Source organism: Sceloporus occidentalis, unplaced genomic scaffold, assembly GCF_023333645.1.
Source record: "Sceloporus occidentalis isolate IW3139 unplaced genomic scaffold, rSceOcc1.0.p SCAF_3, whole genome shotgun sequence".
Lineage (NCBI taxonomy): Eukaryota > Metazoa > Chordata > Lepidosauria > Squamata > Phrynosomatidae > Sceloporus > Sceloporus occidentalis.
Genome location: NW_028316983.1, coordinates 221,873,383 through 222,442,190, shown reverse-complemented (window position 1 = coordinate 222,442,190; position 568,808 = coordinate 221,873,383). Strand labels below are relative to the sequence as shown.

Here is a 568,808-nt window from a genome sequence, read left to right as displayed (position 1 = left end):
ATCTTCAGAGCCATTGCCAGGTACAAATATCCTATATACCCAGCAGTGGTGCTGGAGCTCTATAAGCATGCAGAGCGATATTTATCTGGACCTCAGTCAACACTCTTCTATCTAAGTTGAGTCTACTTTTATTTGACCTTATGGGTTCTGATAATTTTCATACATTGACAACTCTGCTCCCAGCCTCCATGCTCATATCAAGAAAATAACACATGTTGATGATTATACAAGTTCTTAACAATAGTAGGAAAGGGCAGAGTAGTTCCCTTTCCCACTAATCCCATGTGAATAAAGGTTTATGGATACCTGCCCCATAAGTGACATTATATAATGAGAAGAATATAATACTAAATTAACATATTTAGCTGCAAGAGCAAAACAACCAAAATTCAGTTCTGCATGCTCACATAGGCATTTTTATAGTTCAATTCTATGGACATTTATTTAGAAGAAAGTTTCACTAAGTTAAATGGAGGTTATGCTGAAGTAAAGCAGGTACAAGATTGCTTTAGAATAATAAAGTTGGAAGAGACCATAAAGACAATCTAGTCCACCTCCTGCCATGCAGGTATACACAATCAAAGGACTCTTGACAGATGGCCATCAAGCCTCTGTTTAAAAAACTCCAAGGAAAGAGACTCTACCACTCTTTGAGGAAGTATGTTTTATTGTCAAACAGTCTGGGAGCCTGTTCCCACTTGTGATTTACAACGCTTTAAAATACACCGGTATCAGTTAAATTGATTCAAAATAACCCTGGTCTTATCCCGCGTTCCGAATCGCTTTTTTTTCTTCGTTCTCATTTACCAATTGATTCGCTTTAAGTGATCCGCTTTCGTTCCTATTAAAATAAAACGGTGTATATATAAATCGGTTTTAGCCTTATTTCGTTCCCACTCACCATTTTGATGCTGTCAATCAAAGCAACGTCTTCATAACGTCACTTTTAAATTTCGCGGTTTGTTATAGAAGAACCAATGAGGAGGCACTTAAAGTGCCTATGAGTCCTGCAATTATTCGTGGGGAAGGATGGTTGAGGGAGAGAAAACTGCCCAAAGCACTTTTGCTGCCTTGGAAGAAAGACCCCAGGCTGGGGGAGGCTTCTGGCAAAGCGAATTTGGGGAGCCCAAGCTGTTTCCAGAGAAACTATGGGGATGGGTTTTGCAGGACAGCATCCTCTCTTGATGTCTCCCAAGACAGCCAGGGAGAAATCCCTTCAGAGAGCCCAGAGATCAATGAAGGAGGCTGCTGGCAAAGCGAATTTGGGGAGCCCAAGCTGTTTCCAGAGAAACTATGGGCATGGGTTTTGCAGGACAGCATCCCCTCTTCATGTCTCCCAAGACAGCCAGGGAGAATCCCTTCAGAGAGCCCAGAGATCAACGTGAGAGGCTTCTGGCAAAGCAAATTTGGGGAGCCCAAGCTGTTTCTAGAGAAACTATGGGGATGGGTTTTGCAGGACAGCATCCCCTCTTCATGTCTCCCAAGACAGCCAGGGAGAATCCCTTCAGAGAGCCCAGAGATCAATGAAGGAGGCTGCTGGAAAAGCAGGGAGGGAGCACTCTTCCCAAAGATTCTCTTTCCAGGGTTGGAGGAGAAGGCAGATTCCGTTTGAGAAAGAGAGGGAGAAAGGCTCTATTTCCCCCCCCCCCCCATTGATCAGAGCCCTTCCATGCCTGGGCGAGATCAGATGCCTCCTCGTGGGGAGGCTTCCCTTCCCTGCCTGGGCGAGATCAGATGCCTCCTCGCGAGGAGGCTTCCCTTCCCTGCCTGGGCGAGATCAGTGCCCAAGCGGGCAGGGAATGCCTCTTCAAGAGGAGGCTTCCCTTCCTGCCTCTCCTCCATTAGAAATGGGCTCTCCCCACACAGAGGGGAGGTTGCAATCCACTGGGGGAAGCCTTGTAGTCCTTTGGCAGATGCGGGCACTTGAGCAGCCGGGACTTCAGGCGCTTAAAGTGCTGAAGAGATTAAGCGCCTGTAAACCATTAAAATAAAATAAAAAAAAATCCTTATCTCTTATTGAAAGACCACAGCGGACAAAGGGGTGAGGGTAGCAAAAATGGCGACAGCCACGACGGATGGGGTCAGAAAGGGCAACTCCCCCAAGGCCAGCCCCATCGCACTCCGCTCCTCCCATCCAGCTAACCCGATTTCAAAGGCTGTTGTTCCTATTTAAATGCTCCGGTTCCTATCCCGATTCAAGGGAAAAATGTAGGTTAGACCCTTCTATTTTTTTAACCCGCGTTAAATGACGAAAACACGAATCAAATTTATAAACCGCTGTACGATTCGATTTCTAGTGGGGACGATTGCGGGTTGCTCTAGAACTGTTTTAGATTTAATTCGGTTTCTAATAGGAACGATGTACCTTGGATTCGATTTGTAACACGGAGTATAAGCAAGTGAGAACACCCCCTTACTGTCAGAAAGCTCTTCCAGATGTTGAGGAGGACTCTCTTTTCCTGGAGACTGGAGCTTGAATCCATTGCTCTGGGTCCTAGTCTTTGGAGCAGCAGCAAACAAGCTCGCTCCATCCTCAGTATGGCATCTCTTCAAATATTTAAACATCACCATCATGTCATAGAAGAGCTATATAAGAGAGATGAAAAAATGAATGACACATGGAATGAAGAGCCATACAAAGATGAACCCCAAATTCTAGAAAAAGAGGTGGAATGGATTAAGAGAAATTGGGAAAAATAAATCAGTACAGACAACATTCCAGCTGAACTGCTACAATCCACACAAACAGAATCAACTCTAGTGTTAACTAAAATATGCCAGCAAATATGGAAAACAAAAAAGTGGCCAACAGATTGGAAATTATCAACTCACAAAAAAGGAGGCGCAAAAGACTGCAGCAACTCTAACACCAAAGCATTCATTTCCTACAGAAGCAAAAGTATGCTCAAAATTCTGCAGTGCAGACTCCAATGATATATATATAGAGAAATCACAGACATACAAGCGGGGGTCAGGAAACAAAGAAGTCATCTTCTGGCCTGGGAGGGAGCGAAAGGACAGGCCCAATGCCATCAGGCCTGAAGAGGAAGAGCCATCCCCTCCCTCCTTCCAACTATCATCTTCTGGCCTGGGAGGGAATGAAAAGACAGGCCCAACGTCATCAGGCCCAGACTCAATAAAGAAAAAGAGCCCTCCCTCTGCTCCATCTGCCTTGGTCCAGGCCTCAGAGGGAGAGAAGAATGCTGAACCTGATCCCCTCCCCCCCACCATTCCCTTCTCCTTTTGTGTCATGTCTTTTTAGATTGTAAGCCTGAGGGCAGGGAATCGTCTATTATCCCCTCTGTTGTAAGCCGCCCGGATTCCCAGTGATTGGGCGGCATATAAATAAATCCTATTATTATTATTATTATTATTATTATTATTATTATTAAAGAGGCATTAGGGATGATGTTACAAACATATGATGGATAATGGAATGCACCAAGGAATTCCAGAAGAAAATCAGTATGTGGTTTATAGATAATAGCAAAGCTTTTGACTGCATAGATCATGAATGCTACAGAATGCTTTTAAGAAAATGGGAGTGCCACTACATTTGATAATCCTGATGGGAAGTCTGTACTTAGGACAAGAAGATACAGAATACAGAGAAATAGAATGGTTCCCAACTGGCAAAGGGATCAGGCATTCTATCACCTTACATATGTAGGGTTCATCTTTGTATGGCTCTTCATTCCATGTGTCATTCATGCAGAAAATATCATATGAAAAGCAGGCTTAGATACAGAAGAAGGACTGAAGATAGGAGGAAGGAATATCAACAGTCTTAAGGGATGCAGACAACACGATACCACTAGTGGAAAACATCATAGACTTGAAACAACGAAGAAAGATAAAGAAAATGTGCATAGGCAGGCTTACTGCGGAACATAAAACAAAAATGATGACCACAGAAGATTTACATAAATTCAACATAAATAATGAGGAAACTAAAATAGTTAAAGATTTTCCATATCTTTGATCAAACATTGATCAGAAATGAGACTGCAGAAATCAGAAGACTAGGAATGGAAAGAGCAGCTATGAAAGAACTAGACAAGATCCTCAAATGTAAAGATATATAACTGAGCACTAAAGTCAGAATTGTCCAAGCCATTGTATTTCTCATCACCATGTATGGATGTGAGAGCTTCTTTCTGTCCACTAGAAAGAAGTGGACAGAAAGAAGATCAACTCATTTAAGATGTGGTGCTGGAAAAGAGTGCTGAGGATACTCTGGAAAACCAAAAAGACATACAAATTGGTCCTAGAACAGATCAAGCCTGAAATTTCTCTGGATGATGAAGCTGAGGCTATCAAACTTTGGCCACATCATGAGAAGTCATGATGCATTAGAAAAGACAATATTTCTAGGAAAGGTGGAAGGTAGTAGAAACTGAGGAAGACCGCATGCCAGATGGCTAGTCTCTATCAAGGAGGTCATGGGCCTGAACCTGCAGACCTGATCAGAGCAGCTGAGGATAGAGGGTCTTGGAGATGTCTCATTCACAGGGCCACCATGAGTCAAGGTTGACTTCAAGGCAGTCAACTACAACAAAATCATGTCACCTCTTTACCTTCTCTTCCTCAGACTAAACATACCTAGCTTCCTAAGATGCTCCTCAGGGTATGTTTTCCATACCATTTTAGTCATCCTTAGTTTTTCATGGTATTTCACAGCTGCTGCATTGAAGGCTGACTTTCAAGATGAAGCCTCTATGACATGCAACCAACAGACTGATGTAAGTATAAGCAAAACTAAAGGGATTATTTATGCTGAATGTGACAGGTTGCAGCATATGGCTAGAATACTGCATATGTTTATTGATTCATTTGCATGTTGTGCAAACTAACTTAATAGTTACTGGAAACTATGCAGAAATTGGTTCAGTCTGGTGATCAAAGCAGACAAATTAACAAATATGAATAATTAGTAATCCTTACTAAGATGATGTGTATTACAGTTGGTCTCTTGTTTGGGAAAGGGACATAGGATGAAGATGTAAAGAATCCAAGCAGTATTAAGTAAAACATTTCCCATACTATTGATCTGTAAGATAACCAAGAATTACATTAAACATTTTAGCCCTAAAGTTAAATGAATCTCTTTTGAATGCATGTAATGACATGCAAGCTAGTGTTAACATACAAAAACAAAAAAGCGGCTTGTGGTATTACCCTGTGGACTTCATTATTCTCGGTCATTTTGGCACACATCTTGTCACTGCACTAATAAATCAAGAGCGAAACACTGCCAGAGGAAACAGTAGTCTCATAAACAAGAATATCTAAATGAACATTATGATGCTGGTTGGTATAGAAATATTTATAATGGAAACATTTTATGAGACCTGCAACCTGGCACTACTGAAGAACACAAAATACAGTATTTTGTAAGAAATATTTAATCTGTGGAGATCCCATCTGAATCCTGGTTTTGAGAGGAAAGGCAAGATATAAATATGATGATGATGACAATGACAGTGATGATGACAATTATGACAATAATGACAGTCATGCCAATGAACTGGTAAAGTGGTAGACTGGTAAGGTGCAGCTCATTTATAGAATCAAAAAGTGACCAAGCAATATGAATGGACAGGATCTGTTCTGAACACACCCTTGTTTTTGAGCATTTGGCTGGCCATTGGCAGGCATTGAAGCAAAATATGTTTTCCACGTCATTGTCATGAAACCTATTGTCAGGTCATTGGCAATTATTGCTTTCAGATACACTTACCATGTCTAATATTATCTGGATGTGCAAAAAAAGCAGCTGGAAAGAAACTTTCTCACTATTCATAAATTATTCTGGAGATGAGATAAACAGATAAGTAACACTTAAAGTTCAGTAGTGGCAGGTTCATGGCAGCTTTGGAGCACTGAAGAATAGAATGGCCTTAAACTGTTGGACAGATAGAAAGGTCAGTAACTGTATTGTTTTTCTTAGGATTGGTCCTGTTAGAATCTGTTTTTATGATCCAAAAGAATATTTATCTGAGAAAAACAAGAATGAAGAATATATGGACCTTTGGATGTTGCTGGACTGTAACTTCCATCAGCCCAAGCCAGGATAACCAGCGGTCAAGGATGATGGGAGCTGCAGTTCCAAAACATATGCTCCCCATCCCTTACAACTTTTCTTTTAATTATTTAATCAATTAATATACCACTGTCTGTATCTGAAATGATCTCAAAGCAATGTAAAATAGAAATATAAAAGGAGAACTATAAACAAGGCTTCTATTATTATTATTATTATTATTATTGAAAACTTTTGAGTCTGGAAGCTCAAACACACAGTTAGCAAAAGCCTGGGTGAAATGCTGGGTCTTCAATAGGCATTTAAAACATGCCACATTTGGCATTTCCTGAAAAGCTTCAAACTGTTCTAAACCATTAATATTATTAGAAAGTATCTATAGATTGTTTTTAAAAATCACATCAAAGTATAAAACTGGATTTAAAAAAAAAACATATCCAGGGTAGGCATGTTGGCCATAAGCAAAATACAATAACATCCACAACCCACAATGCAGTGATCTTTTTATCGTGCCAGCCAAAATGCACAAAATACATGATGCAAGCTTTTGAAGCCGCACTGGTTTCTTCATCAGGTAAAGGTGTTAAAAATCATACAGGAGAAAGAAAGAAAAGTGATTCTGTTGGAGCCACAGGCGTACATTTTGTCAAGATGTCATATATCCTGCCCATCATATTAAGAGGCATTTTGCTAGTTTCATAATAGTGACTTGTTATACTTAGTGATTCATTGAGATAAATAACCTGCTGAGCTTTAAAACAGACTCTAGTGATGCTGTGGGAGCACAATTCATCATTTTTGAAAAGGGAGGCTTTGTAGCCCAAACCAAATAAAGCCCTAAATATAGTGGTAGAATGAGCTAAATTCTGTTTTGCTATTTATTCCTTCAAATAACGAAATCAAAGCAATAACAAATGGAAAGAATGAAGGTGAAAGTAGTGGCGTAGAAATATACCACAAATTATTTGTGTATGTGTGTGTAGGGGGGCACAACAGCTGTTCTCTCTGATGTTAAAGCTGCTGCTATCTAAAAGTGGTCAGGATGCTATGAGACAGCTTCATTTCCCATGTGCGTAAGCATTGTATAAACCACCGGCAGCCACATCACCATTTTTGGATGCACATAAAACATGTTGTGAAGTCTATTGAGATTGGTCTTTCATAACACTCTGCTATAACTGCTCCATTTGTTTGAGTAACCCTGTTATTCAAATTTGAGTTTTTGTCTCCCTTGTTCCTGGAATTGTTTCCTACATCTTCATTTACATGTATGCATAAACTTGTGTCTAGATGTGTGTAAGTGAAAGACACTCAACCAACAATAAGTATATTTTGTGAAGGTTGGTGCACCCCTGTTAGTTCTTTACTGCTTCCCATCACAGTGGGGAATGTCACTTGAAAACACTGCTAAAATTAAGAATGAACAATGGAATTTATATTTTATCATAAATGCCTAATAGTAGCAATAATAATGTTTATGTCCTGCCTTTTCCCCATCCCTGGGTCTAAAGGAGGCTTACATTTACATTTTAAAAGATACAACTAAAATGTGTTATCAGTTGAATAATGAAGAGTTATGAAAAAAAGTTAAGAAAAGGATGACCCTGGGTAAATCACACTCTCTCAGCCTCAGAGGATGGCAATAGGAAACCCCATCTGAAAAACTTGCCAAAAAAAATCCCATTATAGGTTTTTCTTAAGTTCGCCATAAGTCAGAAATAACTTGAAGGCACACAATAACAACAACAATATTAGTATACAGGGACGTAGCCAGGATTTTAGGAAGGGGGGTCCAGACTAAGTGCCACCATTATAATGGGGCTTGGGCACGGCGGCGCAGCAACACACACCATTCATTTTTCTAATGGAAGGGGGGGTCCGAACCCCAAGAACCCCCCCTTGGCTACGTCCCTGTAGTATATGTTTTATAGTACTAAAAGTTACATGTTAACATTTAAAAAATTAAATGTCTTCTCTCATAAAAATCCTCCTACTTAAGATCTTAACTAAAATTAACTACAATCAAAGACAAATATCAAATAAAGTAGAATGCAGTAGGAAGAGATCGTATTCCAGATGGATAGACTCAACTAAGGAAGCCTGAGTCTGTAAGACTTGAGTAGGGCTCTTGATGATAGGGTGACTTGGAGGTCGCGCATTCATGGAGTTGCCACAAGTCAAAGTTCACTTGAAAGCACTCAACAACAACAACAGCTTGCCAAGTAAAAGAATGTGGAAAGCACTGGACAAATGGCAAGGCAGATTTTGGAGGCCTAAGTGTAATATGGTAATAATTTAATTCCTTTTTAATGTACTTTTTTTAAAAAATGTTTTTAATTCTATTGTTTTTAATGCTGTGAAGCTGCTTTGAGTCCCAGGCCTGGGAAAAGAGTGGGATACAAATAAATATAATAAATAATAAATACGTAATAATGGGGAAAACTTGGTTTTCAACAGTAAAGGAAGGGCCAGCTGTGTACCTGATGGACCAAGAAGGAATGTTGTGATCAAATGGCTGTCCTTTCCTGAAACCCAGTGGGTGCCTTTCAGATGAAAATGAAATCTGCTTGCTTGTTGTCACACAGTGGTTCTAACTCAAAACATGAGGACCCCCAGCTAATTATGTGCTGCGCATTATATCAGTTATCAGCCTGTACAGGTCTGTCTAATGAAAGAGGAGCGAGTGCTGCTGCTGACTTTGTTTTGCCATTTCTAGGGACACTACAGAAAATGATATTAATTGTAATGAATTCATCCTGGCATACATAATTCAAAGCACTGGGTTTCAGTTAAGGGTTTTGTTTTGCAAGCCATATAGTTCTTAAAAAAACAACAACTCACACACACCCCAGATATAGCCTAAGACACACCATCTTTTGTTACATATAATTTCTAATCACAGTCAAAGTGGTAGATTTTACATGTCAAGTTTTTTTATTAGTGATGGGAAATTGGCAGAGAGGGATACCTTTATAAAATGAGGACAGTTCCCTGTGTTCTTTGATCCTGATCCAACAACATCCAGATCCAACACCTGGACCTGCATGTGCATTACCCCTGGCGGTCAGTCAGCCAGTGTACCAATAAACTATTTAGCAGAGAGGCATTAAATCCATCTGCTCAGTTTCTCTTCTGAATGCCTGATTGGTGCTATTGCCAGTTATCTAATGAAAAGAATCCATAAGTCAGCTCCAGTAGCTAGATCAGAGAATGAAGACTTAATCATGAAATGATAAGATATGCAAACTGAAGCCAGTTGCACTCCACATAAATTCCAGTGCTTGGGGATGGGCAAATGCACCAGGGGCTAATTTCTACTCATGTTTGCAGGCTATACCAGTGTCACATTCAGGTTGCCAGGAATTGATATAACAACTAGGGTTGCCAGATTGAAAGCTGGAGAGGATTACTATACCTCTAATGGTTGTGTAGAAGAGGGAATGTTACTGAGTATTGCTTCTGATACCACCAGGTAACAAGCAACACCTACAGAAATTCTTTCTTTTTCACTAACATTAAACATATAGGAGACCATCCCAATTTTCACTCTTACCTCTTCTGCCTTTCTTTTGGCTGAAAATTAGGTGTTTGGTAGGTGGGTTGCCTTTTGTGGGGGGATCTAAATCAAATCGCAGAAATTCTAAGCCCATTCCCATACATTTGGGCTATTTTCAGGTGATTTTCACCTGTGTGTGTGTGTGTGTGTGTGTGTGTGTGTATAAAATTCAGAGAGCAGGGGTTTGGGAGTCTTTTGGATGGCTTTTGTCACAAGAGTGAGATTCGTTGCCCAGCAGAAGGTCAGAATTAACAGAAGCAATGTGAACAAAGTGTAGAAGGAAAAAATTATTTCTGCAGAAATAGGTCAATCTGGAAAGGCCCAAAGTGAGATACCTGAATGGTTCCCAGAGTCCAGCTTTTATATCCCTTTACAACTAGGAAACATTAACATTATAGATCATAGCACACCCTCTCTGTCTATGGTTCTGTCCACAGATGATGATGTTTGTTCTAATCTGTTCATCAAAACAAGGTAAAAGGTAAAGATGCCCAACTGTAGGGGGCAGTGCTCATCTCTGTTACTACGCTGAAGATAACTTTGGTGGTCATGTGGCCAGCATGACCAAAGTGGTACCTATTTATCTACTTGCACTTTGACATGCTTTCGAACTGCTAGGTTGGCAGAAGCCGGGACTAGAGATGGGAGCTCACTCTGTCATGCAGCACTTGGCCTCAAACTGCCAACCAGCTGATCTTGCAATCATCAGAGTAAGCATCTTAACTACTGAGCCACTGTGTCTTGCATAAAAAAAAACAGTATATGAAATTCAGCCAAGAGAAACAGATGTTTACAACAAGAAGTCTGTCAATTAAGCAAGGGATCTTGATTAGTACTTGTAAATCAGGAATTAACACTTGTAAATCAAGCAGGAAGTTCCCCTTCTTATTTATGTGTTAAACTCCAGTCAAAGACAGCCAAGAATCACCAGTTTCCTATGTGACTCTTCCACTTCCAAATAATGGAGAATTTAGGTCTCATGAGCCCAGCTCAGGAATAGGGAATTTATAAACTTAAAGGTTTCAATTTTTGTTATTTTTTTTAAAATCACAATCTGGGGGCTATAGGAAGAGTTGGGGGCCACATGCAGCCCATGGATTGTACTTTCCCCACTTCACCATAGTTAGACTGAGGCATTTACCTGGTCTATGTGTGTGCTGTGTGCCTTTAAGTCATTTTCAACTTATGGCGACCCTAAAGCAACCCGATCCTGGTTGCTCAAGATTTGTTCAGAGGGGGTGTGCCATTCCCATTCTCTGAGGCTGAGAGCATGTGACTTGCCCAAGGTCACCCAGGCGTTTCATGGCTGAGAAGGAATTGAATCCTGGTCTCTAGAGTACAACACTCAAACTAATATGCCAGAATGGCTCCACATTTACCTTGTAGCCAGATGTAAAAGAGGAGAAGACTCCTGCTCCTACAGTAGTTATGTAGAAGGGAGAATTTCAGCAGGTTTCGCTTGCAACACTTTCTCAAGCTTCTTTTGCACATCTGTTAAAGGTGTTGGAGTGCTACTCCTAAGCATTTGTTTTTTCCTATTAGAATTCCTTCTTCTCACATTAGTGGCAACGCAAGGCATACATCATATGACAAAATCCCAGTCAGTACTTAGTATATCTTCCATCAGGACCTGACAGATTTAGCAGGCCTATGGGGAATGTCAACAGTAATTAGTAACAGGTAATTTGCTAGACAGAGTATGCCTGGCTTTTCAGAACAGCGTTTGACAAAAACCTTGCAATTGGAAAGTTTTATTAAAGGTTCATAAGAAGCTAAAATATGGAGTAGGATTAAATTGGCCATTTTTACAAAGTAGAAATTTTTGAGTAGGCATTGTAAGAATCTCTACTAGCAGATTGCTCCTGTTCGTCAGTGATTTAGAGACTGAGGTTAAATATACTTAATGCTTGTTCACTAAACATATAATCTTATACATGTTTGCTTAGAAGTCTCATTGTATTCAAAAGGACTTGCCCTCTCATGCCCCTTTAATTAATGATATACCCATGTGTGCACACACAACAATTCTATGATATCTAACATAGTTGGGAGAAAAAACATCACAACATGTAAAAGGTCACATAAAATTGTCACAAATGTGATATGTTGTGTGGGGATTGCAAAACAAAACAAAACAAAACAAAAAAAACTGGAATGTTGTACTGAGACATCATAGCCACAGGCTTTGAATAAGATTTAATGTGAATGCTTAATTTTGATCATGCATGAAGTGAGTTTTAGAAAATGTAGTATTTATGCTAGCATACCACAACAGTCCAAGTTAGAAGCTTATAGTTATAAATAGGAATAATTTACACTAGATGCTCATGGTATAGTAAAAGATGAAACTTGGACTTATTATTCCAAGTAATCCATTCAGGATATGGCAGGATATCACAAAACCAACTCACACATTACAGAAGCCCCTAGATCAGTTTTCCACGTGTGCAGGTTTGTGGGTAGCTTATCATGACCATCATGTTCATCATCAAATAATTGTTATAGCCACAGAGTTACATGGCCAACCATGCATCATAAAGGAGAAGAAAAACCATTTGACTTCCTTGAAGAAGGGGAAACTATCTAAGGTAAGCAATCAATGAGTGGTTAGCTACAAAAGTCAAGTGTGGAAAACATACCTAAACCCATCTTTTAATCTACTGCTGCCCCACAGTGTTGCTTTTTTTTTTGCAGTAGTGAAAAAAGGTGATTTACGGTTCAAAGGAGAAAAGGCTTCTAAAGTTTTGAGACTCAAAACAAATAAATAGTCATTGTGTATAGCTAAATAATCATCTGGCCTAAGAAGAGTGACAAATGCTGTGTTTCTAACCAGTTTCTAATACTATCTTAACAATTTGCTAGACTAAAGGGCAGGAGGGAAACTAGATTTGTCAGGTGTTCTGCTTGGCTAAGCTCCAAATACCTTGTCTAAATTCTAAGTAAGAAAGAGTTGCTGTGGAGAAAATACTGTGAATTGCTGGAAAATGAAAGATGTACTCTGGTGTTGTTGTGGACAAAATGTTGTTAAGCCATGTTCTTAACATTAATATTAGAAACTCTGGCCACAGAAAGAGAAAGATAGAAGAATCAGCTCTTGAAGAAAGGTCTTCCAGAAACATGTCAGCAGGATAAATAAACGCCTTTTTAAGAACAGCACGGCTTAACAACATTTTGTCCACATCAACACTGGAGTACATCTCTCATTTCCCATTAATTCTCAGTAACACTGCAGCGATTTCACTTTTACAGTAGTCTGGTTGAAACAGCTTATTTTTACTTAGTATCTCTTGGTAGCTGAATGTTTTCTTCGTGGTCTATTGCTAAAGAAAATTAACTGTGGGAGTCACTTTTCCTTGATCCATAGATCATGTTGGTACCTAAACAGAAACAGCTATTATTAAAACAGGCTGAAGACATTAAGGGGGGAAATGGCATTTTCAAGCTCTCTTCATTAACACACTCCAGGAAATTACAGGCCATTTCACTAGCAATCTTAGCAATGCACCAAGCATTTTTGTTTTGTTAATGCTCACACAGATTTGCAGTCTCACAGCTGTGTTAGTTGTTCAGTCAAAATCAATATAGTACTTTTATAGCACTTCATCCTACACACTGTTCAGAGTTACTCTTTTGACACTGTAGAAGTGATTATATGTAACTCAGTGCTAACAGCCCACCAGCATGGCAAGCATGCTTACATAACTTTAGGCGAGAAGCAGAACTTTTGATTGCTAGGCAAAAACTTTTAAAAACTGTTGGCTGATAGACAAGCCAAAAACCCTGAAAACAAAACATCAAACCATTCAAAGATTCACATGAGTCCTTCTTCTCTTTCCTGGTCAAAATTAATTTATTTTTTAATTTAATTAAAAGTTTAAAAATATTATTGCATTCATGTATGTTAGTGTTTAGTACCTGAAGAGGAAGCATGATGTAGTGGCTTGAGTATTGGAGTAGGATTTCAGGAGATGAGGGTCTGGGGAAGAGACCACAAGGGCCATCGAGGTCTATTTCTACTGATGGAGATGCTGCTTTTGGCAGAACCAGGACCATACCTCTTCTTTCCTGCAGCCCCGCTGTGGGTTTTGAAATGGTGGAAGGAACTGTAGGAAAGGAAAGAAGGTCACTTCACACCAGCAACAGGGAAAGCAAGGTGTAGTTCTTCAGATTGTTCTTTACCATTAGCTATGCTGGATATGGCTGATGGGAATTGTAGTCCAGCAACATCTGGGAAGGTGTACTTTGCTCACTGCTGCAATAGTGGATATCTGTGGTAATAGGCCATTGGATTGGAGTCAGAGTGCTTAATAGATAATAATTAATAAAATACAAACCACACTTACAATTATAGTTACACATCATTCTTACTTTCTACTGAAAGATTGTAATCTAAAGAACTTCACTGTGGCTTCTCTTCATACACCAGGATTTTGGGAACTCCTCCTTTTCACAGTAGCTTTTGGCTCCCTTAAAAGCCCCCCATGGAGGTCAGTGCACTTCCAGTACTACCCCCATGTATAAAACACATCTCCCACCACTGAGCTATGCAATTCGGTGTACATCCCAACACACTGCAAGGCAGTTGCTTATAGCCAAAGAGAAAATAACCCAGGTCCTCTGAAACATTTTAATTACCCCTGAAGTGCTTTGAATCCCAGCCTGTGGAACTGTCTGCTCTCCTGAATTCATTACTCTTCGTACTTCTTGAGTTTTGGAAAAAGGTGACTAAGGATAGATATGACAGAGGTTATATAATTATGCATGGGATGAAGCAAATGGATAGAGACGTCTCTGGCCCTCCTCATGTCATAATAGAAGAATTGAGGCTAATCCAATAAAACCCATTAATTAGACATTTGGGACAGACAAAAGGAACTCTTTTACAGTGCATAGTCCATGTGAACAAACCTCTTGCTTGTAAATTTGATTGTTTTAGCAGGGGATTAAATCAACTTGCAGAGGATATGAGTACTAGTGGGGATGCTAGTCATAATGTCTGCATATTATGTCCAAGCTTAGTGGTCTCTAGATGCTCGGCAAAAGAAGGAGATGGCTGTTGTCCTCATACCCTATAACTGGGGTGGGCAACCCCCATGCCAACTTGGGAGGTCATAATCCCCTGGTGTGTCCTATGGGGGATTTTTTTTACTTTTAAAACTTTTTTTTAAAACCCAAAGCCCCCCATGCTCCCTAGAGGCCATGGGTCCATTTCATCGTGGTTTTAAACCCACCTCAAGCTATTTTATGCCCAGGAAAGGCCTTTTTTGAAACAAGCAAACCATATGACATATACAGCTCCTATTGTGGAACTCGCTTGCAAAAGAAGTTCAGTTGTCTCCTTGTTTTCATAGTCTCTCTGGCAGCAGGAAAAATACATTTTATTTGAATGAGCTTTTGGGAACTGACTGGTTGCTAAAGAAGAGCTTTTTAAATAATCTCCCCTACATTTTTCCCTGACTCAAGGTATTGTAAGAAAAAAAAAATCACCATCCAGATAACTGGGGTAGGAAACAGGATGCTGGATTAGATGGATCACTGCAGGGGTCTTTGTATGCTCTAGGGTAGTTTTGTATTGGAGATTAATAATCACCAATAGAGGACTCACTAAACTCTTAACAAACTACAATTCCTATTAAAGTAATGTAAAACTGATGTAATGTTGTAGTATAGATATGGGCTAAGATCAGAAGGACCAATCCTGTCATACAGTTTGTGGGAAGGTAATTTGGAGCAGCAATGTAGCAGCATAATAAATGTTTTCTTGTGATGGTTATAAGACTATAACTGAGGGACTAATGACAGTAGAGTTGGAAGAAGGTTAAAACTCAGTGGTAGAGTTAATGAAGAAATATTTCTCTCCCTTTTCTTTATGACAGCTTCAATTTTTACTATACCCCATGCCTGTTCCCAGAGTTTAAAGTAGTTTTGGGATCATATTTTAGAAAAACACTTTCCTTAGCCTGGTGCCTGCCAGATATGTAGTACAGCTCCCATCATCCTCAGCCAATATGTCCATTTGAGCTAAGAATGATGAGAATTATAGTCTAATGCATCTGGAAAGTCTCAGATAGAGGAGACTGGGCTAGAAAGTGCTGTAGAACACAAACCAATAAATAAGTTACAGATCTGTTGCACTATGGTAAATCTGTGTGCTTAGAGGTATACCTTAAAAGCAGTGAAATAGGGATGGAAAGAATAATAGAATCATAGAATTGGCAGAGACCACAAGGGCCATCTAGTCCAACCTCCTGCCATGCAGGAACTCTCAATCAAAGCATCCCTGACAGATGGCATCCAGCCTCTGTTTGAAGACCTCCAAGGAAGGAGACTCCACTACACTCCGAGGGAGTGTGTTCCTGTTGGAATGTGAGTGCGCAGTCTTGCATCGGAAGCACTCGGGAGGATAATCACCAAGCAACTGCCTTGGAGCTGTCTGTTCTGTTCAGGAATCTCCTCCTTCTCTCTGATGCTGATAAAACATGCTGAAGCAAGCGTCTCTCCAAAGAGGCTCTTTAATCTTTCAGTTGCAATATATACAGAATCAAAATCTCCAAAGCTACACATCCACCACCGACCAACCAACTAAAAACCCACACTGTATAATGATGCTTGGGCTTTTTATACACTTTTGCTATGCGGCCACTAAGTCCAGCCTCTTCCTGCTGTGTCACCTTAATTCTTGTCCCCAAGCAAGATGACCATATATATTTACAAGAGTTTTTCAACACGTCCCAGTGCTTTCCGACACATGATGACCTTGCAGATACATCACATGTCCTGATCCAGCTGTAACCAATTCCTTGGTTAGCAGACTGCAAGTGACCCATAGTTACCTTTGTCACTTTCTCCACATCTGGACATTTTATATCAGGCTTTGTCCTTTAACAGTTCCACTGTCAAACAGCCCTTACTGTCAGGAAGTTCCTCCTAAGGTTGAGGTGGAATCTCTTTTCCTGCAGTTTGCATCCATTGTTCCAGGTCCTAGTCTCTGAAGCATCAGAAAACAAGCTTGCTTCTTCCTCAATATGATATCCTTTCAAATATTTAAACAGGGCTATCATATCACCTCTTAACCTTTTCTTCTCCAGGCTAAACATCCCCAGATCCCCAAGTCGTTCCTCATAGGACATTGTTTCCAGACCCTTCACCATTTTAGTCACCCTCCGTTGGACATATTCCAGTTTTTCAACATCCTTTTTGAATTTTGGTGCCCAGAACTGGACACAAAATTCCAGGTGGGGCCTGACCATAGCAGAATAGAGTGGCACTATTATTTCCCTTGATCTAGGCATTATATTGATGCAGCCTAAAATTGCATTGTCCTTTTTATCTGCTGCATCACACTGTTGACTCATGTTCAACTTGTGGTCTACTTGGACTCCTAGATCCCTTTCACATGTATTCTCCTTAAGCCAGGTGTCCCCCATCCTATTCAAAACTATGCAGAAAATGATTGAAAAATGGGTTTCTCTGGGAAGTCACAATTGGGACTTATGTACATGGGAAAAACACTTTTGTGGTGTGTGTATGTGTGCAGACAATGTCATTTTCCAAGCAAGAAACAAGTTTCCTGCACAGAAAACAGAATTTCTGCACTGAAACAAGTTTCTTGCTTTAAACCCCTTGTAGTATGGGGAAAATGTAAAGTTATTTGTTTTTGCCTGTGAGAATGAAATTTGTAAAGATTTACATTCCTTAAGTGAAAGCAATGAATGATCTTGGCTCACTTTGACACTTTTGAGACAGAGAATTCAGTTTTACATTTGTGGCAAATATATTAGAAACACAACAGGATGGTAAAAACTTTCAGTAGGAAAAGCAAAAAAGAGCATGCCATTCACTTTAAGTGAGAGACGTGAGCCTCGAATAGGTAGAGCTGAGACAGGAAAGCAATGAAGCTTTTCTTAATTGGAATTCAGTTCATCAAGAGCCCCTTCCCCCCACATTCTGGCTTCTTACAGTTTCTCAAAGACAGATGAAGCCAATTAACTCTAGGCAAGTCAGTAGTTCAAAGTTTTTCAGAGAGAATTATAGCATTGCCACTTTTCCATCCTCTGCACTCCAATTGATCTTGGCATTTACAGTAGGTGTCTTTGAGTATTTTCACATTTCTGCCTATTTCCTGAAGGAATGCTCCATGTTTGAAATCAGCTGCTGCTTCTCTGATGAGAGTTTTGCATCAGCATCTTTGTTGTGAGGGCCAATCTCAGATACTTGTTTTATATCTCTCGGCTGATGAAAGTTATTCTTAGGTACATTTCTGCTCTACTCCCCCCCCATCCAATCTTTGCTTCCCTCAACCTTTGATTGTATCCTTACAACAATGTCGTACAGGCAGAGATGAGAAAATCCAGACCTTCCAAGGTCCCACCCATGCCGTCCAACATCCCACAGATGAAACTTGGGACATGTGTGGCTAAGCAACATCAGACTGTGGTCAGGATAGCAAAAGTTAATAATGAGGATGAACACCCAAGTCTGGAGAGGCTGCAGCAGAGTGCTTTTGCCTGAGCCTGTTGGGAAGGGAAAATTCCTTCCTCTCCTGTCCTGTCTGCTCCCAGATGCTGACTTAACTGAGTATAAACTACTTTTGCACTTTGAACACTTCTTGCAGCAATAGGAAAAAGGGAAAAATTGGGAGGAGGAGAGAGAAAACTAGGACATTTTAAAAGCAGCTGAAAAATGGGATGGCAGAGAATTAATCGGGACTGTTCCTGCTAAATCAAGGCAGATGAAGGCTATGCCAGCATGCTTCCCTGGATTCTCCAGATGACTGCCTCCACTTCGTATAACACCATAGCTTGACGGTTTCTTGTCTTCTAAATATTTTTTCCTCTCCAAGAGGCTAAAGTTAGGCTTAGTTACTGGTAGTAAGAGCCCCAAGTTATACTATGCTGGAGGTCCTACCTTTTTGGATTAGCCTGGTCTGCCACAGGAATGCCACCTAAGAAATAAATTTGGACTTCACTCAGCCATGAAAACCTATTAAGTGATCTTGGGCAAGTCACAGGCTCTCAGTCTCAAAGGAAGCAAATGCTTTGAACAAATCTTGCCAAGAAAACCCAGTGATAAATTTGTCTGTAGGTTGTTATAAATCAGAGTTAACGTGAAGGCATACAGCAACAATGGTATGGAATCATCTGCACATCTTAGAGATCCCAAATGTTGGAAATGACTTGGAGACACACAATAAGAGTGGCTGATTTATAACCTGGTAGCCAACCTTCTATTAATAAACAGGACTTTTTCAAAAGCTCATATCACCATATATTTTATTTTATTTATTTAATCAGTTTCAAGTGGAATATTAGTTGATGAAAAATAAATAAATTAAAATATGTGATCTCAAGCCTTTGGAAACAGTGCCAGGTTTTGCTTCAGCATTTCAAAAGCTGCCCTACTAGGCTGGTAAAGCATTTTATTTACTCTTATAAACATTGTTATCACATTATTCTCCTCCTTTTGTACCAATCAGGGATTTTAAGATCAGTTAACACTAACATCATAAAATATTGTTATCATTTCAAAATGACAATATAATAAAAGAGAAAGATGCAGCAGATAAAACAAGGACATTGGTTAAAGGTTATGCATCTCATAAAACAAATGCCTGCCTAAACAGGAAGCTCTCCATCATACAGTAAAATGTTGTCAAGGAAGGACAGGCATCTTCCTTGGGCACCTTCCTTCTGTTGTGGCACCAGGTTGGCACTGAGGTTGACTTCACTTTGGTGCTAAGTTAAAACATGGCTTTCCATTAAAAGTCCTTGGGGTCTAATAATTTTACCCAGTTTGTGTTTGCACACACTTTTAACTGTTTTCACTTGTTTTGATTTGTTAGCTTAATATGTTTTTAGGCTATAAATTCTATTCTGTCTATTTAAATTGATTTTATCAATTTAAGATTTTATCAATATCAAGAATGGAAACATCCCGTTCATTAAAAGTTGTAAGCGAAGCCCAGGTTGAATATGGGCTGCCTACTGCCCGGGCACTGGGAAGTGAGATAAGATCTGTTCCAGATGCTTACAACCTGTGTCTATCCTGGCATGGATTTCAATCCAGAATGATGTCAAAACAGATTATTTGTATAGTGTGGATGCTACCTATTAAGGAAGAAAGGAGACAACCTAGATTTGTGAGGTTCAGTGCAAGGCTTCAGAGTCAACAAGACTGGTTCTTTATGTATCTACCCAGTGAATTAGTGGAAGGGGCTAGGTGGCAGAAGGAATCATTTGAGAAAAGTGTTTTGTTTTATTTTTAGACAGCCACTAAGGAGAATGTGCCACACTTGTGCCAGTCAAAGAGATTCAGTAGCTCAACAATGTCTGCAGGAAATTATCAGGTCTCTTTTGCAGCTGCAGCCACAAGATGCTCAGTATATGCTTTCTGTCAAGAAAGATTTTTCAGCTGCAAGCATTTACTCTTCTACTAATATGCAATACTTTTTCAGACATGGGACCTATAAGCATTTCCAGAACTTGAACAGTTGATTTTTTTCTTCAGTTCTCTGCATCTTTCAGCCAGCTATGTTGCCTAGGGGATTCTGGGAATTCTGTTAACTTTTCCAGGCTTTGAGCCTCCCTGACTTGCTGTCCTTGGGCCCATTCAGACTGACCTTTTTGCGCTGGAAGGAACTGGGAAGCTTCGGTTTCCCCCTCCCCGAATCCCCCCCCGGAAGCAAGTGCTGACTACCAATCAGGGTATTTTAACCCTGAATGTCCTCTCGGAGAAATTGGGTTAAAGTTGCTGTCAATCAAATTTAGTCCCGCGCTCGTCATAGGTGATGTTTCCTGCACTCATTGGCCCATCAGAAGTGTGCTCCCCCTCCTTTTAAAAAAAAGAACCAGGCGCCACTATGTGCAGATGCTGTCAAATGAAAAACCTTGTGTGTGTGTGTGTGTGTGTGTGTTTGTGTGTGTGTTGTGTGTGTGTTGTGTGTGTGTTGTGTGTGGTTGTGTGTGTGTTGTGTGTGTGTTGTGTGTGTGTTGTGTGTGTGTTGTGTGTGTGTTGTGTGTGTGTTGTGTGTGTGTTGTGTGTGTGTTGTGTGTGTGTTGTGTGTGTGTTGTGTGTGTGTTGTGTGTGTGTTGTGTGTGTGTTGTGTGTGTGTTGTGTGTGTGTTGTGTGTGTGTTGTGTGTGTGTTGTGTGTGTGTTGTGGTTATTTGGGTCAGTGCAGGTTATGATCTTCCTTTGGCCCCATTTTCAACCCCCAAATGCAAGCTAATGCCATCTCTGCATCCTGTATCCCCCCTCCTTGCCACCCCAAAATGCCTCATGCACATGTAATAATAATAATAATAATAATAATAATAATAATAAATTCCTCACCTCAGAATGTCAGAAAAGGATGCAATGCCATGCATTCTTTGCTTTCCCTAGGCTACCCCTGAATTCCTTAGAGACAGTAGCAAAAGCATTCTGTATCAATTTGCCAAATTTGAAAGAGAAACATTGTAACATTCGCATTGTAGCATTTGCAAAGGAAAAAAAAGCCTCTCTGCAGTATTTCCTTTGCTGGAAGCGAGGAAATGAAAGGGAAAGTGAATAAGCAGCTAGCCACATTCTATCTAAATATATATCTACCTGAAGCAAAAACCATGCGCATAGACTGCCAAAAATATTTTTTTTAAAAAAGGAAAAGCTCCCTGGTGCAAGAGGGAGGCTTGCTCCATCCTGTGGCAATTGACCCTTCGTCTTGCTTACGTTCTGTCTACATATCTATCGACCTATTGCAAAAAACATGCACATTTTTTGTCAAAAATAATTTTTAAAAAATTAAAAAAGGGAAAGCTGCCTGGTGCAAAAGGGAGGCTTGCTCTGTCCTGTGGCCTCCCTCTGACCTGCCCTGAATTAACCCTTCCTCCTGCCCCTTCCTTCTCCTCCTCCTGCTCTGTTATAGAATGCCCTCCATGGCCCCCTTCTTCCCCCTGGCTCCTTCCTCCTCCTCCAGATCCCCTCTCTGCCCTCCCTTTGACTGCCCTTTGCATCCCCCGTCAATCACCTCGATTCCCCTTTTTTGCCTCCTGTCACCCTTTGCCTCCTGTCACCCCGATTCCCCTTTGCCTCCTGTCACCCTGATTCCCCTTTTTTCTATCCTTCCTCCGGCTCCTTCCTCCTCCTCCTCCGATGAAGGGGAGGGAATGCTCGCCCTCTGCCCTCCCTCTGACCTAAATCCCTCCCATGAACCTGCTCCGATCATGATTGGGGGCAAGTTCATATTTGTAGAACCTGGGTTTTTTCAAAAGAGATGGCTTTCCCCCCCGATTCCAAATGACGCGTGTCAAGGGGCATTTGCCATGAAACGGTTGTGCATGCCTCGAAAACAATTGTGAGAGATTCGGGGCCAATATGAACTTCATGTGCAAGAACTGATTCCTGATCCAGGGTAAAGTGTAGTCTGAATGGCCCCGGTGTTTTGGAGACAGAGAGCTGCAGTTAAACCCATTGGAAGAGCACCAAGCTGGGGAAACTTGAATCAAACTGAAAAAAGAAAAAAGATTCTGGACTCAAGGCGAGTTTAGTTCAGTCATACTGGTTGAGGGTGGCATGTAAAAGTTCCCATCATTATAGAAAAGGATTAGAGAAACCAATGCTGCTTTTACTGTTCTCTTTTATTGGAATACTGATTTCTCCTGCTCCTTTTAAAAGTGCCTATCTTTCAGCATTGGGAACAATTTTTTTCCCCAGTTCTTCTTGTGAAAGTTATAAGGAAGCACTGTGATCTCAAGAGAAGCAATGGAAAATAATCTTAGTTTTTTCTTAAAAAAAGAAAGATTTGAAAATATGGATCTTTGCCGACATGAAAATGTTCCTGTGATTCATCAGCCTTGCAATTTAAACCCTAATGGTGTCAATAGGGTACCACCAACTTGAATTATCAAAGCAAACATAATTTCAGCAGGTGACAAAACACACCAATTGGTACAGTATTTCAATCTATTTGAAAGAGAAAGAAGAAGAAAGAGTTGGATAAGAGATTTTCCTCTTCAAAAACTCAAGAAGAATGGCTGGATGGTTGTTGTCACTGCTGCTCCCTCAACAATTGCTTCCTGAAGTCATTGCTTCTTTCTGCTCTGTGGCTGGGACAACCATGTTATTAATAGTAAGCATTAGGCAGCCCCCTGTATCTGGGTGTGGATTTGTATTTAATCTATTTAGTATTAATTTTTTACTAGTTTACTTGCAAGATAACACAAAAATACTACCATAAAGAGATAAGCACAAGCCAAAAAAGAAACACAAATACAGTGGACCCTTGTAATATGCTGGGGTTTGGTTCCAAGATCCCCTGTATATAACAGAATCTGTGTATGCTCAAGTCCCATTCAATATAATGACAGCAAAATGGTGTCCCTTATAAAAAATGGAAAATCAAGGTTTGATATTTGAAATTTATACTTTTTTAAACATTTTCAAAATGTGTATGCTTGAATCCGTGTATAAGAAGGGCCAACTGTACACCTGCATATGACAAAACAGATTATATTCAAAAGAAACTCTCAAAAGTAAAATCTTTTTTTCAGCAGAGTGCAAACATTTTTCTTTTCTTCCTCTGAATAAGTCTGAATTTTCATTTCCTAAATAACATATTTTTCCAATATTTATGCTGAAATTCAGTTGGTCTTGTTGGTATTGGCTACGTTATTTAAAAAGCAAAGACAGGCTACCATATCTTGACAACATGGATTTGGACATAGGGACATTACTGTCCTGGACTGCAGCCAGCACACACAAACACTTCTGATAAGGATGGTAATTAGCAAGGCAAGCAGTTGAAACAGTCCACAAACCTTGCAGGGATTGAGAGAAAGAGCAAACCGAAAGCCAAAGCCAAAGTCAGAAGCACAGATATCACGATAGTCAGTCCAGTCCAGGGTCAGAGCAGCCAGAAAGTAATGAGAGTCCAGTCCGTTCCAAAGTCAAGGCAACAAGGTGTCAGGATACATGAAGTCAGTGCCAGCAGCAATCACACCAAAGGATCATGCAATAAACTCTAGCATTGAGTTGGCGTCTCCCTGCTTCCTAAATAGGGGACACCCTCCCCTGTACCAGGTGAGGCTGGTTAGCTAATTGCCTCGCAGCAATTCTCTGGGATCTGCGTCTGCCAGCACTTTCAGCCCTGCGCTGCCTGAAGGAGGGAACCTCCAAGCCTGGTTCCTCCCCAGAGTCACCACTAGGCTGCTGTACCACCAGAGGAATCCCACCAGCACTAGGACCTGGCTGAGTCTCCTCCTCTGGGGCTGGGAGATCAGGGCTGGCTTCTGGCAGAGCAGGATTAACACCTGGTGTAGCCTCAATTACCTCTTGCACTGGAGGAACCCCATCCTCCTCCTCATCCTCCAGACCTGCTCTTGGCTGGCCATGACAATTACAAGGTTAGTCCCCTCTTAATAATTTTGAGCTTGGTTCTTGCCTTTTCTCAGACCACTTTGTGCTATTTTATTTTGTTCTATTTATAACTGTTTTGCTGTGATTTTATATCTCACATTTTAAAATTAATGTTCTAGTGTACTGTTGAGAATATTTTTTTTTATTATGTCAGGGGAGAAGTATCTAAAAGTATGCGTTGATAAATAAAATTTTCCCATAATTGTACTTGTGTGTGTCATAGCACACAATGTGGAAAGCATTAGCCCCCTGCCAGGATGTGCATTTAGACATTTCCATTTGGGACTGTAGCCATAAATGTCCACTCTTACAGTGTCATTAGAGTTGTGAAGCGTGTCAAAAGGATCCTATTTTTGGCTGATCTTCCTATGAAAGTGTAAAAAGCTTTCCCCAGCATGTGTTCTTATGAGGCCTGGATCTCGCTGAGCTTTGAACAAAATGGACTGGAACGTTCATTCTACAGGAGTTAACAGCAAAACTCTTTCCACTTTGACTTCTTCTGAGTGATTGTAGAATATTGTGTCTGTTTCAAACCATGATCACTATTATTATTATTATTATTATTTTTATTATTATTATTAACCTTTATTTATAAAGCGCTGTAAATTTACACAGCGCTGTACATACAATCTTTTTAATTGGACGGTTCCCTGCCCTCAGGCTTACAATCTAGAAAGACACGACACAGAGGGAGTGGTGGTGGGGAAGGTGCATCTCTAGTAGGATAATACATATAAAATACATAGCAATACAGGAAATGATTCAATAAAACAGACAACAAAAGAAGATCAAATAGCAAGTGACAATTATGCAATGCCTGGGAACGCTGCCCTGAACAGGATGGTCTTCAACTCCGTTTTGAAGCTGGTTAAAGAAGTGATGGCTCTTGCTCGCGGGGGAAGAAGGTTCCAGGAGTGAGGGGCAGCGAGTGAAAAGGGGCGAATCCGGGATGGGGCAGAGGAAATCCTGGGCTGTGACAGCAGGCCTTGACTACCAGAACGGAGGGCCCTAGTGGGAAGGTGAGGAGAAATAAGGGCCCTATACAGACAGGCCAGAATAAAGCTGCTTCGAGTCACTTTGGAGGTATGGTGTTTCAATGATGCATTCGTCCTAAGAGTCTGGAAGCTGCACCAAAGCTGCACTACAGCCCTTAGGAGTGGAAAATGGCTTTGGTGCAGCTTCTGGACTCTTAGGATGCATGTATCATTTAAACAACATACCTCCAAAGTGACTCGAAGCAGCTTTATTTTGGCTGTCTGTAACAGGCCCAGGTCTGATAAGTAAGGGGGGGCCAGCCCATGGAGGGCTTTAAATGTCGACAGCAGGAGTTTGTACTGAATGCGGAAAGGGAGGGGGAGCCAGTGAAGGGATGCCAACACTATATGGAAATGGCCTAAGAGGTCCTGCACAAATATACACTATCAACCATTAAAGAAATCTGAACAAACTACTGTAACTTTCATAGAGGAATACATCTGTAAACTCAAAAAGAGGGAAAGAATCACAGTAAGAAAAGATCTATACAAGGATCAAACAATACTTTCTATTTCAGTGTTCCTTTCTTGGGACATCTGTGGTGGTGCTTAAGATTTCAATTTGGATCGTGGTTGTTATTGTTGTGTGCCTTCAAGTCATTTCCAACTTATGGCAATTCTAAGGCAACCCTATAATGGGTTTTCTTGGCAAAATTGAGGTTTGCCATTGCCTTCTTCTGAAGCTGACCACATGTGACTTGCCCAGTGGGTTTTATGGCCAAGCTGGAAATCGAACCCTGGTCTGCAGAGTCATAGTCTAACATACAAACCACTATGCCACACTGGTTCTAAGAATCTTGGTACCTTGTAAAATACCTTCTGAAGCTTCTGTCTTCAATTTAAGTTAGACTAAAGCCTCCATGATCTCTGTTATTATATTGACATATCCTTATTGGGAGTTTTACACTGTGCTGATTTTCAATTATTTATTTCAATTTCTATTTGTTTGTGACTCTGTTTTTAAGTATAGCCTAGAGAGATATTTTTATTATGTGATTACCAAAAAAAATATATATTTCCCAGGGGAAAACTCTCATGGCTGAAGCAGCATTTACAGATGGTTCCTATGTGTCTTATCTCCTGCCAAATTTTGCTGTGGGTAATTTGCAGCAACTTGGGTACTTTTTCATGGTGTGCACCTGTTGCCAGTTGATACACAAGCAGACACTGTCTGTACAGCTGAGGCCTGTCCCAGGATTAGAGCCAAGAAATCTATTAAAGGCAGGAGTCAGGCATTATCATATGCCAGGAATGGAGAGGTCTCTTCTGAGAGCAAATGTTCAGAATAAGACCAGGTTGGGTGTGAGCCACAGGCCTAGTTGCAGCAGAATGGCCTTGGCAGAGCTAATTTATAATCAGCTGTAAATTAGCTCAGCTAGCCTCATTAACTCAGCATAATTTATATAAGATGGGGAACAACATCACTGGAGTTTCTGTCCCCTAGCTTTAACTGCCAGTGCCTGAGAGTGTGGAAAGCTTCCATCTCCTCTTCCAAATCTCAGCCTTAAAGGAATGCAATGGCAAACACCATCTGAAGAAATCTTATTTATTATTTATCTTGCTAAGAAAACCCTGTGATAGGGTCACCTTAAGTCATATTCTAATATAGTCCATCCACTGTCTAACATCAGGAAATGTGTGTGTGTGTGTGCGCGCATCCAGATGCACATATACACATATAACACACACCATTGATATGGGTGAATGTAGTTGCCTCCATCTTTTGACTGCACCTTGGGACGTGGCTATTGGGAAATATTACAATGAGAGTCTGTGCTTTAAAGCTGACTCATAAACCCCTGAGAAGTTTATCACATGGGGGGAAACTGGAGGTTCAAACTACCATTATCCCGGGAAAGTCATGCAATCATGTGAAGATTTTCACACATATCGCAGTTATAGAGGACTTATCCTGGCGATAATTGTGAATGATTTGTTGCTGGTTATTACCTGGTTATTGCCAGGATAAGTCCTGTTTAATTGTGATGTTGTGAGAAAATTTTCAGCGTGATTGTGCAACTTTCATGGGATAATGATAGTTTAAACCCCTGCTTTCCCCCAATTTTTCCCTTGTGATAAAGTCCTAAGTTTATTAGTTTATTAGACTAGGACAGTGGAAGACCAGGGTTCGAATCCCAGCTCAGCTATGGAAATCTACAAGATGACTTTGGGCAAGTCACACTCAGAGGATGGCAATGACAAACCCTCTTTGAAAAAAAATGCAATGATAGCTTTGCCTTAGGGTCGCCATAAGTTGGAAACAACTTGAAGGCAGACAGCAACAACAAATAAACCCCTGGGTTCCTAAATAACCCAATGTCTCTTTCACCTGAAGGGTGGGACTGTGTTATGTAGAGCTTGCACTAATTTCTACACCATGTCACATTTCTAGACAAAAAAGTAACTGATGTTTAAACCAATGTCACAGCTCAGAATAGTGTTTTTCTTTTTCTTTTTGGACTACAATATTGAGAATCCTCCAGCCGCTACACTAGGCAATGCCCATGCTGGCTGTGGAATTCTGTTCTTGTAGGACCAAAAGTAACCTTTCAAAGTTCTGATGAACATAAATTGCTAATTGGCAATTTATGCCAACCTTGCTTCGTAATGCCATTTCCTAGGAGAATTGTGCCAGTCCTGTGCATTAGGTTAATAAGCCATTCATGACCTCTTCTAAGCAAACTCTCTCAGTAGCTCAGTTATGGTTGAAAAAAATCCTTTCTTTGGAAAGACAGATAAGAATTTGCTTTGTGATGCCACAAAGGAAAAGGCCTTCATTAGGTGCTACTAAAAATATTAATAAAAGAGCATACTCAAATGGCTTTTTCAGCTGCCCTTAACGTAGCTAGTTAATACTGTACTGTCACCTCGATTTTGACTCAATTCTGAGTCCACATCAGACATTAAATTTCAGTCAGGTTTGGAACTGTGTATGCAGGGAATTTATCTTGTAACATTTCCATTTTGTCAGCCCTTTGGTTATAAGCCTTTGGTCATTCAGTGAAGATTGATGGATGTCATTTATTTATGGCGGGTTACATACCGCCATTAAAGTACGCGTGGAGCGCGTATTAGGGTTAGAGAGGTGCAGTGCTTCCGCACCTCCCTAACCCTAATACGCGCTCTGCGTGTAAAAAATGACGGCGGCCGTTCCAGACAGCCGCCGCCATGAGGACGTCACGGCGGCGCCGCCTCTATACAGGGCGGGACGGATGTGACGTCCTCGCTCCACGCCAGGGCGCTTAGTGCGCCCTTTGCATGGACCAGGAAGGAGCTCCTATAGCTGTCTGTACCTTCACATGAATTATGAACAATGAAAAATAAAGAGGATAGTTGGAGGATAGCAGGATAGGAAAGATCTGACATTAAATTAATATTTTGTTTATTAGTTGACTTTGTTGTTATGTGCCTTCAAGTCGTTTCCAATTTATGGCAATCCTAGGGAAAACCGATCACATTTCTTGGCAAGATTTGTTCAGTGGAGGGTTTTCTTTTGCCTTCCTCAGAGGCTGAGAGAATGTGACTTGCTCAAGGTAATCTGGAGATTTTACTGGCTGAGTAGGGATTTAATAATAATAATAATAATATGTTTTATTTATAGACCGCTATTCCGCAATGATCATAGCGGTGTACAGTAAAAATCATAATGCAGTACAAAATACAAGGTGACAAAGGAGGGAGAAGTCTCGTCCTTCAGGCAGTCCCTGATGTTGCTGGGTCTGCCTGATCGCTCCCTCTGAGGCCAAGATGACAGTTTAGGAGGGAGGGGCCTCTTCCTTCAGGCAGTCCCTGGTGTTGTTAGGTCTGCCTGATCGCTCCCTCTGAGGCCAAGATGACAGTTTTGGAGGGAGGGGCCTCTTCCTTCAGACAGTCCCCGATGTTGCTGGGTCTGCCTGATCGCTCCCTCTGAGGCCAAGATGACAGTTGAGGAGGGAGGGGCCTCTTCCTTCAGGCAGTCCCTGATGTTGCTGGGTCTGCCTGATCGCTCCCTCTGAGGCCAAGATGACAGTTGAGGAGGGAGGGGCCTCTTCCTTCAGGCAGTCCCTGATGTTGCTGGGTCTGCCTGATCGCTCCCTCTGAGGCCAAGATGACAGTTGAGGAGGGAGGGGCCTCTTCCTTCAGGCAGTCCCTGATGTTGCTGGGTCTGCCTGATCTCTCCCTCTGAGGCCAAGATGACAGTTGAGGAGGGAGGGGCCTCTTCCTTCAGGCAGTCCCTGATGTTGCTGGGTCTGCCTGATCGCTCCCTCTGAGGCCAAGATGACAGTTGAGGAGGGAGGGGCCTCTTCCTTCAGGCAGTCCCTGATGTTGCTGGGTCTGCCTGATCTCTCCCTCTGAGGCCAAGATGACAGTTGAGGAGGGAGGGGCCTCTTCCTTCAGGCAGTCCCTGATGTTGCTGGGTCTGCCTGATCTCTCCCTCTGAGGCCAAGAACCCTGGTCTCCAGAAGAATAGTCCATCACTCAAACCACTACACTATGATGGATAAGTCTTTTGTGTATTAGTTGACTGGTTTAGAAATATTGATGCTTTTGTTTTAATACTGTTTACTTGAAAAAGCCTTTTGGCTTTTTGGCTAAGATCCAATATCTGTGAGCTGCTTGTTTGAAAAACAGATGTTCCAAGAGACAACTCTGACTGGTACAATATTGTTCCTTTTATTCACTTCAAAGTTGCCATCATTTTTTGGTAGAAGGGCATTCATATAGCCTCAGATGGTATTGTCCTTGGATAATACCTGAGAATAGTGAAAGAAGGAACAAAGAATATACTGTTTTGTATTGAGATGGGGGGTTGAGTCAGATGAACTTAAGGTGTTTTCTAACTCTGATTCTATGGTATACGTTTGGGAATGGACAATAGAAAGACTGCTTAAGTGTTTTACTTAGCTTTTACTCAGCTTTCATCTGGTAAAATAGTAGTAGTAAGGTACCTTTCATTTTGTTACATAGACTGATTTTTTTTTATACAAGGAAAGAACATTCTGTGAAGAAGGATTTCTTTCCTTCCTCCATACAAGATATTATGGTCTCGTCTGCACTGCAGCATTCATGCAGTTTGACATCATTTTAACTGCCATGGCTCAATGCTATAGAATTCTGGGATTTGTAGTTTTGTAAGATATTTAGCCTTCTCTCTCAGAGAACTATGGTGCTACAAAAAACTTGCAGACCTCAGAATTCCATAGCATTGAGCCATGGCAGTTAAAAAAGTGTTGTCAACCTGCATTATTTCTGAGGTGCAGATCAGACCTATGTCATCAGGTATTTTATGTATAAACTGCAGGCTTACTTTTTGAGGCAGATGCGGTGTCAGTTAGGAAAAACTGAGACTAGATTGTGCTGGAGCTGAGAGAGTTTAGTAGAATAAGGACTTTATCACACAGTTAAAAATTTTTAATTACCGCTGCCGAATTCAATTTGAATTCGGGATACTTCTGGATTTTATTGCACAAATTTTTGCTGCTGACACTGCCAGGCAGGGTGCCTTCTGGTAACATTTGGCTAGAATCCAAGTTCATCCGGCTAATTTGCAAAGCCAGGAAGCTCCCAGCTTTGAAAGGAGGCAGGCTGAACTCACATTCTAGCCGGATGTTACCCAGGATGCACCCGCCTGGAGGTGTTGGCGGCAAAAACACGTGTGATAAAATCCGGATGTATCATGAATTCAGAGACATAGCCATATTAGTCTGGAATAACAATATGCAAAGTAAATTTGTAGCACCTTTGAGACTGTGTGAAAGAAGTTGTAACATAAGCTTTCCTAGTCTTGGTCTACTCAGTTCATGCCATGCATCTGAGGAAATAGACCAAGGGGCTCGGCAGACTGCCCCAAAATAGTGGTGGGATGCTGCCCCTTTCTTAGCCAGATCAGGGCTGTGGCAACTTCATGTCGTGGCCCCAATCCAGCCTTTTGAGGGTGCAAAAAGGAGTTGTGAAAAGCGACTCCTTTTTGTGCCCTTGCAAGGGATGCCATAGCCACAGCAGCGTGCTATATGGCACTCCTTCAGAGCTGGAGCTGCATCATGACGCTGTATGCCATGTGGAGTGGTGTGCGGCACCATGGTGCCCTGGGGGCGGAGTCAGCACGTGCATCATCTGGACTTTCAGGCTGGTCTGTACAGGGGGTAAGTTTACAAATGCATATGCTACAATTTCTTTAATGCAGTTAGTCTCAAAGGTGTCACAAGATCCTTTTGCATCCAAAAGGTAATGTTACCAAGCTCTGAGCAGACAAGGCAGCAGTTCCAGTAGGGGAAGGATGGTTCTGAGCAAGGGTGCATTGATGTCCTCATGCTGAGTAGAATTGCCAGGTTAGTATTATTCTGCTGGCCAAATGGCTGTAATAAAGTTATTATTATTATTATAGTATTATTCTAAGCTCTCAGATTTCAAAACCAAACCTCAAAACCAAGGAACAGTCCCCACTGATGGCAATACCCTGGCGATGTCAATAAACACGATACAGATAGTGTCCTGTTGTTGTTGTTGTTGTTGTTGTTGTTGTTGTTGTTATTGTGTGCCTTCAAGTAATTTCCGACTTATGGTGACCCTAAAGTGAACCTATCATGGGCTTTTCTTGGCAAGGTTTTTTTCAGAAGAGGTTTGCATTGCCTTCCCATGAAGCTGAGAGCATGTGACTTGCCCAAGTGGGGCCGAGCTGAGAATTGAACCCTGGTCTCCAGAGTCATATAGTCCACTATGCAATGCTCAGATATATGTCATTCAAATTAAACATACAAACACCAGGCGTAACAAAGAACACACACAATTTTCAAGGCAGGAGTCTCCTCTCTTATCTTGAAGACCAGTGAAGAAAGCCGAAGCCCTGAGATGCAGGGCCCATGATATCGTGGACCCATAACTTGAGAGACTACTAATATTTGGTGCTGCTCCCCCCCCCCCCCCCCAAACCTAGCTGTTTGACAGTCTCTTGCTCACAGGGGCACAGCACAATCTGTTTTTCATGCACTTTCACACCACTAGAGGGGGAATCAGGCCAGATGGGCACAATGTGGAAGTGTAGAAAAGGAACTTGCAGCACAATCCTTTACTTCTGATTTAAGACTGAGGCACTGAATTCAATGGGACTGGCTCCCAGTATATAGAATTTCAGCCTTAGCCATTTCAGTTTTTGTCAGGAAAAGGGGAAAGGTGTTTGTTTATTTATTTATTTCAAGGATTTCTATTCTGCCTTTCTCCCATAAAGGGATTCAAGGCAGGTTACAATAATTTAAAAAGAGAGAAGTAAAAACATTGATTGCAAAAGTTAAAAATAATTAAATATCATTAATACTAAAATATAAGTTCCTTTCCATATATATTTCACTATATCTTTATTCCACGATGTAAATGAAGATTTATTTATTAGTATGGGCAGAGTTTGAAAGAGGAACAACATTTTAGGTAGCACGTACATTTGAATTGTCGCTATTCTTCCGAGAAGTGATAAGAATTTACTGTTCCAGTTATTTAAGTCTTCTTTAATTTTTTTCCAAACGACCTCATAATTATTTTTATACAACTCTGCATTTTGGTTAGTAATTGTAATCCCTAGATATCTGATTTTATCAATTATTTTAAATTCGGTTTCCTTTTTTAGTTTTTCGATTTCTTTTTGTGTTAGATTTTTAGTTATAATTCCACTTTTATTTTTATTTATCTTAACTCCAGCTATTTCACCAAATTCTTCTAGTATTACTTCTAGTTTTTGGATACTTGTTATTGGGTCATCGAGAAATATTACCACATTATCTGCATACGCTCGCAGATGATATTGGAAATTTTGTGTTTTTGGAACTTTAATCTGTTTAACGTAAGTTAAAAAAATAGTTAAAAGTAGAAAAAAACACCATAATATATTGACAGCACACAGCACAATAGAAGTACAATTAATCCACCAAATGCCTGCCTAAATAAAAATGTCTACAGCTGCCATGGAAAAGAAAGCAGGGAGGAAGGGTGTGTTCATTGTGTCTACATATTCACTTGTAGCTTTAGAACATTAAACAAGAAGGACATATACTCTCTGGGTTGCTTTTGTTGTTGTGTGCCTTCAAGTCATTTCCAACTTATGGCAACCCTAGGGTGACACTATCATGGGCTTTTCGTGGCAAAATTTGTGCAGAGGAGGTTTGCCATGCCATCCCCTGAGGCTGAGAGAGTATGATGTGCCCTAGGTCACCAAAGGGGTTTGCATGGCCAAGCCAGGATTTGAACCATGGTTTCCAGAGTCCAGTGATCAAAACCACTACACCATGCTGGATCTCAGTGACCTTTTCTTTCCTGCACTTTCATTTTGTAACTCTTATTGGCCGGTTACAGACCGGCACTTTAGTGCGTGACGAGCACGCACTAGGGTTATAAAAAGGCGGTGCTTCTGCACCGCCCTAACCCTAGTGCGTGCTCATCACGCACTAAACGGCGGCGGTCCTTCCATACGGCAGCCGCCGTGAGGATGTCACGGCCGCGCCGCCTCTAGACGGGGCAGTGTGGACGTGACGTCCTTGCTCCGCGCCAGGGCGCTTAGTGCACCCTGAACACAGAGCAGGAAGGAGCTCCGTTTCAGAGCTCCTTCCTGGTTTAGTCCGCTGGGCGCAGCCTTCAGACGGCTGCGCCCAGCGGACTAAAAGAGAAAGGGGCCAAGCGGCCGCTTTCTCCTTCTCCCTGCCGCCGCGGGGTGTCCTTGGGGCTTGAAGCCCCAGGGACACCCCTTTTCAGGCTGCGGGGAAGCGGCGTTTTGCTGCTTCCCCGCAGCCTGAAAAGCGGCAGATCGGGGCCTCAGCGGCTGCCGTTCTCACCACTGAGGCCCCGATACTCCGGGGAAAGGGGCGGGTCCAGACCGCCCCAAATGGGAGGTCTATAACCCGCCACAGTCTATTATCTGATATTAATTTTAATTTTAATTCTTTTTTCTGTGTTCTCTCTCCCCAGTGGTGGAGTCTTTTAAAAAGGGTGGCAAATGGTAGCCTTCAAATCTTCCCCTTGATCCATAAGAAGCAAGCAAGCTTTTGCCTAACTGGAGGTAGATAGAGTTAATGGAAGAATATGTGTTGCATGTGTAGGGCACACGTTCTGGTTGTGCAGAAAGACCCATTAGGATGTTAAGGAAAAAGCAACATGGGATATACAGTGAATGAAATAAAACATGTATGTGAGAGTCAGGGTGACTCAGCAGAAGCAATTAGGATCCACACAGGTGTAAAAGGTAATGGAATTAGCAAGTCCTAAATGCCAAGGACAGAAATGCAAAGTGGATAATTGAAAGCACCTGAGAATTGTTAAGTGGACAAGGCTGAGATGATGAAATCATTAATTGTGGGTTGAACCAAGAGAACCAATGAGAATGGTGTACACGCCCACTGGGTGGAAACAGACAACAGTGGGTGGTATTTTGCAATGACTATAATAATGGCTATGAATCCCAATGTATTTTGTGGGTAGTAGTAGTGGATAGTTGAGGAGTTGTACTGGAGTTGTATATAGTAGAATAAAGTAGATCTTTTATATAAGACTACTGAGTTGTCTGGTGTCTTGAGTCAAGCTACAAGAGCCAGCAGGATCCTGAAGAAGTGGGAAGACTTCTGTGGAAGCAAGAGTGAGAAGGCTTGGAGAGTTTGTCAGGGTCTTCAGCCTATTCTCTGTAACTCTGCTGCTTTAGAGCAAAGCTGGTCAGCGCCAGTGCGTAACAAGGTGGTGAGTTCGAGCCAGAGGTGAAGAGCTACAACTCCCATCATCCCTGACATAGGATTCCAATAGTAGGGGAGTCTTGGAGGATCAGGGAAATATGCAAGTTGTACAGAATGAGTCTTTGATAGTGCTGCCAGCTTAAGCTGGGATGAATTCATTAACAACTCTTGTGTTAATTTAATTAGGAAATTAATGCTGAAAGCTGTGCCACCCAACTCATTAGGCGTTGTGTTTTTAGATTTTTTTTTGTCAGTCACAGCTGTTAACGTCTTCCTTAACATCCTTAACATACAACAAAATTGATTCAGATTTTCTGGCTGCTGTAAAATGTTACTTTCTAAACCTCACGGCAGGAAAAGGGAAACAATGGCTTTCCGCATGGTGTTGGACTCCAGCTCCAGCTCCTTGATCATTGGGCATAGCATCAATGGCTGATGGGACCTGGAGTCATGAAGAAACATCTAAAGGGACACACACCTGGCCAGACCCTGTCCTAAAACATATCCTTTTAAATATTCTTTTCACATGAGGTCTTTAAGCCACATTAGTGCAGCAACTTTGCACAGCAGAACTGTCATGACAAAAAACATCCCCTGGAAAGAAAATGCTTCAGGCTATTTTGAAAGCCTTAGTTATTTTTTTTTTTTAAAAAAAGAACACATTTCTTTTAGCTTTAAAATAATTATTTGAGCGCTGCTAAGAGGCTTTTCAGATGAGACCCAGCATAGCACGGCAATTTGAGCATTGGAATATGACTCTGGACATCAGTCTTTGGATCCCTGCTCAACTGACCTTAGTCTCTCAGTCTCAGAGGAAGGCAAAAGCAAACATCCTCTGAACAAATCATGCCCCCCCCCCCCCCAATTCTGTAATAGGTTCACCTTATGGTCACCATAAGCTGGAAATGCCTTGAAGGCACACAGCAGCAACAAAGGGACTTTTCCAGAATGCAAACCCTTTACTGGAGGTATCTAAGTAGGGATAGCCAGCATGGTTTAGTGTTTTGAACTCAGATTAAGACTCTGGAGACCTGGGTTCAAATCCCTGCTCCGTCATGGAAACCCACTGTATGACCTTGGGCAAGTCACACTCTCTTAGCCTCAGAAGAAGTAAAAGGCAAACCCCTTCTGAACAAATCTGACCAAGAAAACCCCATGATAGGTTTGTCTTAGAGTCACCATAAGTAGAAAATGACTTGTGCTCTGGTGCTACAACAAACTACCATTTCCAGAATTCCATAGCATTAAGCCATGGCAGTAAAAGTGGTGTCAACCTGGATTGTTTCTGCAGTGTGGGTACAGCCGGTGATTGTGTGTTCTTCCTTATCAATAACATTTGCCTTCTTGACCACACTCTGATGTTCCTTGGCTATGCATATCTCGGTTTTCATATGCTGGAGAAAGATAAATAGAGAAAGGCAGCATCTGTTTTCCCTGTTTTTTTTTTTAACATTCTTAACAAACCATTAAAATGGAATGTTTGGGTATTTTGTATTTAGGGTATAGTTTGAGGTCCTGACATGCATTTTACTTGGCTTGGGCATAAGCCTATCACCAATCCAGAATTAAACTTGAGTTTAGTGGCTCTTACTTCTAGAAGCAAATCTGTAACAATTTTGCTCAACCTGCTGCTGTCCAGATGTGTTCGACTACAACAGGTTATGAGAATACAGTCCGCCTTCTGTATGCACAGATATCCATAGATTCCAGCATCCACAGCTGGCAAATATTCAAAAACATACTGTATATACTCAACTATAAATCAACCTCTTTAATAAGTCGAGGGCAAGTTTTGGAACCAAAATTATGGATTTTGATATGACTCATGGATAAGTGGAGGGTAAAATTTAGGGGCATAGAATAAAAGATCTAAAGGATGAAGCAAAGCAAAATAATGTCAAAGAAGTTACAAAATTTCAGCAGACATAGCTCTTTGTGCTCAGTCTTAGAGCTGGCTGGATGAGAGAGTTGAGCGTGTGTGTCAATGCTTCTAGGACAGATTATATCCCTTTCACACGATGATCGTTCCTTCTCTTAAATAAGAGTTAAGATACAGTACTTAAATTGGCCCATGGATAAGTCGACTCAGGTTTTTTGGGTCAGTTCTTCTCTAAATGTCTAGACTTATACCTGAGTATATACAGTGTAGAAATTCCAAAAAGCAAAGCTTGATTTTGCTATTTTATATAAGAGGCACCATTTTACTATGTCACTGTGTATAATGGGACTTGCGCATCTACAGATTTTGGTATCCACAGGGGATCCTGGAACCAAACCCCAGAGGATACCGAGAGGCCACTGTATTTGAATTATAGCTGAACAAATCAGGATAGCACTGATTTGGGAAAACTTGTGTTCAGCAATCTACTATGAGGAGGAAATATGTGGTGTAACAATGGGTGTATCTACACCTCAGAATTAAACAGTTTGACACCATTTTAACAGACATGACTCCATCCTACAGAATTGTAGGATTTGTAGTTTGGTGAGGCATCAGAGCTCTTTGACAGACCTGACTGAATATCTCATAAAACTATAAATCCCAGAATTTTGAGGACAGAGTCACGACAAGTGGTGCCAAACTGCTTTAATTCTGCTGTGTGGATACATCCCCCATCAGCAAACACAGAGTCTGCTTGATCAGACCTCCCCCCCAATGATTCCATACAGTCCTTCATGTCTCTTTCTGAATAACAAAAATTTCTCAGTGAGCATTTGCAACCACCGAAATGGTAGCTGTAGTCTGTTCGGCAGAGAGCAATAGCTGTGGGTTGCCTACATCCCCTAAAGCAAGCAAGAGTAAATTGATCTTCTGTTTTGCAGCTTGGATTTATTGCATTTATTTCCACAGTAACTTGGTTTGCAAAAGAGCACAATCATTGCTTCAGCCGCCGGGTGTATTTACATTAATAAAATACAATTAAGCAGCTATTATTATTATTATTATTATTATTATTATTATTATTGCTGCCAGCAACTGGTTCAGAGAGGGGGAAAACACTGTAAAATACTAGAGATTCTAGAATTGTTTGCATGCTGGGTAGGCATGGAGGTTTTGCCATTTGTCACCAGGGTTCCAAGATTTCAGAGCCTGCCCAATAACTTCCAACTTTTCCAATTCAGTAAGGACATTGCCAATTCATTCCCTGCCATTCCAGGTTTTTAGCAGCTTTTATAATGGTGTTTACCACACAGAGGTTTTTGCAGCTCTGATCTGACGTGACTGCAGGTCCAACAATGCGAATTCACGTGATAACGTGATGTGTTATCACATGCAATTCTTTTCTATGGGGGCTCTTTCCGTGGCGCTTCTGCAGTGATTCCAAAGCGACGCCTCATTTTGGTGAATTCGGTAACAAGCAAGTTGACAGAAATTGCTTCCAAGCTCACTTCGATTTCACTCGAAATTGGTCTGGTGTGGAATACAACTTTGCTTCTGTCTTGGTACACCCCCAAAAAACCTCCAAAGAGGCAAATTTCCCATGATGCTACGCTGCAGTTTTGCCCCAATTGCTTCCATTGCTTGGAAGGATAGATGACAGGGATGGAGGGAATGAAACAGGAGGCTGGGGGGAGAGATGGGAGCAACAGAAGGGGCCATCGGAGGCTGGGGGGAGCAACAAACTCCTATTCCCAGAATTCCATAGCCTCGAGCCAAGGACCCCACAACAAACTCCAACTCCCAGAATTCCATAGCACTGAGCCAGGACAGTGAAAGTGGAGTCAAACCGGATTATTTCCCAAGTGCAGATGCAACCTAAAAGAAGGCAACTGTTACAAAGGGAAGGAGAGTGGATTGGATTCAGGGAGGTGGTATTTTAGGGAGCATGGAGAATAAGGGAAACCAGATCATTTCTGTAATCCTCCAAAATGGGTCTCCTTCAGATCCAAAGGATTTACTTCCAAGTAAATCTGCAGCTTCTACACTGATTATTTTGCAGTGAAAGAATTTTATTATTATTAATAATAATAATTATTACTGTATAATTCAATAATAATAATAATAATAATAATAATAATAATAATAATAATAATAAATGGATCGGGGCTCTGACACAGAGGATAAATATAGATGTAGCTGAAATAGATGAGGAGAATGACAGAAGAATAGATGTAGATGTGACTGAAATGGATGGGGGCTCTGACATAGAGGACCCCATTTGAATTTGGCTGCTAGGGATGGGAAAATAGAAGGGAGGAAGAAATGTGAAGCAGCCATTCACGTGAGGCTAGCATTCATGTGAAATTGGAACCAGGCTCCCTTCTTCACTCCACAAGAGCAAAAGTTCAGGATGCGTTCAGACCCCCACTGAGCATGCGCAAGGGTCCCAATTCGAATAGTTGAATCCGCATGGTATGCACTGTTGTGGTAATACAATTTGCACTCATTCTGTTTTGCGTGAATCTGCATCACGTGACTTGCCTTGGATTCAATTCCCCCTCGATTCGGAAGGGCAACAGAAGGGCAACCAGGTGTGATGAAACATGTGCGTTATAATGTGAATTCGCATAGCTGAACCAAGAGTAACCCCGGATCTGAGCTGCAAAAACCTCTGTGTGATAAACGCCAATGTCTTTCTCTTCCTCCCATTTTCTTCTGGTATCCCCAGCTTAATTCAGTTAGTTCATACTGAGTTCAAAGTACAAAACTGGCTTGCACTCAGCTCACCGGGTGGAAGGGTAGGGTAGGAGGTGGCAGAAAACTGCCTTTCCCAGTAGACTCAGTCAAAGGCAAGGAGCTGTAACGTCTCCTAGCTTGTCTATTCTTCCTCATTAATCATTTTCTGCCATCATGATCACACTCTAATTTTGGTGTGTATGTATGTGTCTCATTTCTTTCTCCAGTTCTCAGGGTTGGTGGAAGGAATCTCAAGAGGGGAGCATTGTTTTGGAAGACACACAAACACGTACAAACTCACACATGTACACCTCCTCCCACCACCTACTACAGACTGCTTTCTGTTCAAAACAGAGCTTGGAAAACTTTATTTGGTTGAACTACAACTCCTCTTGTTGCTGTTGAAGTCGTCTAACGTTGCTCACAAAGGGTCCTTCAAATAGCCTGGACCCAGGGATTGTAACACCTTAATTTTATGTTGCAAAAGCATTTTTGATTTTGTTGTTGTTGTTATATGCTTTTAAGTTGTTTCCGACTTATAGAGACCCTATCATGGAGTTTTCTTGGCATGATTTGTTCAGAGGCGGTTTGCCATTGCCTTCCCTGAAGCTGAGAGCATGTGACTTGTCCAAAGTCACCCAGTGAATTTCATGGCCGAGCTGGGAATCAAACCCTAGTCTCCAGAGTCATAGTCCAGCACTCAAACCACCATGCTAAGCTGGCTCTACTGTTGTCAAAAAGTCCAAGTGGAGTGAGGGAGAGAAACTCTTGAAAGAGATAAACTTTGCTTCTTCCAGTGATCTTCATGATCTACTTTCTATCAGACTGTTTGAGTAGTTAACAAACACTGAGCATCAGAACAGATCCCTATGGCTGAGTCTTTTGCTTAGTAACTCATCAAACTTGATCAAAGCTGTTTGCAGAACAGAGGCAATACAGGGATAGATCCTTAGGTCACGATTGTCTTAATTATCTCAAAGGTATTCCAGATAAATACAAGAATGATCTACAGTCAGGTCATAGATTGTTGAAATGAGAGCTGCATTGCAAACGAACACTAGAAGTAATTATTTACAGTACTTCTGATCCTGTCTGTGACTGCTATTTTTGGATCTGCTGTGCTTTCAATAAGCCTGGAATTGTTTGTTAATTGAAACCACCTCCACTTCCCTGACAAGAGATTACCATATTTGACAGACTCTTTATAATCAGTCCTACTTTAACACTGGATGCTCTTTGTTGTTGCTAGGCAGCTACACACATTCAGGCACTGAGATGTTGCTCCCTGGGCCATGGATAATTTCATAGTAGGTGAATTCCTGGTGCATGCTACATTTTGTATGGCTTTAGTTTTAAATCTCCTGCTTGCCTGCTTTGAATAAAGATTTACTTGTTGGGATGGAGCCAATGAGACTAGCATAATGAAATGGTTTAAATATAATTGATGAGTGCCTTTGCAGAAAAATCATTCAGTGGCTGGGATAGCATTAGTGATTAATTATGCTTTGCTCTCTATATGAAAGTAACACTAAAGGGGAAAAGGGGAGAAAAATTAGGTCCAGGTATGGTTAGAATATTTTGTGCAGTAAAAATCAGGAATGTGTATAATCACTTAATTCTGTAAGTGTAGGAACCCTAAGGGAGAAAAGAGTTCATGAGATGGGGACAGAGGGCCCCATCCATACTGAAACTTTTGCAATGCATTGATGTGACTCTTCTCAATCATGCATCCCTGATTAGCTGCTCTCATCACTTTTGTTCGAATTCATGATAATACATCTTGCATCTTTGCAAGTACTGTTGCCCACACATTTCAAATAATGATGGAATATGTCTTGCAAATGTCTTCAAAATATTTGTGCCCACATATATCCTGCCAATGCGAATCCTTTTTGAGGGGGGAGGCTATCTATCAAATGATGTACATCCACATACTTCCATGTCTCTCAGCACCGATTTCTGCTTGTGTCATCATTGCTACTATATTCTTTCTGGCATGAAGGGTATTTTGTAGTGTTTTATGGCTGTGTTGGCATTGCTGCAAACCACTATCATGGCTCATGATGCATTTGATCTTGCATAGCGCTGAAGACAAACACTTTTCCAGTGTATTCTTGCAGGAGATATGGGGGTCCTGAGGTATAGAAAGAAAGGGGGAGGAAGAGGGAGAGAGTTTGAGGATGCCACAAGTTGAAACTGCTCTCTTATGATGTTTCTTGAAGCACTTTCTTTAACAATGTTACCCCAGTTAACTCAATGATTGGGGTGGTGGGTTTACCTTGCCAGTGAAGATTGGTAGGAATGTTTCATGATGCTGACATGGTCTGATGAGAAGTGACACAGAAACTTTAGAATGCCCAGGTCCTTTTTCACCAATCAGGTGTCCTTCATCGGGAGATGTCAAAGCAGGACACATGTATGTGTAGAGCCATTCAAGCAGAGAAGAGAGTTGCCATTGCCCTGTGCTTGCTAGCATATCGATGCTCCTATGGTTCTTCTTCAAATCAGTTTGGTGTTGATCGTTCCACTGTAGTTGGCATATTTGTGAAAGTTGTGCTTGCCATACTGTTACCTCAAGCAGTTTTGCTAGGAGATCTTCGGAAGGTAGGTCTTTCAAAACAGATTGGTTTTTTTTAATGCTATCTTGTGCTTTGGTACTGCACCTGGCCTAAATAACAAAGGACAGTCTGCAAAAGTTTTTCAAGAATTGTTTTTTTTAAAAAATGTATCTCTTCGTACTCGTAATGATGATTACTTACTGTATGACATGTATTGTTTCTAAATGTCTTTTTTCTTTTTGGTATATGAATGGCTTTGAGGAGCTGGGTTTTCTATAGGTAGTCAGAACTGTTGATGGATGCCACTGTGAAATTATGTTGGTGGTTCATCAAAGATGAGAGTTCATTAATCAGAAGAATTGCTACTCCATTCTGCTTCAAGGAACTTGTGACCCAAAGGGTCACTTCGTGGACATGGAAACTGGATGCAGTGGTACAAATCTATCTTTGATAGAGAGGCGGGATACAAATAAAATTTATTATTATATTATTTAAATCACAATGCCAGGGTCATAAGGAACCCAGAGATCTATGAGACAATGGACGTGGGGGTGTTTGTGCCAGGGAAACCAACTATCACTTGGTGTAGGCAGCAGATTGGTCCACTTATGATTGCTGATAGTGCTCATAAAGCCATACCAGGGAACAGTTATTCCAAGGCAGGTTTTGTTTAGCAAGTGCCTCAGTTGGACTAAAACGTGGTGGAGAGGGCCTTTGGAAGGCTGAAGGCTTGTTGGAGGTGCCTTACAGCCTCCTTAGATGTTGCAGAGGAAAATGTTCCCTCTGTAATTGCTTCCTGTGTTATTCTTCACAACATTGTTGAAACTAAGGATGAGGTGTTGCGGACCTGCAACCAGCATACTCACTCATACACTCTGGGTGCCCCACTTTAACAACGAAGAATTTATTTATGGACAAAGAGGACTTTTTTTTAAAAAAAGGAAGGTAAAATGGTGAGGGATGCCCTTGCTGATTTTTTTTTTTTTTTTTTTTGCAGCAAAGCAGGGAGAAACTACAACATGGCATTGTTCTTTTTCTTCCACCTTTTCTTTTGATGCATAAGTACTGTTTAGAAAAAGCTACTTTGTAATTCCTTGATGATGACAAGGTAGTGTTTCATTACAGATAATCTGTACTTTCTTAGATGCATATCTAGTGCTTATGAAAAGTGGTGTTTAACAGCTAAAATATTATTATTTCATATTTGTCCATCAATTGCAAAATAAAAAAAAATATTTTACACAACCGTTGTCTGAATACCTTAGTAACCCATACTATTTTTACAAGGGGAAAGTTGAAAATCATTTCTTGGTATCAGAAGAAAGACAAAAATTTTCCAACACTACTCATGCCTCATGTTTCAAGAAATATATCAATTTAAAGAACATCAAGGCACTTGCAGGTGACAGCAAATGTAAACCACATCCAATCAACTGCTTTGGGTTAGGTACTGTCTCATTTTTCACATTCAGCAATTGTGGGGAGTGGCCATTTTGTGGCAATCACAGTGGGCTGCAACATCAGTGCACACCTTTCCTTTATTTTCTAAAATATATCCCCTTGTTTCTGTAGTAAAAAAATACATGTTTGTATACCTTTCTTGCCATTGTCAGTCACAGTCAGTGCACAAAACAGCAAAGGACTTTTTCACACAGGGACCTATGTGCTTCCATCCTGAAAATGGTTACAGTGTTGGCATCCTGGAAAAGCAAGCAAATTCACTAATGCTTATCACACACAGAGCACAACAAGGAGTTAAATGCACATTACTTAGGCAAGAAAATGGGTGGAAAGTGAATCTGGGTTCCAGACAGATGAAGACAAATCCTGTTGCTAGCTTGGAAATAACTTTTTTGCATCTGCTCCAAACTGTCTTTTCTTTTTTCTTTTTTTTTACTTTTTTTTTTTACACACACACACACACACACACACACACACACACACACACACAAAATAAGCATATAAAAATACAAAATAACCATGCAAAGCTTCTATCCAGCTATTAGCTCCAGGTAATATCCAGCTGTTCCCTTAAACTTTAGGCTTAGAGGCTTCAGGAAGAGGAGACTAGCCATGCGAGGGAAAGAGGTGTGTGAGTGTATATCTCTTTAAGAACAAGACTGCCTTCCTCTCCTTGGCACAGCAATGAGAAATCTGGGAATAGGGAGAATCAGGGACATGGTTTTCAGACTGCTGCAATTATGAGAAGAAAGTGAATTTGTGAATGAACTGGAAATGAAAACACGGTACTTTTGCAAAAATGCTTATTCCCCGATTCTCCTCACTTTCTGTCTGGAGTCTGACTGGTTTGTGCACAGTGGCATCTGAAAAGCAATTGCAAAATTGTCCCTAATGCCCTGGATGACCCTGCTTTGTCATCAGTTTAACCTTCCAATTTTCCCCATGTGAAAAAGTCCAAAGCAATGTCTGCTAGCTCTGCCTGCCCTGTTCTGCCAATAAAGTTCATGGTGCTAGTGTCCCAACTTTCTAAATGGGCTGAAACATTTTTAAAGTTATGAAATGATCACTAGATTGGTCAGGGTGTTCCTTGTCCTATACATGGAAAACTATTAATATATGAGCATGTATATGCACTTTTTTTTTGGACATAGCAGGTTGATGGCTGCTGAAAGGGTGGCCAGAAGGATCACATACTGATGCACGGCGGGGTGTGGGGTGGTGCAACCTGTTGCTTGACAGCCTCGCACAACAGGCTGGTGCTCCTGAGTGCATCATGTGGTCATCTAATAGGAGAAACGGGTTTTGTGTGTGCCTTTAGAGCATTACGCCAAAGCAATTGTGGAGTGCCTGTCTGAAATCGAGGCTTCCAACTAGAGGTCAATTATATAGTTTAATTTTTTGGTTTTTTTTTTTTTTTTTTTGCAAAGAAGTATTATTTCTTACACTTTTATGTGTTCTTTGTAAATATACTACCCAACATTCCCATTGTGTAGTTCCCCAATCCCCTCTCGAACATATAATATTTATTTTATTTGGTTACTAAAAACTTTTATTTATAAAACAATCTTGATAGTCATTATCACAGAGACCAATCTGCAACAATGCAAATGATGGAGGTAGTATAAATTTGAAGGAGATAATGTAAAGGATGTAGTATAAAAGGGACATGGTGGCACAGTGGTTAAGATGCTGACTCTGGCAACTGAAAGGTTACCAGGTTGGCAATTCACAGACCCAAGCACTGTATGATGGAATGAGCTCCTGTCACTAGTCCCAGTTTCTGCCAACTTGGCAGTTTGAAAGCATGGAAAAGTGCAAGTAGGTAAATAGTTTCCACTTTGGTGGGAAGGCAACAGTGTTTGGTGCAGTCATGCTGGTCACATAGCCATGGGGTTGTTTTTGACAGTGCTGGCTCCCTCAGCTTAAATAATGGAGCTGAGCACTGCTCCCTGCAGTTGGACATGACTAGACAACCTTGTCAAGGGAAAACCTTCACCTTTAGTATAAAAGGGAGAGCCAAAAGTTCTATTACAGGGATAATGATGATTGTTTATTTTTCTGGGGGGGGGGGGGGGCTTGTTTTTGAAGTTCTAATTATGGGAGTTTATCAGACAAGGGAAATTGGAAGTATAATCTAATGGCGATCCAAGTGCAATCTTGGGGTTTCATGTTATTGCATGATAAACTACCACACGCAATTTCAGGCAATGGCAAGCTATTTTCGGGCAATGGGAAGTCAGTTTGAACGCAATTTGAATTCACGTAAATTTGCTGAACTAGCAAATTCACGTGAATGCGTTCTGGCCCCACTTTCTTTTCATTTGAAATTAAGAGAAATTCCTCCTGTGTGATAAACTCCATGGAATCATGGGGATTGGTGGTATGATAAGTGCTAGCCATTTCCTCTCTTTCACCCTCTTTTTGGTTTTGGCTGTTTTGAAGCTGATCTGTATACTGAATCTTGTTGTTGCTCCTGGTTATGGGCCTAGACTGGGTGGATACAAGCTACATGAGTTTATTCAAGATGTTAGTCTGCTGCTGGATGGAACTGGATAAAAATTTCATGATTTTTCCTGGCAATCTCTATTTCTCTATCTAATCTCTCCATCAACATCCTTCTTGTCTCCTCATCTCTCAGTAGTGCACTTTCCTCTCTTTTGATTGCTTTTGATCCCTTATTTTCTTTTATTTGCCTCCTCATCCTTTGCAATATGTTCTAGGAAATGGTTGATCTGCAAGGTGGAATGCTGCAGAATTATATCAGTGTTGTCACTAATGCTCTTTCTTTCTCTCCTTGTCCTGTGCTGTGTGAGAGGTTCCTCAGTAGCCAGAGCCACCTTTGAGTTTGTCAAAGCTGCAGCTTAAAGAAATAATGACATATGTTCTTCTAGAATGCAAACACCCTTATTTTCTACACTAATATGCCTGCTTTATTTCAACCCAATTGATGGACTTTGACATCTTCAGCGTCTCAGCAAGCAAGCCAGGACTGCGGAGGGACTAACAACACCTGGGGGAAGGTGGGGAAAGGGGCGTGCTGGTGGCAGCAGCATGCATATAGCCGGCTGCCTGGCTTCCTCCCCCGTCCTGCCCCCGTGTCTGCCTCCAAAGAACTGTGTTTGCTGCTGCTGTTGTTGTTGCTGTTGCTGCCGGGCGGCCCCCTGGGTTCGAGAGGACACCTGCGCAACTGTACAGTCCGGGTGGGAAGGCATTGAAGCGAACCTGTGTTAGCGTTATAGCAGCAGAAATGACTGATTGTGTCATTCCTCTGCTGCTGTTTTTGTACTGTGAGGGAGGGGGGAGGTCATGGGTATGGAGCATGTCTCGGTCAAGGAGGAGGCGGGTGTCACTCTTGGTACGAGCGGGGCTCCTATTGGAGTAATGTGGGGCAGGGGGAGGTATGGCGGTAGGAAAGTGGGAATGCGTTACAGGGGAAGGCGAGATCGATGTGTAATATCTATCTCACCTTCCATCCACTTTCCTAATCAAAGAGACCTGAGGGTCAGACCAACCGTACCACAAACCCTGTCTCTGCTCCTGTGCAGTGCCAGGTCCGTCAAAAATAAGACCCACATAATTTACGACCTACTTGAAGATAAGAACCGCGACCTGGCTTGCATCACTGAGACCTGGCTTGGGCCTGAAGGTGAAGCTGTGTGGGCACAGGCCCTTCCTGCCGGGTTCTCAGTCAAGGACCAGACCAGGTTAGGTGGGCGGGGGGGGGGGGAGTTGCCTTGATTCATAAGAACACCCTTTCCTTAACTAGGAACCATGTTCATCAAACCTCTCATATTGAGTGTATTTACCTGACCCTAAAAGCCAGAGACAGTCTGGGGATTCTGTTGGTCTATCGGCCACCCCGTGCGCTAACCGACTCCCTGATCGAGCTGACACAGCTGGTCTCAGAGCTGCTGTTGGAGTCCCCCAGGCTTCTTGTCCTGAGGGACCTCAACATCCCCTTCGCGGCCAGCTATAGTCCACCTGGTGCGGCTCGAGAGTTCATGGATACCATGACCGCCATGGGCCTGTCTCAATTGGTTATGGGGCGAACGCATTCTGCTGGTAATACTCTCAATATGGTCTTTTGTACGGACATGGAAACTCCGTGGGCGGAAGTAACTAACATTTCTGCCTTGTCATGGACGGACCATTTCCTGGTGGAGGCTAAAATCAAGGCTTCTACCCAGATCCCCCCCAGGGGTGGCGGACCTATTAGAATGGTCCACCCTCAAAGGTTGATGGAACCCAAAAGATTCCAAGAAGCCCTAGAGGGGTATATGGTTGGATCTGACGGCGATTCTGTTGATGCCCTGACTACCACCTGGGACACTATCTCTCCAGGGCTATACACAGCATCGCTCCCAAGCGTCCTCTCAGGCCTGCTTCCAAAAAGCAGCCCTGGTATACAGAACATCTCCGGGCAAGGAAGCGGGTCCTGCAACAACTAGAGCGCAAATGGCGGGCACATCAGGACTTAGCCGACAAGGCACTTCTGGACTCCCTTTTGGAGGACAATGGAGTGGCGATAGACGCAGCAAAGAATTCGTTCTATGCTGTGCGTATCTCGTCCACGGAGTCGCATCTGGCAAAGCTGTTCAGGGTAGTGAGGGAGCATACTCAGCTACCCTCCTCCCTGAACCCTATTTTGGAACCATACAACGTCTGCTGCGACGAATTTAACAACTTCTTCGTGGATAAAACCTCTCGGATAAGGGCTGACCTAGATGCCATTATTTGTTCAAAAACCAGAGTAGAGGTCTCCAGAGCTTCCGTGGACTCAATTGTACTGGATCATTTTGAGTCTGTAAGTACCGAGGATGTGGACAAGCTCCTTAGAAGTGTTAGGAAGACAACTTGTTCTCTCGATCCCTGTCCCTCGTGGCTAGCGGCTCAGGGGTGTGTGGCTGTAACAACTTTGTTGCACCGCATAATTAATACATCTCTTAGGGAAGGGCAATTTCCAGCCAGCTTAAAATTGGCTGTCGTAAAACTGCTGTTAAAAAAGCCCTCCCTAGACCCCCGATGCATAATAATTATCGGCCTGTTTCGCTATTGCTTTTCTTGGGGAAGGTGATCGAGAGGGCAGTTGCAATCCAGCTTCAATCGATCTTGGACGATACGGATTATCTGGACCCATTTCAAACTGAGTTCCAGGCGGGCTACGAAGTTGAGACTGCCATGGTCGCCCTGGTCGATGATCTCTGTCTGGGCATGGACAGGGGTAGCATGTCCCTGTTAGTGCTCTTGGACATCTCAGCAGCTTTCGATACCATTGACCACGGTATCCTTCTGGAACGCCTGAGGGAGTTGGGAATCGGGGGCACTGCGCTCCAGTGGTTCCATTCCTACCTCTCGGGCAGATTCCAGATGGTGCAGCTGGGGGACGTGTGCTCCGACAAGAGGGCACTTACATCTGGTGTCCCTCAGGGAGCCATTCTGTCTCCCATGCTATTTAACATTTGCATGAAACCGCTGGGAGAGATTATCCGGAGACACGGGGCACGGTGTTATCAGTACGCTGATGACACCCAAATATATTTCTCTGTGTCTCCGACTGACACAGTGACCAGGGATGGCATCTCTCCTCTCGATGCCTGCCTAGACTCAGTAATGGGCTGGATGGGGGAAAACAGACTCAGTTTGAATCCAGAGAAAACGGAAGTGCTCGTGATAGGTTCCCCCGGTCCGGGATTGGAGGTTTGTCCACCTGTCCTGAACGGGGTCACGCTCCCCTTGAAGGACTCTGTTCGCAGCTTGGGGGCGCTCCTGGACTCGTCGCTCCACCTTACATCTCAGATGGACGCGACGGTCCGGAGCACCTGTTATCAGCTTCGGTTGATACGCCAGCTGTGACCCTTCCTGGGCCGGAGGGACCTTGAAACGGTGGTACATGCTCTGGTAACCTCTCGTTTGCATTTCTGTAATGCGCTCTACATGGGGCAACCCTTGTACCATACTCGGAAGCTACAGTTGGTTCAAAATATGGCAGCTAGATTGGTCACTGGATCTTCCAGGGCCACCCACATAACACCAGTATTAAAAGATCTACATTGGCTTCCTATTCGCTTCCGAGCGCAATACAAGGTGTTGGTTATTACCTATAAAGCCCTAAATGGCTTGGGCCCAGGGTACTTGGAGAACCGCCTCTCCCCATATGATCCGCCCCGCACACTCAGATCGGCCGGGAAGCATTTGCTGAGAGTTCCAGACTCGAAATATGCCACAACAACGCGTAGGGCCTTTACCATCTCGGCCCCTCAGCTCTGGAACTCGCTTCCCGGTGAGCTCCGCTCGGCCACCTCCCTTGATCGGTTCAGGAAGGAGTTAAAAACCTTCCTGTTCCAACAAGCCTTCCCCTAATTGTTCCCTTGTTAGCCTCCCCTCTTCCCCCTCACTGTTACTGTTGTGTACATTCTAAGCTAGCTGGATATTGTTATATTGTTGATTGCATTTGATGTATTTGGTGTTTGCTATTTTAATGTATATTTGTTGTGTTTTTATTTTGTAATGACACTTTCTGTAACCCGCCTTGATCTGAGGAAAGGCGGGCTATAAATAAATATTTTATTTATTATTTATTATTTCATCTTTCTAGTGCAGTGATGATTGTAGATAACGGGAACTGTAGACCAGTGATTCTCAAAGTGGGTGGTATGCCCCACCTGGGAGCAGTGGAAGGATCCAGGGGATGGGTGGGTTTTGAGGTAAAAAGTGGGTATTAGGAGGGTAGTCAGGGGAAAAGGGGGTGGCAGGGGGCCCTTCATTTAAGGTATTGGCGTGCAGGAAAGGCAAGGAGAACCAGCGGTCTTTAGGAACATGGTGGGATGAGCATTTACATTAAACTTCTTTTCAGGGCCCCCAGAAAACCACCACACAACCTTGCTGATAATTTTGTGTGGTGGTGTGTCTTGTTCTTTCCCTGCCCATGTGAGTTCACTTCCCTGCTGGCATCTAACTCTAGTAGTGGCAGTTGGGGAAATTATGCAAGGTTTGGGCACAGGGCATCACTTCTATGGCTCAGAGCGGCACCATTTTGGGGCAGACGGGAGCAAAGAATTAGAACAGGAGAAGTCGCAGCAAAAAGGAGCTTTCAGATCTGCAACCCTGCTTAAGCTTTGTGAGCTTTGCTGGGACTTGGCTATCAGATTGGAGTTGCATTGCTGCTCCTGCTTTTTTTCATCAGACAGCTAGCAGAAGAAACATTATTTGTGGGCGAATGGACACTTTAAGCTGTGTGGGGAAGACATGTCTCTGGGGAAGGAGTATCTATGCTTGATTCTTAGAAAGAGTCCTTTATCTTGGAACGTCTCCTGTAGTTAAAATCTCTTCCTTTCTGGCCCACACCAGTCTCCAATCCAGAGCAGGTGGCCTCTATAAATGCCCTACACACACCAACTGTGCCTTTCTCTGAAGGAATGAGAGTTTCTCCTCTCTGGATAGAAGCTTCTCTTTTACACCTGGTCACCCTGGGAGCAGCAACTGAGCAGCTGCCTGAGCAGCAGCCAAGAGGCCTCTTGTCCACACTGGCCTTTGCTACAAGGCTGGCACAGGTTCAGTTGCTGCTCAGCCAGCTCCTCAGTTGCTGCTCCCAGGATGACAGGATGCAAAAGGAGCATCAACTGAGCAGCCACTCAACCAGCAACCAAGAAGTCTCTCACCTGTGCAGGCGTTAGCTGCAAGGCTGGCACAAGCAAGAAGATTCTTGGTTGCTGCTCAGCCAGCTGCTTGGTTGCTCCTCCCAAGGTGACTGGATGCAAAGGGAGCATGAAATTGCAGTAGAAAAGGTAAAGGTAAAGGATTTCCCTTGACAAAATTGTCTAACTGTGTCTGATTGTAGGGGGTGGTGCTCATCTCCGTTACTAAGCTGGGGGAGTCAGTATTGCCAGAGACAATTCCATGATCATGTGGCCAGCATGACTAGACGGAGAACAGTAGACCATATATATAATAAATGCCTGGGGGACACTAGGGTTTCAAAAGCAACCCTTTCCCAAAAAGCCTGAAAAAGTTTGGGGACCACTGCTGTAGACCAACAATTCTGCAGGGCATCAAGTTGGGGAAGTATGATTATTCATTCATTTCTTCCTAAGAATTCAGATTATATTTCTCCCAAACTGCTGAATTTCCATGTCATTCTCATTCACTTGTCCTGTTTCTCATGTTTCCTTTGTTTCAATTTCAAATATAATTGTAGCAGTGATCCTTTCAGCCACAAACATACATACATAAATTGGCTTATCTGGTTTGGTAAATTTCTTCATGATATACTGGTATGAAATGGTATGAAAATCTGCCCCTCTTTCCTGTTTTAAAATGCTGTAACAGGAATGTGAAATTAGATGTGTAATCAAGTTTGATATATGCATTTAGCACTTAGTAGGCTTACCACATGAGACAAGAGACATGGTTCCTGTCCCTTTAATGGTTGTGTAAATAAACAAATTTCAAAAGGTGTTGCTGGTCAAACAAGGAAAAGGGGATGAAATTTTCCCTTCTACACAACTATTAAAGGACTGGAGCCCTGTCCCATATTTCTCCTAGCACTGAGGTAATCCCTAACATCCAAATGCAATGAAAAATGCCATTTGTTAGATTCAAAATCATCATATAAAAATAGGTGGCCTAGGAATTTGTTAATTGCTGCTGAAAAAAGTATTAAACTGATTCGTAAACTACAGTAGCAATCTTTTATTTTCTTGACTTGATGGCTTTTTAGGGGGGACATGTCTGTTTCCATATGTGTCCATTTGCATTGTACAAGTATACATATGGTCCTGATTATTGCTTCTTCAAGCCAAAGTTATTTCCTTTCTGATGTTCTGTTATAAAATTAATAAGAATGCCAGTGGACTCCTTTTCTAATTCTTTGCCACCTCCCTCATAGGACTTCATTATACTATGCCCTTCACAATTATTAATGGACCTAGAAAGATGCAATTTATTGCAAGCTTTGCTTAGCCTAAAAAAAGAATCTCCTTTGCCTCCAGGAAGGTTTGCCAAGTGGCTTCAGAGCTGGAGTCCTGTCTTTCTAGAGAAGTTGTCTTGTCAACACCTTCCCCCTCTTTTTCACAACGCTATAGACAAGTTGCTTTGTCATTTAGCAAGCATTCAGCATCTCTATGGCAACTACTGTACAGCAACTGCTTATGTACCAAAGGAATGTGTTGGGAAAGAGATTAATGTAATTTTAGCTCTTTCTGGTGATGAACTGCATTTATTGGAAACTTAATTATTTTTTTTATCATTTTTTTTGCATGACATGTTGCTGCCTTCTTTCTTTTTTCTTAAAAAAATCCTAAGATGGAATGCATAATATTTAAAACACATTGAACAATTATAGGAAATATTCAGCATTTTCTTTTATGTGCAAGAGAGATAGGCTTCGCTTGGGGCTGCTGTTATTTGTCATGAAGTTGGCTTTGACTTGTAGTGACCATATGGATGGGAGCCCTCCAAGAGACCCTGCTGTTAACAACTCTGCTCTATTGCCAATTCAGGGCCATGGCTCCTTATATTGAGCCAATCTATCTATATTGTGATCTTCCTTTTTTTCCTACTGCCTTCAATTTTACAGTGTATTATCTTCTTTTCCAGTGAGTCATCTCATGACCACCAATGAAATCGCAAAGGCTACTCAAGAGCTGAGCACTATGTTTAGAAGCCTATATTACTTGAATTTTGTTCTAATCTCTGTGTGAATGATCAGAATAACCAGAATAGCTTTTTGCTAATAGAACATATTAGGTGCTCTATAAAACCAAATGATTATGTTCCTGGAGGAAAGTTCACAGTTTAAAATCCAAGAAGCAAAAGAAAGCAGGACTTGAAGGAAAGAGGGGAAAAATAGAGAAGAAATAATTTGAAAGGATGAAGGCTTTATTCCAGCCACTTGAGAAAGAATCTTCAACTGGAAATTCTCCTAATGGTGGTTAATGGAAAATCCATTTTATTTTATTTTATTTTATTTTTATCCCATTTTTTTTTCTAGCACAGGGTCCCAGATTGCATACTATCAATTAAAACAAAATAGAGATAAAAACTATTAGTACAAAATATTTTTAAAAAGTTGAGGTTGTATTAAAACACAAAGATAAAACAGTTAAATATATTTAAAAAGATAATTAAAATTATAGCCGCCCCTTTCCTGGCTGGATCAGGGCCACAGCAACCTCACACTGTAGCCCCGATCCAACCTCTGGAGAGCACAAAAAGGAGCCACAAAAGCTCCTTTTTGCACCCTCCAAAGGGCGCCATAGCCGCAGTGTTGCGGCTCTATGGTGTTCCTTCAGCACTGCATCATTGGACACAGTGCCGGAGGTGTGTCATGATAGTGTGCAGCGTCTGGACTAGTGTGCGCCAAAATGGCACCATGGGGTGGGGTTAGGGCAAGCATCATCAGGACACTGCACCTGACTCCACCCACAGGCCGGCGCTTTCTGTCTGTCTGTATAGGGCCTAAAAGTCAATTATTAGTCACTCTCAGCCTCTGAGGCTGGCAATGGCCAATGTCCTGTGAACAAATCTTGCCAAGAAAACCCCATGATAGGTTCATCTTAGGTTGCCATAAGTTGGAAATGTCTTGAAGGCACAACAACAAACAACATTTTGGAATAATGCAGATAGTACAGCAACAGCAAGACATACATGTCTTGCTATTGCTTACAATGGAACACATTCAAGAGCTGATCCTGTAAAGATGCATTGGGCTAAAAGTCTCACCAGTACAACACAGTCATTGGGTATGTTGGCTGGGAATGATGGGACCTCTAGCCAGGTGGGCAAGGATGCAGTCCAAAACTGATGGAATTCACCATCTTAGAGGGCAAGATTTTAGGCTGCTCTAGGAAAGGTTTACTGGCACAAGAAGAGATTGAAAGGAAGCAAAAAAGGGAGGGCAAAGCTGTGCACACTCCTAAGGGGTTTTTGTTTTTGTTTTGGCAATTGCTATGTCGAAAAGAACTGCAGACAAAATATTATCAGCCTAGGCCTGGGCATTTAAAATAAATTACATTAATCTCAGACTTTCATGAAGGTGAATCCGCTCAGCAATGGGCTAAGGAAATGGGTGTATATCCAGTATGCAGCACATTTGAGATAATATGCATTTATTTACAATATCTCTATGCTGTCCCTATCATAAAATTTCTGGGTGGTTTTCTTCCTCCACCTCTTTAGCAATGGGAAAGGATGGGGAGGACCTGGCATTATACACTGAAGAAAGAATATTGGGGACCATACAAAGAGGTCAGTCTGTTTTAGAGGGAGCGAGAATGTTAAAAGTTCTTTTCCTTCAAGTAACTCATGGAATCTTACATGTTGAATTTCTATCTCCTCTACACTTTCTGAAAGCATAGAGCACTCTGCAAGGAAATCAATGCTGGCAATTTCAGGACTTTGTTGTTGTTGTTATTGTTGTTGTTGTGTGTCTTCAAGTTATTTCTGCCTTATAGTAACCCTAAGGCCTATCATGGTTGGGTTTTTTTTTGGGGGGGGGGCAAGATTTGTTCAGAGGAGGTTTGTATTGCCTTCTCTTGAGGCCGAGAGCAAATGACTTGCCCAAGGTGACCCAGTGGATTTAATGGCTGGTGTGGAAATCTAACCCTGGTCTTCAGAGTCGTAGTCCAGCACTCAGCCATTATGCTACCTTGGCTCTCAGTTTCAGGACTAGGATTGCCTAAATACTTTAAAGGTGTCAGATCCACATTTTATCTTGGAAGGTAAGCAGGGTCAGTTCTGGTTAGTACTTGGATAGCAGACTGCCAAAAAATACCAGGTTCTGTTAGGCTATATTTCAGAAGAAGGAACTGGCAAAACCGTCCCTGAGGATTTCGTGCCTAAAAAACCCCTATGAAATTCATGAAGTTGCTATTAAGTCGAGAGGCAACTTGAAGGCAAGTAGACATACACATACACACTTAATAATTGTTCCACCTTGAAACTTCTTGCCCCTTTGAGAGCAGGCTCACAAAGAACTGAGAAAAGTGCATTTTTATGCATTAGTTTATGAGTGCCAGATGAAGCTTTATTTTAAAAAATGTTTTTGTATGTCAGACTGCATTTAAAATGCAGTTAAAGATACAGGAAGTCACCCATTAAAGTAGCCAAAAGAAATTAGTTTCATTGTTAGTTTCTGGACATAGCTTAAATATAAACCAAGGAATTGTATAATATATACCCCAAAACAGTATTTTGTCCAACTTTTAAGAAATTGATGATAGTAAAATGAAACTGTTCAATTTTTATTGAGGAATTTGGCACCTTAAAAGTCTCTTGTGGATTTGTTTTCTTTATTCCCTTTCACACTGGTGTATTAATTCTTTAATGTGTGAAGATGAGCAAGGATATTGGTGCAACTGCCAGGAGTTTTTAGGACAGCTGTCTCCACAACAATAATAATTGTTTTCACAGATGGCTACTATAGAGATGAACTGGCTGCCAATTTATACTATTTTTTGACTATTCTTTTTACTTTCTCAGATTCTCAGCTGTTAGTGACTGCAGAAGATCAAACATCTGTAACTCTTTACTTCTGGCTTATTTGGAGCTCAATAGAGAAGCATATGCTTCATATGCAGAAAGCCCCACATTCAGTCTCTTGCATTTCCAGATTGGGCTGAGGGAAACGCTGTGATAGCCATTGCCATTCCATGATGACAATTTAGGAACATTGGGATGGGATCAGTTATCATCTCCCATTAGGATGAATAAATGTTTGTGGGGGGGGGGGGATCCCTTCATTACAGTAATAGAGGGTAATTATAAAATAAACCCCTTTAGAAAAAACATAGAATGTCAATATATATCATTGAATGCTTAATGCAGGATTATCCATGCCATCATATTTCCCATTTCTATGTATGGTTGTGAATGTTGGAGAGTGTAGAAAGCTGATAGGAAGAAAATTAACTCATTTGAGTTGTAGTGCTGGAGAAAAGTTCTGTGAATACTGTGGACTAAAAAAAAGACCAATAAATGAGTCCTACAGCAAATTAGGACTGAACTCGCCCTAGAAACAAGGATGACTAAACTGAGGTTTTCATATTTTGATCATATCATGAGAAGAAAGCACTCACTAGAAAAGACAATAATGCTTGGAAAAGTTGAAAGCAACAGGAAAAGAGGCAGACTGTATGCAAGATGGATGGATTCAATCAGAGAAGCCACGGACACATCTGCAAGAGCTCAGTAGGGCAGCTGAGGTTAGGGGGACTTGGAAGTTTCTCATTCATAGGTTCTTTATGGGTTAAAGTCAACCTGACAGCAGTTAACAACACAACAACAAGAATAAACATATCAGAGTATTGAAAACAGATACAGAGCATAACATAAAATTAGGTGGTAAAACATTTTCTCAATATAACAGTATAAAATAAATAGGTAAAACATTTTCTTAATATAACAGAATATGTTGTATCAGAGATACATTTTGTAGTATTCCTCACCATTGGTGATGTGGCTGTATCTGAAATGCATATGGGCCACTTACGTTGGTTTCAGTCACCTTTTTGACTGGGGCATACTGGCAGCAAGAGAACAGTAGAGAAAGCTGTACTGGTCACGAGAGAAAGCTGTTTTACCTATTTGGCCTAATTCCCACTGTGGTTTAAACTGGCTTGTGATTTGAAATGATCCGGTTTAAACCACCATTGTTCCTATTCAATCTGAATCGCTGAAGCGATTTGGAAAGGGGGGAGGGGACATGGTTTTTGCCCATTTAACCTGCATCAAAAAGACGCTGGTAAAATGGGGTATTTTTTGGACTGAATCAATTTATTTAGAAATAAATCGATTAAACCCAAGTAAGAACCAGCTGATTCGAATCTGCCCTCCCCCAACGCAAGTGGGAACCAGGGAGGTGGATTCGATTCTGCTCCCTGTGATGGGAGGGGGGCAGCTGCAATGGCCTTATCCTACTGGCCTCTAAAAGTAGAATGTTGAACTGTAATTTTGACCAGGGTTATTCTAAATCAGTCTCTGCCTCCGCCTTCCCTCCCCCCTTTTTGTTATCATATCACAGAAGATTTGATGGTTTTTTTTTTTTTTTTGCATTTTTCTTTTCTCTGTGTATTTTGTTTTAATCTTGTCCATCCCTTTTCAGTGTTTGGGTGGGTGACAAATGGGGTCTTCAAACATTCTTTCAGCTGTTTCTGTCTGTGTCAAGCAAAAATATTGGTAAAGAGGCAGGAAGAGTAAAATCATAGATGCCATTTTCCACTTTCATTCTAGCAAAGTTTTTGCTACAGTACTATAACAGAAATTTAAACACAAACTTAGGTTTAGCATAAACCCTTCTTTCAAAATACATATAATTAATATATCTTTGGTTTTTTTTTTGGGGGGGGGGGGTTCGGGCTATGTGGCCATGTTCTAGAAGAGTTTATTCCTGACATTTTGCCAGCATCTGTGGCTGGCACTTTCCTGCTGGCTTCAAGGCAAGTGTCATCTAAACACCACACCCTCAAGTCAGCCTGAATGCACCTCTTTTTGCCAGTCTGTTTAGCCACATAGTTCACTTTAAGGTTTTTTTCTTTCCGGTTGAAATTATTCAGATGTTTATGGATTTCAAAGGCTTCCCTGTGCATTCTGACCTGATAGTTGTTGGCATGGTCCAGCATCCCAGTGATATCAAACAGTATTTTATGCCCAGGATGGTTTATAACATATTGTGCTACTGCTGATTTTTCCGGCTGACTCAGTCTGCAGTGTCTCTTGTGTTCCTTGATCCATGTTTGTACACTGCGTTTGGTGGTCCCTATGTAGACTTGTTCACAGCTGTATGGTATGCAGTAAACTCCTGCAGCTGTGAGAGGGTCTTTCTTGTCCTTTGCTGAGCGCAGCATTTGCTGGATTTTCTTGGTTGGTTTGTAAACCATTTGGATGTTGTGTTTCATCGCCAGTTTCCCTATTCTGTCTGTGACTCCTATGACGTATGGTAAAAATACCTTCCCCTTGTGTGGTTGCTTGTCTTCACTCCTCTGGGTTTTTCTGGGTCTAGCAGCCCTTCTGATGTCTGAGCTGGAATAACCATTAGCCTGTCGAGCCCAGTCTAGGTGCAGAAAGAAAATCGAGCAAATGCTGCACTCAGTGAAGGACAAGAGAGACCTTGTCACAGTGGATTTTTGCCACCAACACCACCGGGCGGGTGCAGCCTGGGTAACTTTTGGCTAGAATCTAAGTTTAGCTAGCCAATTTGCAAAGCTGGGAAGCTCCCAGTTCCGAAAAGAGGTCTGCTAAACTCAGATTTTAGCTGGAAGTTACCCGGGCTGCACCCGCCTGGTGGTGTTGGTGGCAAAAATCCATGTGATGATATCAGGATACATTGCAAATTAGAATTCATTTTGGAAGCAGTCAGTCACTTTTCAAAGCTGTGTGAAAAGCTCCCAGGGGTCATGGTTACAGCAAATCTTAGTTTCTATGGTTTACTAGTTGAAAGCTAGTCATGGCTAAGATGCCTTAACCATTCAGTTGGTATTAAATCTGATCCAAGAATAATTTTTGGAACTTGGAAACAATTTATCTTTCCTCCCGTCTGTTGTTTATTTGTGATAAGGATAAGTGATTTAGTCCAGAGGGATGTTATGGGAGAGAGGAAATCCTTGCCTTATTCTTACATAAAAACTCCTCTTCCTTTCTTTGTACTAAGGATATGTAAAGAGTTTGTATATAAATATATTAAAGTAATGTGAGAGTGAAACCAGCTTCTCCTCTTGTCTTGCCACCAACTGAATGGAAAATAGGAGGTATCATCACCTTAGGGTTAGCTTCTATACCAAAGGAGTGTGCAATAATGCAAATAAATTATTAAGCAGTTGTTAAGTACAAATACACCTAGTTACACTGACCTCAATGTGATTATTGGAAATATGCAATGACTCCCAGACAAAAATAGCAGAGTTCCCTTCTCCTCTTTTTTAGCACTCCAATTGTTTGCTTTCATTTTCTTGGTCTAATCTTTCTCTGGAACAAATGCAACCTTGGCATATACAGCACAGAGATAGGAACCAATACAGTGATATCACTTAAAATTGCAGTAATCTTTTGGGGAGAACCCACCAAAACCTAAGCCTAAATGTAAATTACCATTCTCCCCAAGATCATTGCAAAAGGCTTTATGGGAATTTCTTAGGAAGCCATCAAATGAGTTTTGACCTATTATGACCAGGGGCCATTCAGACTACCTTTTGTACCGAATTGTAATCCAGATTAAAAATTGGAAGTTTCCACTGGCGCTGGTTTAAACACATCAGAATTAGGGTCTTGCACACCCGATCCAGGGCAAATCCCCCTTAGAGCGTTTTTTCTGAAAGTGGATTATTTCCCGTGTCTTTGAGAAAAAAACTGTTTCTTCTCTGCTGCTGGCAAATGTGAACTTGGCCCCAGTCATGATCAGATCAAATTCAGGGGAGGGATTTAGGTCAGAGGGAAGGCAGAGGGCCGAACATGCCTCCCCTCTAACAGGCAGCTTTCTCTTTCTCTCTTTTTTTGTAATTTTGTTTTTGACAGATTGTGCGAATGCTTGTTCTACAGTTGATACATATTGATAGAATATGTCTGCTTGTGCTACATTTCCCTTTCGTTTGCTTGCTGCCGGCACGGCAGGTCACTTTGCAAGTGGCTTTTTTAAAATTATTTTTTGTGTGTAATACGCGAATGCTACAATGCGAATGTTACAAATGTTTCCCTTTCAGTTTGGCAAATTGATACAATGTGTGAATGCTTTTGCTACATATGTGTATGTAATGGCATTCTGGGGTGACAATTGGAGGGAAAGCAAAGAAAGAGGATGCACAGATGGCATTCTGAGGTGAGGATTATTATTATTATTATTATTATTATTATTATTATTATTATTATTATTGTGACGGGAAGAGGGGGGAGGCTGTGGAAACCCATGACTTTGGGGGAGTCACACTCTCTCAGCCTCAGGGGAAAGGCAATGGCAAATCTCCTCAGAACCAATCTTGCAAAGAAAACCCTATGATGGGGTCGTTTAAGGTTGCCATAATCTGTAATGACCTAAATACACATAACACACACACACATACACCTGGAGCTTTTTTAATTTGACAAGTTGACAGAATATGTGCACACTGCCGCCAGTTTTTTTAAAAAAGGAGGGGGGAAGCACCCATTTGGTTGGCCAATGGCTGTAAGATATGTCACCTTTGATGAAAGCGGAAGTGAATTTGATTGACAACAAAGGAGGCTCCATTTTAAAGTGCTACTGCAAATGTGAACTTCAGAGGGGCAAATTGTCCCCGATCAAGGTAAAGGGTAGTACAGACTTCTTTCCGAACAGGTTTGGTATGGGGGCAACCGGATCTGCCCAGTTCTATGCAGAGCAAATGAGTGAGTGGGAATGGGGCCCTGGAAGTGTGATCCGTCACAAAGGCTCCTAGAGTTTGTAATTGAAAGCATGACTGTACATCTGTTCTATCTCCCGTTCCACCACCAGCAGATTTTCTCATGTGAGGGGGGAAAAACATGGAAGAAATAATGGGGAAACCTAGGAGGGCTGCAAATGTAAGACATTATCATCTGAACCTCTTGTAAATGTCCACGAAGGAAGCAGTGAGACTGAACAATGAAAGCCTCAACAGAAGCACCTCTATAGCAGAGTTCAGATGTTTCAAGCACCTAGCATGCTTCTACTTCCATAGATCCATCTATAAGGCAATTAGTTCCTTAGGTGTTTGATGCCAACTTTTCATCCTGTCATGGAGTAGGTCATGGAGCAACAGTTATTGAAAAAGACATACTTATCTAAGTTAAAGATTGTAAAAAGATTTTTGGCTATATCAGCTTAGCAAAGCAATGCTGTAAACTGCCTTAACTACACATGACATTAAATATGCTACTTGCAACATTAATTTTTTTTAAAAATGCAAGCCAAGTGAATTGGAATCTAATCAAAACTGGCACCAATGTGTGGCTGGGGAAGAGAGATTTCATCTTTTCCATCCTGCTCTGATCCTGAAAAAGAGTCCCTATTGGAAATTATGATAGGTATGGAATAGGTAGCAATGGTACCTTTAAAAATGTATAACATGGAGGGTTGCATGGAGAGAAGTGTCATTTAAAATTCTCCTTCCTGCATGGTGTGATTTTAGGCCAGGTCATCCCCTCCCATCTGTTTTTAATAATCATCATCATAATAAACCCTAAAGTTACTGCGAGACATCAAATGTAGTAAGGTTCATTATACAATGGTGGATTGCTTTAAGCGTAAACTATTCTGTATTGAATCAGGGTTGGACAATGTGTTACACTGAATACCCTGCAATATTATTACTCCAGTCATAGCAAGGTCCCTTCCCCTGTGAAAGAGATCTTAACACCAAAAGTATTTTAAAATAATTTTATATACAAGAAAAACGAATTCATAAAAAGACAGTCATGTCACCATGGATGTCAAAGGTTCCCAGAAGCTATTAGGTTTTTACAAACACAGGTGTATATTTAACATATTTTTAACATACACCTATCAGTGTAAAGCATGCATGTGACAACCACAGGTTGGTCAGTATATGTATCATACAGGCCAAATTGCGGCTATTAATGTTGATTAATTCATAGTGTTCAGTAGGCCAAAAGAAAGTATCCTATTTTTTTATCTCATGTTATTTTTGTTTCTCAAAAGTTGGTGTACCTTAAAAATATTTAGATGAATAATATTTTTGAAAGAGAAATGTAGGTAAATCCTAGTCTTCCCATGGTAAGATTATTGTTATTTATGTAAATTTTAGCAAAATGTTCTACATGAGTATCTTTCCATATAAATCAGGATATGTTAATTTTAAGCAAATCTATGCTCTCTTTTGTCCTTTTGCTTTTGGTAATGCTTTCTATAGTTCATTTGTGATCTGTTTACTTTTCTTCAAATGGTGCACACATATTTCCAAGTATTCCTTGTTTATATTTGGAGGCCGGATCATTGACTTCCTCTTTGGATGGTTGTCCCCTGGAAACGAACTTGTGTTGCCAAAATAGTCCACCTTTTTCCTGCCAGATTTAATATTAATAGCTCCAGCAGAATGTTTTTGCCTCTCTGTACTGCAGTGCAGTACTGGATAATAGTCTTCAGATGAAACATATTTGCTAAACTTTCTAGTGTTTGGTTGAATTAAAATCAACATTTAAAATATTTCCACATCTACTCCCCTGCCCAAGGTTGATAATGTATGAAAATGATGTTTTTTTAAAACACTTCAGCTTAACATCAAAATGTTACATTCACTTTAAAATGTTAAATCAAGGTGGTTAGTAATAATTCTAATTAATAATATTTAATGTACAGAAAAATTGGGTTTCATTTCTGCAAACATTATTGTTATAATCTCTATTTGGTCTTTTTGCTTCTAACCTTAAACCACTTTATTCTATTTGTACCATTTCCTGTATTGCTATATACTGTATATGCATTATCCTACTTGAGAGTATGTATTTTCCCTAGAAAATGATTAACCATCCATTTTGAAGCCAAGCCCTCCCTCCAGTCCATCTGCCTTGGTCCAGGCCTTGGAGGTAGAGAGGAACTGCTGGACCTCTTACCCATTCCCTCCTCCCTCCCTTCTCCTTCTGTGTCATGTCTTTTTAGATTGTAAGCCCGAGGGCAGGGAACCGTCTAACTAAAAAGATTGCATGTACAGCGCTGTGTAAATTTACAGCGCTTCATAAATAAAGGTTAATAATAATAATAATAATAATAATAATAATGGGCATATTATAAATTTTCCTTATTGTTCAGATTTTGTTGGTTTTTTCCTTTAATGAGAGTACATCCCGAGAAAAGGAAGAAAACCACAGAAATCAATGAAAGGAGAAGGGGACAGAGAAGAGCAGCTGTACAGCAGAGTGATGTCTCCCCAGAGAAGGAGCAGAAAGATACTGACCAGGGTCAGTATGATTGCTGAACTGTCTGTTTTTCTTAAATGTTTCTGACAGAATACTTTCTCTTGGTTGTTGTTTCTGAAAAATAGTATTTATCAATCATGCATCTAAGAATTATTTTTTGTTGGGTATTATTGATGAGGAATAGGTTGGATCTGGCTTTTACTTCATATTTGTAGATAAAAGTTTTTGTTTCTTGTATCCTTCCTCTCTCTTTCTCTTTCCTTATAACAACCTTCATGCTGTTTTGGAGAAGTGGCATAGGAAATGGAGTTTTCCAGAATTCATGCATCTGTTTCCTTTGCTCCCAGGCTCAAAAAAGGAGTCGGTGGAGAGAGGAGGAACTACACCATGGACTGGATTAATACAAACACCAGATTAAAAGTAATAAAATTTAAACAAACCACCCAATTTTAACACAAATGTTATCAACATGGGCTGGGATGCTATATGACCTTTCACTCAATGTAAATTTCGCTAAACTTAACTAAGTAGAAGAAGCTCTAAGAAACCTGGTTACTGAATTGTGAGGATGTGTAATGGATATCAGTAAGAATGCTCAATCTTCATTGGAGGTGCCTGATGAGCATTGTGGGCCTGATGCTCATGAGGGACCACAGAGCATCAGTCCCTTTGCTGACTCGGCTACATAGGTATTTAACAGCAGCCCGCTTCTGGAAATTGACGCTGTGCATCTTTGCAATTCTGTTTCCCACAGACACATGCCCATGTATGAGCAAGCAATGTGCCAATATGATTCTAGCCATGCTTTCTAGTCGCAATTTCCTTCCCAACTTTCACATTCCCAACTTTGGTACTCAGATCCTAACAACATTAAGATGTTGGCCCTTAAGTTGACCGTGACTCATGGTAACCCAGTGGATGAGCCCATGGATCAACCTCCACACTTCTCCCTCAGTTCCTACGTCTTGCTTTGCAATGACTTCCATTTACCTCTAGCCCTGTTGGCTCTCAACTATCTAAGTTCACTATTAGGGGGAAAGATGATGATTGGATTAAATGTTCACTCAGAAACTAACTGCATATTACTGTTTCAGGAAGTAACAAAGGCCATTTTTAAACTATTAATCAAGATTGCAAGCTGTCATACTGTCCCAGTTTGGTGGGGACAGTCCCTGATAACCCTCTTGTGAGATATAGTTTCCTAAGTACCAAATTAATCAGGATAAAACAAGTGAAGCAGCAACATCCAATTTGTTAATTACAATATTACAACATTGCCTAGGTGTCCTAGGCAAATAGGCACACCCCAAACGTGACATAGCAAGTTTTCAACCCCTTTTCCCAGCAGCACTTTTCCTCTCCTTTGACTTTATTGGCTGAAGTCATCAAAATGTATAACTAATCCCGAATGCCTAAAATGAATACATGATCTCCACCTCTGTTTACATGTTTTCCCCACACCCCACTTTTCTTATTTATAAACCTCCTTTTAGGGTAAGCCTGAGGGCAGGGAACTGTCTATTATCCCCTCTGTTGTAAGCTGCCCAGATTCCCAGTGATTGGGCAGCATATAAATAAATCCTATTATTATTATTATTATTATTATTATTATTATTATACCTTTGGCATGATTTTTAGCAAAAGTGAAACCTATGCAATTAACTGGACTTTGAACTGCAATTCCAGCCAAGGTTCTCATTAGCTATACCTTCTTCCTTTCAGGTTTGCTTTATCTATCTTTTAGCTTGTTAGCTACATTTGCCCAAAAAGCTTCTTCTGCCAGCTGCAGAGCTTCTTTCTGCCAAAAGATGACTGTGTCGATCTAATTAGTGTTCTACTTTCTCTACAAAGTTTATGTGGGATTCAAAAGATAACTATCTTTTCATCCAGCGGGGCCCTGGAGTCCAAAAACTCTTTTATAGGGTACGTGTGTAATGTGTGTATTTTAAAAACCATTTCTATCTTATTATTCTAGAGGCCCATCTAAAGTCTAAGCTCTTTATTCTTATTTCTACTAACTTATTTATTTGTGTGTTGAACCCAACTATTAACTCTACAACAAATGAGATTGGTAGTAGGTGAGTTTCCTCTGTATATCACTTGCTGGACAATATGAGAAAGAAGGTATCGCATAAGTGTCTTGTTTGTAGGCTTCCCATTGGCAACAATTTCACCATGGTGTGAACCAAATGCAGGACTAGGCAGGCCTTCAGTCTGATTCAGCAGGGATCTTCTTACATTTTTATCACATACTTGTGTTGGGCAGCACCAGTGGTGTCATTAGGGATGGCATCACCCAGTGCAGTAACTCATGGTGTCATCCCTCCCCATTGACATCTACCCATACCACACCATACAGAATACAGTGAGTCCGCGTCATACACGGGTGCCTTTTACGCGGCTTTCAGCGTACGCAAGGGAAACAAAATGGTGCCGCGCCACATCACATACACGAGCCCAATTATTGTCAATGGGGCATGAGCATACGTGCTATTTGCTTTACACAGGGGGGTCCGGAATGGATCCCCGTGTAAAGCAAGGGCGTGCTGTACTTAGTCATGCTTTTGTACTAATGTTATTCATAAACTGGATCACTTTGAGTTTGTTAGTACCAAGGAAGTGGACAAGATCCTTCGAAGTGTTAGGAAGACGATGTGCTCTCTCGATCCCTGTCCCTCATGGCTGGCAGCTCAGGCGGGGGGGGATGTGGTGCTAACTATGTTGCACCGCATAATTAACACATCTCTAAGAGAGGGACAATTTCCATCTAAATTGAAATTAGCAGTTGTGAAACCCCTGCTAAAGAAACCCTCCTTAGACCCCCTGATTTATAACAACTATCGGCCTGTATTGCTACTGCCTTTCTTTCCAGCTTCAATCGATCTTGGATGAAACGTATTTTCTAGACCCATTTCAAATCGGCTTCCAGGTGGGCTATGGAGTTGAGACTGCCATGGTCGCCTTAGTCGATGATCTCTGTCTGGGCATGGACAGGGGAAGCGTGTCCCTGTTAGTGCTTTTGGATATCTCAGCGGCTTTCGATACCATTGACCATGGTATCCTTCTGGAACGCCTGAGGGAGTTAGGTATCGGGGGCACTGTGCTCCAGTGGTTCCGCTCCTACCTCTCGGGTAGATTCCAGATGGTGCAGCTGGGGAACTGACATCTGGTGTCCCTCAAGGAGCTATTCTGTCCCCCATGCTATTTAACATTTACATGAAACCGCTGGGAGAGCTCATCCAGAGATATGGGGCGCGGTGTTATCAGTTCGCTGATGATACCCAAATTTGTTTCTCTGTGACTCCGACTGATGCAGTGACTAGGGATGGCATCTCGCCTCTAAATGCCTGTTTGGAGTCAGTAATGGGCTGGATGAGGGAAAACAAACTCAGTTTGAATCCAGAGAAAACGGAAGTAGTGGTGATAGGTTCCCCGGGTCCGGGTGGTGAGATTTGCCATCCTGTCCTGAATGGGGTCACGCTCCCCTTGAAGGACTCGGTTCGCAGCTTGGGAGTGCTCCTGGACTCGTCGCTCCACCTGTCATCTCAGGTGGATGCGGCGGTCAGGAGCGCTTGTTATCAGCTTCGGCTGACGCCATCTGTGCCCCTACCTGGACTGGAGGGACCTTGAAACTGTAGTACATGCTCTGGTAACCTCTCGATTGGATTTCTGCAATGCGCTCTACATGGGGCAGCCCTTGTACCAAACCCAGAAGCTACAGTTAGTGCAAAATATGGCAGCGAGACTGGTCGCTGGGTGTTCCAGGTCAGACCACATAACACCTATCTTGAAAGATCTCCATTGGCTGCCATTTTGCTTCCGGGCACAATACAAGGTGCTGGTAATGACCTATAAAGCCCTAAATGGCTTGGGCCCAGGGTACTTGGAGGACCGCCTATCCCCATATAATCTGCCCCGCACACTCAGGTCGACAGGGAAGAACTTGCTGGAGGTCCCAATGGCACGTTATGCGAGGAGCTCGCAACGGGCCTTTTCTATCTCGGCCCCTAGAATATGGAATAATCTCCCAGACGAGCTCTGCTCCACTACATCTTTAGATCTCTTTAAGAAGAATCTTAAGTCCTTTTTCTTCTCCCAAGCCTTCCCCCCATGAGATGTCATTTTATGTTTTACCCCCTCTGTCATGACCTTGCAATGTTATGGATTCCCCCCACTCAGCTGACCCTATTGTTGTTATTGTGATTGTTTTTAAATGCTGTTTTAATTGTTTTATCTTGATGTATTTTTTATCTAAATCTGTACGCCGCTTTGATCAAAAGTTGGGAAAGCGGGATAAAAATAAACTATTATTATTATTATTATTATTATTATTATTAATCATAATTCTCATATACCACTGAATGTAATAGTAACAGTTGTAACATAAACAACTAGCTAAATTAAAATTATACCTTTAAATTACAATATCATATGCACACCCTAAATGTTTTTACATCTATATAGTTCCATGTTATTAAAAGGGAACTTTTGTAAGATGTTATGTTTTTAAAGGAATTTTTAAAAGAATAGGTTTTTTTAGAAATTAAAAAAAATAATTTTAATTTTTATTAAAAAAAAAGCTGGGGCCTCTCCTTCCTCTTCCTACTGAGCCTTGCTCAACTCACACCATCTCTTCAGCATTTTAAAGGGACACAGGCAAATGCCACAGTCCATTTCTGCCCAAAGGCAGATGTTTAGGTGTTTAGCAGTGGTGTCACTCCCTGCCTTAGGATGTCACCTGGTATGGCCTAAACCCCCTCACTTCCCTAGTGACACCCATGGCCAGCACTAGTTGTGTTGAGTCAGGCCTCTGCCTGGTGAGACTTTCTGGGCATTTTGACAGCGGTCTTTCTCCAGGATGACCAGATGTCATAAGCACAAAGGAGGATAAGGCACTGCTAAATGTAGGAATTCAAGAAATAATTAGGATGTGACCAAATAAAAACTAAAAACACTAATATAAACATAAATTCTTGCTTCTTTAGTATTGCTCAAAATGGAGGACATTTTGAAATTCCTCCTGGACAGATGGTTGAAGTGCAGGACATGCCCTGGAAAAGGAGCATGTTTGATCACCCTGTCTTTCTCACTTTTAACTTTTGATGTGAACGTAGACTCTCTTGAATGCAGGAACTACCACTGATAACTACCACTTCAGTTATATTGAACTTCTAGTTAGATGGTGATTGGCAGTCAGAAGAGGAACTGAGGCTTTTGCTACCTCAGGTAATTCCAAAATGCTCCATTTGCCCTTAGGTAACTTTCCAATTATGTGACTGAATCACACACACAAAAGCTCTCATTTTCTGGATTAAGCATTTCACAACAGGCGAGTTAAAATATTTATCTTTCTTTCTCTCTTGTTACAGATTAGCATGAACTACAGTGTTCCTCCTTTTCTTTTTGTCTAATTCCCCCCTTCTTCTGCATGCTGCTTCTGAGCGATGCAATATTATTTTACCCAAGAGCTTGTTGAACACAGCTTGGTACCATTTTAATGGTCAGAGAGCATTTTCTCACTGATTTGAATGAGAGAATGTATGTTTTGCTAGCTTTTGAAAGGTAAAGTGGTACAGATTTATACTGAAGATCAGAATCTTGGAGGATAGAATCATTGGATCCTGGATTTATTCATCCACCCTTGAGAGTAATCTCATTCTATATGCATTTGAGATGTAGATTTGATCACCAAAGAATCATGTATTCTTTCTGTTTACAGTTTTCAGCTTTTGATTTAGAATGGCCATGTGTCTTGTTTTACAAAGGACATTCCTCTGTGTGAAGGGCTGTCATTCAGAGTTTTTAAAAGCAAGACAATGTGAATAATTTCACTCACACATTTCGGATTTGTTGTTCACACTATGGAACCGCATCAACATGCATCTCTGCGAATTCTGTCATTCACACGTGCAAGCATTCGAATAAAGATGGAGCAGACAATGTGAATGCATTCGGAACATGTTTAAGGCATGCAGCATTTTATCCTGGGTCTGTTCAGGTCTATTTGTATTGGTTATTCACACTACCAGCGATGCAGATTTTTTTTTTAAAAAAATAGTGTAAACCTGATATTGATTATCCCAAATTAAGTGGCTTTTTGGCAGCCCCCCCCCCCCCAACTTAATCAGGCGTATTTGGGATGCATGTAAACAGCAGAGATTAAACCCAGATTCATCCTGGATTATTTGCACAGTGTGAATAACCCCAAAATTATCAGAATAGGCCACACAAAGTCTTTTGTGTGGCTTCTTTCCATCTGGCTTGGAAGGAAGGGCCTTGATCTGACACCATTTAGATGGTACGACTGTTGTTGGTGCTTGGAGACCTTGAGGGTGGATGATGATGACAATAATGATGATGATAATGTTTATTTCCATACTGCCTTTCCCCAGAGTGGGAATCAAAGTGTAATGTTATTGCTGTGAGATGTTTAGCCTATTCTATGATTATCTGAGTCAGTGGCGTCACCAGGGTGTGGTGGTGCGGACTGCACTGGGTGACGTCCCAGAGTAGGGGATGTCACCTTGTGGGGTAGTACACCCTTTAGGGGAGGCAGGCGGCTGCCTTCCAGGTCCCACTGCAGAAATAATGCAGTTCAACATCGCTTTAACTGCTATGGCTCAGTGGTATGAAATCTTGGGATTTGTAATTTGTCGTGGCATCAGAGCTCTCTGACAGAGAAGCCTAAATATCTCTCCAAACTACAAATTCCATAGCAGGTAAAGCGGTGTCAAACTGCACTATTTCTGCAGTACAAATTAGATCTAAATTGAAGGCAGGTGGATAAGAAACCTTACCATTGTTTCTAAAGTTAAACCACTGGGAGTCAGCAAACAGGGCTATCCCAAAACATTTTGCTGTTTGAGGCAGACTAACAAATGGCAAGTCAACACACATGGTCCCTGGAGTCAGACAAGTTATGCAGTTACAGGAGGCAGAAAATCCCCTAAGTATGTCTTTCTATCCCTGTCTGTAAAAATATAACAGTTAAAAAATTAAATAATTTAATTATTTAACCCAGAACTAGCCGCCTGATCTGCCACCTCACTTTGCCTGCAGTAGGGAGCTTATCCCATTAACAAATAAGCTGGTTTACCTCTTCCGGCTTGAATTCAGGATCTGAGATGCTCCTGGATGTTATCATACCTAAATTGCCGCCTATCTAGCCGGGATGCTGCCGCACAGATGCATCCTGGGTCGAAGCCTTGCTCAGCTGGCCAATTTTTGAAGTCGGAAGCTCCACGGCTTCAAAAAAGCACTGGCTGAGCTAGGCTTTGACCCAGGATGCATACAGGCAGCAGTATCCCAGCTAGATAGACAGTGATTTAGGTATGATAACATATAGGGCATTCTGGATACTGAATTCAAGTCAGAAGCGGTAAACCATCTTATTTGTTAATAGAATAAGCTCCTAGGATCTTCCCTGTCAGAATCCCTGGTTGAGTCAGTGCAAATCACCCAGACATTGACCTGAGCATCTTTATCTGTTTTCTGCTTGGCCAGTCCCCATCTCCTCCTGATAACTGTCAGCTTGGTAAATCCGGTCAACCAGCCCTTGCAATTGCTAAGTAAACAGCTCTTGTATGCAACTGTTTTCCAGCTCATTTGAGAAGTGTGATAACAGTTGTCTATAACTCTCTGCAGGCAACACCAAAAAGGATTATTCATCTGACAGTTAATTGTTGGCACGGATTGCTGTTCTGGCAGCGATGTCCCTGTGTTCTCTGTTTCCTTGAAAGCAGGTGAATTAGAAGAAGTTACAAAAGGCAACAGCTTTTCTAAATCCCTGTCATAGGATATTAATGCACAGCAGAGAATGCATAGGGCTGTGGTTCCTTCCTGTCATGCTTGCTCAGGTCTATCTTTTTTTGTCATATTGAACAACAACAACCAATTTTCTGAAATATACCAGGACCCACAATAAGACACGCCAATGCCAATTTAAAAGGGCAGTCTCAGGTCCAGTAGAAATTGTTATTTTTCATTTACTTGAGTATCCTCTACATTGCAGAAAGAAGACAGTTTGACACCATTTTAAGTGCCATGGCTCCATTCTGTGCAGTCCTAGGATTTTTAGTTTGGTGAGCTATTCAGCCTGGTTTGTCAGAGAGGTCTGGTACCTCACCAAACTACAAATCCCTGAATTAGAAGAAGTTACAAAAGGCAGCAGTTAGAACCATGACAGTTAAAGTGGTGTCAAACTGCTTTATCTCTGCACCCTTTGACTTTGTAGAGAGGACAGTTGCTTGTTCTGTAGAGGTGGTTTGAAATGATATGAGGTAAATGTTGAAACAGAGGCCCTTATCACAAGTGAAACTGGAACTCCAGTCCAGAGCCAATTCGAATTGAAGGGGAAGCAGAGTCAATTTGAATCCAAGGCAAGTCACCTGATGAATTATCACGTGTGAAGAACGAAATTGTGGTCATTCCTGAGTCAAAGCGGAGCGAGTGCACATTAAATTATCATACTGGTACATACCATGCCAATTCAACAATACGAATTGGCATCCTTGCGCATGCTCAGTGGGGCTCTGAACGCATCGAGACCTTTTATGCTTCTGGGGTGAAGAAGGGAGTCACTTCCTGGTTCCTGTTTCTCGTGAATGCAACCCTCACGTGAATTGTTGCTTTCACCTCTCCTTCCAGCCCCAGATCGCACCCTCCATTGCTCCCATCTCAATGCTATGGAATTCTGGGAGTTGGAGTTTCTGCCACCTCTCACTCCATCCCCAGATCACCCCCTCCATTGCTCCCATCTCTCCCCCAGCCTCCGATCGCCCCCTCCATTGTCAGCTACATCCAAATGTGCCCTCCATTCTTGAAGGAGCACCAGAAGAAAATGGAACAAAATTGCAACACCGCATCATGGGAAATTTACCACCTTGGAGGTATGGTGTGTGTGTGTACCAGGATGGAAGCAAAGTTGCATTCCACACCAGACCAATTCGGATTGAAATCGAAGTGAGCTTGGAAACAATTTTTGTGAATTTGCTTGTTACCAAATTCACAAAAATGAGGAGTCACTTCGGACTGACTGTGGATTTGCCTCGGAATGACCCCCCATAGAAAGCAATCATGTGTGATATTACATCACATTTTAATGTGTATTTGCATGGTGGGAGCCACAAAATCCCTCATGTGATAAGGGCCAGACCCTCACCATGACAGTTTTCACAGACAGATCTCTCAGGAGAGTCCAAAAATGTGGGCAGTTCTATCAGTATGTATCAGAAAGCTTGTCCTAGCAGACACAGGACTTTTGCAAAGCCAATGGGTCTTAATCAGCGAAATCAAAGCCAAGTAACAGCAAAATACTGATCACAACAAATACAGCCCACCATGATACATTGTTTCTGGGAAAAATCCATGCCCAAAGCTATTTTAAGGATTAATCAAAACAACAACATCAACAGTAAATCCCGTGAATTCCACCTTGCCCACTCTTTGACAGCCATCTGAAAAGCCAAAACTGGGAGTGAATGGAACCACAGAAAAGCTAAAATCTTTTCCTGTATCTTCGGACTGCTATTGTCAGGCATAAGTTGAAAACAGAATTGTCTGAGATTAGTTTAATATTCACTTCTTTGGTGTCGTGCAGATGTAATTCTTTGGATCCAGACTTCTTCCTGAAAATAATAATTTTCCCTGCTGATTAGTCTCTTGCTTCAACATGTCTAATTTCTTGCTCTAATGAAGAAGAAAATTGGTGGAACCATTTATTGCCTAGTCTGTCTGGTGTAAGTAAAACAATTAACACTGAAGTGATTGACTTTATCTTCTCATTAATACATAAAAGTCACAGTATACCTTGTTTGTAGTGTCTGCTGCTCCTTTTGCCCTTCCTCAGTCTGTTTTAAATCACATTTGTGGAGATGAAAGAGAAATATGATGGAAGTATTATTGGATCACAGTGGGTCTGCTTTGGGATGAATTAGCAAGTAAGGCCATATGCAGTATTGTATTAGGGACTCAAGACAATTAATGAGCTACAGCTAATGTTGAGAGAGAAGATAGTAGTGTTTTGACTTTTCTAGCTTGCTGGCCTTTCATGCCTGAAAGCTAATTACCTTTTTTGCTGGTAAGTGCTCTTCAAACTTTATGATGGTCTTGTTGTGAGATTAGGTAATAAGAAGAACTTTTATTGAGAAATACCTTCTTTCTAGGTCATTGCTGTATATGGTTTAGTGGCCAATTATATGCCACAAGCTGGAGGGTGTCCAGATGAGGGCAATCAAAATGAGGAATGGTCTGGAAACCATGCCCTATGAGGCATTACTTAGGGAGCTGGGTTTGCTTATCCTGGAGAAGAGAAGGTTAGGGGGTGAGATGACAGCCATGTTTAAATATTTAAAGGGATGTCATATTTAAGATGGAGCAAGCTTGTTTTCTGTTGCTCCCCCCCCCATACCCCTCTCATTAAGAGGACAGCAGCATCCACAAGGTGCAGAAGCATATGTTGGATGTGAGTATTATATATGTCTAAAGTAAGCACAAAAAATATTATTCTCTAAATTTGCACAACAGTCTTACACACACACACACACACACACACACACACACACACCCCTCTTCATACTACGCAGTTCCTGGCATCTGGGTTGAATAAAACCATGCCTTAAAAAGCATTTCACTAATTCCAAAATAGTAAATAGAGCCCCCCCCCCCCCCATGTTTGCCAAAGTTCCTAATTTTTCACTAGAAAAAGATGGTCCTAAAACAGTGGGAAAATGGTTCCCCCACCCATTTTCTTGTCTCCCTGCCCAGGTCTTCACATATCCAGGCTAAACTTCAAAGCAGATCAGTATAATTTGCATTCACACCATCTTACGTACTCTCCAACTGTTCTGATTTAATCTTCTGTTGTCCCACTTTTCCAGCTGCCTTTTATTTAATTTTTTCATTTGCAAGGGGCTTAATACCCTAAAGACACCAGTTCCCATCTGATCTTGGAAGCTAAGCAGAGTCAGCTCTGGTTAGTACTGGATTGGGACACTGCCAACAAATACCAAGTGCTGCAGGCTGTATCTCAGAGGAGGCAACTGGTAAAACCATCCCTGAGCATTCCTTACCTAAGAAAACCCTATGAAATTCATGGGGTCACCATAAGTCGACAGGCAACTTGAAGGCACACACACACACATTCTGTTATTGCATTTAGATGCCATCTTCCTCTCAGGGTTGCACCCAAGGCATCTCACAAAAAAGGTAAACCCTGACAATTAAATTTAAAACACAATTAAAAATTATAACATTAATATCATAGTTTATAAACAGTTTTCTGATCCTCTCTCCTTTTCTCAGTTCTTCTTCATCTGGCTTTACTTCAAATGAGATGAAATCTTGTCCTTCCCAAGAGGCTCTGGCAAAGCAAACTGCTGTAGCCTCTCCTAGCTTCATCTGTTCTTACTCATTTATAACTTTTGCTTTCTTGACTACACATCGTTTTCATTTGTGAAATGATGGTGGGCATGCCTTACTACCATACATTTTGTTTGTCATTGCCCTCCCCTTCTGTTTTCCCTGATTCCTGATGGGCCACTACCAATATACCTGATTGATGAGCTGTGCTTGGCTTGATAGTCCACAGGTTGCACAGGCCTGCTTTATGGTGAGGCTTGGTCTGGTTTATTAGTAGGTGCACACAATTATTTTTATTGCTCTAATGCAGGCTCCTTGGGCACTCTCACACACAGCTTTTGATGATTAATCTAATTCCCATCAATCTTTTCTTTAAAGTTCATTGCAGCAGACGTCATTTGATTGAAGGATGATAAACAAAACAAGTCACTTTTGATCTTTATAACAAAGCCCTGAGCCAAGCAGCTCATTGGTAATTAAAACTGTACTGAAAAATGTTTTTTCCCTCACAACCTCTTCCTTCCATCCTGTAGCACTACTGTATAACAACCAGAGCTTGGAAAAGTTGTTTTTTATGGACTAAAATCCCCAGCCGTGGAAGATGATGATTATGGATTGTTGTTGTGTGACTTCCAAGTTGCTTCCAACTTATGGCGACCCTAAGAGGAATCTATAATCGGGTTTTCTTGGCAAGTTTCTTCAGAGGGGGTTTGCCATTGCCATCCTCTGAGACCGAGAGTGGGTGATTTGTCCAAGGTTCCCCAGTGGGTTTACTTTACATGGCCGAGCCAGGATTTGAACCCTGATCTGCAAAGTCATAGTCCAACACTCAAACCACTGGTTCCTATATTCCAAAAAGTAATGTTTTCAGGCTCTGATAATAATTCTATGCACTTGGTCCTCATGGAAGTAAACAAGTAATGCCCCTATGTGTTATGGTAAAGTCATCGTAAATAAAACAACACACTCCCTTGCAATGATGATGTGGTCCATGCAGCTACCAAGGCAGTGGTATTATGGCACTGGCATACTATGTACCTTTCTTGAGCAGGATAATCAGTTCAAACAAAAAAGAGATTCTTATTGTATTATAGCTATATATAGCTATATATACTGTATATACCATCGACCACGGTATCCTTCTGGAACGCCTGAAGGAGTTGGGTATCGGGGGCACTGCGCTCCAGTGGTTCCGTTCCTACCTTTCGGGTAGATTCCAGATGGTGCAGTTGGGGGACACTTGCTCCTCTAAGAGGGAACTGACATCTGGTGTCCCTCAGGGAGTGATTCTGTCCCCCACTTTGTTCAACATTTACATGAAACTGCTGGGAGAGATCATCCGGAGACACGGGGCGCGGTGTTATCAGTACGCTGATGACACCCAAATATGTTTCTCTGTGTCTCCGACTGATGCAGTGACTAAGGATGGTGTCTCTCCTCTGAATGCCTGCCTGGAGTCGGTAATGGGCTGGATGAGGGAAAACAGACTCAGTCTGAATCCAGAGAAAACGGAAGTACTGGTGATAGGTTCCCCAGGCCCAGGGAAGAAAATTTATCCACCTGTCCTGAATGGGGTCACACTTCCCCTGAAGGATGAAGTTCGCAGTTTAGGAGTACTTCTGGACTCGTCCCTGCAGTTGACATCTCAAGTGGATGTGATGGTCAGAAGTGCTTGCTATCAACTTCGGTTGATACGCCAACTGCGACCCTACCTCGGCCAAAGGGACCTTGAAACGGTGGTACATGCTCTGGTAACCTCTTGCTTAGATTTCTGTAATGAGCTCTACATGGGGCTACCCTTGTACCAAGCCCGGAAGCTTCAATTGGTACAAAATATGGCAGGCAGATTGGTCACCGGTGCGTCTAGGTTTGACCATATAACACCTATTTTGAAAGATCTTCATTGGCTGCCTATTTGCTTCCGAGCACAGTACAAGGTGTTGGTTATTACCTATAAAGCCCTATATGGCTTGGGCCCAAGTTAATTGAGGGACCGCATCTCCCCATATAATCTGCCCCACACACTTAGAACATCCGGGAAGAATCTGTTGGAAATACCAGCTTCCAAGTATGTTGTTACATCCCAGATGGCCTTTTCATTTGTTGCCCCAAGGATCTGGAATAGTCTTCCCGATGAGCTCCGTCTTATAACCCCCCCTGGAATCATTTAAAAAGAGTCTTAAAACCTTCCTCTTTTGTCAAGCCTTCCCCCCTGAAGAATGAAGTGTGTAATTTTTGATACCATCGATTCTTTGCCTACCCTGGATATGTATGTTGCATGATTGTTTTTAGAGCTTTTGTATTATTGGATTTTATTATGATGTTGTTGTTTGTAATGGTTTTTTAGTTAGTCTGTAACCCCGCTTTGATCCTATGGGAGAGGCAGGGAAACACAAATAAAATTTATTATTATTATTATTTATTATATATGTATATTTACTCAGTTTCAGATGGCATTGTACTCCTCTAACTCTACCACTGCAGCTCTGCTGGTACCAAGGTGGATGGACTCAGTAGAGGAGATGATTGACAGGTAGATTTGACAGAACTGATGATGCCCCCAGGCCCTCATGAGGTACCTGACCATGCCTACCTTTAGAACTAGTCATGATTCTCCGATATCTCAAGCTACCAGTTCCACAACCATTTGATATCTTTGTAGATCAGTGCTTGTTTCTCCTGTACAAATTGGGTCTGAGAAAGAGTTATTTACATCAGAGGAGGAAGAAAACAACAACTGTCAAAGTAAATGAGTACAGCCTCTGGGATTCCTTTGTGCCTCAAGGGGAGTCAAATAATATGTCATCTGAATAAGGTTTTGAGTTGCTAATCCAAAGAGGCTACAGTTGAATTTCTCCTGGAATTTTTTTTAAAACTGGGCTTCCTGATACCTTATTTTTGTTTCTTCTTACTTTCTTTTCTTATCTTAAATGCACATTAATAGAGCATTATGGATTTCCAGGTATTGGCTTGGTGAACACCTGACAGATTAATGAATATTCTACATCGTTTTGACCTGAAGCATTCTGACCTGCAGCAGAGTGGCAGCTCCAAAATAAGTGAATTCTTTCATTTACAGAAATAACTGGCTCAAAATGTTTAAATGGCTTTGCTTGAAGGAGTTCTGCCAGTTATTCCTATATAATGTGCTCATAATATTAGTATTTAAAAATAAATTGGACTTCAAGCATTCCAAAGCCAGAGAAGGATCCAATGTGTGGGCAGATGTACTGGAACTGATTAAATGCCTTCCCAATACTTTTTATGCAAATAGTGCTAATGGATTAATAGGCTGTAATGTACAATGAGCTACGTGCAAAGTACGTGTTTCATCTGGGTCATTTTTTGAGAGTTTGTTAAGGAATAGCAGTGTAGTATCATGGTGAAAGCAGGGGTGGGGAATCAGGTCACGGTGGAGTGCTGGATTCCACTATCTTCTGGCAGTCCTAGGTGGGTTAGACAATGTCAGGTGGCATGGCCAGATAGCAGATGCTATTAAGGCCATCACTGGCCAAAGGTCCAAGTATAGCATTTCCATTTGGAGTTTCAGCTGGAAATTTGGCTTCACTCCTTTCCAAGTGGGCAAGTGGTAGGAAGAGCAAGGATCATTCAAAGAGTGCTTGGTAAGTTGGAAGCATCAAGAGAAAAGAAGCAACCTTGGGCCCTTCCTATTCTCCGTACAGGCAAGAGAGGAGGTATAAAGAGCTCACACCTGCCGTTTGCACATCAATCTCTCTTCTGATTGGGTAGCAAGGCAGCGCATACAGTCCACTCTCCCCCCGATTTGTGGCTTTGACTTTTGTGGATTTGGTAATTTGTGGATTTTGTGGATTTCATTAATATATTCTCTCTAGGAATCTCTAGATCTTCCACTGTAATTCTGTGACCAACATCTTCCAGAGGTTGTCTTGGATTCATAAGAGAACATTTCTCTAGGCATTTGTAGGTTCTCCAGCACAATTCTATGGTCAACCTCTGGTGGATGTTGACCACAGAGTTGCTCTGGAGGACATAGAGATTCCTAGAGAGGTTTCTCTCAGGTAAAAAAAAATAGTGATGTTTTTATCTGCCGTTTTTTCAGTTTCATGGGGGTCCTGTGTCCCTACCTCCAGTGAATCTGGAGGGGTCATTGTATTCCTGTTATCACTGATCAGAGATAACAGTGGAGATTCTTCAGGGTTGTCAGATTGGATAGGGGATGGGGCTCCTCTAACTTTAATCCTGAACAAATCTTGGAGGACAAGAACATTTTTAATGCTCTGTCAAGCAGGATGAAAGTACTGGTCCTCTGTCACTTTCCAACTCCCAACTTTCAGTTGCAGCTCTCAACATGGCTGTTGTCTTGCCAGTGGAGGTAGGGGGCATGAGTAGCCCTCAGAAATAGAGCTGAGGGATTTGGAACATGAGGGATGGCAAGTACATTCACCCTGCTTCATGGAGTTTTATGGTAATGGTACCTCCTTCTGCTCCAGGATCTGTAAAGGATTAAAGTTACAGGAGCCCCATCCAGTATTCTGTCTGGCAGCCCCAGCAGTCTTGTACTTCATCTCCACCTCCTCCACCCATAGTGAAAAGTAGGTGTATCTTGGGGTAGAGTGGGTTTCAGTCCTCTCCTGAGGTAAAGGGATGTATAAACTGCCTCTTTGTGAGCAAATAGCAGGTTTGGAGGTGTGGGTTTTAAATGGGGAAACAAAATAAAACAATAAGCTAAAGTAAACTAAATGCTTCTCTCAATGCTATGGAACTAAATCTAATGTTGCAACAAGTTCCATTCATGCCAGCTGCTCTGTTCCAGTTGAGAGTAATGTTTGATTTATCCAATGGTCTTCATCTAATATAACAAATATAAAGCAGATCCTGACTGCAGTTCTCTCATGTTCTATCTGGTTGTGTCTTCCAAATCAAGAAGGAATGCTGGCAATGAATATGCATACACATGCACATTCCAGCAGTGGATGCATGTTGGTGAAAATATCTATATAATTGTGCAACAGGTTTTTTTATATGTCTTATAACCTATAATCTATTTTTTTGTTTTCTGCACTTTTGATGTTTTATTGGCATGAATTTTGGAATCACGTTTTGATATTGTTGATTATATTCATGCCTATAGTGGGAATATAGAGGTTGGCACAGATTTGTTCTCTGCTGCTTCAGAGGGCAGGACCAGCTCTAATGGTTTTTAAATTACAGAAGGGTAAATTCTGATTGAACATTAGAAGGAACTTCTTTACAATAAGAACTGTTGGACAATGGAACAAATTGTCTAGAGAGGTGGGGTCTCTTTCTTTGGACATCTTCAAAAATAGGCTAGACAGTTACCTACTGGGGATGCTCTAGCTAGATTTTCTGCACTGAGGGACTGGGGTGAGTGGGTTTCTTCCAACTCTATGAATCTGATGACCTGTGTATGTTGACTTATATCTATTTAAAGCATTCTTATTTGTGGTCCTTTTTCTTGAAGTTATAGATGTAAAACCAGTTAAGGTTCCTTTAATGAGAATGCAAAAGAGAGAATTTCAACAGTTGTAACTTTTATAACAATCGCTGTCTTTTTAAATCTGTTCCTCTAGTCTGCCCTTATTTGCACCTGGCTATCCTATTCCCCCTTTCCACATTCTTTTCCAGCAACCATTCTACTATCGGGTAGGTGTGCTAGAAAGATTTCTAGTTGTTATTGTTAGAGAAATAAAAGATGGAGAAACTCTCAGTCATTTACTACTAATCCTTCAGGGATCAACAAATAGATTTCAATCTTCCTTCTGTCCACCCATGCTATGTAGTATGTCTAATCTGGACCTATAAATTATACCTTGGTTATTCAAAATGTATGAAAAGGAACATTTCATGCCTTGTCCTTGAAAGAAAGATGAAGAGATTAAGGAGAATCCCACCTCCCCTGCTGTCATTAACATTTTTGAATAGTAGAATAACATTTTCAAAAGGATTTGGACTTTTATGCCCATAGGCAGAAGAATGCAGAAATGTTTAAGGCAGCAAAACTCTACTCTTTATGTAATTGGATTATTGCCCTGAAGTTCAACAGTACATTCCCTTTTATTTCTTCTGGCAATCAAAGATCTCAAGTCTGTTGGTGTAAGTTTATTATACCAAAAGTCATTGTGCTAGAATAATGTAATTTTGCATCGATGGAGGATATGTTCATTTTTTGTTGCCATAGAGATGCAAAATCCCCTTCCTCCATTCACTGATGTGAAAAGTGTGGGGAATTTCAGGCATCATGCAGAAAGTAAAAGCACCAAGTGTGTGTGTGTGTGTGTATGATGAATACCAATGATGAGAGATTCTCCCCTCCTGTAGAAATTGTACCTTTAGAAAGATTTTCAGCTGGAGTGGAGCCCACCCTCTTCCATCCCTTCTCCAGTTCCTAATGGAGATATTGTGTGTGTGTGTGTGTTTTAAAGTTTGGATAATTTTTTTTGAGAGGCAGAGTAAAGTACCATTATTTAAGGCAAAGCTAAAATCATACACATTTCAGAACAAAATAATCCATTATATGCAAACCTTTAAAAACGACAACAGTATAAACTAAAGAAAAATGTAAAGATCAGCAAAAGTACAAGAGCAAAAAAGCTTTAATATGGGCCTGTATCAATATACACCCCAATACACAAGAAAGGAGATACAAAAGGGGTGTGTGTGTGCTTTATTTTTTAACTTTTGTATGATTTAAAATGAAAGCCAGTGTGGTTTAGTGATTTGAGTACTGGGCTATGACTCTGGAGACCAGGGTTTGAATCCCAGTTGGGCCATGTAAACCTAATGGGCGACTTTGGGCAAGCCACACACTCTCAACCTCAGAGAATAGCAATAGCAAATCCCATCTGAAGAAACTTGCCAAGAAAACCCCATGATAGGGTCACCATATGTCATAAAAGACATATGAAAGCACACAACAAAAACAATTGTTTTAAAATGTTTGGTTTCTTTTTTAAATGGGATTATTTTAATTATATTATATATTTTATTGTTTTTAACTTATTCCTTTTGTGAACTGCTTTGGTACCCTCTCAGGGAGAAAAACAACATATAAATGAAGTAAATAATACACCACTGTTAAAGGGACAAAGAAACAAGTAATTCATTATTCTTTTAAAAGATCCTTTCAAAAAAGTGGCGTTTAGGCAAAAATAGGTAAATCTGATTGCTCTTTTCAGAAGACTGACATTGGAATGTAACTATCATGCTTGGGAGCATTTGCAGTTCAACTTAAGGGTCAGCCATTTATTTTTTAATTTGTAATTTTTTTCAAATTGTGTACAGTAATGTTGTTCCAGATATGGTTGTATTGCAGAGCGGGACATCAGGTGTAATTTAAAATCCACTAATAATATTTATTGGTGTCAGTAATGTTGGCATCCTCTTAGATCTGGACACAGAAGGCACACGATTTCTGTGGGAATTGCAAGATTCACAGGAAAATCTTTTCTTGGAGATGTTCAAAATATTGTTGAAAAACAGAAAATGCTTCTGTTGTTAACTTTTAAAGCTCTGCTCTGCATGGGCTGGCCCCTTCTTACTTATCTGAACTTTTTCTCCCCACACTCCCACTCGTACCCTCTGTTCTGGTAGTCAAGGTCTGCAGTCCCAGCCTAGGATTTCCACTGCCCGGTCCCTTCTCACTTGCTGCCCTTCAATCCTGGAACCTCCTTTCCCCCCCAAGGAAGGGTCATCACTTCTTTAACCAGTTTCAAAACTGATTTGAAGACTATATTGTTCAGGGAAGCATTCCCAGGTATTGTGTGACAGTTTATCTGATTGTTATCTGATATTTTATTTTATTTGATACTTGATGTTCTTTATCTGTTGCCTCCTTATTTTATCAAATTCTATCTTGTATTATTATCTATTGTTTTATATGTGTTTTGTAGAATGTATGCTATTGGCTGTGTAAATCTACAGCACTAAATAAATAAATAAATAAATAAATAATATGTGTGACTTTCAAGGATGTTTACCGCAATTGCATAAGAAATCTACACAAACAGCCTAAAATGAGGATGAGCAATTGATGCCCTCAAGATTTTTTGGACTGCAATTCTGAAAACTGGGCTAAGGCTGATGGACATTGAAGCAAAGAACACCTGGAGGGCTACAATTACCCACTACTGTCCTAAACTGTTTAGTAAAAGAGAAGATTGACCCTCCAAAGTGGTAGTTCTGTTAAACGGAAGATTTCAAAGGTCTTGTCTTTTGTATGTGAAAACGACTTTTTTCACATTTGAATCCTAAAGGACTGCTGAAATCATCTTTTTCCTCAATCAGATGGAAACAGTGTAAAAGCAAAAGTTTCATCTAGAACTTAATATGACACCATACCCAGCAGTGTCTTTCCCTACAGCCAAGATGCTTGTTCCACTTGTAATCATCAAAGGTCCCTTCTAACATTAATTGTATGTTTTTTGCTGTGTACCTTCTCCCTCATTGCTTCCTGTTCAGTGTGAAGGGAACACTGCTATAAAAAGCCATAAATTCTTCTTGAACAGTGTCTTTCAATTGCCCCTTTTCAAACCTGGCAAACTCCAGGTGTTCCTGAATACATTTACTATCATCCCCAATTCTTGGCCATGCTGCCTGGGGCATAGATAATATGGATGGAGGTTTAAATCTTTCCCACCTGTGTGTCAGTCTGGATCTAAGGACCTTATCGGACACATTTTCCCCCTGTTATGGGCACAAGAAGTGTCCTCAAAATGGCTCCATTCCGGCACCCAGCACCAAGCCGTTCCCATCCAGGACTGAGGTGTGTCCTTTGTCTTGGTCAGAAGACTTCCATTCAAGCCAAAGGACGCGTCTCAGCACTGAATGGGAACAGCTTGGCGCCGGGCACCTGAATGGGGCCATTTTGAGGATACTTTGGTGTGTAGTAAAATGTGTTTTTTCTCAGCCTTGCGCAGCCCTGAATGTCCCCTTCCTGTGCCCATAACGGAGAAAAATGTGTCCGATAAGGTCCTAGGTCAGGATTTTGCAGGCTTCTTCTAGAACAGAGGTGGGCAAATTCACCCACATGGTTGTATATGAACCTCACCCCTGTTTTTGTAGGCTTCACCCCCCTCCAGACTCCATGAACCATCTTTTTTCTAGACCTTCAAAAGGCAAATTTCTTCTCCTGGAAACCCTGAAGAGCATCCAATCATTCTGCAAATTTGTTACAATGCCTCCACTTCCCCATTTAATAGAATAATATCAGTAATTCAAAACCAGAATTAGACTTCAAGTAACTTCTGGGCTTTTTTTTTTGGGGGGGGGGCATTTTTGGCAGTCTATACAGCCCCTATAGGGTCCACAGAGCATAAAACTAACTTAGTCTAGATTTTTGGAAAAAAAAGGATGCATAGTTGTATGCTAAATATGTACTGTATCATGCACTTCGTGTGCTCCGAATTTCACAGATGAAAACAGGGACACATATCAAAAGGTTGTGCCCAGGCAGCACAAGGAGGAATGTTATTAATGAGGAAGCACACACAAAATTACTATTTTAAGCACTGAATTCCTGGACTTTATGTACTATGTTAAGAAAAGTCTGAAGAAAGATAAAAACCCAAATGAGCCTATTTGGAAGGGCAAGCATCCTCCCCTCCTTTCCTCTCCCTCCTGCTGAGTTGAATGCAAATACCTTTTGTACTTTGAACTCAGTTTGTCCAACTTGAAGTAAGCTGATGATGAAGGTGGAAATGGGAGGAGTAAAGAGAAGCTAGGGGATTTTAAAAGCAGCTGAGAAAGTGGCAGATTCACTGGGATTCTCCTGGTCAAACCAGGACACTTTGAGAGTATGGTACAGTGGACCCTTGTTATACTCTGGGGTTTGGTTCCAAGATCCCCCATGGATAACAAAATCTGTGGATGCTCAAGTCCCATTAAATATAATGACACAGCAAAATGGTGTCCCTTATAAAAAATGGAAAATCAAGGTTTGATATTTGAAATATATACTTTATTTGAACATTTTCAAACCGTGGATGCTTGAATCTCTGTATAAAAAAATCTGTGTATAAGAAGGGCCGACTGTAGTTTGATTCATAGAACTCAGTGTTAGGGGATTTATTTGGTGAACCAAGTATGTAATTTGGCTAGTTTCTGCATGTGTGTGTACACACACATACCTCAGACTTTTATTCAGACTGACCCTCTTCATCATTGCAAGTAGCCAAAGTGTGAGAGAAACCTGCCTGTTTTCTGGCATTTTATGAAAAAATTGCACTTATGGAGGACAAGACAGGCTGAGCAAACTGTAAGCTTTTCATGCTTAAGAGGACCCATAGAATCATCAGTTTATTGCATTTCTGTGCATGTTGTTATGATTTTTATGTGGTTGTTTAGGGACCCCTCATAATCTAAAACTCTAAATTATAATTTATTTAGCTTGCGTGTAAATTGGGCACTGGACCTTTGTCTGGAGGGAAGGGAATAATCTCTTTTGCTCTCTGAATGCATCTAAGACATTACTTCAGCTTGCTCACTCTTTGGAAATAGGAAATGCTAGCAGTTCCTTAGCAATTCCTGTTTGTTTCCATAATAGAGTTCACAGATAATGTTCTGAGGCTGTTTTTCAAGTAGGCGTTATCACCTGAAGAGTGAGCAAATAAGTGTAATTATATTCATTTTGTTTCACAGCAGCAAATATGAAAAGATAGCAACTTTTTCTCAACATAAAGCACTTCAGTTCTGTTTCTTCTTATTTATGCATTGCCTGGGCCTTACAACCATTTACGTGGTCATCCAAAAAAGTAATGGGAGGCCCTTCTTGTTTAATACTTCTGTTGTTATTGGTGAGTCACGTTTAAAATAAATAAATTAAGCTGTAAGCAGAGGCTTTTGTAATAGCTATTTGTAAACAGCATGATTGTGCCAGGAAAATATAATGCATACTCTCACATTATTTGGGCTAATACCTAACTCTGAGAGCATCTTGTTCAGAATGTTGATGATGGGAAATCTTGGAGAAATGGTATTTTGAGAAATCATGGAGAACGGGACAGTTGCCAGAGGACTGGAGAAGGGCAAATGTTGTCCTTCTCTTTAAAAAAGGCAAAAGAGGAGATCAAGGAAACTACAGGCCAGTCAGCTGACCATAAAACCAGGAAAAATATTATAATGTCTCATACAAGAGTTTGTCTGCAAGAATCTTGATGACATTGCAGTGATTAGTAGGTGCCAGCATGGGTTTTTGAAGAAGAAATCCTGCCATACTATCTATAGTTTTTGTGGGTTTTTCAGGCTATGTGGCCATGTTCTAGAAGAGTTTATTCCTGACGTAACCTCATATCTTTTTTTTTTATTGAGTCACTAGTTTAGTAGATGGAGGGAATGCAGTGGATGACAGTTATCTAGATTTTAGCAAAGCATTTGATAAGGTCCCCCATGATATTTTGATTATAGAAATATGGAATAGATAGAAAAAGCATCAGATGGCTCAATAATTGGTTGGAAAACAGTGCTGAAAGAGTTGCATCAGTGGCTGTTCTTCAGACTGGAAGGAAGTCTCAAGTGGAGTGCCACAGAGTTCTCTGTGTGCCTCTCCACTAATTGAACCTAAAGATGTTGGCTTGATATCAATCTTATGACTCATCTGGACATACTGGGGAAACTACAAAGGTTTTGTTCCTGTCTTTTCCTATTATTATTATTGTTGTTGTTGTTGCTGTTGTTGTTGGATATCTACATGATGTTTTCTCCATTCTGAGGTATCCCCAGGGAATTCCCAGCACTTACAAATACTTTTTATTCCCATTCTTGAGGTCAGTTTAAATTAAACCAGTATTTCCTGAAATGAGTCTGCCTTATGGGGAAAGAATGCCAGAGAAGCATGTCTCCTTCCAAGTACAGATTGCCCTTGTACTACTCTTTCAAGACCTACATATGGTCTGATGGCAGTGGGATGGCAAAACCACTCTAGTTCAAGGTATAGCTTTTCATGGTGCTGAATTATTATCCACATAGATGCAGCATCTTGTATACAAAGGTATCTTGTAGCACGAGCTTTTGTAGACTTGAGTCTAATTCCTCAGTCTGTTCCTGGACCCTTCACTGCACTCTTGCATCTGAGGAAGTAGACTCAAGTTTACAACAGCACATGCTACCAGCTTCTTTTTTCAGTTAGTCTCAAAGGTACCACAAGATCCCTTTGCATACTGATTTTCCAGACCAACACGGCTATGTCTTTGCACATCTTGTATAGTTCCTTTAAAAATCAGGCTAATCCCCAAAGTGGATTCATTGCCCCACTGATATTAGAGTCAACAGCTTCGAATGTTAACATGTGCAGTGACCTATTATATGGATATCACCACTTTGTGGAAATACAGGCTGAGATAATATAGGTTGTATAGTGTCAATCTCTGCATGGGGAGTAATGCACTGTTTCTATTATGTAACCCTGGTGTTTAATAGCAATGCCATGCAACTGAATGCACAACCAAATGGCCAAAGAAATGTGCATCTCATGTTCATGTGTCTCTTGTGTGGATCGTATTCACACTGCACAATTCTGTTTTTGCAACCTTGAACTAAGTGTGGACATTGTACTTCAGACAAAATGTCCAATTGCTTTTGATAGCTAACTTATGCATTTGTAAGATGCTGGATTCTGGCCAGTTTTTTTTAAAAAAAAAGAAATACCTGTTTTAAAGAATTAAATATAATCATATTACCAGATGAAAAAGTTAATTACATCCTAGATAACACAATTACACCTTTGCATATTTGCATCTGATTTATCATATATGATCATTACATTTTACATACATTTGAAAACACTAGGAAGGACATAAACTTTCTGCCTGATTTCTGTACTTCTTTGTTGTGTTCAATAGACAGTGTTCACTTCTGCCTTTGTGGAGAGCTATAAAAAAAGGCAAACAAAGAGGTCATGATGTCCCCTTTCTAGACAGTGGAGCACGGTTCTACCCAGCTATTTCTTCTCTATATTATTCACACAGGGCAATGAGCAGGCCCGTTAAGTCACCCTCTTATTGTTGTTCTCTGCCTACAAGGCATTTCTGACTGAGGGCAACTATATGCTGACATTATAATGGGATTTTCCTGTCAAGATATGTTTAGAAGAGGATTGCCATTGCCTTTTTCTGAGGCTGAGATAGAGTGACTTGCCCAAAATCACACTGGGATCCAAATCCTGGTCTCTTGGAGTCCTGGCCCATCACTCAAACCATTATACCATGCTGGCTCTGAAGTGAGAATATGTCTAGGACCCTGAAGTATATCTTGACAGGAAAATTTTCCTTATACAAAATTCCAAAGTCTGAAAATAAATCCCAAATCCAAAATTGTCCACATGGGTGGCTGAGATAGTGACACTTTTGCTTTCTGATGCTTCAGTTTACAAAAGCTTTGTTTCATGCAGACATTTATTAGAAATATTGTGTGTAATATTACCCTCAGGCTATGTGCATAAGATATACTGGTATATGAAACATAAATGAATTTAGTGTTTAGTGAATTTATCTCCAAGATATTCCAAAATCTGAAAAACTCCAAAATCCACAATGTTTCTGGTCTCAAGTGTTCTGGATAAGGGAGACTTAACCTGTACTGCCTCTCTTTCTCTCACCCACTATGCCTTATGTCTCCACACTGTGTTGTTGTTATTATCTCATATCCAATCTTTCTTCTTCAAATTGAGACTCAAGGCAGCCTAGAAATTAAAGTTGTTGCAGTATATTTTAAAACATACAAAAAGTCAACAGTAAAGTAGAACTAAACCATTTATGTTAAAACATAAACTTAAGATAATAAAAAACACTACAGTTGAAAACAATACAATACCCTCTTAAAATCCTTTTATTAAAAATGTGCAGTTCTAAAGGCCTGTCTGCAATAAAAAAAAAGTCTTCACCTGCCGATGGAAGGACAGCAAGGAAGAAACTATAAGATTTCATTTCACTGGATGTTTTTGTACCCTTACTTATCTTCTCATGGAGAAAACCTTAGAAATCTTCAAAAAATGTGGGTTTCTCTGGAGGACAGCATGAAAGCCTCCAGTATATGGTAATGTACAGTCTCTTTACTTGGCACCAATATGATTTTCTTCTGTAGAGCCTGCTGTGATAGATGGGTGCAGGGTTCATGCAAACTGCATTTTTAATGTTTGCATTTTGAACTCTGCAGCAATGGCTGTAAGATGAGGGCAAAGTGTTACCAAGTTTGGTTTTATATAAATTTTGGGTGTCAAGCGATCAAAAATCATGACCCCTGACTGACCCCATCGCAAGCCACCATTACCCTAAGAGCGAGCCGACCACGTAGCCAGCAAGCTTGCTAGGCTTGGTCAAAGGAAAAAAGGTACATTTTAAAACCTTAAGCAAGCAGTTTTGGGAGTTGCCCTACAAGTTTCGCAGGCTGCCCAAAGATGAGAGGACAATAGAAGCAGCCTCTCTCCTAATGAGCTAGTGATTAACTTAACAGCTCTGCCATCTAGATATTTGTCTTCCCCTGAAAAGTGCCAGACCTCTTCTTTGTGTATCCATTGTGTAAGTTTCAGCTTAGACAAAAGATAGCCATGAAGACCTTTGTTCGCCCGGCAGCCATAGCCTGAGGATACGTTCAGGGGTATATAAGGACCCTGATTTCATCCCTCATTGGGCTTGTATAGCAGAAGCTCCAAGCCTGATTCCAAGCAGGGCTTGTGAGCTTTGAGTTCCAAAGCTGATACCTTGCTTGTTGAGCAGCCTGCTCCAAGCTTGCGATCCTTGAGCCTTAAGCTCTGCTGAAATCACTTGAGCTAAGCCAAAAGCTCACTGTCTCTCAGGCCTCATGTTAGCTTTGCCCGCTGGAACTCAGCTCATAGCCACTGCGGTCACAGTTTGCTTTCCCTGTTCTCGTGGCCGTGTCTTACCTTCTCCCATCACTCGCATCCATCGCTTTGGAGAAGACTCCTAAGGTAAATATCTCAACGGTGCCTCTATCCTTTCTCCTTTACTCCCAAACTCTTCCCCTCCCTTGCTTTAGCATTGAATGTGTGTGCGTGTGTGTGATCCCCTTGGTTGTGTGGCTTTAATAAATGTGTATATTTTAATTGCAACTCATTGGCATTGGAGTCTCTGTTTCTTGAGGTTGGACTAGATGACCTCTAGTATACACATAGGGACACGATCTGCTGCGTGCATTGTTAGGACATGCTTCTCGTAAATTTGAGCTAATTAATTTCCCCTAGTTCAATCATTCCTAACAAAAGGAGGAAACTGGGAGGAAGAGAAAGAAACTGGGACATTTTAAAAGCAGCTGAAAAAGTGGGATGACAGGTGATTAATGAGTGCTCATTCTGCCAACCTGGGGCAATCAGAAGGTATGTATTAGGTAAAGTTACGTGCCAAAGATGTAGAAATTTGCTGAATATATGTAGAACTGACACAAACTTGAGTGTATAGGATGATTAGTTTATCAACTGCTGGCATAAAAAGCTCTTCCTGCCATAGAAGGATTAAGTATAATATGAGATCATGTTTCAGATAAACAGGCTGCTGATAATCCATGCTGCAAGCCAACCCACAAAATAAATTTGCTTATATCAATATGAAAATTTAAGAGCAAGCACCTGTAGTCTGGATAAAAGGTTGTAATCCTTACGTTCTAGTATAATACTTTGTCGTCTCACCAAGCTGGTAGCTCTCTGCATGTTTGGAGCATCTCTGTAAAAAGATATCCTTTGATCTGAGTGTTGTTAATCCTTTTGACTAATGCTGAAGTACTCTGAAAGAAGATGCTGCAATTTGCTCAGTGTGAAATCTAATCAGAGACAGTGGATTGTAAGCTTATAGCAACCAAAAAGGAAGTGCAATATGGGATCAGTTGTTGAATTCAACCGCAGAACCAAAACAGATGATATTGGCTGGGAAGAAAACAAAAGGGCTGAAGGAAAAGCTATTCCACCACCCCCCGCCAGCTCCAGTGCCCCCAACTTTATCCCCATAATGGAGAATTTCAGCAGCATATCTCTAGCTGAGATATCTGACTAGAAGCCATTTCTCTTCCAGGTGACATTTTGCTATAATTACATGGTTCTTCAGTTATAGTGGAGATAATAATCAGTGTGACCTTCAGGAAGCTTACATAGAAAGCGCCTTATAAGAAAAAAAAGTCATAGCAATTCTAGCTTTAAGCATTTCTGAGTACAGAAGCCAAATTGAAATATATATATATATATATATACACACACACACACACACACTGCACACTGCACACTTGGAAAATGTAGAAGGCAAGGATGTAGTGAGGGGGTTAGGAATTACCCTAGGGGTTAGAAATAAGAAACAACAGGCCTCTGCCTGCCAAGTTGAAGAGCCCTCCCCCGACCTCCATCTTGAGGGGAGAGAAGCAGAGTTTTTTTTTGTTACTTGCTTTGTTTTGTATATGCATATGTATGCTGTAAACCGCTTTGATCGTAGGAAAAGCGGTATACAAATAAATCATATTATTATTATTATTATTACTCTTCCCATAAAAATTATCCCCCAAAATGAATTTTTCCTTCAGTCCTATATTCTACAGTTGCCCACATTTGGCAGGGAATGTCACAAATAATCCTCTGTTGTCCCACTTTTTCAGCTGCCTTAAAATGCATGTTTCTTTTCCCCCCTCCCACTTTCACTCTTTGTCCTCAGCTTGTTTCAGTTGCTGGAAACTCAGGGCCCGAACAGACAGGTGAAAATAAAGCTGCTTTGGGTCACTTTGGAGGTATGCTGTTTAAATGACACACATCTTAAGAGGCCAGAAGCTGCACCAAAGCTTTGGCACAGCTTCTGGCCTCTTAAGACACATGCAGCATTTAAACAGCACACTTCCAAAGTGGCCCAAAGCAGCTTTATTTTGGCCTGTCTGTTCAGGCCCTGAGTTCAATGGGCAAAATTAGTTTGCAATGAATTAACTCATCATGAGAGAGAGGAGAGAAAGAGGTGGAATCTTGCACTTCCCAATAGGCAAAAGCAAACTGCTGCAGCCTCTCCTAGCTTGTCTCTTTTTATTCATTATAATGTTGCCATCTTGATCACATTCAGAAGTTGCTTGGCCACATGCTTCCTGGTTTTCATTTGTGAATTGTTGGAGGATATGTCATCTTATTTCATTTGTTGAACGATAACAAAAAATGCAGGATAGGCAGTCAGCATAATTCTAGCATTGAAGAGAGCGAGACAGTGAAAATAATTCACACAATACAGGTGTTCCTCAGTTAACAAATCCTCTGACAATGACTTTCCTTTTTACAAAGTCTTTTTATGCTTCCCAGCCTCTCTTTTCTTCTTTATTCTTTGTCTAGCTAGAGACTTTTAGCAAAATCTGCATTGAGAGGATGGTGAAGGAGGGCTGGCGCAACATAGGTGTTTATTACATGGAGGTTTTTGCAGCTCAGATCTGGTGTGACTCCTGGTTCAGCTACGTGAATTCACATTATAACATGAATGTTTTATCACACCTAGTTGCCCTTCTGTTGCCCTTCCGAATCGAGGGGGAATCGAATCCAAGGCAAGTCACCTGATGTGGATTCACGCAAAGGAGAGTGAGTGTAAATTGTATTACCACACTGGTGCATACCAGGTGGATACAATTTGAATCGGCAACCTTGTGCGCACTCAGTGGGGGTTTGAATGCATCGTGACCTTGTACATTTCTGGGGTGAAAAGGGGCGCAAGTTCTTGTTCCCTGTTTCGCGTGATTGTGTGAATATTTGCCTCATGAATATTTCTGTGTCTTCTTCATCCCCCTTTTTTATTTTCCCTTCCATTTCAGCAATTTTAACACATAGATAGATAGATAGACAGACAGACAGATAGATAGATAGACAGACATATCTGTATATTCACATTCACACACATACACATATGTATATATTCCAAAAAAATGAGTTGCCCTGAAAGTGAAAGGATCACCAAAAGGAAATGGGGGGAAATTGCAACGCCGCATCATGGAAAATTTGCAACCTGAGGGCTTGTGATGGTGTACCAGAGCAGAAGCAAAGTTGCATTCCACACCAGACCAATTCTGAGTGAAATCGAAGTGAGCTTGGAAGCGATTTTTGTGAATTCCCTTGTTTAATGATGTCGCCAAAATGAGGGGTCACTTTGGAATCACTGCGGAAGCGCCACAGAAAGGAATCGTGTGTGATAACATATCATGGTATCATGTGAATTTGGATCATTGGACCCACAGTCACATCAGATCTGAGCTGCAAAAAGCTGCAAAGACCTCAGTGTGATAAACACCAGAGACTTTCAGTGTCAGGTTGCAGCAGAGTGTCTGTATTAAACAACACAGCTGGGAAACATTGGTGTTCTGCTCTAGCTGTGTGTCTCTGCCTAAAACAGGTAAGATAAACAGTAGCTGTCTCTACAATCCCTCACCAAGCATGTGTTAATAGTGAAACAGAGAGAAAAAGGGAGAGCAGACAGATCTGGCTCATCAGATAGCCTAGCATGTTAAAAAAAAAAGCATAGATTTATAAGTTTGGCCACAAAAATGGAAATCATAAGCGAGATGGAAGCTGGTGAAAGAAGAAAGCAGTCCCTTGTATGTGCCTATTGTTAGTTTTGGATGTAAAAATTTGCTGAAGTATGTTAAATTGGTCTTCTTTTTTGCAGCGTAGGAACCTACCCATATTCTCTGCATGTTATTCTGCCTCTGCTACCAAATTTTCGGTTAAGAAGTAACACCCATACAATTGATAATGGAGCAAACCCAGGGTGACCAGACACCCTCTTTTTCTGGGACAAGTCCTACATCTCAACCTTGTGTCCAGGTGGAATGTCAAAATGTCCTCTATTTTGGTCTTGACTAAGAAGCATAAATTCACATTTATATTAGTGTTTTTAATTTTTATTTGAAAATGTCCTACATTTTCTTAAATACTCTACTTTTTCCAGTGCCTTGTCCTCCTTTGTGGTTATGACATCTTGTCAATCTGAGCGAACCAGAGAATTCCCAGATAAAATCTGTATGTGCTTTATTCACTACAGCAAAGCCTTTGACTGCATAGACCATGAAAAGCTATGGAATGCTTTCAAAGAAATGGGAGTACCACTACATTTGACTGTCTTGATGCATAATCTGTACTCAGGACAAGAGGCTACCTTCAGAACTGAGTACAGAGAAACATAATGATTACCAATTGGCAAAGAAGTCAGGCAAGGCTTATACTATCACCCTATCTATTCAACCTGCTTACGGAAAACATTGTATGCTGAGCAGGCTTAGATTCAGAGGCAGGAGGAGTGAAGATTGGAAGAAGGAACATTAACAACCTAAGATATGCAGATGGCATACTACTACTAACAAAAACCAAAGAATACCTGGAGCTATTACTGAAGAAGATCTAGGATGAAAATTCGAAGGTAGGCTTACTGCTGAACATGAAGAAAACAAAAATATTGACTGTGGGAGATTTACAAGAATTCATTATAGAGAATGAGAAAACTAAAACAGCTGAAGAGTTCCATATCTTAGATCAAACATTAATCAGAATGGAGACTGCAGTCAAGAAATTAGAGGAGGCTAGGAATGAGAAGATCAGCTATGAAAGAACTGGACATGATCCTAAAGTGTAAAGCTTTAACTCTGAACATTAAAGGAAGGATTGTCCAAGCTGTTGTATTCTCCATTACCATGTAAGGATGTGAGAGCTGGACAGTGAAGAAAGCAGGCAGAAAGAAAATAGACTCATTTGTGATGTGATGCTGGAGAAGAGTGCTGAGGATTACGGCCAAGAAGACAAACTAATGGATTCTAGAGTAGATCAAGCTTGAACTCTCCTTGGAAGCTAAGATGACTAAATTGAGGTTGTTGTAATTTGTCTGCATCATGAGAAGGCATGAAACATTAGAAAAGAAAATTCTGGGGAAGACAGAGGGAGTAGAAAGAGAGGAAGACCTCATGCCAGATGGTTGGACCCAATCAGAAAGGCCACAGGCCTGAGCCTGCAGGACCTGGGCAGAGCAGTGGGGGACAAGGGGGTCTTGGAGATGTCTCATCCATGGGGTCGCCATGAGTCAAGAACTTGAGGGCAGTTAAAAACACCAACAAGTATTAGAGATTGGGGAGTTGAAGGCAAATTTCATCTTCAAGAGAGCATAATTTTTATTTGGAGAGGAAGAGCCTTCATTTTGTCCCCTTACTCAATGTACCTATACCCCTGCTAGAAGATATGTACACAAGAGCTGAGAAGATGCAAAGTACATACTTGTATAATTTGTATGTAACTAGCATCTTTTCTTACATTTCTGTTCTGTGCATTTGTTCCTATGGAAAAAGTATTATGATAGCACTAATTTCCAGCATTGGCCCTTCATAATCTCTTGGTCTATGGAAGGATAATTTTACTTTCTTTTTTTCCTGACCACAAACCGATGAAAACATTGCTTTCTAAAGCAACACACAAACTACTTCGGGCAATTAAAAATATGTATGAAAAGACAGGGCATAAATGTAATAAAAACATACAAACAAAAAATCCTCTCCCAGAGAGAAGATCTGACAGGAAATGGATTTTAGTGGGTGGCCTTAGGTGAGGATATAAAGTGGTCAAATCATAAAAGCTGAAAGGTCTAAGAGGATGTTTTGCTACTCTTGCCAGTATGGCGAGTGGTATGCTACATACTTACTAACCTATTATTCAGACCAACCAGTGCTCAAAATTAAAATTAAATATGTACTCTTTCTTTGCAGGATGCATCCTTAGGCTAGGCATATTTTTAAAATGTATTTTAAAAAAGAGAAAAATACTTCTGAACATGGGCATAATGTTAAAGAAAAATGCTATATTATTTTGTGAATATATAGATGTTATTATCGTATGCCTTCAAGTCGTTTCCAATATAGTACAATCCTAAGGTGTTCATGAGGTTTTCTTGGCAAAATTTGTGCAGAGGAGGTTTGGCATTGCCATCGCCCGAGGCTGAGAGAGTGTGACTTGCCCAAGGTCACCCAGTGGGTTTCATGGCTTAGCTGGGAATTGATCTGTACTCTCCAGAGTCCAACACTTAAACCAGTGTTATGTTCTTTTCTGAATATATAGATGTTACTCTGTTAGAAAAATAATACGCAATAATATAAGGCATATATTCTCTGGGCTGTTCTTGTAACCAGGATTATTGACCAAAAGCATTAGAATGGACAAGTTTCTTGAGTCAAAAGCTATATCAAAATTGGAGTAACTTTATTGTAGCACTGTAGATATTTAATTGTCTATTTTATTAATGCTCTAAATAGCTAGGACAGTACCAATACAGAATGGTTCAGGCTGTTGTTGTTTGTTTTTGTTGTTCCATTAAAACAGAAGCTAAATTTGGTGCTTCCACCCACATACCCTACCATCAGTGGGATTTAAATATTTTTGAACTGGCTATATTTTCTTATATAGATGCTGGATTACAATTGAAGATGCATGATTAAATGGATGCTGATATTCTTTAGCATGTTGGACATTTAGGCAGCTGATTCATTGTTTTTTTTAAATCTTAAAATAGAGTCCATAATCCAAGGGTAGAATATTTCACATTTGCATGCAAACAAGTACACAGATGTGGGGTTAAATTCAGATCCATTAGATATTTTCATAAATGAAAACTTACCTTTCTCAACCTGAAGCCTTACACATATAATGCCTCCCTTTCCTCATCTGCAGGGGTGATAGTAAGAACTAGACCCACATCCTGAAAATCCTTGGAAATGGTAAAATGGATCTTTCAAGCAGTTACGGACAAGGAAGAAGCAAAAGTAAAAGATGACGGAAATATAATCAGTACAAAGAAGTAGAAGACCACAACAATAAATGTAGAACAAGAGACCTCTTCCACAAGACCCAAGAATCAAAGGAAAATTTAAACCAAGAGCAGGGGGAACTAATATTACCAACAGGGAACAAACTATATGCTCAAAATAATAATAATAAAGACAATATAAGTGATACACTTAAAAAAGTGTATAAAATATGTAAAAGGGTGTCAGATTCATTTAATGAGAAACCATTTATTGATGAACCCACAATTTTAGAAAGCAAAGTGGAAAACACTTTTTAGGTACTTGGGACAAATCAATTGCTAGGAACAAATGGCATAGCAATTACACTGTTTCAAATACAGAGACAGAATGTATTTAAATTCTAACTAAATTCTGCCAGCAATTATGGAAAATAAAACAATGGCCCAAAGATTGGAAATATTCAACATATATTTCAGTTTCCAAGGAAGGGGACAGCAGAGGTTGTAGTAACTGACAAGCTATTTCACTGATTTCCATGCAAAGTAATGCTCAAGATTCTACAAGAGAACCTTTCAGCATATTTTGTTGTTTGTTGTTATGTGCCTTCAAGTTGTTTCCAACTTATGGCGACCCTAAGGCAAACCTATGGTGGGTTTTCTTGCCAAGATTTGTTCAGAGGAGGTTTGACATTGCTATCCCCTGAGGCTAAGCATGCAGCATATATGGAATGAGAAATGGCAGATGTTCAAGCTAGTTTCAGAAAAGGAAGAAGCACAAGGGGTCATATTTTAAACATATATTAGAAACATGGAGCACACCAGAGAATTTCAGGAAAAAAATCAGCCTGTGCTTTTTATCGATTTGTAGGGAAAGGTGGGATATATATAAATAAAAACTATTATTATTATTATTATTATTATTATCATTATCATTATAGCAAAGCCTTTGATTGTGTAGACCAAGAAAAAATGGTTTGCTCTAAAAGAAATGGTTCTACCACAATATTTGATTGTACTGATGCATAAACTATATTCAGGACAAGAGGCTACTGTAAAGACAGAATATGGAGAAACAAAATGGTTTTCTATGGGCAGGGAGATCAGGCAAGGCTGCCTTTTATCACCTCACCTATTTAATTTCTGCAGAACATATTGTACAAAAAGTCCCATTAGATTTATAAGAAGGAGGTATAAAGGAAGGAACATCAACAATATATACAGAGAGTACTAGCGGAAATAGCAAAGATGTCAAATGACTACTGAGGAAAGTCAAAGAAGAAAGTGCAAAAACAGGGTTACAGTTGAATACTGAGAAAACAAAAATAATGACCATAGATTATTTATATAAGTGTGTAAGACAATTAACTATTCAAAAACTTTCTATACCTTGTCTCACTCATACATCAAAATAAAGACAGTAGTGAAAAAAGTCTAGGTCTTGGAAGGATAGCAATAAAAGAACTGGATAAGACCCTCAAGTGTAAAGATGTATAATTGAATACCAAAGTCAGGATTAACCACAACAAAGTATTTCTGATTTGTTTGTACGGTTGTGGAAACTGGATTATGAAAAAAGGTGACAGAAAGAAAATAAACTCATCTGAAATATGGTGCTTGAGCACAGCTCTATGGACTTCCAAAAAGACAAATAAGCGGATCCTAGAATAAATTAATTCTGAACTCTCCCTGGAAGCCAAGATGACTAAGCTGAAGTTGCCACACTTAGGCTATATCATGAGATGACATGATTCAGTAGAAAATTACAAGTACTAATTCTCAGGAAAGAGGAAAGCAGGAAAGAAGGAAGACAGCAGTACAGATGAACAGACTCAGCAAAGGAAGCCACGGCCCTGAGTTTTCAAAATCTCAACAGAGCTGTTAATAAAAGGATGTATTGGAAGTTTCTCATCCCCAGAGTCACCACAAATTAAATCTGACTCGATGGCAATTAGCAACAATAAACCATGGATCCTACTGAATGCAGCTTTGTGGAGCTTGGTGTGTATGTGAATCCAAGGGAGGGGGCTAGTATTATGTCCTAAGAGTTTCTTGACTTAGAAGTTTATCACACACCTTTTTCCCCCCGTTATGGGAACTGGAAGGGGACTCTCGGGGCTGTGTGCGACCTGGAAAAAACGGATTTTATCGCACAGCGAATCATCCTCAGAAGGGCCCCATTCTGTCCCCCAGCGCCAAGCCATCCCCATTCAGTGCTGAGGGGTGCCATTTTCCTTGGTCGGAAGACTTCTGACCAGAACATTTAACGCTCCTCAGCACTGAATGGGGACAGCTTGGTGCTGGGGGATGGAACGGGGCCTTTTTGAAGACAATTCACTGTGCAGTAAAATCTGTTTTTTCCAGGTCACACACGACCTGAGAGTCCCCTGCCAGTTCCCATAATGGGGGTTAAAGGTGTGCGATAAACTTCTTAGTGACAACAATTGTCTCCCTGTAGTCATCTGATCCTGTGGCTTGCCTTAACACATATGCAATTACATTGAAGGTGCTGGTATTTCTGGGTAGGGTTCATGGCACCATTGTACAGACTGAAGCCTCTTCTTTTTTGTATACAAAATATGAATCAGTTAGAATAGGAACTCTTCTATTTGCTGCATCCTTGGTGGTGGAGGGACATAATGATTTCCACTGGCAGCTCTTACTTGTCACTTTTATTTGTGGGGACATTTAAAAATATCTTTTGGATGTGGACCAGGAAATGATTTATCCAGATCTTGAGATGATCCATAAATACCAGCTCATTCCAAATATCTATGTGTTTCTTCACCTTCCTCCTTCCTGTAGAGCTTTAAAATGTGACTTTTTGGGACTAAAACTCAGCACTTTAGATAGCTCCTTTAAAGTTCAGACTCAAACCCAGAGCAAATTTACTGTTCTACTGACATTGGATTTTCTTGTTGTTGCTGGCATGGAAGTTTCTGGGACAATGTGCTTAAAACTCTAGAATTAACCATACAGGAAATTTAATGTATTTCTGTGCTTCAAAAGACACAATGTCATTGTGTTTTGTGGACAGGTGTATGAAACTGCATGCATGTGCTTATATCAAAATATTCATGCCACAAACTTTAATCTTGGCTTGGCTTCTGATATGGGCTATAGAAATGTTGATATAATAGCATTCTGTTCCTGAAATGTGAAGAAGATGGGGTTAGCCTATTTAGTCTGCAGCTGTTGAAGGAAGGAGGTAGATTACTTTTTCATAGCCATGATATTGCTTAAAAGGCTCCAGCAGTTTCTCCAGTGAGTTTTTGTTAGATGAGCTGCATGTTTCTTTATGTATTGTGGATGACTGCAGCCATGGCAAATTATAGTTGGCTCACAGCTGTGTGAAACAGAACATTAAAATGGAAATAATCTGTAAGTGGAAAAATATTTTGAAACAGGCCATCAGATTCTGGATTGTATGAGGAGATAGAAAAGATCCAAATGCAGGAGGATAGGGCTTCTGCATAGCAATTCAGCTGAATGTATTCAGAGACTGATAGTCAGACTTTAAAATGACAAGTAAATAAATAAACCTATTATGTACTTCATGTTGTTGTTGTTGTTGTTGTTGTTGTCTGCTCTCAAGTCATTTCCAGTTTTTGGCAACCCTAAGGTGGATCTATCGCAGGGTTTTCTTGGCAAGTTTCTTTAAAGGAGGTTCGCCATTGCCATCCTCTAAGGATGACAGCACGTGACTTGCCTATGGTCACCCAGAGGGTTTCCATGGGTGAGTAGGGATTTGAATCCTATTCTCTAAAGTCATAGTTCAGCGGTCAAACCACTACACCACATTGACTCTTTTATATACTACAGCAGTGATTCTAAAACTTTGGTCCTCCAAGAGTTTAGGACTTCAACTCCCAGAAGTTCTATCCAGCTTGGCCAGCAATCAGGAATTTTGGGAGCTCAGGTCCAAACCACCTGGAGGACCAAAATCTGGGAGTCACTGAACTACAGTATTGAAAATGTCAGAAAATAAGGATGTTCAGATAACAGTGAGATATAAACACTGAGTGGGCATTCTCACTTTATAACCACAGCATTATGAATTCACTTTAATTGCTGTGGTTCCATCCCATGGACCCTGGGGTTTGTAGTTTCATGAGGCACTGGAATGAAGTGTCTGAGAATTTGAAACATCCCTCCCTAAACTACCGATCCCAGGATTCCATAGACCTGAACTATGGCAGTTAGAGTAGTATCATAATGCTGTAATTCTGTAGTGTGGATGGTCTGTAGAAATAATAAAAGGCTGAGGTTGTATCTTGTATATCGTCTGAGTGCTTTCATCCAGTTGATTAAGGAAGAAGGAATGGGTGGAAGAGGAGAAATGAGCAGGTGGAGGTGGTGGCAGTAATAATGGGATTAACAGCAATGTTCCTCCTGCCTCAGGCAGCAGTACAGCTCAGGTTGCCTTTGTTTTCAACATGTCATCATATTTATTCTTCTTAAATACCAGCTACAGGCTGGTAACCTTTCATCGATAATCCTATCCATCAACTGACTTTCTCCAATGAACAGCAAATCCACCTATTTGTCCCCTGTTGGCTGCATCTGCATTACAGAAATAATTCAGTTTGACACCACTTCAACTGCTATGATTCAATGCTCTGGAATCCTGGGATTTGTAGTTTGTTGTAGCTCTCTGACAGTGAAGGCTAAATGTCTCACAAAACTACATTTCCTAGAATTCCATAGCATTGAGACATGGCAGGAGCCCTGGTGGCGCAACCGTTAAATGCCTGTATTGCAGCCATTCGCAGCCACAAGGTTGTGAGTTCGATCCCAGGGCTCCAGGGTCAGCTCAGCTTGGCATCCTTCTGTAGGTCGCTAAAATAAATACCCAGCTTGTTGGGGCAATTAGTTTACACATTGTAAACTGCTTAGGGAATGTTTAAGTGCACTGATAAGTAGTATAGAAATGTACTTGCTATTGCTATGGCAGTTAAAATGGTGTCAAGCTGGATTATTTCTGCAGTGTGGATGCACCCTGTTGTCAATCTTTTCTCCACGTTTTTTTTCTGTGGAGAAAAAAGTACTTTTCCATCTTTCAGAAGAAATATGGTCATTCACTTGGTACTGAAATGGAAGCAGTTTTCAGTAGCTGTAACCAGGGAAGAGACTGAGAAAATGACAGCTCTCAGAATCCCCTAACCACCTTGCCTTGTTAAGTTCTGTGAACAATAATAATAATAATAATAATAATAATAATAACCTAGCTTCCGCTAAAATGAGAATTGGCAGAGCAGCATGTACCCAAATATCTCCTTTTTCCTTTTAAACGTAATGGGGTTTAAACTGGATCATGCCCAGGGTTTGTGAAGCATTTTACAAAACACTGACAAGCAACATAGCACTGGCCATACTATTTGGAAACTCATAGTTCCGTATAGCCAATGCTGCCTTGGTCTTCTGTTGTTTCCCCTTAAAAAAGAATTTGTTCAGTGATTCAATTACTGGACTATTTATATTTTTATCATCTCCTCATGTCTTTGTTATGCCACAGTGATTATATGTTTATAGGTGCATTTAATGAGGTTGAAAGCACACTGAACATTTTCAGCTCCACAATGTCCACAAACTTAAGAAATCAATTTAAAATCATGGCAATTAGAAAATTACTTTTAAGGAAATTGGGTACACTCGGCCCTCCATATCCATGAGTTCTGCACTGACAGAGTCAAATCAACCATGGCTTGAAAATATTAAAAAAAACCAAAGACCAAAAAGCTAACCTTGCTGTTTGCTATTTTACATAAGGACAGCATTGTATAAGGCCATTGTATATAATGGGACTTGGGCATCCACTGATTTTGGTACCCATAGAGGGTCCTGGAATCAAATCCCAGAAAATACTGAGAGGCCACTATGCTGGAACATCATATCACCACTACTCAGCTGTGGGTGGCTTTCAACATTTATTCTTCTTAAATATAACTTTAGCTCTGTTTCCAGGGTTAGTTTGACTGAGTAAGGCAGGATTCCAAACCCCAGTGCCCTCTAGATGTGTTGGGCCACAACCCCCATAACCTCCAAGCCATTTTGCAGATATCAAGATGGGAACAACTGGCCTAAGAGAGCAACAGATCAGTTGTTACCAATGAAACAGCATGCTGTCATTTGAAATGCACATTTTCCAGGAGACATTGCAGAATCTGAGAACTGCAGTTTACTACTTCTGCAACATTTCTTACTTGTGGATTCAGCTGTGATATGTCAAACTAAACATTAAAAGGCATGCCTAGCAATTAACCTATTTCCCCTCCCACAACATGATTTATTGAGAGAAAATGCCATACGTCAGCCAATAGACCTTCAAATTAAGCCTATGTTTACTTTCCAACAACCAATGCAAAACAAAGCATGCTAAATACTAGATAGGTAAACCCCATACTATGACAAACAGAGGTCTTTCACCATGTGGAGGAGCATTTCTGCAAAAAATGAGACTTTGTTTAGTTTGACCCTATGATTGGCAAAAGAAGTGATTGGTCTTGGGTAATCCAAGGCCTCGTGGCATTAGTGGTCTTTCTAGAAGACAGTGATTCAAGACCAATGGTTTTCCAGCTGTTTTTCTTTCAAAGCTGTAAACAGCTGTCAGAGATGAGCCAATAGTCAGATCAGGGATACAGAGCTGAGGGATTAAGTCAAAAGTGAAAATCACAAAAGAACATGGAACCAGTTCAGCCAAGGTCCAAGCCAGACAGGTAACATTTTATAGCCTTTTCTTACTTGAAGAATCCAGTGACCCACCTGAATGGACAGGTCTGATTCAGGGCTGTTTTTTCCCTCAAACACTTTTGAAAAGTACAATCTTTCTTCTCCAAGCTCCACTGAACACAAAGAATTGTCTTTATATATCACACTTTAAGTACTAAAAGCACTTTTCGTACAGTTTCCCTCACAGTCATTCTTTCAATCAGAGCACTAAATGGGAATACATACCTATATCTTTTTAAGTAGGACCTATGGTGTTTCCCTGTTGGTCCCTGTATACAACCATACCTGTCAGGTAAGCTGCTTTTTTATTGATATCTCCCATCAAATGAAATAAAAGAGTGCAGCCTCCAACATTTTACAGGTGAAAACCAGGATGTGTGACTGAGAAATACTGCAGTGTGGTCAAATTAATAAAAGTTATTAATGAGGAAGACAACACAGGCTAGGAGAGGATGAAGAAATTTGTTTTTGCCTGAGTCTACTGGGAAGGGCAGCATTCCACACCCTCCTCTCTGATTCTGCTGCTGAATTAATTGAGTACAAGCTAGTTTTTGCACTTTGAATTCAGTTTGCAGTAATGGAGATAGGTTGAGGACAAAGGAGGACAGTGGGAGGAGCAGAGAGAAACTGAGGCGTGTTACAGATGCGCCAAAGGGGCGTGCTAGGGTTAGGAAGGGGCGTATTAGGGTTGAGAAGGGGCATCCCTTCCGGACATCCCTAACCCTAGTACGGACTGGGTCCATACAAAATGGCAGCGCCTGTTCCACACGGGGGCCACCATGGCTATGTCACGACCGCGCCGCCTCCAAACAGGGCAGTGCGGAAGTGACGTAGTGGGGCCGCGTGAGGGCGCTTTACATGGCTGCGCCAGCGACGCAGAGCAGAAAGGGGCCCCTTTCTCCTCCTCCATGCCACCACCAGGTGTCCTTAGGGCTTGAAGCCCCAAGGACACCCCTTTCCAGGCCATGGGGAAGTGGCCTTTTGCCGCTTCCCAGCAGCCTGGAAAGTGGCGTATCGGGGCCTCAGAGGCTGCCGTTGTGGCAGCTGAGACCTCAATCTGGCAAGGAAAGGGCTGGGTACAGGCCGCCCCAAACGGGCGGTCTGTAACGCGCCTGAGACATGTTAAAAGCAAATGAAAAAGTCAAATGATAAGAGAATTAATCAGGACTGTTGGAGGGGATGATAAAGTCCAACCCTTTCCCAAAGCAGAATCTGTTTAGAACAGCATTCTGTTTAAGCAAATAAACCTATCCATGTTCACTCAATTATTTCAGTTGCTGCAAAATAAGTTTAAAATGACAAAGTAGTTTGCACTCAACTTGGCAGGGGGCAGTGCAGAGGAAGGAGTAGAATCTGCCCTTCTCGCTAAGTTCTGGCAAAAGCAGACTACTGTGGTTTCTCGTGGCTTATGATTTCCATATCTGTTGATTGCAAGATTTGGCAGGTTGGTAGTTCGAGGCCTGGGTACCACATGAGGGAGTGAGCTCCCATCACTAGTCCCAGCTTCTGCCAACCTAGCAGTTTGAAAGCATGCAAACGCAAGTAGATAAATAGGTACCACTCCTGTGGGAAGGTAAACAGCATTCTTTGCAGGGTAGTCGGCTTCAGCTTAGTAACGGAGATGAGCACTGCCTCCTATGGTTGGACACGACTTGACAACCTTGTCAATAGGGGATATTTTTACCTTTACTTTTTAATACTACTTGGCCACCTGTGTTCCTCTTTTCATCTGTGAAATGTTGAAGGGTATGCTTTATTGATGCACTTATGTATTGGAATCATATTGTTTTCATACAGTGTTATATATCTGGGGCTGCATCTACACTGAAAATTAATACAGTTTGATACCGCTTTAGCTGCCATGGCTCATTGGTATGGAATTCTCAGATTTATAGTTTTATGAGATACTTATCCTTTTCTGTCACAGAGCTCTGGTGCCACAATGGACTACAAATCTCAGGAGTCCATAGGATGGGGCCATGACATTTAAAGCTGTGTCAAACTGCATTAATTCTGCAGTGAGGCAGCAGCCTTATTCTACTTGTTAGGTCTATACCAGGGGTGGGCAATTGTAAGGAGGTTAGGGGTTACTTTGGCAATGCAGGGGACTTTGGAGGGCCATATCCACAACGTTTTTGAATGTTTTGCTCCCTTCAAATTCCAGGTCAATTTCAATTGAATTTCAGGTCAATTTCTTGGGACTCTAGGGTCTCATTCCCATTGGTAGGATGACTCAATTTGTGATCTGGCTTGGCTGCATGTCAGAAATCGATCCCCAAAGGTCCCTCGTTCCCACTACAAACCAGAGTAAGCATGGTTTTTTGAGAGCATGATTCTTGTTCCCATTTATGCTCTGGGAAGAAGGGAAACAAATGGAGGACTCTGGGAAGGAAAGGCAAAGGGGAGTGATGGGGAGACAGGCAGAGGATTCTGGGGAGGGAAGTCAAACGGGAGTCCTGGTAGCACTGGGAGGTAGAGAAAAATATTATATTCTGTTTTTTTAAAAAAGCAAAAAGGCAGCACTGTGTGTGTGTGACATCTGCCATCCCCATCCCTCTCCAGAAAGAATAAAAGACGATCTGTAGTTCCCATTTGCTGAACACGCATCGGCATCAAGTCTTTCCAAAAGACACCACTTTGAATGCAGTGTCAGGAAAGCTCGGGGTTTGGGTGTTTGCTCTGCTTTGATGTCACTGTAATTGATCACATACAGATTGAGATCGATTACAAATGGGAACTAGGGTCAAGTAGCCCGAATGGTGCTGCGAATTATATCATAGTGGGAATGACCCCTAAAATAGCCTGGTGGGCCACAGAAAGGCCCTAAGCAGATGTGTCTGCATTGGGGAAGAAAAATGAGGTCATTGTCTCCCCAATTATATTTTTCTTTAATCCCCAAATTTCTAGCATTGCAGTAACTTAAAACTTCATTTGAGAAGTTACAAATACAGTCTAGGCATCCAAAGAATGCAAAGTTACAGAGGGACTTCAAACACAGTAGACTGAAGAGTTTTAGGCTCAAACAATTTTCAGTGTCTCATTCTCTGTAATGCTAGACATTTGAGAACTGAAAGAAAATTTCATTTTTGGGAGGGGGCAATACCTCCATTTTGTCCCCCTTCTCTGGAGGGCTGCACTTTCTTCAACCATGGCCTATATCTTTTCTTTTGCCTGAGTACCTAAGAAAATGTGATATTTTCCTTGTCAGGGGGAACCTTGAGAGTTTTCTCTACACTCCTTCCTTGTGTAAAAAGAGCAATATTTTAAAAGTATTTCTTTGTGAACAGAAAATAAGGGTATCAGTTTTCACTCCCAGAGATCTGAATGAAATCAGTGAGCTTGCAGTGGGGCTGGGATGCTAATAGTTTACTATTTTATCCTCACATGCAAGGACGAATAATTTTCCTGTGGAGGAGGAAACAAATACTTTTGCAGTTCTCCCCCAGTTTCACACATCCTGAGGTTTAGGCAAATTATTCTGCCCAGAATAAAAAGAAAAGAAACACGAATGATTTTTTTTTGGGGGGAGGGTATGAAAATAGTGGGTTTTAGCATAAAAAACAGTTTCCAGAAAGCTATGTTCTTGTGCATGACTGAAATTTTTTGCATCAAAAATTGCATCTTCCAAAACAATTCTGCACAGTCTTGTGCTGAAAACAGCAGCCTTGCACTACCAAACCATATGGCTATTTTAATTTTTATTCTTGTGCAAGATTGCTGGGCTTTGTGGAAGTTTTGGTGTTAAGATTTTTGCTGTTTTGGCATAGAGAACAGCATCTTGCAGAAAAAACACATGTGGTTGCTTGAAAACAATTTTGTGTGGGTGTGCAACAGCCCACCATTCACACAAAAAGAACCACATGTATTTCTGCATAGAATAATTTCCTGAAATACCCTGGGCAAAACATTCTGGGCAACAATTGTGCAAAATTCTCAGCAATGTATTTTCAAGGATGTATTCTTTTCCTTGAATGGGTTTTCCAAGGATCAAGAAACCCATTTTTCAGTGAAGAAGGCCAAAAAAAACACAACACACGCATACACACCGCCGCCACCACCACCAAAAAGACATCTATTCTTTCCATCCATTTTACAGTAAGAGGTCTCTCTCTCTCAAACATACATCCAGAAAAATATTACTGAATTTTTAAATTAAACTGAAAATAGCTGTGTATCATAGAACCACTGAGATGAGAGAGTTAAATAAGAAGTACTCAGCTAGGCACACCATGGACTAACTTTATGATTTGTGAAAGTACCTAAGAGTACAGAGGCTGCTGCACTGTCACAGATTTTAAAAGTATGCGAACATTAACATACTCTATTTTTTCCTTGCTGATATGCTTTCATGTTAAATTTCCACTAAGATTTTTTAAAAAAATGTATTTTGTACCATTTTATGAATCATAGAGCAGAACTATTTCCTTTTTGATACTCCCAAAGCATTTCCTCAAATTAATTAGACTGACACAGCAAGGTAAACGTCTTGCTTTCAGGATATCAGATGATGTGAACAACTGAATGAAGTCTGTGAGGAAGTGGCAAGATACACTGGCCAAGTTAGGGTCAAAGATAGGGAAAAGTACTCTTTTGCAATACAACTTGCAGAATAATCCAGCAAGCATAAGTAATGTCTCACATCTGCAGTCCAGGCACAAATAGATTGTCCAGAAGCCCAGTTTGCCAGGACATGTTGAAAGTAATAATCTCGGGTGTGTTTTTCTGGAGAACTGAGGAGTTTTTATCATGCAAATCACACAATAATTACTTTTGAGATACACTTTATAGCTACTATGTACTAATTTGAAATGTGTGGCTGGAGAAGAGTTCTACAGATATTGTGGACTGCTGAAAAGGTATCAGTGTACAGGGGAAAATCATGCCTGAATACACCCTAGAAGTCAAGATGGATAAATTGAGGCTGTTGTACTTTGGTCTTACTTGTCATATCATGAGAAGACATGACTCACTAGAAAAGACAATAATGCTTGATAAGACAGAAGGCAGTAGGAAAAGGGGAAGATGGCACTCAAGATAGATAGACTCAATCAAGGAAACCATAGCCCGGAGTTTGCAAGACCTGAGCAGGGCTATTGATGATAGAGTGATTTGGAGATATGTCATTCATGGGGTCAATATAAATTGAAGTCAACTTGATGACAGTTCACAACAACATGAGCAGAAAAATGGCTCTCTAGATGTAGTTAGATTGGTACTCCCATCATACTTCTATATTGTCTTTGCTGACTAATGGCATGGAACAACATGCTTGCTATCAGTCTTTGGATGGGTGGAGCTGCACCTGGACATCTCTGGATAACTTGATACATCTGAGGGAGAAAGAAAACATTGTTCTCAGAGCATTAGCATAGGTCCTTTGCCTGCGGTCTTCTTGGATTTTGGCTAAATCCAATAATTAGTCTCAACTAGAAGAGACCTATTGAATCAATGTGATTGTCATAAATGCTGATTTACCATTGACTTACCATTTAGGAATTGATTCAGTGTGTCTACTCTGTTTGGTACTAGCAATTTGATTTAGTCTAGCAACTACTAGATGGCTATAATTGCCTCCAGTATTGGAAGCAATAAATGTCTCAAAACTAATTGCTGGGGAAAACAAGCAGAATGATCCTTTTCACAGCATGGCATTAATTCATTAGGTCATTAATACACTAGGATTTTCTAGTGACTAAGGACATTACGATACACGGCTTTTAAACCATGATTTCACTGGGAAAGAAGCTGCTTTGGAGATACTCATTGCACAGCTCCACCTCCAACGCATTGCTGCCCTGTTCCCATCCCATTTCACCCCTTTTCATTCACAGGACATCCTGTGAATGACCTCGCAATTGCACAAGTCCTCAGGTGTGAAATGTCGTTCCTGGGACAATTGCACGATTGCCAGCCACATGGTATCTATGTTCCTTCCTTCCTTCACGGGATTTCCCTGTGAATGATTTGTTGCTGGTTATTCCCTGGTTATTCTCAGGATAAGTGCTCTTTAATCACAATGTGTGTGAAAATCTTCACCGCGATTATGTGATTTTCCTGGAACATTGACTTTTTAAACCTCTGATTTTCACTTGTGTGATTTCTGATGAAGGAATGTCTGCCTTTGCTTCAGTGACTGACTGTTGCAGCTATCTACTTATTGCTGCCATTGTGATGGACCAGTGCCCTTTAACTGAAATCTATTATTATTATTATTATTATTATTATTATTATTATCATTTATTTATAGAGCACTGTATAATTTACACAGTGCTTTACCTAGTAGGAATCAAAACAAATAAAATAACAACAATAAATAATTCCAGGTTAGGCTTTAACAGACAAGAATTTGAAGATTGAGTGAAGTGTTCATGTTGGTGGGGACAAAAAGAAAAGAGAGATGCAAATGAGTGACAAACTGAACTGAAGAAATTGTAAGATGAGATTCCATGCTGTGGGACAGCCTTTCCCCATATAACAGTTCCCAGACATGCTGGACTCCCAGCCAACAATCATATTTTGGGCTTAGCAGTCCAAGTAGGAAAAAAAAAAATCTAGGTTAAAGGCAGGCAACTTTAAAAGGACAAAAAGAGCCTCATTGAAGGAGCAGGTAATAATGTGCTCCCTTTACATCAACAGTGACAACCTCCATGCTAGTCCCTGTAAATCTCATGATTTGGTCCCACACTAGAGCTTTAACCAATGAGTTAATTAATGATAACTAATTTATTTTATGGTAGTAACTTAGGAGCTAAACAGGCTGCCCCTTTGGAGTGGCCTGCGCTGGATCAGGGCTGCTACATGTTGCAACACCAATCTGGCATTTCTGTGGTGCAAAAACGAGCCACAAAAAGTGGCTCCTTTTTATGCCATGGAAAGAGTGCCTTTGCCACCACTGCAGCATCTTCTGGCACTTCTTTTGGCACTGTTTCATCTGGACCTAGTGCCAAAGAACATTCCGTGACACCGCCCGCCGTATGGTCAGATGCACAGTGTGTCGGAAGCATCAGGGCAGCAACAGGGTATGCGTTGTGTGGACGTCACATCCCCACTCTACCCTAAGGCCAATGTATAACACCAGTCTGTACAGACTCTTATTTTTCCAATTTCTAACAGTTGAGAATAATGAATTAATTTTCAACCCTAACATTCCAAACTCTGATCCTATTTCACTCATGTCCTGCTTGTCGCTTTTCCATAGATATCTTTTTGAGGAATTGAATGCTGAACAAAGTAGGCCTTTGGTCTGATACGACACAGCTGTTCTTATCTTTTCATGTGCTGAACTTGGACTGAATTTTCTTTTCACATTTAGATGGGAGGAAGTAATATTCAAATCAAAGGAACTTACTTCGTAGTAGACATAGTAGCAGAACTGTACTTCTGTCTTTGTTCAGCTATAACTTACTATTACTATCTCTTACTATCTCTTAACCTACTGTTATGGTGTTAAAATGTAAGCCAAACTGTTGTGGTGTTAACTATGTAGGTGGGTGCTTTCTTTGGCATTCTTGTCCGGCAAGCATGCGTTATCATTTTTTTTTTTTTTTTTTTTTTTTACATTTAGTGCATGCATGTGGCTAACCACATATTCAAATATCTTAAGATTTAGGATTCCCTGCTCTCTGATGTGTGTGTGCATGTGTTACCTTTTATCAAACCCAATAGGAATTTAATTCTGGGTTCTAGTAAAAACATTGCATTACTTTCTGATAAGGTTTTCTCTGGTGTTTAACATTTTAACGTTGCCGCTGAGGAGCAGAGCTGGGAGAAAATGCCTTTGGGTTTTGTTTGCTTTTTGGAACTACGTAGCTAGCTGGGAGATTCTGAGTTATAGTCCAAAAAACAGGGGAACCTTTCCTCTGCTTTACTGAGGAATCATCAATTGGAGATGGGAACCAACCCTGGGAGGTACTCATATATATGCCATCCTGTGGGGGTGCAGATGGGTAGTAAGACTGACAGGAAAACAAGAAAGGCTATGTACTGATATTAATATGCAGAAAGATGTGTATTTGCGTGCATAGGGGAAGAAAAAATCCTACAGCTACTCCGGTCGTGTGACCTAAAATAATCCAATACCCCAAACACTTGAACATGGCAGAAATGCCCTTTTATACTGATATGACTTTAGGTGAAGGAAATGTGTGGTTTTGAAGACCAATTTGAGTTTGCATTAAAACAGAGGAGTGTGGCATTAATAGGCTTATATGAAGCTTATTTCCAGGGAGATTGGACTCATCTTTTCTTGTTTTTCTACCAGAATGTAAAAAACATTTTATTTATACAATCTTATGTGTAAATGGAAGTTCTGAACCTCAAGTAGTGTTTCATGGTGTGTATGTTTTTAATGAATGTGATATTTTAAAGTGGTGTTTGAATTGATGTTTTAAATTAATGTGCAATTTCATATTTATTATGTTTATCCTGAGATGTTTTTCAGTACATGGTAAACAGTTTTGCATCCCAGACTTGGCAGAAAGATAAGCATAAAAAGCTGCTCATACCTCCTTGAAGGAAGCATGGTTAATAGTTAAAGAAGTAAAATTTGGGATTGTTACTGTAGCCTTTAGTCTATTCTACATGTTCTTTCTCTTACAGGAACATATCTGACTGCTTTTTCCCCCTCAAGGCAGAGTAGATCATCATTTGTGCTTTTGTGCTCCTTGTTTATCTGTGAAATTTGTTAGATGCAAACGTGTTGCTCTTCACAGCAGAAAAATTCTGTGCTATTATATAAGACTCAGTTACTTCTTTGTCTGCCTTTTGCCTTTGACAGCTGAATGGTGAAGTCCCTTAGAGCTAGTTGTACGTGGTGTGATACATTGCTGTTGGACAATTGTGGTCTCCTTTGTGCATTTTTCAAGCTGTCAGGTCCCTGCCTTTTGGGTTCTGTTTTGCTCTCAGAGTTTCCATTGTGACTCAGTTGCCACTCAAGATTCGGCCAGCCCAGTTGTGCATATGGTGTTTACATAAGGCCAAAGAAAACCCTACATTGTTAATACTCAGGAGGACTTGACAGGTCCCTTTGTACAACCATGACTTGAACATTGCATTGTCTTTGTTGAATTGTTGTGTTTTTGCAGTGAACTTCTGATTGTTTTTTATTATTATTATTTTTGGCCTACTGTGAAATTTGATTCTCTTTGCTTTTAGAGCTGCATAATTTCCCCTCCCCTTTTCTGTGGCTTTCAGCTCTCAAACTGATTTTTGCATTTTGACCAATTTGATTGTGGCTGGGTTGGAAAACCAGTTTGAGAAACCGACTTTTTAGATGTCTCTGAAATGCAGTCTTGAAATGTCCCATTGTTATCCTTTCTGGAAATCAAGCTCATTGATTCTGCTTCACTGAAGCTGCATATAGAATGAATTATGGTTGGTTGTATTTTCCTAGTAGTGTGAAACTGTAGGACTGGTCTGTTTGTGTGCATGGACTGAAAGTACAAAAATTTCAAAAAGATATCTAAAATATCTTAAACTACTCACTGCAAATGTATAACCAAACTAGTTTTAAAATCGTATCACAGATAAACTCTTTGAACCAACTACTGCTCCTATGCTTGTAACCTCTTCCCACATCCAGCTCTATTAAAACTAATGGCCAGCATTCTACATCAAAAACTATATTTCCTGGTCTGACATTCACCCCCACCCTCACAAACTGATGGAAGCATCATTCACCCATGATCCATATAGAATGGACCTCCTCTTCCCCATATAGCTGATCTGGTAAAGCAGGGTTTTTTTTTTGGGGGGGGGGTATTACAAATGTGACATGAGAAAACAAAGTGGAGGCAGAGCTCTGCTTTCTCCATGCCTTACCACACGGCATTGTAGTGCTTCCTGTAGGAGACAGTTGTAAAAATGCATCTATTTCCCAGTTGCAGAAAGACAGAAGACACCCATTTTGACAAAAGACATCTTTGATAACTGTCTCCCATAGAAAGAGAATTAAGCACTACATGTTATGTGGTAACGTACATAGAAGGGCGCTAATGTCCGGCTCCATTTGCACTTTGTTTTCTAGTGTAATAAGGCTCAAAGTAATGATCATAAATACAGAACAGCTACGAATCTAGGTAACTTTCCTGTATACATAATTGCTATTTAGTTATGATTGTGATATTATTGTCATGATTGTAACTCCATCCAACTCACTTTAATGGACAATGGGCACTGGCTGCATGAGGAGGAAGAGGTCCATTTTACCTGCAGTTGAAACATGGATGAATGACATTTCCATCAGGTTTGGTATGGTTGCACCAAGAGAAGTTACTTAGTTAACTGTACTTAACTAAGTCACTGATGCAGAATACTTGTCATTATCTTTAGCCTCAAATATCAAATTCAGGAGACAAAATAATCTTGCATCTGTGGTCTGAAAACATGTTATTTGTTAATACTTAGGTAAATAGGGAGCTATCTTACACTGAGTCAAACCATGGTCCATTGAGCTCAGTATTGTTTACGCTGACTGGCAGTGGTTCTCAGGAATTTCAGGCAAAGGTCTATATTCTCTAACTTGAAGTCACATGGAAGGGACTCAAACAGGACCTTCAGTATATAAAGCATGTATATTGCCTTGTAGCTATAATCTTCTCCAAACAAAGTGGAGCTGATGTCTGTTCATCACTGCTCTACAGAAACTGACAGTGGCCCTCCAGGGTTTCAGAAGGATTCTTCCTCAGCTTTGATAGCAGGAACAGGAAACTTCTCCATGAAATGTATGCGCTCTATTACACTAATAGCACTGAGCTATGTTGGGACATGAACACTGATACAGCTATATGTTATTCTTTGTGAGAAACCTTTCATATGTGGAACGTAGGAAAGAGGGGAACAAAAGAACAGGGATGTAAAAATAAAGTTTTTCCCTTCCCTGTAAATTGTGAATTGCCCTCTGAAACTGCTGTTTTCTTCATCTTCATGTTTATAAATAGCCTGTATATAAACTTAGCAGAACTGCTGCATTTACGTACATTATCCATTACTGCCACAGGAATGTAGGGGTGGGGGTGGGTGGGCTTGTCTTCCAAAATAGACCAATTCAGAAATCCCCAAGAAAAATACAAATCAAAGGCTTGACAAGTTCATGTAGAAGCTGCAGTTTGGGAAATTGTTCTCTTGGCAGGATGACCTTAGCTATGGAATTCATTGAATGCTCATACTTCTCAATTAAATACTAGCTCTAGATGGAGTTTCCTTGACAAGCAATGACTTTTACAGCTTTAAATAACAGATCTAAGAAATTTCACAGCATGATATTTAGCCTCCACATCTATTGTTTGCTATGCCACACATGCCTGAATATTAGAAACGACTTTAAAAAAAACTGCATACTGAGAAATTGCACCAAATAGAGTGGCCACAAAAGATGTATGATTGAAAAATGAATTTAAAAGAGGGATGGGGAGCTATAGAAAGCCACACATACTGCATTTTCACACATGCCCAGACCTTGGTAACTTTACATTTCCTCTTTTCACAAAACCAGATGTTACTGAAAGTTCACTCCCAGTTTTTTTGGGGGGAAAGGTTATTGAAAGCCTAAAATACTCTTCCTCAAATAGTTTTTAAATGGCTAGTTGTGCTACATGGAACTTATTGGGGGCATAACTGGACATTTTATTTTCAATTTGGAGGGCTTTCAGTTTGGAAGTCTATACCGTACTTGGGGTTTAGGAGGGTCACATGTGGCCTGATGAGTGCACAGTTTAAAAGATTGTTTATGACTGGTATGTTTTAATTTACAAATGTAGCTGGACAGTGGCCACTACAGCTCTTTTTCCAAGGATTCAAAGGAAGGAGAAGGGATTGGCAGGTACCCATGATGGCAAAGTATTATTGGCAATACATTTCCTCTCTACTGAAGGAGCCCTGGTGATACAGTGGTTAAATGGCAGTATTGCTGCCACAAGGTTGTGAGTTTGATCCCAGGGTTCCAAGGTTGACTCAGCCTTCCATCCCTTCATAAGTTGGTAAAATTAGTATCCAGCTTGTTGGGGGCAATTGGTTTACAGATTGTAAACTGCTTAGAGAGTGTTGAGTTCACTGATAAGCAGTATAGAAATGTAAATGCTATTGCTATTGCTATTTGGAAGCATTCTTTGTAGAGTGGTGTTATGGGGCTAGGTACTGGCATGAGTTTCATTCTAGTAGTGTCTGAATCTTAAATAGAATCAGAAATAACCTGGAAAGACTAGAGTTTGGCCCATTCCGCACGGGCGTAAAGTACGTCCCCAGGATGTACTAGGGTTAGGAAAGGGCGTCCTTTATGCACGCCCCTAACCCTAGTACGTCCTGGGGACGTACAAAATGATGGCATCCGTTCTACATGGGCGCCGCCATCTTGACATCACAGACGCATAGTGTCTGCACGTCCCGTGATGGAAGTGACATCACGAGTGTGCCATTGGCCACTTGCAGCGCCACTTCTGGGGTGCAGAAAGAAGCCGCTTTTTGCGGCTTCTTTTTGTTGCATCCGGGAACCACGCGGTTTGACCGCTGCAGTTCCCGGACACAGCAACTGGCGGCGGCGGCAGACCGCCGTTTTCAGGCAGTCTGTAACGCACCATAGTTTCCACCACAAAAAAATGGTGTTGGCCAACACGTTTCAGCAAGCTTTAATTCAAAACCAGTAATATGCATGTGTGAAGTGAATTACCAGGTCAGATGAGCCTTGCCTAAATAAACATTTTGAACCTTTTAGAAACTAATTGAAGGCATCTTACATACTAGATCCAGGAATGACATTTTCTTTCACTACCCTACACTTTTCTTATGATTTCCAATTTGCTGGCCAAATCTATAGATCTATGCTCCGCCCCCCCTGGCTTATTAATCATTTTTTAATTGAAAAAAATTATAACAAAAAAAGATATGTACAATACCCTACATACAAGTCAAACACAATACAAACATGTAAAATTACTAAAATATAAAACATAAATTTACCAGAATAGGTTTACTGTTGCTTAAAGATAAAATTAGAATATACTTCCTGGTTGAGATTGCCTTATTTATTTATTATTCGTGACACCTTCTCTACTACGTCTTTACTGAGAACTTCTATTTCTTTTTCACTAGTATTTTAGTAGTTTAATTTTTTCACCTTTATTCTACTTTTAACTCACTTTATAGTTTCTATTTCCTATACCAAAACAAATATTCGAATGATATATTCTGCTCAGTTTACTTTCTTAAATTAAATGCTATATTAAAAATACATTTTCATATTAATTATTAATATCTATTCTCTGTTTGGATAAATTAACATAATTTCTTATCAAGCACCATTCTTCTTCTATTTTGTCCCCTGTTTTGTTTTGTAACAGAGCTGTTAATTTATCTATGTTTATCATCTCCCATATTTTTACCATCCATTCCTTAATATCTGGCACTCCTTTCCCCTCCAATATTTTGTGTAGGTTATTCTGGCTGAGGTTATTAGATACAGGATCACACGATTATATATATATATTATTTCCTTCTCTAGATCAGATATTATATTCAAAGGGAAAAACTCAGGCTTGAATGGTAGTTGGGTTTGGGTTTGGAATACATTGATTACTATCTCATGGATATCTTTCAATATGTTATGGCCGCTTCACATTCCCACCACATGTGGTAGAATGTGCCTGGATATTTTTGGCATTTCCAGCACTGTTCCATTCCAGTTTTATACATAGCCTTCAGCCTAGTAGGCAACAAGTACCACCAATCTATGCTTTTAAAAAACATTTGTGGGTGGCAGATGAAGCAATCTCAACCATTTTCTCTGTTTTTCTGTTTTCCTTCAACCATTTTCTCTGTTTTGCTCTCCACACATGTTTAATAACAGAATTTGGAGACAGCAGTTATTATTATTAATTATTATTAACCTTTATTTATTTATTGTTTACCTTGCCTGTGTTAAGTAGATATGCATGGCTATTGTAGGATTGGCTTGTTTCCAGCTCAAGCTTTTTTTAATGGAGTGTTTCCTGAAGATATGCTGCTGCAATGCAACACGAAAAATCTGTGTTAATCTAGACTTCTTTCACCATCCTCCCAGTCCCAATGCTGCTAAAAATCCTCTAGCTAGACAGACAATAAAGAAGAAAATGTAAGGGGTGGACAGAAGTAAAAAGCCTTTGTAAAAATGATCTTCACTATAGGAATATTTGTTAATGGAGGCATATCTATAAAGCCTAACCATAGCAATTTATATATAAATCTAGAAAAATCAAGAGGGGAAAGCACCAGTAACTATCTAGCCAGCCCCCTTTGCTGGCCATGTTCAGATTACTTGCTTCACTGATTGTGCTTTGATTTCTAACAATCCTAATAATGACAGATGGCCCACCCCAAAATTTTAACTCCCAACTGTAGGGTTGCATGCTACTGCAGAGAAAAATCTCAAAGAAATTTGGCATCAGGAAAGCTGAACATTATGTACAACATTTCAGGATACCGGATGTCCCATCTCCCACTTGCAGCCCTGGGGGTGGGGAGATATAGTCCACAACAGATATACCATATAGTAGTACTAATATACTGACTGTGATCTGAGATATGGTTAAGCAGGGTCAGCCCACATTAGTACTAGGGTGGGAAACCAACAATGAATACCAGGTGCTGTGGTATAGGCTATATTTCAGAGGAAGGAACTGGCAAAACCACATCTGAGCAATCCTTGGTAAGAAAATCCTACAAAATTCATGGGGTCACCAGAAATTGACAGGAGATTTGAAGGCATACCCACACACACACATGCACAGGATGCAGGGGTCAAAACGAGAACAAGGAGCTTATAGTAGCTGAATTAAGTTGAGCTTGTAAAAAACAAGATGAGTGTGAAGGAAAATCTTAACTGCAGATGAGAAAATAATGTGAAGTGATGGAGAGCTTTGAATGTAAAATTAGAAACTTGAAGCTGATGCAGAAATTGACAGAGAGGAGAGACTTTGCAAAGAAATGACATGATTGTAGTGATAGAAGGGTCTTCAGCAACATTATTCTGAACTGGCTGAAGAGAGATGTCAAAAGGAAAGGTCAAGTAACACTCACACTACAGTAGAATTTGATACTACCAAGACCACTGAGAGAACATAGGAATCCAGTGACACCAAACTATTGTTATGGGGAGGGGAGTGGGAAGCAGAATAGATTGCATTAAAATTGTCATGATAGAAGATATACCAACTGACAACAGTTAACAAAATGACTATCATGACACAATAATAAAGGATGTATTACAAAATGTATTAAAACAAAAACATTGCTATATCAAGCAAAGACATGAAAAATATAAGATTCTATTCAGTGAATGCAAATATGGCTTTAAATTATCTTAACATACTTTTCTTTCAACTACTTTCTCCCATTATCCTGAGAGCAAATACTGTGAGATTAGTTAGCATGTACAGGATGGTAAAAAAATTAACTCAAAGGAAAATGCAAATTATGTGTGCCTATCAAGAGTCGGCTCATTCAAGACATGGAGTTAGCAGGGATTAGTTTGCTGATAAGACCAAATTAATTGTTCAGTATTGTATCAACAACAATGGATTGTGAAGAGCTCTGAAAGGATTTCTCCAGACTGAGAGAATGGACATTAAAATCATAAATGAAAATTCACTGTAAACAAGAGTAACATGATGCACAATGGGGCTAAATAAATAAGTTAAAAAAACCCTCAACTGCACATATACACTGATGAGATCTGAGCTAGCAGTAACTTCAACTGACCAAGAAAAAGATCTTGAGGTCATAGTAGACAACTTGATGAAAATTTGACCCCCAGGTTAAACTGTTGTTTTAAAAAAAAGTATAAAATTTCATGTTGGGCAGAATTAGAAAAAGAATCAGAAATAAAGCTGCTAATAAAGTACTGCCTTTATATAAATTCATGATGCAACCACAGCTGGATTAGTATACATATTCTTGGCCACTGAACCTAAAAAGAAAGTTACGTAGCTGGGCAGTGGACATAAATCCTATCCTCAAAACTGATGTCTATCATTTGCAGCAACTGATGTTCAGTAAGGCAGGGTTGCTGTTGTTGGGGTTGGATTAAGAGATGATTCCCATAGGTCATTCCCACTTACAGTTTGAATTGATTCCTGATTCGCCCTCGCTCCGTTATGTAAAGTGTACTTTGTACTGGCCTGGCCTGATCTAGAATTTTGGCCCATATTTTTGTGGATGATAATCATTGAGAGACAGCTTCAAATCACAATGTTTTGGTAGGTCTTCTTCCTCAGTTTCTCCTCAGTAAAATAAAGAACAAAAAGGCTGCTATAAGCACTCCCTACTATTCCCCTGCTATAACTAGTATGCACCCCCCTCCAGTTCAGGATGACCAGACATCCACATTTTCCAGGACATGTCCTACATTTTAACCTTCTGTCCAAGAAGAATGTCAAAAGGTCCTCCATTTTGAGCAGGACTAAGAAGCAGGAACTGACATTTATATTAGTATTTTTAGCTTTTATTTGGTAATGGTCTACATTTTTCTTGAACATCCTACATGTTGTGGTGTCTTGCACTCCATTGCAGTTCTTATACCTGGTTACTCTGCCCAAAGTTAAAAAACTTTTGAACAGCACAGATGTTTCCTAGGTCATTAAGGACAGATTATTTCCTACTGTGATCTGGAATCTTCAGTCAGGCTGTCACAGCAGCTTTCATAGGGCTCATTCAATTTTTTTAGTGCGATGGTGTGAATCATCACACTCACAAATTCCAGATTTGTTATTCACACTATGGAGCAGCATCAATGTGCATCTCTGCAAGTTCAGTTGCTCACACGTGCAAGCATTCAAATAAAGATGGAGTCAATAATGTGACTGCATTTGGAACACATTCAAGGCATGCAATGTTTTATTCTGTGTCTATTCGGGTTTGTTTAAATCATCTTTTTTAAAAACCCAGGGGAAAATCTGATAATTATTATGGATTAAGTAGGTTTTTGGTATCCCCCCCCCCCCCCCCAATTTAAGGACAGGGAAAATCACTTCTCTCCCAATCCATTATCATTCAACCAGCCTTGAACACTATGTATCTTCAGAAAGCAGTGTGCTCAGTATAGTTAGTAAGTGCACAGAGGACTCATTGCATGTAGCCTTAATTATTCCTGGAAGGGCTCAAATACAATGCTTCATCAACAATTTCCTGAAGACCTCTAGCTTTGTGACTTCTTTTGACTTGAAACAGGTGTGATGGTTTCATCCATGGTTTCTTGTGTGGTGTTAGTAACAGACTGAATGGAAAGGAGTAAAGTGAACCCAGTCCAGACTGCAAGTGGTCCTTCCTCAAGGATTTAACCCCTCACTAAGCTCCACTATGTCCACCAAGGTGGGGAGATTCCCCTATGAACATATCACATTCCATTTCAGAGAGCAAACCATAGATGGGAGAATCTCTCTTAGCTCTTAATCAAGATAACAGTGGTGTTCTCCACCCCACCCTGTTCATATTCTCCAATGATAATGCAGTTAGGATAGGGGGATGCTCCACTATGATCTCTGGTCTGAGATACCCCCCCCCCACACACACACACCTTCTTCACAGGAACATGACCTTGTTTTATGCCTATTTGATGAAGGATGGAAGAGTCAGGAGTTTGCAGACTGAGACTCTAAAGCAGATTCTGATCATGATTTAGAGCAGGAGTTGAGAATGAAAGAATGAAGACATGACATAATGGGTAGGATGAAGGATGGGTAAGTTGCCTAGGTAACTAGACTTCCAGAAATCACTTAACATGCAACAATGTATGGCTTAAAACATTCACAATGCTTTTATTGTAATGAAACTTTTTTTGGCCATTACTTCTGTCTCAGCAACCAAAACATTCTCATCAGATGAAAAGGTTTTGTTAATTTCTGTGCTTTTCATAACAACATGCCCTCAACAAGATTAGGGAAGCAATTTTGTGCTACTGAGGAACCACAAGATGAAGTTCCATCACGAGAAAAGGAGGCTTGCTAGCAAAATGCCATCTTCACTTCTGGAGGCCTCCCCAGGGCAGCAGCAGAAAGTCTTAACACCACTTTTGTGGATTAGGACCACCCCAGGCCATCTGTAGCTTGTATCCATTCCAATGAAATTTGCACAAGAGAACTGACCCAGTAGCCTTAGACAGATAATGTACAGTTACCAAATGGCCTATAACTATTTTGTATAGGAAGGTCTTGCAGGCTTCCTTCAGAATAAAGCTATATTTTGGTCTCCTCCTCATTCTTCTGTTTGTGGGCTTTCAAGATTAACAGTGAGAAGACAAAAACTTACACTGAGAAGCAATATGGAAGAGTGCTTAGACTGCCAGTTAAGATGGTGAATACACATGTTCAAATCCTACATAGTTATGAAGCACACTGGGAAATGTTGAATCAATTACTCTTCTTCAGCCTGGTATATTTTATGACATGGATGGACAAAGTATGTCCTGCAAGCTGCATGCCACACCAAGAGCTGTTTTTGTAGCCTTCTGGTATCCACTTTTTTTAGGGTGCATGAGGCCATTTTGGCCCAGGAGAGGCCTTTTTACAACAGTAAGTGACCTGGAAGTTATTTCCTGTTTACCTCCTCCTTCAAAAGGGGGAATTTTGAGGGGAAATTTAATTTTTTGCAGTGGTGATGTTGCTCTCCAAGATCTCTTGGGAGGGATAATGCTATTCTCTAGCTCTAATACAGTGGTTCCCCAACTTTAGTCTTCAGATGTTTTTAACTTGAGTTCCCAGAAGCCTAGCCAACTTGGCCAACAGTCAGCAAATCTGCAAGCTGAATCCCAAAACATTTGGAAGACCAAAGTTTGGGAACCACTGTCTAAAAGTTGCCCACTGTTGCCATAAAGGATTGTTGTGTAACAATGGGGTAGTCCACACTGGCCGAATAAAACGGCTTCTAAATGCTTTCAAGGCAGAGTGTTTAGATGATGTACAAGGCAAAACAGGGTTTAAAGCAAAATGAAGCAGCACTCTGAGGGTAAAATCAGAGAAAAACGAAGCTGGGATACTTCAACTCAAGATGAAAAATGCACATCATTGCACCAGCATATAAGCAGTCCACTGCCACTACAGGACTGCAGCAATGCAAAAACATGATTACCAATAATGCAGTGGATGCAGTTACAACATACACAAACTGGAAAGCCCAAAAGGAGTGCATGGGGTGAAGTGGCATGTATGGGGGCCCTCCATGATTGTGCTTTGCCAATGTATCACTCAGCATACCAATGTACCAATGCATTGTACAGGCGGTGCATCACAAATACGATTATGGGGCCAGTCATACAGTCCAACTAAATGGCATCTGGGTGGGAAGAGGGAGGTAATTGGAGGTCACAGGCAGTGTGTTTGTGCAATGGTTCACATACATGGTGGGAAGGCAACAGCAACAACAACAACAACAAAACCATGCAATGCAGTTTGATGCTACATGGTGTAGACAGCCTCTGGATGTTCGGCCCACCTTGGAGCAGGCCGAGTGGGCAGAGGGGTTTTGATCTGTTTTCAAAAAACCCAGGATTGAGCTGCTTTTTCCTGCCCAATCTGTTCTGGCCTAGGCATACTATCTTGCATTGCTTGGATGTAAGTTTATATATAAATGTGAAAATAAAATGCAATAGTGCACTCTGTATGCAATCTGTATCTTCAAAACAGAAATGTGATCTTGAGGAAAGATAACTGGTCATGCACACAAAAAGTGGATAAGAAGTTCGAGTGTACTATTACCACACTTAAAAATCACTTGGAAAGCCCCTAAGTGTGCTTATGTAATCTTACACTGATGGTTTTCCTGTTAACGTGTTATAAGAACCAGCAGCAGTACTTATAGTCACAGAGTGGCTGTTGGTTTCATTGCTGTAGGGTTGCTATAATAGCTTGAACTGATGGCCATGACTGAAAAGGCTAAGCACAGAAGGATGAGTGCTTGAGTGGTGATGTCAACAATGTCCAGTTCCTTTCTGTTATATTTATGATTAGGACTTGGCTGGACTTCACCAGTCTCTTGTCAAACCTAATTATTATGATTTTCAGCAAGGTATATAAGGGCATCCATATATAGTGCAGGGCAGATTGACTCACGTACTCTAGCATTTGTTAAGTAACAGTAATTAAAGGAAGGAATTGTTTTTCGGGAATCATCTGATCAATTAAATTCTGAAGCTGAATGTGAAGAATCATGATGCTGTAGGGCATGCATTAATAATATTTCTGGATCTTTTAAGATACACACAGGTTCAAATAGCTGGGGGGGGGGGGGGGCGACAACTTTGTTTTGTTGTTAAATGCATTTGAGTTGACTTTGACCCTACAAGTGAGACACTTCCAGCTCCCTCTGTCTTCTACTGCTCTGCTCAGGTCCTGTAGGCTCAGGGCAATGGTCTCTTTGATTGAATATAGCCATATAATATGCAGCCTTCTTCCTTTTCTACCATCCTCCATCTTTCCTAACATTGTTGTCTTTTCCAGTGAAAGGTAGGCCTACCCTGTCATCTGTGCAGTAGTGAACAATGTGACTACAACTGCATTTATACTGCAGAATTAATGCAGTTTGACAATCATAGATCAATGCTATGGAATGCTGGGATTTGTAGTTTTGTGAGATATTTTGCCATCTCTGCCAGAGTATTCTTGTGCTAAAACAAACTACAAATCCCAGGATTCCATAGGATGGAGCCATGACAGTTAAAGTGGCATGAAACTGCATTATACTACAGTGTGACAGCAGCCATACTCTCTCATACTTTCTCATGGAGGAAGGCAATGGCAAGGCTCCTTTGAATAAATCTTTCCTAGAAAACCCTATAACAATACCAATAGCAAGTACATTTCTATACCACTTATCAGTGCACTTAAGCACTCCCTAAGTGGTTTACAATATGTAAGCTAATTGTCCCCAACAAGCTGGGTACTCATTTTAGTGACCTCGGAAGGATGCAAGCCTGAGTCGAGCCTGAGCCCTTGGCTGGTATTGAACTCGCAACCTTGTGGTTTGTGAGTGGCTTGGAATGCAGGCATTGACCCATTGTGCCACCAGGGCTCTTGAGAGGGTCACCATAAGTGAAAGCTAATTTGAAGTCACATTTAAAAAAAAGACAGATTCATTATGTGAGACTTGTGCAAAACCATTCAGAGAACAGGTGAAGAAGAGATAGCATGGGGACTGTCAATGGCACCAAATATGCACTATTGAACAGAGGTGTGATAATAAAAGATCCCAAACCATTATGTTCCTGTTCTCTTTAAATAAAATGATTGCGACAAGACTCTTTATGTGATAAAGTCCTTAATTATTAAAGTGATGTTAAATTGCAATTTATATGTAAATTAAATGCCTGTACTCAAAGCCATACCAGAATAAAGCTGGCAAAAGTCATCCATAATTTTACTCTTGTTGACCTGCCCCCACTTGTCCTGTTTTGAGACTGGGAGAGAAAGAAACTGCTGCATTATTTGTTTTTTAAACCCATGTTTCACCTTTTTTGTTGTTAACCACCTTCAAGTCGATCTTGAACTATGGTGACCCTCTGGATGAGACATCTCCAAGACTCCCTGTCCTCGACTGCTCTGCTTAATTCCTGCGAAGTCATACCGGTGACCTTCTTAATAGAGGCCATCCATCTAGCATGTGGCCTGCCTTTCTTTCTACTTCCTTCCATCTTTTCTAACATTATTGTTTTTTCCCAATGAGTTGTTTTTTCTTATGATGTGTCTGAAGTACTTTGTCTTCTTGGCTTCCAAGGAGATTTCTGGTTTGATCTGCTCCACCCCAAACCCTTCTCTTGTTTTCCGTTTCTCCCTCTCATATAGTCTCATTTCCTTACTGCTAGTCTTTCTTTACCTTACTCTCTCCAGTGGTATAGTGACAGATTTTGAAGTGCAGGCACTCATTATGACAGTGTACACACACATGCACCAAAGAGCAGTAAAACTGTACATTACATAATATCAAATTAATTAGGTTCACCATGACTGTAATTTAATGCATAATAACAGTACCTATAAATACGCTCTTTTGAACTCCGTGGTGCTTACATCTGATTCTCTCGGCTAGTTGAGTAAAATACCCTGAGTCCTTCACTCTACTAAAATCTAACCTCTAGGTTTTAACTCCAAATGCTGGCAATCTTGCAACAAACAAATCTGTTACCATTTAAACTGCTAATGGGAAGTAAGAACTAGTTCAAAGGAAAGGGAAGAAGTATCCAGCCTCTTATTTTCCTTATTGTTTTAGTTCCTCTGTGCTAATTGTCAAAAGCAATAGTAAAACCTGAAAACCTCTTTCTCACTTCCAACTGCCAGGAGGGTCTGTCACTTCACCAGGCTGTGGGCAAATGGCAGGGCCGGCTCTAGGTACTTGGCCACCCTAGGCGAGAAATATTTTGGCACCCCCACCCCGTAGCCCCTCAAAGTGTAGGGAAAATGTAGGACATGATATAGGACAAAATGGAGGGCAAATTGTAGGACATTCGAGAACAATGGAGGACATGACCAACTAAAAGCCAAAAACATTAATAAAAAGCAATATAAATTCATGTTTCTCAGTCATGCTCAAAATGGAGGACATTTTGACATTCTTCTGGATAGAATGTTGGGATATAGCTTTGTATGGTTTGTGTGTTGGACTAGGACTCTGGAGACCAGGGTTCGATTCCCTGCCTATTGGTTGACCTCAAGCATGTCACACTCTCTCAGCCTCCTCAGCAGAAAGCCATGGCAAACCTCCTATGAACAAATCTTGCCAAGCAAACCCCAGTTTGCTTTAGGGCCTCCATAAGGTGGAAAACAACTTGAAGGTACACAACAACAAATAATAAATAATAACTGAGTACTGTACCTTTAAGTGCAGTGGAGGGTCTAGCATGGTGTAGTGGCCTGAGTATTGGACTAGGACAATGGGAGACCAGGGTTCAAATCCCAGCTTGGCCATGCAAACCCACTGGATGACCTTGGGCAAGTCACACTCTCTCAGCCTCTCAGGGGAACGTAAAGGCAAACTCCCCTGAAGAAACTTGCCAAGGAAACTCTATAGGTTCGCCATTAGTTGGGAAGCATTTGAAGGCACACAACAACAGCAACAATGAAAGAAGGAAGAGGAGGAAGAGAAATAAGAAGAAGAGGAGGAGAAAGAAGGAGAATAGGAGAAAGAAGATTAAAAAAGAAGAAAGGAGGAAAGAGGAAGAAGAAGAGGGGAGAAAGAAGCAGAGGAGCAGGAGGAAGAGAAATAAGAAGGTCCCAGGCCAAAAAGAAACTCCAACTCCCAGGAGGGGCAGGGGAGAACGCCAGAGAGAGACAGCCTTAGGCTGCATTTACACTGGAGAAATCATCTGGTTTGGCACTGCTTTTAAGCATCCTGGCTTAAGGCTATGGCATTCTGGCAATTGGAGTATGTTGTGGGCCCAACTTCCAGAATTCCATAGCCTTGAGCCAGAAATGAATTAAAGCGGTGCCAAACCGTATTATCTCTCCAGTGTGGATGCAGACTGGAAGGCCCAAACCACCAACACCAGGCAGAGAGCCCTTGGCCCTTATCTCCTCCAGTCAGGCTCTTTACCTGCTGCTCGAAGAAGCTCTCTCCCTGCTGCTAGCTACTGGTCGCCTCATCCTCCACCCCCTCCCTCCCTCCCTCTGTCTCTCTGTCTCATCGCACGGGCCCTGGAACGGGACCGTTGTGTGCCAAAAAGGGGGCGTTCTGGGAACATGATGGTCCCCAAAATGCTTTTTACTTCACAGAGGAGTGCTGCAGCTGCTGCTGGGTGTTCCAATCGCGTCCCCACTCCGTTCCAGGGGGTGTGAGTTCTCTCAAATCGCACCCCCTGGAACGGAGCGGGGACGTGATTGGAAGGCCCAGCGGCAACTGCGGCACTCCTCTGTGCAGTAAAATGCATTCTGGGGACCATCACGTTCCCAGAACACCCCCTTTTCAGCACGCAACGGGCCCATTCCAGGGCCTGTACAATCTTCTCTCTCTCTCTCTCTCTGCCTGGCTCTCTTTTGCCTCCTTGCTATCCCACCCCCTCCGCCCCCCCTCAAGTTTTGCGCCCTAGGCAACTGCCACCTGTCACCTATATGGTAGAGCCGGCCCTGGCAAATGGCATCACAATTCCTTTTCTGAAAAATATGCTGGAGCTGAGCTCCCCTGTGTTTCCTCCTCTGTTCCTTGTCCCCAAATCCTCTGTTCTGCATCTTTCTTCTTTGGGGCAGTAGTTGGCCATCCTGGTCAGGTGATTCTGGGAATTGTCATCTAAAAAGTAACTATTCCAAGCACTGCACATTACACAGAGTTAGATGTAAGTACCAAATGCTTAGGGGAAAAAATGTGCCCAGATAGTTGCACGTATGACTGCAGCTATAGAGAAAGGCAGATACATTCATTATTCCTTGTGGTCTCTTCCAACTCTATGATTCTATGATTCTATGATCCTTTATTCTCCTTCTCCTATTTAACATCTAGCTTCCTTCCCTTTGTCCTGCTTCTCTTAGCCTTGACTGAGCAGCTGGCTGACCTTTTCTCCTAGATTGGTTGGTCTCCTGTACAGCCAACATCCTCAGTCCAAAAAGGCCTGAGATTTTTTTCCCCAGCCACCCAAAACCTTGTTTCCATCCTCTCCTCTACCAACTCCTTCCTTGACATGTAGTTATCTCATGCTGAACTACATGTCAAAACAGCATCCTCTCTAAGGTTTGCATTTCAACATCTCTTTCCACCCACCCCTGCTAAAATCTGTGATGCCTCCTCTCAAAAAGAAAACATTTCTTTCTATAGGAAGTAGCAGAGCAGCAGATCATGGAGATCTGTGACCAGATCTAGTTTATTTGTTTTTTTAAGGGCAGATGCAGCCCCAAGATTGGAGTTACAGAGGAGCAAAGCCTGGAAACTTTACTTTTTGGCTGATGGATTCTGGAAGCTTTTTGTTTTAAAGTAATTTTCCCAAGCTCTGTAGAAGGGCAGAGTTACTGTCTATAGAAGGCTACAGGAAAACATGATTTTTCTGAAATATGAAAGAAACCAAGGAGTAAATTTATATTTACAGATGTGAAAGCTGGACAGTGAAGAAAGCTGACAGGAAGAAAATCAATTCATTTGAGATGTGATGCTGGAGGAGAGCTCTGTGGCTACCATAAACTGCTAAAAAGACAAATAAATGGGTCCAAGAGCAAATCAAGCATGAATTCTGCCTAGAAGCAAAGATGATTAAACTGAGGCTGTTCTATTTTGCACACATCAAGGGATGATATGAGGAGCTCTGGTGGCACAGTGGTTAAATGCCTGTACTGCAGCCACTCACTCAAAACCACAAGGTTGCGAGTTCAATACCAGCAAAAGGGCTCAAGCTTGACTCAGGCTTTCATCCTTCTGAGGTCGCTAAAATGAGTAGCCAGATTGTTGGGGGCACTTAGCTCACAGTTGTAAATCGCTTAAACCAGTGGTTCCCAACCTTCCTAATGCTGCGACCCTTTAGTACAGTTTCTCATGTTGTGGTGACCCAAAACCATGAAATTATTTTCATTGCTACTTCATAACTGTAATTAAATAGGTGTTTTCCAATGGTTTTAGGTGACCCCCATGAAAGGGTCATTCGACCCCCCAAAGGGGTCCTGACCCACAGGTTGGGAACCACTGGCTTAAACACTGTTAGTTCAGTATGAAGCAGTATATAAATGAAGCTGTTTATTTTTGTTTTTATTGGAAAAGACAATATGTTGGTCAACTGGAAGGCAGCAGGAAAAGAGGGAGACCCATTACAGGTGGATTGACTCGATTAAGGAAGCCATGGCCCTGACTCTGCAAGACCGGAGCAGGGCTGTTGATTAAAGGAGCCTGGTAGGTAGTTTAGGAAATGTGATGATTTCCTGTGGTACCCTGCTGAGATGTATGGTGGAGTGCAAATTATTTTAGCCTGCTTTTTCAACCTTTAAACCAAATATTTTGTCTACTGTACTATTCTAGCACTGAATAAGAACTTAATTCTGGTTTGTATTTGAAAATAATTTATGGAAAGAATTTGAGATAAAAAAAATCCCTCCACTGAATGTAAAAGATGCCAGACTGACAGATTCATCCACTGAGGCTCATAGCATTAAATATTTAGTACCTGACTGAACATGGTTAATGCTAAATCAGAGTAGAAAGTTATATAAAATCTGGGCTTGAATCACATGAAGCGTCCTTTTGTAGTGCTGACTTAGCTTTCCCCCCCTCCCTTTTTCTTTTTGTTCCTTACTTTCTTCTTTCCTGCCTTCCTTTTGAAAGAGGATCCTCATCTTTAACATCTGTATGGTAAGTATGTACAACCTAGTCTTCTCCACACCTGGAATAATGTACCATATGAATTTGGGTAGTGCAAATGGGGTAAATTTCATTTGTGTTGAAGAAGTCACACAAATTCAGAGGTTTGCCAGTTCCCATCCAGACCTTTCATGCTTTTAATACACCAAGGGCCCATTCAGACTACACTTTACTCCGGATCAGGAACTGATTCTTTCACGTGAAGTTCATATTTGCCCCTGAATCCCCCACAAGCGAATCAGAGGCTTGCACACCTGTTCTGCGGCAAATGCCCCTTAGCGCAGGTCATTTAGAATCAGGGCAAAAGCTGTCTCTTTTGAAAAAACCTGAGTTCTGCTGAATATGAACTGCCTCTGATCATGATCAGGGCCAGTTCATGGGAGGGATTTAGGTCAGAGGGAGTGCAGAGGGCAGAGCATTCCCTCCCCTTCATCAGAGAAGGAGGAGGAAGAGGAGGAAAGAGCCAAAGGAAGGATGCAAAAAAGGGGAATCTGACAGGAGGCAGGGTGACAGGAGGCAAAAAAGGGGAATCGGGGTCACAGGAGGCAAAGGATGATAGGAGGCAAAAAGGGGGAATCAGAGTGACTGACGAGGGCTGCAAAGGGATGTCAGAGGGAGGGCAGGGGGGACTGGAGAAAATGATGGAGGAGGAGGAGAAGGAGGATGAAGGAGGCGGGGGAAGAAGGGGGCCATGGAGAGCATTCTATAACAGAGCAGGAGGAGGAGGATGAAGGAGCCGGGGGAAGGGTCAATTCAGGGCAGGTCAGAGGGAGGGGAGGGTTGGAAGGAAGGAGGAGGAGGAGGATTGCCAAGAGAAATTGGGCTGCGGAGCCAAGCCAGAGGAGGGAAGTAGGGAAATCAGGCTGCAGAAGGAGCCTCTCTCTCTCTTAATTTTTTTATTTCTTATTTTTGACAGTCTATGCGCATGATTTTTTGGGTGACATAGAATGTGTGTGTGCTTGTGCTACTTTCATTTCCTCTTGCTCCTGGAACTTAAGAGACTTTATTATTATTATTATTATTATTATTATTTGTGTTATATGCGGATGCTACAATCAGAATGCCTGCGCTACATTTCCCTTTCATTTCCAATTGATTCCATGGGTCTACTTTAGCTGGAACTGACAGGTCACTCTCTCTCAGGCTCATTGGAAGGCAATGGCAAACGTCCTCTGAAGAGAATGTAAGCAAGACGAAGGGTCAGTTCAGGGCAGGTCAGAGGGAGGGCACAAACGGAGCTTGCACCAGGCACCTTCCCCCCTTTTTTATTTTTTAAAAATTATTTTTGGCAGTCTATGCGCATGATTTTTGCTTCAGGTAGATATATATTAGATAGAACGTGGCTATCTGCTTGTTCAGTTTCCCTTTCATTTCCTCACTTCCAGCAAAGGAAATGTTGCAAAGAGCACTTTGGAAGACTTTGTTTCCTTTGCAAATGAATGCTCCAATGCAAATGTTACAATGTTTCTCTTTCCAATTTGGCAAATTGGCAAATTGATACAGCTTTTGCTACTGTCTCTAAGGAATTCAGGGATAGCCTAGGGAAAGCAAAAAAGAATGCATGGCATTGCAACCTTTTCTGGCATTCCAAGGTGAGGAATTAATTTATTATTATTATTATTATTATTATTATTATTATTATTATTACTATTACTATTATTATTATTACATGTGTATGATGCATTCTGGGGTGGCAAGGAGGGGAGATACAGGATGCAGAGATGGCATTAGCTTGCATTTTGGGGTTGAAAACGGGGCCAAGGGAAGATCATAACCTGCACTGACCCAAATATCCACAACACACACACACACACACACACACACACACACACACACACAGAGGAGGTTTTTAATTTGACAGAATCTGCGCATACAGGTGCCTTTAAAAAAAAGGAGGGGGAAGGACACTTCCGATGGGCCAATGAGTGCAGGATCGTCACCTATGACGATTGCGGAACTAAATTTGATTGACAGGAAAGGCGCCTTCAATTTAACCCACTTTTTCTGAGAGGGCATTCAGGGTTAAAATACCCTGATTGGTAGTCAGCACTTGCTTCTGGAGGGATTCGGGGAGGAGGAAATTGAAGCTTCCCAGTTCCTTCCAGCGCAAATAGCTCAGTGTGAATAGGCCCCAAGAGTGGAACACACTGCCTTGGAGTGTGTTGGAGTCTCCTACTTTGGAAGTTTTTAAACAGAGGCTGGGTGGCCATCTGTTGAGAGTGCTTTGATTCTGTGTTCCTGCATGGCAGAGGATTCAACTGGATGGTCCTTGGGGGGTCTCTTCCAACTTTGTGAGTCTATGGCCCTTATCACAAGTGACACTGGAACTCAAATCCTGAGCCCATTTGAATTGAAGGGGAAGCAGAGTTGCTTCGAAACCAAGGCAATTCATGTGATGAATTATCAGACGTGAAGAATCAAATTGTGATGATTCCTGAGTCAAAGCGGAGGGAGTGCACATTGAATTACCACACCAGTACATACCATGCAGATTCAAGGATTTGAATTGGGTCCCTTGCACATGCTCAGTGGGGCTTTGAACGCATCGTGAACCTTTGTACTTCCGAGGTGAAGAAGGGGGCCACTTCCTGGTTCCACTTTCACATGAATGCTAGCCTCACATGAATGACTGCTTCACATTTCTTCCTCCCTTCTATTTTCCTATCCCTGGCAGTCAAATCCAAATGGGTCCTCCATGTCAGAGCCCCCATCCATTTCAGCTACATCTACATCTATCCTCGTGTCATTCTCCTCATCCATTTCAGCTACATCTACATCTATCCTCCTGTCATTCTCCTCATCCTTTTCAGCCACATCTACATCTACTCTCCTGTCATTCTCCTCATCCATTTCAGCCACATCTAAATCAATCCTTAGTGTCAGAGTCCCCATTCATTTATTATTATTATTATTATTATTATTATTATTATTATTATTTTGTTATTATTAATTAATTAATAAAAATATTTGACTGCAAAATAATCAGTGTAGAAGCTGCAGATTTACTTGGAATTAAATCCTTTGGATCTGAAGGATACTCATTTTGGAGGATTGCAGAAATGATCCGGTTTCCCTTATTCTCCATGCTCCCTAAAATACCACCTCCCTGAATCCAATCCTCTCTCCTTCCCTTTGTAACAGTTGCCTTCTCTTAGGTTTCTCCTGCACTGGGGAGATAATCCGGTTTGACTCCACTTTAACTGTCCTGGCTCAGTGCTATGGAATTCTGGGAACTGTAGTGTCATGAGACATTGAGCCTTCTCTGTCAGAGAGCTCTGGTGCCTCAGCAAACTAATAACATATTATTATTATTATTATAAAATAAATTATTATTATTATTTTAAAAACAATTGGTTTTTTTATTATAATTATTGTCCATGCTCCCTAAAGTACCACCTTCCTGAATCCAGTCCACTCTCCTTCTCTTTGTAACAGTTGCCTTCTCTTAGGTTGCATCCGCACTGGGGAGATAATCCAGTTTGACTCCACTTTAACTGTCCTGGCTCAATGCTATGGAATTCTGGGAGTTGGAGTTTGTTGTGGGGTCCTTGGCTTGAGGCTATGGAATTCTGGGAATTGGGGTTTGTTGCTCCCCCCCCCCCCCCAGCCTCCAATGGTCTCCCATCTCTCTCCCCAGCCTCCTGTTTCATTCCCTCCATCCCTGTCATCTACATCTAAATATACCCTTCCGAGCACCGGAAGCAAATGGGGCAAAATTGCAGCACAGCATCATGGGAAATGTGGGACCTTGGAGGTTTGGGGGGGGATGTACCGGGATGGAAGCAAAGTTGTATTCCACACCAGGCCAATTTGGAGTGAAATCGAAGTGAGCTTAGAAGCAATTTTTGTGAATTCGCTTCTTACCAAATTCACCAAAATGAGGAGTCACTTCGGATTCACTGTGGATGCGCTTCAGAACGACCCCCATAGAAAGCAATCACATGAGATAATACATCACGTTATCACGTGAATTTGCATCATTGGACCCACAGTGGCTTCAGATCAGAGCTGCAAAAAGCTGCAAAAACTTCTGTGTGATAAACACCTATGATTCTATGATTCTAAGACATTAAATCACTCCCTTTACTAACTATTGCTTCCATCCTATGATGAACTTTTTATTTGTCCCACAAGATGAGAAGCTGCCCCAATATAGAAGCTGGTGAAGGAATAATGTAAGAATTGGACCCAAGTTGTCCTGTGCCTTATTGTACGGGAGACTATCATGGGCTGCTTGTCTAAACAGCATCCTGACTAAAGTTTGCATTTGATAGCAGAGTTAAAAGACATGGTGTCTTTTCTCAAAAACAACAACAACAAAAAAAAAACCATCTCTTTTTCACTACAGCTCTCTAGAGAAGCAGCATAGTATAGTGGTTTGAATGTTGCACTAGGACTCTGTGAAACTAGGGTTTAAATCCCTGCTTAGCTTCTTTAAGAAGAAGTGAATGGCTGTCATAAGTCAGCGTGAGCTTGAAGGGTAATAGCAACAACATGATGCGCTGCCTGTCCATGTGCTATTTAAGGGAAAGAATTCTGAAAAGGGATAGCAAAGGGGCAGATCACTCGATCCATAGAATTCTCCATTTTGTTAACTGTATTATTTGTTGTTGTTGTGGTTAACTGCCCTTGAGTTGATCTCAACCCATGGCAACTCTGTGGATGAGACATCTCCAAGACTCCCTGTCCTCCACTGCTCTGCTTAGTTCCTGCAAACTCATACTCATGACCTCCTTAATAGAGTCCATCCAACTAGCCTGTGGACTTCCTCTCTTTCTACTTCCCTCCACTTTCCCTAGTATTATTATTTTTTCCAATGACTCATGATGTGTCTGAAGTATGACAGCCTCAGTTTTGTCATCTTGGCTTCCAGGGAGATTTCTGGCGTGATCTGCACTAGGGCCCATTTGTTTGTCTTTTTGGCCATTCATGGTATCATCAACACTTTTCTCCAGCACCACATGTCAAATGAATTGATTTTCTTTCTATCTTCTTTCTTAACTGTCCAGTTCTCACATCCATACATGGTTACAGGGAATACAATGGCTTGCACTAGTCTAACTTTTGTGTTCAGTTGTATATTTTTGCATTTTAGAATATCTTCTAGTTCTTTACAGTTCTGTTTAAATATTAATAATTATTTCCAAGTTTGCATCTGGACATTTAAATGCATGCAAATGTTATGGAAGCTGGGGTCCTTTCTCTGTGTCCCCTCTTCTTGGTGTGGCAGCTCCAAAATCTCTGTTGCTTTGCAGCATTTTAAGTACTAGTAGGAAGCATCCTTGAATGAGGACTTGGCAACTCTGTTTCTCAGCAACTGCTTGTTGTTGTACACTGACACTAAGCTTAGTAATCTTCTTTTATAACAAGCTCACACTTTAAGCTACTAGTCGCTCAATTTCTCCTTGCTCGACTTAGCTCTTTAGCACTTGCTGTCTCTCTGAGAAGGTTTTGCTTTTTGGCCTGTGTGTCTGTGTCTCTCTGTGTGTGTGAGTCTTCTAATAGTTCTCTGCAGCTGGGAAGAATAATACCAGTTCTTTCTCCCATTTCATCATTATTACATTTTCTTATCTTCTTAGTTGGACAGAGGAATATTGCAGGAGTAACTGACACTTTCAGGCCCTGAACATTTCAATCTGGATATGAATGGTTAAAAAAGAAAATGTTTGTCTCTGCGTGTGCATACCAAAACTTTTTAAAGTTGTCTATTGTTTAGGTGGGATGACAGTGCTGCATTGTGATATTTTAGGTGCATTCACCAGTTCTCCTGTTTTCAATGAGGCTTTCCTTCAAGAAAATGTGTATAAAATTTATTTGTTTATTAGAACTGATGTGTGGTGCTGGGGTTAAAAGTGAAATGGATATTCCAAGTGACAATTAGGTCTGCATCACATTATTTGTTAAATGTTATGCCAACATTCTCTTAGAAAAATAGAATTCAGGGTTAACAAATATCACTAAAACCAAACTAAACAATTAAACCATTTAAACTATCACAATAATCAATACATATCAAAACAACTTACAAGGCCAGACTGAAAAGATTTTCTACACAATTCCACACATGCACATGTTCCATCACATATACAAGGGTCATACTACTGAGATAGCTAGTGTGGTGCAGTGGTTTGAGTTTTGGACTGTGACTCTGGACACCAGAGTTTGAATCCCAGCTTGGCCATGGAAACCCACTAGGTGACCCTGGGTAAGTCACACACTGACTGCCTAAGAGGATGTCAATGGCAACCCCATTCTGAAGAAACTTGCCAAGAAAACCCCATGATAGGTTTGCCTATCAACAGCGACAACATCAACAAGAACAACATACTGTACTACGACAATGACAACAATGACAACTAATGGTTTCCCTTATGGAAGTTAGGATCTGGCTTTGGTTCTTTCTCTAGATTGAAGGTCAAATTGTTATTTGCTGAATAAAACTGGTGTTTGTTGAATAGGTGGCAAACAGAATAGAATAGCCAGGATAACTCTTGCATAGAATTTAGACATCCTGACAAGATTTAGTCAATGTGTGTTTGTATTTTGGTCTGTGAAATGTACATCTGTTTTCAGGCAGGACTGTGTGTTTGCCATGACGGAGGTGGAAAAAAGCAGAAGACATTAGTATTCCAGATTTCTTCTCATAGCCTTCAGTGTGCTTGGAGGGAGAGATGGATGAATGGGTTTGTGTCAGTTTCACATCCTCAACTTAAGTTTGATCATTTTCATGTGAAGTTTTCATTATACACAATGTTTGGCTGAGGTTTGCACTTGGTATTCCAATCTGTGCATTTGCCTGGAGAATGAAATTAATGAAGTTCACACAAAAAAATGGGCAAAATGAAAAACTAACCTTAACCCTACTTGAATCAATAGGATTTACCTATCTGTTGACTTACAATTCAACAATTCATTGAATGGTCTACTTTAGCTGGAATTAACCAACAGGCCTCTAGCTCAGAATTATAGAATGATGGGCACTTAAAATGTTTGGAGTGCATTTATTACCTAGAAATAATTCAGTCTGATTCCATTTTAAGTGCTGTAGCTCTATCCTACGGAATCCTGGGATTTGTAGTTTTACTGGGTCTTTAGACATCTCTGCCAGAGTTCTGGTGCCTCACAAAACTACAAATCCCAGGAATCTGTGGGATGGAGCGATGCCAGTTATGTTTTCTTTCTGTACCCTTCTATTTGTTAAGTTTATGTTTATCTTTCCTCCTTTTTGATAGAGTACCTGCAGTGGTTAATCCTGATTTAAGGAGAAGAGACATCAATGGCGTAATAAAACAAAGTAAATGCTTTATTATAGGAATTCAATTCTAATGATAGGAAAGTTAGGGTGATAATCTAATCTAGCTACATTCTTGGAAAAATCTTAGAGGATTCTGGGAAGGAGAAGAGGAGGAAATGTCCCTGTCAGGCCCTCCTAAAAGGTGGAAATGTCCCTTATGAGTTTTAGTTTTCCTATCAGGGCAACTCAAACTATCTAATCCTATTAATACTGCCCACTGTGAAGCATTTTGACTCTTCAGTGCTGAGGATTATTGCACTGTTGCCAACACTTTTTTCTTTATTTATATACACTATTTATTTATTTCTGGGTTTTTTTTGTTCCCTCCCTCCCTCCCTCCCTCCCTCCCTTTTTCTTTTTCTTTTGTTTTGGATTTCTGGAGATCTTTATGCAACTTTTATCAATTTCAAAAAATATCACTGGAATATTAGTAATTATGGCCTGATACAAATGGGCATGAAGCGTTGTGCTGGCGCCGATTTTAGGGTTAGGGACCACACAGAAACTGCATGGTCCCTAACTCTAAAATGGCATAGTGTCATAACAATGGCAGCGCCCTGTGTACACAGTCGCCACCATTGTTACATAAGCCCCTGTAGTTTCTTTTTCCTCCGTAGGGAAGCAGTGTGGCTTGGTGGCTGTGGCTTCCCTCCAGAGGAAATTAGGTCGCTGGCAGGTGGCCCTTTCGGGCGGTCTGTCCCTCGTCTACGGCATGAATTAAAGTCAGCCCTCCATATCCACAGATTCCTTATCTATGGATTTGATTATCCATGGTTGGAAAATATTTAAATACACACACACACACACACACACTCTCTCCAAAAAGACAACCTTGAATTTGCCATTTTATATAAGGGCACCATTTTATTATGCCACTGTATTTAATGGGACTTGAACAGTCTTGGATTTTGGTATTCATGGGATGGGGGACCCTGGAACCTAACCCCAGTGAATACCAAGGGCCCACCATATTTAGATTTATTATTTAATATTTACTTATTTTTCTGATAAAATGATAATAGAAATTAGTTTAAAAATAAAACTGAAGTGATGATGATATTCATTATCTTTATTATACAGTACTCAAATGTACCATCCCCCCATCTATCCATTCATCTGTCAATCTATCACTTTATTTAGATCCCTTTCTTCTAGATGGGGACTCAAGATAGCTCACAAAAGCCATAAAAAGATCAAACAATATTAAACAACATTTAAAAACATTTTAAATCTTTAAAAAAAGAGGGAACTGACGGTGATGCCAACTACTCAGAACCCTCTACTTAACCCAACAACAGCCTGCCGTGACGCTTTCAACAACTACTTTGCAGACAAAATTTCTCAGATAAGAGCCCATTTGGATGCCAATGTTGAAGCAAAACCAACTACTGAGGTGTCCAGTAAACTCGTTTATGAGATTAAACTGGATCAGTTTGAGCTTGTGAGTACTGATGATGTGGACAAGATCCTTGGAAAAGTAAAAACGACAACATGCCCTCTTGATCCCTGCCCATCATGGCTGGCTGTCCAAGGGGGTGAGGCATTGATGGCACTTCTTAGACGTATCATCAGTGCTTCCCTTGGGGAAGGCCATATACCATCTACTTTGAAAGAAGCGATCGTTAGACTGCTCTTGAAATAATCCTCCCTGGACCCCCTGGAGATGAAAAATTATAGGCCTGTTTCTCATCTGCCATTTTTGAGCAAGGTGATCAAGAGGGCAGTTGCTCCTCAGCTCCAAGTGGTCTTGGATGAAGCTGATTTTCTTGATCCATTTCAAATGGGCTTCAGGACCGGGTATGGGGTGGAGACTGACATGGTCGCTTTAACTGATGACCTTCGTCTAGCCATTGACAGAGGGAGCGTGACCCTGTTGGTGTTGCTGGACCTCTCAGCAGCATTTGATACAGTAGATCACGATATCCTTCTGGAACGCCTGAGAGAGTTAGGAATTGGAGGCACTGCGTTGCAGTGGTTCCACTCCTTCCTCTCGGGCAGGTTCCAGAGGGTGTTGCTCGGGGATAGTCGCTCTTCAAAGACAGAGCTTAATTGTGGTGTCCCTCAAGGCGTCATCCTGTCCCCGATGCTATTTAACATCTATATGAAGCCGCTGGAAGAAATCATCCATGGATATGGGGCTGGGTGTTATTAATATGCAGATGACACCCAAATATACTTCTCCATGTCCTGGTCATCAGCGACAATGACAGATGGCATCTCTCCCCTCAACCAGTGTCTTCAGGCAGTAATGGATTGGATGAGGGAAAACAAGCTCAAGTTGAATCCAGACAAAACGGAGGTACTTACGGTAGGGGCCCCCAAACCAGGGATTGGTCTGCAACCTCCAGTCCTAGAGGGGGTCATGCTCCCCTCAAAGGACTGTGTTCGCAGTCTGGGAGTCGCTTCAGATGAGGAATCAGGTGAATGCGTTGGTCAAGAGCGCCTGTTATCAGCTTCGGCTGATATGCCAGCTGCGCCCTTTCCTGGAACAGGGTGACCTTGAAACTGTAGTACAAACGCTGGTAACCTCAAGACTTGATTTTTGTAATGCGCTCTACATGGGGCTACCCTTGTGCCTAGTCCGGAAACTCCAGTTGGTACAGAATATGGCAGCCAGGTTGGTCACAGGAACAGCAAGGAGTGACCATATAACACCAATATTGAAGTCACTCCACTGGCTGCCTATCAGTTTCCGGGCACAGTACAAGGTGTTGGTTATTACCTTTAAAGCCCTACATGGCTTGGGCCCAACCTATCTATGGGATCGCCTGCTTCCATATAATCCGCCCCGTACACTCAGGTCTTCTGGGAGGAATTTATTACAGCCCTTAAAGACCAGGTTGACGGTGACCTCCCAGAGGACATTCTCTGCATCTGCTCCCAACTTATGGAATGGCCTGCCGGATGAGATCCGTCAAATCACCAATCTAGAGAGCTTTAAAAAGGCTATTAAGACGGATCTCTTCCGGCAGGCCTTCCAGGAATAAAATGCTCATCCACAAATAAGACTTCCCATTCAGTAAACTCTGCCCATGATGATTTTTATTTAGCTTAGTCAGTTTTAATGTGTAGTTTTTAATCTTACATTGTTTAATCTTGTTTTAAGGGGGGGTATTATGTATATATAGATTTATTTTAACCTGTTGTACGCCGCTTTGATTGCCTGGCAAAAAGCGGGATAGAAATAAAAATTTTATTATTCTTTTATTTTATTATTATAAAAAGTTGTTGTTGTTGTTGGCCTTCAAGTTGTACATCATCATAAAGAGACCTTGATGTTTATCACACTATGCTCTTAAAGAGGTACTATTCCAGTGTGACTCCTCTAGCTGCCTCCTGTTGCATGCTGGGATTGGCAGTTTTAAGGAGGGGTATTTAGAATTCTCAGGCAGAGAAGTTCAGCTCCTTAAAACTGCCAATCCCAGCATGCAACAGGAGGCTGCTAGAGGAGTCACACTGGAATAGTAGCTCTTTAAGAGCATAGTGTGATAAACATCCTTCTCTTCTTAGCAATCAATTTCCACAGGCTTGGTAGAATAGAAAGGCCTTAACCTGTCACCAAAATGACAGCAATGAAGGAGCCTGCTAACCTAATCTAGCCTCCTATCCTCCCTAGGAAAGGTGTTCCAAACAGTGGGAGCAGATACCCACTCTCTCATGTTCCCACTAACTGTGCCTGTGAAGCTGGTGGGACAGAGAAAATGACTCCCCTGAAGATTGTAAAGCTTACTTGAGACTCATATAGGCAAATATCATTGAATACAATGATAAGGTAATGTTTCTAATAATAATTTAAAAACCTTGTAGCACTTTGCCCATCCACAAAGGGGCAGTTGATGCTGCAATTACCGTTTATTCTTCAACCTCTCAACAAGCACCAGAAATTTTTTAAAAAGAGAATATAGAAGGCAGTGATTTTACAATGTCATTGGTAGTTTCTCTAGAGCAGACCTGCACAACTTGACAGTAGGTAGGGGCCAAAATTAAAATAAGTAAAACTTCTTCAGGCAGCATATAGATTTTAATTAATTAATTAATAATATTACTGATAGTAATTCTGTTTTCCTCCTCCTCTCCTCAGGAGGAAACTGAGTAGCGGAGGAGCCTTGCAGGACAAGTGTTTGCCCCTATTCCTCCTCCACTGCCCAGCCTTCTCCTTGGAGTAAAGCCCAGCAATGGCAAAGCCTTCAAGGGTGAGTATTTGCCTCTCTTCCTTCTCCGTCACTTGGCCTTCTCTTTGGGAGAAAGCCCAGTGGTGGATGAGCCTTCAGGGGTGAGCATTCACCCTTCCTCCTCCTCCTCTGGCCAGTCCTCACCTTGGAAGAAGGCTGAGAGGCAGAGGAGCCATGAAATTGTTCGACATCTTTGCGGGCCACCCAAAATCCTTTAGTAGGCTGCATGTGGCCCCTGGGCTGTATGTTGTGCAGGCCTGCTCTAGAGGTTACCAGGCAGGCAGCTTCTACCACCACCAATCAAAAGCTGATTGTAGACAATAAATGTTCCCTATACACCAACATGATTTATTTTGTTTTATGTTTAACACCATATTTTGCTTCATTGCTAGACATATTGCAGTGTATGTTATGGTTGATGTCCATGTAAGAACATGCATCCAAAGTTACTTTTTTGGACTACAATTCCCAGCTAGCATGACTGGCAGTAATCCAAAAAAATAACCAAGCACTGGGTGTATCCACTTTATGCATAATGACAATGTTTTGCAAAGTGCACTGAAACGCTTAAGGCACATTCTGGTTGTAGCCAATTTTCATGCATTATTCATCCCTAATTACAAAGGATTTGCATGAACACAGTTTTTCATGCTTGTAGGAACCAAATAGACTTCAGAACACAATTATCTCATTAATCTCTGCAGAATAAAACAAATGCTTTTTTTAATTGTTTAGTTTTGAAAGAGGTTTTAGGAGGTAAAACAATCTATCTTCAAACAGGGCTTGGGGTGCACAGCAGAACTTTGGTATGAATTTTGTAATACATGTAACCATGTCATCAAAATATATGTATTTTTATAAACACACACATACATACACACATATATACAGAGTGGGTGTCCTGGATACAGCATTTCAGTGATTTCTGTTCTTAATAATTATGTCTGATTCACCGGCTTTAGTTTTAAGGCTTCTGGGAGAGGTGGGGATGAACTAAAAATCACCCCTCTGTAAAGAAATGGCTTATGCTTAACACCCCCCCCCAAAAAAAAACCCCCCACTAATCCTCTGGGCTACCTTGATTCATTGGATTGTTTCCACTTCCAGTATGATGGAGACTACCATATATCAGAGGCTTTTATAAGAGTGGGTCCAGTCTGAGGGATCCTAGATCTACCAATAAGAAAGTGTTGTACACCTATTCCATCTTTTCATCCTTAATACTTTTTTCCTGGTAAGAAAAACAGACAAAAGGAGCAGTTGGAACAAGCAAGGATGTTGTTAAACTAGCAGGTGTGATCTGGACCACCAAAAAAATCTCTTTTTGTTGCAGTGGTATTGGATGGTAAAAGCCTCTTCTGGAAGCACAAAATACCTCCAAAGCAAAACCTTTTGTGCATGTGAAAGGGATCTAGGAGTCCTAGTAGGTCACAAGTTGTACATGAGTCAACAGTGTCGTGGAGCAGCTAAAAAAGTCAATGCAATCCTAGGTTGTATCAATAGAAGTATAGTGTCAAGATCAGTGGTTGCCAAACTCTGGTCCTCCAGGTGTTCTGGACCTCAGCCCCAAGAATTCCTGACTATTGGCCAAGGGGGCTGGAGCTTCTGGGAGCTGAAGTCCAAAACACTGGCAATCACTGGTCTAGATCAAAGGAAGTAATAGTGCCACTCTGCTTTGGTGAGGCCTCACCTGGAATACTATGTCCAGTTCTGAGCACCACAATTCAAAAAGGAAGTTGACAAGCTGTAGCGTGTCCAGAGGAGGGTGACTGAAATAGTGAAGGGTTTGGAAACCATGCCTTATGAGGAGATACTTGGCAAGCTGGGTATGCTTAGCCTGGAGAAGAGAAGGTTAAGAAGTGATATGATAGTCTTGTTTAAATATCTGAAGGGGTGTCTTACTGAAGATGGAACGAACTTGCTTTCTGCAGCTTTAGAGAATAGACACAGAGCAATGGTTGCAAACTAGAGGACAAGAGATTCCCCCTCGGCATTAGTAAGAACCTCCTAGCAAGAAAAGCTGTTTGACGGTGGAAAATGCTGCCTGGGAGAGTAGTAGAATCTTTGGTGTGGTTTTTTTCCCCAAATTGCATTTCCCATATTTACAACTCTACATAGAACAAAAGTAACAGAGTTTACAGAGAGAAATGTTCCTTGACTTCAAACTTGATCTACTAGGTTTTTTAAGTCAAATAAAAGAAAAAAATTGCCACAATTCCCTCTTAGTGTATCTTTTTTAATGTGACTTTCAGTTTGTTTATAATTATTGTAGCTCTAAGCTGTTTTAGGGCTTTGAATACACATGTGTTATGTTTACGACCGCCTTTTTTTGCAGTAGTCCTTAATTTTTTCCCAGTCTGTATGCATTGTTTCTGCCGAGCTTTTCTTTATCAGATTTGTGAGTCTATCTAATTCTGTGTTGTCTAAAGTTTTTATTAACCAGCCGTCTATTGTAGGTATCTCTTTTGTTTTCCATTTTTGTGCAATAAGAATACTAGCAGAAGTGGTCATATATAGTAATGTTTTCCAATGTTTTCTTGTTTCTGCTTCTGTTATTTTATTAGTCATATTTAGTAGGTAGATTTCTGGAAGTAATTGAAATTTTATTTCAAAGATTTTGCAGATCTCTTCATGAATTTCTTCCCATAGTCTTTTAATCTCAGGGCATAGCCACCACATATGATACCAGTTTCCAACATCATTGTTGCACTTCCAGCATTTGTTTTCTTTAAAGTCTTCGGGGTTTTTGAAACAGTTTGCATTGTTATCTGTTGGGAGTCCTTTGGTTGTTTATTCCTGCATGGTAGGCAGTTGGACTGAATGGCCTTTAAGCTCTTTTCCAATTTTAGGATTCTGTGTTCATCTTTTGATGTATTCCCAGCAGTCTACATCCTCCCTGCCTCCCTCCCTCCTGGAATATTCCTTGAAAGACTACCCAATTGGAAATCAGCTGCATTGGGAGAAGGAGGGCCATTTTGCTGATAATCAGAGCATGCTTGAATGGTGTTTCCAACAAATTTTGAGGGATCAGGCCAGGAGAATTTACTTAGTTGAGTGCTTAATTAAATATAAGCTGATGTAGGATTCCAGTGACCATTCTTATATTCAAAATATTTCTAAATATTGCTGAATCTGAGCTGCAAAAATATTCATCATTTAAAAATCAGATACACACACACACACACACACATTCTTTTTCTTTCTTTTTAAAAATTCAATTACTATACAAAGTAAATAAGTGGAGTCCTAGTTCACCTGAATGTTCAGTCAATAGCAGAAGCCAGTGGTTAAGTGTTTTGTGCAAAAAGTGATCTGTTGCTGCTTTTGTGGTTATACATAATGTTCAAGTATCAGACTCAGGCATATTCAGGAAGGAAATGAGACAGAAACCTCTGAACATGTGATTTAAGTTTTTTTCCTGAAGGAAACAACCTATGTCTAAGTGGCTTCTTGCTGTTCATTGAAGTTGTTATTAGTTTACAGATGGTACACCTGTGTTTAATATTATTCCTAGGTAGAGCAACACAGGATCAGGAACAACACCTTGCCCTACAGAAGAAGGGAGCAGGGACATGCCAGCTAGTCTCAACACAATCTGTGCTGCGAAGCTAATTGTTACTGGGATGGAGTCTCCTTCATTAGAGGTCTTTAAACAGAGTTTGGATGGCCATCTGTCGAGGATGCTTTGCTTGAGATTTCCTGCATGGCAGGAGGTTGGACTGGATGGCCCTTGTGGTCTCTTCCAACTCTATTATTCTGTTAATTTTGGTCCTGATTTAGAGGAAGTTTGCTTTTCTCATTTGGTATTAAGAGATTATTTGCTTCTTACAACATGACATTTGTCCCACATAGCTCTACATTGCTTAGGTTCGGCTGAAGAAACATGCATACCACAGTTAACAAAGGTCCAAAACACCCTGCAGAAATAATTCCGTTTGAGCCCGCTTTAACTGCCCTGACTCCATACTAGGGAATTCTGGGAACTGTAGTTCTGTGAGACATTCAGCCTTCTCTGTCAGAGAGCTCTGGTGCCATAATAAACTACAATTCCTGCTCAGGACTCCTTAGCACTGAGCCAGGACAGTAAAAGCAATCTTAAACTGGGTTATTTCTCCAGTGTGTTTTGGACCAAAGACTAACAAACAAGCTGCAAAGTTTTTTTTTACACCCACCCACTTTTCCACCTTATCCTCAGTCTAGCCGGAAGCTTTTTAAGCAGCATCAGCACTGGGAGGATGCTGAGGAACACAATATTTTAGTATGGGATTCCAGCAGTGTGCATGCAATAAACACTATAATAGTAATAAAAAAGTATTCAGCTGGCAAAGAGTGGAATTCTGCTGTAGGTATGTGTGCCACTCTAAAATAGATCAGGTAAACAGCAGTTATCCCACGATCCTTTACTGAGCATGCATGAAAAGCAAAACAGAGATAAAAGGGGAGGGCAGATAAGCCTCCATCATCAGTTCCCCCAAGTATATAAAGTATATATATCTTTGCCAGCAAAATGGAAATTGGAAGAAAAGTGGAGGCAGGTGAAAGTAAAAGTAATCCCTGGATGGAGTTTGATAGAAGCCTTCAAGTGGTTTCTAGGGGGTTCAAAATGGTTTCTGTTTATTTGTGTAAGGCTTACCTGACCTGGTTGTTTCATTTCACATGAATATATTGTTAGTTTTGAATAAAAGGTTTTGCTAAAATATGTTGAAATACTACAGTTGCTGTCCTACTTCTGCTTTTCCTTCTTTTATTTCTGCATCTGGTACCAACTTTTCTGTTAAAGTAATATTCAGGAAAACATGTTTGTTAATTGAGATATAGCTGCATCTAGTTTTTAATTACTCTGTGAATGTTGACAGATATAGCTTCACTCAGTGCATGAATGTACCTTAAAAGAAAGATGCCCATTAGTGCCATGTCGATTAGCAGCACCAATAGTGGGATTTGCTGATTCCTGTAATAATGGCTGGGATATCAAAAACATGAGCAAAATTTACATCATACCACAGATCTTTTCTTGTTCTTTTCCTTCCTGCTGCTGCTCACATTTAAGGATGGGAAAAAAAACCCACCCCAAAACAATGTTGATTTTGCTTTCACCTCCCAACTTATTAAATCTCAAACTCTTTCCATGCCAAATAGGAAGAAATATAAAACTTTCATGTGGTCTTAAAAAAGAAACTGGAAGCAATTTCTTCTGTTTGCAGTGATTAAATTCACAAAGGAGCATATTACATAATTCTGTGATGTGACCATAGTATGATGTGACCAAAGTATGACAGCCTCAATTTGATCATCTTGGTTTCTAGTGGTATTTCAGTCTTGTTCAAGGACCCATTTGTTTGTCTTTTTGGCTGTCCACGGTATCCTCAGCACTCTTCTCCAGCACTGCCAACTCAAATGTGTTGATTTTCTTCCTGTCCGCTTTTTTCACTGTCCAGCTCTCACATTCATACATGGTGATGGGGAATACAGTGGCTTGAAGGATTCTAACTTTTGTGCTCAATTATATTTTTTTGCTGTTTAATATCTTGTCTAGTCCTTTCATTGCTGCCCTTCCTATTCCTAGTCTTCTTCTTATCTCCTGACTGCAGTCTCTGTTCTGATCAATGTTTGATACAAAGTACGAGAAATCTTTAACTATTGTGATTTCCTCATTGTCTAGGTTCAAATTCCATGGTCATTATTTTTGTTTTCTTTATGTTCAGCAGCAAGCCTTTGCACACCTCCTCTCATTAATCTTTGCTAAATTAATTCATTGTAGTTCAGAGGAGATGTCTCTTTCTCTTGTTATACCACACATTACATTGGGTTTTATTGGGGCAGGATAAGAGAGGTGTTTCTGCTTACTTTATGCAAGGAGGCCTTCTGCTCCCAAACCCTGTATCATGCCCTTCAACTTTTCAGATTTGGCTGGGACAGTCCTGATTAATCCTGATTAATCTTCTGTCCTCCTACTTTTTCAGCTGCCTTTAAAAATAAAGCCTTTTGGCACCACAGTAGCCAATTGTAAATCCACAAGTCTCAAGAGCTGGGAGGCTCTGCTTAGGGTCATTTTGGATCCTCTCACCATATTTTAAGCCTTTAGTGGCCTTCTTAATGCAAGCCTTTCATCAAAACAGGAAGTGACTGAAAAAGAACATCCTGATTTGAACAAAGTGAAAGCAGTGGCATCACTGGGAACTGTGGGGGGTGCAGCCTGCATCGGGTGACACCCCAGAAGACGTCTGTAGAGATCTAAAACATGACTTCTCCTTTCCAAAACTCCAAAACATGTTGAAATTATTAACAGCAGCTCCCCCAGAGACTTTGGGAGCAGTATTAGTTTATGTGGGGACTAAATATTTCAACCATCCTTAAATATTGGTTGTGCATGTGGACTCTTGGGGTGCTACAAAAACATCTGGGGATCACATAAAGCCTGGAGGCCACACTTAATTTTGCACAAGTTCTCTTCTGTCCACTCTTTCAATTTCTTCAAAGCTAGTGTCTACAGTCACCCCGAGGTATTTATTACACTTAAATCCTCCCATTTCTCCTTGTAGTTTAGAAGCATTTATTACACTTACATCCTTCCATTCTGCCATGGAGTTTATGGCACACTGCACATTTGGGTCCCTCCCCTAAATTAATTAATTAAATAATTAATAGCCCATCATTGTTATCTTCCTTAAAAGATGCATTCTCCTCAGTTATTTTGTATGTTCTGTTTGGGAAAGCTGAATTGTGTGTGTGCTGCTTTATTTTTAAAGAAAGAAACAAAAACTCCATTATAGTGACTGAGATTTATTGAAGATATGTCAAAAAGTACAATTAATGCAAGGAAAAGAACATGAAAGTCCCCCAGTTTCAGGCAAATGTTGCTCCAAGTAAAGCAACACTATTCTTTTATTTAAGAATAATTCTAGCAAAAAATGTGCTTTCATCTCCACAAGCAGCGAAGCAATATCTTTAAATGCAGCTGTGGTATATCAGTCTTCTCCTGCTATTATCTGACCCTTTCGGTCAATATTTCAAGAGAAGAGCAGATGTTAGTTTCTCTACACTATTAGATGCTCAGACTGTGGTCTATGAAAGCCTTTATTTTCTTGTCTTCTGCTATCTTACATATGGTGACCTCAGGTCAACTGGGTGCCTCCCTTGACATTTGGATCATGGGGAGCTTTGGTCTGAATAAGGTTTTTCTTTTCTTTCTTTCTTTCTTTCTTTCTTTCTTTCTTTCTTTCTTACATGCTTGATAGGAGTGGAGTTGGGGAAGTGATTAAGTACAGCATTTAGAAGTACAGCTTGCCCTCTTTCATTCTGAGCCACGAATCTTGTAAGCCAACAGTTCTCAAATTTTTATTCTCACAGGCAAGATGAAAATTGCTGAGGATCTTGGCAGACTATTTAATAACCATACTTTCTTTCTACAAATCAAAGCATCCCACAATTAATATTTAATTATACAGACTATAGATTGTCCCACTAAGCAGCATCCTATTACTTGAGATTGTAAGGCCAACACCTGAGAACTGGGGATGGGGATGGAATCTTGCAAAGTAGGCACTTTTGTACCCTCCAACATTTCACAGATGAAAATGGAGACATGTGTTCAAACAACATCAAAGTGTGGTCAAGAAGGAAAGAGTTATTAGTGAGGAAGGCAGACATGAGCTAGGAGAGGTTTCAGCAGTTTGCTTTTGTCTGAACCTACAAGGAAGGCCAAGCTTCCACCCCACCACTCCTCTCCTCTCCATCCTCCTGAGTTAACTGAATGCAAACTACTTTTACACTTTGAACTCAGCTTGCAACAACTGAAGGAAGTAGTGGTTTGAGCAATGGACTGTGATTAAACCATTAAAACTATCACAATAAACAACATGCATCAAAACAACTTACAAAGCCAACTGAATTTTTTTTCTACATCATTATACACATGCATGTGTTCCATCACATATACAAGGGTCATACTACTGAGATAGCCAGCGTGGTGTGGTGGTTTGAATGTTGGACTATGACTCTGGAGATCAGGGTTTGAATTCTGGCTTGGCTATGTAAACCCACTGGGTGTCTTTGAGCAAGTCACACTCTCTCAGCCTCAGAGGATGGCAATGGCAAACCCCCTCTCTGAAGAAACTTGCAAAGAAAACCTTATTATAGGATCACCTTAGGGTCACCATAAGTTGGAAATGACTTGAAACCATACAACAACATGGATAAAGGGGGGAAATGGAGGAAGAGAGAGAAACCAGGACATTTTATTTTATTTTATTTTATTGGTACATTAATAATACCTTATGTAATTATACATTGATGCCGTGTATTCCGTACATCTAAACCTTTTTTGATTTAACAATTTTTAGCAGTTCTTTCTCTGTACCTTATTTTTTAGTATATTTCCTTTCCCTCTTTCCCTCCCTCGTTTACCCTCCTATCCCCTCTGTAAACAGTTTTATTCACTTGGCTTATTTCACGAGCCACATTCTGTTAGAAACCAGGACATTTTAAAAGCAGCTGAAAAAGTGAGACAACAGAGGATTAACAGGAACAGTCCTTGCAAAATCAGGATAGTTGGAGGGTAACACTTGTGATGTCCCTGAGACAGGGCAAGCAAGAGTGAACAAGTGAAGCAAAATTGCTTCTGGGTCAGCTAACTGTAGAACTGGACATGAGGACAGTCTGGATAAATCAGAATTTGGGAAAAACTCTTCAAACTACATAATATGGCAGCCCATTTGCTCCTGGTCCTTCATGATACTGAAAGGGCTTGTGATGCTGGCACTCCACTCCCAACTTTGTTCCAGATGGCCTCTTGTGTCTGAGTATATATTGCATATTCCCCATCCCTTCCCTTGCTCCTGGCTTTTTTGATGTATTAATAATGCACAAGTGCTGAGCTTAAGAGTCCCGATTTCAGATGGGAATGATGGTGATGCATATCTTGCTTTAATGCCTCTTCATGTTCCAAAATAAGCCTTTCTTCTCCTCTGTTTCGACATGCCTTGGGAGTTGTCTCCCTGCAACCTTCACTATAACCTGAGACCTGGTGGATGTTGAGCATAATTGCTTTTATTCTTGACCAGTGAAGGGGAGGAGATAGATAGAAGCTAGCTAAGTGGACACACGTATCCTCCTTTGCCTTTTTATTTGACTATTTGTTGATTAGCATTTTAAAGCTATCCTTCCTTTCTCCTTCTTCTCTAAGAGATTGTTGTTTCTTTGTTCTACAAAGAGTCAGCCATATATTTCCACAATGCTGCAAGCACATCTGCACGCCTGAGAAATATATGACCAAGTGTCTATAGCATCTAGATTGAGGGAAGTTATAGTGCCACTCTATTCTGCTTTGGTCACACATCACCTGGAATACTATGTCCACTTCTGAGTACCATAATTCAAGAAGGATGTTGACAAGCTGGAGAGTCTTCAGTGGAGGGTTTCAGGTGCAAGGTCATATAATGCCTACTTTGTAGGTCTAGTTCTATGTACATTCTGCAACAAACTGGGATTCTGGAAGACCACATGAGGGTTAAGTGAAATAATACATTTAAAATAATATGTAGTTTGGACCTATATTCTGAGAAAGTGTGTAATAGCAACACAAGAATGCAGACATTGCAAACAAACAAAAAAACAGCCAAAGACTCAGCTCTTTTATCAAAAAGTCATGTTGTTTCTTAACACCATATAAATGGAAATAGGAGGAACAGAGTGATACAAACATACTGTGCTTCCATTTATATTCAGCCATCATAGAAACAACCCTAGACTGTAATTTCTTCAGTTCTCTGGGTGAAACAAAACAGAGACTTTTATTTTCCAGTACCTGGAAAACGAATGTCACTGAGTTTGGCTGCAATATTGTAAGAAGGGTTTCAGCATAGCTTTGATAGTCCCATTCTGTTAGAACCTGATCCTGAGAGATTTTTTTAACTTCCATTGATTCTGACAGGAAGGCCTAGCACTTTGACAAATGAAGTCTGAAGGTTGCTATGTTACAGGAGACATGAGAAGAAGAAAACATTTCTCCCTGATGAGTGAAAGTCTTCATCCAGGACTGCTTTTAGGCAGCTCTTCCAGAAAGGACTCCCAGGAGGATTTGCCTAATTTTGGAGGCTGTTTTTATGTTGCCAAGTTTCAAAGTGTTGCTGCAATTCTCACAGCATTTGGTGTTCATGCTTTCTTGCCCTCATCTCGCTAACACATATGTTTAAGACTTCAGCTACAATTCTGTAAAACTTGAGGTACAGTCCACAGAAAGAATTAGAAATTATGCTTCTGAATGTTTATTGAGCAACTGTAAAACAGAATGTTCATGGTAATTAGACATCATATTCTAATCTCTGCTCCTCCTGAGAAAGGTGCACTGAGGACTGTCAGTGTCACCACGAGTCAGAAATGACTTGAAGGCAAACAATGACAACAACAACAACAACAGCCTGTGAGGATAGCAGCTGACCTCAGAGGGAATAAGAAAAACTGGAGTGGTTGGCAAATTTTGTCATCTTCTTTCATTTACCTCCCCCCCCCCCCAATACTCACAAGATTCCAGGGTGGCAAAGAGATAAAACTATTTAAACAATTCCAGATTAAAATCAATATTTTAAACAATACTAACATGTAAAACGTGTGTATTTCTCTGCATTGATTATTATAGTAGTTCTCCAGGGGTCTGACTCTATTTGTCACCTTTTACTTTTGCTTCTCATCTGTCCTGAATTGTTTGAAGAGTTTCAGCTGTCATCCATTGAGGCTGCTATTTCTTTTTGGCTAGTGATAATTTATTTTTACATTCTTCCCTGACAATGTCACTGGCTTCAGTCCAGAGTTCTTCTGGATCCCAGTCAGTTAGGCTTAATAGTGCAAATCTATTTTTTACATTATCTTCAAATTCTGTGGGGATGTTCTTCAGGTAGTATTTTGGCACAATAAGTTGTTTTGTGTTCTTCTTTAGTAGTGTTATTCTAATTTTTGATATTAGTCTTTCTTGGTCTGTGCCACAATCTGCTTTTTGTCTTGTTTTTGCAGAGAAAATGGAGCTTCTCTATCTTCTGATGCCAATTATATAGTCTATTTGATTTATATATTGGCAATCAGGTGATGTCCATGTATACTGTCACATCTTGGGTTGCTTGAAACAGGCATTTGTGATGAAGACATTGCTGGCCTTGCAAAATTCAGCCAGTCAATTTCCTGCTTCATTACTTCATCCTTGGCCCAATTTTACTACAGTATTTGATTCTGCTCTGTTTCCTATTAATCCTACTTTTGCATTCCAATCACTTGTGATTAACAAGAAGTCCTGTTATGATGTGTGGTCAATATCTTTCTCAGCTCCAGCATATAATCTATCAATTTCTCCTTCCTCTGCCTCTGTAGTTGGAGTATAAACTTTATTATGGTTACATTGATGGGTTTTCCCTGAAATCTTATTAATATTATTCATTCAGACTTTTCATTATGTTCTTTGACTACTTTTGCTGCAAGTTTCCTCACTGTTAATGTCACCACTATTATTGCCATTCAAATAAATGGCAATAATTCAGGTCAAGAAGGAAGCAATGTAGCACAGGTGTTGGTGTTAACACATATTAATATATTTTGATAATAAAGGTTTTTCTAGTCTCTTCATTAATTTTTAGTACATGTACTTTGGGATACATTGTGTTGGGACACTTTGCTGTTCTCTCCCTATTGTTCTGGACTATTGTTATTGAAACCTTCTGTTGTGTTTGGTTCAGCTGTTGAAAGACTCAGAAGTGAAAAGAAAGTCTAAAGCTCCATTACAGATATTACAGAAACATGGAATGTGAGAAGCATGAATTATGCAAAACACAGCTGTGCTACCTTGCTTCCCTCATTCCTGACCTGAATTATTGTTTCTTATTGACTGCCATTGATTAGTAATTTGTCTTATAATCATATTTGATGACAAAGATTCCACAGAACTGTATGCACTCTTCGAGAAGAGGATTTTTTCCCTACATTTAGCTGCTGCCATATTTAGTTTACAGTAGAACTTTGGAAGATTTGGACAATATTGGACTTTTTATTAGCAATTTCAATGGTAGCTATATGTATTGTGATTAAATATTTTGCTGTCTATCATTAGATGTTAGTGTTAATACATATTAATATATTTTGATACATAAACGTTTTTCTAGTATCTTCATTAGTTTTTAGTACATGTACTTTAGGATACATAGTGTTGGGACACTTTGCCTTTCAACAGCTAAACATCCTTTTGGCTTGAGTCCAGTTGCATCATTAGCCATAGTACTACCTGTAGTTGTCCTTTGTTGTACCCCAGTAGCTTGTGACTGCCATCAGACCTGGGAATCTCATCGTCTGGCACTATCTCTTGATTCATTTTGGACAGTCTGATCAGTACTGCTGCTGCTCAGTAGTTGTTTGGCATATTTAGGCCCAAGACAAATGTGCCAAAAGTGCAGTGCTGCTGCCGATACTAGGGCTCCAGAGCATGGGACAACCACATGCTCCAGAACCCTAGAACGTGTGGGCGGTGGCCTAATGGCAGCTTCCTGTCCAAACGGGTGCGTCATCTTGACGTAAACAATGCGCAGTGTATAGATGTCGCTGTGCATTACCTATGTCATGAGTGCGCCAATGGCGCACTCGTGACATGCACACACCATCCTAAAAAGATCTATTTTTTCCGGGTTCTTTTTGGGGCAGAGGGATGCCAGGCAGTTTGGCTGCTGTGGTGTCCCTCTGCAGGCAAACAGGCCACCGCCAGCCCGCCCTTTTGGGGTGGTCTGTACCAGGCTTTAGTCTGGCTCCTTGGCAAAAGTCTGTTTGACAAAAGCACTGCTGCCATCAGTCTAGTTTCTTGCCTCTCAGCATGTAATCCCATCACTGTGAAAATGTAGTGCCATTGGAAAGAGATTTGAAATACTACTAGATAATCTTTCATATAGATATTTTCTGCTACCCAAATTAACCATTTGGTGACTTCTTGAGTCAGTAACTGAGGTGATAATCTTTACACTAAGGATGACCTACGCATGGCCCTCCAAATGTTGTTAGGCTGCAACTCCCATTAGACTTCACAATATGCTAGCTAGGCTGGTGGATATTGCCATTCAACAACATCTGAGGGGTCCACAACTTCAGACTGACCACCTTCATTATATATACTTACATGGCAGCAAGTTTGCCATTAAACTCTACATATCTCCCATTGAAGCAATTCTATGCACACTTATCAAGCAGTAAGTTCCAATAAAGTTTTTTTGAGGATAGGATGGTGTTCCACAGGTAACCCAATTTATTGTATTCCAATTAGCTTTTATCTGTTTATTATATGGTGTTGAATGGTTTGCCCTGGAAGCATGGTATAAACAGAAGAGATGAACAACACACATTGGGTGGGAACCAGACTTACTCATGAAGACAGTAGACTGAACAAATGAATAGAACCATTGATTTCAGTAAGTCTGTTCTAAGCATTAATAAATTTGGACCCAATCTACTGTAACATGTTCTTCAGACAACAGTGCAAATTCCTAATCACCCCCTCTCCGTCATCCCAAATCAGATGTACAGTATTTTGCTTTTCATTGCTCCATAAATATAATTAGGCGCATTTGAAAGTAATTTTAATGAAGTCAAATTCATTGAGCAATGGGAGGGTTTGCATCTGGGCTTCAGTCTAATTGACAGTTAAATGGGCTTTCTGACAATAAGTGAAGGAAATTGCCTTCATTAGTCCTAATGACTAGCTTGGCCAACATGGCCTCTCCCATTTCCAGCTTTGGAGATTTTTTCGTGACTCTTTCATATCTAGTTAGCTATTCCTAGGGTGAAAGATAACAAGCATGTTCATAAAAGTGTAAATGTTGACTTCTTTTGCATATTAACCAATATAGCTAGCTAGAAATAACTGTCTAAAGTCTCTGGCTTCCTGGATGCTTTCTGGGGTGCAGCAGTGACTCATTCCTTTTACTATTTAGACATGTTCATTTATTATGTTTGCTCCTGTCCTTACCCTTACCAATCAATGAACAGCCCAATGATAAACTGGGCTCTTAGCAACACGAAATTCACAGACACACACATGTAGACATTCTCATCTTTGCTCTCTTTTTTTCAGCAGCTTCAAATTATGCTGTTTTCTTCATTTTTCACTTGTGAGGTTATTAAAACTTATATTGCAGAGTGCTTATGAAAACAAAATGAAATTGGTTTTAGCCAAGTGGACCTTTAAAAAAACACACAACTACTTCCATGCATTGGTTTTCTTTTGTCTTCTTTAAATGTTTTTCTGACAGTTCTTCCCCCATCCCACTACAGCATGGAATTAAAATTTTGGTAAACAATGATGCAGAGGATATTGAAGGTGTTCTACAGCTGGCCGTATGTACATAAGAAAAATTAAACATTTGATCAGTTCACTTTTGAATGAGTTTATGGAGGACTTCAGATGATGTGAAACTCTGTGTCTCAAGGCCAAAATACATAAAAAGATGTTTACACAATGAAAGCCTGCAGGCAAAGGTTTCAACAGACATTTTGAATCAATACTCAGCATCTCTAATTCACAAACTAACTCTCAGCCTCAGAAACTCCCTTATCTAATCCTGAATATCATCACAGAGCAGAATCTAGAGCAGCCTTCTCCAACCTGGTATCCTCCAGATGTGTTTGACTTAAAGCTGTCATCACCCTCAATCAGGATAGTACCCATGTTGTCTGAGGGTCATGGGAGTTACAGTTCAAAACTGTAGGAGCATACCATATTGGGAAAGGCTGGGTTTGAGACTGGTAAATTGCAATTTCTAGAATTTATTAAGCTTGCTGTCGATTAGCAATGGAAATAATATTTAAAAATGCACAAATGATAGACAAAAATTGATACTTTAATAGCAAATTGTCATGACCTTGTTAACAGATGTACAGTGCAATAATGTAATCATAACCAGTTATAACATATTTAACAAAATAAACACAATGTTTAACTGTAAAGAAATATTTCATATATAACTGTAAAGTTTATAGAAGAGTATGCCACAAAATTTTCTGGCTATTCCTGCCGCATTTTCTTTTTCTTTTGAATTCAAAGCATATCAGAACAAAAAAGTATCCCCTTTCCCCCTTTAATCTTTTTTTAAAAAGAATTATAGATCATTGGTGAAATGGCACTTTTGGAAAGTGCCATATGGTGCATCCACACTGCAGAAATAATCCAGCTTGATAAACTTTGACTGCCATGGCTCAAAGCTGTGGAATTCTGGGAAATATAGTTTGTTGTGGCACCTGAGCTCTCCAGAAGATAAGGCTAACTCTCTCACAAAACTACAGTAGGACATGTTCTGGAAAAGGAAAATGGATGATCATCCATAACTGTATCATATTTATGATAACTACTTTGTCACAATTTTGCCACAATCATGACTTCCCCCAACCTACTTTACTGGGCATCAGATGTATGGGGAGAGGAAGGTCCATTCTCCTGGTGGTCCAGGTGACTGTTCACCTTAATATAATTTGTTGCTCTGTCAGGCAACAAAAATGTCTTAGGCTCGGTCTGGCCTTCTCCCCCTTTACCTCCTCATTTTCTCTCCTGGTTTAATTTTTCCTTGGCTTATGTCTCTTCTATCTCTACTCAAGTATTAGGCACATACAATACACCTACTAGGTGCAATTCTGTTTTGCTGGCCTAGTACTTCAGTTTCCACTGAAAATCCATTCAACTGTTCAACTGCAGGTCTGTGCTGATTGCCCAACACTTTCCATTCCTTTTATCACCTGCTCTGTAATTTGTGCCCTTAACCATTATACTAAGCCAGTTCTTGTATTTGTTCTGGATATTTTTCTTGGATGTTTTCATATATTTATATTTCCTCCTCTCTGGATTATAGGCTTTTAGGTATACAAGGTAATTTTTCTTTTGAACAGCAGACCCATAGACATCTATGTAGGTGTCACTAAATTTACTGGAGGGCAAAATGTGCAGGAGAGGAATTTCAGGTTCTGTGGGATTTGGAAAGAGCAGGTTGTGTGCCAGAGCTTGTAACAGTTACTTTTTTGGACAACTAATACTCCAGCATCTCCTAACTAGCATAGTCACTGGTAGATTCTGGGCGCTGCAGTCTTAAAAAAGTAAATTCCCCAAAAGTCTGCTGTGTGCAATGTCAGGGAGGGGGACAATAAAGTAAGTCCAGGTCTGCTTGCAAGAACATAAGTATGCGTGACATAGGGATGCCAATTAATAATCCAGTTTGACCTCACTTTAACCGCTATGACTAAGTGCTGTGGAATTCTGGGAATTGTAGTTTTGTGAGACATTTAGCCTTCTCTGTCACAGATCTCTGGTGCCACAACAAACTACAGATCCCAGGATTTCATAGGATAGAGCCATGGCAGTTGAGAGAGAGAGAGAGAGAGAGAGAAAGTTTCCAAGCAAGGTATAAAAATGCTACTTGATTATAGCTTAAATCACATCATGGCAATTTATTTACATTTCCTGCTATTTTATAAACTTGTAATAATAACTATAGGGATAATCAATCATAGGTGACAAACCGGTGCTACAACATAATTATTTTTATTGGAAGTAGAGAGATTTATGTCTTTTTGACAAGGACATGCATACAAATATAGCACCATCATAAATCCATTTGATTGTTTATAAGGATTGGTGAGGATGATATCCGTGAATTGGTCAGGGATATACGGTAGGTTTTTTGGGGGAGGGGGAGTGCATTTTCATTTGTTTTGAAACAGTGTGAGGGAGCATAATGGTACCTAAAAGGATTAAAAAGAATCTTGAAAAAGAAGGGAGAGAATGCTCTGGTAGGGAATTGCCATCCACATGGTCTATACCACTGCAAAGGATGATAATTGTTTAATGTGGCAGTTGCTATTCCTAGATAGGAAGGGCATTTTTTTTTCCTTCTGTGCTGCCAGTGAGGTGGGCAATTTCTGGGGCTGGTAGGGTTGCACCCCTCAAAAAACATGGAGGGATGTAGCCTATGTTCATCATCCACTCAACAGAACTCCCAGCAATGTATGTTGAAAAAAAGTGCACAGGCAGTACAGGCTCTGTTTTTAAGCTGAAGTGCACTTTCAGGAGGCTCCCAGGAGTGTAAATCATAGAAGAAAACTCAGTGGCTAATGCAGCAGATAGATGTTGTTTTTATTATTTGTTATCAAGTCAACTTCAAGACCTCTCAATGTTCTCCAAGAACTCTGATCATCAATGAGTCCAGGTCTCACAAACTCAGGGTCAGTGCAGAGTACTAGGGTATGCGGAGGTGCAGATCACACCGGGTGACAGTACAGAGCAGGATGACACTCAGTCTGGCCCTCTATCTGCTGCAGAGTATGCAGTGCTGCTGCCATGCAGAAGTGGGCACATGTCCCTCCTGACTTCCCCACTGCCCTGGCACTCTCTGCCAAGAGTGCCACAACAGCAGAAAGAGCGGTGTGGGTGGTGGGAGCCAGGGCAGCAAGGAAAAAGGTGAATACACCAAGGGATGCATACACTTTTGCTGTTGCTGACCTCCCCACTGCCTTGGCTCCCTTCACCAAGCAAGCCAGGGTGCCAGGGCTAAAGAAGGCCAGTGCGGAGGATGCACCAGATGGCGGACAGCCAGCCAGCCAGCCGGGGAACAGGTGAGTGAAGCAGCAGAGGAGAGAGGGTGGGAGGGGGACAGCACTAGGTGACACCATCCCCAGTGATGCCACTGCTCAGGGCTATGGCTTCCTTGAGTGAATCAATATATCTAATAATAATAATAATAATAGAGTGTATTTATATTTCCTGCCTCTCCCAAGGATCGAGGCGGGATTACAACAATAAAATAATACAATAATACAAAATACAGTCAATAAAACACTAATATTGAATTTACCAATTCCTATTAGTTCTCTAAAAATCGATTTATCAGTAGCCAATGGCCATAGTCAAGAGTGGAATATCATCATAAGCTTTTATATGGAGTCTGATGGATAAGCCCGCTGGAAGAGATCCGTTTTGAGTGCCTTCTTAAAGGCCTCTAAGGTAGTGATACAACGGATCTCTTCCAGTAGGGTATTTCATAATTTAGGAACCACTGCTGTGGTCTTCTTCTTTTCCTGATGTCTTCCACTTTGCCAAGCATTACCAAGGTCTGAAAAAGTAAGTAGGGACTGCAGACAGGTTATACATTGCTCATAGATTAGAAAGCTGTGCCAAAACTAACAAAATGAATTTCAACAGGGAGAAATATAAGCACTTAAGCAGAAAAAAAATGAAATGCATAGATATAGGATGGGAGCATCTGGCTTAACAAGATGACATGTGAAAGGGATGTAGGAGTCCTAGTAGACCATAAGTTGAACAATGTCATGTGGAAGTTAAAAAAGCCAGTGCAATTCTAGGCTGCATCAATAAAAGTATAGTGTCTAGAGTCAGACTGAGAGAAGTACTAGTTTCACTCTATTCTGCTCACCTGGAATACTATGTCCAGTTCTGGGCACAACAATTCAAAAAGGATGTTGACATGCTGGACAGTATCCACAAGAGGGTGTTCAAAATGGTGAAAGGTCTGGAAACCATGTCTTATGAGGGGAGATTTAGGGAGCTGGGTATCTTTAGCCTGGAGAATTGGTTAAGAGGTGATATGATAGCCCTGTTTAAGTATTTGAAGGATTGTCATATTGAAGATGGAGCAATCTTGTTTTCTGCTGTTCCAGAGACTAGGACATGCCGCAATGGATGCAAACTACAGGAAAATAGATTCCACCTCAACATTAGGAGAAATTTCTTGACAGTAAGAGTTCTTCGAAAGTGGAACACACTCCCTCAGAAAGTGGTGGAGTCTCCTTTGGAGGTTTTTAAACAGAGGCTGGATGGCTATCTGTTGGAGGTGCTTTCATTGTAAGTTTCTGAATGGCAGAGGATTGCACTGGATGGCCCTTGTGGTCTCTTCCAACTGTATAATTCTGTGATTCCATGATTCATCGTCTGCTCTAAAGAATGGAAACCTAAAAGTCCCACTCATCTTGTGAAACCACTCTGTTCCATAGCTCAGAAAAGTTGATTGTTTTGCAACTCTGAATTCCCCAGCCAGATTCTGGGGACTGTATTCCAACAAAGTAATTTTTGCAGTCACACCTGCTGTTATCACAGCTTCCTCCTCGAGTTGAAAGCCCTTTCTGCTTGCTCCCTCTGAACCCTGCCAGAGAAACCTCCAGAGGCAGTGTGACAAGCTTTCTGGGCTTTATATAGTGCCTCTACAGCCCTGATAATTTATCTTCCCCACCCACACCCACTCCCACTCCCACTCCATAAGATAAAGAACCTTGAGATTTTTGTCATAGGATGTAAGCTGCAATGCTCAATTTGAAGTATATTCTTGTACCAAAATGAGGAGTGGGAGTGAGGGTGGGAGGAACAGCTGGTACAGACATATCCTAAAACAGGCTGGAAATAAGAGTTTCCTTCTTATAATTTTAGAAGGAGCGATGCAGTAAATCTAAGTAAGATAATGAAGGAAATGCCATTGCTAGGAGAGAGGTTGTTGCTCTTTATACACAAATAGAGAAAGGGGAAGGGAAGGAATGGAGGAAGGAAAGAGTGTTAGAACAAATCCCTCATTTTCCTTCTAAGTAAATATCAGATATAGGGATGTTGCCCTGTGTAAAGATGGTGAGGATTAAGTTCAGAATTAAAAAGTTTGTTAATGCATGACTGACCATTGAGAGCTGTTTGACAGTGGAACACACTCTCTTGGAGAGTGCTGGAGTCTGCTTCTTTGGAGATCTTTATTTAAACAGAGGCTAGATGACCATCTGTCAGGAATGCTTTGACTGTAAGTTCCTGCATGGCAGTAGGTTGGACTGGGTGGCTCTTGAGGTCTCTTCCAACTCTACAATTCTATTATTCTGTTTTATGATTCTATGACCCTCAGGCCTAACATATTTCACAAAATAAAGCTGTTAGCTTTTGAGCATAATAGGTAATGATATCCTTTTGACATCTAAGAAGGGGAATGGTCATTCACTTGAAAGCTCAAACCAGATACCACATGGGTCTTCCCCCCTTTTCCCTTTTGGTTGCTTTCTCTTCTGTGTGTCCTGCACAATCTGATATTTTATCTACAATTTCTGTAAGGGTTGGGGGGAATAAATGAAACATCTGATCAAAATAATGTACACCACTGTGTTTTTTCAGAATGATTTCCCCATATGTAAGAAGGAAGAGGCACAATTTCTTATGTGATGTTCTTCTCAGAGTAATTTGACTAGTACTGGCTGAAAAATGAAAAGGAAGGAAATCAAGCAACTCTTATGATTTACTCTGACAGCTGGAATTTATTTCTCCAGTCAAAGTGGAAAAGCAAAATATCACTGTCTCTAGTGAAAAAGAAAAGGATTCAAAGAAAAGTAAGGCACAGGAATATTGTGATCTGATCAGTACCAGCAGGAAAAAGCCCAAGTCAGTTGGTGACTGCATCCAAATTCAATACAGATGATATTTGTCACTCCAATGCCTTTGGAGTCATAGTGAATGGTCAGGATAGGAATCATCAAGAGAGATACCAGTTACTCCCTTTTCTCCTAATAGGAATTTCCTCTGATCATTTTCTCAGTTCTCATACATGCTATACATAGTCAAGTAAACTTCAGATTTTTGCCAAGGTATTGGCTTTCTTAGTGATCCAAGTGGCTCAGTGTGGTAATTTTAATTCAGTGTGCTCAATTTTAAGTCAATTGAACACATAAAAAGAATCTTATGCACAAATGGAATATACAGTAAAACAGCTAAGGTCATTTACCTTCATATGGACAACAGAGTTCTGAGGCTCTTTCACGCTATACATTTATAGCACTATGATTCCACTTTAAGCAACATCCTATGGAAGCCTGGGGTTTGCAGTTTAGGGAGGGATGTTAGGAATCCTGAGTCAGAGAGTTTGTTTGCCTCAACAGACTGTAAACTATAAAACTTTCTTGGATCCCATCACAGGAAAAAGGTGGGGTATGAATGGGAATGGGAATTATAACAACAGCGGAGACTGATAAAAGACAGAAATCATTCCTGGGTGCATTTTGGAAGAATCTTTCCAGTGATCTCTAGAAGGTTCAATAATTTTTTGTTTACTTATATAAAACTTACTTGATCTGGTTGTTTCATTTTACAGTACTTATTGTTAATTTTAGATAAAATGTTTGCTGAAACACGTTGAATTGCAATATGCAGTATCTTACTTTTTTTGTGGTGCAAGAATCTATCCCTATTCTTATTATGCTATTTCTGCCTTTGGCACCAAATTTTCTGTTACAGAAGTAATGCCCAGGAACACATTTTCTTTGTTAACTGAGGTCTACCTGCACTGTTATTGTGGACTTCTTTCAGCATTTAGAACAGTTACTTGCTTGGGTTATGACTCTTATAATCATAGAATCATAGATTTATAATCCCATGAGAGTGGCCATGGTGGCTGGAGGATTCTGGGAGTTGTAGTCAACAGAGATTACCCATCCAAATACTCCTCCTTTCTTCCCACAACCAGTTCATTGCTGGACCTGTTGTGATAAATTGGTCGCATTGCCAGTGCACTTGCTACATTAAAGACAGTGGGAATGAAATGACCTAAGAAATACTGGGAGGACTGTAGCTAGTCGATGTGACTTTAAGCAGATGTAATGCATAAATACATAATGCTGCAATTGGCCACCCATGAGCGGGTTGGTTGCAACATTTCTACAGAGACTTTTAAAATAGGAAAACTGTTTCTTGTTGCCAGAGGTTAATCTGTCTTTAAGTGCTTTAGAGTAATGGAAAGTACTATGCCAGAAGCAAGAGGGGAAACATAACATAACATAACATGCTTGTTACTGGATGTGGTCAATTACACATAGCATCAAAACAAGGGCTGCCAACTTGTTTCTTAAAATAAAAACAGGCAGTTCATGGGCTGATTTATGTAACTGTGATGTGCGGTGTGCTGTGATCAGAAGCCCCACTGCTGGCAAAACAGAATGGGAACTTTAAGGTTATTCAGAAACCTTGAGTAATAACTGCACTTTAAAGATGACCAACTGTATAAACAGGGGTTGGAAAAATCCCTTTTTTGGAATATAACTTCCAAAACCCCTTAGATAGCATGGCCATTGTTTATGCCGGTGGGAGAATTCTCGGAATTGCAATTAAAAAGTAAATTTTCCAAGTTCTATGTGCAAGTGCAGGTAATATCTGTACCAGGGAGCTAACATCATGACATAGATGTAGGTTAAAAAAAAAGGTGTGTGTGTGTGGAGCATATAATTACTTCAAAGTAACTCAATAAATTTATAAATGGCATGAGTTTTAATCAATCTTGATTAAATCTGCATACATTTCCATGTCGGCAAAGCTGTATTTCTAGTGGGAGAAACTCACCTCCTTTGTTTTTGATGATCTACAGATCTTTATGTGGCCATTATTTGAAGAAGCAACTGTTTTTGTCAAGAAATAGCTAAAACCCAGAGGAAGCACACATGATATGCATGAAAAAGATTCCAGGTTCTTCCAAGCATCTCCAGGAAGTTCTCAGAAAAACCTTTACTGAAAACCTGGAAGAGATACTACCAGTCATTGTATGGATGTCATATAAAGCTGGATGGACTACTATAAGAGGAAGTTCATTTCTGAATATGAATTGCTGGTAAACATGACAGGGTGGTTGCCACTGCACTCATGTTCTGCTTGTGAGCTTCTCTTAGGCAGCTGGTTGAGGGCTAACAAACTGAAACTTAATCCAGAGGAGGCATAGGTTTTCCTGTTCAACAGAAAGATAGACCAGGGAACAAGGATTCAATTTGGCCTGGGTTGGATGGGTTACTTTCCCTTGCAAGACGCAGATTAGCAGTTCTGGTTTACTCTTGGACTCAGCTTTAAACATGAGGCTCAAGCTTCTCCACTGGCTAGGAGTGTTTTTACACATTTAAAGCTTGTGTGGCAACTGCATCTGTTCCTTGAGATACCAGATCTGACCACAGTGGTACATTCTTTGGATTACTGTAATGTGCTCTACATAATGCTACCTTTGAAGAGTGTTTGGAAACGTCAACTGGTACAAAGAGCTCCTGCCATTGTTAACCAGGGCAGGTTAACAGAACAGGATCTTCTTGGTGGCTGCCCTTAGACTCGGGAACTCCCTTCCCAGGGAGACCAGAATGGCCCCATCTGTACCGTCCTTCTGGCGGCAGGCAAACCCCTTTTTATTCCAACAGGCTTTGGTCCAGAGATGCTGTACTATTTAAAACTGAACTATTTTAAATTGCTTTTTATTTTTTTAAGAGCATTTTATTTTTTTAAATGCATTTTATCTTTTTAAGTGCTTTTTATCTTTTTAAGCGTAGTTTTAAATTGCTTTTATGCTGTTAATAGTTTACTTCCATTCTAATGTTCACTTTTTGTAAGTTTTTAGCAGTATTGTTCTTTTTTAAATGGTAAGCCATCTTGAGTCCCAATTTTGGGGGAAAGGCCAGATATAAATAAAATAAAATAAAATAAAATAACCACAACAACAATTGGTTGGCTGCTGTGAGGACAAGATGCTGGACTAAAGTTACTTTTGGTCTGATCCAAGATGGTTCTTCTTATGACCAATAATATTTCAATGTATGAGAAAAAGGGAAATGCCTCTTTTATGTTGTGCTTTCCATATACAGTTCCATCAAAATGTTAAATTATGTATACACATTTCTATTTTTTTTAACAGTTTCATTATTTTAAAAATATGCTATCTAACTAATTTTGGCACCAATTGAATCTGTTAGACATTTTAATCAATCAGTTATTTGATTTCTCATTGCAGTACTACAGTTGGCTCTCTGTATTCACAATTTTTTTCTCCATGGATTCAACCATCCGCAGTTTGAAAATATTCCCCAAAATATATAATTTTCAAAAAGGAAAGCTTGTTTTTGCCATTTTATATGAGGGACACCATTTCACTATGCCACTGTATTTAGTGGGACTTAAGCATCCACAGATTTTGATATCCATGGGGATCCTGGAACCAAACCCAAGGGCGCACTGTACTTGTAAAATGCCCACTCAAATTCACTCTTGATAGATAGATGATATTTTTAGGATATCTGGTCAAACAGGTGTGTGTGGGGTGGGGTGGGGAGTTTACCATATATGGATTGAAAGGGGTTCCCCATACTTGGTCCGTATACCAAGGAGGGCAGGAATAACTGGCTGGAACTCTGGCTAGGAATATTTCTTCTGGAAAGTAAGGATACACAGGATCCCCATTCTCCTTGGTTGCACAGTCTACAAAGAGCTACTCTTTGAAATTTTGAACCATTAATGATTTGAATTCTATCCAAGAAACTAAACAATACTGTGGAGAATGTGGCATGTACCAAGTAGTTTCACTTTGTGCTGTTGTGACTTATCCATAACAATTTCTTTCAGAAATTATTTCAGTTCTTTTGGAATTGCTCCCAGAGCTCCTATCGCCACTGGTCATAAGTGCTGCTGCTGCTGCTGCTGCTGCTGCTGCTGCTGTTATATTTTCTTTCGTTTTAAGAGAGGGCAGTTTTCTCCTTTTAAGAAAAAAAAAATCCAGCTACAAGCCAGTCTATAACAAATTATTTATCTCTGAAAATGGAATGATTATGGCTCCCTCCCTGGCAACAGATATGAGCGGTGTTAAAGAGGAGAAAGAAAATGGATAGCTTGGGACTTTTCTCATAATGCTGTATTCAGTGGAGAATTACCTTCCACTTCAGATGATTTAAACAATCATTCCTTTATAGTCAATATTCAACAAATGGAGAAAAAAACCTATGTATTGTTTTACACCTTTTATTTCAGAGCCTGCATGACCTGAAGTGCCTTAGCTGTTTGGTAAAATGAAGTGTGTTTTTTCTTTCCCATTGAGGAAATTCATATTTTTTATTGCACTAGTATAAAATCCAGATTGGCTGTATTCTGTTAAATCCACTCTCTCTCCCTGCCAATATTCTGACTTTCTCTTTCCTTGATCTATTACAAGAAATCTTACAATGGCTTTCTAAATATACTGGTGGAGCAAAAGAGCAAGTTACTCATTGGGTTGTGGTGCAGATTTATGCAGCTAAAAAGAAAACAAAATAAGAATTTTTTTTAAAAAAAAGCATTCTTCTCATTAGAAAATGTTGCCCTGTCAAGCATTTTCTACATTTTAGATGCGTGATTATTACATAAATAATAAACACATACATCTACAACAGCTATTTTATTATGCATAACTTTTGTCCTTTGTTTAAAAGCACACAAAGAAAAATGTGAGCAATGGTTTGTGGCAGATGAGATGGCAGAATTGTTCCTCAGCTGTACCACTTTGCAATATTTAGAGGTGGAAGTGACAGACATTTGAACATTCTGCCATATAGAGAAGCTAGAAGCTCCTCCCATTATACAGTTGGCCTTCCACATTCGTGGATGTAAGGGGCCTCCTTGTGCCTCCTTGTTGTGCCTCATTGGTGGTTTAATAAAGGTGTTCCTATAATATAGATTTGTGTTCAGGCCAGGTATCTGAGGAAACAAGTCTATTATGGACCTTATCACATGGGGAAAATTGGGGGTTTAAACAGTGATTACCCAGTGCAAAACACGATATTGCAATTAAGATTTTCACACACATCACTATTAAACAGGAAATAAACAGGCAATAAACAGCAACAAATCATATTTGGGATTTCCCTGTGAATGATTTATTGCTGTTTATTGCCTGTTTAACAGCGACGTCGTGTGAAAATCTTAATAGCGACATCACGTTTTGCATGGGATAATCGCTATTTAAACCCCCGATTTTGCCCGATTTCCCTCAAGTGATGAAGACTTATGGTACAACTTCATTTGCACAGATCTCTTTGCGTACTGATTTTCCAGACTCACACAGCTATGTCTTTGAACAGATTTGTGGGTAGGTGATCTTGGAAATTGAGCTGGGTCAGCCTTGGTCAGTATTTGGATGGGGGATTGTCAGTGAATCCCAAGTGCTATATTTCAGAGAAAGGTACTGGCAAAACCACCTCTGAGTAATATTCCTTACAGAAGAAAACCCTATGAAATTCATTCATAGGTTGCCATAGGTCAACAGGCAACTTAAAGGAACATACACCCACTCCAGAAAGGCAGTTTATAACTATGTAACATAAATAAATAAATGAGAGCATGTGTTTTTAAATGTGTGTGCGTGTGCGCACGCTTGCCTTCCAAGTTGCTTGTCAACCTATGGCGATCCCATCAATTTCACAGAGCTTTCTTAGGCAAGAAATATTCAGAAGTGGTTTGCCATTGCCTTCTTGGTCTCCCATCCAAGTACTAACCAGAGCACTCACTTTCTGGCTGCATCTATACTGCAGAATTAATGTGGTTTGGCAAGGGTGACCAGGCATCCTCCTTTTCCAGGGCATGTCCTCCATTTCTACCTTCTGTCCTAGAGGAATCCCAAAACCACCTTCATTTTAAGGAGGACTAGGAAACATGAAATGACATTTCTAGAAGTGCTTTCAGCTTTTCTTGCATTTCCTGCTTCTTGGTCCTGCTGCAAATGGAAGACACTCCAAGAAACTGTAGGACGTGGCCAAAGAAAAGCCCCAAACCCTCCTAGAAATGCCAATTCCTGCTTCTCAGTCCTGCTCAAAATGGAGGACACTCCAGAAAAACGTAGGGCATGCCAAAGAAAAGCTCAAAACCTGCTAGAAATGTCAATCCCAGCTTCTTAGCCTTGTTCCAAATGGGATGCAGCATCTTGCCTGATCAAGATGTCAGTGGAGCTTTGAAAGCTTGCAGCAAGGATATTGTGCATTTCGGTCGGCCAATAAAAGATATCATTGATAGATTTTTGTTTGCATTTATTAAATGGCCCCTGAATGTTTCTCCAAATGGGAGGACATGTTGGGATGCCTCCTGGACAGAGAAAGTGGCAGTGCAGGGCAAGGAGCAAAGAAAAGTTCAAAACCCTTTCCTAGAAATGTCAATCCCTGCTCCACATGGCAGGACCTTTGGGGACTCCTGCTGGGCAGAAAAGATGGGAATGGAGGACGCGTCCTGGAAAAGAAGAGGGAAGGGTCCGAGAGCAAAGAGGGCGGGGAAAGGCGTGGCCAGGCCCGGGCCGGGGTTGCCAGGGCGACGGACACTCTTTGGGCTTGCCTAGCCAGCCATTGTGACGGAGGCTCTGACGTCATCGGGAGGCCAGCAGAAGCGGGTGGATGCTGCTGCTGCTGCTGCTGCTGCTGCTCCTCAGTTGTATCTCCCTCTTTCTGCCTCTGCAGCTCCTTGCTCTTGCTCTTGCTCTCTGTTTCTCAGGCTCTCTTCCTCCCCAGCTGCTGGATCATGGAGTATTAAAGAAGTGCATTTTGCTGCAGTATAAGGTAAAAAGGGCTACAATAGCAGGGTGTGTGTGTGGTTGTTATTATTATTATTATTATTATTATTATCCTTTTAAACTGGGCTGAGCACTCTCTTTCATCCTTCCCTCCCTCTTTCTCATCCCTTCTTCTCTGCTGCCGGCTTCCTCCCTCCCATGCGTGTGTGTTTGCAAGTTTCCACTATGTTGTGCACGTTGGGACCACAACTTTTGTGGAATTGGGATCACTGTTATGTGCAGTGGGGACCACAACGTCGTGGAATTGGGACCACAAGCTTGTGCAATTGGAACCACAAAGCTGTGCAATTCGGATCAGTTTTGTGCAATTCGGATCCCAACAGTGTGCAGTGGTGGCCACTGTTTGGTGCATTTGGAGCCACAGCGTTGTGCATTTGGGACCATTATTTTTATGCATTTGGGACCACAACGTTGTGGAGTTGGGACCACAACATTGTTCAGTCGGGATAACAACTTTGTGCAATTGGGACCATAATTTTGTGCATTTGTGATCACTACCTTGTGGAATTGGGACCACAATTTTGTGCAGTTTGGATCACAGTGGTGTGCAGTGGGGACCACTGTTTTGTGCAGTTGGGACCACAACGTTATGAAGTTGGAACCACAGTGTTGTGTAATTGGGGCCACAACGTTGTGCTATTGGAATCACAACTTTATGCATTTGGGACTACAACGTTGTGCAATTGGGATTACAATTTTGTGCAGTTTGGAGCCAAATGGTATGCAGTGGGGACCACTATTTGGTGCACTAGGGACCACAACGTTGTGGAGTTGGGACCACAGTGTTGTGGAGTTGGGTCCACAACATTGTGCAAATGGGACCACAATTTTGTGTAATTGGGATCACAATTTTGTGCAGTTTGGAGCCCAGTGGTATGCAATGGGGACCACTGTTTGGTGCATTTGGGACCACAATGTTGTGGAGTTGGGACCACAATGCTGTGGAGTTGGGACCACATTGTCGTGCAATTGGAAGCATAGCATTGTCCAGTTGGGACCACTATTTTGCGCATTTGGAACCACAGTGTTGTGCACTTGGGACCACAATTTTGCAGGCAAAAGGCTTCTATGTCCAGCGGAAGAAAATCTAATCCGGAAAGGAAATCGTGGAAAGCTCTAAGGAGTCTAGGAAGGTTGGGCTTTGGAAGCTGCCCTGGGATTAAGGCAGAGTGTCAGGGAAAGAAAGGCGTGAGCCATTTCTCCATCAAAATCTCCCCACCCTTGTATTTCCAGTTTTCTAGGGAGATTTATGAACAAGCCTTGGTCCAGGTATATATATATATATATATATATATATATATAAAATCTGATTTTATTTTGAAATAATAAAAAGGACCATTTGGGAAGTGGCTTCTCTCTGGCTGCATCCGCACTGCAGACTTCATCCGGTTTGACACCACTTTCACTGGCATAGCTCAATGCTATGGAATTCTGGGAATTGTAGTTTGTTGGGGCACCAGAGGTGGCAGTGGAAGTGGTGTCAAAGCGGATGATGTCTGCAGTGTGGATGCAGCACCAACAACTTTCCACTGTTTGTGAAACAGGAAAATGTAGGGATTATTCCCATCAATATCAATGGGATGTACTTCCATGGGTTTTCTACTCCTAATGCTCAAAGGGCATCTTTGGGAGGAAGCTCCATTGACTTCCATGGGAGGTAACCTGTGTGACTGTTGTGGTGAGGATTAATCAGTTGAACAAAAATGCTGTTCATTGCATGCAGTTATTATTTTTCCTTTTGCTAGACTAGATTCTGTAACATTAAGAGAGGCCTTTTTTCTTTTTTCAACTCTATTGAGGCAGAAGAAAAGGGTCCCAGCCCCCCCCCCCCCCAAAAAAAAAACACACACCATGATTTGCAATGTGCAGAGATACTAGATCCAAAATAGTGAATTCTCCAGCTGCTTCCCTCTCTGCTCCTTCCACTTGCAGCTTTGCTTTTCGACAACTTCTCTGGAGGAAATAAAAAAGTAAGTTTCTAAAAAAAGATCTCTCCCTTGAACCACATTTCATGTTGAATAATAATAATAATAATAAATAACAGACTGATGTCTCTGGTCCATGGGTTAAGGAGGAAATGCTGGTGGGAAAATAAACTTACCATCCTAGACAGAATTGTTGTGATCAAAACTTTGGATATATCCTGGGCTTTGTCTGAATGGTAGTTGGGATGGATTTTCGCCTGTGCCTATTGATGTCTGTTTCCAGAATCGGTTTAGTGAGCAATGGTATCGATTCACCACTTGTCTCATTTTAACCAATTGTTATTAATAGTAATACAACTTTTTTCAAACAGAGACAGTGTATCTTTAAAATTTCCTGTGGATCTGTGTGCACTATTTAAGGCAGTTCACTTTTTTAAAAGGCAGATACACAGACACTATAAACCTGATGAATGCAAGTAATGTAGTTGATGCTTTTTAAAGTATACTAAAGCAAACATTATTTTGAATAAAGATTGCATATAGGTTTTTTTGGTCTCACTTTAGTGGGGTTAATATGAACGATGTGATGTTCTGAGCAGAGGAGAAATAAATGCATTGATCACTCTTGTATGGACATCTTGCCATTTCGTATTAGCGTCTGTCTGTGGAATTCTGTACTCTTTTCACAAACCTGTTTTTAATATTGTTGTTTTCTGGTGGTTTGCTCTTCAATGAAAAGAAAGGTTTGGGGGCCGCTTGATTTTTTGCGTCCATTAAAAGTGCAGCAAAATAGTCTGAAAGACAGCAGCAGTTCAAAGTATATTACTACAGCCAGTGTAATTTTACAGATCTCTTAAAATTCTTTATGAAATCCCTCTGAGGAAAATCAAAGCCTTTTAAACACCCTCCTGTGTGTATGAATCAGTTCCTAGATGTGAAGTCTGGACTATGAACCCCTTATGCCCTGGAACAGTAGAGGGGTTTGTTCAGTTGCAGAGAAACAGCCCTTTGAATACACTTGCCTTCAAGCATAGCAAGTTTATACAGCAGTCTCTCCTTATAACTTCCTCAACTGCTGCACTAGTTTAAATGCACAGTCCTTTGCTTCCTTAAGAATAGTCCAGCTGCATTACACCCTCAACTCATTATTTGCTCTGAAGCAGACCTCTGCTTAAGCCGCAGATCATAACAGGGAATGTAGGAGTAGTAGGAAGTAGCTCAACATTTATTAAAGCTCAGACAGTTGGGCTTACCGCCAAGTCTTGTAAACTCACACTTTGGAATCAAAATACAATCTGCAGCTGAGACTCGGAAGGTTAGCTTCCCTGTATCCCTAGAGTAGCACACATTTTGTAAAGGTCTAAAATAAAATATGCCCTGAGAAGACTTGTATCTGGAACGCTCAATTTCCAGAGTTTCTCAGCCATGGCCATGCTGGCTGAGAGATTATGGGAGATATAGTCCCCCCAAATAACTTTTCCAAGCACTGTCTAAAGCCGTGGTTCTCACCCTTCCTAATGCCATGACCCTTTAATACAATTCCTCATGTCGTGGTGACCCCCAACCATAACATTATTTTCGTTGCTATCATCGGAAATATGTGTTTTCCGATGGTCTTAGGCAAACCTGTGAAGGGGTTGTGACCCACAGGTTGAGAACCATTGGTCTAAAGGTACAGGTCAAGTCTCCCATATCTGGAATTACAAAATTTGAAATATTCCAAAATCCAAACTATCCACATGAGTGGCTGAGATAGCGACACCTGTGCTTTCTGATGATTTAGTGTACACAAACTTTGTTCCACGCATAAAATTATTAAAAATAATATGTTAATAATAATAAAATATTGTGTATAAAATTACCTTCAGGCTATGTATATAAGGTGTATATGAAACATACAAGGATTTTGTGTTTAGAGTTGGGTCTCATCTCCAAGATATCTCATTATGTATATGCAGACATTCCAAAATCCAAAAAACTCTGAATTCCAAAACGCTTCTGGTCTCAAACATTTCAGATAAGGGAGTCTCAACCTGTACTTCAGAGGGGGGGGGGGGAAGGGGGGGAGAAAAAAAAGAAACATGCTGAAATTGAGGTGGCTGTTGACTGCCCTCTACTCTTAAGATGAGGCTGGTGCTTTTTGTGACAAGAACCAATGCATGCTGTTAAGGTGATTCACCAAGGTTTGCTTTTTGGAAATTGGAGCAACTGGGAGAGCCAGTACTGGTCTTAGAGCCCTGAATTTCTCCACATCCCCAGCTTTTGCCCTGTCATCAACCTAAACCTTAAGCATGTTTTGAGAAAAATATGTTTGTAGATTTCAGCAGGTTTACAAAACATAGCCCATGCATCTGAGGAAGTAGACTTTAGTCTACAAAAGCTCATGCTGCCAGTGCCTTTCTTACAGTTAGTCTCAAAGGTGCTACAAGATCTCTCTACATATTGATTCTACAGACTAACACAGCTATATCTTTGAAAGCATAGCTAAATCAGACTTTTGTTTCCCTGGAATGAGACTAAAGTAATGGGGAAGTTAAACTTGTGAGATTTCTTCCAGGCACATCAATTAAGGCAACAGGTTGTTTTTTAAAGGTTAACCTTCTACTGTATTGTGTTGTATATCTTTATTATGTTGTATATATCTTTGTAAAGATATACACCTTTACTATGTTGCATATCTTTATAAAGATATCTACTTTACTATGCTGTATATATTTGTTGCTCTTTTTATTTATTAATGTCTACTTCAAATTTGTAGATGGTTGCGTTATTTCATACAACACTAAGAACAACAGCAAAACACTCTTTATAGTGGGGATCAGATGTGGATGTTTCATGTTGCTCTGTCAGATTGCATGGCACACATGGTATACTATACCGCTTTGCACACTACCCATACTTGCTGGGGGATTCTGGGAGATGGTCCACAAAAGTAATATTTCCAAGTGTTTGGGCTATGCATCTTTGGACTAATTAGTACAAGCAACAACCTGTCTATGTGACTGGGCAATTCAGATGGGTAAGCTCTTATAGCACCCACTTTCCATGCTAATAGGGAGCCACATTGTATTTCTGTGGTTGTTGCTTGTGACCATAACTGAATGATAACTATATGATTATTTGGGTAATCGTATTTCAGTGTGCTTGATTCTCTTTTGGTTTCTGATGGTAGGACTAGATCAGATTGGAGAGCCCGTTTAATGTAATGGTTTGAGTGTTAGTCAGATTAGGACTCTGGGGCTGCCTCCACACTGCAGAATAAATGCAGTTTAACATCACTTTAACTGTCATGGCTCAATGCTATGGAATTCTGGGATTTGTAATTCTGGTGTATATTTAGCTTCCTCTATTGGAGAGTTCTGGTTGCACAACAAACTGCTAATCTCAGGATTCCCTAGGATGGTATCATGACAGTTAAAGCGGTTTCAGACTGCATTAATTCTGTGGTGAGGCAGCAGCCTGTTTAACATTGGAAACCCACTGTGTGACCTTTGGTTTTTCAGGTTCTTTCAGCCTTAGATGAAGACAATGGTATACCTCCTCTATATAAATCTTGCCAAGAAAACCCTATGACAGGGTCACCTTAAGTTGATGTTGACTTGAATGCACATACCAAAACTAGATGAGATATTTTCTCCATATTTCAAAACTTAAATTATACTGTACATGATTATGTAAACCATTCATCTCTTCAGTTTTCTTTTTGTGCTGGCTGTAAGGTATAACAGAAATGCAGAAACACAATATATAAATGAAGACCAAATATCTTCTCTGATAGATCATTATGATGAGCGAGAGGCAGTCCAAACAAAATTAAAACAGTCGTGGTAGCAATTCATAATGTGAAATTTAATTAAAACTGCTTAATGTTAAACATGAACTGCTGATTTGAGTAACAGTTCTTGAAATCAGTTAGCAAGCATTAGAAGAACTGACCAACCAGTATTAAACATAAGTTTAGTTTACTAGTCCATGCTGAGCCACATTTAGTTTATTGTATAGAAGTAGTTTGCTGAAATGTAACCAGTGAGACAATACAGTATATTGAAAAAATGATTGGAAATAAAAACTACAGTAATTGCTTCCATTGAGGACACAGCCAGCCTTCATCATCTAGACAGAAGTTTGAGCACAAAGCTCTATTTGCAATATAGGCTATGCCTTTTAAAATTTCTTGTGCCTGTGAAACCTTGGTGATCATTTTGCTGCTCTGCCAGCACCAAGTGTGTTTACAATTCCCATACAATTCATCTTAGTTATAGTGTTTTGCTACAGAGGCTTCCCACTGCTACTACAATCATGTAAAATAACCAACAGTTGTTTTGCATTTAAGGGCAATTTAATATTTAAGGGCAATTTTGGGTTGATCCCAAAATAGAAAACCACCTTTTATGATTTCTGAACTAATCTGGAGAGGACTGAAGATCACTCTGTGTTGCTTTTTAAGGGAAAATCGGGGGGGGGGGGGGGAGGAGGTTAAATTGAGGTTTATATGATTTTTTTAAATTAAAAAAACAAAAACAAACAAAATCTGGTTTCATTTGCACTATCATTTAGATTGAAGAAATCATAAAATAATTTCAAATTCTGTAAATTGTTCTGTGATTTTCCTTTTACTAATTTGGAGGAGAGGGTAGTGTTGTTGAGGGTCTACAGGTTGGCTATAATCTCAATGTCTGTGAAAGAAGAGAATCTCTCCCTACACCAGTTGGATCAAAATATCCTCCACCTAGCTGGGATCATGATTTCCTGCTCCATTCTCTAGCAACACAAAGTCTAACCCCCCCCCCAACAACCCTGTATTTTCTGTGACAAAGCAATACAGCCACTGCATTGCAAAAGGTCTTTTTGCTCTTTGTGATTGCAAGGGTTCTGAAATTCTGGACAATGTGGCAGAATTGCCCTATGTTACAGATGTCCAGATCTTGCACATCTTTCCTAGTTAGATGCACATGCTCTGCATGTTTTGTCATGAGACGAGACAGACAAGCTCTGGTTTGGACATTTGAGTGAAAGCATGGAAAGAAGATGCAAGACTGAGACTTCCACCTCTTCTCTTTGCCCATGCTTCTGCAGTAAGATGCCTGGATGTCTTCTCATAAAATTCCAGCCAGGATTCACTCGTTTAAAAAGAATTCCACTACATGTGGCTACAGAGATAAGAGTCAGCCTGCATGTTTAGAAAGAGGGAGAAAAAGAAGCATGGTACAGCTCCAAAATTCAGTCTGATATTCCTCATGGCAATAACACTCTTTTATATAGAAAGCTAATGTGGCAGAGGAAAACTGGGGCTAAAACCTTCACTCACTCCAGTGATTTGTCTGTGTAAATTCTGAGCTACACACTTCTTTTATAGACTGAATCTCAATATGAAATAGCAGCTATTCCTATCATGCATAATCCATATTAGGACAATACTTTTATTAGCCTACTCCCAAAAGCACAAAATGTATGAAAATTCTGGAGAGCCCAAAATGCATAAATCTTGAAAGCTTGATTGACTTAATCTCACTCTAAAATGTCTTTTTGTATTTTGTTTCATTCCCAACACAGACTGCCTCCCCCACCCCCTGTAATTTCTATCAATTGGCCCATGAAAATGAGGAGAAAAGACTACTGTAGAAATCTTTTCACTAGATAATTTCACTTGTATCCTAAGAAAGGTAAAAATGTATATACAAAAATAACTGCCATGACTCCCCACACCCCATTGCAAGAGTAGCAACAAGAAAATGCATAATTTGGCTCTCATTGACTTTCAGATCAAGTACACCTCCTAACATTATTTGGCTCCTATTGTATGACATTTTGGATCGTCCTAATTTGGTTGTTGCCCTTAATTGCTCTATTTTAGATCTGGGACCTTCTCCTTCAGCTCATTCTCATTGGCTAATGTGGTCTTCTACCTCCTTTTCAGCATAATTTAAAACAATCTCCTTTCTCCTTTTCTGTACAGCTTCCTTGACACTATTTACTCCCCAGGTTATACAAGGATTTGGCACATGCCACTCCCATTAGTCTTAATACAAGTTGCACGTGTCAGTTCTTTGCACGCAGTCCAAGAAGAAACTGTCTGCCTCTTCTTCTCATCCAGGCTCTTCATCACTGCTACAAATCACAGCTTTGTATATTTATTCTTTTTACCTTTAATAAATCTTTGGATACAAATTTGTAGTCTCATTTGTTTGGATTTGTCAAAACTGACACAATTTACAACCAGGCTGAAATGTTCCACATAGTTTTTCTGGTAACTGTTGGTTTTTTGTTTCATGTCTTTGTTGGCAGTATGTAAACTGCCTCCCTCCTTTTTCAGATACGTATGAAGATGCCTCTTATCGAGTCACAACATTGCTGCATTTAGCTCAGGTTCTGGATGAGGTGTTGGGAGTTGTAGTCCACATTTCGAGGGCACCAAGTTGGGAGAAGGCTGTTATAAATCAATCCCAGATGTAATGCCGGAAGCATAGTGGAGGCAGATTCCATCATTACCTCATGGTCTTTAGGAACATAAGCTGCAAAAATCAAACTGGAATTTTCTGGCATTCCTTTTCCTCAAAAGACTGTTCTGCAGGGGTCTGAGGTTTCTGCCGCCTTTGATAGTTTCAACGGTTAAATAGAAAAAGAATCTGTTTGGGCTACGTTCTTTCTGCAACTCAACAGAGCAACCATATGCATGCATTACATCAGGCAGGGGATGGAAAGAGAGGGAAGATAAATTGTTAGTGTAATTGTTAGTGTAATACCCTAAAGACACCAGATCCTGTCTGATCTTGGAAGCTAAGCAAGGTCAGCCTTCATTAATACTTGGATGGGAGACTACCAATAAATACCAAGTGCTGTAGGCTACACAGTGGAGCCCTTGGTATCCTCTGGGATTTGGTACTAGGACTGCTCCGCTCCCTGTAGATACCAAAATCCATCGATGCTCTAGTCCCATTATATACAGCGGTGTAGTAAACTGGCATCCCTTACATAAATAACAAAATCAAAGTTTGCTTTTTAGAATATATTTCAAGCCATGGATGACTGAATCATAGATAAAAAATCAGTGGATAAGGGGGGCCAAATGTATTTCAGAGGTAGGAACTGGCAAAATGCCTTTCTTGCCTAAAGAAACCCTATGAAAATCAAGACATTTCCATAAGTTGACAAGTGACTTGAAGGTAGGTGCATACAAACACACACATACTTGGGAAGGGGGTGCAAATTTTAACTGTTTTTTCTCACATGGAACACCAAATAATTTCTGTAGTATTGCTTTCCAATATAGGAAAAAATGAATATTTCCATGTACTTTTTGCCTGGCATTCATACATTCTGAAGTGCATCAGCAGATTACTCTGTGTAGAAATACATGGGGTTTTTCTGTGCAAAAGTGGTGGGTGTTTTTGGACCCATACCCTCACATTTTCTACACAAATAACACTACCTGGCAACATATGATTTTTGTGTGTGCAAAACGTGTTTTTGACCAAAAAACACATGATTTTTACATATCCTTCCCATGTATTTCTGGAAACTTTTTTTGGTGCAAAATCATCATTTTGTGCAAAAAGCAGAATCTGGGGCCACCCACTCTTTTAAAAATACACATTTTGGTGCAAAAAAATGTTTGTGTGCAAAACACCATTTTTGCATAACCCCCCAATTTTCCTGGAAAAAATATTTTCCCCTCTCTACAAACATGTTCTTTTGCAGAAAAATGCAATTGAAGTGGGGAAAAAACCCATGCGTTGCTATGCAGTATAATTTCCTCAAATGCTTTAGGAAGTGCAAATACTGGGCGAAAATGTAATACATTCTCACCATTGTCTTATACTTTCCAGAAGGGTTTCCTGAATGTATTTTTCTTCTGGGAAATGAATAACAGTGGATATTATTTCCATTGCTATGCTGGAAGAGCTACCTGTTGATACAGTGCCTTCAATCCTGGAGAAATGGGGAACAGAGTACTAGAAAATTCAAGATAACACGGCCAGAAAATTAGAGAAGAGTGCTATTATTTTCATATGACAGACATGATGGCCCAGCATCCCTGCAGGAGCCACCTAGCCACCAACTAGGAACTGTACTTCCAATAATGCTCACCTCCTGCTTTTACAGGAAGGAAGCCAATGAACTTGTAATTACTTGGAGATGAAGAGAACTTGGGAGGAAGATGCATGGAAAAATGTCATGAAGATACTAATGGGGAGGGGGTGTTTTGGGAGCTGTGATATAAAAAGCTCTACCCCTACTCTGGAGTGTGGAGAGAACCCAAACTCCATCAGCTCCAGTGGCACATCCATCAGTAACCTCATGACTACCAGTCTCCAGTAATTGCTAGCTGCACCATAGGAATTGCACATAGAGGCTGTGGTTCTATGGTGACATTGCATAGCCTCATTATTCACATGTAGAGTTATGTCTTGGTTAAGATATGCCACCCTTGAGTTGAATGGCAATGTTATGCAACTGAATGTGGAACCAAAGGGGCAGATCTATGTGCAGCTCTGCTTCTGTCACCTTGAACTGATGCAGTCACTGTATTCCGCACAAAAATGCCCCCCCCCCCCTTTCTGCAGGGAGGTCTCTGCATCTAACAATACAGTGCCTTCTTGGGACAAGTGTCCAAGATTTAGTGAAGGAGAAGAATGTTTCTTTGATGGGGCAGGAGGCCAGGACATCCCACAAGGACAACTACTGGGTTGCACTGATAGCAGCCGCTGCCTTTCTTGGATAAGTGTGTGTGCTGTGGAACTGGGGGACAGGAGCCCATGTGGGGCTAGACTAACATGCCCCTCCATTCACTTTATGTGTGCCTGGGATAAAACGCCATGTTACAAGCAAGAGAGCTGGTATTCCTGGGACTCAAACAAATGTGGAATCCAAATATCCACCCAAGACACCACAGAGATATTCCTTGAGCTGTCAATCACATCAGCAGACAGTAATTTGACAAAACGTGGGGGTATCTACCTTCTCCACTCCATCTCTGAGAATCAGTTATTATACTGTATATATAATGACCATAGAGATTTCATGAAAATCCTGTCTGTTTTTACGTTTTAGAGGCCCTTGGTGTGAGCCCAGGACTACTAACATGTAGGATTTAAGAGGAGAGTCTTACTCCTTCTGCCCATCCATGTTCACCTGAGCCAGCCAGTAAAAGCACTGGCTGGACTGACCAACCCTATGGGCCAGCTCTCTCCTTTTGCTATCCACCACCACTCACTTTTTTGCTTGCTAAGCCAACGCTATGGCAGCATCTGAGTCTTCCGGTAGGCCAAAATGCCCTTCCCCTCCTCTGTTAAGGGTGTTAAGGGACCTACTTCCTCACAGTCCAGGAAACCTGAGGGGACATAGGTAGGAAAGTTCACTACTTCTGAGCCCCTCAGTTTGCCTTTCTACCCTTCCATTCAGAGTCCCATCCTAAGGAGAAGTGAAGCCAGATTCTACTGAGATATGGGAAGGGGTCTGCATGCAAAACACCCTAGCAATACAGAAGCAATGCATGTAGCACTGTCACAGCCCTTATTGAACATCATCCAGTATGGAGGAGATCCTGAAAAGGAGAGACACATTTGGCATTTCTGACCAAGGTCCTTTTGCACCCCTTGTATAGTAGCTCAATAGGACAGCAATGGAGCAGGTGCAGCATCCCTTACAGCAATAGCTCCATGTTAGCAACACCTTCATCTGTTGCATAATGGTCTGCCATTGGGCTTGCAACAGTACAGGAGTTTACCATGGGAAAAGTAGACTAACAATCCAATGGAGAAGAAGCATTCTGTGGGAAATCATTGTGCAAGGAGGTACTGGATACTTCTCAGTGCAATGCCAAGACAAGTTTTTGCCTTAGTGTAACCTCTGGTTTTGTTGTTATGTGCCTTAATTTTTGACTTACGATGACCCTAAGGCAAAGCTATCATTGGGTGTTATTGGGATGTTTCTTCAGAGGGGATTTGGCATTACCGTTCTCTGAGGCTGAGAGAGTGTGAGTTGCCCAAGGTCACCCAGTGGGTTTCCATGGCAGAGTCAGCATTCAAGGTCTGGTCTCCCAGTGTCCTAGTCTTAACACTCAGACCATTATACCATGTTTGTATATATCACTTGTGTTTATCACCAAAACAATCATGGGCACTGAATCTTGAAGGAAGTTATAATTCTTTTATCCCAATCAAATAATCTGCTATTGAATTTGTATTTCAGCCAGAAATATGTTGTGGAAATATAATTATGAACTGGAGTTGAGGAATTGTGGAATGTAGCATTTCCCAAAGGAACCCTTATGAAAAAATCATTTCCCCTTAAAACAGGAGCTGAAATCTTATATTTGATGTTGGTGTTTTATTGGAGGGACTGTAATCTTCTGGAATTCCTTTCCTTTCTGTGATAGCTCTGCAGCTTTTGAATTTCCAGTTCATCGGCATCCTGTGGATAAATCTTATTTCCGTGAAAACTTATTGAACATCAAAGCTCTTTCCTTAATAGGCTTTCAGCCTGATGTTTTCTACTGGAAAGGTTTCAGCTGTAGATATGGCATGGTAGTTAATGGTAGGATCTTTTACTTTCAGCCTGATTTTAGTGGTTGTGGTAGCACAACTAAAATTTAGGAATGCTTGGCATACAATATGCAGCCAGTTTTGGAGCTCTTAGATGAGCATGGAGGAATCATATGAAAAGGGATATGAAAACCCTATGATGTAATGGTGTGTTGGCATAGAATACTATTTTATGTTTTTATGTTGCTTTTATGAATTGTGTTAAAGGCCTACTAAAATCCCATGTGAAACATAAAAGTGAATGAAAGATAACAAGAAAACTTCCCAAACCATTAAGTTTTTACTGAGTTGCAAATTTAGAAGTAGCTCAGTGGTATCTTCCTGGGAATGTTTAAAATAGAAATGTGAGCATTTGTTCTGGAGCTTGAGAAACACCAGCAAATTCTTAAACATAATAGCTCTAGCAGGTGCTGCAGAAGAACTGGGAATCTGCCTGGAAGGGCTTCATACTGGTTTACTTTATTTTTGGAAAAATAGGAATGTAATATCATTACATACAGTCAAGTAAAAGCATCAATTACATTCTGTTAGAAATGTGTGTGTAACACAGTTCTGTTGCCAGTATTTATATTTCTGGCTGGAAAATTTAAGATGGAAATTTCAATCCCAACTGACATTTTGGCTAGCTTTCTTTGGCAGTCATGTAGAAACATGGGTAGGAAACCTGGGGCCCATTCACACTACACAATTAGAATGCTGTGTTCCACTTTAATGGCCATGGCAGCATCCCATGGAATTCTGGGATTTGCAGTGCAAGGAGGGGGCTTCTCAGCCAAAGCACTTTTATGTCTCACAAAACTACAAATTCCAGGATTCCATAGGATGTAGCCATGGCAGTTAAAATGGAATTGTAGAATTGTAATTGTGTAGTATGAATGGGCCTCTGGGGACTTTCATGTGTATGAGAATATAACTTGCATAAGACTCAGCCAGCTAGGCTGGTAGTGGGGATTAGGGGAACTGTTGACTCAGACACCTGGAGGTCATTCACATGTTGTTGCTTTTAGCACGACTCTGTGAATAATCTCATTCACGTATTCCGGATTTGTTGTTCACACTATGGAACTGCATCTATGCACATCTTTCTGAGTTTGGTTGCTCACATGTGATAGCACTCAAATAAAGATGGATTCAATGATGCAAATGTATTCGAAGCATGTTCAAGGCATGCAGAGTTTTATCCCAGTTTATCCTGGGTCTATTTGCATTGGTTATTCACACAGCTGAGATTACAAATCTTTTAGAAAAACTCGGGAGGGGGGAGCCCAACATCGATTATTCCAGGTTAATTGTTTTTCTTTGGCTGCTCCCCCTCCCCCCACCTTAATCTGATTCATTTGAAGTACATGTGAACAACAAAGATTCAACCCAGGATCTACCTGGATTATTTTCACCATCTGAATAAACCTCTGGAAAAGAGGAGCATGAACAAAAGGAGTAACCTCTGTGAAATGTTGGGGAAAACAGGCTGTGGCTGTTGACGTACTCTCCCACCTCACTCTTGCCTCTCTCATTGTGCTGTTCTTTTGTGCAGAGTAGCAGCATTATTGCAGGTTTCTCAATCATCAGCTTTGTCCATTTGGGTTTGTGCAGGTCCAATTAGAGCAATTATATTTTGGCGATAAAGCCCGGCTCTGCCTTCTGTTGGAGTCTGCTTCCCCCACTCCCATCACAGTTGCTGGGCAAACTGTTGAGAAACCATGTTGACCTTGCTAATGAATTCCCACTGGCAAATTTGTTTGTGTCCTTATATACGCTGTCTCCTGTTGGCAAGTCCAAGTGAGACATTTCATCTGAAGGCAGAAAAATTTGGGGACACTTCTTTTGTATGCAACCTACTTAAGACAAATTCACACAAATTGGGGGAATCAGCCCAAGCCAGCTGACTTTGGTTTGTCAGCCTCATTTGAATTGGATTCATACTGACTGATTATATGAATTCGTTGTAGTCTATCTATTCCATCCCATCCCCAAGTAATGGTCTCCCAGACAATTACTCTCAGGTTTTTGAACTAAAAAGACACAAAAAAATCTGCAAGTCAAGGGGAATGGAAGGAAAAGGGCACGTGTTTAGGAGTGGAAGAAAGAAGTGAAGCGTTATAAAGAGCCATTCATTTCTAGCTAAGGTCACACTGATCTTCCTTTGCTGGTGTTTTTGCTTAGTTAGAAGTGGGGCAACTACTCAGCAGAATGTAATACTCTAGCTGCTAGTGTCAACAGCCAGAATTTCTTCCCACTCACTCCTGTCGTCCAAGGGACAGAGCCCTTTATCTCTGACCCAGAAAAGAATGCAAACTTCCTGTGGTTGCTGGTCTCCTCTCACTAGGATGTTCTTCCAGAGAGGAGTGTGGGTGTGTGTACCCTCTCCATTTATTAGTTATATTTGTATTCTGCCTTTTATCTGATGTGCTCAAGGATGTGCACTCGGCTCTTCGACTTGCCACATGATTCTCACTACAAACCTGTGAAGTACATCAGAGTGAAAGTTACTGAAACAAAAATTCCCAAAGAGTTTCATGGCCTAGTGGGACAAGAGCAGTGGTGGACAGTTTCTACGGTTCTTGATGCTATTTTGTCTGCTCCCAGATTCATCTGACCCCTCTGAATTCTCTACACGCTCTACAAAAATAAATGTCCCACAAATTTAGGTCTGGGGCCACTATTTGCCATTTTTACTTCCAGATGTCTTTTACTAAAAGGAAGCATTTATGGAAATAGGAAGTGAGAGATCACTCATTTTTGATTCCTCCCTGTCTCCCAATTCGGCAGGGTTGGAAAAACCAACATGGTGTAATGATTTGAGTGTTGGACTACTACTGTGGAGATCAGGGTTCAGTTTCCTTGCTCGAGCATAAACACCCAGTGGGTAACCTTGGGACAAGTCACATTCTCTCAGCCACAGAAGATGGCAATGGCAAGCTCCCTCTGAGGAAACTTGCCAAGAAATCCCTATGATCTCCTTAGGGTCACCATAAGTTAAAAATGACTTGGAGGCGCCAGTAATATAATTTTTTCTATTTTTTTTCATATTCTATGTCTTCCATCATATTTAAGAGATAGAACTTAACAGTCGGTCCTCCCTTTAATCCAAAGATTTTTCTCATCTCTATATGTATATCTTTCCAAAATTTCCTTACAATGGGGCAATTCTGAGATGGAGAAATTGACACACCTGGTAAAAAACAGACCGTTGAAAGATTTCTATGAAGAGTGGAAGGTTTGGAAAACATATCTGGGTAATTTAAAGGAAGATAAGATGTATACTATTATAGAGGATGTATAGAGTATAGAGTAAAAATAGGAATGGTTTTTAAGGTGATAGACAGATATGTGATGGTAATGTTGCTGTAAAGTTAGTTACTTCTCGGTGAAATAATAATAATAACAATAACAAATATTTTTGATAATTTTAAAATGAGAATTATAAATAGGGTTGTTATATTAATTGTGGGTATATAAGAATTAGATAAGAAGAAACACTTAGAGTTTATTAGGTTAAGTAAAAACAGGGATAATGAATAGTCGTTAATACGGAAGGCTATGAAGATTATTTTATTTAAGAAAACTGGAAAGAATCAACAGTAGTAATAGGACTAGTTAGAGTTCAGTAGGGAAAATAGTAGATAATGTTAGAAATTAGTCAGTAATCAAGGAAGTCGGGAAGGAGGGAGGAGAACATTGTAATACTTATATTTCTATTTTAGATTATATTTGATATATGGATTTTTTTATCTTTATTGTATGTTTTTAATATTTAATAAAATTTATTTTTAAAAAATGACTTGGAGGCACACAACAACAAAAAAGGCCAAGGGGGAATTCTGTTGAAAAGGCAAATCTGGGAGTTATGTGGAATATAATCCAGGGCTGGGGAGTAGGAGTAGGAGTAAAGGAGTAAGAAGTTTTTACAGGAGTAGGAGTAGGAATAAGGAGTAACAAAATATATTTGTTACTCCTTGTTACTGTTATTATTTTGTACATGCAAACACCAAAAAATAATTTTATTATATTGCACTGGGGAAGGGACTGGGAGACAAAGAGAGACACTTACACACACACACACACACACACACACACCCCTTGCAAATCAACCAGGGCATTTCCCCAGGGCTGGGGAGTGGGAGTAGGAGTAAAGAGTAACGGAGTAAGAGGTTTTTACAGGAGTAGGAGTAACATTAAGATAAAAATAAATTACTCTGGAGTAGGACAAGGACTAACCCCAAAATCACCACTATATCCCAGCCCTGGTACAATTTGTTGTTTGGGGAATAAAAATGTCTCAGGGTTGGAGGTGCTGAGGTATTGGAGGGGGCTTGAGGGTTACATCTTGCCCATCCTGGACTAGAACCTGGATCTCTCCCAGGCTTTAGTCCAATCTTCTAACCACTGCACACCATTGGCTGTCCCTATGGTTGTTGTTCCTCACATTCCCCTCTCCATATCTCCAAAATACACATCATCACCTGTATAATTTTTGCACCAGAGTTTGGAAATAAATACTTTGTTCCCCCTCCCCCCCCCCCAACTTTATTTCATTTATTTTTTTAGCTACAGCTCTCAGAATCCAACAGCCACTGGCATTGCTGGCCGGGGGATTTTGGGAACTTTAATCCTCCAAAATATTAATGGTCCTATGATTATGGCACCTGCTGATGAACACTCTCATGTGCTAGGCAACTGACCAGTCTTTTCATATGAATAGTCCCCATGTGTCAACACAACTCATACTGTCCCCACACTCACAAGCAAAAGCTGAGAAGTTCAGACTAGACCTTCCCTAACACTTTTATAACAACTATGCCTTAAGTTTGCTGTTAACAGTTTTAACAGAGTTAACAGTGAACATTGTCTGAGCAGAGCAGACCCTTTAAAAATGTATGATAGAATGTAGTCTCCTTGATCTTACAAGACTAAAAAAAAAAGAAGACTTTTATTGAGAGAAAAATTGGTTGCAGTAAATTGTAAAGGGAAAAAGAGTGTTTTGTGGTACATTAAATCAGTATTGGATTTTTCAAGAGAGCTTGAGTATGGATGTAAAATCTGTAGAAATTCTATAGCCTATGACCTTCTGTTGCAAAAATGTACACTGTGGGCTGCAGAGAAGCTCCAGACATATTTTTACTGTCTCTTGGAATAAAGCTTGGAAAGATCTTCTTTTGGACTACACCCTCCCATGCTGCCTAGGGGATTATGGGAGGTGTAGTCCTAAATTAACTTTCCTGAGCTTTTCATACTTGAATATTTCCTTGACTTTTCTTTTAGTTCTGTCAGATTCACCCACAGCCTCTTCCTTTCATTGAGACATACATTTATTCATTTATATATCAGTCTTGACAATTCATAAACCACACTTTGATCCTGTTATTGTCAAGGAAGTATGCAACAGATTGCAATATAGTATGAGACCAAAAGGAGGGGGAAAATCCTTTCCCACATCCATGCATGACCTAGCAATCCTTAGCCTCACAGGTGATGAATGGGTACAGAATGTGCTTTCTTTCTGCCCTAGAGTCTCACAGCAACTGGTAATGTGAGCCAAGTATTCTGTGTGGTATGGAAGTTTGGGTGTATGTGGAGGGAATAAACTCCCTGCAGCTGCTTCTTCACTGGTTGTTGATGGATAGGGCCAGATTGATCTTCTTCCTCCTGTGATGTTCTTCCTGGGAGGTAGAAATCTAACCTCCCAGTTCTGTGACTGATGAATGAGACCAAAGTGTGTGCTCCTTCAGATCTGTACTTTCTAACATTTTCATTCGTTTCTCAACAATGAGCTTCATCTTAGGCTCTGAGCTCTCAGTATGAGTCCTTTGTACAAGATTTATTGTCAGTTCTTATATCAAAGTCTTTCCTGGGTGTACTGTTATCTCATACCCTATTGTGTGTATACTGTTAGCTCGTACTCTGTTGTATATAACTGCCTACAAAACAGATGGTTTTCATTTATATTATACTATGTTTGTGGCAGTCAAACCTGTGGCAGTATTACCCGAGCACTCACCCGATGTGAGATGAACATGTGAAGATTCCTATTGGTTGGCAAAAGAGACTGTTCTCAATGTGTGCATATGGATTCTGTAGGGATGTGTGTTTGGATCGGGCCAAAATCCACACAGATCTTAGGAGTAGGAATAGCTTTGTAGGGCTAGCTGAGAATTAAGGATGGTAAAGGAAGGAAACTCAAGCATGTTTGGCTGAAAATACACATTGCATGTAGAATGATTTGAGAAAAGGAGCAGAAGAAAGAAGGAATTGACAGAGCCAAGAAGAATCTAATGAGAGATGACACTCTGACTTCACAGTTCTTAAGGTCAGGAGGGGATGTGGGGGAAAGAGTGCAACAGAAACGCGAGGAGGACAGGAATGCTAGGAGGCTCAACCAGGAATGAAAGAGCTAAAGAAGTTGGAATATTGAAGGGGCAGAACTCAAAAGCAGTGACCTGAAGAATAAAAGGGTAACAGAAATCAGTGATACCAGCAGGGCAGGACTTTGTGGCAAGAGTCCAGTATCTTATCTAGCAGAATGAATAGGAAGATCTCCGAAGTGCAGCATATGTGTGTTGACTCACTGGCTAAGCCAAGTGGCATCCCGCTAGACCAGGGTTGGGCCACATATGATTTGCAGGTTCCAGGCAGCTCTTCAACCATTTTTCTACCTCTGCTGCTCCCATTTCCACCAATCTTAGGAGTACTGCTACCACCGCAAGAATGATCTTGCAAAATTTTGATGTTACTGGGAAACCTCTCATATTCTTGCATTAGTTTGTATTTTTTTTCTTTCTAGGATTAAAATGACCTTGGAGCCTTAAAATGTTAACCATGTTTTAAAATTATAATGTGAGCTGCCTTGGGCCTTAGCATTGGAAGAAAAGGAGAATATAAATAAAACCAATAAGCTGAAATAAATAATATAAATTAAGACAGATCTTTTAGAAGGATCAGCTTTTGTTAGTATTCTACAGTCATTCCCAACCATGGGTCTCCAGATGCTGTTGGAATGCATCTCCCACCAACACTGGTCATATGGACTTCAGATGAAGGAAACCAGTCCAGTATCTAGGGCAGTGATGGTGAACCTTTTAGAGGCCGAGTGCCCAAACTGCACCCCAAAACCCACTTATTTATTGCAAAGTGCCATGTCCCTCTGGCTTTCTAATAACAAACTCTGGCAAACTCTGTGCTGGGGCAACGGCACATGTGCTCACAGAGAGGGCCCTGAGTGCCACCCCTGGCACGCGTGCCATAGGTTCGCCATCACTGATCTAGGGTCCCAAGGTTGAGAGCCACTAATAAATTTCATGGCTTATGGTCACTAAGTAGCCTTGGCCACCTACATGATTAATGCCAATCTTGTCTGTCAGCTTTTAAACAGAATAGACTAGCCATTAGAAATGTTGTCCTTAAGAAAAATAACTATCACATATTAATGCCGAGGATGAAACATTACTATCCAAAAAATTTCTGGTCCCAAGCATTTCAGATAAGGAATTCTAAACCTGTATTCTTTTGTTCTCTTATTTTCACTTTCTTTTTTATCTCTCCTTTTACCAAGGACATTCTAATTTGTCAGTCTAGCCATGTACAGCCATATACAGTCGAACCTCCCCATACACGGATTTGCCATCCGTGGATTTGAGCACGCGCGCCGCCATTGGGGACAATTTCCTTCTCCTCCCTCCCCTCCTCCCTTCCCTCCCTGCCCCCCTCCCTTCCCTTACTTACCTTAAGTCGCTCGGAGCGGCTTGGCCTCCGCTGCTGCCGCTGCAGGGAAGCCGGGTGGCGGCGGCGGCGGCGGCGGTGGAGGCCAAGCCTCGGCTTCCTCGCCGCCGCCATGCAAGGGCGCGATGGTGGTGCTGGAAGCCTCTTGGCCCCCAACAGCACCGCCACCGGGCCTTTGCCACAGCGGCGGCGAAGGAGGAGGGCTGCCGCACCGGAGGCCTTTAAGGCCTCCCGCGCCGGCATCCAGCCTCCTCCAGGCCACCGCCGTTGCGGAAGGTGCGGGTGTCGGTGCTGGAGGCCAAGAGGCCCCAGCACCGATACCTGGCCCTTCCATGGCCACGGAGGCCTGGAGGAGGCCAGGTTTCCGTGCTGGAGGCCTCGCAGGCCTCTGCTGCTGCTGCCCTCCGCACCTCCTCTTCCTCACCTCCGCGCCCAAAAAAAGGCACGGAGGTGGGGAAAAGGAGGTGTGGAGGGCAGCAGTGCCGGAGGCCTGCGAGGCCTCCAGCACCCACACCCGGCCTCCTCCAGGCCTCCGCGGAAGGGGCAGGTGTCAGTGCTGGGGCCTCCAGCACCGACACCCGCCCCTTCCGCGGCTCTGAGGAGGCCGGGTGTCGGTGCCGGAGGCCTTGAAGGCCACGGAAGGGCCAGGTATCAGTGCTGGGGCCTCTTGGCCACCAGCACCGACACCCGCCCCTTCCGCAGTGGCGGCGGCCTGGAGGAGGCCGGATGCCGGCGCGGGAGGCCTTAAAGGCCTCCGGCGCGGCAGCCCTCCTCCCTCACCGCCGCTGTGGCAAAGGCCCGGTGCGGTGGTGTTGGGGGCCAAGAGGCCTCCAGCACCGCCATCGCGCCCTTGCACGGCGGCGGCGAGGAAGCCGAAGCTTGGCCTCCGCCGCCGCCGCCCGGCTTCCCTGCAGCGGTGGCGGCGGAGGCCAAGCCGCTCCGCCGAGGGAGTTCAGGTAAGTAAGGGGAAGGGAAGGGAGGGAGGGAGGGAAGGGAGGAGGGAAGCGAGGGAGGGGTGGGTGAAGGGACTTTTGTCCCAATGGCGGCGCGCGTGCACGCGCGCTGCCATTGGGACAAATATGCTTTGAGCATACGTGGATTTTGTTATACGCGGGGGGGTCCGGAACGGATCCCCCGCGTATAACAAGGATCCACTGTATTGCATCTCCTTCAAACATGTTTCTTTTCTAGCCCATCGCAAACTCCTGTTTTCTGCTCCAATGCTCCTGTTCATCCTAGTCTGCACATAAACGTATTATATGACTTGCTGCAGATTTTCACACATTTGCATCAGCACTTAATCATCTTAATTTCCCTGCACAAATTCACATCTATTTGCCCTCCTTCTGCTGAAAATACACAGTCATGTAAATCCCTGTGAAGCACAGGGATCACCATAGATTCAGTAATGTGCCTGCTTGCAGATACTCATGGGTACTCTGTTTTTTTAAAAGATATATATCTGTGAATCCTTTTGCAGTTGAGTTCATGGAGTTTTTTGTCCCGCACCCAAAAAAAACCCTCAAATTCTTCCCAATCACCTGTGGCTGGATCACTGTCTGTTTGATTGGAATGTGGAGAATTTTAACTGTGTAGACAAGTCCTAAGGCTCTACCCCGCCTCCCTTCATTAGCTTTGGACTATAAACCTACTTAGTAGTGATCTTAAGATTTTTGTGTTGGATACCTGCAATGTTCCAGATGTTGAAAGCCTCCAGCTGCTGTCATTAATTATCATGGGGTGTGATGGCTTGGGTGGAGCTTAAATACTCTAAAGCAGTGATGTCCAAACTCTGGCTTGAGCTGATGGGAATTGGAGTCAAGCAACATCTGAGGAACATAGAGTCTTCACCCTTACCCTATACATGATCTAACATGTTGTCGGTGATCCAGTCATGTTCTGTTACAATCAGCTCTCCATATCCATGGATAAAAATCAAGCATCCATGGTTTGAAAATGTTTTAAAAATGTATAAATCCTGCAAAGCAAACCTTCTTTTGCGATTTTATATAAGGGATATAATTTTACTATGCCACTGTTTTTAATGGGACTTGAATATCCATGGAATTTGGTATCCATGGGGGATTTTGGAACCAAACCCAAGTGGATACGAAAGGCCCACTGTCTAATGGCAGCAGGGAAAGCAACATCCCTTTTAATCCTTCTGAATCCAAAAATCTTAAAAATACTAATTATGCCCCTCCACTCCTTTAATGATGCTGTTTAGAGAAGCTTCCATGGGAATGAAGAAAGTTCTGAAAACATACATGACCATGATAAATCGGGTAATAAAACCTAGTCAGCTGACCTTCAATTTCATCAGTGTTAGTACACATTGTTCGTCATGTTTTTCATATTGCTAAAGCTTTTCTTCCTATTATGCTGTCAGTATTGCCCAATGTGCAAAGGATAGTCTCTTTGTAACCACAATTCCTTGCTAATCAAGCTTATCTGATTTTGCCATGGGTGATTTTGTAAAAAAAAAAATTACATGGTTTTGTTAACATGTACACACTCAGAAAAAATGATATGGTCCCCTCCCTTTCCTAATATGAAGAGCATCAGAAAAGATTTTACTTTTCATCTTCAGTGTTTCTGGGGCCAATTAATGCCACATTTGTAGGTTAAGTTTCTATGATGAGATTCTACAAAAGAAGCAAACAATAATTTTGATCTTGTTCATTTTTATTGTCCACCAGAGGTGTAATTGTGGGGGGGGGGGGGGGGGAGAAGGAGGGCTTTGCCTCTCAATAAAAATTATATTTATTATTATAATTAGTTATTTATATGCCACTTTTATCCTAAATTGGACCCAAGGCAGCTCACAAAAAAGACATTTAAAACAGTACCATTTTAAAAGCACACTTAAAATCATGACATTAATAGATCAAGTTGAAACTGTTATGAACATACAAAAGCAAACACTCCAATAAGAAGCCTCTCTGGGTGCAGTTACATATTAAAAGCCTTCTTGAAGAGAAAAGTTTTTGCCTGCTGGCGAAGTGAACTTCCAGAGGGTGGGAGCAGACACTGCAAAGACTCTCTCTTGTGTCACTTCATGATGGTAGTGGTACAGAGAGAAAGCATTTCCCCTGAATATTTTAGAGTTCTGACAGGTTCATATTGGCAGATAGGTCTTTCAAACAGTCTGGACCTAAGCCATATAGAGCTTTATGGATCATAAACAGCACTTTCAGTTCTTCCACCCAAATGAAAATTTCCTTCAGTCCCCAAATGTCTACCATTGCAAAGAGTGAGACACTGAAAACTGTTCAAACCTAGAACTCATATTGGAGGCAGTACAGACCATCCCTTTCAGGGCGGTCTGTAGGCATCTGTTTTTGGTCCGCAGCATCGCTGTAGCAACCAAACCACCCGGCAATGCTGCAGACCAAAAAAGGAGCCACCTAGAGCGACTCCTTTTTGGGACATCGTAAGGGCTGCGTCACAACCCTTACATCTCTTCCTTTGCATGACCTGTGGGTGCTGTGACACCCACACATCATGTACACACCTCCCATGTAGGTGGAGCGGTCCTGTAATGGGCTTGGGACCGTACAGGTGGTGTGCGGCCCCGAGCCCTACTATCGTCACCAGGACGTCGCACCCTGGCGGTCTGTATTGGGCTTTTGTTGTGTTTGCATTCCCTTAGTAACCTTGCTTTAAACTACCATGAAACAAACCAGTTGTGCTATCCATTTTTCCACTGCTTCCTGTTCCTTAAAGACAAACATCTTGGACAAGAGCATTACACAAAACTTGAAAACTTATTGTCAAAATGTCTCTTAAAATGCCTAAGAACAAGCAAAGGCATTCCCATTTCTTATAGTACTTTGGAAGTATATATAGCAACAATTTTTTTATCCACGTATTCAATATCCATGGCTTGAAAATATTTGCAAATATATAAATTCTAAATAGCAAATCTTGATTTTTGCCATTTTAGATAATGGACACCATTTTACTATACCTTTGTATTTAATGGGGCCATAGAGGGTCCTGGAGCTAAACCTCAGTAGATACCAAGGGACTACTGTATATTGTCCCAAAAGGTTTCCCAATGTCTGGAATAGTAAAGGCATTCTAAAATCATTTTCTCCATTAGCGAAACAACAGTGGAAAAGTGAATAACCCATATTTAAACCACTGAAGCATGTTCTTTGCTCTGTTTCACACGCCAGTAATGTTTTATATTAAATACCAAAGTCTCAAATGGACAGTAGTACAATCTGTTAAACAACAGAGAAGCTCTCTCCATAAAGCATGCTTAAACTAATTGGGTTTTGAATATATAATAGGAACATTGGATAATTCAATTACACTCTCCCTGAAACATTTGCATCAGTTTGGTTCATTTACTTGTTTTGATAACTACTTTTACTAAACAGATCATTGTTGCCAACTTTCTCCACCCTCCTGCGCCCTGGATAAATTAATGAATTTGGACAGTGAGACTTAAGTGGCACATCTCCTCCTGTGTTCAACATAATTTAATGTCAGGATTTGAATTGATACTAAGTACCACTCAATTTATTTGCCTTAGGTAAATATGTGAAGACCCAGAAAAACAACAGAAAAATGATTTAAATTTTTCCATTTTTTTTTTCAACCAAAGCTTTATTTTATTTTTTTAGGGGGGGGATTGTATAGTGTTTGTGGAAATTTGTTTTCAAAAGGCAGAAGAGAATGTTTGAGACACAATGTTCAAATTTTTATTTCCCCACATTATTTCTAAAAACCTTGTAGCAGTTAGACTTTTATGTAAGTCTATACAGCAGTGATGGTCCATGGACTAATGCTGGTTTGTGAGTCATTAGCTTATAGCAAGTTTCCAGGAAGGAATGAAACAGTAGAAGTCAATGGCCAGAGATATGATATTGGCCCTCTGCACATTAGGAAGAAAATGCAAGTTTCCCTATATTATGTAGACTGGGAAGCACTAATGAACAGTATCATATTATTGTAATTCTTTGTTCTAGTATCCTGTTCTCATTTCTTTTTATGGAAATAAAGTCTTCATGTCTGCCTTTATGGAGGACTAAAAGCGACAAATGTTGGTGGGTTCTTCTGTTCTTACCGGTTTTGTTTTGTTTTATCTTTTGTTTCTCGTAATTTGCCAAAACCAAAGAGGTTCCTTACAGTTGATGTGTCCTTTACAGTTCAGGAACTGACAGTTCCATTTGCAAGGGGGAAAAAAACTATAAAAAAGTAAATCCAATTTTCTAAGTATTTTCTAAGTAAACTATACTTTTAATATACCAATCATGATAATTTTATACCAAATCAAGTTATATGTAACACATGTTACATCCCTAAAGTAAAGCAAGACTTTCAATCTGTGTTATTATTGCATTTTTTCATTTTTTTTCTGAAAATACCTGATTTTTTTTCAGGAAAAAAACCCCTGTTTTTTCCACCCATGGTTTCAAAATTTTACATCTCTAGACTTAAGCTTACTTAAATTATTTTTAAATTATTTAAAATTTATTTTTAAATATCTAACACACTAGTGTTGGACATTAGATTATAAAGTCCCCAACATATTAGTATTGCTCATTACATTACTAACAATTAGAGAATATTTGTTGCACATAATGACAAGGAAAAGATATTTAACTCAGTTTGTCATAAATAAGATGAACAAATACTATTCAACTAGTTGCTGGAAATATCAAAAACATTTCTGCTGTAAATGATGGGAACTTCCAGTAGCAAAGGAGTGCTGAGGAATGGTTAACCAGGTAACTGAGAATTGTTTTGTAAAATTTCATTAGGTTCTGGGTTTTCCATTTAAATATTTCTTTGTGACATAAATAATTAGCATCATGTATTGTAAATGGTAAGAATTACTGCTGTTAACTACTATCACGTTCAACTGGTGACCCTGTGAAGAAGAGACTTCCAGTTCACTCTATCACCAACCACCCTGCTCAGGTCTTGCAGACTTGGTTTCCTTGACTGAGTCTATCCATTTCGAATGCGGTCTTTCTTTTTTCCTACTGTCTTCTACCTGGCTGGTTACCACTATTTCTGTCTCCCTGCCCACTGCAAGTGGTGCTATAGCAATGTTTTTATGGGGGATTCTGTGGGAGGATGATACTCGCACTGGACAAGTTCTGCCAGAGGACACTGAGTTTCACCTTGTGCCTTCAGATTGCTTCCCCAATTAGCCAAAATGTGCTCTCCATTTCTAGATCATGGGAAAATAACTTTCCTGAATGATAACTCCTAGACTAAACCAGCCAACATGGCCAGTTCATGATACAATTCTGGGCATTGTAGTCCAAAAATAGTGACTTTCTCAAGCTTTACCCATTTCATTTCCTGTGAAGGTGAAACTGGCAGCTTGTTTCAGTTTGTCCTTAGTGATATGTGAAAGATTATAGAAAGGTGGGCTTACAGGATCGCAGTTAAAGATGCATTGGATATGATCCAGCCAAAATGCTTTACAGTCCTATTGATTTCATTTGCAGAGTGAAGCACAGGTTTATCTCCCTGTCTTGTAATTCCACAGGACCTCAAAGTGCTGAAACTTTGGTTGGATTATGCCCATTGTTTCTACAGAATTGGGCAATGCATTGTACAAACTGAGTTGGTGCCGGGGTTAAGGCTAGCTAGCTGTGTTTTTGTTTGAGATTACATTAAATCCTGATTTCAATTAAATTTTGTACTAATGACATTGCAGCTTCTAATGCTTCTCTAATGCCTGAAGTGACACAACATGCTGACTCTTTTGACCTTTTCACTTCTCTCTGGCTTGTGATCATCCTCTTACATAATGTTGTTTTTGCACTTCCAGTGCTAGGCTTCATTCATTTGCTTTCAGTGATTAAAAGTCTGGCCATTGTAGGGAGGGGCCATGATAACAGAAAGAAATGTTAAATCACTTTCTGATGTCTACCTAGCACTGGAATGGGTATAGCTGGCCATTGAAATGGTTTACCTTGGGAAAAACAGGACGGTCTTTAGAAGAAAGTTCTGTTTTATGACTGATTCTTCTGTTTTGTGAATGACTGATGTTTCTATAAATCAAACTTCTTTGTGGATTACAAACAAGAAAACCTATTGTAGCCAACTACATATCCTCCAACTATCTTCATTTGGCAGGGACAGTCCCAATTATTCCTCTGTCGTCCCATTTTTCAGCTGTTTTTGAAAGATTCCGGTTTCTCCTCCATCCAGTTTTCCCATTTGTCCTCAGCTTATTTGAATTGTTTGAGCTGCCCTGAATCCCATTTTGGGAGAAAGGTGGGATATAAATCCGATAAAATAAATAAATAAAATAGAATTTAAAAAATTGTTCAAAGTGCAAAAGTAGTTTGCAGTCAGTAAACTGAGCAGGAGGGAGAGAAGAGTAAGCTTAGGCAAAAATAAACTGCTACAGCATCTCTTAGGCATGGTACAGATGGGCAGCTCTGTGCCGCCCATCTTTCCTGCTTGTCAATGCCACAGCAGGTGCACCAAGCGGCAATGGCATGCTGCCAAAAAGAAACGGCTCTAAGCGGCTTCTTTTTGGCAGCGCCATAAATGAGAAATGGTGCTGCCATGATGTCACTTCCTGGAAGTGACGTCCGGACACTGCGCAGTGTCATCATGGCGCCCCCCATATGGACAGGAGGGCATCATGATGTTGCCATCCGTTCATACTAGGGATCGCAGGCATGCGGTTGCTGCGTGCTCCCGACCCCTAGTATCACCGCCACGCCACTTCCCGCTGGTATGTACCGGCCCATAGCTTGCGTTTTCTCTTTTATTATTGACTTTTGCCATCTTATCCACAGTCTGATGTTTTTGGCCAAAGTGTACCGGTTTCCATGAATGAAATTTTGGAGCATATGCATCCTCCAAATTGTCGTGTATGCTAGGAGTTAAATCTACTAGAAAATTAAATTTGCCAATGCAAAGATGTATATATATGGCACCAGAAGCTAAGCAGAGACTTGGAAGTTCAGCAGGGCCTTCCCTGGTTAGTACTTGGATGGGAGACTGCCAACAAATACCAGGTGCTATAGGCTATATTTCAAAGGAAGGAAATGGCAAAACCACTTCTAAGTAGTCCTTGCCTAAGAAAACACTATGAAATTCATGGGGTTGCCATAAGTCAACAGGTGACTTGAAGGCACATCCACACCATAGAGATGCAGATTACATTCGGCGGTTTTGATTGAGGATTTGATTAATATGTTCTCTCTAGGAATCTCTAGGTCCTCCAGAGAAATTCTGCTGGAAATTGACCATAGAGTTGTGCTAAAGAACCTAGATATTCCTAGAGAAAACACGATGGATGCCAGCCATGAAATCCTTCGACTTCACTTCTCTAGGCATTTGTAGGTCCTTCAGCATGATTCTGTGGTCAGTGTTTGACAGATGTTGAATATAGAGTTGCACTGGAGGACCTAGCGTTTCTTAGAGAGGTGGTCTTACAGGTAAAGAAGTTACATACTTTTATTTGCATCATGCCCCCCCCCCCCGCCAACTTTCACAAGGGTCCTGATGCCCCTAGCTCCAGCGAATGTGGAGGGCCTACTGTACAGAGTAACACAATTATTGGCATCCATTGCATATTGGCCAGTAGAATCTTTCAGTTCTACTCCAGACTGTGTGTTGAATGGTCTTTTTCTGTTTCTGTGGTTTTCAGAGACAAACACAGCTGGTCCTTCCACTTCCTGCCATGCTGGAGCAGCAAAACGGGAAAGGCAGACACAGCAACAGACAGCTCAAGCTGAAAAATGTCTTTTATTTTTAGAATGAAGAACTGTCAGGGATTTAGTTCCAGACCTCTTAGCACATACCACATTTCCTTTGCTGTGTGGTCCTATCCAGTGAGTGAAACGAAACAAGACCTAGGCTTCCAAGGCTCAGAGGCCTAGGCTAGACTCTCAGAAATGTGGACAGCTGTACGTACTGCCCTTAAGTTCCCCCCTTTCAAAATGTCCAGAGTACTGGATTTTTTAAACTTCCTCAGAGCTGCAATTGTAGTTATTTTTTAAAGGGGGGCGGGGGGGGCGGGAACCTACATAAAAGTGGAAATACTTTTTGAATGTGTAAAAAAAAGTGGAAGGGATCAATGGTTTTACAAATGGTACTTTGCCAGAAAACAAGCACAGCAACACATGCAAAAATCAGCATCTTATTGATGGAATGAGTTTGTGTTAAAAGCATCACTATGCTTTTTTTTTTTTTTTTTTTTGCTTCTAAGCCAATGCATTTGCTGACCTAATTTTGTAAATCACAAAAGCTTCAGTTATGCAGTGAAGGAGGATGGCTGAGGGTCCACAATTCTCCTGATTCATAATGCTTGAGGAGAGCAGTAAATTCAAGCTTCCCCCAGGTAGCTGTTAAGCCGCTAGAATGCTCTCTTTGTTGCAATCAGGGATTGGAAATGGAAGTCATCTCACAAAAGGAAGTAAATAGAGCAGCAATAAAAAGTCCCTTCCCTATGCATCTAAACATCTGTTCTAACTTTTGACAACTCTGATATGAAAGTAAAACATAAAGCAAAGGGACTAGAGCAGTGGTTCTAGTGAAAATAAAAGTTATCCAAAGCACGCTCCATTTAGGTCAAACTGAGGTAACAAATGACTTTTCATTTTTTTCATTTCAGAAAACATTATCTCTCTTTCTCTCTCTCTCTTACACACACATACACACACACACACTTGTGCATGCTATCCTCATTTTCCTTTCAACATATGAAACAACTTTTATCTTGGGTCAGATCATTAATTTATCAAGTAATGAACTACCTAGCAGAGCTTGGAACAGTTCAATTTTTGAATTACAGTTCCCCCAATTCCCTAGTCAACGTGGCCAAAGCCATAGCTTTTTCAAGTTCTGATTGCAGGAATGGGGAGCACACAGTCTTCCATATATTGTTGGACTGCAGCTCCCAGCATTCCTCACTTTTGCCCATTCTGACTAGGGTTGATAGAAGAGCTAGTCCAACAGCATCTTAGGGGCCAAGAGTTGGCCACCCACGTGTACTCTGACTACCACATGTTTTCCCTACTCTCATGAGCAGTGGTCTTTCCCAGTACTGCTAAGATGTTGTCATTTCTTGGAAATATTAAAGATTCACAACCTGGGGCCTTTTCACACTGGAATATTTTAGCACTATGATTCCACATTAATTGCCATTGTTCTATCCTATGGAATCCTAGGATTTGCAGTTTAGGATGGATTACTTAGAATTCTCAGCTACAGAACTGCAGAGCATCACCAGACTACAAACTCCATGAATCCATAGGATGCTGCCATGGCATTTAAAGTGGAATCATAGCACTACAATTGTGTGGTGCAAAAGGGCCCCTTCTGTTTGCAAACTCTATACAGCACATAGTGTATTCTACAACCAGATATCAAACTAGGTGTATGCTTAATATGTAACATGGTGCCATGTACAGTTGGCTCTTGGTATCCACTGAGGTTTGGTTCCAGGACACCCCGTGGATACCAAATCTGTGGAAGTTCAAGTCCCATTATATGCAGTGGCATAGTAAAATGATGTCCCATGGCAAAATCAAGATTTTCTTTCTGGGTTTTTTTTAAAAAAAATATTTGAAAGCTATGAATGGTTGAATCCATGGATGCAGAGTTCATGGATACAGAGGACTGGTTGTATCTTGTTTTTCCTTTAAATCACTATAGATGCAGAGGAATGAAGCATGATGGATAGATGTGGCATAGTTCTGTTATCACACAAAGGACTAAAACTTGTTTTTAGCCTTGAGTAGTTGCATTGAATTCATGCAATTTACCTGTGTAAATCATCATTGAACAGTTGTCTGAATGAGTCTGCTCTAGCCACAAGGTGGTATTTCTGTTTTGCAAAGCTTTAAACTTTTTTCTAATTTAATGTATAAATTCTCCCTAACAACAACTATACCAAATGGACTGATAAAATATCTGAATCAAATTGCCATAGATAGGATCACAGTAGCATAGTTACAAAAAGTGACAACATGACTTCAGATAACTGACTTCGAACACGCCACATTATCTGATGATACCTCACTTATTCCTGAATTCTTGGATAGAATCTGAATCATTGGCTGGTTACAGACCAGCACTTGGGACGTCCGCAGGACGTCCCATTTTAAAAAAGGGGCGTCTCTTCTAGACGCCCCTGGCTCTAATACGGACTCGGTCCGTACAATATGGCGCCGGCCGTTCCACACGGCCGGCGCCATCTTTACGTATCGGACGCTGTGCGTCCGAACGTGTCGCGGCGTCTGTGACGTCGCGAATGCGTCCCTGGCGCCTCGCAACGTCACAGAGGCGCTGCAAGAAGAAGCTCCATTTTGGAGCTTCTTTTTCGGTCCGTGCGGGAGCCGCGCGGTGTGGCTGCTGCGGCTCCCGCACGGAGCAAACGGCAGCAGCTGCAGACCGCCTCAAAGCGGCGGTCTATAACCCGCCCCTGAGAGTCTAAAACTCCATTCACTAACACCTGATAAACTGTGAAACTGAATGACTAGTAATACTGTTCCTATTTCATTGTCATTGTAATCTACTAATGCAAAGTAAATTGTTTTATTGTTATGTTAAACTGAAAGGTTACCGTATGCATTTACCCCTCTGTGCTATCTTTCTTGCATCTGGAGGATAGGGAATAAAAAAATTCACCTTGAAAACTTACTGCATTTTTCTCCTTATTTCTTAGGGTACTCTAGTCTGTTGCCATGACTACAACCTTCACCATATTGTTCTTATTTTACAGTCATTAATAAGAGTAAAATAGCAGATGTATAATTACGCTATTATTCAATCCATTAGCTTGCAGATGGCATGGTAAAATTGTTTCATGTGAAAGAGTGCATTTTGACTTGTTTGTTTATTCATTTCTCTACTGACAGCTGATTCAATAAAAGCCAAAGGTAAGTTGGAAGACAGTTCTGCACACCATGCAAGGGTGAGAGGAAAACACATCTACTTACAATCCAAAAAGAAAAGAAAAGAAAAGAAAAGAAAAGAAAAGAAAAGAAAAGAAAATTGAGCCTTAAAAGACTAATATTCATTGGAAGGATGGTAAACATGGTCTTAATAATACTTTGAATATGAAACCAAACACCCACCATTTATAACGTGAATGTGCCCAGTTCTAATAGTAAGATAAGTCAGGTCATGGACTCACTCCATCCCATAGATTAAGACATCTGGCCATGTATAAAAACTGGTGAATTCAGATACAGATTTGTGAACATTTGCAGAAGTTATTTTCTAGATTACAGCTCCCAGAATTTCCCAGGCCACTGGCCCTTTTGGCTAGAGGGTTTCTGGAATTTGTAGTTCAAAAGTGTAATTTGGGCTCTGAGCTTTGCACCCCTGTATGCTGCAGAAGATGCAAGCTGCCAGTTTAATTTGGTTTAGTTAGAGATTGTACTGTGGATAGTGTATATCCAGATCAGCAATACAGAGAAGAGCTGCTTCCATGCAGAAATCTTTCTCTTGCTTAGACTGATCTGACAGCCTCTTGCTGATGGATTGAGGCAATTTACTGTGCTTTATCACTTCTGGTCTTCCAGGAATTGCAGGGCTGAAAGATGACATTGGCTTAATCAGAATCAGATTCATAGTCTTGCACAGGAACTTTAAATCATGATTGTAGTCCTCCTGGTGTTGAGGTTAGTTGGTGGCCACTGGTATGTATGATGTGAGGCAAAAGCCAGATTGATTGTGGGGTGAAGATATGATAGTCACTAGGAATTGAAGATGTATTAGCAAGGAGGGCAGGACTTCACAACAGGTTGCTCAGGGCCATTGAGCCATTGTTTAGCAGTGGAGCATCTTGAATGCAGAACATCCCTGTCATCTTCTGTGAAATCTCAGGTAGTTCTTGTTAAAAAGGCCAACTAGCAGGGGGTGAGAAAGACAACCTGCGGACAGGAGATGAAAACTTTTGCTTTCCCACAGGTTTTGGACTTCAGCTGCTGGAAGCTCTAAGCAGCAGGGCCCATGGCATGAGAGTATACCAAATGTAGTTCAAAAACATCTGATGGGCCAAAGATATTGTACCCCTGTCTGTTGGGTTACATGACCTGGTGCAAGATGGATTTGTGTGTCTTCCATTTGTTGATTGCTTGGTTTAGCAGCTATGTTTAAATCAGTGTGTCAAGCGGAGTTTGTTAATCACAAGGAGAGTTTCCATGTCACACCTTCCCTTGCAATCACTGCAAGAGTAGTGAACTTCATCTTTTGGGTCTGAATCCTGCCTTCATGGGGTCCCTACCTTCTGTGTTTCCCAGATGGACACAGCCCTGCCTACATGGGAACAGTGCTGGGTGATTTCCCAGCTTTTGTTCCCCCCCTCAGCTCAGACTTCTCCGAAGTGCATATGGTGAGATCGTAAATTATTCAAATAAAATGAAGAGTACTTAAATCATGCAGACAGGCCCTTAGTTATTAGTAGTAAGATGTGTCCAGAAACAATGGATACAAGCTACAGGAAAAGAGATTCCACCTCAACATTAGGAGGAACTTCTTGACAGTCAGGGCTTTTTGACAGTGGAACACACTCCCTCGGAGAGTGGTGGAGTCTCCTTCCTTGGAGGTCTTTAAGGAGAGGTTGGATGGCCATCTGTTGGGTATGCTTTGATGGAGTGTTCCTGCATGGCAGGGGGTTGGACTGCATGGCCCTTGTGGTCTCTCCAACTCTATGATTCTATTATTGTCTTTGCCACAGCCCATCACTGGAATGAAGCCTTCCAGAATTTCCCTGAAACTGAATATGGCATTCAGGCTGAATGATCCCTTGCCATAATATGTGGGGTAGTCTTCCCCAATTTATTTCTCTCCAGATGTGTTGAACTACCTTTCCAAAAGTCCCTCGGCCACCTAAAGTGATATCCCTGCAGAGTGAGTGGTGATGTACCAGCTAGGATACCAGCTAGGATTTTGCAAATGCCATGTCAGCTTGTATTCTCCCATGGTGGTATACATTGCTAACAATAATTGTCTCTCCGTGTGTTGCTAAATAGCAGACAGTACCCCCATAAATGAGTACTTCTGCAGTTGCTGATAACTAGAAGATGTTTCATGATCTGAATTTGGTATCAGCCATTTACATCCTGCTGTGATAGGTTTATTATTATTTGATAGAAGCTTGGTTCATGGAAGAATGTTGCAAATCCACAAAATGTTCCAATAAATATTTAAAAAAGGAATAATCTGAATACATTAGGGTTGCAATCTTGCTGTATCCTTCTGACTGCGTATAAGACTTATTGAACCCACTGTGATTTCCTTTGGAGTAGAGATGTATGGGGTCGCAGTGCAAAATTGTTACACATGGCAGAGGTCATTGTATAACTAGAATTTCTAGTGTGTGTGTGACATCCAAATTCCAAATTATACAGAATAAACTGCCCATTCAATGTTTAGGTGAAAGTATAACAATCAAATGTAAGCTTGTAACTTCATTCTCTTGTAACTAGGGCCTGTCTCAACTGGTCTCGGGTCCGACACATTCTGCGGGTAATACACTTGATATGTTTTTTTGTACGGACATGGAAAATCCGTGGGTGGAAATATCTAATATTTCCCCCTTGTCATGGACGGATCACTTCCTGGTGGAGGCAAAGATCAAGGCTTCTACCCAGATCCCTCCCGGGGGTGGCGGACCTATTAAAATGGTCCATCCTCGAAGGCTGATGGAACCCAAAAGAGGGCCACATGGTTGGAAATGACGGCGACTCTGTTGATGCCCTGACTGGTATCTGGGATACCGGTCTTTCCAGGGCTATACACAGTATCGCTCCCAAGCGCCCTCTCAGGCCTGCTTCCAAACGAAAGCCCTGGTATACGGAAGATCTCCGGGCACGGAAGCGGGTCCTGCGACGGCTAGAGCATCGCTGGCGGAAACACCTACGCTTAGCCGACAAGACTCTCCTAGACCGCCTTTTGGAGGACTATGGAGAGGCGATACGGGCAGCTAAGAATTCATTCTATGGTGCTCGTATCGCGTCTGCGGAGTCGCGTCCAGCAGAGTTGTTCAGGGTTGTGAGGGAGCTAACTCAGCTCCCTCCTGCCCCGAACCAGATCCTTGAACCTTCTAAGGCCTGCTGTGACCAATTCAACAACTTCTTCGCGGATAAAATCTCTCGGATAAGCAAAGGTCTTGAAGCCAGCATTAGGGCAGAACCTAGAGCAGAGGTATCCAGAGCTTCCGTGGACTCAGTTTTACTGGATCAGTTCGAGTCTGTTAGTACCGAGGATGTGGACAGGATCCTCCGGAGTGTTAGGAAGACAACATGCTCTCTTGATCCCTGTCCCTCATGGCTAGCGGCACAGGGGGGCCCGGTTGTGACCTCATTGTTACACTGGATTATTAATACATCTTTGAGGGATGGGCAATTTCCATCTAATCTGAAATTGGCCATAGTAAAACCTTTGTTAAAAAAGCCCTCCCTTGACCCCCTGTTGCATAACAATTATCGGCCAGTCTCGCTATTGCCATTTTTGGGGAAGGTGATCGAGAGGGCGGTTGCTCTCCAGCTCCAATCAATCCTGGATGAAACGGATTATCTAGACCCATTTCAAATCGGCTTTCGGGCGGGGTACGGGGTTGAGACTGCCATGGTCGCCTTGGTCGATGATCTCCGTCTGGGCATTGACAGGGGTAGCGTGTCCCTGTTGGTGCTCTTGGACATCTCAGCAGCTTTCGATACCATAGACCATGGTATCCTTCTGGAGCGCCTGGCGGAGGTGGGAATCGGGGGCACTGCGCTCCAGTGGTTCCGGTCCTACCTCTCTGGGAGGTTCCAGATGGTGCAGCTGGGAGATGTGTGCTCCGACAGGAGACCCCTAACATCTGGGGTCCCTCAAGGAGCCATTCTGTCTCCTATGCTCTTTAACATTTACATGAAACCGCTGGGAGAGATCATCCGGAGACATGGGGCGCGGGGTTATCAGTACGCTGATGACACCCAAATAGTTTTCTCTATGCCTCCGACTGATGCAGTGACCGGGGATGGCATCTCTCCTCTCGTGGCCTATCTGGAGTCAGTAATGCGCTGGATGAGGGAAAACAGACTCAGCCTGAATCCAGAGAAAACGGAAGTACTTGTGATAGGTTCTCCTGGTCCAGGGATGGAGGTAATTCCACCTGTCCTGAACGGGGTCACGCTCCCCGTGAAGGACTCTGTATGCAGCTTGGGGGTGCTCCTTGACTCGTCGCTCCACCTGACATCTCAGGTGGACGCGACAGTCAGGAGCACCTGTTATCAGCTTCGGCGAATACGCCAGCTGCGTCCCTACCTGGGCCAGGGGGACCTTGAAACTGTTGTACACGCTCTGGTAACCTCTCGCTTGGATTTCTGCAATGCGCTCTACATGGGGCAACCCTTGTACCATACCCGGAAGCTGCAATTAGTGCAGAATATGGCAGCCCGACTGGTCACTAATATATCTAGGGCCAGTCACATAACACCAGTGCTTAAAGAGTTGCACTGGCTGCCTATTCGCTTCCAGGCGCAATACAAGGTGTTGGTCGTTACCTATAAAGCCCTAAATGGCTTGGGCCCAGGGTATCTGATGGACTGCCTCTCCCCATATAATCCGCCCCGCACTCTCAGATCATCTGGGCAGCAACTTTTAAGAGTTCCGGAGGCTAGGCTAGTTTCTACCTCTAGGAGGGCCTTTACGATCTCGGCTCCCAGCCTCTGGAACTCGCTGCCCACAGAGCTCCGTGCATAGGCTTCCCATATCCTGCCTGGGGGCGGGACTTTCCCGATTTGGGGCGGGTCCGCACGGTCCCGCCCCGGTTTGGCCCCGCCCCCGGGACTCCCCCCCCCCAGCGAGTCCTGCAGGCTTGGCTGGGGCTTGGAGGACGTCTGTCTTCCAAGCCCCAGCCATGCCCTGGGGGCTCCTCCGCGATCGCGGAGCCCTCCAGGCTTGGCTGGGGCTTGGAGGACGGCTGTCTTCCAAGCCCCAGCCATGCCCAGGGGGCTTCTCCGCGATCGCGGAGTCCTCCAGGCTTGGCTGGGGCTTGGAGGACGGCTGTCTTCCAAGCCCTAGCCATGCCCTGGGGGCTCCTCCGCGATCGCGGAGCCCTCCAGGCTTGGCTGGGGCTTGGAGGATGGCTGAAGCCAAGCCCCAAACCTCTGCCTGGCTGCCTCCGTTTCTGGGGGGGGGGGCGAAATCCCGGGGGTGGGGGCAAAACGGCGACGGAGGCAGCCAGGCAGGGGTTTGGGGCTTGGCTTCAGCGAGGCCCCATTCCCTTGCCTGGCTTCCTCCGTTGGCGACGGAGGCAGCCAGGCAGGGGAAAGAGCCTTTCCTCTTTCTCCTCCTCTTCTTCTGCCTCCTTTTCTTCCTCCCCTTCTTCCTCCTTCTCTTCTTCTTCTTTCTCCTCCTCTTCCTCCCCTTCTTCTTCATCTTTTTCCTCCTCTTCTTCTTCCTCCTCTCCTCCTCCTCCTCCTCTTCTTCCTCCCCTTCTTCCTCTTCCTTCTTCCTCCTTTTCCTCCTCTTCTTCATCTTCTTCCTCCTCCTCTTCTTCTCCATCTCTTCTTCTCCTCCTCCTCTTCCTCCCCTTCTTCCTCCTCCTCTTCTTCTTCTCCTCTTTCTCCTCCTCTGCCTTTTCCACTCTTCCTCCTCTTCAATGCCCAAATATGCTGTTTGGAATGGGGGGGGGGGGAGGTTAGCCAGAAAGGGAAGTACATTTCTGCCATCTGTCTAGGAACAATGCCAAAATGTCCTCCATTTTGATCATGCCTAAGAAACATGCATTTATATTAACATTTTTAAAAAAATCATCAATTTTTGCGTGTCCTCCATTTTTAAAAATGTGTCCTACATTCGAAAATTTTGTCCTACATTTGTCCTACATTTGTCCCAGTTTGGAGGTCCAGAATTATGGCAACCCTATCCGTGCAGCCACCTCCCTACCCCAATTCAAGAAGGGGTTGAAAACCTATCTATTTGAGCAGGCCTACCCCTGAATATTCCCCCCAGAATGTTTATTCACCTCCCCCCCCTTCCTCTGCCAGCACAATAGACTGGCATGAGTTTGTAATGTTTTTAATATGTTTAGGCTTTTTTACTGTGATATGGTTTTTGTATATTGTAATAATTGCTTTGGTGTATATTGTACTGTATAATCTTGTTGTGCATCACCCTGATTTGAAGAAGGGCGGTATAAAAATAAAACTATTATTATTATTATTATTATTATTATTATTATTATTAAAACTGTATCCTGTTCTTAGTTTAAGCAGTAGGCAGGATGAGATGGTATGAAGTTCAGTCTCATGGTTTTCTTCCCTGTTAAAAAAGATTTATATGAGAGGCTGCCATTTTGATTAATCTCTAAATCAAAGGCTATTCAAAGTGTTAGCTACCCAGAGGTGATATAGAAATCAAGCTAATGGTAGTAGCAGTCGTGTTTGTGAAGTCTGAAATACTAAATGATGGAAAGTAGTTATGTACTATTGCACTGAATAACACTTTCTTCCCACATAACATGTGCCTCCCTTTTCAGTGCAGCTTCCTGCATGAGACAAAATAGAAAGAAGCAGATATATGATTTCATAATGTGACCAAAAACAACCCAACACTTTTTAGTTTTCAAATTACTTAATGTTATATCTTCACTGGCAAGTATAAAGAGAAGCACTTGTGGGATCTTCTATATTATGACTAATCTAGGTGGCTTTGACTACTGTTAGTGCTTGGAGAAGTTGCTTTTATTGCCTATTGGCAATGCTGGGCATGGGATTCTGAGAGCTATAATAAAAAAGTAACTTTTCCAAGCTCTGACTACTGTCCATCTATTATTGAAGCATCCTCATGGGCTACTCTGAATCAGGCAGCAGAATTACTTGGGCAAGCACTGGACTATATCTTTTATAGCTGTGTAGGGGCCAATACTTACCGGCGTGAAGCAGCGTGGCGGCAGCGATAGCGATATAAGGGCTTGGTGTGGCTCAGCGTCCACATTTGCCGAGCCCTAATATCGGCGCCATTACATCATAAGGCTGCGGCCCCGTTCACACAGGGCACAGCCTCATGACATAAGGGTGCCAGAGCGCCCAAACGGCTATAGCTGGAAGCACCATCATAAGGGCTGTGTTGCAGCTCTTATGACGGTGCAAAAAGAAGCTCCGTTTCAGAGCTCCTTTTTAAGCCGGATTGTTGCCGCAGCCATGTGGTTGTTACGGCAATGATCTGGAGAAGAAAGCTATGGCCTTTGGCCGTCCCTTTCTTCTCGTCTGTACTGCCCCTATAAAAGGGAATTTGGGTGGTTGAGGGATCTCTTATCAGACAGAAAACATGCGTAAACACACATTCAGCACACAGGGTATATCCGTTCTGCGGGAGCTTCACACCACTTTAACTGCCATGATTCTGTCCTACAGAATCCTGGGATTTGTAGCTTGGTAAGGCATCAGAGTTCTCTGACAGACTAAGCTGAATACTTCACCAAACTACGTCCTAGGATTCCACAGGATGAACCCATGGCAGTTAAAGTTTTGTCACACTGCTTTAATTCTGCAGTGTACATTTACTTAGAAGTCAGAACTTCCTCTCTGTAAGAGTGCAGAACAATATTCAACCCATTTATCACTCCCCTAGTCAAAGAAATATTCCAAGCAGAGTTGGTCTTCCCATATTATAGAATGACCAGGGGGCCATTCACAATACAGAATTATAGAGCTTTTATTCTATTTTAACTGCCTATGTTGGACTTTGTAGTTTGACAAGGCACTGGAACTCTCTGGCAAAGCACTCTAAATTTCCTCTCCTTACACTGCAAATCACAGGATTCCATAGCCTGGAACCATGACAGTTAAAATGGAATAACAGTGCTATAATTCCGTGATGTAAGTGGGCTCCAGATGTGATAGATTACAGGGCAATGTTGCTTATTAAGCAACAGGGTGAGAAAAGCTGTGGCGTTAAAATGATTATAGGTAGCAGAACTCTTAACGTTAAAAGAGTCTTGATCTCCTTTGCATTTAGGTCCCAGTTCTGTTACAGGCCTGATTGGGAAATCAGCTCAGTCCAACTCCCTTTTCAGTAGAAATGTGTTTGTCGTGTGGTAGCCATAGATTTATTTTTATTACACCTCACGTTGGCCGCACAGCAGGGAAGCAGATCTGTGGCTTGAACATTTTGTCAAGGCTCATTCAGCTCTTGAGAAAGCAGCTTTGCCTATTAACCTCAGATCTTCCCTCCTCCAGGAGATTTGTGAAAACCTCCTGGGTTTCTCCAGCCATTCTGGCAAAGGCATTACCTCAATGGCTTGGCAGTGGCCAGTCAGGAGGGATGCCTGGTGCTCCAACCTTGGGAGAAAGGTGGAATCTAAAATAAATAAAAACTCATATTGTAGAATAATGTTCTGACCTGTGTTATTCAAGTACTCCTGCCCTGTAAAGTATCACACCTCTCTCTCCTCCTTGTTCTTTTTCCAAAAAGAGATGCAGAAAAGAGCAAGCAAATTGTTCAAATTGTTCTCTACAAGAAGAGGCTTCTGCTGTTGGGGCCTATTATTTATTTTAAAAAATGAAGGCTTGTAAGTGGTTGGTTAACTTACAATGAACACACTCATCTGTAATGAAGGACTGGCAGGAAAAATACATTTCAAAAGTAATGTAACAAAGTCAGAATGAAATCACCTTAATTGTGACATTAGCAGTATCTTGCCACCTTGCCGAAGGCTGCATCTGCACAGCAGCATCAGTATGCAAAGGGATCTTGTGGTGCCTTTGAGACTAACTGAAAGAAAGAAGTTGGTAGCATGAGCTTTTGTAGACTTGAATCTACTTCTTCAGATGCATGCACTTCTTTCAGTTAGTCTCAAAGGAGCTACAAGATCCCTTTGCATACTGATTTTCCAGACATGGCTATCCCTTTGAATCCTACCACAGCAGAATTAATGCAGTTTGACACTGCTATCAGATTCTGGGATTTATAGTTTTGTGAGATACTTAGCCTTCTCTGTGAGAGCGCTCTGGTGTCACAACAATCTACAAACCCCACTACAAATTCTGCAGTGTGCCAGCAGTTTATGTTACATTTAAAGGGTAGTTTAGGGACATTATAATCAGATTTTTCCATGTTTTTATGTCATTCTCTTTTCAACCCTAAGGTTGTTTAAAAACACACACACACAAACCAAATAATGCCAGCGTTTGTCCCAAACTCACCCAGGGCCCCATTTATCAGCTGCAGGGGGAAAGTGGTGAGTACAAGTTGCTTCTATCTTCCATTGGTTGTGTGGTCTTCTCAGACATCTACATCTTGGTGAGGTCCTCTCAGTAGCTGGCCAGTTTGAGGCTATCTGGCTGTCTCTGGGAAAGGTTTCCCCTTGGAAAGATATTGGAAGAGAAGTCTTCCCTCTGGTCCACTCAGGGAGGCAACCCAGCCAGTCAGGCTCGTCAGTTTCTCAGAGACAACTTTCTACTCCCTAGTTATTTCAGCATCTGGATATGGCTTGATCTGGTGTTTTAGATGCCTTGGAGACAATGATATTTGTCTTTCTTCTTTCATTGTCATAACTTTGATGGTGTTGTTGTTTTAACAATGGGCAAGATCTGTTTGGATAAGGGAGATGGGGCTTGTGTTTACTTTGGACCTCTTTATTGGATCTTGGAGGTGCAGGCATTCAAGGAGGTACTCTGCTTGGGGTGTCATCCCACCTACCTCCCAGACGCCCATGTGCTTCCAATTTTATTGGTATCCCAGGAATCTTCCAGTTGTCAGACTAGGCGATGTGGTTTCTATCAATTGACAGGCAGGTCGGGCAATGGCTTGCCTCCATTGTCCTATGATGAGCCAAGCTTCTGACAGCTGTGTAACCCATAAAATTATGGCCACAGTTCTAGTGACGTTTGTGCTGTGCATTCTTTGGTCTAGCTTTGGTTGTCCCCTAACACTTCATCCCTAGCCCAGCAGTGAGTTATATTGAGTAACGGCATAAAACAAAATCTGTGATGGCTAATGGGGAGGAATTATGTTTTAGAAGTAACTTTCCAATTTTTTTTTCTAAGAAAAAAATAAGTAAGGGAAGGATCAGTGATAGTGATTTTTAAACTACTAATGGTATACAGAGAATAGAGTCACCCTTCCTCTCTCCCCATAATACTAGAATTCAATTAAAATGATTGGCAGCAAATTTAAGCCTGACAAAAAGAAGCACTTCTTGACAAAAATAGGTAATTAATTTATGGAATTTTCTGCCAGAAAAAAAAGGCATGGTTTGCTGGCTTAGGCAGCTTTAAAGAAGGATTAATGAAACGTAGGAAAGATAAGTCTATTAATTGTCATTAGCCATTGAGAGATAAATGTTTGGAAGCATTATACTCCCTATATATACTTGCCTGGTCATTTGCATCTTCAGGGGGGCAGAAGTGGGCAGGTGGACCCTGTCTTGTATCCACGGTTGGGAGGGAGTGCTATATCATGCGGAGAGACAGGAAAGAGTCTTTCCAGCTCTTGCACTTCGGGTATGGACAGATCTAGAAAAGTTACTTTTTAAAACTTGTAAATCCTATAATCCCATAGTTCCTCAGCTAGTATTGCCACTGACTAGTGGTCATGCTACAGGGGGGATTCTGGGTGTTATAGCAAAGAAGTAACTTTTCCAAGTTATGAGTGTGGAATGGCATCTTCGTTGTCACTGATGTTGGCCTCATTGTATTTTGATGGTTTGATGTTGGTTTATAATGTGCTAAATTGTTTTAAAATAGGGATGGGGAAAAGGAACTTCCACAAGCTGCATGTAGTCCCCTCAGTACTGTTCTTGTACACCCCTAGGTTTCCTTGCCCCACCGCAAAGCCTCCCCGCCAGTGCCTTGCCTTGCCCTGCCCCTCCATCTTTGTTATAGTGTGCCTTCACATCATTTCTGACCTATTATGGGATTTTCTGGGGCTGAGAGTGTGGGACTTGTCTAAGGTCACCCAATGGGTTTCTATGGTTGAGCGGATTAAATAATGCCCTTATCTTTGGGAGGCATTGTTTCAAGAATTTTGTTGTCCCCAAATGTCCCAGAATGACCTAGCATGACTTTTAGAGGCTTCCAGGAGCATCAGTTCACCTTTAAACACCCCCTAAATTACCAGAATCCTGAAAGCAATCCAGGAAAATCCATCAGTGGAGATCTCTTCCAGTTTGGTGGTAGGGAAGGACAAGATGGTCATGGGATTGAAAATTATATAGTATTATATATATTGTTGATTATACTTTTCCCTGTCGTCTTCAGCTATAGGCTGGGATATAAATATTTGAATAAATGTAGGTATGCAAAGTTAAATTGCATGCTAGTGAGGTTTTCTTGCTATCGTGCACCTAGACCCATTTTACATCTTGCGGTGCTGCAAAACTCCTTTTTAGTTTTTAAAATACTGCTCTGTTTGTTATCATTTTCTCCGTTCACATATTTGAGGCTAATTTTAATTAGATTATTAATCTTTGTATTACCTTTGTGAAGTGTGTTGACCAAGGCACAATGTAAGTTAAGAGCTGTAATTACTGTGGAACTGTAAATAAGATTTGCCAGATGAAATGCATCCTTGTGAATCTTCTGTTCATAGCAGGAGATTCAACGCAGGCAACCATTTCAAGCTATTACTCAGCATTTCAAAACAGAGCATTTGCAGTAGGATGTGTCTATATGGATGAAATGTATTACTGATCATTCTGAATCATATTCAGAACAAATATATTATTGTGTGTCCTGAGAGAGTTTCAATCTGTATTACATTCAGAACTGAAAGAGGGGATACATTTTTCTTTGAACACTTGAAAATTGGAGTCTTGGTTCTGACTTTCAAAGAAACAGTAAAATTTGCATATTTTTTCATTCTTGAAGCATTCATTGGCCTTAAACATACCCTATGCACCATAAGGCCTGACAACCAAATGTCCTCCCGTCTTTAGCTGCTAAAGGGCGCGGGGGAGGATATAATTTCTGCTGCATTACCATAATCACCACAGTCATATCATAAGAAGCAACAGTTCCACTTTATTCTATGCTCCTCTATACCCTCCTGGAGTGCTGTATTCTGGGAGCAACATTTTAAGAAAAACATGATCAAATTGGGCATAACCAAAGGAGGGCAATCAAAGATGTTGGTGGGTCTAGAAACCAAGTCCTGCCAACGTATGGTTAAAAGAGCCCTTGACTACTTTTAGCATAGAGAACAAAAGATTAAGGATATACATGATAGTTGTCAAATATCTGAAGAGCGGCTGTGCAGAAGATGGAGTAAATTTATAATGTTTCTCAAGAGGGCAGGCAGAACTAGACCCAAGAAATTGCAAAGGCAGGGGAGGAAGATTTCCATCGGATATTTACAGAAGCTTCCTAACGTTAAGAGCTGGTCTACAGTGAAAGAGACTGCTTCAGGAGCAGTGTCATCATTAGGGTTGGTGCCAGTGCAGTACCTCGTGGTGTCACCACCTCATTGACTTCTTCCCATACCACACCATACAGAAGCCTTAGGGCTGTGCAAGTGTGTGTGTGTATTCATATTTTCATCTTTGGTCTATCCCTTAACTGGAATGGTTTGCCTGAAGGATAGAACTCTTCAGTACTGTTGTGGCCAAGCACATTAAGAAGGAGTAGAGACAATGTGGTGGTCATATTAATGGTAGATTAACAGAAATAGCAAGCCTGTTGGAGTCTCAGGCTATATTCCTATACAGAGTTACCTAGAAGTAAGCCTTATTCAATGCAGTGAAACTTACCTCTGAGTTGATACACAAAATATTGTTTTGACAAGGAGGAAAGAGGCGGGGGGGGGAATGAAACTTATAGGGTACAGAGTTTGTAAAGCAGAGAAACAAAGGAAACAGATTCCCCATCATACAAGGGAAGAGTGCCATGAGGTGCAGAAAAGAAAAGGAGTATAGGAGTTACACCTATGAGCAGGAACACATAAAAGAATGTTGGAGATGCCTGAAAGGGACACAGTTCTGAATGTTGTATCAGGACTCTGGGATGCCAGGGTTCAAATTCTTGCTCAGACCACTGGGTGGCTGTGGACAAATTACATTTCCCCTTGCCAAGAAAATCATAGGATAAGGTTGCCATAATCGGAGTCAGAATAAAAGCACATAGCAATAGAAGAGAGATAGAATGCAGTAAGGATGGAAGGAAATAAATGTAAAGGGAGGCGTGGGGGAAGAAAGAGGATGGATAGAAAATGAGATAAGAAGCCAGCAGATACAAATGGTTACAGAAGTGCTTCTGAATGGTTTGTGTGGCCCTTTAACTCATTACAAAATAGAAAACTGGCTTTCAGAGTGATTTCAGTTGTGTATCTCTTACCCATACTAATGGGAGCTTAAGGGCAATAACTTAGCAATCCATCACTGTCATTGGCAAAGTGCAAAATATTGCTTTAGCTCATGCAAATGGACTATTATTGTCAAACCTCTAGCTGCTTCAGTGTGGTATATATGGTTCACAGTGCTGTGAATTTGCTCAAAAGTGCTGTGCTGATTTTTAATGCATGTTTTTAAAAGGGCTAGTGGGTGGAACGTATCTAATTTATTAAAAGATGCCTATCTCACACAACAGATATTCAGAAGGCAATTTCCATGTTAGCAAAAACAACAGTGTTCTCTGGCATCTTGAAATCTCTAAGTGCAAGTCCATGAACATTTAGTCAAATGTGCTAAAAGAGTGCTCCAGTGTGTTCAATGGAGCATGCTGCTTGATATGTGTGCATAAGAATTTGGCCTGAGAAATGTATTCTGGCTGGCAGTGAGCTTGTTAGGCTACAGCTAACAACTTGAGACTCTAGGGCAGTGAGGAGGAACCTTCAGAAATCTACTGTGATGAATCTGCTCTGACTTGGACTACAAATTGAGAGCATATTGTAATGAGATGATTAAGGCAACCACATGTCCTGGTTGAGGGAAGAATTTCATTTTGTTTTGCCTGCAAATGTGGACAGGAACTTTGAAGATAAAAGACCAACCACTTATTGATTAGCCCCAGATCTTGGGAAAGTTACTTTTTCTGGATTACAGGTCCCAGAAGACACCAGTGGCCCTGCTGGCTAAGGGATTCTGGGACCTATGGTTCAAAAAGTAACTTTCCAGAGCTCTCATTAGTTGTTGTTGTGTGTCTTCAAGTCATTTCCCATGTATGGCTACCCTAAGGCAAGATCTGGCAATATTGGCAATATTTGTTCTGAGGAAATTTGCTATTGCCTTTCCCTGAAGCTGAGAGCACATGGCTTGCTCAAAGTCACCCAGTGCATTTCATGGAGAAGGTGGAAATTGAACTCTGGTCTCCAGAGTCATAGTCTAAAACTCAAACCACTACTTTGGTTGATAAGTGCTGCCTGGGCAAGGCTGGGGGAATTTGCAAATGAGTCTTTGAAAAGACGTTAAGTTTCAACTCCTATTTAGAAAGCCGTTGAACCAATGAAGCCTTTACTGGCCAATGTCCAACCTTCTTTTTTTTATAAGATATTGGAGCAGGTAGTGGCAATGTAACTGTAGGTTTTCTTAGGTGAAGGTGAATATTTGGATCCTTTCTCAGTATGGTTTCAGCTCTGGTTTGGGGACAGAAACAGGTTAGGGAAATCACAGTGACAAAAAAGAGGAAATGCATCACTGAAAAAGAGACAGATGGCATAAAATTATTTGTGCAGAATCTAGATAAATCTAGACATACCTTGGTTAATGAAGTAGATGCAATCCTGGGCATTACTTCTTTAAAAGAAAAATATAGCAGAAGCAGAAGTAACATGGAAAAAATAGGGATAAGCTCATACTTCACAAAAAGGAAGATAAGCCTTGCAGAAACAAAAACATTTTGAACCTTCTAGAGACCACTTTGAGGTTTCTTCCAAAATGCATTCCATGATGATATTGTCTTTCACCAACCTCCACGTTTGTTATGATTTTCATTTTGATGACAAACATACAGATCAGTACTTTCCTTTAAAAAGAAAAGTCAATGTGGTGTAGTGGTTTGAGCATTGTACTATGGATCTATAGACCAGAGTTTGGATCCTTGTTGAGCCATGGAAACCCACTGGGTAATCTTGGGCAAAATAAGAAGATGGCAAAGGCAATCCCCCTCTGTGCAAATCTTTCCAAGAAAGTCCCATGATAGGTTCACTTTAGGGTCACCGTAAGTCAGAAATGACTCGAAGACACACAGCAGCAACAAACTTCTGATATGTTGAGGACTTGTTCTCCCCTTTTCCATTTTTTTGTTCATAACATATTTGGTAAGGGATTCTGGAGGCAGTTGCTGGTTACCTTGCCTGTGGTAGGCTGACACACAATTACATTTGGATCATCTAGAATAGAATGCCATTCTTTCTCAGCTCAGACATTATTGCATTACTTTCTACAATCATGCTTCTGGAACACAACACAAAAAGTCTATGTTTCTCCAACCCTCCTTCACCATCCTCTCAATGTTGCTCATGAATGTCTAGCTAGACAGAGGATGAGAAGGAATGAGAAGCTGGGTGGGTGTTTTTTAAACCTTATAAAAAGGAACTTCTCTATCAGATGCTTTGATAACTTAGGCATGCCTTTAGTTAGTGTAATTTAAATACAGACCCAGTGTCTATGCCCACATGTGACCAAGTGATCCATGTGCCTGCTCAGTCTTCTGTCTAGCTTCTCATTGTTGATAGACAATTTTAAACTCCCTTTCCCTGTCATTTGATTCTTACTTTCTAAACTAGACCAGGACCTAACAGCCCTTGAAACAGAACAACTACTCTCATTGTTAGGTTCATCATCTTACAGGAAAAATGAGCAGTGATCATGACTGGTGGATATTGTAGTTCAATGACATCTGAGGCCCCAGGATCTGAAACCATTAAAACGAGAGGATCTTTCTCAGACAACACTTCAACTGGATGTTTGTCTTCTGCAAAATAGGACACATAGACTCGTGAAGAACTTGTTCTGAATGGAGTTGCACTCTCTCCAAAAGGCCAGGTTTGTGGCTTTTAAGTGTTCTTACAAGAAGAACCTGAAAAAAGTATTTGTTTTTTTAACTATAATTCCATGAATCCTTTAGCCAGCATAGCAAAAGGGGCTTTTTCTTTGTTTTTAGAAATTGGAAATAACCAGCCAGTCATTTCCAGTTTATAAAAAGAACTGATCTTTCCTTGTCCAGGAGAGGTGGTAGGATTGCACAAAATGGCAAATAGCACCTCCTATAGGATTCTGGGTTCATGATTTGTTATTTGGGGGGCCCCACAATTTTTTCAGCTCTGGGTATGTGTGATGTGGGGGTGCAACTCTACTACATCCAGAAGCTGGCCAAATAGTGCACCATAGCAAGGATTTGCATTAGTTTGATACATAACCTCCCTTGCAAACGAACACTCTCAGTGGAATCATCAAGGACCAGAAAAAGAAAGGAAAGCCAGCAGGCAGAAACTGTGGATATGAATATCATTTATTCTGCATGGAACTGACTGCAATATCTTATAACAATAAGAGGTCTGGAAAGATGGTCTTAGATTGTGGTTCTCTATCAGAACTTGCTAGACAATTCCATCCCAATATTAGGATCCTCCTGAGCCCTCAGATCCTTAGCCGTTTGGAAGAGCCCTTCTGAGAATTTTCTAAATTGCTTTTCTAAACTCCCTTCAGGTTCCTAGCTGAAGGAATAATGTTTTTTTTAAAAAAGCCATCTGTCACTGTGGCCTGAATACACAGACTCCTTTTGAAAAGAATGGCATAGCATAAAGTCACCGCCAGCTGGAAGGAGGAGAGGGATTTTGCTAGCTCCCCTGCTGTGATTTTTAACACTCATGCCTGGCCTGCCCTTTAGTGAAACAGATGAAGGTACAAAAGTTGTGTGTAAGTTCCCATAACACAGTGTTATGGTTCATCAATTGCTTTGTTTCTTCTCTGTAATTGTCAAGTGGTAGCAGTAGGATTCTATAAAATCAGCTGATCTTCTAATGTTTAAAATACAGAGGCACAGACCAAAAAATGTATTTTGTTCATATGCTCACATAGTTTCATTTTATGTTTTACAATGTTCTTGGTGTCAGGTGATTACATTCTGATTTTTAGCTGTCTTATGGGTTTCTTTTTTCATGCTGTGATATGAGTTTTGCAGCTGCTGTCCTTGTGGGGCCACAAAAACCAAATGGACAGGTTTAGGATGGGAGATACATGGATCAGCAGTCCTACATGTCAACAGGACCTTGAGAGTATTTTTGATCATAAACTGAACATGAGCTAGCAATGTGATGCTGCAGGAAAGAAAGTGAATGCTATTTTAGCCTGCATTAATGAAAGTTTAGGCGCGGGGACAGACCACCCGAAAAGAGCAGGCTGCCGGCGGCCTAATTCCCTCCGGAGGGAAGCCACAGCTGCCAAACTGTGTGGCTTCCCTCCGGAGGAAAAAGAGCCCAGAGTGACATGTGGCGATGTGTAAATGCCTCGCGTTGCTTATGTCACAATGGCGGTGCCTGTATGGATGGGACGCCGCCATTATAGTGCCGCCGCATGGTGCTAGGGTTAGGCAAAGTGGTGAGGAAGCACAACCTGAAAATGGTTTACAAACTGACAAAGAAAATCAAGCAAATGCTGCGCTCAGCCAAGGACCAGAGAGACCCTCTCACAGCCGCAGGAGTTCACCGCATACCATGCAGCTGTGGAAAAGTCTACATACGGACCACCAAACACAGTGTGCAAACAAGAATCAAGGAACATGAGAGACACTGCAGACTGGGCCAGACAGAAAAATCAGCAGTAGCAGAACATGTTACAAACCATCCTGGGCATAAAATACTGTTTGAAAACACTGAAATTCTGGATCATGCCAACCACTACCATGTCAAGATGCACAGGAAAGCCATTGAAATCCACAAACACCTGGACAACTTCAACAGAAAAGAGGAATCCTTTAAAGTAAACAAGGTCTGGCTACCAGTCCTGAAAGATAGCAAGATAAAAACTCAACAAATGCAAATGAGAAATCTCCCAGGATCAGAAGTTTCCCAGCAGACAATGAGCACTAATTAAGCAGACACTAATCCTCTTGTGCAGACCCTCACACCCTGAGGACTGCCATTAGCAACAAACAATATAAAGTGGACCCTTGTTATACGCTGGGGTTTGGTTCCAAGATCCCCCATGTATAACAAAATCCATGTATGCTCAAGTCCCATTAAATATAATGACATAGGAAAATGGTGTCCCTTATAAAAAATGGAAAATCAAGCTTTGATATTTGAAGTTTATACCATTTTTGAACATTTTCAAACCGTGTATGCTTGAATCCGTGTATAAAAAAAATCCGTGTATAAGAAGGGCCGACTGTACATGCAAATCACTCCTGCCTTTCCAGGTCACACAATATATATAGCCAAGTCCTTTCCAGGCAAACATTCTCTGAAGATGCCAGCCACAGATGCTGGCGAAACGTCAGGAAGAAACTCTGCTAGAACATGGCCACATAGCCCAAATACCCCACAAAAAACTATGGATGCCGGCCATGAAAGCCTTCTACTTCACATTGGCAATGAAGATGGTAAGAGGTACGGAGAACAAAACATATGTGGAAAAGTTAAAGGAGCTGGGGTTGTTTAACATGGTGAAGAGAAGACTGAGGGGTGACATGATAGCACTCTTTAAATACCACAAGGGATTTAAATATCTAAAGGGATAGAAAGGTAGGGCCAGCTTTGTTCTCTGCTACCTCAGAGGGTAGGACCAGGTCTAGTGGCTTGAAGTTACAGGAGAGTAGATTTTGACTGAACATTAGAAGAAGCTTCTTGATACTAAGCTTGCTTTAGCAATGGAACCAATTTCCTAGAGAGATGGTGGGTTCTCTTTCTTTAGATATCTTTAAAATGTTTGTGTTCATTTAAAAAAAATAGTTCATTTATTTTGTAATTTGTGTGTCACCTAGTTTACTGGTGAGACGGTGCCGCTGGATGGATGGGAAAGTGACTGGCTTTCCTTTGCTGTTCACCCAGCAGCTCCACCAGACCCAGAAAAGGTTGTTGAAAAGATGAAGAGGGTATTAAAAAAAGACAAAGAAAGGTGGGCTTTTCAGGAAGAGAGGGTGTGTGTGAGTAACACAAACAGGAGATTACCACAAGCATGCATTCCTAAGGTCCTAGAAGCTCTCAGAATGCAAAGGTTGCTGTACCCAACAGAATGCACTGTAGGTTTGGGAGAGCTGTCAAGGAGCTATCCAAGGTACTGAACCTATTTTGAGAGAGTGTGTTCAACACCTTGACACCTTGAGAGGTTGGATTAAAATGGGGAGTTGATCCATTGCCTTGCGACCACAGGAATCACCAGCTTTTACTGGACCATAATCTTCCTCAGAACTGCCCTTGAGTTGGCCTTGATTCAAGGTAACCCTGTGCCTGAGACACCTCCAAGCTCCCCTGTCCTTCACTGCCTTGCTCAGGTCCTGCAAGCTCATGGCCATGGCCTCTTTAGTGAGTCTATCCATCTGGTATGTTGTCTTCCTCTCTTTCTACTGCCCTTCACCTTTCCTAGCATTATAATGACTCATCTCTTCTCGTGATGTGGCTGAAATATGAAAACCTTAGTTTAGTCAACTTGGCTTCCAAGGTGAGTTCAGGCTTAATCTGTCCTTGGATCCATTTTGTTTGTCTTTTGGGCTGTCCATGGTATCCATAGAACTCTTCTCACCACATCTCAAATGAGTTGATTTTCTTTCTGTCAGCATTCTTCACTGCCCAGCTCTCATATCCATACATGGTGATGGGAAATACGATGGCTTGAATGATCCTTGATAACTTGATATCCTTGATAGCTTTATGATCTCATCTAGTTCTTTCATAGCTATCCTTCCGAATCCTAAACTTCTTCGGATTTCTTTCCTGCAATCCACATACTGATCAATGATTGATCCGAGGTATGGGGAGTCTTTATTTCAGTTTCCTTCTCATCTATTTTGAATTTCTGTAGCTCCACTGTGGTGATTATTTCTGTTTTCTTAATGTTCAACTGCAAGTCTGTCTTAGCACTTTTTTCTTTTACTTGTTTTAGTAATTGTTTTAAGTCTCTGAGATTTTCTGCTAGTAGTATGGTGTCATCTGTATATCTTATGTTGTTGACATTCCTTCCTCTGATCTTCACTCCTTCTTCCTTTGTGTCTAAACCTGCGTATATTTTCTGCACACAAATTGAATAGATAGGGTGATAGAATACAACCTTGTCTGAGCCCCTTTCTGATTGGGGACCATTCTGTTTCTCGATATTCTGTCCATATTAGCTTCCTATCCATATTAGCTTCCTATCCTGAATATAGGTTACACATCAGGAAAGTCAAGCGCAATGGATGAACCCATGTCCTTAATCTTCCTCCTGTCATTTGCAGCCTTAACTGAAAAAATGGCAACTATCTAAAAGTCTGCAGATACTGCTAAAAAGACAAATAGATGGTCCTAGAGCAAATCAGGCCTGAACCTTCCCTAGAAGCTAAATATAAACCACACTTATGTGCACATAAGCCATCAACAGGATTCTACCCACAGTTTTTTTTAAAAAAAGACTATTGTTGATATTCCCATGACAGAATGTAACTGCACCAAGTCATGAATGCTAATTTAAGCTCTCATGAGGAACTATATTTGCTTAATGCCTAGTGGAATGGATTGTATTTTTCTTCTGGGAAAACATAAATAGGGTCTAGTGGCACCTTAAAGACTAACAGACTGATTGTGACATGTGTTGCATAAAGACATTATCCTCCAGCCTTTTTAAACTTCACAGTTTATAGCATTGTTTCCTCTGAACTGCTGTGTCTGCCTGGATCTGTCTGCCTGTCCTTATTCATTTGCCAAATGAGCATAATACTTGGAAGAATTTTTTTTCAGAAGATAGGAAAAATACATTATCAGGCTAGCTGGGGGCTTTTGGGAGACATAGTCCAAATGTATCTTTACCAAGCTCTGTGCTCCAGTTGTCTGATGAAGTGAGTTTTGTTCCATGAATGTCTATACCACAAAGTGCCTGTTAATTGTCAAAGTAGGGGTGAGCACAGGGGCCAATATTTGCCTCTTGGGATCTGCAGTAGGCCACAACACTTTGAAATTCCACAAAAAGTTGGCCAGAAATCCAACTTTGAAGTCATAATTTGAGGGGTGGAGTGGGCTGTTGGAAGACAAACCACCACTTCTGGTGGGTCCAAGAACATTTGTGGTATGATTTAAAGTATTTTTTTTCACTGACCCACAAAGACAGCATGCTACTGGGTATTTGGGGATATGTTGTCTAAAAATAGCTCTTACAAAAGTTGTACTAATGTTTGTTACTCCACTGTAGAAGTGTAGCTATGGGGGGAGCTTGGGGCTCACTCTCCGCTGGGTCTATAGGAATTTTGCCCCCACAATGAAATTTTCCTGCAGTCTCCAAATCTCTAGTTTTGCAGTAACATAAAACTTCCATTGAGCATTTGGAAACAGAGTTTAAATATCTAAAGATAAAGAGCAGAAAGTGTGAACACAGCAAGTATAAGAATGTTTTAGTGTGAACAGGTCGGGATATGGAGTGGAGACTGTCCTGGTCGCCTTGGTCAATGATCTCCGTCTGTGCATTGACAGGGGAAGTGTAGCCCTGTTGGTGCTCTTGGACATATCAGTGGCCTTCGATACCATAGACCATGGTATCCTTCTGGAACACCTGAGAGAGTTGGGAATCACTTGCTCTGCTTTGCAGTGACTACGTTCCTATCTCTCGAGCAGATTCCAGATGCTGATGCTGGGGGACAGCTGCTCCTCTAAGAGAGAGCTGACATCTGGCATCCCTCAAGGCGCCATTCTGTCCCCCATGCTGTTTAACATTTACATGAAGCCGCTGGGAGAGGTCATCCGGAGACATGGGGCAGGGTGTTATCAGTACGCTGATGACACCCAAATTTATTTCTCTATGTCTCTGACTGTTTCAGTGACCAAGGAGGGCATCTCCCCCCTGAATGACTACCTGAATTCGGTAATGGATTGGATGAGGGAAAATAGACTTAAGCTGAATCCAAATAAAATGGAGGTACTCATGATAGGTAACCCCAATCCGGGTAGGGAGGTAAGTTCGCCAGTTCTAGATGGGGTCCCCTGAAAAAACTGTGACCGCAGCTTGGGGGTGCTCCTGGATTTGTCACTTCAACTGTCTTCTTAGATTGATGCGACAGCCAGGAGTGCCTGTTATCAGCTTCGGCTGATACACCAGTTGCGCCCCTACCTGGAGCAGCTGGACCTAGAAATGGTCGTACATGCTCTAGTAACCTCTCATCTTGATTTCTGAAATGCACTCTACATGGGGCAACCTTTGTGCCACATCCGGAAGCTCCAATTGATACAAAACATGGCAGCTACACTGGTCACCGGAAAATGCAAGTTCGACCATATTACACCTATTTTAAAATCATTGCATTGGCTGCCTACTAGCTTCCGGGCACAGTACAAGGTGTTGGTTATCACCTATAAAGCCAAACTCTGTTTGCATTCACTTTTGTGGCTATGTGCCATTGTTTCCAACTTTACTTGTCCTTTTTCTTCAGACTCTTATACTGTATTTGTAAAAGCTCAACAATAATTTGAAGTTGCAGTGTTAGAAACTTGGGAACTGAGTGACATTTTATTTGGCTGGTCAGAATTCTTATTCCATTTACTCTTCACAAGGTAACAAAATACCTTGGGGTAGCAGTAGTGGTTTGAATGCTGGACTATGATCTAGAGACAAGGGTTTGATTCCCCACTCTGCTATGGAAACTCACTGGGTGACCTTGGGTGAGTTACATACTTTCAGCTCAAAAAACCCCAACAACTCCAAAACAATAAAAACCTGTCATAGGTTATCAGTTATACAGTTCGCCTTAGGTTCTTCATAAATCAGAAATAACCTGAGAGCACAGAACAAGAATCCCTGACCATCTATGATGTCCCTTCTTACTTACTGTATATTCTAAATACTAGTGAAATACTAAATGCTTCTTGCACCTTCGTCCATATACAAAGTTTGAAGGGTCATTTTAGCCCATGTAGCATTAAAGAGATGTTGAGTTGAGTTTTTACTGGGTCATCTACCACCCTAAAACAAAACTCTACTGAAGAGATGGACCAAAGTTTGGAGAAAGATCATGTTGGCACAGGGATTCTGGAATTGCTCCCTACCCTAAAACAAAACAAACAAACAAACAAAAAACTTGCACCAAGCTCTGGGACTGACACAGTGATATCAGTAATAGCTGGAAACATATTGATATGAGACTGTTTGCAATCCCAATGTTTAACTCTCCCACCTACTGTATAACTGATGAGAGGATTATTGTCTGTTTCCTTTTCTGCACCTCCCTATGAGAAGGCAGAAAAGAATGAGAAAGAAAAGTGAGCGACAACATGGAGCAGCTGCCAGTAGCACATTTCTATCAGAGAAAATCTAAAGGGACAAAGGCCCCCCTATTTAATGTGCAAATCCATAAACATCTCTTAGTTCTGTTTGTTTTTGAAGGAATATGCTTTTGATCCTGTTTGGATTTTCTTCAGGGGAGCATGGGAAGTTGGCTTAAGGTGTATATGTTACATAAATGAATTTCATGTTTAGACTTGGGTCCCATTTCCAAGTTATCTCATTATATATATGCAAATATTCCAAAATCTGAAAAAGTCTGAAATCCAAAACACTTCTGGTCCCAAGCATTTTGGATAAGGCAGTCACAACCTGTACAAAGTTTTCTGGATGGCTTATGTTTAAATGATTACGGTTTACATATAAACAAAAGAAACATGACTAAAGTATAAAGTATAGCAAAGGCAATGTTTTTTAAACATTCAAAAATGTTTGCAACTAAAACAGTGGTAGAGTGGAAAAGTTGTTCTTTTGGATGTCAGCTCCCAATGGCCATGCTGGCTGGGGGATACTGGGAATTATTTACTGAGAAAGTAACTATTCGGAGCTCTTTGTTACATAAGGAGCAAAAATTCTATACAGAGTAAAATTATACATGCCAACATTCCCAAAATCCCTCTGGGCAGGGGCTCTATTAATAAACTATGAAGCAACTGTGAAATTATAACTCAGAGTCTGCTAAAGATTGGCTGGTGCTGTATAATGCAAAACCAAATGTTTTTGTCCGATCCTTCTTCTACTAAATCTCTATCCAACCTCCTCCATCAGCCACCACCACACCAACGTGAACACACCCAGTTTCATCAGATTTTGGAAGCTAAGCAGGGTTGAACTTGGCTAATATAAGGCCCTCCATATCCAGAGTGTTTTTTATTCACTGATTTGAGTATTCATGGCTTGAAAACTTTCAAAAAATATATGATTTCCAAAAAGCAAACCTTGATTTTGCCATTTTATACATGGACCACTATTTTACTATCCATTGTCTCTAATGGGACTTGAACATCCACGGATTTTGGTATCCATGGGGGGTCCTGAAACCAAACCCCAAAGGACAACAAGGGCCCACCGTACATGCAAGAATGGCAACAGAGATCTCCAGATAAGATCGGGAAAAGAATTGTGTCAAAATTCCTGGTGAAGTGCCTCAAGTTGATGTGGACCAAGGGTCTCACTCACTATGAGTAAGGCATAGACACTCAGATGGAAGGTTATTTTATACATAATATTTTTAATAATTTTGTGCATGAAGCAAAGTTTATATGCACTGAATAATAAAGAAGAAGTATCACTATCTCAGCCATCCGTGTGGACAATTTGGGAATTTGGAGTATTTTGGATTTTGGAATTCTGGATAAAGGATACTCAACCTGTATATGGGGAGGTACAGAAATAGCATAAATGAATGATTATAAATCTGGAGAACAGGAACCCTGTGTAGTAGGGATCCATCCTATCACATTAAGAGGAGAAGTAGTCACAGTTGCCTTTCCTATCACCCATCTCTGCTGGTTGGAGAAGAAGAATATCTGACACCTACCATCTACTGTTTGAATGGGGGCTTTCTGCATGATTTAGAATCTTGATTATGCATAGCTTATTATTTATTTATTTTATTACCTATATCCTGTTTTTTCTCCAGTGAGTTTGGAACAGGGTATCTGACTCTTTTCCTTCTCATTGCATCCTTACAACAACTCTGAAAGTTGGTCAAGCTGAGAGAGGGCTTTTGCAGGTAAGACCATAGCTCTGGTAAAGGGGACTGTTATATTGCCCTTCTATGCCATCCCCAAAGCTTCCACTCCAGGCAGCTATCCAGCCCTGGGATGGGCTGATGATGATGTTTCTTATCAGCGGAAAGGAAGGGAGAGGGAATTCCAACAGTGAAGATGTGGCTATTCTGGGCTCCTGAGGGAAGGAAAGGTGTCTTTCTTTAATCCATGAGCATGTCCTCATTTCTCTTCCACTACCAAGCTGAGTCCAGCTGCTATTTATTTCATGGTCTGAATCACCTCCCCTCTCCCTCCCTAATGTAAGATCTCAGCCACTGAGCTCTGCTAGTGCAATCAGTGCTCCAAGCATATCAAATTAATTAAATTACTTGTGAACAATCAATTAAAACCATCATCTCTATAGGTAGATGCTCAGGAAGATGTTGATAAATGGCAGTGATGGGGTTATATTCATTATGTTGATGATTTGTGCATGTGGGTGCATGTCCATCCCAAATATTAATTCTGTTTATTTCTTCTGGTTTTTGCAAAGATCATGTTGTTTTCAGTATGATTATTTTCTTCGTTCAAAACAAGTTCTTTTGGTTTGCCAAGTATGGTGGGGGAATGTCTGTTGCTAGGAATGTAGGAGTATTACCAGTGTAATAAAGACACAATAAAAATAGAAATGTTTAAATTAGAGGTTTCCATTACATTTTGGAATTTTGCACATTGGAGCTGCTTAAAGTATATTTTTCATAAGCCAACTGAATTCTTCTCTGAAAATGTTTGCTTGGCAACTAAAGCAGCACTGTTGAATTGAGTGGAGAATCCACTCTAGATCTGAAGTCCATCTAATGGACTGAGACTTTACATTTAGGCACTGCATATCTCTGGACTTTGTTTGCCATTTGTTAGCTATAAATAATAATAAATAAAATAAAAGTTTTATTTCTATCCCGCCTTTCCAGGGATCAAGGCGGCATACAATAATGGGATATATCATCCCAATAACAAATAAAATACAGTAACAGATAAAATACAATAAAAACAGTTACAATATCAGCTTAAAAACAACAATACACAATAGCATTTACAAGCATCCAAGCTAGCAATGGGGGAGGGGAACATAATAGGGCTATTGAGGGTAAGCCTGTTTGAACAAATACGTTTTCAGCCCTTTTTTAAATTGGGCTAGGGAGGGGGTCGAGCGGAGCTCGTCGGGGATCAAGTTCCAGAGCTTAGGGGCCGCTATCGAGAAGGCCCTTTGCGTGGTGACAGCTCGTCTCACATCTGGAACTTTTAAAAGATGTTTATCCCCAGATCTGAGAGTGCGGGGCGGATTATATGGAGAGAGGCGGTCCTCTAAGTACCCTGGGCCCAAGCCATTTAGGGCTTTATAGGTAACAACCAACGCCTTGTATTGCGCCCGGAAGCGAATAGGCAGCCAATGGAGATCTTCAAGTACCGGTGTTATGTGGCTAGCCCTGGAAGATCCAGTGACCAGCCTTGCTGCCATGTTCTGAACCAACTGAAGCTTCCGGGTATGGTACAAGGGTTGCCCCATGTAGAGCGCGTTGCAGAAATCCAAACGAGAGGTTACCAGAGCATGTACTACAGTTTCAAGGTCCCCCCCAGCCCAGGTAGGGTCGCAGCTGGCGTATCAACCGAAGCTGATAGCAGGTACTCCTGACCGTCGCATCCACCTGAGATGTGAGGTGGAGCGACGAGTCCAAGAGCACCCCCAGACTGTGAACAGAGTCCTTCAGGGGAAGCGTGACCCCGTCAAGGACAGGTGGACAAACCTCCAAACCTGGACCTGGGGAACCTATCACAAGTACTTCCGTTTTCTCTGGATTCAGCCTGAGTCTGTTTTCCCTCATCCAGCCATTGTTCAATGGACTCTGAAAGGGAAGAGAGCAGCTGGTAATAATAACTACTGTTTGTAAACAGCAAAGAGATGAAAATAAGAGAAACTGAAGAGGTTGAAGTGGTAATCCTGTTGTGAAATATTTACACACATCCTTTGTATCAGTTCATTGTGTTAACTGTCAAATACAGCTCCTGCCTTACAAACCAAGACCTTATAGGGCACATGTTTGTGATGCACATAATAGGGAACAGAGCATTCACTGCCTATTGTTAAAGTGGGTTTCCAATAATAATCAAGCCCTGGCAACATGAGAATTTTATTTAGCTGAGAAAGGAAGAGCCTGTTGGAGAACTCTCTCTCTCTCTCTCTCTCTCTCTCTCACACACACACACACACACTCCTACAGACTCTTTCTTTCTTTCTTTCTTTCTTTCTTTCTTTCTTTCTTTCTCAGTATGTTTGTCTGAGAGCCAACTTGGTGTAGTGGTTTGAGCATTGGACTATGGACTATACCAGAGTTCAGTTCCTTGTTCAGCCATCAAAACCCACTGCCTTAGGCAAATCACACTCTCTCAGCCTTAGAGGATGGCAATGGCAAACCTGTTCTGAAGAAACTTGCCAAGAAAACCCCTGATAGGTTCACCTTAGGGTCACCATAAGTCAGAAACTACTTGAAGGCACACAACAACAACACACACATGACATATCTGCCTATCCCATCCATTCATCCATCCATCTACCATCTGATACTGCTGGTATCTGACATAACATTTATTAAATAGACAGATGTAGATTCTGTAGCAGATTGACTATACTAGACTACTTGACGCTTTGTAAGAATTAGCAATAATTATTCATCCTCAGGCAACTTTAAGCTTTTATCCAATTCAGAAAAAAGAAGAGTCTGTTAAATGGAAATATATGAAGAGGGGGGGGGGAGGAGTAGAGAGGACAATATATACAAAAAACATAGCAGTGTTGCTAAGTGCTTTTACATGGAAGCCTCATTGGGGATCATTATGGAGATAAAACGAAGTAAATATTGAGGGGTCAATACTTAAAAAGGTCAGTCTTCTCCAACTTGGTCCCCTCTAGATGTGCTGGATCACAGATCCCATTATCCTTAGCTTGCTTGCTAGATACAGTTTATGAGAGTTGTAGTATTACATGTCTGGGGGAGGCTGTGTGAATAGGATTTTGAACAGGCTGATTGATGATGATGATGATGATGATGAAAATACAAGTACAACACCCACCCCCTTTTAAATGATGTTATGTGACAATGCTTAGCAACTTGGTCAGGGCTACCTCCTATGAAACCCTGGGATTTATAGTTTGTTGTGGCACCAGAGCTTGCTGACAGAGTATGGTTCCCATGAACGCACTGGACGGGTGCGGGTGACATTCTTTGGCACCAGCTGGAGAAGGATGAAGGTGCAAGGTACTGTATGTGAATGAGGGAACTGGCAAAATATTAAAAACAATCCCCAAACCTGTCTCAAGTGCTTTCTTCCCATCAAGTGAGATCTTTGGTCTACATCCTATACGATTCAGGCTTTCTTTGTAACCAAGCTGACTTACCAATACAGGCAGGCGCAATTACAGGTATCAGCTTACTTTATGTTTCTGTGGCTGCTGAAGTCATATGTCCAGTGTTTTACTTTGTAAGCTTTTGTAATGGGTTATATCTGACGTCTTGCTATTAGGCTGCTGAAAGGCATTCGGTTTCCTTGTTTTGTTTCCTTACCAAAGAGGTTTTGGAAAGTTTAGTCCATTGCAAATGCTGTTTGGACATCTATACTGTGAAACTGACAGGTATACCTGGAGAATTAATTAGTTTTGAATAAGCAAGGGAGTATCAAGAAGAGAATGAGAAACTGAGCTCATAAGGAAACAGTGCTCTGTCAGGTTAGCAGTGCTCTGAGAATCTGGTTGCAGAGACCCAGGAAAGATTCTTTCAGTCCCAGTTTTGAGGGGACAGACAGACAAAAAGGCATTTAACCACACAATGACAGGCACACTTCTTATCCTACTGTAACTTTCTGTTAAAATCGTGTCAAACAAAATACAGTGGACCCTTGTTATACACTGTGGTTTGGTTCCAACATCCCCTGTGGATAACAAAATCTGTGGATGCTCAAGTCCCATTAAATATAATGACATAGCAAAATGGTGTCCTTTATTAAAAAAAAATGGAAATTCAAGGTTTGATATTTGAAATTTATACTTTTTTTGAACATTTTCAAACCGTGCATGCTTGAATCCATGTATAAAAAAATCTGTGTATAAGAAGGGCCGAATGTATAGATTGAAATCACATAAAGCCCTAACAGCCAGTTTAGTGCCATGGGTAGGGAAGTCAAACTAGGACTGGAAAGTCTTGGGTTCAAATCCCCACTCAGCCATGGGTGATCTCTCAGGTTACCCTACTTCATAGGGTTATTCATCCTTGGCCTCTTTAAAGGAGAAGTGTGCTATAAATCAATCAATAAATAAATATATAATTTGAGAAGTAACTCACCTATAAATAACTTGAGAGGATAAGAGTATGCCAGGGAGTGGGTGGGAGAAATCCAGTGTTCTTGCACTCATTTCCACTGGGCAGTACTTTTCACTTTTTGTGGCTTTCACTTATTCAAGGACTTGGATTATCTGTGTTTATTTCCATCAGATTTAGAGAGATGATGACCCTAACCTCTGAGGAATAAATAGTATCTGAAGGGGCCATTTTTGAAACATGAAATTTGGGACGTATTTCCATTGCAGGCCCTCCTAGGAAATCTAATTAAACCAGCCTTTTGAGCTGAGATTTTGACACTAAAATGCTGTTTCATGGTTAAATTTCATAGCACTAATATTTCCTAGACTCATAGAATCATAGAATCATAAAATCGTAGAGTTGGAAGAGACCACAAGGGCCATCCAGTCCAACCCCCTGCCATGCAGGAAATCACAATCAAAGCATCCCCGACAGATGGCCATCCAGCCTCTGTTTGAAGACCTCTAAGGAAGGAGACTCCACTACACTCCGAGGGAGTTTGTTCCACTGTCGAACAGCCCTCACTGTCAGGAAGTTCTTCCTAAAGTTGAGGTGGAATCTCTTTTCTTGGAACTTGCATCCATTGTTCCGTGTTCTAGTCTCTGGAGCAGCAGAAAACAAGCTTGCTCCCTCCTCAACATGACATCCCTTCAAATATTTAAATAGGGCTATCATATCACCTCTTAACCTTCTCTTCTCCTGACTAAACATCCCCAACTCCCTAAGTTGTTCCTCATAGGGCATGGTTTCCAGACCTTTCACCATTTTAGTCACCCTCCTTTGGACACGCTCCAGTTTTTCAATGTCCTTTTTGAATTTTGGCGCCCAGAACTGGACACAGTATTCCAGGTGGGGCCTGACCAAAGCAGAATAGAGTGGCACTATTACTTCCCTTGATCTAGACACTATACTTCTACTGATGCAGCCTAAAATCGCATTGGCCTTGTTAGCTGCCACATCGCACTGTTGACTCATATTCAACTTCTGGTCTACTTGAACTCCAAGATCCCTTTCACACATAGTTTCATTCAGCCAGGTGTCCCCCATCCTATATCTGTGTATTTCATTTTTCCGCCCTAAGTGCAGTACCTTACATTTCTCCGTGTTGAATTTCATTTTGTTAGCTTTGGCCCAGTTTTCTAGTCTGTTCAGGTCATTTTGAATCTTGATCCTGTCCTCTGGGGTACTCCTAATTTGGTGTCATCTGCAAATTTGATAAGTATGCCCCCAATTTTGTCCTCCAAGTCATTAATAAAGATGTTGAATAGCACTGGGTCCAGGACAGAGCCCTGTGGGACCCCACTGGTCACTTCTCTCCAGGATAAAAAAGAGCCATTGTTGAGCACCCTTTGGGTTCGTCCGGTCAACCAATTACAAATCCATGTAACAGTTACTTGGTCTAGCCCACATTTTACAAGCTTGTTTGCAAGAATGTCATGGGGAACTTTGTCAAAGGCCTTACTGACATCAAGATATACTATATCCACAGCATTCCCTTCATCTACCAAGCTGGTAATTTTATCAAAGAAAGAGATAAGGTTTGTGTGACAATGGACTTTTAGCCATTTTTTCAACCCAAATATTGGTAATAATTTAATTAAAAATTGCTTTCTGCTTTTACAAATGCTATGCTATGTTATTACTCAATTTTCTTTTTCTTTTAAGAGATATTCAAAGATTCTTGATTGAGCCCATTTATAACTAATTGGTTTCGTATCTGGCCTCTAAAGTGCATAAAGAAGTATAAAAATACTGTTCATGTTTCAACTGTACACTTCTATCTTAATTACATCCTCTAACTTTAATTTTTACCAGTAATAGAACTAGAGGTCATGGGCAGAATAATTTCATGAGGATGGGAGCCTTGGAAGGAATATAGCGTACTGCTGGTATTTGAAATAACACCTATTAAATATAAAGATGTATATTCAATAGCAAATTGATGGTATTAGACCAAGTGATGCCTAATAAGAATTAGCAACAACTTTTGTTCTTTAAATGAGGCTATTGAAAGACTCTGCAAAGTTGCCTTATAAAGAGAGCTTGAAATAGTTACATTTTGGAGCTATAAACCCCTGAATTCCCCAATGAGCATAGTTCTTCCAACCTTTGCCTTATATGAAATCAGGTCATGGGTCTATTTACCTTAATAGCTTGTGGAACAGTTGTATGCATCCCTGATGATGGCTTGGTCTACTACAACCTCCATCTTCCCAGATTATGTGCCATGCTGGCCGGGGCTACTGGGAGTTGCGGGCTGGAGAGGTTGACCTACAGGAATTGTGAGAGTCTTCTCTGAGGTTTCAGATAGGAATCTTTGACAGTAATACTGAGGATCAAACCGAGAACCTTTTATATGCAAAGTACTTGGTCTACCACTAAGATAAAGCCCTCCTCAGGTAGAGCATAAAGACAGTAGATTTATCTTTAGATATAGCCATATAGGCTGTGGAAGGAATGTAAGAGGCAAAGGATGAACTACATCAGTCAATCATGCCTTTCATACAATGGAAGACACAGGAATTGAAAGTATGGGTATAGGTTATCTCCATCCCTGATGTCAAAGGACCTGTTTCCCCTCTACTAGTCAGCATGCATTTTGTAGGACACACACGAAAAAAGGAGTTTCAGTGTGTGTACAACTGTATACTCTTAGGGCCTTCCATACAATTGGGAACCTTACATAATCAGCTGTATGTAGAGCTGGGAACGGTTTTCTTTTTTGGGCATCTCCCAGAACAAATAACTCAGTGCTGAAACTGGCTAGTTGAAAGATTCATGCTACCTGGGGGGATTCTCAGCTGTTGGCACCAGAACAGCAGACTGAGTACACAGAGCAGTCACTAGAGGTTCTTTCACACTACCTAATTTGAGCACTATGTTCTTGTTGTTGTTGTATGCCTTCAAGTAGTTTCCAACTTATGGTGATGCTAAGGTGACCCTGTCATGGGGTTTTCTTGGCAAGATTTGTTCAGAGGGGGTTTGCCATTGTCATCTTCTGAGGCTGAGAGAATGTGACTTGCTTGTCCAAGGTCAACCAGTGACTTTACATGGCCGAGCTGGGACTTGAACCTTGTTCTCCAGATTCCTAGTCCAATGCTCATTGAGCACTATGAGTCCGCTTTAACTATTAGTGTTCCATCCTATATAATCCTGGGATTTGTAGTTTGGGGAAGGACATTAAGAATTCTCAGCCATAGAACTGTAGTGCCTCACCAAACTACAAACCCCAGAATTCCATAGGAAGAAGCCATGGTAGTTAAAGTGGAATCATCGTGCTCTAACTGAATGGGCTCCAGGTCACATAGTTCAAGATGTATTGAAATTCTTTGCAAATTACAGCAATTCTTTTTCAAGTTAGCATCTCCACATATAGACATGCAAGTTTTATGGAAGTCTGATTCCTGGGTTTTTTTAGTGATGATTTTCAGCTTTTTCAGTGATGTGTAAACAGCTGCCCTCAATGTACAGTTGAAGGTTCTCATTCTCTGAAGATGCCAGCCGCAGCGGCTGGCGAAACACCAGGAATGAACTCTTCTAGAACATGGCCTCATAGCCCTAAAAATTAACAAAAACTATACCTGTCCTCAATAATCAGGAAAAAAAGATGTAGGACAAGGGAGGGATGTCCATATGGTGTATGCAGTGTCCCCTTGCAAGATGAGATTGCTGAAGGTCCAGAGAGACCAAAGGGCAAGAGAGAGCTGATTCTGCATATTGATTGAAAATAGCCAACAAGATCTTGAAGGCAGACCTTAGTTTTCTGGCAGGTTTTATACATAAGACAGTGAAAAGGAAGACTTCTATACAATAAGGCTGGCATTATGCCATTGTCTTACACATACATGAATTTCTCTATGGAAGCAGCTGGACATTTTTGTCAAATGCATAATCTTTCCACACAGTTTGACCTTGTGGAAACAGTGTTGCACATGCAGTGGATATAGAGTTCACATGGGTTTGTTTGCATATTTGGTTGTGCGTCCAGCTACACATTGTATGTCTTGGTTCTATTGTGCAACAATATCATTCATCACAGGGGTTGCACTGCACAATTAATATGTAACTCTTCATGCATAATATTTCACTATGCAGTCCTAATACAGAATCTTGGGCAATGTCTTAATTTTCAGTCTGTTACATGTTTATGTGTGCAACACACTGTATTTTCTAATTCACCTCAGTTAAAATGTGACCCTCTTGCAGATAGATAACTGAGGCTATGATTTAAAGGGGAGCCTCCCACAATGTTCCAGGCCCCTCCTGGTTCCCTCTTACTCTGGTTCCCTCCTACTGCAGTCTGTCATGCTGCCCCCTACTCCAAAATCTACTAAAAGACATGAACCTTCTTTGGCCAAAAAGTGGCATTCCATATGATGCAGTGGCTTCAGCCAGATTTGAAAACACCAGCTACTCACTGTTTGTATGTAGAGGCCTCTTGGCGGTTCTTTGAGATCACATTCCATGACTACACGGAATACATGTGATGGAAAATGTTATTTTAACAGTTATAAAACCATCTTTTTAAAGAGACTGCTCTAAGACTCACAGTGTTCATCATTAGTCTTTAGTTTTGTAAACAAGACATTAACTCACTTTCTCCTTCCTTTCTTTAGATAAGATTCTGACACCAACATGGGGAAACAGAACAGCAAGTTGCGCCCTGAAGTCATGCAAGATTTGCTAGAAAGCACAGACTTTACAGAACATGAGATCCAAGAATGGTACAAGGGCTTCCTGAGAGACTGTCCAAGTGGGCATTTGTCCATGGAGGAATTTAAGAAAATCTATGGGAATTTTTTTCCATATGGGGACGCTTCTAAATTTGCCGAACATGTGTTCCGTACATTTGATGCCAATGGCGATGGAACAATAGACTTCAGAGAATTTATTATAGCCTTGAGTGTAACGTCCCGAGGGAAATTGGAGCAAAAGCTGAAGTGGGCATTCAGCATGTATGACCTGGATGGAAACGGATACATCAGCAAGGCAGAGATGCTGGAAATCGTTCAGGTATGTACCATTTGTGTGATGCTTATTTTTTCTTTCCTTTTTACAAAAATGCTGGTGTTAGTTTTACAAACAATGAAGGAGTAATAAATTTCGCAGTATACTTGGCCTGCTGTCTGTTCCCTTTAGTATAATAATATGTTGAAACCCGTTTGACATTTAACTACTGATTTCAGTGGAAGGCAAAAAAACTACACTTGCTTAGAGCTTTGATTGTACATCTCTCTGAAAACCTATCACTTAAGGCAATTGGCTTCTCTGTGTAAAGTGTTAAATTCTAAGGTTTTAACAGCTGGAAATCTATCATTGTGACTAAAGGAGTGATTTCTATCTCTGCTTTTCTACAGTGGGAACTCAACTTTATTCTTGGGCATTCAAAGTTAGAATTCTCTCTTTCGTGTGTGGACTAGTCTGCATAACTCAAAGGCTGGTGTCCTGTTAGTGACATCTGCAAGTATAAGTTGCTGAATGCATGTGGATCAGAAATTTCAACACTGGCCAACAGTTGTAGTCAGCTGATGACCGTGGAAGCAAAGTTGTGCATCAGGAACTGTTATACATGTGGATTTGCAAACGAGTACATTGCACATTTTGCAATGGAACCCATTCTTGAACATTGTTGTGTAGTCTTGCTTTTCCCTTATTAGCTTTATTATTAGCTTTATTTATAAAGCGCCGTAAATGTACACGGCGCTGTACAAAACCAGGTAAAATCAAAAATATATAAAAGCCTGCCTATGGCGTACAATCTAGAAGTTAAAACAACAAATTAAAAACATCATAAGAAACAAGTAAAACAACAAATATCCACTATTTGTTGTTTTGAATCAAGCATCAGAACATCCAGGTCACAATCACAGACTCCCTGGGAACGCTTCCCTAAACAATATGGTCTTTAACTCGGCTTTAAAGCTGGTTAGAGACGTGTTGAGTCATGCTTGTAAGGGGAGGAGGTTCCAGGAGTGAGGTTTCCATACTATTAGCCTGGCATACAGCACTAGAAGATATTTACACTATGCTGTGGTGAAGTAGAATGGCAGTCATTATCTGTGATTCTTCCCATTGATGGTTGAGTATATGCATGACTGGTATACTCAGTGGAGTGTCTATGTGGTCTAGTGGGTAAAGTCCTGGACTATATACTGGGGAAAGGGGGTTGCATGAAACTCAGTGGGTAATCTTGGACCAGTTATCCTCATTGTGGTGTAGAAAGGTTAAAATGGGGCAGGGTAGACTAAGAATGGCATAGATAATAATGCTGTGGAACATTACTTCTTTTCCACTGGGGGTGGGGTGGGGTTGCTCTTCTCTGCATTCAGTGTATTGAACATATTTGTATTTTTTTAACAACTGTAAAGAAGCAAGAGTGGTTTTACTGTTCTGTGGCCAATCTACACTGTGGCTCTTTGATGCTCTTAGGACAGGCAGAAAACAAAGTGCTGTGTGTCTTTTTATGCCTTAGGAAATATGGTGTGTTTGCTTCCAAATTGGAGTTTAATTAATCAAATACTGTTGAATGTTCTGGTACCCTACTAGAGTATAGGAACGAATGGTGGCTGCTGATGTATTGGTGTATTCATTGCTGGTGTATTGAGTGTACTTAGAGATGTTAAGATTGGGGGGGGGGGGGTAGAGATTTTTGGGTGAAATGGCCCCTTCCACTTTTTCAAAGCTTTTTTTCCTCCTGGGAAAAAAGAAGTGGAAAGGATTGTAGAATATTTTCATTTTCAGAACTGGTAGTAAAATATTTAAAACAAGGTGTTTGTATATATAAGCTCTTTACATTTCTAAAAACTATGTCACAGGTAAATTTCATTTCCTTTTTCTTTAATTTTCCCTATGTCACATTTTGAATGGTATGGTTCTTGAGCCAAGGAGCAATCTTCTTCTGTTGTGTTAAGTACCATCCACACTGATGTTACAATAACTCCAATATTTGGATTTCACAGCAAGACTAGTTTGGAGCCCAGTGTCTAATTTAGAGTTCAACTCTTCCACCTGGCTTGTGAGTGTCCAATGACCTGTATGTATCTCAATGCTTTTCTTCTACGGAATTCAGGCATTGGTATTTATGGATTTCCAGATAGTCCCTATCCTATCCAGTCCTGATCAGACCCAGACACTGTTCACTTAAGCAAAGTTGCCTCCATGGATAACTAATTCTAACAAGCTTTCTGAACATGTAATTTTTAATGAAGTCTTGCCGTTCACATTGGCACTCATAGCTAATTAGGCTCTTGGGGTTGTTCTCATTATAAAAATGGAGTTCCAAGCTTAATGTTGAATTTCTTTACTTTTGACAGCATAGTCATAAGCATAGCAATTCTCAATGAAAATATACTGGCTGTTCATTTCTCCAGATAATGGGAAATAGTGGGAAAAACACCACAAGGGAGTCGGTTAATAGCTCACCCAGGCTGTAATCCTTTTGGGCCATTACACTGACATAACTCAGTTTTTCAGGAAATTGAACTTTTTAAATATTTACTTAAGGAGGTATCCAATACCTCCTTATACAAGTAGTTCCCTATTTCCTCATGGATTAGAATCTGATCTGACATCCAGGCCCAATTCTACGCCCCGCCAATAGCCTGGAACAGTTACTGGAGCAGCTGCCTGAACAGCCTGGTAATGGTTAGCGGAATGTCACTTGGAATGACATCTCTGTGATATTATAAGTTCTATTGCTTTTTCTAAAATTTGGTAACCTTTTATTCATAATGTTAATGATAAAAATGTAGATGTAGTTCTAGATAGAGTAGGATGGTTAAAATCAGTGCAGTTTGATGGGGCAGGACTAACTTGGATATTTTTATTGCTGTATTATGGACTCTATTATTGCGTGCTGGAATTGTAGACTTATAATGTTGGAAGACACCCCAAGGGCCATCCAGTCCAACCCCCTGCCATGCAAGAAGACTCAATAAAAGCACCCCCGACAGATAGCCGACCAGCTTCTGTTTAAAAACCTCCAAAGGAGGAGACTCCACCACACTCCAAGGGACTGTGTTTCACTGATGAACAGCTCTTACTGTCAGGAAGTGAGGTGGAATCTCTTTTCCTGTAGCTCTGGCTCCTGTTCTCTGGAGCTGCAGAAAGCAAACTTGCTCCATCTTCAGTATGACATCCTTTCAAATATTTAAAGAGAGCTATCATATCCTGATATGGGCTAGTCCCCAAAAATAAGTCCAGCCTCTTTGATAGCATTTTTAAAATCAGCTCTAATAGCTTTAAAATCAGCCTGGAGAAGAGAAGGCTAAGAGGTGATATGATAGGCCTGTTTATATATTTGAAGGGATGTCATATTGAGGAGGGAGCAAGCTTGTTTCCTGCTGCTCCAGAGACTAGGACCCGGAGCAATGGATACAAGCTAAAGGATAAGAGATTCCACCTCAACATTGGGAGGAACTTCCTGACAGTAAGGGCTGTTCGACAGTGGAACACACTCCCTCAGAGTGTAGTGGAGTCTCCTTCCTTGGAGGTCTTCAAACTGAGGCTGGATGGCCATCTGTCGGGGATGCTTTGATTTAGATTTCCTGCATGGCAGGGGGTTGGACTGGATGGCCCTTGAGGTCTCTTCCAACTCTATGATTCTATGATCCCAATCTCTTTTATTTGAAGGGCTGAAGGTTCTTTTGTCATTTGTCAGCTAACATGTTTCTATCCAGGATTACCTTTTATCACCTTTTGGTTACTATGCTTCCCACTCATGAACAATGGTATTATCTAGATAGGGGCATTAGCATCAGCATTCCCATTAAATAATCTTAAGTATTAGAATTTCATGGTGTTTAACAAAGGAGAATAAACAGGCAACTTCGTAAAATTTTAGGCTACTTATTTATTTGCATTTTCCCCCAATGTATAGACAACAGTGCCTTAATGTTTGCAAAATATACATGTGACAGTGGTTCCTGGTTTTGATTTTTCTAAAAACTAGGGATGGTTTGTATTAGATTTTGTATTCAAGCATTAAGGCAAAATGTCGACCCTGATTTGGAAGATCCTGCTTGGGTAAAACCAGAGAAAGAAAATGAATGAACGAATCAACCAATGTTTTCAAGATGGATCTGTGCCTCGATAAACAGCCATCGGATTATTATTATTATTATTATTATTATTATTAAACTTTATTTCTATAGCGCTGTAATTATCCAAATTATCGAATCCAAATCAAGTGAAAAAAATAAGGGATTTTCAGGAAGTGAAATGAATTTTGTTAAAATTAATGAAGTTTCTGTGTATCCTAAGCCTAGATGAAATGTATTTTTTCTGTATTATGTACAATAATACTACACCTGTCTTTTAAGGGATTGGAAAGAAACAGTGATGCAAGTGCTGTAGTCTTTGCAAGGTGACTTTTAGGGTTTAGGGATTGCTTTGCTTATTTGAACTTTTATAAATTTGGTATAAAGATGAGCACAGATTTACCCCCCTTAAGATAAAAATAAAAAAGCTTCCTCTGGTAAGGTGTCTAATGAGGAAGCTTTTTAAAAGAAAGAATGGGTTAAAAATGTGGGGTGATGGTTCTAAAATGAGCTTTTTCATTATGAATAAGATGCCTGGAAGTTTAAATAATGAGAAATACTTCTTGAAGAGGGTCAAGCTCTTACTTGGTTTGCTTATATGCAACTTTAAGGACTGATTTAATAAAGACAAGAGAAATGTTGCAATAAAGGTTGGAGAAAATAACCTTTGTACAGAGTTGCGTATACATGATGACCATGTAGTGAATTAAATGACAGGAAGATGAACCTGTAAAAGAATATATGGTAAGGTGGGCTCAAAATTTTGGGCATAATGTTCAAATAGATGTATGGGGAGAAATGTGGTTTAATGTTGTAAAATTACCTTGTGTAGTAATTTCAAAGAAAATTTCTGTAAGATGATATATAGCTGGTATCTAACTTGAGATAAGTTGTTAAAAATGATTAAGAATATTTAAAATAAATGTTGAGGTTGTCAAGCTAAGGAGGGCTTCTTTTTCCATATGTGGTGGACTTGCATGAAGGCAGAAAGATTTTGGCGTAATTCAAAGTGTTAATTCAAAAAAATTTAAAGGTAGATTTTTTAAATGTTACCAGAAATATTTTGCTGGGTATTATAGAAAGAGAATAGGACAATAAATACAGATTGCCCCTTCAGTACATGATACATGTAGCAAAATTACTGTTTGATCAATTTGGAAATAGGACTGAAATACCAATGATGGCAGAATGGACTAACAGTTAGACCAGTCCTGTTTCCAAATTTGAGCAAACCGTTTAAGGATTGTTTTTGAGCAATAAGAAACCCAACAATGCAATAATTTCTGAATATGGTTGTTAGTAATGCTGTTGGATTAGTTAATTGGTTCTGTAATAGTAAAATAATATATTCCTTTTTCTTTTGTTTATTTTTTTCTCATTACAGTTAAGACTGAGAGGACAGAGCTCAACTATTTCCTTTTTTTAAAAAAAAAAGAAGCTTTTTTATTTCTCTTTTTCTCTTTTTTCTTTTTTAAAAAACGTTTTGAATGTATTTTTTAAAAATGTATCACCTAAATACATGTTATGTTGATTTTGGGTGTGTACTAGGTTTTGAATGTAAAAAATTAATAAACAAATAAATTACAAGGGGTGTTGAATCATATCTGTTTCACTGATACACCTCCGGAAACTCTTGTCAGTGTCCTGTTCTATATTTTCACAGCTCACTAGTTTCTTTGCATCTCTTCTACACAGCTCAGCATATTGAAATTATGTAACGTAGCCATGATCAAGTGTTCTGACTAGTGTTTGCAAGGTGTTTTTTCTTAAGACTTATTTTGGCAAAAAAAATTTCAAGTTTTATATCATCCTGTTATCAATCCTAAGGTTTTGTTTGTTGGGTTTTTTAAAAAATACGATGAGCAACTTTATAAAACACTGTTTTAAATGCAAAGTAATTACTTTTAAAAATCAGTATGAAATGTAAAAGTAACTTTCCAAATTCTGTGTGCCTCTCCCTTGCATACTCCTTTTACTGTAAAAATAGTAATGACTGCCATATCCCTACCTTTTACAATTTAAACTGATGGGTAAATGCTTACTAAAAATACAAATGTCTCTCTTGGCCCTATATTACATTTGAACATAGATCAATAGTCAGTATAATTATTTAGGGATTGTTAAGACCTGGGCTGGCTCTGCTATTAGACAGAATGAGTTGGTAGCCCCAGGGAGCAGATTTTGGGTGTCACAAAAGGATAGCAAATGCTCATTAATTTATTATTCTATTTTTATTGGCAGATAAGATGTTTTGTATTTAGATGATTCAAAATATAAAATACAAAATTTGCTCATCATTGTAGCTCTTACTGTTCCCCATTCCTCCAATAAAGAGGTTTGTGGAATTTAGCCATCATAAAGTCTTTCTCTTGTCCTACTTCTTAGGCAATCTACAAAATGGTTTCTTCAGTTATGAAGATGCCAGAAGATGAATCGACACCAGAGAAAAGGACAGAGAAAATCTTCCGCCAGATGGACACTAATCGGGATGGTAAGTATCTCTAGATATGTGCATGTTCCTTTAATACTTGCTCTAGCTTTTTCTGGTCTCCTATCAAACACTTGGGAGTAAACAGAAGCAAGAGACTGATATGTAGATAAGCTGCTGGCCTCCAAGGATCTGTGAAATGCTGAATGTTTATATTGCTTTGCTGGGAAAACCATGAGAAGCCAAACCATGCTTATTGTTAGCTTTCCAAAATTGCCGAGTGGCCCATTCCTCAGTTAAGCAGAATTTACAAACATTTTGGAAAGGGTTGAATGCAGTTCCCCAGAATCCCCCAGCCAGCATTGCCACTAGCCCAGTTGACTTGAACATTATTGGAGCTATAATCCATAATAAAATATTTCCATGCTTTACAGTTAAGTAATAGGAGTGAAATATAAGACACCAGGAATCCCTATCTGTAGATTAAAGCTGTAATGCAAGGGTAGCCAAATGAAGAGCGGGTGGGAGCCAAAGCACTCAGAACCACACACACACAATTTTATGGCTGCTTTCCACCTCAAATCTGCTGCAAAGCACAGCAAGTTGGGACCCCCAAACCTTCCACATATCTTAAAAAGCTGCCAAAAACCCGCTCTCCAACAAATAGACAAACAAACAAACCAGCTGGAAATCAGCTAAAATTAAAATAGGAGATGAGTGATAACACTTTCAGGTTTGATTTTGGCCAATTTTAGGGCATGTTTTAGGGTTCTAGTAGGTTTTTAAGGTAATGAGCTTGAGGAAGCAAAACTGGCAGCTCAGTGGTTTTGAAGGGTCTGAGAATGCCCCCCTATGCAAGGGCATAAAATTGTACAGAATAAAAAAGGGTTTATCCTCTCAGGCCAAAAGGCCCATGTTCCTCCCCAACCTCATATTGCCCAGTTCATATAACACAGGCCAAAATTCCAGGACCAGAATCAAGCTTGATCCTGCCAAACAGGACATAGATCCAGTGGAAACAGCCTTTACCCTGGATCAGTTTGTCCCATTGCTTCCCACTGAGGTCTGTTACAGACTTCCAAAATAATAATAATAATTTAATAATTTGTTTTATTTATATACCGCTATTCCAAAGATCATAGCGGTGAACTCCAAGTAAGCTAATTAGCAAGTAAGCTAATTTGCCCCCAACAGTCTGGGTACTCATTTTAGCGACCTCGGAAGGATGCAAGCCTGAGTCAAGCTTGGGCCCTTTTGCTGGTCTTGAACTCGCAACCTTGTGGTTTTGAGTGAATGGCTGCAGTACAGGCATTTAACCACTGCGCCACCAGGGCTCATCCTAAGAATCTGAAAGCTGCACCAAAAGCTGCACTCCGGTGCTTATGAATGGAGTGTGGCTTTGGTGCGACCTCCGGACTCTTAGGACCCATGCATCATTTAAATAGCATACCTCCAAAGAGACCCGAAGCAGCTTTATTTTGGCAGTCTGTAGGTTTCCTAGAAAGTCTGCTGCAAACCCCAGCTGTTTATATGAACACTCCCCCATGCTCCTTACCTTGCCGTACCATCACTGGTACAGAGAAACCCCCCATCACCACATCTGATGTAAAAACAGGACGCCTGGACACATGGCTGCAACCAATGCCCTGTTTCCTCATCAGATGTGGTGATGGGGAGCTTCTCATTACCAGCGACAGTGCAGAAAGGTAAGATGCATGTGCTGGTAGTGGTTCCAGGGTCAGCATGGGGACAGGTGTGTAAACACATACCTAGCTCTGCACTGATCTGAGTACTGGCTCAGGTGAGCATCGGGGCCAGAATAGCACAGGCTGAACCTGACTACCCTTTCCCATCTGCTGAGTACCAGACTAGACTATCACGTTTTGTTCTTGTTGCTCTGCCTAGAAACATTTCCAGAAGTGAAGGAAGATTGGAAAGTGTCTTTTAGCATTCTAAAAACATGGTTGTGCTGGTAACATTTTTTAAGCAGTGAAAAATGGGGTGGGAGGTCACAAAAACAGCCAAAAGCTGCAGCCAGGGGTGCATGTTGTCCATAAACCACATGTGTCCCACCCTTGACCTAGCCAGATAATTCATCTAAACAAAATAGTAATAAGATAGCTTTCTGTGTCTCTCCCCCCCCCCTTTACTTTTACATATGCCCTGAATTGCAAAGCCATTTCTATGCTAACAGCTATTGCTCTTGTTCTTTTCCTCACCTGTTGTACTGAATGGGACACTAGGTGTTCTATGCAATGGGAGATGTTGCTCAAAGGATCAGAGGGGGGGAATGGGTGGAAGAAGCTGTGCTGGCCCTATCTCCTAATTAAATGATTCATTGAAAATTATTATTATTATTATTATTATTATGCTTTATTTATATAGTGCTGTAGATTTGCACAGTGCTGTACTTAAAACAATAAAATAGATACGAGTAAACCTGCCCATGGCATACAATCTAAGAAATAGTAGCATAATACATATAAATAATACATAACAATACAGGAAAGGGTTCAATAAAACAGGCAACAAATTAAAAATGTCAAATAGCAAATAATAGTCACGCAGTGCCTGGGAATGCTTCTCTGAACAGGATGGGTTGAAATATCCATGGGCAACCTGGAAAACCATCCCAGAGTCTGGACATGTTACAGTTTCCAAAATGCTTCAGCCAGCATGACCAGTGGCTGTGGATTCTGGAAACTGTAATCACTGGTTAAGATTATATTGTAAGCTGGTAGTATGTTGAGTTTCTCCAGTATACTTACATGAAACTCTGAGCAATAGAGGGCTAGCCTGCATGTAAATGTATTATGCAAACTGCTGTGGATTTTCACCCATTCACATCTATATTTAATTGTCCTCACTTTTCTGTGAATATTTGCATCTATTCATATCTATTTTCCATCCCTCTGCTGGAAATGCATGGCCATTTGAAAGCAAACAGACAGCCACACATTCAGTAATGTGCATCCTTGCAGATACTCCTGGATACTCCAGTAAAAACTGCAAAATCTTTTCCTCCCCCAGAGTTTAAGCAGTTCCCACCACCATCACCACTGTGAAAAGCCCAAAGTCCTTCAAAGTGCATGTGGCTAAATCATATTTTAATCCACTAGAAATAGTGTAGACAAGCCCAAGGAGGAAGGATGAACATAGGTAGTGGTGTGAGGGAGCTTTCCAGTGTAGCCCATGGTCAGTCAGTGGGTCAGAGGGGTGGAGCTGAGTCCAGAAGCTGTCCTGCAGCCGTGGCATAGCCTAGCAAAATTGTTACACGAGGAGATACTGCATACATCTTTATACAATGTTGGAAAAACTAGTTTGCTAGTGTAATCAGGAGCTATGCTAACATAAAACCACCTGACAGTTTTCCCCACCTCAGTGTAACTTTTCCAAGTTCTATCCTATCCGCTGCTTCTCTGGATTAGAAGTTTATTTTGGGACAGCGATTAATAGGACCATGTTTGCTTGTTCATATGTTTATAACAGCTAGGCCATAATAAGATTTCTTGTACTCACAGTAAAACCAAGGAGATTGTTATGTTAGGGGAATACACTTTGTTTTAATTCATAAGGGAACTCTCCAAACTTAAAATGAATGAGATCGCTTCACATAACCACAAACAACATTTATATTGAGGGGGGCAAATACAGTGAAAAGTGTGTATTTGGTTGATAAGAATTTTTTATGCACATAGAAAAAAGAAGCCTGTGTGATGCTTTTGTGAGGCAAGATGCACAGCCTTTCTCAAGACTGGAAGAAAAAGTAAAGTCATGCATCTTTAAAAATTCTAAGTAAAGTATATGCTATGCTTATATTAGATCTCCAAATTAGCATTCTCTATTTATTTTCTAGGAAAACTTTCTTTGGAAGAGTTTATTCGAGGAGCCAAGAGTGATCCGTCCATCGTCCGTCTCCTTCAGTGTGATCCCAGCAGTGCTGGGCAATTCTAAAGCAATTGCTTGGATTATTTTGTGTCTCTGGTTTTTTGTTTGTTTGTTTCTCTTCTTTTTTGCCAAAACAACATTTCATGGTGGTGTTGCCTCTGTATGGCCATCTATGCCTTCTTTTTATGGCATCTTTAGCTTTCTTTGTGGCAGATCAGTCAGAGGTTGCACTAAGCACTCTCCCGAACTCGCTCTGGAGACCCAAGAGCACAGCTGGTGCAGCAGCGTTGATTTTTAAAAGTTGCTGTAAAGATCTGCAGCCTGGTCCTATGTTTACCCAGGAATAAATCCCACCAAGTTTTTAACAGTACTTACTTCCTAGCATGTTTAGGATAGCCTTACGTTTTGTTTTCCTTGAATGAAAAAGGAATAAAGTAAAGGATGGGACATGAGCTCAGTTTTCAAACACTGTAGGTCTCTAAGGTCACCATGGGAGCAATACTCAAGAAGTGCCTACCATGTTTGTTTCAATACGTGGAAATGCTAGAGAAAATTCTCTGGCATTGCAATGAATGAAGGAGGGCACTTACTGTTTGTATCAGATACAGATCCAGTTTCAAGTAGATTAATACTCAAATCCATTTAATGCTAGTAGAGAGCTTAGGAGTGTTACTTTTTGGACTAGAGATCCCAGTGATATAAGTCCAAAATAATAACTTTTCCAGGCTCTGTGCTAGCACATGAGTGTTAGATTTTTGTTGCCTCTTTATTTAAAAAGAAGAATTCTGGTTGTGGCATAGAGATAGGGCAAAATGCATCCCTGAATACCTAGTACAGCAACCAAATGAAATGTGTTTATTGCTGTTCTAATCATTTGTAAGGGGGGGGGGGGCAGCTTGCCCATGCAGTTGGAATGCCACAGTCTAAGGAACCACTGGATCAAACTTTACCCATGCAGAATGGTAAAGGTGTAAGACTAGGGTAGAAGGCAGGACCAAGAAGTCATGGTAGGTGCTAGCTGCTAAAAAGTACTGAGTCATGACTTCCACAAAGAACACACCACACTCTTTAATGGCAGTGATAGCACTCACTGTCATGCTCAGAGTGCATCTGCAAGGTGAATGGAGGAAAGGAAGATTTTGTTCTACTGTCTTTACCAGGTTATGCAGCTGGAATTTTTAAAAACAAAACAAAGCAAGAACATGGCCACATAGCCTGGAAACCCCACAAAAAAGCTAAAGCAAGATATTCATTTGGTGAGAGAGAGCAGAAGAGAATTTCAAGCAGAAGTTTAAATCTTGTTCATTTATTACCATTTGGGAGCAAACAGTTGTACATAAAAGTTGGAAGCATGTTGAAACCAAACTTTAAGTGGGAAGGCATGTTTTGATGGACCAGTAATAACAAAGCCACTTCTGCACCTTGAAGACCATTCTCCTAGAAGAAAGCGATAGAAAAACAGCAAGATCAATATAGTTTGGGAAAGTCTCTCTCTCACTTGAAAAAAATGGAAATTGAGGCAAATCAGTTGAATCCACCACTTTCAAGAAAGCATATGTTTCCTAAGCATATGACTGTGAACTGATGTGCAGGAAGAAGGTACTTGCAGTGTATGCATCAGTGGGTGGGAAAGACCTGTCCATTTTCTTCAACAAACGTCCTGTTAAAGTCATTTCCTCCTGCATGTCTGAGCTTTGAAGTTGGTTGACAGAAGAATAGTGGAAAAATAAGAAGGCACTGTTTTCAAAGGAGAAGCAGCGGGAAATCGCCAGCTCCCATTGCCCCTGCCCCAACCCACTGGCTTTCCTCTTCATATGCTCTGCCCTGCACTGGGAAATTGCCATAATGGAGATAATGGGGCATAGAGAGACATATTGTATGTGGATGAAAAGCAACAGTGGGAAGTGAGAAGTCACTTCAGCTCAAGGACTTGTTTTTCAAGTCTTAAAATATCAGCGCAATTTAAACAGCTGGAATGAAAGGCTGATATGAGAGAAGTTGGGTTTGACCAATCCCAAAGTCTCTCCCCCCACCCACCCCCGCCAGTTTATACATTACAGGTTTTTTGATTCTGTGAAATTACTAATTTTGAGTTTCAAACCTGCTTTGCATTCCAGTTTTCATGTGGTCCCACTCAGTGGTTGCATGTTCACAAGACCATCTGGGTCATACCTTTAAAGTGATTGTGTGAATGGATTGTAAAAGTATCATCCTAAATTTTTCATGATGCACCAGGGTCCATGCACGATGGGGAAGAGAGCACTGTCACCAAGTACTGTTTTAGATATACAATTGTAAGGATCCTGCTTTGGTATAGCTTCTACTGAAACATGGAAATTGTACCAGTTGTGAGATATATATATATATATATATATATATATATATATATATATACACACACACACACACACACACACACACACACACACACACACACACATTAAAGCATTTTTAAAAAATATACAAAAAGAGGTATAGGAGAGAAATGTTGAATGCTTTATCCCTTTTAGCTGAAAGCAGCTCCCTCCCTCCCTCCCTCCCTCCTACAAACCATAGGTAGAACAGGGAGATTGGAGTCAGAGAATAAGCACAGTGTAAACCTTCTAGAAGCATCTGTTTTACAGTCTCTGCCAGCCAGCAGTTTTGATGCATAGCAAAGGAACAAGATGGTGGTGTGGAGCTCTTGGTGTATTGCAATGTATCTAGGTTTACAGAGACCTTGTGTATGGACATTTGTGTCGACCAAGGCTCCATATCTTTCACCAATATAGACAGTGACAGTGTGGTAGTGAATTTACTGCCAGGTTTTAGCTCAAGTTTAAAGGATCTATCCAAGGGGATTAACTCTATCCCTACCTCTTTTGAAGTTCAGACTCAAACCTGGAGAGGATCCACCACCCCACTGACATGAAGGCCACCAGCTGCTATGAGATATGTAGGGAAAATGGCAAAGGTCTGTATCCATTGGCCACTACTGAGAATTTGGTGCACATGCACAAGACTGGTATATGGATTGATACTGGCTCCTCTTCTTGCATTTGTTTAGCACTTGCTTAGCTAAGATAAGCAGATGCTCAAATGCTGTTCCCTCCACTTGCCTTGCCAGATTTCAGCAAAGGACAAATGGAGCTCATTTCCATTCCATGTATAGAAGCCAATGGGTCTGGCAGTTCAAGCTTTGTCCAACACTGGCAATAGGACAGGTTCTTCTACTATACTGGAAGACAGCAGGGCAGTTGAAGGGATGTGGGACTTCATGGCACACAGAGGTCTGCGCTGAAAAAATAGGGGAGTGCTCTTGTGCAACTGCATTTGTACCTTCCTTGCCCCTGCTCCAGCATCTGCCAAATAGTAGGACTGATACCCTGATTATCATTCTAAATCTACTGCCAGTAATGTCACTGGATTCTAGTATCACAAGAAGGAGAAAAGTCTTCTCTTCTCTATACTGATTATAATTTTATCCACCTCTGTTGTGGGGATGTAAATCTTTGACTGTTTCATCCTCACATGCGAGGATGAATAATTAAAGTAGTTTTTAGTTTTTTGTGTGTTTTTCAGGCTATGTGGCCTGGTTCTAGAAGAGTTTCTTCCTGACGTTTTGCCAGCATCTGAGGCTGGCACAGATGCTGGCGAAACGTCAGGAAGAAACTCTTCTAGAACATGGCCGCATAGCCCAAAAAACCCACAAAAGATTATGGATGCCGACCATGAAAGCCTTCAAATTCACAAAGTAGTTTTTCTCTGCTACAGGAGAAAATGAATACTCTTTTACAACGTTCTCCTTTTATTTGAACACTCAAAAGTGCTGGTCAGAACTTATTCTGTAGAGAACAAGTACTTGAGCAAAACATGGATCTTCTATGTAGGAAATGTATTTTTTGCACAGAAAACAGTTTATGTCCAAGGAAATCCCTGTTTTTTCTGTACAACACCTTGAGATGTCACATACCAGAATAAAGGTCCAAAACACACTGCAGAAATAATCCAATGTGATGCCACTTTAACTGCTCTGGCTCAGTGCTAAAGAATTCTAGGAACTGTAGTTCTGTGAGACATTTAGCCTTCTCTGTCAGAGAGATCTGGTGCCACAATAAACTACAATTCCCAGGATTCTCTAACACTGAGCAAGGGCAGTTAAAGTGGTCTCAAACTGTATTATTTCTGCAGTGTGTTTTGGACCAAAGTTGTATAAAATGCTTGCTCATCTATTATTCTTCCCTAAAGAGGTTCCCAGCTGTTGAGAAGCTTGTTTTTCAACCTGGGAATGAAAAATTGCAAATATCCTTTCTATTCCTACCCTGTTGTTTTTGTAACCTCCTCTGACCACCTTCTTTCAAAGGTAAACACTTTCCATCTGCAGCAGCCTTACTCCAGAAAATGCCAGTCATAGTTTAGTTTAAATAATTTGCCCCCTTGGTTTCAGAATAAATTAAGTAGGATTACTTCTGGATTGTGGCCTGGAGCATTTCTTCAAAGGGAACATGCTCCAAGCCTTCGACTCTTTTTGCCATGTGATCCTGTGTCTGTCTACTCAAGTAAGTCCCATTGAAGTTACGGCTGCAGTGTTAATTTGTTCTCCTCTAGTTCTCTCCTGTTTCTTCTTTTTCTTCTTTGAGATAGGCAGCCAAAACTGTATACAGTATTCCAAATGGCAGCACACAACCCAGAGATGAAGGTCAGTGAAACATCAGCTATAGACAATGGCCACGCAGGCATGCATATTTATAGGATTTTGGGTACTGAATGCAGCCTTTCTAGGTTTTGCTGCAGCAGGTTTGAAATTTACACATTACTAAAACTACTGTATATACCATTTTTGAACTATATTTTGATAATGGTATAAAATGCAAAGAAATGCAAAATCTAAGTGATTGCAGGAGGTGTGGATCAGTTCATCTCAGACTGGATTATTTAGGATCCTTGCTTATAGCCCTGACAGTTTCGTACATCCAGTACATAAATGCTTAGGGGGAATTCACAAAAATAGGTTGCAGTGACCCATCCATAGAGAGTTCTGGTTTATGGGGAAAAGATTTGATTTGCAAGGAAGCTTCAACAATCATTTTGAAGTTTTGTTTTCATATGTAGGCCATCATGCTACAAACTGCAAGGTGCAAAATCAACTCAGTGAAACTGGTTAAGCACACATTGGCTTTTACTCACAATTCGTCCTTTCCAAAAAAAAAAGAAAAAGCAGCCAGGTGTTTCTTTTAAAATACTGGCTTTTGTTTAAGCAGCTGTGTTCACCCATTTGACATAATGCTTAGAGAATGATTTAGCCAGAACCTAGTTACCACATTTAGAAACAGTGGGCTTAGTTTCTCCTCTGATTATTGAAAATCAGAAGTGTAGAATCAGGTCTTTAATAGGGAGGAATAGTGGCCATTAGGAAGAAAAATCTGAAAATCTAACAGTGGCTATACAAAACAGAAATAGAAATTTTGAACCAAGAGGGAAGAAATGTATATTTCTGCAGCCCAATCCTAAACACTAAATATTTATTCAGTAGACAGACTACTGTATTCAGTGGGCAGGAATCAGACTGAAATATGAAATGCTCACTTTCATTCACTAATAATAATAATAATAATAATAATAATAATAATAATAATAATTGTTTTATTTATATACCGCTATTCCAAAGATCATAGCGGTGAACAGCAAGTAAGCTAATTAGCAAGTAAGCTAATTTGCCCCCAACAGTCTGGGTACTCATTTTAGCAACCTCGGAAGGATGCAAGCCTGAGTCGAGCTTGGGCCCTTTTGCTGGTCTTGAACTCGCAACCTTGTGGTTTTGAGTGAATGGCTGCAGTACAGGCATTTAACCACTGCGCCACCAGGGCTCCTGGTGAGACAAACTGAGGGAAGTTCTCCACTGAAGGCTGTATGGAAACAATTCTTGAAAAGTTCTCCATTTCCACTTGTCTCAACCCTGTCATTGCAACACCATAAGGAATCCTGGGATTTGTAGTTGAGTGAGCTTTAATGAAAGTGAGCATTTCATATTTCAGTCTGATTCCAGCTTTAGCGATCTTTCAATATGAATTCTTAATGCCCTTCCTTAAACAGCAAATACCAGGATTCCACAGGATTCTGCCAAGACAGTTAAAGTGTCATCATACTTCTATAACTATGAAGTGTGAAAAAGCCCTGGGAGTCAAAATGCCACTCAGTTGATTCCAAACTGTGCCGCTTAATGCTGAAAAAAGAAAAAAGCCTTCCATAACTGAAGTTTCCATCGTATATAAACAACCTTCCCATCCCTCCCACACCGCCACCGTTGGATCTCTTTTGTGAATGACCAGGACAGGAAGCTATTTATGTTGACCTCACGAATTTTATAGGGTTTTTTAAAGGCAAGGGATACTCAAAGGTGGTTTTCCCAGTTCCTTTTTCTGAAATGTAGCCTCCAGCACTTTGTATTCCTTGGTGGTCTCCCATCTAAGTGCTAATCAGGGCTGACCCTGCTTAGCTTCCAAGAGATGGAATATCCCAAGATCAAATGAGATATGGTGATTTAATGAGAACTATCTCATCGTACCATGGCCCATATATGTGTATCCCTCCATTGACAAATGCTATTTCTAGTTTGGCTCTTAATAACCAGAGATAGCCCCATGCTGGCTGGGAGATTCTAGGAGCTGTAGTCCAAAAAACCAAATTTGCCAAAGCTCTGTTGATAGATGGCTGTGGTTTCTGGGAATAAGGAAGAGAGCTGATGAACTGAACATTTACTTAGGTGCAGTACAGGCTGCCAACAGGCGGCGTACTAGTGCCGGTATTATGGTTAGGGAGCGTGCATCATGTACATGCTCCCTAACCCTAGTACGTGCTGGTGGAGCGATAATGGCGGCACCCTATATACATGGGTGCCTCCATTATGACATCATGCATGTGCCATCTCCAAGCAGCACGGCATATGTGTGACAACTTCGCACTGACCAGACCACTTATGGCGGCTTGGCTGCGATGTGGGAAGGAGCCCCAAAACAGAGCTCCTTCTGGGCATGTGCCTTATTCCCACAGCCACCAAACAGCTGCGGGAATGACGCCAGGGAGAAAGGGGCTCTGGCTCCCGGGGTGTCCAGGGGCATGAAGCCCCAAGGACACTCCTTTTCCAGGCCCTGGGGAAGTGGCATTTTGCCACTTCTCCGTGTCCTGGAAAAGTGCCAGATTGTGGCTTCTTGGCTGCTGGTATGGCTGCCCTGGACCTAATTCTCTATGGAAAGAGGCGGCTGTGGACCGCCCCTTTTCCACAGTCTGTACTGGGCCTTAGATAGCAAAATTAGTGTTTAAGATGGTGATGAGCAAACTTTGAGGCAACAAAGGGCTATTCTTCAAACTGTAGACATTTTCTCAGCTCTAGGCTGGTCCATTTAATTAGCTTTGCACACATAGGTACCAAGCTGGTTTATAGCTGTACTGCAGTTTTAGCAGTTTGATTTCACTTGAATTGATAGGACTCCAGCCTATAGCAACCTAGGGTTTCTGTTTTGGTGGGAGACTTGGATTTATGTACTAAAAAAGTCTGTAGCCTTGTCTTCTGAATGACAGCATTAGAACCCCCTTGCAGGGAATTCTAAGTACTTCACCAGCTACATATCCCAGGATTCTGTAGGATGAAACTATCAAAACCGTGGCAATTAAAGTGACATCATGTCAAAATGTAGTATGGATACACCAGAAATGAACTGAAGCAGGCATGGGTTATAATGATCAGGTCAAGCCAAGAAGGTTTTAAGATAGCATAAATGTCTTCCATTCCATGGAGATGCAGACAATGAAAAAAAGACATAAAATGATCATGTCTCTCAGCTTTGCAAACAAATCAGTCAAAATTATTAGCACCCAAAATCTAGTTTACTGACTCCGGATAATACTCCATCAGTATTCAGGATTTGCAGACTTCTTGGGATATAGGGAATGGAAGAAGTTAGCTGCCTGAAAATTAAAGGTAATGGCTGGTATCCTGACATCTGCTCAGGGATTTCTGCTCATGGAATCACACTTATCTGCCTCTGTGGTCTTGCAGAAGCCACTTGCACTTTCTTAAAAGGCTACTCCTGAAGGCTGGGGGACTGCAATGCCGTGGGAAGTTGCACCAGGGAAGGAGGTAGATTGAAATCATCCTCTCTCACTTTTGCTTTTATTTCTATGTTTTCACACAAGAAAGTACAGATTTCAATTGAGTCATTCTCATGGGATCATTCCACTAGTGCACAGACCATGACAGCTGGTGGATTCCATTTCAGTGGGTTGCTGAATTTCCAAAATGGGTTCATCCCCTTGAATTGCTGTTGTGTGCCTTCAAGGCTTTATCTAATTTATGGTGACCCTAAGATGAATCTATCACAGGATTTTCCTGGCAAGATTTGTTCAGAAGGGGGTTGTCTTTGCCTGCCTGTGAGGCTGGGAGAGTGTGACCTGACCAAGGTCACCCAATGGGTTTCCATGGCCAAGTGGGGATTTGAACCATGGTCTCCAGAGTCCTAGTCCAATGCTCAAACCACTACACCTTGGTTAGCTTCTTTAAAATTCAGAATAAAAACTGCTGTGGATTTACCACTCCATTGACATGGGTGCCACCAGCTGCCCCTGTTTCAGACACCTAGTTAGAATAGGCACATAGAGGCGGAGAAGAAATCCTACACGGTTCCTAGTTACCCAACTTATGCTAACATATGAATCCCATTTATGGCAGGAAGCAGGGATACAAATCAAATAAGTCAAGACACCAGTTGCAGAATTGGTTGTTCAACCAACTGTACAACCTTGGAATCACAAGAACAAATGTTCTATAGCTTGTGCAAATGGAACAACACCCCCCCCCACTCCAAACTCTAATAATACATTATTTTCCTCTGCTGATGTTACATCTGATTTTATTTTTTAATGTGAAGATAACCCCTTTTGCAATGTATTGTCCTGAAGCAGCATCCAAAAAGAGGTATGTAGCGTTAGCAGAACCTTCAAAAAATGACCCACAGCTGAATGTGACAACTGTTTTTGATTCCACAAAATGGAATATTGCTTCTACTGGAGCTCCCAATGCTTGGACTTTTAAACATTTTTATATGAGTATCAATTCTACAAAGCTAGTAGAATCAATGCAATTCAAGGAAAGCAACCAGTTTTGTTCCCAATCATGAAGAACTTAGATGATCATCTAGAAGAAGGAATATAGGTAGACAAGGCAGAAAATGGAAATTGACCTTTTTTTCTTCTCCCAGTAATCATGTTGGCAAACTCCCATCCTTATCTGGCCTGCTTCTAACCTACTGTTCAGGGGAAGGCAAGGGTAAACCTCCTCTGAACAAATCTTGCTGAGAAAACCCCATGATAGGTTTGCCTTATGGTGTGTATAAGTTGGAAATGAACTGAAGGCACACAATAACAAAACCTGCCTATGGGCCACTTGATACATTCCAAATTCAGGGTAGACTACTATGTAATATTAAACCATAGTTTGCAACATATACATTTAGCAGAAGCTGCATGTAGAACTCTCATACGTTGCAAGCTATGTATGGAGTTTACAGTTATCCTTGCACAGAGCTGTGTTCCAAATGGGATATGAAGGAATTTGTTGTTGACAGACTAATGCACTAAAAGGCTCACTGACCTGTTCCATTATAGACATATATTTCATGGCACGTGTGCACACACATACTAGCTGGACAGTGACATAAGTTTTAAAAGACACCAATAGAAGATGAGCTACTAAAAACATTTCATCTATGTTATTTTGCAAGAGTGTGAGACACAGCTCTTTTTAACATGAAGGCCTGCATGCTCAAACAGTGTTTCAGAAAAAAAGATACAAGTGGAAATTCAAGGAGAATAATTACTGAATGAACATGAGATATGTCCTTCTCTAGTTCAGCAAAGAACTAGACATCTAGAACTTGTTCAACAGAACAAGACATCACAAAATCAGCAGGTCAGGGTTGTCTCTGAGAATTCATCCTCAGAGGTAAAATAGGAAGGGGATGCTGTTGTTGCAGGTGTGCCATTAAAACTTAGAGGCTGTGTGATCAGAGTTGTGCTTCATTTTTGTGCTTAAAATAGGTTGACTGGCTAAAGGCTAGAAAGTTGCAATGAGGATCCCTCCCTCCCTCTTCTTGCTTGTGAGTCTGTCCAGTGAACATAAACTTAACTGTCAAAATTTTAGCTTTTTTTTTACACAGTTGTAGAAAATGTGTGTGCACACCTGAATACTATTGTTAATCCCAACTAGAGTAGACACACTGAATCAATAACACTTACTTACATGTCAACTCAAAATTCAACAGCTGACTAATTGAATTTGCTATAATTGGAACTAATTTATTGCATTCAAGCCACAAAGAAAATGCAGTCATGTTTAATTCTTCCTACTGATTGGTCTGCTTTAACATTTGCAAGTAAATATGATATCTAGAATGCTCATGGCAGGTACAATTCCTTTTGTCTCTGTAGCAAATTTCACTATATCCTTTCAAAATTTGGTAAAGCAAGGGGTTAGTGGTGATGAACCTTGAGTTTTGTTCATATATCCAGAGAGGTATTTCCTTACACCATTGTCAGTGCTGAAATTTCAGAAATGCAAAGTGACTTGGGAACAAATATAAGGATAAAAGGCAAGCTGCTTCATGGATTGCAAGATTTCTGTTCCATGGATAGCAAGAACATGCACCCCCATTCCCATGTGTCCGAGTCCAGAAGAAAGCTGATCATTATTAAGTTTAGTCAAAAACAATGCACCAACTTATTCTTGACAAACTTATATCCGAAACTTATGTTTAGCAGAATGGGCTAGCAGCCAGCTTGCTCTGGATCAGGGGTACTGTCTGATGTAAGCAGTAGCCCCATTATGTCTCAAATCTGAATGTGCATTGCAAGTCAGCTATGCATCTCTTGGTACATTGCAAATCAGTGACACCTCTGTTTGCAGACTGGAAGGCAACTGGACCTTTATTGTCACTATCCTATCTATGTAGCATGGTTCCTGATCTAGCTGCGGAATTCCTCCATAGACATGGATGTATCTCCCTTCTTGGATCAGATCACAGTATATGTTGCTTCTAAATGTTCCGCATGATGGGTGAAACCTGTAGAATAAAACCAGTGTTCAGTGGGAAAGTAGAGTTGATTTGATGGATGCTAGTAATGTCAATATTCCAAAGCATGGCCAGTGTTGTTTCCTTTTTTTAAAGCTTTTTGCTAAGACATTTCTAGAGTTTTCAATGTGAAAGGAATAAACTTTTCTTATACTGACAAATGCACCCATATTTATTGTTCAGAGAGTGACTTTTATCTATGTTGACAATAGTTTCCATTTGGTTGAAATGTTCCCTCCCCGTATTCATAGGGTATGCAGATTCTGTGAAAGTCTTACCTGTGTTGGTTTGCATTTTTAAGACAGTACTGACATGTGATCCTATTATGTGTTGGTAGTGGCAAATTTGTTGTGAACATAATGGGGGGAAACCCACTTAAAATTGACTTCTTATATTAGTGTTCGGCTTATAGAAACAGTGCACCGACTTGCATGTTCATTAAACTGATTATTTTCCCTGTTGCTAGTTGCACACTGATGCAATTGTTTTGGGGTTGTATAGGAAACTTGCATTCCTTGTTTGTTTGTTTTAAAAATGGAATTTGTAGTTATAAAACTGGGATTTGTTGTTATAATCTGCTTGAAAATTCTATTTTTATCTGTAATTATCTCACAATCCTGATGCTTTTCCTTTTCTTTTTAAAACCATGCCTGCTCTTTGCTACTCAGTGGTCATTGCTGGAGAAAATGTGATCCCTTGGTAAGATTCATAGACACCTCTCCCACATGTTTATAGAGTCAATCCAAATTTCAGACAGGTTTTCAACAACAAGGGGAAAAAGCTATGGCTCCCAGATAAGCCCTGTCAGAATGGGCAGTGAGATCTGTAGTCCAAAAAAGTAAAATTTCACAGCACTGATTTGAGACAGGGCAGTGGTAAGATGTGTCCCATGGCAGATTTACCTAACAGCAGTGGGTGCATCTGGGAAGGCTTTCTGTTGGGTTAATTTCCCACAGTGCCTCATATCAATACTGTTCAGATCCTCTGGGACAATGGGTCTCTACTTTTGACCAGAAACCCTGACCATTTGCCATGCTGGCTGGAATTTGTGGGAACTGAAGTCCAAAACAGTGGAAGGACCAAAGATTGAGAACCTCTACTTTGCAGTGACAGTGGCAAGCTGGTTTCCAAGTCTAGAGCAGGGATCTGACACTGAGCAGGACTCAGTACCGGTGGGGCCAAAGCAAGCAGGTTGCTGCCTATAGGTTTTGCCAAAGTGGTTGGGGATCAGCAGTTTCCCACAAGTGACAGGTCCTGACAAAAAGCCACTCCCCAAGGCCTTCCTTTTCTTTGGAAAGACTAAAAGACCATGCAAAGTTACAAATGCCACCAGCTTCTGTCTGGTTCCCTAGTCCCTGAGCAGACTGTAGGTTAGGCTTGGAGCTTAAGTTCCTCCTTGCTAATAGTGGCAGTCATGGTGGTAGCAATTGTGATTGTTGTTGTTATTGACTGCGGCTTGCGAATTCTCCCTTTTAATTGTAAGATTCGAGGAACTGCAGTCCTTAACACTGACTTAAATATATTTACCTTCCCTTGAACTGAACTTCATACCTGGAAGATTATTTAAATCTAGTTTTGCTTTATTGGAGATCACTCGGAACACAGGTCAAAGTCATTATCAATCTTTATTTCACAAACTGGAAGGGATGTGGATTTATGGTTGTGTGAGATAAGTGGAGTTGGCCTGAGATTCAGCATAAAAATCAAATTTTAAAGATGGTGGTCCATCCCATTAGAAGGAGAGAGATTTTTAATAGAATTGGTGTGTTATTACTTACTTACCATACGGCAGTTTGGCAACTGATTGTCATTGCTGTTTGTTGTTGTTCTTTCAAAAAAGAATATGTTTTTAATGTGAAATTATAGTTCAGTGGGTATCGCATATAAACATTTTAAAAGCAGCAGAGCATTGGTTTAAAAACAAAAAACAAAAAAAGGAAAGGAAAAGATATGTATTTGTGACAATGTCTTTTACAGTGCCAAACATATGAACAGTATTGTTTAAAGGAAGTAAGTTTTTTTTACTGTATTACTGCTGAACAAATATTGTTTTTAAATGTTAGATTTTGAATAATTTTTGTATTGTAAACTGTTTTGTGACCTGGTGCTTTTTTTCATACTGGAATTACTGGTTGCACCTGAGCATAATTATTATTCTGTTTTCTTATATGGCTACATAACCTCAAAAATCTTTATCAAAACCAGTGTACAGTGGAGACCCAAGATTTGCAACTAAAAAGTCCTACACAACACTTCCTAAATGTTCTTGCCTACTAATAAACATTCTGCTGTAGCTAGGTTTTCTGGAAGTTTCCATTGTGTTGTGGAAGGGGAGCAGTCATTTGGGAAAGATTCATGTATACCTTATTTATTTCTTACCTTGCCAGTGCTATGATGTCTTCTCCTGTCAGAGCTAGGGTAGCCATGATTATGATGATTGCAATGTAAGCCATTTGGAGGGCACTAGGTTGGCTACCCCTGTTGTATTTGAAGGTTTGCCCTGCCCAAGTGTCATGAGAAGAGCAAACCTTGACAGGATTCTGAAGTTATCCATTCCCAGGGAACACCTGGACTGAGCAAACACACAGGTCACCACTTCCCCCACTATGGGAAGATCTACTGCACTTCTATTTAACTATAGCCATTATTTTTACATTTGTGTCTCTACATACACAAATTAGTATGAGTAAACCTTGTGCAAAATGGTGTTCCCTTTTGTCCTCTTGTTCTGGAGGGGGTGATGTGTAAGTAGCTACTCCAATCATAGGAGATGCTTATTACCTTTTATTCCACCCTTCCTTCAAGAAGCTCATACATGGTCTTCCCCTCCTTGTAAGTTATGTTAGTTAGAAATAACAAAGCTTGGAATTTTGCTCAGAAATCATAATTAGTTGCAGTTCTAGTTCCAAGTACACTATACCTGCCAACTGTCCCAATTTGGCAGAGAGAGTCCTTCTGATTAATCCTGTGTTGTCTCATCACGCAGGAAAACAAAGCAGGAAGAAAGCTGGAGAGTAGCATCTTAGTGCTTCAGTTCTCTTCTTGCAGGAGATGGTTGTAAAAGCACAACTTTTTTCTAGCAAAAAAATTTCCATTTAACAAAACATGGTTTCACAACCATCTCCTGCAGGAAGAGAACTGAAGCACTACGATGTCATGTGGGAAGGCACCAAGAAGCTGATCATCTCTGACACCAGAGTTTAGCACACAGCAAAAAAAAGTGACTTTTCCCTGCCAAATTCAGTTCTAATTTGGAATGTATCTTGATATTATCACACACATTTTGCCGCCCCCAGCTGGGTGAATCCCAGATAACTTCCAGCTAGAATCCGAGCTCAGACGGCTTCTTTTCAAAACTGGGAAGCTCCCGGCTTTGCAAATCAGCCATCTGAGCTTGGATTCTAGCTGGAGGTTAACCAGGATTTATTTAACCACCACCACCACCACCAGCAAAATGTTTATGATAATATCAAGATACATCCTGAATTAGAATTGAATTTGGCAGTGGTAAGTCGCTTTTTTAAGCTGTGCGCTTAACTCCTCCATTTCCACTTTGTTTTCTTGTGTCATAAGGCTCTCACTTAACTGTTTTTAAAATGTTCCAGTTTTTCTCACCTCCCACTTTTGCCCTTTATCCTCAGTTTATTGGAACTGCTGCTAACTAAATGCAAAGTGCAAAAGTGGTTTGCACTGAATTAATTCAGTGGGGAGAGGGGAGAAGGGGAGCATGAAACCTTTCCCTTTCCAGTAGGTGCAAGCAAAAGCAAACTGCTACATCTTCTCTTCATTTGTCTGTTCTTCCTCATCAACTTTTGCCATTTTGACCACACTCTCATGTTGCTTGGCCAGACATGTCCTGGTTTTCATCTGCAAAATGTTGCAGGGTATGGTCCCTGGATGAATTTTAATTTTTTGTTTGTTTGCTTACACAATATGTAAACATGTCTACTAAGGCAGGTTTGATTCATGGCTGGAAGAGACAAGAGAAAAGCCTCACTTTCTTGCTGACATGTTTTAGGAACAAAAGTAACCTTCCCAAGCTGTGTTAATGAAGGACCATGGGCCAAACGCAAGGTATGTGGGAGAGTCACATACAGTGTAATCCTATCTGAATATATGTGAGTAAAGATTCTACGCACAGTAAAACCATGTACCACACAGATGTGAAAAACAACAAGTGTTTATAGCTTATGAATATTTATTTCCTTCTTAAAAATTGTACAAAAAATAAAATAAACCTGTATTATTTATACGTTTATAGATTCCCATCCCCCCCTTTTTAAAAAAACCTATTAAGTTACATGACTATTTTCTTAGAATAAAATAGCACACACTGTTTAAACATAGAACTTCCTTGCTTTCCAGAGATGGGGACTGCACACAGAATTTTTGGCACAAACACTCTTGTTTGTATCATGTCACCATTTTCCTGGAGAGATGTTGGGGAGGGAGAGAGGAAAGGGTAAAGGGTTACTAGAAGGACAAACATTTTAAATGCTATACACTTTAAAAGCTTGAAAGCTGAATTCATAACCACAGCCCCCCCCCCCCCTAGTTTCCTCTTTATTAAGGGAACTGAACTCAAGCAACTGCATTCCTTTTGCAGCTTTCTAACAGGTTCAGGAAAATAAACAAGGGGGAAATGTTGGCAAAATGGCTCAATTATAAATCAAATGTTTCTGTATACATATCAAAGTCATTTGTATTTAAAAATAGGCATTTGTTGCCAACAACAAAAGCTAGAAAACAATAGCTAAGCTTGGGGGAGATTCTTCTTCTTCCATGACCATCAAAAGGATGATTTTAAAAAACAAAAATGCTAGAAGGTTAAACGATTGCACACACAGAGGAAAAGTAATGGAGCAGATCTTATTGCCCTAGCAATTGCCATAACCAGATAAAGACACGAGTTGTAGCACAGCATGAAAATTGGTTGGACAGACATGCTGACATCACTATAGTGTGGCAGCTATGTTATTTAAAGGTGTTATTCAGTGACCTGCTAAGCAGCCAGCTTAATAAGTATTGAACTGTAGAAGAGAAAGGTTAGGTTATTATTTTCTCCTCTCTCGCATATTCTGAGGATGTCAGCTCCCTTCCAAACAGAGGCTCCTTACCAGATGTTAATTTTCTCTACTTCTCATACCCTGATCCACTCTCCTTCAAAGTATCTTTTCAGTTCCATCCTGCCATGCAGTTCCTCAAGGCAGAAAATATCAGCTTGCCATCAAAAGGTTTTGTAATCTCAATCAATTCTCAAGCAAGGCTGAATCAGAATATGCTTGGTTACAGATGTATCAGCACTTAAAGTGTTGCCTGACAACAAGGAACAGTCATGCTTTTGCAAATACTGTATACACAAATCATGAGGCTGTTTATTTCTAATAGTGTCTTGCATGCACTGTAGCTTGAGGGCAACTATCCTGAGTTGTCCTTTTCAGCTTTTAAAAAAGCAACATTGGTCGGATGTAGAAATATAAAATTTTGACCTAAATAAATAAAGTGACCTTCAAACTATGACCAGTGATGCTCTTGAATTTATCCGGAATATCCTATCATTCACAGCCTGGAAAAATCTAAAGGGCCCAAGATGCTACAAGAGCATAAGTGTCAGTAAATTCTCTGGCAATGTAGGTCAAACTAATCTACATACCACAAATCTTTAAAAGACATTTCCCTATACACCACCATTTTAGGGTTGTTTCATTTGGCTTTGAAATTGGCTAATCTAAAAATGTGTTTTGAACTTATTTACATCTATGCACATGTCCCCCTCCAAAAAGCCACATCCCCCTGGTCATTTTCTCAATTTGGCATCCTACACTCAGCTTCTCAAAGCTTATATGAGGAAGAATTTTAAGGATTTCATTTCACATTATATTTCACATTTTCAGACCTAAGGGAATTTAAAACAAATCCAAAAATAAATGGCAATGCAATTCTCTTACTCTTAGTTCAAGGAAGCTAATGGACAACAGAGTATCTGAAAGCGGTGGGGATGCTTTTATGTTTGGGGAGAGTTTGCTGAGAGCTTCTCTTTATTTCATTGTGTCATGTGAAAGCAGGTGGCATAAACTGCCTTAAATTGAATTAAGACTACTGGCTGAGCTAGCTCTGTATTGTCTGAAAGCAGCTTTCCTCAACCTGGCATCCTCCAGGCATTTGGACTACAACTCTCATCATCCTCAACCAGGAAGATTGGCATTGTGGTCCAGCACTGACTAGTTGCAGTTCTTCACGGCAGTCTCTTCCAGCCCTCACTGGAGATCCTGTGGACTGAACTTGAAAGTTCAGATTACAAAGGAGGATGTCCACCACTCAGCTGTAGTCCTTCCTCAGCAGTCTCATGAATGCAATGAAAATCTGCCTAATATATACACATAAGAGAGGGGGAATACCATAATCCCACAAAACCTAAAATCTACAACTTGGACTTCCATGTACATTCAGACCCAATTCAAGAAAAGGGTATGTGCATTATTATATTTACATTTTAGCATGTGATCCTTTGAGACGTGCCAGCCCATTTTACTAAATAAACAAAATCCACAGAGGAGTCATTCATAAAAAGCACTTCTTGAAATCCTGCTTTGTAGACCAGGAGATTACAACTAGTGACAAGGTGAGCCACAAGGAGTGTTTTTTTTTTTGGGGGGGGGGGGGGCTGAAGGTGTTTAGGAAGAAGGGTGAGGCAGGCAAAGGACCATAAGCAGTTATGGGGCACCACCTACATCCTTTCAAGTATACAAATAAGTACCTTGCCAGTCTCCTTGCTTCCTGGTTGGCATACAAACTGTTTCAGTTCCACGGGGGGGGGGGGGGGGGAATAAGCCTCTGTATGCAAGTTCTCCCTCCATAACATGCCCATAAGTATGCAGTCCCTTTTTTGCTACCATTTGCACTGACAAAAGATGGCATCACTCCAAATCCTCCTGAAATCCACAATGCTACATGAATGCATCTTTGCTGTTACTTGATTTCACTTAGAACAACAAGATAACAAGCCACAGCTACTCTGATCCAATTCTATTCCTCTACTAAAGGAGGCATGATCGTGGACTTCATATACATATCAAAAGAAGATAGAGAACATGGAGCAGATCTGTTCTCTGGCAGGACTAAGACCAAGGAATGGAAAATGCAGGGAAAGAGATTTCACTGCCCCTCAGTCAAAACCTCTTAACAAAACTCTAGTGGAACTCTTGGGAGTTGATGGTCTCTCCTTTGCTGAAGGCATTTAACCAGAAGCTGGATGACTATCCATCAGGGATGCTGTATTTGTCTTTTGCACTATAGATTCTGAAATAAGCAGGGAAATGGAGGAGACCCATGCTGCCTTTGTACTTATATGATTTTATGACGACGTGAGCTGCTGTCATTTGAGCTGCTTCATGCTGCTAAATGCATCAGGAAAAGGAACAGAAAAATTCAAGGATGAAGATAAAGGATACATAATTCAGGAATTGGAAGAATGAAGCAACATGGCACATCACCTGGGTGTTTCAGGATGAATGAGACCAGAAAGGTTTTAATGCTGCATTAGTTTGTGGAGCAAATGTCAGATGAGAACTTTTGATATTCCAATAGGGGTTCCATAGAAAAGATATGGTTATCTTTCTGAACATTCATTAACTGATGGCAAACGTCTAGCCTGTTTCCAACTGTTAATTCCAACTAAAGCAGATCCACTAAACCAAATAAATTGACATAAGTGCTGACTTACCAAATTCTTATTGTTTCAATGAGTCTACTCTAGATGGAATTAACCATTCAATTTAGGTCTGTTCTCAGCAAAAAAACAAAACAAAACAAAAAAACCCTACCAGCATCAAATCCCACCATAAAACAGAGTGACAGTAAACAATTCAGCATACACAGGAAAAATATATTATTACATATTATAAACACTATGTACAGAGGTTGAAATGGAAGGCATTTTTCTTGCAAGTTACCTGCCATCTCACTACAGTCCTTATTTGCCACATACAGAGAAACACTTGGAGGCATGTGGCTAAGCTATACATTTCTCAGGACTCGATACAAATTTAGTAAAGGGGAAGATAATCAAACTACTTTCCCCATCACTAGCTCTGCACAAAAAATACTATCAGATCTTCTAGCTATTTATTTTGGAGGGTGTAATTTTATTACAAATACTAATTGAATGGATGTAATTTTTAAAATTCATTGTATCAAACTTTCTTTTTTTTAAAAAAAAAAGTCATTTTTTCTTCCTTGCAGTGGTTAGGATCATGAAGTCTGGGGTCCACAGATTATTTACATACTGCAAAGTGAGAAGCAATAAATAAGGAACGGTGTGATGGTATGTTGGTACATCTTGATTTAAAATCACTTGTCAGTAACTAAGAGGTATTTTTTATCCCCTTTGCTAAACGTGAACAATGTACTGTAGTTAGTGGAGTTTTGTAACAGCCTCTCTTCTTAGCCTCAGTGAGTCTTTGGGGCCTTAGTGGAACATTCCTTTCCTTGATATAAGTGAGAAATGCTGTGACTTCCAGGGCTGCACAATAATCTAGGCTAGATCTCCGTTAATGTAACCTTGAGGCCTTCCACTGTGCTTTCCATGTTTAGAATGAAAGTGTCTTCGTTGGAATAATGTTCAATGATGTTATCATCCATGTTGACCAGGATCCTGCAATTAAAATGCAATACATTAGCAAAATTCAGATGGACAAAGGGATTTTTGAATGTGTGTAACTGTTTTGAACATTTGTGTTTGTCATTTGTGTTATTGCTTTGACACAGCCCATAGTGCAACATATTACTTTCTGGAGTTTCAGCTTTGGATACAAACTGTAAGTCCCACTGAACACAGTAGTATTTCTTTCTGTGTAAACTGTGCAAAACAATGATCACCAATTAGCAGACACTAATCCTCTTTTGCATATCCTCCTACCCTGAGGAGGCCATCAACAACAGAACAATACACAGATTAACATGGGAATCACTCCTCCTCACCCAGGGTCACACTGTGTGTGTGTGTGTGTGTGTGTGTGTGTGTGTGTGTGCGTGCGCGCACGCGCGATTGCCTCCCAACTCTCATGCAGCATGGTAAACTATGGCTCTCCACAAATTGGACTGTCAACTTTTTTGACCACTGATGCAGTCTGGGGCAGAGAGAAGTGCAGAGTAACAACCTCTGGAAGGCCACAGTTCTTCCACCCTTGGTGAAGAACTCATTTCTTTTTTGTTTCTTTAAAAAAGTGTTAATATGGATAGTGAAATGGAATGAAACTTGGAAAAAGTGCTCCCAAATCCCTCTTAAAAGTTTTTAGGAAATATTACGTATTGAATGAATGAATGAATGAACGAACGAACGAACAGTATTGTTCCTTTTTGTCATGGTGTATTTTTGAAATCCGATTTGGCTATTACTCTAGCTGCGCCTTACCTATTGCTAGAGGACCTAAAGATGGCAGTGCATACACTGGTAACCACAAAGTTGGACTTCCACAATGCACTGTACATTGGGATACCTCTGTACCAAGTTCAGAAACTTCAGTTATTTCAAAACACAGCAGCCAGATTGACACAATGGGTTACTTTTAAAACACTGACATGAGAAGCAAATGTAGACAGATTACTCGTAAAAAGTAATTACCCAAACTCTAGCCCTATTCCAAACTGCTTGCCTAATGTGTGAGAATACCAAACAGGGGAGAAGCTGCAACATGGGCATATCCCTCGTGATCCCTGGGATTGCCATGTGACCTGCATGGTACAGAATTGCAGCAGCTCCCACATTTCAAAATAACGTTAGACACCTTCCCTCTCCTATATGATATGTCTGACTCAACACTTGTACCAAGACTTCTATAGCTGTAAAGTGCAGTGCGTAATTAGCAGAAACCACACAGTTCACTCATTGCTCTGACCTCTGACTTGTAGTGTTTGAATGCTATATTTGAAGCATGAATTGCTTCATCATCACTTAGCTAGCACAAATGAATCAAGGGCATTTATCATACGGAGGTTATTGGAGCTAAGATCAGGGATGACTGCGGGTCGAATGATGCGAATTGATGTTATAACGTGAGTGTTTTATCACACCTGGTTGCCCTTCCGTTGCCCTTCCGAATCGAGGGGAATCGAATCCAAGGCAAGTCACGTGATGTGGATTCAGGCAAAGTGGAGTGAGTGCAAATTGTATTACCACATACCATGCGGATTCAACGATTCGAACTGGGAGCCTTGCACATGATCAGTGGGGGTCTGGATGCATCTTGAACCTTTGCACTTCCAGGGTTAAGAAGGGAGCCTGGTTCCACTTTCACATGAATGACAGCTTCACCTTTCTTCCTCCCTTCTATTTTCCCATCCCTGGCAGCCAAATTCAAAGGGGTCCTCCGTGTCAGAGCCCCCATCCATTTCAGCCACATCAACATCTATTCTCTTGTCATTCTCCTCATCTATTTCATCTACATGTCTCCTTCCTTTTGTAACAGTTGCCTTCTCTTAGGTTGCATCCACACTGCGGAGATAATCCGGTTTGACTTCACTTTAACTGTCCTGGCTCAGTGCTATGGAATTCTGGGAACTGTAGTGTCCTGAGATATTGATCCTTCTCTGCCAGAGAGCTCTGGTGCCTCAGCAAACTAATAACTTAAATTATTATTATTATTAATATTATTTTAAAATTAATTATTATTAATATTATTATTTTAAAATAATAAATTATCATTTTAAAAATAAATTATTATTATTATTATTATTATTATTATTATTATTATGGGAGTTGGAGTTTGTTGTGGGGTCCTTGGCTCGAGGCTATGGAATTCTGGGAGTTCCATCTCTCTCTCCAGCCTTCTGTTTCTTTCCCTTTAGATCTGTCATCTGGACCTACCCTCCATCCCTAGCCTCACGTGAATGATAGGGAATGTCACCTATCTCTAAATGCCCTCTGCTTCATACAAATGTATCACCCACCGGCAAAACTGTTGTTGTTGTTGTTGTTATTTTGCAGTGATTTATTATTATTATTATTATTATTATTATTATTAATAAATTTCTTTCACTGCAAAATAATCAGTGTAGAAACTGCAGTTCTACTTTGAAGTAAATCCTGCCTCCACCTTGGCCCCACTTTGGAGGACATCCTCCAAAGAGTCCCCCCAAAGAGTCCTTTAGAAACTTTACTAACCTCACTCTCTCTCTTTGCCCCCTCTTTTCCCTTTCTCTCTCCCCCCCGATCTCCCCCCTACTCACCAGCATGTCTCCTGTCCATGTTAAAATGTGAATGCATTCATTCAGGGGGGAGCACCGGAAGCAAATGGGGCAAAATTGCAGCACGGCATCATGGGAAATTTGCAACCCAGGGTTTTTGCAGTGGTGTACCAGTGCACAAGCAAAGTGTCATTTCACACCAGACCAATTCGCAGTGAATTCGAAGCGAGCTTGAATGTGAATCCTGTCAACTCACTTATTTAGAGAACTCTCCAAAATGAGGAGCCAGTAAGGATTCAGTCCGGAAGCACCGCGGAAGCACCACGGGAGGAGCTTCCATTGAAAGGAACCAGGTGTGAAAATACATTAACGTTATAATGTGAATTCGCGTCACTCGATTCACAGTCACCCTGAATCTGAGCTGGAAAAACCCCGTTTGATAAACGCCCATGTCTTGCTTTGGCACTTGCAAGGCATTTTTGCAAAAACTTGAATCACAAGGTTCCTCTTACCCCTTTTTGCTCTTCTTGTAAAGCTTTGTGATCTTTTCAGCTGGAAGGCCATATTTTTCAGAAATCTACATTTAAAGTTAAAAAAGAAAAAAAAAAGAGATCTGTTAAAAAAAACAAACTCCACACAGTATCACCATCTTCCATTAAAGAGGGTGGTTAACTGACCTTTCTCATCACCACCAATTTTAATGGGGAAATTTGCAATGGAGTTCTGAGTATGTCTGCTCAGAAGTAAATCCTACAGAGTACATTGTGACTTTTGCATATATAAGGTTGCAGTCATACATATGGAACTTCAATCATATCAACACCATCTGAGCTGCCTGACACTGTACAAATAATATTATATATCTACCATACAAATTGTATGGTTTTCTTCTAAGAAGTCTCAATTCACTTGACATAAAGCATTTTCCCTCTAAATCTATTGTTAAGTTAGAAAAAAGTTTTGCAAGAAGAAAACTGTTAAGATGAAAGCAGATTTCCTTGGAAAATGAATGGAGATTAATTAGCAATATTAACATATGTTAATTCACATATCATTCATATGTTTCACAGGCAGACATGTGAAACAATAACCCAAGATTGGGATACATTCACATTTCAACTTAATTTTAAATTTCAATTTACTTTTGGGCCCAGGATAAATTCTACCATCAGAATACCAGATTTCAAGGCTGCTCAGGAGAAGACATTTCCAACACCAGTCAGAACCTTCTACACCTTCTCTTATTTTGCCCAACTCATTTTTTGATATCTTATTCTGTCTCTTTATTTGCCTCCTCCCTTTACTGTATTTCATTTACTTTCTCATATTTTAAACCCGTTATCTATAAGATGAGTAAACATTCTTGAAAAGAACATTATAATATACATTATAATTGTTACTGCCTATATATTCATAAAACATAAATCATGGCTTCCATGGAACAGAAGCATTTTCTTGCTGCTTCAGTGGAAATGTACATACCCATCAAATCAATAAAGATTACATAAATGTTGATTTGCCAGGTTCCCATTGATACGCTGATCGAAATTTAAATCTTACATACATGGATACGCAAACTGGCATCCATTTACAAGATACAGGAGGAGGAGGAGAGAGATACTGGGACATTCTAAAAGAAGCTGAAAAAGTAGGGAACAGAGGATTAAACATGACTATTGTCTGAGCCAAATTGGGATAGCTGAAAGGTATGTTTATGCTGCCAAAATAGCACTACACAGAAACACAAGGGAGAGGAACTGGGAAACCCCAAGGTTTACAAATGTGGTGGTACAAAATCTAAGGGTGTGCTGAGAGGGCAAAACCAACAAAGAGGTCAATGAGGACTTAGTGCTAAACTTGCAATGGAATGTTGAATATTTCAGATGAAAACAGAAAATGGAGTGGCAGTAAGACAGAACAGAGTGTCTGGAATCTGGAACAGTAACAATTAAGGCAGGGACTTTTGACTCAGATCCCACTTGTAGATGCTCAGCTAGTAATGTACTGTTTGTTTTTAACCTCAGTTAATAATGTACTGGGCTCTTTTTTTCCTCTTTTACTCACAGCATAACCACAAGTCATTCTGCATAGCTTCCAGTAAACCTCTCTCACAAAAGCAGTTTTCAAAGCTGTTTCCTGGTTGCAAATGCAGACAGCTAATTAGAGTTCACTTCACACTTTTCCTTATGACTCAGCCTAAGGGCAAATAAAAAGGGAAAGGAGATAAGAGATGCATGCAGAGACATTCACAGAGCAGCCAAACATAGCTGACTCCATGCACTTGTTCTTGATCTGGAAATTTTGCAAAACTCTTTGCAAAATAAAGGAGGAAGACTTTTTGCCATGAAAGTACTAGCTGGAAAATCAAAGAGATTTCGATCAGCAGTGCACTAAGCCAGTCCAATGGATTTAGCTTTTAAAGAATTAGACATGCTGCAGAAACCAGTAGTTTCATTCCCCACCTGCCTGCCTGACTGTGCTTTCTAGTTGCTAGTAGTGACTATCTGTGATCTACTAATAGCAAATGTGAATTATGCAGCTCCCATACCCTCCAACATTTCAAAGCTGAAAACTGGGACATGTGTAACCAAACAACAACATCACAGTATGGTGAGGATGACAAAGCTGAGAATAAGGCAGAGCATAGAAGCTAGAAGATGCTACAGCAGTTTGGTTTTTCCCGAGCCTACTGGGAAGAGTAGAATTCCACCCTGTCCTCTCCAGTTTATTTTTACCCCATCTTCTCTCCTACTTTTGCACTCTGAATTCAGTTTGCAGCAGTTTAAGGAAGCTGAGGCCTGAGGGAGATTGTGGGAGGAGGAGGAGGAAACTGGGGAGTATATCACACAGAGCTTTTTGGTGGTGGTGTGGCTCAGTTCCAGCTCACTTCCAAAGTGATTGCACTTCCAACAATGCGGTTTCACCTTGGAAAGTGACTGTTTTTTCAGACACCATTGATTTCTATGGGAACCCCTTGTGAATTGCTTCAGCAGCATTTCTGAAGTCACCCCTCATTTTGGTTAAAACGGAAAAAAGTGGCTTCAGAGAATTTACTACCAGGCTGCCTTCGATTGCACTGCGATTTGGTCTGGTGTGGAAAAGCACTCCGATGCCACCCCCCCTTGGCCCCTGCATCCTGCTCCGTCATCCCCCTCCTCCTCCTTCATGCCATCTCCTCCTCTCTGCCAACCAGCCAATCCCATCATCCCCTGTATCCCCTGCATCCTCCTAGACCCCAATTTGCTCCACTTCTTCAGCCTCCCACCAATCCCATCATCCCTGCCTTCTTCTAGACCCCCATCTGCTTCTCTCCTTCACCCTGACACCTAACCCATCATCCCCTGACTGCTCCTGCATCCTGATCCTGGCCCCAGCAACCCCCAGTGAGCTATCCCATCATCCCCTGCCTTCTCCTAGACCCCATGAAGGATGACAGCTAAGGAAGGGGCAGGGAAGGAGGACAGCATCCAGAGCCCCACTGAGCATGTGCAAGAGGGCCGATTCGAATCGTTGACCCCTCACAGTATGCTCTGGTGTGGTAATACAATGTGCACTCACTCCCCTTTGCTTGAGTCCGCATCATGTGACTGGCTTGGAATCAAACTGACTTCTCTTCTCCCTCACTTCAGAAGGACAACAGAAAGGCAACCAGGTGTGGAAAAACATGACGTTTTAACCTCAATCCGAATTGCTAGAGAGAAGTGACTCTAGATCTGGTGTGGAAAAACATCACACTTTACATTGCTAGGAAAGTATGAACCCCCGTAATCCCCCCCCAAAAAAATTATGTGTTTAAATTTTAAAAAATCTTTCTAGGTTGTATAAACCTCCGACACTCTCTTATGTTTCTCCCATCATCTTGATATTTCTTCCTGGGGAACATTTCAGTTTGCCTGGACAATCGCCTTTGACTTTACAGTGAAAGCTTTAAAGAGAGAACTGGAATAGTTTGGAATCAGAATTCATAAACAACATTTGATTGCATTTTTCAGGTCATGGAAAAAGTCTACAGAAAAAGTTCTGGCCCAGCTGAAACAAAGATGTCCCTGAGTGGATGCTGTATGCATGAAATATTGAGTGCTTAGGGCACTAAGGTTGTTTTACCATATGCTTATTCTTTCCTTGACTTGATGAAATGCTTTCTTCTCCTAAATCCATGTTTTATGTACAACAGCCCTATCTTTAATCCGTCTAAAAAGCCTAATTAAACAGACAGTTTCCTATAAGAGTTCATGTTGTAACAGTTTATTTTCTAAGGTGCCGTAGAACTTTCTTGTCTCTCAGAAGGGGAAAAAAAGAATAATAGTAAAGATCAACTGCCTCATTTTCTGGGACATAACTATAAGTGGGGGGGGGGGGGGGGAATGAAGCAAATGCTAAATATAAGAAAAAGCAATCAACTATCATGGAAAGGCACAGATCAACATGTGATAAACAAGGGAAAACTCCCACAGTTCATGCAAATTGTAAACAATGGAACTTCCCTTTAGCATTCATGTTCTTGGTAGGTTGCAGCTTCGAAAACAATAAGCTTAAAACTGCCAGCCTCAAGGAAGTGTGTATGTGCCTGTGTGTGTAAACAACAGCATCTTATTCATTAGTTTTTCATAGTATTTCTCATATTCCACCAGAGGTAAAATAATGACTAGGTTTACATCCAGTGAGAAGGCAGGGCAGCTCAGACGCAAACATTTGTTATTGTAGAGCACTTGCTTTTTTCTGTAAGGTTTCATAATGTCTAGTTAGAACCTCTCATATGCTGCTGGTAGCGGACACTTTTGGAGAGTTGAGACCTTGGATAGCTTGAATTTTGCCTGAAATGTGGGCCAGTGGGCTGCTGTAAGTGAAACACATAGCCCCAATTAAAAGAGAAAACAGGGATCGATTTACATTACAGAACTATAGCAATATTATTCCACTTTAACTGCCAGGGCTCCAGCTTACAGAATTCTGGGGTGAGGCACTGGAGCACACTGACTGAGAATTATAAATGCTGCTCCCTGAACTACCAGTTCCAGGATTCCATAGGGCAGAACCACGCCAGTTAAAGTGGAATAATAGTACTATCATTCTCTAGTGTGAATGGGCCCCTAGTTAGGCTGTTTGGTTTTTTTGTTTTTTAATCATAAGCAAAAGAGATAATGTACTATCTGGGGCTCTATGAAATAGATCCAGTTCCTGAGATCCATGCTGCCTGGGATTATTTCAGTGTGTCTCAATGTGCACTTTACAGAGACTTCAAAATTAACTTTTTGGAACTACGAACTCTGACCCAGAATCCAGGGATTGCATCCAGATTAGTAATTTTTCCAGGAGATGTTTTAAAGGTTTTAAGAATGTGTTGAAATTGCATAATTGTGAAGAAAGACTCATGGGTATTAGATGTATATTTTTAGAAAAAGATAAACAAATATGCATGGGAGAATAAACACTTCCCCTGCAAACTAAAAACCACATTATCACTGAGGCCAGGAATATCTGCCAGTACAAAGTAATCCATGACTGGTCTCTTTTTGGCTCTTGTTTGCTATCTTTTCTAGCCCACATTGCCTGAATAGAATTGGAGAGGAAATAAAACTTGAGATAATGGTATATTAGGAAGATAGCTAACTGGGGGATTCTGGGAGTTGTAGTTCAAACAGTAACATCTCCCAGCTCTACAATACCCAGTGGCATGCTGACAAACCATCGTGGCCTATGCCTGTCATTTTCAGCTACAGAATACAAATCACATACAAAGTATTGCAGATGACAAACTGTGCTACTGGAACCTTCCAAAGGGTCTGGGAATTCTCAGACCTCTTCTGTCAACAGTTCTCAGGGCTGGTTGAGAACTGTTTTGTTCCAGAAGCGAAGGACAAAATGGCACCCCCTCCATTCCACAGAAAGAAAGCTAATTTGACAATTGTATCCAACAGCTGGGTAGGACCTAAAGTTCTGAGTCTATTTGGGGAGAGGGTTCAGGTACATTTATCCCTCTACTGAGCCACAACTAAGCTGAAGAAGCCTATTTGTCTTATTGCAATTTTATTTTTGTTGTAATCCCGCCTAGATCCACAGGTAGAGGTGGGAAATATAAATAAATCATATTGTTGTTGTTGTTTAGCAGTCTACCTCCACCCTGCTTCTGGGGTAAATCAGAACTATAATTGATGTGGTTGCTGGGTGGGTATGTGTGAATCTTTCTTGAATAGCTTAGATAGCAGCCATTACTGTTATTGAGCAGAGGGAGATATGGCGTGGTGAGACAGTCCTATTATCATGGAAGAAGGGAGAATCACAGGTTGGTTGTTCCCCCCAAGACTGTCACTCCTGTCAGTCTAGACAGCCCTAGCAACAAGCCCCATGGGCTGAAAACGCAGTAGCTCAATGCCAGATTGGTAAACAGGAAAACATCCTTGATCCAGTACTTAATCCAGGATGAGCATACTGACCTGGCTTGCATTATAGAGACCTGGATGGAAGAATCTGGGGAAGTAATCTCATCCAGCTTTGTCTGACTGGGTTCTCTGTACAGTAGCATACAAGGCTTAGTGGGTGGGGAGGCAGAGTTGCAGGGGTCTATCAGGATTCTATCTTCCTCACCCAGTGCCCCATCCCAGAGTCTGCTGGGTTTGAGTGTGTTTGGGGATGTTCCCACTTAAGATTTGAAACGATTTAAAATATAACGTTTTTAATAGATCCGATTCAAAATAACCCTGGTCTTATCCCGCGTTCCGAATCGCTTTTATTCTTCGTTCCCATCTGGTTTTTTAAATCGAAGTTTTTACCTGCAAGCGTTCCTACTTGGCATGAAATCGGTGTTTAAATAAAGTGATTCTTCTCCTCCATACCTTATTTGGAGCTGTCAATCAATAGTACGTCAGAATGACGTAACGTTAATCCGGAATATTTGGAAGCGATTTATCTTTTGGCATCGTTTCCATTTCATTGACTGTTTGTGAATTTAGCGCATTTAGGAAAGCGAATTTAGGAAACCCAAGCTCTTTCCAGAGGAACTATGGGATAGGTTTTGCATGACAGCATCCCCTCTTCATGTCTCCCAAGACAGCCAGGGAGAATCCCTTCAGAGAGCACAGAGATCAATGGGGGAGGCTTCTGGCAAAGCGAATTTAGGAAACCCAAGCTCTTTCCAGAGGAACTATGGGATAGGTTTTCCATGACAGCATCCCCTCTTCATGTCTCCCAAGACAGCCAGGGAGAATCCCTTCAGAGAGCCCAGAGATCAATGAAGGAGGCTGCTGGAAAAGCAGGGAGGGAGCACTCTTCCCAAAGATTCTCTTTCCAGGGTTGGAGGAGAAGGCAGATTCCATTTGAGAAAGGGAGGGAGAAAGGCTCTATCCCCCCCCAATTGATCAGAGCCCTTCCTTGCCTGGGCGAGATCAGATGCCTCATCGCGAGGAGCCTTCCCTTCCCTGTCTGGGCGAGATCAGAACCCAAGCGGGCAGGGAATGCCTCTTCGAGAGGAGCCTTCCCTTCCTGCCTCTCCTCCGTTAGAAATGGGCTCTCCCCACACAGAGGGGAGGTTGCAATCCACCGGCAGATGCAGGCGCTTGAGCAGCCGGGACTTCAGGCGCTTAAAGCGCTGAAGAGATTAAGCGCCTGTAAACCATTAAAATAAAAAATAAAAATAATCCTTATCTCTTATTGAAAGACCACAGCGGACAAAGGGGTGAGGGAAGCAAAAATGGCGACAGCCATGACGGATGGGGACAGAAAGGGCAACTCCCCCAAGGCCAGCCCCATCGCACTCGGCTCCTCCCATCCATCTAACCCGATTTCAAAGGTTGTCGTTCCTATTTAAATGCTCCGGTTCCTAACTCGAATCAAGGGAAAAACGAAGGTCAGACCCTTTGTCTTTTTTAACGCGCGTTAAATGACGAAAAATCGATTCAAAATTTTAAACCGCTCTACGATTCGATTTGTAGTGGGGACGATTGCGGGTTGCTCTAGAACCGTTCTAGGTTTAAATCGGATCCTAATAGGAAAGCCACTCCTTGGATTCGATTCAGAACGCGGGGTTTCACCTAATGGGAACATCCCCTTTGTCTGAAGATAGGTGACAGGGACAGAATAGGGATTCTCTTGTACTGCCACCTAACATTTTTCTCCCATGGAGTAGAGCCAAGCAAGCCCCCTGGTTCACTAAAGAGCTAATGGCAATGAAACAGTGGGGAAGGAGACTAAAGCACTGATGGCAGAAAGCTTGGAGCGAGCCCAATCAAACATGGGCTAGAGCTTACTGGAAAGTTTACTCCTTGCGGGTGGTGGTGGCAACAAAGAAATCTCTTTGCCAGCATTGCAATTGCTTGGTGTCAACCAGAAGAGTTGCCTTGAGTGATCAGGGGCCTTCTACACTCTTCCCCACGGTAACTGCAGGTCAACAACTTAGCAGCATTCTGTTATAGTTTGAATAGTTTGCACAATACTTTGTGGATAAAATTGCTTGGATCTGCTCCATCTTGGATGCTATCATTGATACAGGTCCAGTAAATGTAATCTTGTCTCAGGCTAGTGGATTCATTTCAATTTGTACAGACTGAGGATGTGGACAGGATCCTTGGAGAGGTGAGGGTCACCACATGTGCACTTGAACCTCACTTTTCCTGGCTTAGAAAAGCAGCCAGATTGGGAGTGGCTGAGTGGGTAACAGGAGTAGTGAATGCCCTCACTGCATCAAGGCAAGAGTTCCATCTTCTCTAAAAGAAGCAGTAGTGAGGCCCCTCCCTGAACCCGACTACAGTAGACAACTATCAGCCAGTCTCCAATATTCCTTTTCTGATTAAGGTTCTGGAACATGTGGTGGCCTCCCAGCTCCAGAGGTTCCTGGATGAAGTGAATTATCTAGATCCATTTCTATCTGGCTTCAGATCTGGCTATGGAATGGAATCAGCTTTGGTCACTTTACAGAACTGGACAATGTGTGTGTGTGTGTGTGTGTGTGTGTGTGTGTGTGTGTGTGTGTGTTAGTTCTGCTGAACCTTTTCAGCCATGATTTGCAAACAGGTTAAAAAAAATTATTCTCTTCTTCTCTTTCCCATTGTTTCAAGATACCTTGAATGCTCAGCCTTCTTGTTTCCAGGGAACATCCATTAACACTGACATTAGCAGGGATCAAAATATTTCCAGGGCAGCACCAGAGTGGAGGTGGACAATATTCTCCTAGACAACTAGGTTGATGTGTCCCCTCCTTAAACACTGATGCCTGTTACCAGGCTCCTATGGCAACTTGAAGGAGAGGCTTTCGGAATTAATTACACCACCACCAACAACAAAAAGCTGCAGTCAAGACTGTCACTTGGGATCTTCTTAAAGAAATCACATTATATATTTACACTATTATCTTACATTTCTGATATTGCTGGCAAGAAAAACAAGGAGATAACGTTTATAACAACCTGAATGGAGTGTATACAAACACTTTCTTTAACCTTTCTGACATTACTGGTAATTGGTGAAATATGAAAAGAGGATCCATAGAGAAGGACTGAAGGAATTTCACACACTGGAAGTGAATCCTGTGTAATTGGCTTCTCTTTTCATTTTACAGGGAGCCCATAAAACCTTAGCATATCTTTGGTGACTACAAATATAAAAAATGTTTTTAAAAGCATTACATGCATATTTAGTGAGTTATTCTGAGCTGGAGGGGTGGCAGAGGAAGAAATAAATTAATACAGAGTGCTATGGGGGGATGATGTTTAAATATTTGGCTTCCCACTCCACCCTGGGGCCTTTTGAAGTCTTTAAAAGACTATGGTCTTTGCTGGAAAAGGGTCATTAGAGGGTAACAAGAACATTATTTGGTCCCTGGAAAAACTAGTCTGGATTCCTTTCTTTTTCTTTTTTCTTTTTTTGAAATAGCTATTATTGCAAGAAAGTATTTTTGTTTACACAAAGAGAAACAAATACAAAAACAACAATCTTGAAACACAGGCACTCGCCCAGCACAGTACTTGACACATAAATACTTAAGTCTCATGTTTCACGTATTTCACTGACATCATACAGTCACAGAAATGGACACCAAATGCACAATTTAAATGTGTGGCTTTTTAAAAGGCTCAATGCAACCCATCGCCAAACCCCAAAGCCCACCTGAAAGTTTTTGGTTTAAAACACACTCTTATTAAATCATAAATATTTGTTCAACCTGTATGCAGAAAAGATCATACACAGAATCGGCCTAGACTTGGAGGAAAGAGGCATAAAAACTGGAGGAAGAAATATCAATAGTATGATATGCAGATGACACCATACTACTGGCAGAAAATAGCAAAGACTTGGGACAATTACTAAGGAAAGTCAAGGAAGAAAGTGCAAAGACAGACTTACTGCTGAGCATAAAGAAAACAGAAATAATGACCACAGAGGATTTACATAATTTCAATGTAGACGATGAGAAAATTGAAATAAAAATTTCCCATACATTGGATCAAACATTGATCAGAATGGAGACTGTATTCAAGAAAAGATTAAGAATGGGAAGGGCAGCTAAGAAAGAATCAGACAAGACCCTGAAATGCAAAGATAAAACTGAAATTAAAGTTGAGATTGTCTATACCACCATCTTTCTCATCACCATGTATGGATATGAGAGGATGGTGAAGAAAGATGACAGAAGAAAAATCAACTCATTTGAGATGTGGTGCCTGAGAAGATTTCTCCAGAAACTGTGGAAAACTAAAAAGACAAACAAATGAGTTCTAGAACAAATCAAGCCAGGACTCTCCCAATGAGCCAATATTACTAAATGGAGGCTGTCCTACACTGGCCACATCATGAGAAGGCATGTGAAGGCATAACAAAAGATGACAATGCTTGGAAAGGTGGAAGGGGGTAGGAAGAGTGGATGACACATATCAGATGGAGAGTTATTTAAAGAGGACATGACCCTGAGCAGAGCTATTGAGGACCGCGTGTCTAAGAGGTGGCTCATTCATGGGTTCACCAGGTCAATTTGAATGCAGTTAACAATAACAGCACTAAATAAATACAAGTTTAAATAAAATGTTGAGGGTAGCACTTGAAAACAGTAAAAACAACAACCACCACCCACCTCCAAAATTCCCTCCAAAAGCAACTAGGAAGGTCTAATGTCACTTCAGGTCATACCAGATGACAGTCACCATGGCATGCTGCATCACCCAAAATGGCCTGGTGGAGTCCTTGAGTGACAAAATCAACTTTCACTATTCTGTTTATTTTTTCAGATAAGGGCTAAATATGTAGTGTTATTTGATCTGAACATTGATGTACTTGGCCTGATGACATCTCAGAGTAGAGCTGGAAAATATATTTTTATTGGCCAGGGTGCTGAGATAGATATTTTTGGAAGGAATGCTTTATAAGAAACACTGTTACTGATCAAGTGTTATATTTCAGGTAACAGTGTTACCTATGTTGTTTACAGAACAAAAGAAATTAAATGATTGGTAACACTCTTACTTTTAACACCTCATACATTGCTGGTAACTGTTACAAATCCTACTTGTTGCTTTTCTAGAGAGGGGTGCCATTTTTGTGTATTTATGTGCATTTTAAATTCAAAAGAAATTCAAAAGGCATGTGTTAAGTCATTAATATTCTACCATTAAAACAATGAGAAGTGAGTAATACTTTTTTCTTGCTCAGTTTCTCTCTCTCTGATTTTGAAAAAGGTTAAGAAGTAACAAATAGCATATCTAAAACAACATTCCAAGCTTTCAGAGGTAGTATTTTAATGTTTCCATTTCCCAGAGACTTTATTTGAGAGCAGTGGTCCCTAGTGGTCCCTAGTGGCAGATTCCTCTTACCCCATGCACCCCTCAAGAGTACATGAAGGGCATGAAGAGCACTCCAGGAAGGAACAGAAACTCCCTTGCACAAGTGAATATCTTCTTATGTGACACTGGATTTAGCCTGTATTTAATATACTTCTTGGTTGCCTTTCAAGATTGTTTTCCCAGATAACTTATAACAGAAAACACTTGCTATCCATTTCAGTATTGCACTTTCACCATATGGTTGCGAATTCTGGAGAGTGAAAAAGGTTGACAAGAAGAAAATCAACTCAATTGAAATATGGTGCTGGTGAAGAATTTTATGAATACTACAGACTGCTAGGAAGACAAATAGGTGGATTTTAAAGCAAACCAAGCCTGAATTCTTCCTAGAAGAAGACTAAACTGAGACTTTCATATTTTGGACATATCAAGAGGTGACATGACGTAGTGGAAAAGAAGATCATGATTGGCAAATTGGGAACATTAGGAAAAAAAGACTATCACATTACAGGTGGGTAGACTCAATCAAGGAAGCCACAGCTCTGCGTATACAGTGGGTCCTCGCCTTACGCGGGGATCCGTTCCGGATCCCTCCACGTAAGGCGATTTTCGCCTATGCTCAAGCCCCATTGGAAACAATGGGGCTCGTGCACGGTGGTGCGGCGGCGTACAGGGCGCAATGGGCGCATGCGCCCATTCAATTGAATGGGATGCGCCGCCCCTTCCGCCCCGCATGCACCCCGCGGTTTGAGTGCGTATGCTCAAGCCGCGTAAAGCATACTCGCGTATGATGCGGGCGCACTGTATAAGACCTGAGGAGGGCAATTGATGAAGGGGTCTCTTGAAGATCTCTTATTCATAGGGTTGCCATAAATCCAAGATCAATTCTCAATGACAGGGATTAAAAACATTGGAATTGAATTTGGAAAAACATTCTAGCTAATATAAGCTGAAGTCCCTATCCTGGGAGACAGGCAGGATATAAATAAATAAAATAAACAAACAGTATAAGAAATTATGAACTAGAAGCAGAAGTGCCTAGCTTAATGCACAACAATGAGTTTTACTAATTCCCAGTTGTCTAACTGATCATATTGTGAGGTATAAGGAAGCTGTCCATTCCCAACACCAAAGGCCAATCTCCTAAAGCAGTGGTTCCCAACCTGTGGGTCGGGACCCCTTTGGGGGCCGAACGATCCTTTCACAGGGGTTGCCTAAGCCCATCAGAAAACACATATTTACATGTAGCAATGAAAATAACTTTATGGCTGGGGGTCACCAGAACATGAGGAACTAGATTAAAGGGTCGCGTTATTAGGAAGGTTGAAAACCACTGTCCTAAAGGGTATTTCAAAAACCCAAGAGGATAAAACTTGCTTCTATTTCTGGTTGAATCAGATCACCAGGAGCAGGTTTCTGCTTCCTATTAAAACAGCATTGAGAAAAAAGATATATATAACCACAGGAATTGTAATCTGTACATGCCTATTTGGAAATAAGTCCTACTGTGTTCAGTAGCTCTTCTCCTGCATAGATTGGTGTAACCCACCTCTTTGCATGTCTTCAGGAAAACCCTAACATCTGGGAAGGGGATTGGATATGGCAGGGGCTGTGAATTTTGTTGTAACATGACCATTGTCCTTTTCAGAGTCTGGGGGAGGAGAGGCTTTACCAGACTTACAGCATCTATCATTAGTAACCTAGTGGAAGAAGCAGTAAGACTGACTCCTGCTTTTACAAATTGGCACACGCATCTCTTTAATTTATCCTGCTTAAATGCATTCTCGTGCAAAAAGGAAAAAAAGGAAAGCTCTGTATTTGGGGGACTGTGATATGGATGGAAGCTGCATCTGTTTTCCACCTTTGCTGCTAGAAGGCAGAAACCTCATTAGCAGAAGTTCTGCAAAGAGGTGAGATATTTTACTATTTATAGAGCATCATGAGGCATGGAAGCTTCCAGGTATCCTTGCAACAGACAAGTCATCCCTCCACACATGCCCCATCTGTCAAGGAAAAAGGCATGTTACTCAAAAATAAATCACCATACATACATTTGAACACCTGTAAAATAGGAATGGCAAATACTTACTGCTTCCATTAATCCCTTTACAGTGGGGGACTTTAACATCAAAGCATCAAACACTTCGTCAGCTTCTTTCCTCACATATAACAGCACTAGAAAAAGGAGAGAATGATATTTTGGGGGTGACACACACAATAGTCCCATGACTGAATTACTTTCCCTTGGATAGAACATTATTCTTCTCAAACAATGACAAAAAAGCCAGACACTCATATTAAAAACAAAACTTGCCCACATAATAAGGATCTCATGGGACAGAAGGCTTATTGGCTGATATAGAAATATCAAGAGCAAAGGAATATGTCCTTTTCTTTCTCCAGGAAGGAATCTAGGAATATCCTTATCGCTCAGAACTTCACAAACTTACAGAGCAGTTCTAAAAAGCTGCAGAAGTATCCCATTGCAAATGAGTGGGAGACATAGTTTGTGTCAAATATATTGGAAAGTAACCAAAACCTACTTCCCCTATTTTGTAAAGCAATTTCACTACAGGTATTCTCATCAAAAGTCAGTTTTCTGTGTGGGTCAAAAAGTGGTTTAAAAGTTTTGGTATAATGGGAAAGGCAAGTTGGGCAGAGCCTTAAAGTAGTTATCCCATGCAGATATAGACTCTCTATCACCTCCATGGTGGCGTTGTAACAGCAGCACCAACAAACAACACACCTGTGACATTTGCTTTGCTGTTGTTTTTGGTAGAAGGGTGCATTTGATGGTTTCTGCAGTTTAGAGACAAAGTATATGATCAACATCCCTACATGATACATCCATTGTAGGAGTGCAAGGTGGGTGGGAAATCCAATGTGTAAATGCTTCTCCATGTAAAATAACCACCTACTAAATAGCACTCAGTAACCCCTCCATTGCTTTTGGATATTCCAGTGAATTTAACAATTTTAACAATCCATAGAAACTAAGAACTCTTTCTAAGCTGTACGCATTGCATCTGCAAGGTCTCATCCAGCAGAGCTGTTCAGGGTGGTTAAAAGAGTTAACAATATTGCCTCCCTCCCTGAACCCACTTTTGGAACCAACTAAAGCCTGCTGTGATGCATTAAATGATTTTTTCGCAGATAAAATCTCTCAGATAAGAGCTGATCTGGACACGAGCATTAAAACAGAGACAGTAAGAGAGGTGTCCAGTGACTCCGTGGACTATGTTAAACTGGATCATTTTGAGTTTGTAAATACCGATGAAGTGGATAAGCTTCTTGGAAGTGTAAGGAGGAAAACGTGCCCCTTCGATCCTTGCCCATCTTGGTTGACTGCCCAGGGAGGTGATGCAGTGAAGACACTACTATAATCTATAATCAATGCATCCTTTAGGGAGGGTAAATTTCCAGACCAATTAAAACAAGCGGTGGTCAAACCACTTTTGAAAAAACCCTCCCTAGACCCCTTGGTAAGAAATAATTATAGACCAGTCTCCCTTCTACCATTCTTGGGCAAAGTGATCGAGAGGGCAGTTGCCTTCCAACTCCAAGTTGTCTTGGAGGAAGCCGATTATCTAGACCTATTTCAAACCAGCTTCAGGGCAGGATATGGTGTTGAGACTGCCATGGTCTCCTTAGTCAATGATCTCCGAATGAGCATCAGCAGGGGAAGTGTGACCCTGGTGGTGCTCTTGGACATCTCAGTGGCCTTCGATACCATAGACCATGGTATCCTTCTGGAACGCCTGAGGGAGTTAGGTATTGGGGACACTGTGCTCCAGTGGCTCCGTTCCTACCTCTCGGGTAGATTCCAGATGGTCATGCTGGGGAACAGCTGCTCTTCTAAAAGAGAGCTGACATCTGGTGTCCCCTCAAGGTCCCATTCTGTCCCCCATGCTGTTTAACATTTACATGAAGCCGCTGGGAGAGATCAACCGGAGACAGGGGGTGTGGTGTTATCAGTATGCTGATGACACCCAAATTTATTTCTCTGTGTCTCCAACTGTTGCAGTGACTAAAGATACCATCTCTCCTCTGGATGCCTGTCTTGGGTTGGTAATGGGCTAGATGAGGGAAAATAAACTCAGGCTGAATCCAGAGAAAATGGAGATACTTGTGATAGGTACCCCTAGTCCAGGGATGGAGATTTGTCAACCAGTCCTGGATGGGTTCACACTTCCCCTAAAGGACGAAGTTCGCAGTTTGGGAGTACTCCGGGACTTGTCGCTACAAGTGTCATCTCAAGTAGATGCGACAGTCAGAAGTGCTTGGTACCAACTTCGGTTGATACGCCAACTACGTCCCTACTTGGACCAAAAGGACCTGGAAGCAGTGGTACATGCACTGGTAATCTCTTGTTTAGATTTCTGTAATGCAATCTACATGGGGCTACCCTTGTACCAAGTTCAGAAGCTTCAGTTGGTTCAAAATGTGGCAGCCAGATTGGTCACTGGTTCATCCAGGTTTGACCATATACCTGTCTTAAAATCTCTTCACTTCCGATTAGTTTCCAGGTGCAATACAAGGTGTTGGTTATTACCTTTAAAGCCCTACATGGCTTGGGCCTGAGTTACTTGTGGGAACGCCTCTCCCTACACAATCTGCCCCACATTCTCAGAATAACTGGGAAGAATGTGTTGAAACACGTTCCAACTAAGTTCATATTGACCTCCCAGAGAGCCTTTACAGCGGCTGCTCCGAAGGAGATCTATCTTATTACCTCCTTGGAGTCATTCAAGAAGGCACTTAAGACGGATCTCTTCCAGCGAGCTTATCCACCTGACCTTGTCTAAGTGTCACCTTCAGACCACTGATTGAATTTACTGCATTACCACTTGACGAGGACTCAGTTTTAAGATTAATTGTATTATTTTTATTGATGTATTTTAAATGTATTTTATATTGATGTATGTGTTTTAACGGACTGTAATCCCGCCTCGATCCATCTGGGAGAGGTGGGAAAATGCAGATAAAACCTATTATTATTATTATTATTATTATTATTATTAGGGTGTGTGTATACAGGTATATCTCAGTTGGCAAAGGACATGTTCCTGAGTACTTTCTTTAACAGAGCATTTGACACCAATGGCAGAAATAGCATGGAAAGAATAGGGACAATTTTCTAAACCAACATGTTTCAGCAATTTTTTAAAAATTCAAAACTAACATCTGCATGTGAAATGAAACAATCAGAGGTCAGGTAAGCCTTGCATATGTAAAGAAAAATGTCTTGAACCTCCTACAGACCACTTCAAGGCTTATTACAAATACATCCAGGGATGAGAAGAGCCATCGTTGGCAGCCCCAGCAGCTGGTGAGGCACCCTCCCTCCATTCCAACTGCCACTGCTGTGGACTTTGAGGGAGGGAAAAGCGTAAAACATCCCATCAGAGAGAATGGGAGGACCATAGTGACTATCTGGGGCCAGGGGGAAGAAGAAGCTGCTGGTTCTACTGCTACTTGGACCTCTGCCTTCCAAGTGCCTTCTAAGAAGCAGAGCCCTCCCTCCAGTTCATCTGGTGCCATCTGGCCATGGAGGGAGAGATGCAGGCCCAGCTCCATCAGGCCTGGCCTAGATTAAGAAGCAGAACCCTCCCTCTAATCCATCTGCCTTGGTCCAGACCTCAGAGAGAGAGAAAAACTGCTGGACCTGATCCCCTTCCCCACCACCATTCCCTTTTCCTTTTGTGTTGTGTCTTTTTAGATTGTAAGCCTGAGGGCAGAGAACTGTCTAGTTAAAAATAATAATTGTAAGCCGCTCTGAGAGCCTTTAGGGCTGAAGAGCAGGCTATAAATACTATAAATAAATAAATAGACTTTTTCTTTTACCAGTCTCCACTTTTCTTGGCATTTTAATTTTGTAGGCCAAAAATTATAGATTTTTTTAAAATATACTAGAGGCAGCTGGTGAGGCAGGCTTATCTTTTTCCATTTCTCTCTTCAGGCATGGTCAGTAAGGGATTAGGGAGCAGCAGTTGCTTAAATTTTGCCTATTGTAGGTAGGCACACACAGCTACAGTAGGATTGTCTAGAGCAGAAGCTCAGTCTTTCTCTGTTCAAGCTTTATCACACTATTTACTACTAACATGCTGCTTCAACCTGGTACCAAAACTCTATGTGTTTCTCCAGCCGCTTTCATAAACTTCCCAAAGTTGCTAAAAAAGTAAAGGACAAGGGGGAGGGGGGGGGAGAGAGAGAGACTTTGTAAAATTAACCCTCTTTGTTAGAGGCTTTATTATTTGAGGTATGCTTGTATATGTGCATATTATAATTATATCCCATTCTTTTTCTAAAGAACTCAGGGGGGCTATTTTTTATCCTCACAACAACTTTGTGAGGTAGGCTAGGTTGAAAGATTCATGACTGGACTAGTGTTTTCTTCAGTCTAGTCCAGCACTCTAACCACTACACCATGGTAGCTCTAAATCAGGGGTGGGAATTGTTTTAGCTCTTTATGCTTTGTGAGTGTTGCAGTCCAAGTGATCTGGAGGACACCAGGTTGAGGAGAAGGGTACTCTTGACCATCCTCCACCTCTGAATATGTCTCTGTGTGTATGAATTTTACTTGATTTTCCTAAATACAGAATACTCAGAGTGTTTTGCCAGTTCGTTCCTCTGAAACATAGCCTACAGCAACTGGTATTCCTTGGCAGTCTCCCATCCAAGTACTTACCAAGGCTGCCTTGGTAAGATCAGATGGGATCTGGTACTTTTAGGGTATTTAGGCCAGCTCTCTGAATATTTCTATTCAGAGTTATATTTTCATTTCATTTTAAAAATCTTTCTCTTGGGTTAGTTTCAAATACATTATGAATCAAAGGAATGGGGCAAAGTACCCGAGAATTGATAAATACCTCTTTTTACTCCTTCTTCTTTTATCTGCTTTAATGGTGGTGGGACAAAGTCCTCCTCTACCGGCCGGAATATCCGTTTAGCCAAGATACTTCTGTTGCAAAGAAAAACAAAAACAGAAATCAGACTTATAGTACTGAACAAATTACCCAATAATCTTCCCAGCCAGGAGGAGAGGCTATGCAATGCCAGAGCACAGCATGGAAAACATACTTTTTGGGATTCTAACTCCAAGTATCCTCTAGCCAGCATGACTAATGAATATGCTTGCTGGAAGAATCTGGGAAGTGTAATCTAGAAAAGTAATGTTTCCATCCTCTATGTAAGGGTTACAGTGACCAAGTCTGCACTTCCAACAATAGAGTTCTTTGCTAGAATTCCAGAAGAGCAACAACAGTGACCACATATATTTTCTGTCTTGCTGCTAACACAAATCATGTATTTTTCTCCACACATTGTTTGTTGTAGCTTGAATAAAAAAACATGTTTTAAAGAAAACCACAACCATAATAAATCAACAGATATTACACAAGAACAACAATGTAAAGTGAGAGCAAAGGTGACACCAACTTGTTAATTACCAAATAGATGACCTGATTTTTTAAATAAAGTTTTAGTATTTTGACAGACATGTGAAACTGCTGTTTAACTACATGACTCTATGTATTATACTAAGTTATACATTCATTATTTTAATATTGGTCCATGTACTGATTTCAAGAATTGGAAACCACTGGACCACAGGCAGAATTTGACCCCTCAGTTTCCCCATCTAGGCTGCCAAGGCATCCAATGAGGTCCCATCCCTTTTTCAAAGCCTCCCCATGCCCACTTACTAAAGTGTTATCACGGAAAACTGTGACGATACTTAAAATACCCCTTTTAGAACATGGAAATAATGAGTGGCCTCCTTTTTAGTGAGATATGTGCATATACATGTGGCTTACACACATATCCATCTGGATGGGGTGCAAGGTGATATTCTCTAGCCCTTTGTGCTGCATCCAATATTGTCCTTCTTGGCAGCTTCCTGCTGCTTATTAGTGGAGAAGAAAAGGACAGAGGGAAAAATAAGTTCATATGATAAGAATGTGGCTGGTCTGGACTCTGAGGGGAAGGAAAAGGAAGGTGCATTCTGTCTGTGAACACACACTTGTTCCTTTTCCTCTCCCTTTTGGGCAACAATATCAACAGCATGCTGCCTCCCACTCTCGCCCCTTCTGGGGTTTGACAGCTGCCAGGATGGTGAGGGCACAAAATGCTTCATTATGTTTCACCTACCTGAAGGTAGATATTGGCCAATAGGTAAATATTTTATTTGTAACATATTACTATTTGAAATAGCAAGGGCATGACAATATTATTTTTTTAATGTAAAATACTTGCTTTTAGGAACATGAAGATAGGCTTAACATCCTGAGAAGAATGACCAGGAGTGAGGAAAAAAATAATACCTTCCACATCACTTTATCAAAAATAAATAAAATAAATTATGGGAAATTTGCATATCTTTACAATTTCACCTGATTTTCATGGTTCACAAAATTTTTGCTTTACAAAATATAGATTTTAGGTTACCTCGCAGCCCAATTTTGCTTTAAAAAAAGCATACATCATCTAGCAATACATAACTAACCCAATATGTACATGAAGACACATAATATATGTGAAAAAATATCAACTTGCTTCTACAGTATAGGAAGGCAAAGGGCATTGCCACAGGGTAAAGAAACTTATTCTTTGCAAACATAAAGTTAAACATTTGTCTTTAACTCCCATCAGTTCTCCCTTCAGTTCTTTATTATATTTTATTGTTAAGGGGTGGGACTCTGACTTCAAAACTTACAAGGCAATAAATGTCTTACCCTTCTCGCTCATCATCTGTGTTATAGTAAACCTGTAGGAATGAACAAAGAACAGATTTATTGTTATGTTGTCAGCTGGAGTTGCTACACAGAACAACTATGGAAGAAAAAAAGAATTCTATACAGGCCACTATGTTGTCTTTGCTCACTTTCAGAGTCTGAGGACAGTAAAAGCCATTACCTGTAATGGCTTACTTGTGCAGTGAATGAGGGGAGGATGCTATTGTTTTTGTGAGGAACATAACAGCAGTCATTCTGCCCTCCTCTCCAAACACATTTTATGCATTAAACATTTTGAGAGGTGGTGATAGAAGGTCAGAGGTGGCAGAAATTTGGTTTTCCCTTCTTTAATTTTTTTTGTAAAAAAGGTAACAAGGGACCTGCACTGCAAAATGCCTCTTTTCAGTCTGCAAATATGGCTATCTTCGAAAGCAATGGAGCACAGGAAGTATTGAGTCAGATTACATTAGAAGAGGCTTAGCCATTTTCATACAAATAAAAGAAAAGGACCTGGGTCTTGTGATGCTTTCAATGATATCTAATATTATTAGTTTCTATGTATTGTTGCAAGAGCTGGATAGCAGAGAAAGCTGATCAGAAGAGAATTAACTAATTTGAATTGTGGTGCTGGAGGACTGCTAGACTGCCAAAAAGGCAAATAAATGGTTTCAAGAGCAAATCAAGCCTGAACACTCCTTAGAAGCCAAAATGACTAAACTGAAGACTATTGTACTTTGGACATTGCATGAGATTAGATTATTCACTGGAAAAAACAATAATGCTTGGTAACGTGAGATGCAGTAGAAAAAGAGGAAGACCACATTACAGATAGGTACACTCAAGGAAGCCATGCTGTAAGTATGTAAGACCTGAGAGAGGCTGTGGATAACAGGTTGACTTGAAGGTCTCTTGTTCATAGGGTTGCCATAGGCTGAAGTCATCTTGACTGCAGTTAAGAACAACAACCTCTGTTGCTCTACAGCACCATGCCATTGGTAACTTTTAAATAATGAAACCTCCCCCCCCACACACACACACACGGTCTGCCAGCATGTAAGGTAAGCATACCAACCTGCCACTCCCTGGAATGAACAGTAGTGTGTTGCAAATGAGTAAAATAACACGCAACTTTCTCAGACCTCTTAATGAAGAATGTGAATAGGGTAGCATTGTGGAGATAATAATAAATAATAATAAATAATAAAATTTTTATTTATACCCCGCCCTTCCAAACGATCAGGGCGGCTTACAAGAGCAGCAAAGTGCAAACATCATACAAAGTTAAAAACAGCCAAGACCATAAACATAATAACAATCCTTAAAAACAATAAAAAGCCCCTTAGCCCAACCTCTCGGCCACGAGAGAGGAGGGAGGCCCGTAGGATATTTAGTCGGGGAATGCCTGATTAAATAGGAAGGTTTTAAGACCCTTCCTGAATTGGGCCAGGGTGGTAGATGAGCGGAGCTCCATGGGCAGCGTATTCCAAAGGGCTGGGGCAGCTGTGGAAAAGGATCTTCTGGCAGTAACAGCCAACCTGGCCCCAGGCACCTTCAGGAGTTGCTGCCCAGATGTTCTGAGGGTGCGAGGCGGAATGTACGGGGAGAGGCGGTCCTTCAGAAAACCTGGGCCCAAGCCATTTAGGGCTTTATAGGTAATAACCAACGCCTTATATTGAGCTCGGAAGCGGATGGGCAGCCAATGGAGATCTTTAAGCACAGGTGTTATATGGCTGGTCCTGGGGACACCAGTGACCAGCCGCGCTGCCATGTTCTGCACCATTTGCAGCTTCCGAGTTTGGTATAAGGGTTGCCCCATGTAGAGTACATTGCAGAAATCCAATCTCGAAGTTACCAGAGCATGTACGATGGTTTCAAGGTCCCTCTGGGCCAGGTATGGGCGCAGCTGGCGAATCAGCCGAAGCTGATAACAGGTACTCCTGACCGTCGCATTCACCTGAGCAGTCAGGTGAAGGGACGAGTCAAGAAGCACCCCCAGACTGCGCACGGAGTCCTTCACGGGGAGCGTGACCCCGTTCAGGACAGGTGGAACCACCACCATTCCTGGACCAGGGGAACCTATCACCAGTACCTCCGTTTTCTCTGGATTAAGTTTGAGTCGGTTTTCCCTCATCCAGCCCATTACTGACTCTAGACAGGCCACGAGAGGAGAGACGCCATCCCTGGTCACTGCATCAGTCGGAGATATAGAGAAAATAATTTGGGTGTCATCAGCATACTGATAACCCCGCGCCCCATGTCTCCGGATGATCTCTCCCAGCGGTTTCATGTAAATGTTAAATAGCATGGGAGACAGAATGGCTCCTTGAGGGACCCCGGTTTTAAGGGCCCGCTCGCTGGAGCACACGTCTCCCAGCTGCACCATCTGGGACCTCCCAGAGAGGTAGGAGCGGAACCACTGGAGCGCAGTGCCCCCGATTCCCACCTCAGCTAGGCGCCCCAGAAGGATACCATGGTCTATGGTATCGAATGTGAATAGGGTAGCATTGTGGAGATGCTATGGTAATGGAATGCACCACCTCCCAGAAGTAATGATTCCAAGAACTTCTCTCTTTGTTGAAAATCACTGACTCATTCCATCCTGTTTAGGCCTCTCCTGTTCATTCCTGAATGGCCTCTGCAGGAAACATCCCTATTGGATTGTGCCCTTTGATTTAGTTTAATTTACCTGGTTTTGTTCTTAGAAAAATGCTGTTTAACATTTACATGAAGCCGCTGGGTGAGATCATCTGGAGACATGGGGCGGGTGTTATCAGTACACTGATGGCACCCAAATTTATTTCTCTATGTCTCGGACTGTTTCAGTGACCAAGGAGGGCATCTCCCCCCTGAATGACTGCCTGAATTAAGTAATGGATTGGATGAGGGAAAATAGACTTAAGCTGAATCCAAATAAAATGGAGGTACTCGTGATAGGTAACCTCAATCCGGGTATGGAGATAAGTTCGCCAGTTCTAGATGGGGTTACACTTCCCCTGAAAGACTGCGTCCGCAGCTTGAGGGTGCTCCAGGATTCGTCGCTTCAACTGTCTTCTCAGATTGATGCGACAACCAGGAGTGCCTGCTATCAGCTTCAGCTGATATGCCAGTTACGCCCCTACCTGGAGCAGCAGGACCTAGAAACGGTTGTACATGCTCTAGTAACCTCTCGCCTTGATTTCTGCAATGCGCTCTACATGGGGCAACCTTTGTGCCACGTCCAGAAGCTCCAACTAATACAAAACATGGCAGCCAGACTGGTTGCTGGAAAATGCAAGTTCGACCATATTACACCTATTTTAAAATCACTACATTGGCTGTGCTTCTGGGCACAGTACAAGGTGTTGGTTATCACCTATAAAGCCCTACATGGCCTGGGTCCAGTCTACTTGAAGGAATACCTCCTCCCATACAAGCCTTCCCGTACACTCCGATCTTCCGGGAAAAACCTTTTACAGTGAAGAAAGACCAGACTGGTGATGACCTCCGGAGGTCCTTCTCTGTCACTGCTCCAAAAGCTTGGAATGACCTGCCGGAAGAGATTCACCATTTATCCTCACTCAAGGCTTTTCAAAAGGCGACAAAAACCTTCCAGCAGGCCTTCCCCAATTGATAATGTCCAGAACCAATTGAATCCCCCTTTTATTGTTTTTCTTATGTCTGATTTGTTTTTAACTTTGATGTATTGTTTGTACTTTTTACACATTTTTTTACTGTTTAATTTTATAGTTGGGAGGGAGGATTGGGTCGGGGTTTTGTGGGGCTTGTTGTTTTTATTGTTGTATATTGTATTTACTTTGTTGTTACCTGCCTCGATCCTCAATCGGAAGAGGCGGGATATAAATAAATATTATTATTATTATTATTATTATTATTATTATTGGTGTTTTAGACTTCAGCTCCCACAGGTATCAGCCTTCTTGCCCAGTGCTCTGGGATTCTGGAAGCTGAAGCTCAAAACACCTGGAAGGCCAGAGTGCAAGCTATCTTGATTACTGGTCTGTCCTACAGCTGACAATTTCCTCAGTTTGGGAGAAACAGCAGAGGAGGTAAGTAGGTAGCATGGCAGTCCCCAATACCCTCTCACACCCAGCTAGCATGATAATTCATCATGTTGGCTAGGAGCTGTCAAAGAACTAACTTTTCCAGGCTTTGTTCTCTCACACGTTCTCATTTCTCAACAGACTGCAGGTCTGGACAGGCTGCTCTTGCCAGAAATAAATTCCTTACTTACAGAGAACTTTTTGAAATTAATCTGAAAACCATATGTAATTAGTCTGGCTCTATCTTGTCTGTTTTCAAGTTCCAAATAAACAGTACAGCTACAATCTAACAAAGAGATAGAAATGTACACAGTTAAATCAATGGACTTAACTGCACCTATGTAACACAACATTGGAAATAGCTGGTGTGCTGTTGTGGTTCGAATGCTAGACTTAAGACCACAGAGGCCTGTGTTCAAATCTCCACTAAATTACCTAATTTAGTGGATGATCATGGTTCACTCTCTTGTCTCAAAGTGCAGTTGTGAGGAAGGGAAAAAAACAGGAAGAGACAACAGTAACTATGCAAAGCTCCTTCGAAGAGAGATGAAATAAACAGTAGATAGTAGCTTAGTAGAAACTCAGAGAGAATCAGACCATTGATTCATCAAACTCAATATTTGACTCCATACTGATGAGTAGTGGTTAAGGTTCCTTGTCACCTGTGAGTTTAGTTCTAGACCTCCCAATTATCTGAGAAGCAGAGGGCAGGGTGGTGGTAGCTGAGATGATGGATCTTTTCAGCAACTACACATTATTTGGAACTATCCCTGCTGTAAGGCAAAATATTCTGGAATGACTTGGTCTTGAATGAATAATGAAGACCCACTTACAAATGAAGACAGAAGACTTAGAGCCACTGGATGGCATTCCTTTGGTAACTTACACTGTTGTGATACACCATTATATAGCATAAGGCACTTTTTGGAGCAGTGCATAAGGCACTAGAGGGACAGGAGAGAAAGTCACAACCATTCTCTGTTTCCAGCCCACAAGTAGCTTGGGAGCCAACAGAATAGCTTTCTCGCTTACTTAGATGATTTCCCATGCTGTTCCCTCCACCAGCCACAGCACCTGCAACCATTTTACCCTTGCCATTGGGCTGTCATCAGTGATATCAGTGCACTTATGCCGGCAACAAGATCACAGTCACTAAGTGGAACTGGCTTCTTGACACTTATCCATGCAGCTGCCTCCATTCTTTGACACTAGTTGGAGGCTTAGCTATAGGGATTGTCTCGATGAGTGCTTGCACTTCAAATTTCACCATCACAGTCCTGATGACAGGCAGAAAACTTTTCCAGCCCTAGCTGAAGATTGAATTAATTAATTTTTGAATGCATAGCATATGCTCCACCACTAAGCTACATCCCCCAAAATTACTGGATAGTCGTTTATGGGTCAAATAATGATGGAACACTGAATAGTGACATGTCTTAGAGAGATGTGTATAGTATGCTAGCATGCCAGTCATAACAATTATGAACGATCTGTTCTTTACATGAGAAAACAATATACATTTCTTACTTTAAAGCAGGATTCTAGTTTAAAAGGATTTGTAAAGGAAATTCACTTTCCCTTGGCATTCCCACTGTGTTGACATCTACTATTACGTTTGCTCCCTTCAGTGCTAGCAAATAGTTTTGTAGCTGACAGGTAGCATCACAGTGCCTAAAGTACTAATAATTTCTAAATGGAGGCTGATTAAAATAAATTAACTGTAAACTTCAACCCTTGCCACTTTAAGTTTTGTTACACCGAGCATCCTAGTCAGGATGCTGATCATTCAGCTCATCATTTTGTCTGTCTTAATGTTCTTTAGACTCTTATTCTAAGTTAATGTGCATCAAGACATGAGATGAATGAAAGTAAATTTACTGCTTACCTAAAACAGAATTAAACTGAGTTTTTGAAACGCAATCCCAAAAGCTCCATATAAATGCTATTACTTTTAATTATATTCTATTGCTGAGAGTCAGTGTGGTGTAGTGGTTTGATTGTTGAAATAGGACATTGGAAGACCATGGTTCAAATCTCTGCTCAACCATGGAAACCCACTGTATGATCTTGAGTAAGTTATACTTTCTCAGCCTCAGAGGAAGGCAAAGGCAAACTCCCTCTGGAGAAACTTGCGAGGAAAACCCCATGATAGGGTTGCCTACCTGAACAAAGCCCCTCTGAACAAATTCTGACAAGAAAACCCTGTGATACATTTGTTTTAGGGTCACCATAAGTCAGGAATGACTTGAAGGGATACAACAATAACAACAACAGCAACACCAACATTCTTTTGCTAGATACAAGAATTTAAACAGCTCTGGCTTTGTAATCATCTTTGGCTTTTAAACTATTTTTAAATGAGATTGTTTCAGTCTCTTTTTAAATAATGGCCAATATCCAGCATGAGAGATGTAGCTACAATGACATAGCTATGATCCATTTCCTGATCCAACCTGCCAAAACTCAGCTTAATCTTAATCTAAGGAGTTTATCATATGGGAGACAGGATAGGAACACGATTGCTTCCCCATCCTTATCCTGTCCATGGCCCATTCTGTAAATCAGTTTCACATGAAAGCGGGCTGAAAAGCACTCTGCTCAGTGAAGGACAAGAAAGACCCCCTCACAGCCACAGGAGTTTACTGCATACCATGCAGCTGTGGACAAGTCTACATAGGGACTACCAAACGCAGTGTACAAACACAAATCAAAGAACACGAGAGACAGTATAGACTGAGTCAGCCAGAAAAATTAGCAGTAGCAGAACATGTTATAAACCATCCTGGGCACAAAATACTGTTTGATAACACTGAAATTCTGGACCATGCCAACAACTATCAGGTCAGAATGCAGTCACTGAAATCCATAAACATCTGGATAATTCCAACCGGAAAGAAGAAACCCTAAAAGTGAACCAAGTTTGGCTACCAGTCCTGAAAAATAGCAAAATCAGGACTCAGCAAATGCAAATGAGAAACCACCCAGGGTCAGGGGCTTTCCCAGCAGACAATGATCACCAATTAGCAGACACGAATCCTCTTGCACTATCCTCCCACCTTGAGGCCCTGCCATCAATAACATAACAATACACAGATTAACATGGAAATTACTCTTCCCTACGCAGGGTCACACAGTGTGTATATATATCGAACTCTCTTCCATGCCAGCATTTTCTGAAGATGCCAGCCACAGATGCTGGAGAAATGTCAAGAATTAACTCTGCTAGAATATGGCCACCTAGCCCAAAAAACCCAAAAAACTATGGATGCTGGCCATGAAAGCCCTTGACTTCACAGTGAGGGAATTGGTTATATTTAGCATGGAGAAGAGATAACTGAGAGGTGATATGACAGATGTATTTAAACAATTGAAATGATGTCATGCAGAAAGTGGAGTGAGCTTCTTTTTTGCAGCTACAGTGGGTAGGATCTGAAGCCATGGATTCAAATTAGAAGAAAAGAGATTCCAGCTAAGCATTAATAAGAACTTTCCAATGGTAAGAGTCATTTGATATTGAAGCAGCCTGATTTAGAAAGTGAGGGACTTTCCTTCATTGGAGGTTTTTCAACAGAGATTATTGGACACTTCTCAGGGTTGCTTTAGCAGTGGATTCCTGCAGGGCAGGAGATTGGATTAGATGGCCCTTGTGGTGTCTTCCAATACTGTGAAACTATGATACTATAATACCTTTTGTTGGCTGGCCAGGAAATTCTGGCAGTTATTTATTTTTTTAAAGTAATTTTCCAAAGATGTGCTTGGTTATTGACAGTTTGTGTCACTCTCCTACTGATATCAACAGAATATTATTGGAGCTGGGTTGTGCCTGCTCCATGATCATGACCACTCACTGCTGAACTAACTACTCTGCTGTAGATGTGAAAAGATACCCTTCTCCACAAGTATCAACCACAAAGCTTGCAAAGATTCTATGCATCCCCAGCTTTGTCCCCCTTACTTACCTGCCCAGCTCTTTGGAGGTTCCCAAAGTGAACATCTGGTATGAACAGAACAGGCTGGGACTCCAGGTCTGCCATTGTTTTGAAGTAGGTGATGTCGCTTTTCTTTTGGAGGGGGGCTGTGGTCAGTTTTCCTTCAGCTGTTCACAGGAGAACAAGGGTACAGTTAATGACTGGGCTAGCATTGCAATTATGGCTGAACACAAATATAGATGAAAAGGAAGAGAATATGTTTCTCACCATTACTACATGGGGGCTGAGATAATTGAGTTTTTGCTCTCTTTCTGTTTTGCTTCCTCTCTTCATCTCGGATTTTCCTCTCAGCTCCCTGTCATGAGAAGCATAGATATAAAAATAAATGAGTCTACTGCATGTGAGATTTCCGTTTAACAGGGACAAATGGCTGATAGTTGTTGAACTGGCTTAGTCAAATATCCTCCTAAAGACAGGTGTTATCTAGATCTTCGGCTATCACCACCACATGCCTGTTGTGAAAGAACCACATTTTTCTTCATGGTGTGGATCAAATCTGGAACTTGATACATTATATTTTTAAATATGGTTAATAAGAACTAAAAGTGAACAATAGGCACAGCCCAAGATATTTGTCTCCTAAGGAGAAGAAAGAAATGGTGTGCCACGCTGACTTAAATTAAGGTGCACAGTAACTATATCCAGTCAGATTATTTTTGCACACGAGGCAGAAAATCCCACAAATACTTCTTTAAATCCCTAGGAGGAGAATGTTGGTCTGAGTGTTGGACTAGGGTTCCAGGAGCCCAGGGTTCAAACACTTGCTCAGTCATGACAGCCTACTGGGTGACCTTGGGCATGCCATACTCTCTAAGTTTGAGATGAAATAAATGGCAAATCTCATGTGAATAAATCTTGCCAAGAAAACCTTCTGATAGGGTTGCCATAAATTGGTGTCAGTCTGAAGGCACATAGAAACCTACAACAAATCCCTCACAGGAAAAATACTATAACAAGACGCTGATAATTTGCTGCCTATTTAGAACACCCTAAATCCCACACTACTTAATGATATGGCACGCCTAATACTAAACCAATGATTATTAAATATGGGCACAATAGCTTTATGTAGCCATTAGGGTATTTTAATCCATATGGGGCAAAAGTGTCTGGATGTAGCTGTATTTGTTGCTGTGGTTCTCAGTTTTTAAAAATATATGAACAATGTTTCTGTTGTTCCAGACTATTTTTAGGCAATTCCCAACGCCAGCTGCAACATTCTATTCCCATACTGAAGTCGGGTTTCTTTTGGATCCTGAAGCAAGGGAGAAGATTTGCCCTTCATACCACAGGACCACCTCAGCAAACAACAGTTTGTTAAAAAAATAATAATAGTTGAGAGTCCTTGTGTAGATCCAAGAAACTGCTACAAACAGTCCTCCAAAAGAATGGAACAAATGGACCTAGAAGTGACAACAACTGGCAAACCCCAGAAAACCTCAAAGACCTATATCATGGGAATTCATGTTTCTTTAGTCCAAGCTGGAAAACCTGGAGTTTATCACATTAGTGAAATCCTGCTAGGAAATCCTGCTAGATTTAAAGTGAAAAGGAAAAAAACAACAAACCCACAAATGTGGGAAGTTTATCAGATGATGTCACTGTTAAAGTGAAATAACGCGAAGTTAAACCAGAGGTAAAGCAGAGAAAAACGCCAGCTTTTTATTTTTGGAACTTCCCAAAAGTAAAAAGCTACCATTTTTCTCTGTTTTACCTTCAGTTTAACTTTGTGTTATTTCACTTTAGCAGCATTGCAGTTTATAAACTTCCCACATTTGCATTTTTTTAAAAAAGTTTAAATCTAGTTTAAATCACGTTTCCCAGTGGGATTTTGCTACCATTCCCTGAGTCGCTAGTTCACCCTAGTTAGTTTTACAGGATATAATTGTCCTAGGAAGGGTTTGGCAGCCACCACAACACAAATGCTTTTGTCTTAACCTGCAACAGAGCAAAGCACAGTAATTATTTTCTAAGAATGTGAGAATAATTCTGCTTGTTTATACTTAAGGTTCATCTAGTTCAGTAACCAGTTCAGAGCTTGGAAAATGTAGGGTTTTGGACAACTCTCAGAATCCCCTAGCCAACATGGCCACCGATGAAGTTATCTCAGAAAATCTGTGAAGTATAATCCAAGAAAAATAACTTTCCCTATCGCTGATCCTATTTTCCACAATCATAGGCCAATTGCATGCCACTAGAAAGCCAGTATGTATGGCATGAAATAAATACACACATCATTGCTCCTTGTTCCCCTCTTTTCTCCTACATGCATTTTCATGCACAAATTTTTCAAAACTACATCTCTGCAACCCTTGGAGGCTTTCTTCATCCAGATACTTCTGATTTCCCCAGTCTGGTGGATTTATTTCCTATTTAAAGGTAGATAAACCCAACTGGTAAGACAGAAGAGACACAAATATGCTTTGGAACATTGTTTCATAGCCATCATATTTAGCAGGTACTAAGCAAGTCTTTATGGGAAATAAAACGAAGGGGCAACATATCTACATGAATCACTTCCTCATATATCAACAGAATAGTTGTGCTAAATCAAACCACTGCATTCATTTCCATCTGGTACCCAACTTAGAAAAGTTACTTTTTTGAACATGCTGGTTGGGAAAGACTGGGGTTCTTGTCCAAAAAAGCATCATTTCCAGTCTCTCATTCAGCCTTTAATCTGCTCCCTGACCTTCCCCAATTTTGCTTTCAGTGTTAACATATTAATACCTGCAACTGGAAGGATTAAAGCAGTACTTCAGACAATCACTGAAGCTTGCAAGCTATTAAAATCAAGCTTGCAAACAGCTAATTTGAAAACTCAGATCTGTCCTGTGGGACTATAAGACATACCTCTGTTGATTCAGTAGGCCTAAAAGCAATTTTGCAGTCACTACTCTTATGATATGCAAATACATTACTATACAACTGCATACCACTATGTAAATACTAAAGAGCAAGGAGGTTCTATTTAAGTGCCTAAAAGAAAACTTCACAATGAAACAGAAATGCAATCTGTTCAGTACAATAAAATGGCCACGTAGATCAACACCCATTGGGACCAACTAACACTTCTGAAACAACAAGGAAACTGTCACATAAATTGGAAGTCTCCTGGAAACAAAATGAGCAAATGGGACAAGAGGAGAGGAGCAAAATGACTCATGTACACAAATGAAGATAAAAGCAAATATCCCACAATTGTTGGGGAAGGGGTTGTATCAACCACATATGATTCCAGTTTCTTAAAACAGGGGGCCTTTCATACTACATAACCATAGCACTATGATTCTACTTTAACCATTGCTGGATCCTATGGAATCCTGGGATTTGTAGTCTGGTGAGGTCCGGGAGCTTTCTAGCTGAGAATTCTAAATGTGCCTCCCTAAACTGCATCTCTGAGGATACTATAGGATAAAACCATGGCAGCTGAGGTGGAATAATAGCACTAATAACTGTGTAGTGTGAAAGGGCTCAAGATGTGGGCAACATATAGCCCAGAGGCTCATGCAGTTTCAGTTTGATCTCACATGGCTCTCATCCTAATCTCAACAGCCTTCTACAAATTATCAGATCAATCCTTTGCAAGAGTGATCTGTCCCTTCCTAAGCAGTCTGTGGTATGGGGGAAAAGAGAGAGTGGGACAGACAGAAGGAGGTGGCATGGAAACAGAGGGTGAAAAGGTACCATTAACATAGCCTGAAACTCTCCTGATTTAGCAGGTACAGTCCCAATTAATCTTCCATCATCCCACGTTTTCAGGTGCTTTTAAAATGTTCTAGTTTCTCTCTCTTCTCCCCCTCCCACCTTTCTTCTAAGTTTACATCAATTGCTTCAAATTGAATTCAAAGTGCAAAAGGAGTTTGCACTCAATTAATGCATCAGAGGGAGAGGAGAGAAATGGGCATGATTTTGCCCTTCCCACTAGTCCCAGGCTAAAGAAAGTGCTGCAGCATCGCCTAGTTTTCTTTGTTCTTCCTCATTAATAACTTGTCATCTTGACAAAATTCTGACATTGGTTGGCCACATATATCCTAGTTTTCAATCTGTGAAATATTGAAGGGCATGCATTAAAAGACAGAAAGAAAGAGAGAAGAGGGGTTGGTTTACCTATTTTTGTCTAGAACTTGAAAAGTGATGTTTTTGTACTAGTATGCTTAGATTCCATCATTGGCCATGCTGGCTAGAGGATTCTGGTAGTTGCAATCCTCACAAGTAATTCTTCTAAACTCTGCTTTTGCTGGCCCCATCCATCACAAATTCCAGCCCTGTCTACTTCCAGAGTGAGCCCACAAAGATATTAACTTCAAAAAGAATTCAGTCCTTAGTATGAAAAAGAATGCCTATCTCTGCCTTAAACCAAAACTTTTGTGCAGCATTAGCAGTGAGTTTTTCCAACCAACCATGAAGTGCGATTTCCTGAGGGCCATTCCAATTTCCAAGGCTTGGGATATTCAATGGAGGGGGGGGGGTAAATACCTTTTATTTATCATTTTAGACTGCAATAATCTTAAAGATCTTATCTATCCATCACCTTGCAATGATGATTTCCCAGTGTGACACCAAAGTCATTAAATGTCTGTGTAATTTCAGCTTGCATCCCCCCCCCCGCCCCCTTTGCACTTTGCACTGCTATTTAAGTTTGTGCCAAGTTAGTGAATAAGCTATCCTTTCTGTAGCATTTCATTTTCACTGAGCCTGAATAGAAAATGGGACATAAGTCAATGGGAAACCATGTGAAGATCTTTTGGATTTAAGACACTATTGCAAGTGTACACGGTGCAATTCTGCACTGCCAAAGATTCTTTCCTGCTGTGTTTCAAATGGCTTGAACCTTTGAATTTTATTATTTGTCAAGTTCATTTGTCCACGGGAGCCATGGGATGTAATGGTTTGAGCACTGGGCTATGACTCTAGAGATCAGGGTTCAAAATCCTGCTTGGCCATAGGAACCTACTGGGTGACCTTGGCATGCCACATTCTCTCAGCCTGAGAGGAAGACAAAGGCAGGCCCTTTTTGAACTGGAGGCCCTAAGGTGAATGTAACATGGGGTTTTCTTGGCAAGTATTGTTCAGAGGAGGTTTGCCATTGCCTTCCCCTGAGGCTGAGTGTGACTTGCCCAAAGTCACCTAGTAGGTTTCATGGCTGAGCTGCGAATCGAACCATGGTCTGCAGAGTTGTAGTCCAACACTCAAACAACTACACCACACTGGCATACATTGGGAGGTAGAAACTGTATATAGAGGCATTTGCAAATCACCTGGAAGTACATGCGGAAACAGTTCAAATTAACAGATTAAGTCACAAGGAAGCAGGAAAAAACTGGACCATTCCTACTTAGCCTGAATTTATTTTGAATAAAGATACTGAAAGACTATCCCAAATTCAAGAGTTCTTTTAAGATAAGAATTCTATTGCATACACAATGGAACACATTCTTCTTTTGGCTTCTGTCTTCAAAGTGATTGACATACCCCGATGCACACATCTTCCAATTGCGCTATGTTCAGGAGTTAAAATACTGTAGCTTTGTCTGGCTCTATATTGAAATACTATTAATATCTGTCTGGTAGTGGGAACATTCATATATTTAAGGTACCTAGAATGAGAGACACTCTTCTGCACAGCCTAGAAGGAAGAAGCAAATTCCTTTAAGGTCAATAAGACTTGGTGGTGGTGGTTGTAATGTGTCTTCAAGTCACCTCTGATGTATGGCCACGCTAGTCATAGAATTTTCTTGGCAAGGTTTATTCAGAAAAGGTTTGCCACTGCCTTCCTCTAAGGCTGAGAGAATGTGACTTGCCCAAGGTCATCTAGTGGGTTTCCATGGCTGAGCAGGGATTTGAATCCTGGTCTCCCAGAGTGCAAGCCCAACCATCAGACTACTACATTACAATAGGATTACTTGTGAGTGCTTTTTCATATTGACTTTTTTATTGTTAAAGCCAGCTTTAGACACATGATCTGCTTAGTTCCTCAATGGTCTCTTCATTTGACAAGGTGGGAAGATTTGTTTACAAGATGGGAGGATACAATGGCTATTTTACTAGAAAAAAATAGTGCTGAAATGTCGAATTCTTTCAAAAAGAGAATGGGACATTAAATTAATATGAAAATACATGGCATTCCTAACAGACCCTGATAAGCAATAAAAACAGCTCACCCTCACCAATAATTCTAGCCTACTCCCTGCAATAGGTCTTGCACTGATTCAGTGTTGTGGCTGATGTTTCCTTGACAACCTACTTAATGCTATTTAAGGGGCTTTAAACAATTCTATCATTTTACGATAATTAGGAATAAGTGTTCACCAGAAGTTGAAAGTGTATTAACGGCATTTTGATTAAGACTGAAGAGAAACAAATCTCAGTACCAGGCTGTCAAGCAGCTGCCTCATATGGCACAGTCAAGGGCATCTGCACTTGTGATTGTCCAAATAACAACAGATTCCACACAGAGCCTGGAAACATCATCATCTTCATCATCATAATGTTCATGACAGTGAAGATCATAATGATCATCATCATTTTATGACAAGTCCCAAAATCTCCCAGCACTGGGCACGTTTGCTAGAGGATCCAAAACCAGATTAAGGCAGCCTTAACTGTCGCCACTGTCAAACCTCTCATTCACTTTTGTTCATCAAATCACATATTTCTGAAATATTGTATAGAAATATATGAAATATATATTGTAGATATGCTATATGGAATAGGTTATAAAAACATCATATATTTATTTCAGTTATTCATGCAACCCAAATGTTACTAGTTAAAATGTAGGGATTTTAGAACCAATAATCTGTCTGTAGAAATGAAGAACTCTGTCTTTCTTTGCATTCCAAAATGGATATAAAGCTTTGTTCAGTCTATGCTACTATGATTTTACTCCTGAGTTTTCTCTGTTTCTCAGTTGCAAGCCATTTTGAATATGTGTCCAGAAAGTAGGTAAATAGGTAGGTAGGTAGGTAGGTAGCACTAGCAAAACAAAATAAGCAAACATATCTTGGGACTGACAGTTTCACAACCTAATTCTTTTTCAAGGGCCTGTTGTGAGGATAAATTTGAGGCATGGATGGGGGAACACCTCAGGGTATCCTACTCCTTTTTGCTACTTTTGGTATCCATCCATCTTGTGAATATGTCTTCACATCATCTGTCAATTTATAGAAACCCCAAGAATTTCATAGCATTTTCTTAGGCAAAGAAAACTCAGAGGTGGTTTTGCCAGTTCCATCTTCTGAAATATAGCCTACAGCATCTTTCATTTGTTGGCAGTCTCCCATCCAAGTACTAACCAGGGCTGACCCAACTTAGTTTCTAAGAGCAGGCAGGATTTGGTGCCTTTATGTGTTGTTGTCACTGTGTGCCTTTAAGGCATTTCTGATTTATGGTGACTCTAAGGTGCCCTATCACGAGGTTTTCTGGGGCTGAGAGGGTATGATGTAGTCAAGGTCACCCAGCGGGTGTCCATGACTAAGCGAGGAATCAACCCCCCATCTCCAGAGTCCTAGTCCTACACTCAACCCACTATGCCATGCTGGCCTGGGGTAGCTATTTACTAAAGCAGGTATTATTTTTATTCTGTACCACTAGATGGCATAAGTAACCTAGTGGAATAGCCATACACACTCAAACTGAGACCAGCATAACTCAGGTGACTCCTGCTGGATTCCAGGAGCCCTTTCACACTACACAATTCTAGATGGAGAGTTAAAACTGATATTGCTAGTTGAAGTCGTTAGATGTTGGCTGTCAAACTCCAAACATTGCACTCATTGGTCCTTGCATCACTGCTTAAGTGGGATGACCATTTAAACTTCACCAAAAAAGAAAAAAGAAAAGAAAGGAAAGGAAAATTCATCGCCAAGAAAGAAAAGAAGGCACAGATCTACACAATATCTCCACATGGACATATAGAGGTATATTGTTGTTGCTAATTGCCAACAAGTCGACTTCAATTTATGGTGACCCTACGAATGAGAGACCTCCAAGTTACTCTGTCATCAACAACCCTGTTCAGGTCTTGTAGACTCGGGGCCATGGCTTCCTTGGTTGAGTCTGTCCATCATGATGTGGTCTTCTTCTTTTCTTACTGTCTTCTATCTGACCAAGCATTATTGTCTATTATTATTATTATTATTAACCTTTATTTATAAAGCGCTGTAAATTTACACAGCGCTGTACATACAATCTTTTTGATTGGACGGTTCCCTGCCCTCAGACTTACAATCTTTTCTAGGAAGTACAGCAGCCTAAGTTTAGTCATGTTGGCTTCTGGGGAGAGCTCAGGCTTTATTTGCTCTAAGACCCATTTATGTCTGTTTAGCAATCTGTGGTATCCATAGAACTCTTCCCAGGATCACATTTCCAATTATTATTTTTTTCCTGTCAGCTTTCTTTGCCAACCAGCTTTCACAACCGTATGTAGAAAATGGAAATACAAAGGCATAGACAATCCTAACTTTAGTTTTCAATGTTATGTCTTAACACTCCAGGATCTTGTCTAGTTGCTTCATAGCTCCCCTTCCAAGTCCTTGTCTTCTAATGTCTTGATTGCAGTCTGATTAGTGACTGAGCCAAGACATGTAAAAACTATTTCAATGTTTCCATTGTCTACTTCAAAGTTATATAAATCATCTTTGGTCTTTATTTTTCTTTTCTTAATGTTAGCAGGTGCAAAAATATAGGTATAGATTTTGAAATAATTAAATACAATACATTTCACCACAGTGGGGCAGAGAGTGACAAACAACACCTGCTAAAGTTCCCTCTTCTACTTGACCATTAAATTGATTTCACCTTGCATCCCAATGACCAGATGACCTATGTGCCTGTCCAGTCTTCTGTAGGTTTTCACTGGTGATGGGCTCTTCTTTCTTGTGGTTCTTTACCATTAAACTGAACTTGACGTAGAATGCTCTTTAGAGAACATTTCTTTTTAAAATGAGGTACATCCTACAGCCTCTACACTACAACCAACTGGTTAAATCAGGAGCCTCAAACATATGGATTACATTCATATTCCATTCACAACTGCAGCCAAGAGAGAACACAAGTACCAAGAAGTCAGAAGATCCAATCAACCTGCAACCTGGAAAGACAACAATCTTGCTGTTTGAGGATGTAGTCCAAAACATTTTTCCAAGCTCTGAATTACTAGAAAATTACTTTTACTAGATAAACAGTTCTACATATTTGAGAATAATACTCCATATCAGTGTGATGCTCTCAACATTTAACTCTAAGTGCAGCATAAACTAAACCCTACACTGTCTTTGTTAAGTGTTTAATAATAATAATAATAATAAATGTTTTATTTGTATACCGCCCTTCCGTAGGATCAGGGCGGTTCACAACATTTAAAAATACATGAGAAATTCCAATAAAACAATTTTAAAATTACAAAACAGTACAAGTACAAGGATAAAACAACAACAAATGCCCCCGGGTTAGCCAACCGTTGCCTGTGCGGCCTTTACGATGGGGGGGCCTATGAGGACTTAATCGGGGAATGCGATTTTAAACAGGTGAGTCTTCAGCTCCCGTTTGAATTGGGCCAGGGAGGTGACTGAGCGGAGCTCTATGGGCAGCGTGTTCCAAAGGGCCGGGGCGGCGATGGAGAAAGACCTCCTCGAAGTGGAGGATAACCTCGCCCCGGGAACCCTAAGGAGTTGCTGCCCAGATGTTCTGAGGGTGCGAGGCAGAATGTATGGGGAGAGGCGGTCCTTCAGGTATCCTGGGCCCAAGCCATTTAGGACTTTATAGGTCATTACCAGCACCTTGTATTGCGCCCGGAAGCAAATGGGCAGCCAATGGAGGTTTTTTAAAACCGGTGTTATATGGCTGGCCCTGGACGTGCCAGTGACCAGCCTTGCAGCCATGTTCTGCACCAATTGAAGCTTCCGGGTTTGGTACAAGGGCTGTCCCATGTAGAGTCCATTGCAGAAATCCAATCTCGAGGTTACCAGGGCATGTACCACAGTTTCAAGGTCCCTCTGGGCCAGGTATGGGCGCAGCTGGCGAAGAAGCCGAAGCTGATAACAGGTGCTCTTGACCGTCGCATTCACCTGAGCAGTCAGGTGAAGCGACGAGTCAAGAAGCACCCCCAGACTGCGCACGGAGTCCTTCACAGGGAACGTGACCCCGTTCAGGACAGGTGGAACCACCGCCATTCCTGGACCAGGGGAACCTATCACAAGTACCTCCGTTTTCTCTGGATTCAGCTTGAGTCGGTTTTCCCTCATCCAGCCCATTACTGACTCCAGACAGGCCACGAGAGGAGAGACGCCATCCTCAGTCACTGCATCAGTCGGGGACATAGAGAAGATTATTTGGGTGTCATCAGCGTACTGATAACCCCGCGCCCCATGTCTCCGGATGATCTCTCCCAGCGGTTTCATGTAGATGTTAAATAGCATGGGAGACAGTGATCATCTAAATGCCCCTGTTGATCAATAAACAGCAAAGTCTTGGTAATAAATGGTATTTTGAGAGCCAGTGTAGTGGTTTGAATGTTGGACATTGGAAGACCAGGGTTCAAATCCCCACTCATTCATGAAAACCCACTGGATGATACTGGGCAGCTCACAGTCTCTCATCCTCAGAGGATGGCAATGGGAAACTCCCCATGTAGGAACTCACCAAGAAAATCTGTAGGGTCACCTTAGGGTCTCCATAATTTGAAAACAACTTGAAGGCAAACAACACACATAACACAAGAGAAGTATTATTTTAAGGCAATAATATTGACAAAGGGATAGGCATTGTAGTCCAACACATCTGAAAGGCTCTAAGTTGAGGAATGATAAGTTATGCATAAGATATGGAAATCAATCAATCAATCAATCAATAAGAACAAGCCAAAGAATGGATTTCAGGAAGAAAGAATTCCTGACATTTGCTGCATCAGGTCAACCTTAGACAGAACTGGGAAAGTTTTGGTTTGGTTTGTTTGTTTGCTTGCTTGCTTTTTAAAATTATAGTTCCCATAGCATCCAAGCCAGAATAGTCTGGAGGATTCTGAGACTTGTAGTAAAAAAGGGTAACTTTTTCAGATCTAACCATGGGAGACTGTATATCCTATTTCTAAAAGTCTCACTGAGCCATACAGGCTCTAGGTTTGATAACATTTTAATTATGCCTGTGTTCTTTTTTCTCCTACTTTTAAGATGGTTTTGATTAGATCAGTCAACACTCATTTCCTGCTCCCCAACCATGAAATGTGAAATATCAATTAAACGCATAGATAGTCAAAGTGATGAATATGTATAATTCAAAGGCTTAGCTCCCTGTTGTCAATAGGTCACCCTTGATGACATCAGGCTCTTTAAGATCTTTTTCTTTTCTTCCCCTCATTACTTTTCAAAAACTGGTAAATGGGAGGAGGGATCAGTAGCAGTATTCATATCTTTGATATTTACTGAGCTTTTAACAGTGTATCTTCAGATCTCTGAAAATATTTGACCTAAAAAATGCCATTAAAGTATAGCACTTCAGATTCCTTACTTGAGGGGAAAACTGATTTTTTTTTAAAAAACAACAACGATGTTTGCTTATTTTCCTAATCTGTTGGTTTTGCCCTAAGTAACAGAGATGTCCAAGCTTCAAAGTGAGAAATCAGGGAGGCAATTCTTAGGCTATGGCTTCATCATTCCTCCTATTGCCCACAGCAGCTATTGCCTCCCAGGAGCTCATGGTTGCTTAGCAACCAGGACCGGACAGTTTCCTCTCTTCCTCATGGATGGGCTGGGATGCAGCATCTAACTGCAACACAACGACTGCAAGGCCAGAAGCAAAAGCAAAAACCTCAATGCAAAACTTGGAGAAGTTGCTTCTGCAGACTTTGTCATGCCCCTTCCAAGTTGTTTCTGACTTACGGCAACCCTGAGGTAACCTTATTACAGGGTAGCTTGCCCAAGGCCATTCAGTGGGTGCTGGAAGTAAATATACATCAACACTTGTGTTTTTTTAGTAATTAGAGGTAGGGAGGAAATTATGTAATGCACATCTTGTTTTTACCTCTGTTCTATGTAAGTCAAGCCTTTTCTGCCTCCTGCCTACAGAGATCACTTCCCCCCTACTTTCCAAAAGTTAGTGTTAATGTTTTACAACCCTTTGTCTGAGAAGGAAGCATCCATGAACAGTGATGTCACTAGCTATGGTGTCACCTGGTGTAAAAAGGGTATGCCTGTGTCCCTCCTCTTCTCCATCTCTAGGCTGGCAAGGGCCTGCGTGCACCATCCTGTTCTTCCCTCCTCTGGGACATTGCCTGGAGATAGAGCAGTTGGGAAGGGCGTGTGTGTGCCCCTCCTGAACCAAAGAGGGAGGAGGGCCCAACTGAATGTCATTCCCCTTCTGGGTGTCACCTAGTGTGGTTCACATTCCCTCACACACATACACACCTCTAGTGACACCACTGTCCATAAAGCTTCTCAGCCTCAGGATGGCTCTTACATCCACACATGAGAGTCAGCATTAGGGACTCTTCAGCAGAAGTACAGGCAACTTTCCTAATCTCTGATGGACTTCTTGCAACAATGCATGTAGATTTTCTTTTTTTAACCTTACCAGAGTGTCCTATATATTTCTATCTCATTTTATACTAGAGCTGCATGGGACACTCTGCACTGCTTAATATAAATACAAATATTTCCTACAGCAGGTTTTCATGGCTGAGCAACAATTCAAACCCTGGACTCCTGGAATGCTAGTTCAATGCTCAAACCACTACACCACACTAGCTCTTCAACTGTGGTAACTGTAGTTTGAAAAGGTAACTCAGAAAATGTAGAACTGCTTAATACTTCACCAAACTACAAATCAAAATTTCCACAGGATGGGGGCATGACAGGTAGGTGGGCAGTTAAAATATAAAGGGACTGCCAAGGTATTCTTGGAAGATAACATGGTGATCAAAATGAGGCCTACTAGTGCTGCCAGTCATGCTGGCAAAGAAGGAAAAGAACAAATGAAAAAAAGGAGGGGGATAACAAAATGAAAATGAAATTAATAAATGTGACTTAAACTGATGAAACTATTCAAGTATTTAATAACTAAAATAATTATTAAATGAAAAGTGTTCTTGCTAGGAGTTAGGAAAACTACTCTTTTGCACTATAATTCCCAGAATACCTCAGCCAACATAACAAGTCCAAAACTACACTGTCTACACTGCTTCTTGGTCACCACTTCTATGTTCAGCAATCAGTATTTTTAGGTGCCTAACACATACACATTATCTTACCTTGTCACAGAAAACCTTGATCTGACAGAAAGCACGATGGATGGGTTTATTGCTGCGATTATTGTAGCTGTATGTATCAATCTGAATCATCAAAGGGAGACCCTTGACTCCTTTTTGTGAAGAAAAGTCTGTGCTCAAGCAGTTCACTGTGATGAAAATCTGATTGGAGAGGAAAAGAGTCAGAAACTGTGCTTATAAAGATATGATTTTTTTTTACCACAAATGAGATTGAAAGAAGTGCAGCCTCTCATTAATCTATAAGGTTCCATTTGCAGTAACCCTTGAAAAATCAGCTTCCATGTAATGGAAATTAGTTTGCCTTAATTAATCATTGCTTAATTCAGCATTTTAGCAAAAGCAATCTGGCATGGACAAAATGGCTCCTTTGACTCAACTAGTACAACTACTTTACAAAGGATACATTAGAATCAATAAAAGAAATTTACTAGAAGCCTATAGCCAAATTTACAAGAAATGTGCAGCCATGTGAGTCACTGAAATCAGTACATGAAAAATCAGCTCCTGTTTCTTGTGCCAACAGTTGCTTGACCTTTATTGTTTCCTCAAGGCAGACCTTCGAAAAGTTATTCCTTTCATGACTCCAAGAATCTCCTAGTCACTAACCATACTTGGGTGACAAATTGTGAGGGGTATGATCTGAAAAAGTACCATTCCCAAAATTTGCCTCAGGGATGCTACATCACAACACTGCAGGCACAATGACCCCAATCACCTTTTAACTCTAACTCTGCCAAGCTGCCACTGGGACTTGTTTGGGGTCTTAATCAATTTGTTGCTTCACAGAAGATAAACTGCAACAGTATTATTTTATTTTATTTTTATATGCTGCCTTTCTCCTAAACTGAAATGAAGGAGGCTCACAAAAGATACTTTAAAAACAACACAACTTTTAAAACTGAATTTAAAACATCACAGCAATAAAATCAGTTAAATATACAAAATCATTAAAAACATGCGGCACTAAAAGTATAAAACCATTAAAAACATACAATAACCAATACCCAAATAAAAAGCCTCCCTGGTTACAATTACATAGTAAAAGCATGCTTGAAAAGACAAGTTTTTGCTTGCTGGTAAAAGCAGAGCAGGGAAGTTCCAAAGGCTGAGAGCAGCCACTGAGAAGGCTCTCACTCATGCCTCCACCAAGCATGCCTGCGATGGTGGTGGAACCAAGAAACAGCCTTTCACTGAATATCTTCGTTATGGCAGGTTCATATGGGGAGAAATTATCTTTCAAATAATCTGGACCTAGTCCATATAGGGAGAGTCAGCGTGGCATAGTGGTTTGAGTGTTGGACTACAACTCTGGAGATGTGAGTTTGAACCCCCACTTAGCCTTGAAACCCATTGACTGACCTTGAACAAGTCACACACTTTCACCCTCAGAGGAAGGCAATGACCAACCTTCTCTGAACAAATCTTGTCAAGAGTCGCCATAAGACAGAAATGACTTGAAGGCACAGAACAACAACAAAAGTCATATGGGGCTTTATAGGTCATAACTAGCATCTTGAATTGTACCCAGCAATGAACTGCTAGTCATTGAAGTTGCTTTAACAAGGGAGTTATATGCTCCTGAAAATTGATCCCAGTCAACATTCTGGCTACTGCATTCTGGACCTACTGAAGTTTCTGAACAATTTGCAAAGGCAGCACCATGTAGGGTACATTTCAGTAGTCCAACTGCAAAGTTCAGCAAGCCTGCAGTCTTGGTTTTATCTTTGATTCTTCTCTGTCGTGTATCCCTCAGATCCAGACCACAGCCAAGGCTTGTAGATTCTTTTTATACAATATTGCCAAAATCCGACCATATCTCTCCGCCTCTACTGCCAAGATCCTGGTCCATGCCCTAGTGGTCTCACGACTTGATTACTGTAATGTCCTCCTGGCTTCCTCTTTCTCACCTCCGTCCTTTAATTTCTGTCCATCATTCAGCTGCACACATTATCACATCCGCCCACCGCTGTGACCATATCTCTTCTGTGTTGGCATCCCTTCACTGGCTCCCCCTCCCTTACCGCATTCAGTATAAGCTCCTGCTGTCAGCGTTTAAAGCCCTCCATGGGCTGGCCCCTCCTTACTTATCAGACCTTATTTCTCCTCACCTTCCCACTAGGGCCCTCCGTTCTGGTAGTCAAGATCTGCTGTCCCAGCCCAGGATTTCCTCTGCCCCATCCCGGATTCGGCCCTTTTCACTTGCTGCCCCTCACTCCTGGAACCTTCTTCCCCTGCGAGCAAGAGCCATCACTTCCTTAACCAGCTTCAAAACGGAGTTGAAGACCAACCTGTTCAGGGCAGCGTTCCCAGGCATTGCATAATTGTCACTTGCTATTTGATGTTCTTTTGTTGTCTGTTTTACTGAATCATTTCCTGTATTGCTATGTATTTTATATGTATTATCCTACTAGAGAGGCCCCTTCCCCACCACCTTTCCCTTCTCCTTGCTTGAGTCACACTGTTTATTAGCATTTAAATGAATCTGTATTGTTAAAGCTTATGGTCTTAATGAGAAGTGCTATGGCTGATAACAGTTTGCACAAAGGAGGTAGAACCATGTGTTCATCTTATGTCTTAGGCTGTTCCAGCTAAGGCAAAAAGGCTCTGGCCCTAATGGAGACAAGGATGGGGGCCCATGAGGGAGGAAGAAAAGTCATCATGTTGGCTTATGGCTAGCCCCTTCCCTTGTTGAATTAGTTTCCAGGCATCTTCTCTGGCCTGGAAAAAGGAGAGGGGGGTGAGAAGAAACAGCACAACTCAAACCTCATGGGCTAACAGTAATAAAATGAACACCAGAAAAAGTTAACCAGTATCTCTTGTAAATCAGAGCCCCCAGACCTGTTGATGTGGGGGCTCTCCCCTCCTTTATTTGCCCCATCAAGGGAGGCTGCCTGGGCAGTAGCTTCTTCCAGGCACTGAGAAAACTGCTCTTAAGTTAGCAGTGACTGAAGACCATTGCTAATCATGGGTAGATAGCTGCATATGGCCTGTAGTGTAGCTCTGATACTCACAGGGCATTTTGTTTTATTTATGTTTAAAACAGCCCCAACTTCAAGCTGGGGTTTACAGCTTAGCCCTTTTAATCTCGGGCAGGCTTTATAGTAACCTGGCTGCATGATAGAAGCTAGCTTGGTCCTCAACTCCCTTCCCACTTACATAGGTAGCTGGGAAGGGCAGAGGGGCTGCTGTGGGACATGGCTCTACATTTACCTGAGGTATGTCTGTGTCCTGAGAAAGGATAATCTCTGATGGAAAGGAGAGGCCAAGCACTCAAGATGTTCTCTCAAGAGTGCCATAGTTTGGGGCAGCCAAACACAATTGGGGGTGAAGGGAACTATCCACACATGATATTCACAAGTGGTTTACTCCTTTTTGTTGTTGTAATTTTTGGGGAGGAAACATAGGAGGATTTGTATCCATGTGCTCTCTCATAGAATCCTTGGGTTGGAAGAGACCCCAAGGGCCATCCAGTCCAACCCCATTCTGCCATGTAGGAACTCTCAATCAAAGCATACCCGATAGATGGCCCTCCAACCTCTGTTTAGAAGTGGGTGGCAGAGGCCATGCTCTCTCTGGGGAGGACATGAAGCCATTTTGTGCTTTTTTTTTTGTGGGATGCTCTGTGGCAGCCAAAACAGACCATTTTAGAGTTGGAAGCTTCAGCTCCTGCTGGGCCAAGTCCAGCTTCCTTTACAGCCATGCGGCTGTACAACATAAAGGAAGAGTCCTCTGCCTCCTTACACACCATCTCATTATAAGAATTCAAAAGGAATGTGCAGGAGCCCTGGCAACACCACCATGTGTTTCCCAGTCTGCAAAAGGATCCCCCACACCTGTTGAGGTCCTGGGTGCCACTGGGGCCAGAGATGGGAAGGAAGGGGGAGACCAAGGGTATATGCCCCTATCTGCCCTCCTGGCAGAATCCTAAACCTTATGCTAGGCATAGTGCCTGCAATGGCCATGGCAGAGGCCTCTTGGCAATGCCTGCACTGAGTGAGGGCATTAGATCTGGCAAAGGATATTTGGTGGCCAGAGAGAGAGGGCCCCTGGTACTCACCCTTCTCCTGTGTCTTCTGGCTGGCTTGCCTCTCTGACCTTAGCCCTGTTTCAGGCTGGACAGAGGTGATACAGAGAAATCCTTTGCCATGGCTTTGGCTGGCCTGTCCTCTGAACTCTGGCTGGGCAGAGATGCTGAGGAGGGAAGTTTCCATGACTTCTGGCCAGTTTCCTCACTGATCCCTGGCCTTAAACAGGCTGGGCAGAGGTGATGTGGAGAAACATGGAGGGGAAACCCCTCACCATCTGTTCCCACGGCTCTCACTTGCTGCAGTGCTGTTTGCAGAAATCTCCTGTGCCCCCACCATGAAAGGGGGGCAGCTTTGGAGGAGAGGGAGAGTCATGAGCAAAGCCAAGACCTTTCTCCAATCCTGGGAGCCCTTGCCATATTAAGTCCTTCTTCATGCTTCCAAGGCAGCAAGAGAAATGAAGATAAGAAAAGGACTGGAGTGGCAGTAGTGAAGAAGCTGCAGAGCAACAGCAAACACATCCCAATGGTTCTTCCTCTGAAGCCAGCTCACTCTGTTGAGCTGGAAGACCCTGAGCTAGGGAAGCCTGAGCTAAGGATGACCCTTAGCCAGTGCTCTTGGGGTCCTCTGCCATAGCCATCACCAAGGAAGGGGGGAAAGGCAGGAGAGAGGAGAAGAAGGGAAGGCCAAGAAAACTCTCAAACCGTTTTCAGAGAAAGGAAAAACCTTGCTGGCTCGAAGAGACACATCCTGCTAGGAGCGTAGGCAGGAACAAGACTGAGGCTCAGGGGGGCTAGTTCCTCCCTATATAGGGGCCGGTCTTTTGTTTATTGTTCCTGCCTACAGGAGCGAATAGGAGGAGCTAAACCCAGAATACAGGAGATTAGGACCCTGTCTGCTGGGAAATAAGCAAGGCACATGTCACTGAACAGCTGGTACATGTCACTGAGCACATGTCATTCTTCAGCTTAAATAAGTCAAAAGATTGCTATGTAGATCTAAATACTATGTTAAAAATTAAAATATATTGTCTTTGTGGGATTTTGTTCTATTTATTTTGTTTAAATAACTGCTAACTCCACCTTCTTCTACATTTTGAGGTGATCTAAAATGGAAAAATATTTTAAGAAAGTAGTAACATCCAATATTCCTCTTATCAACCAGCTATATACAGTAGATACAGTTGGACTGCAACTACCTGGACTCCTAATCATTGGTTACACAGGTGCTATCAACCAGGGCTGAAGAGAGTTGCCAGTCAATAACATTGGGAGGGCCACACAATTCCCACTAATTTTAAAAGATGGACCTTACAAAACTTCTTAAACACAGTGGGCCATCCACATTTGCTGGGATTGGGGCACAGGACCCCCATGAAAGTGGAAAAACAGCAAATAAAAATCCACATTTTTAAAACTGAGAGAATACCTCTCTAGGAATCACTAGGTCCTCCAGCACAACTCTGTGGTCAACATCCACCAGAACCTAACCACATAATTTATACTGGAGGACCTACAAATGCCTAGAGAAGTGTTTTCTCTAGGAATCTTTAGGTCTTCCAGCATGACTCTGTGGTTAACGTCCAGCAGAGTAGTGCTAGAGGCTCTAGGGCAGTGATGGCAAACCTTTTAGAGACCAAGTGCGCAAACTGAAAGGCGTTTCTGCACTGGGTGTTACCCGGTGCCGTGGGGCAGGATTTCGGGGGGGTAGGACTTCTGCCTTCTGGGGGCAGGACTTCCCCAGAGACAGCTGAAGGCCTGGGAGGGCGGGGGAAGAGGAAGAACAGGTGTGCACCTGTTCCCCCTGTTCCCTGCCCTCCCACGCCTTTAGGTGTCTCCAGAGAGGTTAAAGGCAGCTAAAGGCACAGGAGGATGGGGGAAGAGGAGGAACAGGCAAGTGTCTGTTTCTCCTCTTCCCCTGCCTTCCCATCTCTCCACCTGCCCCCAAAAATGGCTTTGCGTGCCAGAGGGGGCACACATGCCATAGGTTCGCCATCATGGATCTAGAGATTCATAGAAAGAACATATCAAATCTGCAAAAGTCAAAGCTACAAATGTGGAGGCCCAACTGTATTGATAAGATGGCTCAATGATGTGATATAATTTCTCCAAAGGCTTCTTGCAGGAAAGATCACACTATCAGACCTTAGAAGAGGGTTTTTTTAGTATAATTCCCAGAATCTCTTAGCTAGCATAGTCACTTGGAGTGACAGTCCAATTTTTTTCTGCTCCTTCCTATTGACAATGGTGCCTGGAACAGAATCCCACTCACTGATCCTTCCCATGTTCCCCAGGGGGAAAGGATTATGGCTCAGTAGTAAAGCACATACTTGCCATAGAAGACGTCCCAGAAAAAAACCCTAGTATATTTAACTAGGGCTGACAGATGCTCCTATCTGGAGGCCTGCAGAGTCACTGCCAGTCAGTGTACATGTTTGGACTACAACTCCCACAATACCTAATCATTGTAATAATTGACCTTGGGGCAGTGGGTTGAAATTTCTGGAGGGCACAAAATTGGTGAAGGCTGGTGCATTTTCTCATTTTCTAATGAAACTTGATCCTGATTTGGTCAATGGCTTTTATTATGTGCCTCAAGTGAATTCTGATGTATGTAGACCCTATCATAGTGTTTTCTTGGCAAGGTTTGCCATTGTCTTTCTCTGAGGCTTCATAAGTATGAGTTGCCTAGGGTCAACTAGTGGGTGTGCCCGGCTGAGTAGGGATTCGGACCTTGGTCTCCTAGCGTTCTAGCCCACCACTCAGCTCACTGTACTATACTGGCTTTCTGACTATGGCTGAGAGTATTGATAATGCCCATATAATTTTGTAGGGGCCATAAAGAAAAAACTCATTTCCTACTTGTAACATTTTCATGGAAACTAACTTATTCAGAAAAGGAGGGTAAGGAAAATTGGCTTAACTGACAAGACACCTCACCATCTCCTTCTTTGGAGGATTTTAAACAGAGGCTGGCCATCTGTTGGGGGGTGCTACAATTGTGTATTCCTGCATGGCAGAGGATTGGCCTGGATGGCCCTTGGGGTCTCTTCCAACTCTATGATTCTATTTTTTTCTATTTTAAACAAGCCAATTTTACCTACAAGGAGGTAAAACTAATGTGGCTTGCATGGAGAACTTGGCAGCATTCATTTGATTACTAGGGTTGATATTACTATCAAGTATTTTCTGGAGGAGTTGGCTCAGCTTGTTTGCTTGACTGAGTTAACAGCACAGTAGTATTTCTATGCTTGATGGTATCATGGCACTCCACGCTTACAAACAACAAAGTTGAACTTTAACTGATTAGAAAGGAGAAGAGCTCAAATAAAAGCTGTTTTATTCAGATTTGCAAGCATATAGCAACACAGCACTCCATGTCTTAATATAAGCTCTGCCAAGTCATTCTCCAAGAAGAGAATATATGCATGAAGAGAGGGGACAGACATCAGAAATGATACTTTAGGGAACTGCATCTCCCAGAATCCTCTATGTAGCATAGCCACTGGCTGAAGGATTCTGGGAACTATAGTTGAAAAGTTACCTTTCCCAAGATCTAGAGAAGAAAGGGGCATAGGGATCCACAGATCTCTATAACACAAAAACTGTCTCCCAGGTACCATAGGATTGCACCTTAGAAAGCTAACAAATTTTTGTGGCATAAGCACTACTTCAGTTTTGTCTTTTGGTTATGCAACTCTTTTCATTTCTGATCATCTGCTTCTTCTTCCATCTTGGCTTTTTTTCTCAGTCTTTCTCTAGCATTCAAGGAGCTATTTCTTCCACTTGGGAACTCTCCCCCTCACCTCTTATCATTCCCTTCACAGCTATGGCCTCAAGGAAGCTAGCTATGGCCTCAACACATGGAACTGTCTGCTGCCTGCATGTATGGCAGAGCGAGGTGCATTAGGAAGATTTTAGTTATTTCACTTTAAATTTTTTATATGAGGGAAGAGTAGTACTAGCAGGAATATCTGTTCTAGAGCATAATATGGAACAGATTATCAGCAGCTGCGTAAATGTCTTGTGCAGCCAGTAGGTGCTCTTAATAAATCCCACCCTGAGCCAGATTGACTTTGAATGCCATGTTGAAACTATTTCATTGGGTTCCAAATTATTTCCAATAGTCCTGGCAGCCACCAAGCTATCATCTGCTAACCGTATCTTAAATCTTATTAACAAGAGGGAAATTCCAGCAGGAAACCTTCAGGTGGCTTCCTTGAGCTTTGGAAAGGTGACATAGCAGTGACTTAAAGGAATAAAATCAGTTGCAGCAACATTATCTTGATGGAGAGCAAAGAAGCAGAGCAATGATAGTGTACTGAATGTAAAAGACTATCATTTTAGAAGATTGACTATCCTCTTCCTGACATGGTAATATATCAAGGCTCTTTAACAATAATTAATAGTTTGCACACACATAAAGGCAAAAAGTTGTCATATCAGTATTAAGACTGTGTTATTTTGCACTGGGGCTTGAGAGAATGAGATTAAAGTTCAGGCAGATCAATGATTTGGGTAAATATTTCATGCCTCGGTGCACTACCCTATTAGGCTGCTTTGGACGCAGTGGGGGTCATTTAAATAAGAAAGGCAATTTACAAGCAAAGAACTCAGGGACATAAAATTCCTTGAATATGTTTTTAGTTTCAATTAGTCTCATGGTTCAGATGATGTTAATGCCCCATTACATTTTTTCAGTAAGATGACCAACTGATCATCACTTATCTGGACAGTTTGGATGCCCAGAGCAACAATATCCCAGATAATATTGTTTATTATCATAGAGATGTCTGGTCTTCAGCAATATGGTTTAGAAACAGGTGTACCACAACATTTTATTACCTTGATACATAACCTGTATTCAGGACAAGAGGCTACTATTAGGGCAGAATATGGAGAAATGGAAAGGTTTCCAATTGGAAAGGGAGGCAGGCAAAGCTGCATTATATCGCCCTATCTGTTTAACTTGTATGCCAAGAACACTAAATGAAAAAAAGGATTGGACTCAGAGGAGGGAGGCATGAAAACTGGAGAAAGGAACATCAACAAACTAAGATTTGCAGATCACACCATAATACTAGTAGAAAATATCAGAAATATGGAAAAATTACTGAAGAAGGTCAAAGGCAGATTTATAACTGAACATCAAGAAAACAAAAATTATGGCCACATAACTTTAAAGTAGATGATGAAGAGATCAAAATAGTTCAAGATATTTCATACCTGGGCTCAATCATCAATCACAGCTGAGACTGCAGTCAAGAATTCAAAAGAAAGACTAGGACTTGGAAATGAAGGAACTAGACAAGATCCTGAAGTGTAAAGATAGATAATTAAATACCAAAGTCCATGCCATTATGTTTCCCATTTCTATGTATGGTTGTTAAAGCTGGACAGTGAAGAAAGCTCATAGGGGGGAAAATCAACTCCTAAATACAGTACATTACCATGTTTGAAATGTGGTGCTGAGGAACAGTTCTGAGAATACTGTGGACCACTAAAAACACCAATGGATGGGTCCTAGAGCAAATCAGGCCTGAATTCTCCCTGGAAGTAAAGATGTCTAAACAAAGGTCACCAACTGATGCAGTGACTAAGGATGGTGTCTCTCCTCTGAATGCCTGCCTGGAGTCAGTAATGGGCTGTATGAGGGTAAACAAACTCAGTTTGAATCCAGAGAAAACGGAAGTACTGGTGATAGGTTCCCCAGGCCCGGCGAAGGAAATTTGTCCACCGGTCCTGAATGGGGTCACACTTCCCCTGAAGGACGAAGTTCACAGTTTAGGAGTACTTCTGGACTCGTCCCTGCAATTGACATCTCAAGTAGATGCAACGGTCAGAAGTGCTTGCCATCAACTTCAGTTGATACACCACCTGCAACCCTATCTGGGCCAAAGGGACCTTGAAATGGTGGTACATGCTCTGGTAACCTCTTGCTCAGATTTCTGTAATGCGTTCTACATGGGGTAACCCTTGTACCAAGCCCGGAAGCTTCAGTTAGTACAAAATATGGTGGCCAGATTGGTCACCGGTGCATCCAGGTTTGACCATATAACACCTATTCTGAAAGATCTGCACTGGCTGCCTATTCACTTCCGAGCGCAATACAAGGTGTTGGTTATTACCTATAAAGCCCTACATTGCTTGGGCCTGAGTTACTTGAGGGACCGCATCTCCCCATATAATCCGCTCCACACACTCAGAACAACTGGGAAGAACTTATTGGAAATTCCACCTTCTAAATATGTTATTACTTCCCAGATGACCTTCTCAGTAGCGGCCCCGCAAATCTGGAATAGTCTTCCCGACGAGCTCCGTCTTATAACCCCCCCCCCCCCCCGGAAACATTTAAAAAGAGGCTTAAAACCTTCCTCTTCTGTCAAGCCTTCCCCCCTGGAAAATGAAGTTGTGTACTCTGATCCCATTGACTCTCTACCTCACCCTATTGATTGATTGAATGATTGTTTTAGATTGTATGTTCTATTTAGTGCTCTTGGTTTTATCTGTTTTATGATGTGTTTTGTAACTGATTTTAAACTCTATGTAAACCGCTTTGATCTTTTTAGAAAAGCGGTATATAAATAAAATTTATTATTATTGTTGTTATATTATTATATTTTCACCATTTCATGAGAAAACATGACTCACTAGAAAAAAAACTATAACATTTTGTAAAGTGGAGGGCAGTAGGAAAAGAGAAAGACCAAATTCAAGTTTAGTAGACTTAATCAAAGAAGCCACAGCCATGAGTCTGTAGGAGCTGAGCATGGCAGTTGAGGATAGGGTGACTTGGAAGCCTCTCGTACATAGGGTCACCATGGGCTGAAGTATATTCAAAGGCAATTAACAACAACAATAAAATATATTTTTGGTATACTGGCACTTTTATGACATAGTGATGGATATCCAGAATGAGAGAAATTTGAGAGCAGAAATTGGTGCTCTGTTATCATGCTATCAATAAACCAGCCAAATCTACTCCAACTCCCATCACTCCTAGTCACAGTGGCCAGCAATCAGGGATTATGAAAACAGTAGTCCTACACAGCCGAAGGACAGCAGATTGCTCTTAATGTTAGCACATGAGAGAAATGAATGAAGTTCCATTTGGAAAATTTATAGACTGACTAGACCCATCTGATTAGCACAGCTTAAGCGTATTGCCACTATGCCCAGCTGTTCTCTCTGGGGCCAAAGGAAGGAGGAAGCAGTCCACCAAAGGCGTTTTACCCAGGAATCTTCCAAAGCAGGATCTGGGCCTTTTGGCAAACCAAATAGGTAACTACATAAAACTCTGTTTCTTGCTTTGGAAAAGATACTGCCAGTGCTATCTTATGGCATCTCATTTGTAGAGATTACCAAAACATGTAAGTAGGTGACTGTCTCTCAAAGATCAATAGCCAAACACCATTTCTTCAGGGCTTGGGCATTAATTAGAGAGATTAAGGCAGACAGCAAGTTCATTGGTATTTGAAAAAGAGACAACTTGTACTGATGGAATCACAGATAGAGTGGACTTTTGCTTGGGGCGCTGGAGATCTATGAGAACTGGTAGTGTGGGGGCAAATCCTCATTTATTTATCTCTTATTGGAACATACCAAGTGCACCTATTTGGTTGTTTAAAAGATTTTAGCCAAGTACTTCTTTGGTTTGTTTTTTTAAATGACTAACTGGATTGTATGGTAATGACCCCTCTGCTATACTTACGTAAGACTAGATACCTTTGTATAATTTGTAGTGGAAAGAAATGTTTGCTGCATTTGTGCCTTTTGAGAAACTGGCTCCTGATTATGTTAATTATTAACATGCAACTCTATTAGAATGTTTTATTGTATCTCATTCTGGTTTCTGTATTTTAATAATTTATAAATGACAATTATAAAAAATATGATTATTTTAAATAATTGCAGCCATGTCTTGGTTATAGATGTTTTCTATTTTGCACTGAATTTTAAGTAGCTTAGACCCCAGTAGTTAGCAGACCTCCATTTACATTGGAAAAATGGAAACGCAAACTTCAGATTTCTCCTCACAGAGTTTAGAAAGTTACTTTTAAAAAGCAATTAGCCGCAGTTATATCTCTTAGACATCCCACAAGTAGTTATTTTCTGATATCATTACTATTTTCAAAAATTAACTTCACTGGCACATTCCCAAAAGTAATTATTTATTTATTTATTATTAATTTTTAAAACAAAATTGGCTATGTTTATCTAATGCAGCAGCATGAGACAGCATCAGAATTGTGTGATATCACTGCCATATCTATAAAAGTAAGCATTATGTAACTCCTTAGAGTTATTGGTTTGGCTCAATGAGTGGGGAAATCCTGAGGAAGGGGCTGTCCTGGACCGGGGGAGCCTTGAAACAGTGGTACACGCTCTGGTAACCTCTCGACTTGATTTCTGTAATGCGCTCTACATGGGGCAACCCTTGTACCAAACTCGGAAGCTTCAGTTGGTTCAGAATATGGCAGCCAGGCTGGTCACTGGTTCTTCCAGGGTCAGCCACATAACACCTATCTTGAAAGATCTGCATTGGCTGCCTATTCGCTTCCGGGCGCAATACAAGGTGTTGGTCGCGACCTATAAAGCCCTAAATGGCTTGGGCCCAGAGTACTTGGAGGACCGCCTCTCCCCATATAATCCACCCCGCACTCTCAGGTCAGGAGGGAGACAACTTCTGCGAGTTCCTGTGACGAGATTGGTAATAACAGCGCAGAGGGCTTTTTCAGTCGCTGCCCCGCAGTCCTGGAACTCTCTCCCTATCGAGCTCCGCTCAACCCTCTCCCTTGAGTCCTTTAAGAAGAATTTGAAGACCCATTTGTTTCGGCAAGCTTTCCCTACCATGTCTTGAATTATCTGCTCCTGTAATGATGTTTGATCGTGTTTTAGCTAGGGGGTTTTATTGATGTTTTTATTGGTCTTAAGTTAGGAATGAATGATGGCTTTTATGATGTTGTATGGTTTTATCTTGGGGGGTTCCTATGTTATATAATGTATTGTTATTGTTTTGTTATTATTGTTAACCGCCGTGCTCATTGGAACGGCGGTATATAAATAAACCTTCATTCATTCATTCATAAATGCAGGTTAGGGGAGGAAGCCCCAAATCAGGTGTGGATCTCATGAAGACAGTCCAGACCTGACTGGGGGTTTTGGCCCTGTATTGTATAAACAGGACATAGTGAATCCAGGAGGAATTTGGAATAAATCATCCACATAGACAAGCCCTAAGATCTGCAACAAAATCTTCCCATATACCTTCTAAAAGACTGTTCAGTGTTCCTGCCAGTAAGTATTTCTATCCAAGCAGGGCATCCCACTCTCCCACTCCTTTCCATTTTTCTTTTCCAATGTTTGTTTACAATAGGGTAGGCAGAGTACATCCCTCCGTACATTGCTGGACTGCATCTCCCGTGCATTCGCGACCACTGGTTATAATGGTTAAGGCTCATGAAAGTTTCAACTCAACAATGGAGATTATCACACCAACCAAAAAGATGGGAGCCTAGCGGTATGCTCCTGTCAATATCATGCCATAATGCGATCTCACAATGTCATGTGACATCGCAATTATCCCCCAATTATTTTCTGTGAATAAAAAGTGGTGCTAGAATTCCTCTTTATTCCTGGGATAATTGTGGGATAACCATGACACCGTGCGACGATCATTGCATTATCGCACGACATTGATGGGAGCATACCGCTCCCCTCCCATCTTCTTTGCCAGTGTGATAATCTCTAATGTCAGTATTGCTCTGCATTCTGTGGCTACTGGGCATGTTAAGTTCTCAATGGTCTGGTGGTTCCCACTCCCTATTTCTGCAAATATGAAGTATTTTTTGTTCTTCGGTGGTCCTATTTTGGCCACTATCCTGTTTGGTACCCATCACCTTTGTTCTGACCACCTTGAGTCCCAATTTTGGAGAAAAGGTGATATAGCAACAACAACAAAAACAACAACAGAAGGAATGACAGGGGAAGCAGCAGAGGACTAAGGGAACTTCAAAAGACCTAATTGGAACTGAAGAATATTTTCCCCCTGTAATCTAGTGACTACATCTGAAGTCATGGAATGCTTAGAAGCAAAATTGTTCTTTTATTGGGATTGATATTGATGTTTACATCTCCAATGATGTTTGTTCTGTAAGGTGCCTTAATTAGTGAAGACTGAACAAGTGTACAAGCATTTCAAATCATGTTTCCCCTCCACCAGGTGGTGCTCTGGGAAAGACCTGTTCCAACCTGGGCAGCTAACTCTCTGAACAGTAAGGAGCTTGTTAACAAGGAGGCTGATCAAAGGATAAATAATAAGACCACAGTTTACAAAAGTTATTTTTTTGGACCTGTACTACCACTGTTTTGCAGTTGTCATGGCCACAGTGACTACAGAATACTGAGTGCTGCAGCCAAGATAAGGAATATTTGTAAGCTCTGAGAAACCCAATGTTAGTTCTAACAAGGGTAAGCTCCTTGTCATGAAAAGGACTTATTAACCACAAATAACATAAATTCCATTAATTTCTAGTTTGGACTGACATTGGATTTAGCCCTTTCTATTTCCAGCAGTTGATATGTTAAAACAATTATAACATGCAGGATTTTGCTAAAAACTTAGCCTAGAGAGTTTCATTTCCAGGCTTTAAAAGAAATCAAAGTGTATATTGTTATTATTATTATTATTCCCACCTTTTCCTCACTTTGTGACTCAAATTAGCTTACAAGTTAAAAAAAGTATCGTTAAAAATTATATTTTTGCCCTTTATTTTTCTTCCTGTTTCTTTCAGATAATATAGTCAGTCCTGAACGCTCGACACAGGGCAGGGTTTTAAATAAACAGAACTGCTTTGTGAAGAGTAAGTTCAGCTTTTATAGTTTCTTTTGACATCCGTTACCTTATAAATTCCATGCAAAGTAAACGCCTTTGTTCCAGCTCAATACCAATGTCTCCAGCAAATGTTTACATTTCCCTTTAAGAAGCTTCCTCAACCCTGCACCACACCCCAGCAACTACATAAAAACTCAATTTGCAGTGAAAGCTAGTTGGACACCTGTTCAATCATTTGTGTACAATGCAGATCCTAAATGCATTGCAACCAGGGTGCTTTGTTTTAGACATCTTATTTTAGATGAGAATTAAAGAGCCCCATCTCTCGGGCAAATACTGGAATTGTTTTGGTAATTATGCTTATTTGTAGTTTTTGTTTTAATACAGATTTTTAAAGTACAGTATTGAATTTTAACAGAAACCTTATTTCATTAAGAGTATTGACAATGTGGAATGAAATACACACAATATCTTCCCATAGTAGAGTCCCCTTACTCTTGCAGAAGCATCAGAGGCTGAAATTATCTATAAAAATAATGAATTATTCTGCCACACATAATCATGGACTTGAATCTGTTTATCGGATACTGTCAGACTTCTCTTTCTCTAGCCTGTGCACACATTATAATTACAGGAAAATTAACTAAAGCAAGCAGAGAGTGCTCCCAATCCAACTCTCCCAATTTGACCAACTCACTTTTTCAGCTATTTTTAAAATATCCCTTCCCCCACTTTTCCCTCCATTTGCACAGCTTGCTGCAAACTAAAGCAAAAGTAGTTTTCATGCAGTTAACTCAGCAGGGCAGAGACAACAGGAGATAGGAGAATCTTACTCTGCCCTGCAGGCTTGGGCAAATGCAAAATGGTTGCAGCCTCTCGTCGCTTGTATCTTTTTCCTCACTAATAATATTTGTCATTTTTTAAAAAAGAAATTGTTAAAAAAATTATACAAACACATCCACTTACCAATCTCTTCTTAGAATCATCTATCACCTATCTTCAAATTCCTAAATCAATTTTCATTTCTTACATCCAACATATAACTTCTACTAATAATATTTGTCATCTTGACCACACTCTGATGTTGCTGGGCCACATGCCTCCCACAGTTCATCTGTGAAATACTGGAGAGTATAGTGCAATCATGCCATATTGCTCATCACATAACATGGCAATATGTTACAATATGTTTTAAGATGGGATATTTTAATTTTGCTCTAGATTATTTTAATGTGCCCTATCCTTATGTGTGTTAACAATGTGTTTAAATGGTTTTAGGTGTTTTCATCTATGTTGGACCTCACCTTGAGCTTGGGGAAAAGTGATTTAGAAATTCATTCATTATTATTGGTAGTAGTAGTAGTCATTCTGTCCTGACTCTAACGCTTGTAACCAGGGTTATAGGTTATACAGAGACCTTTATGTGAAGGAAACTTCATAGGTACAGCAAATGTGCCCTCCTTACTAATGTGGTTTGTAAGCAAGGACATTAGGGATGGGACTACATAATGTGCATCATGGAGGTGGTACTACTCTGCACACCCCAACTTCCCACCCATGTAGAGATGCTTTATATCTATCGTGTAGTAATAGGTATTCTCTCCCTCTGTCCTTCACTGGATCCTTGCAGCCCCTCCCAGCTGCAGAATTCTATTATCCTTTTTCTACTTAACACTCAATACACTTGGGAATGTTACTACAAAGTGAAGGTAGAAGGCCCAGAAGTGTAAGACAATGTGGGCTGACTTAAGATGTGCACCTCCTTTTTTCTCACATGAACAGAAAGATCCACACTTAAGGTGTACCTAAACTACAATGATGTAGTTTCATACCATTTTAATTATCATTGCTCCAATCTAAAGAATCCAGGAATTTGCAGTTTGGTGAAGTACTTTGAAGGCTTTGTTAATCTGCTCCCCTGAATGATAATTCCCAAGGTAGTCTGATTGCCTGTCTATACTACCAAATTAAATTCATTTAATCCTCAATTTCAGTCTTCGCAGGATACCTTGGTATTTTCTAAGTATGTTGTTCTTATGTGAGTTCCAGTCGTTTCTGACTTATGCAGTCTAATGTGAACCTATCACAGGGTTTTCTTAGCAAGATTTATTCAGTGGGGTTTTTCTTTTGCCTCCCTCTGAGGCTGAGAGAATGTGATGTGCCCAAGGTCACTCAATGGGTTTCCATGGCTGAGTGGGGATTCAAACCCTGATCTCCAGTGCTCAGACCACTACATCACTCTGGCTCCTATTCTAAGTAATCTAAATGGAGCTGCCTTTGGAAACGGTTCGGAAACTCCAGCAGATTAAAAATGCTACAGCCAAAATGCTGACTGGGGTCAGTTATAGGGAGTATATAACTCCCTTGTTAAAACAGCTTAACTGGCCTCCAGTTCATTTCTGGGCACAATTTAAAGTGCTGGTCATGACCTCACTATGGAAGAGGGGCATATTGCATTTCTATTGAGAAATAAAACCAAATCTCCATTTTAATAAAGATAGCCAAGCAGTAGAGGTGATCTATTCTTACTGGGTGATTCACAATGAAATATAAATACTATACATTAACATAAAAAAGAGAGGCAACTACTTATTAACCCTGCTCTGAAAATGGAGTCTAACACAGGCATCTCCTTTTGAAACCTTTCTGTTGCTATATATATGGCAAAATGTGTGTGTCTGTGTGCACCTTCAACTCCCTGATTTATGACAATTCTATGAATCTCTTCCTTAATAATGGCATGGGCTCAGAATTAGAGGAGAGTTTGGGTCTGCATCTATACTTACAGAATTAACACCACTTTAATGGTCATGGCCCAATGCTATGGAATTTTGGGATCTGTAGTTTTGTAACATATCTGACTTTCACTGTCAGAGCACTCTGGTGCCACAACCACAGATCCCAGGATTCCACAGGATAGAGCCATTACATTTAAAATGGTTTCAAACTGCATTAATTCTGCAGTGTGGCAACAGCCAGAGTGTTCTTTGAAAAACACTCAGTGATAGTTGCTGGCTCATGGATTCTGGGAACTGAAGTCCAAGACCTAAATCCAGTTGCTTCCTCAAGCCTGAACCAATGAGATCCATGGAAGTTTTAAGTTATGTTGGGAGGAGAAAATAGTAAAGAATTCCAGTGAGGAAAAAGTGAAAAACATCTAAAGAAACCAGGGTGGGTGCTTAAGGAGCCTTCAGATAAAATGACATTTTAAAAGGGCATGTATAAGAAATGGGGAAAGGGATGCATCATCGACTTTGAGTACAAAAATAGCCAGTATTTGCTGGGTGAAGATACCAGAGTGCTAAAGCTCAGAATGAACTCAGGCTTCCAAGGAACAGGAACACCTAGCTACTTTGAATGAATTTAGTTCTGTAGGGTTAAATCACCTGCACCCAACATTACTAAGGGAACTTGTAGCTGCAATAGGTATTGACACCAGGTTGGTACTTGTCATATATATGACACCATAAAGATGTCAAAGAGAGACTCTTGTGTGAAATTGCTGTACCTCTTATCTTTATTCTTAAGAGAATTTTTGGAGGCAAGGTCCCAGAAGATGGGAGGTGCGTAACTGTTATCTCCATCTTCAAATGGGGGAGGAAAGAGGACATAGACAACTACCAGCCAGTCAGCTTGATGTCAATACTAGAAAATGTTCCAGAACAGATCATCCAAAAATCAGCCTATGAGCTGTTAGGAAAAATGCAGAGGGTACTAAGAGACAACATTAGTGTCTCAAAAATAAGTTATTAATTTTTCTATTTTTTTCTAAAGAGTTACAAGATCAGTAGATCAGCGGTATACTCTCTGGAGGGCAGAAAAAAGCTATCTGAACCTCTCAATCTCATCTTCTCCAAAATAAACATATCCAGCTCCCTGAACTATTCCTGTGGTACTAGTGTTGTTACTGTGGATACAACATATCATGATTTCAGTAATTATTCTGATGAGGTCCCCCATAACATTATTGCAGACAAACTGGTAAATTATGGACTAGATAATCCTGTTGTTAGATTGGTTTTAGCTGGTTGATGCAGCAAGTCCAAAGAATGTTCACTAATGTTAACAATTGGACACTGTAGTGTACAAATCAATGGATGTAATAGCACCACAGTTCTGATCAGATCTCAGATGAGCTGGAATGCATCCAAAGAAGTGCAACCAAGTTCATAAATGGTACAAGAAAACTAGTACTGTGAGGAATAGTTCAGGGAGCTGGATACGTTTATCTTGGAGAAGATGAGATTGAGAGGTTCAGATGGCTTTTCCCCCTGCTCTTCAGACAGTAGGACCAGAACTAATGGATTAAAATTACAAGAAAGAAATCCCAACATTAGGAATAAAGTCCTGATTGTAAAAGCTGGTCAATAATGGGATGGACTACCTCAAAAGGTGGAGATTTTTAAATAGATGCTGAATGTCCAAGACTGATCCCTAGAGCTGTGTATTTCCTTCACTGGCAGTGGGCCGAATTAGACAATTTAGGTCCAACACACACTGCAGAAATAATCCAGTTTGAGACTGGTTTAACTGTCCTAGCTCAGTGCTAGGGAATCCTGGGAACTATAGTTTATTGTGGCACCAGAGCTCTCTAACAGAGAAGGCTAAATGTCTCACAAAACTATTGTTCCTAGAATTCCATAGCATTGAGCCAGGGCAGTTAAAGCGGCCTCAAACTGGATTATTTCTGCAGTGTGTTTTGGACCCTAGATCTCTTGCAACGTAATTCTGTAATTCTATGATTTACATATTGCAATGGATTCTGTGGTCTTACTTCTACCTGGGACTCAGGTCCAGAAAAGAAACCTTCCCAAGCTCTGAACACTTAGGATATCAAAGACTATCCTTCACTGTCCTCTTAAAAACACACTATGAGGAAAATTGTGAGAACTCTAGTTTAAAGATTGCTTCTTCCAACATAGGCTGATGGACTCCAACTGTCTATCAGTTGTCCTCCAGTTTCAGGCAGCTGCTCTGGCACATTCTGTTTTGAATCTTGATTTCAGCAAAAGAAGTCTTTGTACAAGCAAAATTCATTTTAATCTTAAAAGTGCGAGAAAAAAGAGAAATGCTGTCAGAACAATGGAGCCAGTTTAAAAACTACCCTTAGAAGAGTCTGTAATTAGAGCTCTCTGTAGTGAAATGTTTGCCAAGGGAAAGGCAACCTCCACTGGCAGGAATCTTAGCTTTAAATGAGGTTAGTGGCAATGCACTCATGCCCAGAAATGAAGTTTCTCTCCATGTGACTTTCAAGGCATGATAAATCATTTACATATATCATAGCCTTGAAAAGTTATTTTTTGGAGTACAGTAGCCATGCTGGTGGGGAGATTCTGGAAGCTGCAATCCAAAAAAGTTAAGGTTCTGGCACATATGGGCCTTAACTCTATTTTCGTCTTGACAAGAATAGCAGTCCCCTAGAAGCAATTCGATTTACCCTACATGTTCACTCACCATTCAACTATTGATAGAATGGATCTACACTAACTGGGGACTAACCAACAAAGTGCCAGCCATGGGGTAGTGATCACATTACAGTGCAGAATGATGTACAGTATTGATTCAGATAGTTCAAAGGAAGCTTTTTTTCAACCTTCTACATGCAATCCCAAATTATTATTATTATAAAGATTATGCTTCTTAAAATACCTGGCCCACTAATGCTCACCACACCGTACCATGATAAAATACAAACATGTCATGTATTCATTTATTTACTGATATTTTTATCCTGCTATTTAAGAATAATAATTCCCAAAGCAACAAACTGTCAGTACAGCAACAAAAAAAGAACAGAATACAATACGAACACAAAACCCAGTTATCACAGAATGCAATTATAAACTTGAGAAAATTAAAATCTCTTTGGTGCCAGCAAGCCATCAAGGCAACTCTAGGAAAGCTTCCATGAGAAGAGTATTTCAAATGTGAGAAAAGTCCCTCTTCATAGTGCTACCTGCTTCACCGCAGATAGCAAATTCCTCCAGACTTCAGTGATGAGCAGGTTTATATGAAATGTTCATTTCCCCCACACACCTTCATGCCACCATTCTCTGAAGATGTTAGCCATAGATCCAGGCAAAACATCATGAATAAATTCTTCCAGAACATGGACACATGGCCCAAAAAACCCACAAAAAATTATGTTCATTTCCCATTTTATACATGGCAATAATGGAATGAGAGTCAGAGTGTGAGTGTTGGAATAGGATTCTGTCAGACCTGGAACTGAATTCCCTCTCAGCCACAAAAACCCACTGGGTGACTGGGCAAATCATGCTTTCTTACTTTTGAGAAATGCAATGGAAAACCTCCTCTGAATAAATCTTGCTCCCCAAAAAACTTTATGACAGGGTTGCTTTAAGTCAGCATTGACTTAAAAGCACATAACAGTTGATGGAAAGATCTTCTAATTGTGCTCAGAAATAGACCAAGTGCCTGTGAACTACTGATGCAATACATTTCCACTACTTGAACTAGTAGCCTAGCAGAAAGGTTAGATTTTAGACTAATTGGATCCTTCAAAGGCAGTCTTATGTAAAACATATGATAGAGTCCAATAATCAGACTAAGGAAACAATAGAGTTAAACTCCATAGTTTTCAACCCTCCCTCCATTAGACTGTATATTTTCAAACAACAAAAGGCCATAGTAGCAACTACTATGGAAGGAGTCTGTACTTAAATTTGTTCAATTTTGTGTGTGGGGATCAATTATTAAGATTTGAGTTTCTAGAGGATTTCTGCTTCACACCATTGTAACCTGGGTCATCCTGACCCAGACTGCAAACTTAATTCAGCTCACTGAAGTAAAAGAAATAATCCCGATTAGGGTTATTTTAAACGTGGCTGTTGTAAATCTAACAAAGGAACCACCAAAAAGAAGATGATTTCTCAAAACTGCAGCTACCTCTATCTCCTCACCTTCCTCTGGCATGTAACTAAACTACTATACAAAATCCTTTGACACCATAAACATCAGTAGTTTATTACAGAATGAACCTTTGTGAACTTTGCTTGTTTCATCAGACTCATGAAATGTTTTTCAGAATTTCAGTCATGTTTATGCAGCATACATGTTTGGTGAAGAACTGCAGATAGTGAGGTCACAGGCAAATTAAACACAGAAGTACTGACAGTGACAATTACATTATAAACTTAAGCTAGTCACAAAACTGTTGCTGATAACACAAATGTCTGGCACTAGTGAGCGGATTCACATGTCTGGTGTGATAAGAAATTGTTGTCCTGATTCAGTCTTCTGAAACTTTCTAAAGCACTCTGACTCTTTTATCAACCTCTCTCTTTCTCTCTCCTCCTTTTGAAGTTTTCTTTGCTTCACAATAGCCACTTGGAGGTCAAAGGCAGAGTGTCCAGGCAGGGTAAAGTGTTCCCTCCTGAGTTTTGAATACTGTAATTTCTAATGCCAGATTAGTATTCTTTTGTGTAGAATCAGAGAATTGGATGGAGCCATAGTTTACATGCTAGTGGAATTTAGGATTTATGGTTGAAATGGGTCATTTGGAATAGACAAATGCAGTGGGAATTATGTTATACCCATACTTCCTAATGAGAACACAGAGCATGACACCGGGGCGAGGGGGATCTTAATGGTACGGCCTCACTAAGAAACAGCTGGCCAACATCTTTTAAAATAAATTTAAGGAAATATGTCAGTGAGTCTAAAACAATTATTCTACATTATGAATAGAGACAGAAAAGAAATTTGCATAAACAAAAAATTAAAAATTCAAGTCTTGCAAGATTTTTAATGAAGGTGAACTTCCATCTTTTAATTTTCCGTTATTGGGAGGATACTACAAGAATAATATTTTCTTTTTAAAAATGTCATTTTTAAAAGTGTGAAAAAAATACAGCATAGTCTCCAGACAGAAAGAAAATCTCTGAAAAGGGCTGAACAGATCAGCACTATGAGCCATTGTTGGGGTGGAGTGGGGGCATGGCGACTGCACATCGCACACCCCCACTCCACCCCAAGCCACCATCACACTGCCCACCTGACCAGGCGGGCAACATGGGTATACACGCTGTGTCAAAGAAACAGCAAAAGTGCTGCCACCACAGCAAGGGTGGTTTTTTGTCAGCTTGAAAAGGAACAGCATTTTGCTGTTTCTTTTTGTGCCAGCAAACTGCCAGATTGGGGCCACAACGTGCAGTTGCTATGGCCCCAATCCGGTGTTCAAAGAGGCAGCAGCAAGCTGCTCCACAGAGGCCATTTGTTCAGCACCAAAGTGCATTATCACATTAGATAAATCCCACTCAGAAATGGGATTTTAAAAGTAGAAAAAAACACAAATTCAGGATGTTTTTCAGATGTGTTTGCACCAAACAGCAATAACGTGAAAATAAAGCAAATGGAAAATGGACAAAAAGAACACCTTTTTTACTTTCAGGAAGTTCCCGAAAGTAAAAAGGTGTCATTTTTGTCCATTTGCTTTATTTTCATGTTATTGCTATTTGGAAAAAAAACATTGTCTGAAAAACATCTTCCATTTGCAGGTTTTTCCTACTTTTAAATACCATTTCTGAGCGGAATTCATCTAGTGTGATAAGGTGCAAAGTTTCAGGTTTTGTTCCTGTACAAACCAATTTTACTTTAGAAAGCCACATGACATTTCCTTCATCCTGAAAGATTTTCTGGGAACTCCTGGCATTTTCAAGGAATTTTCATCCCTGCTTTCCAGGTCAGTTTAAATTAACTCAGTATTTTCCAAAATGAAATGTATCTCTACTTGACCATCTGTTTGTATTATTTCAGAACTAGCTAAAGTGGTCACTGCCAGCAAAATGCAGCTATCATTTCCAGGACAGAGATTTGACAGAGATCAAGTAAGGGAAGGAGAAATGTTGGCACTAAAACAAAATTATTCTAATGCTTAACTGGTTTAATATTGCTAACAAACTGTAGCATTTTGACAGTAATGCCTGAAAAATTGTAAGGAAGACTCTGTGGAAATAGCTGAAAATCGGTTTCTGAAATGTTGCATGAATCTAGATGTGGCATATGATCAGTGGGAGAGAGAGGATGGACAAGAGTGGAGGCAGAAAGTAGGGATATTTCAAGAAACAGTTGGGATGCAAGCCTGGAGATATATGCAGGTAAAATCAAAACAAAAAGAACTGGAAAATCTCAATACTTCCAGGAACTTTCTGCCTTTCTGGATGAGATCGTAGTAGTAAGTAAATTTGTAGAACCCTACGAAGGGGGCATACAATTTCCATGCAGGAAGAAAAAAACAGCTTGCAACCTAATACGAAACCTTTTAGCAGCCAACAGAGGAACATTTGGGCTCCTTTAGAAGTATAATTACCCAGTATATGATGGATAATGGAGTGCACCAGGGAATTCCAAAAGAAACTTTGCATGTTCTTGCTTCATTGACTTCAGTAATGTAGAGACCATGAAAAACAATGTTCTCAAGAAATGTTCTCAAAGAAATGGGAGTACCACTACATTTGATTATCCTGATGTGTAACCTGTACTCAGGAGAAGAAGCTGCCATCAGAGCTGACTACAGAGAAACAGAAAGGTTCCCATTTGAAAAAGGGTCCTCTTTGAGTCTTAGTGCAGAACCAAGAAATTGCTACAAACCCCCCCCCCAAAAAAAAAACATTAAAATAAATCAATATAGAGATGATAACATCTGACAAAACTCAAGGAACTATGTTGGGAGAACCCAGGCTTCTCTAGACCAATCTAGAAGAGCCCTCAATCAACTTTTTCAGTCCCCTTGCCCTGTTGGCTTTTCCCCCCCCCCCCCCAAACCAGAAAGTGACAAGACATTATTTATGGATTTAGCAAAAGTGACCTCACCCCCTGACCTAAAAATCTCAGGAGAAACTACCTCAGCCCAGTGGCATCCCTAGGGTTGGTGTCACCCAGTGTGGTAACTCATGGTCTCAACCACCCTCAATTGACCTCCTCCTGTTTCACACCATACAGAATCCTTAGCAATGCTTTTTTTGCACTAATGTTACTCGTAAATTGTAAGTCCCATATAGCACTGAGTGTAATGCTAATAGTGGTGACATAAACAACTAGCAAAATTAAAATTATACCTTCAAATTACAATATGATATGCACAACTTAAATGTATTTACATATGCATAGTGAAGATTTGGTTAAAATGTGATGTTTTAAAAGAAAATTTTAAAAGAATAAAAAAATAAAAATTTCAATTTTAAAAAATTTTTCTAAATTTTGAAATTTGAATTTTAAAAAATTCTGGGGCCTCTCCTTTCTCCTCCCACTCACCCTACTCCCATAAAGCATTTTAAAATGGAAGCAGATGAATGCCACAGCCCATTTCTGCCAAAAGGAAGGTGTTTGAGGAGCAGTGGTTTCAACCCCCTTAGGGTGTCACCTGGTGTGATCCGTATCCCCCGTGCCCCTGAGTGATGCCACTATCTCCGCCCCAAAGGCCAACAGTGCACATAGGGGGTTTCAGTTACAATAAGCTGCCAAGTTAAGGGGACTATGGTTTCCACTCGCATTTTACATGAACCTGGCAGAAGGTGCCAATTCACCTTTTCCTCCAAGCTACGGGCATTCACAGAATCCTCTCAATTTGTAGTAATCATTATGAGAAACATTGCAAGATTCCTGGATGAAAGGAGCCAAGCAGTGCAAAGAACATGACAAACATTAATTAAAAGATTCACATTGCTACATTACAGAGCTTATTTTACTCTATACAGGATGTAATGGAAACCACATCTTCAAGGATGCCTGTTGATTTTCTGTTCTTCTCCTTCCTAGTGCCTAGGGAATATTATTACCTGACCAGAGTCAGAAGCCAATATAACTAATGGAATGAGAAAGGTGTCCAAAATCTTTATAAGCAGAAATGACAAATATTGCATTTTTTTTTTTTTTTGGACAACTATCACGGCCACCAGATGGTCCACTGGTGTGACTCAATGTTAAACAGTTTCCTGCCTTCCTAATGGAAGAGAACCCTTGGGTGACCTTTCAAAAAAAATCATTCTGGAATAGTTGCAAAGTTACAGTTCACCTGAATGTCAGTTAAACTGGAAATGTAGATATTTCTCAGCTTTAATTTAAAACAGAGATGGGCAGAAAGTATATCCGAATCCACTGGTAGGTCTCTAGGTTATGTGGTAGATCATGAGGGATGTCTGCTATCCAATCTTTTATCAATAGCAACAACAAAATGACAACAGCCCCTCCAAACCACCATCCTCAAATTATAGTACAGTTGGTTCTCCCTATCTACAGATTCAGCTATGTACTGCATGAATTTTTTTAATTAAAAAAGCAAACCTTGATTTTGCCATTTTATATAAGGGAGACCATTTTACCACCTCACTGTATATAATGGGACTTGAGCATCTACAGATTTTGGTATCCACAGGGGGTCCTGGAACAAAACCCCAGCAGATAGCAAGGGCACATTATATAGTGCTCAGATTTTCCAAGCTTGCAAACATCAAACTTTTTGCCTTGCAATGGGATACATATGGAATATATATCATGCAGCTGTCTCAGGACCTATTTGCAAGGATGTTTCTTTAATAGTGCAGCACGAATATGTTTTAATAAGTCTACTGCAGGATGCCATCTTACCTTTGCTTCTTCATTGACATCCCAAGTAAAGGAGACAGCATTATAGGCAATTTCTTCAATATTCCCAATGGTATTGAAGCTCTCTTTGTAATCAGCTGTAATAAACAGAATAAATCATGGATGCTTTTTAAAACATGATTTCTCCTTATGCTCAGGCAAGTTTTCACATCCCACATTATTTGAGTTGCACTGCTGTGGAGTTTATATGATTACTCTGTCACACAGGTTTTGTAAGCTACAATGAAATTACTGCTGAAGTAAAGAAAATCAAATAAATAAAGTGAACAAGCTTCCTGCTCATTTAACCATGACAGAATCAGATTTTAAGTGCCTTTAGTCAACTGGAGGTTTGCTGGAGGTTTAGGCTGTAGGAGGAAATACAGTTTTTGTTATAGGGAAACATTATGGAGAACCCAGCCATGGCAAAACAAAGCTTTGTGGGGTGAGGGGAAATATGGGAAGTCATCAGATTTTACACCCGCACAGCCATAATCAACTATGGCCCCATTCATACTGGTCTAAAAGACCTGGAAGGAACTGGGCTGATCCGGATGCCCCTCCCCCGAATCGCTCCGTTAGCAAGTGCCCACTACAAATTTGAAATCGAATGCATTTTGACCTGCAAATTAGAAATCGAATGCATTCTGTGTCTGCTGGCGAGGTGGCTGCTGCCAATCAAGCTATCGTCATGGTGACGTTTGCAGGGCATCGGGGAAAGTGTCCTCCCTTTTTAAAGAGCCAGGCACAGGGGTTTCAGTGGCTGAAGCAGGGAGAGAGATGCCTCTCTCTCTCTCTCTCTTTTTATAAACCTGTGGGCTTTTGGGTCAGATCTGCCCCTGTCCCAGGCAAAGGATGGGATTGCCATGCATTTTTTTATGCTTTTGAAAGCAACATTAGCTTTCCCTTTGCTTCCCTTGCTGTATCTGCTCAAGAAGACAAACCATGCGCATATTTGCTCCAAAAAAATTGTTAAAAATGTAACATTGATTGTTTGCAACATTTGTAGCTTCCCCCTCTGCAGAAGGCAAGGAGATCCAAGGATATAAAGTGCAAGCCCAGCTCCATCTGCCTCTGGAATACAAACATAATGTATTCAATGCGCATATTTGCTCAAAAAAAATTGTTAAAAATGTAACATTGATTGTTTGCAACATTTGTAGCTTCCCCCTCTGCAGAAGGCAAGGAGATCCAAGGATATAAAGTGCAAGCCCAGCTCCATCTGCCTCTGGAATACAAACATAATGTATTCAATGCACATATTTGCTCAAAAAAAATTGTTTGAATTTGAAAAGGGGGGGGCTTGCCTGACATGAGCTCCGTTCGTGACCTGAATTTTTTCCTCCTGCAAGGGAAGGAATGCCCAGCGACAGAGGGCTTTGGGCAGGGGATGCAGGGAAAAGAGGCTCCTAAAGAATGCCTTCCCTTGCTCTCTTCTTCCCAGGACTCTTTCCTCCTCCCCCTCCCCTCCGATGAGGGGAGGAAATGCCTTGCCCTTTGCCCACCCTCTGACCTAAATCCCTCCCTCAATTTGCCTCGATCGTGATCGAGGCCAAGTTCTCATTCCCAGGACCCGGGGTTTTCCAAAAGAAACGGTATTTGCGCCGATTTCAAAAACACCGCGCTAGGGGCCATTTAACACGGAACGGGTATGCAAGCCCCGGATTCGCTTGTGTGAGATTCGGGGTGAGTAGGAACTTCACGTGATTGAATCGGTTTCAGAACCGATTTTTTTTGTAATGTGAATGGTTAGTTGCTAATCATGCTGAGCTTGAATTCACGATTTGCAAACCAGCTTTTAATCCTGGTGCAAAGCCAAGCCTGGAAATGTTACCTCAATGAAACTACAGATCCCCTAGCCAAAACAGCCAGTGGCCATGCTGGCTAGGGATTCTGGGAAGTTATAATCCCAAAAGTAACAGAGCCATGTAGGCTCAAAGATGTGTGGCCTTCCACATGTCCTCCATGCCATGCTAAGGAGTCAACTCATTGCACCAAGCAATGGGCAACCCCAAATGCCTTCTCCTGGTCTCTGCTCCTCTATCTCATTCATACATACACACACCTGATATTAGAGGACAGGTAGATGGAAGAACCTCCCTGAGCACAGTAGGGCATCAGGGAGGAGAAGGAGGCACCAACAACATGAGTCATAGCGCACATGGACAAAAGGAGGTACAGAGATCTGAAAAGTTACCTTTTTGGACCATAGCTCCCAGAATTGTACTCCAAAAAAAGTAATTTTTCAGAACTCTGTCAGGGAGGCTGTGATGCCATTCCTTGTTAGGTGACTGACAGTATCATCTTCTACCAACCTAGTCTGTGTTGCTTAAAAGCTATCATCTTAATACTACACATGATTAGTGACTGTGTAGATAAAAATGCTGCATCATTCTTATTATAAGCACAATCTAGTTCTTTACCAGGAATTTAAAAGTAGGTTATTTATAGTTTAAATGATTTTTATTGACTTTTCATTTTTTTCAAATTTAATATCCTGTCTACTCATGCAGGAGCCAAGTTACCTTACAACACAGATTAAAAAAGAACTTAACTAAAATTAATCATAATAGTAAGAAAAATAAAAGCAAAAATTTTTAAAAATATATTACCATATTAAAACATTAAATTAAAAACAGTTAGAAGCATTTAAAATGTAACACACACATAGAAACTAAAAATCCTTCCACTACAACTAGTTGATGTCCAAATTTCTGTCTTAAAAGAGGTCTAAATAGAAGTACTCTCTTATCTTGTAGACAACAGCACAAGAAGCTTGTAAGCCTGATATGGATAACCTCGGGGCTGGATATTCCAGTCTACAAAGTCTGAAAGACCGGCATTTTGGTCTCCTTCCTTTCATCCTCTAAAAAGCAAAATCTCCCATTTGAAAATTCCACAGAACTCTGTGCCCTGAAGTGCTTTAGACATTCCAAGTGCATTGTTTTACTTGTTCAGGCAGCATCCTGCCTACAGTACAGACAAGCTGGTGAATATTTTCTACCAAAATCTGACTGATATCTGTCACGTAAATATGGTTGCAGATTTAATAGTTCCTTGATTACAGCTCATATTTTCTCTTCTTTCTTTCTTTTTAAAATCAAGTGGTGGTAAGAGAATGGGATTTTTCATCTGCCAGCAGAGATATTTCTCTTCATGTTGACGTAGGATATAGGTTACTCATGGATTTCTTTGGAATAGGAATGCTTAAATTGCTTTGTTTTTAAAACCTCCACAATATTTTTTGTGATATCTGAATCCCTTGGAAACTCACTGTGGTGAACAACTGCTCCAAAAAATTTCTCATGGTACGTACTTGATTTGAATGTGATATCATTCACTGAAGCTTACTGACGAGATATTTGGGAAACATAAAAAGAAACACTTTTTTCAGAAAGCACATATGTGAACGTAGATTATACAAATTCATGGAGGATGGGACCATCAGTGGGTTAGTATTCGTTATGGCTATATATTTCTTCCAAGTTCAGAGGCCTTATGGCACTCAATACTAGTTCTGGAAAACACAACCAGAAGGGAGATATTGCTCTTCAAATGTTTTATACTTCACCTCCCAGAAGTTCCAGCTAGTAAGGCCAACATCCAGGAACTCTGGGAACTGAGGTTGTAAACACCTGGAGAACTAGAGTTTTATTTATACCCTGCCTTTTCTCCCCAAACTGGGACTCAAGGTGGCTTTAAAAAATAGAGAGGATTACAATAAAAACACATATGGTTAGAAACATACTAGAAGTTGAGATCAAGAATAATATTAAACTGACAACAACAATATTAAAACCCTATGGAATATTAACTTTAAAACAAGAATAAAAGCAGTACAGCACCATTAAAAGCCCTTTTCTTGTAAAACAATCAAATCCCCAGAGCTTTCTGAAATAAAAATGTCTTTGCCTGCCACTGAAAAGACAGCAAATAAAAAGCCATACTAGGTCCCAAATACACTACAGAAATAATCCAGTTTGAGATCACGTTAACAACTCTAGCTCAATGCTAGAAAATCCTGGGTACTGTAGCTTTGTGAGATATTTAGCCTTTTCTGTCAGCGAGCTCTGATGCTGCAACAGACTACAATTCTCAAGATTCCCGAGAACTGAGCCAAGGCAGTTAAAGAGGTCTGAAACAGGATTATTTCTACAGTGTGTTTTAGACGCCAGTCTCCCTAGGAAGGGAGCTCCAGAGTCTGAGGACAGCCAAGGAGAAGCTTATGTTCCCGCCAAGCATGGCTGTGCATGTGGTGGGATCAAAAGATCTTGCAAAGACCTTTGATAATCTGCTCCAGGTTTTAAGATGAACTTTAAAAGAAGCTATACATAGTCCTGAAACCTATTCCCAAATTCAGCTCAGCACCTTGGATAGATTCTTTGAAATTCAGGTTAAAACCCAGAGCAGATTCACCACTCCACAGACATGGGAGCCACCAGCCACCACTGCCACAATGTTCTCCCAAATGTATAACTGTGTTATTCTAAACCATATTAAAAACAAGCTAAATCCAATGTCATCCCAAACTAGAGCAGACCCACCAAAACCAACGAGACTTACATAAGTGGTGACTAATAAATCCCATTCATTCTAGTGGGATGTGCTCTATTTGGAAGTAACAGTCCCATGGCTACCTTTGGTCGCCACAACCAAGAGTTAAGATGAGATCAAAAAACTGAAAAGAATCACTATGAAAGGAGAGGCTTGATTTGTACAGCCTAAGGGAAAAGGGAGGGTAGGATATGACAGTATCCTTCAACTATGTAACAGAATGTCATGAACAGTGAGGAGAATCATGAAGACTAGGGAAACTGAACCACAACTGGGGATCTTTGGCTCTGAAAAAGCAAAAAAGAGTGCAATTCTGCTGAAATAACAAGCATTTCAAAGGGAAATAGAAGAGATGAGTACAAGGAAGAGAGGGAAAGGTTAGCTAACAAGGGAGGCTGGAAGCTTGATGGCCTATTCCTCAGAGTGTTTCCAATTTTTAAGCCTATTTCAGTAAAGAACACCAGTCATTTTCCTGAAGGCACAACAGATTAAGGTAGCAGGAAGAAATGTATGATATGGAAGGGTGCTAATATTACATAAAACATAGAAATACAAACCTACTGAAACAACAAAGGAGATTATTGCAGGGCAAAAAAAAGTCACTTACACCTGCCGGGATACAGTCACTTACAGGATGCAGTTGGGAATTATCCCACGAAAAATGCTGCCGAATTCACTGGGCGACTGCCTCCCAGCTGCATCCCTCTCCCAGTCATGCTCAGCTGGCTGATTTGCAAACACAGGAAGCTACCGTGTTTGCAAATCAGCTGGCTGAGTGTGGTTGGGAGCCAGGATGCAGCCAGAATGCAGTCGTCCGGTGGCATTTTTCATGCGATAATTCCCGACTTCATTCCCTAATCGACTGTATCCCGGCAGGAGTTAGTCACTTTCTTTTTGCAAGTGATAAGGTCCTAACAGTAAAAGATTCATTATAGCACAAGCTCTTGTGGTTTATATTCAGCTTTTTCAAAGCATCCTTCATTTCTCTCTTTTTCTACAAACACAGACAAACACACTCGGTTATATAATGAAGATTGCTACAAATCAATGAAAGTGTGGGCTTTCAACTGGCAGATCAGGGCCTGCAACTGGCTTACACAGAGTTTATACTGCCGGCACTATCAGCATGATCTTTTGATTTGTTTACATATGTATTTGTTGTTAAGAGATGGAGAAAGGAAATAGAGAGAAAAATGGGTAGGAAACAGAGGCCCCATACAGACAGACCAAAATAAAGCTGCTTCCAGTCACTTTAGAGGTATGCTGTTTAAATGATGTATGGCCTGTTACAGACTGCCAAAATAAAGCTGCTTTGGGTCTCTTTGGAGGTATGCTGTTTAAATGATGCATGGGTCCTAAGAATCCAGAAGCTGCACCAAAGCTGCACTCCAGTGCTTAGGAATGGAGTATGGCTTTGGCACAGCTTCCGGACTATTAGGACGCATGCATCATTTAAATAGCATACCTCCAAAGAGACCCGAAGCAGCTTTATTTTGGCAGTCTGTAACAGGCCTCTGTGTCCTAAGAGTCTGGAAGCTGCACTAAAGCTGCACTCCAGTCCTTAGGACTGGATCATGGCTTTGGCACAGCTTCCGGACTATTAGGACGCATGCATCATTTAAATAGCGTACCTCCAAAGTGACCCGAAGCAGCTTTATTTGGGCCTGTCTTTATGGGGTCAGAGACAGTATTAAGTATCAGAGCAGAGAGGATAAACATGAGATTAAGCAGTTTAAAATTGGGACCTCATGTTGTCAGGTCATGTTAAAGTAAAATCCCATTTCTGAAACACATACCATCTGACTGTCTTGATTTGATAGGAACCATCCTGATTCAGCCTCTGTTAATGCACTTTTTCAGCTGCTTTAAAAATGTCCCAGTGTATCTTTCCTCCTCCCACACTTTCACAGATAGTTTGTACTCCATTAAATCAGCAGGAAGAGAGGAGAGACTGGAACTCAGTAGCCTCAGGCAAAAGCAAAGTGATGCAGCCTCTCCTAGATAGTGTCTTCCTTCTCGTTAATACCTTTTGCCATCTTGACCACACTCTGATGTTGCTTGGCCACATGCTTCCCAGTTATAATTTGTGAAATATTGGAAGGTATGGAAATTATTATTATTATTATTATTATTATTATTCTTTATTTCTAAAGCGCTGTAATTATACACAGCGCTGTACAAAGTCGGTAAAATTAAGGAGTATATAAAAGCCTGCCCAAGGCATACATTCTAAGATAATAACAATTAAAATCGGAATAGATAAAATTACCATATAGAAAAGAAAAACAAATTAAAAACATCAAATATAAAAAGGGAAAGGGTTGACAATTGCCCTACTACAGCACTGGTGCACAAAGTGACCCAGTTGGGATTGTCCAGGACTACCTGATTATCCCTACACCTGGAAAAAAAAAATCTGTTTTTGGAAGTGGTTGTTCTTGTTTCTCTGCTAGTGATTTCCAGTCCAACAAAAGGCTCCAGTGAACACAGGAGTTTATCACATGGAAGGAATTTCTCTTAATTTTGAATGAAAAGAAAGTGGGGCCAGAATGCATTCATGTGAATTCGCTAGTTCAGTGAATTTACGTGAATTCGAATTGCATTTGAACTGACTACCCATTGCCTGAAAATAGCTTGCCATTGCCCAAAATTGCATGTGATCACTTCTCACGCAATAATGTGAAACCCCATGATTGCGCTCAGACTGACTTCCCATTGCCTGAAATTGTGTGTGGTAGTCTATCACGCAATAACATTAAACCCCACGATTGTGTTCAGATTGCCATTGGATTATATTTCCAATTTCCCTTGTCTGATAATGTCCACAGACGCTCCCAAGCCTACTGTCTCACTCACCAATGTCAAGAACCCTCTGTTTGGCCGTGTGCTGCCGGGAATGCCAGTATTTCCAGTGCTTCAGCTGTTCGTCTCGGTTTTTATCCTCACTGAACACAACCATGATCACACTCTAGAAGAACCATGGAACAATAATCAGATGATTTATGGGACTAAAGGAAGAATGCTTAGAAAAAAAAATCATTCTTAAGTCTTTTAAATTCTACTGTTCAATCACATGTTAAACATAGTTCTGGTGCCTCAATGTGGAAGATCCCTCTTGAAAGTGTTTTCTGCACACCAAACTTAAACATCTTCCATTGCATTTGTTCTTGTTCATTGTTTATAAGCTATTATGGGAAGATTTTTTTAAATGAAGAATGACATGTAAATATTTCAAATACTTCAAATATTTAAAATACATATTGAAATAAATATTTGAAATAAATATTTGAAATAAATGGGAACTGAGATGCAGTTAGTAGTCTAAAACATTTTTCTACAGAAAATCTGTTTTTTCAATAAAACTTGCTTTAATTGCATGCCTTCTAAACCTTCAGGCAGCATTGAGTTTACATTAACAAGAAGAATGCTTCAGAGAGGCAGCATGAAAAGAAACATGCACACAAACACATGCACATACAAGAGAGAACTGATATTATCAATCTCATAAAAAAGCAGCCATACCCTGACTTTGCTGATGGGATGTCTGAAACATTTGTTGTCTCCAGTCTCAGTCAAAGTTATAGCATAAAACTGGCCTTTGTTCAAGTAGGTCATTGGACCTTCTCCTTGTTTTTGACGTAGGGATTTAGTGGCTTCTAAAGTGTACCGAAATGTGCTGCTGTATGAAAAGAGTAAAAACAAAACATTCAAATACAAGGATTTTTTTTCAAAACAAGAACACAATGCCCTTATGATCTAAAATTCAGATATCATAGCTGCTTGATATCACACAGTACCAAGCACATCCATACAGAAGGCCGCAGACAATACCCAACTAGACGCTACACCTATTGCACTGAGCTGGACCTGAACAATACAAATGTAGTTCCACAATTTGACAGAGAAAACACTTTTCTGTATATCATCCATGATGAAAACACAAATGACTGGGTGGCTGGATGGCTGCCACTATAACATTGGCTCTATTTCTCTTGAGTTCCCTAGCCATTCTTTTCTCTTAGAAGGCAAAGCTGGGCATGCCACATAGTCTGCCACTTTCAGGTGCAATGGGGGACACTGTGCCCTTCCTTCTTTAAAGTAAAGTATACTGTCAGTTCCAATATGCTTCTTTAAATAAAAGATAGAAATGAGGTCTGTCTTGTCGTCTGCTTCTGATATCTAAACCTTCTGAGCTGGCCAAGAACATGCCTCTTTCCAAATAATGATAAATGGTATAAATAAGGATAATGGTAAAGACTGGGATGCACAACTGCAATAATCAAATAATGTTACAGAACTAAGTCCTAAACTTTTGCTGTCATTTTTTTAAAATCTTGCATTTTCTGGAAACCTGCTTTCATAGACAAGTAAAACACTGATGATGATGGAAGGGCTTGCACTGGATGGTAGCAAGAATGGAAGAGTTAGAAGACAGAAAAGATTTCAATTATCTTTCTTCTACAATAGTTTGTTGCAGTTCCTCCTGCTGTGAGAAACTGAACTTTGAAGAAACTGCTCCTGTCACTGCCACAGGAAAGGGAGCTGCTATCTCAAGGTGTTAAGACAGGCTATGTGAAACCAAGTTAAGTGTAGAGCTTCGAAATGTTACTTTTGACAGGACAACTCCATGGCCTCTGCTGGCTGTGAGATTCAGGTAGTCTCCAGTCCCAAAAATAACTTTCCCAAGCTCTTCAATCTGTGGCAAACCCAGAGACAAAATGGCACAGGAAGAAGCTACCACACTGACAAGTTCATTTCTCCACTTCAGAAAAATTATTTAAGTAGCAATGTCATATTTTTCAAAACTGAATTGACAAAATGTCTAATATTGATGATAATGGAGTTAACTATCTTTTTCTCTTGCTTTAAAAACAGTTTTGTGTTTTTTTTTTTCTTTTTTAAAAGTTTATATGACAGGATATACTTTGCCACTTTTTAAATATTCTCTTTATCTGGAGGCAATGCAGCTAATGCCTTTGTAATCCAGTCTGCAGAGCACACACCAGAAGGGTCTCATTTCTTCAAATGCAGGGAGGTAAGAAGTGAAGTCCCTTCAGGTGATCACATTTGGGGACCACACCTCATTGTTTAGGATGGTAAAAACAAAAAAGGGGCTGCAAAGAACTTCAAATGCATTTCTCTAAAATGGGTAAACAGCTAGTAAAATGGCAAATGAGTTTCAGTGTAAATAATTGTAAAGAGATACATTCTGCACAAACACATATATACTGATGGTATCTGAGCAGGCAATAACTGTCAAGGAAAGTATCTTGGGCTTGTAGTAGATAGGAGAATTACAACATGCAATCTATATTCTGTTGGTTATTTAAAAAGGTAAATTCCATGATACGGTTAATTAGCCGCTCTGATAGCCATTAGGGCTGAAGGGCGGGGTATAAATACCATAAATAAAATAAAATAATAAATTGGGAAAGGGACTGAACATTGCCTATAACATAATGCATTTGTACCAATCTATCATTATTGTTGTTATAGTTTCCAACTTATGGTGACCCTAAAGTGACCCTATAATGGAGTTTTCTTGGCAGGTTTCTTCAGAGAGGCTTTGCCATTGTCATCCTCTGAGGCTGAGAGAGTGTGACTTGCTCAAGATCACCCATGGTTGACCCAGGATTCAAACTCTGGTCTCCTGAGTCCCAATCCAATGCTCAAACCACTACACCACACTGGTCTATAGTGCAGCCATATTTGAAATTCTGGTTAAAACTCTGGCCACTGCATCTCAAAAATGAAACAGCGAAGAGTTGAAAAAGAAACAGAGACCCACAAAGTAACATCACAACATTTTCAGCTTTTAAGCTTAGATATATGATGTATTAAAAGTGCATACAGGGAAGTTTTTTTTACCTCTTCTCACTAGATACCAGACTCAAGGTTTACCAAATAAAGCTAAATGGTGGAAGGTTCAGGACAACAAAAGGGAGTATTTTGTATGCAATGCATAACCAAATTATGGAATTCACTAGCACCTGTTGCAGAGCAGACCACCGAGCTGAGCAGTTTTAAAAGGGGATTGGACAATCCCATGGAGGAAAAGATCATTAATAGCTACTATGCATGGTAGCTGTATTGTACCTCCAGGATCAGAGGCACCACACTTCTTTCTCTGGGGAAGAACGGTGGGAGAGGCAGTAATGGCACTGAGCTCAATGAGACATATTCACAAATCAATGTGTAAACAATTACAGTTTTAGATTATGAAATCTGGATCCAATTGATTATAAAGTCTGAATCTGCACATGGTAGAGCTACACCAAAGACAATTAGGGTCTGTTGCTGCTTATGCTATGTAAGTCATGGGCTAGGATATGACTCTATAGTTACAAGTGCTTGTAGTGGCTAATGGAACCTGGAGTCACTATAAGTACAATAGAGATTCTGACCTTATGGTACCTCATTAAGAGACTAACAGCTCTTAAAAATAATACAATTTAATTGATCTTATTAAAATGGAATATTTACTATGATTTGTTTGCAAACTCTTCAGCCCTTCCAATTAAGGCAGAAAAAATCAGAAAAGTTTGAAACAAAAATCTTTAATTTAAATTCTTCTGTAGGTCTACTGATATATTGTTTTATTATTCAGTAATCATCACCAGTAAAAATGGGGAAAGGTCTTTAAATTCTTACTGCAAACTAAAATCAGACTGAAGAAATAATCCTGACTATTGTTTAATCAATAGTAATTTGGACCGTTTGAGAACAGAGAGTACTCCAAACTCAGACATAATATTCCTGACCAATTTTGCAATATCTCGTAATGCACAAGTTGTTGATTTAGTCATATATACAGACCAATTTCTTATTTGTATTATGGCCATGAGGCCTAAAAGTATGAGGGGAAATCAACGGATATAATTTCTCTACATTTGCATGTGATTCTGTTCTATGTTCCATTAGCCATATATGAAACAACTGCTGATAGAGGTTGTGTGTGTGTGTGTGTGTGTGTGTGTGTGCGCGCGCGCGCGCGCTCAATTTGCCTGTCAATTTATGGCGGCCCCATGAATTTAATAGAATTTTCTTTGACAAGGAATATTCAGAGGTGGTTTTGCCAGTTCCTTCCTCTGAAATATAATCTAAAGCTGCTGGTATTCATTGGCAGTCTCCTATCCAAATACTAACTAGCTTTTTGCCTTTTTGTTATTATTTCCCAGCTAGTGTACTTTTCCATGGGGCAATTCACACTAGTGTGTAAATATAGCAACCATGTACATAGATCCAGTCATGCATTTCCACCTGGTCATCACTCCTTTTCTTAAGGAGGGGGCAATGAGGAGAAGTTAAGGAGGTGTCTCCTTTTTCTTATACCAATGCAGAACAATCCACATACAACTGCAGCCGCATGGTATAGTAATATAGGAAAACCACTCCCAAGCACTCCCTGCTGTTCATCTGTGCAATTTATTTATCTATTTATTTTTGTGGAAGGAGGCCAGTCTTTAGAGTGAGGGTTTCAACTAATATCCAGGAACAAAGTGAAGGAGAAATCCCCATTGGGCAGGCATATATCCAAGGTATTCATCGTTTCATTATGTGATACAAATACTGTCCATTAAATGTATCAGTGACATCCACTATCTCAATTTGACAGGAAGGAAATAAAATGCTAAGTTTTCAGAGTTATTTGTAATTATTGTCTCCCAAATAACACACATACTAAGTTTCAGCTCTTTCTCTTCAATGAAAAAATAAACAATATAAAAATAAACAATTCTGGTATCACTGGTTAGTGAGTCAGTGAATGGAAAACAGGGAGGGAGTATTCTGAAGGAGGGAACCAAAATGTTCTGAATGAAAGCAGTGACCACTAATTATAAGATAAATAAAACTGGAGTCCTGCCTGCCATACATGTTACACTACAGACTCCATAAATCCATTTTTTCCAATATTCACCAACTGCTATTACTTACGTGGCTGTCTGTTCATAAATATATTCCTCAGGTCCCACAGAACCACTGCGATATTTCTGGAAGAAGGAGAAGAAGTATGCATCAAAGGTAGATAGGGGTTACCAATTCAGGATCATCTCAGGCCCTGAGGTTTTCAGGCCAAAACCTGACACTTAGGAATGGTTGCCAGTAATGTTGCTAAACATTATAAATGTTATATTCACAGTTTGTCATTCAGACACACACACATAGCTGAACTTCCCCCAAACAAGAATTTGCACCCTTTTTTAATGCCTGAAAATGACACATGAAGACTGCAGACTCAAGACCAGGCCCAGCACCCCAAAAGTGGGTGAGTTGCTGACGTTGTCATGGCAGTCAAAAGATAATTCATATGATCACCTGATTTATCTGTGAGTTAATTTTCCATGAATTTACATATGGTTAAAGTGGCTTGGCTCCAGTCTTAGTCATGCTTAGGATATATTTGATCAAATCACTGAGCCTTAATTAAGTCATGAATAACAAGTCACATAACTGAAGTAGATGATGAAGGCATTGAAACAGTTGAAGATTTTTCATATCTTGGTTCAGTCATTAATCAGAATGGAGACTGCAGTCAAGGACTTGAAATGCCAACTATAAAGGTCTAGACAACAGCCTAAGGTATTAAAATATATCAATGAATACTAAAACTAGGACTGTCCATGCCATTGTAGTTCCTCATTTTTACATATGGCTATGAAAGCTGGACTGTGAAGAAAGCTGATAGGAAGAAAATCAACTCATTTGAAATGTGGGGCTGGAGAAAGTTTTACGAATATCATGGATTGCTAAAAAGACAAATAAATGGATCCTAAAGCAAATCAAGCCTGACTAAACTGAGACTGTCATACTTTGGCCATATCATGAGGACACATGACTCACTAGAACAGGCAATAATGCTTGGTAAGGAAGAATGCAGTAGGAAATGAGGAAGGAAGCCATGGTCCGGATTCTACAAGACCTAAGCAGGGCTGTTGATAATTTTGAAGCCAGACACATATTTTGATTTTACATGAGGCACAGAAGAAGGCATTTTAGAAAAAGCATTCACTTCCATATTGGGGGGGAAAGAGATCACAGAAGTAAAAAAGGATAATGGGGAAATAACTTACATCCAAAATGTTCAATTGCCTTAGTATTTTCTTCAGTTTAAAATTTGGAGTTGACCTAAAGCCTATTCACATGTTCACCCCTACAAAACTAAAACATAAATCCTGGAAAAATTATTGTTTTGACTACAAATTCCATATTCAGAGTTTCCAAACTCTGAAAATTAGATGGGAGGGATAGAAGGAAGAACAGGAATGAGACCATTAGATCTGCCACCTCCATCACATCCTTATTACATGTCCCCACAGTTCTGTCTTTATTGAAGTGATAACTTTGGTAGTAGGAAGCCTTCTCTACCCATATAAGACTAACAACACTGACTCAGTGGCACTGTCAGGATAAAGGGACACAGAGGCGGGTTACAGACCGCCATTTCGGATGTCCTCAGGACGTCCCAGTTTGAAAAAGGGGCGTCTCTTCTAGACGCCCCTACTCCTATTACGGACTGAGTCCGTAACAAATGGCAGCGGCCGTTCCACACGGCCGCCGCCATTTTGACGTAGCGGATGCTGTGTGTCCGCACGGCTGCAAGAAGGAGCGCGATTTTCGCGCTCCTTCTTGGCAGCGTCCGGGAACCACGCCGTTTGGCTGTTGCGGTTCCCGGTTGTTGCAACCAGCGGCGGCAGCAGACCGCTGCTTCTCGGCAGTCTGTAACGCACCATAGATAGAACTATAGGCCACTTAGACAAAGAAGGTGCCAGGCACAAAGAAAATTTCACTCTAGCTCTTTGGAAAGTTTAAAGGACGCTTGGGCTCACAGTGACTAGATCTGAAGGCCCCTCAAAGCTATGGGGCTCTTAAATTCTGCCCTGTGGACCAACCTCAGCAGCATTTTTGTGCACTACGTTTCAGAAACCATTATTCAGGCCAGATAATAAAATTTAAGACTGATATTAAAGACTGTTTTCCTCAGTGTAAAACAATATAATATCATGCCTACTGCTGAATTTGATAAGTAAAATAATATATTATTGTTATTTCCAATACACACACAAAGTTATAATGTAAGATAGAAGAACAATATTATCTCTTCATTATTCCACTACTGAGAATTGTTCTGTATTATATTGCTTTTATATTTCTCCTTTCTTTCAATATGGGATTCAAGGCAACTATATGAGAGAGAACAAATTACTCGTAATGCATTCATTAAAACTTCCAGGACAAAATACAAAAAGTCACCAGTAAAACATGATCAATTATAGCATTAAAATAATACACTAAAGAGTCAGGGAGAATATAAATGTTTGCCTATTATTGAAAAAATAGTAATGTTGATTTCAGTTAGACCTTCATGGTGAGAAAATTCCATAGCTGGGACAGAACTTAGACGAAATGTGTTACAAGTAACAATATTACTTGCTACTATGTTACCTTTGAGGACAAAAATGGATAATGCAATTACTTAAAATATATATATAGCTAACCTGTAACATTATCTCAAAATTTTGGCTTGCGTCCTTTTGGTATGACTGTGATATTATTAAGTTATTAAAAAGTAATGCATCCTGTGTCACGCTACCTACAAGTAACAAGCATCAAGTGTAAAAAAGTAGAACCAAAAAGTTAGCTTTTGCAATAAATAACCGTTCCAAGCACTAACACAAGGCATACATACTGAGAAGGCTCTCTGATTGCCTCTTGGTTCATCTTCCATAATGGAGGACCCAGAGCAGACTCTCTGAAGATGGCTATTGGAATGCTCTTATCCACTATGGGCTGAGGAAAGGTTTTATTTCAAATCCCTGTTTAGTCATGAAGTTCAATTGGTGGCCTTTTGTGAGTTATTATGTCTCAGTCTGACCTATCTCATATTGTGTGGGGATCAAATGGGAGAAGCTTGTTTGAGGAAACATTGGACCCATATGTGACAACTAAATAAATAAGAACTTCCACACTCAACAGTGCCCAACCCATGAACATACCTCTGCCCCTCCATCTTTAAAAGTATCACTGTAAGTACTATCTGGAGTGCTGCGCTGATCATCTTTCACGTACGTTGAATGGGCAGTGATGCTTGGCACTTCATAATGTGCATGTTCAAATATAACTCCTCGGTGTTCTTCATTTTCTCCCCGTGCATAATGCACAGATGGAGCCATATAAACAGGTGTGTACTCTTCTGCTTTCACTACCATAACTCCTGTCACAGAAATGGAGGTTGGGCTTCCAGATACATTTGAATTGAACTGCTCCCTTTTGGAAATCTCCAACTGCTCCTGATTCAGGGAAAGGTTTACTGGCACAGTTTTCAAGACTTGCACTCTGTTTTCACTGCTGTTGTTCAGGTTACTCTGAGTTTCACTGGTGGAAAGACAGTTTCTGAGTGAAAAAAGGAAACAAACAAATAATGCACTCAGTTTAAAAATGCGGGGAAAGGGGGATGCAACTTCCTCAAATTAACCTATTTTGATTTTATTATTATGTATCTAAGTACTGAAGCTATTGTGTTTTGGCAAGGTTTGACTATGATTATGTATATATATATATATATATATATATATATGGAGTTTCTGCATTACAAATTTTGCAGAGCAATAGTACTGAAATATTTTTATGTGGTAAGTGGGGAATGAACTGTAAGAGCATTTTTCTGAACCACACAATTATTTGACAGAAGAACTATTTGTGCTTGGTCTCAAAGAAGAATAAACAATGCTTTTAATTTGTTATTTAAGTCCTATTGATTTTTACTTAGGTTGCGTCTGCAATGAAGAAATAATCCAGTTTGACATCACTTTAACTGCCATGGCTCAATGCTATGGAATCCTGGGATCTGTAGTTTGTTGTGGCAGCAGAGCTCTCTGACAGAAGGCTAAATATATCACAAAACTACTAATCCCAGAATTCCTTAGCACTGAGCCATGGCAGCTAAAGTGGTGCCAAAATGGATTATTTATGCAATGCAAATGCAGCCTTAGATGTCTAAGAAAATTTCCCTCAAGTTTAGTCTTCTAGTTATGGGGGTTGAGGGGAAGCTTTGATACATGACTTCCATAGAGAACCTCAAGGCATGAGCTAGGAGAAATTCTTGTGGACCTGATATTATAGCACTTTGGGAAGTCATTTGCTTTGCTTGCAGACTTCCATAATCTTCACAAATTATCCCTTTTGCCCTCCTCCCCTTGCTTGTCATTTACTTGATTTAAAATAAAAAGTTTGACTAATTTTATTTTGAGCTATGTGTCACAGCTGCTTTCCTTAACAGCCTCCTCTTCATGGTGTTTTTTGGAACTCAAGGGTGGGAGGGTGAGAAGAAAGATAATCACAAGGCATCATGCTTGTTTTCTGTCCATAACCAATCAGACTGTTTTAGATTTATTTTCTTGGTGTGCTATTTTCAAAAATACTGTACCTTTTATCCTGTTCTTCTTGATTATCACTCACTTTATTAACAGACAACGATCTTGTCTTATCCTTGGGAATCTGAAACAAGAGGATACTTGTTAGATGAGTACAATAGTAATGTTTATTTGTAAAAAAAAAAAAAAAAGGGGGGGGATGTTTCCCTAAGGCCAAGACTGGCCAGAAGAGCATTGATTATGTATGGTAGGGCTGGTGGCTGGTAGGTCATATTTAATTCATGAGACTTCCAAGGAAGTCTTCCAAGTGAAGACTAAGAGACAGAGCAAAACCTTGGAGGATGACCATAAACTGTAGATACAGCTGTGCAGGAGAATGTAACCCTTAAAAGAATCTGATCCAAATCATTAAGGATTTGTTATTAAGGCCCCATTTACACTACAGAAATAACCCGGTGTGAAACTGGGTTATTTCCACGACGTTCCCACTGGCCCTGAATACACCCAGCACCATTTGCAGGGGGGCATGGAAAAACCTCCATAAGCCAGTGTATTTGACACTGGGTTCTTAAGCATGTCTTTTTTAAAGGTCCAGAATGATCTGGATCTTTGGCTGTGCAAGTATGCTACCAAATTGATCCAGATTGTGGGGATTGTTCCTAGGTATGGTGGTGCCTCCATGTTGAAATGAAACAGCACATTGCCTCAGAGAAATTTGGTCGCATTAAATGTAGTGGGAACATCAATCCTGTATTGCGTCACCACAGAGATCCGGATCTCCACAGGACAAAAGCGTAAGTGTGAATGCCCCCTAATAATAACCAGCATCTTAATGTGAGCCTGAATATGCAGTAGAAACTAGAGCAGCTTGAACAACAGAAGATTAAATTGCTCAGGGACACAGTTTTCTAGGAAGCCAAAGTACAAAATGTGAGCTCCCAACCTTATAATAATCATACAGTAATCCAAGGGCAGCAGCACTGTCTTCATCCCCATTGATGCTCATCATAGCCTTGGTAGCCGCTGTTAAGGGATTCTCCAAATAGGACTTCCAAGCCTCATCTTCACTGGTGTAGGCTCTTCTGGTATTGAACTGAGCATCACTTGGCACTATAGTCACAAGCCGGTTTTTACTGCAGTTTGAAAACAGACAGACACATATAAAAGCATGTAAGGATACCCAAAAACTTTTCCTTCCAATTCCACAAATCCTATTCAGATTTCAGTGGTGCACCTAATTTTAGATTGCACACGTATGCCCCCCCCCACCACAAACACAAAACCCAAACAATATAAAAGTAGTTTTAAAAAATGAGAGTCTTAGGGAAAGAGAAAAAAATATGGTTAAATATTCCCTCATGCCAAGGATGCACTTCTGTTGGACTTGTGGTTTATAGCAGTGGGTGATTTGATCATTTTAAACCAATACAGCTAGAAATGTGATGAGCTTGGGGATCCCATGGTGAATTGCTTGTCTGATGCAAAGGTTGGAAACATCACATGTCATCTAGATTAGTGCTTCTCAGGCTACCTGATGTCAGAGACTAGCAGGGTTTTCTTTCCAATGTGGCAGGGACTGGCATCATATTTGTGCCCATTGACTACAACAGTATTTTTTATTTCAGGTAACTTGCCACAAAGCACCAGCAAATAACTTGCAGACTGGCACCAGCACGGACCACCACTAAGACTAGCACTGATATAGATAAACTGTCATGCAATAGATAGGTGCTGTTCTTGTTATATCTCTTCAAGTCATCTCCAACTTATGATGATCCTATTACAGGGATTTCTTGGCAAATTATGGTCAGTGGAGGTTTGCTATTGACTTCCTCTAAGGCTGAGAGAATGCAACTTGTCCAAGATCAGCCAGTGAGTTTCCATGGCTGAATGGGAATTTGGGTCCTAATTCAACACTCAAACCAGGCTTAGGAGCAGTCCATTGTTTTGGTGTGCATTGACAGCAGTGATGTCAGGGATTATAACAATTAAGTCCTTTAAGACAAATGGAGGTTTTAAAGAAAGAGGTTGAAAGTGAAGACCTCCAAACTAACTTCATCTGGAATGTTAACTATTCCTTACATGGCACCAGTTAAACAGGTAAAGCCAAGGCGTTTCAGTGTAGCAGATTACACTGGTTTAGGAAGAAGGGTTTTATATTTGTTAGTTACTGGGAAATTTTTCTGGACAAGGTTGGCATATATGAAAAGGATGAACCAGGCTGGGACTAAACTGCTGGTATGTAAAATTACAAAGGTGGCAGAACAGTTTTTAAACTGAACATTGGGGGAAGGTCAACAGGAGTTGAGAAGTATCCACTTTGGCTGGAATCATTGTCAATGTATGAACACACACACAAAATAATTATGTTGCCCAAACAGGGATGGGGTTGACATGGATATGACCATTCAGCCAGATATGATAGTCAGTCAAAGAGGCCTAAGTGGGAAATGCATGTGACAGAGACAACTGAAGTGTGTGTGTGTGTGTGTGTGTGTGTGTGTGTGTGTGACAGAAATCTCAAAGCCAAAATGGAAGAGCTGGGATCCTTGCTTTTAAGGCATAGGTGGAACTTATATGGCTTTCCATATGTTTTCTTCCAGTATTCCTCAACATTGGCTATGCTGGCTATGGCTGTTCACAGCTGCAGTCCAACCACACCTGGAGGGCTACATGTTTCTCATTCCCATTTTAAGGGAAAACATATTGATCATAAAAGAATGGCAGAATGGAGAGACCAGAGGAAAACATACAGTCATCTCCAGATAAAACGGTATAGGAGTGATAGGAAAGGGTGTTCTAGAGGTGATATAACTCTGTCTACTAGGGAGGGCATTACAGGAAATAAGCTAAGAAACTTGAAGTGTCTGATTCAAAGGATCTCTACTAGTAACACTATCAAAGCAATTTAGTAATGAATATAGACATGCTATCTTTGTTGTGGCTGTGTGCTTTCGTTTCTGACTTATGACAACCCTAAAGGGATCACAAGATTTATTCATTTTTATTTATTTATTTATTTGGTAAGCTTTGTTCATCTTTGTTTTCCAACGTTGGAATTTTATAATCTTTTATATTTCAATTACATATAGTTTGCTTTATATATTGTATTTTTGTATTTTATCTGCATAATTTGTTTTTGTATGGCATTGTTTTATGATTTTATTATAACTTCCCTTCCCCCCATATGTGTGTGTATGTATATACACACACATACACATTTTAGATTGTACACTTTCAGCAACCCAGTTTTTGGTTGTTTTACTTGTAAAGCACATGTAAATAAACAATAATAAAGAAGGAGGAGGGGGAAGGAGTTGTGGGAGACAACTAGATCAAAATTTTCACCCAAAGTGTGGCTATTGTTAAAAAAGAAACTGTGAATTCAATGATGGGAATAATTAGAAATAGAATTGAAAATAATACATCCAATATCATAACATGCTTATGCAAATCCATAATATGATCACATATGGAATACCGTTTTCAGTTCTGATCATTGCCCCTAAAATAATACATTTAGGAAAGCAACCAAAATTATCAAGAAATTGGAGCAACTGACCTACAAGGAAATCTTACACCATCTGGGGCTCTCTAGCTTAGGGAAAAAAAGGAAAGTAAAGGGAAACATGATAGCAGTTTATAAAATGAGGCACAGTTGGAAAAAGTAGATAGAAAAAAACTTTCCTCCCTCTCATAATGCTAAAACTCAGTGTCATTTTCTGAAGCTAAACAATAGAAGACAGAGGGATTTCACTGCCACATGATGTAATTATAGCTGCCAACCTGGATAACTTTAAAGTGGGACCAGATAAATTCATGAAGTGTGAGACCACCAATGGCTACTCATCAGGATGGTGATATAACACCTCCAGTATCAGAAGCAATATGCTTATACTACTGGTGGGCTCCCCATAGATAACTAACTGGCCACTAGTGAACAGAATGTTGGGCTAAACAAGCCTCTGGTCTGAATATGTCTCTTCTTATGTCCTTACTTAACAATTTAAAAAACAAATAATTGGACTTTTTGTTAGCACCCTCTGCATAGCCTGCACAATATTTTGGGGTCCTCATAATTTTATATCTCATATCTAGAGATAGCATGTTTTTGAGAGATAAACAACCTTTTAGGAACATGAAGTCAGGTTCCCAGCAAAAAAGGAACATGTCCCAAGGCATGTACACATCCAGGTAATGGGACAATGACACCTAAGGACCCTATCGCATGGGGTTAAAGGAGCGGCTTACCTTTCCCGAATTCAGTGCTAATTTGGGAGGCAGCCAGTTCCTATCACACATAAATCGCTGCCCGGGTCTCTCCCAGATGCAGCCAGGGTTGTCTTAGCTGGCTTCTAAAATGGCTGCAAAAGTGTCTTAGACAACCCTGGCTGCATCAGGAATGGACTTGGGCAGCAATTTATGCATGATAGGAATTGGCTGCCTCCCAAATTAGCACTGAATTTGGGAAAGGTAAGCCACTATTTTAACTCCTTGCAATAGGGGCCTAAGTGGGTGTATTAAGCACTCTTTCCTTCCCTCAAGTCATTTGCATTTTCTCTCACAACTTGAGACAAAGGATCTCCTTGCACCCCAAGTAGTAAGCCAACTTCGCTACCAAATCTCTGTTTGTGCACCCAGCCAAACTTCTCTGTCCACCCATCCTGCGAATATCCTGATCCAATCATTGTTTTTGTCACACTAAAATTAAGTGCATCAACCTGTCTGGAATCCCATTGTCAATTCCTGGGACAGGACATCCAGCCGTTGTTACCAGGTGAGATCATTCACCACTTGGGGTTATATTTTGGGTATAAATATGGTTCCAAATCCTAATCTCTGGGCACACAGGTGGCATACACATCCACACTCTGTATGTTCTGTGTCACCCTCAGACTTTCCAGTCTGAGCCACTCCAGCTTTCCATGGTCTACTCATCAGACAGGTAATTACCACTTCACTGCAAAACTGTAAAACTCTGCTATCACCTTTCTGTTTTTCCATTTCAGTTAGCTCTGAATGCTGTGTCTGTGTGAATTGCTTTCTTGTGTGTGTGACTGCACTCTGCATATTTTCTAAATAAAACTCTCTTAATTTACCTCAAACCTGCAGTTCTCCTCAGTTAATACTGGTATAAACAGGTGCAAAGAGTCCAAAGTTTATCAAGCTTCTTGCAAAAGCTAACTTCCCCAATATTTTGAAGTAACGCTGATAGTTGGTGGGAACCTCCCAGTCCCCCACCATCTTTCTTTGATTAATACTAAGTACACTGTTAAAACACAAGCTGAAACCCTAAATACATATTGTGCCTGAAAAGTTCACTTTAGAAGGCACAATGAGTTATTAATTTTCATTAGTTCTTGGGATTTTTTTTTGTATTGCTGAGTAAATCAATTTGAAATAGTTACCTTATGTGGTATGTGCCTTCAAATCACTTGTCAACCTAATGCCAACCCCCTCAATTTCATAGGGTTTTCTTAGGTGAGGAATATTCAGAGATGGTTTTGTCAGTTCCTTCCTCTGAAATATAACCTACAGCACTTGGTATTTGTTGGTGGCTTTACATCCAAGTCTCATAACGTGCTTAATGGGATCAGTTCTCTAAAAGCTGTTTCTATTCTCCATTTATCTTCATGGCAGAAATACTGCTACAAATATTTTAGCCTTTAACTTATATACAAATGAAACAATAGTTAAAAACAGGTGGCAAATCTGCATCACACCTGAGCCCAAGGGAAAATAGACTACTATGAAACCCTATAAAATTCATGGGGTCACCATAAGTTGACAGGTGACTTGAAGGCACTCATACACACATATGAAACCATTTAAGACCCTTTTAGTGTGCCTGGCCTTGTTATGATCTCTCCTAAGAGCTTAATTCAGCTTCTGAATGCTTGATACATTTCAAAAGTAGAAATGAGGCACAAAAGTTAACAGTAACTAACAAAACAAGGGTTTCTTGGTTTTTGTCTCTAAGGTCTACACAAAGAACAACCACAGCATCATCACTTGATGAGGGGAGAGATACACAGCCTATTAATACAGACGATTGTCTGGAATGAAATGGCCCTAACTTCCCAGAATCTCTTGCTCCTAGATCAGGTGTCTGACACAAAAACACACAAAAGTACAGGATCAAAGGCTGGCATTATACTTGGCCACAGAGGCTGTTGCCATATATTTCCACAATGGGGAAAGAATGGAATACAATACATTTCCTCCAGCCCTATCAAGATTGAACTAAAGATATAGCACATTTCCATTTGACTGGTTGCAAGTGCTGTTGGGAAAAACTATCATTTTAAGGAGGAACCTCTAGTGAAAGCTTCCAACTTCAGCAATCAACAAGCGCTCAAAAAATGAACATCACTCACTCAATCTACAGTAAATATCCAAAATCCACAAAACAGTGATATCTTTATTCAATCACCTAAAATGCACAAAATGCAAGATTCAAGCTTTTGAAGCTCACTGACCTTTTCATCAGACATTCTTCATTTGGCTCCTACCACCCACCCAGTGGCAGCTGCCCCTGCACAGGTTGACACCTGGCTTGGGGACACCACTGCCGCTAGTTGCTGCTCTCAACTGGAGATGCTAGTGACTGAATTTAAATCTGGACTCTGCCCTGCTCTCCTATATGCAAGGCTTGTCCTCTCCTCTTGAGTTGTGATCCCCCATTGTCTATATATACTAGATTTGTACTGCCTGTTCAGCTCATATGCAGAATATATTGTAAGAAAGAGGCTTGGACACAGAAGGAGGAGGAGTGAAAACAGGAAGAAGGTATATCAAAAATCTAAGATATATAGACAACATCATAGTACTAGCAGAAAACATCACAGACCTGGAACAAGTACTAAGAAAGATCAAGGAATAAAGTGCAAAGGCAGGCTTACTGTTTAACAAAAGAAAACAAAAATAATGACTGCGGAGAATCTACACAAATTCAATCTAGACAATGAAGAAATAGAAATAGTAAAAGAATTCTCATACCTGGGATCAAATATGGATAGAAACAGGGACTGCAGCCAGGAAATCAGAGGAAGATTAAAAATGGGGAGGGCAGCTATGAAAGAACTAGAAAAGATCCTAAAATGCAAAGATATACAACTGAGCACAAAAGTTAGCATCTTACAAACCATTGTATTCCCTATTACCATGTATGGATGTGGGAGCTAGACAGTTAAGAAAATAGATAGTGCTGGGGAAGAGTGCTGAGGATTCCACAGACAGCCAAGACAAACAAATAGATCTCAGAACAGATCAAATCAGAAATCTCCATGGAATACAAGATGACAAAACTGAGGCTGTCGTACTGTACTTCAGACACATCATGAGAAGGCACAACTCATTGGAGAAAACAATAACGCTAGGAAACGAAAGCAAAAAGAGAGGAAGGCTACCTGCTAGATGGATGGACTCTATAAAAGAGGTCATGGGTATGAATTTGCAGGAAGTGAACAGACAGTGTGGACAGGGAGCCCTAGAGATGTCTCATCCATGGGGTCGCCATGGGTCAAGATCAACTCAAGGGTGGTTAACAACAAGCAAACAAAAACTCCATTGCAAAGGACCTTACAACTCAGCTGATTAAAACAACATTTTTATACAGCAAACCAGTAAGGTGAACAACAGTGATATGTCTTTGTCAGAAAAAGTGATACAGTGGATCCTTGTTATCCACTGGGGTTTGGTTCCAGAATCCCCCATGGATAACAAAATCTGTAGATGCTCAAGTCCCATAAAATATTAATGACATAGCAAAATGGTGTGTCTTTTATAAAATGGAAAATCAAGGGTTGATATCAAGAATTGATACTTTTAAAAAAATATTTTCAAACTGTGGATGCTTGAATCTGTGGATAAAAAATCCATGGATAAGGAGGGCTGACTGTATGTCCTTTCTCTATTTTGATATGTTTACTCTGGCTGCTTAGCAAAAGCCTGTCTGATGCAGGATATCCTATCAGCAATACTGTTACCAGTATCATAGTCTCTTGCCACATAGAAGCATGCACCAGGGAAAGGTAGTGCTATGGTGGGCCTAGGATAGAAAGTGAAAATTTAAAACTTTGCACAGTTGGTATAATTTGTGCACAATAAAAGAGCTCAACTTTTCTAGGCATGGGACATTGCTTGCCTTTATTACAGAACATTATTATTGTTATTACTGCAGAGAACACTTGTGCATAATTATAAAATATATTGCCATAAAAGCAATTTGCTGATTGTATTTTGCTGTAAAAGTAAGGTGTTGATTGCCCCGCACACACACACACACACTATTATTCCTGAATGCAGACACACTTCTTTAGATGTTTGAAAAAAGAGAGCCAACTCTGCTGCTTATCTGACATAACTTTTTATAGGTACCATTTCCGGAAAGTGAGTGGCAGAAGGAATATGGGGGAGGGAGATAAGGCATGGGAGGAGATGATAAAAACATGGGGGAGAGAGAGTAATGATTATACATTCAGTGGTACTAGTTGGTGTGTTTCAACAGCTCTGCCAACAACAGAAAATGAACTATGACTTAACCTTCATCCAACAGTGCTTCCCTGCTGTTTACAAATATCTTATTTTTTTAAAAAAGCTCCAAAAACTTTTAAGGCTAGCTATCTTGTTGAGGTTAAACTCAACCTAGATTTGACCTCTCCTCCAGGGTAGGCTTAATTGGCTTTGATGTTGGCTAACTGAGAATGACCAAGGAGGCAGATAAAATCTATAAATTAAGCAACCTTAAAGCCAGATGCAGCCCAGAAGCCAGGATTAATCTCCTTCTTTACCCTTGTTCTCAAACTTGTTAATTATAAGACACCAGGTGGGGTGGGGGGAGTGCTCAAGAGTGGTGGGCTTTTACAAATCAAGGAAAGACATTGCTTCCACCACACGCTCTAAGGTTCCAACTAAGAACTCTGAAAGCAGAGATGAATGAAGGGATTGCTCAGGTTGTGCCCCTTCAGGCCTTTGGATTTGTTAGATCTGCTCTCTAGCAAAAGAAGCAGCTAGTAAGCAACATGAAAGTCAATCTCTTGAAGATCCCTTCGTCCTGAGCTACTGACTGATGGATGCAGCAGTGGGATGATAGTTGTGATGCACAAGAATTTTTACATGTCTGTCAAATATGTGGCTGGTGAGAAAGAACTGGCAGTTTCAGAAGGGAGATCAAGGGCTTTTAAGAAAAAACTCATAATTAGTTAATTTTCAAAGCATTAGATTAAGTACATCAACTTGCATCAGCCCTAGCCAGAATAAGTAGTGGTGAGGAATGCTGTATGTTATGGTAATCAAACAATAGCTGGAGAGCTGCTTGAATCACAACCCTTCAGGGAGAGATACACATTGATGCTTTCATACCACTGGAAAAAGTATCAATTTCTCCTGTTCTACTTGCATCCTACATAGTTCTATTAATGTCTATAGAGAAGTCCCTTATCAAATTAAGCATAGCTGGTAATACATTCACTGTCTTTGTTTTTAATGTCATAGAATTTCCAATTTCTATGTATGGATGTAAAAACTAGAAAATGAAAAAAGCTGAAGGGAAGAAGATCAGTTTATTTGAAATGTAATGGAGGAAAATTCTATGGATAAGATGTTGTTGTTGCTGTTGTTGTTGTGTGTGCCTTCAAGTTATTTCCAACTTATGGCGAACCGATCACAGGGTTTTTTTGGCAAGATTTGTTCAGAGGAGGTTTGCCATCGCCTTCCCCTAAAGCTGAGTGTGTGACTGACCCAAGGTTACCCAGTGGGTTTCATGGCCAAACTGGGAATCAAACCCTAGTCTTCAGTGATGTAGTCCAGTAATCAAAGCATTACATCACGCTGACTCTCATGGATTCCGCAGACCACTAAGAACTACTAAAGAGATAAGTAAATCAGTTCTAGAGTAGATGAAGCCTGAACGTTCACTAGAAGCCAAAATTACTAAACAGAGCCTGTCATACTTTGGACTTATGAACAACATGACTCATGGGAAAAGACAATACTGTATGGTGAAGCGGAAGGCAGTAGAAAAGGAAGACCTCAATCAAGGATGCCACAGCCCTTGCTTTGCAGAGCAAACAGCCTTCGCAGGGTTGTCAATGACTGGGGCTTGTGGAAATCTCTCATTTGTAGAGTTGCCATTAGTTGAAGCCAACTTGATGGCAAATAACAGGTACCTATTTAAAGAGATATTCTAGTTTAATGGATGTCTATCTAGTCTGCCAGAGCTGGCTCAAATTGCAGATAATGTCCCACATTTCTATTGCTACTCATCCACCTTCCCAGGCAGAGAGCAGGTGATCAAGTAAATAGGAAATAGCAGAAAATTAAGATTTTGTAATACAAATTTGCTTTCTAAAGTGTAGAGGGATCAGTGCCCTCTGTCATTGGCCCTGCATTGGGGTGGATGGGTGAAAAGAACCCATTTTTCTGTATATTCACATCTGTATACATCAGTGACACCCAGTTATCCCAGCTGCAGAGCCTGAATAAGCTATTTTGGACTACAATTCCCCAAATTCACTACCCATGTTGTCTGAGAGTTTCTGGATATTAACTGTGTTCCATTATACCCCAAAAGATAATGATTATGGATTGATTAGGGAAATGAAGACTTCTTGTTAGATTCACATCCTCAGCAAGACTCATGAGACACTCTGCTGAAGAAAAGAAGATCAGCTATGAAATTCTCTGTTGGGTAAAATTTATTTGCACACACAAAAAATGTGGTTTTACTGCACAGGTAGGGTTTTTTTTGGGGGGGTATGCATTTTGCATGAATCACATTGATTCCTGTCCAAAACTACTGGTTCTTCTTTACAGAAAACACATACTTGAAAATTGCATATGGTTCTTTTGCACAGAAATTGGTATATTTCTGTAAATTGCTTTAATTTTATGCCATATGCACAAATACATGGATTTCATTTCATAAGAATAATATGTAGTTTCCTTGCATGTGCTTGCTTTCTGCATAAACCCCAGTATTTTTGCAGAGGAATCAGTATGTTATATGAAAAATATATATGCTTTCTGCACAGAAAAACCTTTTGCATTTTTGTGCAGACTAATTTTCCTTAAAGTCCTGAAGTACAAAAAGCACTTGAAAATTGCACAGAAATGGTTGTACTCCTGCAGAGTGGGATGCAATGGCTTCATTACATTTGGCATCACCTGCTGCAGAAACTCATGGTGTCAACTCCCCTCCCATTGATGTCCTCCCATACCACACCATATAGAAATCTAAGTATTTTTTTTGTTCTAACATTACTCATAAATCATAATTCCTGCCTATCACTGCATATCATAATAGTTATGACATAAACAACTAGCAAAATTAAAAGTATGCCTTTAAATTACTATATCACATGCATAGCCTAAATGTATTTGCATGTACATATGTAATTAAGGCAAAAATATGGTCAGATGTAATGTCTTTAAAGAAAATTTAAGAAGAATTTTGAGAATGTTTTTTTTAAAAAAGTAAATAAAAAAATTAAATTTTCAAATTTTTACAAGATTTAATCTTGGGCCCTCTCCTTTTTCTTCCCACTGAGCCTCACCTCATGTACACCATCTATTCAGAGTTTTAAAGGGATGCAGCCCATTTCTGCCCAAAGGCAGATGTTTAGGGAGCGGTCGTGTCACCCCCCCCCCCTTTAGGGTATCACCTGCTGTGATCCACACACCCCTTCACTCCCTTAGTGATGCCCCTGGGGGGCTGAAAAATTGTTAAAATTATTATTTTATTGTACAATTAAAATACATTCAACATATACCTAACTCCCCTCCCCCTCCCATCCTATACCTAGATATTATGTAAATATTACATATACATATACTTACATAACATAGACAACCTCTCTTCCCCACATCTCATCATATGTGTGCGCACGTGCGCACGCACACACACACAAAACTAAAACAACATCAACTAACAAAAAACTTCTGGATAGGTTGTCTTTCCCTATTATTAAATAATATTCCAGACTTTCTCTTTTTCCCGTAATATACATGAGATTTATGTATATTACTTAAAATTGCATATTGCATGTTTTTAGACAGATGATTGTTTTTATACTTTGTTTTTAATAATTGTTACTGGAATTGTTTGTAATTGCATTTGTATCTGTATTGTTGTATTATATACCCTGATGTAATCCCACTTCGATCCATCAGGAGAAGCGGGAAAATACAAATAAAACTTATTATTATTATTATTATTATTATTTTGCATCATTTTCTGATATGTATTTATTCAGCTACCTTTTACATATCCTTATTACTCTTAATTCCATTTTATTTGTTTTTTTTATCAATCAAGAATTTGGTCTTTATATTTTTCTTTGTTGCTATTATTGTCATTATTCTCTCTCTCTCTATTTTATACTTCTGTATTTGCTAAGCATGTCCATTTCTTAGCCCGATATTTTCTTATCAGCCACCACTCTTTCTCTACCTTTTCTATTGGTTTATCTTGTATTAGTACTGTAAGCATATCCATATTCATCAATTCCTTTACCTTAATTAGCCATTCTTCTTTAGTTGGTATTTTTCCTTTCTTCCAATATCTAGCATAACAGATCTTAGCCATTGATAGCATCTCTAGTATCACTCTCCCATGTCTTAATTTGATCTTAGAATGCAACATAAAGGTCATATTTAGCAAAAGAATTACAGTTCTAAAGACAAAGTTACAACATTGTTAAAAGCATTCATTCTTTCATGTGGGGGCAAAGTAAATTTACATTCCTTGTGGGTATGTTTTCTGTGCACATAACTACTAAGAGATTGCCCTGTGACTCAGAAATGAAAATGAAAATGCCAGTGTGTTGAACATAACATCCCATTTAGGCAGTAACAAAAACCAGAAGGGAAGAACACAAGATTGGGTCCTTGAGAAGCAGATACCCAGGACTGGCAGAGGACTTCATTTAACACCTAGAGATCTAATGCTGCACTACAGGGAAGTCCACTGAAGCTCTCTAGCAAATAATTGTAGGTATATCACCAAATGGCAAATTCCAGTAGTCCATAGGATGGAGCACTGGCAATTAGAATGGTATCAGGCTACTATAACTGTGCAGTGTGAATGCACCCTATTCCCTGGTTTAAAAGTGTTATATAAATATTGTAAATAAATAAAGATATCCTGTACTTCTGTTCACTTCCCCAAACCAGCACTCTTCAAAGGTGTTGAACATTAATTCCCACCATGCCCAAATTGCACTGGCCACAGAAATTATAGCACAACACATTTGAAAGGGGCTGGGTTCAGGCTATAGCATCAGATGTGGAGATGTCAGGGGAGTGGGCCTCACTGCCCCCAGTAGATCTTGGAGGGTCACTTCCCTACCACTTAAACTCATGAAAAAAATTCCCCCCAAATACCCTTTAGGGGCATGGGGGGCATTTTCACAATGTTTTGACCCACTTTAAGATGGTTTACTGCCAGGAGAGTTCCATTTTACAACAGAAGGTGACAAGGAAGTCATTTCTGCTTCACTTCCTATTTTAAAAAAGGCTTCTTTAAAGTTTTTGGGAAAGAAATGAAAAATATTGGACCTTGGAAGGCCACAAAATCAAACATAGGGGTTTGCATGCAGCCTGTGGACTGCACTTTGAACACTCCTGCTCTTCCAAGTGGCATAACTAAAGTGGCAATGTGGCTTGTGAGCCTTAAACTGTAGGAAGTATGCATTACACTGACAAAACCTTCTGTCTGGCAGTGACCGCATATACTCTCTGCTCATTGTTACTTTTTAATGCAGCTCACTTGCTGGAATCAGGTTTAAATCTTTAAATCTGTAAAAGGAATTCAGGCGAGACAAGTGTTAGACATAAGGGTTCCAACTAATCAAATAACAGTCAAAATAGCTTCAGGGATAAAATCAAATTTCTTTATCCTGATAGTGACAGAACAGGAACACTTTTTAAAGGATTTCTTCCAGTGCACCTGATTTGTAAATGTTTACAGTTCAAAATAAATAGGAGCTATAGAAAATAAACTGATTTTATGTAGGGTGGAGATAAGGACAGCCGTGCTGACTGCGGGAATCTGGTAACTCTAGATCAAAAAGCAACATTTTAAAGTTCTGCTTTCAAATATTTTATGCAAGAAGTGAACTTTTTAACCACAAAGAAGTCTAACTGAATATTTTAATTTCAGGTTAAATATAAGGGAGTTAGAATTCTGACAATTTCAAGATATGCAAGTTCAATATAACTTATTAGTAAACTTGTGAGATTCAGTCTCCAGGCAAGAAACCAAGTATTATTGTGCCAGGTTAAATTAGCTTGTACCTTCCAGTTCATGAAGCCTAAACTCAGTATACATTATTCAGAACACCTAATACAATAGAACCCTCAGATTTAAATAAGTGCAGATGAAGTTTTATTTTTTTAAAAAATAGCCTGGTTTCATATATTGATCATGTTCTTGTGTGCCTTCAAGTAGTTTCTGATTTATGACAACCTCAAGGTGAACCTATCATGGGTTTTGTTTCCTTTTTTGCAAGATTTATTCAGAGGGGGTTTGCCCTTGCCTTCCTCTGAGGCTGAGTATACGAATAAGAGTATTCAGGAACTCAACCGAAGCTTAAATATATAACTAAAACAAATGCAATAGCCAGCATGGTGTAGTGATTTCAGTTTTGGACTAAGCCTCCAGGAGACCAGAGTTTGAATCCTTGCTCAGCCATGGAAAACCACTGGGTGACCTTGGACAATTTGCACTCTCTCAGTCTCGGAGGAAGGCAATGACAAACCTCTTCTGAATAAATCTCACCAAGGCAAACCTAAGATGAAATCCCCCTTCAGTCACAGAAGTTGGAAAAGAATTGAAGGCACACAACAACAAAAAAATAAACTGACTGAAATAAACACTTTCCTTCCCTTTTTCTATTGTTTCCTTTTGTGGAAATTGTGTATTCCTCACGCCAGGGATTTATCCTAGTATTCTGCAGTGTCACACTTTTGTTAATATTGTTGCTATTATCTTAACTAAAGAACAACAAATCCTATAAGAATATACATTGGATGCACAATAAAAAGAAGTATAGTTGCCCTAGAACAGGGAATTATATGCTTTTTTTGTCTATTTGCGTTCTTTTTTAACATTAAAGAATATTGTAACTTTTTAAAATGATACACTGTCTCGCTCTGCAAACCTTTTTCTGACCCCAGCATTGTGCAGAATAAAGAAAGAACATGACTTTGCAGTGATATCTTCTATGCTGCTTGCTCCCTCTTTCCCAATGCCTGGAGTATTTCATAATATACAAAGACAAGCCAAATTAAATGGACATGAACTGACATGATAGTAAACTGCTACTCCCTCAGGATTTTATTTTATTTGCCAAATAAGAAGACACTATTGTCTGAAGGTAAATAAAAATATTAATCCCTAGATACGACTCCTAGAACTCAAAATATACTGAAATAATTAAGCAAATCTTTTACGCTATTTGGACATAATCACGAGAATGATAGGCATATACAGAGTTTGGGAGAGTTGCTTTTTTTTTTACTACAGTTCCCAGAATTCCCCTGCCTACATGGCCATTAAATCGGAAGGATTCTCAAAGTTGTAGTCCCAAAAGAAACTCATTCAAGCTCTTGGCACAGATAGTTCTGATTCAAACCAAGGAACCTTTCCACTTCGCTCTGAGTCTAAATCCCAGCAAGTTCCTTAAGTTTTCTTCAAGTGCATCCTATTACAAGCTCATTCCTGTTTAAAATAATAGAATCATAGAGTTGGAAGAGACCCCAAGGGCCATGTAGTCCAATCACCTGCCATGTAGGAACACACAATCGTAGCACCCCCCAACAGATGGCCAGCCTCTGTTTAAAATCCTCCCAAGAAGGAGATGGTTAGGTGGAATTTCTTTTCTTGTACTTTGAATCCATTGCTCTGGATCCTATTCTCTAGAGCAATGTTTCTCAACATTTTTCCGAATGTGGCCCCCTTCCAACCTTGTTTTCTTCCTGTGGCTGCCCTGTCCTACTGGCAGAAAGGTAGCTATTCAAATGTTTTGTTTAGAACATGTTGTATTTATAATTTTTATAATTTACACAAACTACAACTACATAGACATTTATACTTTAAGTATTTCCTGATCAATGTGACCCTTGTGCTTTATAATCAGAAACAAGCTTTTTAATATCCATTTCTATTGCTGTGAGGGATAACCAAAGATCACCTCTGTCCATTATGTTAAGGTGATTCCATATTAGACTGAGTAAACAATTCATGTACTTACAAATCTCAGTAACTTTTGCTTTGCCCATGGGCTTCCCCTTCAAATTTCCCTTCACCTCGATGATGCTTCTAAATCCGCAATCTTCCATGTGGCACTGTAACATGTGCCCTGTTGCCACTCAACACTTCCCTTGATACCCATGAGGCACTTACTCCCTCTGCTTCTTTTTTAATTTTAAAATAAACCAGAATGCCAGAATCACTTCAGACTGTATTGTTTGTCTCCCACATCCATATTCTTTATTCCTCCAAAATACCCACTTTGGCAATTGACATGTGGAGCAGGATGGGGGGAAATAAAGATGGCAGATTGCAAGAAGCAAACATTTTACTGTGAATGCAAAATCAAAGGGCTTTTTATCCAGTATCTTTTTGAAGGTGTTTTTGCTCTAGTGCCTTCCAAAAATAAAGAGTTTATTGTGCAACAATAAACTGAGAAAGCAAAAGAATAAACCCTGAGATAGTTCTCAGGCTGGGGACACCAAGCATTGAGCAAGAAGGTGTATTATCTCTTTATTGTATGTCACACATTTTGTCTCTGCTTCACATTTTGTATTCATGTGTATGTTGTATGGGGTGATATATTCTCTTCGTGTGTGTTCCTGCATGCATTTGCTGTCTTCCCACACACACACACACACACTGTCCATCACTCTGTAAAATTAGTGTTCTGCTGAAGCAAGAAAATAAGGGCTCAATATGATGGTGAAGGTCTCTCATTCATAGGCTCATCATAAATAGAAGTTGACCTGGTGGCAATAACAGCAAATCTACTAACTATTAGATTTAGGTCAGTCTGCTATCATATATATTTGCTTCACTGCAGTTTTCATTCATAGAATCATAGAATAATAGAATTGGAAGAGACCACAAGGGCGATCCAGTCGAACCGCCTGGCATGCAGGAATTCTCAATCAAAGCATCCCCGACAGATGGTCATACAGCCTCTGCTTAAAGACTTCCAAGGAAGGAGACTCCACCACACTCTGTGGGAGTGTGTTCCACTGTCAACAGCCCTTATTGTCAGGAAGTTCCTCCTAATGTTGTTGAGGTGGAATCTGTTTTCCTGGAGCTTGCGTCCATTGTTCCGGACTCTTAGGAGCAACAGAATACAAGCTTGCTCCCTCTTCAATATGACATCCCTTCAAATATTTAAACAGAGCTATCATATCACCTCTTAACCTTCTTGTACTCTCTGTACGTGCCAAATCTGAGACTTTCCTCCATAATAGAGTATATAGAATAATTTTCATGGAGGAACATACATAGAAATTTAAAACAGGACTAAAAACCATAACAGCCTTTTAAAAAAACTTTATCAAAGATTATATGGAAAACCCATCTATTTTGGCTCCTACAACTTTCTTCATAATCCACAGGAATTCCATCACAACTTCCCAAGTGTATATCAAGGGAGTAAGTATGATTTATTCGGCAAAAAGCAGGACTCAGCTTCAGGCAGGATGTAGCCAATGGCAAGTAGTTTTAAACCCCCTTTAGTCAATCAGAATTAAGTACATACTTATTCCTTCTACTTAATATATTAGGACTTCAAGGTGTTTAGTTAGGCAACTTTGTGCCAAAATTTAAAGCTTTTTATTTAACTATATAATGTACACCTACACACTTTGGTCAGAATAAGTAAAATACATTATCAGGGGAAACTCCACATGTTCTATAAGTCCTTAACTTCTCATGGGTGTCTGGTAAGAAAACAGATACATCACTATAAATCTTCACCTTGTTGAGGTAAACCACAGCAATTACCTGTACACACATCATATGTAACTATTTCAGGCAGCTAAACTCATTGGAGGTCCCCCTGAGCTGGAAATGAGACTTCTTGGATTATAATTCACAGAATTCTCCAGCCCCCATTGACCTAGGAGTTGTAGTCTAAAAACTAATTTTCTAAGTCCTCCTTTCCCCCAAAAGTAGCTACTAAAGACTTTCCTGATTAAAAAGCATTTTAAAAGGAGCATCTTTCCCTCTCTTTTTGACACCTTGGCTACTCCATCAGACCTTATAGCTCGAAGTAGGTATATTAACAATGTTAAGACTAATCATATAGTTCTAGGTTGACAATGTTGGAGGGTTCCCAGTTGCGCACTGCCAGAGGAGGAGGAGGCTGAGGGAAAAAATCGTCAGCGATAAAGAAGGTAAGAGTTTTACTTGAAATTTGAATATGCTGATTTACAGGATTAAAAGCATATTGTGAAATAATTCCCATAATTTAAATAGAAATACAATACATCTTACTACAATGAGGGAGAATGCAACACCTGTGTGTCTGCTTAGTAGGGTAGTCCACACACTTAAAAATAATGCAATTTGACATCTAGGAACCCTAGGATTCCATAGGCTGGAGCTACAGCACTTAAAGCTGTAGCTCCATCCTATGGAATCCTAGGATTTGTAGTTTTACGAGGTCTTTAGCCTTCTCCGACAAAGAGTTCTGGTGCTTCACTAAATTACAAATCCCAGGATTCTGTAGGATGGAGACATGACAGTTAAAGTGGTGTCAAGCTGCATAATTTCTACAGTGCAGTTGCATCCTTAATCTGCTCTTCAAGGGTATAGGGAATTACTTAGGTTTTTTTGTCTGTTAAACACACTAAGGCCCAGTACAGACTGGCAAAATATGGCATGGCAGCGGCGTCACTAGGGTTAGGGAGCGCTCACCATGCACATGCTCCCTAACCCTGTATGTACTGGTGGCATCAAAATGGCGACTCCCTGTCTACACGGGCACCGCCATTACGACATGACAGATGCATAGCGTCCACATGTCGCGGCGCGCTTGTGACGTCATGAGTGCGTCACTTGCATGCTTGGGCGTAGCAAGTGCAACGCAAAAAGGACCTGCTTTTTGTAGGTTCCTTTTCCGCCAGTGGGAAGGCTTGTGGTTTGGTGGCTGAGGCTTCCCTCCGGCGGAAATCCAGGCACTGGCAGGCTGCTCTTTTTGGGCGGTCTGTATCCCACCCTAGACTGGAAAGCTGCTCAATACATGGTTGTCCCATATAAAGTAAAACATGACCACTAACCATAAGCAGCTGTATTTTCTTTTATTCTGTCCCACTTTGATTGCTCCTGTAGCAGAAAAGCGGGGTATAAATAAAACTTATTATTGTTGTTGTTGTTGTTGTTACCTTCTTTAAGAAACTTGATTTATTTGGGAAATTGTGGTAGATTGGATTCTTAGACTACTCAAAGGGATTGATATACTTCTCTCCAGACTGCCTGCACCCTTTGGGGCTATGCTTTAAGGTTAATAAATTATCAGCATTAATTAACGTAATTATTAGACGAGCAGGTGGGGAGGGTCACTTTGCTTATTACCAATTAAATAAGGGCAGATTACAGGAAGCACAATCTTTTGCTGGACATTTTGCTGCTGAGGCAACGAACAAGATGGCAGTCTTCTAGTTCCAGGTACAAAAAAACATTCAAGAATCCAGTTCTGGACTGGCAGATCAGTATTTCTCCAAAATGTACAATGGCATACTATCCTCCATGTTACCTGAAGGGGCTAGATTAGAGAGTATTAGAGAGCCTGAATGGCACAAAATTGTTTCCTCCATCTCACTGCTGTCTCCAGAATCTGCCAACCACACAAGGCAATCACCTCATCCTGTCCAAACAGCAGGTCCAGCCCTGGAGTTAATAGTGGCATTTGTAACAGGCTGGAAAGCATATTGCTGTTCATCTCCTTTGCAGTTAGTGCTGAAATTTTAATCTCTTCCTCCACAGAAAAGTTAAATGATGTTGACTGTGAGAAAACACACACACAACAATCTTGTGGCACCATGTTGTTGTGTGTCTTCAAGTTGTTTCTGACTTACATCAACTCTAAGGGGATTTTCTGGCAGAATTAGTCCAGAGAGAGTATTTGCCTTCCTCTGAGGCTGAGACAGTGTGACTTTCTCAAGGTCACCTAGTGAACCTCCATGGCTGAGTAGGGATTCATACCCTGGTCTACAGAGTAAGTATCACTTTCAAACCACTATACCATGCCAGATCTCTGAGGCACCTTAAGGACTAATAAATTTATTAAGTTATAATCTTACACAGAAGCCAGCGTGGCATAGTGGCTTGAGTGTTAGACTGCGACCCTAGAGACCAGGGTTCGATTCCCAGCTCAGCCATGAAACATACTGGGTGACCTTAGGCAAGTCACATACTCTCAGCCTCAGAAAAGGGCAATGACAAGCCTCTGAACCACTGTTGCCAACAAAACCCTTATGATAGGTTCACCTAAGGATTGCTATATGTCAGAAACTTGAAGGCACATAGTAACAACAAATTTTACACTGATCATGAATCCACTTTAGCCTTTAAGGAACATGGTATCAAAACAGGGTGGGGGTGAGGAATTAAATCTGATAGACAGAAGTGTGTGAATATGTCCACCCTAGTACTGATTTTAGAGCAAATATGCCAACAGTCCATTACATACCCTCATCCTGTTTTGCTTTCACTCTTTTTCCCTCCATGAGATTACTAAATTCTATTAGTTTCCGGGCATAGTACAAAGTGTTGGTCATTACCTTTAAAGCCCTCCATGGCTTGGGCCCAACCTATTTAAGGGATTGTCTCCTTCCGTATAATCCGCCCCATGGACTTAGATCCTCTGGGAGGAATTTGTTGCAGTCCACAAAGACCAGATTGACGGAGACCTCCCAGAGGACTTTTTCCGCAATCGCTCCCACTTTATGGAATGGCCTGCCGGAAGAGATCCATCAAATTACCAACCTAAAGAGCTTCAAGAAAGCTGTCAAGACGGATCTCTTCCAGCAGGCCTTCCCAAAATAGACCCTGGACACGTCAAGATCCCCCCACAGAGATATATAAGTGAAGACTCTGCCCTCCATTATTTTATTATTGTATTATTGTTTTTAAATTTTGTCTGTAATTTTAATGGATAGAATTGTTTAATCCTTTTTTAAGGGGTGTGTGTGGAAATTGTATATACTGTATTTTTTAAATGTTGTACGCCGCTTTGATTGTAGTAACAAAAAGCGGGATATAAATTAAAGTTTTATTTATTTATTTATTTATTTATTTCAGGGCTTTCCTACATAAACTTCACTTTCAGTTCCGTAACAATCAGGTGATCTCTCTCAATGATATCTCTGAAACACATACTCATGCCTTGCCTAATAAATAATTCTGCCAAACTAAGACAACTGAAGTTCAGGATCCCCCAACAACCTTTGCTTGGTGTATCTACCTTCCAGCATTCTTTCAACAAACAGCATTCCACAGAACTGCTTCCTGCTCGGATGTGAGGGCGATCTGGCTGCAACATCTGTCACCCCATTGATCGCCAGGGTTGATTCGGCTGATCTGGCTGGCTAGGCGGGTGTCCCCTTCCTCCCTCACCACTCCATGTGCGTCCCTCCCGAAGCTGCACGCTCGATGGAAGAGGACGACCATCCCAGATAGAAGGAGTGTACCGTTCTTCGGTCAAGGGTATACGATAGCTACGCTCCCCTGCTAGAACCTCCAAACAACAAGCTTCCTGCTCATAAACAAGTAAAAACCTTTATTTTAAATGACTGTCCATGTTACAAGATTATCCCATCTCCATGGAACAGGTTGGGCATCCCTAACTTTCTATCATAGTGATTAAAATGATATAAAACTATGACTCGCGTCCCTGTTCAGTTAGCCTCATGCAGTTTTTTAAAAAATCTTCTTTGTTTACATTTTGCTATCAGTATGCCCAATGCCATAACAGGTACATGAGGAAATTTCTCTGCCTGAGAAGGTTACAGTCTAGAAGTCAACAGAGAGGAAAGAGAACATGTCATGTTGGCTGGGAGATTTTGGCAGTTGTAGTCCAAGCAAGTAACTCTTCCAGAGCTTTGGCTATATACAAAGGCAACTCTTTCAAGATGTGTATTCCCTGTCACATATACTTTAGATGAAACTTATGGTCAGTGAATGGAAGATTTAGGGAACACCATGGAGAGTTTAGTCAGTTGAGCAGCCTGACCTGACAGATGCCCTCTCCAAGCTTGGAGAAATTACTTCTTGGACTACAAGAATCTTGTCCACCAACCAGGGTACATTAGGGATTCTGGGAACTAGAGTCCAAAAAGTATGAAAATCAGGACCAAACTGAATTATGTAAGAGAGGCGACATCATACTTATAAGAGGCCATTGCAGGCATATGATCCACCAAAGGAGAAAGAAGAGAAAGTGAGACTTTTGAGAGTACCAGGAACATTTAATTTGATGGTGGCAGAATCCAAATTACAGGCAAGAATGATCTGGATTGAAGCATGGGGAGATGGGAGGAGTGGCCGATTCTGAGGATAAAAGAAGTTGCCACCATTAAGGATAGGCAGCTACTGCCAAGTCGGCAAGAGCTGACACTGGAAGGACAAGGAAGGCTCAAGGACATGTAAACTGTGCATCTCTAGGATCTGCTCACTTAAAATATTTGGGGGGTGGTGTTTTGTTTTGTTTTGTTTTGTATACTGCCTAATTAGTAGTATGCTCTCTGGGTACTTTGCCATTTTTAAAAAATCAATAAAATCCCTGCTATTACAACAAAAATGATTAAATCTCCCACAAAATGTCTAAATATTAGAATATTGAGACCCAGGAATAAAACATAAGAGTAAGAGGAAAGGTGAAAATACAAACCACAGGCTGAATGCCAACCAGGAATGGGCCCAGTCCCAATTGGGCTACATAAGCAACTTCTTATTCTGTAACCAGAGAGATCACTTATAGGATTTCTTCTGATATTTCTGACAAAATGTCACAATTTTGACATGTCAGAACAAAATGCCCGTGGAATATCTTTACAGGACTAACCTCTTATTTATTCAGAAGCAGAAAGAACAAAAGAAAGAAAGAAAGAAAGAAAGAAAGAAAGAAAGAAAGGCAATGGAGTCATCTTTTTTGTTGTTACTTCATGACAGGATTTTTTTTTTAATTGCCAAGTTTGGGGCAGGGTCCTTGTGTCCTTAACAGCTGAATGGCAAGCAGACATTCAGCAAGTAAAACTTTCCCCAGCATTTGTATGCAAAACAGCATCAAGACATCTTAAAGCACTTTAAAGACTGATAAATGTGACATCTGCTTGAGGGTGCTGCAAGACGAGTCTACCAGCAATTGAAGGACAAACAGGTTTTATCTGACAGAAAGTTTCACGGACTTCATCCTAATCCATCAGATGCAGGATTCTTCATATCATTTTTGTTACAATAGATTAATGTAGATAAGCCCTTTAGGATTTGTTGTCATGCAGGCACAGTAATGGAAATTCATTTATCAGGCAGTATTTAATACTATGAAATTATTTCAAGAAAAAACATGGCAATGCTAGTAGAACTCCATGAACACCAAGAGGTGGCTAGTAGTCTTTTCTGGAGATTAGGAAGGTTGCCTTTTTAGATTACAATTCTCAAAATCCTTCGGCCAGCATAGCTACGGCTGCCTAAGGAAAGTCTGGAAGTTATAGTTTTAAAAAAAAATCTTTTCCAAGCTCTGGTCAGTTCATTTTTCATCAGTACCCAGTAGGCGTAATATAATATAATCCAGTTTGTCTCATCACATGCTAATGGGCAGAGGGAATGAGTGACATCACAACACCACCTTAGTCAGATTGAATGATCTGATGCAGAGGGCTGTTATGAATTGGCCTTTGTTTTCACCACTCTCTTTCCCATTATGCTAACAGTTCTTTCCGGATAGTTTCCATGAGGAGTGATGTATCTCCAAACATCAGATAAAAATTGCAAAAAAATTAACTGGCACAAAGTAAACTCTGGAACCATCTTGAATGTGATTACAAAGCAGTGCACATCAGATTTGTGGAATTATAGACCACTGTGTGTTTTCATAGGGTCCATATCACCAAACCAAAAAGAACAAAAACAAATTAGAAGGCTTTTTCAATATCAAATAAAGATGAGGATTCAACTGAAACAATGTTCATATTAGAATAGTTGCATCTTGACAAATGCATCAGATGTCTACTGCAGGTACAAACCTAGCAAGGACTGCATCCGATCTAGCTTTGCCTTCATCCCTCAGGTAATTCAGTGCTGCTCCAAAATAAATTCAGAAGTCTTACAAACAGCCATCCATCTAAGAGCTAATATGAAAATACAGTACCCAAAACACAAAGGGTAACTGATACAAAATACCCTAAATTAGTGGTGAATCTAACAATCTCTTTCTCTCTCTCTTTTGAAGTTTGGAATATACAAATATTTCAAAGTGTTTCAGGCCACATGCAAATAATGTCAAGTTCCTGATAGTCTAATTTCAAAATGTTAGCACTTACATATGTGTACTCCACAGCAAGACGTTCCCCCCACTAAAGAGAACTCAATACTTTGTAAAAACACTTATGTCAAATAAATTGCCGTATTTGTGTGTTGCAAACCAATCTTTTGTATATTTATTCAGAAACGTCCCACAGATTCAGTTGGACAGAGTACTAGGTAATTGTTCATAGGAATACAGCTTTAATTTAACAAATTAGCTCTGACATTAAACCAAAACTTTTGATTGCTTGTCTAATATGTTTACAAAGAATGGAATACACAGTATTTAAAAAGACAAAAACAAAGCCTGGTGCTTCGCTTCTACAGCAGGTTTTGAAATTTCCTGCATTGCAGGGTTTGGACTGGATGGCTCTTGTGGTCTTCCAACTCTATATTCTATGAAAATAGGCTAAACTCTCAATCCAATTATACTGAAGATGTCTGGAAGTATATACACAATATCTCAGATACTGATCAAAATCCATCTTTTAAACAATTGCCTTTCCTGGTGGAATATAATGGGCTCACCCCATTTTGTAACCAAAAAAAAGAACACCCACTACAGAACAAAACCAGCTCCTTCCAAGTGTCAAAAGAGGTAATAATCAGGATTGTACCCTTTTCTTCTAGATTATCAAAGTACACCCATCACCACTCTTTTGCTCACAACCTCTAGCACAAGGTGTCATTGTCATCATGAATTAAAATGGTAGGAAAATGCATTCTTGAACTTAGTTTAAAAGTAGGAAAGAGCAACATGACTAATGTACTAGTTGTCCTGGTCACAGCTTAATGTTCTCACACTGGGTAGAGAGAAAGTAAACATACAACTTGCTCCCGCTTCAACAGACATCCTTCAAAAATACTGTTATTTTCTGGTTATAGAACTTGTATGTGCCTCTCCTTGGATATCCAACCAAATCAATCGTCCCCATCTACCACCAACCTTCTCATGCTAGAAATTTGGCAGATCCTGAGCCTTCAGTCTGCAGTCAGCAGCACCACTTTCCTTAGAGTAATACTGTATACTCTTTCATTAAATTCCTCCCTGTTTCCAGTATATTTTCTGGGTCAACAGCTGTAGGGCAACCACTCCAGTATAGGTCTTCCTTCTCAGGGCACATGTGCATGGCAGAAGGAGGCTTCAAGGCAAACTCTATTACCCACTACAAGGTGCTGGCCCTCTCCCTTCTTCATGGGCATGATCTGAAGACACCAGGCAAAGCCACAAGGAGCCAGTAACATCTGCTAGAAAAGGAAGACTAACACAACCCTGGGAGAAGGAGAAAGGAGATGCCTGTGAAAGCCTTCCTGTCTTGTTCACCTTGCACACGTTTGGAAGTTGGGGAAAGCAAAAGGAGAGGGAATTGTGTACGGCTAATCTAGTTTTATGTATACACACACACACACACACACACACACACGTCCTGAGACCATGATGTCCTTCAGCACTGGCCCATAAAAAGTTCAAGGAAACTTTTACAACTTCGGTGCTATTTGATTTGTTCCGAACACGACATGCTTATTTCAAGGCAACCTTACAGCGCATGCTATCTGTGATTTTCAGTATTATTAAAAGGAGTTGGGTCAAAATGCAACATTTTCTGTTCTTTGTGAATCACTAGCGTTCTGCGCTTTAAGAAAGAGAATGTGGACGCTTTCATCTGGTAACGGGAGCCCTGAGTGACGACGTGGATTTTTGTTCTTTTCCTGTTAGATTTACATACATACATACATAGACAGATATACGGAAAAGCACTCTCTTGGGGAGGGGGAGCGAAACTTTGGCACGAAATCACTTCCTCTCCCTAGACTGGGCTAAAACCCACCTATGCAATTGTTTTCTGCAAATATGGTTCTTTTCCAGTTATAAAAACAAGATTTCTTTTTTTTCCTGAATGGTTTGAAACGAACAAGAACAGAGTCCCATCTTGTCCTTTTTCTTTTTTGTCCTGTCCCACAACACATGCACAGGCGTGCCAGGAGAGAAGGGGGAGAGAAGATGGCGTTTCTGATCCAGTATAAAAGCCCTTTTGTTGCACTTGCACACCACAAAAGCCAAGGAGAGTGTCCCTTTTCAGGCCTTGAAGGCCATGGAAGGCCATGGTCCTCCTGCTCTACATTGCAAAAATAAAGAAGAAGAAGCAGAAGTAGCAAAGATTTCCCATCAGTTTGGGGAAAGAACCCCTAAAGTTCAGAAGCAGCAATGATAAAAATAATAATAATGTTAATATTTGTATAATGGAGGAGTGGGAGAAGCCAGGTGGAATCCAGTTGCTCTCTCTTGGGGCTCCTTGTTGCGCCTTGCCTAGAGGAGGAAAGGTGATCCCAGTAGGTCCACCACCGAGATGGTTGTTGTTTCAACAAAAAAGAGAGGGAAAAAGAAAACACAACCAACCAGTTGATCCGTTTTCAGGAGCAGCAAAAAAAGGGAGCCAAGCTGGCTGGTGATCACTTACTTGTCCGTCTCTTGTGACATGTTTGATCCAATGAACTCTCTCCCCTTTTCCAGGTGCCTCAGTCTCTGCTGGGGAAACTGGACTTTCAAGTCTGTGCAGGTAAAGGTGTGTGTGTGAGAGCAAGGTGTGTGTGTGTGAGAGAGAGAGAGTGTGTGAGGGAAGGAGAGCGAGCTCCCAGGACGGCAGAACCAGAGCTACTGGTAATTCTGCTTTTCTTTGCCCCCCTTTACTCCTTCTCCCTCAGCCAGCCCCAGAGAGAGGGAGGTAGGAGCAGGGCAGGTAAGGGAGGCCCCCTGCTCCTTCTCCCCGCCCCTCGCCAGCCAGAGAGAGAGAGAGAGAGAGAGAGCAGGCTGCTGGGCCCTTGGCTGGCTTCCTTCTCTCTTTGGAGGGCAGCAAGACCTAAAGGCGCCTCCAGGGACCTTTTCCTCTCACAGGAGTCCTTGGGATTCTTTCACACAGAGAGGGAGGGAGGGAGCTGATTGGGCAGAGCGCGCGCTCAGGTGAGCAGCCATTGGAAGAGGCCGCCGCCGCCGCACAGGTAAGGAAGGCCCGGGCTGCCAGGCTCCCCGCCGCCGCCGCCGCCGCCGGACTCGCCTCGTCTTCTCTTCTCTTCTCTTCTCTTCTCTTGGGGGCCTCTGGGCGGGAGAGGGACAGGGCAAGCAGCCCCAGGACGGAGGGGCACGGCTGCCGCAGGGAAAGCGCCCCAGGGGCACCTGGGCCCCCTTCTGCGGGGGGTTGGGGGCAGGGGCAGCCCAGAGAGGGGCTGGTTTGGAGTCAGGGGTTGGGATGGTTGTTTGGACCTTGGTTTTGGGTCTCAGCAGGATTCAGGGGGGACCCAGAGGGAGCTTATTTGGAGCCAGATTTTAGGACTTATGAGAACTCCGGAGAGGACTTTATTTGGAGTCAGGTTTGAGGACTCAGGTGAAGCCCAGAAAGCAATTGATTTGGACTCAGGCTTGGATTGTAAGCCTGAGGGCAGGGAACCGTCTAATTACAAAGACTGTATGTACAGCACTGTGTAAATTTACAGCGCTTTATAAATAAAGGTGAATAATAATAATAATAATAATAATAAGGTGAGTCAGGTTTTGGGCTGTTTATTTGGACTTGGGTTTGGGGAGTCAGGTGAGCCCCAGAAAGGAGTTTATTTGGAATCGGGTGAAGCCCAGAGATGAGTTTATTTGTGCTCAGCTTTTGGAACATTTATTTGGACTCAGGTTTTGGAATGCAGATGAACCCCAGAGAGACGTTTATCTGGACTCAAGGGTTTGGCATCCAAACAGCTCTGAGGGAACTTGGTGTCGACTTGGAGGAGCTCTTTTTCAGGAGCCCAAAGAAGAGTCTCTCTCCTCTGCTCTGCCAACCCTGAGGAAGAGAGAGAGAGAGAAATGGCCAGCTCACATGGACTCCAGAGCAGAGTGACCTGACGTCCTCCTTTTCCAGGACATGTCCTACATTCCAATCTTCTGTCCAGAACAGGGTGACCATGCAAAGGCATCCACCTTTTTCCAGGACCTGCCCTACATTTCCACCTTCTGCCCAGGAGGAATTTCAAAGGGTCCTCCATTTTGAGCAGGACTAAGAAGCAGGATTGATGTTTATAATGAGTGTTTTTAGCCCTTCTTTTGGAAACGTCCCACATTTTTCTTCAAGGTCCTACATTTTATGGGCCCCTGTCCTCCTTGGCGGTGAGGACGTCTGGTGGCCCTGCTCCAGAAGGAGAGCACACCAAAGCACCTGCCAGTTTTATGGACCTATAAAAGAAAGGGCAGAGTGACTGAAACAGGCAGCTTCAGCCACCTTTCTTCCACAAAGGGTTACCTGCTTCTTTTTTACACACCCTGGTTTGGGTTGGTGTCTAAGAGAATAAAGGAGTGTGTGTTTTAAACCAGTGATAACAGGATTTATGGGCCTGCCCAGGACCATAAAAGGCTCCAGTTAAGACCTATCCTCAACTGTAAGCCCCATTTTGTATGGATTTGCTTGCTCTGGGGACTTTGGGTGGTTGGGGGCAAAGGCGAGAAAAGGAAATCAGATTTATCTACCTTCTTCCTTTTTCTTCAGTGGAAAACTTTGCAGTCTATCTCTCTAACTCAAGAGAGATTTATTTATTTATTTTTAAAAGTAATTGTATATACTGTCTCTTCCCTTTAAGGCCTGTCATTTATTTGTTGGGTCTCTAACCTCAGTGGTAAAATGTAGGGACTATTTATTTTACACGTTTTTTTAGTCCTGCTGCTTTTTCGCTGGAAACAGGCCTCTGAGATGGATGACTAACTGAAAATGAATTCAGAGACGTGGCCATGTTGGTCTCGAAAATCAGTATGCAAAGGGATCTTGTAACACCTTTGAGACTAACTGAGCAAAAGAAAGGAGAGCAAGTCAACGGAAGCTTAAAATGAATACATAATTATGTGACTCTTTTTGAAGGCAGTGGTGCCCTGTGCAGATCTGGGTGTTGTGAAAGCAAAGCATCAAGGAAACTGCCTAGATTTTTGTCTAGTTCCTGGGCATTGTACAGTTGGCCCTTCTTATACATGGATTTTTTATACACGGATTCAAGCATCCACAGTTTGAAAATGTTCAAAAAAGTATAAATTTTAAATATCAAACCTTGAGTTTCCATTTTTTATAAGGCACACCATTTTGCTATGTCATTATATTTAATGGGACTTGAGCATCCACAGATTTTGTTATCCATAGGGGATCTTGGAACCAAACCCCAGAGTTTAACAAGGGTCCACTGTATTCACTAACATGCAGTGATCTGCACTTGTTTTGCCTTCAAGTGTATTCATTGACTGCAAATCTGTTTTTTGTAAATGCTTTCAAGACATCCCATCTTAATACAGGCTTAGGTGTTAGCCAGTGGCGTGGTCATAAATATTTCATGTTGACATTATGTGAGAACTTACTTGAGGGCAAGCCCCACTGATTGCAGTGAAGCTGAAATGAAAAAGTTTCAACTTTTTACTGTGTATTCTTTCTTTCCTGCTGGGATATGATGAGTAAGAATAGCCGAAAGGATTGGGGAAACTCCTGAGAATGTGTTTTCTTCTCTGGTTGTTGGTGTGCCTCAAATGACAGAAGCTAGTGTTCATTGTTAGATGGGCTAATAAAAATGTTTTGTGAGTGATTAACTTTTATGGGCTGGCTTAAAAGGCAGAAATAATTGTGAAATTTACTACCATCAAAAGGGATGATAGCCACAGGTTTGATGGTTTTCAAATTAAAGGATTAGATACCATCATGAGAAAAAGTGTCAGTGATACCAGTCTTTGTAGATAAATGGAATCCTCCATTATCAAATATACGTTGGAGGTAAACAGAGGAAATTCGACCTCTATACATCCTTTTTGTAAACTTCCTGAGGCTGCTGGTGCATCACTATTAGAGGCATAATACTGGGCTACTACAAGGGACTCTGGCTTGCCAGAGACAGACAGTTCTTATGTAGGTAGTTCAAATGAAATCTTTGTTGATTTCATCATTTTATGTGGAAGTAAGTTCTTATTGCAATATCATATTTCCAAATAATATAAGTTTAATTTTAGAATAGTTCAGTCCAAAGCACACTATGTGGATGCAAGTCTCACTGAAATTTAGGATCCTGCTGCCCGTTGAGTTAAATATTTTGGTTGTTCATCAATCAATCTGCAAAGCAAGAAAGTCCTATCCAGGGTAAAAAAAAATTGTTTGTTCTTTGCAGACATCTATCAAGTCCTTGCTAAGTTAGTTGCATATTTGACACTGAATGAGTTCAACAATGAACTAAACTTGTAATTGGAGAGAGTTCTGAGAGAGATCAAAGCTTTGTCTATCCACTTAAAAATTGTTTGATGCTTACAAGAACAGCTAAACCAAGTCTGCAAGCCTAAACACAAGTTAGGAGGAAGTAAGGCTCATTAAATACAGTAGAGTAGGACTTCCTTAGGTACAAATTGAAAAATCTAGTTACTGTTCCAGTCCACAGCTATTTCTTTTATTTTCACTTTGGATGGTTTCTCTTACTAACAGCTGTAGTTCTGCTGTGACAGAAAGGAGCCAAGTTAAAATGCAACTTGCTTTGCCTCAACTGTACATATTTTGCTCAAATAGTAGTATTGTTTGGGCATGCCAACTGAGGACAATCAGGTATTCAAGTAGGGTTTAAGGAACATTACAAATTACAGGTACATCAAATTATGTGTTGTGGAAACTGCTAAAACAAATCTATGGGGTGGCAGAGGCTAAAGGCTTGCATTTATATCAAAGTAGTGCTGTTAGCAAGTTCAATGCGAAAGAGCAGGTGTTTGCAAACTGATTGTACAGAGGCAGGCTTACCATATGTTTGTGCTTATGTGGTGCTATGTCGCCGTCAGCTCTTGTGCCAGATTCCAGCTAGAAGCACCAGACACAAATGTAGCTGCTAATTTTGCAACAGGTGGCACTTAAAGTTAATCCTTCCTGTATCTTAATAAGCATCTTCTTTTATTATCCTCATTGTATATATAATATATATGATCTTTATTGGAGGGTTTTAGGGCTCATTAAGGTCAAGATGGATCTTACTTTCTTTCTAGAATATGTAAGCCTGGATTAATTTCTTGAGCTACCTGGTACTTGGTAGGGTTATGGAACACTCTGAGATGGATTATATGGGGTCATCTTTGAATGATGGGGAAGTTATGTGGAAGTGCCAGATACTGGAAAAGTTTGTTTTCTGGATGACAAATACCAGAATCTCTCAGGTGCTTTGTGTACTGGTATTCCAGACTAACATGGGTATGTCTTTGATTTCTACCCGTCTTTAAAACCAGTCTGCCAAAAGGCTAGTGCCTCATGTTTCTATGCTGGCTGTAGAAAGTGGGTCTCTTCTCTCTCACATGGAAACCTGGGCTACTTAGTTTCTTACTAAGCCAATAAAAAATGTCTTTTAGAAACAATTGTGGGGATATTTTACAAGGTGCCTTTATCCATAGTCCTGAAATCAGGCAGGAAAGTTTCTAACCAGCAAGTAAAGTTTTCTTTGTCTTGTTTTTCTGTCAGTCAGCACTATAAAAAAATTCACAGAAGACAACATCTGCTGCCAAAAAAAAAAAAAAAAGATACCAGTAATATTTCAAACTTAAAGAAATTTAAAGAACACAAACAATGCTGTTGTCTTTTTCAGTGATTTGGCTTTTTGGGTGCTTTAGGGAGGAAGGGTTTACATTTTTATCCTAACCTTTTCCCAAGAGCTCCAGGTATTATTTAGCTTCACACCTTTCCTCTGCATCACCTTAGAATAAGACTACTCTGAGACTACCAAGTAGTCTTTATGACAATGTATGTGCATATACATGTTCCTTTAAGTTGTCTGCTCACTTATGGCAACACCCTGCATTTCATAGGGTTTTCTTATGCAAGTAATACTCAAAACTCTTTGTTACAATTGTGACTCATTTTATCTATATATTGTTTTAATCTGTATTGTAGCCCACCTTGGATTCTGTAATGGGAAACGGGCAGGATATTAAATAAATAAATGCTGTGTGAACATGTAGACCCTTTACAGGGAAAGGGTCTACACTTTTGATCATGTTTGATTGCCTTTTACAGTTATACACTTATCCTTTCTATGAAAAGAAATGGATTTGATCAAAATATTTGAAATATAACTGCGCTCTACTCTAAACTTCCAAACTACAACATTTATGTGTGAGCTTGCCATGGGATCATTTCCATTGTGCGTTAGTTTGTAAAGCTGACATCATATGTTTAGCATCTGTAGAGTATTGATGTTTACATAGATTTGTATTCATTATTGTGTAATCTCTACAACAGTCCTGTGTGGTATATGAGTCTTATTATTCCCTACTGCAGATGGAGAGCTCAGGATGGGAAAGAGAATGGTTTATGCAGGCTATATAGTGGCCTGTCATAGAGACCAGTTCTGCATTTTATTGTGGAGGAGTATTAATTGTCCTTTGGTACTCTTGAGAATAACTACACTCCCTGGAACCTTTGGTCCCCCTGATGGTGAGCACAGTTTGATAATGCTGCAGTGCATCTACTCTGCAGTCAGAACAGGTCAAACATTTTCCGTTTAAACTGAATAAAGCCTCAAGATGCTTTGTAAATAAACAACGGCTGTATAGAAGAATTTGCTTCCAGTACAAAAAGTAAAGACCTCTGAATAAACAAAGGCTATTTACACCTGCCACATTTCTCCTTGTGCTTCCACTTTTATTTTATTTATTTTTTAATTTTCCAAACTTCCTTGTTGCTTAATGGAGACAGTTTGAGTTCAATAAAATAAGCAGAAGTGGTTTGATATGGTTCTGTCATACAGATATTCTAAATGTATGCTTCTGTGGAATTCATCAGACAAGGCATTAATTACCTAAACAGGGTGGAAAAGTGGTAGTTTTGTCCCCATTTCTATAATTCTCCAAGAACATCAAGAGCCAATGGTCTACATGAGTATGTTTCTATGTTTACTTAAGGTTTGTAAAGAAGCTAATAAAAGTTACTAGCCTACTAGGGGCTGGCAGAAGAGACTGAAGAGCTCCATAGCACCTGCAGCAACCGGCTGTATTTTTATGCTGATAATAGTGTTTCCTTTTTCTGTCAGCCCACATAGTTTTGCCATAGGGCACAGAGAAGGGATGGAACCCATCTGCACTCTACACAATCCCCTCATTTACCAGCAACCTGACGTACAAGTCTTGTTTACAAATAAATGCACTTTGGAGCATCCTTCACATGCATCTATTTTTTGTTGCTTACAGAGTAACAAACAGCCAATTCAAGTGTCCAAGAAGGTCACAAAGAACAGTTCTCTGTACTCATATGCCTGATACTATCCACAGTTACAATGATCTTGTACCTCACATAGAAAAAGCATACACATTTTTACTGCATTATTGCTAAGCACCAACTTGCCATCAAAGGTATTCATCTATACCCATTTTATGCATCTGGCTTGCTGTTTCCTAACTTCCATGTCAACCATATAATGAGAAGCATGAACTTATAAATGTATACATCAGATTTTTCCCCCAATAATATTACTGTTTTAGGATAATTGTAAGAAATCACTGCATATTTTTCAGTTCTATCAATGCTCATCTGCCATTCAACAGCATATGTGAGAAGCATGATGATTTACAGGTACAGCTAGATTTTTCTAATTGGAAGTGTGTCATATTCATGAAAATGTTGGTTTTAGAATTATTTTGACTAGTCAGAGTGTAGATGCACAATAACAAACACATAGCTCTGTCTTAGGGTTATTTACTGGCGGCAGGCATTTAGACATTATTGTCAAATGCTTTAATTTATTCTTTGATGGCTGTTCTTTTCATTGACATGGTCCTTGGAGGATAATTGCTGAAAAAGGGTTTATTTCTTTGTTATTCTTTTCATGCCTATCCTACCCATGAACTAGGGAGGTCACATGGGTCCCACATACACACAAGCATATCACATCTTCACTATAATGCTGAGGTTTATTCTGACCAAGTGTACGATGTTAGAATGCACATGTAGGATTGATTTGTTTGAAAATGTTCTCAAAAGCCCTACAGACAGGCCAAAATAAAGCTGCTTCAGGTCATTTTGGAGGTATGGTGTTTCAATGATGCATGCGTCCTAAGAGTCTGGAAGCCGCGCCAAAGCCGCACTCCAGTCCTTAGAACTGGAGCGTGGCTTTGGTGCGGCTTCTGGACTCTTGGGACGCATGTATCATTGAAACAGCATACCTCCAAAGTGACTCGAAGCAGCTTTATTTTGGCCTGTCTATGGCGCGTTACAAACGGCCATTTAGTACGCGCTCCACGCGTACTAGGGTTAGAAAGGGGAGTGCTAGGGTTAGGAAGGGTCTTACCTTCCTAACTGGTCCTGTCCCTAGTACGCGCGGAGCGCGTAGTAAATGGTGGCGCCCATCCACACGGACGCCGCCATATTTACGTCTCAGACACACAGTGTCCGGATGTGGCGCGGCGGAAGTGACGCCGCAAGTGCGCACCTCACGCCTCACAGTGCCACTTCTGGGTGCCAAGAAGAAGCGCCATTTCGGTGCTTATTTTTAGCTGCGCCGGGAAGCCTCGCAGTCTGGCCACTGGGGCTTCTAGGCGTAGTTAATTACAGCAGCGGCAGACCGCCCGCTTTTGGGCAGTCTGTAACGCGCCTATATCAGGCCATAGAAAGTATCCATATGCAGAGAGATACTGGCATGGAGGATTGCAAAACATATGCATTATCAATAGCTCTGCCTGAACTTTTCCATGGTAGATAAATTCCTGGAAGCTGGTAGAAAGTTTGTAGATTCTCATTTGCTCCTTGCTGAAAAAAATCTCTTCTAATGGGGATTAAAACTGGGCACTTTTCATGCAGGTAAGAGTAAAGGAAGGGATGTGCTGAAGCCAAGTAGAGCACACTGGTGAGGTCTGCTTATTTTATTTTATTTTTTAAAACAAAACAACTCGTTTTCTCGGAAATTGCTTTTCAGCTGCTGTTAACAATAGCCCAACACTGGTTCAGAAGTCAAAGTGCCTCTAGCCCCAGTTGAATATTGTTTCAGCCATCTGGAAAGATAAGCCTGGATCTAATATAAATGGCAAATGAAGTAAGGTGGGGAGAGATGATGTAGATAAGACCACACAGCAGGACAAAGGGGTCGATCCTAATAACAGTGCTTGGCTAAAGGGGATTCTTAGATGGCTGAGAATACCAAGATGTTCTGTGCTAGACTCTGGTGAGAATATCTAGCAGTATAGGCAAGAGGAAAAAAAAATACGTATTTGTTCCTAGAATATACTTTATTACATCAAGCTTTACTTGGAATTTCCATGCATGAACAAAGTGTATTCCTTCAGTGTTTACAGAACATTACCTTTTGGCTATCACCCAAAGATATTAGCTTTTTCCTCCATTATTTTTCCTGTTGCTTTTGTTGAAGCTGCACATACTTCAAAATCAAATTTCCTCCATGTAAATTTACTTAATATTGAGGTGTCAGTGCAATCATGCAAAAGCCTGGGCTCTTGCAACCTAATATATCAATGCAAAGTGAGTTAATATGGTTATTACTGCCTTTGAACTACTGCAGACAATAAAATATAAAAGTTACTTTTACTCTGGAGGAAAAAGTATGTGGTACCTCTTCTGAAGTTCAAAAGAACAGATTGATGTTTTCTACCTTGCTTTGTTTCATTTGGCTTTGGATCCACATAACATAATATTGGAATTCAGTGGAAGAACCTGACTTCTCACTGTTAATCACGAACAAGCTAGAGCTTCTGAAGCTACGCTATGGCTCCTAGTCAGTATACACATCTCTACAGACTTATTTATCTGTGTAGTTTATTTATTTTCTAGTGTTTATTATGAACACTAGAGCAGCTGGTTCCTTCTGTAGTCCTCTTCCTCTCTCTGCCACTCCTCATCCCATCTTCAAGTAAGTGTAATCCTTACCTCAGGAAAGCAATACAGGATAATGGCCTTTGGAAGTCAGGAAAGTGGGTCAGGTATTAGAAGGAAAAACCTGTATTTATTTCCTCTACTTGTGAGGTTTGCAGACTCCATGATCACTAGTTGCACATAGTATGAACCCTAGGCTTGAGGGGAACACTTAATTGAACCAATGATAATCACAGTTTTGACCGCATCTTCTTTTTTAATTGTATCATTTCTGGTTTTGAACTGTCTTAACAGTAGCTTTCCTGCAATAAATTTTGGGAATTGTGATTTGGTGTGGATGCTGAAAAGTCTCTGCTTAAACAAACAAAACCCCCAAATACTGTACTTCTGTATCCTGCTTCCTATATCAGACAAGATGATGCCTCTGGGAAGCTCACCAGCAGAATATGAGGGCACAAACTCTTTCCTTTCTGTTGGCAACTTCTAAAAACCGGCATTATGGCATCTGAACCTGGAGAATCTATGTAACAAATTGTTTTGCATTCCAGTTTCGCTGTTGTTAAATAGTGGTCAGGTGATTATGACTCACAACTGTCCTCCATGCATTTTGATTCTATAGTATTTTAAACTTTTCTGACCCAGTCAGTGTTGTGTTGAAGCGGGGAGGCTTTCCTCCAGTTACATAGGGAAGATCGGCATGTAATTAAGCTTCACTTAGAAGAGACATTCACTGTAAGACTATTTTTGTTTGTTTCCAATTTACAACAGGTTAACACAACCTTTGGAACTTGCAACAAATTCTCAGTTGAAGAGAAATGAGTCTAATGACTTCCCTTGGTTAATGGCTGCCATGTCCTGTTTCACATTTGTAAATCAGGATGCATAACTTTTTCTGTTCTAAGGCCCAAATCCTGTATGTGCTAGGAGCTGGGGAGGCATATATGCATGTACTTGCACACACAAAAATAGACATACTCTCTTCCTAAGACACCTTAATATGTGCATGCATGGTCTCCTCTTTATCTCAGTATACAGTACTCCCACTCATTTCCACCATGATTTGCTGTTTACTCACTGCTAGAGTGGTAACCAAAAAGCAACCAGCAAAGGGAACACCATTTCTCCACCTACACTATAGCTGAGCTGAGTTGCAGGACAGGTGGGTGGGATCTGACTGGCTTCAGATGGAATTCATACCGCCTAAAGGCCAAAGATTGGGAAGAAAACAAAACAAAAAAAAAACCTGGAAAGCATATATTCACAGTGTAAGAATGAAGGGAGACAAGGTCCCACATGTTATGCAATGGTCAAAATGTTGTATTTTTTAAAAAATTAAACTTTTACATTTAAAACTTTTCATTTGGTCTTATTTTCCTAAAAAAATTAATAAAACAAGTTTTGACCATCACATAGCATTTGTCTCCTCTCATTCTTAGCAACAGCATTTTGTGTGCTGCAAATTGGATTACTCCATGTCAGCCCAGGGAATTGGGGAAGGGAAACATGGATAGTTCATATTTTCCAATGTGTTGGGATGCTAATTGGAAAGTTGCTAAATGGTGCCTTGATGATATGTGAGAATTTCACTAGGCAGGATGAGTCACTAATTAGCGGCTGACAATTGACTGTGCCTCTCCCAGTCCCCACCTAAACCAAGCTTAGCACACTTGGAGAGGCCCCAGGTGCTCAAATATTACTGTTGCTAAGACCAATTAAGCAAGCAAATTTGGCAACACAAAAACTGTAGTGTCATGTGAGTACTAAAAGTGTGTTGCATTCCACAGTGAGCAAAACAATGAACTATATGTTTAGACATGATGCTAAAAGCTTACACAGACATTATGCAGCTTTAAAATTGTGGAGCAGTAACAAAAAAAATGCTTTTTACCAGAAAATCCAAATTGTTCTTTTGCTTTTTTTATTTCATATTTTAAACAGAGGTCAGGGGTGCTTTGATTGTTTGTTCCTGGATGTCCCTTGAGGTCTTGTTGAACTCTATGATTCTATGATTCATAGTGTAAGAACAGAACTTATAAAATATAAAGAAGAATCTAAATCCCAAAGTGTGAGGCAGGAAAAACCTTTCATTCACTAGCCTTCAATACAGAATTTTTAAAATATCCTCATGAAAATAAGATGCTCATGCCTACAGAAAGATTTCTTGTGTTTCCCAGCACCTGAATGACTGACCTCCAGTGAACTTGCAAACTAGTGAGATACTCTATTTACAAGTGTTACTGTTATCCAAACAAATTGTAAGTTCAGGAGTCTCTACCTCTCTGGCCGTACATGGCCAAGGTTCATGCTTTGCCATCACTATAAGAACTGAAAGTCTGTAAATGAAGCACTGGACATATAAACCTACTGTGCACAGATCTTGTTTATTCTATGTTAAGTAGCATGTTGAAAACAAGCCTTACTTTTCTTCTACTGGAAAAATCAGAAATATGCTCCATTTTCACTTTTGCATATGCCTTACACTTTAGAAGTTTGCTTAAATTACCACACCCATATGTAAACGTATATACAAGTGACTCCTCTATGAATATTATTAATTATATTGAACTCTCATTTGTCTAAATGTCGCTATAATCTGATTATCTGCACTGCCGCTAGAACCACTGGATAAGGACAATTCCAATATATGACTATCAAGTCCTCACATTGACTTTCAGCCACCAGCATAAGCATTCATGGATGAAGAAAGAAATATACAACTCTATCTTCCATTATTAAAAAGTCTGAAAGCTTGCTTGGTTTTGATCCTATCTCTATACAAATAGTGTGAAAGTCAGCATCTCCTGGTTAACGCTATTGCTATGTCAGCAAAGATGGCCTAAAATTACAAAGCAGTCTTTGTTTGAATGAAGCAAGGCATCAGACAAGTAATAGTCTGGATCCTTGGTAAAAATGGGGGAGGGAAGTTACATAAGAGATGTTGTTTTGTAGGTTCTGATTTGGCATAATTGTGTGAGCATTAGGCATTTTCTATCATGTCTGATATTTTACAGTAGAATCGAGTTGGAAGAGACCAGCCAGTCCAACCCCCTGCCATGCAGGAAATCCAAATCAAAGCATCCCCGACAGATGGCCATCTAGCCTCTGCTTAAAGACTTCCAAGAAAGGAGACTCCACTACACTCCGAGGGAGCGTGTTCTACTGTCGGACAGCCCTTACTGTCAGCAAGTTCTTCCTAATGTTGAGATGGAATCTCTTTTGCTGTAGTTTGCATCCATTGTTCCGGCTCCTAGTCTCTGGAGCAGCAAAAAATTTCTGTCTGCAATTCACAGGGTGATTTAGCCTTCCTATGCTTGTAGAAAGTTCTTCACTCATCTTAAATTGAGGGAACATAAAACCCAGTTGAGGTCCTCTTTTAGTCATCCTTTAAGAGTTATTCTTCTATTAGACAATTTGAGGGGTAGCCATCTTAATCTGTTGTAGCAGAGACACCAAAGAGCTTTGTAACACCTTTAAGGCTAGTGCATTTATTCTGATACAGCTCTGCCAGGAAATTATAGTAGAAAATTTGGAAATCTTTAAGGTATCTCAAGACTATTTGTTTTTCTCCATGAGAGGTTCCTGCATAGCTGAAGAGACACTTAAATGGGCCAACTGCAAGAGTGGGACTTGATCTTGTGGGTTTTTCCCACACACCCAGCATACCACCATCCAGGCACAGTGCTGATTCAGTGGAACGACCCAGTGATTGAAGTCCTCCCTGTATCATTGGGTCATTTCAACATTCTCCCATCCACGCAGGAGCTACTCAGAAATAATTGGCTTCCCAAGAGCTAACAGGACATTTTAGAGGAATCCATAGTTCCAAAAAGTCAGCCAGCCAATGAATACATTTATGAAAGCAGTAGAGTGCCTGCCTAGTGTGCAGAAGATCCCAAATTCAGTGCTGGGTATCTTCAAACAGAGCTAGGAAAAGCTGGAACCCTGCCTGCTCAGTGTAGAGACAGTAATACTAGACTAGATGGACCAGTGTTCTGATATGGTGTAAGGCAGTTTCCTATGAAAGCAAAATCAAGGCTGAGATCCTAAACGGATTCACCATAACATAAATATCTGCCAGCTGAGTTTCATTACACAACCGCTGTACTGAATATCAATGTAACACATGTGTGCATTAACAGGCAATGCAAATGGCAGGCAACTCGTTGTGTAACTGCAATACATAATGTGCAAAAACAATGCATAGAGGCAATGGCCAGTCACACCTTAATCTGTGTTCTTTGATCTGCTGGCACATGTGCAACAGTCCCACATGCACAACTCCACATACTGCTATCAGATAGATATGACCATTATGCATACCCTCCCCCAATATCCCTTCACATCCATAGCACAGTTTACACCTGCATATGCCACTGGTGGCTCAAGTGGTTAAGATGCTGACTCTGTTGATTGCAATATTGGCAGGTTGGCAGTTCGAGACCCGGGTGCTGCATGATGGGGTGAGCTCCCATCACTAGTCCCAGCTTCTGTCAACCTAACAGATCGAAAGCATGCAAATGCAAGTAGATAGCTATCACTCCAGTGGGAAGGTAAATAGCATTTTGTGCAATCTTGCTGGCCACATGATCACAAAGTAGTCTCTGTCAATGCTGACTCTTCGGCTTAATAATGGAGATGAGCACTGTCCCCTATGGTCGGACACGACTTGACAACCTTGTCAATGGGGAAAACCTTTACCTTGGTGTCACTAACAGGATGCCAGCTCATGAAAGTTCAAGGATAAGGCAGAGATGGTATTTAATCTGTAATGAATCTGTTTTTAATTGCTGTCAGTTAATTGGTGATCGGAAATGCAATGGCTTGAGTGATTCTAATAGTAGTGCTCAGTTGCATATCTTCACACTTTAGGATCTTGTCTAGTTCTTTCATAGCTGCCCTTCTCATTCCTAGTCTTCTGATTTCTTGAGTGCAGTCTCCATTTTGATCAATATTGTATCCAAAATACAGGAAAGCTTTCTCTATTTTGATTTCCTGATTGTCTAGATTGAATTTATTTAGACCTTCCGCAGTCATTTTTTTTTGTTTCCTTTACTCAGCAGTAATCCTGCCTTTGCACTTTTTTCTTGAACTTTTCTTAGTAATTGTTCCAAGTCTATGATGTTTTCTGCTAGTATTATGGTGTCATCTACATATCTTAAATTGTTGATGTTCCTTTCTCTTATCTTCACTCCTCCTTTCTCCAAGTCTAAACCTGCTCTTCATATGATATTTTCTGCATACAAGTTGAACAAATAGGGTGACTATATACCCAGAGGATTTTCACTGTCACCATAAGAAGCAAATTCTCCCACTTCCAAATGAAGGGCTTGGAAGTAACAGGATACTAGCAATGACATTGTATGTAATGTGTTACTTTTCAGGGTAATGACAGTTAAACATAGTTTTTTGTGGGTTTTTCAGGCTATGTGGCCATGTTATAGCAGAGTTTCTTCCTGGCGTTTTGCCAGTATCTGTGGCTGGCATCTTCAGAGAATGTTTGCCTGGAAAGGACTTGGCTATATATATATTGTGTGACCTGGAAAGGCAGGAGTGATTTGCATATATATTGTTTGTTGCTAATGGCAGGCCTCAGGGTGTGAGGGTCTGCACAAGAGGATTAATGTCTGCTTGATAGTGCTCATTGTCTGCTGGGGGAGTTCTCATTTGCATTTGTTGAGTCTTTATCTTTCAGGACTGGTAGCCAAACCTTGTTTACTTTAAGGGTTTCCTCTCTCCTGTTGAAATTGTCCAGGTGTTTGTGGATATCAATGGCTTTCCTATGCATCCTGACATGGTAGTGGTTGGCATGGTCCAGAATTTCAGTGTTTTCAAACAGTATTTTATGCCCAGGATGGTTTGTAGCATGTTCTGCTACTGCTGATTTTTCTGGCTGGCCCAGTCTGCAGTGTCTCTCGTGTTCCTTGATTCTTGTTTGCACACTGTGTTTGATGGTCCCTATATAGACTTGTCTGCAGCTGCATGGTATGCGGTAAACTCCTGCGGCTGTGAAAGGGTCTCTCTGGTTCTTGGCTGAGCGAAGCATTTGCTGGATTTTCTTTGTCGGTTTGTAAACCATTTGCAGGTTGTGCTTCCTCACCACTTTGCCTATTCTGTCTGTTACTCCTTTGATGTATGGTAAAAATACCTTCCCTTTGGGTGGCTGCTTATCTTCACTCCTCTGGGTTTTTCTGGGCTTGATAGCCCTTTTGATGTCTGAGCTGGAATAACCATTAGCCTGTAGAGCCTGGTCTAGGTGCTTCAGTTCATCTTCCAAGAAGTGGGATTCGCAGATGCGTTTTGCTCGGTCTACCAGTGTTTTGACTGTGCTTCTTTTTTGTCTTGGGTGATGGTTGGAGTTCTTGTGCAGGTATCTGTATGTGTGGGTTTTCAGTATACTATGTGACCCAAACGTAGGTTCGGTTTGCGGATGACAAGGACATCCAAAAATGGCAGTGTTCCTTCCTTTCCTTTTTCCATAGTGAATTGGATGTTGGGGTGGATGTTGTTCAGATGGTTCAGGAATACAGCCAGGTCTTCTTCTCCATGGCTCCAGATGATGAAAGTGTCATCCACATATCGGAACCAAGTTGTGGGCTTTTTTGGTGCTGTTTCCAGGGCTTGCTTTTCAGAGTGTTCCATGTAAAAGTTTGCTATCACTGGGCTTAGAGGACTTCCCATTGCTACCCCATCTCTCTGTTCATAGAATCCATTGTCCCACTGGAAATAGCTTGTGGTGAGGCAATGTTCGAACAGGGCTGTGATGTCTTCTGGAAAAATCTGTCAGATGAGTGTCATGGTGTCCATTATGGGGACTTTGGTGAACAGGGAGACCACATCAAAGCTGATTAATATGTCTCCAGGTTTTAGTTCAAGGTTATTGGTTTTTCCTATGAAGTGAGCTGAGTCCTTGATGTAGTGGGTGGTCTGCCCTATATGGTTAAACAGTTAAACAGCTAATAAGGTAGTGATGAGCAAAATGGGGGAATTTCATATGTATATTTGTAAGCCACTCTGATAACCTTTTGGCTGAAGAGCAGGGTATAAGTAAATAAATATTATTATATTATTATATTATTACAATGTAACATTTCCTCACTATTTCCAAGATGTTGACTTGGAGGGGGAGTTGTTTTTATTGCTAGTTTTCTATTTTAAAAAAATAGAGTTGAAAATATGAATCTAAAAGTAACATTCTAGTTGTTCACTTTTTTAAAAAATTAATCTTAAAACTAACATATTAGCTTTCTAAAAATAACATTCCAAGCTCTGCTGAAATGAGTGACAAAGAGCATAACAAAAAAGAACCAATTTTGTTACTCTTGGGATTCAGTTCATTGAATAAGGAACTTGAACTGAAACATTATTTTGGACAGTTGTTACTAAACAAAACCACATTAAAACCTTGCCTCATATACATCTTGCTGTCTTCAAGACCTTTTGCTCCCTGCCTAGCACCCAGCTTGGTGTAGTGGTATGGGTACTGCACTAGGACTCCGAGAGGCCAGGGTTTGAATCCTTGATCAACAATGAAGATTCAATGGGTGACCTTGGGCAAGTCACACTCTGGGGGTGGGGGGAGGCAAAGAGAAGCCACCTCTGAATAAATTTTGTCAAGAAAACCCTAGCATAAGGTCACCAAAAGTCTGAGTCAACCTGAAGACACACAACAATACTAACTAGCATCTACATTTGCAAATAAAGCTTTCTATAGGCAGGGGCCTGGCTTACTATCCCCAATTGCCTGATGCCACAATTGGATTCTAGCCCTTCTTCTGAGGTTCATTTTTAAACTAAGTGTACAATAGCTTAGCGATTGCATAACCTCTGCTTGAAGACCCAGTTCTTGAGAGCAAGTTGATCCTGTTGTTTTGCTACTTGCAGGGCAAGCCTGAACTGGAAGGAAGAAAGGGAACAAGAAGTGCCTGTTCCACCTTTCCCAAAAGTTGTTTTCTAGCAGAACTTGTTTAGCCACAGGGAACTTGACAGCACTTTAGGCAATGTCAGTGAATCAGATGTGGGATAAGCTGCTGGTAGCTACAGTCACCAATACAAAGAGCTTTGGTTTTGAAGATGTCTGTTCATATTCCATTTAGCAAATGGCTGCTCCTTACTGGCATTTTGTAATCATGCTACATTCTGCCACAGGAATGATTGTAAGGCTGGATCATTATTTTATTTTTATTTTTTTTAAAAAAAAATGCATTTGCCACAGACAGAAACAAAGCCTAAGAGCTCAACCATATTTTGCAACTAGCCCTGGTTAAAAACATTTGTAGCCTGCACTAGTTAAGGTCAAAGGTTGGGAGGTTTAGGATTTCGTGGGAACATGCACTTGTTTGGACTTGGCCCAAAAGCTTAGTTTACCTGTTTGACAGGTAGCAATTAGAGAGTAATAGCTTGCCAAGATGGAATGTCGCTGCTGAGGCCCATTGCTGAGGATCTGGTTTACCTGTTCAGCAGGTGTGGGCTGTAGGGCTCAGATAAGTATGTGCACACACAGCATTCCAAAGAATCAATTTTCTCCTAAAAGACACAGCTATGGCTGCAGGGCACAAATGGGCTGGGCTGAGCCTCCCTGGAAGATGGTTGGTTATTTGCATGGCAAAGAAGCAAAATAAATAGTGGCAGGGAAGAGAAGGGGGGGGGGGGACACAGCCACACAAGGGTCCTTTTTCTCTTCCCTTCCCCCCTCTTTTTTTCCTTCTAGTCTGGTAAAAAGAACAAATGTTTGGCTCATGATTGTGCAAATTGTGATCTCAGCGTATTTTTGTATACCATACACAGAGCGTACATGATACTTTCTTCCTCCCATCTTTCGCCAGCCTGTAAACATTTCCCCTGAATCTAAAAGTTTGCATGGCTGGTCTGAACTTATCCTTATGTTGTTTGGGGGATTATAGCTTGAATCCTGTTGTTAGTCCAAACTAGAGTAGACTACAGCTCCTGGAATTGTTTTTAAGCTGGGAGGGACTCGGCATTGGCAGGCAGGTTATTGATAAACTTGCCAGCCAGCTTTTCCCATTCATTATTACTGAAATATTCTGAAATCTTAAAAGCACAATGACTACTTAGAAGTGTGCTCCATGTGTTCAGTGTATCTTATTGCAAAGTAAGTGTATACAGGATAGATAGCAGGCAGATGTTATTATTCCTAAGAATAATAAGGGAAATGGCTGTTTTAATAGTCCTTGCTGTTTAGTTATTTAATACCCTTCTGATTGATAATTCCTGAGGACCTTCAACTAAATTGATCTGGTGGATCAATTTGGCCAGATCATCAGGGGATGCCACCTTCCCAGTCTGATTTTGGTGTGGGGGTTTCAGTCCACTTGCTTCCCCTGTTCTGAGATCTAAGGAGTAGACCCACTGAATCAGTTGTTGACTAGCGAGTGGATATGTAGATTAATTCAATGACCTCCTCTAGTTGGGACTAATAAGTCATGTCATTACATGTCAATGAGTCTTGTTTTCTCAGAGCAAAGTATGAAAGCCTCAGCTTGGTCATTCTGACTTCTAGGGAGAGTTCCGGAAAAGAGATTTCACCTCAACATTAGGAAGAAATTCCTGATAGTGAGAGCTGTTAGACAGTGGAATATGCTGCCTCAGAGTGTGGTGGAGTCTCCTTCTTTGGAGGTTTTTAAATAGAGGCTGGATGACCATCTGTTGGGGGTTCTTTGATTATGAGTTCCTGCATGGCAGGGGGTTGGGATGGAAGGCCCTTGAGGTCTCTTCCAACTCTATCATTCTATGGTTCTATGCTCTAAGACACATGTATTGGTCATTTTGGTAGTCCAAGGTTTCCATAAAACTCTTCTCCAGCATATTTGAAAATGCACTGGTTCTTTTCCTGGCAGCTTTCCTGTGATTCTGGGCTACACAGTATTTAAGTTAGGGTGGGGAAGTTTGCTCTTCTCTAAATGTACATTTTAGAAACTAAATGAACCACAGGTGCATTTAATATTGCCTCTCCAAACCCACTTGAGTCTTGGCTTCACCTTTTAATTGCCTCAGAAGAAATGGTGGAAGTGATTATTTGCTTTGCTTTGCTACATCAGCTGGAAAAGAGTGCATTTTATTACCACTTTTTCTAGAATACACTAGGGGGGAAAAAGAACACTTCTTTAAGGTTGTTTCCTCCATTACATTTTGTACTTAGTTTTAAAACCAAAACAAATACACACACACTTCAGATTTTTTTTAAAAAAACTAACTCTTTGTAAATTAACTTTTGAACAATTATTAAAAATGTATAATTTTTAACATCTCCCTTTGAAATAGAAGTGCAGTCCTTTCTCAGGAATGAGTAATTTAAACTATAAACTAAAGACACAATTATACAAATGTATGTATGTCTTATATTATAGATGATCTTAGATTATAAATGCATTTAGAATGCCTTTACTCCATTAATGAAGTAAATTTATTAGCTGGTATTACTTCTCTAACAGAAACAGAGGCAGAAATAACATGGAAAGAACAGGAATAAGATTCTATACCACAAAAAAGAAGAGCAATTCAACATGTTTCACCAAACTTTTTATTCAAAACTAGCGATATGCACATGTGAAATGAAACAACCAGGTCAGGTAAGCCTTGAGGTCTGTACAGGAAGTAGCTGCGGAGGCAGGTTTACATACTTAAAAACTTTCAGAGTTTGGCAATTGAAATGGAAATCATAAGAAAAGTAGAGGTTGTGGAAGGAAAATCCCTAGATGCATTTTGGAAGAAGCCTTCAGGTGATCTTTAGAAGGTTCAAAGGGCTTTTGTTTGCTTATGCAAAGCTTACCAGACCTGATTGTTTCATTTCACATTTGCATATTGTTAGATTTGCGGGGTAGCTGAAACATGTTGAACTGCTCTGTTGTTATTTAGTGGTGGAGGAACATATCCCTATTTTTTCCATATTATTTCTGCCTCTGATACCAAATATTCTGTTAAATAAGGAATGTTCAGGAACACATCTATCTTAAGTAAGGTGTACATGTACATTTGGATTCTTTTTTTAAAAAAAAGTACTGATTTTTCAAAAAAACATTTTGCTACAGAGCAATGCATAAATAGAATAAAATTTGGAGCATCCCAATGGAAATTGAATGTATAAATAGATGTGTGGTAAAGGCTAATTCTTATTTTTAAGCCTACACTGTTTTTGAACCATCATGGTTTAGTGGTTTGAGTGCAAGGATTCTGGGAGACTGAACAAAACATGTCAAGAAAACCATATGAGAGGGTTGCCATAGGTTGGAGTTGACTTGAAGGCACATAACAAAAATGTCGAGCTATTTTTGTCATCAGCTCCATCCTCAGTTACATGGGTTATAATCCTTTCATGGGTTATAACCATCAGGATGCAGCACAATAGCATACAGGGAGAATTCTTGACCCTATTGAGTGTGTGTTCTGCGGACTAGTCCAGAAAAGGTAACATTTCCAAGTGGTTCACTACTGGATAATGCAGCTAGAGTTCATTAAGAACCTTCATGTTGTGCTTCCTAAAGATAGCATCATAGTACTAGAGTTACAGTTGCATCTCTATTTGCAACACTGCTTAGTGAGATAATAAAGTTTGTGGCAGGCCAGCTGGTTTAGACCAAGTCACCTGTCAATTAATAGCAACCCCATGTATTTCATAGTTGTTGTTTTTTCAGGGAAGGAATACTGAGAGGTGGTTTTGCCAGTTCCTTCATCTGAAATGTAGCCTACAGCACCTGGTGTTCATTAGTGTTCTCCCATCCAAGTAATAACCAGAGCTGACCCTGCTTGGCTTCCAAGCTCAGAGGGCATGTAACTGTTGATGCAACAGTTATTATTTTTCTTGATGTAAACTGTATGACAGAAGGATCTCGGTCAAAGACCTACATTATTTGGCCAACCTACATGAATGGATTTTAGCAAAATAGCAGAGAGACTGCTGTTTCGAAAGTCAGTGTGGCATACTGGTTTGAGTCTTGGACTATGACTCTGGAAACCAGGGTTCGGTTCCAAGCTCAGCCATGAAACCCACTGGGTGACCTTGGGCAAGTCACATGTTCTCAGCCTCAAGGGAAGGCAATGGCAAACTTCCTCTGAACAAATCATGCCAATAGATTTGCCTTGGGCTCAGCATAAGTTGTAAATGAGTTGAAGACACACAACAACAACGTTTCCTCCATGTTCAGTTATAATCCATAGAATAGCTTGAGGGAAAATTAATTTTGCTAGCAGTAATACATTGTTGTGCGCTGCTATCTTTGTTGTAATGCAAAGTATTTTGAAGTGGCTTGAAGAGATATTTAAGGCCCATTGGCTTTTACAAAAGATCGGCTGTTTTAAAAAAAACTCCTTTGTTGTGATGTCATTAAGAGCTAGTGCCCTTCAAAACTTAACAGTATTTCACTGCTGTTCTTATATTCTTTTCATGTTGATGGTAGGAAATAATTAGGAAAAGATAGCAAAATCCCCTTCTAAGATCACATGTGCCCTTGTGGCTCTGGGCAAGTTGAAATAGTGAGCCATCTTTTTTTTTAATTTCTTTTTAAACTGCAACATTGTGGAAACTTGTATTGGATCTGCCTTAATTCAATTGTCAGGATGTTCCAATTCTTTTTTATGTTTCTTTCCTGCTCTCTGATGAAAATGCATCTGCTACTTTTAGTGTCATTAGATTTTGTGTTGCTGCATACACAATTCAGCAAGCCTCTCTCTCTCCAAGCCATTCCCCTCCCCCTCTTGGAAATGTAATCTGTTTTATTCCTTGTATTGCCAAGTTGTTTTAATTAATGTTGGTGTATGCTTTCTCTTTTACAGTGCTACTTATAAACTGTAATAAAGGTTGGTTGGTTGGTTGGTTGGTTGGTTGGAAATAGTGGATGTGTCCCAAGAGTGGAGCCAGCCAATCTTAGACTCTTATAGTTTGTAGGGACCACAAGGTCCATCTCATTCTCATCCAACTTCTTGCCATGCAGAAATCCACAACTAAATCAGTTTTCTTCAACATGCATCAACATTTCAAAGAGCTTGTCTACATGATTAAAATACTCTTCATTCTAATAGAATGTGATCCCACGATTCATAGAAATTTGGGCTGAGGAGTCAAAATAACTCCACAAACTCTGCAGGAAAAGGTTTGATGGCTTTTGCCAGAGTATCCACAAGGATACACATTATCGATTGCGCAGTTGTCCATCTGCTTTCCATGAATTTAGATGGCCACACATTTTCAGCAGAGGGAGGGTGAACAAATGCAAATTTACAGAGAAAAATGAGGACAAGGGTCAAAGAGAATGTGCAAAAGTCCGCAGCAATTAATATCATACACTTAGATGTAGATAGCCCTAATCATCAAAAGGTGAAATTCCATTGGAAAGTAGATGTATGATGGGATTCTATGCGGAATGGATACTCTATTTGAATACAGTAGCTTTGAAAACAGATTGTGCAGTGGCCCCTCCACATTTCCACAGGACCCCTGCCATGAAAGTGGAAAAGCCGCAAATAAAAAACCACTGTGGTTGTTTTTTCCCCTGAGAGAAGACCTCTTTGGGAATTTAGCTCCTCCAGTGCAACTCTATGGCCAGCATCATCCAAATGTTGACCACAGAATTGCACTGGAGGATCTATAAATGCCCAGAGAAATATTTTCTCTAGAAATCTCTAGGTCCTCAAGCGTGACTTCCAGCTGAACCACACTGGAAGACCTAAGGATTCCTAAAGAGAATATATAAATTAAATCTGTGGATAATCAAATCTTGCAAAGCCACACGTGTGGATGGCTGACTGTATTTATTTTTATTGCTCTTTTATTTATCACATGTTTTCCTTTTTTTAAAAAAAAAAGCTTCTGTTACGTCTTGCTGAGTTTATTGTTTTGCACAGAAGAGTGAGATATAGCTATTTTAAACAAAATAATAAAACAACTATCTTCTAATTAACCTTTATTTTATTTTATAGACTTGTGTTGCAGTCATTGTGAATTGGTTTAATTTTGTTTTTGATTAATAGCCACTGGGAGTCATTATGGCTAAAAGATTCTCTGTAAAATTAGTAAATAATAAAATAAATGAATTTTGCACATGACAGCCCACATAGCCACTGGGTAGTGGACCTTACTTGCCACAAGCAACTAAGTGAATGGCGATTTGCAAGCTTTCTGTAGTAGTACTGCTTGCTTCATTCCCATGTACTTTCATAGCCTTTAAACCAGTGCTTTTATGGTTATAGGAAGAGCTGGGGGGGAAATTTCTGAGATGTAAGAGGATTCATCTGGCATGCTCCAACATGAAATCCACAATGGCTAGGAGAAGGCAGAAACTTAAGGTAAACATTCTTCCTCTAAAAGCAGCTTCACCACAATGGCTTGTGCTTAATGAAATCTGCTTTTAAGCCAGATTTGAAGCATTCATTCCCATTATTCTATCTGGTCTGTTTTTAACCAAGGAAGTTTATCTGATTTTTCGTTAAAAGGCACATTTTCTCACTTCAGATAATAAGGAATCTGAAGATAATAAGGAATCCCCCCCTTCCCCCATGTCTGTCTGTCTTTCCTCCCTTTCCATACCTAGTGCCTGTCAGGACAGACAAGGGAGAAAAGCTCTTGCATAGAGCATAGATTTATACGTTATACACCAGTAGATATTGAGATGATTTCTGTCTTGGGTGCTTTAAATATAGGTAAAACAGGTTCCTGGCAAATAAATCTGTCTGTGGTTATTAGCCACAACAGCTGAAATTAAAAATCCAGATTGGCTCAAAGCCTTCACCTCTATTTGCAGGCTTCACAGAGTCATTTCCTTTGCCAGCACATGAAACAAAATGGTAGACTGAACATTCTAGGGCTACATCTGCACTGCAGAAATAATGCTGTTTTACACCATTTCAGCTGCCATGGCTCAGTGCTATAGAATCCTGGGATTTGTAGTTTGCTGTGGCATTTAGAGTTCTTTGAAAGAGAATGCTAATATCTCACAAAACTACAGATCCCAGAATTTCATAGCCCTGAGCCATGGCAGTGCATTATTTCTGCAGTGTAGATGCAGCCTAGGCCTGAGGTACCAGGACCCTGCTCTGCCCACAGAAGACATATTTTAATGTGCTTTTTTTTAAATTTAAAGGAATCCTGTAGCACCTTTGAGACTAACAGAAAAATAAATTTCCAGTGCTAGAATTTTATTTTTCTCATTCTCAAAGGTATATAGGATTGCTTTATTCAGTCAGCCTTTCATATACGCGGATTCTGCACCCACAGATTCAAACATCCATGACTTGAAAATATTGTTTTAATAATCCTTAAAGAAAATCTTGATTTTGCCATTTTATATAAGGAACATCATTTTACTAGGCCATTGTATATATTGGTACTTGAGCATCCACAGTCCTTGGTACCCATGGAGGGTCCTGGAACCAAATCCCAGTGGATACCAAAGAACCGCTGTATCTTTTTAGGTTGAAAAAGAATAACAGTGCTGTGTCTGCGATGTCCTTGTGAAATGTATATAGTCATCAATTCTGAAGTCCTGTGTTGTTTTCTAGGCATGAAGTAGTGTCAGTTGCAGGATTGATTGATTGATTGATTGATTGATTGATTGATTGATTGATTGATTGGCTATGGGAGTTGCAGTCCAACAACATTTGGATAACTACATGGCCTAGAGCAATGGTTCTCAAACATTGATCTTCCAGATGCTTAAACTTTAAACTTCAGTTAGATGGCCAATGAACAGAAATCCTGGGAGTTGGTTCAAATATCTGGAAGACCAAAGACAGGGAACCCCCTGGTATAAACTACAATAATATTCTCTTTCCCAAAGGAATCAGCCAAATATGCTAGTATTCACTTGTTTGTCCCTGAATCAGAGGTATGCTACATGGATGGAGAACCTACATGTGTTGCATTCCCAGCACTCATCTGCCACAACCAGCTTGACACATGGTCAGGGATTTTGGGACTTGCAGGCAACATTTGGAAGGCCAAAGCTTCTGTACTCCCAGTATACTGCCTCTGACTTTGAAAACTCCAGGGCCCGAACAGACAGGCCAAAATAAAGCTGCTTAGGGTCACTTTGGAAGTGTGCTGTTTAAATGACACATACATCTTAAGAGGCCAGAAACTGCACCAAAGCTGCACTCCTTAGGACTGGAACATGGCTTTGGTGCGGCTTCCGGCTTCTTAGGATGCATACATCATTTAAATAGCATACCTCCAGAGGGACCCGAAGCAGCTTTATTTTGGCCTGTCTGTTGGGGCCCTCTATATACAGTAGTCAAGTCTTCTCTAAGATAGTGTCTTCCAAAAGTTATGGCCTATCACTTCCATTATCCTTCACTTTTCACCATGCTGGTGTTATAAAGGGAAGTGTAGTCAAAAACACTGTGAAGAAGGGTAGCATTTAGTTATTGTGATGAATACCTGCTGATAATAGCCTCTGTCTTGTACAAATCTGTCTAATCCTCTTTCATAGCCACCAAAATTAGAAGACATCAATCTTATCTCAGGGTAAGCTAACTACCCGTTTTGTGAAGTAGAATCATAGAATCTTAGAGTTGGAAGAGACCACTAGGGCCATCCAGTCCAACCCCTGCCATGCAGGAAATCCAAATCAAAGCATCCCTGACAGATGGCCATCCAGCCTCTGTTTAAAGACCTCCAAGGAAGGAGACTCTATCACCTTCCGAGGAAGTGCATTCCACTGCCGAACAGCCCTTACTGTCAGGAAGTTCCTCCTAATGTTGAGGTGGAATCTCTTTTCCTGTAGCTTGCATCCATTGTTCCGGGTCCTGTTCTCTGGAGCAGCAGAAAACAAGCTTGCTCCCTCCTCAATATGACATCCTTTCAAATATTTAAACAGGGCTATCATATCACCTCTTAACCTTCTTTTCTCCAGGCTAAACATCCCCAGCTCCCTAAGTCGTTCCTCATAGGGCATGGTCTCCAGACCCTTCACCATTTTTGTCGCCCTCCTTTGGACACGCTCCAGTTTCTCAATGTCCTTTTTGAATTGTGGCGCCCAGAACTGAACACAATATTCTAGGTGGGGCCTGACCAAAGCAGAATACAGTGGCACTATTACTTCTCTTGATCTAGACACTATACTTCTATTGATGCAGCCTAAAATAGCATTGGCCTTTTTAGCTGCCGCATCACACTGTTCACTCATGTTCAACTTGTGGTCTACTTGGACTCCTAGATCCCTTTCACACGTAGTTTCATTCAGCCAGGTGTCACCCATCCTATATCTGTGCATTTTATTTTTCCGCCCTAAGTGCAATACCTTACATTTCTCTGTGTTGAATTTCATTTTGTTAGCTTTGGCCCAGCTTTCTAGTCTATTCAGCTCATTTTGAATCTTGTTCCTGTCCTCTGGGGTATTAGCTATTCCCCCTAATTTGGTGTCATCTGCAAATTTGATAAGTATGCTCCCAATTCTGTCATCCAGGTCATTGATAAAGATGTTGAATAGCACTGGGCCCAGGACAGAGCCCTGTGGGACCCCACTGGTCACTTCTCTCCAGGATGAAAAGGAGCCATTGTTGAGCACCCTTTGGGTTCGGCCGGTCAACCAATTACAGATCCATTTAACAGTTCCTTTGTCTAACCCACATTTTACAAGCTTGTTTGCAAGAATGTCATGGGAAACCTTGTCAAAGGCCTTACTGAAATCAAGATATACTATATCCACAGCATTCCCTTCATCTACCAAGCTGGTAATTTTGTCAAAGAAAGAGATTAGATTTGTCTGGCATGACTTGTTTCTCTGAAACCCATGTTGACTTTTTGTGATTATGGCATTGCCTTCTAGATGTTCACAAACTCTCTGTTTAATGATCTGCTCCAGAAGTCATGCCAGACAAACCTAATCTCTTTCTTTTAGGCTGCATCAATAGAAGTATAGTGTCTAGATCAAGAGAAGTAATAGTGCCACTGTATTCTGCTCTGGTCAGGCCCCACCTAGAATATTGTGTCCAGTTCTGGGCACCACAATTCAGAAAGGACATTGAGAGGTGATATGATAGCCCTGTTTAAATATTTGAAAGGATGTCATATTGAAGAGGGAGCAAGCTTGTTCTCTGCTGCTCCAGAGAACAGGACCCGGAGCAATGGATGCAAGCTACAGGAAAAGAGATTCCACCTCAACATTAGGAGGAACTTCCTGACAGTAAGGGCTGTTCGACAGTGGAATGCACTCCCTCGGAGGGTGATAGAGTCTCCTTCCTTGGAGGTCTTTAAACAGAGGCTGGATGGCCATCTGTCAGGGATGCTTTGAATTGGATTTCCTGCATGGCAGGGGGTTGGACTGGATGGCCCTAGTGGTCTCTTCCAACTCTATGATTCTATGATTCTATGATTCTATGATTTCTCCTGAGGATAGTTTCTTGTCCTGAGTACAGATTACACATCAGGCCATTTAAATGTTGTACTACACCTATTTAAGAGCAATCAATTGTTTTTCATGATCTACTAGAATCAGAGGGTTTGCTATAATCTATAAAGCACTAGTTGATTTTCTTCTGAAATTCTTTGGTGCGCTTCATTATTCAACATGTTTGCAATATGATTCCAAGTGCCTCTTCCTTTACTGACCCCAGCTTGGGCATTTGACATTTCTCACTCTATATATAACTTTGCATGCATGTGAAATTAATGCAATGGTCCTGTGGTTACTGCAGTTGCTGCTGTCCCTTTACCTGGGGAATGGAATGTATATTGTGCCTTTCAAATCTGTGGGCCATTGTTTTGTCTTACATATTTGTTAAAAGAATTGCCATCCTTCCAAAATGTTTGCTGAATTAAACATACAAAATTGTTCCAAATTACAGTTTTAACCAGTTGGGTTTAGCCCTCCATTGGATCCATGCAGAGGACAGGCCATCTGAACCTTTATCTTACAGTAACTAAAAGCAGTAGAAATAGTCAACTTTATTCAGGTTTCAGAAGGAGGTTTTAAAACTGCATTTTTTTAGAAGTCTCATGTACTTAGATCTTAATTGAATTGCTACCTCCTCATAATATGGTTAACTCTTAAGATTTGTATTTACTATTTGGAAGGAGCAGTGCCTCAAAATAGTCTGGAAATAAAAGCAGAAAATAGAGCTGATTCCACAAACCATTCATCTCATTCCAGAAGAATGCAAGGGTTAGGGTGAGAGCTAGAACATGTTCCTTGTTATGAAGTAGGAGGGGAAAGAGAGGAGCCAGTCCTTCTGGCAGCAGATTTTTATGAGCAGAGTCCTTTGAAATGACTAACTAGCTCAAGGTAAAAAGGTGGCAAGGTTTTGATTTATGAAATAAGTATAAAGCTCGGAAAAGTTACTTTTTGAACTACAGCTCCTAGAATTCCCAAGCCACTTGGTCATGGACTGTGCTGGCTGGGATATTCTGGGAAGAATTGTTCCCAAAAAGTAAGTTTCCAGCTCTTACAAGAGGAAGCATTTTAAAAAAAAAACCCAGAAAGAGGATCTGGAAGACTATTGCTTTGTAGCCACAATGCAGAAAAAAAGCAGTTTGACACTACTTTAACTGACATTCCTTTGAGTTGTTGGATGTATCCTTCGAGCCTGTGCAATGGATTTTTCTGGTGGAGAGCACCATGCACAGAACTGGCCTCACCCTTTAAACCAGAGGTTCATCTGCTGCGGCCTTGACAAGCATGGACGGTGGCAGCAAGGTCCTCGGGTCGTAGGTTTGATTAGAGTTTCCTTCTCTTTGATGGTTGACCTTACAGGATTAGACGAGCACCATCTGCCCGGGTTTGGGATTAGAATTTTCCTTCTCCTAGGATGGTTGCCATAAGGCTAGAGAGCTCATCCTGCCCTTTGGCGCTCTTGGGTCAGACCCTTTGGTTGTGACTGGTCTGGCATGGGAGGCCCTACCAGTGGCTATTATACCACCGCCAGCATAGCTGACAATTTCATTAGGGTATGCAAGTCTCTCCTCCACGACAAGGGGGCGTCAATGGAGAGGAACTGACATTACTCTATCATAGAACATCTTGGGATTTGTAGTTTGGTAAAGCACCAGAGTTTTTTGACAGACCAGGCTGAATACAAATCCCAAGATGCTGTCTGATAGTTATTGCAGTTAAAGTGCTGTCAAACTGCTTTAACTCTGTAGTGTAGATACACCCTTGGTTTCATGCACAACTGTTCATTCCAGGAAATATTTCTTTCTTACTAGTTTGTTCATTTTAAAAAATTATTTGAGTCTTTCCCCACCTATTTTATTTTATATTATTTTGGGAATTTGTGATCACCACTACCAGGGTGTGGTATCATAAAAATGTCAATTAAGATATACATAAAATGTGCATGTTTAAAGGGTACGAAACTATTTAAATTTCAGATTAAGATGTAGAGTCCCAAAAATGATTGGGAACAGGGTCAAAGGCAATGTCAAGCTCAAAGGAGAGAAGCAGATAGCATCCTCACCCAGCTCACAAAATGCAGGATGCCCAAAGTCAGCTGAATAATTTTGGCACATGAGACAAAAAATCTCATAAGCATCTCTTTCTGTTTTGATGGTTAGAAACAATAAAAATAAATTATACAACTAACTGCTACCTTTTTGTGATGTCGATCTTCTGCCTGAGGAAGCAGCCACTACATTCTGTCTAATGACTGGGCTGGGAAGAGGAAAAGTGATTAGTTCCAAGAATAAAGGGACAGTTTTTACCCAAGATGGGTTTGCAATAAATCCAGTAATAAGTTTAAGATCTGCTCAAAATGTGAACAAATTTTGATGAATGCTGGTGATCAATTCATATGGGGATGATTATTTGACATGAAGTCAGTGATATAAGCATGCTATGATAAGTTGCTAGACTGGCCTTTACCAATCATAAGCAGCTGATATTGAAGGTTATGGAAAGGAAAGCAAATTGTTAATTGTAGAATTTATTTTTGGGACTACTGTAGTATTTTCAGAATCATTCCCATGATATTTCTAAACACAACTCTAGACATGGTCCATCAATCCTGTGAACTAATGAAGGAAAAAAAGAAAGAGAAACCTGTCCCTTGATGTTTTTGCTGGTTGAGTCATTTGTGTCATTTTTTAAAGGCATAACCAGAATCAAAACTGGCTACTATGAGCCACCACCATACAGTCAAAATAAGGTGCATGTATATGATATTTGTATGCCTGTAAATATGTAATTATTTATAGTATTTATACTAATATGTTCCCGCTCAGTCATGAAACCCACTGGCTGACTCCAGCCAGGTCACACTATCAGCTTCAAAGGATGCCAAAAGCAAACCTCCTCTGTAGTAACTTTCCAAAAAAACTGCATGATAAGTTCACCCTAGGGTTGCCATAAGTTGGAAACAACTTGAAGGCACACAACAACAACAAATTCAAGCAGAGCTGGAGAAAGTAACTTTCTTTGAATCAGAACTCCCAGAATCCCTAGCCAGCATGGCCAGCTTTCCCAACCTTTACATTTATTATTGATTGGTTGATTTTATTTATATCCCACCTTGCTCCAACACAGGACCCAAAGTGGCTTGTTGCTGTTGTGTGCCTTCAAGTAGTTTCTGACTAACGGCAACCCTATCATGGGGTTTTCTGGGGCTGAGAATGTGTGACTTGCCCACGGTCATCTGGTGAGTTTCCATGGCCAAGTGGGGAATCAAACCCTGATCTCCAGAGTCATAGTCCAATGCTCAAGCCACTACACCATGCTGATTTGCAACAAAGTAAAGCTAAAAAACTTATAAATTTTAAAATTAGACAAACATTTTTATTAAAAGCACCAAGTTAAAACACTTAAAACACATTTATAACTAAAACGATATAAGCACTGTGCATACCATTAAAAGAACCTTCTGCCACATGAAAGAGCCAAAGACCTGTCTAAATAAAAAGGTTTTTGCATGCCAATGGATAGCAAGCAGAGAAGGGGCCAGTTAGGTCTCCTATAAAAGGGAATTCCACAGACAGGGAGCAGCCACTGAGAAGATACTGCACCAAACATCTTGTACTGTATTGTGAAATACAGTATTTGCAGCAATCTGCAGCCCAGTTCAGACAATGCAGAATCAAAATACTATTAAAGAAAACAATCCAAAATTGGACATGTTAACTGTTTGACCCAGAGTGATAATATTACTGAGGTTTTCATGAGGTATAAAAATCAAATACAGTGGGCCCTTGGTATCTGCCGTTGTTTGGTTCCAGGCTCCCCCGTGGATACCACAATCCATGGATGCTCAAGTCCCATTAAATACAATGGCATAGTAAAATGGTGCCCCATATATAAAACAGCAAAACCAATGTTTGCTTTTTGGAAATTATAAATTTTCTTAATATTTTCAAGTCATGGCTGCTTGAATCCATGGATAAAGGATGGGCGGATATGGAGGGTCAACTGTATAGCAAATATTCCTAAAGTGCACTGTTTCACCCACACCCTTTCTTGAGTGCACTGTCATCTTAATAACAATGACAAGTATCCTTGCTGAGAATCTTGACCCCCTTTACTGAAACCTGCTTGTCCCTTTCACAATGAAATCATCAGTTTTATTGCTGACTTCAGAGCTATGATAATCCACCCACAATGAAATCTCAAATAACATCAGTTTTTATTTCGTTAGTGTTCTTTTTATTTTGCAAAGAGACATCCCACCCGTTTCAATCTCATCATTGCCACAGTGTAAACAAAGAATTTAACAGCACTGGACCCCCCTACACTACTGCCTAAGGTTAGGCTCAATGAAGGGATTAGACATGGCAACAATTACCGCCTACTGGCCTCCATTCTTATGCAGAGAGGGAAAGAATTAAAAGCCAGACAACTGGGTCTGTGCCTTAGAGCATATTTTCTGTATGAGTGTGTGCCTTCAAGTCACCGGTTGACTTAGGATGACCCCAGGAATTCCATAGTATTTCTGTAAGTAACTGATAGATATGCTGGTCATAGATATAGAGAAACAGTAGTCTTTCACTCTGTGGTTTAGGAAGAGTTCCCATAATTCAATACATTTGTTCTCCTGATGCAAAAGTTGTTCTCTAGATATATACAGATATTTGCTAGAATAAAATAAAATGACCTTTCCTCCTTCCAACATCTCTCTCTCTCTCTTTATGTTCTTTACTAAATGACTTTAAGCATCAATATATTCAGGCAGCCTTTTAATACATAATCATGAGATGGCTTTCATATCGGGTGTTTGTTATAAGGGGTTTGTACTGTAGTTTTTAATGTATGTAATTTTATACTGTTTTTATTTGATGTTTGTAATTGTTTTAAAAACTTTTATTGTAATTTTTTAAAATGTTTTTATTTGTGAACCATTTTGGGTCCCTTTCTGAGAGAAAGGCAGCATAAAAATGAAATAAATAAATAAATAAAATTAAAACTTTTCTAATTGGAATATTCTCTGTTTTTCTCTTTTCATTTTAAAGTCTTTTGTAAAGGTGAAGTGACCATAATATAAAACCAGAATGAAGTGATATTGTCATACAGTATCAGAATAAAATATTTGATTACAGTGGTCCCTCCACATTGGCTGGGGTTAGGGGTGAAGGACCCCTGTGAATGTGGAAAAACTGCAAATAAAAAAAAACACTATTTTTTTTTACTGGAGAGAACACCTCTCTAGGAATGTCCAGGTCCTCCACTACAACTCTATGGTCAACATCTGCCAGTAGGTGATCATAGAATCATGCTGGAGGACCTACAAATGCCTAGATAAGCATTTTCTCTAGGAACTTCTAGGTTCTCTATGGTTAACTTCTGGCAGAGATGCTCTGCCAGAGAGGACCTAGAGATTCCTAGAGAAAACACATTAATCAAAACTGCAAATAATCAAATGCGCAAAAGTCAAAGCCGCAAATGTAGAAAGCCAACTGTATAAAGAAGTGAAATATAAAGGAAAATTCAAATTCAGGTATTCAAATAATCTGCCCATACAAATGTGTCCCCCCCCCACACACACACACACACTAGCAATAGTCCTAAATGGGACCACATTCTGTCCAACATGATTAATTCATGAGGATGACTTCTGGTTGTTTGAATACTAGACAGAAATCTGTCATGAAAAAAATAGAGTATTTCCAAAACATTTACCACTGACCGTATGGTAACTGTTCTTCAAGGAAGGAACTTAAAAAATATCACAATGCAAAACAACAGAAAATTTGATGGAGAAAATAATCTAAAGGATCCCCACCACCACCACCATCATGATATGCATTAGAGCACGACAATTGGTCATTGTTAAATCTAATCACCACTGTCTGTACTTTCTGTACTTCAGTTCCCTCTGACTACAGTGTTTCAAAAATCATTCAAAACAATATGTACCTAGTGGCATCCGCACCCCTGGTGTCACCTAGTGCAGGAGGACTGCCAGGGGAGCTACCATGGGTGGTAGTCAAAAGAATGGGCTTGCGCTTCTTTTTCAATGCAATGGCAGCCTCCTCCTTTGGAGGAATCAACCACTGTGGCAGAGCCTGGAAGGGCACATTTGCCCTTTTCCTTTTCCATGGCAGTGGCCTCCTCCTGAGGAGAAAGTGACCACTATGCCAAAGCTGGAAAACCTCCACAGCAGGAGGCGGGCTCAACCAGGTAGCGCCCCTCTTCTGAGGTGTCACCCAGTGCAGGCTGCACCCCTCACATCTAATGATGCTAGTGTGTGTACCTTGTTGTGTGCCTTCAAGTCATTTCCAACTTATGGCAACCCTAAGAAAAATCTATCAGGAGGGTTTTGTTTTGTTTTGTTTTTGTTTGTTTCTTTCTTTTGGGGGGGGGGGTTGGCAAGAGTTGTTCTGAGGGGGTTAGCTTTTGCCTTCTTCTGAGGTCTAGAAAGTGTGACTTGCCCAAAGTTACGCAATGGAGTTAGTCCCATGGCCAAGCAGGAATTCAGCCTCTGGTCTTATAGTCTAATGCTCAGACCACTACAGCCAGCTGGCCTTTATGTGCACTTATCAGGAGTGGACAGTATGCCACCTCCAAATGTTGTTGGACAACAATTCTCATCATTGACTATATAGACTGGGGTTAATGGGAGTTGCTGTCCAGTGATATCTGGCCACAGTTGCCCACACTCAGGTTGTTGTCTACATGGGCTAAAAGGCCCATTACACACACACACACACCAGTTCTCATGTCAGCCTGTTTGGATGTTGTATGTCCCAACCCCAGTTTCTGGTTCAAATAGTCCAGACAATGGACCTTATCACATTACACTCTTAATGCCTAGGTTGCTTTAACTGCTGTGGCAGCCCCCTGTTGCATTCTGGGACTTGGAGTTTAGGAAGGGGCACTTAGAATATTCAGCCAGAGAACTCTTAAGCCTCACTGAACTACAAACCTCAAAATACAGCAGGAGGCTGTTAAAGCAACCTAGCCCCATTTTAAGAGTGTAATGCGATAAGGTCCAATGTTTGGCATATTCTGCACCAGAAAAGGGCTATACCTCCTCCATAACATTTTTAAAAGTTACTTATTACTTCATTCTTGCACAGTGACAGCTGTCTGCACAGGCATCCTACCGATGCTGCCATGGGTCACTCATTCTGAGATCAGAATGAGGCTCACCCATGTGAATTCTACCTGTACCATGGACTGCTAAAGAGACAAATGAATGGGTCTTAGAGCAAATGAAGACTGAACTTCATTTTACTAGAAGTAAAAATGACTAACTGTGGCTGTAGTACTTTGGACATATAACAAAATGCCATAACTCATTGGAAATTATGGTGATGCATGGTAAAGCAGAAGGTGGTAAGAAAAGAGGAAGACTTCACTACAGGTAGATTGATTCAATCAGGGAAGCTGCAGCTCTGCATTTGTAAGACCTTAACATGGCAGTTGATAACTGGGGATCTTGGAGGTGTCTTATTCACAGGGTCACCAGAGGTTGATTTGATGGCAAATAACAACAATAAATCTTTTTGCAAGCCAGTATTCCTGTATATCGCAGAACTGTTCCAACACAACACTTCATGCTTACTGATAAACCTAGAAATCACATACATGAGAATTTGTTTAATATTTCCTGGATGTGTGGACAGATGAACAGGGTTCTCCATTTCTATTGCACAATTGTTTTACCCAAAGCAAAACAAGATCCATACATGAGCAACAAATGCTGCTACATCAAAAGAAGCCCATATAGAAGATTACTGGATGACTCAACATGGTTTGGAAGGAAATTCTTCACAGCTCTGTGGAATATCAAGGCCTGTAGAATCTCCAGTAGTTAATGCTTCATGATTGCATAACACTTCCAAATCATTGTTTTAACTCCCCGAGGCATTTTTTTAACTTTGCCCCATCCTGCTTTGCCAATTTTTCCTCACCTCTCATTATGCATACCTGAGTTCTGCATGTTGTATCATGCGGTCTCGACCAGTTTTTATTCCTTTTCTCTACATTCTTTCCCAGATGCACCGAAGATTACCTTCAGAATACATATTCAGGGGTAGTCTTGCTGGACATACAGCAAAATAAAATAAAATGCAAAATCCACTAAAGAGTGATACATCCATGCATTTGTGTTTTGTGCATTTGGCTGGCCAATAAAAATAACACTCTTTTGTGGATTTTGTTTTGTTTTGTTTCTAAAAAAAAAATAGCTTGTTTACTTCAGGAAGATCTCAGGGAAGGAAAAATCAGAAAGAAGTTAGGATCATCCAAGTGGAACTTGTATTGAAATATAATAATAAAATCAGAAATATTTCAACAGCCAGCATGGTGTAGAGAGCCAGTATGAGGTAGTGGTTTGACCATTGGACTAGGACACTGGAACACCAGAGTTTGAATCCTGGCTCGGCCATGGAAACCCACTAAGTGACCTTGGGCAATTCACACACTCTCAGTGCCAGAAAAACCTAGGGTTGCTTGTCTTCAGTTGGAGACAGCATAAAGGCACACATAGAATCTGTTGATACAGAGAGCCTGTATAGTTACAATTTTGGACTACAGCTCGCAACATCCCATAGCCAGTATAAACACCAGCCATGCTTGATGGGAGGTTTCCTAAGCTGTCTTGTGAGAAGAGCACATTTCATCAGTTTCTTGTTTGTCATACAACATACCTACATCTAAACATGTAAGTTGCTGTATCAGTAAAATAATATTATAGTATTTTGTATCTGGAATTTTTATTTTTAACTTTAACAATTTAAAACCACCTTTTCTTGACAATGGCATCATTCATTCAGGCTTTGGCCTATCTTGTTACAGCAGATAGGGCTTTTGATGGTGGTGTGTTTTGTTTTCATTACGTTTTTAACCAAACTGTTCTTTAATTATTTTAAAACTTTTATACAAATACTTTTTTTAGCTGTACTCTGTTTTTAATTGCTTATAAGCCACTTTGAATCCAATATAAGGCGAACAGAATAACAGAGCTGCAAGAGATCTCAAGGACCATCCATTCCAACTGCCTGCCATGCAGGAAGACACAAAGAAAGCACCTGCAACAGATGGCCCTCCAGCTTCTGTGTAAACACCTCCAAAAAAGGAGACTACACCAAACTCTGCGGGGGTCTGTTCCACTGTCAAACAGCTCTTAATGTCAGGAAGTCCTTCTTAATGTTGAGCAAGAATATCTTTTTCTGTAGTTTGGATCCATTGCTCCATGTCCTATTCTCTAGAGCTGCAGAAAACAAGTTTGCATCAAAAGTTTAAACAGGACTATCATATCACTGCTTAGCCTTCTCTTCTCCAAGCTAAACATACCCAGCTAAGTCCTTCCTCATAAGGCATGGTTTCTGCACCTTTCACCATTTTCGTCACTCTCCTCTGGGCATGGTCCAGCTTCTCAACATCCTTTTTGAATTGTGGTGCCCAGAATTGGACACCGTGTTCCAGTGAGGCCTGGCCAAAGCAGAATAGAGTGACACTATAACTTCCCTCTATCTAGACACTATACTTCTATTGATGCAGCCAAGAATTGCATTGGCTTTTTTAGCTACTGCATCTCACTTTTGACTTATGTTCAATTTATGGTCTACTAGAACTCCTAGAGCCCTTTCATACATACTATTGTCAAGCCTGGTGTCCCCGATCCTATAACTGCACTAGACACACACACACACACACACACACACACACATAGTAGTAATTTACATTTCTCCCTGTTGAAAAGGTTGTCCTCATCTTCAAAAAGGGGAAAAAGTGGACCCAAACAATTACTACCCAGTTAACTTGACATCAATACCCGGAAAGATTCTAGAAAGGTGGGATATAAATTAAATAAATAAGGACAGAATCTAATAAAGATACAATATGAACCATCAGTGAAATCACAAATATGGGTATAATAACTAAACCAATTGTGTGTATATATGTGTGTGTGTGTGATTTCAAATTTCATTAAAAATATATGCAAAGAGATCTTGTAGCTGAGATTAAATGAAAGAAAAAACCTTGTACCATGAGCTTTCTAGACTTCAGCCTACATCTTCAGATAGGAGAACAGGATGGGCTATGCCTTCCACCTAAAAGAAAACAGACAATGCCAAATAAACATGTTTAGGAAGGGTACTAGTTTGGGTACCAGCAAAAAAGGCCTTATCTAACCTGAAAAAGCAGGGACATAAGAGAAAGACCATTTGAATTGATTAACAGATTTATGTTGGAACAGGGTAGTCCTTTAGATTAGCCAGCCCCAGGCTATTGGGTGCTTTATGGGTTCTGTTACATTTGTGCGTAGTTGGCATGTCCATCCTCATGGTAGATGGAAACGCCCTAGTGACTGCTCTTCCTGTTCTTTCCTTACCAGACACATTGCTGTTCTTTCTCTTCTCTTCTCTTCTCTTCTCTTCTCTTCTCTCACTCATCCACCCACCAGCTCAGGCAGCTACCCTGCTCTTCTCTCGCCATCAGCCTGCATCATTCTTCTTCCTCCCCCTTGAAGGTATGTGCACTTTCTTCTTCCTTGGCTGTGTAGCTGCTTTCTCCCTTCATCCACCCAGCAACTGACTCAAGTGTATCTACACTTTAGAAATAATGCAGTTTGAAACCATTTTTACTGCCATGACTCCATCCTACAGAATCCTGGGGTTTGCAGCCTCACAAAAATATGCCAATAAATATGGAAAACAAAAGGATGGCCAACAGACTGGAAACGATCAATATGTTCCACCTGGGAGAGGCAGGAAAATATAAATGAATTATTATTATTATTATTATTATTATTATTATTATTATATACATCCCCATTCACAGAAAAGGAGACACAAAAAATGCAGCAAATATAGGAGCATAGCATTAATTCCCCCACGCAAGCAACATCATGCTTAAAATTATGCAACATAGGCCCGTTACATACGGGCTTAAAAGTACGTGCGGAGCGCGTACTAGGGTTAAGGCGGGGCAGTGCTTCCACACCGCCCTAACCCTAGTGCGCGCTGTGCGCGCACAAAATGACAGCAGCCGTTCCACACGGCCGCCGCCGTCGATACGTCACGGCCGCGCCGCCTCCAAACGAGGCAGCGCAGTTGTGACGTATTGGGGTCGCGGCTGGGCGCCTAGGGCACCCTTTCCGCAACCCCGGAAGGAGCTCCATTTCGGAGCTCCTTCCTCGTTTGGTCCGCTGGGCGCAGCCTTCAGATGGCTGCGCCCAGCGGACCAAAGGAGAAAGGGGCCAAATGGCCCCTTTCTCCTTCTCTCCGCCGCCGCGGGGTGTCCTTGGGGCTTGAAGCCCCAAGGACACCCCTTTCCAGGCTGCGGGGAAGGGGCCTTTTGCCGCTTCCCCGCAGCCCGGAAAGCGGCGGATCAGGGCCTCAGTGGCTGCCGCTCTGGCCACTGAGGCCCTGATCCGGCGGGGAAAGGTGCGCCTACAGGCCGCCCCAAAGGGACGGTCTGTAACAGGCCTTCGTCTCCAATCATATATGGAGAGAGAAATCCCAGTGGAAAACTGATGATTCAAGGAATGAACACTGAACACTGCAAGAGAATCTCAAATGAGGCATGACAATTGATTGCCCAATCCAGAACCAAATATATTTGCAAGTCAACTACTATGCAACCTGCAAGGTTTGTTCAAGTGCACACGCAGAGTACCCACAAGCACACACAGATTTCATATTATCACAGTTCAAGCAACAACAGCAGTTCAAATGATGAGTCCTTGGGAATTATTATAGCACCATGATTCCTCTGCCATTGTGAACTCCTATGGAATCCTGGGATTTGCAGTTTAGAAAGGGGTATTTAGAATTCTCAGCCAGGGAGCTGTAGTAGCTCACCATACTACAAATCCCAGGATTCCATAGGATGCACCCATGGCAATTAAAGATGAACCATAGCTCAATAACTGTATAGTATGAAAGCACTATCACTGATGGCTGCTGAGCAAGTTGTTTTCATTGTGTGCCTTCAAGTGATTTCTGACTCTAAGATGAACCTATTATGAGGTTTTCATGCAGAATTTATTTAAACTTATTTTTAACTCAATATAAATAAGCAGGAAGAAGAATACAAAAAATAGCTGCCCTTTCCTTATAACATCACCTCTCTCTTAACCTAAATTAATTCAATCAATCTTCAAAGCCTGCTGATAAAGTCACCCCCCCCCCCAGCTGTAAATAAGATGCTAAGTGTGTTCTTCTTTTTCAAGAACTGTAGAAGAACAAAATTCTGAAGCAAAAATAGGGAATACCTGTCTAACAATTTGATAATGGATCAACTACAGGTGGGTCACTCACATTTGGCCCTCCATGTGTTTTGAACTAGAACTTCTATCAACCTAACCAAGCATTGCCAAAATAAGGGTTTATCAGAATTTTAGAACAAAACATTTGGAAGGCCAACTCTAAGAGAGGTTACAGGAGTTGGCTGTTGCCAAAGCCTACGGGGAGGCATTATTCTGCCCCCCTCTTCTCCTTTTCCCCATGCTGAGTTGAGTGCAAACTACTGTTGCACTTTGGATTCAGTTTGCAGCAACTAAAGTAAGCTGAGGACACATGAGGAAAGTGAGAAGAGAAAGAAACTGGGATATTTTAAAAGCAGCTGAAAAAGTGGATTAAGCTGGACTGTCCCTGCCAAATTAGGACAGTTGGAGGATATGGATCACCCAGACATATGACCAACTGTTCACTGATCAACCTTCCTTATTTTAATATTGTAACAATTTAATTCTGGGGTTTTTTTCAGTTCTTTTTTTTTATTTAGTTTTGATAATATTTCCATAAACCAATATCTCCCTACATTCTATTACATACTATTACATTTTAACACATTATTTTATATACCCCTCAGTACCCCCCTTCCCCGGAGCCATTTCCATCCTTATATTCCATCCAAAATTTCAGTTCATCTTCTGGAGGTAATCTTCCATCTTCTTTTCTCAATACTTTCTCGACAAATTCTTTCCAAATCCCTTCAAAGTCATTTCTTTTCCATAATCCTTTTTTACTTTCAGTTTACATGTCAATTTATCATTAATAGCTAATCTCCATACCTCTTTGTACCAATCCTCCACTTCTACATCTATTTTCATTTTTCAACACCTTGCTATTATTAATCTCGCTGCTGCAAGTAAATTTGTTATCAAATCTTTTTCTTCTTTTTTCCATTTCTCTAAGTTATATAACGATAACAAAACAATACTCGGTCTTCTATCTATTTTTATATTCATAACATTTTCTATTTCTAATAACACTTTTTCCCAAAAATGTTGTGCATATTTACATTGCCACCACATATGGATATATGACCCGACTTCTTGACAGCCTCTCCAACAATTTTTTGAATTATTCTTATTGATATTATGTAATTTCACTGGAGTCAGGTACCATTTCCAAATCAACTTATAATAATTTTCTTTGATCCGAACCGATAAATTTTTCAAATGTCTTTGTTCCCAAATTCTTTCCCATTCCTTGTCATTTATTTTACATCCTAATTCTTCTTCCCATAGTCCCTTTAAAGTATTTCCTTTTATTTTTCCTCCTTTGTTCTCCATCAACAATTTGTAAATTTTACTAGTAATACCTTTTATGTTCTCATTTTCTTCAATTTCTCTTCCTTTCTGAACTATTTATTCAAATTGTGTGTACTTTTTCTTTCCTACATTCCTTTTCCTCCAGTTTTTAATCCATTGTTCTATTTGCATATAGTGAAACCATGAAATTTTTACTCCCACAAGTTTTTCTTTTATATTTCCTTTCTCTATTCTTACATCTATCCAATCTTCTATTCTATCTATTTTCCTTTCCCTTAACTCCTTATCTAACAATCCTCTGAAATTCTTTGGGAATTTCTTTTCCATTATTATTGGCATTATTATTGAATCTTCATTCATTAACTCTTTTTTATATTTATACGATATTTCTATTATATTTCTCATAAGTGGGTTTCCAATAATTTTTATTTCTTTCCTAGTAAAGTTCTTTAAAAAGATATTCCATATTCTCATATCTACTTCCCCTGTATCTACTTCTAACCATTCTAAATCTATCCCACCCAACATACCTTCTATCACATATCTCAATTGATTAGCATCATAATATCCTCTTATACTGGGAAGGCCTAACCCTCCCTTTCTTTGTGTTTTATACCAAAATTGTTTATTTAATCTTGTTCTTTTCCCTCCATTACAAAATATATTTATTAGCTGTCGCCATTTATTCAGTTCGGCTTCCGACACTTTTCTGAATAGAAAATTTAATTTTGGTAATATTTTCATCTTAATTAATGCTATTCTTCCAAACCAGGATAATTGGATTTTTTTATATTCTGCCAATTTTTTCTCCACTTCTTTCCTTAGTACTACCAAATTCTTATCTTCCATTATCTTTAAATCTTTCGTTATATTTATTCCTAAATACTTTATATTACTTCTTAATCTTATCTCTAAACTCAGATTCCTCTTTTTTGTATAATTAAATATGCTGGATGGCCATCTGTCGGGGATGCTTTGATTGTGATTTCCTGCATGGCAGGGGTTTGGACTGGATGGCCCTTGTGCTCTCTTCCAACTCTATGATTCTATGATTCTATTCTGATTTATTCCAATTAACCTGTAACCCTGTCATTTCTCCAAATATCTTTAAATGTTCTTTTATTTTCCCCAATCTATCCAATAAATTTTTAATAGTTAATAGTGTGTCATCAGCAAATAAACTAATTTTATGCTTTTTTTAAAAGTCCTATTCCTTCTAAACTATTATCATTCCTTATAACATTCGCTAATAACTCTATGACCATTGCAAATAATATTGGTGATAGTGGACACCCTTGTCTTGTACCTCTTGTCACTCTTATTTCGCTTGTTATCCCATCATTTACCATTACTTTTAGTGAATTATCAAGATATAATTGGTCTATTAATCTTTTTATTCTATCCCCCATTCCAAATCTTTTCATAATTATTTTTAATGTTGGCCATTCCACACAATCAAACACTTTAAATATGTCTAATGCCAAAATCCCTGCCCTTATTTTTTCCTCCCCTATTACATGTATTTTATTCAACACTCTTCCTACTAAATTGGCCATTTGTCTCCCTTTCACAAATCCACATTGATCCTTTCCTATATATTTATACATACATTTATTCAATCTATTTGCTATTATTGCTGATAAAATCTTTGCATCCTGATTTATTAATGATATGGGTCTATATGACCCTGGGTCAGTTAAATCTTTATCTGCCTTGATTGGTGCCATGATGCTGGTATCATCTCCCCGTTCATTATTCCATTATATAATTTTGGGATTAACATATTTTCAAACACTTTATAATATTCTGTTTTAATGTGTATGTTTTCTATGTTTTTTAATTTTATTGTTCTTTTGATGTTATGAGCTGCTCTGGGTCCCAGTTCTGTGGGAAAAGCGGGATATAAATAAATATAATACTATAGTTTTTTGTGGGTTTTTCAGGCTATGTGGCCATGTTCTAGAAGAGTTTATTCTGGGAATAAACTCATCTAGAACATGGCCACATAGCCTGAAAAACCCACAAAAAACTATCGATGCTAGCCATGAAAGCCTTCAACTTCAAATATAATAATAATAATAATAATAATAATAATAATAATAATAATAATTGCTGCCCATCCATGGCCCACTCTAAGTCAGGATATAATGTGTGTGGAGAGGGGGGGAGGGATTGTAAAAAGCTATTGTTTATGTATGGATTAAATTTTAATATTTGACATTTATATAACCCTTCTGAGTATTTAGAATGCTTACATTATCACAGTAATTATTACAACAGTCATGTACTTAAGGCCAACAATAGTTGGAACTTGAAAAATTAATTTTATAAAACCAATTCATTTCCTTTAATCATTGCCTTGTTTTAAAAAAGCAATTCTTTATCATTACTTGTCACAATGATTGACACAGCATGGTACATGCTAATTCTGTTACTTTTTGTTACTTTAAAAAACCGGAGGATTGGTGAGACAATGGCATAAAGCCCTGACAGAACGTTGTCAAAATGTCTCTAAAAAGGACCTTCAAACATAAGTTTAAAATTAATAATGTTACTTAGGGCACCATTGGAGTAGCATAATTCCTATTTGGCTTAGGTTTGAAATATCATTGCACCCTAATTGCCAAGAACGGTAACTCATGAGAGGCAACCAAGTTACTTGTAACTCATTACTTTTAAAGTTACACCCATATTCTAAATGGGAAACTGAGGCTCAGGCTACATTTATTATTATTATTATTATTATTATTATTATAATTTTATATCCTACCTTTCTCCAAACATAGGGACTCAAGGCAGTGAACAACATGTGTAAAACAATACGATTAAAAAGAGTGCAAGAATATTGAAATATATAAATATAAAAATTAAAAAATAATTAAACATTTTAAAGAGAGAACAGTTATAAATTAAAATATAATATGTTAAAATAAAAACCATTAAAATGTATAATCATTTCTAGATGACATCAATCATTTGTTTTCTTTTGATTTTTTATTTCAAACTGAACCACCATTCTTACCAAGATTTTTGGAGAAAAAGCTAACAAGAAAAGGACAGAATTCAAAGGCATACGTAGCCATGTTAGTCTGGAAATAGACTCAAGTCTGAGGGGCCAGCGTGGTGTAATGGTTTCAGCATTGGACTAGGACAATGGGAGACCAGGGTTCGAATCCCAGCTCAGTCATGGAAACCCACTGGGTGGCCTTGGAAAAGTCACACACTCTCAGCCTCAGAAGATGGCAATGGCAAACCTATGAAGAAACTTGCTAAAAAATCTTATGATAAGTTCACCTTAGGGTCATCATACATTGGAAGTGACTTGAAAGCACACAACGACAACAAAGAGTCAGGCTTATGAAAACTCATGCTGCCAACTTTTCTCTCTCTCGGTTAGTCTCAAAGAAAAGGGCAATATTTGCATAACTGGAAACAGTTTCTGCTCCTTTTTCTGAGGTGGACTGTGATTGTAGGATTTGGTAGCTCAAGAAAGCTGTTTGAGTTTCACATTGATGGGTGCATTTACACTCCTGGAATATATTTGTTTTAACTAAACTCTCACTGCCTGGTTGACTTTCAGTTGTGTGAGCATTGCTGCTTTCCCCAATCTTTATTCTAGGACAGAGTCATAACAAGAAGTTTCTATGGCCTGCCTTCTGGACAGCTACTGATGTACAAATGAATGGTAACACTGCAAGACATTGTCAGTTATTTAAACTATCAGTCGCTGTAAGGCCAAAGCTGCCTTTTAACTCCCCACATTTTTTTGCTGTAATAAAAATTGTACTTGAATTCTTTAGCAAATATTCCACCATTGCTACAATGTATGGGATTATCAAGACAATTATATAGCTTCAATAAAGATGAACTGAGAACACCTCAGGCACTGAATGCCCTACTTACATTTTCCATGCATTAATTCTTTCTATTAGTTTAAGGTGTTGGTCTCAGGCTTTCCTTGACTTATGGATCAGATTTGTTACCCAAATAAATGCAGGTTTTGTTGCTACTGTCTGGAGCAGCTACCCATAAAGTAGAATACAATTACTGCTCCCAGCAAGCACTGTTTGTGCGGTCTGTATTTCAGACCACCAATTTGGGATGAACCAGGCTTCATCCTGCTGAGACCACAGATTACCCCATTTCTGTTCTCATGTTTCTTGCTTCAGCATCTTGTCCCTCATGTTGCTTGCCCAGGCAATAGTTTTCACAACCAGTGGCTCCATTCAGTGGTATCACTAGGGATGGTGTTACCCAATGGAGTAACTCTTGGTGTCATCCCCCATTGACCTCCTCCCACATCGTACCATACAGAATCCTTAGTAATGTTTTTTGTATTAATTTACTCATAAATCTTAATTCCCATAAATATCCCTGAATATAATGGTAACTATTGTGACATAAACAACTAGAAAAATTAAAATTATACCTTTACATTACAATATCATACACAGAGGATAAATGTGTTTACATATAGATAGTTTCATGTAGTTAAAGTGAAAATTTGGTAAAATGTGAGGTTTTTAAAATTTAATTTAAAATTTAAAAAAATTAAAAATAAATTTTGATTTTTTTTAAAAAAAAAACCACTTCCTTTCTCCTTCCACTGATCCTCATCTCACTCACATCATTTCTTCAGTGTTTTAAATAGATACAGGCAAATGCCACAGCTCGTTTCTGCCAAAATGCAGATGTTTGAAAGCAGAGATGCAACAGTGGTTAATGATGGGAGGACAGTCTTAGGAAACAGGCACTTTGTCAACGTTCAGAACAGGCAGGTACACATCAGTACTGACACAAGTAAAGACATCTTGGAAAAGTTACTTTGGGTTACAGTTTCCAGAATTGCCCAGCCAGCATGATCATCCCCCTCAATTGCTGATAAGCTTGGAGTGAGAAGTAGAAAGTGCTAGAGGAGGGACAGGGCACCAGCTAAAATGGTACACAAAGTTGGGAGGAACAGTCAGAACAGTGGAACCTCAGAGAATGCCTTGTCCAGGGCTCTCTCAAACTTGTAGTACTACTGGTTACTAAACCTCAATTAGCTCTTTGTTTTTTTAGGGGTAGAGGGGAAAAAGAAAGACACCAGTAGCATCACTAGGGGTGTGGGGGGCATGCAGCCCACACCAGGTGACACCCCAGAAGAGTGGTGACACCCGGTGAAGCCTTGCTCCCGGTTTTGCCATGGCAGTGGAAGCCTCCTTGCAAGGAGGCCTACACTGCCACAGCAAAGTAAAGGGCTCAGTGACCCTCTCCCAGCTTGTCACAGTGGCAGAGGCCTCCTCACAAGGAGACTTCCACTGCCACAACCCTTTTGGCCACCCCCCCCCACCCACCCAGCAAACCCTCCTTGCATCAGGTGGCACCAGGGGTGGGACACCATTGCAAGAAACATCTGGCCTTTTGCAAAAGAAAACCTCACAGAGTAGAAATCTAGTTTATGCAGTCCCAGAGGTGAATAACATGAGTCCCTCTCAAGGGAAATCAGGCTGGCTCTATTCCAAACCAGTGGGCAGCTAAGGCTTGCTTTAAGGACCTTCAGTCTTTCAAAGCAGGGGTGGCTGCTTTAACTGTTTGTGGATTTAAGTCAGTTTTCAGGGATGGCTTAAGTCAGTTTTAAAAGATTTTATTCATGATTTAGTGTTTTATGATGTTTTTATTCACTTTACATCACCCAGGGCCCCTGGTAGGTTTTAGAGGTATAGTTGTCCCTCTATATCAGTGGACTGTGCATCTATGGATTCAACCATTCACAGCATGAATACACACACACACATATATATATATAATTACAACAAAGCAAACCTTAATTTTGGCATTTTATATGAAAGACACCACTTTACTACCCCATTAAATATAATAGGACTTGAGCATCTATGGATTTTGGTATCCACTGGGGGTCCTGGAACCAAACTGCAGCAAATACCAATGACCTACTATAAGACACAAATGTTTTAAAGAATAAATAATGAAAACAAGTCCTGCCACAAACAGTTCAATTACTTTATAATTGTTAGTATGTATACAATTTGGAATCATAACAGCATAAAGAATTAGCAGTGGTGGCTGGTGGCCTCCCATATCAGTGGGCCAGTGAATCCATGCTGTGGTTTAATGGGAACTGAACCAAGGTTCTGGACTCTTTCTACAACATAGGTACACCACTTAGGTAAGGTGGTTCAGCAGTTAAGACACCAATTCTGACAATTGCAGGATTGGCAAATCGAGACCCAAGCGCCACTGATGGAGTGAGCTCCCATCACTAGTCCCAGCTTCTGCCAACCTAGCAGTTTGAAAGTATGTAAAAGTGCAAGTAAATAAATAGGTACCACTTCAGTGGGAAGGTAACTGCATTCTGTGCAGTCACGCTGGCCACATGATCACAAAGCCATCTTTGCCAACACTGGCTCTTTGGCTTGGTAACGGAGATGAGCACTGCTCCCTACAGTTGGACACAACTTACCAACCTTGTCAAAGGGGAAACCTTTACCTTTATAATAGCTTATAGTTCTTTTTTAAACTTCAGAGTAAAACCCAGAATGACCTTACTGATGTGGAAGCCACCAGCTGCCACTGAGAATTGGTCAGGTCATAGGATGGGAAATAATATTCAAGTACATTAAAACTTGTGTAAACAAGCCTCCTACTTCTGCTCCAAGTTAACCTAGTACAACTAGTGGTGTACACATTCACTTGTTTTGATTTGGAACATAATGTGCTTTTCTAAAGTGAAATAGTGTGGAATTTATTTGTTTACATTTTTATCTCACCTTTCTTCCACAGATTTCTTTTTTGGTGATTAACTACCTTTAGATTGTCTTTTAATCAGAACCAATTGTTGTTATGAAACCATTGTTAATGAAGAAACCAAAATCAAGCAATGAAAAGCATAGTAAAACACTATGCTTATATATATTTTTAAAAAATACAAAAATTAAAAACAAGAGAGGCTAAAAGAGTAATCAAAAGGCAGTCAGTTCCAAAAAATTTAAGACAAGTTCCAGCTGTTTCAAACACATAAAAAGTATTTCCAAATGGGAAGACCTTTACTATGTGGCACAGAGCTGGATTCAAGATGGGTGTCCAGTGGGAAGAATTTCTGCTACTGAAAAGTTCCATTCCAATTTCCCAACGAAATGCCATGTGTCTTACTTTACGGAGGATGGTCATCTGTTTAACGGGCATCTTGTTAAAGCTAAAGCAACCAGGGAAGTGAGAACAGAGGTAATGAAGTGGCCCATCAACAGTGGACGCATTGACAGCAGACAGAGAGCACACTAGTCAATTCGTCACTGTCTTCTATGGTTAGATGCATGGGGTTTCTATTTAATTACTTCCAAATTTCCATTTACACATAAAAAATTGCAGATAGAAGTATATGAACCTTGCATCCTCCCTATTCCCCTCTCTTTTTCAGCAATTCATTCACTCTTTTGAATGATGCATAAGTAGCCACCCTAATGTCAAGGCTGTTTGGACTTGCATGCAGCGTTCTGTTTTCAAACTTAATAAGCAGAAAGGCTCATCCAAGAGAAGGCTGCCCCTCTGATAAATTAAGGATGGATCCAAATTAGCACATTTAAAGTGTAATGTCCCATCATGCTGGAAAACACAAGTCCACTGTACTTATTAAATGGGGTGGCGGGGGGGGGGGGGGGGACAAGTAACTTCACAGAGCAGTATATGCCATGGAATGTCAGTGAATCACTTTCATTCTGCAGTTCATTTGTTTTCAGTAAAGCACACAGAGACATGGGGAAAACATACCAGAGATGTTTACATGAAACCTGTGCTATTTACTGATGCTACCAGGGTCATTTTTTTCCCTTTAATGAAAGCTATTGAGACCCACTGAAGTCTCCTGACATCTACTTACTTTGGCAAAATTGCTGCCTATAAATTGGGTGGCAGAGAATAACAAGACAAATGTTAAATTAGAATGTTAAATGTTAAATTAGAAGGCAATCTGGAGACCTCAGATATTTTGGACTAGAATCCTAAACTTCCCTGGCTTTTAGGGGCTGTAACCCAAATGATTAGCAAGGCTCTAAGTTGCCTGTTGGAAATGTTGTAAGGTACCGTATGTGGCTGAGCTATCTCCATGGTCATCCCTCGTCAAACTGTCCATCTGTGTCACCTTTTGTCTATGTGCCAAGAGACACAGCTCTTGAATGAGTTTTCAAGAAGGTAGTTGTGCTATTCTGTTTCAGCATCAAAAGGTTGTACATCTGATTGCTATACATTGCCTTGTGGGCTGAAAGGCAATAAATAAATGCTTTGAATTTTTTTTTAAATGTGCTAATAAATTACCTTCTATCCCTAACAAGGCCTAGCAAGTTAATTTGTTGGCTAATGTCATTCATTCAGTATCAGAACTCAGAAATAACCATTTTAATTATTTATATACTAAATTGCTTTCTTCTCTTCACCTAACAAAACTTAACTTACACTATTGACAATTAATTTGTTGCAGGGATTGATCTGAAGAGGAAGATGATCATATGGTTCACTGCTGGTTTGCTGTGCATGAAAAAAAGCAGGCTGACATGGATCAACTGGAGTGTATGAGAGGGAAACTGAAGAAGAAAGAAGATGGTCTCTCAAATTTGTCTATTCCTTACTGGCCTTGCCCCAGACTGGCTGGTCTAGTCTTTCTTCCACCATATCTCAATTCTTTTAGTGTATTCAAGAGACCCACATCTTTTCCTTGTAGTCAAACTGATGTTGTTGCAGTTAAAACTGTGAGGTCTGTGCAGCTCCTACACATTTGTTGTTGTGAGCCTTGCAGTCATTTCTGGCTTTTGGTGATCCTAAGGTGAACCTACATGGAGTTTTCTTGGCAAAATTTGATTCAGTCACTTTCTTTGTAGCTGAGAAAGTGTGACTTGCCCAAGCCATGGGGGTTTCCATGGCTGAGCAGGAATTTGAAACCTGATTTCCAGGGTTATAGTGCAGGGGCCACACCAGTACATCATGTTGGCTCTCACATTTGCCTGTTTCCTTATGAATCTGACTATTTAATTATTTATTTAATTTATAGTCTGACTTTTCCTGACTGGGACCCAAGGCAGCTCAGTATGCATGAGTAAGTATATATAAGATTGCAGTAATAAGCAGTTCTGCATGAAGAAACATGCACAGAGAGACCTATCCTGCCAGGGGGGAAAGCTAAATCTGACAACTTTATATAATTTTCTCTTATTTTGCATAACATATGTGGCAGTTTTTATTGGATGGAGAAATCATGTATCTGTCTGCTTAATTTGTTTTTAATTCATTGGGGCTTGCTCTCAGGTCAAAGGCCAGCTTTATAAATACTTAATTCTTGCTAGATCTCAACCAGGGATTTAAAATCATAACCAAATCCAATTAATGGCTATTGTATCTCATTGCCTTTCTGTATCTTAAGGATGCCCAAAGTGAGTATTGTAAATCACTAATCTCTGCTGTTGAAAATGCTTTTGAAAATGCCCGCCCCCATTTAGGTTTGGCAATATTTGTTGTACACCATTCATCTTTTCTCTCAGGATCTTTTCACCTCAGTGTTCAATTCACCCTTTGCATATTGTTTTCTAGCAGATTACTAGCATTTCATGTGTCTTGAGGAAGTAGGTTTCTGTCAGCAAAAGATCCATGCTTTAAGGAGTTACAGTAGTTATTATTAGTGCTGACTGGGTTTGCAAAGTTTGTCCTCCTTGTTGCAGGCTTCCACTTTTTATAAGCAGCTGCATGAAAGACAAACCTTTAATAGGTACTGTTTGTTTTGTCCACACGAAGATGAACATTTCAACAGATGTAGTGCTTACTTAACATGATGTATTAATCAGCTTATCTAGTGTGGTCAGACAAAGGATGCAGTTATTCAGTGATACAGGAAAATGTTCTGCATAAGTTCAGAGGCATTCAAAATACTTCTAATGAAGAAATTCCTAACCTCCTACCAATTTGCGTAGACACTTATTACTGCACTTCCATGTTGCACTGGATGAATATCCTCAACCTGGAAGGGGTATGTGATGGACCTTCACTCCAATCTTATGTTACCTTTACCTTTTATCCAAGGAAGGTTTCTAGTCACTGACACTTGCCCTGCATTTACTTTATTAATATTATACTATTTGGAAATGTATAAGAGCCAGGGTCCCAAACCACAAGTGTGCTTGCCTTTGTTTATACAGTTGGCCCTCTGAATCCATGGATTCTTTATACATGGATTCAGGCCTCCACAGCTTGAAAATATTCCTAAAAAATACAAAGAAACCTCGATTTTACCATTTTATATGAGGGACACCATTTTACTATCACATTGTATTTAATGGGACTTGAATGTCCATGGATTTTGCTAACCACGGTGTGTGTGTGTGTGTGTGTGTCTGGAACCAAACCCCAGCGGATACCAAGGGCCCACAATAGTTTCTAGAAACCACACCAAGACATCTACTGTAAAAAATGAACAGTAACTTTATTAAATAGCATTAATAAAGAAAGTATCTTATGAAGGTTACTTCAGGTTTAGTTTGGTTACATTAATAGCAACAATTAGCATGTTTTTAAATACTCTGTACCCTACTCTTTCTTACCAGGAACACCAACCAGACTTGTCCAGTCTAACTGTATCACAGTCCCCTCTGGACCAACAGAACTGAACTCCCTCTCCTGTCAGCAGTAGTGTCACTGGGGGGGCAGGGGGGGCTACACCAGGTGTCACTCCAAAAGAGGGGTGACACCTGGTCAGCTCCCCACCCCCCACAGACACTGCTTCGGCCCACACGGGTGCTCCTGGGGTTTGTGTGGGCAGTCTTGGGGCCTGCACAAGAGCTCCTGGGGCTGTGTGGGCACTTCTGGGCCTGCAGAAGCTCCTGGGGACTGCAGAAGAGTTCCTGGGGCCCCATGGGCACTATTCCGGGCTGCACAGGTGCCATTTCAGGTCATGCAAGAGCTCCTGGGGCCTGTGTGCCCTTTGGGCACTCCTGGGCAACCCCCACCATGGAAACTCTGCCAAAGGTCCAGGACTAGAAGTCCCCCCTCCACCAGGTGTCACCCGGTGTGGGAATGCCACTGCCTGTCAGCATCCTTACCTGATCTTAACTGAAACTCTCTGTCTCTTTCTCCAGCCTCTCAGACACAAACCAGCTTTTTTATACAGTCAGATCTTCATATCCATGGGGGACCCATTCCAGACCCACTGCTGATCCAAAAAAAATGCAAGACTTCAAGTCCCATTGTCTCTAATGGCAGTACGATATGCATGCATCTGCTAGCATAGCTGCGTGTACATGCTGCCATTAGGAATAACATTGCCTGCTGTCGGCAGATGCTTAAATCCACAGGTGGTAAACCCACAGATAGTGAGGCTCCACTGTACATCCCAATTCCACTGCAGCCCCCCCCCCCCCAAAAAAAAAAAATCTTCCTGAAGTGTGCTTGGCTGCCAGGAAGCCAGGTCTGCCTAGCAACTCTGTTACAGGGTACTTCATAGCTTATTCATCTCAATAATCCATGGCATATTAAGGGTAAGTGAACAATATACATGTCAGCAAGGTTGAACAAACAAAGATCTAAATCAAGGGGAACACTTATTGGATCAGATTGTGAGACTCCGTGATTTCCCATACATCTCTTCCCAACCTGGTAGTTTCCAGATGTGTTTTACTATTAATCTCACCATCCTCAGCTATCTATCAGCTTGTCTGTCACCACTGCCTCACCTCGAAGTGGCAGTGGAAAGCACAGTGGCTTCCACCCATGTGGTAACTGCCAATCCATCGTTTTTTTTCCCATTTAGGGTGTAATTGGCCAAAAGAAAGGTCATCGAATACCTGCATCCATAAACTATGCCATGCTGAAGTTCTGACTGATGTAACCAATAAAGATGCTGCCATTTCAAGTTCTGCATTGTCTCCTGAGTGTGTCTTAATAGCCTGTTGTGTCACTCAAATCCTCCTCATCACTTGCCTGGAAACCATCTTTATCATTCACCATGAGTAACTGTGTTCTCTTTCTAGAGCAGTAGGTTAAGATGCAGACAGACTGCTCACTGCATAATTTAGTAGAGTCACAATGTACTAAACTAGAGCCTCAGTGTCTGGGTGAATGCTTTCTACAGCAGTCTGCAGGCAAAGAACTGCTGAGATGGGATGTTGTAGGCTTAATTTTGTGCATTGGGGAGGAAGTCTGAGAAAGTACCAAAATGCTACTATAATTCTTTTTTACATTGTTCCTTGAGCCATGACAGGCTTTTAAAAACTGTGAGACTATGGCGGGTTACAGACCGCCATTAAAGTACGGAGTCAGTCCGTACTAGGGTTAGGAAGGTGCGGTGCTTCCACACACCCCTAACCCTAGTACGGACTGAGTCCGTACAAAATGGTGGCTCCCCTTCCACATGGGGGCTGCCATGATGACGTCATGACTGCGCTGCCTCTATACGGGGCGGCGCGGATGTGACATCGTCGGTCCGCGCCAGGGCGCTTAGTGCGCCCTTGGCGCGGACCAGGAAGGAGCTCTGTTTCAGAGCTCCTTCCTGGTTTGCGGCACCGCTTTGCGTCGCTGGGTGCAGCCTTCAGACGGCTGCGCCCAGCGAAGCAAGGGAGAAAGGGGCCAAGCGGCCCCTTTCTCCTCCTCCCCGCTGCCGCGGGGTGTCCTTGGGGCTTGAAGCCCCAAGGACACCCCTTTCCAGGCTGCGGGGAAGGGGCCTTTTGCCGCTTCCCCGCAGCCTGAAAAGCAGCGGATCGGGGCCTCAGCGGCTGCCATTCTGGCAGCTGAGGCCCCGATACACCGGGAAAAGGGGCGGGTACAGCCCACCCCAAATGGGCGGTCTGTAACCCGCCTAAAGGAAGAAATAGAGACTGAGACAGAGAAGGGAACTAATGGTAGATTCAAGGAGAGAGGGGGGCTCCAATAATACTGTATGTGACTTTCTCATAGCTTTGGGAATTGGGATTTGAAACAAAAACAATTACTCTACAGCTTCCTGGTGTGTAATCTTCCCAGATCATAGGGATATCATGACGAAAGATGGTTCAAAGGGGCTATGAAAGCTTTTTGTTTTTGTTTTTGGTAAAATGAGTGCCACTTTTAAAATGTTCCTTGAAGCCACAAGTGTACACCTGAATATGTTCTCTTACCTTTTTACTTCTGCAGCTGTAAACATTTCACTGTTCTTTCACAAATCTACATCTATGCATTTTGTCTATGGCAGGGGTAGGCAACCTATGGCCCGCGGGCCGGATCCGGCCCGGCCAGGCCTTGGGACCGGCCCCAGCCCAGTCCTGCCGCCGATTGCCGCCGGGGCCTTTGGCCTCTTGCGTTAGGGCAAGGGGCCTCTGGCCTATCAGGAGGAGGCGGGCAAGGGGGGCAAGCGGCGGGCAAGGGGGGGCAATTGTCTATAGAAGCCCCAGAAACATGCATTTATATTAACATTTTTTAAAAACTCAGCAATTTTTTTCGCGTGTCCTCCATTTTTAAAAAAAGTGTCCTCCATTTGAAAATTTTGTCCTACATTTGTCCCGGTTTATTTATTTATATAATTATTTTTAAATTATTTAATTATTTATTTTTTTGCTTCGGCCCCCCAGTTGTCTGAGGGACAGCAACTCGGCTCCCGGGTCAAAAAGGTTGCCTACCCCTGGTCTATGGCATGCAAACAGAACGAATTCACAGCACAACAGGTGGGGGAAGATGTTCTGTGTGATGCGGCTTCACAGACCAGTAAAGGCCACAATCCTTAAAGGCAAGATAAATACTGGCACTAAGCAAACTGTTGTGTTTAGCATGATGGTTTAATGTGTACTGCATCTAAGCCCTGTGAGCCAAACAGGACTGAGAGATTGCAAACATCCTCTATTAAACCTGAGCCAAACTCCTAAAGCGAATGTCTTTGTTTGCATTATATTTCCCCCCATTTCATAATGACTGCCCCTAAAGATGTACTAAGCAAGGTGTGGCTAACAGGCGGCAGTCTGCCAGGGGGCAATGTCAGTCAACAGAACAATGGCTTTTGAGCTGAGAGCCTGCAGAAGGAATTCTGGAATGCCTCTGTAGGAACAAGGAAAGTGGTACACTCTGGGCCTTTCCCAGAAGCTCTGGTTTTCTAAGGGAAATGTTTCAGCTGTGACTGAACCAGCCAGTTGGCATTGCCCCATTCTGCCAACACTCAGATTTTCCTCAAGACTCTGGATATTATTATTATTATTATTATTATTATTATTATTATTATTATTTAAAAGCATGTTTGCTCAGCAAAAACTTAACTGATCCAAGTTCCTCACTATGGGGACAGGGTTGCCAGGTGAAATAAGGGTCAAGGCTCCAGGAGGGGAAGACAGCTGTGGTGGAATTGGGGGCCATGTTCAGGCATGTGGGACTACTCAGACAGAGACTACACTTTTTAAAAAGTATTCTTTTAAAATATCTTTACAAGAAAGAGTAGGGGACATGTTTGGGGGGGCAAACAATATTTCTGTGGAAAGAGATTGAGTACAGAGGATTTAAAGCAAGGATCGGTTAAAGCAGGTTGAGCAAAGATGATTTAAAGCAGTAATCTTTTAAAAGAGATTGACCACAGAAGATTTAAAGCAGGGATCTGTTGAAAGGGGTTGAGCACAGAAGATTTAAAGTGGCTAATCTGTTGAAGGGGGTTGAGTAAAGGGGATTTAAAGGAAAGATTTAAGTAAGAGGAGATAGAAAGAGGGGTGGGAGTGTTTGGAGCCGCTGACAAGATAGCTGCTGGGGACTAAGGGAGGATGGACAGCAAGGAAATTAAGTAGCAACCACAGCAAGGGGATGGGAAGGTATGTGCATGTGCCTCCAAGTGACCTGCTGACTTATGTCAAGCCCATTAGGTTTTCATAGTGTTTTTAAAGGCAAAAATATACAGAGGTGGTTTGTCAGTTCCTTCTTCTGAAGGCTTTGTATAGTGAGCCCTTTACCCACAGTTTTCCTTAAGAAAACTGGTCCCTATCATTTAATCAAACAGCCTTGAGCACTGATTCAAAACCATAGACTCTACCGTTCTGAACTCTACCCAGTGACCATGTTAGCTGAGGGAGTCTGGAAGTCTATGATTGTCCCACTATAATGATCCTACAACTAATCACCACCCCAAATCCCCAATTCTAGGCATTCCTTTCTCTCCACAAGGGCAAACCCTAAGAGGGTTTTGTTGCCACCAATGTCTTCACTGGATCTGCTTCTCCTGTTGTCCTTGTAGTGGCAGGTGGAGGCTCCAAGGGGGAGTCAATCTGCTGCAGAGTTCAGTCTGAACTTTAGAGGTACTGAATCCTATCCACAGCAAAGGTTTGGTCCCTTGGACATCTCCTTTACAGACTGGACTACAACCTGGCAGGGAACTGTCTGACCCTCAGTCTCTTTCTTCTTCCAAACCTGAGACCCATCTAACGCTGTCATTCTCAATACTTCACTCCACAGCACTTCCCACTATCATTCTCTCAACTGATCACTACCTATATGCAAATCCAGTTCACCAAATATTTGATATCGGTCAACCTGGTCTCCAGAGTTGTAATACCTGGTATTCTCAGGCTGACACCAAAACAGCTGCCTTCTTACAACTGCCTCCAGCATTACTGTCATGAGTCTGTGTTTAATTTTGTGCCTTCCTTCTCCTTGAGCACAAGATGGCTACACTGTGAATTAATTATGTCTGAGACAATAATTATACTGGGAAAGAGTCTCAAGGCATCCAATGCATATTTATCTTCCCACTCCCTTTCTTTCTTCCTGTCTGCCTCTCTGGGACTCTTGGTTTCCCCTTGCTGCTCCTTCAGAACTGTGTAATAATGAATGAGTCACACTTCTTTTTCCTCATTCTCTCTGATGTCTGGGCATTATTATTAAGGAATAGGTCATTGGAAGGCATTTTTATTGTGTAAGCTAAGGGAAGGAGAAAGCAGGGAAGGTCTTCCTTTATCAAACGCCTTCCCTGTCTTTCCATACAAAATGCTTGTTTGCTAGCAAAACCATCTGGGGTAGCAGGCATGGAGGACCAGAGAATAATTCTTTACTTCTGGTTGCCATAGTGTTTCAGACTAGGGACTGTTTATTTCTCAGGAATCATTTATCCAAAGTGTGTAATGGTTGCTATTTAGACTACAACTCCAAGGAGATTATAGTACAGTTTAAAAAACCAATGTACCACTACTGAATTCAATTTAAATTCGGGATACATATGGATAGTATCGCACACAATTTGCAAAGCCGGGAAGCTCCCAGCTTCGAAAAGAGTCTGGCTGAACTTGGATTCTAGCCAGATGTTACCTGGGATGCACCCATCTGGCGGCATTGGTGGCAAAAACACTTGCGATAGTATCCGGATGTATCCCGAATTTGAATTGAATTTGGCAGCAATACATCAGTTTTTTTAACTGTGCGATAATCTCCCCAAAAAAGTTGAGGGAGATGTCTCAGGAGAAAGCTTTCTTGGGCTGAATCAGCACTGAAGAAATAATACAGTTTGATACCACTTTAATTGCCATGGTTCAATGCAATGGAATTCTGGGATGTGCAGTTTTATGAAATAGCCTTCTCTGTCAGAGAGATTTGGCACCACAGCAAACTACAAATCCCAAGATGGCACAGCATTGAGCCATGACAGTTAAAGGTGGTGTCAAACTGTGTTATTTCTGCAGCATAGATGCAGCCTCAGTGTCTGCCCCCACACCCCACCTCTAGAATTTTCTCTATCATGAGACAAGTTTGTTCCCCTCTCTGCCCTTTTTCTCTAGGCAAGCAAAAACCTCTTATTTAGACAGGCCTTTGACAGTTAACTAGCCATTGCAGAAGGTAAGTAGGATGTGCTATGAGGTCTTTTTTGGTTTTAACTTCCTTATCAATTGTTGTAAATTTATTTAATATAACTATGTATTTACTGTATATAGTCAGGTATAAGTCTAGAAATTTTAGTAAAAAAATTGGCCCAAAACCAGAGTAGACTTATCCATGGATCAATGTAATCAATGTACTTTTAATTCTTATCTGAAAACAAAAACACCCAAACCATCCTATGTGAAAGGCAAGAAAATAATCTGTCCTGGAATCACTGACCCTCCTCTGTCCTCTCATCCATCCAATCTTTAGGGTGAGCACAAAGAGTTATACTTGCTGGTATTTTGTAAGTTAGAATAACAGAATCATAGAGTTAGGAGAGACCTCAAGGGTCATCCAATCCAACTCCCTGCAATGCAGGAACTCACAATCAAAGCACCTCTGACAGATGGCCAGCCAGCCTCTGTTTAAAAATCTCCAAAGAAGGAGACTCCACCACACTCCAAGGCAGCATGTTCCACTGTCAGCCAGAGAACTCTACTGCCTTATCAAACTACAGGACTGGGATTCCATAGGATGTTTTCATTGCAATTAAAGTGGAATCATAATGGCATAATTGTCTAGTGGGAAAGGGCCCCAGGAGTGATGAGTCATCTTTTAAGGAGAATGTTCATGTCTAAAATTAAAAAGCAGCATTTTTTTTTTCAAAATAAGAAGTTTTGCTTCTGAACATTATATTTTCTTTCCTTTTCTTCTCTTTTCTTATGGGGTAGTGGCACTCCATGTGGGCCCTGGAGTGTCCTGGGGGAAAGAAATGCCCCCTGGATCCATCCCAGTTGGCCACCATTGTCTTACCTGGAGAGATAATGACTCTCCCAACCCATTTACCTTGCAATTGTTTGGAAGATAAAGCCAGGGTGTTGGGATCATCTATACTGCCTAGAGCTTCACAGTATGCATTGCAATGAATAAATACTTAATAAATAACTGGCATGGCATCCATCAAAGAACCCTGTGGATACTGTGGGCTGGTTTGATAAGGGTGCTGCTAACTCACTATCAGAAACTGATAGTCTAGCCCTCAAATGGTGGGGTGGGATCCTTGTGTGAGTTCAAGAGTCGCTCAAGGGGGCATGAGACTTGAAAACTCTGATTCCTCCTCCTCTTCCCAAACAAGTAAAAATTATACATGCATTAAGTTTTGAATTTACTTAACTAGGGCAGGATACAGACTGCCCAAAAAGGGCAGTCTGCCAGCGCCTTGCTTTACTCCGTGAGGAAACTGCAGCAGACAAACCACATGGCTACCTCACGGAGCAAAAAGAACCCGCAAAAAGCAAGTTCCTTCTGCGGTGCCATTGTGACACTGCAGTGCATGACACCACAATGGGGGCATGACGTGCAGATGCTAAGCATCCGTTGTGTCAAAATAGTGGCGCCCGTGTGTACTGGTCACCGCCATTTTGATGCCCTCATCATGTGCTAGGGGTGAGGCACGTATGGGGGGTGCGCCCTCAGCCAACCCCTAGCATGTGACGAGGGTGCACTTTAGGCCTGTCTGGAGAGGGCCTTAAAGTGTTCTAATTTGAATAAGGTTATTTCCTTATGAAATATGAAAATATATGAATGTGCAAATGAAAATATTTTTATTTATATAGTATGTCGAGTGGAAGGAGGTGCAATGTCTGCATGCCGATGTAAAGTGGAGTCCCAAGGGTAAAAAATTTGGGTACCATTGGTTTAGCCCCTGAGACTAAAACTGTAATTTCCAGGCATCCTTGGGGAGAAAGAGAATGGTTATTGAAACGGACCAGTCTAAGTCTGATGTCCCCTAAGGAGAGGCTGGGTTTCTAAATACCTAATCAGTTGATATCACAAACTCATTTATCTCAAGGGCACCGACAGCAAAAGTAGCACTGCCCTCCCTCTCATTAGTATACAATATTTGGAAACCAGTCAACTTGTATATTTTCACCTATTCTGAGCATTCTTGATCTACCTTTTCTTGAATAATTTTGCCATAATAAACAGAAAGAGTTTGAAACAAAACAAAACAAACAGGAGTGAGGGTAGCCATTGGTTTATAATCCTTGTGTACAGCTGCAGCCTGGACCAGTTGGCTCAAAACAAATCTTTGTGTAATAAACCTGGAAACCACAACTCTGATTCATCCTTTTTCATAAACAAAAGCATATATCACACCCTATTAGTAGCAAACTACAGATTCTCCAGAGTAGCTGGCAGGAGCTGCAGTGTGGATTATATGGTGCTTGCCTTGTAGATTTGCAAAAGGAGAGGGCCAGGCCCCACCCTTCTTTATTCTATTTTCATTTCTCTCCCTCCCCCCATCACCTTACCTCCCTCTCTGTTCCCATCACAGGCTCTGCAGCATGCATTTTCCAAAAGCAAGTCTGAGAGGTCTCAACCTGTAATCCTCCTGAGCTTGGCTACAATATTCCATTGAACCCAGTGGGAATTATTTCAGGACTTGGAGCAGAAGGACATCACTGGATACAGCCCTGCTTGTATTATTGGGAACCTTAACTCCCAAAATCCCCTAGCTATGTGGCCATGGTGGCTGTAATATTTGGGAAGCTGTGGTCCAAATAAGTAAACTATTCTAGTGATTTCTGTAAAGGCAGGATTTATCAGAAGTGTGCTACAATGGTGCTTAGGTAACAAAGAGCACTCACTCCATCCAACCATCCTGGAAACTGAAAGTATGTCAGTAAGGCAAGAGTAATATCTGGTGTTTTATCTTTCAATAAAAGAAGAAATGTGCCAGAGTTAAAGAGGACAGTCATTAGATTTGTTTTGGAGAGTTAAACAAATGTGGAAAACTCAAAGACATAGTTAGTCTGGAAAATCAGTATGCAAAGGGATCTTGTAGTGCCTTTGAGACTAACTGAAATGTAGCATGAGTTGAGTCCACTTCCTCAGATGCAATAGGGAAAATGTTATTTCAGAGGACCAATGCAGGTGACAATAGATTCCAAATATTTGTCACAGAAGCCCATGCCTATGTCATCTTAAACACCATGGTGATGCCACATGTCTTGTTCCCAAAGAGAAAATGCTTCACAGGAAAGTTGCCAATAGAAGATGATGACTCTCTGGAATCTGGTGTGTGTGTGCGCACGCATGCTTTCAAGTTGCTTGGCGACTTACAGCAACCCCATTAATTTCATAGGGTTTTCTTTGGCAAGGAATACTCAAAGGTGGTTTTGCCAGTTCCTTCCTCTGAAATATAGCCTACTGTACCTGGTACTCATTGGCAGTCTCCCATTCAAGTACTAACTAGGGCTGACCTCCTTAGCTTCCAAAATCAGATGGGATCTGGTGCCTTAAGGAGTCTGGATCCTCCCTTGTTGTTGTTGTGTGCCTTCAAGTTGTTTCTGATTTATGGTGACCCTAAGGCAGACCCTTATTATGGGGTTTTCTTGGCAAGATTTGTTCAGAGAGGGCTTGCCATTGCCTTCCTGAGGCTGAGAGCATGTGACTTGCCCATCACCCATGTGTTTCATGGCCAAGCTTGGAATCAAACCCTGGTCTCCAGAGTCATAGTCCAACATTCAAAGCACTTTACCATGCTGGCTGGTTGCACAATGAAAGCTTTTCCTTGATGTGCCTATCCACACATTTACACTGTGAAAGCAAATTATATTCTATCTTTTGGCATCTATACCCAGTGCACACACCCAACTAATTATTTTTATATTTCAATTGTTAATGTGTAGAACTAATGAACTGACATAGGTTCCCACTGAATAAGCTCAGAAGGGATCTGGAACAAAGGAGGTGGATGCTCCTCTCTATAAATAGCTCCCTTGATGAACAGTTCTGTATGACTCAGAAGCTTACTGTAAATGTGACAAAGTCCAAAGAAAGCAGCTGCCTCACTTGCTCTCTTTGCATCTTTGTGATTTAGAAACAGCACTGCGAACAATTCAAATAGCACTGAATCATTCCAGTATCAATTAATTATAGGGGAAGAGAATGAAGTTTGTTTCCCCAACAGGCATCTGATTTATCAGTTCAGGTCCCATTGGCCTTTTCACATGAAGACTTTGTAGATTACCATGGTCCCATATTATGTCTTTTCCAGTATTATATGTACAAACAGAGGAACTGTTGTGGAAACAAGACCTTGTGTTTGGTTGAGAGTAAAAGCAGAAGTCAGTTACTACTGGTGCAATGCTGCCATCTTCTGGATAACAAAATAAAACACATTTTTATTGTAACAAAGAAGGGAGATTCATCCAATAGCTAATAATAATAATAATAATAATAATAATAATAATAATTATTATTATTATTATTATTATTATTATTATTATTATTATTATATTTATACCCCACTCTTCAGCCAAAAGGCTATCAGAGCAGGTTACAAATTGTTAATTAGACATTTCCCTGCCCTCAGGCTTACCCTCTAAAGAGACAAGACACAAAAGGAGAAGGGAATGGCAGTGGGGAAGGGGAAAAGTCCAGCAGATCTGAGGCCTGGACCATGGCAGATGGACTGGAGGGAGGACCCTTCTTCTTACTCTGATTAGGCCAGATGGAGCTGGCCTGTCCTTCTCTCCCTCTGGATAGTAGATGGAGGGAGGGCCTTCTTCTTTTCAGAAAAGGCCTGATGGAGCTGGCTTGGCTTACTCTCCCTCTGGATGATGGTGGATGGAGAGGAGGGCTCTTCCTTTAGGTAAGCCCTGATAGATCAGGGTTACCTTTCTCTCCTTCTGGATGATGGTGGAGGGAGGGGAGGAGTCTTCTTTCAGGCAAGCCCTGATGGAGCTGGGTTGCCTTCCTCTCCCTGTGGATGATGGTGGAGGGAGAGGAGGGCTCTTCTTTCAGGCAAGGCCTGTTGGAGCTAGGCATTCTTCCTATACATCAGAATCAGAAATTCTTTAATGACTCCCAGAAGTTTCAGATTTCAGGTGTTCAAATGTTTTTGGAATACAGGTCCAGACAGCCTTAACTAGCACATGTGTGTGTGTTTGTGTGTGTGAGTTATGTGCCTTCAAGTCATCTCTGACTTATAGTGACCTTAAGTGACACGGAGAAACAGAATGGTTCCCAATTGACAAAGGGATCAGACAAGGCTGCATCTTATCAGCCTACCTTTTTAACTTATATGTAGAACATATTGTAAGAAAAGCAGGATTGGACATAGAAGAAGGAGGAGTGAAAATAGGAGGAAGGAATATCAACAATCTAAGAGATGCAGATGACACCATAATACTAGCAGAAAACCTCCCAGACCTGGAACAACTAATGAAGTAGTTCAAGGAAGAACGTGCAAAGTCAGGCTTACTGCTGAACATAAAGAAAACAAAAATAATGACTGTGGAGAATCTACACAAATTCAACCTAGACAAGGAAAAAATAGAAATAGTAAAATAGTTCTCATACCTGGTATCAAACATTGATAGAAACAGAGACTGAAGTCAGGAAATCCGAAGAGGATTAAGAATGGGGAGGGCAGCTATGAAAGAATTAGAAAAGATTCTAAAATGCGAAGATATACAACTGAGCACAAAAGTTAGAATCATACAAGTCATTGTATTCCCTATTACTATGTATGGATATGAGAGCTGATCAGAAACAAGATAGAAAGAAAATCAATTCATTTGAGATGTGGTGCTGAAGAAGAGTGCTGAGGATTCTGTGGGCAGCCAAAAAGACAAACAAATGGGCCCTAGAGCAGATCAAGCCTGAGATCTCCCTGGAAGCCAAGATGACAAAACGTAGGCTGTCATACTTTGGACTCATCATGAGAAGGCACAACTCACTAGAAAAACAGTAATGCTAGGAAAGGTGGAGGGAAGTAGAAAGAGAGGAAGGCTGCATACATGATGCCAACTCACATTGTATGCAAGACAGAAATGGCATGACTCTACCCAGTTCAGACAAAGCCTTTCCTAGAGTACCCTTTAAGTGTCCGAAATAAACTTATAACTTACTCAGAAATCAAAGATCTGCTTTATTTTTGAAGACAATAAAGCATACAGGTGATATGAAGTACATTAAACAGTTTAAACTGAATACCCTCCAATTGTCCTGACTTGGCAGGGACAGTTTCAATTAAAGTACAATGTACTCTGTGTGGGACTGCCCTTGAATTCAGAAACTAGTGCAAAATGCAGCAGCAGCGTACCATAAAGACAGCATATAATGTTGGGTGCCAATTATTTACCAGTCTGAATTCAAGTTTGGCACCTCAATACTTGAAAGTACTGTGGGGTTTCTAAAAACCAGGTTCAAAGTGGCAGAAACTGGCAGAACACTGTATATTGTTTTAGAATTATTTTGATTATTGTGTGTAGAATAACATTATTGTGATCACTTTCTATTCATTTAATTTTTTAAAATAAAGAATACAGTTTAAAAATACAAAAATGGCCCCCAAAGATGCCAACCTTTCTACAATTTAGAATTAATGTGTAAACATTACACCAAGGGGGGGGGGGGGTGATGACACTGATTTTGTGTCAATCCTAAAATGAACCTATCACAGGTTTTTCTGGGGCTGAGAGACTGTAACTCATCTAAGGTCACCCAGTGGGTTTCCATGACCAAGTGGGGAATCGAACCCTGATCTCCAGAGTCATAGTCCTACGCTCAGACCACTGCATCATGATGGCTCTATGATGACACTTATTGTTCTATTCTTTTGCAAAAGGAACATCAATATGCCATCCTTGGCCCTCGGAAATAACAAAATGCCATTAGTTTTAAGGCATTACAGCCAAGCTCTGGAAGCTGACTATGAACGGAAGGCTTGTACTAGTTCTAGGAAGATCTTGGAAATAATGAGTTACAAATTACTTCATTAACTTGTAACAAATTTGTTAACTTTAGGGGTAAAGAGTGTTACAAAGTTATCTCTTAAAAGCGATGTAACAGGAGCAAACCATATTTATTGATATTCAAAGTACCAGTTTCCAGGGTTACCCCTAAAAAGTTACTTCCCAGGGCATTTTAAGAGGCATTTTGACAGGAAGTTTTACAACAGTCTCTTATCAATCCTGTAGAGATTTTTCCCACCAATAGAAGTCACAGGAAGTAATGGAAAAGTAACAAGAAGCAAAAAAAAAAGAGTAATAAAACAACTTAACTGAGGGCCAAAACACACTGCAGAAATAATCCAGTTTGACACTGCTATAACTGCCCTGGCTCAGTGCTAGGGAATTTTTGTAAGACATTTGGCCTTCTCTGTCAGAGAGCTTTGGTGCCACAATAAACTACAGTTCTCAGGATTCCCTAGCACTGAGTCAGGGCAGTTAAAGCAGTCTCAAACTGTCCTAGTTCTGCAGTGTATTTTGGCTCTTATTTCATTATCATCATACGTTACTGGAATATATCAAGACACAATTATGAGTTAAAGAACAAATTACTTTTGAAAGGTTCCAGGTGGTAGTAGGGGCTGGAGGGTTTTTTTAGTTCCAAGTGGTAGTAGGGGCTGGAGCAAACCAAAGTCTGAGTTCTAAAGCTTCTGAGGGGAACAAGAAAAAAAAAAGGAAAAGGGAAAGAAGGGACTCACAGATCAAGGGAGAGAAAATGGATTGTAAATGGTATGCAGAAGGGGTAATTCTAATGCTCAATCTGACTCTGATACTTGCTATACATTTGTGTCTGCATGATGATCTGTTAATACAACAGAAGACCCCAAATGCTGTGTTGATGTCATTGGGCTGGAACCAGATTTATGTCATGGTTACAGTAATAATAAAATAATAATAAAATTTATTTATATCCCACCTCTCTACAAAATGCAAGGCCCATCACCATACACAGATGTAAGCTCTGAACAGTGAAAAATGTGGTTAAGAAGAAAATCAACTCATTTGAGATATGGTGCTGGGGAATAGTGTTGAGGATCCCATGAACCACCAAAAAGACAAATAAATGAGTCCACAAACAGATCAAGTCTGAAATCTCTTTGAAAGCCAAGATAACCAAATTGAGGCTGTCATACTCTGGTCATATCATGAAAAGGCACAGAGCACTAGAAAAGACAATAATAAAGGGAAAGATAGAGGGAAGCAGAAAGAGAGGAAGACCCCACACTATATGGATAGACTCAATCAGAGAGATCATAAGCATGAATTTGTAGAACATAATAATAATAATAATAATAATAATAATAATAATAATAATTTATTTATATCCCGCCCTGTGGCAAACCAATCCGGGCAGTTTACAACATTAAAATAACATACAGCATAAAAACAATATATTCCTCCCCCCTTAAAAAGTTATTAAACTGCATATCTAAATTAAAACCACAATAACTAGTTAAAACAACAATAAATTAAACAAAATAATACCAACCGATAAACCACTGCAACTTCAGTTCTAAAGAAAAGAAAAGGGGGCTTTGGAGACATTACTGAGGAGAGGGGAGATCCTGAGGCCGGGATATTTTAGTCTGGGAAGGCCTGCCTGAAGAGCTCCGTCTTGACAGCCTTTTTGAAGCTTTTTGACATGAGCAAAAGCAGGAGATATCTTATCCACAGGGACACCATGACTTGAGACTAACTCAAAGAGAGCTAAGAACAACTAATAAAATGCCAATGGACCTACACAGAATTTAACTAAGGGGCAGTACAGACGGGTGGCTAGAAGCCGTCCCTGTAAGCCCCGCGTCTGTGCTGCAGCATCCACATGCTATTGCACAGGCGCACTCTCCAAGAGGAGCCGCTCTAGGTGGCTCCTTTTTTGTGGCATCATAAAGGCTGTGACACAGCTCTATGACGCCTTTTCCGCCCAGAAGCATGTGGGCACTCGCGCACCCTTACGTCACGAGGCTGTGCCCTGTATGGACGGGGCCTCAGCCTTGTGACATAAGCACAGCAATATTAGGGCTCGGCGCATATGGACGCTGAGCAGTATCGAGCCCTAATATTGCCACTAATGGCTCATCTGTACTGGGCCTAAATCTGTATTTGGCATGCTGCTATTCTCCTGCAGTCCTTCCTCTATCAAAGGCTGTTTCCAGATGGATCAAATGTATCAGAAGACTGTAAGAATTGTTGCTGTAATTCTCAGATTATAACTTTTCTGGCAATTCTCAGCACCAGCCGAGCAACATTTTGTTCCTAACCTTTATTTTAATTCTGACACATGTTGGAACAAAAAAGTCTTCTGTTGTTCTCTTTCCTTTGAAGTTTTTCTTAAAGTGCTACAGTGTATCAATGCATGAATGAAATGGCACTTTTGAACAATAGTACTATGATTCTAGGGGGGGAATTTTTTTAAAAAAAGAGAAATTGCCCATCAAAACACCTCAGAGAACTATTTGTTGTGGTGGTGGTAGTGGTGGTGGTGTGCCTTCAAATCATTTCCAACCTATGGCTGAATCATGGGGTTTTTTTTAGCAAGATTTGTTCAGAGAAGGTTTGCTGTTGTCTTCCCCTGAGGTTGAGAGTGTGTGACTTGCCCAAGGACATCCAGTGAGTTTCATGGTCAAGCTGGGAATAGAAGCCTTGTCTCCAGAGTTGTAGTAGAACACTCAAACCACTATGCCACGGTGGCTCTCAAAGAAACAAAACAAAAAACAAAAAATTGGAAGAGGCCTTGTGTAAATCCAAGAAATCACTACAAACAGCCCTCCCCTCAAAGGTGGAACGAGTGGATGGTCTGGTGACAATAACTGGCAAAACTTGGCAAAACCCAAGGAGTTATATTGTGAACACCCCTGCTTCTTTAGACAAGAGCCCTAAGATGAATGTCAGTTCCTTGAGAAACATGTTTTTCTTTTCAGCAGAGGAGGAGGACTGTGATTTCAATCTACGAAAAACACACTGTTCATTTAATTCACGTTGCCATGGGTTCTGCATAACAGTTCCATCATAAACAGTGGGAAGAGCATTGCAGAGAGCGGTTTTCCTTTTAAAATACTGAGCCTCTTTGTTTGGAAATATAAGTCTCTGTTTGCTATTCAGGGCAGATAAGCTTGTCTTCCAAGACCAACACAAACTAAGAGCCATCCCAGAAAGCACAGACTTCTGAAGCTGGCACTTCAGACTTCGATCAGCTACCTGCTGTGTAAGATGAGGAATCAATTTCTTTTTCCTGGTAATTAAATCCCAATGGCACCTCTACCTTTGTATACACATGAGATCAGTATAAAGCTAATGTGCATTAATTAATTTTATGCCAGTGCTGTTAAGGACATCTGTCTCTGATTAAAAATAGGTCTTCCCAACTACTAGATTTGAGGAAAGGCTAATTAAGTGATGAAGTGGTAATCTTTACAAGAGCCATTCAGGAACTACAATATGCAGACAAATTGCCACTAGATTAAACTTTCCAGTAGATCACCTGCTATGGTCTATTTACTATCTTGACCTATCAATGTGACAGTATTTGTTGAAGGGATTAGTGTTCTGTTTAACTCCTTAATGTCCAAATAACAATCGAGGCATTCCATACAGACAAAATAGCATATACGTACATGTGTGTGTGCACACGCATATATGTTTTCAAAATATCCTCTTTACTGGCTTTGCGTACTTCCTATTCCAGTGAGAAATCAAGACCTAAGAAAGTTGTCTGGACATACGCAGTGTACATATAGTCAGAGATGCACAGAGAATTGCTAAATTTATGATAAAGTGATAAAATTAATTTTTAAAAACTAACTTTATACACATGTTATTGATTTTGTAGTTGCTGAAACACCATCCCACCACCAGCTACTTTTTTTCTGCTAAAGTTGACACCCAGACTTGAGATTCGACTTGAGACTTGACTTGAAAGTATCTTTGGGACTTGAAGGTAGAGACTTGGGACTTGAATAAAAGGCTAGAAGTTGTTATTGTTGTTGTTGTTGTTGTATACCTTCAATGCATTTCTAAGGCAAACCTATCATAAGATTTTCTTGGCAAGATTTGTTCAGAGGAAGTTTGTCATTGCCTTCCACTGAGGCTAAGAGCATGTGATGTCCCCAAAGTCACCCATGGGTTTCATGGCCAAGCTGAGAAATGGACCCTGGTCTCCAAGATTCAAACTATTATGCCACGCTGGATCTTAAAGACTTTGAATACATCACTGCATACAGTCAACAGGGAAGAGGGAAATAGGGAAAAGGCAGTTTTTCTACAAAAACTAATTTCTCTTAACCAAAATATATTCAGCAAACACGTAAATAATAGCAACGCTTTCCCAAGAAAGTACAGTTCAAAGTTCAGTAGAGAAAGGCAGTTACCTATGCATTATCTAACAAACACTAACACACTTTAGCCAGAACACCCTTGAATCCCATTATTGCACAGCATGACAGAACTGATGTTGTTACCTCTCTGGATAACAAACTCAGAAATAACAAATTCTGAAGCTCTTTGACACACCAATTTTTTTTATTTTTTATTTTTTATTTTTTTTATTTTTATTTTTTTTTTGCCCCAGAGCATTTTCCTAATTTGTTGGAGGGGGCACTACAATTTTTGAAATCCCTAATCTAACATACAACATGGCCAGAGAATCTGGTAGTTGTAATCCAACAATTAAATAAAACAAATACTTTTACCAGATATAAGGATTATGAGGAATAAGATGGAAAAGGCCTCTGGCCCAAATTTCTTCTAATTTTTCTGGGGGGGAAGTGTGAGAGACTAGACAGACATAACTCTCAGATAACAAGGAGAGAAATAAATCAGTTACCTATTCTCTGCATATCCTTTGTATGAACCCTAGAGCAATTTTATCTCCTCTTTGTCCCTCCATTTCCAGTGGCTCTACCATGTTTTAATCAAAATATGACCAAGAATTTATCTACAGATCCACTCAAAGAGAACAGGAATTAGTTTAAAATTGTGCATGAGAAAGGAAAGAGAGGGCCCGTACAGAGTCACTTTGGAGGTATGCTGTTTAAATGACACACACATCTTAAGAGGCCAGAAGCTGTGTCGATACTGTGCTCCAGTCCTTAGGACTGGAGCATGGCTTTGACATGGCTTCTTACCTCTTAGGATGCATGCAGCATTTAAACAACAGACCTCCAAAGTGACCCGAAGCAGCTTTATTTTGGCCTGTCTGTACGGGCCCAGACATTCCATTTTTTAATGTTGATTTTCTTTGGGATTTCCAATACAAGTCACTAGTTGTGCCCATACCCAAGAAGCTCTTATTCCTGGATATAACCATAGAAAAAGTGTGGGGAAAAGTCCACAGTTCTACAGCCCTCAAACAGACACATTAAGCCTCCACTGGACCCTTGAATTCCCTTTTTCTTGCATAAGAAAGGGTGAACTGCCTCTCCTTTACTTTTTAAATACACTGCACATTTAAATACATGCAGTGCCACCCATGCATTGTTTAACATTAAAAAAAAAACTATTTGGCAGAACTGGAAGACTGGCTGTATCAAATCTTGGATTTTTTTTTTCCCCTCATGAGATATTTTCCTCTGAACAAATAATGGCAAGAAAATCCCATGAAAGGTTCTCCTTAGGGATGCCATAAGTCGTAAATGACTTAAAGGCATACAACAACAACAACAACAACAAGAACAACATATTTTGAGCAGTATATATAGGACCAGAACAGACCCAGCATGGTGTCGTGGTTTGAGCAATGGACTATGATTCTGGATGCCAGGGTTTGAATCCCCACTTAGCAGTGTAAACTCACTGTATGATCTTAGACATGGCACACTCTCTCAGTCTCAGAGGGAGGCACTGGCAAAACTCCCTCTGAATAAATCTTGCCAAGAAAACCCTGTGATAGGTTTGCCTTATGGTCACCATAACTTGGAAATACTGTGAAGGCAGACAACAACAACATTTACAAATAAATATCATCATCATCATCATCGGACCAGATGATCCTGAGATGTAAAAATTGTCCCTAGGTTTGCTAATATTGCCCACCAGTGCTACAGAATCATGAAGTTGGAAGAGATCTCAAAGGTCATTGAAATCAACCATTGTGGAAGCAGGACACTGACCTCTGGAACATCTATGACAAATAATCATCCAGTCTCTGATGAAAGATCTCTAATGAAAGAACATTCACTACCTTTCAGGGCAGTCTCGTCCACTGTTGAACAGATCATACTATCAGGGTGTTCTTCCTAATGTTTATTTGAAAACCTATGTGTAATAATTTGAGCCTGTTTATTTGGGCCCTATGGTTTGAAGAAACAGAGTTCAATTTTGCTCCATCTTCTAAGGTGCCTGCACTAGAAAATCCTGTCACCTATCACTGATCTTGTTTCCCAGTAAAATATACCTTCCACTTCCACTTCTCCTCACTGGGCATCCTTCCCACAAGAAGTCCAACTACTTCTGTTTTCCTCTGCAGTCCCTCTCAAAGTGACAGCATTTCCCATTATCATTTTGAACAAGATTTCAGAAGAAAACACGGGCTCGTATAGGGTTCTGAGGTGCCTCTGAGGCTGGGGGTAATTTCATGTATTTTTACACATTTGTAGAGTTTTCTGCACAATTTGGGGCAAGAATTGCCCCCAAATCTTACGAAATAATTTGTTAAAAAATTGGGGGAGCGGGAGTTGGAAGTCTTTGGAGGATGGCATGGGGCTTCAGGGGCCACAAAAGTGGTATTCAGGGGCCATATGTAGCCTATGGGCCACACTATGCCTGCTTCCATAGTAGATGGCAGTGATGGCATATTGTATTATAACAGCCTATAAAGGATCGGGCTAATATAGTAAAATACATTCATGGTTTCCAAACTACTCTCTGAAGATCACAGAATAGTTCAGAATACAGAAGTTGACCATTTCTGCTATGGGAGAAAAATGAAGCAGCAAAATCATGCCCTCAGTGTATTTGAAATCACAAACCTGGAGATCCAGCTTTATCAAACACAATGCTGCTGTAGATGTGTGAAGAAAAGAGTGCCCCAAATGATAAAATTTAAAGCAGGTGTCTTCTGGGTGTCAGCAGACAGTTGAAATGCAATATAAAAACATAATCCTTGCCACATAAGCTAAATCACCTTGGTGTTTGGGAAAAAATCACATCCTTAATGCCACCTCTCAAGAGGATTCTAGCAGACTTTCATTTGACTCTATTATGTACACATAATTCGCTTAGCTTCAGGAAAAGCTGCTGGCAAAGTATATGCAATACCTTTAGTGTCCAGGGAGGAATAAAGAAGAGAAGGCCACTCAATAATGATTTTATGACTAGAAGAGATGTAAAGGATCCCAGATTATTATTTTTTAAATGTGGATTTGAACCTTCAAGTGCTTGTTTTCTAGGCAGGATACATGGGAATTTCCAAGGGTAACAGCAAGGGGTAGAGTTTCCAAACTAGGCCATCAAGTGGCTAGAGCATCCTGGATCCTTACTCTCTGGATCAGCAGTCTAAGGGCTCATATTCTGTCCCAAATTCCACCTGAATTCCTTACCTGCAGTTGCCTTCCCTGTGGTCCCTGAGAGCTGGCTGGCACTGCTGCTGAGAGCATGACCTCAGAACAACTTGAACTTGCAGAGCAATTTAGATGGGACTGTGTGGGAAGAAAGACAGTCATCATCACTGTGTTTTGATTTGGATTTCTGGAAAATCCAGAGCAAAAGGTCAGTGTTTTTAATGTGGGTGAAAGAGTGGAATCCCTGAATTGGGTCCAGCTGTTTTATAAACAGCCCAGGTTCAATTTGGGGTTTGAGATCTGTGGTGTTTATCACACAGAGGTTTTTGTACCTCTGATCCAAAGCCACTGCAGGTCCAACAATGCAAATTCACGTGATAACGTGATGTATTATCTCATGTGATTGCTTTCCAAGTTTGTCGTGACTCCTCATTTTGGTGAATTCGGTAACAAGCGAATTCACAAAAATTGCTTCTAAGCTCCCTTCAATTTCACTCCGAATTGGTCTGGTGTGGAATGCAACTTTGCTTCCATCGTGGTACACATCCCCAAACCTCCAAGGTCTCACATTTTCCATGATTCTGCGCTGCAATTTTGCCCTATTTGCTTCCAGTGCTCCTTCAAGAAGGGAGGTGGATGTAGCTGACAGGGATGAAGAGAATGAAACAGGAGGCTGGGAGGAGAGATGGGAGCAACAGAGGGGGCCATCAGAGGCTAGGGGGAGCAACAAACTCCAACTCCCAGCATTCCATAGCCTCAAGCCAAGGACCCCACAACAAACTCCAACTCCCAGAATTCCATAGCACTGAGCCAGGACAGTTAAACTGGATTATTTCCCTAGTGCAGATGCAACCTAAGAGAAGGCAACTGTTACAAAGGGAAGGAGAGCATGGAGAATAATTGTAATAATTATAATAAAAAAACAAAAAATGTTTTAAAATAATAGTAATAATAATAACAATTTATTTTTAAAATAATAATAATAATAATAATAATAATAATAATAATAATAATAATACGGTATTAGTTTGCTGAGTCACCAGAGCTCTCTGGCAGAGAAGGCTCAATGTCTCATGACACTACAATTCCTAGAATTCCCTAGCACTGAGCCAGGACAGTTAAAGTGGAGTCAAACCAGATTATCTTTCCAGTGTAGATGCAACCTAAGAGAAGGCAACTGTAACAAAGTGAAGGAGAGTGGATTGGATTCAGGGAGGTAGTACTTTAGGGAGCATGGAGAATAAGGGAAACTGGATCATTTCTGCAATCCTCCAAAATGGGTCTCCTTCAGATCCAAAGGATTTACTTCCAAGTAAACCTGCAGCTTCTACACTGATTATTTTGCAGTGAAAGAATTTTTTTATTAATAATAATAATTCCTTAATAATCATAATAAATGGAAGGGGGCTCTGACACGGAGGATAGTTGTAGATGTGGCTGAAACAGATGAGGAGAATGACAGGAGGATAGATGTAGATGTAGCTGAAATAGATGAGAATGACAGGAGGATAGATGTAGATGTGGCTGAAATAGATGAGGAGAATGACAGGAGCATAGATGTAGATGTGGCTGAAATAGATGAGGAGAATGACAGGAGGATAGATGTAGATGTAGCTGAAATGGATGAGGAGAATGACAGGAGGGTAGATGTAGATGTAGCTGAAATAGATAAGGAGAATGACAGGAGGGTAGATGTAGATGTAGCTGAAATAGATGAGGAGAATGACAGGAGGGTAGATGTAGATGTAGCTGAAATATATGAGGAGAATGACAGGAGGATAGATGTAGATGTAACTGAAATAGATGAGGAGAATGACAGGAGAATAGATGTATATGTGGCTGAAATGGATGGGGGCTCTGACATGGAGGACCCATTTGGATTTGGCTGCCAGGGATGGGAAAATAGAATGGAGGAAGAAACGTGAAGCCATCATTCACGTGAAAGTGGAACCAGGAAGTGGCCCCCTTCTTCACCTCGGAAGTGCAAAGGTTCATGATGCGTTCAGAACCCCACTGAGCATGCACAAGGGTCCCAGTTTAATGTGCATTCACTCCACTTTGACTCAGGAAACACCACAATTTCGTTCTTCATGTGTGATAATTCATCACGTGAATTGCCTTGGATTCGAATTGACTCTGCTTCCCCTTCAATTAGCATTGGCTGTGGATGAGTTCCAGTCTCACGTGTGATAAGGGCCTGTGTAATGTACACAGCACACAGTGAGCTCAGTGGAATTCAGGGTTTATAAGTATCATCTTTATGCTGATGCTACGCAGGTATTTTTCTCCACCCTAGAATTCACTTCTGATATTGAACAGCTATTTCAGCATAGATGCTTCACTGGAGTCTAAAACCCAGATGACACATTTCCTCCAAAGCTTGATGACACTCTCCATAAGTGTTAATAATGTTCCCATTTATCTTGTGAAGGAAGCATATAGCCTCAGTTTTACTTTTGATTCTTTGTTTTTTGATCCTCATATTGAGGCTATAGTAAAGTCTTTGCTAAAATCAGACCTTTTCTTTCTGCTTACTTGTCTAAGTGTGCCTTGGTCATTTCCTGCCTTGATTATTGCAATCTTCTTTTGACTTCCACTTTCATTCTTCCTTCATTCCACCTTCATCCCCTGGTTTCCATTCAACATTCTGCTGCTAAGATTATCTTTTTGGCCCATCTTTTTTAATCAGTTTTGATATCTCTTCATTGGTTACCCATTCCTTCTAGGATTCAGTACAAGTTTCTTGTTTTAACATTTAAAGCTTTAGACAACCTAGCACCCCCCCCCCCAACCTGACAGCCCTTATTTCTGTTTTCCAGCCTACTTGAGATTTGTGCTTTAGGAATTCTAGATTTCTTACTTGACCAAAGGATTCCTCTTCTTGGCTTGATTTCAGCTTTTCTTACTCACTGCTCCATACTCTTGGAATCGCCTCCCTGTAGATTTGCGGACTGCATCTTCCCTTCTTCTGACTTATGGTGATCGTAAGGGACACTGTGAAGAGGGAGAGAGGGGGAGGGTTGGATGGGCGGAGGAGGAGGAAAGAGGGGGAAGAGGGGACCCAGGAGGAGAGTCAGACTGGGAGAAGAGGAAGGAGCCCCAACTGAGTCCGGGGAGGAAAGAGCCGCAGCTGGTGTCAGGAAGGTGGCTGGGGGAGGGCCCTGAGGAAGAAGCCCATATAAGGGCTAGAGAGGTTGAGGAAGGGAGAAGGGGAGCACGCGGAAGAGGGGCTCAAGGAGGTATCCAAGGGCACAGAGAGGGAAGTAGAGGCCCTATCCCCGAGACGCCCAGTGCCAACTTTGACTCCCCAAGCAGAGCAGGCAAGATACGAGCAGGGCCCTGTCATGTGTCAGTGCTAGTCAGCCCAAGACGCCGTGGAACGGAGAAGGGGGAGCCTTTTAACTCAGAGGCGGGTCGAGTCGAAGGGACAGGAGGAAGACTGGAACCTACCTGGTGGGAGTGGTGGACCCAGGGGAACCAAGGAGGGGCGGCAATCCCAACCGGAGAACAGGAGGTGGAACAGTTACAGGCCGGGCTAGCCTACCGCCCTGCTCGCCCTGGTGGCTCTGGGCTAGAGTGAGTAAAAGAGAAGGCCTGGTGGAAGGGGAGCTGTGCCGTTAACAGCTCACCCCAACACAGTGAAGTAACTAGGGTGTGAGAAGGAGACCCCCTTCAGCGAGTGGGCTACAGACGTGTGTGAGGGAAGACAGTTGCAATAAAGTTGGGCTGTTGTTGCACGCTCTACTGGACTGACTTGTGAATTATTGGTGAGGACCTTCTCTTGCCACCATGGAACTCCAGAGAGTATTACCACCCATGGGACCCCCGGCCCCACCCACACACACCTATCATGGGATTTTCTTGGCATGTTTCTTCAGAGGGGATCTGCTGTTGCTATCCTCTGAGACTGAAAAAGTGTGACACACCCAGGATCACCCAGTGGATTTCTCTGGCTGAGAGGGGAGTCAAACCCTAGCCTCCGGAGTCATAGTCCAACACTCAGACCATTACACCTTAGTAAATATAGCAAAAGGAAAAGGGAGATTATTGCTCTGTGCTTTTAAAAAGTGTTTTTGGAAATACAAGAAATGGTGTGCTTGTAATTAAGAGTAAAAACTGCACTGATATATCACATCTCAATTCTTGGAAGATGCCAGTTTAATACAAGTATGCCTCTTTGAGTCTTGGATGTTATAACTTGCATTAGATATGCATGAAATTCTGACAACCAAGCTTAAATCTAAACTTCTGTTTTATTCCCATAGAAAATCATGTTCATTTAATTTTATTTTTTTTACACTCCTGATTAGAAACAGTGTCAGCATTTGAAAGAAGATCACTTTTGGTATCCTGTGAAGAAAATTATAGTATCATGTTATATATGTTTACTTGAAAGTAAGTCCCACTGTGTTCAGTTGGCTTGCTGTGTGTCTATTGAGCAGCTTCTTTTTAAAAGATGTATTAGCAAGATGCATCTCTTGCTATAAAATCTAATTCTTACCTGTGGTCACCTAAGCATATAGTATAAGATTTGGATTTCATATATCACCATTAAAGGAAGCAGAAGAAAAATAATTAACAGTCATAGCATTTCTGTGTTGGCTATATTTGACTATATCAGCATGAGATCATCATGTTATTTTCCCAGAAGTGTTAAATTTGCCATCTGCGACATTTAGAGACAGTGGCCAAGCAGGATTCAGTTCTAACAAGTTACAGTTGGTACAAAGAAGATGCAAAGAACCCTTCTGCAAAATAGTGCTGGGTTTTCAGAGGATGGGTGCAACAATTACTGAAAGAAGTCATGGAAGAAAATGAAAACACAGGTTTACAACTGAACATTAAGAAAATAAAAATAATGACGACAGGGGGTTTACGTAACTTTAAAGAAGTCAATAAAGACATTGAAAAAGTAAAAGATTTTCATACCTTGGTTCAGTTATTATTTAGAATAGAGGCAGCAGTTAAGAAATCAGAATAAAAACTAGAACTTAGAAAGGCAGTTATGAAGAAACAAAACAAGCTTCTGAAGTGTAAAGATATATAATTGAATACCAAAATTACGATTGTCTATGCCATTGCATTTCCAGTTTCTATATATGGTTGAGAAAGCTGGACAGTGAAGAAATCTGGTAGGAAGAAAGTCAACTCATTTGAAATCTAGTGCTGTAAAAGAGTTCCACAGATACCAGGACTGTCAAAAAATAAATAAATGGGTCCTACAACAATAAAGCCCCAAACTCTCCTTAGAGGCCAAGATGAGTAAACTGAGACTGTTATACATCATGAGAAGACATGACTTCCTAGAAAAGACAAATGATGCTTGGTGAAATGGAAGGGAGTAGTAAAAGAGGAAGATTGCATTACAGATGCATAGATTCAATTACGGAAGCCACAGCTCTGAGTCTATAAGACCTGAGCAGGGCTGTTGATGATAGGCTGACTTTGAAGTTTCTCGTTCATAGGGTTGCCATAAGTCAAAGTTGAAATGATGGCAATTAACAACAAACAACATCAAAGTATTGTATGAGGCAGCTAACATTCATCCAAACCTCCCATGGGTGATGGTCCTGTTATATAGAAGCATTATAATGCCTACTGTGTATCCAGAAGATTAACTGGAAAGATCAGGTAGTGGGCATGGAGAAAGACTTCATCCTGAGAACTGGAGCCCTTTCATGTGGTACAGTTATAGAACTATGACTCCACTTTAGCTATTCTGCCTGCTTCCTATGGAATCCTAGAGCTTATACTTTGGTGAGGCAATAAAAATCTCTGGATGAAAATTTTTAATACCTCCCAGAATGAAAATCCCAGGATTTTATAGAATGGATCCATGGCTGTTAAAGTAGAATCATAACACTGTAACTGTGTAGTGTGAAATTGCTTGTTGAAAGTCTCTGCTGATTCAGAGAATGCAATACTGGACTAGATGGACCAATGTTCTAACAGTATAAACAGGCATGCTCACATGTTCATCCCCCCCAACCATTCTGCCTGCACATATACTGCTGTAACTTTGGTACAATTGAAGTACTTTTAAAAATAGTGTGCACTGATGAAATTAAAGTAATACACACCATCACCCTCATGGTGGCTTTTTGCCACCCTACAAAATACTTCCAGATAATAGTACTGTACTGTGAACTCTCCAATATGGTGATGGTAATCCAGTGGAAGGACCATAGTTCAGAGGTAGAACAAGGATTAGATAAAGATATCTCTACCATGTTCCTCACAGGTATGAATTAAATATAATTTATTGCACTCATGTGCAAGCTATGAGAAAATGAACACAGCCTTGTTTGCGCTAGGAAATATCCATAGTGTACAGTGCTTTTAAATGTTCTTCCACAGCACACAAATGCTGGTCATATTTTCTGGCACAAGTCAGAGCTTCTCTGTGGGATAAGTAAAATAGGTTCAGTTTTGTTAAAATATGTCTTACAACTTTCCCAGCTGTTGGTTTTATTAATACAACTAGAAATGAGACAAAACTCAAGAATGCAATAGGCAAATGATTTGATCATAATTTTGTGCTGCAGCCTTTTTTGTAGTCACAGCAGGGGAAGAACAGGCACAGGACCACAGCACTGCCAGTATGAGCACCTGGGACATCAGGAGTATTAGCATACCCTATACCCCTGATTTTCATAATTACTATCTAGCATGGGGCATGTTTCTGAGAAGTCACTATGATCTGTGGAAACTAAGTAAGGAGTCAGGCTGACCTAAGCACATGTGGGAGACCTAAATAGGATTAAAATAATGCTGAATGAGTTTGCTGATCAACTCTATCCCCTCAAGCTCTCCACATTTCCTCTCACAATGAGGACTAAGTGAGTCTAATTGCAAAGCAGTTAAAGATCACCCCTTCCTGTCTGACCATCCAGGGTTTCTATCAAGTCCATTCAATGTTTTGTCACTCCATAGTTAAAGCCATCAGCCTTTCTGGAGTAATTTTGTCTATTGCATGGGAAAATCACCCAAGCCTTTGTTACACCTTGACTTCTAAGGCTTCACTGTCACCAATTAGCAGACGCTAATCCTCTTTTGTACTGTATATCCTCCTACCCTGAGGCCCAGCCATCAACAACAAAGCAATGCACAGATTAACATGGGGATCACTCCTCCTTACACATGATCACACAGTGTGTGTGTGTGTGTGTGTGTATTCTCTCTCTCTCCCTCTCCCTCTCCCTCTCTTCCAGGTCAGTATTATCTGAAGATGCCAGCCACAGATGCTGGCGAAACGTCAGGAATAAACTCTTCTACAACATGGCCACATACCCCGAAAAACCCACAAAAAACCTTTGTTACACCATTTGGGAGCAGCAAGTACCCCTTGAGGGTATGAAAGAGGATATCAGCTCCAACTCATCTGGGCACAGAGGGTCCCTCTCCCTCACTATGTTGCCCTCAGACACTGTCTGAGCTACTCTCCATTTTCTGTGGGCCTGTCCTCAGGACTGGTGATTATTGCCCTTTCAATTTCTGATCTCTCACTATCACTTCACATCTTTCTTTCTGTTAGCCTTGTATCTTCCTTATGGTTGCATTGGCTTTGTATGTTTATGTGAACCTTTGCACATTTCTAAATAAAACTTTTCCATTCACTGAAACCAGAGTCCCTTTGTAGTACTGGTACACACAGGTGAAAAGATCCCCAAAGTTATTCTCCTCATGTAGGCCTCTTTTTAAGCTATAATTTCCCCAAAATTCTAAGGTGATATTGACACTGCTAGTGGGGACCCCCCACTTTTAAAGGAAAGAGGATGATGTACTCCAAAGAATATTGGACACCCAGCCCTTGGTCCATGAACCTCCTTGACCAATCCTCATGGGGAGGGTGAGAGGCAGACCAACTGGAGCTGGAACAAACACTAATTTTTAAATGGAGACTAATGTCTCAGGAGCACAGGTGCTTTCCATTTCAGTGGGGCAGGGAATCCAAGGTTACCCAAGGCACTGAACCTATCTGGGATAGGTTTCAGAACCTTGGTTAGCATATTTAAACTTTAGACTAAAACCTGGAGTGGCTTCACCTATCTACTGACACCACCTGCTTGGCTCAGAAAGGACAATAATATTCCAGCTGGAATAGATCCTGATTTTTCCCTCATACCCTTCGATTGTCCTGATTTGGCAGAGGTAGTCCAAATGAATCCTATGTCGACCCACTTTTTCAATTTATTTTAAAATGTTCTACGTTTTCTCACATCCTTCTACTTTCCCCCTTTTGTCCTCAGCTTACTTGCATTGCTGCAAACTGAGCTCAAAGCTGCAAATAGTTTGTATTCAGTTAACTCAGCAAGAGGAAATCTGGATCTTGCCCTTCCCAGTAGACCCAGGCAAAAGGAAACTGATCAAGACTTCTCCTAGCTTGTGTGATCTTCCTCATTAATAAGGTTTGCAGTCTTGACCACATTCCCATGTTACTTGGCCACATGTGTCCTAGTCTGGGGAGGGATAGGATATAGTTAGAGGAAGAGGAGGCATTCTCAATACAAAGTGCCAAGTTGGGTGCAGGTATCACCCTAAAACCCACTCTTTCCTCCCACTCTGACCAGCACAGACATGGAATTAAGGACTAGATAAGTGAGCAAGCCATCAGGTTTTGTCTAAGGAAACAGATGTTTTCTGGAAAGGAATCTACTTTTCCCCTGTGAACATGTAGAAACCCAGAGACATCTTTGGCAACATGGGTGAAGATGGAATAAAACTACAGTGTATATGGACTGCACATATATTATGCTGCCTGAGGCAAAGGAGAAGATAGCACCCGCTCTGTACAGTAGCCATGAAAATCAGTAGGAACAACTGGGGGACTGACACTGCTAATTCCCAGCAGCTGCCAGCTAAAGTAGTAGCCTCTCTGTCTCCTAAATAGTAGGACCGGCACTTCTTCTTTGGTTCTGTCTATTGCTCAGAATGAGTGCATGGAAAACACCCCTTACCCAACAAAGTATGCAACCAAAGATGTTTGTGTGATTATTGTAATCCATGAGCTAAAAGGATTCTCACTGAACAACTCTCACCTTTCTGGATTGGGTCTTATTCTTTTAAGCCAGTGTCTGGAGATGCTTTTGGAATATTGATGATTATGCCTCATGAATATTTATGACTTGCTTCCTATTCTTCCTTCTTCCTGATTGAAAGGTAAAGTATCTTAGACTGAAATGTGGCTCTGTCACTATAGCAGGCCTTCACTGCAGGAGGGAGGATAGTGTGATGTGTGAAAGTGAGTGAAAGAGAGAAGCGTCTGGCTTCTAGCTTCGTTCCAAGCACAACTCTAGACAAAATTTAAACAGTAAATATTTGGCATTATCCCACTAGCATTCATAAGGATGTTGTAATCCTGAAACAAAGCCAGTTAATTAAGTCAAGAGGTTGCGGACACATTCATCAAAAATCATTGCATCTAGACTCAATTTTTTCACACTTCTGCTAACAAGTCTTAACCCATACCACACCAGTGTGTCATCGCAACATGCTTTCTGGAGTGAGTGAACTACCTGATCCTATGCAATTTTTCTCAGAGATATGTTTCCCTGACTATGGCATGAGAAGAAGTAATGAAGCAATGAAAATTTTCCTTGCCACAAAGATACAATTATATAAAACAGAAACATAGGAGGTTGGCTCATATGTAGTTAATCCCTTGGTCTGTCTCATGCTATATTGTCTTATCTGACTGGCTGACATCAGAATTTCAGACAAGAATCTTCCCCAGCAATACCTAGAGATGTAGAGGACTAAATCTGGGACCTTTTACTCTATGACCCAGCTATAGCCATAACACTTTGCCTTTTAAATAGAGGTCAAATAAATACACAAAGCCTTTGCCCAAAATTTAGACACCTCCTCTAGTGAAGGCTTGTATGAGTTTGCTATTCGCTAAGAACAGCAACAGCCCAGTTACCACATATACTGGTTGGAATCCTGTTGGCTAGTCTGAGCTAGAGTAATCCTGTTGAATCAATTGTTGAATGGTGGATCAATACATAGGTAAATCCAGTTGGCTTGATGGCTCTGCTCTACTTGGGATAACCATAAGATTTAAGCCACTTTTGTGAATTAGCGCAAACAAGATCCACTTTGAGGAGGCTGCATCTACACTGCAGAATTAATTAACACTGCTTTAACTGCCATGGCTCTATGCTATAGAATCCTGAATTTGTAGTTTTGTGAAATATTTAGCATTCTTTGGCAGAATGCTCTGGTGCCACAATGCACTACAAATTCCAGGATTCCATAGGATGGAGCCCTGATAAAGTGGTGTCAAGCTGCATAAAATTCTGTATATTCTCTAAAGTCTATATATTTACTTATGTATTTGTGATGAAATGAAACATCCTAGGTAAGAGCTTCTGTTATGTGGATATATTGTATGAACTGCATACAGTTTAGTTCATGGAAGAATGAAAGTATTTTCTTGCCTTACCTTTGCACTGCAGGAGCCATTATAGTGTGGCTCCTTCCTGAGGCTACATGGGAAAAGTGGGCAGCCTTCCTTAAGCTAGTGCTCTCTACCTCATGTGCAGTGCCTCCCATCTACGTCAGTCTTACTGTAGTTTCCAAGAAGGCCAAGTATGGCACTGAGAGGAACCAGGGAGTCCTCATAGCCCTGTGTAGCTGACAGATTTCACATCAGTGAGGTAATGAATCTGTTCTGAGTTTTAGTCTGAACTTCAAAGGAGCTATTGAAGGTGCAGGGCCTGTCTGAGGGGGTTGTGTCCTGTTTTGGTCTCAGCACAAAACCAGATCCTCAGAAAGGAAAAGCAGGAAGATACAGTGCCTGAGAGCAATACAGGGAGAAGCATGGCTCATCAGCAAGGAGGTTGAAACCACGAAATCATTTCAGTTCAAGTCATGTACAGTCCAGCAGTAAAACCAGGCAACAGTCCAAAGGGAAATCCAAGAGTGTACTCAACAAATAAAGCAAGGTCTAAGGCTATCAGACAACAGGAATACAAAGCATGACTGTTGCTTCTAACACAAAGGTCAGTTGTCAGCAACAACTTCCTAAGGGAGGTGCCAGGCTATTTATGATCTTGCAGCCTCCCACAGATGCTGTTTGATTGCTGAACATTTAAAATATAAAATGCTTTTTGAGCCGGTACTGCAGTTCTATGGCGCTCCTTTGGTACTGCGTCATCTAGATGCAGTGCCAGAAGAGCGCCGTGATGCCGCACGCTGTGTGGTGCAGCACGCAGCATCACACCAGCCTGGGGCGGAGCCAGGGTGTGTGTCATGTGGATGCAATGCCCTGACTTCACCCCCAGGCCAGCCTTTTCCACCGGTCTGCACAGCCCCCAAGTATCCCTGACACTGTCTCTTGTCTTACTGTCTGTGACAAAGTCTTCATCTGGAGGCAGGGCATGACAGGTAAGGATTGTCACCTTGCTTAGCTCCTTAAAAATTCAGGCTGAAAATTGGTGCATGTACACTGTAGAAATAATGTAATTTGACACCACTTTAATTACCATGGCTCTATCCTACAGAATCCTGGGATTTGTAGCTTTGTGAGGCACCAGCACTTGTTGACAGATAAAAGATCTTGTAAAACTACAAATCCCAGGATTCCATAGGCTAATGCTAGAGCACTTAAAGTGGTGTCAAATTGCATTATTTCTACAGTGTAGATGCACCCTCAGAACAAGACCATTGCCCTACTGATTTAGGAGCCACCAACTGCTGCTGACCTGGAATATATATATTCCAAATAGCAAACCTTGATTTTCCATTTTATATAAGGGACACCATTTTCCTATGCCATTATATTTAATGGGACTTGAATATCCACTGATTTTTTTTATCCACAGGGGGTCCTGGAACCAAACCCCAGCGGATAACAAGGACCCACTGTAATAGTAGTGTGTTGTGTTGTCTTCATTTCTTGCTTTCTAACCGATATGATTTGAAATTGCTTTGCATTCTATTGGTAAGACAATTATATTTTTATATGTTTTTAGTGATGTACATTTTTATCTGTATGTGTTTTTAATGTCTGTAAGTTGTCTAGAGGTCCGGAACAGGGGAAAGGCAGGATATTCAGAAATAAAATTATCCCACATTTGTCTTCTCTCTGATGCAATCCAATGCAGAATCCTGCTTTTCCAATCTGCACAGTGTAGCGATTGGCTCTGACAGCTTGGAATGTGTGGCATATTATCATTAGATGGGACAATCGATATAGGTCATTCCAAATGCAGCTTCCTCCACCTCCCTCTACCACACTCACACACATATACAAACACTCCTCCACTTTTGTCCTTGTAGTGGTGCTGAAGCAGCAGACATGCCAAATATCTTTTGCTCCCAGAGACTGGGGAATTTTGTTGTTTTTAATCAGTGTGTCTGAAGACTCAGGCCCAAACCATAATGGATTTTTAGAGTAACTACATTACAGTGTATATTAATGTCTGGGATGGAAGTGTTTATATTATGCCTTTATTTATTTTCTTCTTTTCTTCTTTGTTTCTGCCTAGATGGCCTTGATTTACACCAGGAAGAATGGAACACCCATCCAAAAAACAAAATAGGCCAACAAAAAATCCTGCACTGAAAAAAAGTGGTCTGTTAAAAGAAATTTTTAAAAAACTGCTTTTCTCTCTCCTCCATTCTGCCTGACATGCTCATGCTGCAGTATTCCTTTGCTCATGAACATGGAATCTCTCAATTGAGTGTGATATAAGAGTAGGGCAGTACATCATGCAACTGCACAATACCTGGACTGCTTCTGCATTTACTGCCAAGACCACCAGATGGCATAAGGAAGTGAGTCTGAATAAATAGTCTATTAAAATGCCATGCAACTGTTTAAATCAGCAGAGGACATTTATATTTTGCATCTATATCCAGCCTTTCCATTCTCCCAAGAAGTTCAAGACACCACATTATTCTCCATTCCCTCCAACATTTCACAGATTAAAATCTGTGGCCAAACAACATCGGATGTGGTCAAGATGGCAAACATTATTAATGATGAAGAACATACAAACTAGAAGGAGCTGAAGCAGTTTGCTTTTGTCTGAGCCTATTGGGAAGGGAAGGGGAAGATTCAGACCCCTTCTCTCCTCTCCCCCTCCTAAGTTAACTGAATACAAAGCAGGATCGAGCAAGCCTATTTTCTGCTGTGCCAGAGACTAGGACCCAGAGCAATGGATGCAAGATACAAAAAGAGATTCCACCTAAACATTAGGAAGAACATCCTGATGGTAAGAGCTTTCGACAGTGGAATATGCTGCCTCAGAAAATGGTAGAGTCTTCTTCTTTGGAGGCTTTTAAGCAGAGGCTAAATGCTTTATGTCAGGGGTGCTTTGTGTATTCCTGCATGGCAGGTGGTTTAACTGGATGGCTCTTCTGGTCTCTTTCAACTTTAAGATTCTGTGACTGTTGTACTTTGAATTGAGTTTGCAGCAACTGAAGTAAAGGGGGGAAGATAGGGGAAGAGAGAGAAACTGGGTGATCTTAAAAGCTTTTGAAAAAGTGGGACACCAGAAAATTAATCAGGACTATCCTACCAAATCAAGACAGTTTGTGGGTATGATATTCACAACAACCCTGAAAGGTAGGTCCATCTAAGAGTAAGTAACTGGCCAAAGACAGGATAAAAACATAAACCTACAAATAAAATCCTTTATAATATATTCTGGCACTGCAACTCAATACAGTACTTCACTTTAGTGTGGAGGAAGCAAGGGGGAGGACAAGCAGTCCATGGCCTAATTTCACAAGCCCTGTACAATCTGTCCCTGCTTCAGCAGCCTGCTAGTAGGAGAGGGAGATGTTGAGGCACTGACAGAGTTGGAGGTGAGCTGGCAAAGAAAAGAAAAGAAAGAAAGAAAGAAAGAAAGAAAGAAAGAGCCACTTTTCACATCTAGCTTTGGAGCCACTGACCTCCCAAACTCTCTGAGCAAATCTAGCCCTTAAAAGAGAAAAAGCCTTCCCTGCCATGTTTTATTGCCATATACTTTTATGTAAGATGGCTCCCAAGCTGGTATATATTTTAAAAAGTTACTTGAGCAGCTCTAATTATGGAAGCAACTGGAGGCTACAGATCCAACAACTGAGACCCGGGCAAGGGACCCGGGATTGGACCTCTGTGATGTCACCAAGGTAGCCCCTGGTGATAGCACAAGGAGACTAGTGTTGTTATTAAACACAATATAGTAAGCCTCAACTCCAGTTATTCAGGGGCTGGTCATTCTAATAATGAGCACAAGTCTAACAAATCAGAAAAAAAATTATATGGTTGTGAATTGCAGAGGTGTCACTAGGGGATGCAGAGGGGATGTGGACCACAGTGAGTGACACTGCAAAGGGGTGATACCCAATTGGGTCCTCTACCCAATGAGGGGGTGTGTGCGGTACTACTGCCACATGTGAGTAGCAGGTGTGTGCCCTTGCCAACTTCCCTCCTGCCCAGGCTCTCTCTGCCAAGGGACCCATAGCATCAGGGAAAGTGGTGAGGGCAGTGGGCACGCATCACTGCTGGCTTCCCTGTGGCCCTGGCTCTCTCTACCAAGGGAGCCACACCAGTGGGGAAGGAGACACAGATGGTGGGCACATGTTCCTGCTGGCTTCCCCACTGCTATGGCTCTCACCACTGATTGAACCACAGCAGTGGGAAAGCCTCAACAAGAAGCTCCACCCTACCTACCCCCCCCCCAACTCACTTGCCTGGCCAGCCACCTGGTTGTCCCCCAACAGCCCTTTCCAGATGTCACCAAGCAATGGCAGTCAAATGACTGGGGAACAGGGGAGGGAGGAAGAGGTGGTCTGCACCATCTCCCGGCAGTCCCTTCTGGGCACCCACACTCCCAGACATCAACCTTAGTGACATCACTGGTTGTTTTTCATGCCCTGCACTGAACAGGAAAAAGAAACCTAACTATTTCCACCTCTGTTTCAAGGGGCCCAAGGGATGTCACCAAACATGTGTTTCCTGCAAGCCTTGCCTGTCCTTTATGTTTATACTTGCTTCCTTGCCTGTCTGCCCTAGTTTGTTTGGTTGGTTTTTGGTGGGGATGATGACCAGGCTTACATTCCATGCACCTTCTCCCAATAAACCCTGACACAGTGATGTGACATTGACATGGTTCCCATCCCATGCAGACTCTAGCACTGTGATCATACAGTCCTGCTTTGTGGCTTTTGTGATATAAATTGTACACTGGTGCTTTACTGGTAGGAGCCAGCATGGTGTAGTAGTTTGAGCAATGGAGTAGGACACTGGAAGACCATGGTTTGATTCCCTCCTCAGCCATGAAAGCCACTGAGTGGCCTCGGACAAGTCACACTCTCCCAGCCTCAGAGGAAGGCGAAGGCAAATTGCCTCTGAACAAATTCTGCCAATAAAACCCTGTGATAGGTTCATCTTATGGTTGCCATAAATCAGAAATGATTTGAAGGCACACAACTACAAACATTACTGTCTACAATTAGATTGGACCAGTATGCATTATTCAGCTGAGAATACTTCTACAACATTCCACCACATTTACCATAAACTGTGTTAAAACTGGATTAATTCCATTTCCTTGATCATCCAAGTAAATGTGACTGACACATTTGGGGATGGGGATGTCTGTGACATTTTTATAGCCCTTTGTTACTGTTTGTTCCCACTAAGCCTGAAGAAGCTTAAAGTGACACAAGGTTTCAAGTGAAGCTGTACAACTAAATTCTTGCATTCTAAATGCTAAACAGAAGTGATTGTATTAAGGGCTGAGGAAATTGGCAACAATCAGGAAGATGACTCTTGATTTCAAATACATTTCATAATTAGCTACATTGCTGATGACAGTCTCATTAGTTAAAAAAACTTGTTGGGATGGAAGGAATGGGATTAGAGCCAATCTTCATGTCTGGTTGTCATCAGCAAAATGCAGTTTGTGAGACTGAAGATAGCACTATAAGTGTACACTGTGTTCTACAGCGACACTGAGTAGCAAGCCCTCCTTCTCTTGAAGAACTTATATACTCTGAAAACAGAAGAGTGGGGACAACAGAACAAGTGCTCCTCAGAATATAAAACAAGAAGTAGGGCATTTCCACATATTATGCAATTACTGTTTCCATTCCAGGTTTTTAAAGCACTAGTGAGAATGTGTTTTTATGCAGTTTCTCTAAAAGAAAGAAAAGATGTTGGAAAGGAAATCAGTAATGAACAGTCTAGTCATATGAATGTTTACACAGATGTATGTCTAACTGATTTCAGTGGGAATTACTCCCAAGAAAGTTTATATAGAACTGAAACATAATGTACACTCCTCGCCAACAAAATCTGATTAATTAAAAGGTAGTTCATAACTAAACTCAAAGACATCTTGAACACAAGGCTATATAAATACAAGTGTTAGAGGAGGTATAATTAAAGGTACAATAGTCTTTAAATGCCTCATTTTCTTTTGTTTTACAATTAAAGAAAAAATCACAAGTCATGTATGAAAATATATGTGAGGACAGCACAGTAAATATTGGGATTAGGGATGGAATGGATATTGGATATAAAGTTGGGATAGTATTTGTTATACAGTTGGGAAATGGTTGTGAAGAACAATAAACCAGTGAGAATTTTGCACAATTTTCTCCCTGTATTTGAATATCCCAAGTGTGGCAGTACAATTATTCTATGTAGAAAAACACATGGCTTTTTAATGCAAAACTATTTCCTGGACAGAAAATTAGTTTCCTGTACACACAAAAATATTTTCTGTTTCCTGAGGAGGAATGTTCATTTTCTCCTGTAGTGGAGAGAAAAGCACCATAGTTATTCATCCCCACAGGTAAGGACCTTGAATGCAACAATTTAACAACAATATTGTCTAGATTTTCTGTTAAAAAGAAGGGGAAAGCAACTCCAAAGAGAAGAACCAAGGTGCTACATACCTAAAAAGTTTCAAAGTAGTAGCCATGTTAGTCTGTTGAAGCATAAAAAGGAGGAAGGGGGAAGGGAAGAAGGAAGGTGGCAGCCCCTTCAAGACTAACTGGGTTTTATTTTAGCATGAACTTCATGGATATAAATTAACTTCTTCAGGTGCAGATACTCAGGCCTCAGGAAATAAAGCATATTTACATAGTTGTGGGAGTGGGATGGAATGTGATAGGGTCTGAAAAGATACAAATGACAAGCTCACGATTTGCATCTTTCTGAATCCTATTATATTCCATCCCACTCCCACAACTGTGTGAATATGCTTTTACATCCTGAGGCCTGGGTATCATTCTGTACTGCACCTGAAGAAGTGAATTTATTATGAAAGCTCATGCTAAAATAAAACCCAATTACAGGTGCTGCTACAGCCATATACACACACACACAGTCTCCCTCCCTTCCTACATTTTATAGCTTAAGTTGTTTCTTACTCCAATAAGGCCAAATTATTCTCAGAGTGTGAATGTTTTTGTCACCCAAACACATGTGGAAGATATTAGCAACCTCAAAGAAACCCTAGGGTTTTTAAATATACATATTCTCAGGGAAAATCCCTTTCTGGTGAGGGATATCATCCAGGGTCAATTAGAGGGAATGGGCATGTTGCAGAAACACAGGTAGGAATAACTGAATACGGCAATTTGTCTCCTTCCTCCCCAATCCCTAATAGCCAGTCACATTCTGTGGCTCCCAAATATGTTCAATGAAGCTAAATTGTGGGGAGATTCAGAACAGATAAAAGGAAGTACTTTGTCACACAGTTTCTAGTTATGTTATAGAATTCACATCTGCAGAATGCAGTGATTAAAAAAAAATAGTAGAAATATTCATGGAAGATAATGTTATCAATAATCTGATTCAGCAGAGTTTTTTATATGTTCATTTTGGATTAGGCTCAACACCATAGTCACTAGCAAGGTACAATAATCTTCCACAATCAATAACAAGTGAGAACAGGAAATGAATGCTTTAATTTGCTGAAATGATTATAATTATCTAAGAGGTGTGGGTAAATTAGATAGAATGATGGCCTTGCACTACAGAATCTTCCCGTCAGTACGCTTCTTCAGTCAGTGATGGTTCCAGCATATTTAAAACAATATACTATGTAGATGAAGGGGGGGGGGGAGTTGATGCTAGTTTGTTTCAGAGTTGACACCCATGTTCTATTTTAGAAATATGTGTGGTTTATCTGCTATATCCTTAATTACCAATAGGAGAAAAGCAACGTGAAAATCTAGAATGGTGAAATTAGGAGTAGAAGGTTGTTTTCAGCAGATGAATCAAGTAAAGATGTTGGCTGAAATCCTCTATCATGGTCTACCTTATGCAACTTTACATATTTTTAGCTATCTAGAAGAGCCACAAGAAAATCTTGTTAATGAATTGTGAAGGTGTGTAACAGGACAGTAGCAAGAGTATTTCAATGTGCATCAGACTCTATTCATGCCCATTGGCTCCCTAGCCAGTGTCCCAATACATAATGGGACTGCCGTGCATCAATCACTTTCCCCTACATAGTAACGTAACAGTGGACGTCAACTGAATATGAATGATATCAAACTGCCCAGTTCTAATTTCTACAGATGTAAGTCCCCTTATGAAGATGTAACTCATGCAGGATTCTTGCTGGTTTTGATTCATTTGTATGATCCAATTTTAACTTGTGACTGGTGCAAGCATGGTAATTGCTTGCTTTTCTGAAGCCATTTTAGTCCTAATGTGGTGCTCTAGCAGGAAATGAAAAGAAAATATTAAATGTGACCATCCTCCAAATAACACCTTCTGTTTATTGAATGGTCAAACTGCAAGACTTACCTGAGAGTAAAACCCATTAAACACAATTGGACTAACAATTCCATTGTATGTTTGTAAATTATTAACTGAAAAAAGAGACACAGGAGAGAAAGTAAACAAAGACAAAATTGTATAATGGTCACTTAGGTACTGGATAGCCAGAAAGAAGAAATGCATCACCTAAACAAGTCAAAAGAAGACAGTAGTTAGCATAAAATTTGCATATGCTGATTCATATAGACATAGATAGATAGATAGATAGATAGATAGATAGATAGATCCAAATGTGGAAATAAAAATAACACAACATATCCAACAATAGTGGGAAAGACTATGAGAAGACATTATCTGTGTGTCTGTTTGGTCCACTGTCCAGATAATTAATTAAATAATTTGTTTTATTTATATACCGCTATTCCAAAGATCATAGCGGCGAACAGCAAGTAAGCTAATTTGCCCCCAACAGTCTGGGTACTCATTTTAGCGCCCTCGGAAGGATGCAAGCCTGAGTCGAGCTTGGGCCCTTTTGCTGGTCTTGAACTCGCAACCTTGTGGTTTCGAGTGAATGGCTGCAGTACAGGCATTTAACCACTGCGCCACCAGGGCTGCCAACTTTATTGCAATGACTTTTAAAATATAGCATTGTTTTTGACAATGAAAAGTGTTTACACTCGAGTGAACAAAAGCAAATTCCATTTTATTTTTGCAGTCACTATAGTACTTTGGTTTAAGAGAGTTTAAAATGTGAACCTACATGCTCAGAGTATTTTTTTTTGTGTTATCAAAGAAAGAAAACAAGGGTTTAACTTGTTTTTTCACTTATGCTCTAATCATGCTTCAGGAATATAGAAACAGAGTAAAACATGAAATAGTAGTGGATGGGGAAGAGGAAAAATCTTCAATGTGCGCTTCACAGCTGACGACATGGACACAGCTAACTAAAGAGAAGCTCTTTGAAGGAAATTTAAAACTGGCTATCTGAACCATTGATCCAGGACAGTATAGTGGTTTCAGTGATACAGTAAGACTTTGGGATACCTGGGCTTCTCATGAATCCCTGCTCTGCCATGGAAGCCCACTGTGTTACCTTGGTTTCACAATCTCTCAGCCTTATAGGAAGGCAATGGCAAACCTCCTCTGAATATATCTTGCCAAAAACAAGCTATGATAGGATCACCATGATTTGACATCAACATGAAAGCACATAACAACCACAGATCTGGATTTCTCTATTCTACTCTGATTGTTTCCTGTACTAGGAGAGATATTCTTGTCATTCAGGTCTGCCAAGAGTCTTCAGTAATGAATCTGATGAATGTTAAAATTTGGATTATGACGAACAGGTACAGCATATTGCTTCATAAGCTACAATAAATGTGACTGTGTCACAACTTCAGAATGGAAGGAAGCAAAAGCTATTTCAGGAATGGCTGCACAGTGTATGTTTATGGAAATTGACCAGGCTACTCAAGGACATGCTGGAATGCAATGCCATCTGTCCCATCATAAGCATTCATAATTCCGTTGCATATGTTAATCAGGAATGTAACGGCTAGTTAATTTAAACAAATGTTTTAGAACTGTGAACGTTCCATGCTATCACTATATGTCATACCCTCAATGTGATTTATGTGTTATCTTCTCATCTAAGACTTCAGTATTTCCACTTGTCCCTTTCAAAGTAAAACATTGGTTTCTAAAATCTAGGCATATTACAACTTCTGCAAATTTAATCTCTACTCAAATATAACTTTCAAAACCTTGGAGTCTTTATCTAATCTGGACATCATCAGATGGCTAATACAGAAACCAAACAGACTATATAAATAGAAGCAGAAGACAGAGAAGCTCCATTCTCCCTGCAAAAGTAAAACCAGGAGGTGAATATGGCACAGACCATGCACTTAGATTAGAGTAAAGCTTCAGAAGTACATTAAATCCATCATGATGCCAAAATACAACCTGAATAACATCCCTGTATAATTTCAAAACCCTCCTCTATGCGCCCTAAATCTGCAGTAGAGCACTAATGAACCCACCAGAAAATCAACGCGGGAAGATAGAGAAGGGATGTGCCATTAAACAAGCAGATGTCTGCTTCTGTAACACTGGAGGTGTCGTCTTCTCTTTCTTGGAGTTTGTCAATTACCTTTTCATATGGCATTTATATGAAAGTGATGAATGACATTTTGTAGAACATTAATTTTCATTTATTGTGATTCCTTTGGCTGCAGAGATTAACTATTATTGAAAATTAGACTCAATAAGTTTACTGAAATGCTCTTGCAACATTAAAAACCATGACATTTCAAAATGCACCAGGAAACAGTTTATTTATTTATTTATACTATTAAAACAGTTGTAAAAGATGTAAAAACAGTTTAATTTAAAAGGTCTAAAACCATTTAAAAACATAACAAGATAAAAGTACGGCACACACATGTCCCTTACAAAGATCCTTCTGCAACCAATTAATCATCAAATGCCAGTTTAAATAAAAAGGTCTTTAACTGCCACAGAAAGGAGAGCCATTCAAGCTTCCCATGGAAGGGAATACCAAGGCCTGTGGGGCTTATTAAATGATTCCCCACTCTCTTTTGCTGGCCTATATACTATAGATAAAATTCCCATGTCCCATGTCTCCTTTCTTATTAAAATGTTTTTTAAAAAAGAAAGACACACACAAAAAAACCTTTTCTGTGATGTTTTCCTCAATACCCAGACTCATTGTATCCCACTAAAGACAACTACGTCTCACTGCATTTGTTCACATTTGACACCTAGCTATCTCCTGGACCACTCTCATCCTCCATGCTTTGTTTCCCTTAGGTCAGAATCCATCTTTTCCCTTAGGTCAGCACCTTATAGTAACCTGTAAAAAAATAATTAAACAGCTAAAGTAGAATACCCTTAGGGCACCAGATCCTGTCTGATCTTGGAAGCTAAGCAGGGCCAGCCCTGACTAGTACCTGGATGGGAGACCACCAAGGAACACCAGGTGCTGTTGGCTGTATTTCTGAGGAAGGAACTGCCAAAACCACCTCTGAGCAGTCCTTGCCTATGAAAACACTATGAAATTATGGAAGAATGGATTGTTGAGTTAAGCCAAATTGCCACAATAATATAAATTCTAAATGATAAGCCAATTGAAAGTTTTACAAATATTGGGATCCGTTTATGGACATTTTTAGCAATAAGAAATCTAACGATGTAATATTCTGTGGTTATGATTATGGTTATTAGTAATTAGTAGGATTATTTAGTTGTATTTAGTTGTATTTTTTTCTTTTCTTCTTTTTTTCATTACAATTAAGATGAGGGAGTCAGACTCCTATTTCTATGGCGCGTTACATACGCGCACAAAGTACGCGCTCTGCACGTATTAGGGTTAGGAAGGAGCATCACTTCCTGACGCCCCTAATCCTAGTACGCGCAGAGCGTGTAGAAAATGGTGGCGCCCTATACACATGAGCACCACCATGACTACATCACAACCGCGCTGCCTCCAAACGGGGCAGTGCGGAAGTGACATAGTGGGACCGCGCGAGGGCGCCTGGGGCACCCTTTCTGCAGCCCCAGAAGGAGCTCCGTTTCGGAGCTCCTTCCATGATTTACGTTGCTGGCGCAGCCTCTACATGGCTGCGCCAGCAACGCAAATGAGAAAGGGGCCAAGTGGCCCCTTTCTCCATGTCCCCGCCACTGTTGGGTGTCCTTGGGGCATGAAGCCCCAAGGACACCCCTTTCCAGGCCGCGGGGAAGCGGCCTTTTGCCGCTTCCCCGCGGCCTGGAAAGCAGTGGATTGGGGCCTCAGAGGCTGCCGCTGTGGCAGCCGAGGCCCCGATCCGGCAGGGAAAGGGCCAGTTACAGGCCGCCCCAAACAGGAGGTCTGTAACGTGCCTATATTGCCTTTTCTTCTCTTTTTTTCTTCTCTTCTCTTCCCTTTCTTTTGTTTTATATGTATTCTCTGAATGTATATCATGTTGGTTATGACTGTAGATCTGATTGTTAATAGTATAAATAAATAAATAAACTGTAAAAAAGAAAGAAAACGCTATGAAATTCATGGGGGTCACTGTAAACCGAAAGGCAGCTTGAAGGCGCACAGACAAAGTAAAATGAATGAATCGATAATTATACCTGTTGCAAACTAGGCAAACAAAATTGCAATGATTGGGACCCAACACACTTTAAATATTTTTAAAATATTATAGCATGAACTGTGATTAAATACATTTCCTATGTTTGAAGGTGCCATAGGATTCCACTTTTTTCTTTTGTCTGCAATAGAGCAACACAATCACCCCTTTGGTAACCCATTTTGAACAACTGTAGCCATTCTCTTCTATGGTTTGGCAAACATATGGGAAATTTGTGTAAACCCTTCAGTATAGCAGAAATAGTAGCAAGGAGAGGGAGGAAAGAGCCTTCTTTAACTCAGCACTGTGAAAAGAGCTATTGTTGAATTTATATGTAGAGAGATTTTGCTGCACCTTTGAGACTAACTAAAGAAAGAGGTTGGCAACATGAGCTTTCATAGACTTAAGTCTACTTCCTCAGATGCATTTGGTCCAAATGCATTGGTTCAAATGCATCTGAGGAAGTAGACTTAAGTCTATGAAAGCTCACGCTGCCAACTTCTTTCTTTAGTCTCAAAGGTGCTGCAAGATTTGTCTACATACTGGTTCTGCAGATTAGCATGGCTATATCTTTGAATTGTAGATTTGGCCTGTTTTTATTTAGAGCGCTTAGGTGTAAGAAAATAACATGAAAGCTGCAGGTGGCTTGTCATGCGCGAGTGCACTGCCCTGCCATTTTGTTTTTAGTGCAATCCAAAGTGCTGGTAATAGCATTTAAGGCCTTGAAGAGGGTATAATCTGATACCAGGATACCTTTTAAGATCATCTTCTGAGCCTGGCCCAGGTAGCCCTGGCATGTCTCTATTTAGGGCTAGTATGCCCATCAGCCAGGCTCAGTCCAAGACATTTTGCCACAGGAGGCGAGCAACAGCCTTTCACTTCAAACCAATTTTACCCAAAGCTAGGGAAGTGACTTTGCCATGTGACACGATATCCCACAAATCTGTTGTTGTTGTTTGCCTTCGGGTCATTTCCGACTTAATGGCGACCCTAAAGCTAACCTTTCGCATTTATTTTACAGTATTCTGTTTTTTAACTGACTGTATGCCAAGCGCTGCGTAAATTGACAGCGCTCTATAAATAAAGCTTAATGATAATAATAATAATAATAATAATAGGGTTAACATGTTGCAGCCTCATGTGGGCCATAATGCAGTTATGAGCTACTGAGGGAACTATAACGGAGGATAAGGAAATGGCTGTTTTGGGGTCGTCTCCCCCTCAACCTCCATTTCCTCTCCTTCCTGTCATGAGAAAGCCACGCCCCTTTCGTGCTGCGCACGCGCACTCCTCCCTCTCCCTCCTCCCGCTCCTTATGTAACGGCCAGGCGCTGCCAACGGCCCCTGCGCGAGCGCGGAAGGAGTAGGTGGTGGGCGGGGCCAGGCGCTCTCGAGACCTAGCTGGATGGGAGGGGCGGCGCGTGCGCAGAGCGGCCGCGGGGCTCGAGCCCTAGCTGGGTGGGAGGGGCGGCGCATGCGCAGAGCGGCGGAAGGGGCTGCTTGTGCTGAAGGAGGGAGAGAGGGGCGGACAGACTGACCAAGCGACAGGAAGGAAGGCAGGAAGGCGGCCGGGCGGCGCTGGGGCTCCTCCATCGTGCTGGTGGCGGCAGCCGCTGCTGAGCCGCGCGGAGCCTTCGCTGGTCATCGTCGTCGTCTCGGCTGACGCTTTCTCCGCTCAGTCCCGGTAACGTAAGGCTTCGTTGCGGCCTTCTTCTTGCAGGGGTTGCGGCCGGGGGACAGAGAGAGGCCGAGGGCGCCCTCAGCTCCTCGCCTTCTCTGGGTTCTCCAGTGCGTCCGACAGACGCTGGAACACAGGATCGGAGTGGAGGAGCCACAGATGCCCAGAGGAGTGTTCTCTCTAGGAACCTCTAGGTCTTTCGGTGAGACTCTGTGGTTGAAGTTGGCCATGGACCCAGATGTTCCCAGAGGGAACGTCTTGATCCAGTCCGTGAACATGGAGGGACATGGAGTGTAGCACTGAAAGGTATTGAGAGCAAAGGTTGCCAGGATGATGGGATTCTGCTCTTGAATGTAAAGCGATTGGGAAGTTGCTAACCAAAGAATAGGAAGCTCTCCAGAGACAGTTTGGGGCCCAGTGAAACTACTCCTGTAGGCAATAGCTTGGTCGACGCCTGCCCCAGGAGGGAGAGGGAGGCAGCCAGGGGCCATGTTTGACCCTCCAGTGAAATGTAAAGGGGCGCATGTCTTTATTTGATATGCAGTTTTCTTTGTTCAAAGTGCTATAAAAAGCTTAGTTCTCTAGAATTTGGAAGTGTTTCCATCTGCAGCAAAAATAAACTTATGTCTCCTTTCCAAACGGCTTCTGGGTCTCTCTGGTTAAAATTCTGGTTTTAAATTAACCTGCCACAGAAGGAGCGCGTTTTTCTGAGGGAGGTGGATGGCTGTGGTTGCCTGCCTCCGAGTCGCATGATTATTACTGTTATTATTATTATGTGAAGTCGAAGGCTTTCATGGCCGGCATCCATAGATTTTTGGATCTGAAGATGCCAGCCACAGATGCTGGCAAAACGTCAGGAATAACCTCTTCTAGAACATGGCCGCATAGCCCAAAAACCCCACAGAAATCTATTATTATTGTAAAACAATAATAAAAAGTGTAATTTAACACAAATAACACAGTCATAAAATCAAGACGAAAGTTGGGAGGCTTCCCTGAATAGAATAGTCTTTATTTAGACTTAAAGTAGTCTAAAGAGGCGGTGGTCAGCAAATTCATGAGAAGGAGACTTAAGGCGACCCTGAGTCTTGGCAAAGAGCGCTGCCGAGGGTCTAGCCAAAAAGACAAACAAGTGGGTCTTTCCTTGAATAGATCAAGCCCGAACTCTCCCTAGAAGCCAAGGTGATCAAACTGAGGCTGTCGTACTTCGGGCACATCATGAGAAAGCCATGAAGCATTACAAAAACAGTAATGCTAGGAAAAATGGAGAGCAGCAGAAAGAGAGGAAGGCCATATTCAGTGGTCCCCAAACTGTGCCCTTCAAGAGATTTCAGACTTCGGCTCCCAGATGCCTCAGCCATGTTTACCAGTAGTCTGGGATTCTGGGAGCTGAAGTCCAAAATCACTTAAAGAGCACACACTGCTAGATGCATGGACTCTAAGGAGAGCACAGGTATGAATTGGCAGGAACTAAGCAGAGCAATGGAGGACAGGGAGGTCTTTGAGATGTCTCATCCATAGGGTTGCCTTGGATCGAGATCAACAACAAAAAAAGGTGACCATACAATCCGACCCGCGCTCTCAGATCATCTGGGCAGCAGCTATTGAGGGTCCCAGGGGCCAGACTAGTCTCCACGTCCAGGAGAGCTTTTACCATCTTGGCCCCGACCCTCTGGAATTCTCTGCCCATCGAGCTCTGCTCGGCCACCTCCCTGGCCCAGTTTAAAAAGGGGCTTAAAACTTTTTTGTTCAAATCAGCATTCCCCGACACAAGCCCCAATTAGTTCTCCCCCCCCCCCCCAGGCCAGCAGCGGCAAGCTGGCTTGATTGTGTTAATATGTTGTAATTTTAATGTAAATATAATTGAGGTATTGTTTCGATGTTTTTATGATGTTGTACACCGCCCTGATTGAATGGAAGGGCGGTATAGAAATAAATTTTTTTATTATTTATTATTATTATAGAGATTTCTTGGCCTTTTTCTTCAGAGAAGGTTTGCCATGGTCATCCTCTGAGGCTGAGAGAGTGTGACTTGCCCAAGGACACCCAGTGGGTTTTTACTCTCAAGTGAGGAATTGGACCCTGGTCTCCAGAGTTATAGTCCAATTCTCAAACTGCTACACTACACTGGCTCTCTGAGTTAGATGGATATAGATGTATCTCCCCATAACAACCTGTAAGGGTCCTAAGATCTTGGGGGGAGTGTTAATAATAATAATTATATTATTATTAATAATAATAATACTCCCCCCAAGATCTTATTATTTCTTACCTGCTTCTCCCCATAGATCAAAACAGGGAACTACAAGTCAACAATGAACAACATCAAATAAGCCCATCATTAAAACATGCCACAGATTAAAAGGACAAATAAAAACATTTTAAAGCAGTCTACATTTAAAATTCAACATCTTAATTCACAGTTTAAAATTATCTGGATAAGACTGCTGGAAGGCTTTCTCTCAGCCCCCCCCCCCCCCCACCATCACAGGGTTGCTTGGTGTGGAGGGAAGACAGGGCCACCTTACTGGCTGCTCCTACGTCAGTGTTGCTTTTTCAGGAGAAGCTGGGCTGGCCCAGTGGTGACCAGACATCCTCCTATTCCAGGACATGCCTCAGCCTTCTGTCCAGGAGGAATTTCAAAACATCCTCCATTTTGAGCATGACTGAGAAGCATGAATTGATATTTATATGAGCATTTTAGCTTATATTTTGGTTGTGTCCTACATTTTTCTTGAAGGCCCTATATTTTGCAGTGCCTTCTTCTTTCTGGTGAGGACATCTGGTCAGCTCGGGCTGGCCATATTTTCATCCCACAGGCAGGCAGACGTTTTTATCCAAGCTGTGGTGGTTGTTGTTAACATTAACTTTTAACTTCCTTGGCGTGGACTACACCTCGTGGTGACTGTAAGGCGTGTTACAGACAGCCAAAATAAAGCTGCTTCGAGTCACAGTGGAGGTAATGGTATTTCAATGATGCATGCATCCTAAGAGTTCAGAAGTCTCACCAAAGCTACGCTCCAGTGGAGCGTGGCTTTGGTGCGACTTCTGGACTCTTAAGACGCATGCATCATTGAAACACCATACCTCCACTGTGACTCGAAGCAGCTTTATTTTGGCTGTCTGTAACAGGCCTAAGTGAGACATCTCCAAGACCCCCTCTGTCCTCCACTTCTCTACTCAAGCCCTGCAAATTCAGGCCCGTGTCCTCCCTGATCGAGGTTAACCCTTTGGCACAGTGGTTCCCAAACTCTGATCCTCCAAATGTTTTAGACGTCATCTCCCAGAATTCTTGTTTGATATCTAAAGTGGTTGGGGCTTCTGTGAGTTGTAAGAAGAAAGTTTGGGAACCACTGATTTCTAGCACATGGTCTCCCTCTGTTTCTATTGCCTTCCACTTTTTCCAGCATCGTTGTCTTTTCTCATGAGTCATTTTTCAAGCAGGCATTTAATATATACAGTGGGCCCCTTTTATCCGCTGGCATTTGCTTCCATGATCCCCCATGGATGCCAAAATCCATAGATGCTCAAGTCCCATTCAGTACAGTGGCATAGAAAATATATAAAATGGTGAAATCAAGGCTTGCTTTCTGGAATGTATATACTTTTAAAGTATTTTCAAGCTGTGGATGCTTGAATGCACAAATAAAAAAACCTGGGGATAAGGAGGGCTGACTGTAAGCATGTCAGGGAGGCTTTTATACAGGGTGTATGTTTTAGGGTTTTTTTTTTTAAAAAAAGTGTATGTTTTATGTTATTTTATACTGTTCTTTTGGCTGGATGATTTTTAATTGTTTTTATATTTTTTATTGTATTTTAAAAAAATGATCTTATCTGTGAGCCACCTTGAGTCCCTTTCTGGGAGACAGGAGGCATAGAAATGAAATGAATAAATAATAGGTACTGTTTACCACCTTGGCTCCTGATGGGGAGGCTAGGCACATTCTTAAGGCCCTGCCTTGTGGGGTTTTGCTTTTGTCTATCTTCATGGATATTTCTGGGCCCTGCAAAAAGCTGTTAGGAGTTCCCCATTGGCATGTTTATGTGAAACTGACTGTGCTTATTAAGAAGTTCTTTTTTAAAATAAAGCATCAGTCATCTAGGAAGCTATGCAGTTTTTGAAATGCTTTCTCTAAAGCTTCACAGTTTTTGAGTGTTTCCTGTTTTTTAACCTTGCCATATGAGTAAAGTTATGCTGAATAGGATGCTGTCTTATCTTTTTCTGTGATAGGTTGGCCTTAGGGTCACCATAAATTGGAAGGAGTTGAAGACACACAACAACAACAGCCACTTATTTACCTTGAGTAGGTGAAGTTGAAGAAACAATATAACCCTGGCCTTCACTGAGTTCAGGTCCTTGAGGTCATCCTCTTGAAAGATATAGCTTGCTCTGTTGTTTTTGTTGTGTGCTTCCAAGTCATTTTTTACTTATGGCAACTCCAAGGTGAGCCTATCATAGGCTTTTCTTGACAGGTTACTTCAGAGGGGGTTTGCCTTTGCCATCCTCTGAGGCTGAGAGTGTGTGACTTGCCCACGGTCACCAAGTGAGGTTTTTATGTTTGAGTGAGGATTTGACCCCTAGTCTTCAGAGTCCTAGTCCAATACTCCAACCACTGCACCACACTACCCCTCAGTTTGCTCTGTTACAGGGAAGTTAAAGCTCTGCTCTGATTCTCCAGTTAATTTTCTTGCCCTTGGTTGTGCACAGCTAAGCTACTTGTATTTTATGGGGCCATATTTGGTGCCTTACTCTTGGCCCTCTATACCTGTTATTTCTTTCATTCCCTGCCTTGTGGTCACCTCCTGGAATTGAACATGCTGCTGATCTTCTCTTTTCTTGAGAAGCAGTTTAAAATCAGACTAGAGTGTCTGTGAGTGAGAGATGTATTTTTACCCTGAGCACAGTGAAAATTGGTTACAGGGATGTATCACAGAATACAAATGAAACTGAATGGTAGTCTGTGTTCAGTTACATGGATAAAAGGCAGCAGCTGGTGTTAGGCCTGAGATATGAAACCATGTTACCATTTGTTTCTTGGTCACATGCACTGGCTGGCTGAAGATTTAGATATTTCCTCCCAGAAAACAAGTTCTTGCACAAGGAGTATGATTGACAGATTAATCTGCATTGCATTTATGAACTTGTTATGCAGATATATTTAGCTTCAAAGCCCTTTTCAGCTTGTAATTATAGCCTTTGCTGAAAACTGTATAGTTTTTTATTACTTACAGTGTTAAAGGATGACAAATATTAGACATTGTAAAGGGTTGCATGCCTTTTAAAACCAGCATATAAATATGATCTCAAAGAATGCATTTAACAGAGTATTATAATTTTTCCTACAGCTGTTTGGCTGTATTCAAGTCTGCTTTGTTTCTAACTAGATCCATATGTTGGATTTGTGAATTTGTGTTGTGGTTAAAATTAGGAAGATTCTGATAACATGGCTGTGTGCAGAGCTCCCCAGAAATGGAATCTGATGGGATTGGGGGCGGGGGGGGGGGGGGCTTAAGGCTGGGTGTGGTTGACATTTTCATGGATGAGTAGAGTATCTCCTGTTAAAAGGAACATCCTATCAAATCAGTATTGTTCTGTTTTTACATTCTCAGCTGTTTAGTACAGTGAACTTGTAAACTTATTGTAGGTTTGACAAACAGCTGTTGAGATGTATTTGGAAAAGGGCACATTTTGGGTTAGCCATGGGCCCCAAAAAGGAAAACACTATTTTATCCTCATTTGATGAATCTATCCAGTGTAACAGCTAACTTCTATAGAAACAGCTGCCTTGGACTAGTCAAAAAGGAGAATTTCCTGGATCAAGAAGATTAAAGATTGTGTTAAAAGAGATACTTTAATATTGTTGTATAAAGCAAATGAAAAGAAAATACAAAATAAATCTATAGTATTAAAATTTTGCAAATTGGTGATTGTGTAATACAGTAGTTCTCTTTTCTGTGCCCCACTCCCCTAGGAAATGTTGGGTTAATGTTTGTACCCCGAAATAGTAATATCACATTTGAAGATGAAGAAGTCTAATTTCTAATTTTTGAACCACATACAATACTGCAAATGAAGAAACTGAACTTGAAAAAATAAGCTTTTAACTCAAGGCATAAAATGCAAATCTAAATTGAGCAATTAGATTCTGATTTATTCAGAAAAAACTGAGGTATGACTCCTGACTCATCACTCCAGGACATAAACCATCCTTTGTCACACACCCTGAAATTCCATCTCATACCCCCTTAGGTGCAGGAACCCCAGGTTGGGAACCCCTGATGTAATATTAAGGCAGAATATGCAGAACTGTATTTATAGATTACAAAATAATGTAAGTTAGATGGATGCCGATAGCTTTTGGAAACTTGGTGGCATGGGATGGTCTAGTAGAGCCGCTCTGAGTGCCTTTAGGGCTGAAGGGTGGGGTATAAATTCCCTAAATAAATAAATAAATAGTGAAGCTTTAGTAAAGATTTATTGTATAGATGGATGTGGATGAAGTCATTCTTACCACTTCATTCTCAGTCCCTTCTTTGTAACCTGTACCATAAGTGGCCTTCCTCAAAGGAATACATTACAATTAATACTTCCACACAGTAATTACAACTTCCTCTACAGTTGTGTACTATATTCAACTCTCTGTGCCTTTTCATCTTGAATCATCTCATTGGCATGTGGATGAAGTGCTCTCTGAAAGCCAGAAGAGGAAAAAATACCTCTTTGTTTAGGAAATCTGCATCTCCTAAACACACACTTTTCTCTCAGAAACAATGAAAAAGAGCATTAAGATTTATATAGGTGGCCAATCCATAGATTCACTACATCTGTATATTCCCACATCCTTTTTCATTTCACTTTATATCGACAAAACAAGCAAAACTGATATTTGTTATCATCCTGTCCCCCAGCAGCTTTTCTCCATGAAATTCATATTTTAGAATTTAAATCCATATTTTTTGCAAATTCTATGAGAGTTTACTCTTCCCTATAACCTCCTACATTCCCTCACCACTAGCTGGGTCCCACAAGCCTCTGGAAATTTGGTGGTCCATGGATGGTTGCAAAGGAGAAAGGAAGTAGTTGATCTAGGTGAATATTTAAAATGAACAGGCTCCTGGGAGGTCATGCTTCAAACATACCCTGTGATGAGAATTTGGTTTGGTTATCTTCCACTGTTCTGTTTTGGAGTGATTTACACCTGACCACCTCCCCAAACTGCATGCAGGTACATTTCCTTCTCATTAAAGCCATGTTTTCTTACTTCGTACAAGGAGGAATCCAGACCCATCCAGAATCTTTTTATGTATCACCTGTGTTCATATCACCGACCCCCCCCCCCCCAATAATAGGGAATGAACAGAGGGAGCAGGCTGAGAAGAATGCTGGATCACTTTTGAGGGTGAACTTAGAGGTTAATGGAATTCCTGCCTGAGTATGAAGCGTACTCCACTACCAGTCATGTGTGCCCTGCCTAAACTTTTTTATAGGCATGCTTAGGGACTAAAAAAATGGATAAAAACATATAGTTGCTCAGAGCTCAGTGAGGATGGGCACGATACAAATGTGCTAAACAATTATTTCTGTTAAGATAGTTTGAATATGACTAAAGTTCAGAAAATAAAGTTTGCCTGCCTTGAAAGTAAAGTGAATTGATAGGAACTAAGACAGCTCGAAAATAGGTTTTCTGATTTTGTCATTTGTATCCATTGGGTTGGGCGAAGTGCTGGCATGGAACTGCATGCCACCCCATGGCTGCTTTTGTAGGGCATGATGCCACAGCCTGCCTTTTACCTTGCCAAAATAATAATAATAATAATTGAGTTGCTTTTCCAATAATGGTAATTTCCTAATGATCCCTAGGCAGTTCTAAGAAAAAAAAAATTTCCCAGAAACTTTTAGTTACTTCAGCATTGTTTGCTTGCTGTATGTGGTCCTCAGAAGACAGAAAACTGGTCCTTGAACCCACTGAAGCTGTCCATTCTCTGTGTTGATTATAGACATACATAATGGGCATGCAGAGTTAAATTGCAGAAAATAGGAGTACAGGATCATTTCTGGCCTCAATTGCTGACTGTAGTATAGAAGATGTTAGATACTGGATCCAATAGGAAGTCCTCAGTAGTTGAACTTTACTGTATATTAGTTTTTAATCTTTTACTTAGAAAAGTTGGATGAGTGAATGAGTCCTGATTGCATGGTGCCACCTACTTAATTGATTAATTGGGCCTAATTGATTATTTCCTTATTAATTAAACATAATTTGTGTCCAAATAGGGAACTTGTAATTTTATTAAAGCAGGTGGTAATTAAATCCTGTGCACAAGAGGCAGGGAAGTGCATGAGCACAGTGCATACTTATTTGTGGTTACACATCATCTTAATGCATGTGTTGAGTGCAGGGTCAAGGTTTCATAGAATCAGAGACTTAGAAGAGACCACAAAGGCCATTCAATCCAACTCCCTGCCATGCAGGAAGACACAATCAGCACTCCTAACAGATGGCCACCCAGCCTCCAAACAAGGAGACTCCACTAATCTCTGAGGCAGCATATTCCATTGTTGAACAGCTCTTACCCTCAGTATCCTTCTTGAACTGAATATCCTTCTTATCAATATCCTTCTTGAACTGTGGTACTGGACATAGTATTCTAGGTGAGGTCTGGCCAAAGCAAAATAGAGAGGAACTACTACTTCCCTCCATGTAGAAGCTACTCTTATTGATGCAGCCTAAACTTAACATTGGCTTTTTAGTTGCTGCATCACACTATTTGCTTATGTTCAGCCTGTGGTCTACTAAAACTCCTAGATCCCTTTTGCATGTATTGTTGTCGAGCCAGGTGTCAATCATCCTATATCTGTGCATTTCATTCTTTCATTCAAAGTGTAGTACCTTACATTTCTTCATGTTGAAATACATTTTGTTAGTTTCAGTCCAGATCTCCAGTCTGTTAAGGTTATTTTAAATTTTGATCCTGTCCTCTCGTATATTAGCTACTCCTCTTAATTTGATAAACATGGCCCCTGTTCTATCATCCAAGTCATTTATAAAGATTTTAAATAGCACTGGGCCCAGGATGTAACTGGTTCCTAGTCTCCTCTCTCCAGGATGAAGAGGAGCAATTGGTGAGCACCTTTTGGGCTTGGCTAGTCAACCAATTACAAATCCATCGAACAGTTGCATTGTACAGCCCACGTTTTACTAGCCTTTTTACAAGAATATCATGGGAGGACTTGTCAAAGGCCTTACTGAAATCAAGGTATGCTACACCCACCAGGCTTGTGACCATCCAAACAAGAGAAAATATTAATTTGGCATGACTTTTTTTAAAGAAACCCATGTTGACTTTTAGTGATCTTGGCATTTCTTTCTAAGATGTTACAGGCCATATGTTTAATGATCTAGCCTAGAATCCTCTGTTCAGTTTTAAAAAGTAAGTGTAAATGAGAATATGTTCAAATTGAATCCAGGTTTCATTTTAAATTGAGTTATTGTAACATATTTAACATGCAGATATATTTAAGTAGGGGTGAGGAAAGTGTGGCCTTCCACATATTCCTTACTGCATCTCCCATCTGTGCTAGTTAGCCAAGGCAATAAGGAGGAAGGCATGGAGTTCCAGTATAACAGCCTCTGTTGCTGCCACCCTTTGGGAGTGAATAAAAGAGTTATAAAATCTATATTATGTTAATAGTCTGATGAATATTTCTTGTGGTCAACACAGCTATGCATAGATTTTGTATGAAGAATTAGAGTGCATTAGTACCTCTAAACTAGGAACACCCAAGTGCAGACACCTTTTGGTAGTCCTTTAGTATAAGTCTAGAAATTTTTGTCCAAATATTGACCCCAAAAAGCTGGGTCAACTTATCCACAGGTCAATGTAATATTATATTTTACATTGTATTCTTCTCCTTCTCTAAGTAGAGTGGCAAAAGGTAAGAGCTTAGTTCATCCTAGGACCACCCAAAAGAAGCACCAGTGCTAGGGTTGCCATAATTCTCTACTATAAACTGGGACAAAATGTAGGATAAAATTTAGACCAATATGTAGGACAATTGTAGGATAAAATTTAGCCCAAAATGTAGGACATTTAAGAAAAATGGAGGACCTTAAATGTCCTGCATTTTTGGCTAAATTTTATCCTACCATTGTCCAATATTTTGGTCTAAATTTTGTCCTACATTTTGTCCCAGTTTATAGTAGAGAATTATGGCAACCCTAAGCACCAGCCCCTCTACACTTTCCACCATCATACCACTTCTGGCCTTTTTGAATGCTTGGTTTGGAAAATGGCAGTGGTGGCACCTCTTTAGTTCTTCCCCTCGAAGGAGTGCCAAGAGGAATTGGGCTTAGAAGGATCTGAATAAAACATTTCTGTATGAAGATAGTAAATTTTGTCCTTTACATCCTTTGTTACATGCCCCCACATTTTATCGTCGACTTATCCATGAGTCATATCAAAATCCATAATTTCTGGCCCCAGAACCCATCCTAGACTTATACAAGAGGTTGACTTATAGTTGAATATATATATGGTAATTGCACTGGCTATTCTTCAGTGCGTTTTTCCCTGCAATTTTCCCTCCATTTTATTATCAGTATACATATACATTTAGGTGATGGCAAATTGGTTTTATATTGGTGTGTGGCCAAGGTTCAGCTTGTTTGCCCTTCCAACACATGTCTAATTGTGGTCCTGTTATTGGCTTTCACTGGTGTTCTTAGTAAGGTTTCTTACATATCTTGTTCTTTCTTCACTTTTCTTTTGGCGAGGAGAGACATTTCCTAGGACTGCCAGCAAACATTTAATGGAAGCTATGGTTCTCATAAGTAGAGCCGTAGTACATATTGGTACTGAATTCTTGGAATTTAGCAAAGGAGTCATTGCATTCCATTCACATTGTTGTGTCCTTAATCTAATGTTGGATCCAAACATTACTGAAAATGTCGGGCTGCCAAAGAAAATCACATCAGGCAGAACATTATGCATTATGTTGTTGTTGTTGTTGTTGTAAAAAAATTATATCCCATCCTCTATCCAAAGATCTCATGGCATTGCCTTACAGAACCAGTCTTACATGTTTTAGAAGAATGATGGGATACTTGTGAAACTGCTACTTAGTGGAGAAATATCTGGAATTGCTTTTTTTAAAAGGTGGGGGGGAACGGTATGGAGAACTGATGCGTTGTTGTTGTTGTTGTGTGCCTTCAAGTTGCTTCCAACTTAATGGCAACCCTATCATGGGATTTTCTTGGCAAGTTTCTTCAGAGGGGAGTTGCCATTTGACATCCTCTGAGGCTAAGAAAATGCAGTTTGTCCAAGATCATCTTGTGGGTTTACATGGCTGAGCTGGGATTTGAATCCTGGTCTTCAGAGTCATAGTCACAATGCTCAAACCACTACACTACATTGGCCCCTTAATTCAAGGGAAATGTATCCATCTAAATATTGAAAGTTTATTTAAATTTTATTTTTACAAGGTTGCTGCTGAGAGTAGAGAAGCGATTGATGGGAGTTGCAGTCTGGTAACATCTGGAAAGCCTTCTCGTTGGCTGCTCCCACCCTGTGGAACTCGCTTCCATAGGAAGCTAGGCTGGCCCCCTCCCTGCTGGCCTTTTGCTATCAAGCAAAAACATTTTTATTCAAACAAGTTTTTTAAAATCATGCAAGCCTGATTTTATTTGTTGAGGGGCGTAGTGGTGGTGGTTTAAATTATGTTTTTAACTTTTGTATATTTTAAATTTTAACCTAGTATTTTAATTAGATTATTTTAATTGTTTTTAAACATGCTGTTTTAATGTGCTTTATATTGTGAGCTACCTTGGGTCCCTTTTTGGGAGAAAGGCAGGATAGAAATTAGATAGATGTTACCCACTCAACTTTAGAGCAGAAGTTATCAAACTTTGATCTACCAGGTGAATCAGCTCCCAGAAGGCCCAGGCAACTTGGCTAGTGGTAAGGGATTCTGGGAGCTAAATTGTAAAACATCTGGAGAATCAAAGAGTGAGAACCAGTGCTTTAGAGCTTGACCTCTAAGTCTGCATCCTAAAAGCACTTATGAGGGAGGATGTTCTTTGCATTCATGATCACTGCCATCTGAGTAAATGTACATAGGAACATTTATTTATGTGTAACTATATTTAGAATGAAACTGTAGGTGACCAATTTGCTATAATGGTTCTGCATTTATTTTTAGATATGGCTCGTGGACAGCAGAAGATCCAGTCACAGCAGAAAAATGCCAAAAAGCAAGCTGGACAAAAAAAGAAGCAAGGCCATGATCAGAAGGCTGCAGCTAAGGCTGCTTTAATATACACATGCACCGTCTGTAGGGTAAGAAGTGCAGAAAGCAAAAAGTGTTTTGTGTCAGGCTTTCTAGTCCACAAGTGGAACTTCTGTAGTATGAAACTATTGAGATGGTGGAAACTAGCCTCTGTATGTGAGTTTCTGTTTCTTGGTGTCTCTCTCATACTTACACACTGTCATGTACAGAAACGTTTCAGTTCAGAAATCCAGGCTTCAGTAGTGAACTAGGAAATTTTATTGAGAAACCAAAGATGCTTACAGCATTAACACAGTGTAATTAAAGCATACAGTAATTCAAAATTTGAGCAGGTTTACATCCCACTCGCCCATAAAATCAAACACACTTATTTTCTCCCCTTCCCAGGGCCATCCCTTCTCACGAGACTCATCTTGAAAGCACAGATTCTCCTCTCCTGGCATCTACTCCTTAACCACCAAAGAAATGTAGGCAACATGTCATCTTACCAATTGAGATATAACTACATGTCCCATCCTCCAGTGTTACTACAATGTAAAATGTTGCAAGCAAGTAAAGAGAGTCTCTATTAATTATGGCAGACACGCTCAGGGATTCAAATCCTGACACACACTGATATACACATCCACACACCTATCTACCTACCTGTGTATGCATGTATGTTACCCTTTGTGCTTTGAACTGGAGAAAAAACACTTCAGTGGAATATTTTTTATAATGCAAATAACAGGCACCGCAGGCATTATTTAGATTGGCCTCTGGACTGGAGGACAGAGGGGCTTAAAGTTTCTGGAGTTGAAAATTAGCATTAAAAATTAATTTTAAAAAGCAGAAAGTTGGGGGGATGGGTTCTTTCCAGTTCAGTAGACTGCAGAATCAAGACATCCAACACTACTGCATCAGAAAACTCTAAACTATGCACACACACGCACACACACTGGAGTTTCAATATGAATGGTGCACTTAGTACCTGCAGTTTGCTCTTTAGGAAGGAAGGGAAGCCCTTCCTGCTGCAGCCAGCATGAATAACAAGGAGGAGCAGCCCTGGAGCCAGAGGTTCTTAGTTGCTGGTATAAAATATAAGCACTTCAGATATGGGAAAGAATTAATAATTTGCATATAGTTTCTGAGAAAATATCTTAAAGGAAGGGTGGGAAAGTGAAATCAACTGTGTTCAGCAACCCCACAGGCAGTTTTGGACTGCACCCGCACTGCAGAAATAATCCAGTTTGACACCACTTTAAATGTCATGGCTCAATTCTATAGAATTCTGGGGTTTGTAATTTGCTGTGGCACCAGAGCTCTGATAGAAGGCTAAATATCTCACAAAACTACAGTTCCCAGCATTCCATAGCACTGAGCATGATAGTTGAAGTAGTATCAAATTGGATTATTTCTGCAGTGCAGTTGTAGCCTTGGTGGTCCATGATATCCAAGGTTTTTTTTTCCTGAAAATAGTCTTTCTGGGAACAGTTGTTTGAAAATGCTCCATGTGGGTGGAGGGGATTCACTCTTTTTGGCCTCACCCAATTCCATTTTAAATCTGGGGAGGCCTTTTTTTTTCCAACAGGAAGTGACCTCGAAGTTAACTGAGAGGCCGCAGAGTGTTCTAGATTTGCTTCCAGCGCTACCTGTGGGACATTAGAGAGGCATTGGGAGAGGGGATCAAATAATTTTGGCAAGGAGGTGCAACCTTCCAAGCTTTCCTGCAGGCCCATCATGGCTTCTAGATGCTCAATAGTTGTCTATCCCTGCCCTAAACTTTTCTTTTTCATAGGAAGCATAGGGGCTGTACAAACAGCCCTGAAGGGGCAGCTTTCAGCCTCCCATTCTTCAGTCAGATTGGGGCCGCAGCAGCCTCATGCTGTGGACCCTATCCGGCCTTTCAAGGGCTTGCATCATCTAGATGCAGCGCCAGAGGCACACCATGATGCTACGCGCCATCTGGAACGGTGCACGGCATCAGGGCGCCCTGGGAAGTGGAGTTGGACATGCGTCATCAAGAAACTACACCCTGACTCTGCCCCCAAGCTGGCCTTTCAGGCCAGTCTGGACAGGGCCGTAGATAGAGAATGCTGTTAAAACACTGCCTACATATACAGTTGTCCCTCCATGTTCGCTAGGGTTAGGGGAACAAGACCCCCGTGAATATGGATAAACCGCAAATAACAAAAACACTGTTTTTACTTGAGATGACACCTCTCTAGGAATCTCTAGGTCCTCCAGTGCAACTCTGTGGTCGATGTCCAACATACACTGACCATAGAATGGCACTGGAGTAGCTACAAAGGGTCTTTCAGTGCAACTTTTAGTTAAAGTTGACCACAGAGTTGCACTGGAGGACCTAGACAGTCCTAGAGAGAACATATTAATGAAATCCGTGAATAATCAAAGCTGCAAATATCAAAGCCGCAAATATGGAGGGATGACTGTAATTCTTACTTTAATTCATCCTTTGTGGCATAAGCAGGTGGCATATCAATCCACTTTTCTCTCCTATCTTACTGTATGAGTACAATTTCTTTTCCTAGGAGTGAAATTCAGCTGCTGGGCATTTTGTGGTAATATATCTGAAAGGTTACCTAGCAACCATTTGAGTGTCATCTTGATAAAAATACATGTCTGTGATTCCTGCATGTTTGCTGGGGGAAATTCTGTGCCCTGACAGGACGTAGTCATGTATTATGTATAATGTATACACACAATATAATAAATTCGTGTTAATTGGTAGACTAAGATGTCAGGAAGAAGGAAGCTGAAGCATCCACATTTCATATGGTCCTACTCAATAGTTATAAGCCATACTTGGATTTGAGTCTTCCAAGGCCACATACCGTAACAAGTTTGAGAACATAATAATATATAAAAGCAATAAAAGAATAAATTTCATGCATAACAGACATGGTTAGAATGCATGAATGTGAGCATCTAAGTCAGGGGTAGGCAACCTTTTTGAGCCAGGGGCCGGGTTGCTGTCCCTCAGGCGACTGGGGGGCCGAAGCCGGGGGTGGAGCTTCAACCCTCCGGGGTGGGGCCACATGCCGGGGGTGGAGCTTCCACCCTCTGGGGCGTGCCCGCGTGCCGGGGGGTGGAGCTTCCACCCTCCAGGGGTGGGGCTGCATGCCGGGGGCGGAGCTTCCACCCTCCAGGGGCCAGGCCTCTCCATCTTTACTGGCCCCTGACGGGGCCCCAGGCCCCGTCAGAGACCGGCAAAAAAGCTGGTGGGGGCCGCCTGCGCTGGAGGGTCCCAGAGACGGCAAAGGGCCCCCCAGAGGCCCCCTGCCGCCCTCGGAGCCCTCCTGGAGGGCCCCAGAGATGGCAAAGGGCCCCCCAGAGGCCCCCTGCCTCCCTTGGAGCCCTCCTGGAGGGCCCCAGAGATGGCAAAGGGCCCCCCAGAAGCCCCCTGCCGCCCTCAGAGCCCTTCTGGAGCTGCCGCTGCCGCCACCCGTCGCAGCTTTTTGCCGCTCTGGGCACCGCCATTTTGGGCGGCAAAATGGCGGCACCCATAGCCCCAGAGGCCGCTATGGGTGCCGCCATTTTTTCGCCCAAAATGGCGGCGAAGTCTCGTGCAACCTCGGGGAAGGTCACGCGAGACTTCGCCACCATTTTGCCACCCAAAATGGCAGCACCCAGAGCAGCGAAAAGCCATGACGGGCGGCCGGTGTGGCGGCGGCGGCGGCGGCAACAGCAGCCAGGGGCCAGTCGGCAGGCCTCTGCGGGCCGCATCCGGCCCGCGGGCCGGAGGTTGCCGACCCCTGATCAAAGTGTACCTCTTCCATCTTGATACCTTTCACATTTTTGGCACTATTAATCCCATTAACCATTCTAGCTAAGAATAATAGGAGTTGTAATCCAGCAAATCTGGAAGGTATCTTTGGTAGGAGTGATCTGAATATAAACTGTCATACAGCTATTCCTAAGACACACTTGGGAAAGCAAGTATATTGGTCATATATCTAGTAATTACTCTTTAGTTAGATGCAGACCTGCTTTTCTCTAGACCAGTGATGGCGAACCTTTTGTAGTTCGCATGCCAGGGGCGGGGCTTCTACCTCCAGGATGGGGGCTGGGTGCCAGGGGCGGAGCTCCCGCCCCCAGGGGCGGAGTTTCTGTCCCCCTTTTCCCTCTCCTCTGCATTTGCTGGCCTCAAAGGGTCCCTTTGGGACTCTCAGAGACCAGCAAATTGGCCTTGGAGGACAGCGCACTGTCTTCCAAGGACTGTTTGCCAGCCTCTGAGAGTCCCTTTGGGGCTGTCAGAGGCTGGCAAACAGTCCTCGGAGGACGGCGCCCAGCGGCAGGAGCCATTGGGCTCCGTCCTCCGGGTTTTGCCGGCCTCTGAGAGTCCCTTTGGGGCTGTCAGAGGCTGCCAAACAGTCCTCGGAGGACGGCTCCAAGGGACCCGTTCACTCCGAGGAAAGGGAGGCCAAGGAGAAGGGGACCGGGAACCCGTCCCAGGCCCTTCCTTTCGGCCTCTTCCTTCGGCTGAAAGGGCTCCATGGGGCCCTTTCGGCAGAAGGGGAGGGAGGCCGAAGGGAAGGGCTTGGGCACCAGTCCCAGGCTTTTCCCTTCAGCTCTTCGCTCCTCGCTAAAGGGCTCCATGGAGCCCTTTTGCAGGGAGCGAAGGGAGGCCGAGGGAAAGGAGGCTGGGAACGCGTCCCAGCCTCCTTTCCTTCGGCTCTTTGCTCCCCGCTAAAGGGCTCCATGGAGCCCTTTTGCGGGGAGCGAAGGGAACGGAGGAGAAGGAGGCTGGGCACGCGTCCCAGCCCCCTTCTCGACCTTCGCTCCACGCGAAAGGGCTCCATGGAGCCCTTTTGAGCAGAGCGAAGGGAAGCCGGGAGGGAAGAGGGCTGGGAGGAGGAGACAGACGCATGCGCGCCTCTGTCTCCTCCTCCCAGGCACCATTTTCTGGCTTCCCGCTGTTTCAGAGAGACAGCAAGAGGCCTGAAAATGGCAGGGATGAGGTGGAATGGGCACATGCCCGTTCCGCCTTCTCCCTCGCCCCGTGCCTGGCGAAATGGCGTCACGTGCCACCCGTGGCACGCATGCCATAGGTTCGCCATCACGGCTCTAGACTGATTCCATAAATATTTCCAGCATATGATGGGTGTTCTGCTTGTTTGTTTACAGTGACATTAAAGGAATAGGATTGTGAGCTCATGCATGTTTAACTTTGTTAAGGCTCAGCTATAAAGTGCTATGTAGGCTGTGTGTTCATGCTTTGTACATAGCAGAACATGTCTTAGCTCAAGGTTGAACAGAAGGTAGGTTGAAATCTACAGATAGATTTTTGGATTATTTGTAGTAGATGAATAAAGTTTTCCGACTCCCAGTAGTATGGACAGCTAAAAACCTTTTGGCCAACACCTTAAATTTGACTGTTAAAATGAAAGCTTGGGAGAAAAGCAAATGTGTTAATAAGTGAAAAGACTTCTGAACTTGGTTCTGGAAGAATTCTTGGGCTGAACATGTGCTCAGAGGCACCCTGTTTCTGACTTTGTACTGCATGTACACTAAGCCACTGTTTTGTACCTCACTCCATGGTATCTGCCTTTTAGCTCAGCTGTTAGATGTAATTACAGTAAATCTGTTTTGTGAGAGAATGAAATGTAGTTTATAAGGACATGCTACCAGGATCTATTGCATTTTGTAGAGAGGTAGGATATAAATTACTATTATTCTTATATTGATTTAAACCTTCATAGAACAACATGTGGATTTCCATGATTTGCTACAGAACCTATAGTGAAGCTACAACCAGTAACAGGCAGTATGCCAGAATTGTTGAAAATTGCAATAGAAAAATAAAAGCACATTTAAATGAACAATGTAAACAGGGATAGCAAACATTGTTACCATACATAACTTTAACTGTCGTAATAAACATACCAAGATTTTATGAACATTAAAAACCAATTTAAATGGACTGCTTTTCAGACACACAAAGAATACAGATGAAATTTGAAAAATAATTAATCATAGTTTTGTATTTCCTAGCATTTAAAATGCTTGAATTCACTAGCTTCTGGAAGGAATACCAGCTAAGCAGTAGTAGAGGGAGTACATGGACTAAAGATGGAAGCCAAATCTTGTGTACATAGTTGTGAAAAAGATAATAAATTTAAATGGAGATTAGTAGGTTGAAATAGGAAACTTAAAACAGCAGAGAGGAGCATTACCTCAAAAATATTTTGTTGTTTAACAATATAACTCAAATTGCTTACTTTACAGAGTCAGTGAGAGAGGGCTTTCCTTGGGGCTATATGGGTTTTTGTCATATATAAAATTTGATTCTTTCCTTAATCAGACACAGATGCCAGATCCCAAGACCTTCAAACAGCACTTTGAGAGTAAGCATCCGAAGACTCCACTCCCTCCAGAACTTGCTGATGTTCAGGCATAAAATTTGCAGGTGAATATGTATTGTTTCTATTAATTTGAATTAAAAGTACTGTAAATGTGATGAAAGAGCAGATGAAAATTTTTCTTGCAGATGTATTTAAGTTACAATATTTATCAATATAATAAAAATGAAAAACATCTTCAGTGTAAACACATTGTATTTTCTGATTCATTTTATTGTGCTACTTGTATTTAAAAATTTAACATAGATAGTCAGGTTATTCTGCAGCAACATAGATAGTTGCCAAATAGGCAATATGTCAGTTAGATGCTAAATAAGTAGGTAGTGTTTTGATTTTGTGTTGAGGCTGCTATGTTTCAAAGGTTCATGGTATCACATTTAATTATTGGATGCCAATATATGTATAAAATTATGCAACAATTTCATTTAATAACATTACTGTTGTTGCAGGTGAATTCATGGAACCTAATGACTCTTCTACTGTCAAACATTGCATAACAGATCTGCAGCTGCTTTTCTAACAAACTGTTGATCGGCAAAAAAAATGAAGGGGCTATAGAAACATTCATATTTTTATGCTGTTCCTCTTGGGCTTCATGTAAAGACAAATCTATGTAACTGTACAGTCATGCCCTACTTGGAAATCAAAAATTGGTTCATTCTTAAAAAATTTTACAGTTGTAATTATATTGATGTTCATAATATGTAAAATAACTCATTTAATAAAATAGTACTTTGATTTTACAATATCACAGGTCAGATGCTTGCAGAAGTTCTGTTTCCAGTATCTCTGTTTTATTTGCCTTACAAAATCTTATCAAGTGGACTTCCCCCCCTCAGCCAAAAACTAAGCAGTGTCATTACTAACACCATTGCTGTTAACAATGTTCACCTTAATTAGACTATTATTTCTCTTTTCAACATGCTGCTTGCTTTGAAGCTGGTTATATTTTCAATATTTAATAGCTCTGAAGAGATGTTCTTTCAAGACTATTTAGTTTTGAATGTCTGTTCTATTGGCTATTATGAAATTCCACTTGTGTACATAAAGCCACTTCTATCTTGGATTTATGTACTGGAGTCATCTGCAGTACAGTAAAATCCTCATGTTCAGTGGTCGTGTGGCAAAAATATAGTAAAGCTGAACTTTGTTCCATATGTGATCTCAATGGCCACACCTGCTATAGCAATCTGAAATAATTGATCTCTGCTTTGAAGTTCCATTATGTAACTTCTTAAATGAACCTGTGAGAAGTCAGCCACACTGGTTACATTAGTGTGTAAAAATAACTACTGAAATTGTTTCCCTGTTTGAAAGCAAGCAGTGAATTAGCTTGTTTGAAGAAATATAGTGGCACATGGCATTGAAATGATTGTTAATTAAGCTTTGAGTATTTGGAATTAATTAAATGGGGTGGGAGTAGAAGCTAAATTTCTTCTGTCTTGTTTGAGTAATTCACAACATTCTGATCTCAGGTGCAGAGCACATACGTTTTGTCCCATTTGCTTTTTACTTTAAAAGACTGCTGATTTTTCATGAGTGACTTAGTGAGGAGTGTTTTGTATCCCATTTGAGACACTGAAAGAAAACAGTGAGACCAAATTTTCTTTGTATTGTACTTGGGTCATTCATCTGCTCTGAATACTTCTCTTAAAGCGATTCTTCAGTTTAAAACTGCACACACTAAAGTTACACATTTTGTGCATAACAGTAGATAGCAGTTCTGATATGTTTTCGTACACAGTTTCAGTTAAACTGCCTTTATTGTAGTAATTCTGGGTTGAACCTTGCTAGCTACACGTCTGTTTTGAATTTGTACACCTAACATTAGAATGCAGTCCTTGGCCCATTTTGCATTCTCACCTGACAGTATTGGCCTGCTACAGCTAAACCTCAGTAAGCAAGAATTTTCTTTCAAGACTCCAGTGGCCTACTTAAATGTTAAAGCTTAATGCTTTTTTTAAGTAGTTGAATGAGACTTTTGTTTACTGTTTTTCCTTTAATAGTCTTTCTTGGAGGGAATTCTAAAAGGTTGCCATCAGAAAAAATCATTCCTCCAACTGATAACCTGTAATGTTTTCTTTCAGCCTACTCAGCAGCAAATAAAAAAGGGTTTACTTATAAATTGTTTGGAAACAGTAAACAATACATTTCTGACTAGATGTACAAGTGATTCACTTACATGCAGGCTTTGCATTTTCTAAACTACTGTCATCAATAGTTTATGTCTATGCATTGAGCAAGTTAGTTCTTGGTTTTATACACTATAAAAGCTGTTACAAACAGATACTGTGTTTCTAACCAGACACCATAAAATCTTGACATTCAACACATATGGGAGCAAATGGGGGAGGAGGGGAGGGACCTGAAGTTGTTGGAGGCTTGAATACTCTGTTGATTTAAAGGGATGGGGATAAGGGATACATGTGGAGAAACTTTCCTCTTTCCATATCTTGTGGATGGTACCCTGTTAACTCTGGAAAAAAGACACAAGTCTGCATTGTAATGTGTCTGATTAAAATCTTTTAAAAAGCAAAAGTGTAAAATGTGATATTTCCTGCCTACTTAAAAGCAAGTGTCATTTTATTAAGCTTGATGCTAGCTGGGCAGTTTCAGTTCTTTGTTTAGCACAAGGAATGGAAATGACAGAACAGACATTTTCACTGAACTCTCTAAGCATGAACACCAAGATAAGGTTGCGGGAGAAATCATGGCACACATCCTGGTGAACTTGCCCAAAAAATTGTCTGTGATTGACAGTGCTTGTCACTGGGGAGTTAGCAAGCCAGCATGCCTTGTATGACTTGTTAAACTGCCATTCAGTTACTGTGTCACACTTGGAACGCACAGGACATAGTAATCTGGAAAAAGGCACAATGATGCATTCATGTAAAATGGGTCATAAAAGTTCAAGGACTGTTTGCATGTAGAGTTGCTAAAACAGCATTCTTGTTAAATAGTTTGGACATCTTGCCTTCTGGAATGCTGTTTAACCCAGAGGTTTGGGTGTTCACAAGAATCATTACAAAATATGCACTAAAAGATTCTGTACTAGACAAAAATTGTTCTAATATAATTCTGTGTGGGTTGAAAGTGGCCCTAGCTTCTTTCATTCCAGTTCTGCTTTACACTGTACAGTTCCAGTTCTGCTTTACACTGTACCTTTTCTCTGCTAGGGCAATGGTACGTCTGCAAAATTAGAATGAAAGTATGCATTGCTGTGCAGTGGTTTATAGAATAACAATATAATTAGCTTAATACAAGCTATTAATGGAGTGGGCTTAGATATAATGATGTGATATTGTTGGAACATGGACCAGGATATGACCTTAATTTAAAAAAAAAACAAAAAACCCTGCAACTTCAATTTGCAAATTTTAATATTTCTTGAAATATCTGGTTTCTGTTTCTGGAATGTGGATGGATCCAAACTTTGAAAGAGTAGATCCATTAGAACCAATAGAACTCAAGTTCATTAGGATGTCTATTACTTTAGTATATCTACTCTAAATATGACTTGAGTTTATAGGAAGATCTAACAAACCTATGAAACCTTAATAGTAACCTTTCTCTTTGCACCAGTATGAACAAAAGAGTAGTTCTTCTAGATGATATTAATCTTTTCTGTATAGTGGCCGGCCATCTCTGTGCCAAAAGCACTTAAAGAGCATATTAAGACAACTGGTCCCCACAATTTACTTGTAAGTCCCTGTTATTCAGAAATGCTGTGCCTCTGTCCACGAAGGCAAGTGTTGATAGATTTATAATAAATACTCTTCAGCTGTTTCACAAGAGTTGCTGCATGAAAGAAGGAAATGTGTATGCATACAACCCTTCTCTGTGTGGATGTCCCTCAAGCCTGGTTATACGGGGAGTTGCTATTCATTACTGCGGGTAGAAAGCACACAGTTGGGAATGACTGGATGATAGTATCTAGTGCCCAGATTGCCAGCAATTAAAATTAGGTATTAACAATGTCATGAAAAAGCCCTCTGCTTCTCATGCTACTGTAAAAATAGCATTTAGTGTCCCATAAGACTGAACAGTGTGTAGATAATGCATGATACAAGCAACTGTTGCGGTAAGTTCCTCATTAATATCTGGTGACTATCCAATGCACCCCTATTTATGGTATGTCTACCATATACTGCAGACCCAAGTTAGTGCTCCATTCCCAGGTAATAAGGTTTTGCAGGCTGACAAAAACTAATCATAGCATGAAGATTTTGTGGTACTGTACTCTATGCATGCTAAAACCTGTTGTGCTGTGAAATTCTATAAACATTTTAAAATATTAGAAATATTTATACTATTTCACATGGCACAAATCCTGAAGCATGTTGACAACACCATCATAAGGCAATAAAAACAACATTCATGAGCGCTCAGAACAGCCCATTGCTAGAGGAAAGCTAAAAGAAAACACAAGTTTTTAATAAACACTTTTAAACATTCTAGCACTGATGGCTGATACTATCACAGAGGGAATAATTCCTAGGGTTGGGTGCCACAACAGAGGAGGGCTGTCTATGTGATGATGCTAAAGAGGAATGTATACATGCAGACAACAGCTTCCAACTTCAAAATTGCAGTGACCTGGGAAGTTGGTATAGAGACCAATGTTTTTGAGGTAACTCAAGCTCCACTTTGGAATGGGAATTATGTGGCCCATGTGCTACCCCTAAACAGCCCTAGGCAGCACATCCAATGGAGAGGAATTATGGAAGTTGCAGTCAGACAACATCAGGAGTGCTGCAGAATTCCCATCCTGTTCGATATGACTTTGAATGCTAATACCAGTATCTTAAGTCTGGATTGATAGTTTATGGAGATTTTTTAGCCCAGGTGCAATATTTGTGGGCTAAGTTATTCTCCATAGTAACCTAGCCACTCTACACTAGCAGTAGCTTAAACCAGCCCTTAGCATAGAATGTATTATACTAATCCAGGTGTTGAACTACTATTCCCAGAAACCCTGGCCAGCATAACACCTGATAAGGAATGCTGGGAGTTACAGCCCAGCTACAGCTGCAGGATTACATGATTCCCTGAAATAATCCAGTGTTGAAGTTATCCGTGTGTTGATTGCAGTAGCCAGGCTGTCCTTGTTCAAGAGCAGACCCAGTTTGTATCCCAGCCTAAACTGGCAGTAGTTGCACCTAGTCACTGTAGTTACTTAGACCATTGACCTACTACAGGAAGCTCACCCAAACTGATTTAAATACAATTACTACTACTACTTTCAGCTCACATTAATGGCAGAGCACCAATTGCTCTGCCACCGGATAACCTTAAACAGTAATTTCTCAAAAGGGTCTGTACACAACTAGACAACATTATTTCGACTGCCACCTTACCCTAGGGGGTCATGAATATATCTGGCTTGTTGAAGTATGTTTCACTAGACCAGAACATCTCAAGCTGTTTCCCCCCCTCATTGTCCCATGGGATCTGTACCATGTTTATGTTCATTGGCTACATTTTTTTTTCATTCTTTCCTGGTAACCTTCCAGGGACCGAGACCACTTTGGACCACCACTTTGAATAGCACTACTGAGCTGTGAGTGATCATAAATTCAGTTTCTCCTTTGAGCAATTAGGCCAAATACCTTAGGCAGAGGTGGAAACTTTTTGGACTGCCACTTCTAGAATCCCTCAGCCAGCAGCCAGCCAGCCAGCCACGGTGGATGGATTATTCTGAGAGCTAGAGCCCCCCAAAAAACAAACAAAACAAAAAACAACCCCACACCCGTTTCAACCTCTGGTCTTAGGCCAGATATGTTAGTACTCCCATCCCAAACACTGCAGGAGTCCTTGAATTCATCTTTGACCATTTTTCTCAATACCTAGAAGAATCACAGCAAGCAGCAACAATCTGGACTTTTTCTGGAATGATCAGCTTGAAATCACAGCACCAAAGAAGCTCCAAGAAAGTGAGTATTTTATATACTATAGCAAACCATTTGACTGCATAGATCACAAAAAGTTATGAATGGATCTTAAAGACATGGGAGTCCCACTACATCTGATAGTCCTGATGAGAAATCTGTACTTAGGACAGAATATGGAGAAACAGAATGATTGCCAATTGGGAAAGGGGTAAGGCAAGGTTGCAGTCTATCCCCCTCCATATTTAACTTGTATGCAGAAAATATCATCTCAAGGGCAGATGGAGTTTGTTATAATTAAAAGTAGTTTTTAAAATTAAAAAAAGGAGTGAATATAGAAGGAAGAACCATCAACACTCGATAAGATTTGTGGATGACACCATACTACTAGTGGAAAACATCACAGACTTGGAACAATTACTAAGAAAGATCAGAGAAGAAAGTGCAAAATTTGGCTTACTGCTCAACCTGAAAAAAATAATGACCACAGAGGATCAACATAAATTCAATCTACATGATGAGGAAATCAAAGTAGTTGAAGAGTTCCCATATCTTGGATCAAACACTGAAAAGAATGGAGACTTCAGTCAAGAAATCAGAAGAAGACTGGCAATGGGTAGCCAGCTCTGAAAAAAGTAGACAAGTTGCCGAACAGTAAATATAGAGAACTGAGCATTAAGTTAGAATTGTCCAAGTCATTGTATTTCCCATCACCATATACGGATGTGAAAGCTGAACAGTGAAGACAGTGGATAAGGCAACCTACGGCCCGCGGGCCGGATGCAGCCCAGCAAGGCCTTGGGACCGGCCCCAGCCCGGTCCTGCCGCCGATTGCCACCGGAGCCTTTGGCCTCTCGCGTGAGGGCGTGGGGCCTTTGGCCTATCAGGAGGAGGCAGGCAAGGGAGGGCAAGCGGTGGGCAAGGGGGGCAATTGTCTATAGAAGCCTCAGAAACATGCATTTATATTAACATTTTTTTAAAAAGCAGCAAATTTTTTCATGTGTCTGCCATTTTTAAAAAAGTGTCCTCCATTTGAAAATTTTGTCCTACACTTGTCCCAGTTTATTTATTTATTTATTTTTTTTTTTTTAAAAATTAATTATTTATTTTTTGGCGTCGGCCCCCCAGTTGTCTGAGGGACAGCAACCCGGCCCCCGGCTCAAAAAGGTTGCCTACCCCTAGGATAAGATAAACTAATTTGAGATGTGGGGCTGAAGAAGAATGCTGAGGATACCGTGGACAGCCAAAAAGACAAACAAATGGGTCTTGGAACATATCAAGCTTGAAATCTCCCTGGAAGCCAAGATGATCAAACCGAGATTGTTGCAATTTGGCCACATCATGACAAAGTATGACTCATTAGAAAATACAAGAATGCTAGGAAAGGTAGAAGGTGGTAGAAAGAGAGGAAGATGGCATGCCAGATGGATAGGAGTTTCTCAGGGAGACCACAGGCCTGAATTTGCAAGACCTGAGCAGAGCAGTGGAGGACATGGGAGTTTAGATATCTCATATACAGGATTGCTGTGAGTCAAGCGTCAACTCAGGTGCAGTTAACGACAACAAATTGGCCTCATGCCACAAAATAATAAAAAATATGATCAGTAATGCAATTATAAGACCTGTGGGCATTTGTTCGTTAAAACTAAAAAACTATTTGCTAAAATAACAATTTAGAGGAGGAAGGAGTCTCTTGCCCCAGTCTCCAAGGCCTCACTTCTCTAGCTTTTTAGCAATCAGTGAAAAGATATAAAAGGAGATTTTCTTTCATACTATCTCACTGGGCATGCAAAAGTCAAGACTACAGGAGGTCAAGGGGGTGAAGCCAATATGTCCAGCTACATTTCCCCTCCATGTGTTCTCTGAATCTGAGCAGGCCAGGCTGAGAACATCGAATATCCAGGTAGAACTATATCCCCTTCTGAAAGCATTAAAAAAAAATCCTTCCTTCTCCTTAACTTGTTTTACTTTGTTGGCCAGCTATACAGTCATCTGCACCATATTATGAACTTCCTGCATAGTGTGAATTAGTTTCAAGATACTAATACCTAACATATGAGAAAGATGGTGTAAATCAATGTCATATGCTACCTTTTTCATTCTCTTCTTTGTAATAATTCAGAGCCTTTATATTTATATTTACGTTTATATTTACATTAGGAAGGAACCTTTCACTAACACCTTTTGAGCAACCCCTGGTGCAAGCATAAATGGCATGCTTTTATGGATTTTGAAAAGATGGAGGTAGGCTTTCCTTGCCACCTACCTGATTTTATGAAACAGAATACACAAACACAGTGCCTGGGGGAGCAAGAAAGGAAAAAGAGTAATAGAAAAGCTGCAGTCACAAAAAATACACCCAAAATATAATCAACAGCCAAAGCAGCAGAAAAATGGGCATATAGTGTCACAGTGTCGTGTCTTCCTATAAGGAAGGGATTATATGAATGAGAGAAAAGGTACCAGGCTTTTTAAAACAGAGAGAGAGAGAGACTGACCGACCGGCCGATCCTACATGCGGGTTGCATTGGGTAATTCTTTGCATGCTGATTGTACTACTTCACTCTTGTGTTGGGTGGCAATGTTGCACAACTGAGCATGCAGCTCAGTACACAAGAGAATGCAGAATCAAAGGCACACCCAAATGCACAAGTGAATATGCAACCAAATGTACCAGTTTCAGTGGGGGCAGAGAGATAAGCATCAGCTGAGAATGCACATCTGCCTCTGCAATAGCACAGTGTATGCTGCTCCACTACTATGCCCTTAAACTGCAAATACATGTTGTACTTACATCAGACAAAAATATCCAACCAGTTATGCATGCATAAGAGACTAAGAGGATTCTGGCCAGAAAGGCCAGAAAAAGAGATCTTTGAGATTAAATAAAAGAAGTTGGTTGCATGAGCTTTCATAGACTTGTGCCTACTTCCTCATGCTGAACCAACTTCTTTCTTTCAGTGAATCTCAAAGGTGCTACAGGATTCCTTTGCATACTGATTTTCCAGACTAACATAGCTATATATTTGAATTCAACTTGTGCCTATATCTGTATAATAAGTGTGTCTCTTTTTTTTCTTTTTTCTGAAATTTTTTATGTTGTGAATTGGATGTTTGCATTAAAATTAATTAATAAATAATTACACACACAGACACACTTTATATCAAAATGGTCATGGGGACAACTTAATATTGTGAGCAATGGGGCTGCACTGGGCATGGAAGAAACTGCCCAGAATTAGGAATCTGCATAAAAAGCATATGTTCCTAGTGTTCAGTGTAACATTTATATTTACATTTATTTCTATATCCCACCTTTTTCCCAATTGGGGAATCAAGGTGACTTACAAAGTTAGAACAGATATCTTCAAAATAATTACATTGTACAAAAGTTTAAAAATATAATTAAACTATCAATAAAATTAAAAGCAGTTAAAAACAGACCATTAAAAAGAAGCACAACAAATAAAACAACCCTTTTCTCCCATGGTGGGGGTCAAGAAAAATGGTCCCCACCCCTTCTGTGATTATCCACTCCTGATCTAGTGAGACAATTGCTTTTTGCTACTCTTTCTGCCTGAAATGTGGTTTCACGTTTGAGCTTTACAAAAATGAAACATCATTCAGGCTGTGCCATTTTCAGAGATGGAATAAAGTCTCCTGCAGTAATAGGTAGGGAGCCTAAATTTAATGGTACAAACTGTAGATATGAAAGTACATTTTGATCCACAGTTCAAAAGCCAAATCTGGTTTCCCAACAGCATCTCCTGTCTATTTGTAGGGAAAGTGATCATAAACCCTCCTCATGCCATTGTTCTGCTGAATCCTCACAAGCTGTGAAGAATTAATCATGACCTTGGAGGAGGTAGAATTTATTTTTATTTCTTAAAATCAATGGCCTGCTGACTAAAAAGAAAATAGCTCCTAAGAGCTATCTTCCTTGGTTGCACCCAAGGCTTTGTTTTTGAAAGGTTCTCACCAGGTGCTTTGAGAGCTCACTATAAACGTTATCAGACAAGGGAAATTGGAAGTATAATCCAATAGCAATCCGACTGCAATCATGGGGTTTAACATTATTGCATGATAGACTACCACACGCAATTTCTGGCAATGGGAAGTCAGTCTGAACGCAATCATGGGGTTTCATGTTATTGCGTGAGAGGTAATCACACACAATTTCAGGCAATGGCAAGCTATTTTCGGGCAATGGGAAGTCAGTATGAACGCAATTTGAATTCACGTAAATTCGCTGAACTAGCGAATTCACATGAATGCGTTCTGGCCCCACTTTCTTTTCATTCGAAATTAAGAGAAATCCTATGAGATCATAAAAGCAACACCTCTTCCATATTATTTCCTCCCAGCATCTGGTACGGCTCTGAACATGGGTGTTCTGTTTAGTTAACAGCTGCTTTTAGATCTCTCTAAATCTATCTCTTTATCCGAAAAGCCACTAGACACAGTGCTCATCGCTGTTTGTTGTTGCTGTGTGTCTTCAAGTTGTTTCCGAACCTATCACAGGGTTTTCTTGGCAAGTTTCTTCAGAGGAGGGTTGCAATTGCCATCCCCTGAGGCTGAGACAGTGTGACTTGCCCAGAGACACCTAGTGGGTTTCATGACTGAGCAGGGATGTGAACCCTATTCTCCAGAGCTCAGACCACTACACTACGCCGGCTCTGTGCTCATCACTATATTGAGTGGCAATTAATTTCTATTAAAGTATATATTTTATGAAGAAAAATTTATACTCATATACATACACATATTTGAAGGACATCTGAAAGACACATATACATTTGAAGCACATTTGAAGGATCATGGGCGCTACCAGTCAAAATTCTATTTTATTCAAATCAGAAGCAAACTCACCAACATCTAGCCGAGCAAAGCCAAGTGAGCTTCCTAGTACTAAAGAAATGAAACTTAGGTGGGTTACAGACCACCGAAAAGCAGCAGTCTGCTGCCGCTGCCAGTTGCAGCATCCGGGAACCGCAGCAGCCAAACGGTGCAGTTCCCGGATGCTGCAAAGAAGGAGCACGAAAATCGCGCTCCTTCCTGCGCCCCAGAAGAGATGCCGCAAGTGCTGAAGTGCGCACTTGCGGCGTCATTTCCAGGGCGCGATGTGTGGACACAGCGCGTCCGCTACGTCAAGATGACGGCGGCCGTGTGGAACGGCCGCCGCCATTTCATACGGGCTCAGTCCGTACTAGGGTTAGGGGCGTCTGGAAGAGACACTCCTTTCTAGCCCTAGTACGGACTGAGTCCGTGCTAGGGTGCCCGTTTGTAATGGGCCTTAGTTATCCAGGTATTGCGTATACTACTAACATCTTCCCTTGTGTGTGCATGTGTGGTGTCATTTTCCCTATATAAAGGTCGTCCTTTATATAGTCAAAATAACACCACACATGCACACACAAGATGTGGTTTTGGTATCACTGGCTGTGGAGTGGGGACCCCCAAAGTTTGTAGAAGTTACAAAAATCTCTAAGGGAAAAAAACAGTGCAGTAATGAATGATGACTAAGCATACTGATGAACTGTTCTCAGTAGAGACAGAAAATGGGAAAGAGGAGAACAGAATGGAGCATAGTTTTTTGTGGGTTTTTCGGATGCCATCTGCAAAATCCTTCGACTTCAAAATGGGGCATCCTTGCAGAGGCTGAGGCTGGCTGGAAGCTGGAAAAGGAACACTCCATGTTGCAACATTTTGTTGCAAGTCCCTGCTTGTCAAAAAAATAAGATTCCAGTTTGGAAAATAAAGAGAAAAAATGTAAATTCCAAAGGACAGGCCTTGATTTTGCCATTTGTATGCGGGATTCCATTTGTATGGGGGCCGTTTTACTATGCTATGGACGGGATGCAATGGGAGTTGAAGCCCTTGAGTTCCTGCAGTTGCCCACCAAAGAACTAACCACATTAGTGTGTAGTAGTAAAACAACAAGAAATCATTTCGCCCTTTTAAGGTTCACCCGCACTTAGCATGAACCTTTGTGGTCTATGGCCCACATCTTTTAGTCTTCAGGGCACCCCATGACTCTTTATGGGTCAGTGAAACAGACTGAGCAGCACCTTTGGCAGCCTCAAGAGCATTTGGGTGAAGTGCAAGGCAGGATCATTGGTTTGCTGGTTTGCTCTTGAAAGTGCAGCCCTTCCCCTTTACACTTGCAAGAACTTGCCAGGGCTAATGAACTAATTGCAACTAAATGATTCATGCAAGACAATTACAGTTTTGGAGCTTACTCCTCCGTGATTCATGAAGCCACACCTTTCGATGAGGCTGCAAAAGTTGCCTGGCAGGTTTCAGCCACCTCCACTGCCGCCTCCAACCTCCCTCCTCCACTACTGATGGTGTATGGTGCATTTTATTTTATTTTATTGTTAAAAGCCTACACTGGTATTTACCACACAGACGCTCACACACACACATCACACAACAGGATGCTGACAGGCAGCACAACAGCTGGCGGCTTCCTGTGCCTGCTATGACACACACGTTGCCATAACGGCAGCAGCATTGCAGAGCAAGCTTGTGAACACACGCCCAGTTTGATTGTTTAATTAAGGCTTCAAAAGAAAACTGCTCAAAATAGTCGTTTGCATGGTGCGGATTCTTTATCTTGGAAGAGATAACATTAAAATGGGCTCGCCTTTCCCATGCCACCGTTGGGGATCTGAGGAGCCACCTCAGCCAAAGCGCCTGATTGGAATCTCACACGTTGTGAAATGATTCCTTTGTTAAAAAATGTACTCCCCAATTCTGCTATTCAGTCACTGCTGTCAGTGATAATTCTGTCTCTTTCCTAAGCTGAGCTCAATGGCTGCAGAGTTCAAAGTGCAAAGGTAGTTTGCACTCAGTCAACTCAGCAAGAGGGAGAGGAGAAAAAGGGTTATTCCCAGTAAGCTCAGGCAAAAGCAATCTGCTGCAGACTCTCCTAGCTTGTGTGGCTTTCCTCATTCATAACTTTTGCAATGTTCACCACACTCCATTGTTGCTTGGGCACAGGCATCCCAGTTTTCATCTGTGATATGTTGGAGAATGTGCATCAACCAGTTCCTTGTATTAGTTGGTGGGCCTGGATTCACATTTTTATCAACTGGTACAATGTGTTGTAGTGGTCTGAGTGTTGGACTATGACTCTGGAGACCAGGGTTTGATTCCCAGCTTGACCATGAAACCCACTGGGTGACTTTGGGCAAGTCACACTGTCTGAGCCTCAGGGAAAGGCAATGGCAAACCTCCTCTGAACAAATCTTACCATGAAAACCCCATGGTAGGGTCACCATAAGTCAGAAACTACTTGAAGGCACACAACACACACTCAACAGGCAAAAATAGACGTATGCTGCCAAAATGGTCCAAAACATACTGCAGCAATAATCCAGTTTGAGACCGCTTTAACTGCCCTGGCTCAGTGCTAGGGAATCCTGGAAATTACAGTTCGTTGTGGCACCAGAACCCTCTGATAGAGAAGGCTAAAAGTCTTACAAAACTACATTTCCCAGAATTCCCTAGCATTTTGCCAGGGCAGTTAAACCGGTCTTAAACTGGATTATTGCAGCAGTGTGTTTTGGACCTGTGTCACTGAAAGTGCAGGGCCACAAAAGCAATCTGATTACATGTCATTTCAACAACATGGTTTGCGGTCATTATTATACTATTTAAAAATTAATAATTCTAAAGGTGTGTCTGACAGATTCCACCACAGCCACATCTCGCTTCCCCTTCACTCTTTGTGTATGCCAAACAGGGATAGGAAAAAACGCAGTGGGTGAGAAACAGAACGGGGAGCAGTGAATTTGCATCAAGTTAAACCTCCCTTTCTCACAAGGTGGTAGAAATCCCACACACAAACACACACATAGCTGGGAATAAAATGTTAAAATCTCTGATAACAGCTGCAAGCCACATAATTAAGATAACGTGTAGCTTGATCCTCAAGAGACCCACTAGTTTATTGTGGCATGTGCTTACAACTTTTAATTAGATTATTGTAGAGGATTTGGATCTATTCATCATCATCAGTCAATCATCAATTGAACATTGAAGTAACAGGAGGAGCAATGGATTTGATGAAAAGGAACAATGGATTTGATGGTGAATACTGGAACATGGATCTCAATGATATCAAGAAATTTGCTGCAGCAGTTGGATCATGATAAGCGGAAGATCCCTACGTTTCACAATTGAAACATTTCTAGGTATCCTAGGGACAGGAGAAACCGCTATTTTCCAGTTGTTACTGGATTTAAACACACCCAGAACAGCTGGGGAATGAAGTCAGTTATTCAGGAAAGTTTTGTAATCTCTATTCTACCTTAGGAGATCTATATGGGAATGGACAGTTTTGCCCTGCGTTTAAGACATTTTGAATACATTGTGTTAGTCTGGAAACTCAGTATGCAAAGGAATCTTGTAGCATCTTTGAGATTAACTGAAAGAAAGAAGCTGGTAGCATAAACTTTCGCAGACTTGAGTCTGCTTCCTCAGATGCAAGAGTTGTTTACAAAAGCTCATACTACTAGTTACTTTATTTCAGGCCTGGTACAAACAGGCAGGAAGGGATGGTGAGACGCCATCCCTTTCTGCCCCGGATCGTTGCCGCAGCAACTGCATGGCCGCAACAACCATCTACCCCAAAAAGGAGCTGCGAAATGCAGCTCCTTTTGGCAATACTGCCAAGGCGCCATCGACATTGGCACCCTGGCAAGTGTCGATGATGCAAGTGCATACGTGGTGCCATGGTTGCTTCATCATGGCAGCCCCCATGTGGACAGGAGGCCACCATGATGGTGGCGTCCCTATGGACTAGGGTTTGGGAGCATGCAGTTGCTGTGCGCTCCCAAACCCTAGAATTCCCACCAGGATGTCGCTTCCTGCCCATATGTACTGGGCCTCATCTAGTCTCAAAGGTGCTTCAAGATCCCTTTGCATACTGAAATATGCTTATGCAAGGTTTTGAGCACAAAAAGAGCCCTTTTGGGATGGATCCAAATCTTGGGAAATTAGCCATGGTAGCTGAGGAATTCTGGGCATTCTGGACCAAAAATGACTTTCTCATGTTCTGATCAGTCCAAATGTTAACCTGATCCAACATTGTTTTCACAGTAACCAGAGGTATTCAGATTTTTTTAGCACAACAATATGAATCATCTCACTGATTCATTCCATTCAAAGCATGCAGTGTTTTATCCCAGGTCTATTCAGATTGGTTATTCGCACAACAATGCAGGTCATTTTAAAAAACTCAGGGGCGGGCAGGGGGGGCTGATATCAATTACCCTGGATTAAGTGGGGTTTTGGCAGCCCCCACCCAACTTAATCGGGTGCATTCGGGATGTGTGTGAACAACAGAGATTCAACCCAGATTCATCATGGATTATTTTCACAATGTGAATAACCCATTACTGTTGCCTTCTGCCCCATAACTACCATGACCCCTATCAGATGCTAATCTCAAATGATGAGATCAACAGGGGTGATAGATTGCATATCCTCAGTTCCTGCTGCTGCTTTCTGCCCAACCCCAATACTTTATAGGTGCCAAGGCCCTATTTCCAACAGAGGTTTTTGCATCAGCAAAGCTCCTGTACAACCATAAACTGAATGGCTTAAGCAGGCTGTAGGGCTTTAAAGCAGTCGCCCAAATCTTTGCTGTGTGCCTTCAATTTGTTTCTGATTTATGGTGACTCTAAGGTGAACCTATCATGAGGTTTTGTTTTTGTTTTTGTTTTTTGTTCATGGGGGGGGTGCCTTTGCTTACTTCTGAGGCTGAGAGAATGTGACTTGCCCAAGATCACCCAGTGGGTTTCCATGGCTGTGCAAGGATTCGAATCCTGGTCTGTAATGTCGTAGTCCAGTGCTCAAACCCACTGGACCATACTGGCTCTCTAGGAGCTATTAAAGATCACTTCAAAGAAGTGTGAGTTCTCATGATGTACCTCCTTGCTGGGTATGTTTTTTCATATGATAAATGATGCAATTATACTATATATATAAATTTATGGTGTATGATTGATTTAGTTATGTGTTATCTTTTCTAATATTTATAACAGATTTACATTTGTGTTTTGTTTTTAGCCCCTGAGGAAGGCTTACTTCTGTATAGGCCAAAATGCATAGGGCTTTAAAAAAGAAAACAGTTGACCATCTAACACAAAGTGGAGCTTTCTGTTTTCTGCATGTGTGTGTGTGTGTGCATGCGCGTGCACACATGCACTCTTCAGTACTCTTTCTACTGCTTTGATGGGTTTTGCTAATTGTTGACACCTCTGCATTGTTCTATTCCTGGAGCTGTTTGTAGCAATTTCATGGAGCTGCACTTCCAAAGGTTTTTTTTAAAACCAAGGCATGGTCTGAAGAACAATTTTTCTTAAGAAAAAAAAATTATAGAGATGTATAGTGTCATTTCATGCACTTATAGCACTGTAACTCTAAGAACAATTGAAAAAAGAAAGGAACCTATTGTTCTGATATGTCTCAGAATTTATAAACCCTCTCAAAAGGTGGGAATAAAATGTTGCAGCTGGTGCTGGAAACGCCAGAAAATCGTACAGAACAACAGAAGTGTCATTTGGATTTAAACCAAGCAAACAAAACTTTAATAACTATTTATTTATTTATAACTACACCAACAAATACCATAATCTCCCAAAATATTTGCTGGATTTTAAATGTTGAGTTTTTAAAATCTGTTTTAAAAGAATACCAGCTTTCAACATGAGTTCTTAGAAACTACTTTTAATCTGTTTTAAGGGACGTTTTTATCCTTGTGTGTGCATCAGCCTAGATGACCCAGCAGGCTGAAAAAACTTTTCAATGAATAGGAAATATTTCATTTACTAAATAATCATAAATAATTTAAAATGTGTTTATTTTAATTTTATTACTTTTATTAAGTACTTTTTAATAAATAAAAAAGAATAAACCAAATATTGCTTCCTAAGGTAAAGAACAAGAGATCACCATTATACAAGCCTAACTGCTATTTTGTGAGTATATATAAATCCAATTATGAAAGCACTTGAACGGAATGAACTAGTGTGAATATACATACTATTGATGCTTTGGGTAAACATTTAAACCACTTAATTCTTCTTCAGCAAAGGCCATGGAACATTTCCATGGCTCAGTGCTATGGAATTCTGGGATTTGTAGTTTTGTAAAATATTTAGCCTTCCCTGGCAAAGAGTTCTGGTGCCACAACAAACCACAAATCCCAGGATTCCATAGGATGGAGACATGACAGTTAAAGTGCTGCCAAACTGCTCAAATTTTGCAGTATGGTTGCAGCCACTATCCTCCATCACACGTGAAGGCAGGAACAGGCTAAGTTAGGGAGCACATAGCCAACTGGCACAGCTCACAGCCCTTTCCTCCAACACCTGGCTGCCACTTCCCCATCTCTGTTGCCTGAGACGACCACCCTATATTGGCCAAATATCTGTCAGTGCTGTATGCAGTGCCTTTGAAAATGGCAAAAACGGAGAGAAGTGAAGATCCTGCCTTTGAGCTGGTAGGCTGAACTCAATGGCCTTCATTGACCTTAAGCTTCGTAGCCTTATAAATGTGTGATTGCCATATTGCATGAGCACGGGGTATCTTGTTTCAACAGGGAGAGAAGCAAGAGTTACAGATCTAAAAAGTGTCTATTGCAAAAGCATGTTGAAGCACATCATGCCGATGGGAAGTACCAATGGCACACCCGCCATTAAATGGATCGCCAGTAAAAGCTGCAAGCAAGTATTTCAGAGCAAAGCCTCCCTTTGAAGTTATTGTGGAACATGCTCTGCTTAGGTCTGCAGGAAGGTAAGCTGTGACTCATCACTCCCACATGAGTTACCATGCCTGCTACTGCTTGCACAGCTTATGTGTTAGGGACAAAGAGGAGTAAAGATGGGTTCACTGGATGCTATTCTGGTCACCTTGCAAATCAATAGAGCTGCAGAAACAATTAGATTAAAATCTTCAAAGTGAAACACTTAAATTTAGCCTCATAAATCCATTTTATGGCTCGGAAATCAAAAGTGCCCAGATTCCAGAGAAGCTGAGCAGTTGGAAATCCCAATGGAATTGCTAGTTGCCAAATATGTTCACCTGACCTGATCCAAACATACTTTTATCTAGGGCCTAAAGTGAATGTAAGGACTTAAACCTAGAGCTTGAAATGGTTTAGCTCAAGGTCTGTTTTGAAACCTGAAACCAAGACAATTGGTTACATGCAGGCCTGTTTCTGTTTCAGAACTGCTTTGAGTTTATGTTGATTTTGCAAAGCTGGGAAGTGACTACTTACAAATAAGTATTTACTTGTGCATATCCCCAACCGCCAAGCTATAACTCCATTACTTTATGGTTTCAATTTCATAAGGGATAGCTTCCAATATTTCTCAGACCAAAATGTGGAATCATGATATAGCCACGCAATATCAATATTAGAGTATGGTCAAGATGGCAAAAGTTATTAATGAAGAAGAAGACACAAATTAGAAGAAGCTGCTGCCATTAACTTTAGCCTAAGCCTACAGTGAAGGGCAAGATTCTGCCCTGGTGCCCCCACTTATCCTCTCCCCTCTGCTGCATTAACTAAGTGCAAACTACTTTGGGATTTTGAACTGAGTTTGCAACAGTTTAAGTATACTGAGGGGAAAGTGGGAAAGTAGGAGGGAGTGTGAGAAATTGGGATATTTTAAAAACAGCTGGAAACTGGAACAACAGAAGGTTAATCAAGACTGCCATTGCCAAGTTGGGACAATTGGAAGCTATGATCACTCCTTTTGCAATATACTGTAATTATAAAGTTTGGATGGAGGACGATTATCACATTGTTCATGCTGCTCCTGCCTGCTCTGTTGGGCATGAGGAGGCAAAGGTTAGTGGTCCCCAAACAACTGTCTCCTTTAATCTTGGGTGACAACCTTAGTTGTCCTTGTGGCACAGTGGTTAAATCTCTGTACTTCAGCCACTCACTCAAAACCATAAGGTTACGAGTTCAAGACCAGCAAAAGGGCTCAAGGTTGACTCAGTCTTGCATCCTTACGAGGTCACTCAAATGAGTACCCAGATCGTTGGGGGCAAATTAGCTTACAGTTGTAAACCGCTTAGGCGGTATATAGTGGTATATAAATGAAGCTTGTTTTTGTTTTGTTTTGTTTTAGTGCCCCCAATGTCTGTTTCTTGATATTGGATCTACTGTTTATACGGCCAGCAGCATCTATCTCAGCTGCATCCAACTCACCACCACCACTTCCTCGTGCTCTGCCTCTCATGTATGTATACAGCAGCAGCGGCAGCCCTGCCCTATTGCCTGTGCTAGCCTTATAGCAGCAGGAAAGCTGACATCAGAGGGTCTGCCAGGCCCAGGAAAAACCCAGAGGAGTGATGACAAACAGCCACCCAAAGGGAAGGTATTTTTACCATACATCAAAGGAGTCACAGACAGAATAGGGAAACTGGTGAGAAAGCACAACCTCCAAACAAGCTACAAACTGACCAAGAAAATCCAGCAAATGCTGCGCTCAGTGAAGGATAGGAGAGACCCTCTCGTGGACACAGTAGTTTTACCACAAGCTGTGCAGCTGCGGACAATTGTACATAGGGACCATCAAACACAGTGTTAAAACACGAATCAAGGAACATGAGAGAGACTGCAGACTTGGGCTAGCCAGAAAAATCAGAAGTACCAGAACCATTGTGAGCCATACTGGGCATAAAATGCTATTTGAAAACATAGACCATACCAACAATTATTGGGTCAGAATGCATGGGGAAGCCATCGAAATCCACAAACACCTGGACAATTCAACAGGAAAGAAGAAACCCTTAAAGCAAACAAGGTTCTCCCAGGCAAGGAAAGACTCTCAGTTCTCCTTCATTGGGACAGTGAGGGACACAGCCAACTTCCTATTGGTCTTCTCAGCAAGAAAGGACTGTCAGTATGAGAGAGCTAAAGGACCCCAGATGCTTCTCCCTCTCTTTCCCAGAGATTTGCCTTTCACACACAGCTTGCAGTAGTACAGTGCGCCTGCGTTATACGCGGCTTTGAGCATATGCTCAAAGCTGCACGGGAGCATGTGGGGCACAAGGGGCAGTGTGGACCATTCATATGAATAGGGTGCGCTCCCGTGGTGTGTGCCCCACGTGCTGCCACTGTGCCGCTGCAGGCATGAGCCCATTCATTTGAATGGGGCTTGAGCATCCACGTTTTTTCTCTTACACGGGGGGGGGGGGGGGGGGGGGGGGGCGGAACGGATCCCCTGCATAAGATAAGGGCGGAATGTACCTCCCCCACACACACACAAACACTGGAGCTTGTCGCTCACCAAAAACCCCTAACTTACCCCTTCCAATCAAATCTGCCAGCTGAGTGTGACTACTAGCTGGGTTTTAGGCAGATGCAGTCAGGTGGCAGAATCAGCAGGATTTTTCCTGTGATAATACCCGACTGCATCCTATAATCGGCTGTAAATCAGAAGGGGTAAGTTGAGGTTTTTTGGGAGCAATAAGCTCCACTATTTCTTCTGCTACCTCTTGTCTCACAGGAGAGAAACAGGAGCAACAGCACATCTTCATCCTGAATCTTCATCCTGCCAGCCAAGTTCCAGCAAAGATCACAAATGTGAAAAGCTCCTTTTTGCCACCACTTCTCCCACACCACCATCTGCTCTAACTCCTCAACTCCACCGTGGTCCTAAAGGATGCTGATTTTCTTGTCTTTCTTGTACACCAATATTTTGAGTGAAGACCCCTTGCCACCTCCTTTTTCCTCACCACCACCCTGGATCTTTCCACCACCATGGGCGGGGGGGGCGGGATACCACCCAGTTTGGGAATCACTGGGCAGGATGGAAGGGAGGAGAATGTGTTTTGTTCTGCAAGCCAGTGGTTTACAAGATTCTTATATCTCTTTTAAGTAACATATGTAAAGTTTGGAAAAGTTAAAAAGTAAAGTTACTTTTGAGAAATGGGAAAGGGAAGCTAAGGTGCGATCCAGACAGTTGCTTTGCATCGGCCTGGCCACATACTAGGGTTGCCTGGGGGCAGTGCGTCTGCACGCCCCACAACCCTAGTACATGGCAGCGCCGTAATCATGTCGGCCTCCCATCTACACGGGGGCTGCCATGATTATGTTCCACACACGCCGTGTCCAAACCCCAGGCCCCTTTCTCCCATGGCTGCGGCTCCCGGGGTGACCAGGGGCATGAAGCCCCAAGGACACGCATTTTGCCGCTTTTCCGTGGTCTGTAAAAACTCTGGATTGGGACTGCAGGGCTGCTGGTGAGGCTGCCCTGACCCCAACCTGGAGCTAAAAGGGCCGGTATGTACCGCGCCTGTTAGTTTTTTTAAAATGTAACTGTAAACCTGATGAACTATTTTGGGGGCTTTGGAACTCCTACTGTAACAAAATAATAAATGTAACTTTCCATGTGCTATATTTTGATTTTGCTGCAACCCAGAATCCTGTAAAAAATGAAATCTTGGTTTGAGGCTCCAAAAGCATAAGTCAGAAAAGAGCCAGTAAATGTAATTTTTATTTCTTTCTCTTCCTGATCCTCTATTATGAGAAAAAGAAACAAAATGATGTGAACATGGGTAATTATTTTCTGGCTACAAATTCTTGGTGTAGATTATATGTTGTTTATTGTGTGCTTTCAAGTTGCCCCTGACTTTTAGTGATCCCACGGTACATTATAATTGAGAGGAAGGAATTGGCAAACTACCTCTGAGTATTCCTTCCCTAAGAAAATCCATGGGGTCATCATATGTCAATAGGCAACTTAAAGGTACATACACACAAATAAGGTAAACCTATCATGGAGTTTTCTTGGCAACAGTTATTCAGAAGAGGTTTGCTTTTACCTCCCTTTGAAGCTGAGAGAGTGTGACTTGCCTAAGGTCACTCAGTGGGTTTCCATGGCCAAGCAGAGATTCAAGCCCTGAATTCCAGAGCTGTAGTCCAATGTTCAAACCACTCACCACACTGGCTCCCCAAATATATAGATTCACACACATACCCGCCCCCCCCCCCCCAAATATTTAAATGTATGGTGTAAATAGTCTTGGCTACCAGGGAGTTAGTATGGTATGGGTTACCTTATTTGTACTACTGCTTTCTTAGCACTGGGACTCAGCGGTTAAGCTGCTGACTCAACCAATTGTAGGGTCGGCAGGCTGGCAGTTCAAGTGCCATGTGACAAAGTGAGCTCCCGTCACTAGTTCCAGCTTCTGCCAATCTAGTAGTTCTAAAGCATGTAACAGTGCAAGTAGATAAATATGTACCACCTTGGTGAAAAGGTAAACAGCATTCTGTGCAGTCATACTGGCCACATGATCACAGAGTTGTTTTTGACAACACTGGCCCTTCAGCTTAGTAATGGAAATGAGCACTGACCCCTACAGTTGGACACAACTAGACAGTCTTGTCAAGGGAAAACCTTTACCTTTACCTTCTTAGGACACATCTGGAAACCCCTAATGTAGGGGATCTGTTGCAACAACTCCAAAGAGAAAGATGGAGTGCACCAGCTCATTGATGTAATGAGGATGAGCTGAAAGCATCACCTGTCCCAATCACACTCTGGACATGGGAGTTGCCTACACTGACTAAAAACAATCAGCCGCACCTAGCATTTTCCTGGTTCGCAGTGACCCTGCAGCTACCTGTTAATGCCACACACTAACAGACAGAGCAAGGTGACATGGGCCTAAGCAATCACACATTTTTCCCAGGCAAACTCACACAACTTCACTGTTTTTTGCCTTCCCACCATGCATCAACCTATCAACCAATAGCTGTTATTATTTGCCTTTCAATCTAGGCCACATTGAACTTTGACTTGATGCTTCTCCATGCAGTCCCTTTCCCCCTTTGTAACCCTAATGAGTGAGAGAGGAAATATTAAATGTACAAACACACACACGACAGAGAATGAAAAAATAAAACCGTATTTTATTTATCTTTTATGTATGGAAATATCCAGTCATTTTTTAAAAGGAAATATCCAGTCATGAGATTGGCAATGAAGATCTAGATCAGGCCAGTCCCTCCCTCTTCTTCTCCCCCACCTGAGTTTCACGTTGTTTTTAGTCTTTTTATGCTGTCCCCTCTGATCCTCCCTGATAACCAATCAGCACTGTGTAGTCTTTGTGACTGGAGCATGCACACTCTATCTTCATCCCGGATCATTTGCTTGCCTTCATGCTCATGTAGAAATCTCAGAGACTCTTTCTCTGCATCCTCCTCATGCATACATTTCAGATCTTCACTTAAGTGAGCAAATGATAGGGGGTCAGTAGGGAAGAAGTGCATGAGATTTCTGTACAAGCAAGCAAGTGAATGATGGGGGGAAAGGAAATGTGTACATGCCATTCACTGAAATTTTCTGAAATAAAAATGAAGATGACACAACAGTGATTGGGGAGAGGGATCAGAATGGAAAAACAACACAAACCAGGCTTACTGGACCAAACCAGTCCCATCCACCAAAAATTCATCCTGCCCTTGGTTCCACACTGAAGCTGCCTCAGAGCATACATAGGAAAATCTGGATTTTTAGAAAAAGTTCAGGATAGAAGGTGACTTTTTCCAAAATCAGACCAAAGCCCTCTGAACCACATTCCCTGTGAATTTATAGTATCTTCCCTGCCAATCATCAAAAGCATAATGTGTCTGGTTTGTGGCCACTGCAAGGTGAGGCTGATTTTTTTTAGTCAGTGTAGACAAGCCCAGGGATCCACAATTAACCTCAGTGGGACCTCACCATCCGTGGGTTTGTCATCTGTGGATTTGAGCATCTGTGGACGGCAAGTCCTGTTGTCCCAATTGACAGCACATGCACACAACGACATTAGGGGAACAGGACTTGAGGTTCCATGTTTTTCGTATTTGTGGGATGGTCTGGATTGGATCCCCCACAGATAAAAAGGTCTGAAGGTAATATATTTACAGTTATTAAAGAGCAGTAGCAAAAGAGACCTCTAATGAATCAGACCAGGGCTTAAATCCAACTGCTAGTCCCAATCAGAGCAGACCCACTAAGTCAATGAGATTTACATAAGTGTTGATTTACCATTCAGCAATTGATTCAAGGGCTCTAATCTGTTTGGAGTTAACATCTGGAGGGAGACTTTTTACATACTCCTGACACAGCTAGTGGGGGAGCCAGTCTTGGTTGTTCAATCTGCACAGTCAGTTTCCAGAGACATGGCAGAGAAAAAGGTCCATGATTGTCCCTGGACTACTATCTGCATTTTCCGGTGTAAATTATGATGCCAGATCATGAGAAGTGGCTGCTTGGTCAGTTATCAGCCTACATGTGAACCTTGTGTGAATAGCAACAAATCCACAGTATTTGGTGGCTGAGGCTAAGCTGTTGGACTTAGAACTAGATCGTCTAATGTTTCACTGCTTAACCACAGCGGGTGGCAGTGGCCGCATTCTGCCAGGGTACCTCTGCTGAGCCTCTGGGGCATGGGGATTTCTGACTCAATCTTACCAGGGACTTAACATATGCTTAGCAATTAATTTTAGTGGGATTTCATGCAGTCTTAAAATCAATCATGCTCCCAACACTTTTCAGAGTCAGGCAACAAAGCTCATCGTCTGGAAAGATTAAACCTCTGCAATACAAGGCACCAACCATATCAGGGGCTTAGAAAGCAGCAGGGGATGGATCTTGGAGGCTACACACACACACACACACACACAGAGAGAGAGAGAGAGAGAGAGTCCATGTTGCAAAGATGTACAAAAATTTATTTCACCCTTCTGTTTCCAAACAGTAGTGTCTTGATTTGTTGCTAGTGGAATGGAAAAGATTGGAGCCTAGAAAGGTTTTTTTCACTGCAACTACTAGAATCCCTCAGTCAGCATGACAGTCAAGTTGTAGTCCTGTAAGTAATTTTACCACACTTTGCAAAGGATGCCTTATCTAGTGTTTCCCTGCCACTGTCATGTTTTTTACGTGAACATTAGAGCTATTGGTGCTCTCTAGGCAAAACAAACCACCTTATGCAAACTTCAACATCCCCAACATACGCACACAAAGATGAAATGAGAAGAAAGCCACACCTACTGTGAATAAACCATCCCATGCAAGTTTTAGAAGAGAAACCAGGCAGTGCCATTACAATCCCTATAACAGGGGAAAGTAAACTTCAAGTGTATGTGTTTGTTTTCTAAAAGAAACACCTCCTCTGAGACTGATAAGTTACAGCCCTGTGCAAAATAGTGGTTGAGATGTAGGCCAACTTACATTTGCATGAAATGAACATATGCTACTTTGTAAGGATAGATACAAATTACTTTGTGGAAAAATGAGTAACCAGTCACTTGTATATCCCCTCTATGTGCTGTCTGGTGCTCACTGCTGATAGATGAACTTGAAGGCACACGACAACAATAATGCTGCAGATCTCTGGATTACATAGGATGGCAGTTTTAGTGGAATCATAAAGCTATAACTGTGTAATATAAAAGGGACCTAGGTTGGAGAAGGCTATCTAAAGGTCCAAATGTTTCAGGTGGCAACTGATGGGAGTGGGGGTAGTGGCACCAGCTACAGAAGTCCTTTAACTAGTCCTTCTGAGCTTCTTGGCCATTTCCCTTTATTGGAGGACCAGAGTTTGTTAATCTTCCTTTTTCTAAGTTGTTGTTATTTGCTTTCAAGTAATTTCTGACTTATGGTAACCCTAAGATGAACCTATCATGGGGTTTTCTTTGCAAGATTTGTTCAGAGGACATTTGCCATTGCCTTCCCCTGAGGCTGAGAGCATGTAACTTGGCTAAGGTCACCCAGTGGGTTTCATGGCTGAGTGGGAATCAAACCCTAGTTTTCAGAGTCATAGTCCAACACTTAAACCACTATGCAACTCCCAAATTCCCATGGTCAAACTGGTGGAAAGATTCTAAGAAAAATAGTCTAATAGAGTAACTTTTCCAAGCTGTGTGGTGCATAGCCTGACTTGAGTTTGGTAAACCAGCCAGCAGGCCTCAACTACCCTACAACCAGACTGCTGTCCCATTGCCAATGTTTGATGTATAACTCAACTGGCAATTCAATTCCTTTTCTCATGTGAAAGGTGGAGGTGCCATCTTGTCCTTTGCCTGAGGCACCAAAACATCTTGGATCAAACCAGGGAAAGAAAATGTTTCCGTGTTTTGTTTGTCCAAAGTCCAAAGACTGAAAAACCTACCCAAGAGAATGTGTCATGGCAATGACTCACCTGAATTTGACAGGAGGCTCCAGAGATGAAAAGAATGGTGCATGCTTCAACTGTCTGGGATTGGGAGTTGCTGACTCAAAAGTGCAAAGAAGGTCCTTTCATGCCTAGCTGTTTCTGCAAGACTCTGTCAGGCCAAGTCATGTTGCACTGGTAGATTATGGCCTGTCATTGACTGTGTGAGACCAGCTAGCATGAAAGTAGGAAAGGAACATCTCTTCCAATCGCTTCTGACAGGCAATTCAAGTAGGCCAGTAATTCCTAAAAGGCAGGTATTTTTATATGGTTCATATAGGCCACCTCTCCTAATTTGTGCAGACAAGGAACTTCATAATGTAAATGCTGGCTTAAAATGTACTGTATTATTCATAAGAGCAGCAATGCAGAATGAGGGAAGAGAGATGGAAAAAGAAGAAGGCATTTTCATTTCCTCCTCTTAGTATTAGTGATGGCTGTAACTCCTTAAAAGATGAAGAAAAGGAGTCGAGCAGAAAAAGCTTAAAAGACATACATATTGCCTGACCATGCGGTATGGTAGCCATGTTCTACCCAGTAGAGAGATATGCATTTCTGTTTACATGAAGGGTGGGCAGCTGTACTCTCCAGATATTTTTTGGATCTATAACTCCCAGGTTAGGTGAGGATAGTCCATCCATTGTTTTCCTTATCACCATGTATAGATGAGAGAGCTGGACAATGAAGAAAGCCAACAAAAGGAAAATCAACTTATTTGAGATGTGGTGCTGAAGAAGAGTGCTGAGGATATTGTGGATGGACAAGGTCACCTTGTGGGTTTCTCTTTCTGAGAGAGGATTCAGACTCTGGTTTCCAACACCCTAACTCCTATACCACACTGTTTAATGTTTAGCCCATAGCAAACCTGGTGTTTTGCTAACTTCCCAGCACCTCCAGGCAACTTAAAAATTGTCTCAGGCCATCATCACCTACAGAGACACCCCTCAAAATAGCCCCCAAAGGTGGCAGGGGTGATGTGATGGCACTACCAGTTGCCCAAGATGGAAGGCATGTCAACAAACGGCAGTCCTCCAGATAGCTGAAAATTGGATGGTGCCTTTCTCCAGATATACTGTAACTTCACTTATGGCAAAAAAACAAAAAAGGAAAGGAAAAGATTCAGATGTCAAAACAATCAGCTTCTCTGGGGTGTCATTCACATGTTGTTGTTGGTTGTTTTTTTTAGCAAGACTATGTGAATAATCTCACTCATTCCGGGTTTGTTGTTCACACTGTGGAACTGCATCTATGTTTGCTCACATGTGTCAGTGCTTGAATAAGGCCAGAGTCGATGATACCAATGTATTCGAAGCACACTCGGCAGGCAGAGTTTTATGCCAGTTTATCTCAGGTCTAGTTGCATTGGTTATTCACAAAGCCAAGAATCCGAATCTTTTTGAAAAACTTGGGGGAAACCACTCAACATCAATTATTCTGGGTTTAAGTGGCATTTTTCGCAGCCCCCCCCCCAAAAAAAAAAACCTTAATTGGCTGCATTCAGAATGCATGTGAACAACAAAGATTCAACCCAGATTCTATCTGGATTATTTTTACTCTCTGAATAACCCCTTGGTGGCAGAAGGCATCTTGCCCTTTGCAACGAGTAATAAAAATGTCTTGAACCAGAGGGAAGAGAAGATCACTTTTAGTATCATGTTTGCTTTTCCCCACCTTCAAACCTACTTCCTCTCATTGATGCCAAAAGTGCGCTGCTTCTTTAAAGCTCTCTGTTCCTTCACTCTGGTGTAACCTCCTTGTTGATCAAACACCAGGATCCTCCTTAATTTGGAAGCTATTAACAAGCGTTAGAAATCCCACTTCTTCTATGAAACATAACACTAAGAAGCTTGCTGGCTGCTCATTCATATGAGGTGGCATCCCATGACCTAGATTCCTCCACTCTGATCTCTCCTTCACACACTAATTGTTCTGTTCCTCATTCACTCTCCCTCCCTTTCTTCCCCATTGCCAGGAAGGTCTGTTAAGCTATTGCCTTCTGAGCAAATGCCCCCTTTGATGCCAACACTTCACTTGGTTAATCTCTTCAATTCTTGCTGATTATTAGCCTGACGTTCCCTGTTGAACTGGCAGAGGGTTCCAGGGAATGCCAAAGAAGTACTGTCCTGGATGCTCTACACACCTGTTCTATCTTTTCCCTCCTTATCAGGCTATTTTCCCATGGCAAGGATAAAAGAAGGAAATGGCTTGCAAATTTTAGACAATGACAGAGTTTTAGAGACATATTCAGGGGGAGCCACGTTGGCCTTGCAGCAAAACAGAACAAAATCCAAAATCCACAAACAATGATACCTTTGTCTGACCAACTAAAATGCACAAAATGCATCAAGCAAGCTTTTGGAGCATCAATGGCTTCGTCATCAGAGAAAAAAGTTTTAAAAATACCGTAAATGTGATGATGTTAGAGTCACAGGCCTGCAGAGTTTGGGAGGGATGCGTTTAGAGTCTGGGGAGTTTGAGAAAGCTGCGCTTTAGCATTGGGAAGAGTTGTGCTTTGAACTACAACCCCCAGATTCCCTCAACCAAAACTCATTTTCCCAGGCTCTGGACAACTTCTAGATCCCTCCTTCAAAAGTACAGTACATGGGCTCCTCCAGATGGGACAACTGTTGCAGGAAGTTGTAGTGTTTGTAGCTATAGTTCTCAGTTTTGTTTTTTTTTTAAACTAGACAACATGTTTGTTATCCCAAACTACTTGAAACTTTTTATTCTCATTATGGGGTTGGTATGTTTGTTTGTTTGTTTGTTTGTTTGTTTTTAATAAATCTGACTTATGTCATCACAACAATCAGAAGCAGCCTATGTTTTCCCACAACACATTAATTTATGAGACTCACCATCAGTGGTAATAGCCACTGGCTCCAGTAATATTTTTTAATATTGATTCCACGACGTAATGGCTTGCAAGGTCTAGCAATAGCTAGTAGCCATAATAATCAATAAGGAAGCTCCATGTTCTTCTACTGAGGGCAAACAACAGGGGAGAATAGCCTTCCAGTGCTGTTTACCTGAGAAGCTTGTTCGTCCCCTTTTGGAAACAGGATAAATAGGTTAGATGGACCTTTAGTCTAATTCACCAGGGTTTTTCTTATGACCTGTAAATGTCCACTTTTATATCACTGATTATATATCAGCCTTCCCAAACCTGGTGCCAACTCTGTTCTGCTTTGATCAGACCTCACCTGGGGTTCCATATCAGGTTCTGCATGCATCTCCATGCCCCTATTAAAGAAGAATATCCACAAACAGGAATATGTCCAGAGGAGGGCAAACAAGATGGTAAAACATATGGAAACTAAGATCTATGAAGAAAGATGGGCATGCCTGACCAAGAGAGGAAAAGGGTGATAGGTGATTTGATAGCCATCTAAAGAGCTATCATGTAGAAGACAGACTGAGCTTATGTTCTGCTTCCCCAGCAGAAGGGACCTAAACTAATGGATTCAAATAACAAGAAAGGAGCTTCTGACTAAACATTAGTAACAAGTTCCTAATAGCAAGAACTATTTTACAATGGAAAATATACTATCTTGGAAAGGGGTGAGCTCCTCATTCTTTAGAAGTTAGCTGGCACCTGGTTCAGGATGATTTAGCTATGATTCCTGCTCTAGCAGAGGCTTGGACTAGACCTATGCAAGGTAGTAGTCCATGGTCCACTGCTGGTCCACAAACCGCTGGCTGCTGGTCCCTGGTGAGTTTCCAGGAAAGGAAAAAAAAACTGTAACCAATGGGCACAAACAGAGTACTAGTTCCTGTCAAAGTGGAAAGAAATAGAGGTCCCCGATATCTGATAGCTTAAGATGCATTGGACTAGATTACCCTTTGAGAGCCGGCATAGTGTAGTGGTTTGTGCATTTGACTATGGAGAATAGGGTTCCTGTTCAGTCATGGAAACCTAGTGGGCAACCTTGATCAAGTCATGCTCTCTCACCCTCATAGGAAGGCAAACGCAACCCCCTCTGAACAAATCTTGCCAAGAAAACCTCATGATAGGTTCACTTCAGGATTGTCTTAAGTCAGAAAGAACTGAAGGCACACAAGATCACCCTTTGAACCTTTTCCAACTCTGTGATTCCAGCTTCCCCCATTCCCATCCAGAATAGTTAACTCTTGAACCTATGGAAGGACAAAGACTTTCCTTAGCCTTTCACTGGGGTTTGGGGGTGTTCTAAGAGCACTGATCCCTCTTGCTGTTAGGGCTCTAGGTCCTTCTTGCAGCTTACTTGAGAGTCTGGAAAGATCAGTGCAACGTCATAGGTGGAGTACCTCTTTCCAGAATAACACTGCAAACATTACTGGTGAGCTGGCAGGTATATTCATTGATTTGTTCATCTATGCGTAAGAGGGAAGCCTTCCAAAGTATAAGAGATTTGGATAGATTTTAGCCTTGACACACCCTGTTTTACAGATTATTATATTTCAGACTGAGGGCATTATCTTACCTACTAAACCAGTAAGTTGCTAGGCACTGTGACAGTTGACTGCCACAAATATCAAACAAACAGTAACTATGATTTCATCTTATGCTTTTTTAAAGGATTGGGACAGCAGAGGGAGGGGTGGACACATCACTGAATGATGCATAGAGAACACTTAACAGGCTGACTGGTGGTACTGATGTAGGCATTAAATATAAATGCTGCTCTAATGCTTATGGCATTGTTTACCAAAATAACAGTAGTGTGGACTTGCACATAATTCCAACCATGGATGAAGTAGCAGTTTTTTCAACAGCCTTTGTGAAATACTGTTTCCCTGGCTAGGTTTTCAGTTCTCAGTTCACTGGTATTCCTTGTTTTATTAAAGAGACTGTGAATGTTCCCTTTTATACTACAGCTCCCAGAATCTCCTGGCCAACATCACCATGGCAGTGCTGGCTGGAGGATGCTGGGAACAGCAGCCCAAAAAAGAAACTGTACCTAGCTTTGGTTGGTTATAGATTGCAATACTCACAACAGAAACCCAATGTAGAAATGTAAGCTTATGGATAGTAAGGGAGATCAGGTGTCTCCTCAGCTCTCCAGCCACCTTGATCCCCTCGGCCATATCGTCTGCCTACCAGGACATCTGCATGTTGGATGTTTCCAAAAGGACTAACACAGAATTCCAGCCATGATGTATTAACAGAGGTGGCAGCTGTGTAGCTTGCAGGCAGTTTTCTCACATCTGCCATATGAGATCGTTCAAACCATTATGCTGGTCACAATCAAATGACATTCCTCAAGTAGAGCTTGGCAAGCCTTTTGGAGTTACTGCTCCCAGAATCCCCCAGCCAGTATGAACATGTTGGGTGGGGGATGCGAGAAGTTTTAGTGTGGAAAAGTAACTTTTCTTGGCTCTACTCCCAAGAACTGCAGTCAGGATATTAACCAAGGACTGGGCATGTGATTTCTATGGAAGATGGAAGTCCCACCAGTATGTATCTTTTCATGTGTGCATATGTGGATGCATCCCTTTGGTATTACAGTTGGCCCTCCATATTGTCAGGCTAGCCATCTACAGATGGAGCATCCGCAAATGGCCCCACCCTATTATTATCAATGGTGTCACATGCACACAGCCATGCTGATAGTTTTTTTGTGGGTTTTTGGACTATGTGGCCATGTTCTAGTTCATCATTTTCGCCACCAGCTGCCAGCCATAAAAGCCTTCAACTTCACAGCCATGCTAATGTTGCTACGTGCATGTTGGTGTCCATTGATGCTAATGGGACTTCAGATCCCTCATTTTTTATATGCACAAGGGATGGGTCAGGACTAGGGTTGCCATAAGTCAGGAGCTCCAAACCGGGACAAATGTAGGACAAATGTAGGACATGATTTACAAATGTAGGACACATTTTTTTTAAATGGAGGACCTGCCAAAAAATTATGATTTTTTTTTAAAATGTTAATATAAATGCATGTTTCTTAGACATGGTCAAAATGGAGGACACTTTGTTATTTAATAACAAAAATAAAATAAAATAACCAAGGCTGGGTTGTATATATTTAAAAATAAAATAAAATAAAATAAAAAACCAAGGCTGGGGTGTATATATTTAAAAATAAAAAAAACTTTTCCCTCCCCCTAGCCCAGAGGCCTATCCTCCTCCTTTGCCTCCTCCTCCTCCTCTTACTCCTTTGCTGCCGCCTCCTCCTCCAAGGCTCCTGACACTGGCCAATGGCAGACTGGGGCTGGAAACTAGGCCAGCCCCTGCTCGTCTGCCATTGGCCTTAGAAGGCTTAGGAGGCGAGCGCTTCCCCTTAAGCCCCGTGCACAAGCGCGCAAAAAGGGCGAAGAGGAGGTGGTGGGTGGCCGGCCAGCCGCGTTAGCGGCCGTGGTAATGGCTGCATGAGCGCACCCAGCCCGGAGGCTGGGCCCGGGACAAAGGCCGGAATTGGGGGGGAACCGGGCTGGGGTGGGCAGGGGCCCCCCAAAAGCAGGTTTGTCCCAGGGGCCGCCGGGATATGGCATCCCTAGTCAGGACAGACAGCACTCTCTTCTCAGCCTGCTTTCCTGAATCAGTGCCTAGTCTTCCTCCCACCTGCTCATCACTGCTGAGCTGATGAACTCACTGCCAATTTTTTTCCTCATCAGCTCTCACAGAAAAAGCAGCTGCTCTTCCAATTCTTATATAGTCTATCCCTTCAAGACTGCAACATCAGTACACTTGTGAAACTTATATGCTCCACCAGCTTGAAATTGCATCTCATTCAGAATCTGGTGGCACCTTAAAGGCTAGCAAATGTTATTATGATGTCCATCTCATCAAATGCATGAAGTGTTATTTCCACAGTTGGCAAGAGTATAAACCCATGGTTGGGGAACAGAGAGGAGAGGGCTGTAAATAGGGAGGTTAAAGGATAGTGAAATACAAAAAGTACAGGCAGTACTTCAGCAGTGGCCATTTGCAGCACAGTAAGTGGGTGGTACAGAGACAAACTTGTATTGATGATGAGCTGATTAATGTGACAAATGTGCTGTAAGGTAATAAAAAGCCAAGCTTTCTGCAAACTCAGGCACTGGATCTATCTACAATATAGATAGCTTGTTCCAATCTTTGCAATGCAATCAATCCACGCACTGTCTTCACATCTGAAAGCAAACAAGCAAAACAGTTGGCTTGTTCCACTCATTTTAAGACCTTGGGGAAATAATGAGACCTGATTGTTGGCTGACAGAGGGCTGTTGTTCTTGATTAGAAAGGACAAGTCAAGATAACTCACTAATGCTTATAGCCTCTAGACAGAGCTAAAAACTAGAACGCTATGAGATCACTAGCTACTCATCACTGGATGATAGATACATCTTTCCATCCCTTTTTATTTCAGCTGCCAAAGCTTGAACCATCAGGAAATCAGCAGAGTGCAACATGATGAACAGAAATACAGTTCCATGGTTTAGTGCAAAGTGGCCTAAGTATTGCTGCACAATAAAACCATTGTTGCTTTTGTACAATTGTTTATTTAAGGCCTTCGGACCCCTCTTTTCAAATTAAAAAAAAGAATGAAAAAGTATCATAAGCTATGCATAGATAAAAATCAATAAAAGAAGAAAAGTGTGATAAAAACATAGAGTCATAGAATCTTAGATTTGAAAAGAACCAAAAGGGCCAACAAGTTCAACCCTCTGCCATGTCAGAATAAACAAACTAAAGCACTCCTGGGAGATCCCCATCTAACCTCTGTTTAAAGAGCTCCAAAGAAGGAGAATCCACCACATCCCAAGACAATCCATTGCATTGGTGAACTGCTCTTACAAGTAAAAAAAAAAAGTTCTTCTTCATGTTTGGGTAGAATCTCTTCTCTTGTAATCTGAATTCATTGGTTTGTGTTCCAGTTCCTGGAGCAGGAAAAAACAAGCTTCCACTAACTTCTACATGACCTCTTTTCATATATTTAAAGATAGTTATCATGTGACCTCTCAGTCTTCTCTTCTCCAAGTTAAACATGCCCATCTTCCTCAGTCATTCTTCATGAGCCTTGGTTTCCAGACCTCTGAACATCTTGATCAGTCTTCTTTGGACACGCTCCAGCTTGTCAACATCGTTTTTGAACTCTGGTGCCCAGAACTGGATATAATATTCCGGGTGAAGTTTGACCAAAGTAGAATAAAGTGGCACTATTATTTCCCTTGATCTAGACATTATACTCTTGTTACTGCTGATTCATCCTTAGCCTGTGATCTACTAGGACCCCTAGATCCTTTTCAAATGTTCTGCTTTCAAGCCAAGTGCCACCAATTCTAAATTTGTACATTTCACTTTTCCTCCCTAGATGTAGCACCTTACATTTTTCCCTGTAGACATTATTTTTGTTAGTTTTGGCCCAGCTCTCCAATTTATCATGGTCATTTTGAATTCTAATCCTGTCTCCTGGGGTATTAGTTAGTCCCCACTTCCCATGGTGTCATCTGAAAATTTAATAAGTATAATTGTTGTTCTATCATCTATATCATTTGTTGTTGTGTGCCTTCAAGTCATTTCTGACTTACGGTAACCGCTAAGGCCAACATATCATGAGGTTTCTGAGCAAGAGGGGGTTTGCCATTGCCATCCTCTGAGACTGAGAGTGTGTGACTTGCCCAAGGTGACTCACTAGGTTTCCATGGCCAAGCTAGGATTCGAACCCTGTTCGCCAGAGTCAAAGTTCAATGTTCAAATCACTACACTACATCATTTACAAATATGGTAAACAATGCTGGGTCCAGGGCAGAACCCTGAGGCACTACTCTCTAGGATGAAAATTAGCCATTGGTGAACACTCTCTGAGTTCAGCCTGTCAACCAGTTACAGATCCACCTAACTGTGCATCCCACAGTTAGCCAGCTTGACTGTAAGAATACCCTAGGAGACACTGTTAAAAACCTTTCTGAAATCAGGATATACATCTTTAGCTCCTGAACAGTGAATAAACTTTATAATCAGCACTGTCCTCCTTTTTCTTGGCTGGTAGAAGTCCATAGGGTAAAGCACAAGGCAAGGGATGGTGGCAACCTGTAGACCCCTGGATGTAGCCAATCATGTAGGCTGCTGGAGTTCCTGTCCAACAACATCTGAAGGGCTACATTTTGCTCAACCTTTGCACAAAGACAGCAATCCATGCCAGAAGCAGTGAAGGACAAAAAGGGCAGCAATAAGACTAGACACGATACAGTGTGACACAGCAGCAGGAATGGCAACGTACATGTCATTTTAAGAACGTAAAAAGTGAGGAAAACAAAAGATAATTCCAGAGTGCGTGTGGAACGGCCGGCACCATATTGTACGGACAGAGTCCGTATTAGACCCAGGGGTGTCTAGAAGAGACACCCCTTTTTTAAAATGGGACGTCCTGTGGACGTCCCAAGTGCCGGTTTGTAACCGGCCTATATTTCTACTTTGAACTCAGTTTGCAACAGTTGAAGTAAGACAAAAGAAGAAAGTGGGAGGAAGAGGGAGTAACTGGAACACTTTAAAAGGAGTATAAAAAGTGGGTCAACAGAGGATTAATTAGGACTGACCCTGACATGCCAGGACAGCAAGAAGCTAGGGATGTGAAGAGAACACTGTGTTGTTTTTTGTGGGGGTTTTGGGCTATGTGGCCATGTTCTAGAAGAGTTTAGTCCTGATGTTTCACCAGCATCTGTGAATTTAAAGAAGTCAGCCATAGATGCTGGCAAAACATCAGGAATAAACTCTTCTAGAACATGGCCACATAGCTCAAAAAACCTACTAAAAACTATGTATGCCGGCCATAAAAGCCTTCAAGAACACTGTGTTATTTTTTAAAAGTAGAAGAGTACAGAGGACCCTGCAGTCTATGTTACAGACAAATCACCATTCCTAGCAGCTTCTAGGAAAGCCATAAAGGAGCAATCTGGATAATTAGGTCCAGTGGCATACCTAGTATATTTGACACCTGAAGTTGATAATTTATTTTTTTAAAAACCCTTTTTTTCCCCAGTAGCCTTTTCCAGATCTGGCAGAGCTGCTAGCTGGGTAGGAAAGGGAGGTGACTCACTTTTCCACCTGACCATCAGGTCAGTGAGACCTGAAAGGCAGATGCTTTTCATCAGCAGCCACTGGTGAGAGTAGGCTACTGCTGCTGCCCTGCAGCCTTTCCAGGTCTGGCAGAGCTGCTAGATTGATGGGAAATGGAGGTAACTCATTTTCTACCCAACCAGCAGACCAAACAGACGTGGATGGCAGTCCCTTCCCAAATATGCACCAGGTAGCACCCCCTCTGAAGTATCAACCAGTGTTGTCCACATCCAATTCACTCCTACAGTGATGCTCCTGATCAGGGCCACAATATAGCCTTAGCTCTGTTTCCCTCACCTTACTTGCTACTTGGACTGGATCTTTCCAAATTACTGTCCTTATAGCATGGATGTTCTCTGTTGTCTTTGTGGATCTGTTAGCATCTCAAAGTACAAGGAAGTTAATTGGTGAGGAGTCTCCTCAGAGGACATTTTGGCTGGCCTGGATTGTTGATTACTGATTCCCTACTAGACCGATGACTCTTTTTGACATTTATTCCCAGAAATAGCATCAAATTCCTTGGAACCACATGGCATCACTCTGTTCCTGTATCATGAAGATCAATGACCCAGGGCTAAGGATGTGACTGAATCTTCCTCATAGTTTGTGTCTCTGGACCAATGGTTATAGCCATCCTTGGAAATTTTACTTTATTGGGCCTTCAGCTCCCCCAAATTCCTCAGTTAACCTGGCTACTAGAGATTTTATGAGCTGAACTTCAAATATAAAATTTCCACATTCTCATCACCACTGTCAACACCAGCCTCCTTTTTCATTGCTGTGAAAGTCAGACTGCCACACATCCTGCTTACACAGGAAATTAGAACAGTGAGTTGAGTTGCCAAATGGCCAGAGATTTATAAGCCTAAACAGAATATTGTCCTGTTAGTTAGGTTGCCAGAACTAGAGTATACAAAGCTGGGGAAAGGAGAGAATTATTTCTTCTTTCGCCCTTAAAAACTAAGCAAGCAAATCTCTTTGCTTATTTTTGTTATTCTCAATGCTACGTTTTGCTATTGGCTAGCTGTGCAGCAAGCACAGTTTACACAAAATACTGCAGTCTTTTCCAAGCAGAAATGTAGTTTAAAATCGTGACATTAAAGTGCATTTAAGTTGTTGAGTCTCCCAGGTGCTTTGAGGCTTTTTAGAGTTCACTGAAGGCATGAACTCAGGCTTTCCTCTGCAAGGCATGATCCAGCCAAAGCTGAATGGGGAACAGAGTACCTGCTTTGCACACTGAAGATCCCAAAAGTGATCCCTGGATCAGATAGCAGATGACATGAGAAACCTCTGCTGGTGACCATGGAGAACTACTCCCAATTTGACAGTACTGGACACTAGGACAGTGTTATGTATATACTGCCTTTTTAAGAGGTAAGTACAGAAGGCTTTGTTGCTAGCATACCTTGTGGGGTAGGCGGAATAGAAATAAAAGTTCTGCAAAAACCAGGACAATCCTAAACCTTACAAACAGGTCGATATTCTGGTCAGGCTTGTAAATCTCTGGCTGCTGCTGCTTGGCAACTTGACTCACTGTTCTAATTTCCTGTGTAAGGAGGATGTGTGGCAGTCTAGCTTTCACAGCAGTGAAAAAGGAGGCTGATGTAGACAGTGGTAATGAAAATGTGGATATTTTATTTCTGAACTTCAACTCTTAGAATCCCCAGTGGCCAGGTTAACTGAGAAATTTGGGGGAGCTGAAGGCCCAAAAAGGTAAAAATCCAAGAATGCTTTCAACTACTGATCCAGAAATCTAGTCACATCCTTAGCTGAAGGTCATGGATCTGCATGATACAGAAACAGAGGAATGCCATGGAGTGGTGTTGCCACCCTCGGTTTCACCTGGGGCAGGGGGCAGGGCTGCTGGGTGGTCATGCCCATGCTCACCCTCTCCTTCTCCTTTACTGCAGTGGCAGCAGCCTCCTCATGAGGAGAGCACCGCCACCATGGGAAAGCAGGGCAGGTTGCTCTCAGCTTTCCCCTTCCCCGCAGTGGCAGCAGTCTCCTCATGAGGAACCACTGTGGCCATGGGGAAGCAAGACCGGACGCCCTTGGCCTTCATGACTTGTGGTGGCAGTGGCCTCCTCGTGAGGAATCACCACCACTGCAATGAAGGAGGGCCGGGTGCCCTCAGCTTTCTCCTTCCCCATGGTGGCAGCGGTCCTCTTTTAAGGAACCATTGCGGCCATGGGGAAGCAGGACCAGGTGCCCTCAACCTTCTTGTCCTCTGAAGTTGCAGTGGTCTCTTTGTGAGGAACCACCACCACTGCAGAGAAGCAGGGCCAGGGGTGTTCACCTCTCCCCCAATATGGGAGGGTGGCCAGATTGGATGTCACCCAGTGCGGGCTGCACCACCACACCATTAGTGATGCCACTGCCATGTGGTCCCAAGGAATCTGAAGCTACTTTTGGGATGAAATATCAGAAGGAGCCACCTGTCCGATGGAAAGCCGATAATAAACAATCCAAACCAGCCAAAATGTGCTCTAAAGAGATTCCTCACCAGTTAACTTTCTTGCTTTGAGATGCTAACAGGTGCATAAATAAAACAGAGAACTACCATGCAGTAAGGATGCTGATGGTATTGTCGGGCTAATATGCACTTATGTTATCAATTTGCACATCTGCAAAAGCAAATGTTATGTTAATGTGCTCTTGTGCCATTAATTTGTTGTTTTGTTGTTGTTATTGTTCTTATTGCTGTGTGACTTCAAGTTGTTTCTAATTTATGGTAACCTTAAGGTGAACCAACCTATCATAGGTTTTTCTTAGAAAGACTTATTCAGAGGAGGTTTGTCATTGTCATCTCATAGGCTGAAAGAGTGTGACTTGCCCAAGGTTACCCAATGGCTTTTCATTGCTGACCTAGGATTTGAACCCTGGTCTCCCAGCATCCTACAACATGGAACCATTAAACCATATGCACATCTACTAAAGGAATAACACCAGAGAAACCATGGAAACTTGAAAATGAAGTGTCGTGGGAATTTTAGTATGGGAAGAGGTCAGCTAGCCCACCCATCAATGCTCCTCCCCTTTCCTTGCACCAGCGTATAGTACACGTGTTCAGAGAATTTTCCAGAGTTTCTCCCCTGCTTCAAAGCAAATGGGGCTCGTTTTACTCTGGGAATTACCCTGGAACATAGATTGGGCCTCTGTTGTGCCCATTTTGGTCCCATGCATCATCTTAAAAAGTCAGTGCGGGAATGGACAGGAACATTTCTTTTCCTCCATGCTGATACCACCTCTGTCTACAAAAGTTTATGCTACAAACTTCTTTCTCTCAGTTAATCTCTTTACATACTGATCCAGACTACCATGGCTAGGTCTTTGAATACAAACGACAGTGAGTTTGCTTCCAGGTTGGGCTCACAGTTAAAGCTGTCTATATGCAACCTTAAACACAATTAAGATGGATGATATCCTTGGAATGGGACCATGTAGAGTAAACCCTGAAGACCTTTTTGAGACTTGAAAGCTAATAATCTTGAAATTGTTATCAGAGCTCTTATGTGTCTGTCTTAAGAAAGCTAATGAAGCAGCTTTTCCACTATACAGAGTGAAATGCAACTCCAGGCATACTGTGCCCAAAAGAATTTTATCAAAAAGGGAGGATTGCCACTCCTGCACGCTAATGTTTCTTTAAAGCAAAGCACAACCTCCTGTACTATTTTCCCTCCCCAAGAACGTTTCTATGAAACCAAAAATGATCTTCCAACCACTTCTGGGTTTTTTTAAATTTCAGGGTGGTGCAAACCTCTGTTTGTCCTGAAAAGTTCTGCAATAGGCCCCAGAGCTTGCCCAACATTAAAAAAAAATTCAGGTGCCATTCCAGCTGGCAGTTATTGGCTTGATCCCCGTCCCCAGTGTGCCACTTTGACCACATTACTTTACCCTGCTGGACAATAGGGCCGTCTCTCACTGCTTGGCCATAAGGCTTCTAGAAGATCCCACTATATGGGGCAAAAGGGGAAAGTGAAAGTACTGAGGTCAGCCACAAAGCTCACTCCTCAGGAGCTGTTTATCATATATTTTCTCGTGCTCTATGATGTGCACTTTGATGTACAGTCAGGAATGCTATCTTTGGCCTGACAGACAACAAAACTAGAGCACATATCAAGGGAAATGTGAAAGTTATGGCTTTGCTAAATATACTGCATTTGCAATAAGGACATTTAGAGCAGGAACATCTCCTGCCTGAACCTCACCAATGATGGGGTGCTTTGCTCTGTGGCCTGTCTTAGTGTGTAGTACAAACTTGTGTGAAGCACTAGAGGAGTTTTCTGACTAGGAATTCTAAACACTCCTCCCTGCTGGGAAATGGGCAGTATTTGGACAGAATGCAAAGCCAAAAGGATAGCCCTTTGAAGGCCATTCCAAAAGGGATTTATGCACGCATAAGGTACACTATGCACGCACAGTCATTAACAGGATGCTGGCCTTAGCTTATCACACAAGACTGGCGAATTGCATTTGCAACTGAGTAATAGTACCTTCTATTGGGGCTTACTGCATGATGTTGTGGCTATTCTTTTGTTCACTATTAGGAGACTGTTTTAAGAGCAATATATTTTTACTAACAGGAAAAAAACCCAGCTTCTCTTGTACTATGATTTCTTGTGGTGCTGGCATGGTGTAGTGGTTTGAGTGCTGGACTATGACTCTGGAAACCAGGGTTTGAATCCCGACTCAGCTGGGCGATCTTGGGCAAGTCACACTCTCTCAGCCACAAGAATGGCAGTAGCAAACCCCTTCTAATGAAACTTGGCAAGAAAACCCCATGGTAGGTGGTTCACTTTAGGGTTATCATAAGCCAGAAATGATTTGAAGGCACACAACAACAACTATTTCATGTACAAAAGCTTAATTGTCCTTTTGTGCTGATTTTAGGTGGTCAGTGGCCATGCTTTGATGGTGACATCATGATCAGGTGAGATTCAGCCCGTTGCTACAATGCTACAACATGTACTAGTGCATTATTTCTCTCTCTGTGTCTCTCTCTCTCACACACACACACAAACACACACAAGCACTAAATGGCTCCCCAAGGCAAGCCTCTCCATCCAGGATTTGCACTTGCGTGGTGGCTCATGCTCAGGTGGCCTACAATGGAGAGGAAGGAAGGAAGGAAGGAAGGAAGGAAGGAAGGAAGGAAGGAAGGGCAGGGAGAGGTGAGTAGGAAGGGTGTGCCTATGGGTGGCTCTGGGTGGAATTCCAGACCAGAAGAACCAGATCAAGGCACAGGGAAAGTTTGTGGATAGCTCTCTCCAGCTCTCCAGTTTGTGTCCACCTGGAAGACCCTTGCAGCAGAGCCCTGGAGCCAACCGGCATCTACAGGAATACATCTTCTCTACACCCAGGAGCCATCCCCTTCCCTCTCTTGCCTCAACTCCCCTTGGAACCAAGGGACAATAGTGAAGGGAAGGCTGGGAACTTTTTCAAAGGCTACACCTCCCAAGCACAGTGTGTGTGTATGAGGAGAGGAATAATGCCTTGGAGGAGTTGTTGGGCAGTTCCTGCGTGCAATAATATTTTAGCATAAGCAAATGCTTTAATCCTGCACAGGTTACAAAGGTGCATAAAGCAAGATAGTGCTTTTTTACAGACTATGACATTGTGACGGGATAGGATCTTCATGCAATAAGGCTCTTAATATCAACTGAGCCATGAAATTCACTGTGGTGGCATCAGCACTGCAGATATAATCCAGTTTGATACCACATTAATTGCCATGTCTCCATGCTATGGCATTCTGTAGTTTTGTGTGACATTTAGCCTTCTCTGTCAAAGAGCTCCAGTGCCACAGCAAAGTATGAATCCCAGTATTCCATAGCACTGAACAATGGCAGTTAAAATGGAGTCAAACTGGATTATTTCTACAGTGCAGAGGCAGCCTGTGTGACTTTAGCTCAGTTATTCTATCTCAGACTTACCTACAGAGTTACTTGTAGGGGGTTACAGAGTATATTGCCTTTAGTTCGGGGGGGGGGGGGGGGAGAGATAAAATATAAATGTAATAAATGTAAGAACAACATGAAATCATTATTCTCTGCACCACCCTTCCCCAACTTGTTGCCCCCTTCTCAGACGTATTACGTATTGGACTACAATCGTCCTCAGCCTTGGGCTATGCTGTCTGTGGAGAATGGAAAGTGCAATGCAAGAGGCCCAGAGGGTGCCAGTTTGTGACAGGGGCAACTCTTCAGAATTTCAGAGAATCAAGTGTCTTTCTCAGCCTCATCTTGAGATGCTGGGAATTAAACCCAAGACCTTTTGCACCAGAAACATGTGCTCTACCACTGAGCCACAGCTGTTGTTGTCCACCTCTTCCCACATAGGTTCATTTCCTATAAAGCGTGTAGGCAGGAGCGAAGCTGTGCTCTTGAATGATCAAGCTTCACCATTCTGCTGACAACACTGTGTCTGTGTGCAGCACAAAGCACTTTTGTCTCATTTCTTACAGCACAAAAGCTGTCTATTGCCAGCAATAGCGGCTTCGTATTGGTTTTCTCCCATGGCTAATTTTCCAGAAATACCGCAGAGTCTGGTTAACAAGAGAGAGGTGTCCTCCATGTTGGAACATTTTTAATCAAAGCCGTTAACATTTTTGTCTGCCTTCAGAGCTCTTCTCTCCCCTTGCCAGCTAATTTCCATGTTTCATTTCCAGACTGGAATCAAAATGGCTATGGAGTCGTTATCTGTAATGTTCTGATTTTAAATGCATGCAGAGAGAAAACAAACCTTTCCCTCTGGGGACAGTCTTGATTTAAAAAAAGGAGCAAGGCTCCTCTACCAAAGGAGGTGGTATGTGGAGAAAAGGGGGTCACAGCTCAACAGATATCGCTCCGAAGGCTCTTGCACAAAAAACGCTTGTGAAAAGTTCTGACACGAATGGTCCCTGTGTGGGATTCTTACACAGGCTGCTCAGGAAGCAAGGTTTGTTACCAAGGCAACAGGGAAACCGCATGACATCCACACTGCACAATGAGAGATGCAGGGGGGGAAATCCTAAAGGTCCATGCAGCAGGCAGACTTGTGGGAGGGGGGGTTGTCAGATGGTGTCCCAATGCACTGCAACATGTTATGGTGCAAATGTAGGGAACATTCTCCACGTACAAGAGGCAACCATGTAAGGCCAGTAAAAACCCACCCCATTCTTCTTCAGAGCACACATAGACAAGTGCCTGGCATGTGACCAACATTATGTTGCATGGCTTTTGGAAAGAAAAGGTGGTGGTTTATAGAGATGGGCAGGGACACTTCTCAACTGTTATATTATTCAGGAGAGCCCAGAATTGATTTCCAGGTTGTTCAAAATTGCAGCCATAGAGAGTGCAAGATTCTTGAATGGTGTCCTTTTTAAGGAATCTGAAATGGGAGTCAATAATAATAATAATAATAATAATAATAATAATAATAATAATAGATATAGTCATATTAGTCTGTAGAATCAGTATGTAGAGAGATCTTGTACCATCTTTGAGACTAACAGAAAGAAAGAAATTGGCAGCATGAGATTTCATAGACTTCAGTGAACTTCACTGAAGTCTACGAAAGCTCATGCTGTCAATAATAATATTTCTTACCCATGTCCCCCCATGGATCAAGATGGGGAACAACAACAAATCAACAAACAACATCAGTTAAAACACATTATATAAAACATGCAACAGTTTAAAGGGACAAATAAGACATTGCTATTGTGTGCCTTAAGATGAATCTATCACAGAATTTTCTTGGCAAAAATTTTTCAGAGGGACTTTGCTTTTGCCTTCCTCTGAGGCTTAGAGAATATGGAGTTTATCAGACAAGGGAAATGCAAGTATAATCCAATGGCAATCTAAATGCAATCATGGAGTTTCACGTTATTGCGTGATAGACTACCACACACAATTTCAGGCAATGGCAAGCAATTTTCAGGCAATGGGAAGTCAGTTCGAATGCAATTCGAATTCACATAAATTTGCTGAATGAGCAAATTCACGTGAATGCGTTCTGGCCCCACTTTCTTTTCATTCGAAATTAAGAGAAGTTCCTCCCGTGTGATAAACTCCCATGACTTGCCCAAGGTCACCCAGTGAGTTTTCATGGCTGAGCAGGGATTTGAACCTGGTCTCCAGAGTCTTAGTCAAACCACTGAGACCACTACATCACACTGGCTCAAACAAGGCATACACATTTCAGAACAGTCCACATTTAAAATTCAGCATCTAAATTCACAATTTAAAAATAATCTAGATAAGCTTGTCAAAAGAGACTGGTCTTCAATGCTGTTTCAAATTCAAACAGCGTATTCAGCTATCGGATCTCTTCCAGCAGGTCAAATGGCCACAGAGCCCAATGAGGACTGCCCCTGGGACTGAAGGGAGAAAGGCAGGGAGGAAAGGAAGACTGAAGAGAAAGAGGGCAAATCATACCAGGGGGCCATGGGAATAGCTGATTTCTTTCTTGCTTTTCTTTAATTGTACCTATATAGCTATATTTAGCAGAGTATAATTTTACATTCACTGAATTACACAACGATCACCTCACTCGGGAACTGTGACACTGCACATCTGGATATGTAACCAAAGGCACATTTGCATCTGTATTTCCATGTACAACTCCACTTCCATGACCTTGAACTGATGTTCTGCTTCAGAAAGAAAAATGTCTAGCCACTTTTGGAAGGGAGCATATGCATGCACAAGACACCAACAACATTCCAGCCAAAAAATCTTTTCTTGGAACCTGGGCAGCAAGAGGTATATGTTGTCTGAAATGTTTACCTTGCTTTCTTGACCACGGTCCACCTGTGTTATTTTACTGGCTAAAATGGATCTGCAAATACACATATACACATGTATACACACTGGACTCGAAACAAGGTACACAGAGCCCAAACCAACTAAGTTATTGGGGCACTTGAGCCAGACAATCCCCGAGACGATTCTCCACCATCCTTTGCAGTAAGACCTGAATAATACATTAAATAGCAGGTGTTTTTCGTTTCATGACACTCAAAATTCACTGCCTAGGACAGCAACTTTTGTCAGCCTAATAGGAAAGCTGGTCCAAATAAACTTAGAACTGTCAAGCAATGTTGCCAAAGCAAAGTCAAATAGGAACTGGTGCCACTTCTCTCATTTCATTAATAAATGTCTGAATGATTGCAGTCGATGACATGATGCTGCAGCTATTCTACAGGAAGATTTAGCAGGAAAATGATGCCACTGACTGAATATTTTAGAATGTTCCTTTTTGAAACACTGTGTATCTCAAGCAGTCCTCCCTAACAGATGCCCTCTATGATGTATTCTGCTGCAACCCTCATTGTCTGCTGCACAGGCTAAGGGTGATGGGACTTGTAGTTGGAGACAAGGTGATTTGAGGCAGCATCACTTTCTGCCAACTCAGAGCCTCCTCCAAGCTCTTAACAGGGTGAGCTGCCTGCCAATTTTGTCACCTTCTCAGTATAATATAGTTCAAGCTTGTGCTGTGCCATTTATCATACTCCTACGAGGTTCTTTTGTATGTATGCATACTGGAGAGAGGATTGCCACTTGTTACGACTATCATATATACTAATGGATTTGTCATGTAATTTCAGAGTTTCTCTCTTCCTCACCCTGTATCATGTGTAGGATTTGATTAGCTAACACTATCCAGAAGGCTAAAGCAATCTGGTATCACATGGACATTTGCTAAAATTTGGATTACATTGCAAATTCAAAAGGCAAGACTCTTGCCTTAAACAGTTCTGCTTAAAAGCAAGAGAAAGAAACTGGCTGGTTTGCTGAATTTCTGTCTATCTGATTTGAGATCTTGGCAATTAGGAGATGGCAGTGCTACACACCTTCAGACAATGCCCTAATCTGAATATAAATATTTGGCATTGCACTGCACAGCAACCAGTCAGGAGCAGCACTGAGGTCCTTTCATATTACACAGATATAGCTCTGTGGTTCCACTTTAACTGCCATGGTAGTTAAAATATAATCATAGTGTCATAATTGTGTAGTGAGGTCAGCTGTTTTTGATTTGATCCTGACCAACAGACATGCATGAGATAGTGTGGTGCAGTGGTTTGAACACTGGACTATGACTCTGGAGACCAGGGTTTGAATCCACACTCAGGCATGGAAACCCACTGGGTGCTCTCAAGCAAGTCACACTCTCTCAGACTCAGATGACAACAAAGACAAGCCCTCTTTGAATCAAATCTTGCCACTAAAAGCCTGTGATAGGTTTACCGTGGGGTCACAACAAGTACTATACTTCAGGGGGTGCAATTGAACTACAGCAGAGAGATTTTGTTGTGTACAGCTATAATTATTAAAGTGATATGAACCTGATATAATGCAGTTATTACCCCAAGACTAGACTCCCATACAGCCCTAATATTTAATACCAAGATTAACATTAAAAGGGAAGGTGAGGTGAGTAACCTAGGGATGATCCCACTGTGGAAGCCTGAGCACTTTACACTTGGAAAAACTTTTAGGGCTAGCACGGGAGCAAGGAGGGCACCCACCATGATGAGCTCTCCTGAGGCACCAGCATAATCCTTTTTGTCTTTAGAGGGCAACAATAGGTCATGGCAGAAGAAAGTGACAGGACAGAGATGTTCCATCAAAGAATGCAAATCCATTTGTCTGAGGTATTCACACCAATCACCTGAACACCTACTGCATCTCCTGACCATTCTTTTCCTCCTGGGAAACCATTTAGCAAGATCAAATCCTTTCATTCCTTGGTTTCTGCCGCCAAGACAAGGTTTTGGGTATAAATATTAGTGCTTAAGCAATAGTTACTCAGTCTAGTTTACAAGCAGACAGGGATGCTGTTGGCTTGACTAGACTAGACTTGACTCCTCAATATGCCTGCCACTCCACTTGCCACAGCAACTATTGGGCCTTCTCCTTTCTGGACTCCCATTGATTTGAACCACGATCCACGTTCAGTAACGTATCACTGTTAGCAGGGCCTCCACTATTCCTCTTCTCCCACCTTTGCTTCTTAGTTCTTGTGTGTGTGTTGTGCATGTGTGTTGATTATTTCCTTAATAAAAATACAGAAACATATTTGGATTTGTCTCTGGATTTTCTGTGTGATTTGGGACTGGTATAAACAGGGTTGGTCCCAAGGATGATGTTGCTACAGCCAAAACATTATTTTACTAGAGCTGTTAAAATTCCCTTAAGACATATTAATTTGTGGGTGCCCTCCCAGGATCCTAGCATTTTGGATAACAAGATTAGTGGCAGTCCAGATATATTCACTGTTGCTAGAAGCTTCAAGATCCAAGAAAGTTTTACCTGTGGAAACTCTTGACACAGAGTCTCTCTCTTTTCACCATACTTTCAAGCTACAGTTCTCTTATGAAGGTTTCCTAGGAGAGAGCCAGTAAAGGTGGAAACAGTCATGCCCTGGTGACAGCTAGAAAGCTGGTCTCCCTTCCTCCTTTTTAAGAGTTAAAGCTCTGCCTAGTCTTGCCACTGATGGCTTTCTGGCATTTAGGTTGCTTTAACCTTCTGCATTAATGGTTCCCCCCCCATCCCCCTCTCACTATTGAACAGATTCCTGCTCTTTTAAAAAAAACAGTTTGCCATAGTAACCTAGAATCTGTAACAAGAACATGATATATTATGGCCTGTATAGACTGTCTAAGCTTAGTACAAGTGCAAATTTCACGTTAATTTTTCTATAATTTGTTTTGGTTCTATAGGTTTTTGGAGCAAAGCAAACCAGTGCCAGAGAGTTGACACCATCCCTCCTGGTCCAGCAAAAACCCACTCCAGTGATAAGTCAATATGGAAGTATATTGTGGGGTGGGGGAAGAAGATTCACACCTTCCAGTGGTATGATTTTAAAATATTCTTGTTTAGGATTGTTGTGACTACACCTGATCTGGAAAACAGGCATCACATAAATTGGTTTGTATGTATGTGTATATCTGCCTATACGGACTCTTGAAATTTCCATTGTGTGTAAGATTAACTGGTCTTTCTTTTTTCATTACTATTTCCTGACTTTTATCCACAATCTTACTTGTCAGAATGGACTGTCAAAACCTGTCGAGCTATAAGTTCCCTTGTGTAGCTGTTATAAACTGGATTTATGAGGTGACGTGAAGAAAGAATTTAAGAAGAATTAGAATCAGGAGACAAGGATGATTTACTTCCACTGATTCTTCCTATCAAGGCCTTGCTCAATTTGATGTTTCCCAGACATAAGACCAAAAATCCCATCCTTCCAGCCAGAAGGGTTATATCATGGTTATTGATTACTGAAAGTGAATCACTTAGAATTGCAGATTTAGGAGGGGGGACCTCAAAGGGAGCCCTCTGAGGTGGGCCAGTTTAGTTAATCGTGGCTTGCCTAAGCCTGCCCACTAGGTTCATGGCTGATGTGAGTTTTGAACTGGCCATTCCTCAGTGCAAACCTTTGCCTGCTGCAGGGGTTTGGCTCCCAGGAGCCAGTTAATTAAAAAAGAGAATAGTATTTAGGTATCAAACTTCTTCATCTACAGTTCTTATGTGGCAGGTCAGAATTCATCAGTGAACAGTAATGGCCTCTGAGAGAGTAAAAGCTCTTGGTATGACCATCTTAGTCTGCACCTGCTGCATTTTTGTATGCCATACAATGGCTGAATTTCAATATATCTTTGTATTTAAAGTACACAGTTTAAAGTTCAAATAGTTTGTTGTTGCTGCTGCTGCTGTTGTTAATAACTGTTGTCATGTTGACTTTGACTTATGGCAACCCTATGAATGACAAACCTTCAAGTCTCCCTAGCAGTATCCACACTGCAATGCTATGCTCAATGCTATGGAATTCGGAGAATTGTAGTTTGTTGTGGCACCAGAGCTCCTTGAATGGGTCACATAACTACAATTCCCAGAATTCCATAGCATTGAGCCATGGCAGTTAAAGTGATGCAGTGCAGATGAATCCTTTGTCATCAATAGCCCTGTTTAGGTATTGCAAACTCAGGGCTGTTTGAGTGTGTATATCTGCCTGTAATGCAGCCTTCCTCTTTCCCTACAGCTTTCTACCTGGCCAAGCATTAGTATCTTTTCTAATAATAATAATAATAAATGTTTTATTTGTATACCGCCCTTCCAAAGATCAGGGCGGTTTAACAACAGAATGAAATACAATATACAGCAATACAAGTTACAGCAATACAAGTTACAGACAAGGTAAAAAACATATGTTACTATACAACAATAACAATAAATCCATCCTTAATCAATCAAGTAATAATAATAAGACAATCTAAAATACAATAATTAGAATACAAGAAGAAAAAAACAACAAAGGCATTACAGCCCATGTCCCAACAAACCCCTAAAAAAAGAGTCCTCGGGCCGCTCTGCCCGGTGGAAAGGGGCGGCGTCGGCGTCCTCTTCGGGGGAGCCCGGTGGGCCGGCTTTTGTAGGGGCCGCTCCCACCGGCCCCTCCCCCCTGGAAAAACGCCGCAGCGGCGGCAAGAGTCCTCGGGCCGCTCTGCCCGGTGGAAAGGCAGTCCTGTCTTCTCATGATATGTCCAAAGTACAGACAGTCTCAGTTTATTCATCTTAGCTTCTAGGGAGAGTTCAGGCTTGATTTATTGTTTGTTTGTTTGTTTGTTTGTTGTGTGCCTTCAAGTTATTTCTGACTTATGGTGACTTTAAAGTGACCCTATCATTGGATTTTCTTGCCAAGACTTGTTCAAAAGGGGTTTGCTTTTGCTTTCTTTCTCTGCAGCTGAGAAAGTGCAGCTTGCTCAAGGTCATCTAGTGAGTTTCCATGGCCAAGCTGTGAAATGAACCCTGGTCTCTAGAGTCATAGTCCAACATTCAAGCTACTATGCCTAGGGCTAAACCTAGGGTATTGTGCTCTATGGGGAAAAGAGAAAGATTGCATTATAGGTAGACAGATTAAGTCAGAGGAAGCATGGTGTGGTAGTTTTATTGCTGGGCTAGAACTCTGGAACACCAGGGTTTAAATTCTGCAGCGTCCAAAACACGCTGCAGAAATAATCCAGTTTGAGACTGATTTAACTGCCATGGCTCAGTGCTAGGAAATTTTGGGAACTGTAGTTTTGTGAGACATTTAGTCTTCCCTGTCAGAGAACTTGGGTGCCACAATAAACTGCAATTCAAACCAGGGCAGTTAAAGGGGTTTCAAACTGAATTATTTCTCCAGTATGTTTTGGACTCTTGATTCGGCTATGGAAACCCCCTGGATGACCCTCTCTACATCAAAAGAAGGAAATGGCAAACCCACTCTGAACAAATCTTGCCAAGGAAAGCCTGTGATAGGTTCAATGTAGGGTCACATAAGTCAGCTTGAAGGCAAACAACAAGACTCAGTCAAGGCAACCATGGCCCTGAGTCTGCACGACCTCAGCAGGTCTCTCATTCACAGATGACCTTAATTTGAAACCAACTTGATGACAGCATTAGCAATTTAGCTTCATCTAGACACCAGTATTGTAACAGAAACAACAGATGAGGTGTCCATCAACTCCATTAATGAGATTATCCTGGATCAACTTCAATCTGTGAGTAACGATGACATGGACAAGCTCCTTGGTAGAGTGAGGAAAACAACTTGCCCGCTCGACCCTTGCCCATCATGGCTGGCTGTCCGGGGGGGGGGGGGGAATGCAGTAAGACAGTTCCTTACGAACATCATCAATGCATCCTTCAGGAAAGGTTATATTCCATCTTGTTTAAAGGAAGCGACTGTTAGGCCGCTTCTGAAAAAACCTTCCCTGGACCCCCTGAATATGAACAACTATAGGCCAGTCTCTTTGTTGCCATTCTTGAGCAAGGTAATCGAGAGGGTGGTTGCTCTTCAACTTCAAGCTGTCTTGGATGAAACCGATTATCTTGACCCATTTCAAACTGGCTTTAGGACAGGCTTTGGGGTTGAGACTGCTATGGTTGCCTTGACCAACGATCTGCATCTCAGCATCAACAAGGGTAGTGTGACCCTGTTGGTGCTTTTAGACCTCTCAGCGGCTTTTGATATGATAGATCATGGCATCCTCTTGGATCGCCTGAGGGGATTGGGAATTGGAGGCACTGCATTGCAGCGGTTCCATTCCTTTCTCTCGGGTAGATCCCAGAGGGTGATGCTCAGGGATAGTTGCTCCAGTAAAAGGGAGCTCACCTGTGGAGTCCCACAGGGTGCTATCCTGTCCCCAATGTTGTTCAACATCTATATGAAGCCGCTGGGTGAGATCATTCGGAGTCATGGAGCTGGGTATTATCAGTATGCTGATGATTCCCAAATCTATTTCTCCATGTCTCGTTCGTCGGTCTCGAATTCTGATGGCATCTCCTCTCTCAATGAATGTCTTTGGGCAGTAATGGGCTGGGTGAGGAAAAACAGACTGAGATTGAATCCAGACAAAACAGAGGTGCTCACAGTAGCAGCCCCGAAACCAGGAATCGGGTTGCAACCTCCGGTCCTAGGCAGGGTCACACTCTCCGTCAAGGACTGTGTTCGCAGTCTGGGGGTGCTCCTTGATTCGTCGCTCTTGATGTCAAATCAGGTAAATGTGACAGTCAAGAGCGCTTGTTATCAGCTTTGGCTGATACGCCAGCTGCGCCCTTTCCTGGAAGTAAAGGATCTTGAGACTGTTGTTCACGCGCTGGTAACATCATGTCTAGATTTCTGTAATGCGCTCTACATGGGGGTACCCTCGTACTTGGTCCGGAAACTGCAACTAGTACAGAATATGGCAGCCAGAGTAATTTCCGGAACATCTAGGAGAGACCATATTACTCCGGTTCTAAAGTCTCTCCACTGGCTGCCTATTAGTTTCCGGGCCCAGTACAAGGTGTTGGTTATCACCTTTAAAGCCCTAAATGGCTTGGGTCCAAACTATCTTCGGGACCGCCTTCTCCTCTACAATCCTCCTCACGCACTCCGCTCCTCTGGGAGAGGCCTACTTCAGCCACAAAAATCTAGGCTCTCGGCTACCTCCCAGAGGGCATTTTCCATCGTTGCCCCCAGACTGTGGAACAGCCTGCCGGATGAGATCCGTCTGCTTACATCCTTAGACAGCTTTAAAAAGGCTGTTAAGATGGAGCTCTTCCGGCAGGCCTTTCCAGAATAGCCAACCCGGCCTCAGGAAACTCCCATAAACAGATACTGCTGCTCCCATTGATCACTGTTGTATTGATTATTGTTCTGTGTTCTGTTGTATTGTTTTGTTGCTTGACCCTTCGGTCAGTTTTAACCTGTATGGTTTTAATTCTTTGTTAGATTTAATACCTTTTTAAGGGAGGGAGGGTACCAGGGATTTGATATGTTGTATATTTTTAACTTGTTAGCCGCCCTGATTGTTCTCAGAGGGGCAGGATACAAATAAATTTTATTATTATCATTATTATTATTATTATTATTATCTTCTTTAGCCTTGGGTTCCATGTTGAGAGAAAGGCAGGATGTTTATTAAATACAGGAAAACACCATATTTCTTGATTAAAGCAGCAGAATCTTCTGAGGCAGTTGCTGTCACATTTAATTCATTCTCCATTTTTGCCATAACCAAATCATCTGGTATTCGACTGTATGGATTGTGAGAATTTTTTTGAAGAACCCATGATAAACAATGCTGTTGGGTACATGATATGAAGCTGTTTTGCTTCACAAGACAGCACAGCTAAAAATGTCCGTCCACCCATCCAACTCAAAGTGCATAGTACCCCAAATCAGCCAAATTATTTTGCGACATGTGGCAGAAACTCCCTTAGGCTAAAACTACAGCAAAAACAACAAGAAAGTAAATGTCTAACATTTTGCTTCTCTTTCATGACACTCAAATTTAGCTGACAAATGGTAGATCCAGTCCTATCACTCAGAGCCTAGAGATGCTACTTTGGGGAGGGCTACAACTGCTAGAATCTCCCAGCCATTCTGGCCACTGGCCACTTATTCCCAAATTCATTACTCATCTTGCACTTTATTTCCCTTTTTTTTTTCTTTAAGGAGGATTTGGGGTTCAGTTGTCATAATTTGTACTTCTTCAACCTGTGTGGATAAGAATCCATGACAATCTCATAGCAACATGAAGCAAATATGAACTATTGTGCTTCCTATTGAGCAGATGTAAGACTGATCTCTTTTCTTAACTTGCTGACATTTATCTGCTTGCTGGCAGTTTGAGGGTAACAAGATCATTTCTGTAGTCCACATCAAATCAGTTCCTAAATAAATAAGTTCATAAGGCCAGGGGATACTGCAGTCACCAGTTGTCTGCTCTCTATTGATTTCAGTGAAAACTAGAAATCCCTAGTGAGTGTGCTTCAAAACTGGTCTTGACATTCTTTGTACCAAAGGCTCTCTACCATTAATAAAACTCTGGCACATGCATTAAGAAAGAGAAGCAGATGGTTCCCCAGTTTCAGTGCATTGATTTCCAGGGAACCCATAATAAAAGCTTTATAATTCCACTTTATCTGTCATAGCAACAACATTCTAAGGAATTCTGAGATTTGTAGTTTGGTGAAGCACTAAAACTCTCTAAGAGTTCTAAATACCCCTCCCTAAACTACACATCCCAGAATTCCATTGGAGTTTACCATGGAAGTCAAAATGGAATTATAGTCCTATAATGGTATTCTGTCAAAGGGTCCCTAGAAGTAGGCAAGCAGGCTGTTGCTACTAAATATTGCCACTGCTCACCTCAGAAAAGGCTATGGGTCAGTCTCCAGGTTGAGAAAAGGACTGTGACACAGTCAGAGGATTATATATTATACTTCAGAATTGTGAGAAAGGGAGAAGTTGAGGAAAATATTAAATCTAAGTAGTCTTCCTGCAAGAAGCCTTTCCAAGAAATGAGAATCTTGCCCAAATGAGAACAAAAGGGAACATAACATTTGGCAATAGAAGATAAAGCATACAACCCTTGGCACATGCACACATTTGAACACTGTGTACAGTTTTGTTCATTGAACCTCAAAGAAGATAATGTCATACCTCAAAGAGGATAGTGTTCATAAAGGTGCAGAAAGAGGCAACCAAAATATTAAAGCAGCTCAAGCAAACTTCTACCTACAAGGAAATATTACAGTGGGGTGGTTTCTTTTTCTTCTTTTCATTCAGAAAAAATGACAGAGAGGTATATAAAAGTATGCATGTCTTTAAAAATGTCTTCAGTCCCATAATACTTGAATAAACAACTTACTACTTACTAAACAACTTACTAATAAAATAAATAGTCATCCACTGATCTTCTTGTTAGAAATTCAGGACACATAAAGGTAAGTATTTCTTACAATAGTACACAGTTAAACTATAGAATTCACTACCACAAAATGTAGTGAGAGTCACCAACACTGACATATTTTTAAAGAATTAGATGAAGTCATAGTGGATAAAACTGTCAATGACTGTCCTGGGGCACAACCAGGGGCAAAGTACTAAGCAAAGTCCATCAGAGGCAAGAGACAAGCAGCCTCAGTTGTGTACAGGAACTTACTAGCCAGTTATACTTCTTAGAAGTCAGGCAGTCCAAGTCAGTAGGGTACAGCAAAAAAGCCACAGAGTCTGTCTAAAGAAGTATCCAGTAGTATGATCAATTTACAATGTAGGGTACAAGGTCCTTTGGAAACATGAGCAGGAATCAAGAGATGAGAATGTTACTTCCTCCCTAACAGTCAGTTGTTAGCAACAACCTCTGGAGAGAGTTTGGGCCTTTACAGACTGGCCTGAAAAGCCAGCCTGTGGGGCAGAGTCAGGGCGCAGCATCCTGATGATGCACATCTGACACCGCCCCCAGGGCGCCCTGATGACACGCACTGTTCCAGACAACATTTATTATTATTATTATTATTATTATTATTATTATTATTATCCTTTATTTATAAAGCGCTGTAAATTTACACAGTGCTGTACATACAATTTTTAATTAGGCGGTTCCCTGCCCTCATGCTTACAATCTAAAAAGACACGACACAAAAGGAGAAGGGAGTGGTGGAGGGGAAGGGGATGAGGGCCAGCAGTTCTTCTCTACCTCTGAGGCCTGGACCAAGGCAGATGGACTGGAGGGAGGGCTTGGCTTCTTAATGGATGGGTAAACTTCTTCCAGGGAGGCCAGCTGAATAATAATAGTAATAATAATAATAATAATAATAACAACAACAACAACAACAACAACAACATGCAGCGTCATGGCACACCTTTGAAGTTGCGTCCAGATGACTCAGCGCCAAAGAGGTGCAATATAGTTAAACTTCAGGGTGGTCTGTAGAGCCCCTTCCTGGAGTATTTATGGCTTGGCAGCCTCTCATAGCTGTTGCCTGATTAATGAGCATTCCCTATATAAACATTCCAAGCATTGCAAACCCTCCCTCTGTCATCTCCATTCCACTGTGGTAGGTATTACTGAGTCCATGTCTCTGTGTTGTGGCTACTGGGGAGTGTCATTCTCTGTCTCAAGCACTGGCATGTCCCCCTGTCCTTCTGTTTCCCTGACAATATTATAGTCTGAACCAAGAACATCTCTTTGTCCTTCTGCTTCACTCTCTGTGTCAAGAGTTTGAACATGGGTCCTGAAAACAATGACTACTAATCATGATCGCAGTGTATTGCTTCCTTCATTACCAGAGGGATTTTGACTCTTTGACAGCCTAAAGACTAAAGGCATATGATCCTATCTGATCTTGGATGCTAAGCAGGGTCATCTCTGGTTAATACTTGGATGAGAGACTACCAATGAATACCAGGTGTTGTAAGCTATATTTTATAGGAAGAGATTGGCAAAACTACCTCTGAGTATTTCTTGCCTCAGGAAACCCTGTGAAATTCATGGAGTCACCATACGTCAACAGGCAGCTTGAAGGTACATACATAAATACAAGTTGCTGTGGAACATGAAGGGGCAGATGACATTGTGCATGTCTGATACAGCAGGACTCTGTGTGTGTGTGTGTCTTTATGACTGAATACTCCCCCATGTCAAAACCACTTTTCTTTCAGTAAGTAGAATTCAAGCCAAGGCTTGACCATTAGATGCTAGCTTATTATGTGCTGGGTTGTGTGTACATGCATTTTACATGGAGGAGCATTTGGTCATGAGCCTCTCAATCATCATCATAAGTGGTACATAAATCCATAGGAAACTATACAATGTGTTGCTCTTTTTTCTGAATAAATAGACCACTTCCAGATCTAAATCTAAAAGCCATTGGCTAGGCCAGTTGTTCAATATAAAAAATGAGAATCACACATCTAAATACTGTCATTTAGAGACCTAGGAAGTGTAGTGGTTTGAGCGTTGAACTAGGACTCTGGAGACCAGGGTTCAAATCCCTGCTTGGCCATAGAAATTCACCTTGCAAAGGTCACACACTCTCAGGTTCAGAGGAAGGCAAAGGCAAACCCCCTCTGAACAAGTCTTGATAGAGTAGGGTCATCATAAATTGGAAATCACTTGAAGGCACATAACAACAGCAACAGGGTTTGGAACATTCTACCCTATTGAATATAATCAACACAATAGCCTAAGGGAGAGCCCTTTCTTCACTTGGCATAGTATAATGGTATGACTCACAATAAGGAGAGAGGGAGGATAAGAGTTATTCTTGAAATGTAATTGTATTAGTGTGTTGTTAGAGGGGAAAATGCATCATCTAACAACTAAAAGGCAAACATGTTGGTGGCATTAGCTTTCATATTTCAGATACATGAAGCAATTGTGGAGAAGAGAAGGAGCTTAGAATCATGCAGGCAAAAGTGCAAATAACAGCGTGAATCATTCCTTGTGCAATGTTTGACTTACCTTGAAAGTCAATTCATGCTAGCATTTTCTGCTTGTCAAAGCTGACACTTGGCATGCTGATTACTCTTCTTCCAGTGTTGGATAGATCCAGTCTGGTCTCTTTTACATTATACAGTTACAATGCTTTGTTCCCAATTCAATGGCTTTTGATCCTGTCCATGAAATCCTGGGATTTATAGGACAATGAGATGTTTAGAATTGTCAGAAAACTCTAGTACCTGACCAATAATACAAATCCCAGGATCTCATATGATGCAGTCAAGACAGTTAAAGTGGTATCCAAATGCTATAATTATGTAGTGTAAAAGAGGGCTTAGTCATGCCTATAATAGAAGTAAATGAGACTTATGTCAGGAACCAGCCTTATTCATATGTAGAGCAATTAAAAACAATAGGATGTAGAGGGAATCCTGTGGCCCTGTTCTGGAAAAAGAGCAGGATACAAATAAATATAATTATAATAATAATAATAATAATAATAATGTTAGGTTGCAACTCTCAGCAGTCATAGCCAGCATAACAAATGGTAAAGAAGGCTGGGAGTTGGAGTCCAGCCGTGGAAGGCTGCATTATTCCCTTATCTGTGATAGGACTTAAACTAGTCATGACTGTCTTAAATCTCATTGATTTTAATGGTTCTAGACTAAGGACTTTATCACACGACCTCCGTTCTCACCTCAGTCACATTAATACAAGGAATACATATCAGTTTGGGAGCACTCCGTCTCACACATCTCTTCAATAGCACAACCGGGATGTTCTCTTCTGCCCCCATTCTTAACTCCACCTTCCTGCACTATGTCGTAGCCAGTGTGCCTTTCATTTTTGGGGGGAAGGAGGGTGGTTTTGGTTTTGGTTTTTATTCAGTTCTAGAGTTATGCTAATGAGACTTAACAATAATAAATAAATAAAAGTTTTAGAAAACAGGCTGTTCTGAAATAGTTAAGGGGAGGGCAGGGGTGAGAGGAGGAGACACTGACACCATGTAATTGTACATTCCTGGCATTGCCATGGAAGTAACTTATTGCACCTAAGGACTCACACTGTACCAGCACAACTGGGACCTTACTGATGGGTTTCCCCCATTAATGGCAAGGTATGCTCTAACAGTGCTTTGAGGACAATGCAGCAATGAGACAGACATGGCATCATGCGATAGGGATTGCCAAAGGTGCTATCTTCCAACTTTTACTACCATTTAAAAGCTGTGTGTGATGAAGTCCTAAGAATGACTAAGGCTGGTTCCATCTCCCTGTGTTCAAACCATGATTCAGCACATCCTGATGCATCCCCCACACTTCAAAGGTTTTTCATGCAATTGGATCAAAATGCCAAAATCAATGGAGAAATTCAGTCCCGTGTTTCTTTGATACACTAAAAAAGAGAGAGAGAAAAAGAAAAGAAATCCAACCAGTCCTTAACACAGCAGATTCTGTATATTCTCCAATGCAAGCACTCAGAAAGACCCTACAAATATGCTCCTAGCATCCATCACCCCTAGAATGTTCCAGCTGGCCTTCCTTCTCATTAATTCTTAATCAAAGTTGTGACAGTGATGCTTTTCACTCCACGTTCCAAAGGTTTCCAGTGGAGAAGCAGGCAGGGCAGGAGGGGGGCACTTGGTTCCGAATGTGAGTGCCTTTCTCTGTGCATTAGACTGCTTGATCATTCTCTCTCACACATACACACATATACATCTACACACACATATGCCAGATTTACAGCAGACACCAACAAGAGAGGAATCATTCCCTCCTCCTTCTTCCCAAGGCTCCCCAGCCTCAAAGCCATCTTTAGACTTCACTGGCCATTTTTTGCAGGAAGCCCACACGCACTGTTCAGCACTGCCTGCCATACAGAAAGGCTGCTTCTTGCATATTTCATGCCTGATGGGGCTGTGTTATTCCCTTCCCTTTTCTCTCTCCCCAGTGCAATTATGTATGCGCTGCACATTAAGTGCCTGTTTGCGTACATCTCTGCTGGGAGAGGGAGCATCCTCCTGACTGACAGTAGGAGGAAATGCTGGATTGCTTTCTCCTCCTCTTCCCTGCTTCCCCCATCTCTTCTTTTGCCTCTGAGACCTGCTGTTATTGACTGGTGGGAGGGGGTTCATTAGGTTTTTTAACCATATCTCCAGTCATCTGCTTACATGCCGACAATATCCATGGCAATTATGAATTAATATTTATATCACATGAGATCTGGGAAATACAAGTCAGGTTTGGAATGACATTGTCTTTGGTGTGGTTTCCAATGGAGAAGCAAGCAGAGCAGGAGGGGAGCACTTGGTTCCGAATGTGAGTGCCTTTCTCTGTGCAGAGACAGAGAAAAGGCAGAATTACTCAACACCTTCTTTGCCTCAGTCTTCTCAGAAAAGGAAAATGGTGTTCAACCTGAGGATAATGGAGCAGAGGACAGAATAGGGGAATTTCAGTACAGAATAAGTAAGGAGATAGTACAGGAATACCTTGTTAATCTAAACGAATATAAATCTCCAGGACCAGATGAACTACATCCAAGGGTATTAAAAGAACTGGCAGGAGTAATATTGGAGCCATTGGCAATGATCTTTGAGAACTCCTGGAGAACAGGAGAAGTCCCAGCAGACTGGAGGAGGGCAAACGTTGTCCCCATCTTCAAAAAGGGGGAAAAAGAGGATCCAAACAATTATCGTCCAGTTAGTCTGACATCAATACCAGGAAAGATTCTAGAGCAGATCATTAAAAAGAGAGTCTGTGAACATCTAGAAGGCAATGCCATAATCACAAAAAGTCAACACGGGTTTCAGAGAAAGAAGTCATGCCAGACAAATCTAATCTCTTTCTTTGATAAAATTACTAGCTTGGTAGATGAAGGGAATGCTGTGGATATCGTATATCTTGATTTCAGTAAGGCTTTTGACAAAGTTTCCCATGACATTCTTGTTAACAAGCTTATAAAATGTGGGATAGACAAGGCAACTGTTACATGGATTTGTAATTGGTTGACTGACCGAACGCAAAGGGTGCTGAACAATGGCTCCTTTTCATCCTGGAGAGAAGTGACCAGTGGGGTCCCACAGGGTTCTGTCCTGGGCCCAGTGCTATTTAACATCTTTATCAACAACTTGGATGACAGAATTGGAAGCATTCTTATCAAATTTGCAGATGACACCAAATTAGGAGGAGTAGCTAACACTCCAGAGGACAGGATCAACATTCAAGATGGCCTGAATAAACTAGAAAGTTGGGCCACAGCTAACAAAATGAACTTCAACAGGGAGAAATGCAAGGTACTGCACTTAGGGCGGAAAAATAAAATGCACAGATATAGGATGGGAGACACATGGCTGAACGAGACTATGTGTGAAAGGGATCTGGGAGTGCAAGTAGACCACAAGCTGAACATGAGTGAACAGTGTGATGCGGCAGCTAAAAAGGCCAATGCAATTTTAGGCTGCATCAGTAAGAGTATTGTATCTAGATCAAGGAAAGTAATAGTGCCACTCTATTCTGCTTTGGTCAGGCCCCACCTGGAATATTGTGTCCAGTTCTGGGCACCACAAATCAAAAAGGATGTTGAAAAACTGGAATGTGTCCAAAGGAGGGCAAGTAAAATGATGAAAGGTCTAGAAACTATGTCCTATGAGGAACGACTTAAGGAGCTGGGGATGTTTAGCCTGGAGAAGAGAAGGTTAAGAGGTGATATGATAGCCCTGTTTAAATACTTGAAGGGATGCCATACTGAGGAAGGAGCTGACTTGTTTTCACTTGCTCCAGAGACTAGGACCCAGAGCAATGGATGCAAGCTACAAGAAAACAGATTCCACCTCAACATTAGGAAAATCTTCCTGACAGTAAGGGCTGTCCGACAGTGGAACAAACTCCCTCGGAGTGTAGTGGAGTCTCCTTCCTTGGAGGTCTTTAAACAGAGGCTAGATGGCCATCTGTCGGAGATGATTTGATTTGGATTCCTGCATGGCAGGGGGTTGGACTGGATGGCCCTTGCGGTCTCTTCCAGCTCTATTATTCTATGATTCTATGATTCTATGGTACAGTTTCAGCAATGGAATCACAAAATCTGCCTGGGAACAACTGCCTTATCTGGCCAAAGAAAGCACATTCCTCCTTTATTGTGTTATAAATCCTGGGTTTCAGAGATTTATGTCTGGCTGTTAAAGAGTTTGCTGAAATTTACCTACACAGACCTGGCTGGATGCTATTTTGAGAGTCCCTTTCTTTTCTTTCTCCCCAGAGCAGCACTTTCCACTAGTAGCACTTTCTTTTGGAACACATGTCATGCAAAGCTCACCTACTGATCCAGCTTCTTTCCCTTCCAACTCAAAGGTCTGACAAAGGATTTTTGAAACATTTCTGGTATATTGAAGAAGAATCTCCAACAATCTAGAGCAGGGGTAGGCAACCTTTTTGACCCGGGGGCCGGGTTGCTGTCAGGGGGCCGAAGCCAAAAAAAAAAATTAAATAATTTTTTTTAAAAAAATTATATAAATAAATAAACCAGGACAAATGTAGGGCAAAAATTTAAAACGGAGGACACTTTTTACATTAAAAACAATGGAGGACACGCAAAAAAAATCTGCTGATTTTTTAAAAAATGTTAATATAAATGCATGTTTCTGAGGCTTCTATAGACAATTGCCCCCCATTGACCCCCTTGCCCCTTTGCTCCCTCTTGCCCCCCTTGCCCGCCGCTTGCCCCCGCTTGCTCCTCCTTGCCCCCTTGCCCGCCGCTTGCCCCGCTTGATCCTCCTTGACCCCCTTGCCCACCGCTTGCCCTGCTTGCTCCTCCTTGCCCCCTTTGCCCGCCGCTTGCCCCCGCTTGCTCCTCCTTGCCCCCCTTGCCCACCGCTTGCCCCGCTTGCTCCTCCTTGCCCCCCTTGCCTGCCGCTTGCCCCCACTTGCTCCTCCTTGCCCCCTTGCCCACCGCTTGCCCCGCTTGCTCCTCCTTGCCCCCCTTGGCCGCCGCTTGCCCCGCTTGCTCCTCCTTGCCCCCCTTGCCCGCCGCTTGCCCCCACTTGCTCCTCCTTGCCCCCCTGGACATGTGTACACACTCAATATAAAATTAAGAAGCAGAAGATAAGGTGACAACAGCACAGCAACAATGTGTTTGCTGTATTGCTTGTTCAATCGTCAGGGTCCAAGTAGCCAGCAGAGTTGTTTCTAGTGGTCACTAGAAATGTATAGGCCTTGGGAGGGGGAACATTTGTTTCTGTTTTTTACTGAGGACAAATTTTCACTTCTTGCATTGGAAACTTGGAGGAACATGGAGAAAAAAAATCCTCTGATGAAATATTTGCCATTTCGTATTAGTGACTTTTTCAAAGGCAAGGCAAGGCTTTACTCATCATACTGTATATACTCATGTATAAATCTAGAAATTTAGGTTAAAAAATTGACCCAAAAAAACTGAGTCAACATATCCACAGGTCAATGGAAATACTATATTTGAATTCATATATATATGGTAGAAAGGCACGAGTTTAATCTGCCCTGAAAGCATGCCTTTAGCATGAGAACAAATAGTTATGCCTATTGGAATTCTGTAAGTTCTTTGGCATTGTTTTCCTTTACTTTGTCCTTTACATCCTTCATTAAATGCCCCTAAGTTTTATGCTTGATTTATCCCCAGGTCATATCAAAATCCATAATTTTGGCCCCAAAACCTGCCCTCGACTTATACATGAGATCAACATAGTTGAGTATATACGGTAAATGCCAGGAACTGCACAATATAAAGATTTATCTTTAAGACTATGGCGGGATACAGACCGCCCAAAAGGGCGGTCTCCCGCCGTCCTGGTTTGCTGCGCAAGGGAGCCGCAGTGGACAAACTGTGCAGCTTCCTCAGGCAGCAAAAAGAACCCGCAAAAAGCAAGTTCTTTTTGCGGTGTCACAAGGGCGCCGAGACGTGCAGATGCTAGGCGTCCATCACGTCAAAATGGCGGCACTCATATGTACAGGGCACCACCATTTTGATGCCCTCATCACATGCGAGGGGCGTCTGAAAGTGCTGCCCCTCAGATGTTATGACGGTGCCCGCTAGGGCCCGTCCAGCCAGCGCCTATCTTACAGAGTTAGAGAACAGTAATTGGCAAGGGGGCCAGACAAGGCTGCATTCTATCACCATATTTGTTCAACTTGTACACAGAAAACATCATACAAAGAGCAGATTTAGACATGGAAGAAAGAGGAGTGAAGACAGGAGGAAGGAACATCAACAATCTGAGATATGTTGATGACACCATACCACTAACAGAAAACATCACAGATTTGGAACAACTACTAAGGAAGGTTAAGAAAGAAAGTGCAGTAACAGGCTTCCCACTGAACATAAAGAAGAAGAAAAATAATGACCATGGAGGAGCTACATAACTTCTGCCTAGACAAAGAGGAAATCAAAATAGTAAAAGAGTTTTCATACCTTGGATCAAACATTGATCAAAATGGAGACTGCTGTCAAGAAATCAGAAGAACACTAGGAATGGGAAAGGCAGCTATGAAAGTACTAGAAAAGATCATAAGGAGTAAAGATATACAACTAAGCACTAAAGTTAGAACTATAGAAACCATTGTATTCCCCATCACCATGTACAAATGTGAGAGTTGGACAGTGAAGAATGCAGATAAGAAGAAAATCAATACATTTGAGATGTAGTGCTGGAGGAGAGTGCTGCAGATACTGTGGACTGCCAAAAAGACAAATGGGTTCTTGAACAGATTAAACCTGAAATCTCCCTTGAAACCAAGATGACCAAATTGAGGCTGCCATACTTTGGCCACATCATGAGAAGGCAGAACTCATTAGAAAAGACCATAATGCTAGCAAAGGTGAAGAGCAGAAGAAAGAGAGAAAGGCCATTATCATATAATAATAATAAATAATAATAAAATATTTATTTATAGCCCGCCTTTCCTCAGATCAAGGCGGGTTACAAAAAATGTGATTACAAGATAAAACCACAGTAAATATACATTAAAATAGCAATCACCAAGTACAATCAATGCAATCAACAATATAACAATATCCAGCTAGCTTAGAATGTACACAACAGTAACAGTGAGGGGGGAAGAGGGGAGGCTAACAAGGGAACAATTAGGGGAAGGCTTGTTGGAACAGGAAGGTTTTTAACTCCTTCCTGAACCGATCAAGGGAGGTGGCCGAGCGGAGCTCACCGGGAAGCGAGTTCCAGAGCTGAGAGGCTGAGATGGTAAAGGCCCTATGTGATGTTGTGGCATATTTCGAGTCTGGAACTCTCAGCAAATGCTTCCCGGCCGATCTGACTGTGCAGGGCGGATTATATGGGGAGAGGCGGTTCTCCAAGTACCCTGGGCCCAAGCCATTTAGGGCTTTATAGGTGATAACCAACACCTTGTATTGCGCTCAGAAGCGAATAGGCAGCCAATGTAGATCTTTTAATACTGGTGTTATGTGGGTGGCCCTGGAAGATCCAGTGACCAACCTAGCTGCCATATTTTGAACCAGCTGTAGCTTCCGAGTATGGTACAAGGGTTGCCCCATGTAGAGCGCGTTACAGAAATCCAAACGAGAGGTTACTAGAGCATGTACCACCGTTTTAAGGTCCCTCTGGCCAAGGAAGGGTCGCAGCTGGCGTATCAACTGAAGCTGATAGCAGGTGCTCCAGACCGTAGCATCCACCTGAGATGTAAGGTGGAGCGACGAGTCCAGGAGCACCCCCAAGCTGCGAACAGAGTCCTTCAAGGGGAGCGTGACCCCATTCAGGACAGGTGGACAAACCTCCAATCCCGGACCGGAGGAACCTATCACGAGCACTTCCGTTTTCTCTGGATTCAAACTGAGTCTGTTTTCCCTCCTCCAGCCCATTACCGAGTCTAGGCAGGCATCCAGAGGAGAGATGCCATCCCTGGTCACTGCATCAGTCGGAAACACAGAGAAATATATTTGGGTGTCATCAGCGTACTGATAACACCGCGCCCCGTGTCTCCGGATAATCTCTCCCAGCGGTTTCATGTAAATGTTAAATAGCATGGGGGACAGAATGGCTCCCTGAGGGACACCAGATGTAAGTGCTCTCTTGTCAGAGCACACGTCCCCCAGCTGCACCATCTGGAATCTATCCGAGAGGTAGGAACGGAACCACTGGAGTGCAGTGCCCCCGATTCCCAACTCCCTCAGGTGTTCCAGAAAGATACTGTGGTCAATGGTATCGAAAGCCGCTGAGATGTCCAAGAGCACTAACAGGGACACGCTACCCCTGTCCATGCCCAGACGGAGATCATCGACCAGGGCGACCATGGCAGTCTCAACTCGGTAGCCCGCCCGGAACCCAGTTTGAAATGGGTCCAGATAATCCGTATCATCCAAGATCGATTGAAGCTGGATTGCAACTGCCCTCTCGATCACCTTCCCCAAGAAAGGCAATAGCGAAACAGGCCGATAATTATTATGCATCAGGGGTTCTAGGGAGGGCTTTTTTAACAGCGGTTTTACGACGGCCAATTTTAAGCTGGCTGGAAATTGCCCTTCCCTAAGAGATGTATTAATTATGTGGTACAACAGAGTTGTTACAATCGCACCCCCCTGAGCCGCTAGCCACGAGGGACAGGGATTGAGAGAACAAGTTGTCTTCCTAACACTTCTAAGGATCTTGTCCACATCCTCGGTACTTACAGACTCAAAATGATCCAGTACAATTGAGTCCACGGAAGCTCTGGAGACCTCTACACTGGTTTCTGAACAAATAATGGCATCTAGATCAGCCCTTATCCGAGAGGTTTTATCCACGAAGAAGTTGTTAAATTCGTCACAGCAGGCCTTGGATGATTCCAAAATAGGGTTCAGGGATGAGGGTAGCTGAGTAAGCTCCCTCACTACCCTGAACAGCTCTGCCGGATGCGACTCCGCGGACGTGATACGCGCAGCATAGAACGAATTCTTTGCTGCATCTATCGCCACTCCATAGTCCTCCAAAAGGGAGTCCAGAAGTGCCTTGCTGGCTAAGTCCTGATGTGTCCGCCATTTGCACTCTAGTCATCGCAGGACCCGCTTCCTTGACTGGAGATCTTCTGTATACCAGGGCTGCTTTTTGGAAGCAGGCCTGAGAGGGTGCTTGGGAGCGATGCTGTGTATAGCCCTGGAGAGATCAGTGTCCCAAGTAGTGGTCAGGGCATCAACAGAATCGCCGTCAGATCCAACCATATACCCCTCTAGGGCTTCTTGGAACCTTTTGGGTTCCATCAGCCTTTGAGGGTGGACCATTCTAATAGGTCCGCCACCCCTGGGGGGGATCTGGGTAGATGCCTTAATATTAGCCTCAACCAGGAAATGTGTCATGGCCAGCCAAGATCAGCTCTCGGAGGATGAGGAGGAGGATGAGCCTCCTCCAGAGCAAGGGCTGATTGAGGCAACACCAGGTGCTGTTCCTGCCCTGCCAGGTCCCAGCTGTGATCCTCCAGCCCCAGAGGAGGAGGTTCAACCAGGTCCTAGTGCCGAAGAGAGGCCTTCTAAGGTACCACTGCCTAGTGGGGACTCTGGGGACGAAGCTTGCATGCAGGTGCCTTCTTTCAAAGAGAGAAGAGCCGAGAGTGCTTGCAGGCGCAGATCACAGAGAATTGCCAAGAGGCAATTAGCCAACCAGCCTCAGGTGGCACGAGGGAGAGTTTCCCTTACTTAAGTGGGAGAAAGACTAATGCTGGTTGCTAGAGTTTATTGCATGATCCCTCGGCGTGATTGCTGCTAGCACTAGCTCCTAGTCTCTATATTCTTTGTTACCTTGACCTTGGACTGGACTTCGTTATCTCTTGGCTGTTTTGACCCTGGACTGTTTGACTATGCTGTTTCCCGGTATCCTGACTTCGGCTTGACTTTCGGAATGTTGGAATCTCTGGAATCCTGACTTCGGCTCGTATTCTTGACCTGCCCTCGGACTGCTTCTTTGCAGGGTCTGCTTTACTTCCACTAAACTAAAGGCTCTGTTATCAGCTACGGTCAGTGTTGCTGGCAGCTTTCCCGGACAAAATGATCCGTCCATGACAAGGCAGAAATATTGGTTACTTCCGCCCACGGAGTTTCCATGTCCGTACAAAAGACCATATCGAGAGTATTACCAGCGGAATGCGTTGGCCCCGTAACCCATTGAGACAGGCCCATGGCGGTCATGGTATCCATGAACTCTCGAGCCGCACCAGGTGGACTATAGCTGGCCGCAAAGGGGATGTTGAGGTCCCCCAGGACAAGAAGCCTGGGGGACTCCAACAGCAGCTCCGAGACCAGCTGTGTCAGCTCGATCAGGGAGTCAGTTAGCGCACGGGGTGGCCGATAGACCAACAGAATCCCCAGACTGTCTCTGGCTTTTAGGGTCAGGTAAATACACTCAATATGAGAGGTTTGATGAACATGGTTCCTAGTTAAGGAAAGGGTGTTCTTATGAATCAAGGCAACTCCCCCGCCCCCGCCCACCTAACCTGGTCTGGTCCTTGACTGAGAACCCAGCAAGAAGGGCCTGCGCCCACACAGCTTCACCTTCAGGCCCAAGCCAGGTCTCAGTAATGCAAGCCAGGTCGCAGTTCTTATCTTCAAGAAGGTCGTATATTATGTGGGTCTTATTTTTGACGGACCTGGCATTGCACAGGAGCAGAGACAGGGTTTGTGGTATGGTTGGTCTGACCCTCAGGCCTCTTTGGTTAGGAAAGTGGATGGAAGGTGAGATATATATGGTGAAAAGAAGCTGGAGTAGAAGGAATGCTCCTGGTATAATTGCGTAATCGTGCCAAAGATTTTCAAACGACGTCACACTCATCCAGTACTTCTCATGTGAACACTCTGGTGTGCTCCTGCAACTTTTCATTAATGGGAAAGTCCCATGAATAACTTGTCAATAGCTCAAATGAAGCACAATTGTGAAGGTGCGGAAGTTAATTGCTTTCATTCATGCTATTGGGGAAACAACCCAGGACATTAACCCAGACTGCATTTCAGTAGAGGCAATTTGTTCTCATTGCTAGGATTGGTTTTGCAGTGAATTTTAGTCTTAATTTGAGATATAGGGCATGATTTTGTTTGCACTGGATAAAAATAATGTGGTGAAATAATACATTTTATTTTATTCTGTGTGGGATGGAAACATTAATGTCAGACATTTGCAAAATGATCAATTACAATGTAATCATTATTTATTAATGGATCTTTGCAAAACACAATCGCAATATTATTTGGTTTTTATGTCACCATTCTGCATGATTGCATGACTGTGTGAAAATATCAATTGCTATAGCACTACTGTTGTGTTATTTTCCAATACTGCAATTGTTGCTGAATTGGCCTTGGCATAATAATCTCCCAAGGCTGCATGCTAGATGGACAGACTCATTCAGAGAAGTCACAGGCATGAATTTGGAGGACGTGAGCAAAGCAGTGGAGGCACAGGTTCTTGGAGATGTCTCATCTGCTGGGTCACCATGAGTCAGGACCAACTCGAGGACAGCTAACAACACCAACAACAACTCCTCTATATACAGTAGATGTATACAAAATACTTAACATGCATTTCTGCACCCTGTGAATGCTACCATCTTCATGCAGGAAACAAAAAATGGGACCCTTTCACTTGTTAAAAAGCAAGATATTCAACATTGAGTTAAACCTTATTCTATGTTGAAAACGTGCAGGGGTAGCTGTGTTGGCCATATAACAAATGCAAACAAAAATCCATCATTGGTACCTTTATTAGTCAACCGAAATGTACAGTATACTGGTTGCAAGCTTTCAAAGCTCCATGGACTTCTTCATCAGGCAAGATGTTACAAGCCAAACAGGAGAGGGGGAAAAAACAATTGAAGATTTTAGTCAGATGCCTGCATGTTGTTTCAGTCCTTAGTAAAGGTGGTATACTTGGAAGGATATATTTTGTGCAGGCAGGCTTCTCCTACTGATTAGTACTTGGATGGGAGATCAAAAATGAATACCATGCTTGTTTCTGTTGTTGTTGTTGTTGTGTGCTTCCAAGTCATTTCCAACTTATGACAACCCTAAGGTGAACCTATAATAGACATTTCTTGGCAAGATTTGTTCAGAGAAGGTTTGTCATTGCCTTCCCCTGAGGCTGAGAGAGTGTGACTTGCTCAAAGTCACCCAATGTATTTCCATTGCCAAGCTGGGAATAGAACTCTGGTCTCCAGAGTCATAGTCCAACACTCAGACTACTATGCCACATTGGCTCCTGAATACCAGGTGCTGTAGGCTATATTTCAGAGGAGAGAACTGGCAAAACCACCTCTAAGTAGTCCTTGCCTTTAAAAACCCCCATGAAATACATGTGGTCACCATAAGTCAACAAGCGACATGAAAACACATACAAAAAACATAAAAATGAGTTTGAGTCTGATATGAAAATAAGTGTGAGTGTGTGTGTGTGTGTGTGTGTGTATATATTGTATATATTTCAGTTTTTCTCCACATTCCCATTTTTTTTTCATGAAAAATGGGGGGGGGGTTTACCATGAATCAAACGTCTCTGGAAATTTTACATCTCTAGTAGTCACAGGAAGCTAAGTCTGGATTAAGATACACAAAGCCTAAAGTTTCTTTCAAACTGCACAATTACACCCTTTTGATATCATTTTCTTTGCCATGGATCCACCCTAGTAATAATGAATAGTAATAGGAGAAGGAGAAGGAAAAGAAGGAGATGGCAAGAGGCCAATAGAAGACCACTGTTTGGCTCTGAAGTGGAGCATCTGAGAGGCAGGAACTGCAAGATAACAAAATGACTGAAGGCACCTCCTTTGGACTTGAATTGCAAGGGAGTGGCCATGAACTTGTGTTTCATTGGTGCCCACATTGTAAGAGAGCTGTGATCCAGAAGGGACTTACAGGAAGCCTGGTGGAAAGTTCCTCTATAAAAGGGAAATCCAAGCAATGTGGAAGGTAAAGAGAGATCTCTGGGTGGCTGATGCAGAGCATCTCATCTCTGCAGACATCTTCTCTTCCTTGGTTTATTTGTGTTTTGCTTGCTCCTTGTGACTCTGACCCTCCCAGTCTATCCATTCCTGGGATCCTCATCCTGCATGATAAGGTTCCTACTAAGGTCTTTATCCTGAGGCTATTACTTGTGTACCACACAACTACATTCACTGGTGCATTATCCCAGTTCCTATCTGAGCACTCTCCATAGAATAAAGACTCTTCTTCCTTTGTGAGTAGCTCTGGGGTTTATTGGAAGGATGTACAAGCTCAGGAGTGGTTGACATCTCTCTTCCCAACATGGATATGAACTCTGAGACATGATCCAATGCCCAGGTGAAGCATGACACATTTGCACATGTTTATTCTTTCTCTTGTCTCCTTCTGAGCATTTCAACGCAACTTTCTCACAAACCGCCCTCTTCAGCAGAAGAAGCATCAGAAATTAGGTCAAGCTGCCCTATCGGTGCAATATAATTAGCTGATTTTCTGAACACACAAAGCCAAGAGTCCTCCCAGGCAAGGCTTTAATGAGGTAATTGCTCTGCTTCCAGTATTGGGTTTTACAAGAAGGCCAGGTGACATTGTGGTTTATTTGTAGCCCTGCCATGTTCCCCCACTACTTCTTCCATCTTGTCTTCTGACCACAACACCCATTAAGGAGGGAAAGATGGAAAAGCTGGCCATCTTTCCCTCCTTTGATTGATAGTGCTAGGAGCTGTCCATCTGGAAGCCGCCCAAATGTAAAGCTTACCACTGCAAGGAAATGTTCACCATTACCATTCTGTTATCTCTGCTGAAAAATCAGAACTTAGAAGTAACATTTTACTTTCCTTTTTAGTAACAAAACATGGATAATGTTCTTGACAAAGTTCAAGAAGGTCCAAGACAAGCAACAGAGGCACACTGTAGTTATCCACTTTACATAGTTGTATCACATTAATCCCACTTTCTGGTTCTAAGCTATGGAATGCTAGGATTTACAGCTTCATGAGGTCCTTAGAATTCTGTGCCAGGGAGCTCTAATACTGCACTTTTGGAAATTTTTTCTAAGTATCTCCCCAAACTACAGATCCTAGGATTCCATAGAATGGAGCCAATAGTTAAACCAGTGGTTCCCAAACTTTGACCCTCCAGATGTTTCAGACTTCAGCTCCCAGAATTCCTGACTGTTGTCCAAAACACCTGGAGGATCAAAGTTTGGAAGCCACTGAGTTAAACTGTTGTCAAATTGCTATAAGATTGCAGTGTGGATTTAGGAGCTGTTACCAGTCATTCACTCAGTAGGGCAAAGCAGTTTGCCTAAGTAGGCAAAGGGAATTCAGTCATAGGAGTTTATCACATGGGCAGGATCCCATGCAAAAACGGGATTTAAACTGGAAAAAGCCCACAAAAGCAGATTGATTTTCAGACGTCTGACATTAGACAGAAAATGGAAAAGAAACTGCAAAAGTGGGTTGTTTTTCAGACGATGTCGGGGTTAATGAGCATTAATGAGACATTAACCCCAACAGAAAGTCGACAAAATGCGCTGCTTTTTACTTTTTCATCAACTTTCTGTCCAGATTAATGTCACATTAATGCTCATAGGTATCTGAAAAACAACCCATCTTTGCAGGGGGTTTTTCTGGGTTTCAAATCTCGTTTCTGCACAGGATTTGGGCAGTTTACCTCCATGTGATAAACTCCATAGTGATATAAAATGAGCATGGGAAAGTTACTTTTTTGGTTTACTATTCCCAGAACCCCCCAGCTAGTATAGCTATTGTCCATGCTGGTGTTGGGGAATTATAGAAGCTGTAGTCCAACATACCCCAAGCTCTATATGTCACCAAGCGATAAAACACTGAGTGATGGGCATGCAAGTATGAATCAGCTCCCAGACTGTCTTTCAGGGTAGCCAGTGTGTAAACAGTGAGGGAATAAACCTGCAGACAGTATATACAATGACTCATTGCAGTGGGTGGGGGGAACAAGTCACGCAGAAACATTTTGGGCTTACAAAATATTGTAGTGTGCATGAAAAGACCTCTTAGAGACTTCTGAAAGGATAGGATACGAAGTTCATCAGAAAGAAATAAAGACCCTTCAAACAAGACAACTGCAAAGGTGTCGTTAGGAGTTAAGTTACAACTTCAAGCATGCCAGTCAAAGCATTCTTCAGTCTGGGACATGTGTGGTCAAGCAATATTAGGGTGTGGGTAAGATGGCAAAAATGGTTAATGTGGAAGAACACATGTGCAAGGAGAGGCTGTATAAGTTTGTTTTTGTCTCAGCCTACTGGGAAGAGCAAGACTCTCTTCCATCCCTTTTTGTCTTCATGATTTAATTGAATGCAAACTAGTTTCACATTTTGAGCTCTGTTTACCCCAATGGAAATCAGCTGAGGACAAAGGTGGTGGGAGCGGGAGAAGGAGAAAGAAACTGGGACTTTTTAAAAGCAGCTGAAAAAGTGGGATGGCAGAGGATTAATTAAAACTGCCCTTGCCAAAGTGGGATAGTTGGAGTGTGTGCTCTATGTTTTTTCCATTGAAATGTAGACAAGCTACAGCTTGTCAAAATGTTCAGTGGCACTTTGCATATCTCTATGACTGTACGTAGGAAGTCATCAAATTAGTTATCAAACTCTTTGGGCCCTTTCACACTACACAATTGTACCACTATGATTCCACTTTAACTGCCATGGTTTTATTCTATGGAATCCTGGTATTTGAAGTTTAGCAAGGGGTATATAGATTTCTCAGTCAGAGAGCCCAAGTTCTTCACCAAATCCCAGGATTCCACAGGATGTTGCCATGATCATTGAAGTGAAATATAGCACTATAATCAAATAGTGTAAAAGGGCCCCTGGTATCACCCATCCTCTCTGGTGGTAAAGGTTAGTGTGTGCCCTCCATCTTGTATTTAAAGAGCTGTCACTGGACAGCCCTCTGTTTCACATCCACAGTTTGAAAGTCATAGAATCATAGAGTTGGAAGAGACCACAAGGGCCATCCAGTCCAGCCCCCTGCCATGCAGGAAATCTCAATCAAAGCATCCCCAACAGATGGCCATCCAGCCTCTGCTTAAAGACCTCCAAAGAAGGAGTCTGCCCAGTCTGGTTTAAAAAGAAGCAATCATTAGAAGGGAGAAAGATCCCCATCTGTGATTACCACCTGCATAGCCTACTGAGTTGACATGTGAATCACGAAGTCAGCCACAGAGTTCTTTAACATTACATTTTAAATAATTTCCAGAATCTCCCAGCCAGCATAGCCCTGCACTGGATTGAGGATTCTGTGAGTTGTAGTTCAAAAAAGTTAACTTCCCGCCTTCTTGCCTTGGCAAGAAGCCAAGGATAAAAATGAAATACCTTCAAGATGATATAGAAAGAGGAGGTCTTGCCATGCCAAACCTCAGAACCTATTTTGAAGCAACATGCCTCTTATGGCTAAAGGATTGGATAACACTAAAGGATGATGATCTATTAAATCTAGAAAATGTTAATCTGAGATTTGGATGGCATGCTTACCTCTTCTATGACAAGGAAGCAGCTAATCGAGACTTCAACAATCATTTCCTAAGAAGGCCATTGTTAAGAGTGTGGAAAAAAATAAGAGATTAATTTATAATAAGATACCTTTGTGGGCCTCCCCTCATGAGGCCTTTTTCAAATACAGTCCTAGAGAAGAAAGCTGGCTCCAATACAAAGATTTAGTTTCTTTACTAAACAATATTTGTGAGTTCAAAACTTGGGAACAGCTTTCAAATCAAGGGAATGATTTATCATGGTTCTTCTATAGACAATTACAGGAACGCTTCCTTATGGATAAAAAACACTGGGGT

The 568,808-nt window shown here is 41.1% G+C and overlaps 3 protein-coding genes across 7 annotated transcripts; 2 read left to right on the top strand and 1 right to left on the bottom strand.

The window, feature by feature from the left end:
• Window positions 1-167,971: 167,971 nt before the first annotated feature.
• On the top strand, window positions 167,972-247,410 carry NCALD (neurocalcin delta). Of its 3 annotated transcripts, XM_089517738.1 has the most exons (5): window positions 167,972-168,093; window positions 200,145-200,316; window positions 234,356-234,752; window positions 241,163-241,268; window positions 245,062-247,410. In XM_089517738.1, exons 3-5 carry the CDS (start codon window positions 234,375-234,377, stop codon window positions 245,157-245,159), a joined length of 582 nt encoding a protein of 193 aa, XP_089373864.1. In that variant the 5' UTR covers window positions 167,972-168,093; window positions 200,145-200,316; window positions 234,356-234,374; the 3' UTR covers window positions 245,160-247,410. The 3 variants fall into 3 exon arrangements, with proteins under 3 accessions (XP_089373864.1, XP_089373863.1, XP_089373865.1); XM_089517737.1 differs by lacking the exon at window positions 200,145-200,316; XM_089517739.1 differs by lacking the exons at window positions 167,972-168,093; window positions 200,145-200,316 and adding an exon at window positions 170,000-170,077.
• A 16,626-nt stretch (window positions 247,411-264,036) lies between these two features.
• GRHL2 (grainyhead like transcription factor 2) lies at window positions 264,037-476,461 on the bottom strand. The gene is made up of 16 exons (XM_089518384.1): window positions 476,355-476,461; window positions 353,500-353,689; window positions 352,610-352,680; window positions 351,180-351,576; window positions 348,121-348,176; window positions 343,708-343,864; window positions 343,042-343,153; window positions 335,635-335,729; window positions 309,152-309,310; window positions 296,113-296,200; window positions 295,876-296,012; window positions 287,877-287,908; window positions 286,014-286,105; window positions 281,234-281,319; window positions 267,892-267,956; window positions 264,037-264,848 (listed from the first exon to the last, which is right to left on the bottom strand). Exons 1-16 carry the CDS (start codon window positions 476,459-476,461, stop codon window positions 264,734-264,736), a joined length of 1,959 nt encoding a protein of 652 aa, XP_089374510.1. The 3' UTR covers window positions 264,037-264,733.
• Window positions 476,327-515,256, top strand: ZNF706 (zinc finger protein 706). Of its 3 annotated transcripts, XR_016280645.1 has the most exons (7): window positions 476,327-476,500; window positions 488,694-488,830; window positions 495,085-495,189; window positions 500,993-501,075; window positions 511,974-512,018; window positions 512,642-512,835; window positions 514,182-515,256. XR_016280645.1 is itself a non-coding variant. In XM_089517736.1 (4 exons), exons 2-3 carry the CDS (start codon window positions 488,696-488,698, stop codon window positions 495,178-495,180), a joined length of 231 nt encoding a protein of 76 aa, XP_089373862.1. In that variant the 5' UTR covers window positions 476,329-476,505; window positions 488,694-488,695; the 3' UTR covers window positions 495,181-495,189; window positions 495,592-497,680. The 3 variants fall into 3 exon arrangements, 2 of the variants coding, with proteins under 2 accessions (XP_089373862.1, XP_089373861.1); XM_089517736.1 differs by lacking the exons at window positions 500,993-501,075; window positions 511,974-512,018; window positions 512,642-512,835; window positions 514,182-515,256 and adding an exon at window positions 495,592-497,680 and having other exon boundaries at window positions 476,329-476,505; XM_089517735.1 differs by lacking the exons at window positions 500,993-501,075; window positions 511,974-512,018; window positions 512,642-512,835; window positions 514,182-515,256 and adding an exon at window positions 495,592-497,680 and having other exon boundaries at window positions 476,330-476,500.
• The last annotated feature ends 53,552 nt before the right edge of the window (window positions 515,257-568,808 follow it).

Bases quoted from the DNA above. Each gene is read 5' to 3' on its own strand.
- NCALD (XM_089517737.1), top strand. From the start codon at position 234,375: ATGGGGAAACAGAACAGCAAGTTGCGCCCTGAAGTCATGCAAGATTTG. The intron at 234,753-241,162 runs GTATGTACCATT...CCTACTTCTTAG, and splicing joins AGATGCTGGAAATCGTTCAG to GCAATCTACAAAATGGTTTC. The intron at 241,269-245,061 runs GTAAGTATCTCT...TTTATTTTCTAG, and splicing joins GATGGACACTAATCGGGATG to GAAAACTTTCTTTGGAAGAG.
- ZNF706 (XM_089517736.1), top strand. From the start codon at position 488,696: ATGGCTCGTGGACAGCAGAAGATCCAGTCACAGCAGAAAAATGCCAAA. The intron at 488,831-495,084 runs GTAAGAAGTGCA...TTCCTTAATCAG, and splicing joins ACACATGCACCGTCTGTAGG to ACACAGATGCCAGATCCCAA.
- GRHL2 (XM_089518384.1), bottom strand. From the start codon at position 476,461: ATGACCAGCGAAGGCTCCGCGCGGCTCAGCAGCGGCTGCCGCCACCAG. The intron at 351,577-352,609 runs GTACAGTATTTT...TTTTTCACTCAG, and splicing joins CAAGAAGAACAGGATAAAAG to AAACTGTCTTTCCACCAGTG. The intron at 286,106-287,876 runs GTAAGACATTTA...TCTTTGCAACAG, and splicing joins ACAGATGATGAGCGAGAAGG to AAGTATCTTGGCTAAACGGA.